Source organism: Geotrypetes seraphini, chromosome 6, assembly GCF_902459505.1.
Source record: "Geotrypetes seraphini chromosome 6, aGeoSer1.1, whole genome shotgun sequence".
Classification (NCBI taxonomy): domain Eukaryota; kingdom Metazoa; phylum Chordata; class Amphibia; order Gymnophiona; family Dermophiidae; genus Geotrypetes; species Geotrypetes seraphini.
This window is the reverse complement of record NC_047089.1, coordinates 230,455,515-231,007,504: the sequence shown is the minus strand read 5'-3', so window position 1 is coordinate 231,007,504 and position 551,990 is coordinate 230,455,515. Positions and strand designations below refer to the sequence as shown.

At 43.8% G+C, this 551,990-nt stretch overlaps 3 protein-coding genes across 6 annotated transcripts; 2 read left to right on the top strand and 1 right to left on the bottom strand.

Moving 5' to 3' along the window:
* The first annotated feature begins 33,554 nt into the window (after nt 1–33,554).
* Nucleotides 33,555–65,726, top strand: ATP5PO (ATP synthase peripheral stalk subunit OSCP). Its single transcript, XM_033950423.1, has 7 exons — nt 33,555–33,664; nt 44,060–44,110; nt 50,869–50,979; nt 53,131–53,260; nt 55,466–55,578; nt 63,044–63,130; nt 65,504–65,726. Exons 1-7 carry the CDS (start codon nt 33,632–33,634, stop codon nt 65,615–65,617), a joined length of 639 nt encoding a protein of 212 aa, XP_033806314.1. The 5' UTR covers nt 33,555–33,631; the 3' UTR covers nt 65,618–65,726.
* Nucleotides 65,727–69,965: 4,239 nt separating this feature from the next.
* Nucleotides 69,966–482,859, bottom strand: ITSN1 (intersectin 1). 2 transcript variants are annotated; one of them, XM_033949572.1, is made up of 40 exons: nt 482,694–482,859; nt 449,719–449,775; nt 430,630–430,689; nt 416,642–416,734; nt 414,531–414,594; nt 400,924–401,084; nt 385,499–385,675; nt 377,213–377,306; nt 356,364–356,464; nt 345,771–345,834; nt 327,970–328,107; nt 319,325–319,443; nt 302,697–302,959; nt 294,702–294,851; nt 283,847–283,987; nt 280,170–280,257; nt 277,477–277,616; nt 248,303–248,427; nt 235,910–236,136; nt 229,118–229,239; nt 225,869–226,104; nt 212,377–212,533; nt 194,399–194,604; nt 187,062–187,144; nt 176,547–176,713; nt 168,822–168,867; nt 165,473–165,594; nt 164,380–164,497; nt 151,548–151,739; nt 122,597–122,718; nt 116,189–116,295; nt 105,539–105,722; nt 103,702–103,800; nt 98,423–98,590; nt 89,174–89,386; nt 86,414–86,535; nt 85,003–85,085; nt 84,824–84,907; nt 75,399–75,572; nt 69,966–73,492 (listed from the first exon to the last, which is right to left on the bottom strand). In XM_033949572.1, the coding sequence occupies exons 3-40, from the start codon at nt 430,655–430,657 to the stop codon at nt 73,344–73,346; spliced, it is 5,127 nt and encodes a 1,708-aa protein (XP_033805463.1). In that variant the 5' UTR covers nt 430,658–430,689; nt 449,719–449,775; nt 482,694–482,859; the 3' UTR covers nt 69,966–73,343. The 2 variants fall into 2 exon arrangements, with proteins under 2 accessions (XP_033805463.1, XP_033805462.1); XM_033949571.1 differs by lacking the exons at nt 69,966–73,492; nt 75,399–75,572; nt 84,824–84,907; ... (6 more) ...; nt 116,189–116,295; nt 122,597–122,718 and adding an exon at nt 149,751–151,222 and having other exon boundaries at nt 482,694–482,834.
* Nucleotides 482,860–482,955: 96 nt separating this feature from the next.
* Nucleotides 482,956–545,960, top strand: CRYZL1 (crystallin zeta like 1). 3 transcript variants are annotated; one of them, XM_033949573.1, is made up of 14 exons: nt 482,985–483,045; nt 483,161–483,238; nt 490,815–490,896; nt 492,758–492,835; nt 496,937–497,003; nt 506,956–507,000; nt 508,817–508,885; nt 520,622–520,759; nt 522,346–522,480; nt 531,194–531,292; nt 534,751–534,872; nt 535,868–535,973; nt 537,633–537,678; nt 545,277–545,960. In XM_033949573.1, the coding sequence occupies exons 3-14, from the start codon at nt 490,831–490,833 to the stop codon at nt 545,374–545,376; spliced, it is 1,071 nt and encodes a 356-aa protein (XP_033805464.1). In that variant the 5' UTR covers nt 482,985–483,045; nt 483,161–483,238; nt 490,815–490,830; the 3' UTR covers nt 545,377–545,960. The 3 variants fall into 3 exon arrangements, with proteins under 3 accessions (XP_033805465.1, XP_033805464.1, XP_033805466.1); XM_033949574.1 differs by lacking the exon at nt 483,161–483,238 and having other exon boundaries at nt 482,956–483,045; XM_033949575.1 differs by having other exon boundaries at nt 483,016–483,238; nt 520,622–520,755; nt 522,369–522,480.
* Nucleotides 545,961–551,990: the final 6,030 nt, after the last annotated feature.

Sequence of the window (551,990 nt, the reverse complement as noted above, 5' to 3'; positions counted from 1 at the left end):
CACCTCAGACTCCATTGCTTCATTGTCCCAGGCTTTAAGTGTTGTTTCCTCACTGGACCCTAATTTTGTTATTCAAGTTTCAAGTTTATTAGGTTTTTATATACCGCCTATCAAGGCTATCTAAGCGGTTTTTACAATCAGGTACGCAAGCATTTTCCCTATCTGTCCCGGTGGGCTCACAATCTATCTAAAGTACCTGGGGTTATAAAGGATTAAGTGACTTGCCCAGGGTCACAGGGAGCAGCGCGGGATTTGAACTAGTTTATATATAGAAATGAGTGACTTAGCGTGTACTCTTATTAAAGTTACTTATCTTATATGTGGTCAGGGATAACTTTGCCAACATGTTTCACTGGAAAGTTTTGTCAAGGCCGTTCATCCCTACCAACAAACGGAACAAACTTTCATGTTATTTATATATATAGTCTTGTATTCTCCCCGCTAAGAACCACTGCTAATAATCTAAGGTACAAACTCTACCCGATATCAGCGTGCAATGTTATTTACCTTAAGAAAGCTTTGCGCTACTCCATATGACCACAGCATGTATTACCATGGCAACCGCGTCTTTGCGCTCCCTTTTAAAACACCCACCGTCGGTACGTGACTGCCGATGACGTCATCTCGCCAGCGGCAGATCGCACCGCGGGGGGAGATATATTAAAGTGAACTTCCCCTTCATTTTGCACTAAAGGTACGTTTTATTTATCTCAACGAGGCTCCCCAGCCACAGTTTCTTTAAATTAATGAAGTCCATTCTGATTCTAGATTTAACCCCTTAGGGATCACAGTGTTTAAGCCAGGGGTCTCCAAAGTCCCTCCTCGAGGGCCGAATCTAGTCAGGTTTTCGGGATTTCCCCAATGAATATGCATTGAAAGCAGTACATGCACAAAGATCTCATGCATATTCATTGGGGAAATCCTGAAAACCTGACTGGATTCGGCCCTCAAGAAGGGACTTTGGAGACCCCTGGTTTAAGCGGTAAATCCATCTTTGCTCAATAAAATTTAATCTTTCTTCCCAATTGTCTCCCTATGCATAAATAATAATGACGGAAAAAGTTTTATGCATAGAATAACTAATGTTACAGCTATAACTGAGCAGTTTATAATTCAGTTCCATTGGGGGGGGAGGGGAAGGGTATTCAACAGCAAGTAAAAAAATCACAATGAAATCAGCGTTCCAATCAGATAATACAAACAATCTGACTTCACTGGCGAGTTTGAATAAGAGTTTTTAAAAAAATGCTGCCGTCATCTTGTCAAAAGAACCCAACTGACTAGAACAGGGGTGTCCCTGCTCGAGGGCCGCAATCCAGTTGGGTTTTCAGGATTTCCGCAATGAATATGCATGAGATCTATTAGCATACAATGAAAGCAGGGCATGCAAATAGATCTCATGCATATTCATTGGGGAAATCCTGAAAACCCGACTGTATTGCGGCCCTCGAGCACCTCTGGACTAGAAGATAGACTCCGGTAACAAACAGTAAGCAAAAAGAATAGAGTAGATAGTTTTATAATGTTATAGTAATAGAGTTTGAGAATGTCAATTGTGCAATTGAGTAGTAACACCTTTCAAAGTAGGAGGGGATGAACCAGAATGGTCATATTTGTAATAACATTCTTGTTTATGTATAGGGGACAGCCTTGATACAGCCCGAGAGGCGAAACGTGTCAGCAGGAGTACCCAGCCAACAGAGCTTCAACTGAAAAAGATAAGTGTCTTAACAAATCTTTTTAAATAAGTTTAATCAGTTTTATTGATTTTAATTAAGTTAAATATTATTTTTTAAAAAGGTAATAAAATATAATAGAAAGATAATCATAATTTAAAAAAAGGATTGATGACGATTTAAGCAGTTTTTCCTCCAAAAAGCTATGAAGGATTACTGCGATTATTTCCGATGATCCAAGAGGATAACATATGAATTGGTAAATGATTTATGAAGATTACACGTAAATGAATGATCGATCTTGGATAACTGTTAGATCCTTTTACTAAGGTGCGGTAGCCATATTAGCGCGTGCTACATGCTAATACGTGCCAACACGTCTATTATATCCTATGGATGTGTTGGCACGTGTTAGCGTTTAGCGCACGCTAATACGGTTATCGCACCTTAGTTAAAGGACCTAGGTGTGACCATTGAAAGTAATAGCCATATAGAGTGATTTGTAGAATAGCATTCCTGCACATGTGCAGACGTGTGCCAGTTTATCAAGCAAGGTTGGACAACCTTGGCCCTTGAGAACCTCAACCCAGTCAGGTTTTCGGGATTTCCCCAATGAATATGCATGCGATCTATTTGCATACAGTGAAAGCAGTGCATGCAAATAGATCTCAGGTATATTCATTGAAGAAACCTTGAAACCCCGACTGGGTTGCGGCCCTCGAGGACTGAGGTTGCCCACCCTGCTATAGTGCCACTTTGCGGTTCCCACTGCTGTCACTAGGGTTTTGTAATATTATCTCATGCTAGCAGTTCCAAGTTAATTATTTATGCTTGAAATCGGTGATTAAAACTACCAAGTGACCATTTTACTGGAGAGTGAAATCTTTCCCGTTTAGTTTGTGATCCCTGCGGCCTCCATTTGCCCCCAAATGAATTATGAGTGCGAAAGGAAGGACTGTTCTAAAAAGTCCCTTGACTGTATAGACTGTTCAAAAAGTTGTTTGCTACATGTCTGGGCCGTTTAAAGGGAGTCTGGTCTAGACAAAGGCAAGCTCTTGTGAAGCCGATGAGGGTTTTGTGATGAGACAGCACATACTGTGCCATAGGGAAATGCAACCACTTTCAGATACTTGGCTTGCACAGTGTGGAATTTTCCGCTACATTTCCACATGAAAATATGTTTGTTCTGCATGCATGCTTTACCTAAGGCAGGAGAGAAGCCAGTGGATGCTGAGTGAATAACATGACTAAGCAATAAGCCTTTCTCAGTACTTTCATACCTTCAGCTACTCACTGAGGATATGAAAGAGGCATGCACCCCCTTTCATAACCAACAAACTGAAATCATCTATCCAAGACCACCTTAGACCTGCCTTTCTTGCACTGCTGGTGTGTTCCTTTGCCCAGGCATCATCATCTTGATCGCACTTAGGGGTCTTTTAATTAAGGCGTGCTGACCGATTTAGCGCATATAATGGATGCCTTAGCATTTTGTGCATGCTAATCTTTAGCGCGCCTTAATAAAGGGGCCCCTTGGTTTCCTGCAGGTATAAAACAGGCCTACATGGTGGCATACCAGGAAATGGTGAGTGATACCCCTCTTTCCTTTTCCTTCTGGTTGCTTCTCTTATTAATGAGGAGCAAAATAGTGCTATAGAAATAATGAATTGTTGTTACTGAAGACTTCTGTAGAGGTCTGCACGGGAACGGGGATCACGGGAATCCCGCGGGTCCTGCGGGAATCCCCCCATAACCCACGGGACTCCCATGGGGACCCCCCTCTAGCCAAAGAGACTCTCAAGGGGATGGAAGGCTTTGGAAGAAGGGTTTGTCTATATAATATAATGGACACATCAGCCTTAGTAAAAGAGGGGCTTTATAAGTTAATTACCTGAACAGAAAACAAAAAAAGGATTCCACAAGGAAAACAGCAAAAGAAACTGTGGAATTGATGATCCTGTCAGAAGTAATTGCTGCTTTTTATGGGGACGGGCAGGGATGGGTGGGGACGGAGAGGATCCTGACAGGGACGGGTGGGAACGGAGAGGATCCTGGCGGGGATGGGTGAGATTTCTGTCCCCGCACAACTCTCTAGAATTCTGAGTAAATTAGAAAGTCATGGGATAAGAGGTAATGTTCTATTATGGATTAAGAACTGGTTGAAAGATAAAGAGTAGGGTTAAATGGACAATGTTCTCAATTTAGAAGGGTAAATAGTGGGGTTCCCCAAGGGCTTGTGCTGGGACCACTCCGTTTTAACATATTTATCAATGATCTAGGGAAATTAATAAGTAAGAACATAAAAATTGCCATACTGGGACAAACCGAAGGTCCATCAAGCACAGTATCCTGTTTTCAACAGTGGCCAAACCAGGGCCTATGTACCTAGCAAGAACCCAAGCAGTAAAACAGATTTTATGCTGCTTATCCTAGGATTAACTATGGACTTCTCTTTTAGGAAATTATCCAAACCTTTTTTTAAACCCTGATAAGCTAACTGTTTTCACCACATTCTCCAGCAATGAATTCCAGCGTTTAATTACCCGTTGTGTGAAGAAATATTTTCTCTGGTTTGCTTTAAATCTACTACTTAGTAGCTTTATCACATGCCTCCAAGTCCTAGTATTTTTGGAATGAGTAAACAAATGATTCACATCTACCCTTTCCACTCCACTCACTATTTTATAGACCTCTATCATATCACTCCTGAGCCGTCTCTTCTCCAAGCTGAAGAGCCTTAGCTGCTTTAGCCTGTCCTCATAGGGAAGTCGTCCTATCGCTTTTATCATTTTTGTCGCCCTTCTCTGTACCTTTTCTAATTCCACTATATCTTTTTTGAGATATGGTGACTAGAACTGAATACAGTATTCGATACAGAGCGATATAAGGGCATTATAACATTTTCATCTTTGCATTCCATTCTTTTCCTGATAATTCCTAACAATCTATTTGCTTTTAGAGCCGCCACCACACATTGAGTAACAAGACCATTCAACTCCGCCCGAGAGTACGAATAGCAGAAATAGCCACCCCACAGAAGATTAAGGCTATACCGCAGAAGAAAGTGAAATTCCAGTAGGGTGAATCTGAAATCTTAGTGGCCCCCTGTGATGAAGAAGACTCAGAAGGGGACAGCTCCCTCTCTGCAGTGGAAGTTGAGTGGAGAAACGTAACTGGCTTACAGGCAGAAGAAGTAAAAGACCTGTTGTCGAGACACCGAGATGTATTCTCGAAGAATGAGGGTGACATTGGTAATACCACCCTTGTGAAACATCATATCAAGACCAAGGAAGTGGCCCCTATCTAGCAGCCCTACTGGAGACTGTTGCCCTACATTTATGAGGAGTTCAAGAAAAACATCCAAATGCTGGTAAACCAGAAGATATTACAAAAGAGTTGTAGCCCCTGGGCATTCCTGGCAGTGATACTACAAAAGAAGGATGGAGAGATGAGGTTTTGGGTGAACTACTGCAAGCTGAACCAGGTGACCGTGAAAGATGCCTATCCCCTCCCACGAATTGAGGAGTTTCTGGATGCTTTGGGAAAAGCCAAATATGTTTTGTCCTTGGACTTAACATCAGGCTATTTCCAAGAGGCAGTGGCAGAAGAGGATAAGGCTAAGACAGCTGTGTCCACCCCCTTTGACCTCTTTGAATGGAACCGAATGCCATTTGGATTGAGTAATGGCCCTTTGAGGACCATTTGGAACGCCTGAAGAAGGTCTTCTCCAGACTAAGAGAACACAAGTTGAAGTTGAAACCCTCTAAGTGTTGCCTCTTTGAGAAAGAAATTAAGTTTTTGGGGCATGTAGTATCTGAAAGTGGAAATGTGGCCGATGCAAAGAACTGAAGTGTTGAGAGACTATCCGATCCCCAAAACTGCCAAAGATGTCTGCAGATTCATTGGATTTACAAGCTACTAGAGATATTTCGTCACCGGATATGCCCAAATAGCAAAGCCACTACAAGTCCTGATGGACAAATGCAAGTCAAGCATGGGCCTTTTCATTCAGATAGATGAGTGTCAATGGTCGTTTGACATGCTGAGAGAGAGGCTAATGGCACCTCCTGTGTCAATGTATCCAGACTTCACCAAGCCATTCATACTGCCCACCGATGCCAGCCACAGTGGACTGGGGGCTTTGCTCAGTCAAGAACAGGGTGGTCAAGAATGAGTGATCACGTATGACGGTTCATAGACAAAATCGCGCGAGACAACGGCGCGCCGACAACTGAGCGCAGACAACTGAGCGCAAGGTTGACGGCGCGCCGAAGAAAAGCACTATTTTAAAGGGTTCCGACGGGGGGTGTTGGTGGGGAACACCCCTATTTTACTTAACAGACATCGCGCTGGCGTTGTGGGGGGGTTTGGGGAGTTGTAACCCCCCTCAATATACTTGAAACCAAACTTTTTGCCTGTTTTTTAGGGGAAAAGTTCAGTTTTAAGTATAATGTGGGGGGTTACAACCCCCCAAACCCCCCACAACGCCAGCGCAATGTCTGTTAAGTAAAGTGGGGGGGTTCCCCCCCACACCCCCTGTCGGAGCCCTTTAAAATAGTGCTTTTCTTCGGCGCGCTGTCGACCTTGCGCTCAGTTGTCTGCGCTCAGTTGTCGGCGCGCCGTTGTCTCGCGCGATTTAGTCCCGTCACCGAGATAGTTAGGGGGTGGGCCATTAGTGTGGGCAGACTAGATGGGCCGTGGCCCTTTTCTGCCATCATGTTCTATGTTTCTATGTTTCTAACTGTTTGGCCCCTTAGAAGATAGTCATTACAACAACTCCCTAATCTCGAAACACTGTGGCCGTGACCTTTCCTGCTGACTTTTGGGTCTTGAATTTCATTGGCCTTGGAGAACCTGAGTGCCACCATTGCAGGAACTGTTGTTTTCTCTCAGGATCATAGTGATGTAACCTTGTTCCATCAACAGTAACTAGTCATTACAAAAGGTTGGCACCAGCTCACTGAAAATGCTGCAAAATCAACTTGAAAGTGTCCACTTAACTTCATTTCTCGTCAGCATTCAAACATTTGGGCACCCACTTTGTTGACAGCTTCTGCATACCCTGTTGCTCATAGATTATACACCCAACACGTGGATATCTGTAGTGTCTCAGCAATTGTTTTAGCCGATATTTGCCAATCTGCCAAAATTGGATCATGGACATGGTCAACAATTTCAGGAGTTGACACCTTTTGAGGCTTCCCAGACCTTGCTGCATCTTCGGTCTCAAAATCTCCACACTAAAAGTTTGCACACCACTTCTTCACTGTGGAGTATGGTTCATAGACAACTCGGCGAAAGACAAAGGCGCGCGCCGACAACTGAGCGCAAGACGGAGGCGCACACTGAAGAAAATTACAGTTTTTAGGGGCTCTGACGGGGGGGTTTTGTTCGGGAGCCCCCCCCAGTTTACTTAATAGACAACTGAGCGCAGCGCGGAGGTGCGCGCCACAGAAAATTACTGTTTTTACGGCTCCGAAGGGGGGTGTGTGGGGGGAACCCCCCACTTTACTTAATAGAGATTGCGCCGCATTGTGGGGGCGTTGTGGGGGGCTTGAGGGGTTGTAACCCTCCACATTTTACTGTAAACTTAACTTTTTCCCTAAAAACAGGGAAAAAGTGAAGTTTTCAGTAAAATGTGGGGGGTTACAACCCCCCACACCCCCCCCACAATGCGGCGCAATCTCTATTAAGTAAAGTGGGGGGGGGGTTCCCCCGCACGCCACCCCCATCGGAGCCGTAAAAAGAGTAATTTTCTGTGGCGCGCACCTCCGCGCTGCGCTCAATTGTCTGCGCGCGCCTTTGTCCCGGCGCGCTTTTGACCTGACACCGTGGAGTATGGTGGGCATTTGTCACTCAATGTCTGCATCATACATTCCATGAATTCCCTTTGGAGTTTTCTTCTGCAGGAATAGAAACTTCATGACAGCTCGGAGTTCCACAATTAAAAATTCCACACTTTTCATTGACATAGGTTGTTCGGTCTCAAAACATAGCATTACGATTCTACAAAATAAAAGAACACTGTTTTCATTTACAGTGGCAAAATAGCAGTCAGAATTTAGGAAGTTGGTTGCACTGAGAACTTTTCAGCACCCTCTTTTAAATAAAAAAAATAAACCCAATACAAATAACTTCAGTGTTGCTCTCCATCTGCTCATGCATAACATATCCAAAGAACTGGAAAATTCCACTGCTTTGTTTATGGCAGTCCTTGCAGTGTTATCCTATCTCTCTCTAATTTTTATCATACTCAAGTAATGGTAACAAGGAGAGAGGACAAATTTCTCTCCTATTATCTTTAGTACAGAATTAGCTATTATGTGTCTATTAGAGAATGACACAGGGGCAAATTTTTCCTTCCTGTCCTGTTTTTTTCTTGTCTCTGGCTCTGCCCCATTCCTGCAAGTTCTGTCCTCATCTGCACAAGCTTCAAACACTTTAAAATCATAAGCAGCAACATCCTAGAGCTCAGATTGTGATGTCATAATGCCTCATTCCACCAATGCCTAAGCTCCGTCCTCATCTGCGCAAGCCTCAAACCCTTTAAAATCATAAGTGGCGACATCCTAGAGCTCAGACTGTGATGTCATAATGCCTCATTCCACCAATGCCTAAGCTCCGTCCTCATCTGCGCAAGCCTCAAACCCTTTAAAATCATAAGTGGCGACATCCTAGAGCTCAGACTGTGATGTCATAATGCCTCATTCCACCAATGCCTAAGCTCCGTCCTCATCTGCTCAAGCCTCAAACCTTTTAAAATCATAAGTGGTCGAGGCTTGTGCGGTTAAGGCAGAGCTTACAGGAACGGGGCAGGGAGAGTGACAAAATTCGTGGGGATGGACCAGGGGAATTGAGTTCTTGTGGAGATGGGGACAAATTTGTCCCCATGTCATTCTCTAGTGTCTAGCTCAACAACCTGTCCCTTTATATAGGAATCCACAAGTAAACAGACATTCACAATAACTTTTTTTTTGGCACATAAGAGCTCTCGATGACCCATTCCATAATGTCTACTTTCTGCAAACATTTCAGCCCGGGTGCCAGTGAGAAATAAACACTTCTGTTATAAGAGAAATAAAGTAGGTTTTCTTTATGATGTTCATAGGTGGGTGCTGATCCTTCAACTCTGCTCAACACCTAACTCGTCTTACACGTTCCTTCCTCCTACCCTGCATCACCCTGTCACTTAACTGTTTTCTACCCCTTCCCGAATCTAACTGATGTTACCTCGCTGTCCTTACAGCACCTCTTGTTGTACACCGTCTTGAATTGAAAAGGTATGACGGGATATAAATAAAGCTATTATTATTATTATTATCCACAATCTAAGTAGGATCTACAGCACTGTGAATGTCTGGTAGTGATATAGAAATAATTAATGGTAATACTATGAAAAATCCAGCACCCTGCATAAATGATTTTTGGTGATATAGTATGGATTTAAATGCTTAGATGTAATTGCCACAAGAATGTTATATGAAATCCTCTATAATAAAACCCTAGGGTTTCGTGTTCCCTGCCACTGTGCTGTGTGCCTCCGTGCCGAATTCGATTTGCGGTGCGTGGGGCAGCTTGTGGCGCGTAGGGCGGCTCGCGATGTCTTGCGGCGCGTGCAGAGATTTCAGTGGCGGTGGCAGTTTGACTCCTGGTATCCAAGAATGTGACAGACACCCTCAAAGGTGTGGCCCCTTCCTTCGACACCAACAAGGACTTTGCCCGGGCCCTTGGTGCGGCTCTGAATCAGTCCGCGCTTCTCCCGCTTCCTGCCTTCGTGGTGAACGCCGTCTTTGGCTCCGAGCATGGAGAGATGCTTCTGGAAGGGGTCAAGGTGCTGCCCAGGCGGACACTGGAGAGCGGGTACTGCTACGCTTTCCCAGAGCTGGGGCCTGCGCTGAGGGATATCCTGTTGTACTAAGAGAAAGGGGAACCTGCTCACCCAAGCTATGTCATGACAGGACAGTGAAGGCTGTATTAAGAATCATCTGATTTCTTGAGGTGTTGCATATTTTTGGGGGGTCTTTAATATGGTTCTTTATTAGAAGTTTCATTTTGGTTACATTTAAATGTATTTAGATGATGCAGGGGGAGCAGTAGAGAGCTGCTGCTGGACAGGGGGGAGGTAAAAGGAAGGGAGAAAGGCTACTTCTGGACAGGGGGAGCAGGCAAGGGGTGGTGGTGGACAGCTGAGGAAAGAGAGAGACAGAAAGAAAGAAAGACAGACAGCGGCCAAGGAGAGAGAGAGAAAGAAAGAAAGAAAGACAGACACACACATCTATTCTAGCACCCGTTAATGTAACGGGCTTAAAGACTAGTACATATATAAAATATATTTCGTATAACATTCTTGTGGCAATTATATCTAAGCATTTAAATCGAATTCGGCACGGAGGCACACAGCACGGTGGCAGGGAACACGAAACCCTAAGCGCGCATGCCACACCACACCACACCAGAGCATGAGATTTATAAAGACCAAAATTACCTTCTAATGGTCTAAACCAGGAATCTCAAAGTCCCTCCTTGAGGGCCGCAATCCTGTCGGGTTTTTAGGATTTCCCCAATGAATATGCATTGAAAGCAGCGCATGCACATAGATCTCATGCATATTCATTGGGGAAATCCTGAAAACCCTGGATTGCGGCCCTCAAAGAGGGACTTAGAGACCCCTGGTCTAAACTCTTTCAGTATTTATAATCATTTAGCCTTTGGGGTAAATTCTATGGAGCTTAATTAAATAATGAGCCAATTAGGGCTGATAATTGGCAACCTAACAAGCAATTAGGGCTAATTGGATGTAATCAAAAGTTACATGCATAAATGTTACCCAAGTCCAAAAAGGGGGAAATGAGATGATTATTGGTGAATCAGGGGCATTTCTAGAATTTACATGCGTAATTGTAGAATTAGGGGGATCCATGCCTAATTTAGGTGTGAGGTTTTGTACCCCATTTCAATTGCTGCAAATGGATGTACTTAAATCCCCCCCCCCGCGCTTTTACAAAACTGTGATAGCAGTTTTTAGCACAGGCCGGTACACTAAATGCTCTGCCCTGCTCCCGACACTCATAGAGTTCCTGAGTTTGGGAGCAGCACTGGCCTGGGCTAAACACCGCTATCGCGGTTTTGTAAAAGGAGGGGAAGTTAGGTGCAATTCCTAGGTGTAAGCGCTATTCTATAAACCATGCCTAACTCTAAGCACCATTTATAGAACAGTCCTGGTTTTTTTCAGTGCTGATTTTTTAAGGCACCATATATCGAATTTACTAGTGCTGCTCAATTCAGGGAAAACATTTTCAATTCAATTCAGCCTATTGAATTGATTCAATTTGATTCTCCCTCCTATCTCCCTATGCAGCGCTTCCCAACCAACCAACCCCCCCCCCCAGTGAACAGCCCTCCTCTACCCTACCCCACCCCCACCCCCATGAGATCTAACATACCTCCAGGGTCTCCTAAAGCAGCAGCAGCGGCAGTGGACGGCTAACAGATGCAGGCTCCGAACAGGCTTGTTCGCGGCCTGCCCCACCAGGGTTTCCCTCTGCTGCGTCACTTATGGTGTCACTGATGATGCGACAGAGGGAAGCCCTGGTAGGACAGGCCGCTCCTTCCCAGCTCCTCCTGCCATGCATGCATACCCCTTTCCTTTCTCCCATACCTCATTAACGTTCCCGGCACAAGCAGCAACCCCATCCTGCTGCTCACGCCAGGTCCAGGAAGTCTAGATGCTGGTCCAGGAAGTGATGTCAGAGAAAGAGCCAACGCTGGCACGAGCAGCAGGCTGGAGTTGCTGCTCACTCTGGGAACAGTAAAAAGGTACAAAGGAAGGGAAGGGGCGCACGCGTGCATAGTGTGGTGGTGGAGAGGAGGATGGGTGCCAGCGCCCGGGGGGGGGGACACCCTCCTCCCCTGCCCCTCCTTACTATGCCATTGCTTTCTTGTATTCACATTGTGGCCCTATACATGAAAAAGGTTGGCAACCACTGTTTTACCACATCCCCAGCTGACCTGGGGACCAAACCATGAACTATACAGCAGTGAACAGCACTTGTCACCCAACCAACCCAGACTCATGCTTTTGAAACTGAAATGTATGTTTATGGTTTTACTCTGACTGACAGCCTAGAATTATCCCTGCAAATGCCTCTTCGGTATCCGACTGAAAGCACGGGCCTGTGGAAGCTTTAAACACCTAACACTGCAGTTTACCCAAATAAATACCATATATACTTGAATATAAACAGATTTGTGGGCCAAAAAAATGGCCCAAAAATGGGTGTCTCAGTTTATATTCAGGTCAGTGCTGACCCCCCCCCCCCTCCTGAACCTGTTACAGGCCTCTGCCAGGCCTACCGTGAAACCTGATGGTCCAGCGGGGGCCAATGCAGGTGGGATCCTTCCCGCTTCCTGTCCCAGCCGATTCTAAGAATTTATACTAAACTAAACTAAATTAAATTAAACCCTAGGTTTGTATACCGCATCATCTCCACATTCGTAGAGCTTGGCACGGTTTACAGGAGATGGGATAGAAAGGAACTACAATGAAAGGTAGAGGTTTACAGGAGATGGGAAAGAAAGGAACTACAATGACGGGTTAGAGGGCCAAGTATGAAGAATTTTTTGAGGGCTTAGGATGTCATAGATGGAAAAAGAATCAGATTTTTGAGAATAGCCAGGTCTTCAAATGTTTGCGGAACAGTTGGAGGGAGCTCAAGTTCCATAGAGGGGAGGAAAGGTTGTTCTAGAGCTCGGTGATTCTGAAGGGAAGGGAGGTCCCTAGTTTTCCTTTTTGGGAGATGCCTCTTGCTGAGGGGAAGGATAGTTTTAATTTGTGGGTTGATCTGGTGGTATTAGGGTTTGAGGAGTTCCAAGAAAGAGGGATACATGGAGGGAGGATCCCATGAAGGATTTTGAAAGCTAGACAGGTGCATTTGAAGTGGACCCTGGCGATTATCGGTAGCCAGTGAAGCTTGGACAGGAGCGGAGAGACGTGGTCAAATTTACTTTTTGCGAAAATCAGCTTGGCCGCAGCATTCTGAATCCGCTGGAGTCTATAAAGGTTTTTCTTAGTTAGGCTTAAGTAGATAGAGTTGCAATAGTCCAATCTGGAAAGGATGATGGATTGGACAAGGACGGTAAAGTGATTTTGATGGAAACAGGATCTAACTTTCCTCAGCATGTGAAGGCTGAAAAAGCATTTTTTTACCAAGGAATTGAGGTAGTCGTTGAAGGACAATGTAGAATCAATAGTGATGCCCAGAACATTGCTTGAGAATTCAAGCTGCAGAGTGGAGCCAGAGGGCAGAGAGAAGGAGAAGGGTAGTTGGTTAAGTTTTGGACCAAGCCATAGGAGTCTTGTTTTGGACTCGTTTAGTTTCATTTGAACAATACGGGCCCAGGATTGGAGGTTCGTTATACTGGAGGCTATGTTCTCAGAAAGGTTGCTGAGGTTCGAATCAGTCTCCAGGAGGACGAGGATTTCGTCAGCATAAGTGTAAATAGTTTCAAGGGCGTACCTTTAGTATCCCTGATGTTCCAGTGGTGAACCGCAGCAGGAGCAACCTTCCTTCGCTCTTGCTTGCACAGAGCTCCTAGCTGATTGGCTGCCGTGAACTTGCAGAAAGGAGGTAAAAATTCTTAGAATCAGCTGAGACAGGAAGCAGGAGAGATCCCTCCTGTCCCGGCCACCGCTGGACCACCAGGTCTCACGGCAAGCCTGGTGGAGGCTTTCAAGGCATCGGGAAGGAGGGGGACAGGGTACAGAACCTGGCAGGGAGGGAGGGAGGTTGGGTGCAAAGACTGGCAGGACAGGGGAAGGAGTGAGTGAGGGGGCTGGATGCAGAGCAGCAGCGAGGGGAAACAGGGTGCAGAGCCTGACAGGGCAGTGCAAGGCAAATCAATATTAACCTCCTCCCCCCAGTTTATATTCGAGTCAACCTTTTTTCCTCCTTTTGGGGGTGGAGGGGGGAAAGGCTACCTCAGTTTATATTCAGGTCGGTTTATATTTGAGTATATACGGTAGTTTTGAAAATTACCCTCTCTGTGCAGTCTTTGCTATTCATGAAATTTTCCTTGAGTTATTGTAGGTGTATGCAACCAGGATTTTGCATGGGTTCATGGAACAATAAAATCATGAAACATGTTGATAGTACAACAGTATTATTAGTAAAAAAACAAAAAAAAATATCATTGCATATTGTAATGCACTGCTAGTTATTTTGTCATCAGAGGTGAGTGCCAGAGAACAAGGATGCAAAGAGTTGCACCATATATCAAACAGGAAACAGCCAGTAGTGGCAGAGGAGGGAGCAGCCAACAGCCGCATGCTTGGGGTACTGGACTATGGTTCAGAAGTACATAAGTACATAAGTAGTCGCCTCCGCCGGGGCAGACCAGAGGTCTATCCCGCCCAGCGGTCCACTCACGCAGCGGCCCATCAGGCATATTGCCTGAGCATCGGTCCCTGACTAATTTTATACCTACCTCTACACTTATCTCTAAACCTTCCACTGCTCTTATCTGTACCCCTCAATCCCTTTGTCCTCCAGGAACCTATCCAGGTCTTCCTTGAAACCCTGTACTGTGCTATTTCCTATCACGGCCTCCGGAAGGGTGTTCCATGTGTCCACCACCCTCTGTGTGAAAAAGAATTTCCTTGCGTTTGTTCTAAACCTGTCCCCCTTCAATTTCATCGAGTGACCCCTTGTTCTTGTGGTTTCTTTCAAATTGAAAAATCTGTCCTTGTCAACCTTTTCGATGCCCCTCATGATCTTGAAGGTCTCTATCATATCTCCTCTGAGTCTCCGCTTTTCCAGGGAGAACAGCCCCAGCTTCTTCAGTCTGTCAGTGTATGTAAGGTTTTCCATACCCTTAATCAGTTTAGTCTTGGGATATGAGTTGTACACATTACTTCCTGTGTAGTTTTTAGCAAATCACTTTTTCTCCTTCTGCTTCTGAGACTCAGCTAAAAATATATCAAAGGTAAACCCCATGAAGACGTGGCATTAAGTCATGATATGAGCAATGATTTCTGTTCCCAGTGACTCACAGCAGGTGTGGATTCAAATCATCTGATTCTTTCATCTGACTGCTAGCAAGTTATTAACTCATGAAAACAAGGTGCATTGTAGACTAAACCTTCACTTGCCACATGTTGAAGTCACGCTATGCAGATATCACTATCTCTCTTCACTTATCTCGGTGTCAGGTCAAAAGCGCGCCGGGACAAAGGCGCGCGCAGACAACTGAGCGCAACTTGGAGGTGTGCGCCGAAGAAAATAACTGTTTTAAAGGGCTCCGACCAGGGGTGTGGGGGGGAAACACCCCCACTTTACTTTATACAGATCGCGCCATGTTGTGGGGGTGTTGTGGGGGATTTGGGGGGTTGTAACCCCCCCTACATTTTACTGAAAACTTCACTTTTTCCCTAAAAAACAGGGAAACAGTTAAGTTTCCAGTATAATGAGGGCGGTTACAACCCCCCAAACCACCCACAACGCCGCCGCAATCTGTATTAAGTAAAGTGGGGGGGGGGTTCCCCAACAAAAAACCCCGTCGGAGCCCCTAAAAACACTATTTTTCTTCGGCGCGCGCTTCCATCTTGCGCTCAGTTGTCAGCGCGCGCCTTTGTCTTCGGCGGTTTTGTCTATGAACCCTTATCTCCCCCTATGATTGCCTTCCCCCCCCCCCGTGAGCTCCGCTGGTAAATCCCTCCTATCTGTGCCCTTCTCTTCAGCTGCCAACTCCAGACTCCGTCCCTTCTGCCTTGCTGTACCGTATGCTTGGAACAAGCTGCCCAAAGCCCTACGGTGGGCTCTGCCTCTGGCAGTGTTCAAGACCCATTTAAAAGTTCTCATTTTTGAGAGTGCTTTTGACTCCTCTCACCTTGAGTTCTGCATCTCCAACCCTATATGTCATGTCTGTCTGTCTAAGTTAGATTGTAAGCTCTTCCGAGCAGGGACCGTCTATAAATGTAAAAATGTATAGCGCTGCATTAGTCTTTCAGCACTATATGAGTGATAAGTAGTAGCAGCAGTATATAATTATAATAATAATAATAATAATTTATTTTCTTGTATACCGCCCAACCAGTAGTTCTGGGCGGTTCACAACAGGAGAATACTGAGACATTTCAACACATGGTACAGTTTCATAGAAACATAGAAGATGACGGCAGAAAAGGCCATCTAGTCTGCCCACACTAATGGCACACCCCCTTAACTACCTCCATGAAGAGATCCCACATGCCAATCCCATCTTTTCTTAAAATCTGGCACGCTGCTGGCCTCAATTACCTGTTGTGGAAGATTATTCCAGCGATCAACCACCCTTTCGGTGAAGAAATATTTTCTGGTGTCGCCATGAAATTTCCCTCCCCTGATTTTCAACGGATGCCCTCTTGTTGCCGTAGGTCCTTTAAGGAAAAAGAGATCCTCTTCCACCTCGATACAGCCCGTGACATATTTGAACATCTCGATCATGTCTCCCCTCTCTCTCTGCGTTCCTCAAGTGAGTACAGCTGCAACTTACCCAGTCGTTCCTCATACGGGAGATCCTTGAGTCCTGAGACCATCCTGGTGGCCATTCGCTGAACCGACTCAACTCTCCGCACATCTTTTTGATAATGCGGCCTCCAGAACACACTATCTACGTACAATCTAAAATTATATAATAAAAGTAATACAATTGTTAAAAACGTTCAAGTACAATGTTAAAAATTATTTAAAAACTAGTGTTTTAGCCCGTTACATTTGTTACAGTAACGGGTGCTAGAATAGCCTCACCTATACCCTGACCCCACCCATGCCCCTCCATCTGCTGTCGTTCTTTTTGCCTCCCCCCCCCCTTCCGTCTGTCTCCGATAGAGAAAATATCTGCAGGGCCGCAAGTTGTTCCACTAAGAAGCTTGCCGTGCTGAGGCTGTAGAGCTTTTTGCCTCTCCCCCTTCCCTCCAGCTCCGATGGAGGAAACTATGGAGGTCTGCGAGTGTGGGGCAGCTGAAACATGGGCGCTTTACCAACTCGCAGCTTATACCTTGGGGTCCGTGAGTGTGGGGCCATTTTCTTATTTCCTCGGCCACCCCCCTTCCCTTCCCGCGGTCTGGCTTGCTCTGGCCGAAGCTTTTTTAAAAGTTTAAAAGTGCCGAGGAGGTGGAGAGCAGGGAGTCCAGGGCTGGCGGCCACGGAGAGAGGGAGTAATGTATGCACGCATGCGCACTTCTGCCACCACAGACCTACTGATCATGGATCAGAGATCACGGAACACGCAGGTAAGAGTGCGCATGCGCGTCTAGGGTTTTATTATATTAGATTAAAACATACTATGACAATAAGAATAGAAACAAAAGACCTCATTTAAATATAACAAAATTAATATTCTTATTTGTCAAATAAATAGGTCTTTAATGATTTCCTATATCAACATCCAAAGCCCTAGCAAGACACTGTGCGCACCTCTGAGAAAGGGGAACAGGGACTATACTGCACAACACTGATCTAGTCACATAGGTCTGATTTTCAGAATGCTCAGTTATTTTCTTCATTCCATTTTAGGGTTTTGGGGGTTCTGTATACCTAACATGATCATTTATTTTTATCCTCAAAACGGGACATCTACTAATTTGTAGGTAAATAACATTGTAGATATCTGTCTTTCTTTCTTTCTCTCTCCCTGCCCCCCTTTCTGTCTGTCTTTCTTTCTCTCCTCCTGCCCCCTCCCCTTTCCTTTCTTTCTCTCTCTCTCCCTGCCCCCTTTCTTTCTCTCTCTCCTTGCCCCCTTTCTTTTCTTTCTCTCTCCCTGCCCCACCGTCACCGATTTCTCCAAGCCACTGCTACCGATTTCTTCCTGCTTCCCTGACGCCGATGCAACAGGCCAGGTGCGTGCAGTGACTTTACAAGCGGTGGTCCCACAAGCCTTCCCCCCATGACTGGTTAGCCCAGAACTTCCTCTCTGACATCAGAATTGACGTCATGGGAGGAAGGCATGTGGGCCCGCCGCTTGTAAAGTCGCATTCTGTTTTCCCCCAGCACAGTGCCTTTTTTTGAAATTGTTACAGTGGGTTGCTCTCTTTCTGAAAACGGGACATTTCAGCGTCCCGAAGCTGTGCTTGGGGACAATGGGATAGGCTACCTAAAAACGGGACGTATGGTCATGTTATGTATACCCGATAACCTTCCAGTAGCCCTTAGCCATTTGAACATCTGGCCACCACATTCGACGTTATGATGAATGAACTTCATCCTAGGAAAGTGGTCTCCAAACTTTTCCTTGTGAAGGGCTGCCATGTGAATACAGGAAAGCTTCGAGGTCCACCAAAAGATTTCAAGCTTATACATACTATTAATTTTGTAAACCACCTTGACCTGCTTGTTCATATTGGGTATTGAACATTAAAAATTAATACTAATGCTGATTTTACAATACTTTGAGGATATATTTTAAAATCTCACTTTATTTTGGATTGTCAACAGTAGAAAATTCCATAAAATTAGACATCTGAGTAAAACCCTTGTTTGCAGTTACTACATATATTGAGTGGGCAAGACTGAAATTAATCACAAAAATAGGACAAAGATATACTACAACCAAAACCAAAAATGGTCTCAATAAACATCAACAGTCATTCTGGAGAGAGGAAAAGGATCTCGACAACCAAAACAGACATACAAGGGGCGTTCAATAATTTATCTACTTCAGTAAAAACGTTTTCAAAACATTTTTTTGTTTTATTTTTCAATATAGTCCCCTGATAGCTCCATACACTTCATCCACATTTCCTGCAATAACTTTAACCCCTTTGAAAATAATTTTTCTGTTTGACATTCAAACCAGGATGTCACAGCTTTCTTGACATTTTCATCGCTTGAAAACCGCTGTCCATGGAGAGATTTCTTCAAAACTCAGAGCAGGAAATAATCCGAAGGAGCCAGGTCAGGACTGTAACGTAGAGAATGACACAGTGGCTGTTATCCGCGGCTAGTCCGCCAAAATGGTGGGAGAAAAAAAGTCATTGTCGCAGGTATGGGGACAAGGCAATTCACCACCCCGTGATGCTGTGGTCTGTTTGGAAGGCTTAAAGTAAATTAGGGAATAGTAGCCTTGAAAAAAACCTATTAAAGTCTAATGGGTGAAACATGTTGGTGTATCTATCCCTGAACGAGGCGAGACCATTCAGCTAAATACTTTGTAGTATATAATTATTAAAGGACTAGTCTTTAAGCCCGTTACATTAACGGGAGCTAGAATATATATCTGTCTGTCTTTCTTTCTGTCTCTCTCCCTACCCCTGCCTTTTTCTTTCTGTCTCTCTCCCTTCCGCTGACTTACTTTCTGTCTGTCTCTCTCCCTGGCCCTCTTTGTCTGTCTTTCTATCTCTCTCCCTGCCCCTGTGTCTTTCTTCCTTTCTTTCTGTCTCCCTCCCCACTTCCCTGTGCAGCAGCCACAGCATTCCCTCTCCCTCCATTTCCCTGTGCAGCAGCATTTTTTTCCCTCCCACCACTTCCCTGTGCAGAAACCGAAGCAGCATTCCCTCCTCCTCCATTTCCGTGTGCAGCTGCATTTTTTCCCTCCCCCCCACTTCCCTGTGCAGAAGCCAAAGCAGCATTCTCTCACCCTCCATTTCCCTGTGCAGCAGCATTTTTCCCTCCCTCCCACTTCCCTGTGCAGCAGCTGCAGCATTCCCTCCCTCTCCATTTCCCTGTGCAGCAGCATTTTTTCCTTCCCCCCCCTCCACTTCCCTGTGCAGCAGCCGCAACATTCCCTCCACCTCCATTTCCCTGTGCAGCAGCAGGATTTCTCCATCCCCCCTTCTCTTCCCGCGATCTGGCCGGCTCCCTTGCCGGAGTTATTTTTAAGTATAAAGGTGCCACGGCGGCTCCTCTAACGATCCCCGCCTGCATCGGAAGTCTTCTCCGACGCAGGTGCAGCTCATGAGAGGAGCCGCGGCGACACCTGTAAACTGAAAATAACTCCGGCAAGGGAGCCGGCCAACTGGCAGTTCAATGAGAGCCACAGCTTCAAAATGGAGCCCTCTGTTGGGCAGTAGTTTTGCTCACCTTTGTAAAGCCTTGGGATTTTTGAAGCTTCAGTCTGGCCTGCTCCATGCGTGCCTTGCTGTAGTGTATTTTTAAGTTGAAAGACACGGCGGCGGCTCCTCTCACGATCCCCGCTTGCATTGGACTTCTGATGCAGGTGGGGATTGTGAGAGGAGCTGCCATTGTGTCTTTCAACTTAAAAATACACTACGGCAAGGCGAGCAGGGAGCAAGCCAGACCGAACAACAGCACGGAAAACAGAACCCTAAGCGTGCATGTGCACTCCTACCTGCCAGAGACCTACTGATCAAACAGAACATGCAAGTAGGAGTGCGCATGCACACTTAGGGTTTTATTATAGTAGATAAAAGTTTAAAAAGTAATATAATAATTGATCCAGTGATGACTGGAGCATAAAGCCACATACTATGAGAATGATTTGAGTACACTTCTCCCTCCATATCTGCGGTTTCTGTATCTGCGGATTCACTTATGCGTGATTTTTTGGCTGCTGACTCTGCCCCCTAATTTTCGTCACTGAACCCGGCGTTTCACATTGGAAATCACTGCTCCCGGTGGTTCCTGAAGGAAATCGCTGCTCCTAGCGTTGTACAGAGCAAATCGCAGGTCGGGTTATTCACGGTTTATTATCTTTTTCAGGTCTATTTAACCAAAAACCTGCGAATAACATGCAAAAAATTATTCACGGTTTTTCGGTATTCACGGCTATATTCTGCCCGCATCCCCCATAAATACGGAGGGAGAAGTGGTATGTGGTGGCCCTGCTGAGGATCTGGAAGGCTGATACACAGTAATAAGGAGCATATGGAATGCTGATGACATCACACATTTTTAGAGGTGTTTAGGATATTGCCCTTATTTAAATCTACCATTTAAGAATAAGTGCCAGTAACCAAAGATAAAAAAAACAACATAGGGCTAATGCAATTATTCCAAAACAAGCAATGCAAATGAATAAACTAGGCAGTATGTGATGCAGACCCTACACAGTCCACGTTTCAGCTAAGGAAGCCTTCTTCGGGGGTCCAAAATGTAGTAATAACAGTCAACGTTATTGTTTTGGAACAGGCATTGGCAATCTGCAGCTCGTGAGCCACATGCGGCTTTAGCTCTCCAGGCCCCGACCCTTTAATCTCTCTCCCTACTCCACGATCCCTCCGCCCCACCTGGGCCTACCGAGGTACCTGGTGGTCCATCAGGGGTCTTTGTGGCAGGAGCGGGTTCCTCTCGCTTCTGCCTCCTCGCGGTCGCAGCAGCAATTTTAGAAGGCGGCTGTGTGGAGGCAGGAGAGAGCCACGCTCCAGCCCCTATGACTCCCGCTTGACTACCAGACACCTCAGTAGACCCGGGGGGAGGAGGAATCATGGGGTTGGGAGGGAGATTAAAGGGTCGGGGCCTGGAGAGGGGAGAGAACCTTGGCTATGGGTTGGGGGAGGGGCAGTGGAGGGTGGGAAGGATGACAGGTGCAGAGACCTGCGAGGGGTTAGAGGGGAGAGAAGCTACACCCTGTGGCTCTTTGTAAATCTCGGGTCCAACATTTTGGATAAAATGGCTCTTTGCTGTAAAAAGGTTGCCGACCCATTTTAGAATAATTGCATTTTAGCCCTATGTTGGGTTTTTATCTTTTGCATCAACAAACATTGACATCAGGAACATCGATCCAATGCTTTCCTTTTTTTCTGTGGGCCTGTAGCTAGAATAGCCATATGATGAGATAGTTCACAGTAAACCTCATCACACCTTGTTATTACTATCAGCAAAGCAAACTGTAACTCATCTGATTGCACTGGCTTCCTTAAATGCCTGTGGGTGGTCTAGCAGAGATTTTATCCACTTATCCATGACCTTTAAGGGGGAGGGGGGGGTCTGATGGGCCGCCGTTCCTAAGGCCGTGTTTGTGAGGAGAGCTTCCAGGGCAGAAGAGGTGTATCTTTCACCATGGCACCTTTAGACACCTGCTTAGAAATTCCGGATCTGTTCCTTCGTCCTGTGACTATCATGAGACGGCGAGCAAGCTTGGGCTGGAATTATGTTTCCCACTCAGCTGAGATCAGCGTGTGGAATTTTCCATTATATTTTAATCTCCTGCTTCTTCACTTCGTACACACACAAAAAAACCTGAATCACGGTGATGTGACTGGATTCTGCAGGCTCCATTCAGTTGTCAGAAAAAGCATCAGTTTAGGAAAAGTCTTCTTTCCTTTATGTTCAAAACAAGGGATCTCAGTGAGAGCTGCAGACGAGGATGGGGTTTCACACACAAGCATAATGAGCATTATTCAGATATATTTGCATACATAAGAACAGGTCAGTCTGTGTAGCTTGGCTACTTTGAAAACCAGACTGGTTTGTTTATTGTTTCTCACAGCTGTTTCTTACAGACATTTTAGAAAACAGCTAAAATCCTATCTTTTCTCCAAATATCTGACTAGCTGAATCATTCAAATATAGGATTATGTTTCATGTTTATAATCTTTTGTAAACCGCTTAGAACTTTTTGGTGACACGGTCTATAAGTATAATGTTATGTTATGTTGTTTATTAAAACTTCTACATCGCTACTAATAACTGGGGAGTCAATTCAGAGTGGTTTACATGAGTATCCGTAATGGTGTTACAATACATGAGCTTTTGTAAAGGTGTTACAAAACAGAGTTAGCATTTTCTGAGAAGGTTTTCAATACAGACACATTTATACCATAAATCATCCTACATATATACATATATAATACCAGTATTATGTACTATGTTCATACTAAATCCTACTTATTTATCGTGTTCTATGTTCATCTTAGATTTACCTACATCCTGATAATTCTAGTTATCTGTACCTTGTTTATCATATCCTCGGTAATTCTGGGTATCTCTACTGTGTTCATCCTATAGTGCTCCTAGTGCAGACTAGCCAGCTATCTCCTCTATGTTAGGGTTACCATACGTCCGAGAAAACCTGGCCACGTCCTCTTTTTAGAGCACTGTCCAGGCGCTCAGAGGGATTTCTAAAACCCGGCAGTTTGTCCGGATTTTGGAAATCCTGAGCTTGGAGGCCGTGCCTGGAGGCCTTTACTCATGCGTGGCCGTCACCATGATGACATCATGCACAGGTGCGCATGCATGCGATGTCATTGCATTGATGTCCATGCGTGCGCAAAGGCTTCCAAATAAGGCCTTCGAGCTCAGCTGGGGCGGGGCTGGGGGCAGAACAGGACGGGAATGGTGGTGGAATGGGGCAATGCCAGGTGTCCTCTTTTTTTCAAACAGGAAATCTGGGAACCCAACTCTATGTTGCATTATTAGTTAAAGTAGTCTGTGAAGAGGATGGTCTTTATCTCTTTCTTGAACTTTCTGGTGTCCTTTTCTAGTTTTCATTCCTTCGGAAGGGTCAGGTTCTCAGGCTCTGCATTAACCACTAGGCTACTCCTCCATTCCTAAAATCTAAATGCACCTTACTCATTTTACAAAGAGAATATATAAGTGTACGAAGAAAATCTTCCATATTAAATTTGACACTAGTGCAGGGATAGGCAATTCCGGTCCTCGAGAGCCGAAGCCAGGTCAGGTTTTCAGGATATCCACAATAAATATGCATGAGACAGATTTGCATCTCAAGGAGGCAGTACATGCAAATCCATCTCATACATATTCATTGTGAATATCCTGAAAACCTGACCTGGCTCCGGCTCTCGAGGGCCGGAATTGCCTACCCCTGCACTAGCTTAAAAGCATGTATACTTTTTGTTTGTTTGTTTGTTTTAAGTGCTTGTTTTAGCGAGAAGTTTATAGAAGGGGTCATTTTCACCTCCAAAATGAAAAGTAAAAACTGTGGCCTCACCAATTAATTAGCAATGCTTATGCATGGAGGTTTGTAAAATGGAGCAGCTACTCGAGGAAGATGCGCCACCTAGAGGTGAAAGTGTTGACACCTCCACATGGAAGCTGCTGGATTTGAGCTGTTCATTTTTTCAATGTTAAAAGGCTGTTCCTGCTGATTGTGCCCATACATATATGAGCACTCTTGCAGGTATTTTTTTTAAAAGCTCTACATTGGTTCCTGGTTTCTTTGACTTCTGCTCTTGGGCCCAGATTGCAGCCGTCGATTCCTTCACCTCTGGCAGGGATGGCCACCATCACTTCTCTGTGTCGATCCTTCCTTACAGATGTGGAGCTCTATTGCACCAGATTGATGATTGGACGGAGCACCAGATTGGAATTTATTTTGCTCAATCTCCAATCTCTTAAACTTATTTGTATATTTTAATTGTATTCTCTTTATCTTTTATTTTATTATTTGAATGAATTGTACCTTTCTCTCACCATTCTTGGAATTTTGTTATATCTTTTCTATTTTAATAATTACTCAGGTACTTTAGCTTGATTGTGAGCCTTCGGGACAGAAAGGGAAGTTCTAAGTACCTGTATTTTATTGTAAACCACTTAGATCTCTAATATGCTTTAAGCGGTATATCAAATGTTAATAAAACAAAAAACATTGGCAAAGCCTTTTCTAAAATACCAGAAGAACTGAGCATCAGTGGCATAGTAAGGGGGGGGGGGCAGATCACCCCAGGTGCCATCTTAGTGGGGGCCCCCCGCTGCTTCTTACTCCTCCCCTGCCCTGTGTGGCCTCGGCGCTCCCCTCTTGACATCACTTCCGGGTCCCACAACTAGGAAGTAACATCAGAAGGAGAGCCGACGTCAGCATTGGCAGCAAGTTAGAGATGCTGCTCGTGCAGAGGAAGCTAAACAGGTACAGGGGAAGGGAGCACGCGCAGGGTGGTGCCACTGCCCCAATGCCTCCCGCCCTCGCTACGCCACTACTGAGCATGTCCCAGCGTAGACATCTCAATTCCTATCTTTACATTCCATATAAAATGGGGCTCCACAGAAGAAATCTTAAAAACATTAAAGAAATGAACCTCAATTCTATAAACTTGCTCTGGAACGCGTTGCCAGAGGTTGTGGTAAGAAAGAGGATAGCGTAGCTGGTTTTATGAAAGGTTTGGACAAGTTCCTGGAGGAAAGGTCCATAGTCTGTTGTTGAGGAAGACAAAGAAACATAGAGTTTGACGGCAGAAAAGGGCCGGCGGCCCAACAAGTCTGCCCACACAATAACCCTCCCTCCCACAAGTCTACTCAAGACAAACCCCCCGCCACCTGAAGTATCCATCTTTTAAGCAAAACTCTGTGGTACCCCCACCTGTTGGTCCCATCGACGCTTGAAGTCAAGCATGCTACTGGCCTCGACCACCTGGCGAGGAAGATTATTCCATCGATCGATCACCCGTTCGGTGAAGAAGTATTTCCTGGTATCGCCATGGAATCTTCCCCCCTTAAGTTTTAACGGATGCCCTCGTGTCGATGTGGGACCCTTCAGAAAAAAGATTTCTTCCTCCACTTCAATGCGACCCGTGATGTATTTGAATGTTTCTATCATGTCCTCTCTTTCTCTGCGCTCCTCGAGAGAATATAAGACCTGGGGAAGCCATTGCTTGCCCTGGATCGGTAGCTTGGAATGTTGCTACTCTTTGGGGTTCTGGAATCTTTTGTTATTCTTTAGGATTCTGAATGGAATGTTGCTACTTCTTGGGTTTTGGCCAGGTACTAGGGACCTAGATTGACCACTGTGAGACTTATATAGACATTTTGATCCTTTGTACGTCTATCTTTTTTGGCCATTTTCAAAAATAAAAAAGTCCACATGAAAAATGCACAAAAGCAAGTTTTGTAGATGTAACCAACTCTCCTATATTATGCTTCCTAGCCTTCACTTCTGCACATTCAGGTAGCATAGCAACCATGCTACTTTGTCTAAAATTTATTAGCCAATTCTATTATATCTGAAGCTGCACGACAGCGTTTAACACATTTAAGTTCACCTCACAAATCAGAAATCTACACGATGTTATTTGAGTTAAGTTTTAAAGAACCCCATGTGTGCAGTCATCTCCCCCTGGTGGCTATCAGAAGTACTGCAGTCCCTATTAGCGTGGGGAACAGAGAAACATGACGGCAGATAAAGGCCAAATGACCCATTCAACATACACAGGGAAATTCTATCATTCAGGGCCAGCAGGGTGCCTAAGTGCTAGTCTGTAACAGTAAGAACATAAGAACATAAGCAGTGCCTCCGCCGGGTCAGACCATAGGTCCATCCCGCCCAGCAGTCCGCTCCCGCGGCGGCCCGAACAGGTCACGGCCTGTCTGAGTCACCAGAAGGGGCCCCCTTGCCACCTTGGTTTCCCATTGAGTCCTATCTTCCCATCGAAGTCCTAACCCTCCGGTCTTGCACATCCACGACCTGGTTGGATTTCTATACTTATTTCCTGTTTAGCTTTCTATACCTGTGTTACATCCCAGAACCTCTCTCAGTATCCCACGATCCCCCTATCCCTCAGGAATCCGTCCAATCCCTGTTTGAACCCTTGTACCGTACTCTGCCTTATCACTTCCTCCGGTAGCGCATTCCAAGTGTCCACGACCCTTTGGGTGAAAAAAAACTTCCTTGCATTTGTTCTGAACCTATCTCCCTTCAGTTTCTCCGAATGCCCCCTCGTGCCTGTTGACCCCTTCAGCCTGAAGAATCTGTCCCTATCCACCCTCTCTATGCCCCTCATGATCTTGAAGGTCTCTATCATATCTCCCCTGAGCATCCTCTTTTCCAGAGAGAAGAGCCCCAGCCTATCCAACCTCTCGGCGTATGGGCAGTGTTCCAGCCCTCTTACCAGTTTCGTTGCTCTCCTTTGGACTCTCTCAAGTACCGCCATGTCCTTCTTGAGGTACGGCGACCAATATTGAACGCAGTATTCCAGATGCGGACGCACCATCGCTCGATACAATGGCATGATGACTTCCCGCGTCCTGGTTGTGATGCCCCTCTTTATGATGCCCAGCATCCTGTTGGCTTTTTTCGAGGCTGCTGCGCACTGTGCAGATGGCTTCAGTGATGCATCCACCAGCACACCCAAGTCTCTCTCAAGACTGCTGTCTCCCAACGATGCCCCCCCCCCAATTTGTAGTCGAACAACGGGTTCTTTTTCCCTATATGCATGACCTTGCATTTTTCCACGTTAAATCGCATTTGCCATTTGTTTGCCCAGTCTTCCAGCTTGTCCAGGTCCCTTTGTAGGTCCTCACACTCCTCCCTGGACCTAACTCTGCCGCACAGTTTGGTATCGTCTGCAAATTTTATAACCTCGCACTTTGCCTCCTTTTCCAGGTCATTGATAAATATGTTGAAGAGTAACGGCCCCAGCACCGATCCCTGTGGCACACCGCTCGTGACTCCCCGCCAGTCAGAGTATTGTCCCTTTACTCCAACCCTCTGCAGTCTACCCGACAACCAGTGCTCGATCCATCTGTGCACATCCCCTCCCACACCGTGGTTCCACAGCTTCCTAAGCAGCCTTTCATGTGGCACCTTGTCGAAAGCCTTTTGAAAATCAAGGTAAATGATGTCAATAGGTTCCCCATTGTCCACCCGACTGCTTATTCCCTCAAAGAAGTACAGAAGGTTCGTTAAGCATGACCTTCCCTTACAGAATCCATGCTGGCTTGTTCTCAGTAGGCCATATCTCTCGATGTGCTCGCAAATACCGTCCTTGATCATAGCTTCCACCATCTTCCCTATAATTGAAGTCAGGCTCACCGGCCTGTAGTTTCCGGGGTCACCCCTCGATCCCTTCTTGAAGATAGGTGTGACATTCGCCAATTTCCAGTCCTCTGGTACCTCTCCAGTTTTCAAGGATAGGTTGCAAACATGCTGGATTGTGCCCGCTATTTCTTGTCTTAGTTCTTTCAGAACCCTTGGGTGGATCCCGTCCGGGCCCGGCGATTTGCCGCATTTTAACCTATCTATCTGTTTGAGGACATCCTCCTTACTTACCTCTATGTGTTCTAATTTTTCAGCCTGTTCCCCACTCATGAGCTCCTCTGAGTCCGGTATATTAGATGTGTCTTCTCTCGTGAAAACCGACGAGAAGAACGTGTTCAACCTCTCAGCTACCTCTTTATCCTCCTTAATCACTCCCTTCCTATCCCCATCGTCCAACGGCCCCACCTCCTCTCTCACTGGTCGCTTCCCTTTTACGTAACTGAAGAATGCCTTGAAGTTTTTCGCCTCCCTGGCCAGCCCCTCTTCGTATTTCCCTTTTGCTTTTCTAACCTCTCGGTGGCATTCCTTTTGGCATTTCCTGTGCGCCTGGTGATTTTCCTCCGTTGGATCCTTTTTCCATCTCCGGAAGGACACTTTCTTGTCGTTTATTGCCCTCTTTACTTCTGTTGAGATCCAAACCGGGTCCTTTGACCGCTTGTTCTTGCCGCCTTTCCTGAAACTTGGGACGTACATTCTTTGTGCTTCCTGCAGGGTGTCCCTGAATAGGGTCCAGGCACTTCCTACAGTCTCCATCCTAAGGATGTTTTTGAGCTTCCTCCTCACCATTTCCCTCATAGCAACATAGTTTCCTTTCCTGAAGTTGAGCGCAGTTGTTGCGGTCCTCCTTACTGTGGGTGTCCCCCTTTCTAATGTGAATCGGATCGCGTTGTGGTCACTGTTGCCTAGTGGTCCTCCCACTTCTACCCCTCTTGCAGGCTCCCCTAATCCGTTTAGGATGAGGTCAAGAGTAGCACTCCCTCACGTCGGTTCCCTGACTAGTTGCTCCATGAAGCAGTCCCTCACAGCTTCTACAAATCCTGTTTCCCTAGTGCAGTTGGAGTGACCCGTACTCCAGTCAATCCCCGGGTAGTTGAAGTCCCCCATCACTGTTACACTTCCAGTCCTGCATTCTTGTCTCAGTTCAGCTTCCAAGTCGTGTCCGATTTCTTCCGGCGTACCAGGTGGGCGATAGTACAGCCCCAGTTTTATGCCTGCACCCTTGTTTCCCGGCAATTTGACCCATAGCGATTCCAGTATAAGTAAGTTACACAACACATACATGTAAGAGGATGTATAAGGGTAGAGCATGAAGAGATATGAGCAGGGGTCCCACTCATGAGCGTATCTTAAAGAATACTGTTATACATATCCTTTCTGCATTTACATGGCTGCAATTTTGCCAGCTCTATGGCTGATATAACTGCAGGCGCTTAAATGTAAGGATCATCAATGTTGGATTACCTAGTATTCCATAACGGAATCTGGGTGCCCAAATGCACTTTACAGAATGGATACTCCTTGAGGCATCCGGTTGAATACTGACCCCCATAATGAAAAGAACATGAAAGGCAATAAAAATGTTATTATGATTTACTTTGAGTACAGAAAGTGGATCTTCTTAACTATAATCCAACCCAATAAATACACTTATTAGCAAACTAATAGGGTTACCGGATTTTATAAACTCCTTTATTTATTTAATTAAAATTGGCTTCCTCATGCCTATTAATTCATCAATCAATTTTTATAATCCCACTGATAATTTTGTCTTACCCTACATATAACACAAAATATATCTAAATATATTTAGAATGTGGACCTGAGATAACGTAGGTTATGGGAGGTCCGATGCACTGAAAGTCACCAATAATAAATATATGATATACCCTCCTCCTAGTTTATCACCTAAGATATCTAAAATAATAAAACGCTAGCCGCGCATGCGCACTCAACTGCGTGCTTCTGTTTTCCCTGATCTGTATGTCCGTGGCTTTGCAGGAGTGCGCATGCGCGAGTCCCCAGCCTTACTGCTGCCCAGCTGCACTGTATTATTTGGAATGATATTATTAACCAAAAAACCTGTAAGTGCAAATCAGAATAAATTGCTCCTCATCATGACAGGAGTGGCCATACAGATTGGGATAACTTGAATTACAGTTTTTGGTGGGAGTCCGCATGTCAAGTTTATAAGTTTGAAAACATTTTTTCCATGCAGAGGGGTCATCATAATAAATTTGGGGCCCATTAACAAAATATTGCAAATTATGATATACTGTATTAATATTAATTCCCTTTGATTTTTTAAAGATTGCACATCCAGGAGGGGAGGGGGGAGGTGGGGTTTAACAACTTTATAGTATGTGATTGGAATAGAGTGCATTTTGTTATATTACTTGTTTGTTCACTTGTTTGCACTATATATTTGATTTAAAAATGAATAAAGAATTTAAAAAAAAAAAAAAAATATATATATATATATTGTATGGGGAGCCCTTCAAAACTCTCCAAAAATCTACTGTACCCAACTGTACACCACAATAGCCTTTATGACTGCAGGTGTCACTTATATATAACACTAGGTTTTGGGGAGTGTGACCCAATGCTCTGGCTACATACACAGTAAAAACCACTTTATCTCTCTATTGCAACATGTAATCATGCTGTTAAATCAAAGGTCAAATGACTTGCCTCTTCAGATTTGTTCCAGTGGCCAAGAAAAGAATGTATGGGTGTATCTCAGCAGCAATAAGAGAGGGAGACATTTTATAGAATATTTATTATTTTTTTAATGTCACTTTTTTATCTTAAAAGTTTGCGATGTTTTGTATTTCTTTCCTTTTTCCGCTTGTGTGAATAATTTGTTTTGTTTGTCAGTTAGTATTTGTTAACCTAAGTCTAGTTATATTAGAACTCTGTTCTCTCTCCAGACTTTTCTTAAATCGATGAAAACAACGCTATTTCAACAGTTTTGGGGAAATGGTACTAAGGAGTGTTAATTGTCTTTTGTTTAGTAATTCACATGTTAGTTAAACTGATTTCCACGTTTATTGAAGTCTTATGTAAACCGAGTCGAGCCCCTACTTCAGGAGATGATACGGTATAGAAATCTAAGGTTTAGATTCGATTAGATATTTATATAATTTTTTTTACCCTGTTTCCCCAAGAATAAGACCTATCCTGAAAATAAGCCCTAGCATGATTTTTAAAGATGTTCCTAATATAAAGCCCTACTTCAAAAATAAGCCCTAGTTAACATCGACCCCCAAAGCCCTTCCCCCCGAATGTCCCTGACACTCCCTGACTCCATCCCTGACACTAGTGCTGCCTGATTTGCCCAAAAAATTGGACTCGTCGATTCAGCAACCCCCACCGCTGCTGCTTCAGGAGGCCTTGGAGTGGAGGTATGTCAGTCTCTTGGTGGGAGGATCGGTGGGGTTCTGCTGCACAGGGGAATGGGAGAGAGCGATAGGAAGATGCTGCACATTGGGGAGAGGGGAGAAAGAAAGAGGACAAAATGGGGTGGAAGAGAGGGAGAGATGATTGTTCTACATGAAAAAAATAAGACATCCCCCGAAAATAAGCCCTAATATGTTTTTTGGACCCAAAATTAATATGACACTGCCTTATTTTCATGGAAACACGGCATGTACACTGCTTATATATCTGATAAGGCTTCTCAGCAGAGCACTAGGTCTTCTGCTCTCTCTTTCATGGGAATAGCGCTGTGGAATAAGTTGACTGGACCGCTAAGTGCTCTTACAGATTTTCAGAAGTTTAAGAAACACCTAAAAACTACATTATTTGTAGAAACATTTCAATAAATGTCTTTCCTGGGTTATAAATGTTCCTGTATTGATACATTGTTGAGTGCCGTAAATCATGGCTGATATGAAGGAACTGCTGCATTTATTGTTTGTACAACATGTTATAGGCCGTTAAGAAATCTTTTAAATAAATAATAAATTTGAAATTCGATGTCATATCAGTGTGCAGTAAAGCAGGGTAGGAAGTGTTTTCACTGCTAAGATGAGCTGAATTGTGAGAGCAGAAATCAAATGAGACGACTGGAGAACATTTCTACGAACAAAGAGTTGACTAGGAAGTAAGGAAACCAAAGGGCCACTAAGTCCACAGTTTTTTCATTAGCCAAACAGATGAAGGTAATAACTGTAGGAACCTAAAATGTGCCAAGATAGGTCAGATCAAAGTTGATCGACCCCAGCATCCAAGGACAGCCCAAGGGTATCGGATGCCCTAGGTTAGTGATCTCCAACGTGCGGCACCCAAAGGCCTCCCCAAACAGTTGTCTGAAATGCTCTTCAAATCTTGTAAATGCATTCATTTCAATCTTGCCCACTCGATCTAGTAACTGCAAACAATCTCTTAAGTGTATTACTCAGGTGTCTCATTTATGGAATTTGCAACTGTTGACAATCCAAATTAAACTAAACTAAACTAAACCTTGGGTTTGTATACCGCATCATCGTAAAGCTCGACACGGTTAACAAGGGTTAGGGTAGAAAGGAACTCCAGTGAAAGGAAAAGACAAAATGAAGAGAAAATTTAGGACAGAGTAACCAGAGAGAGGAAGAGTTACCAGGTTTTCAGATGTTTACGGAAAAGTTGGAGGGAGTTCAGATTCCTAAGAGGGGAGGTAAAATTGTTCCAGAGCTCAGTGATTCTGAAAGGGAGGGTGCATTTTTTAAATACAATATAGCCATGGAATGTTGCTACTATTTGGGGTATTCCAGGTACTGTGACTTGGATTGGCCACTGTTGGAAACAGGAAAACTAAGCTAGGTGAACCACTGGTCTTCCCCAGCATGGCTGTTCTTATGTTCCTGCGTTACTTCACAGAGGGGCATTTTAAAAATGTACATCTAAGTTCAATTTGGATGTATGGCACTAGATGTCCAAAGCTGGCAGTAAGAGAATGCTTATTTTCAAAAGGCAAACCACCATACATCTAGAAATATATATTTTTTTGAAAATCCTCTATATAGACGTCTAGGCCATCAGGCCAATCGTATAAGTTATGTCCAGGATGTTTTGCAAAATATTTATTGCTGCAAGACGTCTATGTCTAACCTGCCCTGAGACTGCCCAAAGCCCGCCCATAACACGTCTCCATCATGCTTATCTCGTGCTCTGAACATTCAGAGGCTGAACACCTCGCTAGACGTACAGAAAGACATTTTTGATTACTGGCACTTGGACGTCCTGGTAATTAGGATGCATTATTGATGTCTATGTTTTTTTAATTATGTTCCCCACAGTGGAGAGGGTTTGTGTTGCTGCTAACTGATGTGACATCCGAATTTTAATAGATTTTAAAAAAAATGTCGGTTTGCTATATTACAAAATACACGTTGTGGGGGAGGGGGTGTTATTGGTTAGTCTGGGAATATGATTTATAAACCAAATGTATGTAAGAACGACAAATACAGTATAATTGTAAAGTGAGAAATCAGGATGAAAGTTGGGAGCAGAGCTTACCCAATCAACCCAACAGGCTTTCTGCTACTCATTGATATGGGGAACTAAAGTTCATAGACCTGAACAGTGCAAGCACATGCACTATATATCATATGAACTTGGGCTTTCAGACTGAAAACATGTGCAGCAATCTTTGCTTTATTTGTTGTAGAGAGAATGAGGCAGGGGGGCTGGTTTTTGCCTTTCAAAAACTAACAACCCTAGACTGAAGAAAACAACCACGTTCTATTTGGCCTGTAGGTGCTGGAACCTTTGACCTCCCTAAAGTTTATTTGTTATAAAATGGGAGGAGGGTTTCACTGGGAAGGGGGGGGGGTTGCTCTTGATTTCGGGAGTTTGGGGGGCTGTTGATATTTTTCTGCTGCCAGTTTGGCTATGTTTTGTCTGTTCATTTGTATCTATGCAACCTTTAAATAAAGAATAACCAAAAAATAATAATGGGTGGGGCAAGGGCATATGGCCCTTTCTCGTCTTTCAAAAAGCTAGCAGCCCTACTTTCTGTAATGCAAACCCGATCGCTTTTTCCCCCACACTAGCTCTGTCTTCCAGGCTGCACCGCTTGCTGGCCACTTACAAGATGGCCACCGCCTCCGGTCGTCCCAGAGAGGTTGCGTACACTGAGCTCTGCGTAACGTCAACTTCTGAGGCACTGCGCTCCGCGACGAAGGACTACGTTACCCAGTGCCTTGGCTAGTTTCCGCGCATGCGCAAGACGTGAGATCTCTTTGACCTAGACCGGGGGCCTGAAGAGAAAGATGGCGGCTGCGGTGACCGGGTTCAGGCAAAAGGTAACATTGGAAGGACGGCTCTCAAGGACCTTGTCCCCTTGGGTGTTACGGGAGGAGATTCGTCTCGCTGTTACGCTACGATAACGCTGGGGTGGGTGGCAGAGTTCGGATATCTCCCGTATTCGCGGCGGAGCTCTGTGAGATGGAAGGAGCCGCCTTGTACGGGCCCCTCTGAATGGATTCTACAGGCAGTCCCCGAGTTACAGACGCCCGACTTAAGAACGCGGTTGCGGCTTCATTTGATTTCATTGAGCAGTCTTTCCAATGGCCTAGACTCCTACACTTCATCTGCAGCAGATTCAGGAATGATGCAGGGCCACATTTATTTATTTTATTTAGTCATTTATTTAGCCCGTGCTCCCAAAATGAGCCCAGAACGGGTTACAAGAGCACATTCATATAGAATGGGTAGGACAGACTTTACAGCATTTACAGTATAGACAAAGGGGGTGCAGATTACAGCATTTACAATATAGACATAACATGCAGACTTAGTGGACATAGGGTGGTTTAAACTGCATCATTTTCGGTATAGATATAACATGGAGGTAAAATAGCTTTCCTTAACAGGTGGGTGCATCTGTGTTGTCGGAGAATGTGGTAGTAATTCAAGTTTTATTTGCGGTGGCATGCGAGTTTTAGTGAGATTCTGTTTGGTGCATTAGGTGGTGCTTTTGAGATCCATCTGTTAGGGGTGTAGACGCAGGTCGTTAAGGAGCTGGGTTTGCAAAGAGGAAGGTTTTCATGGCTTTCCTGAAGTTCCAAAGACTGTCTAGTGATCTAATGGATGGGGGGGATGATGGAGCCTGATGTAATGACTCAGGTAGTCTGTTCAATGCATAAGGTGTAGTGATAGAAGGGATGGAGTCTGGAGTTGCCAGCATCTTTCCTTCCTCTCACCCCTCCCCTTGTGCCAGCATCTTTCCTTCCACTCACTCTTCCCCTTCGCCAGCATCTTTCCTTCCTCTTACCCCTTTGCCAGCATCTTTCCTTCCTCTCACCCCCCCCCCATGCCATTAACTTTGCTTCCTCTCCAGCCCTTGTATTCTCTAAGGCTTGCTTCTTTGGGTCACGGTACTGGCAGTGACTCTTACAAGGAGCCTGCTTCTAACCCAGAAGCCATCCCTTTGCTGCGGAGAGACTTCTGGGTTAGCGGCAGACAGTGTGTAGGAATTGCTGCTGATTCTGCGACCTGAAGATGCTGACACAGTTGGGATTCTGTGTGGAATAAGGAAATTCTGCGCAGGAATGTTGTCCTCTGAAATGTACACTGGGGGAATTGGTTTAGGTAGAAAGATATGGTGCTCAGATTAGCCATAAGATCGTTCCATGTCAAGTGGACCAATACTGAAAACCGCCCACGCTCGACCCCCTTAAAATCTAACCAACTTTTACAGGGGTGTTGTCTAGGGTCTCAAATGAAACTCTGCAAAATTTTTTGATCTATCTCAATTTGCTCAGGAGCTAGGGGTGGTTGAACAAAAGCAATCGATCCACTCCCATGCCTTGTGTGACCTAAAACGCCAACTTTGCTTAAGCACTGTGGCAGAAGGAGACTGAAATTTTGCAGTTTAGTACAACACCTTGGTGCAAGTTTATATGCCAAGTTTGAAATCTTTTGTGAACGTGCTTCCATTTCTACAGGTCAGCAAAGTAGGCAAAAAAATTCACAAATGAAAATTTTTGGCAGTTTGGCTTCATACTGCTGCTGGTAGGTAAGTCAGCTGAGGGTACAACTTTACCAGCAGACATGTACCATGAGGTACTTCCAAGGTTTGCAGTATGAGCTTTTACAGTCAAGTGAAGCTGAAGATATGACCATCCAAAAAATATGTCTTTATGCATTTATGCAAATTTTCACTTTTTCAGATTCAAATATCTCTAATGTGTAGTTTAAAAATAAATAAATATATATATATATAATTTGAAAGAGCATGTTTTTTGAAGCTTTAATTCTCACCAAAGAAAGGTCGGGTCCAAGATGAAACAGGATAGCTTTTGTAGCAAAAAAGCATGCTCTTTCAAGTGTACTGTTAACTTGGTGTGGTTAATAAAGATCTTTCAAACTAGAGAATGACACGGTGACAAAATTCATCACCGTCCCCGCAGATAACCGCGGGAAATAATCCCATGTCATTTTCTAGTGTCTATTTCAACCTCGGTCCTTCTACACCAGCATTCTTCAAAGCAAAGATTGCGGGTCAGTGATTGTGCCCAATTATACTCTGATTCTTCCCTCTCTCCTTAAAGAATGACATGAAGATGGTTTCCCGCGGTTATCCGCGGGGACAGGAACGGTGATGAATTTTGTCACCGTTTCATTCTCTATTTCAAACATAAAGGAAGGCCATTTGCAATGAATAGAAATACTCAGATCGTGTCCCTACCCAAATTACGATTCAGCTACGCTCAGTCTGTCTCCTGGGTCTGCATTCATGTCTCCCTGAGTCTATGTATCCCGTGTATTCTAAATAAATCAAATACAAACAAGTTAGACTTGATAATCATAGTATTTAGTTGGCATGTTACAGAATATTGTGCTTTACCTCAGTTGTAGCAGTGTTCTGTTCTGAAGTGCGATTATTTTCAGCCAGATATTTTTGCACATTAGCTTAAGAACATAAGAATAGCCTTACTGGGTCAGACCAATGGTCCATCAAGCCCAGTAGCCCAGGGGTGTCCAACCTGCGGCCCAGTGAAGTATTTTGTGCGGCCCCGGTCGTGGGCAATGCAGTGTTTTCCTCCGATGCTCCTAGGTGTTTACTGTGTTCCCGGCTCCCTCCTCTGTCTTGCTGCAGCGTTTGTGCGGCCCCAGAAACATTTTTTTTGGCCAATGCGGCCAAAAGGTTGGACACCCCTGCAGTAGCCCGTTCTCACAGTGGCCAATCCAGGTCACTAGTACTTGGCCAAAACCCAAGGTGTAGCAATATTCCATGCTACAGGACAAGCAGTGGCTTCCCCATGTCTTTTCCTTCACTTGTACCCATTCTAATCCACTCAGGATTTTGTAGACTTCAATCCTATCTTCCCTCAGCTGTCTCTTTTCCAAGGTGAAGAACCCTAACTGTTTTAGTCTTTCCTCATACGAGAGGAGTTCCATCCCCTTTACCATCTTGGTCACTCTTCTTTGAACCATTTCTACTGCCACTGTATCTTTCTTGAGATAAGGAGACCAGAATTGAACGCAATACTCCAAATGAGGTCGCACCATGGAGCGATACAGGGGCATTATGACGTTCTTAGTCTTGTTAACCATCCCTTGTTTTAATAATTCCCAGCATCCTGTTTGCTTTTTTGGCCGCTGCCACACATTGGGCGGAAGGTTTCATCGTATTGTCTACAATGATACCCAGATCCTTTTCTTGGGCGCTAATCCCCAAGGTGGACCCTAGCATCCGGTAACTGTGATTCAGTTTATTCTTTTGAACTTTTAATTAATATTGCTTATCATTTCTCTAGTTCAGCCTCATAGATTTCTTCTTCTGATACATGTACAGCAGGCATAACCTGCATTTTATATGTTTAAAATGTATCTTTTATAGTAAGACTAGTGACAAGTAGAAAGTTGTTGATGAAACAGAGGCCAGAGAGAGCTAGGAAAGAAGGAAGGAGCAGATCTGTAAGTAACAGCTTTTACATTCTCAGGATATTACCAATGGATATTCATGAAAATATTTGCATACAAGGGAGGCAGTGCAATTAAAATGATTCAGTCATGCATATTTTTTATGGGTATCCTGAAAACTGGACTGGCTAGATGCGTCTTGAGGATTGGGTTGAGAGCCACAGATCTAGTACAATAGCTTAGTGCAGGAGTGGCCATCTCGGTTTTTGAGAGCTGCAACCCAATTGAGATTTCAGGATTTCCTCCATGAATATGCACCTGTAGCTTGTTCTGAGCTCTTTGGGGAAAATAGGATAGAAAACGAAATAAATGAGATCTGTTTGCATGCACTCCCTCCGTTCTGTGGAAATAGATTTCATGCATATTCATTGTAGAAAACCTGACTGGGCAGGTGCTGAGGTTGGAAATACCTATTTCAGTGTAATAACAATGTCAGCTGGCATCTCAACCCTATAAATGCTTAGCCATTCCCCTGATGTAGCCTTTTGAGGCAAAACAGGAGTACCCTGTTGGGAATTGGATTTAAGAACAGCAGTTCCAGTAACATCATCTGAAGCAATCAAGCAAAGTATTTCTCTACATAGAATAGTGATTATACCCTGTTTCCCCCAAAATAAGACCTATCCCGAAAATGAGCCCTAAAATTATTTTTAAAGATGCTCCTAATATAAGTCCTACCCCAAAAATAAGCCCTAACTATCGACCCCCAAAGCCCTCTCGCACCCCCCCCCCCCCCGAATGTCCCCGACACTCCCTGACTCCATCGCTGTCTGATTTGCTGAAAAAATTGGACTTGTCAATTCAGCAACCCCCATCCCTGCTGCTTTAGGAGGCCTTGGAACGGAGGTATGTCAGTCTCATGGTGGGAGGGTCGTGGAGTTCTGCTGCACAGGGAAATGGGAGGGAGGGATAGAAAGATGCTGCACATGGGGGGGAGGGGGAAAGAAAGAGGAAGAATTGGGGTGGGAGAGAGGAAGGGAGAGATCATTGTTGTACATGAAAAAAATAAGACATCCTCGAAAGTAAGCCCTAGTGCATTTTTTTAGACCCCCAAATTGTCTTATTTTCAGGGAAACATGGTAGTACTGGAACTGGTCTTTTCTGGAATGTTTTGCACAGACACATTAAAACGATCTACTTACAAATCATAAAAGCCAAGTTGTGTGAAGTATATTGTTGTGGACTTTAAATGCAATGGATATTTTCATAAGCTGAAGACTGATTGAAATTTATATTTGTTAAGTGGCGTTTTTTATTCACAGATCTATAATAATATGAGCTCCAATTAATTTCTTATGAATTGAGGAGCGTAACATATTGAGATCTGGTTTCTCCACTTAGTTTTTTGGTTCAGTTTGTCTACTGTGTGGGAGTTCTGAATTCATGTTGCCCCAACAATATCGTAATACCAGTACGTTTACTTAGCTTGAGCAGTGTATCGCAAATTGTGTGCCGTGGCACACTAGTATGGCTCTCAAAATTTCAGGTGTGCCCTGAGATGCCGGGAAGGAGAAGGCGCCGGCTGATTGCCTATGGGACGCAACTCTCTCAGTGAGAGGCATATCTTGTAGGCCAGGGGTGTCAAAGTCCCTCCTCGAGGGCCGCAATCCAATCGGGTTTTCAGGATTTCTCCAATGAAAGAGACTTGGGAGTTCTGATCGACAAGTCGATCGAGAAGTCAATGAAGCCATCCGCACAATGTGTGCCGGTGGAGAAAAGGGCAAACAGAATGCTAGGAATGATTAAGAAGGGATTTACTAACAGATCGGAGAAGGTTATCACGCCGCTTTACCGGGTCATGGTGCGCCCTCACCTGGAGTACTGCATCTAGCACTGGTCGCCATACATGAAGAAGGACACAGTACTACTCGAAAGGGTCCAGAGAAGAGCGACCAAAATGGTTAAGGGACTGGAGGAGTTGCCATACAGTGAGAAATTGGAGAAACTGGGCCTCTTCTCCCTTGAAAAGAGGAGACTGAGAGGGGACATGATCGAAACATTTAAAATAATGAAGGGAATAGACTTAGCAGATAAAGACAGTGTTCACCCTCTCCAAGGTAGGGAGAACGAGAGGGCACTTTCTAAAGTTGAAAGGGGATAGATTCCGTATGCACGTAAGGAAGTTCTTCACCCAGAGAGTGGTGGAAAACTGGAACGCTCTTCCGGAGTCTGTTGTAGGGGAAAACACCCTCCAGGGATTCAAGACAAAGTTGGACAAGTTCCTGCTAAACTGGAATGTACGCAGGTGAGGCTGGACTCATTTAGAGCACTAGTCTTTGACCTGGGGGCTGCCGTGTAAGCGGACTGCTGGGTACAATGGACCACTGGTCTGACCCAGCAGCGGCAGTTCTTATGTTCTTATGCATGTTCATTGGGGAAATCCTGAAAACCCGACTGGATTGCGGCCCTCGAGCAGGGACTTTGACACCCCTGCTGTAGCCAATCAGCCAGCACCACTCCTCTCTGCGCATCTTCACTTCCGCCACCCCCCACTGGAGGCTCAAGGCCCGTCTGTAGGGCCATTGTACATGATGTCATGCATGTGCGTCGACGTCTGCGCATTTCCAGATACCTCGTGCTGCAGCCACTATGTTTAGTGTGCCGTGGCTTGAGAAAGTTTGTGAGACACTGACCTTGAGTATTATATAGGTATCTGAACCTCATAGACATACAGTATACTTTATTATTTTTTATAATTTGTTTTTATTTGGTACATGTATACCGCATACATTAATATCTAGTGGGTGGCCAGAAATTATCTGATTGGTATCTTTCAACAAGAAATTGGCAGAAAAAGGAACACTGTATGCTTCAAACGTCTTTTAATATACAATGGTGCTCAGATTCCACGATGGAAAGGTAAAGAACTCAATGAAGGCAAAAAGCCCTAAAGAGACTTAAATGGTATCGATCATTGCACCGGGTTATAAAAGATGTTGTGAAGTAATACTGAATTGGTTTGTAAAGTTCATAGATCCAAAAACGGTAAATCCAATTTATAAATGACTTTAAATAGTTAAAGCTTCAAAAAGGTTTAAGCAACTTAGCTGTAATATAGAGCGTGCATAGGTGTAACAGGGTCCTGACGCGTTTCGCCTCACCGGCTTCTTCAGAGAACCCACTTGCAAACTGTATATTCACTGCTAATGATTGTAAATCAGTCCTGCAACATCAAAGAAACAAAGTGCATGGAAGTATCAAAAGTCAGTAATAAGTATCAAAGCCTTAGCCTTAGCCAAAAAACTTTACCAAACTCTCGACGCTGTCGGCGGGACACCTACTGTTGATTCTATAATTTTTCAGTTTCCTGTGACGTCAGTGCTCAGCTGAGCACCCGGCTTTTATGCATGAAAGAAGATGTCAATCAATGAAGGAACGCCCACCACTCCACTTCCTTATTCAAACCAGAGGGAGATACTGTCTGCCAGTAGTAAATCCAACTTTGCTCACGTTTCCATAGCCATGCTTGAGAATTGCCTCCTCTGATGCCTCGGGCTACCTCTAGTACCACAAATTGTAAATCTTGAAGCTGGTGCGCAGCGGCCTCCGAAACCCTGAGTATAGGCAATAATGTATTTAACTTGTCCAGTAGAAGTTTGACAACAGATGAAGTTGCTGTTCTTTCCAAGGGGTTGTCATTTGTCCCTTTCACAAATTACAACCCCTTGGATACCAGAGTTAGCCTATATAAACTTGTCAGAAAGTGTAATCTCAAATTGTACTTTCAAGATAAACCATTTGATTCTGGCCCCACGGAGTTACATAAACCCTCTACATGGAATCCCCCTGGGCCGTTGGATCCACATTTACAAGTTTTCTACAATCTAGTTGAGAGAGATATTTTGAATTTAGAACGCCAACCCTCCCACAGCAGACGTAATATGTCATTAGAAATGACCACTGCCTTAAACACACTGGCTCATGATCCAAAAATTGTCATTAAGGCGGCTGATAAAGGAGGGGGTATTGTCGTTCAAGACACAGATGCCTATGTAGCTGAAGCCCGTAGGCAACTCAGTGATAGGCATTACTATTTAGCTCTGCCTTGTGATCCCACAGTTAGCATTTCTGACGCCATTCACCATATCCTTTTACAAGCATTGGAACAGGGGACCATTACTGACAGGGAGTACCGTTTTCTTCACCAAAATCATCCCACTATCCCTGTCATATATTTTGTCCCTAAAATTCATAAACATCTGACTAATCCTCCTGGGCGCCCCATCGTTTCTGGCATTGGTTCTGTCCTAGAGCCATTGTCGGATTTTGTAGATTTCTATTTGAAACCTTTAGTGTCTGGTGCTAAGTCCTATGTAAAAGATACCACATCTATGTTAGTTTGGCTCCAGGAGCCACATTGTATCCCTCCAGGAGCGCTGCTTGTCACGCTTGACATTCAGGCTCTATATACTAATATTCCTCAATGTGGTGCCATTGAGGTGGTGCGGAAACATCTTAACACTCTTCAATTAACCAAAGCTAGAGTAGATTTTTTAGTTTCCATAGCTAGTATTGCTCTTCAACATAATTATTTTATGTTTGATGTTGAGTTTTACCAACAAATTCAGGGAACTGCAATGGGGGCTACTATGGCCCCGTCTCTGGCATGTCTGTATGTCACAGATTTTGAGGAGATTTTTTTGTACTCATCTATATACTTCTCAGAGGTGTATACGTGGAAACGATATATAGATGATGTTTTTTTGATCTGGACTAACACTATTGATTTATTCCACCAATTTCTTCAATGGCTTAATACATGTAATTCACATCTACAATTCACTGCATGTACTTCATACTCTCATATAGCCTTTTTGGACATTCATATTACTATCAGTCAAGGGGCTTTCTCCACCACCATTCATCGTAAGCCCACCGACAGAAACACGTTGCTACATTATGAGAGCTATCACCCTCGCCACCTGAAGAACAATTTACCAGTGGGTCAATTTTTAAGATTAAGGCGCTTGTGCAGCACCAGAGAAGAATTTAAATTCCGGGCAAGAGATATGTGGCAACGGTTTAGCAACCGCGGATACCCCTACAATATTATTAAAAAAGCTTACAAACGGGCTTTATACGCCCACCGGGAGTATCTGTTGCAACCATCCCTTGAGCCAAGCGAATCCCGACTGGTGTGCACACTGCCCTATTCATATCAAGCATTTCACATCAAAAAAATCATAAATACACACTGGCACCTTCTCCAGATACATCAATGTCTGGGGCAACAACCCCTCTTTGCGTACTCGAGGGGTAAGAATCTTCGGGACTCTATATCCATGTCTCACTTTGTTAATCCACCTGGTGATATTTTGATACCCGAGCCTAAAGGACATTTCAAATGTGGTAATTGTACCATATGTATGCATGCTTTGGAGACCACTAGAATTCATCACCCCACGTTACCAAAGCAACATGTGTTACAACGTTTTTCGGACTGTGATACTCAAGGGGTTGTTTACCTCATTCGTTGCCCATGCAGTTTGTTATATATTGGACACACTACCAGAAGCATTAAAACACGAATCACAGAGCACCTGAGTAAAATCAGAAGGGGGGACATTAATGCCCCCTTAGTCCAACATTGGCAGGCTGCTGCGCACCAGCTTCAAGATTTACAATTTGTGGTACTAGAGGTAGCCCGAGGCATCAGAGGAGGCAATTCTCAAGCATGGCTATGGAAACGTGAGCAAAGTTGGATTTACTACTGGCAGACAGTATCTCCCTCTGGTTTGAATAAGGAAGTGGAGTGGTGGGCGTTCCTTCATTGATTGACATCTTCTTTCATGCATAAAAGCCGGGTGCTCAGCTGAGCACTGACGTCACAGGAAACTGAAAAATTATAGAATCAACAGTAGGTGTCCCGCCGACAGCGTCGAGAGTTTGGTAAAGTTTTTTGGCTAAGGCTTTGATACTTATTACTGACTTTTGATACTTCCATGCACTTTGTTTCTTTGATGTTGCAGGACTGATTTACAATCATTAGCAGTGAATATACAGTTTGCAAGTGGGTTCTCTGAAGAAGCCGGTGAGGCGAAACGCGTCAGGACCCTGTTACACCTATGCACGCTCTATATTACAGCTAAGTTGCTTAAACCTTTTTGAAGCTTTAACTATTTAAAGTCATTTATAAATTGGATTTACCGTTTTTGGATCTATGAACTTTACAAACCAATTCAGTATTACTTCACAACATCTTTTATAACCCGGTGCAATGATCGATACCATTTAAGTCTCTTTAGGGCTTTTTGCCTTCATTGAGTTCTTTACCTTTCCATCGTGGAATCTGAGCACCATTGTATATTAAAAGACGTTTGAAGCATACAGTGTTCCTTTTTCTGCCAATTTCTTGTCAAGGACCTTTAGGAACAATTCTTTTTGAATTATACCCAGTTGTTTATATTGGTATCTTTCAACAACATTTTCTACAAATCTATATTAGCATGTTATTTCATATGCTTGCATGTTTTAAATAAAATACAGAAAACGAATTAATTGGCTTTTTAAATTGAGCAAGCTTGAAAGTGTAGTTCTCCAATCTGTCCTGGGGGACCTCTTGCTGGTTGGGTTTTCAGGATATCCCTAATGAATATGCATGAGACAGGTTTGCCTATAATGGAGGTAGTAAGCATGCAAATCTGTCTCATGCTTATTCATTAGGGATATCCTGAAAACCCAACTGCCTGGTGTTTTCCCTATGACAGATTTGAGAAATAGTAGACAGTTGAAGCATAATCCACACTGACATACTCTTTTGTGCTTTCTAGATTCGCTACTTCAGCACCAGTGTAATCAGGCCAGTATCGCATCTGATCAAGGTTGGTGGTTTACTTCCTTACAATTATTCTATTCTGTACATGATGGTAAATCCTATTGTACATATTAAAAGACATTTTTATTTTCGTTTCACTGTTTAAATGCTCTGTATAGTGTTTTGCCACTGTATCTTCTACAGATGGCAAATGAATGGGAATGATCAGAATATGGGCCAGGACTGGAAAACTACTAGAGATCTAAAATTTGGGACCTAATACTGCCTCGGGCTACACTATGGAGGAGGCAAAGCTGTGGCACGGACCAGACCACACTAAGGGACTGATATAAAATCCTTGCCACATGGCCTTGCTGAGGAGGATCTGTGGCAGTGAACTGGCTACACTGAGGAAGAACCAGAGTTGTGTAGGGCAGGCTTCCTGGGCCACATTGAGGAGGAGAGGCTGGAATGGGAAAAGCTGTAGGGATGGAGGTAACAAAATTCAGCGAGTTCAAAATGCAGCAATCTGCCTCCTATAGAACCTCAACTACCACGACCCCAGCCCTCTGCACAGAGCACTGGCTGCCAATTAACAAATGCTGCACATTCAAGGCCCTTGTAATAGCACATAAAAGAGTCTACGCCACCACCCCAGCCTATATAGGATCCAAGCTACTTCTGTACACCCCCATCTGCTTCCTCCACTCTGAAACATAGAGATGCCTGTGCATTCCCCCCCCCTCCCCCGGGAAAGTCTCTCCTGTCAGAAACTGCCCACAAACGCTCCTACAGCCACTTCATCCCTCAACTTTGGAATCAACTCCCCCCGCAAATCAGATCACAGAACTCATTGATGACCTTCTGAAGAGCAGTGAAGACCCTCCTCTTCAACTAAAAGTCCAGCCGCAATCAATCCCTCTAATTACTGACTCTTGGGTCCAATTCTCTGTTACTCCCCCCCCCCTGGAATTCTCTTTGACCATAAGTCGTTGCTCTTCCAAGCTTGTGCTTAAGTTACTACATTGCCAATTGTTCTATCCAATGTAGTCCCCTTAAATACCCCCCTTCAAGCTGTCCTCAAATTATTGTTCTTCCAAACTTGTGTTTAAGTTGCTGTATTGTCATTTGTACTGTCCAGTGTAATTCACTGTGAATGTTAGCTTGTTATCCCGTTCTGAGCTACTGGGAGGACAGGATATAAATCGAATTAAATAAATAAATAAAGTTAAAAAAAAAAAAAGATGAAAAACATGTACATTATAAAGGAGAACTATTGCCCTGGGGCCTTATATTTTAGCTGATGCTGATGTTTTCCAAATAATTTCCAGCCCTGAGCGCAGCTGACTTACTGATGTTGGGTAAAACCAACAGTGAAATGGTAGGAGCATCACCTCAAAGGGCTAGCCAGCAGCACATTAGGACAGGGACTTTAAACCTCACGTGTACTTTGCTTTTTATGATTCATGATTCCCTAGCAATCAACTGTTCTGTCTCATATTTGCATCTGGGGGTAAACATGTCCAACAGCTGTTCCAGTGCAATGGGTGTAGAGGTCCTGAAAGCTAGGTAGTCACCCTCAAACCGCGTGTTTTTGCAGGAGACATTTAATTATTTATATACCACTTATATCCTTAGTAGTTTACATTCAGGTACTTTTATCATATTTCCCTATCTGTCCCGGTGGGCTCAAACTCTTATCTAGTGTACCTGGAGCAATGAGGGGATTAAGTGATTTGCCCAGGGTCACAAGGAGCAGCGAGGCAGAGCTCCTGTGACAGATGGCCGCCTCCATTACATTACATATTCAGCACTGCATGTCTATATGTACTCTAGTAAATTTAGGGAGGCATTCCCGTGGTGGTGTGAAATATATGGTACACCCAAACAGGAGATTCTGCTTCATCACAGTAGAACAAAAGAAAACAGAGGGGGTGACCTTGGTGCTTAATGTCTTTATTCACAACTAGCTGATGCCCCGGCGTTGCACGGGTATTTAATTATAGCAATAACACTGTAAATGGATTCAAATAAAGATACTTTATAGTGGTGAAAGAAATTATTTTTTTACAGCTTTATAAAAAGTACAATATTAAAATAATAATGTGAAATATTTGACAAAATGAATACAATACAACTAACACAAAACTTGATTATAAACAACATTTTTAGTTTCACCTCCAGGAGCAAGAACATATACATTCTTGGGTGAACCCACCCTTGAGCAAGCAACATAGAGTTGTCCATGGGAAAAACAGGGGGATCTTAAATCCACTCCACAGTATGTAATAGTCTGTCCTTGTGATTTGTTGATTGTGATAGAGCAGTTTTTTTCAACCGCTGTTCCGCGGCACACTAGTGTGCCGCGAGATGTTGCCTGGTGTGCCGTACGGTCAGGGCCGCCATCAGGGCAGTACCACCAGTCTAGGGAGAGGGGCGGTCCGCCCCACGTGGACAGGAGAGAGCTGGACGGGGGACCCGCGGAATTCAATACATCTCGAGCCGCGAGGCTCGTCTTCTGTTCCTGCCTGCCCTGCAGCTAACATATAGCCGATCGCAAGCGTTCCCCGATGTCAGCGCTGACGTCGGAGGGAGGGCTTAAGCAAAGCCTGCCCTCCGACGTCAGCGCTGACGTCGGAGAATACTTCCGTTCGGCTATTTGTGCGCGGCAGGGCAGGCAGGAAGCAGAAGACAAGCCTCGCGGCTTGAGCTTCGTTTTGCTGAGAAAGTTGCAAAAATGGGCTGGGAGGCAAACACGGAACACAAAAGGGGGGAGGGAGTGCGTTTTGGACACAAGGCATGAACTTGGGAGAGAGGAAGGGAGGGAAAGAGATGCTGAGGTGGGGGAGGGAATGCGTTTTTGGACACAGAAGAAATGGACTTGGGAGAGAGGAAGGGAGGGAAAGAGATGGTTGTGTACACGGGGAATAGAAGAAAGGAGAATTTTTGGTCATAGGGAGGGAGTAAGGTACAGATAGTGGCATACCAGGGTGGGGGGGGGGCGGTCGGTCTGCCCCACCCCGGGTTTACGTCCCAAGGGGGTGCACAGCTGGCCACCCTCCAGTGTTGTCCCTAGGCCGGCAAACTGCGGCTCTTTAGCCACTTGAGTGCCACCGCCGCCATCGGGAACAGGCCGGCGCCAAGTTCTCCCTGCTTTTCCCTGTGGGGCCGGCCAACTCTCGCCACTCGCGTCAATTCTGACGTCGGAGAGGATGTTCTGGGCCAGCCAATCGCTGCCTGGCTGGCCTAGAACGTCCTCTCCGACGTTAGAATTGACGACGGGTGGCGAGAGTTGGTCGGCCCTGCGGGGAAGAGAAGCAGGGAGAACTCGGTGCCGGCCTGTTCCCGATGGCGGCAGTGGCAGCCTATTCCCCAGTGGCGGTGGCAGCATTATAAAATACTTTCTTTGTGTTTATTTGATTCCTATATATTTATATATAGTCAATATAGGCACAGTTAAATTTTTTAACTTTTTCTAATGGTGGTGTGCCTCGTGATTTTTTTCATGAAACAAGTGTGCCTTTGCCCAAAAAAGGTTGAAAAACACTGTGATAGAGAATGCAAGTCTCACTGGAATTTGCAATCTCTTAAACTGAAAAGGAAGATCTGTTGGAATAAGTGGTATCTGCGGGATAAATACGGTTTCACCTTGTCCCTTTCCGGTTAAGATAGTCGCTTCAATTACATTGGACAGTAACCTCTTTACACAAAGCCTTGTGCCATTGCAAAGTTTTGGTGGGTCAAGGTTGCTAAGTAAAATAACTGGAGATCCCACAGCTTTTTACATTTTTTCCATTGACATGAATGGGTGAAATATGATTTTATGTTTGTAGCTCCGCCCACGTGTGCAGGTGGGCCGCGAGACCCCCAGAACATATCACCCCAGGTAGTGAGGGATCTGCATATCAAGTTTCGTTCAAATCGGTCCCACAGCTTTTTACATTTTTTCCCATTGACTTGAATGGGTGAAATCAGATTTTCTGTTTGTAGCTCCGCCCATGTGTGCAGGTGGGCCGCGAGACCCCCAGAACATATCACCCCAGGTAGTGAGGGATCTGCATACCAAGTTTCGTTCAAATCGGTCCCACAGCTTTTGACATTTTTTCCATTGACTTGAATGGGTGAAATCTGATTTTCTGTTTGTAGCTCCGCCCACGTGTGCAGGTGGGCCGCAAGACCCCCAGAACATATCACCCCAGGTAGTGAGGGATCTGCATACCAAGTTTCGTTCAAATCGGTCCCACAGCTTTTTACATTTTTTCCATTGACTTGAATGGGTGAAATCTGATTTTCTGTTTGTAGCTCCGCCCACGTGTGCAGGTGGGCCGCGAGACCCCCAGAACATATCACCCCAGGTAGTGAGGGATCTGCATATCAAGTTTCGTTCAAATCGGTCCCACAGCTTTTTACATTTTTTCCATTGACTTGAATGGGTGAAATCAGATTTTCTGTTTGTAGCTCCGCCCACGTGTGCAGGTGGGCCGCGAGACCCCCAAACATATCACCCCAGGTAGTGAGGGATCTGCATACCAAGTTTCGTTCAAATCGGTCCCACAGCTTTTTACATTTTTTCCATTGACTTGAATGGGTGAAATCTGATTTTCTGTTTGTAGCTCCGCCCACGTGTGCAGGTGGGCCGCGAGACCCCCAGAACATATCACCCCAGGTAGTGAGGGATCTGCATACCAATTTGCGTTCAAATCGGTCCCACAGCTTTTTACATTTTTTCCATTGATGTGAATGGGTGAAATATGATTTTCTGTTTGTAGCTCCGCCCATGTGTGCAGGTGGGCCGCGAGACCCCCAGAACATATCACCCCAGGTAGTGAGGGATCTGCATACCAAGTTTTGTTCAAATCGGGCAAGCCGTTTTTGCGTTGGCAGCTTTTTACATTTTTTCCATTGACATGAATGGGTGAAATCTGATTTTCTGTTTGTAGCTCCACCCACGTGTGCAGGTGGGCCGCGAGACCCCCAGAACATATCACCCCAGGTAGTGAGGGATCTGCATACCAAGTTTTGTTCAAATCGGGCAAGCCGTTTTTGCGTTGGCAGCTTTTTACATTTTTTCCATTGACATGAATGGGTGAAATCTGATTTTCTGTTTGTAGCTCCGCCCATGTGTGCAGGTGGGCCGCGAGACCCCCAGAACATATCACCCCAGGTAGTGAGGGATCTGCATACCAAGTTTTGTTCAAATCGGGCAAGCCGTTTTTGCGTTGGCAGCTTTTTACATTTTTTCCATTGACATGAATGGGTGAAATCTGATTTTCTGTTTGTAGCTCCGCCCACGTGTGCAGGTGGGTCGCGAGACCCCCAGAACATATCATCCCAGGTAGTGAGGGATCTGCATACCAAGTTTCGTTCAAATCGGTCAAGCCGTTTTTGCGTGATCGTGGCACATACACACATACACACACACATACACACATACATACCTCCGATTTTATATATATATAGATAAAGACCTGACATGTTTCGGCCGTAAGGCTTGCCTCAGGAGTTTGATTATCACAAAGTGCTTCCAAGACTTTGGTCTTGGAGGTTAAGATGTACAGTGTCAGCATCTATGAGACAAACATGGTTTTTTCTTTTGCATAGAGCTTTTTGGACCCCTGTTCGTTTACAAAAAATAGATAGCTCTAGGTCTAATAGATGTTGGCACTGTCATCTTGAAGCTGGGACATTAGATCATCTTTTATTCTATTGTCCATTCATATTATTGTTTTGGAAGTCAATTTGGCCTCAAATAAATAGGATGTTGGAAAATCCGGTAGCCTTGACATATGATACTATTTTATTTGGAACGACAATGAGAGCAAGGAGTCAAATCTCATCAAATAACAACAAACTTTTATTTATTTTGACTGGAGTAGCAATTCAGCAAATAACATACAATTGGAAAAATTATGACAGGTTAAATTACAACTTTTGGTGGAATTCTGTATGTCATATATACAAAATGGAATGTACAATAGCAACACAAAAAGGTTATTTTGGTAAATTTCAGAAGATCTGGGGATCATTAACAGATTTTTGTAATGAATGCTAAATTTTTCCCAAGGTAAGATATTTGATTAGAGGGGAAATGGGTGGGTTTTATTTTTTATTATCTCATAATCTATGAATATATCAATAGTTTCATTGTAATGGTACTTGTATGTAATACTGTGATGGGAGGGGAGGATTTTCTATTTAATAAGAATAGTTTAAATATTAGGTGTATTACATAATATTCAAAATATTAAAGAATATGAATTTGTAATGAAATGTTGTACTTAAAGTGTTATATGAAAGTTAATCAAGTGTATATTTATAAGTTCATATGATTTTATCTATTACACTTGTTGTAATATGCAAAAATGAATAAAGAATTCAAAAACAAAAAAAGATTATCACAAAGTGGCTTTTCAGTATTACGAGTTCAGTGTTTAACTCAACAGAGCGTACATGCTCTTATAAGTGATTATGAGCATCCATTTTGCTTAATCTGATAAGACTTGAACATTTCAATTGTGAGAAGACAGTTGTGATACGGTGTTCAACATTGATAATCAGACCCCTAAGGCACGAAATACGTGTCAGGTCTTTAGTGTGAATAAAGACATTGAGCACCACAGGTCGCTCTCTCTCTTTAATCTCCTCTTTGTATTGCAAATTAAATAGAATTATTTACAGCTAATCATACCGATGTTATAGCACATCATATATAAACTGGTGTGTATTGTAAAAGGAGCTGGATGCGATTGCTGGGGTTCCCCATGTTTCGAGGTAGTGACCCGACTCCTCATCCTTCACTTTATTTCTTGGCTTTGTTTTTTCTAGCCTCCAATCCAGGTGTATGGGCTGGAAGGTCGCTATGCTACTGCCCTGTACTCTGCCGCTTCAAAGCAGAAGAAACTGGAACAAGTGGAAAAAGAGCTGAGCAGAGTATCGGTAAGAAACCCCTTGGGCCTTCCATGCCACTTTTGACAGGAGAAGCACTAGTTACATTTAGATTTTATCCTTTCATCTATTTCTGCTTGCACCTGCCTGGCATTATTGACATTTAGGAGCCCTTTCACCAAGCTGTGTTGGAAAGTAGCCTTAGTGGGGTTTTCCAACGCACCAAAGCCAATTACCACGTGAACACCTATTTTGTAGGTCGTAAAGGCTCATGCAGTAATCCTTCGTTAATCAGTTAGTGTGCAGTAATGGGGGTGCGCTAACTGATTAGCGCAAACATACCCCTCTCTGCCCCCAGGCAAAAATAAATCTTTTTTAGCGTGTGGTAATGTACACCAATTTGGAACATACCACAGGATGCCTGAGCATGTTTTGTGGGAATCCTTTTCAAGCTCTAGTGCTTGCCACAGTTTCGTAAAAGGCCCCCTTAGTTAAGAAGTGTGCTCGTATACCCAATTAATTAATTATTATTGGTGAACATAAGAATTGCCATACTGGAAGAGACCAAAGGTCCATCAAACCCAGTATCCTGTTTTCAACAGTGGCCAACCCAGGTCCCAAGTACCTGGCAGAAACCCAAAGAGTGGCAACATTCCAGAGCTGAGATTGTGATGTCATAAAGCCTCATTCCACCAATGCCTAAGAGTCAAACTCATCAGTGATGTCACAATGGCTTGATTGTCCTATACTTGGCTCACATAAGAGTTGCAATACTGGGACAGACCGAAGATCCATCAAGCCCAGCGTCCTGTTTCCAACAGTGGCCAACCCAGGTCCCAAGTAGTAAAACAGATTTTATGCTGCTTATCCTAGGAATAAGCAGTGGATTTCCCCAAAGTCATCTCAATAATGGCCTATTGACTTCTCTTTTAGGAAATTATCCAAACCTTTTTAAAATCCCGCTAAGCTGGCTGATTTCATCACACTTTCCAGCAATGAATTCCAGAGTTTAATTACATGTTATGTTAAGAAATATTTTCTCCGGTTTCTTTTAAATCTACTACTTGATAGCTTCATCGCATGTCCCCTAGTTCTAGTATTTTTTGGAAGAGTGAACAATCAGTTCACATCTACCTTTTCCACCCCACTCGTTATTTTATAGACCTCTATCATATCACTCCTGTGCTGTCTCTTCTCTAAGCTGAAGGGCCCTAGCTGCTTTAGCCTTTCCTTATAGGGAAGTTGTCCCATCCTTTTTATCATTTTTGTTGCCCTTTTGTTACCTTTTCTAATTGTTATACAGTACTCCCCCATTGGTGTGGCCCGACTTTAGTGCAGGAAGAGGCGGTCGGAGCATACCGCAAGTGATTTCCTTCACTCGCCGGCACTCTGGCTGCTCTCTCCTTCCTCTCCGGCTGCCCTCTCCTGCCCGGTCAATCGCGGTCGGAAAATACTGCGAATGACCGGGACGGCGAATCGCTGACCGTGAATGACTGGGGGAGCACTGTATCTATTTTGAGATATGGTGACCATGACTGCACACAGTATTCGAGCTGCAGCCATTCCTTAAGTGCTAGGAACTCTTTACACTGAGCACATACATAAGACCTCTCACCAACTGGTATATTATTGAGAGGTTGTTTTTTTAATTCAAAGCTTTTGGGGGGAGAGGGGGTATTTTTTAAAATTTCTTTGGTTGAGGACAGTTTAACTGTCTTAGTACTGTAAATGGTTTAGACATTATCAGTTGTAGAAATTCAAATTAGATGTCCCCAAACAAAATATCAGAGCCCCCCAGCGCAAGGAAAATCCCATCTCAGAAAATAGAATGGTGATTAATGGGCCCATGCTGCAAGAACTGCTTGGATAGAATTTTTGCCACTGGATTCCATAATGTAGGTAACATTTCTTGCGGACACTTGTCTGGCAGATTCTATAAATGGACGTCTAGTGATACCTAATGAAAATTGGCGTGGAACTCAATTTGATTTTGAATTGATTAAATGTAATTTTGGATGATTTAGGAACCATATATTCATTCCTTGACAAGTAGAACATGTAGCTTTATTTTAAATACACTAACCTATCAGTCTGAAAAGGCAATCTTTGTCTGTCTTTTTGATGCATATTTTTAAAACTTGTGTGAAATCCTGTTATATATGTAGCACAGGTTGTAGGGTGATTTGAATTCTACCTTTTTAGGCACTTGTAAAAGATCCCAAAATGTCTGCAATTCTCATGAATCCTCATGTGAAGCGAGCCCTCAAGCAGAAGAGTATGGCTGATGCCTTAGCAAAGGAGAAGCTGTCCCCTGTCACCGTCAACTTTGTCAGTAAGTCTTACGCTTTTATTTCTTTAATGTAAAGTCCTTTTATCAAATTTTATTCCAAGTAAATTTGGGGGTTTATTTGTATTTCTATAAAGGCTTCAGCGTGCCCAAAAGTCGTTATAGAATTGACACTAAGCATGCCCCGTTGTGAATTGCTACCAATGTGTTTTATTTTGCGATGTTTACATAGAAACATAGAAACATAGAATATGACGGCAGAAAAGGGCTGTAGCCCATCAAGTCTGCCCACCTTAATGACCCACCCCCAGACTTCACCCGGCTAGAGATCCCACATACATATCCCATTTCTTTTTGAAATCGAGCACGTTGCTGGCGTTAATCACCTGCAATGGAAGTTCATTCCAATGATCGACCACCCTTTCGGTGAAGAAATACTTCCTGGCGTCGCCATGAAATTGCCCACCTTTGATTTTCAGCGGATGACCTCTTGTGGTTGAAGGTCCTTTAAGAAAGAATATATCGTCTTCCACCTCGATGCGGCCCGTGATATATTTAAAAGTCTCAATCATGTCCCCCCTCTCTCTACGTTCCTCGAGCGAGTATAGTTGTAGTCTATTCAGTCTTTCCTCATATGGGAGGTTCTTGAGTCCCGAGACCATCCTGGTAGTCATTCGCTGAACCGACTCGATTCTCCGCACATCTTTTTGATAATGTGGTCTCCAGAATTGAACACAATATTCAAGATGAGGTCTCACCATGGTTCTGTACAGGGGCATTATAACTTCGGGCCTCCGGCTGACGAAACCTCTTCGGATGCATCCCACCATTTGTCTAGCCTTGGATGCAGCTTTCTCCACCTGCTTGGCAGTTTTCATGTCTTCACTAATGATTACTCCCAAATCACGTTCTGCCCCAGTCCTAGCTAAGGTCTCACCATTCAGAGTGTAAGTTCTGCATGGGTTTTTGCTGCCTAGGTGCATGACCTTACATTTTTTGGCATTAAAGCCCAGCTGCCAAGTCGAGGACCAATGTTCCAATAAGAGCAGGTCCTGCTCCATACTGTCGGGTAAGGTGCTGTTATCTACTATGTTGCATAGTTTGGCGTCATCGGCGAATAGTGTTATTTTACCTTGAAGCCCTTGAGTCAGGTCTCTTATGTATATGTTGAAAAGGATCGGTCCCAAGACCGATCCCTGTGGCACTCCACTGGTCACCTCCGATGTATTGGAGGGGGTACCGTTAACCACCACCCTCTGGATTCTACCGCTTAACCAGTCATTGACCCATGTCGTCAATATCACTCCCAATCCCATCGAAGTCATCTTGCTCAACAATCTGCGGTGCGGGACGCTATCAAAAGCTTTGCTGAAGTCCAAGTACACGACGTCTAGAGACTTCCCCATATCCAGTTTCCTTGTAACCCAGTCAAAGAAGCTGATCAGATTGGATTGACAGGACCTTCCCTTTGTGAATCCATGCTGCTGGGGATCCTGTAGATTCTCCTCGGTCAGGATCGTATCTAATTCTTGTTTAATAAGTCTTTCCATGAGTTTGCTCACTATTTAGATTATGCCATTTATGCTGTAACTCACCTCATTAAATTCAGTTTTGTAAAAGATTATGGCTAGGTGGAAAGCATTTCCTGCAATACTGGGTATATATGCCACTGTCTGTTGATGAATGCATTCTTCTGGGTAATCTTTAGATGTGAGTCCGAGATCCCTTTGACTTATGAGGTAGTGATTTGTGGAACTGTGTTGCATGTAAAGGATCCCTTAGATAAATATAAAAGGCGACTATTCTTAATCATGACGGGTACAGCTGTACAATTATGCGAAACTGGAAAAATTGGGATTGTCTTAGCTTTACGTTCTGGTGGGCAAATTTATGTTTATTGTATAAATACGAAAAAAGAAATGCAGATTTTTCAGGGAACACAAAAATTTTTAAATTAATTTGGGGCCCATTGATGTCTTTTGTAGAATTATTATAGTTTTAATTTTATTAGATGTAACAACTGCACATCCGGGGGGGGGGGGGGGGGTATATGTTTAAATGATCTTCTGATTTATGAATTTTCTGGAGGGAAGGGAGGGGGGTTATTTCTGTTTCCGATTGTTTATAAGTGCTTAATTCTTAGCTTTTTGACGAGTATGTTATATTGCACTTTTGAAAGAACTGAAAATTCAATAAAGATTTAAAAAAAAAAATGTGAGTGAGGTTTCCCCCCCAACCGTTCTTTTTCAGATGTGCTTGCTGAAAATGGTCGCCTGCGCCAGACTCCAGATGTGATTGCTGCTTTTAATAGAATGATGAGTGCTCATCGAGGAGAAGTGCTGTGCACAGTAACCACCGCTGGGGTTAGTTATATTACATTACATAAATTCTTATATACCGCAGCTACCCTGCGGTTCAGTGCAGTTAACAGCTAAGAGATCCGAACCATATGTGGTATGACCATAATAAATTAATCAAAATATTTACCAAACAAGTGTATTTTCAACGATTTTCTAAACACTAGGTAAGAGGTTGAGATTGATATCTAAGTATTAACTTGTTTGTCGCACATAGCTGCCAAATATGCCAAAGTTTTACTAAGAAATTGTTTGTAAACACATCTCTTTCCAGATGGAAAATCAAAAAGTCGTCTCAAAGGCCACAAATTCAGGCTTGGAGGATGAGGTGTACAGAGTCTGCATCTATGAGACAAACTTGGCTTTTTCTGTTACATAGAGCATTTTGGACCCCGGTTCGATTACAGAAGTTAAATAGCTCTAAGTCAAATAGATGCTGGCACTGCCATCTCGAAGCTGGGACATTAGATCATTTGTTATTCTATTGTCCATTGATTCTTGCTTTTTGGAAATCAATATGGGGTCAAATAAATTGTTTGTTGGAAAATCCAGTGGCATTATCGTATGATACTGTGCTGTTTGGCATGTCAATGAGGGCTAAGAGCCAAATATCATCTAAGAATAACAGGCTTCTACTTATTATGACAGGGGTTGCCATACAACAGATTATCCCAGGACAAGCAGGCATGATATTCTCACATGTGGGTGACGTCATCTACGGAGCCTCGATGCGGACAGCATTTCAAGCAAACTTGATTGAAGATTCAAGCTTGCTGTGCTGTACCACGCATGTGTGCCTCCTGCTCCACTAGAGGGCGCATCCCCTCCTCGTGGTCTCCAGTTCGTTTTTTCCCGCTGTGCTAAGAAGACACGTTTTTTCTTAGCTCTGCCCCAGTGCCTTCTTTGCACCGCGATTTGTTATTTTTCTTCGCTGAAAGTCGCTGTGCGTTTAAACATTTTTTCTTCTTCCTGCTCATCGCGCTTTTCGCGCTGTTTAACCCGCGATCCAGGGGCTCCCGGATCATTGCGGCCGCGTGGCTTGATTGGCCGCGGTCGCCTGGATTTCCTATGTCCCGGCCCGTTACGGGCTTTAAAAAGTGCACCGGGTGCGAGCGTCTTTTATCACTCACAGACCCGCATCGCTGGTGCATCCTCTGCCTGGGGGCCGACCATCCAACAGAAACTTGCCCCCGGTGCGCAACCTTCCAACACCGGGCGCTCCGCCGAAGACGGGCCTGCATGGCGGACCTATTTGCTGCCGATCAACCCTCGGCCTCGAGATCGGCCCCGGCTTCGGCCCCGGCCTCGATCTCAGCCTCGGGTACCTCGGCCCCGCCTCGGGACTCGACTTCGAAGACCCCGAGCTCTCAGAAGTCTTCGGCCCCGGGTAAGTCCCCTCTTCCTTCCTCAGGTTCCATACTTCCAAAGAAGCCAACCTCGGGGACACTGGCCGGACAAGGAGGGAGTTTCTTACCCACGGCCCCGGCTAAACCCCCGAAGACCTCGTGACGTGCCTCCACCACTCGGGAATGCTCTGAACCGAGATCGCCCCCGGTGGAGTGCACCGCGGCCTCGGACATGCCGTCGCTGCTGTCCGTACCGGTATTCCAGGAGCTGCTCCGAGCAATGATTACAACGGAGCTCTCCGCTGCCATGGCTCACCTTCAACCGGCCTCGACCTCGCGTGCGCCGGACCAGCCTGAGCAACGCGTCGAGCCCCCTCGAGGCAAAGCGCGCTGTTTTCGTCGCCTCTCTTCTTCCTCGGATTCCTCCCCGAGGCACTCGAGGCGCGCGTCCCCGGCGGAGCACCGCGGGGCAAAACGAAGATCTAAGCTCCTCTCTAAAAAGGCCCGGAGTTCACCTCCGGCTTGAGGCTGCTCCCCCTCGACTCGATTGGGGGGACCGCTACGGGTTACCGAGCTGTCTCTCACCAACCCAAAGCTTCTACTGACTCCCCCTCGGTCCGGGGCTCTAGGCTCTCGCCGAGGGAGTCCGGGGAGGGGTCCCCGACCCGACATCGGTCGGTACCCCGTACCCCGGCGGCGTCCCCGAGGGACTCCTCGAGGCGACGCAAGTCCTCGACCCCGGAGCGTTTCCATAGCGCGTCCCCGGTGTCAGATCGAGGGTCCGAGCGAGAACCTCGCTATTCGAGGGAAGCTTCCCCTTCCTTCTCGGCAAAACGGAGGTCTCGGTCACCGTCCCCACAAGGGGCCACGGGATCCCACCAACCTTCCTTCACGAGGTTCGTCCAGGACATGGGACGTGCCCTTGACTTGGACTTACAATCTGACTCGAGGTACTCCAAGGAATACCTGGCGGAGCTGGATATGCCCTCCCCGCCCCGAGAGTCCCTCCAGCTGCCGCTGAACCCGGTACTCCGGCAGACCCTCATCAGGAACCTCGAGACTCCCTACATGGTGACGGCGGTCCCATCTAAAATGGAGTCTAAGTACCGAACGGTGCCTTGCCCGGGGTTTGAGCAACCACAGTTGTCCCACCAATCCTTACTGGTGGACTGGTGGAGTCTTCGCTGAAGAAGGCTCACCCCTCTAGGGTGTCCGCGGCGGTTCCTCCTGGACGCGAAGGCCGGACACTGGACAAATTCGGGCGCCGTTTGTATCAGAACTCTATGATGGCCTCTAGGGTCCTGAACTACACTTTCACCTTTTCCTCCTACCTGAAACACCTCACTGGGCTGCTGGCCTCCTTCTCGGGGGACCTACCTGTCCCTCGTCAGGTAGCGTTTGGCCTCCTCCTCGAGGATTTTTCCAACCTCCACCTGCATTTGTTCCATGCCGCTTACGATGGCTTTGAACTGTCTTCCAGGGTCGCAGCCTTTGCGGTGGCCATGCGCCGACTGGCGTGGCTACGGCTCGTCGACATGGACCCTAACCTGCAAGATCGGTTAGCTAACCTCCCTTGCGTCGGGAAGGAACTGTTTGACGACACCATCGAGGCAGCTACGAAACGGTTGTCGGAACACGAACGTTCCTTCGCGTCTCTTGTCCGGCAAAAACCTAAGCCACAAACCTCTCGCCCCTTCTGGGGATTGCCTCGCCGCTACCCCCAGAAGTCTACTCCGGCTTTTTCCAGACCGCCGCCGCGACGCCCCCAGGCTCACTCTAGGGCTCCCCCAAAATCACAGCCCACTGCGCCTGCGAAGCCGTCTCCGTCCTTTTGACGGGATGAGCGGACGGGGGCGGGCCCCCTCCGCACCTCCACCTGGTCTCCTTCCCATCGGGGGCCGCCTACGAGCCTACTACCCTCGCTGGGAAGCCATAACGTCGGACTCATGGGTCCTTGGCGTGATCTCATCAGGGTACTCGCTCAACTTTCGGGAGGTTCCTCCCGACAGCCCACCGAGTGCGTGTCCTCCCAATCGAGCGCAGCTGTCCCTTCTTCTCTCCGAGGCACAGGACCTCCTTCGCCTGCGGGCGGTGGAACCGGTCCCCCAAAATCAAAGGGGCCAAGGGTTTTACTCCCGATACTTCCTGGTATCGAAGAAGACGGGAGACCTGCGCCCGATCCTGGACTTGAGGCGCCTGAACAAATTTCTGACGCGGGAAAAGTTTCGGATGCTTTCCCTTCCGATTCTTTACCCCCTGATCGACGAGGGCAATTGGCTCTGCTCCCTCAATCTGAAGGAGGCCTACACCCATGTTCCGGTGCACCCTGCTTGTCGCAGATTCCTCCGTTTTCAGGTGGGGGACCTCCACCTACAATACCGGGTCCTCCCCTTCGGCCTGTCCTCGTCCCCCCGAGTCTTCACGAAGTGCCTCGTTGTGGTCGCGGCTGCCTTGCGCTCCCAGGGTCTGCAAGTATTCCCATACCTGGATGATTGGCTGATCAAAGCCCCGACCAGGGAGGGGGTTATCTCAGCGACCCGACAGACTATTACTTTTCTTCAGTGTCTGGGGTTCGAGGTAAACTTTCCAAAATCCCAGCTGTGCCCCTCTCAGTCCTTACAATTCATCGGGGCCGTGCTGGACACAGTCCGTCTTCGTTCCTTCCTCCCTCCGCAGCGTCTGGAGGCGTTGGTAAATCTGAGCCGACAAGTCTCAAGATCGACCTCGGTCTCAGCACGACAGATGATGACGCTCCTCGGCCATATGGCCTCCACAGTCCACGTTACCCCGCTTGCTCGCCTTCATCTGCGGTTACCACAGTGGACTTTGGCATCACAATGGCGTCAGGACCAGGACCCGATCAACCGCCATGTGACAGTGACTCCTTCCTTGCAAAGATCGCTCCGTTGGTGGACCGATTCTTCGAATCTTTCCAAGGGTTTGCTCTTTCTCGCCCCTCCACACCACAAGGTCCTAACCACGGACTCGTCGGAGTACGCTTGGGGGGCTCATGTAGACGGTCTCCACACTCAAGGTCTGTGGACCATAGAGGACCATCGCTGCCACATCAACGTGCTGGAGCTTCGGGCTATTTACCTCGCCACGGTAGCTTTTCAACATCTGCTTCACGACCGGGTGGTTCTCGTCCGCATGGACAACCAGGTGGCGATGTACTACGTAAACAAGCAAGGAGGGACGGGGTCTTGGCCCCTCTGCCGGGAGGCTTTACAGCTCTGGGAGTGGGCGGTCTCCCAAAACATCTCCCTTCGAGCGGTTTACATCCAAGGGGAACAAAACTGCCTGGCGGACAGGCTCAGCCGCCTCCTCCAGCCACACGAGTGGTCCCTGCATTCTCAGGTGCTGCGACAGGTGTTCGACACGTGGGGGACTCCTCAGATAGATCTGTTCGCCTCCCCCGACAATCAAAAACTGCCTCTCTTCTGTTCAAGGATATACTCCCCGGACCGTCTCGAGGCCGATGCCTTCCTCCTAGATTGGGAAGGAAAGTTCTTCTATGCGTTCCCGCCGTTTCCTCTGATTCTGAGGACACTGGTTCATCTAAAATCTCTGAGGGCCACTCTGATCTTGATCGCTCCTCGATGGCCCCGCCAGCCTTGGTTTTCCCTACTACTTCAACTCAGTGTCAGGGAACCTCTCCTTCTGCCTGTTTTTCCCTCTCTGCTATCTCAGAGTCAGGATTCACTGTTACATCCCAATCTTCAGTCTCTTCATCTGACTTCTTGGTTTCTTTCCCCTTAACTTCCTTCCCTGTATCTCAGTCGGTCAGGGAAGTGTTGGAGGCTTCTCGGAAAGTCTCGACTAGATTCTTCTATTCTCAGAAGTGGACTAGATTCTCGTCCTGGTGCTCCTCTCACCGCCAGAACCCGGTGTCGGTCCCTGTGTCTCTGGTTCTGGAGTATTTGCTTCATCTATCTCACTCTGGCCTGAAGACCAATTCCATTCGAGTACATCTCAGCGCCATTGCTGCCTTTCATCAGCCCCTGGAAGGGAAGGCTCTGTCACTCCATCCCTTGGTTTCCCGTTTCATGAAGGGGCTTTTGAATGTTCATCCTCCCCTCAAACCGCCTCCGGTGGTTTGGGACCTTAATGTGGTTCTAGCTCAACTGATGAAACCCCCATTTGAGCCTATGGATAAGTGTCATCTTAAGTTTCTCACTTGGAAAGTGATCTTCCTACTCGCTCTCACTTCTGCCCGGAGGGTTAGCGAGCTGCAGGCCTTGGTAGCGGACCCACCTTTCACGGTATTCCATCATGACAAGGTGGTCCTCCGCACTCACCCTAAGTTTTTGCCCAAGGTGGTATCTGATTTTCATCTCAACCAGTCCATTGTCCTGCCTGTGTTCTTTCCCAAGCCCCACTCTCATCCTGGAGAGGTGGCGCTCCACACTCTTGACTGCAAGAGGGCGTTGGCTTTTTATCTTCAACGCACTCAGTCTCATCGGACAGTTCCACAATTGTTTTTGTCCTTTGACCCTAATAGGTTGGGACGCCCAGTTTCCAAGCACACCTTGTCCAACTGGTTGGCTGCTTGCATTTCTTTCTGCTACGCTCAGGCTGGTCTCGCGCTGCATGGTCGAGTTACGGGGCATAAAGTCCAAGCGATGGCAGCTTCGGTAGCTTTCCTCAGGTCCACGCCTATTGAGGATATCTGCAAGGCTGCCACGTGGTCTTCGGTTCATACTTTCACCTCACACTACTGCCTGGATACACTGTCCAGGAATGATGGCCGGTTTGGCCAATCGGTTTTACGTAATCTGTTTTCTTAAATTGCCAACTTCCCTCCGCCCCTTTTTCATTAGCTTGGAGGTCACCCACATGTGAGAATATCATGCCTGCTTGTCCTGGGATAAAGCACAGTTACTTACCGTAACAGGTGTTATCCAGGGACAGCAGGCATATGTTCTCACAACCCGCCCACCTCCCCGGGGTTGGCTTCTTTGCTGGATATGTGAACTGGAGACCACGAGGAGGGGATGCGCCCTCTAGTGGAGCAGGAGGCACACATGCGTGGTACAGCACAGCAAGCTTGAATCTTCAATCAAGTTTGCTTGAAATGCTGTCCGCATCGGGGCTCCGTAGATGACGTCACCCACATGTGAGAATATATGCCTGCTGTCCCTGGATAACACCTGTTACGGTAAGTAACTGTGCTTTACGAGTAATTGGAAAAACTGGAAGAGACTTAATTACAGTTTCTGGTGGAACTCTTATGTCACATTTATAAAATGGAAAGGACAATAGCCACACAGCAGGGGAATTTTAGAAAATTTCAGGAGATTTGGGAGCCATTAACCAAATATTGTAATGATTGAATATTATTTTTCCCCTTAAGTATGTATGTCCAAGGGGGGAAGGGTATTTTGGTCTGATTATTAAAGTAAGGTATAAAGGAAAGGGGATTATTATGTTTTGGGTTTTTTTGGGATTTAAATACTGTTATTGATTGGGGGGAGGGGGAGATAAATTTTGATGTGGATTTTAACAGAATATTAAGTGTTGTATCTGAATTTAAAATGTTATATATGCTGTTACACTTATTGTAAGTTTTTAAAAATGAATAAAGAATATTAAAAAAAAAAAAAAAAAGTCGTATCACACGCATGGTTTCCTAGTAGCAAAATTGAAGCAATCTAAAAGATAGCTGGGTAAAAGTCCATTCAAGGCCTTAAAACATACACAACCAAATCTGAAAACTATTCTAGCTTCAATTGTCAACCAGTGCAGTCTATAATAATACTGTGACACGTGATTTGATCTTTTCAATCCGAAAATCAGTCGTGCCACAGTATTTTGAATGATCTGCAGCTTTTTTACATTTTTCAGCAGGAAATATTTCATCAACTAGATACCAGGCTGTAAGTTAATAGCCTTGATGGTTGGCCACCTGCTTTTCATTCAGTGGCCAGAAGGATTTATAGCGAAAGGGCCTGCTCTCTCTATGTGTAGGGGTAACCAGGGCTGACAGTCTGCTGTGGGTGCTGATACTGCTTCCCGATTCCTGAATTAGTGCTTCTAGAGAGTAAGGAGCATAATCTGCTCTACCAAAACAGATCAATAGGCAGCTTCCTAACTTCTGAGCTTGTATTTTGTGCCCTTTTCTTCAGCCTTTAGAAACGGCCAGTCTTACAGAATTGCAGGCTGCTTTGGGTGGCTTCCTGGCAAAAGGAGAAATTCTGAAATTGGAGACCAAGGTATGACACAGTAACACGTGATGTTTTGTACATTAAGGCTCAAGCAGAGAAAAGTGAGGATGAACGAATAGCCCTTCATTAGGAACCACACAATCTTTATTGGAGAATCATATGAACTGGATTACAGCTCAGTTCGATACGGTCAGTGATGTGTCTTCATCAGGAGTTGTTATGAATCCTCTCAAATGCATGAGATCGACAAGCAGTAGACAGTAATCCACAAACTGAGCAATTCAAAAGAGCAGCAGAATGCAAAAAACACTTCCAAATGTGCACATTTGGAAGTGGTTTTTGCATTCTGCTTATGTGTCAAAACACTGGCCGTGCTAAGCTGAGCAGGAATCGTTTCATGTGATTCTCCAATAAAGATAGTATGTTCCTAAGGAAGGACTATCCTTTCGTCATCACTTTTTTCTGCCTCTACTATGTGGGGTATAACTTTCCTGTTTTCCTTTGGTTCTTGTATATTAAAGCCTCAGACCTTGAAACCTTTTCTTATCACCAGTGTAGAATTGACATGTTCTTAGTAAGTTAAAAAAAAATGAATAAGTCTAATATCATTTCTTTAGCATCCCTCCAGACCGGCACAGAAACGGATGGATTTACACTGCTCTGCCAGCACGTGGAGATTGAGATACTAACTTTTGGCTTCAGTACAAGTGGGCTGTGCAGTTCCTATTACAATCAGTCTTTTTTCAGTCTGCAGCAGGTGGAGTGATAAACATGTGCAGTCTGTGTTGAAGTTTGTTTGGACCTGTCGGATCTGATTTGGTGAATCTTTCTTGTCTCTTTTGCTGTCTGAACAGAGCTTGGGGAACCCTCTTGGGGGTGCCACACTTGGAAGGGTCAAGTCCCTCCTCCCATTTCCCCAGGTTTTCTGAATTTAGAGAAGCCTCAACTGTATGCCTGGCCACCTTTTAGGCACAGACTACAGTGTAGAGTGCCATTGAGATCTGCTCTCTTGAGACAGCTGGTGAGCTGTGAGAGATTAAAAAAAAAACAAGACATGAAATAAAAGGAGCATACAGTGGTCCTGAGGCCGCTGTTTTTGTACAGTGTTGTTGTGCATGGGTTTTTGGCACATTCATAATGAGCCTTTCAAAAAAGCAGCACAAGTGCGTTTTATGTGGGCGCCGAGTGGTGGATGCAGCTGGTGGGTGCACGAAATGTTCTGGCCGCCTCAAGGGGGACCAGGCTTTGGGTGTCAACGAGTCAGGCTCTCCTTCGTATGCGCACAAATAGTTGGCAGGAGGCAGTGGTGATGCTTGCATTTCACCTGCTGCCCATGCCGGGGTTTCCTCATCTGCCGGCAGTCTGGCAGATTCGGTGTTGCAGACCGCTGGCGGCTAGAGGTTTTTCTGTCGTGGTGGGGGTCAACTTTGGCTTTGGTGCTGCGTATTATTTCAGGTGACAGTTTGGCAACGGCCAGTTCCGGGAGTCTCGGGGTCTTCTAGGTTTTTTTTTCCCTTCCACAGCTGCCCCCGTTCAGTCTCCTGCTACAGCTGCCTCTATCCAGCCCCCTCAGCTGGCCGCGGGTGTCTTGGGATGAGGATTCTTTTCTGGTTGATCCATTTTCACCAGATGAGGACTTGGATCTTGAAGAGGACCTTCCAGATCTGTTAGGGGGGCCTGATGTTTTGGGTGGAGATTTTTCAGAGGATTTGTCGGTTGTGTGCATATTTCATCAGGAAGAGTTGCAGGAGCTCATTCTTCAGGTGTCTTCAGTTTTACACTTTGAAGAGGAAGCTAAGGACCCCCTTGTGTGGTGGATCCTCTTCTAAGAGGGATATGGTCAGCATCCTGCTTTTTCCCTATACATCAGGATATTCAGGATGTAGTGCATACTCTGGAAAGTTCAGGTCCTGCTTTTTGTTTGACGCGGTCCACGACTAGACTCTGCCTCATTCCTGATGGGGATAGAAATACTTTTAAGTCTCCTATGGTCGATGGGATGATCTCTTTTATTATGCGTAGACATACCGTGCTGGTGGAAGGGCGGGACACTGATAGGGAAGGTCTGAGGCAACTGCAGTGATGAAGCAAAGGTTAGATGAGCCATGAGAAGGGAAGGAGAGGGACAAAGATGAAATCAGAAGGGGGAGGAAGGAAGTGAAAGAGAAGAGCTTTACTTGGTGACAAATTTGGAGTGAGCAGGTGAGAGTTGGGGCTCGCAGCTGGGAAGAGGGTGAATGTGATTAACTCATTTAAAATATTAATGTGTGTTATTAATTTTAATATGTTAATCATGTTAAAAACACACTAAATGTACAGCCCTAGTTTGTATTCAACAGATTTCAGCATTATGAAATCTAAGAGGAATCGTTAGGGTATTTTATTACCTTACAGTTTCATTTTCCACTTTTCTCCTTCTAGACTGATCCTTCTATCCTTGGGGGAATGATTGTCAGCCTTGGAGATAAATACATTGACATGTCTACAAAAGCCAAGATTCAGAAAATGACCAAGATCATGCGTGAGACTGTCTGAGAGCTTTTATCCTGGATCACTAATACTTTGCTGTCTGCATTCTTTCTCAGAGTAAAACCTCATTGTAAAAAGTGGTATGGTAAAAACAATAAAAATTTCTTAATAACGAGTGGAATTTGGAGATCTTTTCTGGGTGGGTGAACTGTTATAAAATATCTAATCTAATCAGTAGTCTAACCATGTCGAGCTTTACGAATGTAGAGATGATGCGGTATACAAACCTAAGGTTTAGATTAGATTAGATTAGTTTTATATTCCGCTATTTTTCAATTCAGATTAAGAGAGGACTACAACAAGAAGAACCCTGCATTAAGGGGAGCACATATACTTTAAAATTATTGCACAAAGATAAAGACAAATAAAGATAAAGATTTATAATAAAGATAAAGATATAAAATATCAAGAATAACAGAAACGGGTTATGAGGAACTGTGACAAAAATGTCCACAAGCTCTATGAACAGACATATGAACAAGATGACACTACTGCTTGGCTTCCCCTCTGTATGCCTCCAGGTTCTTGGGCCTGTTCTTTTTAATATTTTTGTAAGTGATATTGCTGAAGGGCTGTCAGGTAAGATTTGCCTCTTTGTGGATGATACCAAAATCTGCAATAGAGTAGACACCACTGATGGCGTAAATAACATGAGGAAGGACCTAGCAAAGCTTGAAGATTTAATGCTAACACATGCGAGGTCATGCATTTGGGCTGCAAAAACTTGAGGGGATGGTATAGTTTAGGGGTTGCATGAAAGAGGAAAGGGACTTGGATGTGATAGCATGTGATGATCTTTTGGTGACCAAACAGATTGAAAAGGTGACAGCAAAAGCTAGAAGGATGCTAGGGTGCATAGGAAGAGTTATGGCCAGTAGGGAAAGGAGGTATTGATGCCCCTCTATAAGACTCTGGTGAGATCTAATTAGAATATTGTGTACAATTCTGGAGACCGCACCTTCAAAAAGATATAAGAAGGATGGAGTCAGTTCAGAGGAAGGCTACTAAAATGGTGTGTAGTCTTTGTTATAAGGTGTATGGAGACAGACTTAAAGATCTCAATATGTATACGTTGAAGGAAAGGTGGGAGAGGGGAGATATGATAGAGACATTTAAATATCTACATGGCATAAATGCACATGAGGCGACTCTCATTTGAAAGGAAGCTCTGGAATGAGAGGGCATAGGATGAAGTTAAGAGGTGATAGGCTCAGGAGTAATCTAAGGAAATACGTTTTTACAGAAAGGGTGGGAGATGCATGGAATAATCTCCCGGTAGAGGTGGTGGAGACAAAGACTGTGTGAATTCAAGAAAATGTGGGACAGGCACGTGGGATCTTTTAGGGAGAGGAGGATTTGGTGCCTCTTCTGATTTCCACAAAGAAATAAAGTTCAAATTTGTTCAGCAAACCAAGTGGGAGAGAGAGAGAAGTTTGGTGCAAGCTTGCTCGGGAGTTCAGTTGCAAAAGAGGGCTTTTGCTTTGGGTAGGATTACCAGATTTCCCTGGACACGTCTTCTTTTTGAGGACTGTCAGAAGTCTGGCAGCTTTTCAATTTAACAACTTTTGTCTAGGAAAACTGGACATCTAGTAACCCTTCAGCAGATCAACCTATTGAGTCTTCCTCCTCCTCCTCATGCGCCCCTATCAGGGGTCCCCCCTCCTGCCGCACACCTATCTGGAGCCCTCCTCCCTCTCCAGCTCCCCCCATCTATCTGGAGTCCTCCTCCTCCCCATGTGCACCTATCCAGAGTTGTCCTCCTTCGCCCTTCCCCCATGCGTACCTATCAGGGGTCCTGTTGCCTCCCCCTCTTGCCGCACACCTATCTGGAGTGCTCCTCCCTCTCCAACCCCCCCCCCCCCATCTATCTGGAGTCGTCCTCCCACGGGTTCCTGTGCTTCCTCATCTGGCGATTTTGTAACTCTTGGGCCATTATCGGCATTGGTGAACTAAATATGATGCCTTCGGCAACCTGGAATCTTTCTCTTTGCTTTTAGCTTGGATTTGAATACTGCTCCAGGCATACAGCATGGCAAGAAAGAAGGGAGAACTGTGGACAAATTGTTGCACAGAGTGTTTTAGAGTACAGTGTTAACTAGCAGAGTTTTAAATTACAACTTTTATATGACATTCTACAGACCTACCAGCAGACCTGTTGCATTCCTTCCAGCACATCACCAATGACCTTCTTGAGACAAGAAAATACATGGCAAGATCAGTTTTTGATGCTTTCAATGTAATATCCTGTACTTCAGCAGTATCAATTGCCATGAGAAGGCAGGCTTGGCTTACCTGGATGCTAATGTTCAAGAACATTTAGTCTTTGGTGACTATATAGAGGCGGTGACCCAGAAAATCAAGAGACTTGAAGACTCCATATCAGCATCTAAGTCATCTAAAACTCAACCAACCAATCGTTTCTACAGTCCTAAATGCACCTCTTACTATTCCAAACGCAGATATAATCCTCAATCTACATCTGTTACATCTCCAATACAAAGACATACCAGACAGCAGAGAAAGCAAAGTTGCTTACCTGTAACAGGTGTTCTCTGTAGACAGCAAGGGAATGCAGCTGCACTTGACTGAGCCTGTGTGCCAGTGCTTTCCCCTAGCTAATGGTAAGCTTTGAGCTTACAGGGCATGTGCAAGGGAACCCTACTCCTAGAGCCCCTCCCTTTGCCCTGTCAGTTTTGTCCCTAGCAATGACGAAAGTAAGTAGTTGAGGGGACGGTGACGTGGCAGAGGGAAGGCCCCGGCAGGGAAAGCCACGAAGCAGCCATTGCCAGTGAAAACCTCATTGCATTAAAATGGCAATCACAGTCAAAGCCCAAAGAAAAAGAAGCAAACAATTACTTTTATTCTTTTGCTAAGTTAATGCTATTTGATTTATTCTGCATCAAACAAGTTGGATGAAGTTAAAGAATTTCAATGACGCTGCAGAGGGAGGGCTTCGGAGATATGTAAGGCTCAGAGTGGAAGGGTCGGTGGGTTTCCAGTGCGCAAAGGGATGGCAGGGAGGGATCTTAACTAGGGCTTATTTTTGGGGTAGGGCTTATATTACAACCTACCCCGAAAATCGTGCTAGGGCTTATTTTCAGGGTAGGTCTTATTTTTGGGAAAACATGGTAGGAACAAAAATATGAAAGGAAAAAAGGTAACGGGAAGGTACACAGTTTGAGGCGATGGAGAAACTCCAAACACAACTTCTCAGCTCTGTGGAAAACAGAGAACTGATGGTCCCACAGTCCAAGGGTGGGGTGGGGGGACTGAAAGGCACAGGTGCATGCGCTGTTCGGGTGGTCTTGAGACTTGTCAGTCTTTTAAAGTAACGGTACACTTGCACTGTCTGTACTGGGCTCTGTGGATGATGTCGCCCACAGGTGAGAAGATTTCTTGTCCTAGGGCCTAGGCTAAATATCATTTTGTATTTGAGGACACACTCAGGATGATACAGGGCTTTGGGATATTATTTTGGAATGGATTTAAGACTTCTTTTTTCATTTCATGTGCTTTCCTAAGAGAAACATACAATTTAACCATTGCCAAATATCCTGCAGCCTGTGCTTTCTCTTGCCACTGCTAGGAACATTTGGAAAGCAGAAACCCACAGTATAACGTTGACACTAGCTGGACAGTGTCCTGCATGCTGTAAAGGGGGTAGGGGGAGAAATGAAGCTGCTACCACTTACATTTAGTTCTTAGCCAACATTCAAAAATTATTAGGCACCTTTTCATATTAAAGTGTTTGACCATGTTTTCATAGCCCTTGACCATATCCTTATCTGGATAATATCAAAAATCCAGGGATAGCTCTGATCAGCACTACTTTTCTCAGTTGCTTTGAATATCAGCTGGCGTGTCTTGATTGTAGCCCTTTCAGGACCAAGGGACATATTTGTCCCATAACTTTAAAATCCTATAAATTTTGATTGGGATAGTCTACAGTTCTAAATTTGATATGTACGGATTCCATATGATACTGCCTTTATGTAAACAAACTGGTTCCGACATTCATTCATTAGCGTCGTTGCCAGATTGACGAGAAGATTCACTTGCCACACTGTCCATAAGCCAGAAGTGTGATTTTTTAAATAAAAATAATGATATTTCACAAAAAAAATCAATTTTTTGGCATCTGCAAGCCCTTTTTACCATAAAAATGTCATCAAAACCACAAAAATTGGCCTACGATCCTTATGGTCCTGAAAGGGTTAAATGGCAAAGGCAACACCCAGGTTCTAGCATGAAAAGCTATTTGATTAACCATCTGGACCTGTAGTGTTGCAGCACTATCATCCACTCGAAGCTTTTCAAAGAGAAAGAACAGGACACTGACACCCAGGACAACTTTCCTAAGACATTTAATAATGCTTTCCCTAATGCAGCCACATCAATACAGTACGTGATGCTAAATAGTCTTTCTTTACCCCAACAGCAATAGGCATGAAATGCAACAATTTTACAAACTTTCTTTAAAACAATTTCTTAAGGAAATTAAAAAATATATGCAATGACATTTACGTTAAGTTATTCTAAAACATGGCCACGTGGAAGTTCCTACTGTAGCGTCTATGTCCTGCCTAGCTCTGTACTGAGCTACTTTCTACCCAGTGTTCTTAGCACAAAATTCAACACTATACTAATTAAATAACAAACACTAGAACTTTTTTTTTTTCCAACAAATGAAATGTAAACTTTGTTGTTCCCCTGCAACAGACACAGGATGTTGCTTGAAATGTTACAGTGGTCCCTGTGAAAAGAACTATAATACACATTAATTTCCTTCCTCTGTGGTCCTGAAGTCTCCCAATGACCAATCTATGCAAGAAAGGGAGAAGCTGGCATTGCGATATGAACAGATTAACCAGACGACTGCTAACCTTGAAGGGCTTGTTGAAGGCATGTTACCTCCCTCTTTCAAGGCTCTGGTCATCTGCAGTGGTCCAGCCCAGGGAAGATTGTTTATCCCAGCTAAGTGCCAGTGACAGATGAGGAAGAGAGAATGACATGGACCCAGACCTTCCTCCCTCCACCAACAAAAGTCTTCCATATTCTCTATCTCTCAAAACTATCTTATCCTAGATGAGCCTGAGGAAGGGCAACTATTGACCCCAAAGTACCAGAGATTTTTTTTTTTTTCTTTCATCTAATACATAATAGACTTTAATTAATTGGAGCCTTTTGACAAATGAGTGCAGCAAGATCACTTTGATTTTGTTTTTAGCACAAAGCAAGGCTTTCTCACCCTACTGCTGACTGTTAATTTTCCTTTAAGAACCCTCTCTGCAACTGTTCATTTACAATGGGAACTGGTCAGTGATAAACAGGATTTAAATAATATAGTTTCACTTGTACCAACGCAACAACAATCATTTTTAAGGTTTTAGGTGTGAATAAATTAATAGACTTATGAAATGCCAATAATAGCAATCCTCAAGAGTTCCACAGCTATTTCAATTATCAATGTAAGTATCAGTATAAAAGATAATTAAAAGGAATTTTTAAAATAGAGCTAACCTATAAAGTTTCTTTTCTATCAGAAGAGTGACTTGACAACAGCTGAGACCTCCCCGTTAAAGGTTGTGCATGCAGCAAAGACTGAAGGGTGCAAGTCTCCTGTGAATGCACCCCTTGCCCTCAAGTTCTGACTGGATTCCAAGAGAACAAAGAAGCCACAGGCTACATGTGTGATGCTTTACAGTCACTACTCAGATAGCGGAATTTTGGGTTTTAGTTCCACTCCCCCCTGGGTTTATAATAAACCCCTCCCCCTAATTTATCTGCAATACCTTTAGCAAGTCTGGACTTGCCACAATCTGCATATCCTACTATTACAACCACAATTGTCTTCCAATCACGGGGCTTAGACAACCTCCGGATATAATTATAATCCCTTAAGCCCCTCCCATACCTTATAAAAACCCCGGGGAACTGTTCTGCTACCTGCACTAAGTCCCCAGATGTCTCCTGGAGCAGGTGGATAGCTGAGGAAGCATCACACTCCTTCAGTCTATCCTGCCCTTGGCAATACTGTTTTAGGCCCTGATTCACTAAAGTCAGCGATCGTCGCTAAACCTGTTTTCACATGTTTAGCCACGATCGCTGCTAACCGACCGATTCACTAAACGGTCCACCGCGTGTTTTCCCCCCCTCGATTGCTCATTTTCCTGGCCATGCAAATTTGTAAAATCCCATGCAAAATAGCCAAGCAATTGATTCACTAACATTTGCTTGGCTATTTTGCATCAGGTTTTATGATTCTAAAACCCAACTGCATAGACCTGTCGGTAACTATGTTACCGACAGGTCTGCCTCTCTTTTTTTCATGGCACTGATATTTAGTCATTTAGAGTGAATAAAGCCAAAGTTATTTTGTGAGTGACTAGCGTCAATTACTGATGCACACACATACCTAGGGCAGTATGTATAGTTATCCCACAGCATAATATACATATGTTGCTAGAGGAGATACTATTGGCACGAAATCACTTGCCAATATCAGAGGAGCTGGTGTTACTGACAAAAGCTAGCGCTCACATTCTAGAGATTTGAGGGAGCCTTAGTTCACACCCACCGAGTCCCAATTCTGAGGTTTCTACATTAATTTCTTCAGATCCATCTAAATAAGTATTACAGACTACAACCCCCCCCCCAAACCAAAAGTAGCAACAAGTCTTGTATGCTCTGCACTGAGAACAGAGGGAAACTACTTTTCTGATTTTGAAATTAAAGTAGTGCATGTATTTGTGAGCAAAGTAACGGGACCAGTGGGCGGAGGCTGATGAGTTTCCTCACCTAGGGCGGGACCCTTCCGTCATGGCTGGAGATTAGGTTCTCTGTCAGTGTTCACCCAAGCAACCATTGCACAGAAAAGCGGCAGTAACTTGCCTTGCGATTGCACCAGTGTTCATCAATCACAGTGGTAGAAATTGTTATCCAGGAGTGTGTGATTACACTTGCAAAATGTACCCTTACATTTATATCTATACTTCATAATGGTACAGTCAAGGGTTTCAGTGCACACGTCATAGGACACTAGCTGGCAAAATTGCAACTCTTGCTTTTTCTAATCCATTTTTTACATCACCACTGTCTAGGTGATGGGCACACACGCTTCCTATTGGAATTTTACATGAATCCTTTAAAATCACAGAGATTTCAATTTTGAATTACAAGACTACAGCAGATAATGGGATTTAGCCCAGGTGGCATCTCTAGTACCCCCAGAGATCCTATGCCAGTCCCATAAACTGACACTCAAATTCCACATAAAAGAAACTCTACACACATTTCCTAGACATTAAGAACTCTGACTTCCTCCCCAGAAAAACCACGACGCTACTTGGATAAGTCACTTGCTGACACTTGGGAGAACAGCTCTTTCGTTTTATACTGAAGCACTGTGAGAAAATGCGTGAACCTCTTATGCAGCAACTGCAGCCATCGAGTCCAGTCATGTCCTCTTACTGTTCAGAGCTCGCATTCAGCTCAGAAATACTGGCAGATACCAAAAGAAAAGCCAGACAAACTGCAGACTGTATAACAAATAATGCTCCTTGTTACAAGAAGATCAACTGAAGCTTTAACAGTGGTCTTAACTGTCCACAAGGTTCAAACTGCACCAGCTTCACCTTTTCTCTGCTGTCCAACTCAAGGGTTGCAGTTTTCTGAGCGAATTAGGTCCCTGCGCTGATGCATGTTACATCAGAAATCCCCGCACTAGGTCCTGCTATGGCTCATCAAAGAGCTGTAGGTCCAGCCGTACCACGATCTCTCCTGTGGGGACTTCGTGAAGAAGCAGACACTTGGTTACTGGTCCCTTGGAGCCCTGGTCTTTCTTAATGTCTGCCACGCGGATTTCAGTGCGACCCAGAAAGTCTAAAACATAAGCAGAGAGTTCTCATGTCAAAACAAAAATCATCAGGAAGAGAATCATTTTCCTTCATTTCCAGTAGATTTTGGGCTCCCTGTCTTATTTTTTAAAAATTCTTTTTCACCTATGCGCTTTTTTTTGCATTTAGTTTTCAAAGCGCATCTCTGATTTTTCTTCTTAACATTTTCCACTTTTATTTCTCCTTATTTTGTTTCTCTGGTCCTGTATACTATGGTCCTTTTTGATCAAACTGTGCTAGGGTTTTTTATTACCGGCTGCTGCGATAAAAGCTCCGACGCTCATAGGAATTCTATGAGCGTCGGAGCTTTTACCACAGTGGCTGGCAATAAAAACCTTAACATGGCTTGATAAAAGGGGACCTATATTTTTTGGAAAAGAAACAATGCATATATTTCTTACAAAAATGAAAAAGAATTTTATTATTATTTTTTTTTTAATTTTTAGTCATTGTAATACAAATTAAAAAGTGAGAAGTCCAAAAAGTCACCTGTTTTAAGCCTATTTTATAAAAGACATTGATTAACTAAATCCACAGCAGAAGAGACAATTATAACCATACTAGTCTTTAAGCCCGTTACATTAATGGGTGCTAGAATATATGTGTGTCTGTCTTTCTTTCTTTTTCTCTCCTTGGCCGCTTTCTGTCTTTCTGTCTCTCTCTTTCCTCGGCTGTCCACCACCACCCCTTCCCTGCTTCCCCTATCCAGCAGTAGGCCTCCTTTCCTGTTATTTCCCCCCCCCCCGTCTAACAGCACCTCTTCCGTGCTCCCCCTGTCCAGCAGTAGGCTTCCCTTCCTGTTACCTCCCCCCCTGTCCAGCAGCACCTCTTCCCTGCTCCCCCTGTACTGCAGCACCCCTTACCTGCTCCCCCTGTCCAGTCAGGCGATCTCCAGCCATTGGGCCGGCTCCTGCAGGGAGTCTCGTTCCTGCCCTGTCCCCGCCGGGCATGCGAGCCTGCTCCGCCCCCTCCCGACCTGCCGGGAGTATTTGAATTCGACCCAACGCTTCCTGTTGAGGGAACCTCTCCTCACCGGACTCAGCGGTGGGAGGGTCAACGGGGAGGTGTGCACTGGGGGGGGGGAAGCGACGACGATGACGAACTCTGCCTTACAGTGAGTGAGGGGGGAATCAAAGCGCACATGCGCACTCCTACCTGCCACGGACATATGGAACATACAGATAGGAGTGCGCATGTGTGCTTAGGGTTTTATTATTATAGAAACAGGTAATCATTTAGATGCAGCCCTGGTCCTGCCTCGGGCCATTCTGCAGGCTCTGGCCAACTGTTTAGGTTGGGGACCCACAACCAAGGCTCTCAAAAACATAAAAGAATGATTTTCACACACAGGTCACACTGACCTCACTTCACACTCTCTTTTGCTTGGGCGTAGCTGACCACCGTGGGCTGAATTTAACCTAGATACCCAATGCCAGTGTTATAGTTAAGCGCCAGCCTCTGACCTGGAAGCTGTGTGGGTGCTAGGCCAATATTCAATGCCAGCACCTGCATAACTAAGTGGGCAAAGATAGGACTGCCTTTTGTGCAGTTCTCTCTGCCCAATTAGTTAGACAAGCAATGTCACTAATATGGTTGGTGCCCGAATAACTGCCAGCAATTCCCCGACAACACTTATGGACCACCCCAGCATTGACTGCACAGTGCTGTGGTGGTCAGAGGGGATATTTAGTGCCACTGAATATTTGGGGATGAATATCAACACCTTGGTTTTCATCATCATCTCGGGTCCTGTGAATTTTTAAGTATGCACCAAACAGGGTCAAATTACATAGAGTTTTGGGGAAGTGCTGACCTGGAAACGACAGAAATGGGAAAAAAGAAAGACTACGAGGACACACCAAAAGACAACATAGTTTCCATACTCTACTCACCATCTGGGGAAAACTGGTCCCTTTCAAAGACGGTTATACAGAGCACGTCCTGCTCCAGGTCTTTGATAAAGAACTGGCAGTTGGAATTCCATTTTGGATTGAGCGTATCCTGTATGGTCTTAGTGATGTGACACTGGGAGCCCATGGTAACCTCGCAGTATGGATTGCTCTTTCCTGGGAAGAACACAGGGAAGCTTAGAAGGTGATTTTATAACTTGTGAAAACCAGTACGTGCATAAGCTACGCCAGTTTTCCAAGAGCTGGTGTGCCCATCCTTTCCAGTTGAAAAGTAACCCCAGAAAATGTATACACATACCTGCTTTTTGGCACAACGCAAATTTCCCAACTTAAAGCCTCTCCCCATGTCCACCCCCAGAAACATCTCCACTCATGTCGGGTGAACTGTTGCATGTAGAGACTTGGGGGGGAGGGGGGAGGTAATTCTATAAGGAGTCATCTAACGGAAAGAAGGCATATAAATGCCAGTATTCTAGTTATTTACATGCATATGTTAATACACATCCAAATTTGGGCTGCAAAAACTCAAGAGAACAGTACAGATTAGGGAGTGAAGAGCTCCCCCCCAAATTTGATGTATACACCCCGATGCTTTCCCCTTATACTGTAAATGCCCTCTGTCCTCTCCCCTCCCAGCAGTATACTGTATATCAGGGGTCTCAAAGTCCCTCCTTGAGGGCCGCAATCCAGTGAGGTTTTCAGGATTTCCCCAATGAATATGCATGAGATCTATGTGCATGTACTGCTTTCAATGCATATTCATTGGGGAAATCCTGAAAATCCGACTGGATTGCGGCCCTCGAGGAGGGACTTTGAGACCTCTGCTGTATATGAACGATTAACCATGAACGTCTAAAGCGTTATGATTGTATTGTTTCTATCCTATAATATAGAATGTACCACTACCCCTGTACCCAAACACTGAACGTACTACTGTGACCCGTTCTGAGCTCTTGGGCAGGATGGGATATAAAACTGAAATAAATAAATAAAAATATGCACATAAACAGCCTTATCTAATAAAAATCCACTCAAGGCGGTATAAGTAAGAACAATTCAAACATAGGCAATAGACAATTACAGCAGTAAAAATATTCAAATAACAATACAAAGAACATAAGAACATAAGAATTGCCATCTCCGGATCAGACCCATGGTCCATCGAGTCCGGCGATCCGCACACGCGGAGGCCCAGTCAGGTATACACCTGATTGTTCTAATCACCCATATCCCTCTATGCCTCTCATAAGGAGATGTGCATCTAATTTGCCTTTGAATCCTAGCACAGTGGATTCCTTAATAACCTCCTGTGGAAGAGCATTCCATGCGTCCACCACTCGCTGCGTAAAGCAGAACTTCCTGACATTTGTCCTGGACTTGTCACCCCTTAGCTTCAAACCATGTCCTCTTGTCCGTGTCACATTGGACAATGTAAATAATTTGTTTTTCTGCTCTATTTTATCGATGTCTTTCAGTATTTTGAATGTCTCTATCATGTCCCCTCGCAGCCTCCTCTTCTCAAGGGAGAACAATCCTAGTTTCTTGAGTCGTTCCTCATATTCCAATTTCTCCATATCTCTTATCAGTTTCGTTGCTCGTCTCTGCACCCTCTCCAGCAGTTTTATATCCTTCTTTAGGTTGGGAGACCAATGTTGTACACAGTATTCCAAGTGTGGTCTGACCATTGCTCTATAAAGCGGCATTATGACTTTCTCCGATCTACTCGTGATTCCTTTCTTTATCATGCCCAACATTCTGTTTGCTTTCTTTGCCGCTGCCGCACATTGTGCCGACGGCTTCAGGGTCCTATCTATCAGTACACCCAGGTCCTTTTCTTGTTCGCTCTTACCCAGAGTTGCTCCTGACATTCTATACTCGTGTTCCTTATTCTTACTACCTAAATGCATTACTTTGCATTTCTCCACGTTGAACTTCATCTGCCATTGCTCTGCCCATTTCTCTAGCTGATACAAGTCGCTCTGGAGTTCCTCGCTATCTTCCTGCGATCTGATTTCCCGGCATAGCTTTGTGTCGTCTGCAAACTTAATGATCTCACTGGATATTCCGCCTTCCAGGTCATTGATATATATATTAAATAGAATCGGCCCAAGTACCGAGCCCTGGGGTACACCACTAGTCACTTTCTCCCAGTCTGAGAACTTCCCATTTATGCCCACTCTCTGCTTCCTGTTTTCCAGCCATTTGCCTATCCACCTTTGTATATCTCCCTCTATTCCATGGCTTTGTAGTTTCCTGAGAAGTCTTTCATGCGGAACTTTGTCGAATGCTTTCTGGAAGTCCAAATAAATTATGTCCACCGGCATTCCACTATCAATTTGCTTGTTCACGGTCTCATGGTATAGTATGCTACATTATAATGTCAACACAATACACAATAAAACATTTTAATAAACAACATAGAGCCTAGGCAAAGTTGGAACATATAGATAGGAGTAAAACAATAAGGGGACTAATTAAAAAAAAAGTTGCACACAAAGTCAGAAAAGTTTGGACAAGTTCCTGGTGGAAAAGTCCATAGTCTGTTCTTGAGACAGTCATAGAAACATGACGGCAGATAAAGGCCAAATGGCCCATCTAGTCTGCCCATCCACAGTAACCATTATAATAATAATAACAGTTTATATACCGCAAGACCGTGAAGTTCTATGCAGTTTACAATGATTAAAAGGTATTACAGATTGAGTGGAATAAACATAGTTCAGAGTTAGTGAATAAGAGTTCTAATCTCCTTCTCTCTCCAAGAGATCCCATGTGCCTATCACAGGCCCTCTTGAATTCAGACACAATCTCTGTTTCCACCACCTCTTCTGGGAGACTGTTCCACACATCTACCACCCTTTCCATAAAAATGTATTTCCTTAAATTACTCCGGAGCCTATCACCTCTTAACTTCATCCTATGCCCTCTCATTGCAGAATTTCCTTTCAAATGAAAGAGACTCAACTCATGCACATTTAGATTATGTAGGTATTTAAATGACTCTATCATATCTTACCTCGCCCGCCTTTCCTCCAATGTATACAGATTGAGATCTTTAAGTCTGTCCCCACACACCATTTTAGTACCCTTCCTCTGGACCGACTCCATTCTTTTTATATTTTTTTGAAGGTGCGGCCTCCAGAATTGTACACAATATTCTAAATGAGGTCTCACCAGAGTCTTATACAGAGGCATCAATACCTCCTTTTTCCTACAGGCCATACATCTCCTTATGCAACCTAGCATTCTTCTAGCTTTCGCCGTCACCTTTTCAACATGTTTGGCCACCTTAAGATCACATACAATCACACCCAAGTTCCGCTCTTCTGTCATGCACAAAAGCTCTTCACTCCCTAATCTGTACTGTTCTCTTGAGTTTTTGCAGCCCAAATGCATGATCTTGCATTTTTTAGCATTAAATTTTAGCTGCCAAATTTCAGACCATTCTTCAAGTTTCGCCAGGTCCTTCTTCATGTTATTCACACTATCCGGTGCGTCTACTCTAGTGCAGATTTTGGTATCATCCACAAAAAGGCAAATCTTTTCTGACAGCTCTTCAGCAATATCGTTTATAAAAATGTTTTAAAAAAACAGGCCGAAGAACAGAACCCTGAGGCACACCACTGGTAACATCCCTTTCCTGAGAGCAATTTCCATTGATCGCTAACCTCTGTCGCCTTTCACTCAACCAGTTCCTGACCCAGCCCGTCACTTTGGGACCCATCCCAAGGGCACTCAGTTTATTTATTAGACATGGGGGAAGCCTTGGGATCGGTAGCATGGAATGTTGCTACTATTTGGGTTCTTGCCAGGTATTTGAGACCTGGATTGGCCACTGTGAAGACAGGATATTGGGCTAGATGGTCATTGGTCTGACCCAGTAAGGCTATTCTTATGTTCTTAAAGGTGCATAAATATAATCTCAGCTAGGGTATGAGTGGATAAACATGTCCTGCAGCCGATGTCAGGTCAAAAGCGCGCCGGGACAAAGGTGCGCCCAGACAATTGAGCGCAGCGTGTGCCACCGCGCCGCTCTAAATTACTGTTTTTAGCGCTCCGACGGGGGTGTGTGTGGGGGGAACCCCCCACTTTACTTAATAGACATCGCGCCGCGTTGTGGGGGCGGTGTAGGGGGTTGTAACCCCCCACATTTTACTGAAAACTTTACTTTTTCCCTGTTTTTAGGGAAAAAGTTCAGTTTACAGTAAAATGTGGAGGATTACAACCCCCCAAACCCCCCATAACGCCGGCACGATGTCTATTAAGTAAACTGGGGGGGTTCCCCAACAAAACCCCCCGTCGGAGCCCCTAAAAACTGTAATTTAGAGCGGCCCGGCGGCGCGTGCTGCGCTCAATTGTCGGCGCGCGCTTTTGTCTTTCGCACCGTTGTCTATGAACCCCTGCAGCCAGCGTCACTCATTGAATGTGTTTGTGTGACTAGCACATTAGTTCTTCTAGAGCCAGCTTTCACCTGCTTTCTGAAGTAGAGATAGTCTTAGGTTAAGCAAAGCCTTTCAGGGAGTGTATTCCAGAGTGGGGGGCTTGCTGGCCATAGCAGAGAGACTGAATGAATTCTTTGCTTCGGTCTTTACAGAAGAAGATGTGAGATCTACCTAAACCGGAAATGGTGTTCAAGGGTGACGATGTGGCGGGACTGAAAGAAATCTTTGTGAACTTGGAAGACGTGCTGACTAGGAATTGGTTATTGGACTGAAAATAGAGGATAGGTCATACGTAGTGCTGTATATTTAGCATGTAATAGATGATCCCTACTCAAAAGAACTTACAATCTAATTGGGACAGACAAGACATATAGGGGTTGGGGAGTTTCTTACCGAGAGAACAATAGGATGGCCATTTTTCTCAATAGAGGAGGGTAACTAGTGAAGTGCTGCAGGGACCTGTGCTATTTAACATATTTATAAATGATCTGGAAATTGGAATAACAAATGAAGTGATTAAATTTGCAGATGATACTAAACTATTCAAAGTTGATAATACGCATGCAGACCGTGAAATTTTGCAAGCAAATCTTAGGAAATTGGAAGACTGGGCATCCAAATAGAAAATGAAATTTAATGTAGATAAATGCAAAGAGATGCACACTGGGAAGAATAATCCAAATCATAGTGTCCAGATGTTAGGGTCCACCTTAGGGGTTAGTGCCCAAGAAAAAGATCTAGGTGTCATCATAGACAGTATGCTGAAACCTTCCGCTCAATGTACAGTGGTGGCCAAAAAAGCAAACAAGATACTAGGAATTATTAGAAAACAGATTCTGTTATTGTGAATTTGATGCAAATAAGCCTTGAGGCTGGATGCTCAAGACTCACTGTGCTTTTAACGATAGTCGTTAAAGCGGTTTTAGCCGGTTTAGCGTATCTGTATTTTACCTCCCTGTTCTCAAAAAGGCTCACTGTGGTCTTTTCCAAGCTTCCTAGCAGCCTCAGACTCTGCCATACAAATGTAGTTCAACGAGATCATTAATATTAAAATGGTATTACAGTGAGGTCATTAATATTAAAAAGAGTACTCCGGGCAATTCTCTTTCATCGTCGATTGATTCTCCAGACGAAATGCAGGATTTTAATGACCCAAAATTACCAACTGCTCTGGGGGTTCCGGAGCAGTGAAAAGCGCATTTCAGGCACGTGTATCTGGCTGTGGCTCAAGATAAAAATTAAAAGAAAACACATTATTAACATATAGTAATGGGTAAAAAATTTAAAAGCTCTTGTCTCTAGAGCGTGAATTAGAGGCATGTCTTGAGCGCATGTATTAAAGGCACATCTTTTGCAGCATTCATTGAAAGCTGTAGAGAGAGGGGAGATATGATATGATCGAGACATTCAAGTATATCACAGGCCGCATCGAGGTGGAGGAAGATATCTTCTTTTTCAAGGGTCCCGCGGCAACAAGGGGGCATCTGTGGAAAATCAGGGGTGGGAAACTGCACGGTGACACTAGGAAGTTCTTCTTCACTGAAAGGGTGGTTGATCGCTGGAATAGTCTTCCACTTCAGGTTATTGAGGCCAGCAGCGTGTCAGATTTTAAGGCCAGATGGGATAGACATGTGGGATCTATCCGCAAAGATAGATAGGGAGGGGCATTAGAGTGGGCAGACTTGATGGGCCGTGACCCTTATCTGCCGTCTACTTCTATGTTTCTATGTTTCTATGATTGATCCTCCCCTCCTCTCGCCTATGACGTGTGCCCATATTACGCTACAATAAGGCACACCTATGATATGTGTGCCTATGGCATAGCTTTTCTAGGCACATGCACACATTTATACCTTTTTCCATGGACTATTCTGCGCATGTATCGATCGCTATCACCAGTGGCTGATCTTATGGAATTTAGATGACCCTACACAAAGCTCATTTGCATGCGAAGTTCTTTGAGAATTGCTCATCTTTTCTGAATCGTTAGATTTACGGCCACTACAGCGACCTCTCAGGTTTTACCAGTGAGTTTTGAGAATCCAGCCCTAAGAATGTTATATTGCCTCTGTTACACTCACATTGAGTATTGCGTTCAGTTCTGGTCGCCATATCTCAAAAAAGATGTAGCGGAATTAGAAAAGGTTTAAGGAAGAGCCACCAAGATGATAAAGGGGATGGAAATCCTCTCGTATGAGGAAAGACCAAAGAGAAAGCTCTTCAGCTTGAAAAGAAACAGCTGAGGGGAGATGTGATTGAAGTCTACAAAATCCTGAGTGGTAGAAAATGGGTACAAGTGGATCGATTTTTTTACTCCATCAAAAATTACAAAGACTAGGGGACACTCAATGAAGTTAAGGGAAATATTTTTTAAACCAATAAGAGGAAATATTTTGTCACTCGAAGAATAGTTAAGCTCTGGAACACATTGGTTCTCCATGGACAAACAGGATAAATATCAGCCATACATATGTGTGATGTCACAACTGACGGCACCGAGCAGCCCTTGTGAAATAGCTCAGATTGACTTTTACAAAGTCATGCGTAGTAGGTTCTCGCCTGGATGTTCCATCCCTGTCAGTTATTTTTCAACTGCCAAAGCAGCCAGAAGCTAAATGGCACTTATCTTTGTAAATGTCAATCAGCTATTTGAAAAGGGCTGCTCGGCACCGTCAGCTGTGATGTCACCCATATGTGTGGCTGTCCACGGAAAACACCTGTTACAGGTGTGCAGCATTCGCTTTAACATAGCTGGTTTAAAAAAAAAAGTTTGGACAAATTCCTGGAGGAAAGTTCATAGTCTGCTATTGAGACAGACATGGGAGAAGCCACTGCTTGTCCTGGAATATTGATACTACTTGGGTTTCTGCCAGATATACTTGTCACCTGGATTGGCTACTGTGAAGACGGGATACTGGGCTAGATGGACCATTGATCTAACCCAGTATGGCTAGTCTTATGCTCTTATGTGATGTCCTTTGGAGAGGGGACAGTTAAGGAATACTCCTTTGTGACCTTGGTGGCATGTAGAGGGAGATTCTGTTCTTTGTGTACTCTGGACTATTTCCTTTAAGGTGCTTTGAAGATTAGACACAGAGTTTTAAATTTAGCTCTCTGTTGACTTGTAGCCAGTGAAATTTTGGATCTTTTCCGGATAAGCCCCGCCACTTTCCTTTTGCCAGCGCACGCAACCTTGCTTGATGCAATTCGTTATGTAAGCGCACACACTTGCTTGATTTTTCCTGCCTTTTTTTTTGTAAATTGCATTCTGTAAGCGCTGTATTTCTTTGAGCTGGTGCTCGGTTTGGGGTTGGTTTTATGTTGTTGTATTCTTTTGTTTTCTAGTATTCGTACTGAAATTGAATGGACTTGTTTCCGAAATGTCTTGTTCTCTTTGCTCTGTCTGTAGTTTGTGTTCTCTTCCTTCCCTTCGTCCCTGATTAGTAACGCACCAAAGCTTATGTAGAAGATGGTAAGAAAAAGGATGGAAGGGTTTACACCGTGGCCGTAGTCATTGGGGGTTAACTTTTCACCGGATACCGAAATACGGGACCTTTTCATACAAATTATTAATGACATGTCCCAATTTCACCCTCTTCAATAAAAACTACAAGTACAAGTTCCATATCCTCTTTTTTATAATGTTTTTTGTGTGGCGGGAATTAACTTTTTGGCGGGGCTTATCTGGAAAAGATCTGAAATTTTTATGTTCCATTCAAACTCTGTCCATATAAATGCCTACCATCACATCTTGGCCCAAACTTATAGAATACCACTTAGATCAGAGATCTTCAAGCAGGGTCCAGACTGTCAAAAAAAAGTTAAATGAGAATCCAAGACCATCAATGGAGAAAGTGGCAGACACCCTATCAACCTTCACCCTATCGCCCTTCAAGCTACTTCTCTTCCTCTCTTCAGTTTTTAATCTCCTCCTATCGTATCAAGCAGCCTTATGGGGCAAAGACTTAGAAAAACTAATCACACTCACAAACAATTATGGAGAATTTAGGAAACACCTAAAAACATTCCTGTTCTCGAAATACCTAGGTAACGAACAAGAACAATAGCCCCCTTCGCAATCCCACCCAAATCTGATCTTGTAAACTGCTAACCCCTAATCACTAACAATGAATGCTCCATTCAATTTATGGAATTTTTCTAATTCATTGTAAACCGCATGGTACTTCATGGTCCTGCAGTATACAACCTGTTGTTATTATTGTTAATGCTGTTACTACCAGATGAACACTGCCATACTCTGTAAGTAGCTGTCTGTACAGTTTCTCTTTATTGTAAACCGCCTAGAAGTCGCAAGATTGTTGGCGGTATATAAGAATAAAGTTATTATTATTATTATTATCCTAGAGACCTTTGCTGGAGGCTTTCTTAAGGTGCCATTTTTTTGAACAGCTATTCTTTTTGTTTCTGGCACCAGATAACTCACAGTATGTTTGAACTACATGGTGTTCTCTCAGTCTTAGGAAGCACTTAGCTCAGTCTCAATGAGAGCTGCATGGTACAGGTATTAAACAGAATAACTGTCCAGGTGGTAATACCAGCATCAAGTCAGAGGAAAACAAAGGGAAGACTGTGGCAAAGTTGCTGAATCATTGCCGAGGCCGGCAGTGATTCAGTGTGACGTCGGACCGGTGCAGAGAGAAGGAGGAGACCTGATGGGCCACAGGGACCACCCAGAGCCTTGGGGCCGGGCCGTGAGAAGGGTAAGTTCCCGGACCATGACTCCAAGGCCGAGAACACCCCCTCATGGCCTGCTCCTGGGGAGGACCACCCCTCCCGCCCTTGGTACGCCACTGCTAGGGAAAAAAGTCACACATTTAGGATCAATGGCACCCCCCTTCGCCTCCCAGGCCCAGCAAGTAAATAGTCTGTTTTACCTTTAGAAATGCCTTCTTAAATTATTTCAGTGAAGGACTGATTGTCTGTCACAGACAGGGGAATACTCACCATGAGATCGGCAGGGCTTCAGTTCAATCCCTTCCACCACATTCACCATCAATCGCCCAATGCCCGTCGCCCTCTGGGAGCGAACTGTGAAGGGAGAAAAACAATCAGACTGGCTTTATGTTTTCCTGCCCTTCTCACAGCTATACACAAGAGGTGTTTCTCCTCTGCTGCACTTTTACCTAGGTACGCTTTTTCTCTTTTCTTCTTTTCAGTTTCAATGTAGAGCTCTGAAGCAGCTTTAATCTTCTGAACCCAGGCAGTCCTTACAAAGGTGAGAGAAGAAGTCAAATGAGCAAAGACAATGCGGGAAAATTCAGCCTGTGGATCAAAATCTGCTTGATAAGGGATATCTGACCCCAAAAAGTGGAGGAAATTCTATTCAGTGCACAGAAAGCTAGATATCACTTACCGATACAATACTTAGCCAAATCTCTTTCCCTCCCTTCCCAGCCTGTGTAGCATTTCTTCCCCTCCCTTTCCAGGTTTCCTGCAGGAGTGTACATTTTTTTCTCTGTTCAGCCACACTGCGCTCTGTCTTTTCAAAGGCTACTGGCAGCTCTCCCTACATGCTGCCAGTGGCTGGCCCAGAGGCCTTCCCTCTGATGTGTTTTGCATCAGAGGGAAAGCTTCCGGGTCAGCCGCCGGCAGTGTGTAGGGAGAGCTGCTGATGGCCTTTGAAGAGACAAAGAGCAATGTGTCTGAACAGAGAAAAAAGGTGGGAGCCCCAGAAAAATTAATCCCATCTGGTCGGAGAGCTGGTTGTAAGTCCATGCGGTCATTAAACAGGTAGGATGATCATGCAATACAGCTTGGAAATGACTGCCATGTTTTGACAACCAAAGCACCACCCTTAAACTGATCAAGATGTAAATAGTTGAAAAATAATGTCAAAAACCATTGAAATAACAGAACTGTTTATCTGCATTTTCATGGGGTTGATATTTATCTGCTTTATGTTTTTCATATTTTCTTTCTTTTTAAATTCTGTTTATTAGACAGCCTTGGTATCACAATGCAAACCATAAATAACAATATTAAAGTATAAACAATCCCCCCCTATGGTGGGTTCTGTTCTAAAGGAGGTCAGACTGACCCTTTCCCACCTTTGATCTCAACTTCTCTCCTGTTTTTGAATTGAAATTGTTTTTCTTTTCTGTGTGTGTTTTATTTCCTTTATAAACAACCTTGGTTATAAGAAAGGTTTGGACAATTTCTTGAAGGAAAAATCCATAGTCTGACATTGAGAAAGACCTGGGGGAAGCCACTGCTTGCCCTGGATCGGTAGCATGGAATGTTGCTACTCTTTGGGGTTCCGGAATCTTGATACTCTTTGGGGTTCTGGAATGTCGCTACTCTTTGGGTTTTGGCCAGGTACTAGTGACCTGTATTGGCCACCATGAGAATGGGCTACTGGGCTTGATGGACCATTGGTCTGACCCAGTAAGGCTATTCTTATGTTCTTATGATTGCTTTTAGAAAGGCAGTTTTTATCAAGTTCAATAAGCATCATTTAGCTGCATTTTCACTTCTGCTTTGATTGAAGCCCAGGCGGACTTAAGGGAAAATACAGACATGCAGTTCTTCTCTTACCTTTCATTTATGCTTTCTGCACGGAGTGTGTAGACACGGTCGATGTGGGAAATGTGGAAGATGGGCTCATCCCCAGAAGGGTCTGTGGGTAACTTCACCAGTACCTCATTCAGGAATATGGGCTGGAAAATATTCAAATAGATGTACGGTAATTGTTGGATTTTCCTAACCCATGCTCAAGTGTAGTAGGTATTTTCATGCATTAGAAGGGCTTACAATCTAACATCGGTTCCTGAGGCAATGTGAGGGTGAAGTGATTTACCAAGGTCACATGGAGTGTTAGTGGGAGTGGTGGGATTTGAACCCTGACTTCTCTGGTCTTACCATTGTGCTACTCCTTTGTATGGATACTATCAGCAAGGATGGGCTCCTGGACCTGAGCCCAGAGTCCTGTATGAGGAAAGCTGATCTCTTCCAAGATTTTAAGGACAAATGTAGGAGGATTAACTTCATTCTGATTTCTTGTGGAGCCAATGTTTCAGCCATTGTGAAGAAAGTCACAGAATGGAAGCTGAAATGTCGGTTCCACTTACTCAGATACAGCAAGACCTGGACACCCACAACCAATCATGATGTCAACTGTGGAAACTTAATAGAACATGAAACTTAATTTTATAAACACCCTGCCTAAATCGCTTAATGCAAAACTGTCAAGGGGGCAAAGCATGGGGGTGTTGCCAAATGATGCTTGACTTATAAAATACTATCTGTTGCGTGCATTACATGGTGCGCTTAGGCCAGCCATTGACTTGTCATAAGCAGATGCTCCTATCACATCGATGCAGCCCTGTGTAGTATTTTAGCATCGAAGTCCAAAAATCTGAATATCAGAAATCCGGATTGCCCAAGAATCCGGACTCTTCCAAACTGCATCATCTGGACTGCCCAAGAATTCGGACTACATGTCCTCTCTGCACAGTCCAGCGTCTCTTCTTCCTCTCCCTGTCCTGCCCACGGCTCTCCCTCGCTCCCATGCACAACTCCTCGGCTTCCATGGTGTAGTACTAGCAGCAGCCTTACATACAGGCTGCCTCCAGCCTGCATTGTGCCTTTCCCTCTAACCATTCCTGCCCTTCTGAAAACAGAAAGTTGCATCAAAGGGGCAGGGCAGGTGAGAGGGAAAAAGCACAGTGTAGGCCCGAGGCAGCCTGTGAGCAAGGCTGCCACTAGCGCTACACCAAGGAAGGCTTTCTTACTCCAAGTACAATACTTTACACCAGGGCAGGGGAGTGAGGGAGAGCCGCAAGCAAGGCAGGGAGTGGAGGAAGAGATGCCGGACTGTGTATGGGGTGGGGGGGGAGGTAGAGTGGACCTTCTTCTTTGGGCTCAGGCCCCCTCCTTTGAATCTTAGAAGTACTGCCTGAGAATCCAGAAAATCTAAGTGTCCGGGCTGACCTGATCCCCAAGCAGTCCAGATTTTTGGACTTATATTGTTCAACATCTTAGACACACCTTTAAGCTGTTATAGATTTGGTGCTAAACAGGCCCATTTGTGGCTCTTAAAACGAGGTGCCAATTTATGGAAATTGATGTTGAAGTATTTTATTATGTGCAAAGCTATTTGCTCCGTCCATGCTTTGTCCAAACTTCACCGATGCGTACACCTGCGGGCAAAGCACGGGCTACCAAATTACTTTGCCACTAGTTGATATTCTCTAAGCCCCCATTTAGGCATATTTCTGGCCATATATGTAGGTAAATAACCATAAAGTGCGGATGAACAGGCTGCAGTACATCGCAGTTCACACAATCATCTAAAAATCATCAGTGCTCCTTAGTTGGTGTGACTGCACGTTCCACCTACGCTTGTCTTCAGAAGTCAGACTGAATTCCCAAACCCTCTGCTTGCACGAAAGATTTGATTCCTGACGTGTTTATGAGATGACTTTCCATCAGCATCTTCCAACTGGTTTCAAGCTTTCATTCATCATCTGGGTAGGGGACTCTCACTCTTTTTGCATCTCCCCCCCCTCCCCTAGACTCCCAAAGTTAAGAAGACCCCATATTTCATTAACAGGGGAGCCCTGTAAGGTCAAGTTACATGACTGATACCGTGGCGGCTTTTTTTTTTTTTTTAATTTATCATTTCAAGTTATCATTACATCACAATGATAAGGAAATACTGAAATACAATAATATCAGTACAAGCTGATCTAAGCAAAAAGTTAACACAAAAGTAATATTTCATCTCACAGAGTCCACAATAGGAGAAGGAGACAAGAAAAGGAAAACAAACCCTTAGGGCAGGGAAATATCATACTTTAGGAAAAAGAGCAGTTAACATCCTTCCAATCTTTTAACACCACACCCACCATGATTCAATCTGGATGTGTAGATGCCTTTGCCTTCTAAAAAGAAACCTAATAGGGCAGGTTCAAAAAATACATATTTACTTCCCTGAAGGGAAACCAAACATTTACAGGGATATCTTAACTGAAAAACTGCCCCTAATGAAATCACTTTTGCACGGTATGTTACAAATTCTTTTCTTCTAGATTGCGTCCATTTTGAGACATCAGGAAACATATATACCCTTTCTCCCAAATAGGTTACGTGTTTCAAATTAAAGTACAATTTCAGCAACATTTCCTTATCCTGATGAAACACAAGAGAGACTAATAAGGTAGCCCGACCCTCTATTTCAATAGCAGATGAGTGTAATATATTAGAGAAATCCATCTGATTCCTACCTCCTCCTAATTCTCCTTGTTTAATTGAAACTTTTTTAAAGTACCGTGGCGGCTTTTACTCAGTACTCACAGTTTTGTACATTTTGTACTGAAGGTTGGATTTGGGGTTGAAGACCTTGTCTAGCCCAGAAGATCCCAGTGGTTTCATGATTTGCGTTAGCAGCAGGAAGTCATTGAATAGAAAGCCATAGAGTTCCTTGTTGCTCTTAGCTTTATAAAGTTTTCCACTGTGCAGAAACTTTCGCGGTCCCAAGCAGTTGGTGACAGAATTAAACACCAGTTGCTGGAAAAGAAAAAAAAAAGAAAAAATTTATTTACGGCATATAAACTATGCGGTTTACAAATTACATAGAAATCAACTTAAGCTCCGTATACAAACAATAGTAAACAGGTATCAACAGGAGTAACACAGAAAGATATTAGTAATTGGATGCATTTTCAAGATGTTATTGGAATTCATCTTCCCAGCACAGTATTACAGAATTCCAAGGAAATATAAACATACAGTAGCAGGTCAGGTTTCAACAGGATTAATACAGGAAGACATTAATAGTCAGATGCATATTCAACATATTCTTGAAGTTCATCCACTCAGCACAATATCATAGAATTCCCAGTAGCGTACCTAGGGACGGGTGGGGGTACGGGGGGGGGGGGCAGTCCGCCCCGGGTGCACGCCCCAAGGGGGTGCACAGGAGAGAGCTGAGTGTTCTCCCTAGGGCCTTTCAGCTGGGCGGTCCACCCGGGTAATTTAAATGACCGCCCAGCTAAATTCTGCTTCCTCCGCTGCTGCTCAACAAAAAAAAAAAAAAAAGCCGGCTTGAAGATTTCACCTTAGCCCGTAGCAACTTATGCTCCGGGGCTTTAATGTGTGTGTGTGGGCTTCCCTTCTCTTCCCTCCGAAACCAGAAGTTATGTCCGGGGGGGGAAGAGAAGGGAAGCCGGCACACACATGTTAGATCCCCGAAGCATAAATTCGCTACGGGCTAAGGCGGGAGACAGGTCAGTGAAGCTTTCCACTTGCTCTTCTTGCTGCCGGGTCCTGCCTACTTTCAGTTTCTGCGAAGGCAGGACCCGGCAGCATTTCCCCCAATCGATTGTGATCTTGGGCTGATCAGCCTTCTTCTCCGATGGCAGAATTGACATCGGGGAGAGGAATGCTGGTCGGCTCGAAGTAGGGAGAGTTTGGGGGGCTTTGGGGCCTGTTCCCCGATGGCAGTGACATTGGCAATGGCTTGGGGGAGGGCAAGGAGAAAGAAAGTAAGAGGGCAGGAAGAGAAACAGAAAAAAAGAAAGGGGGCATGAAGAGAGAAAGAAAGAAAGGACAGGAAGAGAGGAATAAAAAGTTGGGAGGAGGGGAATGAGGTCAGGAGGAGAGGAAGCATACAGGCTGAAAGAAGGGAAGAAAGACTGGATGCACAGTCAGAAGAAGAAAGTGCAACCAGAGACTCATGAAATTACCAAAGGTAGGAAAAATGATTTTATTTTCAATTTAATGATCAAAATGTGTCCGTTTTGAGAATTTATATATGCTGTCTATATTTTGCACCATGGCCCCCTTTTACTAAACCGCAATAGCGTTTTTAGCGCAGGGAGCCTATGAGCATCGAGAGCAGCGTGGGGCATTCAGCGCAGCTCCCTGCACTAAAAACCGCTATCGCGGTTTAGTAAAAAGGGAGGGGGAATATTTGTCTATTTTTACAGTTGTTACAGAGGTGACATTGCATAAAGTCATCTGCCTTGACCTCTTTAAAAACCCACGGAATATAAATGATAATTAACATTTTCTCTGCGTACAGCGTGCTTTGTGTTTTTTAAATTTTATTGTTGGTAGATCATTTTGACTTGGCCACAAAGGTAAGGGGGAGGGAGGGAGGGGAGCTGCTGAAAGACATCTAGTAATCCTTGCAGGCTTGACTGTGCAGGGAATTATTTTTTTAAATCATGTTTTGTTATGTGACTGGCATTATTTAGACTTTAATTTCTATGAATGAATAGAATGAAATTGCTTGTTTTTATGTGCGTGCGCTGAAGGAAAGTGGAGAGAGAGTGGGCTGAGGACGCTGAAGGGAAATGGGGAAGAGACAGTGGGGAGAAGACGCTGATTTATAAATTGACAATTGTACAGAATATTGTTTCTTTTTATACCTTAATATAAACAATTCAAGGCTTGTGTGGATGGAATCAGGTGGTTTGCGGGGATGGGGACCGAGCTTACAGGGATTAGTCCAATAAAATGGTATTTTTTTATTTCTCATTATTTGTTTTATTTTTATTTGTTAATTTGTAAAGTGGTGATTGTTATGTATCAGTTTTTTCAAATTTACATCTACTGTCTTTATATTTTGCACTATATTAGAGGACATGTGTTACTGTTTTTGTGGTGTTGCATTGTATCCAGGGTCTGGTTTCTTGGCGGTTCAGTTTAACTTTTGTCTACATATTTCTATTTTTAGTTTGTGATTATTCCATATTGGGCGAGGGTGTATCTCTGTTCTGTGTGTATGAAAAGAACATAGTTTTCAGTTGGCATTGACTACAGGATCAATTGACTGTGCGGGATCTGGCTTGTTTAGTTTTACAATGTATGTGTTGGTGTTCTAGTGCTCACTGCAGTGTTTAAGATGCTGCCTTTTCTTAGGTACACTCTTGTTGTGCGATATGTGGATTGTTACTAAAAGTCATATTTTTCATATAGATGAGGGGGTGTCAAAAAATGATGGGCTCCGGGTGCCACATACCCTAGGTACGCCACTGAGAATTCCAGGAAAGAATTAACAAACACCAAAAGGTATTACCATAGGAAGGCATTAACAAATACAGTAAAACATTTCTTCAAACTGCATTCCTCCAATAAATAAAATTTACTATCTACCAAATAAGAAGATTCCCAGAAGAAAAGAAGGTGAAAACGGAAATGGGAATGAAAGAAGGAAAAAGAAAAAAAAATGAAATAGACTTTGCTAATGTGACTGCTCTTCTTGAACAAACAATAACAGCTGACACTGATAGAGCAGCCCTCTTAGTATCATTTGTATTTGAGCAAGATGTAAATATGATTATGAAATTGTTCTTTAAAAATTCACAAAAACTATTTGGGGAACAGAAAATCTGGATTTATCCCGACGTCGCTAAGACCACCCAAGAACAGAGGAAAGAATTTCTATCTATGCATCAAGAGACTATTAAATTAGGAGCAACGTTTCTTTTAGCATATCCCTATAAATGTTTGGTTAGGTATTTAGGAGTTAAATATACATTTTTCTCTCCAAATCATCTGAAGGAATTCTTAGATGTTAAGAAGATCATCAGGGAATGAGGGATAATGGAAGTAAAGCAGTTGTTTAGATCAGTGTTTTTCAACCTTTTTTGGGCAAAGGCACACTTGTTTCATGAAAAAAATCACGAGGCACACCACCATTAGAAAATGTTAAAAAATTTAACTCTGTGCCTATATTGACTATATATAAAGTAATTCTCTTGAATAGGAATCAAATAAACACAAAGAAAGTATTTTATAATTACTTTATTATGAAATATTAAGTAAACAGAATAGTGAAAAATTATAAAATACTTTATTCAGTGCGAAACCTGGGCCTGTTTGGCTGAACACAAAGCTGACATTCTGGCTGGAATCGAAGAAAGACACACACGTAGCTCTTCGTCAACAGCTCTCAGTCTCTCTCTGTATTTGGTTTTTATAGCATACAAAAATAGACAAATATACCCTCCATCCTTTTTATTAAACCACAATAGCAGTTTTTAGCGCAGGGAGCTGTGCTGAATGCCCAGCGCTGCTCTTGACGCTCATAGGCTCCCTGCGCTAAAAACCACTATTGCGGTTTAGTAAAAGGTGACCATATTGTAAAATATAGACAGCAGATATAAATTCAGAACTGTGCATAGTAAGTGAAGAGAAGTTTTCATCTCTGGGAATTTACCCAGTTAACTATTAAGTTATTTGGGCAAATTCCTTTGAAAACTGTGGTAATACTGCCTCCACTTTGCTAAATTTAAAATAAAATCATTTTTCCTACCTTGTCTGGTGATTTCTGGTTGCACTTTCTTCTTCTGACTGTGCATCCAATCTTTCTTCCCTTCTATCAGCCTGTATGCTTTCTCTCCTCCACACCTCATTCCCTCCCCCAACTTTTTCTTCCTCTCTCCCTGACCTTTCTTTCTTTTTTTCTGTTTCTCTTCTTTCCTTCTGTTTCCCTGCCTGCCCCCTTTCTTTCTTTCTCCCTGCCGTGCCCCAAGCCACTGCCACTGCCGCTGCCATCGGGGAACAGGACCCACCAATGGATAACAGGCCCCAAAGCCGACGCCGACGCATGCTCTCCCTGACGTCAATTCTGCAATCGGAGAGGAAGTTCCGCCCAGCCAGGCAGCGATTGGCTGGCCCGAACTTCCTCTCCGACTGCAGAATTGACGTCGGGGAGAAGAAGACTTATCGGCTCGATAGATTAGATCGCCAAGACAAAGTGAGTCCTGGGTGATCGACTCACTTTGCCTTGGCGAGCTACTGGCACCCCTGCCTCGGGCCCCCTGTCCGCTCCGGGCCCCTGAATGCAGGACTGGTAGTACTGCCCTGATGGCGGCCCTGCGGCACACTGGTTTAGATACATTAAGCCTATTTGTTTTAACTAAATTCCTCTTTTAATTTTCTCTCATAAATCATTGCTTGACCATCCCCCCAGTAGAGTGGTCTAAGAAGGGGATAAAGAATATATTATTGTAAGATTGATTTTCAATATTCTTGATTTGTGTTTTTTCCTCCCTGTGTTTAATGGAGCAAGATGTATTCTTGTAAATTTTGATGTATAATTAGAAATAAAAAAAAACAAACCCAAAAACAAATACAATAAAACCTTGGTTTGAGAGCATAATTCGTTCCAGAAGCATGCTTGTAATCCAAAGCACTCGTATATCAAAGCGAATTTCCCCATAGGAAATAATGGAAACTCAGACGATTCGTTCCACAACCCAAAAACTTTAATACAAAATACTATACGTACTTGTATTGCAAGACCTCGCTCGTTTAGAACAGTCACTACACTCCCGCAGTGTCAGAGAAAGAGAAGAACCATCGGCTCAGTCGTGATGATGTGACGCATGTATATCGTACGTACTTGTATTGCAAGACCTCGCTTGTTTAGAACGGTCACTACACTCCCGCAGTGTCAGAGAGAGAAGAACCATTGGCTCAGTCGTGATGATGTGACGCATGTATATCGTATATACTCGTATTGCAAGACCTCGCTCGTTTAGAACAATCACTACACACCTGCAGCATCAGAGAAGAACCATCGGCTCAGTTGTGATGTGTGTATACTGTATGTACTTGTATTGCAAGACTTTGCTTGTATATCAAGTTAAAATTTAATCAAATGTTTTGCTTGTCTTGCAAAACACTTGCAAACCAAGTTACTTGCAATCCAAGATTTTACTGAAGTTGCATTTTCAACATTTTCTTGAAATTCATCCTACCAGCACAAAATCACTGAATACCAGGCAGCGCAATCCAGAGCTTAGCGCCTGCCACAGACAGCATTGTTGCCCCAATCCTAACATGAGAGATTGACATCTTACCCTCTAAACTCAGTTTCCTACTATTTTCTAATCTCAAACATTTCCTGGGTTGGTAAATTTTTAAAAACTAAACTAAACTAAACCTTAAGTTTGTATACCCTATCATCTCCATAAAGATAGAGCTCGACACGGTTTAAGGTAATACAATAAATGAGGGAAGGACATAATAAGAAATTAGAGGTTATGAAGAGGATAGCTAGCTTTACATTTTCAATGGATAGCTTTACGTTTTGGAGAAAAGACAGGTTTACAGATGCTTTCGGAATAATTGGAATGAGCCTAGGTTCCGCAGCGGGGCAGGGAGGTTATTCCAAAGCTCAGTGAATTTGAAGAAAATAAATTTCCTTAATTTACCTGCATACATGACGCCTTTTAATGAGAATGAGAAAGAGAAAAAATAGAGAGGAAGAGAGAGAGAAAAAAAGAGACACAAAGAAAGAGAGAAAAAAGAGAGAGAGAGAGAGAAAAAAAGAGAGAGAGAAAAAAAAAAGAAGAAGAGAAACAAAACTAAACTTTAAGTTTGTATACCGCATCATCTCCATAAAGATAGAACTCGGCACGGTTTACAGGTAATTCAATAAATGAGGGAAGGACATAATAAGAAATTAGAGGTTATGAAGAGGATAGCTAGCTTTACATTTTCAATGGATAGCTTTACGTTTTGGAGAAAAGCCAGGTTTTCAGATGCTTTTGGAATAATTGGAATGAGCCTAGGTTCCGCAGCGGGGCAGGGAGGTTATTCCAAAGCTCAGTGAATTTGAAGAAAAGAGATTTCCTTAATTTACTTGCATACATGACACCTTTTAACGAGGGGAAAGATAGTTTGAGTATGTTTGAGTAAAACCCCTGTACTATCAGAGAAACATGATATAAGATCTGATGTATGGTTGAGAGAATCTGAAAATGCACTCTTTGGCAGATGGGTAACCAATGCAATTGTTTCAGCACTGGAGTTATACGAGTCATTCTTGAGACCCCAGTTATCAATCTTGCAGCAGAATTAGTCAACATCTGCAGTGCTCTCATCTTTCCTTTAGTAACTCCCAGGTATAGTGAATTACAATAATCCACCCTACTCACGATTAATGCTTGCACCACACTACGGAAATCAAATGTCAAAGCAATTCAGTGTACGCCTTGGACATCCGAAGAAAATGGCAGGTGAAATTTAATGTGAACGAGTAAAAAGCGATGTAAATAGAGAAGAATAATTCAAAGTAATGCTAGGTTCCACACAGGGCTGGCCCAACCACGAGGTGGCTTGGTCATCTGCCTATTGTGGCAGACTTCTGTGGCGAAATAAATCAAAAATATCTCAAATGCTACCAAAGGTACTTCCTTCAAAAGACACCAAACAAGAGCAGCTGTAGTCAATAGGTCAAGACAGAAGGCCAACTGTAACACACTTCACTCTTATAATAATGGATAGCGAGTAACGCGGTTTGCGAGTGTTTTGCAAGACAAGCAAAACACTTTCTTAATTTTTAACTCGGTAAATGAGCGTTGTTTCGCTAAATGATCGCGTACGCGTGTGTCACGCACGCATGTTGGTGAGCGCAACTCCCATCTAGCTCTCCCTCGCCTCTTTGGTACACACTCCACTACCCTCCCCTCCCCCTTACCCCACGCCCTTCCATGTCTACCTTAAACCTGGTCTTCTCTTGGTCCCTGGCAGCCGGTTTTGGAGCTTTCCCTCTGACTTGGTGATGGATGCATGAATGTTATGAGAAAATGAAAGAGGAGGAAGAGGCATATCTAATATAGATGCTTATGTTGAGGAATATTTACATCTTACCCAGCCACTTTTTGGGATGTGGAATGATTCATCTGGGTTTCCATTACTTCCTATGGGGAAATTCGCTTTGATATACGAGCACTTTGGATTACGAGCATGCTTCTGGAACGAATTATGCTCACAAACCAAAGTACCACTGTATTAACAGTGATTAAGACATGACCTTGGTGTGAGGGAGTAAGCAATAAGGAGTGCAACAGTGTAACCCAGTGGTCTCAAACCCTTTGCAGGGCCACATTTTGGATTTGTAGGTACTTGGAGGGCCTAAGAAAAAATAGTTAATGTCTTATTAAAGAAATGACAATTTTGCATGAGGTAAAACTCATTATAGTTTATAAATCTTTCTTTTTGGCTAAGTCTTAATAATAATATTGTCATTTATAGCTAAATAGACATGATCAATTAACTCTTTTAGTTTACTTTTGTGATTATGATAAACATACTGAGGGCCTCAAAATAGTACCTGGTGGGCCGCATGTGGCCCCCAGGCCATGAGTTTGAGACCACTGGTGTAACCACTTCAGTGCTTAAGAACAAGAGCTGATTCAGATTTAATTCACTTCCAGCCACACACCATCATAGGGCATGCCAGTGTGCATAAATCAAACAGTGATAATAAACACTTCAAAATCAATTTATTTGAAAACCCAAATATGATTAGTTCACTAGAACAGCGTGGAACTCTGTAATAACCAAGCCTCCCCAGCAAATGAATGAAGGAAATAGCACTTAGCTATGTCTTCAAACGGTTTATCGTGATATGGAACAAAGCTACATCCATTTCAGTATACCTCGATAGAAAGCTAAGTGCAGGAGTTTTGGAGATTTTTGGCCTATGATATGTTCCCTCTTGCCTTAAACTGTTAACCATTGAGGCTTTTTGTTTGAGGGATCTACTGAGGTCCTTTTCTCCATGTCACCTTGACCTGGGTTTCTTACTGAATGATTTGTGGTTGCAAAGATTGTTATTTTCATTTAGTTCCATTTGGAGACATTCCCCTAAAGTGAAACTAAATTGATACCTAAGAAAAGCAGTGATGCATTTGGGGTGGAGAAATCCATATTTGCTGCATGTAATAGGATCAGGAAAAGGACCTTGGGGTGATAAGTGTCTGAGAATTTCAATGTGATAAGGCAGTGGCTAAGGCCAGAAGGATGTTTGGCTGCACTGCTTGGCATAATTAGTTTGTCCAGTCAGCTCTCTATCATAGTGGTGACCCTTTGTTTCAGTATTTTGCAGTGAATAACCACTGCTACTACTACTTACAAGATTTCTTAGAACTGTCTTTTCATCTTAAACTAAACTAAACTAAACTAAACCTTAAGTTTATATACCGCATCATCTCCACGGAAGTAGAGCTCGGCACGGTTTACAAGAACTTAAAAATGAGAAAGGGTAGGAAAAGGTTTACATAAGTTTATAAATCGAGTGGAAAAGTAAGGGAAAAGAAATTACATGTTAGAGAAGAGCCAGGTTTTTAGTTGCTTGCGGAATAAATGGAGGGAGCTCAGGTTCCGCAGCGGGATAGTAAGGTCATTCCAGAGACCTGTGATTTTGAAAAGAAGTGATTTTCCCAGTTTGCCTACGTGCAGAATACCATGTAGGGAGGGGAAGGATAGTTTTAATTTATGGGCGGTCCTGGTGGAGTCAGGGCACGAGGAGTTGAAAGAAAGTGGGATTAGGGAAGGAAGGATGCCGTGAATAATCTTAAAAGCCAGGCAAGAGCATTTGAATTGGACTCTGGAAATCACTGGGAGCCAATGAAGATTGGCCAGGAGTTTGAACAGATATGGAAAAAACCCCCACAATTCAGATCAAGACCTTAGCAAAATTATTACATCAAAGAAGTACTGCTATGAGTGTTTTAGGCCCAGATTAGTGCTCTCTCCTGATATCAAATTATAGGCTCAGTGTAAGATTGCAGCAGACCATACCTCAGATAAGGCCTCACACTGCACGTGTGCCTGGATCCACTCCAGTCTGTCCGAATTCTCCTTCTCCCGCACCCCTTCGTTGACCTGGGAGCACAGCTCCTCTGCTTTCTCCAGTGCCTGCCTTAGATGACTGTGGTCTGGGTGGTTCTCAGGAGTATTTTCTATTATCTACAAAGAGGACACCAATCAATTGCCGTACCTAATTATGTAAGAGACTCATAGAGAGACAGAAAAAGCTCACAGAATCAGAGAGGCAGGTGACATTTACTAAAGTGAAATGTTCATAGTCTATAGGCATTTACGTTCTGGAATGGTCTACCAGTGAGACTAATTGAAGCATCTTCTACAGAAGTATTTAACCCCCTCCTTTACAAAGCCATGTTAGCGTTTTTAGCAGCGCTGGTGATTATATAAGGAAGTGCTGGAACTATTAAGCTAATAGTCAGCATGCAATGGTGAACATTCTTTTTAAACACTGACTGCTGATAGCTAAGTTAGACTCAGATATTCAATGGCCAGGCCATGTCTGGGCATTGACAGTGAATATCCAGGTCAGTGGTGATACCTGGAAGTTATGCCGCTTTGGACAATATTCCGTGCCATACTCACACAGACAATCAGGTCGAGTTAGGACTAATACTTGCCCGGTTATCTAGGCAGGCATTGGCCCTGAATATTGTTGACGCCAACATAACCTCCAAGGCCACTCAGCTCCTGACCATTCTGTCCGTGCTTGTGGTCAGAGGGGATATTCAGTAACACTGGCCTGTTAGGTGTCGCTGAACTCCCCTGGAAGAATGATATAGAAAATTTGAATAAATAAATAAACATCCCCTCCTGAGGTGCTAGATGTGATTTAAGCAATCACGAGAGTCTTTCCTGCCTGGACAAATCCTTTTGAATATCTGGCCCTTTAGGGATTAGAGCCATAGTTCCGGCAATTGTATGCATAAATACAGCTAGTATAGCAACGTAGTAAACTTGGAGACATATTTTCAAAGAACTTAGACACACAAAGTTCCATAGGTTACAATAGTACTTTGTGTGTCTAAGTGTTTTGAAAATGAGCTAGCAGATAAAGAGATAATTGATGATGAGCGTGACTGTTGGGCAGTCACGTTCATCATCAATTCAAGATTAAACCAACAATGAATGTGATATCAGATACTTGACCATGGTCTTTCTTTGGAATTTATGGGACATAGAGAAAGATTCTGAAAACTCGCCAATAAAATCCGGCGAGTCGATGTAGTGTCCGTAGTGGAAGCGACTTTTACTTGACGGGAGATTCTTACCATAATAGCATGCAAATTATATTGTGCAGAGAATCACCAATAAAGAGTGGGAGGAATTGTACCTAGCGATTGTTCAGAAGAGCAATTGCTAAGCACAGTTTCTCCCTCCTGTCAAAGTTGCTCTCCCTACCCTGATCAACTGAGCCGCAGACCTCCCTGAGTCCTTCTGGCTCAGCTGGGAGAATAGCACAAAATAAAGAGTCCCCCCCCTCCCACCTCGCCCACTGTTACCCAGACTCCCCCAACGTCCTGTACAGGATCAGCAGGAGGGCTACGCACTCCCTTTTGATGCTGCCGCTGCCACTGGGATCCCTAGCATCCCCCACCAACACGCCCCCCTCACCACCGACAGTGCCCCGACACTTCCGGTAGGAGGGATGACCACTCCCTTCTGCTGCCAGTGTTCCTCACCCCCCAATTCCCCTGGCAAGAGGTATGCCCACTCCCTCCTGCTTCTGGGATCCCCTGCCCCCCTGCCACCTCCCCATACCTTTCCGATGAATGTCGACCGGAGAGATGCCTACTCTCTCCGCTGGCTCACCTCTTCAAAATGGCAGGCCTTCCCCTTCCCGGTGCATCCTGGGATGCATGGGGGGGAGGGCTAAGGCGCTGATTGGCCCAGGCGCTTAAGGCCCCTCCTATTGCCCCTGGGCCAGTCAGAGAGGCTCTCAGGGAAGTGAGGATCATCAGCAAGAGGTAACAGCAAGAGGCAAGAGGTATGCCCACTCCCTCCTGCTTCTGGGATCCCCTGCCCCCCTGCCACCTCCCCATACCTTTCCGATGAATGTCGACCGGAGAGATGCCTACTCTCTCCGCTGGCTCACCTCTTCAAAATGGCAGGCCTTCCCCTTCCCGGTGCATCCTGGGATGCATGGGGGGGAGGGCTAAGGCGCTGATTGGCCCAGGCGCTTAAGGCCCCTCCTATTGCCCCTGGGCCAGTCAGAGAGGCTCTCAGGGAAGTGAGGATCATCAGCGGTGGGAGGAAGTGAGCATCTCTCCTGCTGGGATTGTCGGGAAGGGGGGTATTGGGCATCCCTCCTGTTGGGATTGTCAGGGATCACCAGCAGTGGGAGGGAGTGGGCATACCTCCTGCCATCCTTCAATTTGGGGTTTGTTTGTTTTTAATTTACGGGGTGCAAGGGGGAGGGTCTGAGCTGTCAAGCCTTACTTTCCTGTTAGTGCCTGAGCCAATCAGCGCTAAAGCACTGACCAGAAAGTAAGGCTATGACAGCTCAGACCCTGTCGGAAAAGTTTGCCTGCAAATGTGGCACAACAAGGTTAGGGAATCACCCAGCGATGATAGAGAATCACCCAGAATGCTCCTTTAAATACTGGTGAGCCCATTTTAATATTAATGACCTCGTTGTACTATATTTGCATGGCAGAGTCAGAGACTGCTAGGAAGCTCGTAAGAGGCCGTTCTGATAAATTGTCTGGTAAAATACTGGCACTCTAAACCGGTTTAGCGATCACTGTTAAGAGCACAGTATGTTTTGGGAATCCGGCCCATAGACCATAGATGTCCGCCTAGCACTATCCTTGGATTCCAACCTTTGGAGTTGTTGTCAAAAGCCACTCCAGCCTATCTGAATCCATCTTATCATTTTCAGGACACAGAGTTTTAAAAGACTGGCACTGTCCTCATGTTCCAATTGCTGGAATTACCACTGAAACACTCTCCAACCCATCTTAAACTGGATTGCCATATACAGGACACGGAGTGTACAATTCTGCCCAGCACTGGCCTTAGTTCTACACAGACAGGAGCAAAGTTTTGAAAGGTATATTTTTACTTTTTAACGGCTATACTAAGTACTGGGATACTAAGCACAACTGCCCCTCAGTCACTCATTTCAAGCCCAAACAGAAACAAGCACTTTGCAGAAGCTTGTGAGTACTTTGGAGGAAGTATAAAAGCTAATGAAGGCAAGGGGCAAGGAGAGGAGCAGGAGGTGGGAGGGGGGAGAGAAGGAGGGGTGTTGTGCCTTTAGGAAGAATGTACCTGGGGCGGACACCCCCCCTACCCACCTTATTACGCCACTGAATGTACATGTGTAAATACTGATATTTACATGTTTAGATGTTGTGCAAGACTTCTAAAATGACCACCAAGAAACAAATGGAGGTGATGCAAATGGAGACTTGTTTTGCCAGATCCCAGCACTGGTTTGGACCAGAAATAGGGATAGATGAACAAAAAAATATGCATTTCCTCTGATTATTAAATCTTTCCTTTTGCACATCTCTGAGGTCCTCTCAAGGAACATCACTATCAATACCCCCAACAAAAGAAATTGTGCTATGTGGGCTTGATGGAATCTAATTATCGTAATTGATATGTTTTGAATTTTTCCTTTTATTTCCAAATCTTGTATTGTTTTTGTTTATGGATACATTAAAAAAAACTAATAAAAAAAAAACAAAAAACCCAAAAGAAATTGTGCAATATGATATTTGCCAGTGAACTTTCCAAGGAGTAGCCCCCAGGCTCTGGAATTTACTCCCAGAGGGACTACTTCTACTTCAGGAAGCAGGTGAAAGCCTGGCTCTTCACCCAAGCCTTTAATAGATGGGGTGACTGACTATATACTCATTCTGCACCAGGACTACACTTCTCCCTCCGTATTCACGATTTCAGCATTCATGGTTTCGATTATTCACAGTTTTTAGCTTGCTGGCTCCTCCCCTCCAAATTACGTCAGCTTGCATAGAGAAATCGCTGATTCCAAGCGTTTACAGAGAAAAATCGCCGATTCCCAGCACTTTCTTCACCGTGTTTTGCCTCTCCTTCAGGAACAGGCCAAGCCTCCCACCATGTTATTCGCGGTTTCACCATCTTCACGATGGTTTTTAATAGAACACAGTGAATAACATATGAAAAAGTTATTTGCGGTTTTTCTGCATTTGCGATTCTGTTAATCCCCTATCACAGTGAATACGGAGGGAGAAGTGTAGTTTGCTAAACACACACTGTAACTAAATCTGTTCCTTAGATCTTGTTCAACTGTATAAACAAATTGCCTTGAGTTTAGCCTTCCATCTGTTTATCCCGACGGACTCTGTACCACCCATCGTGTCCCCATCTAATATCTACACTTGGCCCCTTGGCTATATGATAAGCTGTATCACAGAATAGCATTTGTGTCATAGCTATGTTCTGATGTGAGCTTATTAGGTGTTTCATACGGTATCAGGTCAAAAGCGCGCCGGGACAAAGGCGCGAGCAAACAATTGAGCGCAGCACGCGCCAAAGAAAATTACTGTTTTTAGGGCTCCAACAGGTGGGCGTGGGGGGAACCTCCCCACTTTACTTAATACACATCGCGCCGCGTTGTGGGGGGTTTGGGGGGTTGTAACCCCCCACATTTTACTGAAAACTTCACTTTTTCTCTGTTTTTAGGGAAAAAGTTAAGTTTACAGTAAAATGTGGGGGGTTACAACCCCCCAAACCCCCCACAACGCCGGCGCGATTTGTATTAAGTAAACTGGGGGTGCTCCTCAACAAAACCCCCCGTTGGAGCCCCTAAAAACAGTAATTTTCTTCGGCACACGCTTCCGTCTTGCGCTCAGTTGTCGGCGCGCGCCTTTGTCTTCCGCGTTGTTGTCTATGAACCGTTTCATACGTATTATGCTGACATTATATTATATCTCTAATTTGAATTTCAGTGCTGTTAATAAGTATATTTTGTAAACTGTTTCATGGGTAGTCCTGTTATTAAGTTTCAATTTGATGATTTTGAGTTTATCTCATTAATTGTATTTATGTTTACATTTGATCTTTTTACTACTGTTATGCTGCTAACAAAATTGTAAGTTTTATATTGAATTATATTCGCTGGACACCGCAAATGCAATTAATGAATCCCAATAAAGGAACTAATGAACTGTAAGAAAAACGAAACAATCGCCCGACGGCTCATATTAATACTCAGTATCTAGAGCCACCCCTAGAGGACGTAGCCATAAAGACGAAAAGATACTTACATTTTTTATTATTAAGGGGTATCTGGTGACCCTTTGCATAGGTTTTAGCAGGAAGCTAGACAAAGGCATTCCTTTACAACGAGGATCCATAGCTAACCTCTGAGTTATGAGGGAAAGAGAGATTGGTTAGTCTGTAGAAATGATTTCAAAACAAATGATAGCAGTATAGATAGTCAGAGATGGAGATCACCAAGCAGTTTCTAGGTTGGAAAAAGCTGCGATCCCAGGTGTGAAAGATCAATGCATCTCTGCCTTAGTCACTGTCCTGTCTGTTCGTTTTCTACCTTCCCCATTTACTGTGTTTTATATAATATTATCTTAAATGTATGATTGTAACCTAGGCTTCCTCCTGTACCTTTCCCTGTTTATTTAATTCCTTATTCCTTCATCTATTGTAAACCACTTGATCTGCAGTATATCAAATAAATGCCAGATGTGGAATACAAGGCAACGCTGTGTGTCTGGATTCCATTTAGGTACACCCAAGGCCTAAATACCTGCCCCTAAGTTTTGCCCTGATTGGCCGTATTCTACACCAGTGCGCTTAACTTTTAGGAATGCCCATGGTCCACCCACGTGCTCCTTCCCTGGCCTTGTCCCATTTGCAGATTCATGTATTAGAACTGACGTGCACCACTTCATAGAATGTGCTTACCAAGTTGAGCATGAGACTTCTAATTAGTGTTAATTAACATTAGTTATGAGGCATTAATTGCCAATTACCAGTGCTGACTGGCCTTACTAAAAAATTATATTGTGCCCACAAATTGGCTGTCCACACCAATTTGCACATGGCACGTTTGGTGCTATATACAGAATTTGGGGGTTTATGTACGTTAGAGAATGACACGGTGACAAAATTCATCAACGTCCCCGTCCCCGTAGATAACCGCGGGAAATAATCCCATGTCATTTTCTAGTGTCTATTTCAACCTCGGTCCTTCTACACCAGCATTCTTCAAAGCAAAGCTTGCGGGTCAGTGGTTGTGGCCATTCATACTCTGATTCTTATGTGAGCCAAGGATAATGAAGCCATTGTGACATCACTGATGTGATTGGTTCTTAGGCACTGATGGAATAAGGCATTATGACATCACAATATCTGCTCTGGATACCAGAGACTGTCATTCTGTAGTGTCTATTTCAACCTCGGTCCTTCTACACCAGCATTCTTCAAAGCAAAGCTTGCGGGTCAGTGGCTGTGGCCATTCATACTCTGATTCTTATGGGAGCCAAGGATAATGAAGCCATTGTGACATCACTGATATGATTGGTTCTTAGGCACTGGTGGAATGAGGCATTATGACATCACAATATCTGCTCTGGATACCAGAGACTGTCATTCTGTAGTGTCTATTTCAACCTCGGTCCTTCTACACCAGCATTCTTCAAAGCAAAGCTTGCGGGTCAGTGGTTGTGCCCAATTATACTCTGATTCTTCCCTCTCTCCTTAAAAAATGACATGAAGATGGTTTCCCGCGGTTATCCGCGGGGACGGGAACGGTGATGAATTTTGTCACCGTGTCATTCTCTAATGTACGTGTCATTACTTAAGACACATTTTATAGGGTTCTTTTGTGACAGTTACCTTGTTTTTCAAATCTTTTTTTTTTGGGGGGGAGAGGGTAGATTTAACAAAGATTTGCACTACCTGGGTTTTTTTTTGTTTCAAAAAAAAAAAAAAAGATAAATTTCCCTCTCCGAGTCAACAGCTTCACCTAAAAAGACTGAAATAGATAGGTCACTTTTCTTTCTCTCCTGCTCCAAGCTAAAGTCATATAGAAATAGCCTTCCAGCTCCTCTAGAAGATCTTCCTTGCACTTTTTGGATGGCCTACTTTGAGGAATTCCTTGAATTCTGGTGCCTCGTCGGTTTTCTGCTGGATGAGGGCGGCTCCATTGAGCTGGCAGCTGCAGAAACGAATGTAGGGCTGCATGTGTGGCAGCTGTGCGGTCAGGATGTCCCCGATCATCTTCACTGGCATCTTCTCCCCAGACATCTTTTTGCGTACGCGAAGTGCCCTGCGGCAGAAGTGGATGCTCTCAGCTAACCGTAAGGAACCAAACACACTGATAAACAGGCACGTCGATTAACAGTTGCCACACTTATAGAACACGTTGGGGGTAAAGAGGTAAATTAATTTTCAAAGGGAAACTCCCTATAGAGTTTTGCTTTGAAACGTGCTGAGTCAGCTGCCTGGTGCTGCGAGTACTTCTGCTCTATAGAGAGGGCATAAATTGTGAAATAATGTATATGCATAAGTTAACCCACTTTAAACTCCACACTCAACCAAATACTTTTTCAATGGACATTCAGAATCCACCTTTTCATAATAGAACTGGTGGTGTTAAGTTTTGATAGCGAGCGGCAGCAGTGAAATGGAAAAAGTTTAAACTTAACTTTTGTTCCCCCGACATTGAAAAAGAAATGCGAAACGCGTCGGGAAGGGGAACCGATAAGGAACTATAAAAGATAAAAGATAAGTCATTCTAATTTATAATAAATAACGAAAAGTTTTTAAAAAAAGGTCAATAATCCTAATATAATGATGGAATGATGAAGAGTACCACTTAACACCACCAGTTCTATTATGAAAAGGTGGATTCTGAATGTCCATTGAAAAAGTATTAGTCCATTCAACAAGTATTTGGTTGAGTGTGGAGTTTAAAGTGGGGAAAGATTTATTTACTTGAATGGTGAGTCAGCTAATTGTGGTAGTATGCATAAGTTGAACAGTTTTCAAAGAACAAGCGCGCACCTATTATCCTTTTGACAACGGGCCCACGGAACCAGCATGCACCCATTTTCACCTGCTATTTAGTATGCACAAAGGCCCTGATTCTATAAATGGCGCCTAACTCCTACGCACTGTTGAGCATAATTGTCAGTCATCCGCTAGGCCAGGGGTAGGGAACTCCGGTCCTCGAGAGCCAAATTCCAGTTGGGGTTTTCAGGATTTCCCCAATGAATATGCATTGAAAGCAGTGCATGCAAATAGATCTCATGCATATTCATTGGGGAAATCCTGAAAACCCGACTGGAATACGGCTCTCGAGGACCGGAGTTCCCTACCCCTGCACTAGGCATTGTTTATAGAACTGTGCCAAACAACACCTCTTAGGCACCAGTAGGTTTTGAAACCTTAGGTGCACTCCTATTTAGGCCAGGGTTTTCTTGGCCTAAATGAACGTTAAACCACACCCAAAATCTGCCCTGCATTCACCCCCTAACCATGCCTACTTGCCGGTAGGTGCCTCAGAGAAGATGCCTACTTAGAGTGATAGGCGCCTACCAAACTAATTAATTTTTTAATGGATTTTTTTAACGGTGCTTTCAATTAACATCCCCAATTAAGAAAATTAAGTTAGGTAGGAGTGTGTGGCGAAGTGGTTAGAGCTACAGCCTCAGCATCCTGAGGTTGTGGGCTCAATTCCCACACTGTTCCATGTGACCCTGGGCAAGTCGCTTAATCCCTCATTGCCCCAGGTACATTAGGTAGAGTGTGAGCTCACCGGGATAGATAGGGAAAATTGGTTGAGTATCTGAATGCAAATGACTTAGGCTATAAGTGGTATACATATACTAAAAATAAATAATAAATAAAACATCATTTGTAGAATCAGGGCCAAAGTGTCACAGAAATGTGCATACGTTTGAAAATACAAAAGCATGTGTGCAAGTCCAAATCCTCCTTCAATACACCCCTGGAAACATCTCTTCTCATCATGCATAAAAGTATATCTTATGAATATTGGAAGATTAGGTTCTTACCTTTGCTAATCTTCTTTCTTGTAAACTGGAATATCAGTCTTGACCAGCAGGTATTTATCTTCTTTTACTGCAAAGTCTGTAGAAAGCCTACATTACATATTATTCTGCTCCTCCTCTTTTCACTCTGGGCTGGGCTGAATTTCCTCAGTCTATATCAAAGCAGTTAATCAGCCCTAGAGTGGGTACAGAAAGAGAGGAGATGCAGGGTTTCTCCCTGAGACAACACAAAAAAAACAAAACCCCCAGCATTAATTAAAACATTTTGCAATGCATAATGAGGTGAAATGAAACATGTGCATCCTGCATTTGAAAGATACTCAATTTACAATTTTTTTTTACACTACCTGTAATAAAATTTATTTTCCTCCCTGGCCATAAGGGACAGTGGAAGTAATCAAGATATCTGATCCTCCAGACATGTCTGAGACAGAAAGCAGGCTAACAAACTAACAGGGCGAGTGTCAAGACTGATATTCCTGTTTACAAGAAAGAAGATTAACAAAAGAAAGAACATAATCTTCCATTCTAGTGCAACAGGAATATCAGTCTTGACCAGTGGGACATATCAAAGTAGTCCCCAGTGCCTAGGTAGAGACAAGTGAGCTTGCTGCCAGAACCACAGAACCAAACTGCATCCCTTCTGGCTGCTACATCCACCCTGTAAAACTTGGTAAAACTTGAAGGCAAGACCATGTGGCTACCCTACAGATTTCTTCAAGCAAGATAGCTCTAGCCTTTGTCAAGGAGGACACCACCCCTCTGGTGGAATGTGCCTTTACTCCCATGGGAGATTGTTTTCAGCTCCTGATATATGCTGAAGAAATTTCCAGATAAATCCATCTTGAAATGATCACCTTTGATGCTGACTGTCCCCGTCATGCTGCACCCAGGAGCAAGAAGAGATGATCTGTCAGGCAAAACTAGTTCATCATCTCTAAATAGTGAAGAAGAACTCTTTGAACATTCAGGCATTTCAGGATCTTTTCTTCCTACTTTGCTCAGGAGGGCAAAATGGCCGGGAGATGAACTTTCTGGTTTATGCGAAAACTTGAAACTACCTTCAGTGAAACTACCTTTGGTAAGAAGGATGGTACCTATCGAAGTGAGACACCTGACTCCAAAACCTTAAGGAAGGGTTCCCTGCAGGACAGAGCCTGCAATTCTGATACCCTTCTGGCTGAAGTCATGGCCACTAAAAACAAGGTCTTGACTGTTAAGTCCATGAGAGAAACCTCCTCTAAGGGCTCATATGGAGCCCGAGTTAGTGCCTGCAGGACGAGATTATGAGTCCATGATGGAAAAGGCTGGTGTACAGGAGGGCGAAGACACAATGTGCCCTTCAAAAACCTGGACACATCTGAATGAGAAGCCAAGGTTCGATGTTTGATCTGCTCTTTAAAGCAGGAAAGACCCATTATCTGTACCTTAAGTGAACCCACTGTAAGGCCTTTAACAAGCCCTTCCTGAAGAATGGATAAGACCATGGCAATTGGGGCCTTGGTCAGATCTGTGTGTGTCTGACTGCCACAGCTCTGGAAATACTTCTAAGCCTTTGTATAAGCTTCCACAGTGAACTGCTTCTAAGAGTCATCTGAGTATCTTTTGGGCACAATAAAGTATATTGAGTATCGCCTTCCAGTACAGCCTCAATGGCTCCTAGATCTTTGAATCTTTGTACTATTGCCAGAACTCTGGCTGCTTTCCCACAGGAGAATTTACAAAGAGATCCAGAAGGGGTTGAAAGAATTCTAGCTTGTATCCCTCCCGAATGATATCCAGCACTCAGCAGTCTGAAGAGATCTGCATCCAGGCATGTGAAAACTCCACCAAAAACTCCCCCTACCTGAGGAGGAGGAGGAGCAACAGGTCTGGAATCATTGCTGATTTTGGGGGGCTGCAGTGGAGTGGGATACAGACACCTTAAGTTGCTACTGTCTAGTGGGAACAGAGCAAATAGACAAGGGTGTGGCAAGCTGTCCTAAGATGGACAGTGTAAGAGGTATTTTGTTTGATATATGTAAACATAAAAAAAGAAGCCCCAGATGGATGTAGATTTTTCTACATGCAGAAACCTACTTTCCATATGGTTCTGGGTAAACTAGCTAGAGATAAAATTGATATATAAGGCAACGCCCAATTTAAAGCATATGAAAAGTTAGGTGCTTCTCTGGGAAAGAGATACAGAAACTGAATATGGGTTACAGCCAGAGCCAGAAAAACTGGGAATAGTTAGTAAGAAAATTAGGTGCATAATATATAATTGTGTAATTTTCTGGTTAAGCAGGATTTAGGAAAGATTAAGTGCACCTACATTTATAGAAGGTGAGGTGAAATCCTGAGTTCTTGCTCTCTCTATTTGTGTTCAGGCTTTTAGCTAAAGGATACTTTCCCGCCTTAAGAGTGTTTCCTTTGTTATACTGGTAGGCCTGGTAGAGGGGCCTCTGGTCTAGTTGTAATGAAGATATATGATTTCACATTCCTGAGCAAAGGAAACCTGTATGATAAAATCTCTTCTATGTGCTTTGATAATTATTGGATACTAGCTGATGCCCCGGCGTTGCACGGGTATTTAATTATAGCAATAACACTGTAAATGGATTCAAATAAAGATACTTTATAGTGGTGAATGAAATTATTTTTTTACAGCTTAATAAAAAGTACAATATTCAAATTATAATGTGAAATATTTGACAAAATGAATACAATACAACTAACGCAAAACGTGATTATAAACAACATTTTTAGTTTCACCTCCTGGAGCAAGAACATATAAATTCTTGGGTGAACCCAGCCTTGAGCAAGCAACATAGAGTTGTGGGCCGCGAGACCCCCAGAACATATCACCCCAGGTAGTGAGGGATCTGCATACCAAGTTTCGTTCAAATCGGTCAAGCCATTTTTGAACTACTGTGAGAATGGCAGCTTTTTACATTTTTTCCATTGACATGAATGGGTGAAATCCGATTTTCTGTTTGTAGCTCCGCCCACGTGTGCAGGTGGGACGTGAGACCCCCAGAACATATCACCCTAGGTAGTGAGGGATCTGCATACCAAGTTTTGTTCAAATCGGTCAAGCCGTTTTTGAATTACAGTGAGAATGGCAGCTTTTTACATTTTTTCCATTGACATGAATGGGTGAAATCTGATTTACTGTTTGTAGCTCCACCCACGTGGGCAGGTGGGCTGCGAGATCCCCAGAACATATCACCCCAGGTAGTGAGGGATCTGCATACCAAGTTTCGTTCAAATCGGTCAAGCCGTTTTTGAATTACTGTGAGAATAGCAGCTTTTTACATTTTTTCCATTGACATGAATGGGTGAAATCTGATTTTCTGTTTGTAGCTCCGCCCACGTGTGCAGGTGGGCCGCGAGACCCCCAGAACATATCACCCCAGGTAGTGAGGGATCTGCATACCAAGTTTCGTTCAAATCGGTCAAGCCGTTTTTGAATTACAGTGAGAATGGCAGCTTTTTTACATTTTTTCCATTGACATGAATGGGTGAAATCTGATTTTCTGTTTGTAGCTCCGCCCACATGTGCAGGTGGGCCGCGAGACCCCCAGAACATATCACCCCAGGTAGTGAGGGATCTGCATACTAAGTTTCGTTCAAATCGGTCAAGCCGTTTTTGAATTACTGTGAGAATGGCAGCTTTTTATATTTTTTCCATTGACATGAATGGGTGAAATCTGATTTTCTGTTTGTAGCTCCGCCCACGTGTGCAGGTGGGCCGCGAGACCCCCAGAACATATCACCCCAGGTAGTGAGGGATCTGCATACCAAGTTTCGTTCAAATCGGTCAAGCCGTTTTTGCGTGATCGCGGCACATACACACACACATACACACCTCCGATTTTATATATATAGATGTGAAATATGAATGTATGTATGTATGTATGTCTTGGATCCAAGAAAGAATGAAAGGTGACCAAGAGCATGAATGTATTATGTGATATTCAAATAGGAAAATGTTCTAAAAACTTATAAATACTTTGAGGTTTAAAGTAAACTTTGAGACATCCAGAGAAGGTAGACATGTGAAGTTTGACCTATCTGACCTGAATCGTTGCCATGGAGATTCTCGGCCTTTGAGGCTTAATTGCAGACACTAGACATTCCAAGAGGCCTAAGAAGTAAGATAGGTCAACTATTTGACCCTGCCTGGTTTAGGTGAAATAACTTAAAACTAAATTTAAAATATAAGGTTTCTTAATTTAAGAATATTTTCTGTTCACAAACTGGTATTTTCTCTTATTAGTATAGGAAAAACTCGTGTAGCCCACCTGACTTTTAAGAAGAAATTAGTTGGTTTTGTGTCTGTGAAAAACTGTCAGTTTTCCAGAAAAAATTACCTTGGTCAGAAAGAGCTTTTTTTCATTCTTTAAGACTGTAGAAAGACATGCGGAGCTTATAAAAAAGATTTTGGTTAAAGAAAAGATATATCCTTTCTAAAAACAAGTTTTGCATTTCTTTGGTAAATTGCCAGCTTAAGTGGTACTAAGGAGTGCTCCTTTTAAGAATATATATTATCATATATGTAATCCTAAATACATATTTAGAATATCTTAGAAATTGTTATAAAAGAAATATATTTTTATACCTTGCAAATGTTTTCTTTAAGTCTGTTCAAAACCTAAAGTATTTCTTTGTTTGAAATAGTCTCGCCTTTTAAAAGAATGTGTTAGCTAAGTATTGGAAGCTGAAGTGATGTGTTACCAGTCATTGTAATAGTATATAAGCAATTACATAGCTCTGATTCAGTGGAGAACTTTTTTCCACATGCATAGACAACTTTGTCTCATGTGTAACAAGTCTCCCTCATACAGAACAGGATTATGGATTATGGAAATGCATGTAGCGCACATAACTAATTGGCATTTTAGGAGGGGAGAGTGTGGTTGTGGGTTCAAACTCACGCTGTACTTTGTGAACCAGGTACACTAGATAGATTGTGAGTCCACCGGGACAGACAGGGAAAAATGCTTGAGTACCTGAATAAACTCATGTAAACCGTTCTGAGCTCTCCTGGAAGAACCGTATAGAAAATGGAATAAATAAATAAATCATTCTAATTTTAACCTCAAGTTTAAATTTTGATACAAATTGAATAAATATTATTTTTATGAAAATATATATCTGTGTGTGTGTTAATTGGCATCAAAAGGTACCCTATGTTGAGCCACGACGCAGCAAGTGTGCTCAACCTGGAGGTGCCTGGCACTCCCAAACTTCTGTCTTGGGTCTTGAAATGTTCTCTGGGAAGTCGATGCTTCCAAGTACTGTCGAAAACACATGGAGCCATGAAAATTTCCCCGATTGGGTCCTACGGTCTACTGTCTGGTAAGGACTTTGGCTTACAATCTGCCACACTGGCCATCAGATTGTTGAGACCCTTGCCAAACAGCAATTGCCCTTTAAAGGGGAGTTTGCTCAACCTCCCACCCATTGCCTGATCCAGAGCATTCTGCGTGCAGAGATTACATATGCCGAGACCTTACTCAAGACCCTTAAAAGGTCAAACAGTGCATCTGCTACGTAAGTAATCAACCCCCACTAGAAGGAACTGGGGGTCACTGCTGTCGTCTAGGTCTTCAGCCCGGCTGAGCTTTGAATGGTATGCTTAGCTTGAGCGACAAATGACGCTGCTGCTGCCACTTTTAGGCCTAGTGCTATGGCCTCAAGTTGTTTCTTAATGAGAAAGTCCAGTCTGTGGTCCTGGGAATCCTGTGGTCCTGGGAAGGGAGGTGCATTTAGAAACTTGCGCCACTAGAGAATTCATCTTTGGTGTATTAAACAGCTGCTGGAATTTGGCATCCATCAGGTAGAGCTTTGTCATTGACTTAGCTACCCTCAAGGACTTCCCAGTGGTCAGTTAGCATCCTGGTAATGTCTGGATGTGAGGGAAAGCATGTCACCTGTGCCTTTGTGCTGCTCTTAAGAACATAAGAACATAAGAATTGCCATACTGGGATAGACCAAAGGTCCATCAAGCCCAGTAGTAGAGGTCTAGGGTGGCTCGAGCTTTAATTCCTGGAGGGATCCTGTAATGATTCCTTGTAGAGCAGATGGCTTGAACAGCCTGAGCACCGTCAGGTCCTCTCCAAGGTCCAGGGCTGCCATCTCATCGTGGTCTGGCCCATAAAGCTGAGATGCTGAATCTCCAAGCACAGAGGACCCCGACTGAGAAAGTAGAGGCATGGACTCTGAATCCTCTTCGTCCAAATCCTGCGCTGTCTGGGTCCCTGACACTTGAGCACGGCTTTGACTAGGGGACCCCACACCCTTGGTGGGGAGAAGCCCAGGCACTACTCTCACCAAGCCTCTCAATGGGCCAGGCCAGCTTCTGTAGCTTAAAAAACCTTCACACATCATATGTATGAATTTGGGAGAGAAACACTACCCAGGTTGTCCGGAGGGACCTGGCAGGATCTCCTGTGGTACCTTCTGGAGTTTGTCCACTGGCATACAGCTGTGCTTCACCAGGGACACAAACCTATCCATTTTTCGGCTCCAGCTGAAATGTTTGTCCCAGGAAATGTTCCATATGGGCTTCAAATCTCTCAGATGCATGAGAAGGGGTGAAGCCTGAAGCTCTAGCCCCTCCCCCCCTCATGTGCCGTGTTGCACATGGAACAATGACCACCCTCAGATAGGTATCCGCTGCAAATCTGGCATGAATCCAAAGGATCTCCACCTGAGGAGTTCATCTATGCCCTTTTTGGGTTTTTTTTAAAAATGATAGTTTATTGAAAAAAACTGCAAAATACAATACAAAATCAAATCAAACTCCAAAATCCACCCAAACCAAATATCGCATACAGGTAACCATAGGGTCTATTATAATACAAATGATGTACCCTAACTAACCCAAACTCCACCATTCCCCAATCCCCCTACCCGATTCCTCTGGATACCCCCCCTGCCCCTCCCCTTCCCAAGAGAGTCTAGGATATACAAGTTGGGAATGGAAAGCTACCAGATAAGAAATGAAAGGAGATGAAAACCCCAGGGTGACTACTTAAACAGAAACTGTATCAAGGCCCTCTTTCCAGAAAATATATAGAGACCAAATTTTTTGAAAAGACCCCATACGATTTCTACGTAAAGCTGTCAGCTTAGACATATTATACACATAACTTATTTTATGATGCACAACCTGCATTGACAGAAGGTCCATTGATTTCCAAGCAGCAGCTAACCATGCCGCTGTCATCACCACTGCAATCCATTTTCAATAACGTAACAGCAAGGTCTGTGGGGTTATATTAAACAAACAACATTCAACAGACTGAACTACCTCAAAATCCAATACCTCAGAAACGAACCCCACTCTAGCCCAATAAGCCTGTGCACCATCTATGCCCTTTTTAATAAAAAAAAACAACAACTAGTTGTTTTGAGAAAGATGAAGTTTTTTAAGATCAAATTCACTGCAATAGCAATTTTAGCACCTAAGATGGTCTATGGAGGCAAAAATGAAAGACAAAAATTTCAGGGAAGTGTTTTTTGGAGGGAGGGGACCCTGTCCCTAGCCTCAGCAACCTTTAAAATTAAATTTTAAGGACCTCTCCCCCTGATCTTCCCATAGGCTGTAGCAGCTATGCTGGATGCTAGGAGCTGCTCACAGAGAACCTTCAGTCAGAGGTAAGAGAAGATTTCTGCTTCAGACAAGCTTGACAAAGGGAAACTGGCTTGTTTCTTTGGACTGCCATCCAGTCTCCCCATGGGACCAGACCCCCACCAGAGCCTGCATGACATTGTGGGGGAAGGAATTCAGTTAGCCAAGATCCTAGTACAAAGCCACCACGGAAGCTACACCGCCTGCACTCAAGCCCACTGTGGATGAAACCTGGGGCAAACCTGCTCTCAAGGGAAAAGTCCCTGAGCCTCCAGGCTGTTAATGCAGGCCAACCATATGTCTGCAGGCTATAGACCTCTGCCTTGAGAGTCTGTATCTTCTTGCAGTTAGAGATGTCTTGGGGGAACAGAGAGCCACTGCAGCACCAAAAGCCTCGCTTACGGGAGAGAAACCCAAAAAACATAGAAATTAAACATGAGCAGAACAAAGAAGCTCCTAGCAGGGTGTCCAACCTGCGGCCCCATGAAGTATTTTGTGAGGCCCCGGTTGAGAGTGATGCAGTGTTTTCCTCTGCTGCCCCTGGGTGTTTACCATCTTGCCGGCTCCCTCCTCTGTCTTGCTGCAGCATTAGCACGTTTGTGCGGCCCCAGAACATTTTTTTTTGGCCAATGCGGCCCAGAGAAGACAAAAGGTTGGACACCCCTGTGTAAGACAGGAAATCCAGCCCAGCCCAGAGAAAGAGGAGGAGAAGCAGAAGAATATATAAATTAGGCTCTGTACTGATTTTGCAGTAAAAGAGGGTAAATACCCGTTGGTCAACACTGATATTCCTGTTGCACTAGAAAGATGACTTTAAACATTACCCTAGCTGTTGGCTGGCCCTAGCTCTGCTCTCAGTGGGACATTCTTTTAGCCACAGAAGGCAATGCAGTTTTCATCTTATGGCTTTACCTGGTTAAGCGGTTAATTACTCTGCTCAAATTGTTTGAACACTGTTCTTACAATTGGTCCAAGAGCGTCACAGAGCCCAAAGATTTTGTTGATTAACAATAATACCAAACTAGTTTTGAGAGCCCAGACCACGAGCACAGACCTTCCCCCTTCTCATGTCGCTGCTTGTACAGTCCAGAGCCTTACTTCAGTAGTTTGATGTTGCACATGATCAGCTCTTTCCAGTTGACGAAAATCATAGCAATCTCCTTCTCTGACAGCAATTCCGACTCCATCAATGGTTTCTGAAATGTCTAAATAGAACAAGGGGACCATGTAATTACTAATAAAGGCGTACACAGTTCAGAAAGCATTCCTGACATTTCCTAATGCTGCCTAACATGGTAACATGGAGTTTGGTTGATTGCGGTCAGTCTGTCTCTCAGTCCTCATTAGTTACACTGTACATAAACCTTTCCTCTGACTTTTGCTGTTATCGGCAGATAACTCTCTGAAAGTTATGTCAGTTCAATCACAGACAGTTCCAGAGCTTAATCTTGTGAAAGGAAAGAAGACTATAACTCTGTAGAGTTTAAAGTAGATTTGTTCTTGGTTAATTTTCATCTACAATCGCTTGTTCAATCAATTCCATCTATCTTTTTAATACATGGTTCAGATTTGGGCAGTTTTATTAAAAGATGTAAAAGCAGCCAGAGAATTAATTTTGCTTAATTGATGACTATTGCTGTTGATTATAATAGAAAGAACTAACTAATCCTCCGTGCACCAAGTCTACGGGCTAGATTCACAAAGCAAACCGATCATGTACCGATCGGTTTGCGATCACTTTGCTACCCCACTCCCATTCACTAATTCACTTACTCCCGATCCGATTACTGCCCCATCAGATCTGCGCATGCAAATGAGGGGGAATTGCATGCAAATATAGAAAGGAAGTGATTCACTAAAGAAAACTTCAGGAACGCCGACTGGGCTGGCTGATCAAAAGAAGCGACTGCTGGGGACCAGTCGCTCACCACCTTTCCGACTGTCCTGCTCTCTGCCTGAAATCCCAGCCCTGCAGCACTGAAACTATCCAAAAAGCGCCCAGCTCTCTGCTGCTCTCCTCTCTTCCGCCATGCTGCCCTGTTCTATTCCCCCCTTGCCTCTCTGCCCTATTTTGCCATGCTGCCTTGCTCTCTTTGGCCATGCCCCGCTGCGAGCCCGTGTTAAAAGCAGGGCTGCACTTCTCACCACCAGCCCCGGCTGATCTCCTTCATGTCTCCTTCCCAAACACACCTGCCTGTCTGCCCCGACTCTCCCACCCTTCCCCGCGAAACTCGTTTGTGGTGGTAATTCAATAACACACTGAAGATCGATTCCACCTCTCCCGCTCAGAGGCAGAATTGGGGGTCATAGAGAAATCTCAATGAATCAGACCCAAAATCTGGACAACATTCATAGGTTTTCTTTTTCCTGAAAATATTCCACAGATTTTTTTTTCTATCTAATCAGTTCACAGAAAAAAAAAAAATCTATGCCGGGCCTGGAGGTCCAGCACATGCGCAGACCATCTACAGATGGTCTGCGCATGCGCTGGGATCGCTATAGAGCAATCCGGGCAGGCAGATGGGGGCGTTCCTTTGATCGCCCCCTCTGCATATTGGAATTTTTTGAATTCATTGGATCTGCCCGGATCGGGCCCGTTCGTGAATCTAGCCCTATGACAAGTATCCCTTAAATATTGATGTATAAAAGAGAGTTCTTTATCACAAAAATCCACTGTTTTTGATATATAGATTCATAGCCAAATGCGCGCAAGACAAATGCGCGTGGCCAAATGTGCAAAGACAAGTGAGCGCAAGACGTCTGAGCACAAGATAAGTGAGCGCAAGACAACTGAGCGCAAGACAATAGCGCGCAGGACTTTATATCACAAGGCAAGAGGCTAGGTAACCATAGTGATTAAAAATGCATTTGCAAAACGCAGTCACGTACGACAATGACGTACATTACATCCTTACGTCAACGTCTTGAGCATGATTGTGTTAGCAAGTCAATATCGCGCAGTGGTCTCAAACTTGCGGCCCGGGGGCCACATGCGGCCCGCCAGGTACTATTTTGAGGCCCTCAGTATGTTTATCATAATCACAAAAGTAAAATAAAACAGTTTCTTGATCATATCTATTTAGCTATAAATGACAATATTATTATTAAGACTTAGCCAAAAGGAAAGATTGATAAACTATAAAGAGTTTTACCTCATGCAAAATTGTCATTTCTTTAATAAGACATTAGCTATTTTTTCTATGGCCCTCCAAGTACCTACAAATCCACAATGTGGCCCTGCAAAGGGTTTGAGTTTGAGACCACTGTTATAGCGTAAGGTAAATGGGCGTAGTAGGTCCACAATTGTCGTTGCGCTGAATTGCCATTGCGCTGAATTGTCTTGCGCTCACTTGTCTCCGTGCAATTGTCCACGCGCATTTGTCTTGCACGCATTTGACTTGCCATCGTATATATGATTAGGGTTTATGCTTTTTAAAGGCTGAAAGACCTCAAGTGTCCACAGCTGTCCAGATTTGGAAATAATCCTACCAGAACAATCTATTGTGAACTATCATTGGTCTTAATTGCCTTTCTTTTATCACTCTTTTTTTATTTTTTATTGTATTTTATTGACTAATGTGTAATCTATCAGCTACTACTCATAACGGAATTACTGTTTTCAGTTCTTTGTTCATATGAGTATTTGTCAAGGCTTGCTTATTTTGTAAAGCCTATGATACTTAGGGCTCCTTTTACAATGCTAAAATGCTGCGCGTGCTAGCCGCTACTGCCTCCTCTTGAGCAGGCGGTAGTTTTTCGGGTAGCGCACGCTAATCCGGTGCGTGCGCTAAAAACGCTAGCGCACCTTTGTAAAAGGAGCCCTTAGCTTTTAAAATCCTGCTGTTAGCAAACTTTTCCACGACACTAGCGAGGAAGGCGCATCCCTCTTCAGAGGATTTATTCTTTATGAATTTAGGCGTTTGCGGCCATGATTGCTGAAAGGAAGGAGCATTACGATTCAACAACAGTAAATCTCCTGATGAAGCTCGTGACAGAGTGAAACGGAGACACTCCGTTGAGCGAAACGAGCGAAACAAGAGCATTTGTGACTCAGCCAGGATTTGTGAACATCGGCTGAGCCATTTCTATAGCGTTCCAATATAGCTGTGAGCTGCCAGCACTACCATAACAGCAGGATTTTAAAAGCTAAGTATCATAGGCTTTACAAAATAAGCAAGCCTTGACAAATACTCATATGAACAATGAACTGAAAACAGTAATTCCGTTATGAGTAGTAGCTGATAGATCACCATCGCTTTACGCATTAGTCAATAAAATACAATAAAAAATTTTAAAAAAGAGTGATAAAAGAAAGGCAATTAAGACCAATGATAGTTCACAATAGATTGTTCTGGTAGGATTATTTCCAAATCCGGACAGCTGTGGACACTTGAGGTCTTTCAGCCTTTAAGTTCAAACAATTTTTATTGATGCAAACAACAAGAAATACAACATTAAAACTTGTATAACAATGATGATGCATCAAATATAATAATATGATGAACATATTGATGTGGTTAATATTACATACAACACCAAGGTATAAACCCATATATATATATATATATATGATAGGGTTTATGTTTTTTAAAGGCTGAAAGATCTATATATACAGTAAAACCTTGGTTTGCGAGCATAATTCGTTCCAGAAGCATGTTTGTAATCCAAAGCACTCGTATATCAAAGCGAATTTCCCCTTAGGAAATAATGGAAATTCAGATGATTCGTTCCATAACCCAAAAGCTTTAATACAAAATACTATACGTACTTGTATTGCAAGACTTTGCTTGTTTAGAACAGTCACTACACTCTTGCAGCGTCAGAGAGAGAAGAACCATCGGCTCAGTTGTGATGATGTGACATGCGTATACTGTATGTACTTGTATTGCAAAACATTGCTTGTATAACAAGTTAAAATTTAATCAAATGTTTTGCTTGTCTTGCAAAACACTTGCAAACCAAGGTTTTACTGTATATATATATCTAAAAAAAAAATGGGTTTTGTGATAAAGAACTCTCTTTTATACATCAATATTTAAGGTATAAAAGAGAGAAACCAAATGGTTGAAGGATCACAAGGCAAGCAAGTAAAGTGACTGAACACTACGGGCTCCTTTTTCAAAGCCACAGTAGAGGTTTCTACCATGGGCCTGCGAGGTCAATTCTCCAATACGCATAGGAATTCCATGAGCATCAGAGCATTTACCTCACCGGTCCTCACAGCTTTGTTAAAGGCAGCATATATGACTGAAGATTTCTCCACCATTTATGTTTTACACTTTATCCACTAGAATCAGTTGTAAATATTAGGGTGGATTTACAAATCACAGGAACTCAGCGGGGTCAGAGGTCAAATGACATGTTCCAGTCCTATAGTTTTTAACATTGGAGGAGATGGATGGCATATACAAAAACTGCTTTTTCTGGATAACTCTGAGGGTAATTTTAAATGTGACGAGCTTATAGAACAGTGTTTCATGCAGTCTAGTGGGTGCTTCTAAAATTAGGAAAACAAAGCGCCTACTTTTATGCAGTACATGCATAGGTGTTCTTGGAAAGGTAGAACAGGAACATATGTGCTGACTTTTACAAATGTTTACATGTACAAAATTACTATTGTCTTGGAGCAGGTGTGACCTGGAGTGGGAACTTTTGTCAAGGCTATTTTTATTAAAGTGTGCAGCTGCATATGTCACCTTTATAATGGCAAAAATTCTCAAAAGGCCACTAAAATTTAGGTACTGAGATGATGTACACTAAACAGGAATTCTATAATAGCAGCTATGCATACAACTGCTGTTATATAATACTCACATCACAATCAGGAAGCCTTGAAATAACTCACTCGCAGATCTCAGCAGTGCAGCCAATATGAGTATTAGGCTTTTTCACATACGGCATATCAGCACCAAAATCATCATTGGTCTCATTTATTCATCTTTTATAAATATAATTTCTTTAAATAGTTTAAGGTAGAAAAAAGTACTTTTAGAGTAAAATTGCACTCATCTTAGTCTAGTCTACGCGGATTGGGGGGGGGGGTATCACTCCAACACAGAACTATGTTTCGCATTGCACTCATCTTAGTCTAGTCTACGCGGATTGGGGGGGGGGGGTATCACTCCAACACAGAACTATGTTTCGCCTATACAAGGCTGTATCAAGGAAATAATAATAATAATTTATTTTTTATATACTGCTATATCAAAAAGTTTGATGCGGCTTACAACAAGGAATGTTAATACATACAGTGTGAATAGAAATAACATAAGAGGTAAAATAAGCAAATAAAATTGGAATAGATCAGTTAAAACATGAGATTTTTTATAAAAATATGGAACATATTAAGGCATCAACCTATCAAACAGATGGGTCTTTAACAGTTTTCTAAAATCAAAATAAGAGGTAGCCTCTAATATAGTTTTTCCAAGCCCCGTATTCAATTCAGTGGCCTGGAAAGCGAAAGTTCTCTCAAGAAACTTCTTATAGTGATAGGATTTAATAGAGGGATAGTTAAACAGGTTAATCCTACGTATACTCTTGTTAAAGTGACTCAAGAGAAAATGAAGAGTTAGATAGTCTGGTAACATACTGAAAACTGCTTTATAACAATACTAAAGAATTTAAACAGAACTCTGGACTCTATTGGCACCCAATGAAGTTTTTGATAAAAAGGAGTAATGTGCTCCAATTTTTTTAATCAAAAAATGAGGCGAAATCCCCCTTTAGATCAGCAGACTCATATGAGACTTACATGAGTCTGCTGATCTAAAGGGGGATTTCCTTGATACAGCCTTGTATAGGCGAAACATAGTTCTGTGTCGGAGTGATAACCCCCCCCTCCATCTGTGTAGACTAGACTAAGATGAGTACAATTTTACTCTAAAAGTATTTTTTCTACCTTAAACTATTTAAAGAAATTATATTTAAAGCATATTTACAAAAGATGAATAAATGAGACCAATGATGATTTTGGTGCTGATATGCCATATGTGAAAAAGTCTAATACTCATACTGGCTGCACTGCTGAGGTCTGCGAGTGAGTTATTTCAAGGCTTCTTGATTGTGATGCATGTAACTTCAGCCTTAATAGAGAACACTATTGAAAGTCTGTAGCCAGCAGTTGCTGTTATCAAATACTAGCATAAGTCTGTATTTAGGCAAGCATTAACGCCAGCTCAATGGCTGATGTAAATGCTCATGCCTAACATCAAAATGACAGTATTCCATGACCCATATGCATAAATGTCTGACCTACTTCCGACCTATCATATCACTATACTTGCATCCTATGCAGCCACTTGCAAGGCCTTGATATTGTGCAGGGGTGCCCTCCTGGATTGAAATGCTTCTACCTCTGGTTTTGATGGACACTACATGGTCTTTATTTTACATTAGAGTGTCAGTCAGTCATTTGGGTAAATCACTGAAAGCTGTTCAACCACTGAAAAGCAGAACTAGAAAAGATAAACTTCTCCACATCAGCCAGGTATGTTCTTCTCTTACCTCAGTGACTAACTGCAGATCATTGACATAGTTTTCTTCTGTCACAATCAGCTCATGGATATATCCCTGCCTTTTCCTTTCAGCAGGACTCAACATGTCCAAGAGATGTAAATCTGCGCACCCTGTAAGACACAAAAGAACAGAACATTTATCATAGGTCAAAGGTTAACTGGAATTGTGGGAAAGTTCATGAGAGCATGCACATTGTTTCAAACCAGGCTTACCAAAGTGCTAGATAAAATAAATAAATGTCACATTACAAATGTACAAGAGTATTATCATCTTACACTACCACTGAGCAATATTATATTACCGACATACAGGATTATCATGCTATATTATGCTTGCCACTATGCTACCATCCCAATGTATAATATTGTTATCATACTCCTTTCCCAACACTCTCCCCAACAAAAGCCTGGAATCCTCCCAGACCCACTCCCCAAAAGAAACACCTCTTCTGGACCCCCCCCCCAAGAGACAAACCCCCTACACCTGTGGGCTCACCTAGGTCCTACCTTAGCATCTCTGGTGGTCTAGGGTAGTAGGCTGGGCAGAAGCAAACCACAAATGCTCCTGCCAATAATGTCCCTGCGTGCAAAATGTCGGCATTGACTTCTCATGGTACTACTGCTAGGGATTATTTTATATGGAAGGCTGACCCCTAGAAGTAGGACTATGAGACTACTATTAAGTTTCAGGTTTATTACATTTTGATATACCGCCTATTAATTTCTAAGCGCTTTACATTAAAAAAAGCTATTTTACAAGAGTATAAATATAAGGGAAACTTACACGGACCATTAAAACCAATTAAAAGACAACACTTGGCACAAAAGGGAAGATGGTAAAAGAATACATCATATTAAAATAAAAGGACATGGGAAAGGAACAACCAAGAGGATGGGATAAAATGAGTGAAAAAGCAAAGAAAAAGAAAAAAAGCCTGGGAAAATTAATTCTAGGGTTGATGTCATGTTTATGTTTCAAAAGCATCTTTGAATAGGAAGGTTTTAAGACCTGATTTAAACTTTGAGACACAATGTTCTTGTCCGAGGTTGATGTGGAGGGAATTCCACAGTGTAAGTGCTACAACTAAAAAGATAGTTTTTCAAGTGGTATCATATACTATTTGGCGCATGGAAAGTATTATAAGGAGATATTGCTGGGTGGTTCGAGCAACCTTGAGATGGTATACGGTGTCAAAAATCTATCAATGAATGCTAGAGAATGAGTGGATTGTACCTTGAAAGTAAGGAGTAATATTTTAAAAGTAATCCGGTGTGCTACTGATAGCCACTATTTTGCAATTGGTGGTTTCAATTGCACATGGGCAGTTAGTCACATGGGCAGGAGTGATTGAGGCTCACTCCTGCTTGGCCTACCACTTAGACCAAGAGGGATATTAAAGTAAGCCCACGGGGCCCACAGGAGTATAGAGGGAGGTCAAATGGAGTATTTCTGTTTGAAGGATATGGGAGGAAGTTAGCCTCTTGATGAGGGAATATAGGCTCTACCTAGAAAGCAAATGAGAGTATGGCTGCAATCTCCTGCAATACATTGCATAGATGATGCTGTGAAACAGAACTGACCTATGCCTGATTAATTCAGGCAGCAATGAGGAAAAGTCTTGCACCAAGTGCTATGTGGACAAGGACATATTGCAGCAATGATGAACTTTCACCTAAATGTGCACATCAGCTGGAACTGAACTACCGAGCTGATAATAATAATAATAATTTTATTTCTTATATACCGCTAAAGCCATGGTAGTTCGAGGCGGTTTACAATAAGAAGAGCTGGACAATCAGCGACATAGTACAGTATAGAATCAATGAATACAAGTACAATGAATGCAAGTACAATAAGAAGAGCTGGACAGTCAGTGACATAGTTACAATGTAGAAGCAATGAATTCAGTATACAGAATAGAAGATATAATGAACAACAAATTCTTAAGTGACAAATCGGTTGAACAGTTTCGTTTTTACTAATTTTCTAAAACTAAAATAGGATGAGGAGTGCATGATAAACATAAAAGAGTTCCGTAAAGAAATAAAAACACTACTGTTCAAAAAATATCTCCCATCACTCTAACCACCACCCAATGAGTCCCCAATCAACGCCAACCAAGCCAAGCAAAGACTGCTGTCAGTTTGTTGCAGAAAATGGCTTGGTACGTGCAATAAATGGCCCTGAAGTAGTGGACAAAAGTTGAGCTCCACGAAACGCTGGCCACGTTGGTTTTTTTCTGATACACAAGCACTGTTAAAGCTAAGTAATCTTTCAACTACTAGAATGTTTAGCGATAGCTAAACCAGACTTGTTAGAAACTTGTTGTCAGCCTAGTCTCAATTGAATGAAACCGAATTTGTTAAAAAATCTTAGTCAGTTTAGTCTCAATCTTATGAAAGAGTGTAGATACACTGAAAAAAAGACACTAACGTCAGAAAATTGCTAATGAGATAAAGTGTTAAAGAAATATTTATTATTCACATGATATTAACTAGAATATTCAATTTTCATTTAATATTTATTCACTAAATACTGGTAGAGTACACAAAAGAAAACTTAGAAGAAGTCCAATGATTGGAGTTAAGGAGCAGCACAACCACGCCGAATATCTCAGTCTGTGAATACGACTGTGCGTGGGCTCCATTACTGAGGCCTCTTCTTACACATATTCTTCAGTACAAAGTGATACACTTTTTCCTACATATATATGGGAATACAATAAATACTAATATTCTGACCTAGACTTAGTCATCCTACAGCAATAATCAAAAGTTTAATGAGACTGCCTAGACCAGGGGTGGGCAACGAAGGCTGCAATCCAGTCGGGTTTTTAGGAGTTCTACAATGAATATGCATGAGATCCATTTGCATACAATGGAGGCAGTGCATACAAATAGATCTCATGCATATTCATTGGGGAAATCCTGAAAACCCGACTGGATTGAGGCCCTCGTCGCCCACCCCTGGCCTAGACGGAACTTATACATTGTGACTTAGGTGATCTAAAAACAGGTATAAGTACCCAGAAGGTATCCAAAGTGACCAGATCACCTCTGCAGAGACAAAGTACAGATCCCCACACACTCCCCCAGTGATCACTGACCACCCCCCCACCATACAAATCGGAATAAAATGTACATACCTGCCTCCAGAATATCAGCACCTGGCATAAGAAAGCCTAGTAGAGCTGCACAGAGGTGGCTTAAATAATCTGGGGGGGGGGGGGGGGGGCTAGTGAACCATAGAGAAGAGGACCCTGGCCCATAAACCACTCTAACCACTGCATTCATGGTGGAAAATGTGCACCCACCAAAACCCCCTAAAACCCTACTGTACTGCCATATAGGTGCCACCTGCATCCATAAGGGCTATTGGGGTGGTAGACAAGTGTGTATAGTAGGTTTTGGGGGGCTCACCATGGCCTGCAAGGGAGTTGTGGTGAGATGTTTATGTGGTACCCTTTTTGTGAAGTTCATAGCAGTGTCCTGTAAGGTGCCCCAATTCTAAATGAGGTCTCACCAGAGTCTTATACAGTGGCATCGATACCTCCTTTTCCTACTGGCCATACCTCTCCCTATGCACCCTAGCATCCTTCTAGCTTTCACCCTCACCTTTTCAAACTGTTTGGCCACCTTAACAGCATCACATACAATCACACCCAAGTCCCACTCTTCTGTCGTGCACATATGTTCTTCACTGCCAGAAGCCATGTGTGCTTTGGTACTGAATATCTGAGGTTAGTTCAGCCACTTACCACCATGATTTGAATATCAGTCATGTATAGTAAGAAAGGAATAATAGCAATAAATGTCTGAACAAGTGAGTTTATTAGGTCCAATGTAAGTTTCTTGGCACAAGTGTCTGTGTGTGTTAAAAAACATACACGCATAAGATATGCCATACTGAGTCAGTCCAAATGCCCATCAAGCACAGCCAGGACACCAAAGAGTAGATCCATTTCTTATTGCTCATACAATTTTCCGACAACAAAAGAAAAAAAACTCAAGTTCCACGGTAGAAGGAAATTCAGAACAATATTCTGAATCAAAAGTTTATTGGCAAAAACAGTCTAAAACAATACTATCAATAAAGCCAGCTTCATTGTATATTGTATTGTTTTTAGATTGTTGTTGATTCAGAACATCAGTTCCATATCATAGAGTTTCCCAACATTACATGGCTAACATAGTTTCTGGATTTTTCCTCTAGGCACTTTTTTAAACTTAGCTATGTTAACTGCCTTAACCACAGCTTTCAGCAACAAATTGCACAATTCTCCAATTTGTTTAGAACGAGCTACTTAATGATTTCAATTGAGTGCCCACTTATCTTAATACTACATAAAAGGATAAGTAACTGGTCCTTATTTAGTATTTATTCCATCCCACCTATAATCTTGTAGACTACAGTTGTATCTTCTCTGAAGATGTTTCTCTTTAAAGATGCCTATAACACACCTTAAACTGTTCATGCCTCTTTAGATTCCTGCATCACTGGGCGTGGTCCCTGGATAAGAACCCAACACCCTTATATAGTTTTCCTTTGTCATTTTTTTCTGACAAGTGTAGTCTTGTCACCTTGAGCTTGTATAGGTTTATGCAACTCACAAATAGAAGATTAGATTAGCTCTACCCCTGCTCCCTCACTAGCGCGAGAGAGAAAACATAGTAACATAGTAAATGACGGCAGATAAAGACCTGAATGGTCCATCCAGTCTGCCCATAAGTTATACCCAGTAAAAAAACACATGATTAAATTAACTAGTCTCTTCTTTGATATTTCTGGGCCGTAGACTGTAAAAGATACAATAGAGACATTTAAATACCTCCAAGGCATAAATGCACAGGAGGTGAATCTCTTTCAATTGCAAAATAGAATGAAAGTGAAAAGGGACAGACTCAGGAGTAACCTAAGGGAATACTTCTTCATGAAAAGGTTGATGAATTAGTGAAACATCCTCCCGTGGAGGTGGTGGACATGAAAACTGTATCTGAATTCAAGGAAGCTGGAACAAGCACATAGGATCAGTGGCGTGGCAAGAGAGATTGCACCTCCCTAGTTCCCATTTAGAATGTAAGCTGCCTAGATGGTTTGGCTGATTGACAGGATAGAAAAATTGAATAAACATGAAACTCTCTGCTGTCTCTTCTCCAAGCTGAATAGCTCTAGCCCAGGGATCTCAAAGTCCCTCCTTGAGAACTGCAATCCAGTCAGGTTTTCAGGATTTCCCCAATGAATATGCATTGAAAGCAGTGCATGCACATAGATCTCATGCATATTCATTGGGGAAATCCTGAAAACCCGACTGGATTGCGGCCCTCAAGGAGGGACTTTGAGACCCCTGCTCTAGCCTGTTATTTATTTATTCATAGGGATGCTGTTTCATCCATTCTCATTTTGTTCACTCTTCTCGGTTCATAGACATAATCGCGGAAGACAAAGGCGCGCGCCGACAACTGAGCGCAAGACGGAGGAGCGCGCTGAAGAAAATTACTGTTTTTAGGGTCTCTGACGGGGGGTTTTGTTGAGGAGCCCCCCCACTTTATTTAATACAGATGGCGGCGGCATTGTGGAGGGTTTAGGGGGTTGTAACCCCCCACATTTTACTGGAAACTTAACTTTTTCCTGAAAAACAGGGAAAAAGTGAAGTTTTCAGTAAAATGTGGGGGGGTTACAACCCCCCAAACCCCCCACAACGCAGCGCGATCTGTATTAAGTAAAGTGGGGGGGTTCCTCCCCCACGCCTCCCCCATCGGAGCCCCTAAAAACAGTAATTTTCTTCAGCGCGTGCCTCCGCGCTGCGCTCAATTGTCTGCGCGCGCCTTTGTCCCGGCGCGCTTTTGACCTGACACCCTCTTCTCTGTACCATTTCAAGCTCCGCTGGCTATTGATTGGAATGGGACAACGAGAATTGTGCATAATGCCGAATATGCAGTCACCCCAGTGCATTATAACATTCTCCCATCTGTTTATGAGTAATTTCTAACATTCTTTCTGTTGTTTTGATCACTGCTGCGCATTGTGCTGAAAATTTCAATGTATTGTCCACTGACAATTGTCCTTTTTCTGGTGAGATGTATCCAGCTTTAGGCATATTCTCTTCACATGCATCACTGCTCTTATCGACACTGAAGTTCATCTACCAGTTAGATTTATAGCCCCTCAGACTCACTAGGTCCTTGTAGAAAGGTTTTTCTGTGTGAAAATATTTTTATGGGTATGGGTCAGGCACTTGATATACTGTCTTTCTGTGGTTTAACCAAAGCAGTTTAAATATTATATACTGGTACTTTCTCTATCCCTAGTGGGCTTGCAACTAAGATGGCAATTCTATAAATTGTTGCCAAGATTTAGGCATCCCAATGCCACACGATCAATACAGCATCTTGGCACAAGATTCTGTTATAGAATGCTAACGTAAGTGGGCATTGGTGTGTTTAAAATTAGATGCCTTCAGCATTTTCTAAGTGATCTGAATATCTCCAAGACACACTCATGACCTACCCATGTTTGTGCTACGTAATTTTAGTGTGCATGCCATAGAATAGTGCTTCATCCACTCAATATGATAATACGCCGGCTAGATATCACATCCCCACATTTATAAAAGGATGAATATGTGAAAATATTTTGATACTCAATCCTCAGAGGGAAATTGTTCCCGTTGGCTCAAGTGAATGAAATTCCCTGAACCCACTCTTCACGGGATCTCATAGGATCAAAATATATCATCGTATGCAAGATATTTATTAAATTTTAAATAATTTGAATAATAAATGTGAACTTGTACTTAGCTTATAAAGTTCTCTTTTTTTGAACTCATTATATTTAAAATAGGAGCGCCTCCTATTTTAAATATGAGTTCAAAAAAAAAGTTCAAAAAAAGAGAACTTTATAAGCTAAGTACAAGTTCACATTTATTATTCAAATTATTTAAAATTTAATAAATATCTTGCATACGATGATATATTTTGATCCTATGAGATCCCGTGAAGAGTGGGTTCAGGGAATTTCATTCACTTGAGCCAACGGGAACAATTTCCCTCTGAGGATTGAGTATCAAAATATTTTCACATATTCATCCTTTTATAAATGTGGGGATGTGATATCTAGCCGGCGTATTATCATATTGAGTGGATGAAGTTGGTCCGGCTACTCGTATAGCCATTCGTAGAATTCTTCTATAGAATAGTGCTTAGCACTTATGTGCATAATTGACAATTTGTGGCACCAATCCTGTGTGTAAGTTCTTCAGTTACAATTGGCACTTATCTTTACACACTAATTTATAGAGTTGCCCTTCATGTTTTTTGTACCTGGTGCAATGAAGGGTTAAGTGACTTGCCCAGAATCATGAGCTACAGTGGGAACCAAATCTGGTTCCTCCACATCTTAGCCAACTGCACAAACCATTAGGTTACTTCTCCACTCAATCTGGGTCCACATGATGGGTTCAAAATGGTGGCCCCGATTTCTAGTTATAGACTCATGGTCCTACTGCTAGAGGTTAATCTTAAAAAAAAAATCATATGACTTTATACATGCAAACAAGTATGCACACTGACAATAATGTGCATACTTATATACAAGATGCATGTAGGCATTCCTGAACTTAGGATGGAGTTGCAATGTCCATGCATACTTTATAGAGGAAAAATCAGTGATGATGACTAAGAAGTCAAAGAACATTTTAATCTCATAGCTTCTTATTGACTAGACACCGGCCTATGATTGCAATGTCATTCATACATCAAGTGGACTCCTGATGCAGTCTAATTTTCACAAACCCAGTCAAATTTGTATTTGCAGCCTTGGTGTTTTTAGCTTACTTTTCATCAGCTGGTTTGCCCTTGAGGCAGCCATACTGGGCACATTTTTGCGTTCCTGGAAGTACTTTTAATAAAGATTTTAATATTTGGATTCTGTTTGGTCAGATTCTTTGTTTTCCCCTAAGGTGGATAGAGTGGACCGGTTGCCTTCTTCTTATCCATTCAAGCTGGTATGTACTGTTTAATTCACATCATTGGGGGGGTGGGAGAGTCCGTGACTACTGGGACAGTGTGAGGGGGGTCATGCCTTCATCCACCCAGCAGTCATCTGATCAGTTTGGGCACTTATTCACTGTTAAAACAGATCTAGCCCCCAACATCCAAATTGTGCCATGGCCACTTTCTAAAATGTTTGATTATTACATTACATTACATTAGGGATTTCTATTCCGTCATTACCTTGCAGTTCAAGGCGAATTACAAAAGAATTATCCAAGATGTATTACAACAAGAATTTACAAAAAAAAAAAAAAATTGGTCATTTTCAAAAAGAGTAAGAAATGGGTAAGGTTATTAGTTTGGGGTAGTTGGCTTTAGTGAGAGGTGGAGTTTGAGACTTGTGGTATTATTTCTTTTTTCAGAGTTTTCTTGAAGAGTATGGTCTTTATTTCTTTTCTAAAAGTCTTGTAGTCGAGGGATGCCGTCAGTAGATTGGCGATTTGGTTGTCTAGTTTGGCTGCTTGAGTGGCCAGGAGGCCATCGTATAGTTTTTTCCGTTTGACCTCCTTAATTGGGGGGTATGAGAATGGGGTGTGAGTTTTCCTATGTCTGGTTGCAGAAAAATGTACAAATCATAAGCCTGCCCTAGTTCCGTCCAAACTACACCTCCAACACGCCCCCTTGAGATTGACACACTGCAGACAAATAGCATAGAAATCCATCTACAGAATGGATTTGGTGAGAAAAACATCCATCTACTCATTTTTGCCACTTTTTGGATGCTTTCTTTTTTGAAAATAAGACCCTTAGTGACTGAGGAACCAGAAGAACAACAAACAAGACAAGATAGTGCAATGCCATGTTTAGATCCACTAATCATTGAAAAACTGAATGACATACTAGATCAGAGGCATGTGGGATCTCTTAGAGAGCGGAAAAGAAAATGGTTACTGTGGATGGGCAGACTGGATGGGCCATTTGGCCTTTATCTGCCATGATGTTTCTGTGTAAAGGCTGAGGAGAGGTAATGAGAAGAGCATCGTGACCATTGTTCAGGATCAATTATATGCTATTGGTAAGTCCCAACAGGGAACTTCCAGTGAAATGAAAACGGTGGACAAAATTCAGAAATTGATAAAAGATCACCAGTGGGGTCTTTACAGCAAAGATAAACAGTCACTTGTTTCCATTTGTCAGGGGCCGTACCATGAGAAAAACTAGTGGTAACTGTAGATAGAAGAGGAACCATTTGAGCATGAAACTTGATAACGCATCAGTGAAAGGAGACAATGAATTCAGGCTCTATACTACCCTAGCAATTTATGCAGCAGATGGGAGATCAAAACAAGACAGAGAGGCAGAAAGAGTGGAATTAGATGGAGGATTCAGATCAATGGGTAGGAAGTAGGAACAACAAGCCACAGTGGTTCTCTATGGAGATCTCAGACCTCATCAAAGAGAAGAAAAAAGCATTCATCTCTTACAAACAATCAGGGACACAGGACTCCAGAGTAGATTATCTGACCAAATCAAGAGCCGTCAAAGCGGCAGTTAGAGAGGCCAAATTCCGCATGGAGGAGTCTCTAGCAAAGAATATCCAGAAGGGAGATAAATCCTTCTTCAGGTATATTAGTGACAGGAAAAAGAACTCAGGCGGGATAGTACGACTCAGAAAACCAGACGGAGACCATGTGGAGACGGACTCGGAAAAGGCCCAACTGTTAAATGAATACTTCTGTTCAGTCTTCACCCGCGAGGTGCCGGGAATCGGCCCTCAACCACATACAAGGATTAAATCAGTAGACCCGTTTAGTAATTTCAAATTTACACCCAGCAGCGTCTACTGCGAGCTGTCAAAAATCAAGGTCAACAAGGCAATGGGGCCTGACAACCTACACCCTAGGGTACTCAGGGAGTTGGGAGATGTCTTGGCGGAACCACTATCCGCGCTCTTTAATCTCTCCCTTAGTACAGGTAACGTCCCGATGGACTGGAAGACGGCTAACGTCATTCCACTACACAAGAAAGGCTCCAGGGTGGATATGGCAAACTACAGACCAGTGAGTCTCACTTCAATAGTGAGCAAACTAATGGAAACCCTAATCAAACACCAAATGGATAGGATCATGGACGAGGAGAATCTGCGGGATCCCCGCCAACATGGATTTACTAAGGGGAGATCGTGCCAATCCAACCTGATCGGCTTCTTTGACTGGGTGACGAGGAAGCTGGATGTTGGTGAGTCCCTGGACATCGTCTATCTGGATTTCAGCAAAGCATTTGATAGCGTGCCACACCGCAGGTTGCTGAATAAGATGAGTTCTTTAGGTTTGGGCGACACTTTAACAAAATGGGTTGGGAACTGGCTTGGAGGTAGGCTTCAGAGGGTGATGGTGAATGGCACTCCCTCCGAGATGTCGGAGGTGATAAGTGGAGTGCCACAGGGCTCCGTCCTAGGCCCGATCTTGTTCAACATCTATATAAGAGACCTGACAGAAGGGCTTCGAGGTAAAATAACATTGTTTGCCGATGATGCCAAACTGTGCAATGTAGTGAGCAAAAGCACAACAGACAAAAAAGCAATGACAGACGATATGGTGCATGACTTACTTCTGCTGGAGCACTGGTCTAGGTCCTGGCAACTCAGTTTCAATGCCAAAAAATGCAAAGTCATGCACCTGGGAAGCCAGAATCCATGCAAGATCTACACCCTAAATGGCGAGATCCTGACAAGAACTGTAGCAGAAAGAGACTTGGGAGTGATTGTCAGGGAAGACATGAAGTCGGCAAACCAAGTGGAGCAAGCTTCATCCAAAGCAAGGCAAATCATAGGTTGCATACACAGGAGTTTCATCAGCCGTAAACCTGAAGTCATTATGCCACTATATAGATCCATGGTGAGACCGCACCTGGAGTACTGTGTGCAATTCTGGAGGCCGCATTACCGCAAGGATGTGCTGAGACTGGAGTCGGTCCAGAGAATGGCCACCAGGATGGTCTCGGGACTCAGGGAGCTCCCGTACGAGGAGCGGTTGGGGAATTTGCAGCTCTACTCACTCGAGGAGCGTCGAGAGAGGGGAGACATGATCGAGACATTCAAATATCTCACGGGCCGCATCAAGGTGGAAGAAGACATCTTCTTCTTCAAGGGTCCCGCGGCAACAAGGGGGCATTCGTGGAAAATCAGGGGCGGGAAACTGCACAGTGACACTAGGAAGTTCTTCTTCACTGAAAGGGTGGTTGATCGCTGGAATAGTCTTCCACTTCGGGTTATTGAGGCCACCAGTGTGGCGGATTTTAAGGCCAGATGGGATAGACATGTGGGATCTATCCGCAAAGATAGATAGTGAGGATCACTGGGGTGGGCAGACTTGATGGGCCTTGGCCCTTATCTGCCGTCTATTTCTATGTTTCTATGTTTCTATGTTTCTAATGAAGAATAGTTGATGTTATCGACCAAAAGCTCAAAGTGTATGGATTTTGTCAGAGAAGTTACTTGCAAAATCATTGGAAGAAATAGTAGATAAGTATTGTAAAACACTGATACAGTTTATTTTCCACAGAAAGCAATAGAAATGAGAGGCATTAGCATCCTGTTTAAAGCGGGAAGAAAAATATTTCTATTTGGCAATGTTAATCTCACATTTATACAATAGAAAAGTGAAAAATCATAAAACTTTGAGAAGATGGAGAAGGATGAGAGCACTGCTGATATTTAGTCTTCCGAACTTGATGCTGGAGGAGAATGAGACCAGAATGATATCAAGGCTGAGATGTCCTTTTTGAAGCAGAAATAATGATAGTCTGAACAGGAATGACCTTACCTAAGGTAGCATGAAGAGAGGAATTCCATCAAGAGGCCTGCTCATTACGAGTTAAGATGGCAAAAACCACTCAGAAAGCTAGCAGCACATTTGGTAAAATGATCAATGGTAAGTTTTGAAGTTTTTAAAGCTAACTGGATTGGAGGATGAGGGTGAAGAAGGAAAGTCATGATGCCAATGAACCGTAATAAAGACATGATCAAATTAGGGAAGAGAAATAGAAGTAAGACTACTGATAGTGAAAGAATGATCTGTAGGGAGAATTAATACATCAAGGAAACATCCACCTTGATGACTGGGGAAGGTAAGCTTAGAGATTTCAAGATCAGAGAGAAAAATATTAGTCATGGCTAACAGGATTGGTAAAGTCATCAAAGTGCATATTTAAATCTCCATAAAGAATAAAAGATTTAGAAGATAAGATTTGAGTAGATGAATCATAGACCTCTTGAATAGAGGTTAAGGAGCAGGGAGAGGTAGGCATATTAAAAGGATACTAACTGATGTATGCCTAGTATCCTAAATGTAAATAATTCAAAATAAGGATGATGCTGGGAGCTGAGAATGTGAATCTGTAGGGATTTATAAAAGATGAAGGCTAGATCTCCATCTTTTTTTTTTACCTATCTGATTGAAAGAATGTAACAGATAACCGGGAAGACCAGAATAGCATCTGAATCTATGAGCCATGTTTCAATCATACACAAATATCCAAAGAGGATAATATAAGATCTCTGATGAAATGAGATTTATTACACAAAGAATGTACATTAAAATAACTTATTTTGAGATTACTAGCAATTCCAGAAGGTCCCGAAGTTGACGAGGAGTAAGAGAGAGAGAATGAAGGCAAAAAATCTTACCTGAGGCTGGAGAAAAGAAAACGAGATAGCTATGGTCTATGTCTCAGTGAAAGGGTATTAGCTGGGAAGGTGACATATTGAGGATGTAAGATCAGAGGACAGAACAGAACAGAAGTGAAATGGGAGGTGCTTTCATGAGGCTCACAAAGGAGTGCAATAAGGAGCATGACATGTCAGATGGCTAATTTTGGTTGAGCTTGAGCCTAAAGTGAGCATGTAATTTTCTCTCTGCCCCTTCCTGTGGGGGCCAGTGCCTCTCTCCCAACACAAAAAATATGTATCTCTGAGCTGGTGGAAATTCACAGTCTTTGCTAGTTGAAAACTTCCTTTTCAAATGGCCAGAACTCTTTCCAGACTTGGCAATCGGTGGCTAAGTCCCTAAGCTGCCACTGCTGCTGAGCTTAGAGGAGGAGGTCTTCAGTTGACAGGGCTTGGGGAAAACCTCCTGCCTCAGTAAGGTGTGCCAATTTTGAGTGGGTCTGAGCCCAAAGTGGATGGGCCCCTACTCACCCGGGACTATGCCACTATTCTTGCTGCTGATCTGTGGATGAGCTAGAGTCTATGCATGAGGCTTTGGGAGCCCATGGTATAGGGAGTTACAATAATTAAGTCTGTTTAGGATAGTATCAAAAGCTAAGTTTTTCAGGACTGCAATATTAAAGTATGATTTGATGGAGTGTACTTGGAGAAGAGCAAAGTATAAAGTCACAATGACTGAGGCATTTTGTGGATTCATTGTTAGATGGGAATCAATTTAAAAACTCAGGACTGAGATGCATGCAAAAAATAGAATAGGTGTACTTTTGAATCCAAAGTTTTGATCTCAGGGGAGATTATGGTGTGTGTGTGGGGAGGATAATGAGAAATTCAGATAGCTTTGTATTTTGTAGGGTTGAGAACCATTCCATTTTGGGCTAACCAGGAGTTTCTCATGAAGGATTTTGTCAAATGTCTTCTGAAAACCAGATTTATTTATTTATTTAATTTATATCCTGCTTATCCTACAATTCTAGGTGGATAACAAAAGACATACATATTCTCTAAATACACAGAGGGGCATAATAAAAACAAAACGTCTAAGTCCCCTTTTGGCCTAAGGCCCTAAACGTTGAAAGTAGCAGCAGGGAAAATGAGGTTTTTTTTGAGAATGGCCTACCTCTACGTTCAGTTGTTTAAATGCCCAGACCACCACTACGTCTAAACTTACAACACATTATCAACCAAAAAACAGCCTAGGTCCCAAAAGCCCAAAACAAGACCTTTTAGGTGAAGGAGGGGCCAGTCCTTCACCTAATAGCTGGAGTTTGTAACCGGCGTCTGTCAAAAACACCAGTTACAGAATCCACCCCCCCCCCCAACAATCACAGCAGAAGAGATGGCTCATCTCCCCTGCCGCGATTGCCCCATCCCTGAACTACCGCGACCCGTGGCAGGAGAGATACCCAATTTTTTCCTGCCACAGTTTGTGGCAGTTTTGGGGGGAGGGGTGATCGCGATTGTGGCAGGAGAGATCAACTCAGCTTAGCGGCCCCGGCAGTCGCACTGCAACGATCACTTGGGCATCTCTCCTGCCGCAATCATGATCACCCCTCCCCCAGAACTGCCACGAACCACGGCAGGAGAGATTGGGTATCTCTCCTGCCGCGGGTCACAGCAGTTCGGGGGTGGGGCGATTGCAGCAGGGAAGATGAGCCATCTTTCCTGCCGCGATCATTGCGGTGGGGGGTAGGCAGGTTGCCGGGGCTGTTGAGCTGATCACGGCAGCCGCGATCAGCTTACCAGCCCCTCTTCGGACCTTATACCTGTTTTGACTTGGTTTAAGTCAAAACGTATAAGTTCTGACTGGGCAATCTGCTCAAGTTTTTGGTTATACTTGCTGTACAACTAAGTCTAGGTAGGCCCACCTCCTGCCCTTTCCCCTCCTCTAAAAACGCCTCTTTTCGCTCTAGGCGTTTAGAGGCAGGGGAAAGGCCTAAGTTGGTTTAGATACGTCTAAAACCAACTTTGATTATCGGTACTTGGACGATCTGGCTTTTTGATCGTCCAAGTACCAATTTAGGCCCCTTTTTGGATTTTTTTTTTTTATGAGCCCCACAACGTACTAAAACATACAATAATAAAATACCTAACACTAGGCATAACCCTAAAATTATACATGAAGCCACATTTGGCACAGGGGCTCGATGTAGGAAATGGTATGTCCAGGTAGGGACATTCACATTTCCCACAGTATTTTTCAAAAGGCTCTGCTGAACATGGAGCTTTTTGTAAAATACGTATGTATAAGAGTGCATAGATATTTGTCAGCACATACAAGTGGACCATACATTTTAAAGCGTTACATGTGCAGAAAAAGAGTGGCATCATTTGAGATTTTGCACATGAGCACCAGCATCTATATGGATAGGCACCGATTTTGTAATATATGCTGCTTCTAACCCACTGAAGGGAGAGAGAAATGCGGGAGAATTGCAGGGGTGACGGCAGTGGCATCTCCATGAACGAGTTGAGGAAGGAGGGCAGTAGACCTGCACAGTGCCATGTACTCCTTATCTTTTAAGGATGTGAGAAGATATGAAGATCTTGCTCCAGATATTTCTTAGAAAAATTTGTTTCTTCCTATGATTACTTTCCCACAGAATTTGCTTTCTTACCCTTAGATGACCAGATTTCATCACGGGAATCTATATTATCCACTGCCCTGAATAAAATTGCTCTTATGCAAACAGTTAGGTTATACCCTGCCAAACTCATCCATGGTACTACCATGGCTTGAGATTACTTAAAAAGCAGCTATGATATTATGAAAGATGTTGGCATAAATATCACTCACCTATTCACTTTAAAAGCCTCTGCGGTCCACTACAATCTATACGTCTTGCAAAACGCAATTATTTTTCTAATCTGCTTTGTAAAGATCTAATCCATCTTGTTTTTAATTTTTTTAAATCTTATGTGATATCACAAACTCCTCACAAAGTAAATCATCTTCTTCATCATGAACAGCAAATGAACTTGCACTAGATCTTGAGCAAAAGATCTTAGACATACATAAGAACATAAATTGTCATACTGGGCCAGGCAGAAAGAAGGTCCATCAAGCACAGTATCCTGTTTCAAATAGTGGCCAACCCAGGTCACAAGAACCTGGCAAGATCCCAAAAGAGTAATTGCTAAAACACAAGGTTTCAACTGAATGAAGGCCATGCGTCTTAATTGAGTTGGTTTGGCCGTATTGGGAAACATTTGGATTAACTGACCACAAAACGGCACATTCTTCTTACTAAAATTAGTAGTTAATATTTTCAATTCTACAGAACCTAAAATAACTAACAAAGTTGCAATATTATTCTGAGTAGCTTCCAAGAATTTAGAGTGAAATGGTACAGTAGACCTGTTAGTCCACTTTTCAAGATAATATAGAAATAAAACAAAAACAAAGGACATAAGGTAATACCTATTTTAGTGGACTAACTCAATACATTTTGGCTTGGATTCTCTAAATGACGCCATTTTTTTTAGGCACCAGTAGGATGCCTAAGCTCAGTGAAAAACACTGATTTTCAAGGTGCCTACTGGCGCCTATAAAATCAGTATCATAATCATGACTCCGTAGACGCTTTATGGTGCCTAAAGCCACTGTTGGAATGGCTAATGCTGGAAGTGGCGTTAGGCAGTGCAAAGCGCTTATTAGAGAATGACACGGTGAAAAAATTGGTCCCTGTCACCGCCCCGTCACCGCTACTGCCACCCCATTCACCGCCCCATCACCGCCACTGCAACCCCATTCACCGCCCCGTCACCATCACCGCTGCATACATAAAAGCCTCAAACGGGTACGATTTTATATACTTTTCTTTATTTACGTATAAAGGAAACATTCTTTAAAACTTAGATAAATATTACCTTTGTTGTCTGGTTTCTGCTTTCCACATCTTCTCATTGAATTCCTTCCCTCCCTCCTTTACCATCTGTTCCTTTCTACTACCCTTCAGCTCCTCTCGCGTGGCCTATCTATCTACCTTCCTCCCTCTTATTTTCATGGCACGTTACAATGTAATTTGTGCAAGCCACTGGAGCCTGCGAGATCGATCCCTGTCCCATCCCCACAAACCATCTCGCTTCTGTGCTCCTATTTTCCCCATTTCTAATATCTCCCCTATGTATCTGCCATTGCCCCCCCCTGTGTCCATATACCATCCCCATGGCATGTCCCCTTTTTGTCTCTGTCCCTATGCCCCATGCACATAATTTCCCCTCTTTCTGTTACCTTCCTGTGTCCAGATTTCCCCTATCTTCCTCTTCCATACCAGTGTGTCTCTTCTTTTCAACCCCATCTAGCTTTTTTCCCTCTTTCTTCCCCCCCCCCCCTGCTTCTAGCATCTGGCTCACCTGCCTGTCCTTCCCTTTCTTTCCTGCTGTGGGTTTTTCTTTCCGTTTTCATCCCCTTGGCCCAGAATCCTTTTCCCTTTCACTCCCTCCTTACAGTCTGAGCCGGGAACACGGGTGATCGCACGGTCCTCGCAACCCCCACCCGCCTGCCCAATCGATCCTAGTGTTTAGCCAGCTCTCTCCCTTCTCCTCACCTTAATTTGCAGGCTTTCTTTTTCAGCGACCTGCACGCTTTCCCAAAGAGCCGCACACGCGCGGCTGCTCAGTGTTCAATCTTCTGCTCTGCTGCAACTTCCTGTTTCCGGTTGCGTCAGAGCAGAAGATCGAAACTGAGCAGCAGCGGCTCTTTGATAGCGTGCGGGTCGCCGAAAAAGAAAATCTACAAACTAAGGTGAGGAGAAGGGAGAGAGCTGGCTAAACACTAGAATCGATTGGGCAGGCGGGTGTGAGCTGCGGGGACCGCGCGATCCTTCATGTCTCACTGCGGGGACAAGACCTATTCACCGCCCCGCGGGCGGTGAATGGCCTTGTCCCCGTCGCCGCAGCGACTGCTAGTTTTCTTCCCCGTTTTCGGCGGTGACCCGCAGCTAAAATGCGGTGGCCGCGGGTAAACCGCCACCGTGTCATTCTCTAGCGCTTATGGAGGCACAATTCACATGAAAGGTAGGTGCCAGAAATGTAGGCCTGGAAAACCCTAGCCTACATTTCTGGTGCCTACCTTTGCCAAAGGCGTGATTCTCTAACCATCGAGTAATTGACACGTGATCGGTGGCCGCCCACAATGGTGCTGGTTAGAGAATCCAAGCCTTTACAATTAGCCTTTGAAGGTAACCCCTTGAGTTAGTCCAATAAAAAAGGTATTACCTTATTTCCTACACTGGGCATCTCCTGAGGCTCCTTCTTACTCGCTCTGGTTGGCTCGCATGCGAGTCTTGGGCCTTTATGAGCTACAGACTTATTCCTCCCGTCATCAGGATCTGTGGAAGGACTATTGTGCTCTGTGAGATAAGTTTTTGGTATCTTGCCCTGAGCGTTCACCCTGATCGATGAGATCTTCTTGTCTTTTTACCTGCTTCTTTTTCTTTTCCTTGATTCTGGCTTGACTGTTTATGACCTGGCCTGGCAATGCTGGAACCTGTCTGACTGGCCACTGTCCCGCCTATTGCCTTCCATTATTTTTCTTTTCTACGCTTGAATTTCATACCTTTATTTTAACCTATTATTCTCTTTCCTCGCCTCTTGTCTTGACTCTTTTACTCTTTGACCGCTCGAGTGTTAATGGAGTGCGTGTGTGGTTGTGAGATAGGCTGTTGGGTTGGATGCTTGTTTGTATGCTTGTATGTCTGGGGATTGATGTGATGGAGTGTGTATCGGGTTGCCTAGGGGGTGACGGTGTGGGTTCTTCTCACCGTGGCCTGGGGTGTTTTGAATCATTCTCCATAATTCTTGAGCATTTTGGTTTATGGCAATCTCACCTTTTCTAATTTCCGCACAATGTGATATTGCTGTTTTCTCATTTCTGCTTTTTCTTTCGCATTGGGCCGGACCTTACCGATTCTGTAATGCTATGTTATGTGTTTAATAGTTCGTTTTGCTCAGCTCGTTCTATTTGTCTTAATGGTATCATCTGTATTATTTGTATTTCCTTCTGTATTCCACCATTGTTTTATGCTGTTTGGCATGCTGTTTACCATTTGCTCAATAAACATGAGTATACAAAAAACAAAACAAAACCTTATTTCCTTTGTTTTTATTTTATTTCTATATATTATCAAGAATTTAGATAAATCTAAGCTATCAGGAAAATTCAAATTGCCCATACCTTCCACAAGATTAATCTAACACCCCTTGGTAGATAATGGGAATTTTCCAAAGGTATCTGCAGCACATCTTTTATATACATTTTCAACAACTCACTAGAGGCAAGATAATGGGTGACTGGAAAATTCAATAAACTTAAGTTATAAGCTCTGGAGACATTTTCAAAATTTTCCAATTAAAGATATATCAATATGTTATCTTTAACAGAGCTGCTGCTATTGCAGATTTATTTATGTTTAAATTTTATATACTGTCTATATCTAGATGGTTGTCATATAAAACATATTTATCATAAAATCAACATTACAAAAAGGTGAGTCTTCATCATATTTCTTGCCCACTTCCATCTATTATCTGTAGAAATATAAATCTTTCCTTACATGAAAGCAATTACAAATAACTGCTTTTCCAATAGTTTTTTAAAATTTCAATCTCTCAGCACATAGGCGCAATTGCCTTATGAATGCGTTACATGTTTTAACACCTGCCACGCGAAAAGCAGTTGCTCTAGTCTCGGCATATTGCATTTTCTAACATGGCATTTTCTGAACCAGGACAGTATAACAGTTAATTGTGTCTCTACTTTTGATACATCTTTAACTACAGAAGATATATTTGAGTCTTGCTCTTTAAATTTAGAAATAATGTCTTCAGCGAATTTACTTAAATTAAAAAAAAAAAAAGTCCTTCAAATTTCTGTCCATGTGAACAATTGCTTCATAGACCATTTCTCAGGGAAACTTCACCAGATTTAAAAGATTTATAATCAAGAGGAATTGGAGAGAATAACTTCAAGTCTGATATTACTTTAGTTCCCAAAGAAGAAGAGTCAGAAGCCATGGCTCCTGCAGAAGCCATATCTTCCACTGGATCAGCATCTGCCACAATGGGAGAAAACACAAATTCCTTCTGCATACCAGGTTGCAGGGATGGGGTAGGACCCCCTCGACCAAAGAGAGGCATTTAAGGAAATAAATAAGTTCTTACTACACTCTTGAGGAACGTAGGAAGAGGGGAGACATGATCGAAACATTTAAGTACCTCACGGGACGTGTCGAAGTGGAAGATGATATTTTCTTTCTCAAGGGACCCTCGGCCACAAGAGGGCACCCGCTCAAACTCAGGGGCAGAAAATTTCATGGCGACACCAGAAAGTATTTCTTCACAGAGAGAGTGGTTGATCATTGGAACAAGCTTCCAGTGCAGGTGATCGAGGCAGACAGCGTGCCAGACTTTAAGAATAAATGGGATACCCATGTGGGATCCCTACGAGGGTCAAGATAAGGAAATTGGGTCATTAGGGCATAGACAGGGGGTGGGTAAGCAGAGTGGGCAGACTTGATGGGCTGTAGCCCTTTTCTGCCGTCATCTTCTATGTTTCTATGTTTAATTGGTAAAGTTGCTGTGTTTACAGATGAAAAGTGAAGGTCTAAAGGTCTCTTGACGACTATAACCTCTGAGATCTTCCTTCAAACTTTCCCATTAGCACAGGACATGAAAACTCGTTCCTCAGTTGCTCTGAAGGGGTGGGTCATGCCCCTTTGGTCACTCCCCTTCGGGCACGGTCCCTCAGCCGCATTCCACAGAGTGGGCTTCCTTTTGTTGGTGAGTGGGGCTTAAACCAGTGATGTATCCTCTTCTCTAGGAGCACAAACTATTGCCTGCTTGAAAACATGGCAGAGTCCCAGTTGATCCTCGGTAAAACCACGGTGTGGGCTTCCTTTTGTTAGTGAGTGGGGCTTAATCCAGCGACACAGTAGCCTCTAGGAGACCAAAATACTGCCTGCCTGAAAACATGGCAGAGTCCCAATTGATCCTCTCTTTCTCTGTACCTTTTCTAATTTCACAATATTTTTTTGAGATGCAGTGATCAGAATTGCACACAGTACTCGAGATACAGCAGCACCATGGAACAATATAAAAACATTGCTGCTTTCTCACTTTGTTTTCTATTTTTTTCCTGATAATCCCAACATTCTATTTGCTTTCTTAGCTGCTGCTGCACACTGAGCTGAGGGTTTCAATGTATTATCAATAATGACACTAGATCCTTTTCCTGGGCAGTGATTCCTAATATGGAACTCTGCATCATGTAGCTATTGTGAGTTCTTCTTGCATTACATGCATCTTCTCAATTAGAAAGATCCACTGTTTCCTTTGATACCCTCTTTAATTTCAAATGCCATCTTTCACCAAGATCACAAAATTGGTCTCTTCATCTAATTTTTCAATGGCTACTACTGATCCTATTCCAAACTACCTGCTGACACTTATATTTCCTATCTTCATATCATGATTGTCACAAGTCTTCAATCTGGTGTTTTCTTCTAAAACAAAACTGAAAATTAGCTATAATATATTCTATGAAGGATTCTCTAGCTGACTCATCTAATCCATTGAATTATCATCCTATTTCCCAGCTTTCATTCTTACCCAAACTCAACAAAAGGGTAGTTGCTCAAAAAGTATAATTTTTTCTGGGGGGGGGGGGGAATCAAAGGCATTACACTCCTGTCATGCAGGTTTCTGCCAAACTTTTCTAAGGAACATTCTATGATTGCCCTTGCTGATTATATGTATAAATCTTGATGGCAGAAAAATGATTCTTTAACTTTATTCATTTGATCTGGTTGACCACACTATCCTCCTTCATTACCTGGAGAACCTGGTAATTCCAGTGTACCATTATTCTGGTTTTGTTCTTACCAACAAAATATAACTTTTCAGGTTCTTTATCTGTAGTTCATGAAATAAAATGTGGAGTGTCCCAAGGGCCAGTACTTGGGCCTATACTTTTAAATGTTTTCCTATCTCCATTGATTCTTTTGACGCAAACACTGAGCATTACATTTTTCATTTATATGGATGATATTCAGCTATTATTTCCTTTAGAAGACAATTCTGTTCAGATGATTGACGGTATCTCATGTAAATTATCCAAAATCACAGACTAGATCACCCAAAATAAATTAAAGCTTAATTGATCTAAAACTGTTGCAATGCTTTTATTTCTCCCAGGGTTTCCTCTTCCTTTGACCATCCCTGAAATACAAAGCACTGCAGTTTTAATTAAGGAAGAGGTTCATATTCTGGGAATAATTATTGATAATCACTTAATGTTTTCCTTTCACATTCCAATGATGGTTGAGAAATCCTTCTCCTTAAAGCAGATCTGCTTGGAGATTTCCTTTTTTGACATCCCCTCTCTCCAATTATTGGTTCATTTATCATGTATTGACTACTGCTTTTCAGATCTGTCTGGAATTCCTCAGTACCAAAATTGCTGTCTTCATTTGATCCAGAATACTGCAGTCAAATCATTAATTGTGTTTCAAAATTTCAATATCACCCTTCTCTCAAGAATGACAATTGCCTTCCTGTTAATTACTAAATTCAGTTTAAGATCATTCTTTGTACTTTTTAAATTCTTAATCAGAGCATACCACAATTCCTTTGTTTTCTTATTCCCTACTCCCCATCAAGGGCCTACATTCATCTCGGCAATACTTGCCATATTCTCCTATCTTCAAATATGTTCCCATTCAACACCTACTTCATAGTTTTCTCTAATAGCATCCTCTCTTTGGAATTCTATTCCTCTTTGTTTCTAATAAGAGAAATCTCTTGTAAGGTTTAAAGCTTAAGTTTTCACCAAAGCCTTTCCATAATATGAAACTCACGGTCATATCATTACCTTCTATGAGACCCCTAGTTTCAGAGATATTAAGTTTCTTATCTACCTTGATTTTGACTCTTTCCCTCTTCTTGCAACTTAGAGCAATTCATTTCCCTCTTTTCCTCTGCCCTTATATTTTAAAATTTGTAATGTAGGTTCCCTTTTGTGTTTGCCCTTTAATCCCTATTTTAAATTATGTTTTTTATGTGAATAGCTTAGATCAGTGTTTTTCAACCTTTTTTGGGCAAAGGCACACTTGTTTCATGAAAAAAATCACGAGGCACACCACCATTAGAAAATGTTAAAAAATTTAACTCTCTGCCTATATTGACTATATATAAAGTAATTCTCTTGAATAGGAATCAAATAAACACAAAGAAAGTATTTTATAATTACTTTATTATGAAATAAAAATTATAAAAATTATAAAATACTTTATTCAGTGCGAAACCTGGGCCTGTTTGGCTGAACACAAAGCTGATATTCTGGCTGGAATGGAAGAAAGACACACACGTACCTCTTCGTCAACAGCTCTCAGTCTCTCTCTGTATTTGGTTTTTATAGCATACAAAAATAGACAAATATACCCTCCATCCTTTTTATTAAACCACAATAGCAGTTTTTAGCGCAGGGAGCTGCGCTGAATGCCCAGCACTGCTCTTGACGCTCATAGGCTCCCTGCGCTAAAAACCACTATTGCGGTTTAGTAAAAGGTGACCATATTGTAAAATATAGACAGCAGATATAAATTCAGAACTGTGCATAGTAAGTGAAGGGAAGTTTTCATCTCTGGGAATTTACCCAGTTAACTATTAAGTTATTTGGGCAAATTCCTTTGAAAACTGTGGTAATACTGCCTCCACTTTGCTAAATTTAAAATAAAATCATTTTTCCTACCTTGTCTGGTGATTTCTGGTTGCACTTTCTTCTTCTGACTGTGCATCCAATCTTTCTTCCCTTCTATCAGCCTGTATGCTTTCTCTCCTCCACACCTCATTCCCTCCCCCAACTTTTTCTTCCTCTCTCCCTGACCTTTCTTTCTTTTTTTCTGTTTCTCTTTTTTCCTTCTGTTTCCCTGCCTGCCCCCTTTCTTTCTTTCTCCCTGCCGTTCCCCAAGCCACTGCCACTGCCGCTGCCATCGGGGAACAGGACCCACCAATGGATAACAGGCCCCAAAGCCGACGCATGCTCTCCCTGACGTCAATTCTGCAATCGGAGAGGAAGTTCCGCCCAGCCAGGCTGGTGATTTCTGGTTGCACTTTCTTCTTCTGACTGTGCATCCAATCTTTCTTCCCTTCTATCAGCCTGTATGCTTTCTCTCCTCCACACCTCATTCCCTCCCCCAACTTTTTCTTCCTCTCTCCCTGACCTTTCTTTCTTTTTTTCTGTTTCTCTTCTTTCCTTCTGTTTCCCTGCCTGCCCCCTTTCTTTCTTTCTCCCAGCCTCCTGTCCAGCAGTAACTCTCTTCCCTTCCTCCCCTCCCAGCAGCATCTCTCCGTCTCCCTCTCCAGTAGCAGCTGTCCTTTTTTTTCCTGGCCCAGCAGCTTCCCAGATTCCTTTCCCTCCTCCCCTCCCAGATGCATCTCTCCTTCTCCTTCTCCCTCTCCAGTAGCAGCTGTCCCTTTTTTTTCCTGGCCCAGCAGCTTCCCAGATTCCTTTCCCTCCTCCCCTCCCAGAAGCATCTCTCCTTCTTCTCCCTCTCCAGTAGCAGCTGTCCTTTTTTTTCCTGGCCCAGCAGCTTCCCAGATTCCTTTCCCTCCTCCCCTCCCAGATGCATCTCTCCTTCTCCTTCTCCCTCTCCAGTAGCAGCTGTCCCTTTTTTTCCTAGCCCAGCAGCTTCCCAGATTCCTTTCCCTCCTCCCCTCCCAGAAGCATCTCTCCTTCTTCTCCCTCTCCAGTAGCAGCTGTCCTTTTTTTTCCTGGCCCAGCAGCTTCCCAGATTCCTTTCCCTCCTCCCCTCCCAGAAGCATCTCTCCGTCTCCTTCTCCCTCTCCAGTAGCAGCTGTCCCTTTTTTTCCTAGCCCAGCAGCTTCCCAGATTCCTTTCCCTCCTCCCCTCCCAGATGCATCTCTCCTTCTCCTTCTCCCTCTCCAGTAGCAGCTGTCCCTTTTTTTCCTTGCCCAGCAGCTTCCCAGATTCCTTTCCCTCCTCCCCTCCCAGATGCATCTCTCCTTCTCCTTCTCCAGTAGCAGCTGTCCCTTTTTTTTCCTGGCCCAGCAGCTTCCCAGATTCCTTTCCCTCCTCCCCTCCCAGAAGCATCTCTCCTTCTCCCTTTCCAGTAGCAGCTGTCCCTTTTTTCCCCTGCCCAGCAGCTTCCCAGACTGATAGTGGTTTTCTCCCCTCCCAGCAGCTCTTCTTACTTCCCAGCGCAGCGATTCACGAAGGCAGCCTCGGGTCCTTTGTTGTGTCGCGCCGCCTCTGAGGAAAGAGGAAGTTGCATCATCAGAGGCAGCCGCGACTCAGCAAAAGCCCCGAGGCTGCCTTCGTGAATCGCTGCGCTGGGAAGTAAAGGAGAGCTGCAGAGAGGGGAGAAAGCCACTGTCGGAGGCTCCCCAAGATCTCTCCGGCCCAGCGCACGCTTCCGATGCTGATCTTGCCGGTCCTGCGCGGACCGGCAGGAAGTTCAAATGAGTCAATCTTGCCGGTCCTGCGCGGACCGGCAAAAATTTCCTGCGGACCGGCGGTTGAAGAACTGTGGATTAGATCGCCAAGACAAAGTGAGTCCTGGGTGTTCGACTCACTTTGCCTTGGCGAGCTACTGGCGCCCCTGCCTCGGGCCCCCTGTAAGCTCCGGGCCCGGCGGCCCTGCGGCACACCAGGCAACATCTCGCGGCACACTAGTGTGCCGCGGAACAGCGGTTGAAAAACACTGATATCCTTTGTTAGGCAGTATATTAAATAAAAATGAAATGTGAATATGTGAAATATATGTGTAAAGTAAGTGTCTTTATTTACACCAGCTCTTGAGTAGGTGTAATTGACAGTGCCTACATTCAAGGTGTATTCTCTGCCACATATGTTAGCATTTTATAAAGACAGGTAGACGAGTACCTATTGTATGTACCTAATAGCCTTCGCATGTCCTTTATTATAAAATTACACCTTGTCTTACGGTAAGCTAGGTTGCCACTGGTGAAACAGTTTTTGTGGCACAGACTTTACTTATGTTAAGGTTTGTAGGATGGGAAAGTGTGGAGGAGAGAGCTTATTTTCTTGTATCACCATCCCTAGAAATTAAACAAATGAATGGCAGCCAGAATGCTTACTGTAGCTCACTGGGGGACAGCAGAGTTACCAAAGCACAGAAGTTGAAAGATAAATTGGGTTATATGGTCAACATAGGCTTACAGCCAAATCAGTGGCAATATTATCAACAAATGTGGGGCTGGTTCTTGGAACATCAGTAACAATTAGAGGATGGACATTGAGGAGTTTGGTTTGGCAGTTTTGCATTATTCTAGTGTTTTTGTTTAATTCTCAAATGTACTTCATATATTTAGTGTAAAATTTAAGATGTATAGGGGACATGCAGAGTGGGTGTGGAATAGGATGAATGTATGAAGTTTTGAGGACAATTTAGTAGGAGGATAATGACTTTGTTCTTTAGTGTTTGCACTTGGAATTGATGATGTTCCTCTTACTGCCTTGAAATAAATAAAAGTTCAGAATTGTAAACACCCAGCAAACAAACTTAGAGCACACAAAAGGCATAAAAATAAATTAATCTACCAGCAACAAACATGAATGGCAGAGACCATCTGAACTATGAGGAGTGTAATATCGTTAGGCACTCATAGCCACAATTGTCATCATAGGTCTCCCATAATTTCTTTTTTATGCATTGTTTTGTTTTTGCAATAAAACTGTTTATTCTTATTTAAATAACTGTTATCTTCTTTTCTTTCAATGAGTTACAATAAATTAAAAAAATTAATAATGACCAACATTTAACTTGCAATGTGCTGTCCTCTGGACCCACTGCCAACATGGCCAGTGTTTTGATTTCTTCGTCAGGAAAGGCCCTCTTTTACTAAGCTAAATGCTCCGACACTCCTAGGAATTCTATGAGCATTGGATCATTTAGTGCTCTGAGCCGAGGTAGAAACCTCTACCGCGGCTTAGAAAGGGGGGGGGGGGAGATATTTTTAAACCAAGTAAAAGAATAAGATATGGAAAAACAGCAGTGAACACAATTTAAGTTGATATTCTAAAGTTTTCAGTTATACACTGCACTAGGAAACAGAATCATCAATTGTCAGGGAGGTAAAGCTGACTAGTCAGATTGCTAGAGAGGTGCATTTTCATTTTGTTGAGTTTTGATTAGCACATTGTAATTCATTTTTTTATTTAGCAATAATTAAACGTGTTATTTCAGGTTAATGCATATTAAAAATGGCACGTGCTACATGAAGCTCAACAAAAATGTCTCCCTGTATCCCCACAAGGATTGCTTTAGATACTGAAGCTACAAACTAACTTGTTATTTGTTGGAGTAGGTTATTTACATGTGTGGACCTTGCCCTGTAGGCAATTTGCTCAAGCCTCTCTGTGCAAAGCAATAAGAACACACACAGGTTTTATTCTAGCTTTTATACAAAGAATTTAATAATCTATACATGTAACTAATTGTAAAGGCAGAATTACAGAACTGAATTATCTATACATGTAACTAATTTTAAAGGCTGTATTATAGTTGTTAAAGCTGCAGGATTTATATATTTATATTTTTACATTCATATTCATGAAAATACTGAAGTGCAACTGAATAAGGAGCTTTCTTGGCTTTTTGCACCATGTTAACGGAAAATCTATACTGTTACCAGCATGAAAAGCAATGAACAGCAGTAAAACAGAATAAAAGGTTAGTGTCATTAGTAGAGCTGCTATATTGTGCTGGAGGAATAAGGAATTTTGTTCAATGTCTATTCACCCACAGCAAAAGGGACATTTCATTAATAGCTTACAATTAAGACAAAGGCAGCATAAGAAGGCTCTAATACATCATATCATTCAACTGCGAGCTCCATTACACGTTAGTCCGTATAAATTCCACAGTCTAGTTTTTAAAAAATGTAAACATTGGAATTAATTGCATGGAAAAAATGTTCTATACATTTTTTCTTGTCCAGATAATGAATTGTTCAAAGATGTGCTGTCATGAAGCAATAACAAACTTCATATGAAGAAAGAATGAAGAAAAAAAGTTTGTGTGCTCATTCTCATATGCTACCCACCCTGATTCCACAAATTGAATTGTATGATGATAAACAAACCCACCCCAGATAAATTGGAGAATACAACAGAGGTGCAGCTTTTTGTGCAAAATAAAACAGATTGTTTCCATGTTACAGCACAATAATGGGATAACACATTTATAGTCTTTTTTATGGAGGGTGGTTTTGTTTCTTCTGCATACATGTTATTTTTCACTGAACAAAAACAAAAATAAAGCTCCTCAAAAACTGATACAGATGAAAATTAGCACATCAAACCTTTTAGTAGACATATTTCATTATTTTTAGGAAAAAATTGATAACATTGAACACAGTGAAAAAAAAATCCCCTCCCCGGTATTGGGTTTCTGGACATTTCAAATGTTACTGAAAGCACATGCAGCATTCCTTGATAGTGGGTCTTTTTGTAAAAATAAAATTGCAAGGAATTTATTAATATATATCTTTCCCTTAAAATGACTAGAATGTACATTTTAAAATAATTTTAAAACTATTGAAAGCACCTATGAAAAGGTGAATTGCTAGTTCCAGTAACTAGGAAATCCACAAAAGGACCCACTATCCTTTGTAATTTTGAAAATTTGCATCTCTGTCTGTAAATTAACTAAAAACATTGCGATTACATGCAACTAATGTAAAAATGAGGTAAACTGCTCTGCAGTGTGTTCTTCTATTCAGAAGGCAGTAGATGATCATGCTGGAAGTTACATGATCAAGGCTGCATCTCCCATCATCCCTCTGGGCAGTGATATGGGATAGTGGGTCTCTTTGAGGACTTTCAAGCCTGAGTGGGGGATGGACAACATATGATTCCTAGAAAAAGGAGGAAAACAACACATAAGCAAAACAATGAGCAAAATTCAAGCTAGGAAAATGAGTCGGGCATTGAAAACAGTAAGATGCAAAAATGATTTAAAAAAAAAGGGGGGGGGGGGGTAACATGCCACATAGAGGATGAAACAAAGAAAAAAAACAAACAAAATAAAGTGCATTACAGAAGGTCTTCAAAGAGACTTGCAAATGCAGCAATGGTCACGTTCTGGGTTCTGCAAGGGAAGCAGAATCACAGCAATGCTGCATGTTTCTTTTTTACTAAGAGAAGTGACAGCCAAGAAAATGAGTAACCAAAACTACTTACATTGCTGGCTTGGGTCCATATCTGTTGTCAGTTTTACATAGTTGGATGGGAAGAGGCCTACTTGCCCATTCAATTCTCCTTTCCACCAGTCTGGATCTTCTTTGTTGAGGACATTGATGATCTGACCTTTGGCAAAAGCCAATTCGTCATCGTTCTGTGCGGTGTAGTCATACATACCAATCACTTGGCACACTGGAATGAGAAGCAACAAAACTTAGCATAACATTCATTGGTCTCTTTTTTACCTAGTAACATTCATGACTAATGCTGGCTTCATTCAACAAAATTCAATAAGCTAGGCATCTAAATTCAGGTGCCTCACTCACCTTTAAGGTCCTTTTTTTCAATCAAACAAGTACCTATGTTTTTAAAACCAGGGGGTCTGATATTCAAAACAATTTAACTGGCCAGAATGGTTTCTGGTCAGTTAAATCACTTGTGCAAGGCTATCTGCTGATATTCAGGGGCAGTTAACCAATTAGGTCCGGATTCTGTAAATGGTGCCGAAATCAACCAGTGCCTACAAAATGGCGCCGGCTGTGTGTCAATTATACTTAGGTGCCATTAACAGACTCACAGCTACTGGGTTTTAAAGGCCTATATTTACGGCACCTAAGTTTTATGTAGAATCACGCATAATGGCGCCTAAGGTCATCTCCGCTCCTAACCATGCCTACCTTGACCTTAGGCGCTGCCATGCTTTAGGAGCGGTTCCAGCACTTACTTCTTGTTAACGAGTTTTTAATTGGTTTTAAATGGTGCCGTCAATTACTGCGCCTACCGATCTAGGTGCCTACTGAAGCCTAACTTGCGGCACTGCTTTTCAGAATCTGGGCCTTAGTGCCTAAACTGAAAGCTGGCTATTTTGTGGATCATCTGGAGGTGGAGTTGGCATTTATGTGGTTAAATGCAGATATTCAGCACTTAACTGGCTAAGTTAAGCAGACAACATAAAACTCAGTCCTATCTTTATGTGGTGTCATTTAGGCATTTAAATGCTGAATATTGCATTTAACCAGTAAGAGATAGGTGGCTGCATAAACCTGGAAATGGCCCAGCATTAAATATCTGGGGATAATGCTGCCGGCAGCTAAAAAAGGTGCATAGGAACACCTGCCGAATATCTACTTCTAGGTTCCTAATTTCACTGGAAACAGGTGTCTAAAACTGGGTCTATTATTCACTCCTCTAACTTCAAATTTCAATAAAGAAAATATTTGAGCTGGCTTGGAGGATATTTAGCTCAAATTTACATCTGTGCTTAATTTTACTGTTCACCTATGAAATTTGCAGATTCAAGGCAAAAGTTTTCAAGACCTTTCTTTTTTGTTTAATTTATATTTTATTGCAGTTTAACAGAAAAAACTATCAATGAAGAAAACCAGCAAAAAAAGAAAATTATACATATCTTCCTTAGACCATAATAATGAGAGGGAGGCCCAAGTAAAAGGAAGAAAAAGCACAGTTACTTACCGTAACAGGTGTTATTTGGGAACAACAAGTAGATATTCTCACATGTGGGTGACGTCATTCATGGAGCCTGATATTGTTTAAAAAGTGTTCTGTCACTTTAAGTTTTGAGAAACTTCGCGACTGCCTGAGCACCTTCATGCCAGACGCCTGTTTGCACACCTTAGTTCCGTAAACAAGCTAAGAAGCCAACCAGGGGAGGTAGGTAGGATGTAAGAATATCTGCCTGCTGTCCCCGGATAACACCTGTTACGGTAAGTAACTGTACTTTATCCTAGGACAAGCAGGCAGTATATTCGTACATTTGGGACTCCCTAACTTACTGGAATGGGATGGAGGGAAAGTTGGTCATTAAGAGAATAAATTTATAATACTGCTTGGCTGAAGTGACCATCCCGTCTGGAAAAAGATTCCAGACAGTAGTGAGATGTGAATGTGTGAACTGAGGATCAAGTAGCTGCTTTGCAGATTTCCTCTATGTGAGTGGAATGTAAGAATGCAACTGAAGCTGCCATAGCTTGGACGACCTCCAAGCTGCAGCCCAGCCTGAGCATAGAAGAAGGAAATACAGGCCGCTAGCCATGTGGAAATAGTTCTCTTGGTTACAGGCCGGCTCAACCTGTTAGGATCAAAGGAGATGAACAGTTGAGGAGAGGTTCTGTGTGGCTTAATCCTTTGTAAATAATAAGCCAAGGCTCGTTTACAGTCTAAACTATGAAGAACTGCTTCTCCAGGGTGAGAATGAGGCTTTGTCAAGAAAACTGGAAGCATAATCAATTGATTTAGATGAAATTCCGTGATTACTTTCGGTAAGAATTTAGGATGGGTGTGGAGAATTACTTTATCATGATGAAAACTGTAAAGGGTGGGTCCAACACCAACGCTTGAAGCTCACTCACTCGACGTGCAGAAGTGAAGGAGATTAAAAATACCACTTTCCAAGTGAGATATTTAAGATGAGTAAAAGACATTGGCTCAAATGGAGGTTTCACCAGTCTGGTGAGAACAACTTTAAGATCCCAAACCACTGGAGGTGGTTTGATACTGAAAAGTCCTTTCATAAACCTGGAAACAAGAGGATGAGCAGTTAATTGTTGACCGGAACATGGAAAGCACTGACAGTACTAAAGTGAACTCTGACTGAAGTGGTTTTAAGACCTGAATTGGATAAGCGGAGAAGGTAATCCAACATTGAAGATATGGAGGAGGATGAAGTATCTTGATGATGAAGAGTACACCATGTTGAAAAGTGTCCACTTATGTTGGTAGCACTACTGTGTAGGTGGTTTTCTGGATGCATCCAAAATGACTCCGACAGGATCACAGAGATCAGTGTCTATGGAGGTCATCCCGAGAGATACCAAGCTGTCAGGTACAACAACTAGATTGGGATATAAAAGACACTCTTGACTTTGCGTAGAAGAGATGGAAAGATCTACAGGGTTATTGGATCCTTGACATTGAGCTGAAGTAGAAGGGATAACCATGGGTGTCTGGGCCACTGAGGGGCTATCAGGATCATGGTGGCCGAATCTTGTTCGAGTTTGACTAGCATCTTGAAAATGAGAGGAATTGGTGGAAATGCATAAAGGAATTTGGCTGTCCAATCCAGGAGAAAGGCATCTGCCTCTAGACAATTAGGACAGCATTGTCTGGAATAGAATTGAGGTTGTGGGGGGACGCAATTAGGTTTATCTGAAGAGTCCCCCAGAGAGAGAATATCTGGCACAAGACTGTGGAGTTGAACGTCCATTCATGTGGCCGAAGAAATCTGCTCAGTTTGTCTGCAAGAGTATTTTGCATTCCTTGAACATAAACAGCTTTAAAAAATTGCCCAGTTCCAAATTTTTTCAGCTTGACAGTCAGAGAACCTGTACCTCCTTGCTTATTTATGTAATATATTGCAACTTGATTGTCCGTATGTACTAGGAGGACATGATTGTTTTGAAAAGTCTTCAGAGCATTTCAAATTGCTCTGAGTTCCAAAAGGTTTATATGGAGCTTCTGTTCCTGAATAGACCAGTGATGTGGAGGCATTTTAAACAGCAGCCCTTTGGAAAGATTTGAGGAATCCATCCACCACTGAAGAGATTGACGAAGCGATGATGTGACTAATTTTCTGAGAGAATAGATCAACAGCTTGAGACCACTGATGTACCAGGGACCATTGAGCTGTTCTGAGATGAAATCTTGTGAAGGGGGTAACGTGGACTGTAGACACCATGTGACCCAATAGTGTCATTATTTGTCTGACTGAAATGGACAGAAGATGAAAGACTTGATTGCAAAATTGAATCAAATTGACTTGCCTTTGTTGAGGTAGGAATGCTCTGAGTTGAATGGTGTTGAGTAGGCCCCTATGAACTGTAGAGTTTGAGAGGGTTGAAGTTGAGATTTTGGAAAGTTGACTTTGAACCCCAACTGCTGAAGAAACAGGATTGTTGACTGTGTTGCTGAGAACACCCCTTGAGGAGAGGCGTCTTTTATGAGCCAATTGTTGAGATATGGAATCCTTGAGCTCTTAAAAGCTGCTGCCACTACTACCAGGCACTTAGTAAACACTCTTGGAGAGGAGGCCAGGCTGAAGGGCAGAACTTTGTACTGAAAATGTTGATGGGCTATCCGAAACCGCAGAAACTTTCTGTGAGTAGGATGAATTGGTATATGAGTATAAGCTTCTTTTAGATCCCAGAGATAACATTTGAAACTTTTCTTTGACTAGTAATTTAAGTCTTGGAGGTCGAAAATTGGACGTAGACCTCCAGTTTTCTTTGGGATGATAAAATACCTGGAGTAGAACCCCTGATTTTTCTGAGAAGGGAGTACTACCTCTATGGCATTTAGGTGAAGCAGAGCCTCTATTTGCCGAAGAAGAAGGGATGTCTGCTGAGGGTTGAAAGAGGACTCCTTCTTGGAGGATGATTTGGAGGTATAGTGACAAAATGAAGAGAGTAACCCTCCTTGATGACTTTGAGAACCCACAGGTCAGTTGTTATCAGAGTCCAACGTTGATGGTAGAATTGTAGATGACCTCCGATTGCTTGAGGAAGAGGCTGGGATAGGGGAACATAAGAATATAAGAACATAAGAAATGCCTGCACCGGATCAGACCCGAGGTCCATCCAGTCCGGTGATACGCACACGCGGAGGCTCAGCCAGGCATACCCTGGCGAATATATTAGTCACTCGTATCCCTCAATGTGTCCTGCAAGAAGATGTGCATCCAATTTTCCCTTAAATCCTAGAATGGTGGTTTCCTCCACCAGCTCTTTCGGGAGAGAGTTCCAGGTGTTCACCACTCGCTGTGTGAAGCAGAACTTTTTGACATTTGTCTTGGCTGTGTCCCCTCTCAGCTTCAGGCCATGACCTCTGGTCCGAGTCTGGGTTACATTTGCCAATGTGAATAACGCTGTTTCTTGCTCACCATCCTTTCACTCTGCTGGTGAGTGAGCTTGCTCCATTTTGTCGATTCCTTTTAGCAATTTAAAAGTCTCCATCAGATCCCCTCTCAGTCTTCTCTTCTCAAGGGTGAATAATCCCAGTTTTCTGAGGCGATCTTTGTAGCTCAAGTTCTCCATACCTTTTACTAGCTTTGTCGCTCGCCTCTGCACCCTCTCCAGCAGTGTTATATCCTTCTTCAGGTATGGAGACCAGTGTTGGACACAGTATTCCAAGGGTGGTCTGACCATCGCTCTATAAAGAAGAATTATGACCTCCCTTGATCTACTCGTGATTCCCTTCTTTATCATGCCTAACATCCTGTTAGTTTTCTTTGCCGCCGCTGCGCATTGAGCTGATGGCTTCAGGGTCCTGTCTATCAGTACCCCCAGGTCTTTTTCTTGTTCACTCTTCCCCAATGTTATACCTAACAGTTTATATCCATGCTCCTTGTTTTTGCTGCCCAGGTGCATCACTTTGCATTTTTCTAAATTAAAACTCATCTGCCAATTTTCTGCCCATCTCTCAAGTTGCTTCAAATCTCTCTGGAGTTCTTCACTGTCTCTTTGTGACCTGATTGCCCGGCATAGCTTTGTGTTATCTGCAAACTTGACAATAACACTGGTCGTTTCTTCTTTCAGGTCATTTACAAAGATATTGAATAAGATAGGCCCAAGAACCGAGCCCTGAGGCACACCGCTAGTTACTTTCTTCCAGTCTGAGTACTTCCCATTTATGCCCACTCTCTGTCTTCTGTTTTCCAGCCATTTTCCTATCCATCTTAGTATATGCCCTTCTATTCCATGACTTTGTAGTTTTTTGAGAAGTCTCGCATGAGGTACTTTGTCGAACGCTTTCTGGAAGTCCAAGTATATTATGTCCACCGGTTCTCCGCTATCAACTTGTTTGTTCACTCCCTCGAAAAACTGAAGTAAGTTTGTCAAGCACGACTTCCCTTTCCTGAAGCCATGCTGACTACCTCTCAGCAGGTCATGGTTATCCAGATGCTGTACTATGCTGTCTTTAATCAAACCCTCAACCTTTTTCCCAGGGACCGATGTGAGACTCACAGGTCTATAGTTTCCCGGTTCTCCCCTTGATCCTTTTTTGAAGATTGGGATGACGTTCGCTATCTTCCAGTCTTCTGGTATCCGTCCGGTTCTAATTGACATATTAGTGAGGGATTGCAGTAGTTCTCCGATTTCCACCTTTAGTTCCTTTAATACTCTCGGGTGAATTCCATCTGGGCCAGGGGATTTGTCACTCTTTAGTCTGTCAATCTGATAGTATATCTGATCCAGATCCACCTTCACCGTGGTGAGGCTCTCCTCCATCTCCCCCTTGAAAACTTTCACTGTTTCGGATATTGATGTGGTGTCTTCCTTGGTAAAGACAGAAGCAAAGAAGGAATTTAATCTGTCTGCAATCTGTTTGTCCTCTTTGATGTATCCTTTTCTTCCTTGGTCGTCGAGAGGGCCCACTGTCTCCTTTGCAGGTTTCTTCCCTTTAACATATCTAAAAAAGGGTTTGAAGTTTTTGGCCTCTTGGGCTATCTTTTCCTCATAGGTCCTTTTGGCTTCTCTCACAGCCTTGTGGCACTTCTTCTGGTCGTCTTTGTGACTATTCTAAGCCTCGGTTGTTTTCTCGCGTTTCCATTTTTTGGAAATGAGTCCTTCTTTTCCCTAACTGCATCCTTCACCTCTTTGGTTAGCTAAGCTGGTTCTCTTTTGGCTTTAGTTTTCCTTCCTTTGGCTATCTGCGGAATGTATAGATTCTGTGCTTCGGTGATAGTATTTTTTAGTAGGGACCATGCTTGCTCTACCGTTTTGATTTTAGCTATCCTTTTCTTGATCCGTTTTCTTACCATGGCTCTCATGTTATCGTATCTTCCTTTTTTAAAGTTAAAGGTCGTGGTTAGGGTCTTTGTTCGCTTCCCCTTCCCGATGTCGAGTTTAAAGTAAATCATACTGTGATCGCTCGTCCCCAGCGGGATCGTGACTTCTACTTCTTTTGTTTGCCCAGTTATGCCATTTAGGACCATGTCCAAGGTGGCATTTCCTCTTGTCGGTTCTCCTACCATTTGTTCTAGGAAGCAGTCCCCCATCATTTCCAGGAACTTTATTTCTTTGCTGCAACTTGAGGTTACTAGGTTCCAGTCTATTCCTGGGAAATTGAAGTCACCCATGATCGTTACATTGCCCGTCCTACATTCATGTCTTATTTCTTCTATCATCTCAGAGTCTGTTTCCTCCGTCTGACCTGGGGATCGATAGTAGAGACCTATTTTTGTGTCTGCTCCGTTCTGTCTGGGGATCTTTACCCAGAGGGACTCCAGTTTCTTTTTCTCCTCCGCCTTCCCTTCTCCAGTAGATTCTACTCCTTCCTGGACATATAGGGCAATGCCTCCCCCTTTCTGCCCTGTTCTATCTCTTCTGTAAAGCTTGTATCCCTGCAGTACTGTATCCCATTCATTTTCCTCATTCCAGCTATACTCTCCATAAACCTGTCAAAGGGACTGAGCAGGCTTTTGATGAGCTGCCAGCTGAGCTTTCTGAGGCCGTTGTTGTTTTTGCTTCTTTTGAGGTAGTAGCCTAGAAGCAGAAGCTTTATAAGTATATCGCCTCTGATATGAATAGGAAGGCTTAGCAGACTGCTGTGGAACTTCAGGCTTGGTCTTTGTTCTGACTAAAGAATTATAATTCTTTTCTTGTTGTGTCAATTTTTGCGTGGCCGCCTTGGTGGAATGGCCAAAAAGTTCTTCTCCTAAACCTGGAATATGGGCTAATCTATCCTGGAGATTGAAGTCCATATCAGAGACTCTTAGCCAAGCCAGACGTCTCATAGCCACTGACATAGCAGATGCTCTGGTTGATATCTCAAAAGTATCATAAGCTGACCTTGCTATATACTTTCTAGTCTGTGAAAGAGTATGAATAGTTTGCTGATATTCAGTAAGGTGCTCTGAAGGAATATACTTTTCAAAGTTAGACAATTTCCTTACCAGATGTTTTAGATAACAAGACATGTAGAAATTGTAATTAAGGATCCTGCTCGCCAGCATAGAATTTTGATAAAGGTGAAGTCCAAATTTTTTCATAGTGTGGCCTGCATACCCTGGTAGTGCTGAGGCATAAACTCTTGTACTGGAAGATTTCTTAACTGGAAGATAACAACAAGTAATAATTGTTGTTGTAGCTGTTGTTTATCAAACCCTGGACAAGAAATGATTCTGTAAATGGAATCTAATTTTCTTGGAGCTACCGTGATAGTTAAAAGCGTTTCCCAATTTTTGAGAAGTGTCTCTTTAAGAATGCCATGTAACAGTAACTTAATGAACTCTTTGGAAGGCTCATCATAGTTCAAGGTATCCAGGTACTCAGTGCTTGGTCCAGTGTCAGCTTCCAATTTGACAGGTAGGGCTTTGCCCAACTGCCTAATACCTAGTAAAGGAAAGTCTTTCTGGAGGAGAGCTTTTTCTGGGAAGTGTTTTCTGTGGTGACTGTTCTGAAGGTGTGTCATAAGACTCAGTCGCAGATAAAGTAAGTTTACACCGAGTTAGATCACAAATCTGAATCATAAAGAAGAGTTGAAGAAGCTGTACATCGAGGAGAACGATGTCTATGGGAAGGTTTTCAACGTCTTCGGTACCGATCTGATGAAGATGATGACAAGGATCGATGAGTATCCCTTTTTTGCTTCAAAGCATGAGATTGATGCAATGAGGCCTGATAATACCTTGGTGTCGAACGCCGTGTTGAAGAAGAGCGTCGATGCTTCGTCATAGTGGATCGATGCCTTGATGAAGAATGATGATGAGATGAGCCAGAATGTCGATGCGAAGATTAATGTCCTGAGGTAGAACAACATCGTTAGGAGCGACGATGCCTCGCAGAAGATCCATGAGAAGTAGCCTGATGCTCCGATGGATAGCTGAAATCGGTAGTTTGAGGCCTTGTAGTGCTATGCTTAAGCTAGTCCGGTACCGAGAGAGTCAAATATTAGCACCGGCATGCAGTGCAATTTTAACATATTACTGAACTCCCTCTGGAAGAACTCGAGTTTCTCCCTGAAAGTATGCACTGGTACTAATGAGTCATCAGCTGTACCGGCTGCAGCAGGTTGTCTCAGAGTGGGTGACCTCAATGAGGATGCACACCGTGAAGGAGAGACAACCTGTAAAGTTTGAGAATGATGGCTTCACTGTTTGGTATGCATCAAGAGACTCAATGTTGTTGAGACCTGCGATGCTTGCTGGGAAGTGGATGGCTTCTTATCTGGCTTCCCTGATACTGTAAGATCTTCCAATGTTGATTTCGGAGTTTTCAATGTCGACAGTTCCGAAGACTTACCGGTGTCCATGATCGAGCCAAACAGCTTCTCCTATTGAATGCGACAGGCCTTGATAGAGAGCTTTTGTAAGGCATAACACCGAGCACAAGAATCAACTCGGTATTCAGGGTTCATAGACACCAACTATGAGGGTCAGTGATGGAAATAGGCCGCTGACACCTACAGCACTTCTTAAAACCTGTTAAAGGTTTCAACATGGATGGAAAAATACTTTCAGTGAGATTAAACTCAATTGTGAAAGTGAATAAGACCTGCTGAGGAAAAATCCCTAAGGCCGAAGCCCGAGTTTGAATGAAAAGGAAAATTTATACTTTTTTTTTTTACAGAAGAACCAAATAAAAGATATTAAACGAAAAATAACTAAAAACTAAGAAAAAACGCTAAAGTGGTAAGGCAATGCAGACTTAACGGAGTCCAGTCAAAAAAGTACTTCTTCGCTCTGCAGAAAATGAAGAACTGCGGTGCGCAAGCAGGCATCAGACGGAAAGGAATTGCCGCAGTGCAGGTAGTAGCAAAATTTCTCTAAACTTAAAGTCACAGTATGCTTTTTAAACTGTCCATACCGGGCTCTGTGGATGACATCACCCATGTGTGAGAATATGCTGTCTGCTTGTCCTGGGATAAACTCAATTTACATGTAATATATGAAGGTATTGGCTTAACAGCTAGGTCCCACTATCCTAACAGCTGTTCTATAATAGCTAAACAGTCCCTGCCACCAGCTTCTTCAAGTCTAAATAAAGCTCGCAACTGTTCAGGTAAATAAAATGCATATTTTGCTCCAAGATATTTAATCATACACTTGCATGGATAGGTCAAAAGAAATGAAGCACCCAAAGTCATTGTTTCAGTTCTCATTGCCAGAAATAATTTTCTTTGTTCCTGTGTTTGTCTAGTTACATCTGGAAAGATCCACAACAATTGCTTATAGGGACACAGGTTGTGGGCAGCAGAAACTTACAAAATATACGTCCATAAAATATTATTCTTAATTTTAATATGGGGTCCTCAGTGCAAGGTCGTAAGCTCCAAGGAGCAGATGCAATGGCACCCGTTCTACTGCTTAAAGCCAAAGGCAAAACCCCCCCAAGGTTCCTGCCGTACATCATCATGGGTACCCCGAATGTCTGCTCATAAAGTGACCTTAAAAGTGCAATAAATGAACTAAATCACATAATCAATAGAGTTTCTCTGCCCCAACCTGTGAGCCAATGGGAGTAAAACAAACTGTGATATTAATTGTTCAACAGGCAGTAAATGAACTACCTAGCTGAAAGCACTGGAAACGCTGCCCAATTGGTTAGTCAGTCACAAAATCCGTTCTCAAAGCGGACACCATGTTCTTTGGGCTGTAAGCTGTAGGTGGTAAATGTCCAACCAAGCCAGGTTTCAAGGCTGAAAAGCCCATTCCTCAGGAACTGATGAACTACAGCCACAAGCAGAAGAGCTGCAAAAATGCCATTGATCCGAAGGCTGTAGTTCTTTTTAAATAAATCCATTGGAGTTGTTCCCAGTGATTTCAGAAAGTTCAAAATGTGCATATTCAATCTACAATTATAATTCTCTAACTGTTCAATCTTTCTGTTCAATCAATTTTTGTCTTTGACAATCCCTGATGTTAAATCTTGGAGACTTTCCACGCTGTCCTTAACTTGCTTCAATTCAGAGAAAAACTCTTCTTTTGTACCAACTAATTTTTTACCCAAAGCGTCCACAGTACTCACAAGTACAGCAACTTTTTCTGAAGACTTGGCAACTGTCATGTTCAGCTTCGAGAGTGCTTCCCAGATGCTCTCTAGTGTCACCACTGCAGGTTTCACCAATTAGGAACACACCTCCACACTAGCTCCCAATTCTCCCTGCTCTCTCAGACTTTTTGCGGCAACAGCCCCTTGAATTGGGTTTTCCCTGCAAAAGAAACTTGCTGAGCCGCGATTGGAGCAGGACACGGTGGCAGAACAGCTTCAGGAGGGGAGAGAGAGATTTCCAGGTCTAGGTCTTAGGCGTCTTTTCTTGTCGAAGACACCGCAGACAACTCTCCGGACAACCCTTGAGAACCTGGAGCAGCAGTAAACTCCTGAATTGACCGTTGTGCAGGGGAAGAGGTCCTTACCGCAAAGGGATTGGGTTGAACACTCCCTTTATGTTTGGAGTGAGGCATATCAGTATAAAATGTAAAAGTTTGCAATCCTTTGCTGAGTCAAGTTGGAGACGCTATCACCCTGCTGCCGCCATCTTGGGCCCACCCACCAGGGATTGAGACAACCTCAAGCCATTTCTTCTGACTATCCAAAGCAACTATCCTTGATTCTATCCCTCAGTATGCCAACAAAGGGAACATATAAGTCCCTATTATCAAAAACTATACTGGCTGCCCCTGGAAGCAAGAGTTTTGTTTAAATTTTTTTGTCTCTGTTTTAAATCAATATTTGGTTTGGCCCTAAGTACTTGGTTTCTCATTTTAATTTGGATAGTTCTATTAGGTCTACACTTAGAACTCATATGTTCACCTATCCAACAATAAAGGCCTGCCGTTATAAAAGATTCTTGCTTTCCAGGCAGGTAAATGGAACGATTGGCTGGGTAACATTATTATGCATTCCTTATCCTATTTTAGTTTTAGAAAATCAGTAAAAACGAAACTGTTTAATCGATTTGTAACCTAAGAATTTTATCGTTTTTACTTCTTCTATTCTGTATTCTTGTATTTGATGACTTTACATTGTAACTTTTCTCTGTTTGCCCAGCACTTCTTATTGTAAACCACCTCAAACTATTATAGCTTTGGCGGTATATAAGAATAAAATTATTATTATTTTCGGCTAGAAGCATCTATTGCTTTTTCTTAAAACTGCTTTGAAAGGTTCTAAATTCTACGACACTTGTTTCAGCAATTTCCCAGTTAGATTTTACTGCAATGCACTTGCGTTTGCCTAAGTAGTCGATAGGAAGGCTTCAAATGATTCAGCAAATCATTGCGAGACTGATCATGAGGAAACCATGTAAGAAATGAGCATCTCCCCTCAGAATTCAATTCAAGGTACTGATTATGACATTCAAAGCATAAAATGTAACAAGAATAGTGTGGGTGGGGGCTGGATGCAGGATCATTGTCCTTTTTTTGTCTTCACAAATATAGTAACTCTAGTGACACTCCCATGGCTAAAGAGACCCTTGCGGGCCTCAACCCCAGTCCAGTGCACTCCTCCAAGAAACAGCCCTGAGAGGAGAGATGGTTAGCTGTTTTAATTTTTAATTTTATGAAATGGACCAAAACCTAAACTAAATCCTTATACCTGACAAGGACTGTACAGACATGTACACATTCTGCTGGAGACTATGAAAAACTCCATTACTGAGGGATTGCACAGTAGGTTTATAGCCAAATCTCAGAGTTTAGTGGTTCGCAGTCTCCACCTACTAGTGCCAGTCTGGAGGGATGCTATGGACGTTATATTTTATGAGAAAATATAATTCTGTACCTGGTACCTTGATGGACAGAAAAGCATTCTGTGCTTTACTGATTTGGTGTAACCTGTAGGAAACAGTCAAGCTGCAATACAATATTACTTACTAGAAGGTAATGCTGTTGGTTTTGATGGTTCAGTTGGTGTTGATTTGTTGGTGCCAGGGCTCAGAAGTTTTACATAATTAGCCGGGAACCAGCCTATCTGTCGTTTCTTTCCTCGGGCCTGGTGAGAAAATACATTTTACCAGTACAAATGACTATACAAAATTAAAGCACTGACCAAGCCTAGAAAACATTTCTAAAAATTAAAAAAAAATAGCCATCCTTCCTCATTCATTTGTATACACATTAGTAATTAACCCCCTATTTTGCTAAGCTATGGTAGAGGTTTCTACCGCAGCCCGGAGCACTAAATACTCCGACGCTATTCCGATGCTCATAGAATTCCTATGAGCATCGGAGCATTTAGCACCTAAATTAACTCTCATATGAGCTTCCCTGCTAGCTTTGCAGTCCTTTGAGTAGTATTTTTACAAGCTGATTATCAAAAGGAAACCTAGTCTAGCAAACTTTTCCTTGTGCTAAGTGTATATGCTGAGAACAGCATGGATTTATCTATAGAAAAATAATTTCCTTTCCTTTCCCTAAAGAAAAGTGAAGCCTCCACAAAGTTGGTGCTACAAGAATACTTCTAGTTTATTAATGTGCATAGAAGACAATGAGATTTATGACCCAGAGAAACATTACAGTATATTTCTACATGTTTCTCATAGTCTCTGGGTTTCTTATCTTAAGCTAAGCAGAGATAGTAGGGCACTCCCTTGGGTTTCTTAATGCCATACTATGTATAGTGAATTTACTTCTACAGAAGCAGGTAATCATTTAATTTTGTTAAAGATTTAAGTTTATCAAAGTTGTGTTTCTTGGCATAGTGCAGGGGTGTCCAACCTGTGGCCCAAGGGCCGCTTGTGGCCCGTGACATATTTTGTGTGGCCACGGTCGAGGGCGATGCAATGTTTTCCTCTGCTGCCCCCGGGTGTTTACTGTCTTGCTGCAGCGTTTGCGCGGCCCCAGAAACATTTTTTTTCGGCCAATGCGGCCCAGGGAAGCCAAAAGGTTGGACACCTCTGGAATAGTGAGTCTCCTAACAGGTTAATATTACTGTACATCTGTATCTTGATCTTCTGTAGGAACAAACCTGTAATTCTCCCTCCCACCATCCCCCAGGATTCTTCTTCCTGATGAGAATCAGTTGCCCTGGGGCCAGAGTTAACTGCTCAGGGCCTGTTGCTGTATACGATGCAATAACCTGCGCAATTTCTGGAAAAAAAAAACAACACTTACATTGCAGGTAATCTTATAATAATATGCCTAAGTTGGAAGTCCAAGTAGGTACCTGTTCCAGAGCTATTTTGAAAAGACACATAGGTGCCTTTGTGCCTTTATAAAATAGCCTCACAAAACCTACAATTACAGGTAAATGCAAAAGGGTAAAGGGTCATGGACTTGATATACTGCCTTTCTATGGTACAACCAAAGCGGTTTGCATATTCTATGCAGGCACTTTCTCGATCTCTACTGGAGCAATGGAGTGTTAAATGACTTGCCTAGGGCCACAAGGAACTCAATGCACTAACATTAGGTCATTCCTGCACCCACAAACATGCACTTGCTTGGATATACCATTGAAGCTTACAACAGTTCTCAGCAGTATATAACAAAAAAACAACCCCAAACAGCATTCAAAGGAAGAGGAATTCCATAAAAATATAGGACAGAACTACCGTAATACACACATATAAGAACCCCCCCAAAAAAAACCCAACAAAAAAACTCCATCCATATTCCGCCTGGACTCTTCCTACAACCATGTCTCTCTTTGGGTTACACAAAAATAGGTGTGAACATTCTCCATACTTATTTTATATACACACAACCCCCATAGGCAACTTCAGAAAGTAGTTTAGGAGGTGGGAGCATACTGGACGGTTGGGGCAGTTGTGGGGGAACCCTTTATACTATTTCTATTGTCTTTCCTCTTCACTCAACAACACATACAGTCCAGAGGGGTATCAGATTACCCTCCAAGCAACATAGCTCTAAAGGGTTACTTCCTCATATTTCCTGAAGGCACCTTTTCTTCACTGTTTTTTTGTATTTAATCTTCCATTCTTATATAGATTTTTATCAATAAATATTTTTTCAATAAATAGTTCACTAAGCTTAGCTTTCAGCCATTACTGGAAATCCCCTCAGCCAATGCGTTTCGTTCTCTTTCTCAAGGCAGTAAAAGGCCAAAAATAGTTGTAGGGGAAAGCAGTTTTGGCTTTGGACGGTGGAGGGTGGGGTTGGAGCAGTTGTGGGGTGGGGAATTGTTACGGTGGTATTTTTTTTGGAGGATGGGAACAGTGTGGGGGTGGGGGAGAGCTGAAACAGGGAAGAGGTATTCTGAAGGAACAATTTCTTAACTATGCTTCATTTTATTTTAGTTCTAAGCTGCAGAATTAGAACAGCTTCTCCTATGGGCTGTTTCTCTGGAACCCCCTTATCTGTTCTGGCCTTATTTTGAATTTGATGTGTCTTTTGACTGGTTCTTCCCCCATGCCAAGTTTCATCCCATTCTGTTACATTTTTAGAGTTATTTTTCTCCTAGATGGATAGACATGTCCCTTTTGCACAATTCTTTCTGTCATAACTCTGCCTTCACTCTGATCAAACTACGCCACCAGCAATGCATATGTAAGGTTTGTATAAATGTATAGGTATACTTTTAACACACATATGTGGTGATATAATTTTATAAAAGCCCTTTTCTCTACATAAAACAAGCTTTATATGCAGAAAAAAATACCCCTTTATAAAATTATCCCCTACAAGTTTAAAGTAGATGAACATGTGGATTAGTGAAACAAATTCCCCATCTTAACTGGTTCAGCCAGCTCACAGTTGTGGACTACAAAGATACCAAATCTTTCTGATTCACCAAATAGTTTTCAAACTTTTAATCTGAAATTTAGGAGGTTCCCACATCATCATTGGTGGAATGGTCTCTGTTCTACTTTCCACCCATACAGAGCAGGCTTGGGAATGATATGTAGTTGCCACAGATCTCACATATTTTTAGTTAAAAAATAATCACCATAAATTTTAATTGGAGTTGATTTTTTTTTTAAGGCTTTATGGTAGTGCAAAAGCATATACCGTATTTTTCGCTCCATAAGATGCACTTTTTTCCACCATGTCCGTGCGTCTTATGCAGCGAAGGTACTCTTTTTCTAAACACCCCACCCTGATGTACAGTTTTAAATGCCTGTGCCCCATATGGTTCTCCTTAGCATCGGTGAGCGCCCGAAGCCTCTTCTCACTCGTGGTGTCCAGATCCAGCATCCTGCCCTCGTGACGGGAAGGGCCTAACCTCCAAGCTGCTTCCTGACCCAGCGAGAGAGGTCGGCTTCCATGCTGTGACCGCCGCTGCCCTAATTACAGCAGGCTGCCATTGGCCTCTGAAGCACGTTGCCTCTGCCACGGTCCTGCCCCTGATGTCAGATGATGCAACATGCTTCGGAAACCAATGGCAGCCTGCTAAGTTCGTTGTGCAGGCTGCCGTAATTAGGTCAGTGGCGGTCACAGTGTGGAAGACAACCTCTCTTGCTGGGTCAGGAAGCAGCTAGGAGGTAAGGCCCCACCCGTAGCGAGGGCCCCGGCAGGACACTGGGGGGGGGGAGGAGGCTTCCAAAGGAACTTGAGGAGGAGCAGGAAAACAGACTTGAAGACAAGGCAGATGCTGGACTAGACGGGGTAGAGAGAGAAAACACTCAAAATATTAGCGGAAGGATGATAGAGAGGTAGAAACCTGAAACAAAAAGGAGGCAGAAGGGAGGGGGGCAGATGTTGGACTTGGGGGTATATAGAGGGAAGAGAGAGACTGCAGAGAGGTGGAAAGATTCTGGACCAGGGAGGGAGGAAGGAAGGAAGGAGAGAAAGAGAAGCAGAGAAATACCCAGAAGAAAAGAGAACAAATGCTGGACATGGGGGATGGGATGGGGGGTTGTAAGCAGAAGAAAGATATAGACCTAGACCCAAAGGGGATGGGGCTGGATTGTGAAAGAAATGTTGGATGCACAGTCAGAAGGAAGTCCAACCAGAAACTAATTAAATCACCAGACAACAAAGGTAGGAAAAATGATTTTATTTTCAATTTAATGATCGAAATGTGTCAGTTTTGAGAATTTATATCTGCTGTGTATATATGAAAAATGAAAGGAAAAAATTACATTACAATTAGTAGGGGAGGGGGGACAGGGTGCAGAGCCTGGCAAGGAGTGTGGGGTTGGATGCAGAGCCTGGCAGGGAGTGAGGGGGCTGGGTGCAGAGCCTGGTATATGTTAGTACACAATTTGGTTCAGAATGGTTTTTTTTCTTGTTTTCCTACTCTAAATCTAGGGTGCATCTTATGGTCAGGTACATCTTATGGAGCGAAAAATACGGTAATTCACAAATTCATGTTGCCAAACAGTAAAAGGCTGGGGCTATTTAGAGCAACTTACCAGGTTTCCTTCCTAAACTGCCTGTTTTTCCTGCAGCTCCAGCAACCTAAGAATAAAAGTTAACATTAATTTCATGTATACACATGCCCATTACAACCAGCATCAATATTTATTTAAATGATGTGTATTCTATGTATTCTTTAATTTGCTTAGTAGAGTGTTTAACATCAGAAATAAATAACAAATAATAAATATCATATTATAAGCAGAGCTAGCTTATGGTAACTATTAGGCAAATGCAAGGAAAAATTATCTACTGTACCTGAATGTATACTACTTCAAAAACTTTTGCACACTTCTCTACAAAGGTACCTTAGTAATGAACACTTTAAAGTAACTGATTCGCAGGGCAGCTGCTCTTGGTGAAACTATTATAATATATTGGGGTACGAAGCAAAGGTAAAATAATTTTATAAGCAAACCAGTGATGCTCAAATATCAGACACTGAAGATGCACGCTTAATTGATATTCGCTTAAATGACTCAACACAAAACTGACTCATACTTAAATGTTGCAGGTGCTCTGGTGTTGCATGCCTAACTATCTCTCATTTTTATATGTTGAGTAATTGGCCTGCCTGACTTTTTAACAGGAACAAATTACTGTTTTCAGTCTAAATCATATATTGGTCTGATTTTATAAAGCTGATTTATAAAGGGTACCTCTGTGAAAAGGCCAAAAATGAACCCATGTTATTTAGCACGATTTGAGGAAACCTATTTATATCCATCAAAAAGAGATTAGATCCTTGCCTTGCTTAATATCTTTTTTAGTAGATAGGTGTGTCATTCTGGTCAAGTGGATTATATCCCAGTGCCTGCAAGCCATGAAGAAGGAATTCACTCTGGTTTTTGAATCCCTCCTATGCACAGAGGGCTCTGCTGCCCCCTACAGTTAGTTCCAAAGCAAGCAATGGCTTCTTTTAGAGCAGATATGAAGTAGGGGTACGGGGCCTGGATGGTTAGAAGCAACTGGTCTTTGGAATGTGCCACCAGGAGCCAATCGTTTAAGTATGGAAAGACCATGTGATGTTTTTGCAGATGTGCTGCTACCAGTGCTAAAAACTCTTGGTGCTGAAGAAAAGCTGAAAGGTAGCACCTTATACTGGAAATGCTGATTCAGGAATTTGAACCATAGAAAGTGCGAGTGAGAAGGATGAATGGGAATGTGGGTATAGGCATCTTTGAGGTCTAGGGCGGCTAACCAATCGTATGGTTTCAAGAGAAGTAGGATAGTAGGTAGAGATATCATCCAGAATTTTTCTCTTTTGAGGCAGGCATTTAGAGGTCTGAGGTCTAGAATAGGTTGGAGACCTTGAGTCTTTTTGGGAATGAGGAATAAACGGGAGTAAAATCCCTGATTTTATTGACTTGGAGTTACCTCTTCGATGGCATTGTTGTTTAGTAGAACAGTAACTTCTGCTGCAAGTTATGGAATGTGCTGATGAGGAACCACAGAAGGTGGAGGAGGTTGAGAGGGAGTTACCTTGGGAAGGAAATTGAGAAGGTAACCCTGTGCCACAATGGAGAGAACCCATTGATCCATCGTGAAAGCCTGCCAGATTGAAAGGAAATGAGTTAGCCGCCCCCACCCCCCCACACAATGGTAAATGGTCAAAAACCAGGCCAAGGCTTTATAGCCAGAAGCTGAGGAATATATGGCTGCTTCCTGTCTCTTGGATGCTGTTTAGGCAGGAAGGATGCAGATGATTTGTTCGTTTGTGGAATAGGACGGTTATATGGAGCAAATTTACGTTGTGGGTAATATTGCTGAAAAAACTGTTGATGATAAGGCCATCGGTAAGTGAAAGAAGACAAGGGCCATCAAAATTGGTGAGACTGCTCAGAAGAATGTGCTGAGAGTTGCCTACTAGTAGAAGAATCTTCTTTCAGCTGAGAAACCGTTGCTTTGACCTTTTCACTGAAAAGACTATCACCCAAGCAGGGAACATCTGCTAATCTTTCATGCAGGTCTTCCCGGAGATCAGACGCTTGCAATCACACTGAGCGTCTGGATGCTATAGGCACTGCTTCAGTTCTAGATTGTATATCATAGGCATCGTAATTAGTCTTGATGAGGTGATATGTAGATTCCTGCAGGCCAACCAGAAGATTCGGGAACTCTTCAGGGGTTGCAGCATCCGCTGCAAAATAGAGTGTTGAAAATGTAGAATTTGTAGCTGGTGGGCACTTATTTTCAAAGACAGCATAGAATCTTGATAGACCTTGCGACCCATGGAATCAAGGCGAAGGTCTTTACCGGGAGGTGCAGATAAGGGACCTCTTGATACTTTAGTTTTTTTACTAGCTGCCTCTGACACCATCGATTGATGAGACAGTTGAGGAATGTCGTGACCAGGAGCTTTATGAACTTTATATTTAGTCTCTAAACGTTTTGACACTGCGGACACTGAAAAAGTTTTTTGCCAATTTTCTAATTGAAGCTCCTGCAAAATCTGGTGTACTGGTAAGGCGACAAAACCCTTCAGTGGAGTCTTACAAGATTGTAGGATAGCTTGAAAATCTTTGCTACTTGTTGGGATAGCTGCCTCATTCAGGCTAAGTAAAGAAGAAACTTTCTGTATAAACTTCGGATAGGAGTACTCTTCAGTGGAGCTGGGCTGAATAGGCTGCTCCGGCTGAGGATCAGATTCTGGTAGAATGCTGGATTCTGACCAAGAAAGAGGAGAGTGTGGTTCCTGCATTGGAGAAGAACATATTGGTGTACCAGGAGCCCATGACCTAAGAGGTGAAGGTGGTATTGAACTTGAGTGTCGAGGTTCCTCTGGGTCAAGCTGTTGAATAAAAGGTACAGCAGATTGGGCCCCCAGAGCAGGAGGAAGCTGGTAAGAAGTCTGCAAGAAAGAAGCACTGTCCTGCATAAACTTTTGACATAATGAGAAATACCCCGAGATAGCCTGTGAAGGGATTTGTGTTTGTACAGCCGGCAAAACAACGCTCTTTGGTGGAATAGGATCTGACTTTAACAATATAGGAGAGGACTCCCGCTTCCGTTTACTACTTTTGGAAGACTTTTTAGTAGTCTGTGGCAGAGAAAAGGACCGTGAGGCCGAGGTAGAGCTCACGGTAGCCTTTGACTGCTTTGGTGTAGAAGCCGCTACCACTTTTGAGGAAGATCTCTGGGATAAAGTAGACACTGGAAGAGGAGACAGTGTTAAGATTTCTGTCCCTCGTCGGGAGCTTCTTTTTTGTTTCCCCTGCCGATATTGCTGGTCTTTTTGTTTCCAACGGCATCGGGATACGTTGGCTTCCCTCCCCTTGCAGTGCTGAAACAGGGCCTTGGGGGAAGGGAGCTAGCCGCAGTGAAGTTCCGGTGTCCATTAACTACAAGGCACTGTCCATCGCGGCTTGAGGAGTGAAGAAAGAAAAAATATCTTCGCGGTCCTAGTGTCTGCCGCTTCAAAAAAAATCGGTGCTGAAACTGAAGTTTGACAGCTGAAAAAGGAACTGTCCCACAAAGCAGGCTCCTCAGTTCCATTTTTGTTTTGGAAGACTCACCTACTAGCCATTTATCTTATTATGATTATTTCTTTTTTCTCTTTTTTTTTTTTTTTTTATTTGTGAAGAAATTGAGGAGAGAACAGGGGAGAGCTGCGACCTGTCAGGAGCGGTTAGAAAAAAAAATCTGGCATTCCAAGGGGAGTACTGACTCCTGCACATGCCCAGTAAGTGTAAAGCTTACTTAGCTAGGGGAGAGCACCGGCACATAGGCTTCGTCAGCGGACTTCACCTACAAGTGTGCCTGCATATCCCCTGCTTGTCTCCAGAGAAAGGCTCTTCCTTTTCCTTGATACACCAGTGCTGGAAAGCTGTCCAAGCCTTAGCAAAGGCAGAAACAAGTTATTGAATTCTTTCTTTCTTTATTTTTTAGATCTGAGCAGAGTAGCAATGAATACCTCTGAGTATTCCTTGTGCGCTAATGCCACGTGTGCAAGAGCTGTGCCTCAACAGCAAAGTGATCCAGAACATCTATGACCAATTGGTCCCTGAGAAGAAGTTCCGGCTGTACTCGTAGGGTGAGACTTGTGCATGTACGAAGAAGCATTAGGTGGCCAACCTGGAATCACCAGAATTATCCTCTCCCCTCTTGGGCATTATAAGTCACAGTACTTACCATCTAATGCACAGGTGTCAAAACTGAAGGCCCGCGGGGGCAAATCCGGCCCGCCTGGTTGTTTTATGTGGCCCTCAGTCCGATGCCCCAGTTTTACCTTGTGGCCGGCTTCCTCCTCCTCCTCACAGCTGTAATGTGCACAAAGCCGCGTGCAGCGGCTCCTCACGCGTCCCACACCTCATCCAGAAGCATTCCCTCTGACGTTGTGATGTCGGAAAGAAGGCTTCTGGTTCAGGTGCAGGATGCACAAGGAACTGCTGCACACGGCTCTGTGCACACTACGGCTGTGAGGAGGGAGCCAGCCACAAGGTAAAACTGGGGGCATCAGACCGCGGGCTGCATAAAACGGCCAGGTTGGAGCTGGCCAGAAGGTTAGACACCCGCTGGTGGGAGGCACAGCATGGAGAGAGGGTGACAACATAGGTAGGGGGAATGGTTTTATTTTCAAGTTAGTGTTTGAATTGAGTTTTGAGCATTTTAATCTGTTGTCTATCTTTTGCACTGCTCAGGAAGAAATACATTTGCTTCTTTTTCTATGGGGGTTGTACTGCATGCAGAATCTTGAATCTTAGTGTGTTTTTAAAAATGTGTTAGAACTTTTAGTTTTTGGTCCCGAATTTGCATAGGGGCTATCTCTGTTCTGGTAGGAAGCATACAGTGTGCTTTGTGTAGTTTAATTTTGTGGTTAACCATTACCTTATGTGTTAATAAGATTATATTGTGTGTGTGTGTATATATGAAAAATTAATGGAAAAAATGGTGTTATAATTAGTACTATTATGGGGCGGGGTCTGGCCCGCGACTTAGCCTGTGTTTTGGATTTTGGCCCCTTAATGTGATTGAGTTTGACACCCCTGATCTAATGCATCACATCAGTCCAAATAGAAGATAAGTTGTTTTAACAGTTAGTGCTTATACTCTGCTCTTTCAATCACAGAATGTGAACTTGAGAACAAAAAGGTGAATCACAGTAGGTATTTTTCTGGCACTTAAGGGATTATAATCTGTTTGAGGGAATGAATACTTTAACAACTTGAAGTAGTGGGATTTGAATACTGGCTCCCCTGATTCCCAGCAAAAAAAAAGGAGGTGTAAAGGATAATTTATAATACTTGTTTTAGTTTATAATTTATAATACTCGGGTAGTTCATGGTCCCCCAACGTTGGTTTTGGCTGGAAAGCCATTAAAATAAGTGTTGCTGTTCTCTCTTAAAGCATACATTTAAAGAACTTAGTCGTTGAATTGATTTTAAGCTTTGATAATATAAAACAAATTAAGGAAATAATATTAAAAATTGATGATAGGGTTGAACCCTCAGTTAGGTTTTTAATTAATTAATAAATAATTAAATTTGAGGTGAGGAAGGAGGTTTTGAAGTAAATGATTACACCACAAGCATTCAGGATGAAGACTTGAAATAACATCTAAGTTATAAGAGGTCTCTTTACTGAGAACAATGCATTTTTTATGATACTTCAACCTCTCCATTAATCTTGAGGATGAGTTCTAGTGTTAAAGCAGGGTATTATTTAAATGATAAAAACAGTGGGTTAATAAAAGTGAAATATTAATCATAAACAAAGTAAGACACTGATGTGTACAAAAGATCTTTTAAAATGAGTATTATAAATTATCCTTTACACCCCCTTTCTTTTTTGCTTATAGACATTTCTTTGTGGGTTGGATAACTTAGAAGTTGATCCGTTTGTATCCCCTGATTCCCAGCCCATTACTTTTAACTGTTAGGCTATTCTTCCATTCTTCACCACTTTAAAATATAGCATAACATCTTTAAAACATATGCACAATTATAAAGGAATGAGTAAAACACTGAAGTGATGCTGAGCAGCAATATTCAGGATTATCTAAGAATTATGGAGAATGGCAAACTAAATAGGACAAATTACAATATAGGTGACTAAACCACCTACTGCAACACGGTTTGAAAATTTGAAGCAGTGGTGTAGCCATGGGTGGGCTTGGGATCAACCACTTCGGGCTCAAGCCCACCCAAATTCAATGTTTTGTTGCTGAGACTTGCAGGGTTCAACAAGCCTCACCAGCCAAAGACCTTTTCCTGGCAGAAAGAGCACTGCAGTACTCTCGAGCTGCTGAAGTCTCACCCCTTCACGCTTGCTCAGTTTGCATGCATGAATGGAGGCTGGCCATGTCAGCGACTTTAGGACATTGCTGCTAGTGGCACAGGGTGTAAATGCTCTCTCTGCCAGCCTTCCAGGTCATTCACACCATATGTCAATCTTTCTCCCATTTCATCCCCTTCTCTTAACACCCTATTTCAGACTCTCACTCATTCTCTCAACTCACCAAACACATCCTCACTCATATATTGCCTAGTCCTCACTGTGCCCTAAAAAATTCCCATTCCATCTCTCTCATCCATAATTCCCAGCTCTGCTCCCTAACATTTCCCACTCAATCAAGTCCTAGTTATCTGCTCTGTTCTTCTTCTCGTTCCACCACCCCCTAGTTTCTTTCTCTTTTATGCTATTCCCTTTCTTTCCTTTTCAGCCCCTAGTCCCATTCAACTTCTGCTTAGTTTCCCTTCTTCCTTGCCCCTTTCTCATTTTTACTCTGTTCCACTTCTCCACCTCCCAAGTGCTAACCATCTTTTATTTAGTTCCCCCCTCCTACTATTGAGTGTCATCCATCTTCAGCTCTGCCTCTCCTTCCTAAATGCCATTCATCTTCTGGTGTTTGGTTCAGTTGCCATTTTTTTTCTCCATGTCCATCATCATACCCATTGTAGACCTATGTTTCTTTTAAAGCATCTCCACTCTGTGTCTTTGTCCCTGTCCCACTCCCTATGTTGACAATATATCCTCTGTGTCCCCATCCCTCTTCCTGTGTTCAGTATGACCCTTTCTGATCCTGTCTCTCCCTGTGTACAGTTCCTTCCCTTCCCTTTCTCCTGCAGCCCATCCCAAAGCAAACATCTGTTCCTTCTGCTTCCCTGCCCCATGGTACAGAATCTCTTTTTTTTTTTTTTTGGGGGGGGGGGAGGAATCAGCATTTCTTCCCTTCATCAGAGCTCTCTTCCTTCCACTCTCTCTTCAGTCTCCCCCCTTTCTGCCATCTTCTCTCTCCCCCTTTTCTGCATTCTGGCATCTCCCTCCCCTTGCTTCAGATGTAGTTTATTTTAGCCTTCCTTTCCTCCCCCTGATTTTGTCTCTCATTTTTCCCTCCTCCCCGCAGCAGTCTTCCAGCTTCATGCAGGCAGCATCAAAAAATGAAACCAACCTGATTCTGGAAGTGTTTCCTCTGCTGTTTTATCTGTGTGGACACAGGAAGTTGTGTTAGAGGAGATGGGACAAAACAGATGGAACACTTCTGAGGCATGTTGGTTTCTTTTTGAATGCTGCCAGCAGCCTGCAGGAATGCAGGAGGACTGATGAAGGAGGAGGGAAAGACGAGAGAGACACTGAATTGGGGGGGGGGGAGGGAGAGGGAAATGCTGGATTGCGTTAAAACAGGAGTGGCAAGCCTTTCCAGATAAGATACATTGTGTAGTCAATGAAAATCTTAAAAGAAAGAGGGAAAAAGCTGTCAGAACATTTCACTCTTAACCTACCTCAGAATCCTTCAACCGGACGTAGTTAGAGGGGAAGACTCCAGACTTCTCTCCCACTGTTCCTGTCCACCAGTCACCATCTTTCTTTGTAACAAGAATCATATCTCCTTGCTGAAATGTTAAATCTCCTTGCTCAGAACTCTCGTATGTGTACATGGATATATATTCTAAAAAAGAGAAAAAGCATTTAATGAGGTTTAGGCCACAGTAATCAAGGAAGTACAATCGCACGGAAATTTTAGAAAGAATGTGGATTTCAGGGCAATCACTCTAGGCTTCAAGGCCAAAAAGGCCTTTCGCCTAAGTTGAGTCGTCCTGGCCATGTCTGGAAACATCATCACCTTAGCTCCACAGAACTTCTCATCTTTTTTCTTAAGTACATTTTCATTATTAAAGATTTATCTTGTTCAGAAAGACAAGAAACCAAAAGAGTTGATCTGGTTGATGTAACATCTTGTGTCTTCCAAAAAAGCTGTTAATTCTATTTCTGTGGCTATCAACCGTGCAAATGTATATTTAATTTTCAGAATAATTTTATATTTTGGGATCCAATACAATTGGAAAGATTTCTAAAATACCATGAGAATGTACAGTTCTGGAATGGAATGGAATAGAACTAGTTAGTAATGCTCATAATTTTTAGGATCGTTAGATCCAGTTATTATTTGATTGAATGCATTTCCTATTTCAAGTTTAAGAAAGTCTCCTCCCTTGAAGAGGACTTGATGGATTTCTTTTTTTGTTAATAAGTTTTCCTTTGATTGATGTAATAATGATTTTTATTTTCTTAGTTGTTTTATGGATTGTATAATGATTTGAAAAGTTAATTTAAAAAAATAATAATAAAGTATAGTCGCAATACAGAAACTTTCAATGGCAATCAAACACTGCCCCAGCAACATTTCAAACAAGCCACAACTAAATATATGCAGCAAGTACGAAGATCATTTCTGTTTCTGTTTCGCACAACGAGTGGTGGGCGCTTGGAATGCTCTTCCGGAGGAGATTGTGGCGGAGACTACTGTTCTGGGTTTCAAGCGCAAGTTGGATGCATACCTTCTTGCAAATCATATTGAGGGATACGGGAAAATTCAGGTCTCCAAAAAGGAGTACCTAAATGGGCCACCGCGTGTGCGGGTCACCGGACTAGATGGACCTCGGTCTGATCCGGTGAGGGCGTTTCTTATGTTCTTATAAATAATGCACACTATTTTTTTTTTTAATTTACATGTTTTATTTTTTTTCAAGTATTTCTTTACAATCCTTCAATATAGTCTCCCTGCTTTGCAATGACCAGGAAGCTTCATTATTCCATCCAAGACACCGTTTTTGTTCAGTTGCACAATGGCTCGGGTACTGGCAGAAGAAAGCTCTTCTAGAGATGCAAAACGATGTCCACGCATAAGTTGTTTCAACTTTGGAAAAAAGTCGAAGTCTGGTGGACTCATGTCTGGACTGTAGGGAGCATGAGGTAACACTTCCCAGCCGTATTCGTGTAGTTTTTCAATGACATTCCCTATGTGCAGGCGAGCGTTGTCATGAAGAATGATTGGCTCAGCCAAGAGCAACTGAGGTTGGGTTTTGTGCATTTTTCTGCACATTGTTTGCAAAAAATCACGATATACTTCTGAGACACTTCTTCCACATGGAACTTTGTCTGTGATGATGATGCCTTCATGATCATAAGCAAAAATCATCATTTGTTTGACTTTTGATTGAGCTCATCAAAATTTTTTGGGTCGTGGGGAAGATGGAGCTCGCCACTGGTCAAACTCGTCATCCCTCATTGAGGTTTGAGATGGAATTTTGTCATACCAAGATTGCTTTTTTAGATGTCAACGTGGAGACAGTGGATGGTCTTGTGCACACCACTATACACGTGAAGGAAACTGATCGCAATTCCCTATTACAGTTTAACAGTATGCACCCATATGCCATGAAGACGAGTATTCCATTTGTTCAATTTTTACGTTATAGATGCATCTATAGTACTAATTCGGAATTTCACAATCAGTCTGCTAGATTACAGGAGAAGTTTAACTAGAGGAGTTATCCTGCGCCTGTTGTATCAAGAGCTGTCAAAAGGGCTTTCTATAACAACAGGGAATCCCTACTTGAATATCGTGATGTTCAATCTCCACAGGACATGGTTCCATTTGTATCTACGTTTAATCAGATGTCTAGAACCTCACAGCAGGTGATCCTTAGGCATTTAAATATTCTATGGATACACCCGAGTTTTCAACATCTCCGGATCCTATTTTCCTATGGGCATGATAGGAATCTCTGTGACATTTTAAGCCCGAATATGCTCAGACCAATAACATCTGAACTAGGTACAGTGGTAGAACCTGGCCATTGAAGCTGTGGTCAGTGCTCTTTGTGCCCTCAGATGATAGAGTCTGGGGAGTTTGTTCATCCTGGGACGGGCCGAGTGTTTAAGCTATGGAGTGCTACCTCATGTTTAACTGAAGGGGTGATATATATCATCATGTGCCCCTGTCCTAAGCTATATGTGGGACATACATATCGTCACTTTAAGACCCGATTAATTGAGCACAGATCCTGCTTAAATGCCCGATGTCTGGAGGAGCCTTTGGTGGTGCACTGTTTGGAAGCTCACCATGAGTTTGGGGCACTGTGGTGCATTGTGATCGAACACATCCCTTATCCAGTTCTTTGTGGAGATTGGAGGCGTCAGCTCCGACAGAAGGAACAGCGTTTGATCTATACGTTGCAATCGGTTCATCCTGATGGATTAAATGCCCGGATTGAATGGGCAGCGTTCTTTGGCTCATGATGCAGTCTGATTGGTGAATGGTAATAGGGGGCTGAGTTTTTGAAAAGTTTATCAGCCTGTGACTGTGGTGTCTCTTTGCGCCAGAAGTGATTTTGAAAGTGGAATGGGAGCCTGATATATTGCCTGTGAAGAAGTGGAATTGATACCCCTGATGCAGCGAAGCGAAGCGAAATGGAGATTTCCCCGTCGGGTCAACTAGTTGCAGGGTCCAGGTGTGAGAGCAGAGACTGTGGATGCTTGGAGAAAACCTGGACGTCATTGGCAGCTAAGTTTTTTTGTTTTGTTCTGCTCATTATGCAATATTAGTGACGGTAGTGCTGAAGTGCTTATTCACCCACAGTATCACTGTTTGGAGTTTTTTCCTGGCGTGCTGAATGACATGGTAGAACTCTACAGGCTATTATAGTGCCTTTTTCACCTTTTGTGTAAATTCACATGTGCAAGTGGTTATCTTAATGAAGTGGAGTTTTTTGCCAAATGAAGCAGAACTGAGGCTTTTTCTCCACTTCTTTTTTATGGTTTTGTGTTTTGTTCACTTGTGTTTGAGTGACTGTAATTTGTGTTTGGGTGAGGCCTTTCAGTGGTGTGGAGTCCCCTGTCAGTTCCATATAGGGTATTGATTAGAGTAATAAAAAGATTTTACAGACCCTGGTCCATAGGTGAGTGTGTAGTTGGACAAATTTTTTCCCCATGTCATTCTCTAGTCTGTATCAAAGCAAGTAATAACCCCTATAAGAGGCAATGATAACAAGGAGGAGTTCAGGGAACTCCCCGATTATGTTAATTTTACTCTGCTCTACAATAAGAACAAAGAAAACAGTAAACAATCATTGCAAATGCAAAACTAAAGGTGCAACCAGCCTTAACACTTGTATAGCTCATTGAAAGCAGCGTGCAGCAAGTGGTGGGACTCTAAACAATAATTTTCTTTTCTTCTCTGTTAAGTTTTCATGAGCCAAGCTGCTGGAAATTCAGCTCAGACTACTATTCAATGCAGGCTGTATCCATCTCTGACTGGGCAGGGCGTAAGGAATCATATGTTGTTCTACAAGAAAGAAGATTATCGAGGTAAGAACCTAATCGTTCTTTCCTGTGAAAACAGCATATAATTCCTTACAGATGGGACTTACCAGAGCAGTCCCTTGCATCTAGGGTGGGACAGATGAGCCTGCAATAAGCACCGAGGACCAAAAGGCCATGTCTGCTTGGGCTGACATGTCCACTCTGTAAAATTTCATAAAGGTATGAAGAATGGACCATGTGGCAGTTCTGCAAATTCATCATGGGGCACTACCCTAGTCTCTGCCCAAGAAGAAGCCTCAACGACCTAGAGGATGGAACATCCAGTGAGATCATCAAGTTTGCAGATGACACAAAGCTATGCCGGGCAATCAACTCGCAGAAGGACAGTGAGGAACTCTAGAACGACTTGAGCCGATTGGAGCAATGGGCAGACAAATGGCAAATGAAGTTTAATGTGGAAAAATGCAAAGTGATGCACTTAGGCAGATAAAATAAGGAGCACAAGTATAGTATGTCAGGTGCGACTCTGGGAAGAACCGAACAGGAAAAGGACCTGGGCGTATTAATCGACAGGACCCTGAAGCCGTTGGCACAATGCGCGGCAGCAGCGAAGAATGCTAACAGAATGCTAGGCATGATAAAGAAGGGAATCATGAGTAGATCGGAGAAAGTAATAATGCCGCTTTATAAAGCAATGGTCAGACCACACTTGGAGTACTGGGTCCAACATTGGTCTCCATACCTAAAGAAGGATATAAAAATATTCGAGAGGGTGCAGAGATGAGCAACGAAGCTAATAAAGGGCATGGAGAACTTGGAATACGAGGAACGACTCAAGAGACTGGGACTGTTCTCCCTCGAGAAGAGGAGACTGCGAGGGGATATGATTGAGACTTTCAAAATACTGAAAGGAATCGACAAAATAGAGCAGGAAAAAAAATTATTTACAATGTCTAATATGACACAGACAAGAGGACATGGACAGAAGTTAATGGGGGACAAGTTCAGGACAAATATCAGGAAGTTCTGCTTCACGCAACGAGTTGTGGACACCTGGAATGCTCTCTCAGAAGAGGTAATTGCGGAATCCACCGTTCTAGGATTTAAGGGTAAGTTAGATGTGCATCTCCTTATGAGTGGCATAAAGTGACATGGGTAAGGGTAAGCTAGACATACATCTCCTTACGAGAAGCTTAGAGTGATAGGAGGACTAAAACTATGCCAGGGTACACCTGGGTGGGGCCTCCACGTGTGCGGATCGCCGAACTTGATGGACCTAAGGTCTGTTCCGGAGATGGCCTTTCTTATGTTCTTATGTACTTCTGGAGGAGTGAGCTTTCAAGGTGACTGGCAGAGGGATAACCACAGTCAATATACGCCAAGGAGATTGCCATGCGAAGACATCAGGATATAAGCTTTAGAAGCTGGTCTTCCTCAGTGAGTAAAGTGGGATAAGACTAACAGATGATCTTTAAGATGGAAACCATTTGTCACCTAAAGATAATGGAGAAGCACCTTCCATACATCCAGGAACCCCAAAACCTTGTTCTATTTCTTCTCGCCCATGGGTTGAAATGCAGGAAACCTTACTTCCTTATTAACATGAAACGCCAAAACTACCTTCGGCAGAAAAGGCGGCATGGTGCACAAGGACATCCCTACTTTCGTGAATCTGAGGGAAGGCTCTCTGCGCGATAGTGTCTGCAGTTTAGACACCCCCCTAAATGAAGCAATTGCAACTAAAAACACCATCTTCACAGTCAGATCTATGAGAGATATGTCCGATAAAGGTTCATATGGAGACTTAGTGAAGGCTTGAAATAAGATATTAAGATTCCACACTGGAAATGGCTGCCTTACTGGCTCCCTTCAGGAAACCTTCTGATGAGAGACTAGAGATGCTCAATCTACTCTAGCCCAAAAGTTTGAAAGATTAGCTACTTGAACTTTAAGAGGTCCAACTGCGAAGCTCTTCTCCAATCCTTCCTGTAGGAACGAGAGGACCTCAAGAATGGAAGTCCAGAAAGAATCCAACTGCTTTAGCGTAGGCTGCCACTGTCACTGGCTTTCTAGATCTAAGGAGAGTTGATATCACCATCTCCAAATATCCATTCTGCGTTAAGGTTGCACGCTCAACAGTCACTATGTAAGACCAAAGTGTTCTGGATTGTCTAATACTATGGGCTCCTGCGACAGAATGTTGTGGGGCAGCTGCAGTCTGAGGCAGCTGTCCTGCTGCAAGTGGACCAAATCTACATACCATGGGCAATGCAGTCATTCTGGGACGACGAGAACTACCAATCCCTGATGGTTTGCTATTCTGTGAATAACTCAGCCTATCATCAGCCATGGAGGGAACACATAAAGCAGTTCTCTTACTGGCCAAGGTTGTACGAGAGCATCCAATCCAATGCTTCCTGTCTCGAATCTTTGACTGAAAAACTGCAGGGCTTTCTTGTTGTCTGCTGATGTCATGAGATCAAACATTGGTCACCTCCAGTTTTTTACAATGAAGTTGAACGCTGATTGGGACAATGACCATTCATTCCCCTGGATCCAGCATCCACCTGCTGAAGTAGTCAGCTTCGTTATTGTCCATTCCCATTACGATCGCCTGTAGGTTGACCTCCGCCCACCGAAACAACAATTGGGCTTCTAGCTTCAGAGAAGAACTCTTGGTTCCCCCTTACCTGTTGACATATGCCACTTCTGTAGCATTGTCTGAGAATTTTTACTGCTGTGCCTTTCAGGTGAATCTGAAAGAATCAGGGAGCTAACCGAAAAGCTCTCAACTCCAGTCTGTTGATGGACCATATCTTCTGCAAAGGCAGCCATTGGCCTTGTCCTGAGTAACTCTTATAATGACCACCACAGCTGCTGAGACTAGCATCTGTTGTTAGTATCACCCATGAGTCTATGCGGCGAGGAATGCCTTTGGATAATGACTCAGGCCGGAGCCACCATTTTTAGCTCTGTCATGCCTCTGCCATCTGGGCTAACTCCTTTTGGAGTAAGTACGATGTCTAGGATCTGGCATCTGAACTTCAGTTTGTGTGGCTCTGGAAGAAACTCTCAGTCCACTGCTGTGTTGAACAGGATTCCCAGATACTTCAGACACTAGACAAGTCGATGAAGTCGTCCGTGCAATGTGCGGTGGCGGCAAAAATGGTGAACAGAATGCTAGGAATGATTAAGAAGGGGATCACAAACAGATCGGAGAAGGTTATCATGCCTCTGTACTGGGCCATGGTACACCCTCACCTGGAAACTGCATTCAGCACTGGTCGCCGTACATGAAGAAGGACACAGTACTACTTGAAAGGGTCTAGAGAAGAGCAACTAAAATGGTTAAGGGGCTGGAGGAGTTCGCATACAGTGAGAGATTAGAGAAACTGGACCTCTTCTCCCTTGGAAAGAGGAGACTGAGAGGGGACATGATCGAAACATTCAAGATAATGAAGGGAATAGACTTAGTAGATAAAGATAGGTTGTTCACCCTTTCCAAGGTAGGGAGAACGAGAGGGCACTCTCTAAAGTTAAAAGGGGATAGATTATGTACAAACCTAAGGAAGTTCTTCTTCACCCAGAGAGTGGTGGAAAACTGGAATGTTCTTCCGGAGGCTGTTATAGGGGAAAACAACCTCAAGGGATTCAAGACAACGTTAGACAAGTTCCTGCTAAACCAGAACGTACGCAGTTAGGGCATTGGTCTTTGACCTAAGGGCCGCCGTGGGAGCGGACTGCTGGGCACGATGGACCACTGGTCTGACCCAGCAGCGGCAATTCTTATGTTATGTTCTTAGACTGATACCAGGCTGCTCTTTCTGAAATTGATAATCCACCCTAGATCCTGTAAGAGCTGGACTACCTGAGCAACTGCCTGGTGGCAGTCCAGCAAAGAAGGTGCCCTGACCAGCCCAATCATCCAAGTAAGGCTGAATCTGGATTCTTGCCTTGTGCAGGTGGGCAGCTGCCACCACCATTAACGAAGGTGCAAGGCACATATACCAAACTGAGAGTTAGCATCAAGAACTGAAAATGTCTCTCTAGCACATGGAACCTGAACTGGGAATATGCAAGTCAGCCTCTGTCAGATTCAATGAGGTCAAAAATTTGCCCGGATCCAAAGCAATGACTGAGCTCATAGTTTCTATCTGGAATCTTGAAACCATCAAGGCCACAAAGACCGCCTTGAGATTTAGGACTGATCTCCAATCATCTGAATCTTTCTTGGGCATGAAGTATTTCCCTGAGCCTGAGTCTCTATCTGGAACCGGCTCTATAGCTCCAATTCTGTAACAGCCTTTGTATAGTCACACTGACTTTGACAGAATTCTCTGGTCTTCCTGCCAGAGAGTCCAAGAATAGATCTCCGAGTGTGCAATAAAATTTGAGCTTGTAACCTCTCAAATTATGGCCAGCATCCACTGATCTGAAGAAATCTGCACGCAAGTCTCCCAGAGCTCCAAAGGTCTCCCTCCTATGTGGGGGAGATCAGAGGTTGACCTGGCGCCATTGGAATTTCTTAGAATTGGCTGCTGAGCATACACCAGGAGTCTGAGCTCTCCTGAAGACACCAAATGTTTGTCTAGATCCTTGAAAGTATCTTTGTGATGAGTAACCTGTATATCCATAATGTGGTCTTCTGTAACCTTGAAAGGAACCACAATTGAAACTGCCTGATCCCCATGATTTAGTGTCTTTCAAGGATTTAGGATGATGGTCCTTTAAACTTGTCATCAGGTCATTCAGCCCTTGCCAAAGAGCATTAGCCCCTAAAAGGGGAATCTGCTCAAAGAAGCTTTAGATGTTAAATCTCCTGCCCACTGCCTGATCCAGAGCATTTTGTGGGTGGTGACTGTAAAAGTTAAGACTTTACTCATAACTCTAAGCATATCGTAGGTATCATCAGTCACATAATCCACCCCTGCCAAACGATAGGGGAGGGAGCACACCGCCTCTTCCATACCCAGATTCTGTATCAGATTCATACCACAAAAAATGCTGTGGCCACTGTCTGTGACTTATGACCCGCAGAGTGAGCTAAGCCCATGGCACTCCCTTTCATGCGCCCTGCGGCACATGGACACTTCTCAGGTGCCCATCTAGCACAAACTTGGCATGATATAGGGGCCAAACCACTTGAGGAGTCCATTACAATCAATTTAAACCAAAATCAAGATGGTTTGGAGGCAGATAAGAGAGGTTTTAAATTAAATTTGGGAAATACAAAATGGCTGCTGTGGCAGCTATTATGGTGCCAAAAACAGCCTGCAAGAGCAAAACTAAAATTCTAAAAATTGTCAAAAAAGGATTTGGGATGTGTGGAACCCTTGGGGCAACTTTAGAAACCCTTAGTTTTGCTTAATTCAGTCCTATCCCAATTTTACCTTAGACAGTAATGAGCTGTACTTACAGAAATGCTATGTGCTGTGCGCCTGCATCAGTTTCTCACTGCAGCTGGAAATGGAGAAGGAATTTCTGCCTCAAACAAGCAAGGGTGGCTCCCTGCCTTTTATTCAGGTTCAAAAATCTGAAACCCTCGAACCCTCATGCTCTCACATGATTTTTTAGGGTTGGGGGAAGAAGGCATTCAACCTCTGCCAAGCTTCCTGACCAGAAGCAAGGTCTAATCAGCCTGCGCTCAAGCACCTGACTCTGCAGGGGCGAGCACTGCTCCCCAAGGGACCGTCCCATGGTAAATTTGCCTATTTGTGCACATACACCATGTGCTAAAATAATTTCTCAGAATTTTCTCTAGGGGATCCATTTGGAGGCAGAAAGTGGGTGTAACAGCACTATCGTAATCAGCAAGTAAGGCATTGCCACATGCTAATTGATTAACAAGGGGTTAGTGCATGGGACCTTAGGGCCATATTCTGTAAATAGCCTATACCTTAAAAAGAAATATATAATAAATGTATGTTAAACTAGATCCTCTATGTATGTTAAGTTTGGATGAACACATTGTATTATATAAGTACATATGGGCAAGTTGCAACCTGTTTGACTATATATTATGTATGTTAACCTGTAACCCGTTCTGAGCTCGTTGGGGAGAACGGGATATAAAACAAATTTAATAAATAAATAAATAAATATCCCTGAGCTTCCAAGAATAGCACAGGCCAACTTTTTTAAAAGTGTTGTCCTCCTGGATACAGGCCCTGACGTCTGACCCTTCTCCCAGGCAGAGCTGTCCCAGGACTACTGTTAACCTCTTAGTAAAGGAAAGCCTTGAAAAAGTTTGGATTAAGACCCCAAAATAACAAATCTAGTACAGAGCAGAGGAAAAGACACATTCTGAACTGGCTTGTAGAAGTTAAGACTGAAGAGAGAGGGCACTGTCCACAGAAACAAAGAGGCAGAGCTGATGCCTTCTATAATCCAACTTGTGAGTTGGGGGTACACAAGCCATCGGTAAGGAATCGCATGCTGTTTGCACAGGAAATAAATATGCCGGTTCAGTTATTTTCATCCTACTGAATCACAGAAGCGTGTGCAGTCTGATCTTAAACTGCATGAGGAAAAGTAAATAAGTAGATTTCATTCTATTTCTAGAATATATGACCTTTCTCTCTAATACTTCTTTAGTTCTCAATTTGTGTTTCAGTGTCTTTACATGCTACATTAATTCTAAATCTGTTATCAATTCTAAATCTGTTATCAGTTGAAGTATTTAAACTCTTTACCTTCTCCTTGTGCTGATGGCTTGGCTGCTGGTGAAGCTACTCTTTTTAGGCTAGCCGTACTTTCTGAAGAAGTTGAATCAATGCTTGAAGAAGAGTAAAAAATATATACATGACATTTAGATATTTGTTTTCATATCTTTACAAGTGTGAACAGAAAGGCAGAGAATAGTCTTAAGAGTCCTTAAGCACATCATTTTCATAGAGTGTTTCTTAAGTGTTGAAAAGGGAATCTTTCTCAAGTACAGATAAATTAGTCAAAACAATGATTATTCAACAGGTACACATCCTTTCCCATAAGCAAGACATTCAACCAAGCAAAACGAGAGGATCTGCTGAAATGCAAGAAGCCGCAAGAAGAAATTAGGGCTTACTTGCTAATTTTCTTTCTTTTAGTCCTTCCAGACTGGCACAGATGGGTTTACGCTCTTCTACCAGCAGGTGGAGACTGAGAACACACTGAGGACTAGATTCTCAAAATACCGCGTCAAAAGATGACCTGGTAGCAAATTTTAAAAAGTGAGTCATTCTCCAAAAAAACATTCATATAAATGAGGTTGGCAGAGAGTAGTGAAGACTCTCTAAATTTGCATGTGCCCATCGCTGGTGATAACGATGGGCACATGTGCAGAAAAAAAATGCAAAAAGGACCCCCCCTCACAAAAACACAACAGGAGAGATGATCAATCTCTCCCACTGCCAACCAAACATCCCCCCCAAGCAGTGGGAGAGATGCCCACTCTCTCCCGCTGTCAAGTGAACCACCCCACCCTCCAACAGCAGGAGATGCCCATTCTTTCCTGCTGCCACACAACACCCACCCTGCCTCTGACCCCTCTCCCCCATACCTTGAATTAGATGGCTGACCGGATGGATGCCTACTCCCTCCAGCCAGCTGGCCTGCCTCTTCAAAATGGGCCTTCCCCTCCCTGGCAACATCCTGGGATGCACTGGGAAGAGCCTTAGGCGTCTGGGCCAATCAGAGCCTCAGGCCGTTCCCTGGTGCATCCTGGGATACACCAGGGAGAGGCTTGAGGCTCTGACTGGCTCGAACGCCTAAGGCATCCCAGGAAGGGGTCTAAGGCTCTGATTGGCCTGAATGCCTGAGGCCCCTCCCCGGTGCATCCCAGGATGCACCAGGGAGGGGAAAGCCCATTTTGAAGAGGAGGGCCAGCTGGCTAGAGGGAGTAGGCATCCATCCAGTCAGCCATCTAATTCAAGGTACGGGGGAGAGGGGTCAAAGACAGGGGGGTGTTGTGTGGCAGCGGGAGAGAATGGGCATCTCTCCCGCTGCTGGGTGGGGGGTTCGTTTGGCAGCAGGAGAGAGTGGGCATCTCTCCTGCTGCAGGTGTAGGGGGGGTGTTGTGTGGCAGGTAACAGGTAAGACCTAATTTCTCTTCTTTAGTGTCCCTTCAGACTGGCACAAATGGATAGGACATACCAAAGCATAACCCATCATGGATGAGAGCCTTGAAGGGCCACCACAAGAACTTGCTTGCAAAAAAACAGCGTCCCGACACGCCTGAATGTCCATTTGACAGTGATGCACAAAAAAATGCAGAGAAGACCAAATTGCAGCCTTACAGATATCCACCAATGGTACAAGAGATCTCTCTGCCCAGTATGCCACTTGACCCCATGTGGAATGAGCTTTGAGAAAGTCCACTTGACCCCGTGTGGAATGAGCTTTGAGAAAGTCCGGAACTGGCTTCTCCTGAAGAAGGTACACCAAAGCGATAGCCTCCTTGATCCATCACACAATTAAAGTTTTAGAGGCACCCTCCCTCTTATGTCTGCCCGCTAGGAGAACAAAAAGATGATCTGATCATTGGAACTCCTGAGTCCTTTTCACGTTAAGTGCGAAGGACCCTGCAGACATTCAATTTGTGTAACTGCTTCTGCTCCAAAGTACCCTCCCAACTACTCAAAACCAGAAGGGCAACTGCCTGATTCAGAAAGGAACAGACCGCAGCACCACACACTCCCTCAAAAATTCCAAGAAGGGAGCTCTACAAGATTAGGCTTGCAACTCTGACACACATCTTGCAGAAATAATGGCAACCAGAAATACCACCTTCAAAATAAGATATGCAGGAACTCAGAGGATCAAAAGGAGGATGAATCGGCACCGAAAAGACCAGATTGAGATTTCAGGCCAGAACTGAAGGACGAACCAGAGGCCGGATCAACCACAGCTCTCAAGAAATGGATCACACCAGGAAGAGACAACAACCGTTGACTGTGTGAATGCCCCCTAAAGGAAGACAAAACAGCCACTTGAACCTGCAAGGAAGACCCAGCAAGGCTTCACTCCAGGCCATTCTTCAAAAACACATGCAGAGGAACCACCAACCGAGAGGAACACCAGTCCTCGAAGAGGAATGAGATATACACATAAGCCCGAGAAGTTGAGAACCTCTGAGACTCCAAAAGAGTAGAGACCACCTTATCTGAATATCCTTTCTTTCTTAGATTTTGCCTTTCAAGAGCCAATTTGTAAGACAAAAAAACCCCGGATCGAATGTAAGGATGGGACCCTGAGTCACAAGGTCGCTTAAGGGGGGCAGAGGAAGGGGGTCTGCCATGAGAAGATGGACCAGATCCCTGTACCATGGACCACTAGACCAATCTGGAGCTACTAGGATCACACGGCCTGCGTGATGTGCAATGCCAAGAACTCTGCCCACCAGTGACTACGAAGAAAGACATAAAACAGGCTGTCCATCAGCTAATCCTGCACCAGAGCATCCAGCCCCTCAACCTAATTATCTCTGTGCCAACTGAAGAACTTCTGCATCTTGGAGTTGAAATGTATAGCCATGAGATTCATCAACGTCTGACCCCATGATCAAACTATCAGATCAAAGGCCTTCATCCCAAGGCACTATTCACTGGGATCCAGCACATGATGACTAAGGAAATCCACCTGGATATTGCCCATTCTCCCTATGAAGGAAGCCGAGATGTCCAAGTGAGACTCTGCCCATTCCAGACGACTCTTGGTTCCCCCGTCGATTGACATAGGCCACTGCCGTGGCATAGTTGGAGAGAACCAAACAGCTTTGCCTTCCAGGAAGGACTGGAAGGCCACAAGCACTAACCAAATGGTTCTGGTTTCTAGTACGTTGATCGACTATGAGGACTCCTCTGGTGACCAGCTGCCCTGAGCTGAATGATTGAGATACTGGTCTCCACAGCTGAGAAGACTGGCATCCGTAAGAAGAACCGTTCACTGGAGCTGATCCAAATTCACCCCCTGGACCAGATTATGGGACTGAAGTCACCAGAACAGGCTGCTACAAACTAGCCCACGAAGGGGAACCGGAGTGGCTAAATCACGAACCTGCAGGGACCACTTCTGAAGTGCAGACTGAAAGGAGGGGGGGGGGCATGTGAGCGCACAACCACTGAACATAAGAGCATAAGAATTGCCATACAGGGACAGACTGAAGGTCCATCAAGCCCAATATCCTGTTTCCAACAGAGGCCAACCCAAGTACCTAGAGATCCCAAGTAGCAAAGCAGATTCTATGCTGCTTATCCTAGGAATAAGCAGTGAATTTCCTAAAAAAAAAAAAAAAAGCAGTGGATTTCAATAATGGCCTATGGACTTCTTTTATGAAATTATCCAAACCTTTTTAAAACCCTGCTAAGCTAACTGATTTCACCATATTCTCCAGCAACGAATTCCAGGGTTTAATTATATGTTGTGTGAAGAAATATTTTCTCTGGTTTGTTTTAAATCTATTACTTAGTAGCTTCATTGCATGCCCCCTAGTCCTAGTATTTTTGGAAAGAGTAAACAAGTGATTCACATCTACCCTTTCCACCTCACTCAGTATTTTATAGATCTATAGCATATCACCCCTGAGCCTTTTCTTCTCCAAACTGAAGAGCCATAGTCACTTTAGCCTTTCCTCATAGGGAAGTTGACCCATCCCTTTTATCATTTTTGTCACTCTTCTCTGTACCTTTTCTAATTCCGTTATATCTTTTTTGAGATACGGCGACCAGAACTGCACACAGTATTTAAGGTGCGGCCGTACCATAGAAAAATACAAGGGCATTACAATATTTTCATCTTTGTTTTCCATTCCTTTCCTGATAATTCCTAACATTCTATTTGCATTCTTAATAGCCGCTGCACATTGAGCTGACGGTTTCAAAGTATCCTCAACAATGAGACCGTCATCGACCCCAAGATTTGAAGAAACTCCTGCACCTGGGGGCAACGAAAACCCACAAGGGAACAAATTTGCGACTAACTTCTGCACCTGGGCAGGAACACCCCAGGAAGAAACACCCTCCCCAAACTGGTGTCAAAAAGAACTCAGATATTCTAAGCATTGAGACAGAACCAACCAACTCTTGGAAAGGTTGACTACCTAGCCCAAAGACTGCAGCAATTCCATGACACAGGCCGTGACCCGGGAGCTCTCCTAGAAGGACTTTGCTCGAATCAACCAGTCATCCAGATAAAGATGAACCAAAATGCCCTCCTTGCGCAAGGCTACTGTTACCTCTACCATAATCCTGGTGAAGATATGTGGAGCCATGGCCAGACCAAACGGAAGTGCACAGAACTGATAATGCTTTCCCAAAATTGCAAAGCAAAGGAACTGCTGATGAGATTCCCAAATTGGGATATAAAGGTAGGCCTCCATCAGGTCGAGAGAAGTCAGAAACTCCCCGGGCTGAACTGCTAAGATCATAGACTTTAGGGTCTCCATATGAAAAGAAGGGACCCAGAGCACCCAGATCACGCCCTTTAGATTCAAGATAGGATGAAAAGACCCCTCTTTCTTGGGCACCACAAAGTAAATGGAGGACCTCCTGGTACGAATCTATTTAAGGGGCAAAGAAACCACTGCCTTGAGCTCCACCAACCTCTGAAAAGTCTGACGAAACGCCCACTTCTTCCAAGGGGAATGACAAGGGGAAGAGAGAAAAAGATCTGGCAAAGGCCAATTGAATTCAAGAGCATACCTGTCTCAAATCACTTCCAGGACCCACTGATCTGATGTTATCTTGGTCCACCCCTGGTAAAACTCCTGTAACCGGGCTCCCAAACACCGTCATTGTGCAGGTTGAGAGGAGGAGGAGAAGTCCCATACCCCCCAGCGGGCACCCCAAAAGGACATACGCTGAAAAAAATTATCCCTGGAGGAAGAACCCACAGCAGAAACCCTGCCAGGGCAATACCAATGAAACACACGAAGACGACCTCAGCCCAATCCTCCTCTACAAACTGGCGAGGCCTGTCCTCTGGCAACCGAGGCACCCTGGAATCACCTAAACTCTGCACCAGCAGATACGAGAACATTTGACAGTTTGAATCTGTATGTAAGATGATGCTTTGAGGTTTTGTTCTATTTAGGTCTGTTTTTTCTTAATTTACGGAGTTCCTTTCTATTTTATGATATGTTTGTAAACTGCTTAGACCTGTCGTAAGATTGAGTGGTATAACAAGTTTTAATAAAACATAAAAGAGCCCTTAAAGGGAAATTTGCTGAGCTTGGATTTGGAGGCTGAGTCCAAACACGGAGCCACAAAGTACGTCTTGTAGCCATCCCTAAGGCCATAGTTCGCAGCAAATTGTACATGGCATCCGAAAGATAAGAAGAGCCAAGCTCAATCTTAGCGACCTCCTATCTAACACATGCTTGTCCCACCTGAAGCATACCCTGGCCACTAAACTACCACAAATCGCCACATGGACCGCCAAAGCAGCTACATCAAAATTCTGCTTAAGAAGAGAGTCCATCTTTTGGTCCTGGGGGCCCCTCAAGGCCGAGCCCCCTTCTACTGGAACCGTATGCCATTTGGAAATGGCCAAAACCACTGAATCCACAACTGGTGGACATAAGGAGTCCCTGTCAGAATCAGGAATAAGATAGACCGCACCAGCCGAAAAGGGTATCTGGGGTCTTCCACTGTGCATGCATAACATCCGTCCGAATACCTCAAAGAGAATCCACCACTCGAGGGGCCTCTTTAGACTTTTTTTCAAAACGCAAAACAGATGACCTTCCCTGAGGTTGAAAACACTGAAGAGACCTGAGAAAAAAAAACAGCTGCGAAAAGGGAATCCCCAGAAAACCCTGACGTGACAGCATGGGAATCCCCAGTGCCTCTGGTAGTAAGGGAACCCCGGGCCTCTCCAATGGCAGCAGCAGCGACAGCTGGGGAAGCACCATAGCCTTTGGCAGTTGGGGAATCCTGGGCCTCCTCAATGCCCATGGTCAACTCTCCCTTCGCGGTTATTGAGGAATCCCTCTTGTTGACTCACGAAGCCGATCCCGATGAGGGTTTCCCTTCGCATGGCTGTGAGCAAAAAGAATGTCAACCGTACTGAGACCTGATCATTTCTTAGGCTGAGAAGTGCTAATAGTGAATCACAAGGCAGGCTCAATTCAGACACCGGTTAGCTAGAAGGAAGAAAAATGAATGAATGAAAGGGATCCCTTCAAACTGGCACCAAAAAAAAAAATCAATGGCTCTACCTCTGTTAGGGTTTTTTTTTTTTTTTTTGTAAACTTTAATGCTTAAGGGAGCAGACCCCACTGGCTCTCCAAGCTGTAGTCTGTGCTCTTAGGCAAGGTGTACAGCTGACGAAGCACCTCTAACTAAAAATTGGAGAGGTGAGGGAATGGGAGGGGGGGGGGGAAGAACTCAGCCACACAAGTTTGATATCCCTGAGGTTTAAAGGGACCCAAGCTCAATCCGGGTAATAAAAGGTCAGAAAGTCCCAGCCTATCCTCTCCAACAGTCCCTAAGACAAGGCCTAGAAATAGAACATAACTGCACAGGCTTACCACCTCCACCTGCTGGAGACTGAGAACAGACTGATTCTAAGAGGGACTGCACAGCCCACTTGTATTGCTGACAGAATTCAGTGTGTTCTCAGTTTCCACCTGCTGGTAGAGGATCGTAAACCCATCCGTCTATGCTGGTCTGGAGGGATGCTAAAGAACATTTATTAAAGAGTTTCCATCAACATTTCTTCATTTTGTACCCAAAGTCAAAATCTAGAGAGCTCGGAAGGACTCTAAAATGCCTATTTAATTTAATTATACTTGACAATGTTTTTTTGTTTTAATGGTTTCAGGGCTGGATTTAAGATGTTGGCAATGATAAGCAGAAACAGAGAAAAGTGAGAAGAGGAGGTTTCTCTTCCCAAGACCAGAGATCATGGTCCTAGAGTAAGTAGCATTGGGCTCCTGACAAGCCCAGCAATTGGTGCCTTTAAATTTGGTGTACTGGGTGGTTCCCTACGTAGTCTATGCCTGACCACATCATCTCAAGTTAACACTTTCTGAAATTAAACAGAAATCAAATACCTTGTTGATTTCCTCATGGGGCCTGAAATGAGCTTGACATAGGATTTTGGAAACCAGCCTTTCTGACCCTGGACTTCTCCAAACCACCACATGTCCTGCTGTTCCAGAACAGTGATGACATCGTTTTTGTTAAAGTTCAGATGGTTGTCTTTCTTGGCTCTCCATGGATACAAAGCTTGGGCCTGGAGTCCCTCCACCTTCTCGCCCTTATTTGGATATGAAGAACTACATCATATACTTATACTCTTGGTTAGAAAACAATCTAAAGCATGATTACTACAGATTCACTTTTTCATCTACACAAGTGGTAACATTCATCCCATGGTTATCAGTAGTTTTTAAGCTGCTTACAGCCACAGGCTAAACTAAGTCCAGATAATCAATGCCAGGCCATGTCCAAACAGTGGTATTGAATATCCAAATTATAGTGGTCACCCAGAAATTCAGACAGGTGTGTAGTTAGCTTGGCAGATAAAGTTAGGACAGCTCTTTGGCCATCCTAACTTTATCCACTTAGCTGGACTGAATATCACCATTAACTGGTTAAGAGCTGGCTCTACACCCAAACCACTTCAGTACTCAACAGACAGTGTCTGCGCTGTCATAGGCAATATTAAGTGGCACTAACTGCTTAATTGCTTCTGAATATTACTGGATAATCAGCACAGGTTTATTTATTTATTTATTTTTCAGTAGTAGCTCAAGGTGTGTTACACTCAGGTTTAACTGGGTGAGCTTTTCCTTCTCTTAAATTCAGCCACTGAGTATTTAAACACACAAAAAAAGTTAAATTTCTCTCTCTCTTTAAATGAAAGGGCACATCTGCTTAAAAAAAAAAAAAAAGGTGCTAATGGTGAATGTACAGGAATCAATACTGCAACTCATTTCACCAGATCACCAGACCACAAAACAAACAAAATAAGCTTGATCAATACATCTGGCACTTTGGTACAGATTCTAAGGACTAAAGGTGCAATGAAATGAAAGATTAGATTCTTACCTTTACTAATCTTCTTTTTTGTAAATCCACACTTTATTCCGGGACCAGTGGGTTATTTCCGTCTACCCACCAGGACTTTGTAGGAAGCCTCAAACACCTCCCCCTCTTACCTCATCACTATCCCTGTAAGCATCAGTTAGTCTTAAAGCAGCCAAGAACATCTGTAGAGGATAACAACAAGAGAGAGGGGAATGGGGAAACTCCCCAGCAAGTAAGTCAATTCTGCTCATATCAACAAATGCAAAACAGCAACAAAGAAAAACGAGAGAACAGGTCATGAAACATTAGAAACCTGAATGACAAAACAGAGCAATAAGGAGACACAACCTGCACTATCAGAAGGGGGTGCCTGAACTAGCCCTACCCTCCCACCCCCAAACTAAATGCTAAACCCATTCTGATGGCACACTTATAAAGGCTGGTAAGAAAACAGAAATTCATCTTATCAGTACTTGGAAAGGCAGACAATTGGTGAATCAGCAGGTTATAGGGTGGGTTCCCGGAATAAAGTTTGGATTTACAAGAAAGAAGATTAGCAAAGGTAAGAAACTAATCTTACTTTCTTGTAAAAATTCCCCTTTATTCCGGGACCAGTGGGACGTAACAGAGTAGTCCTGAAAAATCAGGGTGGGACTGATAAGCCCACTGCCAAAACAGAGGCACCAAAAGATGAATCCTTCTTGGCCGCCACATCGATCCTGTAAAACTTGGTGAACATATGCAAAGAGGACCAGGTAGCGGCCCTGCAAATATCATCCAGAGAAACAGCCTAAGACACTGCCCAAGAGGACAAAACACCTCTGGTAGAATAAGCCCGCACCGGAAGGAAGGGCTTCTTTCCAGCCACCACGTAAACCGTGGAAATGGCCATATGGATCCACCTGGAAATTGTGGTCAAAACAAAAGGCGGTCAAGAGGTGAATCTTGTTGATGACCTCCAGGTACCACAACAAGATCCTGTGCACATCCAATGACCGCAACACCCGGTCCTGCTCCCTCGAACTAGAGGAAGCAAAAGCAGGAAGTTGGACTTCCTGATTCACATGGAAAGTGGAAATCACTTTCAGAAGAAAAGATGGAATAGTGCACAACATCACACTGGAATCAGTAATATGCAGAAAAGGATCCCGGCAGGAGAGAGCCTGAAGCTTCGAAGCCCTACAGGCTGAGGTAATAACCACCAGGAAGACCATCTTGATTGTGAGATCCATAAAAGATACCAGCTCTAGAGGCTCATAAAGAGGACGAGCCAGAGAATGGAGAACCAGGTTAAGATTCCAAGTTGGACAGGGAAGGTGCAACAGAGGCTAAGTTGCAGACTGCCTGGTTAGAAAACTGGCCACATCTGGATGAGCTGGCAATAAGCCCTTCAGATGGCGGTAAATCTACTTTGATTAATTCAGTGGTCCAAAATGTGCTATAAGCTATACTCTTCCTACAGTACATTTTGGACTGCTGAATTAATCAAAGCAGATTTGCTGATATGGGTTGGAGATTTGAAATGACTGTGCTGACATACAGTCAAACCTCGGTTTGTGAGTAATGCGGTTTGCAAGTGTTTTGCAAGATGAGCAAAACACTCAAGCAAATCATGCCTTGCAAACCAAGCATTAACTTGATTTGCGAGCCCCCTCCCTGAGAACCAGCATGCCCCCATGGCAGTTGAAGAACACTGGGCTAAGTCATGGGCCAGACCCTGCCCATCTCCACCCCAGACCCCTCCCCCATAATACTACTAATTGTAACACCATTTTTTCCATTCATTTTTCATATATATATATATATATATGTGTGTGTGTGTGTGTATATATATATACACACACACACATACACAATATAATCGTATTAACAATACATAATGGTTAACCACAAAATTAAACTACACAAAGCACACTGTATGCTTCTCAATATTCATTCTTACCAGAACACAGATAACCCCCATGAAAATATAGGACCAAAAACTAAAAGTACTAATATATACAAGATGCAAGACTCTGCATGCAGTACAACCCCAGAGGAAAAGAAACAAATGCATTTCTTCCTAAACAGACAGATGTAAATCAATCACTAAATTCAAAAATAAAATCATTCCCCCTACTGCTGTTGTCTCCCTCCCTCCATGTTGTGCCTTGCCTTCTGGCCTGCTCCCGCCTGGCTGTTTTATGCCTCCCCCCCCGGTGTTATCTTTGGGCTGGTTCCCTCTTCCTCAGTGCAGCTGTGCACAAAGCTGTGGGCAGCAGTGCGTCCCGCGCCTCATCTGAAAGCCTTCCCTCTGATGTTGCAATGTCAGAGAGAAGGCTTCCGGGTCAGGCACAGGACGCGCGTAGGGGGTCTCTGCCCACAGCTTTGTGTACTGCATCACTGAAGAAGAGGGAGCTGACCTGAAGAGAATGCTGCAATGATCGCACTGTGGACCGGCGGCTGAAGAACACTGTCTTGGGCCTGATGCACGTGCCGGCCCTGTGGACCGGCAGGAAATTTCTGCGGACTGGCACCGGTCCACGGACTGGTGGTTGAAGAACACTGTATTATATAGGTGATCCTCTCTAGTGAGTATTCTATTGATAATAATTTGGAGGATCTAGTTTCTAATAGATATACTCCCGCATTATTTAATTGGAGTATTTGCTACAAGGCATCAACTATATAATCCACTTCCAAGAATATAAATCCAAGTCACGGAACACCAGTGTTAGGATCATGGTGCAGCTTAGAATTGCATGCCCGAGCCACAAAAGAAAAGGCCATCAAATCAAACAGACATTTAAGGACAAAATCCACACATCGGTCTTGAACATCCTTCAGGTCTACTCCCCCGTCACTGGGGAAAGAAGTGTGCTTGGTGACCTGTGCCATCAAGGAATCTACCTTAGGGGAAGCAAAGCACTTGTTAAAGGCATCCGCCATGGGATAAAGCCGTGCCATGGTGCAAGCATATTTCAAGGGACCCTCAGGAGTCTTCCAGATGTCTGTAAGAATCCGAACGAGGTCAGGATGATCATGAAAAGAGGTGGATTGTGACCTCTGGTCACTCATGAGGGAACATTCTGCAGGTACAGGCTGTTTAGACTGCAGCTTTAATTCCTGGAGAGGTTCAGAGATCAAATCCATAAGATGTGTGTGCTTTAAAAATCTGCGCACACACCTCCCCCAAATCAGGGGCTCTGCACTGATCCTAGAGATCTGCGGCTGCCGCGGTGCCCCCTTGCGAAAGCAGAAGTGTGGAAAGCATATCTGGTGCAACTGCGGACACTACCGGCTTATCTGACAGCACCCCTGAGGGAAGGCAATAGAAAAGATCCTGGTCCACAAGAGCAGGGGTCCCTGTGACCGGCATGGAGGCCAACGGGAGACAGACAGAGACATTTTAGCCAAGTATGCCTGATAAAGCATATTAACAAAATCAAGGGAAAAACCATCCTCCGCGACGAGAGTTGACCCCTGCGCACTAGTTTTGGACTGTTTGGTGGATTTACGAGGTTAATCTCCTGAGACGCACTTGTGTTTTGCTTGAGCGTCGCCTGCACACTCCTTAGGGACCCCCCAACACCATTTTTGTGGGAATCAGGGCAGAAGGTGCTAAAAGACCCTCTTTGGGGGCTGAAGGCACTGCATCTAGGCAAGCCTTGCACCTCTTGTGAGCTGCAGTGCACATGAAACACAGCTGTGCATCAGGCAGCCATCCACCGCAAATGAGGCATGAATCTATCTGCCCTGGGGAGGCCATCTATGTGGTTTTCTTGCAAAAACGAAGCTGGCAAGTGTAAAAAAACTAACTTTAAATTCAAATCGGGAAAAATCCAAGATGGCCACCGCGAGTGCCAATTTTGACTAAAAATAGCCTGGAACAAATACAGGAACCCTCAAAAAATGGCAATTTTAGGATTTTAAGGGTGGGGTAGAGCATGCAGGGAAACCACCCAAAAACCCCTTTTAAGGACCCCCCCAAATCGCTGAATCAGGCTGTCAGCCTGTACTCACTGTGACATGCTGAATGAAACATTGCAGACAGAGCTGAAACAGCTCATAGGGAGATCCTCTGCCTCAAATTGCTGGAAAGCTGGACTTTGATTCTTCTGATTGCCCTACCGGCTGGTTGACCATGGCCGGGTACCTCCGCCACCACACAGCCTGCGTTTTATTTTTTATTTATTCAATTTTCTATACCATTCTCCCAGGGGAGCTCAGAACGGTTTACATGCATTTATTCAGGTACTCAAGCAGTTTTCCCTCTAACGTACCTGGGACAATGGAGGGTTTGACTTGCCCAGGGTCACAAGGAGCAGCATGGGTTTGAACCCACAACCTCAGGGTGCTGAGGCTGTAGCTTTAACCACTGCGCCATACTCTCCCCTTTTACCCACTAGTGGACAAACCTGGGGTGAGCAAGCTCCCAAGGGAACGGTCCCTGAGCCCCGATTTGATGTGCAGGCTTGTCCAGAGGGTTTACTGACAAGCAGGGAACCCCCAGAAGCAGACTTTTCCAAAGGTCTGTGATCTCCTGCAGTCAGAGCTGTCCCTGCAGGGAACTTCAGTAGCAAAAGGGCAAAATCCTTGAATGCAAAGACTGATTTTACGCAAAATAAAACATAAGCAGAAAAGACAAGCCTGGCTTGTAGGAAGGAAAACTGATGCTTACAGGGACAGCGATAAAGTAAGAGGGGGAGGGGTTTAAGCCTCTGAAGTTTGAGGCTTCCTATAAAGTCTTGGCGGGAAGACAGAAATAACCCACTGGTTCCGGAATAAAGTGGGATTGTACAAGAAATATATAAAAGACATTCAAGACAACTTAAGGACAATTTTCAAACAGTCTACACTTGTAGAGGGTAATATTGTAACAAGGCACCTAGGTTAATTAGACAGGAAGGCATCTATTTTATAAAGACACTAATATATAATATAATGTAGATGCCTTTATAAAATACTAAAACAAATCCTGTAGAAACAGCACCTGGATTGAAAGCATAGACATTTACACCTCCTTGGGTGTATGAGGAGGTACTAAAAAGTTCTCAGCCTAACCAGCTTCCTAAATTCTGAGTGTTATTTTGCAAAGTGCCAATTTGCAGAATCATAATGCTATGTTTATGACATTGTTTCAGATCATTGATTGAACCATGTCAACGTAAAATGTAGAATTTCCAGTGTGGAACTCCAAGCCGTCATGAAGTTCCTATTCCTGCAGAAGAAAACTCCAAAGGAAATCCATGAATGTATGATGCAAACATTGAGTGACAAATGCCCATCATACTCCACAGTGAAGAAGTGGTGTGCAAACTTTCAGTGTGGAGATTTTGTGACTGAGGATGCAGCAAGGTCTGGGAGACCTCAAATGATGTCAACTCCAGAAATTGTTGACCATGTCTATGACCTGATTTTGGCAGATCGGCAAATATCAGCTAAAACAATTGCTGAGACACTACAGATATCCATAGAACGTGTTGGGTGTATAATCTATGAGCAGCTGGGTATGCAGAAGCAGTCAGCCAAGTGGGTGTCCAAATGTTTGAATGCTGATGAGAAACAACATCGAGTGGACACTTCCAAGTTGATTTTGCAGTATTTTCAGCATGCTGGTACCAACCTTTTAGAACGACTAGTTACTGTTAATGAAACATATTTACACCACTATGATACTGAGACAAAACACAGGTGGCACACAGGTTCTCCAAGGCCAAGGAAATTCAAGACCCAAAAGTCAGCAGAAAAGGTCATGGCCACAGTGTTTTGGGATCAGGAAGGTGTTGTAAGGAGAAATTAGGTTCTTACCTGCTAATTTACTTTCTTTTAGCTTCTCCAGACCAGTAGAGGTTAACTTTACGAATGGGTATATATCTAATCATGACCAGCAGGTGGAGACTGAAAACAAAACTTTGGGACAGTATATCCTAGCCCCTCCTCTCTATTTCCCTCAGTCTGCCGAATAGCCAAGCAGAACCAAGAACTGGAAAACAACAGAGAGAAAAAACAATACTCCGAAAGGAGTAACAAGTAACAAACCCAAAATGCTGTTGGAAAATGCAGAAGAGAAATTCCCGAAGGAAGAATGTCCCCACAGCTCGCCAGCTAAGCCAGCCGAGCCACAGCCGCTGTTCTTCAATTCTCCCCGGCCCTAGAAAAATACTAGAACCCGCAGCAAAAACCAAAAACTGCCCGCGCAACAGCCCCAACAACAACAACAACAGACAGGGTGGGGACCTCTACTGGTCTGGAGAAGCTAAAAGAAAGTAAATTAGCAGGTAAGAACCTAATTTCTCCTTCTTTAGCACTCTCCAGACCAGTAGAGGTTAACTTTACGAATGGGACGTACCAAAGCAGTCCCTCTCACGGGCGGGACCCCCGAAGGGCCGATACCAGTACACGCTCACCGAACACCGCGTCCCGACGCGCCTGCACATCAACCCGATAATGACGGACAAAGGAATGCAAGGAGGACCAAACCGCAGCCTTACAAATATCCACAGGGGGCACGAGCGACGACTCAGCCCAAGAAGCCGCCTGACCCCGTGTGGAATGAGCCTTGAGAAACTCCGGAACCGGCTGCTGTTTCAGAAGATAAGCGGAAGCAATCGTCTCCTTGATCCAGCGCGCAATAGTAGCCTTAGAAGCGCCAGCTCCCCGACGAGAACCCGCCAGGAGGACAAAGAGATGATCGGACTTCCGGAATTCCTGGGTCCGCTGCACATAAGAGCGAAGGACCCGACCGACATCCAACTTGCGCAGCTGCCGTTGCTCAGAAGAGCCCTCCCGACTACCCAAGACCGGGAGAACCACCGATTGATTGACATGAAAAGGAGAAACAACCTTAGGCAGAAAGGAAGGAACAGGCCGCAAGACGACCCGTTCCCTAGAAAACTCCAAGAAGGGAGTCCTACAAGAGAAAGCCTGCAGCTCAGAAACACGCCTAGCAGAAGTAATGGCCACCAAAAAGACCGCCTTCAAAGTAAGGTCCTTCAAAGAACAGTCGTCCAAGGGCTCGAAAGGCGGACGCACCAAAACAGAGAGAACCAGATTAAGATCCCAAGAGGGAACCGAGGGCCGAAGGGGAGGCCTAAGCAACTTGGCCGCCCGCAAAAACCGAATCACATCAGGAAGCGCCGATAAACGCTGACCTGACACCAACCCTCGAAAAGCCGACAGGGCCGCAAGCTGAACCCGGAGAGAAGACCAAGCCAGGCCTCTATCCAGGCCATCCTGCAAAAAACTCCAGAATGGAAGGCAGAGAAGCGCGAAAAGAGGTCACTCCCCGCGCCCGACACCATTCCTCAAAGAGACGCCAAACCCGCACATAAGCCCGAGAGGTAGAAAGCCTCCGGGACCCCAACAGTGTAGAAATCACCTTGTCTGAATATCCCTTCTTGCTAAGGCGACCCCTTTCAAGAGCCATGCCGTAAGACAGAAGGGAGACGGGTCGAACATGGGAATGGGACCCTGCCTCAGAAGGTCGTCCGAGAGAGGCAGAGGAAGAGGATCCGCTACCAGGTGCCTCACCAGATCCGCATACCACGGACGGCGAGGCCAATCCGGCGCCACCAGCACCACCAAACCCGGATGGTAAACAATGCGAAGAAGCACTCTGCCCACCAGCGGCCAAGGAGGGAACACATACAACAGCCCCTCCGTTGGCCACGGCTGGACCAGAGCATCCAGACCCTCGGCCAGACCGTCCCTGCGACGACTGAAGAAGCGGGGCACCTTGGCGTTGCCACCCGTGGCCATCAGGTCCATCAGGGGCTGCCCCCAAGCCTGCACTATCAACTGAAGCGCCTCGGCGCCGAGACACCACTCTCCTGGATCTAGGAAGTGACGACTGAGGAAGTCTGCCTGAACGTTGTCTACTCCGGCTATATGAGAGGCCGAGAGGTCCAGCAGATGGGATTCCGCCCAAACCATGAGCAGAGCCGCCTCCTGCGCCACCCGAGTGCTCTTGGTGCCCCCCTGACGATTGACATAAGCCACCGCCGTGGCATTGTCCGACAGCACTCTGACTGACTTGCCCCGCAACAGGGAGTGGAAAGCCAACAGCGCCAGACGGACCGCTCTGGTCTCCAACACGTTGATCGACCAGGCGGCCTCCTCCGCGGACCAGGTGCCCTGAGCTGAGTGACCCAAACACTGAGCCCCCCAACCCAGGAGACTCGCATCCGTCAGGAGCACCGTCCACTGCGGGAGATCCAGACCCACCCCCTGAACTAGGTGAGGGGTCTGGAGCCACCAACGCAGACTGCAGCGCGCCAAGCCTCGTAGGGGAACCGGAACATCCATCCCGTGCCTCTGGGGAGACCACCTCCGGAGCAGAGCATACTGGAGAGGACGCATGTGGGCCCGCGCCCACCTCACCACGTCCAGGGACGCCGCCATCGACCCCAAGACCTGGAGGAAATCTCGCGCCCGAGGACACCGGGACGCCAAAAGCAGGCGAATCTGAGATTGCAATTTGCTCACCCGGCCCTCTGGGAGGAAGACCTTCCCCAAGGAGGTGTCGAACAGCACCCCTAGGTACTCCAGACGCTGAGCCGGGACCAACCGACTCTTGGCAAGGTTGACCACCCAGCCCAGCGACCGGAGAAACTCCACCACCCGAGCAGTAACCCGGGAACTTTCCTGCAACGACTTTGCCCGAATTAACCAGTCGTCCAGGTAGGGGTGTACCAGGATGCCCTCCGACCGCAAGGCTGCCGCGACGACCACCATCACCTTGGTGAACGTCCGCGGAGCCGTGGCCAGCCCAAAGGGAAGCGCACAGAACTGAAAGTGCCGACCCAAGATCGCAAAGCGCAGGAAACGCTGATGAGAGGCCCGAATGGGAACATGCAAGTAGGCCTCCGTCAGATCGAGAGAAGTGAGAAACTCCCCCGGCTGAACCGCCAGAATGACCGACCGCAGAGTTTCCATACGGAAAGAGGGAATCTTGAGAGCCCTGTTGACCCCTTTCAAATCGAGGATGGGCCGAAAAGTCCCCTCCTTCTTGGGCACCACAAAGTAAATGGAGTACCTGCCCGTGCCCCACTCTGGAGGGGGCACCGGAACAACTGCCCTGAGATCTATCAAGCGCTGAAGGGTCTGGCGAAAAGCCTGCGTCTTCACCGGAGTCTGACATGGAGAAGCGAGGAAAAAATCCGGCAGAGAGCGGGCGAACTCCAGGGCATAACCGTCCCGCACCACCTCCAGGACCCACTGATCGGACGTGATCTCGGCCCATTTGGGGCAAAAAATCTCGCAGCCGGGCCCCCACCGGAACCAAAGGGGGCGCCGGCAAGGCGTCATTGTGCAGGACGGGAAGCGGGGGAACCGGCGGAGGGATTCCCTGCCCCCCGACGGGCCCCCCGAAAGGGCTGCGTGCGCTGGAAGAACCGACCCCGGGAAAAACCCGGAGACTGGAAAGAAGCAGCCCCACGCCCCGGGCGATACTTGCGAAAATCCCGCAAACGCCCCCGGGCCGCACCCCCCCCGAGACGCCGGGCGGGCACGGTCCTCCGGCAGACGGGGAACTTTCGAGTCCGACAGAGTCTGAATCAACTTATCCAAGTCCTCTCCAAACAAAAACGACCCCCGAAAGGGAAATTTAGTAAGCTTAGCTTTGGACGCAGCATCCGCCGCCCAAGCGCGCAGCCACAACACACGCCTTGCGGCCACGCCAAAAGCCATAGACTTAGCCGAGCTCCGCACCAAGTCATAGAGAGCATCTGAGAGGAATGAGGCCGCCATCTCAATCTTCGCAACCTCCTGATCCACCAGAGACCAGTCGTCAGACTCTCGATCCAAGACCCGCTCCGCCCACCGAAACACGGCGCGAGCGACCAGTCCCCCACAAATAGCCGCCTGGACCCCAAGGGCCGAGACCTGAAAATTTTGCTTAAGGAGGCCCTCCAATTTGCGCTCCTCAGGGTCTCGCAAGGCAGAACCGCCCTCAACAGGCACGGTATGCCGCTTGGAAATCGCCGAGACCACCGCATCCACGACCGGCGAAGCTAACGTAGCCCGATCCCCTTCAGGAATGGGATACAGGCGAGCCATGCTGCGCGCCAGCCGAAACGGCGTCTCCGGCGTTTTCCACTGCTCCAGAATAATATCCCGAATATCCTGATGCATAGGAAAAGAGCGGGAAACGGAACGGATCCCCCGCAACAGGGGGTCCCCCACACGCGGAGTCTCCGGCGGCGCGTCCTCAAAACGCAAGACCGAAGAAACCTGCTGAATAAGGTCAGGCAGCTCATCTTTCTGAAAAAGACGCACCACAGACGCCTCGTCACTGGAGAACGGGAAATCCGACAACCCGCCGCCAGCTTCCGTCCCCTCCAGAGAGTCCTGGAATTCCTCAGAAGGGTCCAGGTCCTCCTCCAAACCGACCCGATCCTCCGACCACAAATTCTCGTCCCACGACACCCGCGGACGCTTGGACAAGGTAGGCGGCGGAGGGGACGTCACGCCAGACGAAAGAGGCAAAGCCGCAGGAAGCGCGGAGGAAAAACCACCCCCCGAGACCCCCTGGGCGCAACCGGGACCCCCAGCCGCCTGAAAATAGGCTCTGCATAAAGAAAAGAAAAAATCAGGAGAAAACCCCCCCGAGGGTCCCAAGGGACTCCCTGCCACAGCAGGGGACCCAGCAGAACCTTGCCCCTGCATAGTCAAAACAGGGGGAAGGTCACCTGAGGTGGAAGACAAAATGGAGGGGCCAGACAGAGAAGATGGCGGTTTTCCCGCCAAAAAAGCTCCCTCCATAGCCTGAAGCGGCTGAGAAACCTGAATAGTCTCAGCCGCTAAAGCAGGCAAGCCGGCATCAGCTGTCAAAAAATCAGCTGAGAGGGAATCCTCTACAACCCGACCGTCGGCGGTCTGGGGATTCCCTCCGTGGGCGGACGGAGAAGACCGGGCTTCGCCACCGTTCCCTGCCGACTCGCGAGGCACCATCGGCGGGGAGCTCTGGGCGCCTGCAGCCGCTGCCGACGGAGCTCCTCCACCGCCCCGGCCTGAACACCGCTTGCACAGGCCGGCCGCGAGTGCCTCGCGTCTGGAGCACAATGAGCACTTTTTCCCTTTAGAAGTGCTCATTGCTCCATACGCGACCTAGCTGTAAAAAAGTGCCGGTTAGTTGAAAAAATACAGTAAAATACAGTTTTCTTAAAGGGATACAACCCTCCAGACCAGCACTACCTCAGGATTTTTTTTTTTTTTTTTTACAGAACAGACTCCACAGGCTCTCAAAGCAATAGTCTTGCTTGATTTAGGGGGCAAGGCTTATTGCTGAGGCTCCTCTAAAAAAATGTGGGGAGGTGGAGGAAGTGGGGGGAGGGACCCCGCTCGTGACCCGCCGGGTTTGACACCCCCGAGGTCGGACGAACCCCCAAACAGAGTCCGTCCAAGCTCCGTCCGGCTAAAAACAGGGACAAAAAACACCTTAAACAAATTCCAACAGCCCTACCAAGGGAGATGGGTACAGATCACTCAACACCTGCTGGAGACTGAAAGAAGACTGAGGGAAATAGAGAGGAGGGGCTAGGATATACTGTCCCAAAGTTTTGTTTTCAGTCTCCACCTGCTGGTCATGATTAGATATATACCCATTCGTAAAGTTAACCTCTACTGGTCTGGAGAGTGCTAAAGAATGACTATTTTCCGAGGGGCCAAACAGTTAATGCAGAATATTAGTATAACTTGCTGTGCCGATTAAAGGAGGCATTGAAAGAAAAAAGGAGAGGGAAGCTGCAGAAAGTTCTATTTTTGAAAGACAATGCACCTACTCACAAGGCTGGCAAAACAATGGATGTTTTGACGCAGTTGGGGTTTCAGTTAGAGAGTTGCGCGGGGACAGAAATCCCACCCGTCCCCGCCAAAGTCCCACCCGTCCCCGTGAGGACTCCCACCCGTCCCCACCCGTCCCCGCGAGGAATCCCTCCGTCCCCACCCGTCCCCGCGAGGAATCCCCTCCGTCCCCACCCGTCCCCGCGAGGAATCCCCTACGTCCCCGCCTGTCCCTATAAACTACAGAAATAGTTATTTCATTTAATTATGCTACTGAATTAAAGGCTCTGGTAGAAACCCATTTAAAAATAAGCAAAAAGACTTTATTAATTTGGAAATATTAATTGGGAAGAATACATACTTTGTAAACGGGTTTCTATCAGAGCCTCTAATGTTTATAAATTTTTATCAACACAACTAATATACTACTTTATCCTTAAGCAAAAAAAAAAAATAATAATAATTTTTTTCCTACCTTTATTGCCTGGTTTCTGCTTTCTTCATGTTCTCATTCAATTCCTTCCATCCACTGCCTCTCTTCTCTCTGTGTCTTCCATTTGCTCTGTTACTGTGCCTCTCCCTTTCTCCCCCCTCCCAAATTGGTCTGGCACCCATCTTTTTCCCTCCGCTCCCCCCATAGTCTGGCACCTCTGTCTTCTTCCCTGCCAGCGTCTTCTTCCCATTCCCTCTTCCCCATTTCCTTTCAGTGTCCTTCTCCCCCACCATCTTTCCCATGTCCTGTCAGGCAGCATCCTTCTCCCCTCTCTGCCTTCCCCATGTCCTTTCAGCGGCCTTCTCCCCCCTCTGTCTTCCCCATGTCCTTTCAGTGGCATTCTCCACCCCTTTGTCTTCCCCAGTGCTTTCAGGGTCCTTCCCCCCCTTCCTCCCGTTTACCCCATGTCCTTTCAGCGTTCTTTTCCACCCCTTTGTCTTCCCCAGTACTTTCAGCGGCCTTCTCCCCCCTTAAGCGTCTTTTCTTCTCCACTCCACCTTTCCTCCCTCCCTGCCTCCATCTTTGTGGCGCTTTTGCACCCGACCGACAACAGAACAGGCCCGGTCGGACAAATCTCCCTGTCCTGTAGCCGCGAATCTAAATTACCTTCTTACAGCAGCTGGAGTAGTGAAGCTGCTGTAAGAGGTAATTTAGATTCGCGGCTACGGGGCAGGGAGATTTGTCGGCCGGGCCTGTTGTCGGTCGATCGGGGGATCTGACCGGCTGTGCACATTCTCCGGGGCGGTCCGCCCCCTCCCCCCTCTTTCGTACGCCATTGCCTTCTTCCTACCTGCCCTGCCGCACACAGCCGACCGGAAGTCTTCCTGATGTCAGCGCTGAAGTCGGAGGAAGGGAGGGCTTTGCTTAAGCCCTCCCTCCGACGTCAGCGCTGACATCGGGAAGATTTCCGTTCGGATGTGTGCTGCGACAGGGCAGGTAAGGAGAAGGAGACTACCCTCGCGGCTCGACCAACCCCGCTGCGATCCAACCCCGCAGAAACCCCGCGACCCTCGGAGGCGTCCCCACGGGATCCCCGCGACCCTAGGGGGCGTTCCCACGGGATCCCCGTGACCCAAAGGGGGAACCCGCGGGATCCCCGCGGGTCCCGCGGGATTCCCGTCATCCCCGTTCCCGTGCAGCTCTCTAGTTTCAGTACATAGACCATCCACTCTACTCACCAGATCTTGCTCCATCTGACTATTTTCTGTTTCCAAACTTTAAAAAGAGTTTGAAAGGGAGACAATTTTCAAGTGATTCTGAAATGATTGCAGCAGCGGAGCAGTATTTCAGTGACCAGATATCACAGTATATTTGGAAGGGCTACAGAAACTTCAGACATGATGTGTCAAGTGTATTGAAGTTAGGGGTGAATATGTGGAATAACCTGTAAGCTTTATGGCTCCGCATCATTCCCTTCTTGGTTGGGCACGTAAACTATGAGCAATTAAGCATGCCCAGGAGCACACTACTGTACAGGTAAGCACCAGCTTATATTGCATATATTTTTAGGCATGTTCTAATTTTCTAAGAGCCCTTTTATGAGCAACAATGGTTTAGAAAATTACCCTTTTAGTGCACTGCCAATTTTCAGAACATATGTAGTTTCTCTCTGAAAATTAATATAGCACATGCATGCAAAAAGCTGCTGTGTTTTTTGAACCTGTTCTTTTACACAGGCAGCTGAGGAGGACAAGACAACATGTGCATTTGTGTATATTCTTTTCCTCTCCCAATCTTAAAACAATTTTGGGAACATCTACTCCAAGCCTGGCTAAAAGCAAGCCTGCAATAGAAACCTATGCCTACTTTCAGCTGACAGAAGAAAGCAATTTTCAGCCAATCAATTTACTTGAGTAAATGGCTTTTAAAAACTATCTTCTCTACATAACAGGAAGTGTAAGACATATCAATCCCGTTTTTAACAAGCCCACATTATGTTTCAAATATATTTGATGTTTCATAAAATTTGGTTTGGCATAGCACCAACCTATATGGACTATTTACTTTTTTGTTTGTCAGTTAATGTACAACATAGTAACATAGTAAATGACGGCAGATAAAGACCCAACTGGTCCATCCAATCTGCCCAACCATACATGCTTCATAAATTAATTTAGTTTAAATGGTTCTTTTTCTTAGATTTTATTGGGCCAGAAACCCAGAGCCCTGCACTGTAGTGTGCTTAGGTTCCACCTACTGGAGTCTCCATCAAAGCTCACTCCAGCCCATTTTAACCATCCCAGCTATCGAAACCCTTCCCAGCCCATCCTCAATTTTTTTTTTTTTTAAGTTTATTTTTATATTTATTCAATTTTCTATACTGTTCTCCCAGGGGAGCTCAGAATGGTTTACATTAATTTATTCAGGTACTCAAGCATTTTCCCTGTCTGTCCCGGTGGGCTCACAATCTATCTAATGTACCTGGAGCAATGGGGGGATTAAGTGACTTGCCCAGGGTCACAAGGAGCAACGTGGGTTTGAACCCACAACCTCAGGGTGCTGAGGCTGTAGCTTTAACCACTGCGCCACACACTCCCAACGATCTCACAAACAACGTACGAGTATTTTCCATTGTGAAGGGAATTAAATATAAAACATTTACTTCGTTCTTCCTTTTCTTATCAGGTGGCTTTATGCTGGAATTCTCTCCTTCCAATTATTAAGGTTAGAGACAAGCTATGGGGCTCATTTTCAAAACAGAAAGATGTCATTCACGGCATCCTTCCTCCCCTAATCCCACTATCCTTTAATTCCTCGAGTCCTGACTCCACCAGACCCGCCCAAAGATATAAACTATCCTTCCCCTCTCTACACGGTATTCTCTATGCAGGTAAACTGGGAAAATCTCTTCTCTTCAAAATCACAGGTCTCTAGAACGACCTTACTATCCCGTTGCGGAACCTGGGCTCTTTCCAACTATTCCGCAAGCAACTGAAAACTTGGCTCTTCTCTAACATGTAATTCTATTTTCCCCCTTACTCTTACATTCTATATATAAACTCATGTAAACCTTTTCCTTTCTCTTCTTATATTTTAAGTTCTTGTAAACCGTGCCGAGCTCCACTTCCGTGGAGAGGATGCGGTATATAAACTTAAGGTTTAGTTTAGTTTAAAAAAAGGCATAAAATGGCTTTTGGACGTTTTTCTAGCAAAACATCCAAGTCGACATTTTCAAAACCAACTTTCTAGATGTTTTCCTTGGCTTTTTGTCTGCAGTGCATCTAAATCTCAAGGGGGCATGATACAGGTATGTTATGGGTGGGCTTAGCACTTGGGCATTTTGCAGCATTAATCGAACATTTTACAAAATGTCCAGGGCACAATTTGGACTTTTGGGGCTAGACATGTTTTAAAAATGAATAAGGGTCAAAAAAGTGCCCAAACTGACCATGTGACCACTGGAGGGATGAAGGCTTAGTCACCCCCCCCACACTCCCCTAGTGGTCACTGACCCCCCCCCCCCCCCACCCTCCAAAGATCTGAATGAAACAGTACATATCTGTCTCTATGACAGCTACAGATAGCATGGTCAGTCCTAGCAAGTAGGTGTCTGAAGTAGCCTGGTGGGCAGTGCAGTGGACTCCACAGAAAGGAACCCAGGCCCATAACCCACCCTAACTAAGTACACTTGTGGGAGAAAGTGTGAGCCCACCAAACCCCCAAAACATACTGTACCTACATATAGGTGACAGCTGCAGCTATAAGTGTTATTGGGGTGGTAGACAGGTGGGTTCAATGGGTTTGGGGGATGTTTTGGAGGGCACAGCATACAATGGAAGGGGGTTCTGGTGATATGTGTACCTGGCACCTTTTATATTAAGTTCATAGCAGTGCCCCCTAAGGTGCCCCACTGCTCTGCTGGCATGTCTGTGTGGCCAGTCAAGTATAGATGGTGGCTATGCCTACATCCAAATAGCTCGGTTTTGGATGTTTTCATATCGAAAATAGCTAAAAAAAGATAAAACGCACTAAGGGCCAAAACGTTTGAAAAAAAGATAGATATCTCATGGCTTCAAAAAAGATATTTTCTCCATCTGATTTTAGGACATTTTTCTCAAAATGTCCAAAGTCGGGCTTAGACATCAAGTTGAAAATGGCCCTCCATATGAGATTTCAAGAAAAGATGAAGACCTTTTTCATTTCAGAAATTCTTAGATTATATTTTGAAATGTTAAATTTACTTTGCAATCTTATAGAATTTCCTAGATATTGTTAGGTCTAAAAATATTCTAGTTTCTTTTATTGTAATTCACACTAGACAAGCTTGGAAGTGTATGTTGGTACTTGCTTTTAATCTGGATTATTATGCTTAACATTTCTCGATAAAGAAGGTGGTTGGGAGAGCTTTTGTTACTACTCAGCACCATTGTTTGAACTCAGTTCTGCATCTTAAATTTTGTAAAGAAAAATATTCTGAAAGGCTGCAACTAGGAGAGGATACATGCACATAAGTACATTAAGACACCGCAGGTCACATGTCATGGATATAAATCCATCTACAATAGCAAACAAACAGACATGCAAATTTAGTGTTCATTTTACAAAGCTGCACTAGCGATTCCAGCATGGAAAATGCAATGAAGTCCCTAAGAATTCAATAGGCTTTGTCATATTTGCCATGCTGGAATTACAAGCACGGCTTTGTAAAAGGAGCCCTTGTTTACTAAGTTGTTTTTCAAGATAAAGTCCTGCTCAGAACTTTAGGACTGCAGTTTAATTCCATGAGAACAAGCATCAGCTCACCTGACCCAAAACAGGCGATGGCGAGGATCCAGTTACAGTGGCTGGGGTGAAGGCTGATCGCTGTCTAAGCTGCCCAGCACTTGGAACAGTGAGGGAGGGCTGGGTAGCCCAGGCATCCCAATTATCAGTCTCCGCTTTCTCACTATTTGTTGGCCACCTGGGAGTAAAACAGTAAAACTATTTGTTGGCCACCTGGGAGTAAAACAGTAGGCCTGCATCAATCAGTAAAATACTGTATTGGAGTTAAAGTAAAATTGCTTACCCATCACAGATGTTCTCTGAGGAAATTTGGACACTGGCTCTCATACATGGGTGACACCATTAGATGAAGCCCTGGTCAAAGCAATGACTGCAAAGCTTCTAGAGATTTATGAAATGCTCTTTGGGGCATGACAGTTGCACAGGTTTCCCCCCCTCTCCTTCCTATGTTTAGCACATAACTACCATTTTGAATTTTAAAAACTGCTTGGGCAAGCAGAGGACTTTGAGGACTGATGCTCTTAGACAACACCTGTGACTGCTTTCTCTGAGGTTACGGAGAATAGTAGTCCTTACACATGACATGGGACTCTAAGGTTACAAGTTACCCTTAAACAAAATAGGGGAATGTATAACCACAACAATGCCAATGGGAAAGCATGTTCTTTTCAACATTTTACAATTTCACTATTATGTTTTTGAAGGCAACCTAGAAATAATAAGAAACGGCCTTGGGGTGAGGCTGCAGCTGGATCTCAAAGAGACCTTGCAAAATAAACTGATAAAACCTACTGTCATAACTGGGAGTCCTAATCAAAAACAGCCCCCTGCATCGAGAGAGGAGCGTGGGAGCCCTGCTCCGCCCCCCTCCCGACACAGGAAGCAGACCTTTTAATAAGAAACTTCTTCGGAGGTGCCTGTCCTCTACTTCAGCCCCCTGCATCGAGAGAGGAGCGTGGGAGCCCTGCTCCGCCCCCCTCCCGACACAGGAAAGCAGACCTTTTGAAGAAAAACTCCATCGGAGGTGCCTGTCCTCATTTTCAGCCCCCTGCATCGAGAGAGGAGCGTGGGAGCCCTGCTCCGCCCCCCTCCCGACACAGGAAGCAGACCTTTTAATAAGAAACTTCTTCGGAGGTGCCTGTCCTCTACTTCAGCCCCCTGCATCGAGAGAGGAGCGTGGGAGCCCTGCTCCGCCCCCTCCCGACACAGGAAAGCAGACCTTTTGAAGAAAAACTCCATCGGAGGTGCCTGTCCTCATTTTCAGCCTCCTGCATCGTGAGAGGAGCGTGGGAGCCCTGCTCCGCCCCCCTCCCGACACAGGAAAGCAGACCTTTTGAAGAAAAACTCCATCGGAGGTGCCTGTCCTCATTTTCAGCCCCCTGCATCGAGAGAGGAGCGTGGGAGCCCTGCTCCGCCCCCCTCCCGACACAGGAAGCAGACCTTTTAATAAGAAACTTCTTCGGAGGTGCCTGTCCTCTACTTCAGCCCCCTGCATCGAGAGAGGAGCGTGGGAGCCCTGCTCCGCCCCCCTCCCGACACAGGAAAGCAGACCTTTTGAAGAAAAACTCCATCGGAGGTGCCTGTCCTCATTTTCAGCCTCCTGCATCGTGAGAGGAGCGTGGGAGCCCTGCTCCGCCCCCCTCCCGACACAGGAAAGCAGACCTTTTGAAGAAAAACTCCATCGGAGGTGCCTGTCCTCATTTTCAGCCCCCTGCATCGTGAGAGGAGCGTGGGAGCCCTGCTCCGCCCCCCTCCCGACACAGGAAAGCAGACTTTTATTGTTTGTTTAAAGACTACTTGTTAACCCTCACACAAGCTGCATGCTCTCTAACAAACATAGCAGCATACACAACTTACTATAATCAACAACAGTAACTCACTCAATCCTCTTTAACTTAACTGATTGCTTTCTAGCTCCTTCCTTTCCTGTCCTTTGCTGTCTCCTAGCTTTCTCTTTCTCTACTTGCTCCTCCAGCTGCCCCAATAATAACACTTCAGCTCCAAGCTCCTGATCTAATTTTATCAAAATTGACCCACCAAACTTTAACTCAACAATAGGACCAAACCAAGACTTGATAGTGAGTTTCCCTGAATCCCTCCAACCTAACGCCCCAATCTCCCTTCCTGCCATGCCTCTAATTACCCAGGCCACCACCCCCCCCACCCTTCCGCCCACCACCTTACAATCCACCCTCCTGCCCATTCCCACGCCCAGCACTCCCACTACACTCCTTACAACACTATACTTCACCATCCCCATTATTACAGGCCAAGGCAGATACGGTGATATCTCCCCCCAACCTAAAAAAAGCCGCTCCAGAAACCCTGCCAACCTCATCCCCATCCTTCCCTCTCCACAAACCCCCTCTCACAACACACTCAAATTGGCACTCATCAATGCAAGATCAGTCAACAATAAATCCTTCCTCCTACATGACCTCATCTGCGACAAGACTTGGGACGCCCTCATGATCACTGAAACCTGGCTCCAAGACAACGAGGGGATAACGCTAGGCGAACTATGTCCTCCAGGCTACCAAGCTCTAACCTGCTCACGTACCTCTGGGAAAGGAGGTGGAGTAACTTCCATTATCAAAACCTCCGCCACACCAAAACTAATAAACTCCATCAACATTCCCTCCCTAGAAGCTATTGCGTTCACCTTAGGCCACAAACAAAAAACCGCCCTCATACTCCTCTACAGAACCCCCAACTCCCCAGCAGATACCCTAGAAACCCTCCTCGAATTCATCACTGAACTAACCATCTCACACAAACACATGACAATCCTAGGAGATTTTAATTTCCCAGACTACCCCAACACCTCAGGACAAATTGACAACTTCCTCTCCTCCCTCTCCGACCTAGGATTCCACCAAGCTATAACCACCCCCACACACTCAGCAGGCAATATCTTAGACTTGCTCTTCACCCTCAGAGACCCAACGGCAGAGCCCCAGCAAACTTACACCTCCACACCTGTCCCATGGTCAGACCACCACCTCATTGAATTCGAACTCCCACTCGATACTGCCCTAACCCCACATAAAGATCCCACCCCCCCCACCCAACGTCAACTCCCTAATTCAGTCAACCCTCAAGATATGGCCGCAGGTATTCGCACCCTAAATGAATCTTGTACCCAACATCCCCTATCAATTGACCAAGCAGCCGCCACATGGCACTCTAACATCCAATCCCTCTATAACAACCTGGTCCAGACAAAAACAACCCAAATAATCACCAACAAAGCACCTGCTCCCTGGTACACAAATGACCTCCGATCCATAAAACGATCCCTGAGAAAAGCAGAAAGGATCTGGGCCAAACACCCGGACAATGAAACCAAAACCCACTGGAAAAGCATATCCACCACATACAAAACTGCCATTCTAGAAGCAAAAAAGACCTACTACGCTCGTCTCCTACAACAAGCCCCTTCTAGATCTAAACAACTGTTCACCCTCACCAACCATCTCTTCACCAACGCCCAAAGGAATAATCAAACCAACCAAACAGAACTCGATAGCGAAACTCTCTCGGACTTCTTCCAGTCCAAAGTACAAAAAATCCGAGATAACCTCGACGTCAACACCAAACCCAATCCCACTCAGCTCCAGCCAATTCTATATACCCCTCCTTCCACCACTCTCTCCCAATTTCATCCTACTACTCATGCGGAGGTCCTCGAAACCCTGAGAGAACTCAAACCCTCCAATACCATCCTCGACCCCTGCCCGTCCAGCCTCCTACTATCTGCCGGAGACGCCATGGCAGAATCCATCCTCCCCATCATTAACACCTCTCTAACTACTGGAACTGTCCCCCTCAGCTGGAAATCAGCTATTATCAAGCCCGCTCTCAAAAAACCCTCCCTTGATCCTAATGAACCTGGCAACTATCGCCCAGTCTCCAACCTCCCAATTGTCTCCAAACTCCTTGAACGACTTGTGCTCCACCGCCTACACCCTTTCATTGAAGAACAAGCTGCCCTATCCCCAGCCCAATCCGGCTTCCGTAAAGGCCACAGCACAGAATCAGTACTCCTTGATATCATCGACGACAGCTGGTCAATACTCGACAAAGGCAATGACGCCCTACTAGTCCTACTTGACCTTAGCGCTGCCTTCGACACAGTTGACCACCACCTACTCACATCTAGACTCCACGACCTCGGAATCAGAGACACAGCCCTCCAATGGATCACCTCCTTCCTTCACCAAAGGACCCAAACTGTCCTACTAGGGACACATAAATCTAACCCTAAGCCTATCAAATATGGTGTTCCTCAAGGCGCCCTTCTATCCCCCCTTCTATTCAACCTCTACATCAAACCCGTCATCGATATAGCGCAAAAATATAAAATCAAAATCCACTCTTATGCAGATGACATCCAACTGCTCCTCCCCTTAGGCGAAAACCGGCCATCCCAAATTGCCAACCTCGAACTCTGCCTCACTGACATGAAAACTTGGATGTCAAACAACAAGCTTCAACTTAACGCCTCCAAAACCGAACTCCTATGGATCAGAAACAAAAACACCAAATACCTACGACCTACACTAACATGGGATTCCACTCTACTAACGGCAACAGATCAAGTTCGCAGCCTGGGAGTAACCCTAGACGGACACCTATCCCTATCTGCCCACATATCCCAAGTAGTCTCCACCTCCTTCTACTACCTTCGCCAACTGAAAAGGATCAAACCCTACAACTCCACACCAGACCTCGCCCAACTCCTATACGCATATGTCCTCTCCAGAATGGATTATTGTAACTCCCTACTTAATGGACTAACCAAAAATAATATCAAACGCCTCCAACGGGTCCAAAATGCAGCCATCCGCCTCCTACACAACCTCAACTACCACGATTCCATCTCCCCGGCACTCCATGCTGAACACTGGCTCCCAATTAGCCAACGCTGTACTTTCAAAGCCCTGACAATTGCCCACAAGAGAATTTATTCCACCACCCCCTCCTACATAAAATCCAAGCTACCCATCTAACAACCCCACTCGCACCCTCCGCTCAAAGTCAGAGACACGCCTATGCACCCCCCCCGGAAGATCCCTGCTCACAGAAACAGCCCACAAACGATCCTACAGCCACTTCATTCCACACCTTTGGAACCAACTCCCCCCCCAACTTAGACAACAGAACTCATTATTAACTTTCAGGAAATCGGTAAAGACCCTCCTCTTCAACTAAAGATCTCCTCTGTCTTCTCCCCCCTTACGCCCCCCTCCACTCTCCTATCTCCTCCCAAAACTCCAAGTTAACCCTCTCTTACTCTCTCCACCAACAAATTGTATCTAAACGCATATAACTTTCCTTAAACTAAACTACTGTATTTCCCCCTTCTCTCTTTCTGCTATACTCTCCCTGTATTTAATTCTCTCCAAAATCTATAAAGCACAGTTACTTACCGTAACAGGTGTTATCCAGGGACAGCAGGCATATATTCTCACATGTGGGTGACGTCATCTACGGAGCCCCGGCGCGGACAGCTTTTCAAGCAAACTTGATTGAAGTTTCAAGTTTGCACACTGTACCACGCATGTGCGTGCCTTCTCGCCCACTAGAGGGCGCATCCCACCTCGTGGTCCTCAGTTCCATAACTAGCAAGGAAGCCATCCCCGGGGAGGCGGGCGGGTTGTGAGAATATATGCCTGCTGTCCCTGGATAACACCTGTTACGGTAAGTAACTGTGCTTTATCCCAGGACAAGCAGGCATGATATTCTCACATGTGGGTGACCTCCAAGCTAACCAAAACAGGGCAGGTGGGAGGATGGCAATTTAGGAAAACAGATTTTGCAATACTGACTGGCCAAACCGGCCGTCACTCCTGGATAGAGTGTCCAGACAGTAATGAGAGGTGAATGTATGAACCGAAGACCAAGTGGCAGCCTTACATATGTCCTCCATCGGAGTGGATCGGAGAAAAGCTATCGAAGCTGCCATTGCTCGGACCTTGTGACCCGTGACCCGACCCGGGGGAGGAAGGCCAGCCTGAGCGTAGCAAAAGGAAATGCAAGTGGCCAACCAGTTAGACAGAGTGCGCTTGGAAACTGGATGCCCTAATCGATTGGGATCGAAGGACAAAAACAATTGAGGGACCTTCCGATGAGACCTGGTGCGTTGAAGATAATATGCCAACGCCCTCTTACAGTCAAGCGTGTGAAGCGCCGTCTCGCCAGGATGGGAGTGGGGCTTCGGGAAGAACACAGGAAGGACAATGGACTGATTGAGGTGGAAGTCAGAAACAACTTTAGGTAAAAACTTAGGATGGGTGCGGAGAACCACCTTGTCGTGATGAAAGACAGTGAAAGGAGGGTCCGCAACCAAGGCTTGCAACTCCCCAATCCGCCTGGCGGAGGTTAGGGCAATCAGAAACACCGCCTTCCAAGTCAGAAATTTCAAGAGGGACTTGTTGAGTGGCTCAAAAGGGGGTTTCATCAGTTGAGCCAGAACTACATTCAAATTCCACACGACAGACGGAGGCTTAAGAGGGGGGCAAACCCTGAGTAACCCTTTCATGAAGTGTGTCACCAAGGGATGGAGTGACAGAGGGCGTCCCTCCAGAGGTTGGTGGAAAGCAGAAATCGCACTGAGATGAACCCGCACCGAAGTGGTTTTCAAGCCGGAGCGCGACAAATGAAATAAATATTCTAAAACCGAGGATACCGGAACTGATACCGGATCCAGGTGAAAAGACGAACACCAGGTGGAAAACCTGGTCCATTTCTGCGCATAGCAAAGCCTCGTCGAGATCTTGCGGGAGGCTTCCAACACCTCCTTCACCGATTGAGACAGGTCCGGAGGAGTCAGGGAACAAGAAACCAGGCTGTCAGGTGCAATGACTGCAGATTGGGATGTAACATGGATCCTTGACTCTGAGACAGCAGAGAAGGAGAGACAGGCAGGGGAAGAGGCTCCCTGGCACTGAGCTGGAGCAGCAGGGAGAACCAGTGCTGACGCGGCCACCGAGGTGCTATGAGAATCATCGTGGCCGTGGACGATTTTAGGTGTACCAACGTTCGCATGATCAGAGGGAACGGAGGGAATGCATACAGGAACCTCCCTTCCCAGTCGAGTAGGAAGGCATCCGCTTCCAGACGGTCCTGCGAGTACATCCGAGAACAATATAGTGGTAGTTTGTGTGTCTCCGGAGAGGCAAACAGATCCACCTGTGGCGTTCCCCAGCGAGCGAAAACCTCGCGTAGAACTGCTGAGTGTAGAGTCCACTCGTGCGGTTGCAGAAGTCGACTGAGTTTGTCCGCCAGGCAATTCCGTTCTCCTTGGATGTAGACCGCCCGGAGGAAGATGTTCCGGGAGGCCGCCCACTCCCAGAGGCGAAGAGCTTCGGAGCAGAGGGGCCATGACCCCGTTCCTCCCTGCTTGTTCACATAATACATTGCCACCTGATTGTCCGTGCGGACGAGGACCACCTGGTCCTGCAATATGTGAACGAAGGCTCGAAGTGCTAGGAAGATGGCCCGCAGCTCTAGCACGTTGATATGACACTGACGGTCTTCTGCCGACCACAGGCCCTGCGTGCGAAGACCGTCGAGATGGGCTCCCCACGCGTACTCCGAGGAGTCCGTGGTCAGGACCTTGCGAAAAGGCGGAGTGCGGAACAATAGCCCCATGGACAGATTTGAAGAGTCTGTCCACCAACGCAGCGATTTCCGCAAGGGCGGAGTCACCGAAATGAGGCGAGACACCGGGTCGCACTCCTGACGCCACTGGGACGCGAGGGTCCACTGAGGGATCCTCAGATGTAGCCTCGCAAACGGCGTGACATGTACCGTCGAGGCCATATGGCCCAGCAGCATCATCATGCGCTTGGCCGACACCCTCGATAGTTGAGAGACCTGGCGGCTCATCCGTACCAAGGCTTCCAACCGTTGGGTCGGCAGGTAGGAGCGTAGGCGCACCGTGTCCAGCACCGCACCTATGAATTGAAGAGACTGCGACGGCCTCAACTGAGACTTTGGAAAGTTTATCTCGAACCCGAGAGTTTGCAGGAAGGCAATAGACTGTCGGGTCGCTGAGGTAACCCCCTCCCTGGTCGGGGCTTTGATGAGCCAATCGTCCAGGTAAGGGAACACATGGAGTCCACGTGACCTGAGGGCTGCTGCAACCACCACCATGCACTTCGTGAATACTCGTGGGGACGCGGCCAGGCCGAAGGGCAGTACCCTGTACTGGAGGTGGAGGTCCCCCACCTGGAATCGTAAGAATCTTCGACAGGCGGGGTGCACCGGAACATGGGTGTATGCTTCCTTCAGGTCGAGGGAGCACATCCAGTCCCCTTCCTCCAAGAGGGGATACAAAACCGGGAGAGATAGCATTCGAAACTTCTCCCGGGCCAGGAATTTGTTGAGCTTCCTGAGGTCCAGTATGGGGCGCAGGTCCCCGGTCTTTTTTGGGACCAAAAAGTAGCGGGAGTAAAACCCCGTACCCCACTGGTCCTTGGGGACCGGCTCGACCGCCCGAAGCTTCAAGAGGGCTTTGGCTTCGGTTATAAGGGTCGGTAGCTGCGAACGGTTGCAGGGGACTAAACTTGGGGGACTGTCCGGCGGCGAGGACACAAAGTTGAGCGAGTAGCCCTCGGAGACGATCCGGAGCACCCAAGCGTCTGAGGTAATCCCGGTCCATGCCTCCCGGAAGGACCGAAGACGGCCCCCGATAGGAAGGGGTTCCTGTGAAAGTGCGGAGGGGAACCCGCCCCGTCCGCTCAGCCCGTCAAAAGGAAGGCGCGGGCTTAGAAGGGCCCTGCGCCGGGGCTTGGGTTTGTCCCCCTCTGCCTCGTTGAGACAGACGTCTCGGAGGCGGTCTCGAGAAAGCCGGGGTCGACTTCTGAGGGTATCGGCGCGGCGGAGGCCGAAAGGGTTTCTGCGGCGGGGGCCTAGGTTTGGGGCGGACCAGGGATGCTAGAGAGCGCTCCTGTTCCGACAAGCGCTTGGTCGCCGCATCCAATGACTCGTCGAATAACTCGGACCCTACACAAGGCAAGTCTGCCAGGCGTTCCTGCAGGTTTGGGTCCATGTCGAGGGTGCGAAGCCAGGCCAAGCGGCGCATGGCCACCGCGAGGGCCGACACCCTCGAAATCAGCTCAAAGGCGTCGTACACTGCATGGAATAGGTACAACCGCAATTGAGACAGGTTGGACATAAACTTATCGAATCCTGCTCTTTGGGAGTCCGGTAACGAGTTTCGATATTGAGGAAGGTCCTTCACCATACCACGCAAATAGGAGGAAAAGGTGAAGGCGTAATTTAGAACCCTGGTGGCCATCAGGGAATTTGAATAGAGGCGACGGCCAAACTTGTCCAGGGTCCGCCCCTCCCTGCCTGGTGGAACCGCCGCAGAAACCCGTGAGGGCTGTGATTTTTTAAGAGCAGACTCCACCAGAAGAGACTGGTGTGAGAGCTGCGCCTTATCGAACCCTTTAGGGGGAATCGTCCTATACTTCGATTCCATTTTTGAAGGCACAGACGTGACTGTAAGAGGGTTTGACAAGTTCTTCAGCCAGGTTTGCAGAAGGACACTGTTGAGAGGGAGTCTAGGCACCTCCCTAGGAAGAGTGGGGAGGTCCTGTTCCTCCAAAAATTCTTTGGAATACCGAGAGCCTACCATCAGGTCAATCCCCAGGGCTTGGGCCATGTCCTGAACGAAGGATGAAAATGAGGACGGCCTAGCCTGGGGAGACGGGGTTCTCGACCGCCCCACCGAGGAGAGGGGGGAGGCCTCATGGGAATAATGAGGATCCCTAACCGATCCCGAATCCCAGGATCCCCTCTCGAGGGCCCTCGAGGGGGAAGGGGAAGTTATCCTCCTCGCAGAACCCTTGGGTGAGGACCCAGGGGTTCGTGGGACACTCTCCCGTTTCCTCGGCGAGGCGGCCCGGGAAGACTTCCCATGAGGTGAGCGGAGGAGCCTCGGGTTGTCGAGGCGCAACTCCGACACCTGCAGCGCCTCGCCCCCGAACGACGAGGAACGGTCGCGCCGAGGCGAGCCTCGGGGCCGCTTCGACTTCCTCGATCGACGCCCCGTCCGAGGTCGCGTCGAGGGCGAGGCGTGTCTGGAAGACCCGGAGGAAGAGGAGGAAAGACGGCGCACTCTGCGCAACTTTTCTTTGGGCCTTACACTCCGCTCAGGGGGTTCCCCCGAGGTCGAGGTCCGGGGCGGGGCCGAGACCGAGGTGAACGGGGCCACCGTACCCGAGACCGAGGTCGCCGAGGCCGGGGCTCCCGAGGGAGCCGAGGCCGGGGCCTCCGAGACTGAAGGCGCCCCGGCCGAGGTCGAGGCCGCCGGAACCGCAGCACGCTGCAACACTTCCAGGGCTCCCGACAGCTCCGATGAGATCAGAGCTCGGAGGAGATCCTGGAAGGCCGGAATCCCCACGAAGGTGGGGAGTTCCGAGTCAGGGGCACACTCCCTGGAGGGCGACCTCGGTCTCGAGTATTCCCTCGGGGTGTGCGGAGTCGAGGTCCGATGCGGGGCCGGGGTCGACCCACCCGCCTTGGCCTGACTCGAGGATGGCTTCTTTGCTGAAGGGGATGGAACAGAGGACTTACCCGAAGCTTGCTTCACTGACGACGCCTTCGAGGAAGAGGGTCGAGGCGAGGCCGAGGCCCCCGAGGACGCCGAGGCCGAGGTCAAGGCCGGGGCCGAAGCCGAGGCCGACGTCGAGGCCTTAGGCGGCGCGTCGACGGCGAACAATTCGGCCATTCTTGCCTTACGGCGACGGAGGGCCCTGTTTTGGAAGGTAGCACAGCGATCACACGAGTCTGTCGGATGTTCGGGCCCAAGACAGACAATGCACCACCGGTGAGGGTCAGTGATGGAAAGCAACCTCTCACACCGGTTGCACTTTTTGAATCCCGTAACAGGACGGGACATCCACGAAGAAAAAGAAGAAGGCCAGGAACGTACCGACGTCCCGCGGCCACGGATTCCGGGAGCCCCCGGAGCCCGAGGAAAAACGAAAGACTTTTTTTTTTTTTTTTTTGAAAGGAACCGAAAAGAAAAACAGCACCGCGAACTAATTCGAAGGGAAAACAAACTAAACGCGGCAGCTAGAAGGCAAAAACACTGGAGCTCAGATCCACAGGGCTTTCTTGCTCCGCGGAAAAATTTGAACTGAGGACCACGAGGTGGGATGCGCCCTCTAGTGGGCGAGAAGGCACGCACATGCGTGGTACAGTGTGCAAACTTGAAACTTCAATCAAGTTTGCTTGAAAAGCTGTCCGCGCCGGGGCTCCGTAGATGACGTCACCCACATGTGAGAATATCATGCCTGCTTGTCCTGGGATAAATCCAATTACTAAACCTGTTGTATTACTTATATGTCTATTTACTCTCCACTATGTATGTTCATTGTAGACCGTTCTGAGCTACTGGGAGGACGGGATAGAAATCCAAATAAATAAATAAATAAAATAAATAAATAATAAATAAATAAAATAATGGAATGTGAATCTGTGGATGGAATTCCACATAGTTATCTGGGCACTGGCACTAAGCATTGGCAATGCTCACATCCAGGTCTTCCCCAGCTCCATTCCCATACCACCCCAGCACTAACTAGACAGTGCATTTTCTGGTTAAGTGCTGCTGAACATTTGCTCTTGCCTGGTTAAGAAGTGATGAATATCTACTTCATTGTGCCAACATACAGAGCACACACACGTATCATGAACATAATGGGACCAATTTTCAGAACTTGGGAGGCAGCTCAGCTATCTTCTGTGGTTGGCAATAAACCTGGAAATTCAATGTCAGGGCCATATCAGTAACTAGCATTGAATTTCTAGTCTATTTTTTTTGCCGTGTTTGACATAGCCAGACAAGCCAATAGACCTACTTTTTAGGCAGGTCTGTCTGGTCATTAAACTTAGCTGGTCAGCCCTATGTCAAACAACACAGCTGGTGATCGGGCTAGCCGCTGACCAAGATTTGTGTTTGGTATTCCCTGAAGCAGCCGGTCTTAACCAGCGAAACAAAGACCTTTGTCAGTAAATGTAGATGGAGAATAACCAAAGATTCTACAGTGGACTCTGTTGAGTGCATGGAGATATAGAAGCAGTCATTGAAGAATACAGATAAGTAGAGTTCTGAAGACCTGTGGATCCATGGTAATTTTGTGCACTTCTCTTCTGATGTCTATTGAGGACATTGAGAATGCACAAAAGGGAGAAAGAAAATCCAATGTAGTCTGCAGTAAACAACAGCAACCAGAAAACAACAAACAGACTGCAGACAATGTACAAGATGCAGGCGTTGTTTATTAGTAAATGCAGTAACATATACAACCTTATAGCCAACCAAGGGACCCGACACGGTCTGTGTTTCGGATGACACGCCTTCCTCAGGGGTCCATGGTGGTTAAGGTATAAAGCAAACTGCGTAAAAGATAACAAACACACGCCAATCACGATCAAATGGGGTCAATTGTGTAAGACTTGCTTGACCCCATTTGATCGTGATTGGCGTGTGTTTGTTATCTTTTACGCAGTTTGCTTTATACCTTAACCAACATGGACCCCTGAGGAAGGCGTGTCATCCGAAACACGGACCGTGTCGGGTCCCTTGGTTGGCTATAAGGTTGTATATGTTACTGCATTTACTAATAAACAACGCCTGCATCTTATACAATGTCTGCAGTCTGTTTGTTGTTTTCTTATTGAGGACATTGAAAAATAAATACTGATGGAGTTTTTTTAAATGTCATTGATTGTATTAATGACAGCCGTTGAGAAATGAATTTTTATTCAGGTAGTTGTCACTTTGAGGCTTTTTTGCCAATTAAGTATATTTTAGATTTTATATGTACCTGTATAGTAACATTCAGTAAAAGAACATTTGGTGACATATTTCTCTTATATAGAGATTCCATTTGATTGCCATGACATGAGATGTTTCACTCAGCTCAGATTCAATCTGTAGATACCTTAAGTTTATATACCGCATCATCTCCACGGATGTGGAGCTCGGCACGGTTTACAAGAACTTAAAATATAGGAAGAGAAGGAAAAAAAAAAAGTTTACATGAACTTATATACAGAAGAGAAGAGTAAGGGGGGAAAGAATTACATTTTAGTGAAAAGCCAGGTTTTCAGTTGCTTGCGGAATAATTGGACCTGACACCATTACTCTTATATGAGAACTATGCTTTGAAATCCGAGCCTAGTGATGCTTCCTTTTTATTCTTTCCAACCCAACAGAACGGTGGAAAGAAATTGTATATAAGAGGTCAAGAATGTAAGTCCTTCTGGACACAAAACAACTAAAAATGTAACAGGATGAAATTTGGCATAGGTCTACCACCACACCTTTTCCCAAAAATATAATCATAAAATCCATTCCCGGGGTACTCTCCTAATAAAAGTTTACATAACACATGAAACAAATCCAGCTCAGACTCATGCAAAAGGTTGGTTCTCAGAAATAATACAGCAATGACCCAATGAAAAAATCTTACATAAATACAGTACTTACGTTGAGCTAAAATCCGCCCAGTTACTGGAGGTTGTTGATTCTACAGATGTTGAAGATGCCACTACAGCTGTCGCCATCTGGACAGAGCTTTTAGGTGCAGAGTCTGTTGCTTGCTTTACCGTGCTTGGAATTTCATTATCTGGTATTTTCTCTGCATAGTTTGCAGGAAACCAGCCAGTTTTCCCCTTTAGTTCCCCTCCTAGCCATCCAGGTTCTCCAGTCTGACTTTCATCAACCTGCCGGTAACAACATAGTGTAAGGCAAGGAAATATTACAGGATAATTTCATAACAGGGTGCCTAAAAGATATTTTAAAAAGCACGTCTATAAATCAGCTCCCAAGAGTGCACAAATGCTCTTGTACAAACAAGGCAGGTGTAAACGTTTACATATATGCTATGGATGAAGGCACATAACAACTATACCTCCATGGGAATAGTGAGCCTACTTTTTACACAGATATACACCCATGAACTTTTATAATAATCATTTTCTGAAGGTAAAAAATACTTTAAATGTGGAAAATGCCTTAATAAATTACCTGCTAAAGATTGAGCCAGCTGTGTCTTTTTGATGGCTTATCAAATCTGCGTGATCTCAGTCACGATTCAATAACTGAATAAAGTGATTCATATCTATAGAGCCCAGCCCTCTTCTCATTCAAACCTCCTCATGCTAGATCAGAGAATGGCGTATGATTCCTTTATGTTGCTTAAAGCCTGGTAATTCTCTCTCATAGGCTGTAAAGTCTTTCTCACAGTACCATATACAGGGAAGGTGCTGCAGCATGCCTCAGCTCCAAAGTGTAGCTGGAGAAGAATCAGCAAGACAGTCCAAGCCCTGAAACCTTCGGGCTGCCAGTCAGACCAAAATTGGACTGATCCTCAACCTCTCACAGGACTGCGCACAGAGTCTGCTTCTTCTCCACGCAGGCAAACATATTCCCCTCAGCAGGTAGCTCTGACACATCGAGAACCAACAAAAACCACCAAAACTCACAAAAACACCGAAAATACTAAAGAAATATTCAGAGCAGATCAGAAAGGCACCTTCTGGTTCAGGGCTGCCCAAGTCCGGTCCTTGAGATCTACTGGCAGGCCAGGTTTTCAGGATATCCACAATGAACATGCATGAGAGAGATCTGCCTGCACTACCTTCTTGGTATGCAAGTCTCTCTCATGCATGTTCATTGTGGATATCCTGAAAACCTGGCCTGCCAGTAGATCTCGAGGACTGGACTTGGCAGCCCCGTTCTGGTTCATATGAAGGAAAAACTGAAGGGAGCAGCAGAGTCTAGAGAGCTGCACGGGAACGGGGACGACGGGGATCCCGCGGATTTCCCCTTCGGGTCGCGGGGATCCCATGGGGAAGCTTCCTAGGGTCACGGGGATCCCATGGGGACGCCCCCTAGGGTTGCCGGGATCCCGTGGGGATGCCCCCTAGGGTCACGGGGTTCCTGCGGGGTTGGATGCGAGGCTCATCTTCTCCCTACCTGCCCTGCCGCAGTGCTGATATCGGGAAGATTTCCGTTCCGATCTGCAGTGGCATACCAAGGGGGGGCGGGGAGGGCGGTCTGCCCCGGGTGCAGCCATGGGGGGGGGGGTGCACAGCCGTCTAGGTCCCCTTACCTTTGTGGCACTTCCTCCTACCGACCGACAACAGGCCTGGTCCAACAAACCTCACTGCCCTGTAGCCGTGAACCTAAATTACTTTCTTACAGCAGCTTCAATACTCCAGCTGCTGTAAAAAGGTAATTTAGATTTGCGGCTACAGGGCAGGGAGGTTTGTCGGACTGGGCCTGTTCTGTTGTCCGTCGGGCGGGGAAGTGCCACAAAGGTAAGGGGCAGGGAGGGAGAAAGGGAGGAAAGGTGGAGTGGAGAGGAAAAGATGCTTAAGGTAAAACTGAGGGGGGAGAAGGATGCTGAAAGCACTGGGGAAGACGGAGGGGGAGAAGGACGCTGAAAGGACATGGGGAAGACGGGGGAGAAGGACGCTGAAAGCACATGGGGAAGACAGAGGGGGGAGAAGGACACTGAAAGCACATGGGGAAGACAGAGGGGGGAGAAGGACGCTGAAAGGAAATGGGGAAGAGAGAGTGGGGAGAAGACGCTGGCAGGGAAGAAGACAGAGATGCCAGACTATGGGGGGAGTGGAGGGAAGAAGATGGGTGCCAGACCAATTTGGAAGGGGGGAGAAAGGGAGAGGCACAGTAACAGAGCAAATGGAAGATGCAGAGAGAAGAGAGATAGTGGATGGAAGGAATTGAATGAGAACATGAGGAAAGCAGAAACCAGGCAACAAAGGTAGGAAAAAAATTCTATTTCTTTTTTTTTTGCTTTAGGATAAAGTAGTATATTGTTGTGTTGATAAAAATTTATAAACATTAGAGGCTCTGGTAGAAACCCGTTTACAAAGTATGTATTCTTCCCAATTAATATTTCCAAATTAATAAAGTCTTTTTGCTTATTTGTAAATGGGTTTCTACCAGAGCCTTTAATTCAGTAGCATAATTAAATGAAATAACTATTTCTGTAGTTTATAGGGATGGGTGGGGACGGAGGGGATTCCTCACGGGGACGGAGGGGATTCCTCACGGGGACGGAGGGATTCCTCAAGGGGATGGAGGGATTCCTCATGGGGATGGAGGGATTCCTCACGGGGACGGGTTGGACTTTGGCGGGGACGGGTGGGATTTCTGTCCCCGCGCAACTCTCTAGCAGAGTCCTCTAGAGGAGGAGGAATGAAAAACCTGAAATGGATACCTTCTGCACAGCTTGCAAACACTGGGAGAATACCCTACAGTTCAGAATGATACGCCAATTGCACTAGATACATCATAGGTACAGTAACCAAGCTACATAACAGCAATAGCATAAAATGTGAAGAAAACACTTTGAAAACATTTTCATGAATTGAACAACCCAAAGCCTCCCCTTTCCAAAACTTTGAAAGAAAAGGAGGGAAAGTAGGATGCTGAAGATCTCCACTCTTTTCTCCTAAGACGGACAAGGGAACAACAAACATAAAAGTCCCTAGTAGTAGATTCTGAATCCCCAAAAGAGGTTGGATTCTTACACCCCTCTTCGGTTAACTAAGGCTTAAATGCTAGGGACCAAAGAGTAGACCCCCCACCTAAAAAATATACTCAAGTAGAACTGTACCAACCACACCCAAACTCAAGTCTTTTTTTTAACATTTTAAAAGAGTGCGACAGTCTTTCAAAGAATAACCTTATATCATGTACTCTTACCATGATTATATCACCAGGCTGAATTGTGATTTCATCATGACTTCGGGCATCAAAAGGGTATAGTGCTCGGTAATACACAACCTTGACATCATCTAACGCAGAAATACTCAATGGAGCTTTTTCTGCAGTAACAAAAAGAAAATGTGTCATATCAAAACAAGAGGAGGAATAAGAATATTTTTTAACACTTAAAATCTTACCAACAGCAGTTTTTAGAGACCTTATAAATCTCACCAGAAGCATCTGTCCACCCAATTGGGTGGCCCACTTTCTAAGCATGTGAGGCATTTTTAAAATGTAACAAAGCAAGACACCATTTTAGGAGACCTACATCTTTCTTGACTTCAGCTGTGTAATCAGTGTATTATTAAGGGGACACAAAAGTCCTAATGAGAAGGAGGCTAAAGGGGTCATTATAGAAACTGTTACCTATGAATAACAAATATTCCAAGGAAATGAAGGTGCTCTTTTCTGTAAGTCCCTGGCTATGTGCTTTTTTAGGTAATCCAAGAGAGGCTGACAACAGATCATGGGCAGCAGCTTGTCATATCTACTATAATAAAATGCTAAGCACGCATGCGCACTCTTACCGCCATGTTCCCTGATCTGTAGTTCTGTGGTCGACAGACTGCGCATGCGCGCTTACCACGCATCTCTCTCTCTCTCTCTCTTGCAGTGGGCTTGCCGGCTCCGGCCCTCACTGTAAGTTCCTCGCCGTTGTCACCCCTTTCCCCCGCGCACATGAACCCCCACTGACCCTCCCACTGCGAAACGTACAAACCTCCCAGCTCCAGCAGCGGCCGCATCACACTAAAGATGCTGCTTCGCGGCCTTCCCATGCTCTGATTTCCTCTGCCGCGTCTCTGATGACATCATCAGAGACAGCGACAGAGGAAATCAGAGCATGGGAAGGCCGCGAAGCAGCGCCTTTACTGTGATGCGGCCACTGCTGGAGCAAGTAGGTTTGACGGTCATCTCGCAGTGGGAGGGTCAGTGGGGTCGGCTGCACGGCGGCGATAATGGTGGGGGGGAGGAGAGGGTTCTACTGCACAGGGGGATGGCTGGCAGGCAGGTTGGCTTCGGAGGATGCGGGAGGGACAAAGTATGGAAGGCAGTGAGGGGGGATCAGGGAAGAGAAGCTGCTAGACCGTGGGAGCAGGGAAGAGGGACCGGGGGAGCAGGGAAGAGGTGCTGCTGGGCTGGGGGAGCAGGGAAGAGGGACAGGGGGAGCAGGGAAGAGGGACCAGGGGAGCAGGAAAGAGGGACAGGGGGAGCAGGGAAGAGGGTCAGGGGGAGTACAGAAGAGGTGCTGCAGGACAGGGGGAACAGGGAAAAGGTACTGGGGGAGCAGGGAAGAGGTGCTGCTGGATCGGGGGAGCAGGGAAGAGGTGCTGCTGGACCGGGGAAGCAGGGAATAGGGACAGGGGTAGCACGGAAGAGGTGCTACTGCACAGGGAAGTGGGTTGAGGGAGGGAAATGCTGCTGCTGCTGCACAGGAAAATGGAGGGGGAGGGTATGCTTCTGCTGCTACTGCACAAGGAAGTGGAGTGGGGAGGGAAATGCTCCTGGTTAGAAAAGGGGGCTGGGGCTGAAAGGGAAAAGATGTGAAGATGGGGCTGGGGGTAAAAATGGGTTTGGAGCTGGAGCTGAGGCTGAAAATAGGGAATATGTGGGGGAAGGAGGCTTTACTAGCATCCGTTAATGTAATGGGCAGAAACACTAGTTATTTATATATATATTCATTTCACTTATTATATACTTTCAAAAGTACCAGTAAAATCCCAGTTCATATGACACTGCTTTTTCAAGGGTAAGACAATAAAGAGGGGGAATGTTCCAGCAATAATAGACCTTGTAAATATGAGCTGGACTGTAAAAACAAAGCACAGGCAGAATGGTTGATGCCTGGAATGCGCTCCCAAGGGAGGTGGTAGATCTGGCCTTTCTTTTCTGAGTACACTGCCGTCATCACTTGTGAATTTGGAAACTATAATCCTATACACAGAGCTTCAACTTTACCTCAGCCAAACAGCTCAACCAAATCATCTTAGATGTTTCTATCAATGAACTATAACAAACTGAAGCAGTCAGTGTCTAACTGAACTCCTTCTGACTGCTTAGCAGACTGGATATTATTTTGCTATGTTTGTTCTTCTTTTTTCTCCTGAACTTTGCATCATGGCTTATAAAATCAAGGTTATTGCAGTTTTTCCCTTGCATATTTACATTCTCTAGCTTTAGATGATATTTGTAGGTCAGCCACCTGAAGCTCCACTCATACATTTTCCATCTTCTTATCCTGCTCAACTGTTCCATGCTGATTCTTTATCAAGTGTTACTACATAAGAAGTCATTTAAAGTTCTTCAACCTGTCTCTTCCTCCTTGTGTTTCAGGTTGCTCCTAGTCAGAATTCAGCAACCCTTAGCTTGGGAATCTCCAGAGGTATGACCAGTAGGAAAAAGGAGGTACTGATGCCCCTGTATAAGTCTTTGGTGAGACCTCATTTAGAATATTGTGTACAATTCTGGAGGATAAACCTTCAAGAAGATATAAAAAGGATGGAGTCTGTCCAGAGGAAGACTACTAAAATGGTGCGTGGTCTTCATCATAAGGAGTATGGGAACATACTTAAAGATCTCAATCTGTATACTTTGGAAAAAAGACGGGAAAGGGGAGATATGACAGAGACATTTAAATACCTACATGGCTTAAATGCGCATGAGTCGAGTCTTTTTCATTTGAAAGGAAGCTCTAGAATGAGAGGGAATAGGATGAAGTTAAGAGGTGATAGGCTCAGGAGTAATCTAAGGAAATACTTTTTTATAGAAAGGGTGGTAGATGCCTGGAATAGTCTTCCGGAAGAGGTGGTGGAGACAGAGACTGTGTCTGAATTCAAGAAAGCGTGGGATAGGCATGTGGGATCTCTTAAGAGAGAGGACGAGATAATGGTTACTGCAGGTGGGCAGACTGGATGTGACCTGTCTATGTTACTGGAGGCAAAGAAGGCATACAAAATGGTGCAGACAAACTTAAGTCTACAAAATGGCTGTGCATTTCTCAAGAAACTGTTATCATTTACCAGGAAAACAAAACTTTACAGGGCTTTATAGGCAACATGTCCTTGGCTCACAGCCCAAAGATAGTAGACAGAACAAGATGACCTTCAGCTGCATATGAAAGAAGAAGAGGGGAGGAAGTACGCCTTATATGGACAAAGAAGCAACTCGGGTCCATAAGAGCTGGGAAGGGGGGCTTAGGAATAGGACGTATTCAGGGTAAAGTTAGTTATGATTTACAAAAAATCAGGTGATCCTCTGATGCCATCAAAAAATATAAGAATGTGAAGAAGGCAGCTTTTTGGTTCAGAGACTTTTTCTACACTGATAGATGCCAGCACTCTTTCCTATGTGCTAATCTGATTATATGCTGAGAATTTATGATTACCTCATATGCTGTTCACTTGCTAAAAGTATAATCTTATAGAAATAAAATATCAGCATTATTCTAAAGCACATAGCGCATGGCATGGTCATTCTCTCTTAGACCGAGGGATAAGTGAAGGAGCCTAACAGGGTAGGCCATTTGGCCTTTATCTGCCATCATGTTTCATGTTTCTGTGAAGCCACGTTTAAATCCTACCCTGACAACTGGTACAGCCCCCATATCTGTTGTCATTCCCTTTTTACTACTGTACCCCCTCCACCTCTTAAGTCCCTTGTAATTCCCACCTAAGTATCATGTATAAATTCACCTTTGGCCTCTATGTCTGTCATAATTAGATTGTAAGCTCTTGCATTTTTTATGTACAGCACAATGTGCATCTGGTAGCGCTTTAGAAATAAATAGTAATACAGTAGTAATAAATCAACAGCTGGAATACCCTGGTGCTTGAGAAAGAAGAACTGTGTTGTCTATACATGACAAACATTCCAAGGAAATGAAGATGTTGTTCTCTGCATGTTGCCTGGTTATATGGTTGTTTCAGGTAATCTATGAAAGAGATTTCTAGCAGGTAAAGGGTCATGAATTTAACATACCACCTTTATGTGGGGTTGAAAGGTACTTTCTCTGTCTCCAGTGGCTCACAATATAAGTTGTTGGTTTTTTTTTAAATTATCTGTGGCAATGGAGGGTTAAGTGGCTTGGGCAGTGGCTTGTCATATTACTATATACTTACAAAAATACAAACTAGAGCTTCGTGTTAATTGTGATTAACATGTTAATTATTAATGACAATTTAAAAATGTAATCGCAATTAACAATTCATTGCATGCAGCCCTGACTTATAAAGTTGTTCCCAAAATGGATGACATAACAAAAGACATTTAACACAGGGAACATAAGAACATAAGCCGTGCCTCTGCTGGGTCAGACCTGAGGTCCATCATGCCCAGCAGTCTGTTCACACGGTGGCCCATCAGGTCCAGGACCTGTATAGTAACCCTCTATCTATACCCTTCTATCCCCTTTTCCTTCAGGAAATCATCCAATCACTTCTTGAACCCCCAAATCGTACCCTGTCCTATCACACCCTCTGGAAGCGCATTCCAGGTGTCCACCACCCGTTGGGTGAAGAAGGACTTCCTAGCATTGGTTCTGAATCTGTCCCCTTTTAATTTTTCCGAATGCCCTCTTGTTTTTGTAGTTGACGAAAGTTTGAAGAATCTGTCCCTCTCCACTTTCTTTATGCCCTTCGTGATCTTGTAAGTCTCTATCATATCCCCTCTAAGTCTACGCTTCTCCAACGAAAATAGCCCCAGTCTCTCTAATCTTTCAGCGTATGAAAGGTTTTCCATACCTTTTACCAAACGTGTTGCTCTCTTCTGAACCCTCTCAAGTATCGCCATATCCTTCTTTAGGTACGGCGACCAATATTGGACGCAGTACTCCAGATGCGAGTGCACCATCGTCCGATACAACGGCAGGATAACTTCTTTCGTTCTGCTTGTAATACCCTTCTTGATTATTCCTACCATTCTATTTGCTTTCTTAGCAGCCGCTGCGCACTGTGCCGACGGCTTCATTGTCATGTCCACTATTACCTCAAGTCCCTTTCTTGGGAACTCTCACTCAATAACAGCCCTCCCATCGCATAACTGTACCTCGGGTTTCTGTTTCCTATGTGTAAGATTTTACATTTCTCTACATTGAACTTCATCTGCCATCTTGTCGCCCACTCCCATAGTTTGTTCAGGTCCCTTTGTAAATCTTTGCAGTCCTCTTTAGTCCTAGCCCCATTAAATAGCTTGGTGTCATCTGCGAATTTTATTACTTTGCTCTTCGTCCCCGTTTCTAGATCATTTATAAATACATTGAATAGCAGCAGTCCAAGCACTGACCCCTGCGGAACACCACTCATGACTGCAGGGGTTGGTGCTTGGACCGCTGCTATTCCATGTATTTATAAATGATCTAGAAATGGGGATGAAGAGTGAAGGAGAAGTAAAGAAACTAAGCACAAGAAAGATGCCAGGTATAATTTTAACTATAGAAAAATAAAGAAACTGATAAAGTTAAGGACAGGCAAGGCTGTGGTAGGAAGAGTCTCTGTCAGAGTCTAGAGGAAGACCTTTGAGTTTGTTTTGCAGAAAGTAACATGACTAAGATATAAAGCAGGAAAGAGTAAGAACTACAAAGGTGCTGTCTGAACATATCTGGCTTTGACAAAAGTGCACAGGGCAAATCTTTTCATTACATTTGGGCCTTTCCTCTGATTCCTGGATGTTTTTTGATGCATTTTACACATTCATTTGGGAGTAGGGAAGCCTGACTCAAATTCCATTGCAGCTCCTTGTTATTGTGGGAAAGGACTTGCCCTCTACTACCCTCAAGTAAAAATTAAAATGGTGAATCGTCCAATGACAGAAAAATACCTACTGTGCCTGAATATATACTGCTTTGAGGTGGTATATAAAAAATGAAGGCACAATGAGAAGTTAAAATTTGTTGTAATTTTTATTTACTTTATATGTATTAAATTAAGATAGTCTGAAATTTTCTGATCAAGAGATGTATCCTGAAGTCTATGTTAGAAATACTGTACAAAAAAAATGAGAGGCATGGTTATTAATGTGGACTACCATTAGGTGTCAGGTCAAAAGCGCGCCGGGACAAAGGCGCGCCCAGACAATTGAGCGCAGCGCGGAGGAATGCGCCGCTCTAAATTACTGTTTTTAGGGCTCCGACGGGGGGGCGTGGGGGGAACCCCCCACTTTACTTAATCGACATCGCGCCGCGTTGTGGGGGGCGTGGGGGGTTGTAACCCCCCACATTTTACTGAAAACTTAACTTTTTCCCTGTTTTTAGGGAAAAAGTTCAGTTTACAGTAAAATGTGGAGGGTTACAACCCCCCAAACTCCCCACAACGCCGGCGCGATGTCTATTAAGTAAACTGGGGGGGGGTTCCCCAACAAAACCCCCCGTCGGAGCCCCTAAAAACTGTAATTTTGTACGGCGCGCGCCTCTGCGCTGCGCTCAATTGTCGGCGCACGCTTTTGTCTTTCACGCCGTTGTCTATGAACCCTACCATTAAGATGTGTTATTTTACTATTAACCTCAGTTATTAGTGAGTAGGTCTCACTGTAAAAAAAAAAAAAAAAGAAGGGGCCTATGGTAAAATCACGTGTCAATAGTAACACATTAATAACTATGCCCCTAAATAATAAGAGATTAAAAAATTTTTAACACACATTTGAACTTTTTAATATTCATATGCAGCAGGAGATAATGCATTTTAAATGTGTTAAATCCAATTTGTGTGCTGATGTACATCCCGCACTGGTTTTCCATACCTGTACTTGGCCAAGGAACATGCAATCCTTGTTTTACTGGCTCTGGAGGCTGCTGGAAGACTCTCTTCAGCTTGTCGTGCATTTCCTGTTTGTTAAGCTCTTCGTTCTCTTTCTTCTTAGTTAAATCTTCCCTCTTCTGCTTTTCATCCTCCTGATGTTTTTTTTGCCGCTGTTCTTCTTCTTGCTGAACACGATCCTGCCACTGTTTGTCCTGTTCTGGGACACGTCTACCAATCCAAACAGGAAAACATATACATAGTATTGAGACATAAAATGAAGCCATTTGAACATTCTTATACATATCTTTTGGAGGCTAGGGGGAAAAGTTCAGTTCAAATTTGATTATACAGTTACATGCATATCCTTTAAATCACAACTTAGTTTATTCATAATTGAATGGTCACATGAATACAAAGTATGCTGGACCAATGAACTATTAGAGACACAGGCCATGTTTAATACCAAACCTGACTGGTCCAGGCTTGGCCAACGTTGAAAGGTTATAGTGGGGGGGGGGGGGTGTTGAAAGGTTAGTGTGGGAAGGCCTGGGGGGGTGTTAGCAGGGGGGGTCAGGAGGGGGGCATCTTCCAACAGGAAGGGTTGGGCACCCTTCTGCCGGCGATCGTGGGGGTGGGCACCCTCCTGCTAGCGATCATCAGGGGGTGGGGGGGAACAGGCAGCCGCGGCCGCTATACCTATCGCGACAGGGAGATCCCTTGCCGCGATAAGTGTAGTGGCCACGTCTACACTAACCCGGTTCTGTAGCTGGCGTCTGTAACATGGACGTCGGTTACAGAATCAGGTTAATTTTAGGTGGGTGTAGGCCCGATTCTGTAGAATCTGGGCCTTAATACCTAATCTGTTAACTTAGAACTTCTTGGAATGAAAATTGATGCTCATAATTATTTGAGCAGTAAATGAAATTAAAAACAATTACTGTTAATAACATATGACAAAAAAATATTGATCAGAAAATCTGGTTTGTGAATTCAGTACCATCAAACTTTACTATAGAGGTAATATTCAAGCCCACAGCAGTCAGTGGTTTTTAAGCCACAGACAGCTGCAGACAGAATTGAGCCCATATATTAAATGCTGGGCCATATTTGAGCTCTAGCACTGAATATCTGGTTACAGCAGCCAGCCGGAAGTTAACTGCATACTAGCTAATATTCAGACCAGAGTAGTTAGTGGTCTGAATATCGTCATTAACTGGTTAAGTACCAGCTCTGTTCACAGACTGTCCCTGCACTAAATGGACAGTACAGGAGCAGTTAGGGGCCGATTCTATGAACAGCACCTAAATTAGTAGGCACCTAGGAAAATAGCACATATCCCATGTCAAAAATAGCACATATCATACCATTTGTAGAATTGCATCTAGCGGTACCTAACTCGAGTTAGGTGCTGGTAAGTGCCAAAAACTTAGCGCTGGTATATTAGGCCAGGGTTTTCTTGACCTAAAATATCAGTGCCTTACTCAAATCCATGCCCAAACTATGCCCTAACCATTCCCACTATTTGGGTAGGTGTGGGTAGGCACCTCAGTGTCGACACCTACATTGCGCCTACCGATATAGGCACCTACCAAAAAATTAATTTTTTAATTGATTTTTAATAGCACTTTCAATTATCCATGCCAATTAACCAATTAGATGTCTAACTCAGTAGGCACCCCAATCTAGGTGCCATTTATAGAATCATAACCTTAGTGCTGATATAGGAAAGTTATTCACTTTTAGTGGGTGTTATCCGAGGACACATGTGGGTGACGTCATCCATGGAACCTGGGTATGGACAGTCAAAAAGTGTGCTGTCACTTTAAAAATTTTTAAGACCACCTATACCACGCACCTGTACTTCAGTAAGATAGCTAAGAAGCCAACTAGGGGAGGTGGGAGAGTTGTAAGACTATATGCACACTATCCTCAGATAACACCTAGGCATGCTAGGGTTGAGTGTGGGATTTTTTAGGACTAGTCTGATGACAGTTGATTTCCAGTTTGTGGGCACCAAGCCTGATTGTAGAAAGGTGTTGAAGAGAGAATGGATGGAGTTTACAAAAGCGTCTTTAGCAGCCACTAGGTAGTGTGGTAGGCAGGGGTCTAAGATGGAGCCGGAAGGGTGAATAGAGTCTAGTATCTTGGAGAGATTATCGTGGGAGACAGTTTTGAAGTGGGTTAGGTTGCCAGTTGCAGGTTTAAGTATCCTATCTGGGTTGTGGGGAGATGGTGTTGGTAGTGTGGTGGAGTCAAGATGAAAACCATATTTTGGTCTGCTTTGTCAATGAAGTAGTCTGAGAATGTTTCGCTGCAAGTTCGGTGTTAAGGCTTTGGTTGTCTCCTTGCGATGTCGTGAATATCTTTTTGTTAGTTTAAAGAAGTACTTTGATCTATTGGAGGTCTTTAGTTGGGAGAAGTATATCATTTTAGCATCTAGGGTAGCTTTTTTATATTCATGCAGTTTCTTCCATTGGGACTTGTTACTGTGAAGCCTAGATTTGTACCATTTCCATTTTACTTTCCTTAGCTCTCTTTTTTTGGTTCTTAAGTTGTCGGTAAACCAGGGGGAGGAGAGTTTGCAGGGATAGTATTTGATCTCTTTGACTGGTGCTAGGTCTATATAGAGGGCTTGTACCTCAGTGTGCCAATCTGTGGCAGCCTCGTCAATATATTCAGAATTGGGTTTTAATATTCCTGCTAGGTTGAAAAGGCATGTGGAGAAATCCTCTACATTGACAGCATCATTTCTTCCTGGTTGACAGTTGTTTTGCTGTGGTTGAATGTGATTAGATGGTGATCGGACCAGGGTACTGGTTTGGTGGGAGCAGCTAGGAGTTCCTGTGGTGGGTGATGTATCTTTTTGAATATAGATTGGTGAGGGTGGCCCTCAGAGTGAGTCGGTGATGGGACAATTTGCTGAAATCCTAGGTCTGATAGTAAAGTGATGAAATCTGCTGGGATCCGGTCTTGTTTGGGTAGTCAATGAAGTTAAAGTCCCCTAATATGATGATCTGGTCGTAGATGATGATCACTTTGCTAAGGATGGATAGTAAGTCTTCTAGGATGGCCACTGGAGATTGGGGTGTTCTGTATATCAGGGTGATGGTGAGATCTGTGTTGTGACCCGCTAAGAATATGATCCAGTCTAGTGTGTTTAGTGTGATGGAGTCTATCAGTTTTGGGTTGAGGTTGGATTTACTGATGGTGGCTACATCCCCTCCTCTAGTGTCAGTGCGTGAGCAAGCTAGCACTTGATACCCTGGTAGGCAAAGCATACCCAGAGTGACTCCGTCATTGTCTTTGAGCCAAGTTTCGGTAATTAGGAAGATGGCCCAGTTATTGTGTATGAAAAGATCACTTAGAATAATATATTTGCTGTTTATGGATCTTGCATTTGCAAGGGAAATTCTGAGGCATTTGGGTGCGGGTAAGGGGGGGGGGATAGGCCTAAGGTACTAGGGTCTTTGTGCTAAGGATTTGCTACAGGGGTGGTGACTCAGGTCACCATATCTACCCTGTGATGGCTGGGATGGAGGAATACATGCTGGCAAGTAGAGTAGTTGCCATGAAATAGGAGAGCAGAGTTCACAGCATTGGTATTAATTAGACTGTGTAAAGATGAAGGACAGTAGCAGCAAGGTTTTCATTACAAACTCTAGGTTTGCATCTTTGTTGTATCACTCAAAGCTATCACGATTATATCCATTATAATATGACTGGTGATAACCCTGTACTTTAGATGGTCCCTTTCTAATACCTACTTCAAAATTAATTCTATAACTGTACATTCAGTAAAGTTTTATCAGTCTATAAGCTCTACAGTACGTCCTATAATTAGGAGATAACTTTAAAGCAGTATATGTACTTCATGCAATCCTTTCTAGCAGAACTACTTTGGTAAGATTAAGGTCTATAAAGAATGTCAAAGAGAGTGCCGAGGAGAAAGGTCAAGGCGAACATCAAGGAAAGTATTGAAGTGTGTGTTGAAGAGAGCATCAAGAGTGAGACAAGGTTGGAGTGCTATGCTCTCTAGATGGGAGTGCATGCGATCTTCTCTTTAATGTTGATGCTTGATGTTGAGTAGTCCAAGAATGATGCCTCGATGAATTGCATGGACAGTGCTCAGATTGGGCTGAGGCTGGGAGTGGTGGTGCAAGAATTTGCATAGTGCGACTGTCGCATCCCAGTTAGCTCTTCTTCTAGCAACGATCAAAGCTGTTCCTGCAGCTATGGTGCTGGTACCAACATTGGTAAACATACATTAGGCGCTGGCTGCATCAAACATCAAGACATTGGGACTTTGATTTTGAGGCATGCCTCAGAGGTGACACCAGCTAAAGAGATAGGAATCAGGGCATCGGTGCATCGATGCTTAGAGTGCATCAATGGAGAGGATGCTTGCAATGATGCTAATTCATGCTTGAAGGGGGAAATATGTTTATGCTTCTTAGCCTTCTTAAAAGGTTTCCCTGACTATGGTAGCACCGATGAAGAAGAGATGGAATGAGATGTTGATACTGGAGTAGCATGAGGTTAAGCGTTGGCGTCTGAGTCTCCAGCCATACTCAATATTCCCAAAGTTGTTCCGAAAAGCTTTTCAAATTGCAATTTCCTGGCCTTAAGCGACCTCTTCTGCATATGAGAGCAGAGTGAGCAAGAAATATTTTGATGTTCAGGACCAAGGCACTGAACACACCAATTATGCAGGTCTGTATCTGAAATGGTTCGATAGCATCGAGTGCATTGTTTGGAGCCTTGGAAATCGAAGGAAAAACCACCAATGTGAAGTCAAAGGACTCTAAGGAAATTGGGTCATTAGGGCATAGACAGGGGGTGGGTAAGCAGAGTGGGCAGACTTGATGGGCTGTAGCCCTTTTCTGCCGTCATCTTCTATGTTTCTATGTTTCTCAGCTTGAAAACAGGATGAAAAGAGCCTGAACGCCCCAAAAAAAAAAATTTTGGAAAATTTTTTTTTAATCCAAACTACGAGAAAAAGAGAAAACCAAAGAATAATGACAAAAAAATGAAGGAAAAAAAGGATTGGAAGGCACAAAAAAGTATCAAAATTTGATGCACTAGAGAGACTCCATGGAAAACAAAGAACTGCAGGTCCCGTGAATTGACATCAGGTGGGAAGGCACCAGCATGTGCGCAGTCTTAAAGTTTTTAAAGTGACAGTACATTTTTTAACTATCCATACCCGGGTTCCGTGGATAACATCGCCCATATGTGAGAATATAATGCCTGCTTGTTCTTGGATAATCAGCAGTACTGTTAGTTAAGTGGCCCTGAATATCAACAGATAGGCAGCCACAAGCAATTTAATTGGGCAGGAAGCTCTCCTATCCAGTTAAGTTGCTTTGAATATCGACCCACTCATTTCTATACTAACAAAGATGAGCCATCTCCCTTCAAAAAAAAAAAATAAAATCTGAAAAATGTCTCATGATGTAGTTAAAGAAAGTGGTTATTATCAGCATGATATGAACTCGTTTATTATCTCCTTCAGTAGTCTGGAACAAATTCTCCTACAGGTAGTCAAAGAGCCAGCTCTCGTCTCAGTGTCATCTTTCATAACCTTGTAAACAAAAAATGTAACAATTAAGTTTGGGAAGGCAATTTTCAAAGGGATTCTGTGGGTAAACCCCCTTTACACTGTGAAAAGCATGTGTACTTTTAACCTGTCTCAAAACAGGCTGGAGACACGGTGAAGGGAGGTTGCAAGAGGAAAGGTATATGCAACACTTTAATTTTGAAAGCCCCATGCATTCTTTTACCATATATAATGGTTACTGCTTCAAAGCAAGAGCACTGAAAGCTGTCAAAGGAAATTCTGCAGGGGTTTCCCTTTAAAAATGGCTTGCAGGTCTGCCCTTTCTGCTTTTCCATTTGTCTGCATTTTGAGGAGAATAACTCTTGAACACAATCTTAGGACATAGTTGAACAGTATATTACCACCTAGTTACAGCTCTTTTACTTGCGGGCAACATGATCTCAAGAGCTCCTGCTCTGGCACTGAATGATTCATCTGCTATTCCCAAATTATGAAGGTAGATATTTTATTTTTGAAAATGATACTACAGTAATTCAGGTTTGAGATATGTTACCTTTTACAGCTAACCAAAAATCAATGAAAGTAGGGTCTTGCACTATGACAAAATATTTTTTGAACAATCACTACAGAAGATGAAGAATTCAAAGGGGTGAAAGCATATAAAGTGTCAGTGCTCTATTACAATAATTGTAAAGAGCTATCACTCTCTGAGTGACAATACAAGCAGTACTGGAACTAAAATACATCCTAACAACAGACAAGAAACAAGGGGGGTTATGGATATTCCTGTAAGATTTGTGTTGGCCAAATAAAACTCATCACATTATGTTTCCAGGCCCTATATATGTTTTCTAATACTTTTCACCACTAGGGGAGGCTCATCTTCCAATGGAAGAGAATTAGTGTACTAGGTGGTAAGATGACTGCCACCCTGAGGTGTGACTTAAGCTGAAGAAGCAATTGAAGGGTGCCATAGTTACTTTCAACCCTTGCACTGGAGTGATATTCACATACTTTTCCAGAGATTGGACAATAGTTCATGAGGTTTACATAGAAAATGGCATTTTAGAAACTAAAGCCAATGAGCGAATACAAAGGCAGAATAAGGAGGAAGGCAAGAGAAATCTCAAAACTGAAATGAAAGATAAATTAAAAATAGCTAGCCAGATGTTTCTCTAGAACAGCTATATGATGTTAAAATTCATCTCTGCAGTCATCCATTTTTGTTGCTTTCACCAGTGGCATAAGTTCAAATCAGGGGCTCCAAGGAGAATTTCTGTGAAGGCCCCCCCCACATTTGAAAGGGATACTATCCCTTCTTCCCAAAGCTTTAAGATTACTTGAAGGTGAGCACAGAAAAACTGTACTTAACTTTAGCAGTTATCTTTTGTTTGTTAAATTAAATTAATCAATTTTCAAACAGCAGCCAGAGAATAGCTAAAGTGTATTTACCTCCTACTGCTGGAATCAAGCTCATGACAAGAATCAGATGATTTGCAGCTCCTACTGTGAGACTTGGTTCAGGCAGGAGGAGATGATGCATTTAAGCTTTTTCTGGCTGCTGGGTAGCTAAGAGATAGTGGGTGAAGGGAAGGACCTGATAATTTAACTAAATATCAAAATGATGTTGGGAAGCATTCAAAAACACTGTTAATGGAAACTGCAATGTTTGTCATGCTCTGTCCCTGCAGTGCTGAGTTGACTGGGGGCCACCCAGTACCATGGAGACTGCTTGGGTGGTGTTTACGCCACTGGTTTGCACACTCTGTAAATATTTGTTATGTTTGTAAAAAATACTTATACCTAAACAACTTTGAGATACTGAACAGGTTTTTCAACTGTGATAAACTTGAGGATTTCTGAAGACTTTTCTGTGTGTCTAAGGCCTGACTCCGCTGCTCTGGCTGATTCGTAGGATCTACACCTGTCTTTTCCTGAGCTTCCCTTTCCTGCCTAAACAAAACAGTCAAAGGATTACTGCTTTAGAAGTGTCAATCATCTATAAAGACATTTTATATGAACAATATAAGCAATAATCAAATTCAATCCAAATCAATCATCCAGGAGATCCATTAAGTATATATTAACTCTTTGGAAGGCTGAAATTAAGTGACATCAGTCAAATAATATTCCACAAAGTTTGTGTGATAAATATAGCAGCTTTGCATTTTCCTTGTTGATATTCATTTTAGGAAATTTAAAACCCAAGAAAATAAACTATTAGATTTCAGAAAATTTTAAGCAGTCCTCCCATTATGTGAGTTATATAATCACCAAGCAAGTGATTACAGCTCTCCCTCCGTATTCATGGGGGTTAGGTGAAGAGCTGGCCCGCGAATAGCGAAAAATCACGAATAAGTTTTTGGGCTGGCTCTGACCCACCCCCGCCTCCCTCCTGCATCCCCAGACCTTACCTGGTGGTCTAGCGGTGACGCGGGGCAGGAGCGATCTTTCTATGCTCTTGCCCCGTGCAGAGCTGATTACAATGGGAACTCACGGCAGCCATTTTGATGATGGCTCTGCACGAGGCAGGAGCATAGGAAGATTGCTCCAGCCTCGCGTCACCACTAGACCACCAGGTAAGGTCTGGGGAGGTTCAGACAGCCTAAAAATAGAAGAAAAATCGCAAATAACTGAATTTGCAAATATGGAAACCGCAAATCCGGAGGGAGAGCTGTAAAAAGCAAACGCATACTTCTCCCTGTGTGGACTTCAACAAACCTTCAAAAGAATGTACACGAATTTGCTTTGAAAATGACTTCAAAGAATTTATGCACTTATGTTGATGCGTATTCTAGCCAAAAAGGTTTCATATTTTGCCCAGGACATTTTTACAATGATCCATTATTGGAGAAAAATGTCCAAATAGTAAACTCGTCCTAGTCCTGCCCAAAACACACCTCCAATACGCCCCCTTGAATTTAGATGAATCGCATAGTAAAACGTCTTAAAAATTAGTTTTGAAAATAGTGATTTGGACATTTTTGGAAAAAAAATCCAAAAAGTCCACTTATTTTTTGGAAGTTTTTCTGTTTCAAAAATGTAGTTTTATTGGCATGTCTTTACAAAATAAGCACCTCCCTATGTGCAAAAATGCTTTTGAAAATTACCCTCCTATCAAGTATCAAGAAATCTGTTTACTGATTTTCTAGGTTTCTTTTTTATCTTTTGGTTAAGAACAGAGGATTTATTTGCTGGTTCCCAGTATTGTAATATTCATGCTGCATTTGTTTCAATAAAAGACCTTGTTAAATTAAAACAAAACAAAACAAAACAAAAAAATAGTGGAAATTCACCTGCAACTCAGCTTATATTACATACTACTTATCCTGAATTATTTCAAAGGTCTTGATTGCTGTATATCTGCCTGGTTTACACTGGAAGATACAATAACACACATCATGAAAAGCGGAGCATCTGGAGAAGACTAATTACACCTTCACATCCTGAGGCAGCTTAAGTTTAGCGAAACGCTAGCCTCGTCGGTGTGTGGTGCTTTGACTCCAGTTAAGTACTCCTTCAGTGATATAGTTGTTTCTGATGGCTTTTTTTTTTTTTTTTTAAACCAGTTGGTCTGCACTGCACAAGGCTTTTTTGAAAGAAATATTATTCAGGAGGTTTTTTTATGCCAGTGACTTTCCTTTACCACGTTGTAGCCTCCATTTAATTAGCCGCTGTGTTGGCTCGTGGAGATGGGGCTCTGAGGTTTTTTCCTATCTCGAAGAGTTTTTCTGTTAAGGCTGGTTAGAGTAATAGACCCAGGTTTTTTTAATAAACACATGTTTGATTGTGCCTTTGCCTTCAGAGGCTTTGACTTTTCTTATCTGGAGAGTATGTTTACTGTGTTATAAATTTTGAGAGTATGTGTTATTGCATTTTTGTTTCTCATTTACTTGGGTTGTTCTTACACTGGAAGATAGCCATAAATGCCAGTGTTAGTTTGTTATTGGAAATTTTTTTTATAAAACTTACATATTTTAGATTTTAAATTATTTCAATTTTGGACATTTAGAAGGTAAATTTTATAAAACAAGCATCGGTTACATAGTGTAAAATGACTAGATACAAGTTTAACTGGCAAAATAAGCACAACCAGCAATTTTTTATTTGAGCACAACCCTGTTTTAGAGAGAATATAATATGTAGAAATGAAACAAAAAGAATCTACAACTTTAAGAGTGAACTAACACGGCTGCCACAGCATTTCTTGCAAGAGAATGTAGAAATTGGAACCCAATCTGATAACTGGTCTCGCCACCAAAACTCCTGAGCAAATCACTATGAATGAAAGAAAAAGCCTCTTGTTAACTGTGAGCTTATGAATGCTCAACCTCCACCTCCTACATCATCAGCATAAAAAACTGAATTGATATATGATGGAGCTTTACAACACCTAACACCACTTCTGGCATTAGCCATGCCTCCAGTGGCGTTAGGCATCATAAAGCATCTCCATAGGCGCAATTCCAGTGCCAGTTTTTTAGGTGCTTTTAAACAACATTTTGCACTTAACTTAAGCACTGGAGGGTGCCTAAGTGAATATCTATGTGAAATAACCAATTAACTTACCCGATCAGTAGATGTTCAAATATCGACCCCTAAGGTTTTTTTTCCCCTTGAAGAATAGAGCTCTTACAATGAAAATTCTTTGATACAGGAACCATGAACCATGGAAAATCTTTTTGATGCAGCATCTACTATGCTAATAGCATTTTGGAAATAATGAATATTTATTTCTGTTAAAATATTCACATATGTCTAATGAGAATCACCAGCCTTCCTTTCTCTCTCTTTGTCTCCTTTCCTTTAATCCTTGAAAACTAATCAGTTGAAATCTTAAAACTCCAAGTCCTCTTACCCCAACTGCACTAGAGGTTTTTAGCATGGGCCAGTGAGGTAGAGCTCCAATGCTCATATGAATTCTATGAACGTTGGAGCATTTACTGCGCCAGCCCTCACTAAAAACCTCTAGCGCATCTTGATAGTAATCTTATAGTAGTCTTATTATTTTAGTAGTCTTATAGTAGTCATTATTTTTCTCCCTTTTCTTGGACAAGTGAGATCCTAGTCTTAGTTATCTGAACTAACTTTCATAGGTTTCTTTTTTTTTTTTTAATTCTTTATTGATTTTTAATCAAAAACAGTGTCATACAAATGAAAGAACATATTCCACATATTACACTATTATCTATACAGATAACAAATATCATTCAATAATTTCATTTTCCTGCATATAACAATAGAGCACCAGCTGTCACAAGCATACACCCAAGAGGATGTGTGTGCATCATTTATTTTTTCACTTTAACACATTCTTGTGTATTGGTTTAACACAAAAATTCACACGAAGGTTGCCCAGGGATGTTTCACAGGTAACACCCTCTTGGGTGTATGCTTGTGACAGCTGGTGCTCTAGGGGTGTGTCCCCATTGCAGGCTGTGTGACTGAGGGCTCCCTTCCACTATTATTAATATTCTTTATTGTGGTAGTGTGTTGTTTGGGCTGTCTCTCCCCCTCACCCTATTTTTTTCGGGGAGTGGGGAGATTCTCTCCGTATAGCTATAGAGAATATGGCAGGGAGAAAAACTCCTGATGCACAGTGAGAATTTTTCCTGGACAGTATTGAGCTGGAAACAAATATAATTTTACATGCCTGAGCACTGCCATTGCACAGCTTTGTGATTATTTATGTAAAATGCTATATCAATATATAAGGCTCATTTACTAACCTCTGTTAACATGTTAATATTTGTTAATGTACAATAAATCACCTTGATGTGAACTATACTCCTACTCCCAAAGTCTGTATTTGGCACCATTAAGCTGCATGTGCAAATTGGTGCACACAGCCAATTTGCATATGCAACTTAATTAACAAAAACAATCAGTGCCAATAAATGGCAATTAACACAATAATTGATGCTAATTGGCACTAATTAGAAATTATACACACAACTTGGTAGGCACATTCGATAAAGTGGTGTACATCACTTCTAGTGCGTGAATCTCAAAAGGGGTTGTGGCCAGGGAAGGAGACTGGGTGGATCGTGTAGAATATGCCAGATCCATGCAAAACTTAGGCGCAGGCATTTAGGCCTGTTTTTCCTTGGCCTAAATGGGTGTGCCTAAATGTTATGCCACATAGAGCCATTAAGAGCAATTCTATATATAGTGAGAGCCTTTTATAGAATGCACTAAGCGCCATGCTGATCGGCGCCAAATTTTGAGTGCTGTATATAGAATTTGGGCTTAGTAAATAGGTCACACTGAAAACAAGGCTTGAGTTCAATAACATATGTTAACTCACATCAATGAGCATTATCACATTAACTTAAGTTAGTAAATGAGTGTAACTGGTTTTTAAAGAAAGCTTTTAAAGTGTTTTCTGTAGCTGGTTCTAGGCCAATGGGTACAAGATGAGCAGTCCTGGTTTTAACCCCAAAATGCAGCTGCATAGTCATGGAAATAAAATGGAGAATTGAGTCAGCCTGTCCAAGTGACCCGGCGCCATCAGGGAACCCTATTCTTGGGTCATCTTTTCATGTGAAAAGAAAGGAAGTCTCTTTTATAGGTGTCAATGGTGCCTTAAGAGACTTCCCACATGAAAAGACATCAATATCAACTTCAGGAGGAAGCCAAAAACACTTATCAAGTAGCTATGGTGCTGCTGTGACAAATGGACATTATAAGCTAACAAAATCAAACAGACAGAAAAAGCTTGATGCGCATGGTCTTTAGCAAGACTAATAATAGTAACTCTTAATTCTATTAATAGGAATGTAATGGGCTGCATCTGTCCAGTGCTAAAACTGAAGAGAAGCCAATAGTACCACCAACCTTTGGCCTTCTTTCTGTTTCACAAGTTCCACTGTCTTCCGTTCTTGCTCCTTCTGCTTCACCTGGTCAGCTTCTATGTCCTTCTGCTTCTGAAGTTGTTGTTTACTGTGCATCTCTCTCAGTTCCTACAAGCAAGCAAGAAAAAGTACCTCCTGATCACATAGGAGAAATGGCAGATGAATGGCTTTTGGTAACACTGTCCTAACATGGTGGTGGAAACACTAACTTGATGACAATTATCAAACTATTTAATAACAAAAGGTATTTTGGCACCTGGAATTCTTAGGGTAAAATTTAAAGGACTGCATAGATGGCTGAAATAATTTGAGAAAGCTACTGTTGATTAATACAGCCTTTCTTGTGATCTTGCAAGAAAGTTCTCTGTTCAAGGCTCTGCAACATGAGCTGAGTATAGCAGGTTAGAAAGATGATGATGACGGCAGAAAAGGGCTATAGCCCATCAAGTCTGCCCACTCTACTGACCCCCCCCCCATTAAGTCTGAGTGCAAAGCCTCACTGTGTAGGAATGTGGCTTCAGAATTCATCTCTAACATTTTGAATGAAAGGTTTGTTTCCTGAATTGCTGTTGATAGGGTTACCAAGTCATATAGGACAAGCTGAGCCAGTCCTGGATTTCAAACAACTATTTATACAAGACAGTCTTGCTTTTCACTGGGCATCATAACTGTCTTCATGTGTATAATAGGAGGCTTAGCCTAGATTTAAAGTTGTTAGTGACTCTCCCACTCCTACCCAGGGTACATAGACACTTATCATATAATATGACCAGATGGAGGTGATTTCCTTCAGATTGTTGAAGCTTCTTTTATTGTTACTAATCAATCTGTGGTTTTAGCTCCTTTGTCACTGAAATTAAGTATAAACATGATCTTTCCTAAAGTCTTTCATACTTGTAATATAAGTTCGCAATACATTGTCTCCATCCCCGCGGATAACCATGGGAAATCATCCTATGTCATTCTTTAGTGTGTCTCTCAATCTCATTCCTTCTACACCAGCATTCTTCAATGCAAGGCCTGAGGGTCAGTGGCTGAGCCCATTCATACTCTGATTCTTCTCTCTCTCCTTAAAGAATGACATGGGGATGGTTTAACGCAATTATCCGTAGAGATGGAGACAGTGACAAATTCTGTCACCGTATCATTCTCCAATAGGAATTTTGCTTATGTGATGCAGTAAGAGTTATTGATCACAATTTCTATTCAGGGCACTTGTAAGGGTTTTATGTGCTTTTCACCATCCTATTCATCACCCTCCCAGGTACCCCCTTATGAAATTATAATCATGCTCACTGTAATACCAAACCTCTTAAGAGTAATTTGGTAAAAAAAATAGCTTAACTGGCCATCATACCTTTAAATATTAAAATATATATATGATACTTTTAATACAGTGGTGTGCAAAAGTCTGGACCCACTTGTGAATTTTGCATTCTTTCATCTTTCTGACCTTTTATTTTAATTTTTTGTTGACCCAAAAGATTTGTCCTTGTACCATTATAAGGGATGAATTTGGCTACTAGAATCAACTCTTTATTCTAGTTTGGCCTTAAATTTCTGAATTTGTTTATTAAAGTTGCCATGTTAATCATTTGCATAAATCACTCGCCAAAAAAGTACATATGAACGTCATCTATCTCTCATGTAGGTGGCCTTGAAAAAGGACATTTTGTGTGTCAGTGATGGCTCAGTATTTTGATGAGCTGCCCTCTGTTCTTGATCACCTGTCTGCACTGTGTAGGAACTGAGTGAACTAGTTTGATGAGGTGATCATAGGTGACAATGCAGTTCCAGACTGCAATGAGTGACTCAATCAACTCATGTTTTGATGTTGGATGTCTCTTGGATATCTCCCAGGACACCTTGTGCCACAAGATCTCGATCGGATTCAGATATGGAGATTAGGCAGGCCAATCGACTGATTCGATATTGTTCTGATGCTTCCAGTTGATCAGCTGTTTGGAGCGATGGCAAGGTGCATTGTCATCTTGGAACAGGAACTAGACTGGAAATAGCTGCTGAGCTGTGGCACCATGTACTTTTGCAGTATTGTGATGTATTGGTACCACTGACCATTCCATCCGATGCCACTGGCAGCCATGCAGCTCAAAACCATGACCTTCAAAGGATGCTTCACAGTGAGGTTGAGACATTGAACTCCTCTCCATGAAAATTGCAGGTGTAAGCCCGATTACTAAATAGGCAGGTGCTTTCATTGCTGAAAAGCAACTTTTCCCACATCTCATATGTCCAGCTTGAGTGCTTCTGCGCCCACTTGATCAGGTTGTGCCTTTGGATGTCAGTCATCGGTGGCTTGTTGTGTGTTTTGCAGTCCCACAGACCAAACTGCAGGCACTGACGATGAACTTCTGATGAGATGACACTGACATGATACTCATACCTGAGGTGAAGTAAACTTGTGATTGGTCAATGAAATGGATCAAAGTGAACAGTCTTGGCGTGATGTTGATGTATGCAGACAACCGAACTGAGGTTTGTCTACCACTGAACCTGTTGTTTTCTTCTTTTGTACAATCTTTACTACCACATTGTGACTGCAGCTGACTTTGCTGGAAATCTGGTAGCATGAAAATCTTTCCTTACTCATCACTGACACACGAATACGCTCCTCCATCGCCAAGTTCCAAGTCTTTTGTATGAAACCCAAAAAAGCCCACTTTTTATAACCTGCTTGTTACCTAGACATCTGGACTGTGATTGGCTGATGAAATCAGCCTCTTGACTGGTCAGAATTAACGTGTGCTGTTTGAACTGTCTTGATCCAATTTTGAAGAATGATCTGTAAAAGTTATAGTAGCTATTTTTCAATATCAACAAAATTGTAAAATTAGAAACAAGAGATCAAGTTGATACTAATAGCCAAATGTATCCCTTATAATGTGGTACACAGACAAATCTATTAGATTAACAAAGAAATTAAATTAAAAGGTCAGAAAGTTGAAAGATTGCAAGCATCACAAATGGTTCCAGACTTTTGCATACCACTGTATATTATATATATATATGACTTTTAGAACTTGCTCCCATTTCATACAAATATATCTATATCAATACATCTATCCATCTATAGATAGATAGATATAGATTACACACACACAGTAATCTATATCTATCTATCTATAGATGGATAGATGTATTTGTATGAAATGGGGGCAAGTTCTAAAAGTCATTTAATTTAATTTCCAGGTATACATTCTGCATCTAGCAATTCTTTAAGTTCTCCGTAGACGTGCCAGGGAAATGTAGACATACACTTTAGTCATGTCATCTGATGGAGCCTTGGGTACTGGAGTAGATTTTCAGCTTAGAGATATCAGAGTTTGACATAAGAACATAAGAATCGTCACCCTGGGACAGACTGAAGGTCCATTAAGTTCAGAATCCTGTTTCCAATAGTGGCCAACCCAGGTGCCAAGTACCTAGCAAGATCCAAAGTAGTACATAAGAACATAAGCAATGCCTCCGCTGGGTCAGACCTGAGGTCCATCGCGCCCAGCAGTCCGCTCATGCGGCGGCCCAACAGGTCCAGGACTTGTGCAGTAAACCTCTATCTATACCCTTCTATCCCCTTTTCCAGCAGGAAATTGTCCAATCCTTTCTTAAACCCCAAAACTGTACTCTGCCCTATAACGTCCTCTGGAAGCGCATTCCAGGTGTCCACCACACGTTGGATAAAGAAGAACTTCCTAGCATTCGTTTTGAATCTGTCCCCTTTCAACTTTTCCGAATGCCCTCTTGTTTTTTTATTTTCTGAAAGTTTGAAGAATCTGTCCCTCTCTACTCTCTCTATGCCCTTCATGATCTAGTAAAACAGATTTTATACTGCTTATCCTAGGAATAAGCAGTGGATTTCCCAAGCCATCTCAATAATGGCCTATGGACTTCTCTTTTTTTAGGAAATTATTCAACCTTTTTTAAAAATCCTGTTAAGCTAACTGATTTCATCACATTCTCCGGCGACGAATCCCAGGGTTTAATTACACATTGTATCAAGAAATATTTTCTCTGGTTTGTTTTAAATCTACTACTTAGTAGTTTCATCGCATGCCCCCAAGTCCTAGTATTTTTGGAAAGAGTAAACAAGTGATTCACATCTACTCTTTCCACTCTACTCAGTATTTTATAGACCTCTTATCATATTACCCCTGAGCTATCTCTTCTCTAAGCTGAAGAGCCCTAGCTGCTTTAGCCTTTCCTCAAAGGGAAGTCATCCCGTCCCTTTTATCATTTTTGTCACTCTTCTCTGTACCTTTTCTAATTCCGCTATATATTTTTTGAGATATAGCAAACAGAATTGCACACAGTATTCGAAGTGCAGCCATACCATAGAGCGATACAAGGGCATTATAACATTCCTTTCCTGATAATTCTTAACATTCTTTTTTCTTTCTTAGCCGCCACCGCACACTGAGCTGAAGGTTTCAATGTATCCTCAACGAGGACATCTAGATCCTTTTCCTGGGCAATGACCCCTAACATGGAACCCTGCATCACATAGCTATATTTCAGGCTCCTCTTTCCCAAATGCATCACTTTGCCACTTCTTCACATTAAATGTCATCTACCATTTTGACATCCAGTCTCCCAAGGTCCTCTTGCAATTTTCACAATCCTCTTGCAATTTAACAACTTTGTCTCATCAGCAAATTTATTATCTCACTAGTTATTCCCATCTCTAGATCATTGATAAATATATTAAAAAACAGTGGTTCCAGCACAGAGTCCTAGGGAACCCCACTATTTACCCTACTCTTAAGTAGTAGTACTCTCTGTTTTCTGTCTTCCAACCAGTTCTTAATCCATAATAGGACATTACCTCCTATCCCATGACTTTTAATTTCCTCAGTCTTTCATGAGATACTTTGTAAAATGCCTTTTGAAAATCCAAATACACAATATCAACCAGCTCACCTTTATCCATATGTTCATTTAACCCTTCAAAGAAATGCAGTAGATTGGTAAGGTAAGATTTCCCTTGACTAAATCCATGTTTGTTTTCTCTCATTAATCCACGGTTATGTATATGTTCTGTCATTTTGTTCTGTATAATAGTCTCTACCATTTTGCCTGGCACCGTCAGACTCATCGGTCTATAATTTCCTGGATCACCTCTGGAATCCTTTAAAAAAAACAGCATCACGTTGGCCACCCTCCAGTCTTCTGGTACTATTTTAGATTGTAAAGAAAAATTACTAATTACTAACAATAGCTCTGCAAATTCATTTTCAATTCTATCAGTACTCTGAGATATATACCATCCGAGTCTAAGCAATTTGCTACTGTTCAGTTTTGACCCATTACATTTTTCAGTGTTACAGAGATTTGTTTGAGTGTCTCCGATTTATCAGAATTGAATACCATTTCTGGCACCGGTAACTCCCCATCGTCTTCCTCGGTGAATACTGAAGCAAAGAATTAATTTAATATCTCCGCTATGGTAGCGTTTTCTCTGAGAGCCCCTTTTATCCCTTGCTCGTCTAGCAATCCAACTGACTCTCTTCCTGGCTTTTAGCTTTTAACATACCTAAAAAAGGTTTTACTGTGCATTTTTTTGCTTCCAGTGCAATCTTCTTGTCAATGTCTCTCTTTGCCTTCTTATTAGTGCCTTGCATTTGACTTGTCATTCCTTGTGCTGTTTGCAATTATTTTCAATCGGATCCTTCTTCCACTTTCTAAAGGATTCTATTTTAGCTCTTATAGCTTCTTTCACCTCACTTGTTAACCATGCTGTCTGCCATTTGGTTTTCCTTCCTTCTTTTTTAATACATGGAATATACGAGGGCTGTTCAAAAAGTATCAGACCTTTATTCATAAAAAATACTCATATTCAGATACAACAATCTTATACTAATCTCCTTCAAAGTAGTCCCCTTGGGCTGCCACACACTTCTTCCAACAGTTCTGCCACTGTCGGAAGCAGCACTGGAATGCCTCTTTTGAGATTGCTCTCCATCACATTCTGCATGATGTCTTCTCTTGACTGAAATCTGGTCCCTTTCAGGGGCATTTTCAGCTTGGGGAAAAGCCAGAAGTCACACGGAGCCATGTTGGGAGAGTAGGGCGTTATGAAGGTGACACAGAACCTCTTGGTAGTACTCCTTGGTGATGGTTGTGCCGTGTGGTGCGTACTCGTGATGAACCACGCCACTGGAGTCAAAGAAGACGGTCAGCATGACTTTGACGTTGCTGCGGACCTGCCTTGGTTTTTTTGGCCTTGGGGATGTTGAATGCTTCCTTTATGATGACAGCAACTTGGTTTCTGGGCCGTATCCATAAACCCAGGACTCATTGACAGTGATCACTGTGCTGAGGAAGTTGGGATAACTGTTCAGTCTCCAGCATGTCCTATGCGATCTCCAAATGAAGTTGCTTCTGCTCGATCGTTAGCAGCTTTGGCACGAACTTCGCTAAAATTCTCCTGAAGCCCAAATCCTCAGTCAAAATGGAATGAACGGATCCAACGCTGATGCTCGCCTCGTCTGCAAGTTTTCTGATCGTGATTCGATGATCCTGCATCACCAGGGTCCTCACTTGGTCAATCACAATCTAATTTCTGAATGTTGAGGGTCTACCAGAACATGCTTCAGTCTCCACTGATGTGCGGCCATCTCTGAAGTGGTTGTACCACTCCTTTATTTGTGTGGTGCCAACTGATTCTTTCCCGAAGGCCTGTTGAATTTTGCGGATTGTTTCCACTTGGGAATCGCCAAGCTTTACACAAAATTTAATGCAGAAGCGTTCAACTTTTTCTGTCATTTTGTCAAAAATAAAAATCGGTTGGCGCTCACTTATAATTCCTCACTCATCGGTGGTCTGCCAGTGAGTGACAGCTTCTGTAGGTGGGTAAAAATTCAAGCATGCGCATTAGGGTCACCTACATATGTGCACCAAACCACGCCTCTCTAGCTTTATTTGTTTACGCAAGAAAAATTAAGGTCTGATACTTTTTGAACAGCCCTCATATCTAGTCTGGACTTCCAGGATGCTATTTTTTAATAGCATCTATGCCTGATGTAAATTTTTGACCTTTGTATTGTGGAAAATCAAGTATTAGGTCACATGGCAGCTACTGTCCATGTGGTACCACTTGCAAGGCTACAAATGCAAGAATTACAGTACAATGGCACCTGAAACTACACTAATAATAATAATAATTTGCCAAAGCCATGATACTCGAGGCGGTTTACAACAAGAGGTAGTGGACAATCAGCGAAGTAGTTACAATACAAAGTCATCGAAGTAGTTACAATACAAAGTCCAAGAAGTAACAATGCAAAGTCATCGAAAATAAGGTACAGGTTGGGAGGAGTGATACACTAGGTTCATAGGTTACCATCGGTTAAACAAATTCCTTTTTATTGATTTTCTAAAATTGAGGTAAGATGAGGAATGTTAGCCATGGACCACAAACTTTAAATTGAAACTAAACTCTGAAAAAACAAAAATGTTCCTGGCTAGCCCAAAGGAAAAAAATCACCACAACAACAATACAAATAAATGGTCATGACCACCCAATATTAAAAACTATAAGAATATTAGGAGTCACTCTTGATACCAAATTAACTATGACCGATCACATAAACTCGGTGACAAAAAAAATGCTTCTCCACTCTTTGGAAACTGAAAACCATAAAAAAATATTTCAACCTTCTATCCTTCAGATTACTGGTTCAGTCGCTGATTCTATCCACCCTGGACTATTGTAACATCATCTACTTGGGGATACCTAAAAAAACTGTAAGAAAACTACGAATAATTCAAAACACTGCCGTCCGCTTAATATTCGGACTAAAGAAAAGTGATCATGTTAGTCCCTTTTACAAATGGCTACACTAGTTACCAATCGAAGAAAGAATTCTATTCAAGTTCTCCTGCTTTTGCTATAAATTAATCTGGGGAATGGCCCCTAATTACCTCCTACCTCATTTTGAATTCTATTCCCCCATTAGATCTACCAGAAACAACAACCTGTTTGCATACCCGAAAATCGTTGGCTGCAGATATCGAACCTTCCTAGACAGAACTTTCAAGTTTCAAGCTGGTAGACAGCAATCATGGCTAGGCTATCTCATCGATACCGCTAGGTTGACCTACAGCATCTTCCGGAAAGAACTAAAGACCACTTTGTTTAAGAAATTCTTGTCCTAGCCAGACACTCTCCCGCGAACATAACTTCAACACCTTATCCTGAATTTCTTCCTCACACTAGGTATCCACATTCCCTGTCTGCTAAAAATTCCTTCTTCATAATTGTATCATGATATTTCGCTGATGTTAGAATAATTTCAATTGTAAGATGTAAAATAGTTATTTATATATTACTTGTTGGAATATTCATATTTATCTCTACCTCTCTCTTTATATTTTTATCTTTACTTTTCATTAATTGTTTCTTCAGGTACTTTAGTTAGATTGTGAGCCTTTGGGACAGTTAGGGAAATTTCCAAGTACCTATCTTATTTATTTTTATCTATTGTATCTTTTTAATGCATCATTTTTGAAAACCGCTTAGAAACCTCACGGTTATTAGCGGTATATAAGAATTAAATTAAATTAACCTGCCTGGGAGGCAAAAGTTCTGTCCAGGAATCTTTTGTAGCAGCAGTCCTTTTAAGGAGAACAAATGAGTTCTGTGTGTGGACCTAATGGAACTGTCCAGATTAAATTGAGAAACCAGATATATAGCGGCCAGGCCAAAAATTGATTTATAGCAAAGGCAAAAAATTTAAACAAAACTCGTGCTTCCAAGGGCAGCCAATGAAGTTTTTGATAGTAGGGACTGATGTGTTCCCATTTTCTCAACCCAAAAATCAGTCGAACCGCTGAATTTTGAATGATTCGGAGTCTTTGTAAGTTTTTTTTGAAGGTACCCAAATAAATGATGTTGCAGTAGTCAAGTGTGCTTAGAATGGAAGATTGAACCAATAAGCGGAATGATACTGCGTCAAAATATTTTCTAATGGTTCTGAGTTTCCATAAGATTGAGAAGCATTTCCTAACCAAAATGTCTATGTGTACATTTAGGGTGAGGTGTCAGTCCAGGGTCACTCCCAGAATTTTTATGGAATCTTCAATAGGGAAGGCCTGACAGTTCACAAAAATTGTTGAGTCTTTAATTTTGTCATTTGGGCTTGCTAAGAAAAATTTGATTTTGTCTGAGTTGAGTTTTAGTTTGAATTCGGTCATTCATAATCCAATCTGATTTAAAATAAATGACAGGTGATTCTTTGTTTCAGACGACAGGGATGTAAGGGGGATGACTATAGTGATGTTGTCTGCATAGATGTAGAATTTGACTTTTAAGCTTTGCAGTAAGTTCCCCAGGGAGGCGAGGTAAATGTTAAACAATGTTGGGGAAAGGGGGGAGCCCTGCGGCACTCCACAAGAGTTTACCCAGCTGCTGGATTGTTTATTATCACTGTAGACTTGATACGATCGTTTAGTCAAAAAGCCCTGAAACCATTTTAATACATTACCTGAAAGACCAATTGACATCAAACACTCAATCAGAATGGTATGATCGACCAGATTGAAGGCACTGCTTAAGTCTAATTGCAGAACTAGAGCACTTTTACCTTGACTGAAAAGGCTATGGAGGAAATCTAGTAATGAAACAATGACAGTTTCGGTATTGAACCCCGATCGAAAGCCTGATTGGTTGTCATGTAGTATGCTGAATTTGTCTAAATACATTACTAAGTCCTGATTGACCAAACCTTCCATCAGCTTTACAAATAAGGAGTGCTCTCAATGGGTCTGTAATTAGATATCTGCTTAGCAGATTCTTTACAATTGGTGTGATCAAAATCTGGCCTAGTTCCTTGGGAAATGTACCGGTCTGCAATAGAGAGGAAAGCCAGTAGTATAGCTTGGCTTTGAAGGTGACTGGAGCAACTTTCATAATATTTGGTGGGCAGCAGTCTAATCTGCAATAGGAATCAGCGTATTTCATGTAAGTTTTGCAGAATTGTTGCCAGGAAGAAGTAGTGAAGTTATTCCAGGACATGTCTACCCTAGGTCCATCTTTGTGTTGAGCAACTGGGTAGGACCAGTGGTTGGTTGTGGAGACCATTAGTATGGATCTTAAGTTATTTATTTTGTTCTTAAAAAATTAGGCCAAAGCGTTTGCAGATGGTGGGGAATCTAAGGTTGAACTGAAGAAAGCCTGAGTGTCATAAAGATTGCTAACTAATTCGAAGAGGTTTCTACTATTGGTGTTTGGTGAGCCTATTTTTTGGGCGTAAAAATTAGTGCATTTCTCTATTATTAGTTTCTTGTATTCTTTTAGTTTTAGTCTCCAATTCGATCTCCCTTCACTATCTTCTGATTTCAACCATAGTCTTTCGAGTTTCCGTAACTCTCGTTTCACGTTTCCTAGCTCGGCGTCGTACCAGCCATCCAAATTCTTATTTCTCACTTTTCTTGGTTTAATGGGGGCCATTTTGTTTAGAATCTGAGTACTCATGTTAGTCCAAGAATCCACCGAGAAGGAGTCTGAATCTGGGCTGGAAGTTATGTCATAATGTGTCCAGAATTCTACTGGGTTCACCAAGCCTCTGCTAGCTACCATTTTATTATTCCTTTTTTCCTTCTTGGATTTGTTTGGCAAGTGTCTTACTAGCCAGCTAATTTGGAAATTGCATAATCGGTGGTCGGACCATAAAGAATCCGACCAGGTAGCTTGCTTCCAGAGGATCTTGGGATTGACTAGTTCTTTGGAGGAGAAGGATACTAGATCTAACTGATGGCCTTTTTGATGGGTCTTTTCAGGGGCCGGCACAAAGAAATCTAGTGAGGAAATGAAGGATAGCAAATCTTTGGAGTCACCCTGCTCTGTCTGCTCTAGGTGGATATTCAGATCACCGGTCAGTAGGTTGTAGGGGCCTGTTATTGAGTTTGTGAGGAGGAATTCGTAGAAATTGTCCTTAGCTGTGGGCCATTTCTTAGGGGGAATATAAAATAGGGTAATAAGATTCCAATTTCCAATCCAATCCATCTTTCCTTGCACTGGTGGATAAACCCAGACTAACTACTGGATGCCCCCTACCAAACCCATCTACCACAGCTGACTATGACATCCTCAGTAGGATGGGGGCAAATCTTCTGCGAAACCAACAGAAAGAAAACTTCACATTAGTATCCTAGAGTTAAGGGTCATTTTCAATGCTCTAAAAGCTTTTTCTCACTGGAGCCAAGCAAAATTGATACTAGTATAAACAGACAATCAGGTAGCCATATTCTACATAAACAAGCAGGGAGGTTCAGGATCCCTGCATCTGTCAAGAAAATCTAAAACATCTGGAACCTAGCAATCTAATTAAATATCTCACTTCTGGCAACCTATATCCCTGGTCAGTTCAACCAGTTAGCAGATTCACTCAGCCAAAAACACTAAATCCTCGCGCGTGGTCCTTGGATCCCATCATTTTCTAAACATTGTGAAGGAAATGGGGGACTCCTTCCACAGCTCACTTCGCTACTCAGACCAACACAATGCATTCTCTTCTGTTTGCTCCAAGTCATCACAGGATAGCAGCAGATGCTCTTAACAGTTCATTGAAACACAGATCTTTTTTATGTGGTCACTCCGATCTTGCTCATATCCAAGGTTTTACAGAAGATCAGAGCAGACAGCACAAATATGATATTATAGCTCCCTTCTAGCCAACATAAATCTGGTTTCCTTAACTCATGGCCTTATCAATAGATAATCCAATGCCATTATGGAACCATCCAACTCTTCTGATGCAAGATTGCAATCAAATTCTGCATCCCATCCTCAGGACCCTTTACTAACAGCATGGAAACTGAGCAGTATTTTAATAGATAATTTGACCCTGATGGAATCAGTCCAGACAAATCCTATTAGCTTCCAGAAAACAGAGCTATACCAATTCATATTCTTTAAAATGGTAACGTTTCACACTCCGAGCCCAATCCCAGAATGAAGATTCCTTTATATGTTCTCCAGCTCTGATTTTATCCTATTTTCATCTTTCAGAACCAGGTATTCAGACTTCCTCAGTATGCCTGCATTTGGCTGCTATATTCACTATCCACCAAGGAAAACCACCTTTTGCTTCCCACTTCATGCAAGACCTCATGCACATAAAGCTAGTTTTACTCAAAATTGTGACTCAATTCACTTGCACCAAACCATACTTTTAGCTTGCACCAAACCATAGTTTTAGCTTCCTTCTTTCCTCCGCCTCATTTCTCTCCAGTGGAAGCATCATTGCATACTTTGGCACAATCTTTGGACAAGTAGTTCTCTGCAACCTCTTCATTTAGAGAGGGAAAAAAAAAGAAAAAGAGAACACACATCACCTCCTCCACCTATGCCACCTCCAAGGGCCATCTGTTGTCAAAAGTTATTATTGGATAGCCCTTAGCTTGAGACTCACCAATGAGTGTGCCTGCATTTTTCTGGTAAGTCTACAGAGAAAGTGAAATTACTTACCCCTGTAACAGGAATTCTCCATAGACTACAGGGAAATGAGGCCACACTCTCCCTACCTATCATTCCCTCAACACTTCATCTTTATCTATAGATACACATATCACTCTTCTTTTAGCTTTGTTACAGACTGAAAGGGAAGAGAAAGACCAAGGCAGCGCGGGAATTCCTGTGCATGTGCAGAAATATCAAACATTGATATCTCTAAACTGAAGAACTAGTCCTGCACCCAAGGCTTCGTTGGATCATGTCACCAATGAGTGTGGCTGCATTTCACTGTCATCTACAGAAAACCCATTACAAGTAATCAACTTCACTTTAGTGGAACTGTCAGGACTTATAGGTTTGCCTTTACTAGCGCTGCTCTTTGCCACCTCTTTGTCAATGGTTAAATTGGCCTGTGCCCAAGACACTACAGCAGTGGTTTAGCCATTCCTTGGGATACACCTTGCCTGTTGAGTTTTCAGACTATCGTCAATGAATATGCATAAAATAATTTATATACAATGAAGGTAGTGCATGCAAATTTATTTCTATGTATATGTATTGTGGATATCCTAAAAACCAGATTGGAAGGTTGTGTTCCAAGAGCTGAGTTGAGAACCACCGTCCTACTGAATTATATCTGCTGGAATTTTAGATGCTTTTTATTTTTAATAGTTCTAACTACAAATGAACTACTCCCCATACTCCAGTCATAAGTTTCAATTTCAGTTCCTATTCATTAAGCAACATGAATGTAAAATTTTGGGTGAGGTCTATCAGTATGAAAGGCTAGAAGTGAGGGTATATCAACTAATGCAGTGTTCTTGTGGGCCAGATATAACTGGTGCTTTCTATCTTGCAGCAATTCTTGTATTTTTCCCATTCAATGAAACAACAAAATTAGAAGTGGTCAACATCCAGACAGACTGCTAAAGCAAGACAGCTGCTGAGAAAAGGGAAAGTGAAGGAGGGACATAAAAGTTAGTGGAATTATGTTACATAAAGGCATATCAGAAAGTCAGGATTCCAGCAAGAGGCGTAAACCAGAAGACATAAGTACAGGAACTAATTTCTATCCCCTCTAACAGGGTAGGCCAAATAACATGATAGCACAGCACAAGTCAGACTCATTATTCAAGAAGTTTTTCTTTTGCTCTGAAATTTCCATGGTTTGGTCCACATCTAATCCCTCAGGCCAGAAGCATTTAAGAATCCTCATTTCAGTGATCAAATATTTATCTGTATTGATTGATCTCTGGCTTTCATATGGTAGACAGCTGGAAAACAAGACGTCGGACAACCTTTTAGTTTATAACAATCTTCCACTAGGATCATACCAGAAAGGAAGACGGAGAGTACCTTACAGGCAAATTAAATCTGAGCTGTGTAAAGACACAGGTGAACATGAGCTGAAAGCAGGCAACAACAAAAGTAAAGTATAGACATGAAGCCGAGTTTTACTCATACCAGTATGTCAGGAACTTCTCACACAAAGTCTCTTAAATGTAAAACAGGTATCAAATGAAATTTCAGATTAGATCAATTTTGGTGAAAGAGGTTCTGCATTTAGAACATCTCTATTCTTTTAGAAATTATAAAGGAAAATGAGATACTCAGGTAGGTTGTGTATCTAACACCAGAATGACTCCATTTCATAAAATAAATGAGGTTTTATCCCCTTCTTACATCATCGTTAACAACAGATTAATAGTCTAATGATACCATTCACCATACTCATGTGAAGAAGATGACTGTTACTAGCCAGAATTTTTATTTTGTTCTGCACATGTCCAGACATGGCAATGTAAAATAGTGCAACTTCATATTTGTTATAGTGAAGTATCTATAAGACTAGTATTCAAACTAAAAAAAATTGACTCCATCTCACCTTACTATAAGGACTTAAACTGGCTACCTATAGAATCTCTTATCACCTTCAAACTATCATGCATAATGTTCCAAATCTTATTTGCAAAAACTGCAGAACTGCTCAGACTTAACTCAGCAATTCCTGGTCTACGTCAACCAGAAAACTGAAATCACTTCAACTGCTCCTCCCATCTCCCAAAGGAATTACCGGTAAATACAAATGCACATTCAACTCGTTCTTCACACATCTTGGCACCAGGACTTGGAACAACCTTCTGACTGACATCAGGATGGAAACATTCTACAGCAGATTCCGAAAAAAATTAAAACTCTCTTCTTTGAAAGCATACACTCCGTAGACAACTAACTCAAAATACTTAATGTCACTAAATCCTACACTGTACTCAAATACTATACCAGTACAGTCATAGAACTTCCATTCTCTATTCCCTATTACTACATTCATAATTCTGCACTCATCATACTGCTACAATGTAGCATATACATTCTGCAATATTGTAAGTTGCCTTGAACCTGTTTAGGCATAGTGCAACTCAGAAATACTAGATCAGATTAGATCTGACAGAAGGCACTTCATCTACAACAAGCCTTCATGACCTTCTCGGACAAAAAAAAAAGACTAAGCCTCCAAATAATCCCATATGAGAGGATCTAACTCACTTTATACTTATAGATTTCATCTTTACTTTTCCCATTTCAGTTTACCCATAAAATCCAGCTGTTCCCTATCATTACACTTCTTTGGTCACATCATTTTTCACTGTGCTAAAATTATGTCCCAACTTTAGCAGCTTAACTTTCAGAATATCACTTCTCAACCCAGTCAGTTGCATCATTTCCACTCTTGGGTAGGTGAGCAAGTTTTACATCTAAAATAGGTCCTCCATTTATTTGACCAAATTTCTCTTCACTCCTCATCTTCACTGCTCTCTATTTGCTCAAAGTATGCTTACATTATCACAATTTTGGTTTCTAGAACTTCTGCTGAAGTTATTTCAGGTATCTACTACCATGCTCTCACCTTGGCATGTGTCTCTTTTCAGTATTATTGTTTTGGTTTTACTAATTCAAGCTGATATATATTATATATTAAAATTGTTATATGTTGACTGGAAACAAATCCTGGGGAAATCAAATTTTGGGACATAGCAATAAAATATAATTTAATCCTGTGAATGGAAAATAAGTGGTAAGGAAATTAATATGGGGGTCAGTCTGTACCATGTGATGGAGAGGCTTTTATTGTATGCTAACACGTGACTGACTCAATGGCCAATGAGCTGACTGTGTAAGAGAATATGAATTGTGTGGGTAACATATGGGATTGGACAAGAGAGGCAGGTGGAGGAGGCAATGGGGATTGGGAATTAGAAAAGAGAAGAGCAGGGAGGGAGGGAGGGAATCAGAGGTTTATTTTATGTGTTTCCTGAGAGGAAGAGAAGCCTGGCAGACAAAAATACATTTAAGATTCTCATTATTTCTATCCTGTGGGTCACTTGTGACTGCATACACTCTTTGTGGATTGTTTTTAAATTATTTGGATGCTTATTAAACTACAAACTGGTACATCCGATCTTCTGATCCACAATCTTTTTATTGTTTTGCTGCAGTCAAATCAAATGCATAAATATAACTTTTTAGCAATACAAATCTCATTTAATTTGCTGATACATGAGAGGATGATGAGATCACTAGTCCATTATAAATATCCTTTTTATCACTTTGGAAACAAAGCAGGCATCATATTGGGTAGCCTGACCAAACCCTGGAGAGGTAATCATATTTCAGTGTTAAAAACCTCAGATGGAATTTAATTTAACATAACCAAGCCACAGTACAGATGTTTCACGACTTATTTGGAGTTATAATCTGAAAATCAGACTTTTCACACTTTTTCAAGACTGTTTATTTAGCTCATAACTCTTACCAATGCCTGTGTTATCATTCCTTTTGTGAGAAATTCCCTAACCCCTATTTGTCTTGTTTGTCTGTTTCGATTATAAGCTCTATCGAGCATGGATTGTCTCTTTACGTGTTTGATGTACAGTACTCCAGATGTCTGGCAGCGCTACAGACATGATAAGTAGTAGTTCTTGATATAGCTCAAATTCAGGTTTACTTGCATCAAGCAATTCTTCCTAGATAGAACAGTCACAAATGAAGAGGTTGTGTGCCCCTATTTCAACTGTGGAAGTCTACATTTGAACGAGGCAGGGTCCAGGTGAACTGACAGCAGAATTTTACAAAAATCATACAATATAGATTTTAGAGCTTCTCTACATTTATTATGTCCAGACATGGGAACCAGAGACTCTCCTTCCTAATACTAATGTTGCTACCATTATAGTACTTTCTAAGTCAGCCATACCATATTGCCCAATCTCACTGCTGAATGTAGATATCAAGATATTAGCCAATATCCTTTATAGACTGGCTGGCTGTTTTCTAATCTGGGCCTTCTTATTGTCTAGTCTATTCATACCATAATCATGCTCCCAATCCCTTTGTTCTTCACAGCACATGCTCCTAGTTCTTTTCAACATTTTTGTAACCAAAATTGAATAAAGGCTATTGGGAGAGATTTGTTCTTTAGAGATGATACCAGAATGTGTAACAGAATAGACACCATTCCCCCATTCTGTAAACTTAGCACCTAAATGTAAATGCCACTTACTATTTAACATTTCAATAGATGTTCCTGCTCAGGAGAGCTTGCAATCTAATTTGGACATACAGACAAGACTTCTCAGGATTGGGGAGTTTCCAGTAGAAGGAATGGTACAATGGGTAAAGGTATTTGACAGCGAGTGGGAGTTAAAAGCTTCAAAAAAGTCGACTTTTAGCTTGGATTTGAATACTGCTAGAGACAGAGAATGATGTGCACTATTTTTACAGAATACTTGCCCTTATGTATGTGAATGGTGCCGGATGGGTGCTAAGTGGTATTGAACAAGCTTAGCATACAACTCACATAGTGCGCAACTGCAAGGCGGTGTACACATGGGTGGGGCATGGGCAGACCCCACACTATATGTGTAACTTGTAGAATAGGTTATGTGCTGAAGTGCAATATTTATGTGCTTACATTTACACATACATGGCATAAGTGATAGCACTTAAAGGTTGGTGTGCAAATGTGGGCTTATACTCTATTTTATAACAAAATCTGGGTGACCAAGATGCCTTTATAGAATTTTTGGTCAGTGCTCAATTTTGGGTGACCTTTATAGAATTGTTTCTCATGTGGATAGCATGAGGAGAAACCGTGCAAAGCCTGAGTTTGGAGGCTAAGATTTAGTATTAAAAAAAATGCAGGATAATGCAATTGGATTTCAAAATTCTAAGGACGTGGTACAGTATAGTGATGAACTTCTTTGGTGCACTAAAGAGGAGTGAGTTGGGGTAAGCATATCTGAGGATCTTAAGGTAGACAAAAAGGTAGATAAGGTGACACTAAAAACCAGAAGAATGCTTGGGTGTATAGGAGTAGGAACAGCCCTTATTTGGCATGCTGTGCACAGTTCTGGAGATTGCACCTTTAAAAGTATATAAACCAGATGGGGTTATCCAGAAAGTGGTTAATAAAACAGTCAATATTTTTTGTCAAAGCATATGGGGAAAGATAAACAATCCACCCAATAAATAAGTAAATTTTGAAAGAAAGGTGGGTTCAGAAAGCTATGATAAAGACATTTAAATACCTCCAAGATATAAAGGTGCATGAGACGAACCTTCTTCAATGGAAAGAAAGCTCTGGCATGAGAGGTCAAAGGTAGAGAATGACATGGGGGGCAAACTTTGTCCCTGTTCCCAATAAGTCTGTCCCCATCCCCACTCCATCCCTGTGAACTGTCTAATTTCAACAGCACAAACCTCAAATAGTTATGATTTTATACTGAAATCAAGTATAAAAAACCCTTAATATTATGTACAATTGTCATTTTATAAATCACAAATAATACAGAACAAGAACAAACAACATCTGTCTCTTCTTCCCTCTCATAAATATCCTCTGAATAAGCCAAATTACTAAAGAATACTACATAGAAAAATTATGCTAACAGAATACCTCAGTCTATGGTTACCAGATGTCTGGGTGTCCAGGCGGCTTTTCAAAACCTGCCACTTTGTCTGGGTTTTTGAAAAGCTTCCAGCTTGGGGACCGCGTCACACCTGCACATGCATAGATGCCCTCCTTATGCGGCTCTGAGCATGAGAACAAGTTGAGGGGAGGTGGAACTGGGGCAGAACAGGGTGGGGCCATGGGTCTGCATTTTACACTAGTAAAATCTGTTAACCCTACCTGTCAAACATGACAAGAATAGTGTTAGGGGAGTGCAACTGTCTCATAGCCAGAGAGCCCTAAGCCAGCTGAAAGCTAAAGAAGCATGGCCTGGTAGTGGGCTTTGTGGTCCCCCATTATATCTAACACCAATTCTGGCAGGATACACATTTCAAATCTAATATATTTTAACTGGAAAATAAAATTATTTTTTCTACCTTTTGCTGTCTGGTCATTTTATTCTTAAAGTCATCTCAGGCTCTGGTTTCTGTTTCCTTCTGTCTTCTTTCGACTCACTCGCCAGGGTCTCCTGACATTGCTTCTATCCCCAAGCTCATCATCAATCTTCCATCTCTGTGTGTGTTTTTCCCCAGGTTCAGCATCTCCCTTCTCTGTCTCCTATACTTCCTTTTCTAGTATTTCCCCTGTGCCCATCTTCCTGCCATCATCATCACCATTCTATGTCCCTATCCCCTTCCCCCATTTCCAGTATCACTATGTCCCTATGCCTACTAAGTCCAGCATCTCCCTTCCGTGCTTTTATTCTCCCCATGTCTAGCCATCTTCCCTCTGTATCCATACACCACCCCCACACAGTGTTCCCCTGTGTGTCCCTGTCCCTATATTCCCATCCATGTCCAACTCACCTCTTTTTGTATATCTCCGTGTCCAGCTTCTCCCCTCTCTTACTCCCTTACGCCAATGTGTCTCTCACCCTCTCTTTCCTCCCTTCCTCCAGTGTTCAACATTTCACTCCCTCTTCCTTCATCCCCTTACTCCCTACACTTCCTCAAGATCACAAAGATCCGAGGATAAACAACCTCTCATAGTTCCCTCTTTAAGAACCATTAACACTCGGCAGAACACAATTTCAGTGACAGCCCCTCAAACACGGAATTCGTTGCTGGCATTTTTGAAAGAAGAAACTAACTTAGACAAATTTAAAGGAAAACGAAATTATTTTCTCTTTAAAGACACATTTGAATCATAAAAGTTATGAGCCCGGGGGGGGGGAGGAGTCAAGATGGCGGTGGCTTGCTGGCGTTAGTCGAGTGAGTGGTTACCTCGCTAGCAGTTTTGCTAGATTTTCCTTCGAGAATGCCTCATACTAAAAGGAAAGGCACAGTCCGATTGGGATCTCCACCGACGGACACTTCCAACTCCTATGCGCCAGACACTACTTGACTTTACCGCCAGGACCCCTCAGGAAACTGGAGAGCGAGGCTTGCTAGCGCTGGCACTTGGGGATTTAGTAGCAGCGCCTGAGCCAGAAGTCTCACTATCGCCTCCAGCTCCCATCGTTCCTCCATATCCTGCGGTCCAATCACCTGAGAGTCAAAACCCCCCCCGATACCGAAGGGGTTTCGGATTTGTGTTCTTTGGAGGGTAACCAGGCGACAGGGGACCCCATGGTGAACCTTGACAAGTCCAAAACTCCACCTCACTTCTTGACTGCTAGATCTGCCGGGAGTCAAGAAGTGAGGACGCTGAAGAAAAAGCGCCCACTGTGAACCCTTGAAAAAGCCCTGTCTGGGCTAAACGGGTCCCGTCGGGGACATGCTAGTATCTCTGCTGTATGGAAAAAAAATAAATGATTGAATTATCCTATATATTTGGTTTGTCTTACTTCTGATATGATTTGAAGAGGACTGTTTACCTGAACCTTGAATGTACAATGTATTGGAGGTGGCTGCTCTAAATCGATAGATTCAGCCATACATCTCTTTCTCTAACGGTGTGAGGTGGAGTTTTGGACTTGTCAAGGTTGATTTACCTCACTATCATCTTATTATACCCTTTGAGACCCCACAGTGAACCCAACAGGAGTTGGGATATTATCCTCAGCTCCTTCAGAGGTTACCCTGCTGGACGTCTGGGGAGTTCTCCAAAGAATGGAAGGAACAGTATTGAAGACTGCCCAAGAAACATCAGAATTGGTGAGGAAAATGGATTCTTTGTCTAAAACTGTGGAAAATGTTAAAGCTGACAATGAAGTTAAATTTCAATCAGCACATGAAGATATAAAGTTCCTGAAAACAGCAGTTGATAGTTTGGTTAAAGATAAATTGGTAGTTCATAGAAAAATCGAACAGTTAGAAAATTTTAATAGAAGATTAAATCTGTGTTTTTTGAATTTTCCAAAGACTTTGGAAATATCAGCTGAAGAATTGTTTCGGAAGTACTTGACTCAAAATTTAAACTTCTCTCCCGAGGCTATTCCTCCATTAAACAAAATTTATTATTTGCCTATGAAAAAACCTCTGGGAATGAAGTAGAGATTCAAAATCAGATCCAGCAAGTTCCTGCTACTATGGATTTAGATAATTTGTCAGCTATACTGGAGACTACTACAATAATTGAGAAAAGAGCAACATTGCTAGTGTCTTTTATCTTTGAACAAGATTTCAACTCCATATTAAAACTTTATTTTCTGAAATCTCAAATTTCTTTTATGGGTCAACATATATGGATTTTCTCCGATGTAAATAAAGAGACACAGTGAAGAAGGAAATCATTTCTAGTTATGAGACAAGAAGCTAAAGAAATTGGTGCAGTTTTCCAATTGATGTATCCATGCAAATGCCTTATCAAATATGCTGGGACGAAATACACATTCTTTGTTCCTGAACATTTGCGAGCCTTCCTAGACTTGAAGAAAATCTCCAGGGGGTAATGGAAAGTAATTGGATATTGAGGGGCTTTTAAGCCGTTAATGCCTTTTCATTTATTTTCTCTTTGTTTCTTCAGTTAAATTAGGTCCCCATCATTAAAGAGTTCCCCCCCCTTGTAATTGTTTGAGGTCTAAGGAGAAATTTTGGATTCCTAAAATGTTAATATTATGTGATATATATTGTTTTCTTTCGATTTGCCTACACAAGTTATTTTACTTGTATATCATGTTAATAATTATAAATAAATAAATTAAAATAAAAAAAGTTATGAGCCCACTAACTTAGGTATGTCTTAACCTACTGTTGTTCTCCTCTATGTTCTCCTTTTCTTTACTCATTGTAGTTCTTCCTACTTCCTTTACGTTTTATGTAACTATTTGTGTCTGCTTTCAAGTCTTTTGTTGCCCCTAATACACTGTATGTCATTCCATTTATTTTTAATTTGTACATCGCTTAGAAAACATGATGCGATATAATCAAATCTTTTATTAAACTTGAAACTTCAGCATCTCTTTTTCCCTTCCCTTCTCTTCCTTCCTCCCTGCAGAGCCAGCACTTCCCTCCCTTCCCTTGTCAACCCTTTCATGGATTGAACATCTCTCTCTCTCCCTTCCCTCCAGCCCCGCTATGGTCCAGTATCTCTCCACCCTTCCCTCAACACTCCCCAAGGATCCAGCATCTCTCTCCCTTCCCTTCAGTCCCCCTCCCTTGCATCCAACACCTCTCCACCTTCCCTCTAGCCCCCTCCCATGGGTCCAACATTCCTATCCCTTCCTTCTAGCTCTGAGCTGCGGGACTGGCACTTCACCCTTCCCTTCAGCTGCAGTCACCCACATGGGTCCAGCACCTCTATCTATTGCCTCCAGCAACAGCCCCTCCACCTAGGTCCAGCAGCTCTCTCCTTCTCCTTCCCTCCAGCACATGCCCCTCCCATATGAGTTCAATACCTCTCTCCCTTCCCCCAGCCCAGTTCAGCCCTTCCCTTCAGCTCCAGCTCTGGAGCCAGCCAGTACATCTCCCTTGTGGGTCCAGCAGCCCAAGCAACTCCTCTTGTGGGTCCAGCAGCCCCTAACCCTCCCCCCATGGGAAAAACAAACAAACCTGCTTCTCCAGTACCTAAGGGTCAGCCTCTCTATACCTTCCTTCCCAACCTCCCCTTCCGATCCTGTGCCTATTTGTACTAGAGGTGTGAAACAGCCTCCCAGCTGAGGTGGTGATGAGTATAGCATTTGAATTCATGAAGGCAATGGACAATCATTAATCGTCTGTGGGAGCTAGGGATTGTAGAGAGTAAAAGCATGGCAGACTGACTTGGCCATACAGTTTTCATCTGCTGTCATTTTACATGTTTCTATTGTTCCCTCTGCTCCCAGATTAGCAGATAAAAGGCACGGTCACTGCTAGAGGCTTATTGAATTTCGCTTTTATCCCACTATTCACTAACCTATAGTTTCTTTAACTTATAGTTAAAGGTGTGGAGCATATATGCACCATGCTCACCTTGGTAAAAAAAAAAAAAAGGGAAAACTACATAATAATCTCATTGGAGTTCCAAATGTAATGATTCATAATTTTATACAGAGAAGTCCTGGCACCTCTTTTTTTAGTGTCAACTAATGTTAAACATTGAACACTTATTTGTGTATGGTAGATGGAAGCATGTAGCTGGAGATGGTTCATCACTTAGACAGACTAGGATACCAAACATTGCCCATTTAGGGTGTGGAGACCTGTAGAAAGTAGTCTAAGTGGTTGGTGCAACCCAGAAGCACTGCCAGACACTGCAGCATTGCATCTTCCATAGCCACTGACTGGAAGAAAGAAACGCTCAATTTTAAAGTTATATAAAGATATATACAAAATATCCAGCCAGTACACGTAGACTTGACAGGAAAACACAGCTAGGACTTCCGACATGGAACATAAAAGCCAGCACATCTATTTCTCAAGACACAAAAAAAAATTGAAACAACTCTGCAGTGTGCCATTTATCAATATGAAACCATCTAAATTTGATGTGTGTCGATTCTTCTGTTTTGGGTTGTATTTACTCTGTGTACTGATTGAAACAGTTTTAGCCAACCCACTTCCTGTACACTGAAAAGAGAATATAAACAATATAAATAATGACAATCTTTCCTTGAGTTGATATCAGACAGCTGCCATCATCAGACAATGACATCAGCTGAGGAAGTAGTATAAACTATGCTTCATATTCTGTTTTCTTTGTACATGCGATTTCAATTAGGAAACTGAGCAGCTATTGTTCACATAACTGCCACCAACCTCTAACAAATCATGTTGGTTTTTGGGTTGTTTTGGTATTTTTTTGTTGTTGAGATCAGAGAAACAAAAATTCTAATAGCAGCATTAAATCTTTGAAAGGACAGCATGCCCACTTCATAATGACCACTGCATCTATTGTGAAGCAATCATTATTACACAGAGCCCCTGCATTCCCACTACATCAGAAGATGGGTTAATCGTATTATGCCTCTGATATACGCCTTGATTCAAAACAGTAACAAAGTTATCCTAAAAAAAAAAAAAAGGTAAAAGCTTAACATAGGAAGTTTAGAAGAACAACTCTCTCAATCACCTAATTACCAGCAAAAAACTTCTATCAAAAGCACCATCAGAAAGTGTTTATCAATGGTTTAAATCTTCAACAGTAATTTTCAACCTCACATCCTCATAGGTCTAGAGTTCTCCACATATTTTTCTCCCTTTTATACAAATCTCTCATTTCAACAAAAGATGCCCCATAAATAGAATCTTTAGTAGACTATTACATCATAGTTGTACCTTTTATTATCATATTGCTAAAGCAGATTAATTTTCAAAAAAACATCTGAAAATATGAAGTACTAACCCCCTCCTTTAGTAATGCATGGCGCAGGTTTTAGCGCCGTCAGTGGCGGTAACTACTCCGATGCTAAAACCCACGCTACACATTAGTAAAGGAGGGGGTAAGTTTGTAAAACTGACTGGGAACATAAGAATGCTGTACTCCATAAGACTGTAACCTCTTCTCTGAGATAGCTGACTAAAACACAGATCCATGTTGATTGCTAGTTCCTGCATATTATCAGATAAGTTTTTTGAAAGTTAATCTAGAAACATAGAAACATGATGGCAGATAAAGGCCAAATGGCCCATCTAGTCTGCCCACGCGCAGTAATCATGATCTCTTTCTCTCTCTGAGAGATCCCAGGTGCCTATCCCAGGCCCTTTTGAATTCAGACACAGTCTCTGTCTCCACCACCTCTTCCGGGAGACTGTTCCATGAATATACCACCCTTTCTGTAAAAAAGTACCATATTTTTCGCTCCACAGGATGCACTTTTTTTCTCAAAAAAGTGGGTGAATAAAAGGGTGCATCCTATGGAGCAAATATAACCCCACCCCCCGCAGCCATTACCTTATTTCAATTGCCGCCGCTGCTCCTGGGCTCTGCTCCTGCTGCTGCTCCTACCTGTATAAGTAGAGGAAAGGAAAGGCCAGGCGGGTGCAGTGATTGCATGCCGCTGGCCGAGAAGCCTTATCCCCAATGTCAATTCTGACGGCGGACTGAAGGTAGGCACTCAGAATTGACGTCGGGGGTAAGACTTCTGGGCCGGTGGCATGCAATCGCTGCACCCTCCTGGCCTTTCCCAGCAATTTGCTCTGTGCCAGCTCCCTTGACCCGCTGCTGAGCCAGGAGTCCAAACCCCCGCCGCTGCTGCTTCGTTGATGTATCCTCACAGCGGCAGCAGCGGGAGGTAATTGAATTCAGCGGGCGGGCGAGCTTGTGGGGGCAGAAGAGGACAAAGGCTGGAAGGCAGTGAGGGAAACATAGGAGGGAGGGAGGAAGGAATACCGGTAACTGTTGGGCCTGAGTGTGTTTGGGGGGGGGGGGAAGAGGACAAAGGCTGGAAGGCAGTGAGGGGAACACAGAAGGGAGAGAGGAAGGGACAATTGTTGGGCCTGAGTGGGGGGGGGGGAAGAAAACAAAAGCTGGAAGACAGTGATGGGAACATAGCAGGAAGGAAGGAAGGGTCAACTGTTGGGCCTGAGGAAGGAAAGAAAGAAATCACCAGACAACCAAAAGTAGGAGAAATGATTTTATTTTCAATTTAGTGATCAAAATATATGTCAGTTTTGAGAATTTATATCTGCTGTCTATATTTTGCACTATATTTGGCTAGTTTTCTATAATTGTTACTGAGGTGACATTGCATATTTTAAAAAGTCATCTGCATTGACATCTGTGCCCTGTCCCTGCCTACCACTAGACCACCAGAGGGGGGACAGGGTACAAGGCCTGGCAGGAAGGGGGAACAGGGTGCAGAGCCTGGCAAGGAGTGTGGGGTTGGGTGCAGAACCTGGCAGGGAGAATTTGGTTCAGAATGTTTTTTCCTTGTTTTCCTCCTCTAAATTTAGGGTGCGTCTTATGGTCAGGTGCGTTTTATGGAGTGAAAAATACGGTATTTCCTTAGAATAGAAACATGATGGCAGATAAAGGCAATATGTGGCACTATGCTTATACTTACACCTGACAACCTTCAAAAGAGAAAACATGGAAAAAATACACATGCTCCGCTTACTTCTTCACATCTTCAGCTCAAGAACAAAATATTAGCTTTAATGACACTTGGTTTAATGAGCATAATCCAACTACAAACTTAATATTTCATGTATAAGATATAGTCTGATGATCTTGGCCATGTAATGGGAGGCCAACAAAAAAAATACAGACTTTTGTTCTGCAGGGCAGGGCAAGATACTAAAGTTTATGAAAGTTAATATATCAAATGTAAATAAACAATAAAGCTTTCAAGTATGCATTAGATAAGAATTACCGTACAAATACATCCAAACACACACACACACACACACACATACACTCATGATTCTATGACAGGGCTTCTCTATTTAGGTATCTATTCTATAAAAGAATGTAGGCACCTAGGCTCTGTTCTGAATACGAACATAAAGAAGAAAACATTCACCAAACAAACCCAGAATAGCTAGTACATCAATCACAAGAAAAATCCTGCTGCCCTTATAGAATCATACGCATAAAAACTTTCCCCAGTATACAATTTTTTAAAATTCTGTTAGTGATATCCCAAATTTAACAACTAGCATCCAATAAGAAAAATCATCTCTGGGCAGGTGAAAAGCTGCAATCCTCATGTATCTGTAGTGGAAAATTCTTTATGGTTTCATATTTACTGTAAAACTCATAAAACTCAATAGGATTCGAACAGCTTAAAACATCTTAAGCATTTGAAAGTATTAAACTTAGCTTTAACGATGTAGATGCCTCAGTGAAAACTGTACAAACTGTACTTGTTCATAATTCCATATTGTCGCTGCTAAGCTCCGACATGACCAGTGTTTCGCAGTAGAACATTTACCACCGCTACATCAAGGTACTTTCACTTGCGGCAAAACATAATCAATAGCACTGGTGGGAAGTTCACAGTGTTTGAGTGATTGATTATGTTTTACTGTGAGTGAAAGTACCCTGATGCAGAGGTGGTAAATGTTCTACTGTGAAATACTGGCCGTGTCCATCCATATCAGTTTTAAGGCAAAACAAGGTGTTTTGAAGAAGTTGGAGAACTAATCCAAGATGGCCACTCAGACAGCATTTTGGTATCAGAAAAACGGCTTAAAAACGCTTCAGGGTTGACCAAAAACTTCAAAAATAAGAGGAAAGGGACCAGAGACCTAACAGCAGAAACAGCTAAAACACAGAGAACAACCCAAAATCTACAAAAGTAAAACATACAATTAATGCAGACACAAAACCACCAAAAAATAGTTGGGGGAAAATATATACTATATATATATATTTTTTTTTTTTCACTGATTATCCAGTACTTCTTATTGTAAACTGCCTCAAACTATTATGGCTTTGGCAGGTTACAAGAATAAAATTATTATTATTATTATACTAAACAAAACAAAATACACTCAGGAAAGAATAAAAACAGGACGCAAGACAACAAAAGTGTACATCTTCATGCTGTCAAAACCATCTGGAAACCATGATGCTATGGAAAATGTGTTGATTCAAGCTGCAGGGAATACCATGAGCCCATATTTCAAAGAACTTCAAAGAATAAAATCATTTTCAGGCACTGCTGTTTCTTGACCTGAAAATGACTTTTCTGCTCTTTGGGGAGATTTATTTTAAGCACATATCTCTTATAAAATCTCACATGTGTGATTAAAAAGAGATTCCCTCTTCCTCTAAACATGTGAGGATTCATTAAAAATGGCTCTGCTTTCATAGTTCTTCAGAAATAAAATACTAATGAGAAGATTCTCAAAACTTTAATGTGATCGATAAACCAGTTCCAGCTGGTTTAGCGTCCATGTATTTTAGCGGCTTACTGTGTTCTTTTCTGAGCTTCCTAGCAGTCTCCGACTCTGCCATACAAATATATTAAAACAAGGTCATTAATATTTAAAGAAGCACTCCAGGCGATTCTCTAATCTCGCTGTCCTACATTTGCGAACAAAATTTTCTGGCAGGTCTGAGCTGTCGTAGTCTTACTTTCTGGTCAGTGCCTGACCCCTGATTGATTCATGTATTGTCAGGAAAGTAAGGCTTGACTGCTCAGACCTGCCAGAAAATTTGCCACTGCCAAGCCCCCCTCCCCACACACACATCCCTTGGCAGCGGAAGAGATGCCCACTCCCTCCCACCACCATCCAACAACCTCCCCACTCCCCCTCCTGGCAGCGGGAGACATGCCCATTCCTCCCGCTGCCGCAGTTGTACCCCCGATGACCCCCCTTACCTTATTTACGAAGGCTGGCTGGAGAGATGCCTATTTCCTCCGGCCAGCAGGCCCACCTCTTCAAAATGGCGGGCTTTCCCCTCCCAGGTGCATCCTGGGATGCCCCAGGGAGAGGCCTAAGGCTCTGCTTGGCCCAGGTTGCTTAAGGCCCCTCCTTAATAGATCCCTGGCAGGATCTAACAAAATTTTATTAAAATGAAAATGTCTCTCTCATCTTACTAGATCTTCTATCTTAAGAATAAAGACAATGGCACTTCATACAGCTTCTAGAGAAACTTTTGGAAAAAAATCTTGGCTCCTGCTAGCAGTCTGATTAAAGCCACTAAAAGGAAGGCAACTAAATGTGGCAGGTTCGGTGGAATTCTGAGACAATCTCCTCAAGTTGATTGGGAAAATGATTCCAGAATGTCATATGGCCAGTTATAGCCCTTGTGTCACCTTCTTTCAAAAGGTCTGCAAACAGCTGAGCTTAGAAAATAACACGGTGACAGAATTTGTCACAATCCCCATCCCCGTAGATAACCACAGGAAACCATCCCATGTCATTCTTTAGTATCTATCTCAACCTCAGTCCTACACCAGCATTCTTCAATGCAAAGCTTGAAGGTCAGTGGCTGTGACAATTCATAATCTGATTCTTTCCTCTCTCTTTAAAGAATAGGGATGGTTTCCCATGGTTATCAGTAGGGACAGTGACAAATAGATTTGAAAAGGCAAATAGAGGCTCAAGGAGAAGATGATCAACAAATCAATTTGAGAATTTTACTGTAATCCTATAAACTGCTAGCTTTATCCAGACATAACAACAAGTTCTAGAGACCTTACTTCCCATCTATGAGAAGTAAGAGAATGGGGAGTCAGATTAGAGCTTGTCCAAATATATGGGACAAGTTAGTAAGCTAGTGACCAAGAGTACCAATATCAGTCTCATTTGTGGAACGTTATCTGTTTAGGAGACTTACATTGTTAAAATAAGTCTGCTCTTAATTTGCTCTTTGGAGGGCTTTCCCTTTATAAACAGGGTGGAACAAAAGTAACCTGGTTAATTACCTTTAACTGATTATTGAAAACATCAATCTCCTGAAGTTTAGATCTTGTATCTTTCTCGACTTCATCCAGTTGATCCCGAAGCTGCTGACGGGAAATATCTTTTGCTTCCAAGGCTCTTTTCAGAGTAAGAAGGGAATCTCCTGTTTAGAACAAATCAAGAAGAGCATTTTTTCTGAAGTGTTATTCTCAGCAGAACCCAAAACCAGATCACCAGTATATATAATATCTAATTATAATGTAATAACAGTTCTTCTGTGCTCAGAGATAACTCTGATAATGTTGAGTGAGTCATGCCCACCATTAGGTATCTCTTCTCTCAATCATTGCACATACCTTCATAAATAAATCAACTATTTTCAATATGTACAAAAACTGCACTTAGCTTTATGTGAATGTTCAGAAACCTACTTTTTCAAGTGTTCGGGTTCCTGAAGCGTTTCGCATCTTGCTGCTTCAAAGAACTCTCAATGAGCTGTATTCCATAGAGTTTACGGCATACATCTGGATGGTACCCTCACTCTTCATTCTGTAATGGTTCAAAGACGCCGTCCGCTTGTCTCCTCCCATCTTATATGTAACTGAATAATTGACGTTATATTACTGGGACCAAAGGCAAAAGACAATTTAATATACAAAACAATGAATGAAAACTGAAACATTAAAAATTAAAGATGAACATATGGCATGTAAAATACTAGTGTAGAAACACCCACCACTCCACCTCGTGATTGAGGCTAAATGGTGCAACTGTTTCCCATCTAAAAATCCATTCTTGTTCTTTTTGCCACAGTCGGACTGACACAGACTCCCACCCCATGGCAAATCAATTGATTCCAGTATAAGGTATCAGAGGTCAATGCTGTCCAATTCTGTACCAGAGGTGCTTTTAACTCAACTCGATGATGTTCCATTATTCTTGTATGGATAACTCAGTGTAACCAATGTAAAGCAACAAGTACTGGCATTGAATGAGATAGATTACCCCATCAGAATCGCAATCTGTAAACTGTCACAGATGATGGCAATAATTCAAGCGTGGGTGTGAAATCGAAGATGTTGGTATAGCATATTTGCAGATCGAGCAGTTGCTACAACTGCTGTATCTTCCAAATGTACCCCTATCTCAGATTCCACTTCTAGAAAAATAAGACTTAATTAAAAGTTCCCTTAAATTTCTGTTACAAGAAAAGGCAAATCTCGGTATGGAGCAAAATGTAGTATGAATTTGCAAGATATGCCAAAGGTATTTTACAATTCTCTTAGGCCCCCTTAGGCTTTCCCCCCCCCCCCATTGCTGGCCGCAACGGTATTAGCTCCGACGCTCATAGGAATTCTATGAGCTTTGGAGCTTTTACTGCCACGGCCAGCGATAAAAAGCCTAACGCGGCTTCATAAAAGGGGGGGGGCCTAACTTGAAAAGCTCTATGGGTATAACGCAATACATACACATCATAGCTGATTCTTCTTGATGATGCTAACAAAAGTGACCTCTGTGCATATAGAGCACTTTTGTATGCTCTCTTGATAATCGATCTAGGATATCCCTGATCTTCAAATCGCTGCCTCATGTCTCTTACGCTCTCTTTGAATTCACCTGTCGTGGTACACAATCCACGTAACCTGAGAAACTGTCCTACTGGAAGATTTATTCTGAGATGTCTAGGATGAAAAGAATCATACTGAAGCAAATCGTTTCTGTCCGTGGGTTTCAGGAATATGATGGTAACAAATCCAGAATCTTGTCATCTGTTTAGGAGACTAATATTGTACCTTGTACTGGAATCAATTGATTTGCCACAGCATGGGAATCTGTCAGTGCGGCTGTGGCAAAAAGAACAAGAATGGATGCTTAGGTAGGAAACAGTTGCACTGCTTGGCCTCAATCATGAGGTGAAGTGGTGGGCATTTCCTACACTAGTATTTGATGTGCTATATATTCATCTTTCATTTTTCAGTTTTCTTCATTGTTTTGTATATTAAATGGTCTTTTGCCATTGGTCCCAATAATATAACGTCAGTTGTTCAGTTATATATAAGATGGGAGGAGATAAGCAGACGGCATCTTTGAATAATTACAGAGTGAATGAAGAGCGAGGTACCATCCAGATGTAGGCCAAAAACTCTATGGTATGATGTTTTATGATTGATTCAGTATGAAGAAATTACACTTTGTTCAAAATATATTTTTTGTAGAGAACGAATAGTTCATGGACAAGAGCTTACATAGCTCATCGAGGGTTCTCAGAAGCAGCAAGATGCAAAACGTGTCAGGATCCCAAGCACTTGAAAAGGAGGCTTTTGAACATTCACATGCAGCTAAATGCAGTTTCTGTACATATTGAAAATAGTAGATTCATTTATGAAGGTATGTGCAATGATTAAGAGAAAAGATACCTAATAATGGGTGTGACCTACTCAACAGTCTCAACTATGAACTGTCTCTGAGCACAGAAGAACTGTTATTACATTCCAATTAGAAATTATATATACTGGTGATCTGGCTTTGGGTTCTACACAGATGTTCTTTGCACCAGTTGTGTTTGAATGGATTTCCCTTGATATTTTTTTTTTTTTTTGGGGGGGGGGGTTATTCTCAGCGCCATCACAGAGTCTCAATGCATTAAATAAAATAAAATCTTGTTTTAATGGATAAATTCTCATCTCAGCCAGAGAAACATTTGTACCAGACTTACTGTGCAAACTGTTCTGCTGAACCTGCTTTAACTGGTCATTCAGCGACTGCTTCTCTGGAATCAGCCTGCCAAGCATCTGCTGAGACTCCTGGAAGTAAATGTGAGTTGGTCAGGATAGAACAGGCTTAAAACCTTAAAAAAACGAGAGGCACAATAAAGCTGCAGCAGAAAACCAAGGAACAAGAAATAAGCAGTCAAAAGAACCAGCCAGTGGCTGAAAAGTCAACTGAAATTTATTAAATGCAACCTTCAGTAACAACGTACTTCTATGGGCCCTATCATGTGTTAATAAAACATAACATAAAAACATAAGAATAGCCTTACTGGGTCAGACCAATGGTCCATCAAGCCTGTTCTCACGGTGGCCAATCCAGGTCCCTAATATCTGGCCAAAACCCAAGGAGTAGCAACATTCCAAGCTACCAATCCAGGGCAAGCAGTGGTTTCCCCCATGTCTTTCTCAATAACATACTATGGACTTTTCCTCCACAAGACTGTCTAAACCATTCTTAAAACCAGCTACGCTATCCGCTTTTACCACAACCTCTGGCAATGCGTTCCAGAGCTTAACTATTCTCTGAGTGAAAAAATATTTCTTCCAATTGGTTTTAAAATTATTTCCCTGTAACTTCTTTTTCTGCTCCCTTCCATCCAGCATCTGACCCCTCTTTCTCCTCATTTCAACCCAGAGTTTTATTCTCTCTCCCTACTTCCATCCAGAGTCTGGCTCCTCTCTGTCTTCTCTCTCCCACTATGACATCAATGTATTCCCCATTTCCATCTAATGTTTGTCCCCTCTCTCTCTTAATATCCAGCGTCTGTATCCCTCTCACCCAAAACCCCTGCCTCCGTTGCTGTTTCAGACCAACAGCAGCAATGATGCCAAGAAAACAAAGAAAAGCAGATCACAGGGCTACACTGGTTGCCAGCCCTCCTCTGAAACAGGAAACAGAGGGGAAGAGAGAGGGGCCAGACGCTGGATGAAAGTGGAAGAAGAGAAGGGCCAAATTGCTTGATGGAGGGTGATGATAAAAGAGGACTCAGATTGAAAATGGGGAGAGAGAGGGGCCAGACGCTGGATGGAGGGGAAGTAGAGAAATAGTAAAGATGGATGTAAGTAGAGAAAGAGAGGAACAGATAAAGAGGACACATGCTAGAAGGAAAGGAAAAGAAAGAGGGCACATATGCTTGATGGGGGTTGGGGAAAAAAGGATAGAGTTAAAGACTGAGAAGTAAGAGGAAGTGAAATAGGAGAGCCAGAGTGAGGGAAAGAGATAGCAAACTGTAAACAGACATAGTTAAAAAAATAAAAAAAAAAAAAGACACTGAAGACTGTATAGTAAGAAAGAATTAAATCTGGACAGAAGCAGAAAAATATCAAATATTTGGGAGTGTGGATTCTGGCTGATTTATCCAAGCTGCATTCCATCAGTATTGACCCGCATTTGCAAGACATGGAACACAAGCTGTGTATTTGTCAAGCCAATCCATTATCTTTAATGAGCAGAATCTCACTCTATAATATGATATTACTACCTGCCTGGCTATATTTATTTCAAATACTGCCTCTCACAACTTCTACAAATATTCACAAGCACATGATCTGTGCCATCAATAAGTTCTTATGGAATAGTAAAAAAACCTAGGTTGTTTTATGCAAAGGCAGAATCTCCCAAGGACAAGGGTGGCCTTGGACTTCTGAATATGTTTATTGTCCTCAGCCTGTCAATTGCGTCATCTTAATGATTGATTCCGCTCCATGTCAGTTTTCTTTTACCTCAGTAGAATTATAACTTCTGACCCCCTTCATTTTAGTGCTCTGCTGCAGGCCCCTTTACATCTGTTACATATCGATTGGAGGGCCTTTCCAGTATACTTACCCATTCGCCAATCTTGGTGTTAGCTCTGTTTCTTCTTAAAATTGAGGGTTGATGTATCTCCTCTACTGAAAATTACGGGCAATCCAGCTTTTGTCCCAGGTATGATGTTGACTGGTTCTACAGGATGATGGCTCTATTAAACCTTATCTGGCTTTGAAATCTGAGTTTCGGCTTGGACCTCATGATCTTTTTGACTATTGGCAATTGCGACACTATGTACGTTCTTTACCCCAATTTTCTCTGTCTGGTGCTCGAATCTCTTAAGGAAGTCTTGTGTTTAGAAGCTCAACAGGCAATTCCATTGCGTTATCACCATAGATTCTTACAACAAATGTTGCCAGGGTATGATTATACTTGTCTCAGCTCTCAGTGGTCCCAGGATTTGGGGATCAAACTCACAGAGGACATTATCCTTAAGTATCTCAGGGCTATATTTGGCCTTAAATTGTCTATCCCTCTGTGGGAAATTAGCTTTAAAATGATCATGTGGCTCCATATGTCTCCTAAACATGTTCAACGTATTGGTTTGCGATCTGACTCTTGTCCGAAATGCAAGCAGGAGGCCTCACTAGGTCAAATGTTTTATTCCTGATGACTAATACAGACTTTTTGGAGGAGTATCTTGGTGTATATCTCCCTTTTATATCATAATCAATGCCTTTTGTTGCCACAACTATTGTTCTCTACTTGCCCTGTGATAGCTCCAGTGCCGAAGGGCATGAGAGGATTTTTGAAACGAGCATTCCTCTTGGGCTAGAAAGTTACCTTGATGAAGTGATTGGAGGCGGAACCCCTTTCCCTGGAACACTGGAGAACAGCCATGATCCAGTTCCTTCATGTGGAGAAACAGATGGTATATAATATAGACTCTTGGGAGGGTAAATCCCTACAAGTCACTTGGGAACTTTTTTGGAACTCTTTGACTACTGTGGCTCGAAACCACCTTTTGAATTTGTAATCTTATGGCTAATTATTACTCAACAGAATTCTGTGGTATTTGGGGTGGGTGGGGGGGAGAAAACAAAAACTTTTGTACCGTTTCTGGCTTGGTTTGTTTGTTGCAATTCTGTATTATTGTTCTGCTGTTGGTTGGTCAGTATGTTCCTTATGCTTTTCTTAAAAAAGAAAAGAAAATACCCAACAGAGCCTCTAAAGGCTGCACTATTGTCTAAACTGTCTGCTGAAAAAGTAGAGTATTGAACTAGAAAAGTTAAAAAGAAAAACTTACTGAAGCCCAAGTTTACCTTTTCCCAAGTCTGAATGTCAGCAGGTAGATAATTCAATGGAATATTTCTTCCCCTTAGCAGATCCTAACTCAGCACCTCTTTGGAAAAAGGTACAGCTGAGTTCTGGAGTACTTTTTTTGTAGAAGTACCTCTAAACTGAAAGTGATGTCAGCTACACCTCCTGGATGAGTCACTCTGCACTTATCCTGCCCTTTTAGCTTTTCCCTTTAATCAGGCACTATTATGCTATTTGCTAATAATGTAGTTTAATGTATAACTTTTCATTCTGGCTTGTGTTAAAATAATGAGCTGCCAGTTTTAAAAGGTGATTAGAAGCAGGGATTACCACAATTTTTAGAATAATAATAAAAGAAGAATCAGGATAGGAGGGTGCTGGTAGAATCTGGAGTATGCACATCATAAGAAAAAGAAAGAAATCAGAAGAGGGGGTAGGATTAGGATGAGACATACACTAGTTTTAAGCAGCTCCAAGTCTTTGTGTTGCTAGTCCTGGGAATGATGTAACAATGTGATGCGAGGGAGTCTGCCACTGAGTTCATTTTTTGCTCACCTGAAGCTGTTGCTGCAAATGTGTAATTTCTGCAATTCGTAGCTCTCTGGACTTGTTTGTGCTTTCTATCTCTTGCCTTTGTGTGGACAGCCGGCAGTGGATATCCTGGAGTTTTCCTTCCAGCTGATGCTTTTTATCATTCTGCAGCAGGGAAGAGACAGACGGCATTTGTGGCTCGCCATACAGTTCATCACATTTTAGTAAAGCAACAAATTCTGAAATTTTTTTTATCTGAGAAACATTCATTTTATTATAACTGTGTTTTCTACAGTGTTTTCCAAAATTTCTATTTATAATGCCATATTTTATCTATCATATTTGTGAAAGTATTACATGTCCCTACAATTGTACTTCATTTTTTTTAGTGGTTTTTCTTGAGCCTACATCCACTGAGCACAAAGCTTCCAAATCCTCCTGTGCTGCTATGTCAACCCTGTAGAATTTGGGAAGGTATGAAAGGAGGACCAGGTTGCTGAGCTATAAATCTCCTCAGGTTTTTTTTTCTCAAAATTGTAAAAAATTTTTCTTTATTTTTTATTACTATAGAACAGGGAATGCTTTTGGATAAGGCATAGGGCATGCGATGAGCCGCTGCATGCAGCTTCGTGCACACTGTGGCTGTAAGGAGGAGGAAACCAGTTACAAGGTAACACCAGGGGCATCGGATCGCGGGCCACATAAAATGACAGGCAGGACGGATTTGGCTCGCGGGCCTTAAGTTTGACACCTGTGGTTTAGAGCTTCCACCCAAGAGCACGCCACTCCTCTTGTCAATTGCATCTCTAATAAGATAGGCAGTTATTTGCCACAACTGATGTATGCAGAGGATATTGCTCTATGAATCCATCTACAGATGGTGGCCTTGGAAGTGGATCTGCGTGTTCTCACCTGATTGGTTACCATGAAAAGATGATCCAAGAGATGAAACTCATTAGTCACCTCCAGATAACACAAAAGAACTCTCTGGACATCCAAAAACCTTTAAGATCTTGTCTTTCTTCTTGGACCCTGTGGGATGAAATGCTGGCAATTGATATGAAACACCGAGACGTCTTTCAGTACGAATGGAACCACACTCAAGGTCACTCCCACTTCCTTGATCCTGAGGAACAGCTCTCTGCATGACAAGGCCTGCAATTCTGAGACTTTCTTGGCAGATGTAATTGCAACCAAGAAGATTGCTTTGACTGATATATCTATAAGGGATGCTTCCTATAAGGGCTCTTATATGGAGCCCTGCTGAATGCTTCTAAGACTATATTAAGATTCCATGGTGGAAACAGATCTTGAATTGGCAGCCTTAGTCTCAGGGCACATTTCAAGAACCTGACTATGTCTGCAAGGATCGCTATGAAAGCTTTCTTCTCTCGGCCCCTGAAGCTTGAGGGTTCTGCTACTTGAACTTTAAGGGATGCAAGTGCCAATCCCTTGTCAAGACCCTCTTTGAGGAACGCCAGTGCCAACGAGATTAGGCCATTGCCCGGCTCTAACTTCTTTCTGCTGCACTAGTGCTGAAACGTCTCCCATGCCTTAACATATGTTAAAACCGCTACTGGCTTTTTGGCTCCAGGGAGAGTAGCAATGACTACTTCTGAATATCTTTTTGGGCTAGTGCTGCGCACTCAAGAGCCATGCTGTAAAGACCAAAGCATCCCGGATCTTCTAGGGCAATCAGCCCCTGCGAGAGCAAGTTTGGGTACACCTGGGGAGTCTGAGACTTTGCGCCTTCTGCAGGCGTATGAAATCCATGTGCCTGGTGCTACTAGAACTACCATTCCTGGGTGATAGGCAGATCACCCGGCCTATCATGGGCCAGGGAGGGAGCATGTATAGTAAACCTGTTTCTGAATATGGTTGAACCAGAGCATCTAGCTCTGCACTTCCAGGTTTGCATCTTTGGCTGAAGAACCAAGTTGTCTTTTTTGTTCTTTGCGGTAGTCATGAGGTCAAACATCAGATAACCCCATCATCTCACAATGGCCTGGAATGCTTTCAAGGACAATGACCACTCTCCCAGGTCCAATGTCTGTTTGCTGAGATAATCCACTTGAATTTTGTCCACCCCTACCACATGCGCCGCAGAGATTGCCTGCAGGTGAGTTCTGCTTAACAGAACAATGCTTTTGAATCCTGCCAGAGTGGAGCGCTTCTAGTGCCTCCCTGCCTGTTGACACAGGTCAATGCAGTGGCATTGTCAGAGAAGATCCTGATTGCTTTGCCCTCTAGCAAAAATGGTAGTCATTGCAGGGTCAGACAAATGGCTTGCACTTCCAGCCTGTTGATAGACCATTTCTGTTGAGACAAAGTCTATTGTCCTTGAACAGGGTGACCATTGCAATGAGCCTTTCTACCGAACAATTTGGCATCCATTGTTAGGATAACCCAGGAATTGATCTGGAGTGAGATTCCCTTTGGCCCTGAGGGCGGAGAAACCAGCTAATGCTGCTTTGAGCTGCCACTGTCCAAGGAATGAAACTTGCAAGGAGTCTCTCTGAGGTAACCAGCGAGACAACTCATCGTTCTGGAGGGAACGCATATGTGCTATCACCTAAGACACCACCTCTATCGTGGCTGCCATCGACCCAAGGACCTGAAGGTGATGCCATGCTGTTGGCACTAGCTTAGTCATAAGGTCTGTAATTTGATCACGAAGCTTCTGTTTGCGTGCTTCTGGAAGAAAGACCTGGCCTTCTGCCATGTTGAATAAGTCCTTCAGATATTCCAGGGACTGTGCCAAAATGAGGTAGTTCTTTCGAAAGTTCACAATCTAGCCTAGATTCTGCAACACTCCCACAACTGCTGCCTTTTCTTTTCAGGACGGTGCTCTGATGAGCCAATTGTTCAAATACAGATGCACTTGCCAACCTGCTCGGCAGAGATGAGCAGCCACCACCATATTTTTGGTGAAAGTTTGGGGCGCCATTGCCTGCCCAAACGGAAGTGCTGAGAATTGGTAATGATTCTCCAAACATGGAATCTGAGGACCCTTCTGTGTTCAGGGAAGATTGGGAAGTAAAGGTAAGCTTCCATCAAATCCAGGGCAGTCAGAAATTCTACTGGCTCGACCTCTGTGATGATGGACCAAACGGTTTCCACCCAGAACCAAGGAACTCTCAGGGCCGCATTGATTTGTTTGAGATCCAGGATGAGTCTGCACTCCTCTGAGCCTTTCTTGGGCACGACAACGTATACTGAGTATCTTCCAGAGCCTGAATCATCTGAAGGAACTGGTTCTATGGCTTGAATAGCCAGCAACCTTCAAAACATTGCCTGGACTTTTCCGCCTTCTCTGGCCAACCTGCCGACGAATCCATGAACCAATTGGAGGGAGAGAGAGAAAGCGCAACCTCTATCTTGAAACCCTCTCTGATAATCTCCAGAACCAAGCAGTCAGTCGTTATTTGTTCCCAGACTTCCAGATAGTTCGAGAACCGACCTCCACAGGAGTGGTTTGAGGATTGGCATCATTGTAGCTTTTTGGCTGGCTCTGTGAAGCAGGAACCAGAGCCTTGGTTCCTCTATTTCCTGGAGAATTTCTGTCTAGAACTTTGGAGGGCTCTCTGGTTAGAGGCTCCTGTTGAGTACTGACACTCAAAAGGACCCCTAGATCTGGCCTCTGGCTGCTTGGAGTTTACTGTCTGGTAAAGAGCTTGGACAGCCATAAGATCATCTAGGCCCTTCCTAAACAGCATCTGTCCCCTAAACAAGAGCCTGCTCAGCATTGCTTTAGAGGTCGAATTACCTACCCATTGTCTGATCTAGAGCATACGATGGGTGGAGATCGAATATGCAGAGACTTTCTCCATGACTCTGATTATATCATAGAGTGCATCTGCTACATAGTCTACTCCACCTAACACAAGCTGTAGCAAGGGCTCAGCCTCTGCTAGGTTCTGATTTCCAGTTCCCACACCAAGATCTTTGGGCTGCCAGTCGAACTTTAGTCGAACTGGTCCTCTACCCCCCTGGACCGGCATGATGTGAAAAGGGGGGAGGCAAAGTTGCAGCTAGCACCCTGAGCACCCCAAAGGACCACTTTTAATTCCTAACAGCCTGCGTTCAAGCTCCTAAGTTAAGGAAGCGAGCAAGTGCTGAGGGTTCAGAACCCTGGGCTCCACATATGTTCAGCAGGCTGGCTGTACAGGTCCCCAAGGAATACACCTGCCAGCTGAAGACTTAAAAGCAATGTTACTTACCGTAACAGTTGTTATCCAGGGACAGCAGGCAGCTATTCTCACTAGTGGGTGATGTCATCCGACAGAGCCCCGATATGGACGTCTCACAAGCATGTCTTGCTTGAAGAAACTCAGAAGTTTCGAGATGCCCGCACTGCGCATGTGCCAGTGCCTTCCCGCCCGATGGTCCGGGCGTGTCTCCTCAGTTCAGGTAGCTAGCAGAGAAGCCAACCCAGGGGAGGTGGGTGGGACATGAGAATAGCTGCCTGCTGTCCCTGGATAACAACTGTTACGGTAAGTAACATTGCTTTATCCCAGGACAAGCAGGCAGGTATTCTCACTAGTGGGTGACCTCCAAGCTAACCTCAATGGGACGGTGGGAGAGTTGGCAACTTAGGAGAATAAATTTTGTAACACTGTTTGGCCAAACTGTCCATCCCTTCTGGAGAAAGTATCCAGACAATAATGAGAGGTGAATGTATGAACCGAGGACCAAGTGGCAGCCTTACAAATCTCCTCAATCGGTGTCGATCTGAGGAAGGCTACAGAGGCTGCCATTGCTCTGACCTTATGGGCGGTGACCTTACAGGGAAGGGGTAATCCCGCCTGGGCATAGCAGAAAGAGATACAAGCTGCCATCCAGTTGGAGATGGTGCGCTTAGATAAAGGTCGTCCCAACTTGTTTGGATCAAAGGAGACGAATAGATGAGGAGCAGTTCTGTGTGGTTTGGTGCGATCCAAGTAGAAAGCCAAAGCATGTTTACAGTCCAGAGTGTGAAGAGCTGATTCCCCAGGATGAGAATGAGGCTTTGGAAAAAACACCGGAAGTACAATGGATTGGTTGAGATGAAATTCAGAGACCACTTTAGGTAGGAATTTTGGATGAGTGCGGAGGACCACCTTGTCATGATGGAAGACTGTGAAAGGCGGGTCCGCCACCAAGGCCTGAAGCTCACTGACCCTGCGAGCAGACGTGAGGGCCACAAGAAAAACCACTTTCCAAGTGAGAAACTTTAGTGGAGCCTTGTTGAGAGGCTCAAAAGGAGGTTTCATAAGCAGAGAAAGGACAACATTGAGATCCCAAACCACTGGAGGAGGTTTGAGAGGAGGATTGACATGAAAAAGTCCTTTCATAAATCTGGAAACCACAGGATGAGCAGAGAGAGGTTTCCCTTGCAGAGGCTGATGGAAAGCCGCAATAGCACTCAAGTGGACTCGTATAGATGTCGACTTGAGCCCAGACTGAGACAGGTGCAGAAGATAGGGAGGCTCGCTGAGGCTCCTTGGAATGGGAAACACACCATGAAGAAAATCTAGTCCATTTTTGGGAGTAGCATTGACGAGTAGCAGGCTTCCTGGAAGCCTCCAAGACCTCCCTCACCGCCTGGGAAAACTGGTGAGGAGTTACGTTGAGAGGAACCAAGCTGTCAGGTGGAGAGACTGCAGGTTGGGATGAAGTAGAGATCCCTGCTGCTGAGTAAGCAGTGAAGGAAACACTGGAAGAAGGACTGGGTCCCTGCTGCTGAGTTGAAGTAGAAGGGAGAACCAAGGTTGCCGAGGAGCAATCAGAATCATGGTGGCGCGGTCGGACCTCAGCTTGACCAGAGTCTTCTGTATGAGAGGAAATGGAGGAAACACATACAGAAAGCAATTCCCCCCAATCCAGCAGAAAAGCATCTGCTTCGAGGCGATGAGGAGTGTAGATCCTGGAGCAAAATTGAGGCAGCTTGAAATTGTGGGGAGCCGCAAAGAGGTCTATCTGAGGCGTCCCCCACTGAGCAAAGATCTGATGAAGGGGTGTGGAATGGAGCGTCCATTCGTGAGGCTGAAGCAGCCGACTCAAGTTGTCTGCCAAGACATTGTCCTTCCCCTGAATGTAGACAGCTTTGAGGAAGGCGTTGTGGCGAACTGCCCAATCCCAGACTCTGAGAGCTTCCTGGCAGAGGGAGGCCGAGCTCGTGCCCCCCTGCTTGTTGACATAATACATGGCAACCTGATTGTCCGTGCGAATGAGGACCACCATGTCGTGAAGCAGATGCTGAAACGCCTGAAGAGCACTGAAGATGGCTCTGAGCTCCAGAAGATTGATTTGATGGAGGCGGTCCGCACCGGTCCAGAATCCCTGAGTGCGAAGCCCATCCAGATGCGCTCCCCACGCATAGGTCGAGGAATCGGTTGTGAGAACTTTCTGGTGGGGAGGAGAATGAAACAGCAAACCTCTGGATAGATTCGAAGAGGTCATCCACCAAAGTAGAGACTGCCGAAGAGCAGGAGTGACAATGATGTGTCGAGTCAACGGATCCGACACCTGAGTCCACTGAGATGCCAGGGTCCACTGAGGAATTCTGAGATGGAGTCTTGCCAACGGTGTCACATGAACTGTAGAGGCCATGCGGCCCAGGAGGACCATCATGTGTCTCGCTGAGATGGACTGGCGAGAAGACACAGACTGGCAGAGATGAAGAAGAGCATCCATTCTCTGAGGAGGAAGGAATGCTCTGAGACGTATGGTATCCAGGATCGCCCCGATGAAGGGGAGCGACTGTGTAGGCTGTAGATGAGACTTGGGAAAGTTGATCTCGAATCCCAAACTTTGCAGGAACAGAATCGTAGACAGGGTCGCCGAGATGACCCCCGATGCCGAGGGAGCCTTGATGAGCCAGTCGTCGAGGTAGGGGAATACCTGAAGACCCTGGTTCCGGAGTGCAGCGGCCACCACTACCAGACACTTCATGAAGACTCTGGGAGACGAGGACAGGCCGAATGGAAGCACTCGATACTGCAGATGCAGATGTCCCACCCGAAATCTGAGGAATTTGCGTGAGGCCGGATGAATGGGAATGTGAGTGTAGGCCTCCTTGAGATCCAGAGAGCATAACCAGTCGTTCTGCTCGAGGAGGGGGTAGAGAGAAGCGAGGGTCAGCATGCGAAACCTCTCCTAGACTAGGAATTTGTTGAGGATCCTGAGGTCCAAAATGGGTTGCAGATCGCCTGTCTTCTTCGGAACAAGGAAGTACCGGGAGTAAAACCCCTGGTTGTGTTGGTCCATAGGGACCGGCTCGACGGCCGGAGCCGGAGCAAAGCCTGGGCTTCCTGAAGAAGAAGGGCGGTCTGTGTCAAGTTGGAAGGATACTCTCTTGGAGGATGGTCCGGAAGGACCCGATGGAATTGAAGAGAGTATCCCTCCCTGATGATAGAAAGGACCCAGAGGTTGGTGGTCACGGCCTCCCAACGATGGTAAAACTGATGGAGGCGCCCTCCGATGGGAAAAACAGGGGGAGGCAGAACGAGACTGGTTATGCCCTCAACGAGACAGTCAAAAAGGCTGAGGAGCCTTAGGGACAGCAGACGCCTGGGACTTTTGCTGAGTCTTTTGGGGGGGCTGCCGCTTCGCAGGTTGCCTTGCAGGCGGAGCTTGCCTCGGCTGATAACGCCGCTGATAGATCAATGGCGGTCGAGAGGGTCGAGACTGCTGAGGCTTAGGCTTTGGCCTAAGAATGGACTGGAAGGACTTTTCATGATCAGACAATTTCTTCGTGACTGTCTCGATGGATTCGTCGAAAAGATCCACCCCAGCACACGGGACGTTCACCAGGCGGTCCTGAAGATTCGGGTCCATGTCAATGGTCCGCAACCAGGCCAAACGGCGCATCGCCACAGAGCAGGCCGCTGCTCTGGCCGAGAGCTCGAAAGCATCATAGGCCGATTGCATCAACTGAAGACGAAGCTGGGACAGCGAAGCAACCATTTCCTCAAACTCAAATCGAGCCTGGGACTCGATGTACGGCGTGAATTTTTGAAGCACAGGCAGAAAAAATTCCAAATAGGTGGCAAAGTGGAAATTATAATTCAGGACTCGAGACGTCATCATAGCATTCTGATAGATGCGTCGCCCAAACTTGTCCATGGTTCTGCCCTCGCGGCCCGGAGGCACAGAAGCATACACTTGGCCTGGATGAGACCGCTTGAGCGAGGATTCGACCAAGAGGGACTGATGAGAAAGCTGAGGTCCCTCGAAGCCCTTATGATGCACCGTGCGGTACCGAGCATCTAACTTTCCAGGGACCACAGGGATAGAGTAAGGAGACTCAAAGCACCTCATGAAGGTCTGATCGAGGAGCTTGTGCAAGGGCAGGCGCAAGGACTCGGCCGGAGGACGAGGCAAGTGCATGGTATCGAGATATTCCTTCGAGTATCGAGACCCTGCATCGAGAGTAATGTCCATGTCATCCGCCATTTGTCTTAGAAATGAGGAAAAAGACAGCTGGTCCGCCAGCGCCGGTCTTCGAGAAGGACTCGACGAAGTCTAGGCTTTGGGCTCCACCGAGGCCTGTGAACAACAGGGCGAATAAAAAACCTCAGGGTCCTCGAACTCCGGCCCCGGAGGAGGAGACCCAGCCGAAGCAGAATACCCCATCCGGGGCAACTTCTTCTGAGGCGAGACTGTCGAGTGTCGAGAGGAATGCCTCAAAGAATGTCTGGATCGATGCCCTTCTCGATGTCTGGACGGGGATTGAGCCCGCCTGTGAGAATACTGGTCTCCAGAAGCCTCCAAGGAGCAGATAGGACTCGACACTGTCGATCGAAGAGGTGGAAGATTCGGTGCCTCCCCAGAAGCCGCCCAGGCTTGATAGGGTGTCCGGAAGAACTCGTCCTGCCCCCTGCTATGCCCAGGACTGGGAGGCCTCGAAGGTGGACGCCACACTGTGTCATGGGGCGGAGTAATAGGCTTCAAAGGAGGCAGTTCACTAAGGGAGGCTTTTCTCGAGGAAATCGGTTCCAAGGGAGGCATCTCTCCAGGAGGGGCCTTCCTCGATGGAATCGGCTCCAAGGGAGGCATGTCACTAACCGAGGACCGCCTCGATGAGCCGGACACCGCCCGCCGCTCCTCCACGCTGAGCAACGAGGTCGAGCGGCGCGGAGGAGGGGGAGGGGGCGGTCCGCCCCTCGGGACCGGAACCGGGAGATCACCCTGGATCGAGGCAATCAGCCGGGGACCCATGATGTGCATGAGTTCCACAAACTGAGCCTCCAGAAGGGACTTCAATGAAGCCGATATGGAGGGATCCGCACCAAACGGGGACCCTTCTGCACGGTCTCCGCGCTCTTTCGGTGCAGCATGCTTCTGCTTGCCAGCCTTCGGCACTTTAAGCACCACCGGTGGAACTATGGGGGTCGGTACCTGTTCCGAAGAGACAGAGGAAGGCACCGGCGCCGAGGATGAGGCCGAAACCGGCGTGAACGAGGCCGGTTTCAGAAGGCCCGAAGCAGCCGGGGAGGCAGAGGGCTTCGTCGACGAAGTTGAAGCACCAGTCGATGTCGAAGCTGTAGGATCCAACGAAGCTTCCATCTTGAACATGGACTCCCACAACAGGCAGCGGCGCTTAAACGCTCGCGTCGTCAAAGTGGAGCAAGGCCGACACGATTTCGGAAAGTGATCCGGACCCAGACACTGGAGGCAGCGTCGATGCGGGTCCGTGAGCGAAATCGCGCGCTGGCACTTGCTACACTTTTTAAAACCGGTGATCGGCCGGGACATAGGCCAGAAAAGCTCCGCCGCAATGTCGAAGGCGCGGGGCCCCAGCCACGCGGCCGACCCGGTGTCGGAAGAAAAATTTTTTTTTTTTTTTTTGAAAAAAGAAATCAAAGAAAGAAACAAACGCACGGGAGAGCCAAAAGAACCCAACCCGCGGCAATATAGAAGGCAAAAACAGATTCAATGGGCGCAGACTTGAAGTTGAACTTCTCAGCTCCGCGGAAGAAAAAGAACTGAGGAGACACGCCCGGACCATCGGGCGAGAAGGCACTGGCGCATGCGCGGTGCGGGCATCTCGAAACTTCTGAGTTTCTTCAAGCAAGACATGCTTGTGAGACGTCCGTATCGGGGCTCTGTCGGATGACATCACCCACTAGTGAGACTACCTGCCTGCTTGTCCTGGGATAATGTCTGCTCCTCTCCAAGCAGGCAGAGCAGTCCTTTTAACTGGGATCTCTGACATTGCACATATAATCCGCGAACAAGCCAAAAAACTGAAAATAATAAAGAAATAAACAGAGCAGATCAGAAAGACACTATCATGCTTGCTTACAGAAGGAAGAACTGAAGTGGGCAGCACAGACCATGAAGAAGGAGGACTTCTTGAACAGCTGTGATTGACATCTTCTGCAGTATGCTCTCAAGCACAGATGGATAACCCTATGGCTCAGCATACCACCCCCCACTGCACTAGAATAACATTTATAGATCCACTCAAATGTTGATAGCCATTGTTCATCTCTAAAGGTACCCAGATCCTTTTCCTAGTTCTTCATATATGCAAGTTTACTTACTCTTTGGTCTTTCATTATTTATAGACTTTAGATATGTCCCTTTTGTGCTATTCAGTTGAAATATAGCCTCCAGGGTGAAGGGAGGAAGAGGAAAGGGAAAACGATTGACAAAATGCTGGGGAAGGCAGAGAAAATGGGTTGTTTAGTGCCTAGTGCCCACCCATGTTAACCTTTGTTCCCACCAAAGAAATACAGCTCTGGCTTTTGCCATCGCACTAACAGATAGTGTCATTGAAAATTCACAGATAAGGAAACCTATACATTTAGTTGTGGCCACTAAACCTTTAGGTCCTTTTGAATATTGACCCATACACTTACACAGGGGAATTTCTCAAAACTGCTTGACTTACCAGAGCTTCCAGCTCAAACTCTAGGGTCTTTTTCTTTGCTTTCAAAACAACAATATCTTCTTGCTCTTTATTTCTTTGATTTAAGAGCTCTTGCCGCCGATTTCTCTCCCACTCAAGTTGCCGTTGTCTTTCAAGTTCCCTTTTTGCAGCCTATAATGAAATTAAAATTTATTTGGATTTAGCATTATAACTCCTGCTTCAAGGAGACTGCTCAAGAAAGTACAATTCTCCCTCCGAATTCACGGTTTCGGTATCCGCGAATTCGGTTATTCGCGATTTTTTTTTAGGGGGGGGGGAAAAAAAAAAAAAGCTTTGTTTCGGACCTTCACCGCCTCCCTCCCGCCTTCCCCCCAGCATCCTGGCCTTACCTGGTGGTCTAGCGGGCTTTCGGGGCAGGAGCAATGTTCCTACGCTCCTGCACCACGCAGATCGCCAATAGGAAATGGCTGCCGTGAGCTCCCATCATAGTCTCGAAAACTCTAATCCTGGTCACAAGAGACAAGGCTTAAAATGCATGTGTACATGAATCCAACTTGACAAAACGAGATCTCCTTGACATGCTGAAAAACGCAAAGGAGATCTCATCTTGTCGAGTTGGATTTATGTACACATATGCATTTTAAGCCTTTTCTCTTGTGACTAGGATTAGAGCTTTCAGTACTCCGATGAAGATGTATTTATCACGTCGAAACACAGTACTGCGTTGGGTCTTGATTGTTTATTTTGGACATTAATAAACTACTTGATAGTATTTTGTTGGCTCTTTTTGGTCCATTAGCCTTGTTTTGGATTGGTGTAAGGTCCATTGTCACGTCTCACTTCCTTCTTGCTCCTGCTCTGAGTGCATGGGTTCATTTTCTGCTGGACTCCCTGAGCTTCTTCAGCATTTATATGCCAACATTTAGTTATGTCCACATCTAAATTCAGAACTTTAGCCCACAGAAGACACTATTCTAATTTCCTGAACCCCTTGATTATCTCTTACCTTTTGTGCTAGGAGCAAAAAGAGGTGACAATGGGCAGCCCTGCCATGTCCCTTTCCTTAACTCAAACATCTCTGTAAATCCACCACTGATGAGCAGACAAGCTAATGGCTATCAATATATTGCCCTTACCCAATGGATAAACCTTCCTCAAGTCCCATCTGCTCTAAAACACAAAAGGCCAATACACCTGATCAAAGGCCTTCTCTGCATCTAAATACTAGTAGGACTGTCCAGCTGCTCTAACATTTGGCTTACCAATAATATTCAAAATTTTACTAATGTAATCAGATGCCTTGATACCCCTAGATAAGTAACACTTGGTCATCATGGACCAAAAAAGGCATATACTCTTGTAATATGGTGGCTAAAATTCTCAAACTATCTTATAGTCAATCTTTGTGTATTACTGCACTTCTCACCACTCTCATTGAGAATGACAGCCCCTTATTCAAGTGTAGGGAATTATACAGTTTTACTAAGGTGTTCATTATTTGCTTACTAAAGATCTTATAAAATTTTCTAGTGTACCCATCCAACCCTGGGCACTTTTCCTGATGACAGAGATTGCTATTTCATGCTCTATCATTGTTTAATTCAGAAGCCACCTTAACCTCACCTTATCCAAGTAGTTGCCAATATCCTTGTGACTAGAACTTTAAATGAGTTTATACTGCAAATTGTAAAACTGCATAAAACACATCCTGATGTTTTTGTTTTCCCCCATCCTCTCTCCTCTGCTTATCTTTAATCCTCTGTTTGCTTATATGCCATGAACTCTTGTTTGAAGAATGTTTGTTTTAATTTTGCCAGCTGGAAATCACCAACTCCAGTTCCATTTCATTTAATTGGCTCTTCACCCCTTTTAACTTCTTTAAAATACCTGTGGACCCCAGGAATCAGTTGTTTATAAAAGAATCCTGGATTGACAAAGATGTTTTGGCTCCTTCTTAGCTCTGTCCTCTGATGTGCTATGTTATGCAACAACTTACAAGTTTAAAGCAAAAGGGTGCTGGTTTTCAGTTACTGTGCCTTTTTTTTTTTTTTTTTTGCTCTTAAAAAGTTATCTGTTCCATCTGGAAGTTGAATGTCTCCTGGTGAAATTGAAGGCTCCTTTGGTAGCAAGCTTTTGTGTTTATGAAGCCTCAGACTTGAATCTGTCTTCTTCACTTCCTCTTATGGAACTTTTGCCACTATATTTTTGAATTATGATTGTTTTTGTACAGGATGATTTTAATTTATATGATTGACAACAGTGTATATCTTATAGAAGTATTGAGATGGTTCTATAGAGACTGGTTCAATTTGGGCTTGGTGCTGGAGTACAAGCTGATCTCCAGGTATGTCTGCGTTGCATCATATTGAATTCCTGATGCATCTGGGATCTTTGAGCCACTTGTGAAGGAACCAATCTGATGCATCAAAGCCTCTGCTTAAAATTCAGTGCTTGCTAATTTTGATTCTCAGTATGCATCTTCAGAATCATCAATTCTTAGGTCTGTTCTTGGAGACTGATGTCACCAATGACATCTTCAGCATGGTCAAGCTATCAACACAAATGTGTCTTAAGTTTATGTTGACAAATCTGATATCACGATCTTTGAGATCCTGACAGGAATTATTATTAGCATTATCATCTAACTGTTGATGTTGATTACTGAGTACAAGACACAGGATTTTATTTGGGAAAGCCTTTGGACTCTGGAATGGTTTGCCATCTAATATTAGGGACATCTCCAACTATATGGTATTTTGGCAAGTTTAAAGACTTAAGTCAAATCAAAAGATATTTTTGGAATAATGCACTTGTATTTTATGCTTTCTCTTTTAGTATGTATATTTTATTATTATTTTAAAACATAAGAACATAAGAACATAAGCAGTGCCTCCGCCGGGTCAGACCACAGGTCCATCCTGCCCAGCAGTCCGCTCCCGCGGCGGCCCAAACAGGTCATGACCTGTCTAAATCACCAGAAGGGGCCCCCATGCCACCTTGGTTTCCTATTGAATCCTATCTTCCCATCAAAGTCCTAGCCCTCCAGTCTTGCACATGCACGACCTGGTTGGGATTCTATATTTATTTTCTGGTTAGCTTTCTCAGTATCCCACGATCCTTTTATCCTTCAGGAATCCGTCCAGTCTCTGTTTGAATCCCTGTACCGTACTCTGCCTAATCACTTCCTTCGGTAGCGCATTCCAAGTGTCCACGACCCTCTGGGTGAAAAAAAACTTTCTTGCATTCGTTTTGAACCTATCTCCCTTCAGTTTCTCCGAATGCCCCCTCGTACCTGTTGTCCCCTTCAGCCTGAAGAATCTGTCCCTATCCACCCTCTCTATGCCCCTCATGATCTTGAAGGTCTCTATCATATCACCCCTGAGCCTCCTTTTTTCTAGAGAGAAGAGCCCCAGCCTATCCAACCTCTCAGCATATCGGCAGTGTTCCAGCCCTCTTACCAGTTTCGTTGCTCTCCTTTGGACTCTCTCAAGTACGGCGACCAATATTGAACGCAGTATTCCAGATGCGGACGCACCATCACTCGATACAGTGGCATGATGACTTCCCGCGTCCTAGTTGTTATGCCCCTCTTTATGATGCCCAGCATCCTGTTGGCTTTTTTTGAGGCCGCTGCGCACTGTGCAGATGGCTTCAGTGATGGATCCACCAGCACACCCAAGTCTCTCTCAAGATTGCTTTCTCCCAACAATGCCCCTCCCAGTTTGTAGTTGAACAACGGGTTCTTTTTTCCTATATGCATGACCTTGCATTTTTCCACGTTAAAGCGCATTTGCCATTTGTTTGTCCAGTCTTCCAGCTTGTCTAGGTCCCTTTGCAGGTCCTCACATTCCTCCCTGGAGCTAACTCTGCCGCACAGTTTGGTATCGTCTGCGAATTTTATAACCTCGCACTTTGCTTCCTTTTCCAGGTCATTGATAAATATGTTGAAGAGTAACGGCCCCAGCACCGATCCCTGTGGTACACCGCTTGTGACTCCCCGCCAGTCAGAATATTGGCCCTTTACTCCGACCCTCTGCAGTCTACCCGACAACCAGTGCTCGATCCATCTGTGCACATCCCCTCCCACCCCGTGGTTCCACAGTTTCCTAAGCAGCCTTTCATGTGGCACCTTGTCGAAAGCCTTTTGAAAATCGAGGTAAATGATGTCTATGGGTTCCCCATTGTCCACCCGACTGCTTATTCCCTCAAAGAAGTACAGAAGGTTCGTTAAGCACGACCTTCCCTTACAGAATCCGTGCTGGCTTGTTCTCAGTAGGCCATTTCTCTCAATGTGCTCGCAAATGCCGTCCTTTATCATAGCTTCTACCATCTTCCCTATAATTGAAGTCAGGCTCACCGGCCTGTAGTTCCCGGGGTCACCCCTCGATCCCTTCTTGAAGATAGGTGTGACATTCGCCAATTTCCAGTCCTCTGGTACCTCTCCAGTTTTCAAGGATAGGTTACAAACATGCTGGATTGTGCCCGCTATTTCTTGTCTTAGCTCCTTTAGAACCCTTGGGTGTATCCCGTCCGGACCTGGTGATTTGCCGCATTTTAACCTGTCTATCTGTTTGAGGACATCCTCCTTACTTACCTCTATGTGCTCCAATTTTTCAGCCTGTTCCCCACTCATGAGCTCCTCTGAGTCCGGTATATTAGATGTGTCTTCTCTCGTGAAAACCGACGAGAAGAATGTGTTCAACCTCTCAGCTACCTCTTTATCCTCCTTAATCACTCCCTTCCTATCCCCATCGTCCAACGGCCCCACCTCCTCTCTCGCTGGTCGTTTCCCCTTTACGTAACTGAAGAATGCCTTGAAGTTTTTCGCCTCCCTGGCCAGCCCCTCTTCGTATTTCCCTTTTGCTTTTCTAACCTCTCGGTGGCATTCTTTTTGGCATTTCCCGTGCGCCTGGTGATTTTCCTCCGTTGGGTCCTTTTTCCATCTCCGGAAGGATACTTTTTTATCATTTATTGCCCTCTTTACTTCTGTTGAGATCCAAACCGGGTCCTTTGACCGCTTATTCTTGCAGCCTTTCCTGAAACTGGGGACGTACATTCTTTGTGCTTCCTGCAGGGTGTCCCTGAATAGGGTCCAGGTGCTTTCCACAGTCTCCATCCTAAAGATGTTTCTGAGCTTCCTCCCCACCATTTCCCTCATAGCAACATAGTTCCCTTTCTTGAAGTTGAGCGCAATTGTTGCGGTCCTCCTTACTATGGGTGTCCTCCTTTCTAATGTGAATCTGATCGCGTTGTGGTCACTGTTGCCTAGTGGTCCTCCCACTTCTACCCCTCTTGCAGGCCCCCCTAATCCGTTCAGGATGAGGTCAAGAGTAGCCCTCCCTTGCGTCGGTTCCCTGACCAGTTGCTCCATGAAGCAGTCCCTTACAGCTTCTACAAATCCTGTTTCCCTATTACAGTTGGAGTGACCCGTACTCCAGTCTATCCCCGGGTAGTTGAAGTCCCCCATCACTGTTACCCTTCCAGTCCTGCACTCCTGTCTCAGTTCAGCTTCCAAGTCATGTCCGACTCCTTCCGGCGTACCAGGTGGGCGATAGTACAGCCCCAGTTTTATGCCTGCACCCTTGTTTCCCGGCAATTTGACCCATAGCGATTCCAGCCCCTCTGCCTTCGTTGCCATATCCGTCCCGACCGAGTAGATAGAGTCCTTTATATATAGTGCTATGCCTCCCCCCTTCTTGTGGGTCCTGTCTCTCCTGTAGAGCTTGTACCCCGGCAGCGCCACATCCCATTGATTCTCCTCTGTCCACCATGTTTCTGTAATTCCAATTATATCTAGGTCTTCCCCCTTGGCCACGACCTCTAGTTCACCCATCTTGGCCATGAGGCTTCTTGCATTTGCGTATAAGCACCGCAGGTCCCGTCGTTTTTCCTCCACCTCTGTATTCACCTCTGCATTCACCTGGGCCGCCTCTCCTGTTCCCTGTACTTCTGCTTTGCCCTCAGCCTTTACCCTCGTAGCTTTCAGCTTCCCCACATTTCCACCACCCCACTTCCCCGCTTTTCCTCTGAGGTTTCTTGCCCCCTCCTGGGCCCCGGCCTCTGTTCGATCCCCCTCGCCTTGTGTAGCCCATGTGAATTTATTATATGATGTTCTAATTTAATTGTTGTGACCTGCTTTGAATCTGAAGGTTAAACAGGATATAATTCCTGGAATTAAAGTTCACAGACAAGGAAAGCTCAGTGACAATACTTTAACAATAAACCACTCTGGGTGATATCCTGGAGCAAATTTCATATCCTCTAGTACTATGGTTCTTCCCAAGACAAATGCAGTAGTACATTTGTGATTGATGCTAAGTTTTTCTAGTGATGGTCACATGATTTTAATTTTATAGCTGAACAAACCTTGGAAATGCTTTATGATCTGTATCTATATCTATGTGTAATCTGGCATATGGCAGACCCAACACAGGTGAAACAAACTCTTTTGTCAGGCCATGTCAGGTCTTTTGCATGCGAGATATATATGGTGACTGTCTAATAAACTTTGAATTGAGCTGATTTGAACTTCTTCACTGTCTTCTTTCCTCCTCATGGTTGCCACTGTTGTTCTTCTGGCAGATGCATAAGTATATTGGGAACACGTGGAATAGATTTTGAAGACATGGGTCTTCTTCTTTGACAGGTGAGAATACTCATGATGGAAAATCAAAAACAGTGAGCATTTTCTCTAGAGAAGACACATTGTCAGAGAAAAAAAAAAGATCAGACATATGCCAGACATCTTATTTCCAACAGAAAATTGGGAAGAGTTTTCAATTCAACAGAATATCAAAAAGAAAAAAAAAATTGAAAACTGCTAAAAATCTAACTAGAGAACTGATGGGATAATATAAGCAAATGCTTGACCAAAGACAGGAAGAAAAGCAAGAACAATAAAGAAAAAAATAATGGAGTCTGCTAAAACAAAAGGGACTTGGGGGATGGGAAAAAATATAATACAAAACAAAATGAAGGTTGTGGATCCACCACAGTGTGAGAATATTTCAACTTGTTACTAGAAAACTCTAAAACATTGATCTGTTGAATGCCCCACACAGCCAAGTATTCCACTTAGTTAATGAGGTGAATTTTCTTGTTTTGAGAAAATAAATAAAAACATGCAGGGTCTGATCCTGAAATAAAATTCAATCTGCAGGTAAATGCAGAATTAGAGATTTCAAAGACTGACATTTCTTTATAAGGAACCTGGGGATAAAGTCATTAGCATGGCAATTTTCAGAGCCTTTGACAAAAATTTTGAAAGCAGTTTTTTTCACATCTTCAGAAGAAAGTGCACATACTGTCAACAGCAAGAAACAAAGCCAGGGATGGTACTAAATTGCATTTGTATATCTTAGAGAAGGATATGAAGCCTGTCATATGTGAAAAAGGACTCAAATATTGATTTGTATTGCATATCTTAATATAGTTTGTTTTATTATTATATATTGTTATTAAATTGATCCTAGTCCATATTTTGGTTCCACTTTTTGATCTTTGTAGAGCTATGGAGACACCACTGATCTACAAAGGAGTCTGGGAACAGATATCCATGGAACTTTAAGGAGACATACATGTCTCCAGAAGCTCCTCAATGGGCCAGCACCTTTTCCACTCCAGTAGTCTCCTTGGAGTTCATCTGTAGTAATACAGCCTATATGCCAACTTTTATGAACCTATGAGATGCCATTTTGACACATATTGAACCAAGCTAAAATGGATTTGTTTAAGCAAAGATTCCTAGACTTGCTATGATGCACAAAAATGCAAGCTGGGTACAGAAGAATGAAAGACAGAGCTATTTTTCTTCTAACTGCAATAGGTTACAAACATTAACTGGCTCCATATCCTACTTTCCTCCTCCCCTTGCATGAATTCATACAATCCAGATTATCACATCAGCACATACATGTTACTTTACCTGAGTATCCTCAAGGGATACAAAAGGAAAAACTGAAAAAGCAGCTTAATTCTAGCCATCTTCTGGGAACAAGGCCTTTCTTAATCACTAACCTCTCGCCTCTCAATTTCTTTTCTCCTTTCCTCTTCTCTCTGTCGTTCCAGTTCTCTTTGTTTTTCTAATTGCTTTTCCAGTTCTAGCTGTCTTTTGCGTTCTTGCTCTTGTCGTTCACGCTCTTTCCTTTCCTGCTCTGCTCGTTCCAGCTGTGCCAACCGCTCCTGTTCCTTGCGCTGCTGCTCCAAGAGGGCCTGTCGGCGCTTCTCCAGTTCCAGGTTCCCACGCTCAAAATTCTCCCGCTTTTTATCTTCAAACGTAACTATACAGTGATATGAGCAAAATGTAGACATTAAGACTTGCACTTGATTTTTGGCTTTGAAAATTTTCTCTCTATTCTCCCAAATTTTCTTTTTTGATAAACCTCTATTCCTAAATCAGTCCTGGAGGCTGAAGGCTAGATGGGAAAGTCTTCTCTAAGAACCAGATGCAAAAACTCTGGCACTGCATCAGAAAGCACCGACTTTTACAGTGATTCTAAAGTACTGATCGATGTTCAACATGAACAGCATGCAAATTATATGCGTGCTGATAGTGTTGAGCATCGATTGTAAAAAGGGGAGGAACCTGCCTGGTGCTTGCACACAAGAGCTGAGCAGTAGATCTTATGCACATGCCCAGTAGAATGTATGGCTGTGGTCTCTGGAGATCTGAACAAGACAGAAGCAGTATGCATGGCAAAAAAATCCAAAACCTTTAGAGTTGAAGCTGAAGCTTCTTGCTATGGCAATAGTTTGAAATTTTTTTTGGTTCCACAATGACTTTGGACACATCTGTTAGGAACGAGACACACACATATGATCACATATCTCACATATGTGCATGCTGGGGCCTTAGGCATCTGAGCCAGCAGGGCCTTAGGCCCCTCCCCATGCATCCCAGTGTGCACCAGGAAGGGGAAGGCCTGCCAGTTTGGAGTGGCAGGCCTGTGAGCAGGAGGGACTGGGCATTCCTCTTATTATCTACTTTGTGAACAGTTACGAGGGAGATTTGAAGGGGGGCATCTGTGACAGGAGGGAGTGGGCATTCCTTCTGCCAATTTTATTTTTTGGAAGGGGAGGAGTCAGTTCAGGGAATCCTGACGGTAGGGTGTCAGTTTGGCGGGGGGGAGGGGGGTTCATGGTGGCAGGAGGGAGTGGGCATCCCTCTTGCCTCTATTTTGGTTCTGGTGTGTGGGCTTCATTGGGGGAGGGGCTGTCATGGGGGGAGGAGGCATAACAGCACAGCATTTTTTTTAATGGGCCAGATATTGTGTTTGTGTTACACACACACATAACATCTGTGCCCATAGAAAAAAAATAAAAACAAAAACAGGCAGACCTCTCGGTAGCAGTTACTTACAGGTTTTTTACTGTCGTTTTTTTCAGTTTGGTAGTACAGATCCAATTCTGGCATGTAATGTTAGGCCATTGATTGGATGACTGGTTTAATATTAAATGACTCATTTGCATGCCAGAATCAGAGAATGTACAACCACATGGAAAACCACATGGTGAGAAGTTTTGTATAACGGTTGGCAAATTCGATCGGTCGCCAGTCAAACCAGTTTAGCACAATCATTAGACGATCGGAGACTTTAGTGCATCTAGCCCTCAAGCACCAAAACTACCACTTTTTAAATTCTTGTAAAAAGTTATCAGAAACAGGGCCAGCCTAGTGGCTCAGTGGTAAAAACTGCTATGTAGCCAGACTCCTGTGTTCCATTCTGGCTCAGTTCCTTCTCCAGTTCTATTATCATGCAACAAGTTTGTGGCTAAATTCGTTGCTAATAATTACAAGGTTTGAAAGAGACCTCCTATATGACCCCAGAGTAGTTTTGAATAAAAGTTCATACTCCAGATCCCTAGATCCAGTCCTATTTGAGCTGGGAGCTCAAAGGTGCAAAGAAAACTGCTGGGTCAAGAATTAAATAAAACATACCACAACTTACAAAAGGCTTCTGTCTATATGAATCAAGCTACTAAATCACTGAAGGGATGACCTTGTATGTGACTGCTCTGTTATTTCTAATTTAGATTTGCTTGAGTTGGTTACAATATTTTTTTTTTTGGCCTTGGTCAGTTTATCAACTCTTATGGGCTTGCTGTTCAATCAGAATCTGAGCTGGAATCTGGAGCCTTGAACCTTCATTCACATCTACCTGGGACTTTTTTTTTTTTTTAATATATTTTTATTAAGATTTTTCAAAATTGAACAACTTAAAAGTAGCCAATTCACAACACAACAAACCAAACAGCTAATTACCAAGTATCTGCACAGAAAAAACCCACAAAGTGAATTTACCACCATCCAATTCCCTCCAAATCCACCCCCCCAACCCCCTCCCCCCCTCCCAGTTGAACAACACAGGTAAAAGGAGGGACTCTCAGGCACAAACAAATCCAAAAAAGGAAAAAAAAGGGGGTGGGGGAAGGAGAAAAACAATGTAGTCCCAAGAAGGAGGTCCAGCCAGATCAGAACCCTCAAACAGACTATCCAAGTCAGGTATGCATCCCAAACCTTATGACAAAAAGGCATAGTGTGACGACGGATCGCCATCAACTTGGACATTAACTGCAAATAATCCAAGCGGGTACAGATGCGTCGCATAGCTGGCAAGTACTTCTGCTTCCAACAAACAGCCAGCTCAATACGAGCTGCTGAGAACAAAAAAATAGCAAATCTGTGTTCCGATTTTGTAAAACCCGGAACAGGAGCGTTCAACAAACAACAGGCCATCAGAAGTGGGCAATGTTTACGCAGTATAGTAGCTAAAAGCTTACCAACCTCCCTCCAATATAACACCACAGCAGTACAACACCACCACACATGACCAAAATCACCTCTCTGCCCACAGCTACACTAACAAATTGCAGAACCAGAATATAAATCTGATATAATTTAACAGGAGTATAGTACCAACGGTAATAGATTTTAAAGCTATTTTCTATGAAAGCAGAGGACACAGAAGTAGTATTGCCAGGATCCCGGAGACAGGGACTCCCCAAAATCGATCTCCCACGAACGCTTATAAGGATCATCTAGGAAGAAACGCACTAACAGGGCCTGGTATAATCGAGAAATTCCTCCCTGCCCTGTGCCCATGCGAAGAGCCCATTCCAACTTAGTCTCACTCAAACAGAGATCCCCAAAAGCATGTTTAAGAAGAAAGGAGTGCAGTTGTGTATAGAAAAAAGAGTCAACAGCCAATAGCCCAAACTCCTCTTCTAAATGTCAAAAGAACACTTGCCCCAAAGTACGAAGGACCGCATGAGTCCAGAGCCTGTGAAAAGGTTCCGCACCACCTGAGGAAAACCCTGGAGTCAAGCATATAGGAGTCTGACGAAAATATAGCCTTTCAGGGAACAATTGTCGCCAAACCTGATACCAAGTCCGTAAAGTGCTGTGCAAATATAGATTAGGATCAGAAATACAGCCCCGTAAAATACCTATGGGGGCCCAAGGCAATTTCCATAAGGAAATAGTAGGTAAACAATACTGAACAATTCGGATCCAAGGATGATCCAAATAAGAACACCAGACGGCAATTTCCTGCAACCGTGCAGCCTGATAATACCCCCAAAAATATGGTACCCCCATCCCACCGGAAAGTTTAGACTGATAAAGAACCGTCCGCCGTATCCTCGGAGGACATTTATTCCAAATAAAGGCAAAAACCTTTTGATTAAGGCGGCGGAAAAAGAATCTGGTAAACAAATCAGGAGAGCCATAAACAAATACAACAACCGTGGCAAAAGCATCATCTTGAGCGCTGCTATCCGACCGGTCCAGCTCAAAGTAAGCCCTTCCCAACCATCCAAATCTTTAAAAAGATTACTTAAAAGCTCCGGAAAATTAGCCGCAAACAGCTGAGAGGTATTAACCGTAAGCCGCACTCCCAGATATTTGAGTGAAAAAGTAACCCAACAATAAAGAAAATCACGCCGAAGCACCATAACTGTGTCTGAAGGAACATTAATATTGAGAATCTCAGACTTAACCATATTGACTGTAAAACCCGACATTTGACCATACAATTGGAGACAATGGGATACCACCCATAAAGATACCTCAGCACTCTGCAAAATCAACAGCACATCGTCCGCATAAAGTAACAATTTGTATTCCCGAGGGCCCATAGATATAACCGGGTGTTACCATGAGCATGGATAGCACAGGCTAGCGGTTCAATAGAAAGAGCAAATAATAAAGGGGACAGTGCATACCCCTGATGAGTCCCTCTGTATAATTCCAACGGCGCCAAATAAACTCCATTAACTTTCAGACATGCTAAGGGGGAAAGATATAAAGCTTAAACCCAATGTAAAAACCGACCTTGAAAGCCTATGTGAGCCATAACCTGAAAAAGAAAAGTCCAATCTACCCTATCAAATGTCTTATTTGCATCAAGGGACAAAAGCAAAGTGGGGGAACCCTCCCATTGAGCATACCACATCAAATTTAATGCTGATTTAATATTATAAAATGTTTGTCTATCATGTATGAACCCGGCCTGATCTGCATGGATTAATTTATCAATAACTAACTGCAATCTAGTAGCCAAAACCTTCGTAAAGATCTTATAATCCGTATTAAGTAAAAAAATGGGATGATATGAACTGCAACAGGTCGGAGTCTTGCCCGGCTTGAGGATCACAGTGACCGCTGCAAGCCGCCAAGACTCCGGCAGAGGAGCCCCTGAATCCAAAGTCGCAAATACCCGCTCTAACAGAGGGGCCAAAAGATGTTTAAAAGCCTTATAAAACTTATTGGTATAGCCATCAAGCCCTGGCGCTGTATGTAAGGGAAGACCTTTGATAACATCCAAAATTTCTTGCTGAGTACTAGGGCTAGAGAGTAAACCCAATTCTCCCTCAGATAAAGTAGGCAGGGAAAGCAATGATAAATAAGCCACCTGAATAGAACCATCAACTCCAGACGGGGACGTATACAAGGTCCGGTAGTACTCTTGGAACGCCTCCCAAATATCAGCAATAGTATGACAATCCCGCCCATCCGGAGTCATAATCTGAGAAATATAATTCCATGTCCTCTGCTTCCGTAATTTATTTGCCAAAAGGCGACTAGCCTTATTATTAAACTCATAATATTCCTGCCGTACCTTCTGAAGCTCATGACTAAGCGTTGCCAATTCCAAATCCTTAAGGGCAATGCGCAACTCATCAATCCGGGACTTATAGCTCTCAGAACCCGAGGAGTGTTGCTCCATCCATTTTAACTCAGCCAATTGACTACGCAACTGTTGTTCCTGATACTTTTGTGATTTATGAATATATGCCTGTAAAGATATAATTTTTCCCCTTAAGACAGCTTTAAGACCCTCCCAGAGCACACAAGGTGCAACATTATCAATATCATTAAATTCAAGATATTCTTTGATAGCATTGGCTATGACTTCCCCATGGGCCGGTTCCAATAATAAAACCTCTGGGAAACGCCAAGTCCACCAAGAAGGGCGTGGCAACAAACCCTGTAAAGAAACCCGAACAGGCATATGATCAGAAAGCGTGCTAAACTGAATGAAGCAAGAAATTAAATGGGCTAACCAGAACCGGTCCCCAAGCCACATATCAATTCGAGAGCTACAGTCCTGGGAGGAAGAGCAGTAAGTATACTCCCGATTCTCAGGGTGAGTTTGTCTCCACAAATCTACCAAACCCCATCTAGCAATCAGAGAACGCAAACATTCCCTCTCCCTACGAACAGAGGAGCCCTGTATGGTGGTGTTATCCAAGGCCGCATCCAAAGTAACATTAAAATCACCCCCCCCCCCCATCAGAAGGGGGCCAGTCACTGAGCGGCCCAACAAATCACTCAATCCTGCAAAAAAAGGAGCCCTGTCCCACATTAGGGGTATAAATATTCGACAACGTATAAACCTTCCCACCCACCAAAACAGTCAGTAGCAAATAACGCCCTTCAGGATCCCGAATAATGGTTTGAACCTCCCCAGGAAATGAAGAGGCCAGCAAAATACCCACCCCTTACCATCACGCACATTAGAAGCAAAAAACATCGTGGGAAATTTAGAATTTTGCATCAAATATTCATGTTTGGAAAGCAAATGCGTTTCTTGAAGAAAAACTATGGTGGCATGTAAACACTTTAATTCTCTATACAGTAAATGACATTTATGTGGTATATTCACCCCATGAACATTAAAAGACACACAATGGAGCTGCATACCCCCTATATCACTCAAAGGTCCCAGAAAACTGCTCAAAGCAAAAATAAAAAAATGCCTCCAGAGTACATGAGAAAAAACATAAAATAAAAAAAACAAAACACAAAACTAAAATCAAAAAAGCCTGAGAGCCTAATTTCTGAAAAACCCCAGCATACCCAACCCACCCAAACAATCCCAACCCTCCTCCCCCTCCCTCCCCCATTCAAAACAACAATACACTGGAAAATCCCACTACCTAGTGGAAAAACCCCAGATATAAGGGGGGCACTGCTGCCCTATGCTCCTCACCAGCCATATCCCAAAGAAAAGCAAACCCACACAATGCAATATATAACAAACTCCCAAACAGTTAACAAATTTAAAGCTCACCCCAGAGCCAAGAAACAAAGCCCCAACACCCCATATCAGTCCTGAAAAACAAAATAAACAGCCAGAAGATCCTCAAGGAAGATCACTCTCCAACCGCTCCCAATCCGGGACCTGACGTTGAAGCCTACTACGGCCCCTCATAGAGCGCTTGCAATGGGGAAGAGGGGATTGCTGGCCCAAAAGATGGAAAGCACAAAGGCCACCGCTCACTGAAGAATCTCAGGATCTAAAGTCCACCTCCGGGAAGATCGAAAAAGCATCCTCCATGGAATGCACAGTCTTCAAAACACCTTCCAGATGAAACAAAAGCGCAAAGGGATAGAGCCAACAGTATTGGATCCCCTTATCCCGCAGATACCTCAATAGTGGCCACAGATCAGCCCTCCTCCGCAAAGTTACCGAAGCCAAGTCTTGGTAGAGCTCAATATCATGACCATCCCAATGAACAGGGGGTTGCACCCGTGCTTTAGCCATAAGCGACTCCTTGATCGTGAAATCCTAGAAACAGGCTATAATATCACGTGGCCGATTAACGCGTGGGGCCTGTAGGGCACGATAGAGCTCTTTCCAACTTAGCAGTCTCCAGCAGCACAGCAGAAGTCTCATCCGAAAGAATACAGCTAGCAATATGCCTGACCACCGCAGCACAGTCCATATAGTCAGCTGATTCAGGAAGGCCCCGGATCCGAATATTAGACCACTGACTGCGATTTTCCAGGTCTTCGATTTTGTCCAGTAAATACAATTGTGTAGTTTGTAAATCTGTATGCTGGTTATCTAGGCGGGTAATCTCCACCTATTGTTCTTCAATACGGCTCTCCGATATATCCACACGATTCCCCAGTGCCAAAATCTCTCCTCGAAGGTCAGAGGCTAAAGCAGCCAATTCAGCACTAACTGCCTTTATATCTGTGCCAATTTCTTGCACATGCTTCGAAGGTCACTCATGGGGTCCGCCGCAAGTTCAGGAGCCGATCCGTCCGGGGATGGAAGAGGCGAATCCGAAGCGGGGCCGCTAGAGATTTTAGGTGGTCACCAGCGCGAGTCGAATAAACAAAATCTTTATCGATCGTTTACCCGATTGAGCCATCCAGGGTATGGGCGGATCGCACAGCACCAAATCAAGGGGAGGCTATACACCAAATCGCAATCACAGTGGGTTAAACAATGAAAAAAAAGCTAATGAATCGGTGAGAAGTGTGGAGCCCGGTTTTCAAGCGGCCATCTTGAATGATAATGTCAGCGCACCCCCCCTACCTGGGACTTTTCCACCCTTATTTAATTCCCCTCCCAAAAACAGCCTGGTTGTTGCAGGGATGATTCTAGGCCAGAAGACATGCACCATGGTTCTTTTTGAAATCTCTTAAACACTGATTTAGCCACTAGGTGTTATCCTTAAGCAACGACCACTGCTCCCTCCATAGCAGACTGTCATTGCTCCTGGACTAGCCCATTTTTTTAAATACACACAGCCACCTTAGAAAGTAACCAGAAATTAAATTTTGGGATGCTGACCTCAGGGAGATAAAAAACAAATTGAGCCTGTGTGGCTTGAAATAACTCATGTAAGTTTAGTTGATGCTATGCTGTCTCCTAACATCAAATCCCTTAATGGGCTTCTGAGCTTTAGGAAAGCAATAAAAACCTACCTCTTCACCTGATTCCTCAGGACAAGCTAGCATTCAAACTGTTACTCCCAAACCACTGTAGTCTTAACAGATGTCCAACTGACTCTCTCCCTGTGCATGCTTCAGGCTCCAAGTGTCTGCTAATCTAGAACAACTCAACTAGACTCATCTCACTGTACTCTATCGCCTTAGTCTTTTGTTCCTTGTTGCTAATTGTTACGTGTCTTGTTCGCTAACTGTTATATATGTTACCATGTAACCTGTTCTGGGCTCCTCAGGGAGGAAAGGAAATAAATTGAACTTAATACATAAATATAAACTTAGCTCATGCTATAAACTTAGCTGAATTTCATTTTTTTCCCCCAATTCTGATAATGAGTTATCTGCTCAGAAAAATTACAGCTATCTCCTTTGACTTAGTCAGCTCTGAAAAGTTCAGGCAAAGAGTTTGAAACAAGTAGCCTGGTTTAGAGAAGAGCATATCAGTGCTGTAATTAAGGTGTCAAGTATGGTTGTTTGATTTCCCAGCTCTGAAAAATAACTGAGGACCTAAGACCTGAATTTCAGCTGAGCTATGCAAGTCTGACAAACAAGAGATACTTCAGCTGTAGCATACAACTGATAAATTAAAGTACACTTTTAAAAATATATATATATATTTTTATTAACAGTGGTAGAACACAAACTAGGCAAAACCACAAGAGCATGTACAAGTTATACAAGAGCAGATAACATATCCGAAACAGGCAATAAGAAGAGAACCCTTGTGATATGCCATCACCCGAAAGTATGAGTAAGGCCTGTGCCAGATGTCAGTGCATTCCCCACCTTTTACATTTTCTCCCAAAGGTCTAAAGAGACTATCCCTCAGACCTCACTCATATCCCCTCTCACACCATCCAAACACAGACCAAATGAATCAACAATCACCCCCCTCCCCGCACACACACTGCCTCCTCATTCATCCCCCCCTAGACAGGAGAGTCACAAAAAAACCAAAAAACATAGAGATAAAAAGCCACAGAGGAGAAAAAGCGGCTCAGGGAGAGAAAGGAAACTTCAACCCTCAAGCAGAAGCCCAAAACCAGGCGAGTAATTAAGGTACTGGTTCCAAAATGGGAGTAGACGTCAACAAACTGTCCCATAAGGCAACATAATAGTTCTTATCGAAGCACGAGGAGCCACCATACCACTTTTTTTCAAAAGTGGCCAATTCCCACAATTTAGCGTGCCACAGCGTGGTAGAGGGAGACTCCTCTGAGATCCAACAAGATAAGGAGAAATTAGGTTCTTACCTGCTAATTTTCTTTCTGCTAGCTTGTAGACCGGTATAGTTCCTTACGGATGGGTATTATACCTCACTGCTACCAGCAGGTGGAGACTGAGATCAAACTTGTATATCAGTACAGCTTCCCCTCTACTGATCCAGTCTGCCAAATAGCCATGTAGAACCTAGGAAAAATCTGAACTGAAAAATAGTAAAATACACTTCAAACAGGAGTGTAAAAACAACAAACATCTGTTGGAACATTTATAGAACTGAATCCTGGAGATAAAACATCCCCACAGCTCACCAGCTAAGCTAGCTGAGCCATCGCCACTGCTCTTAATTCTCCCCGGCACTAGAAAAATACTAGAACCCGCAGAAAAACCCAAAATCTGCATGCGAGCAAAACCTCGCAATCACTGCACAAAGTCAGATAGGGTGGGGAACTATACTGGTCTACAAGCTAACAGAAAGAAAATTAGCAGGTAAGAACCTAATTTCTCCTTCTGTATCGCTTGGTAGACCAGTATAGTTTCTTACAGATGGGACGTACCAAACCAGTACCCATCAAGGGTGGGACCCCTGAAGGGCCGACACCAGAACATGTTCACCGAATACCACGTCCCGAAGCGCTTGAACATCTACACAGTAGTGTCTGACAAAGGAATGTAGCGAACACCAGACTGCAGCCTTGCAGATATCCACTGGAGGCACTAGAGAAAACTCAGCCCAAGAAGCTGCCTGACCCCTAATGGAATGAGCCTTGAGAAATTCCGGAACAGGCTTCTTTTTAGAAGATAAGAGGAAGCAATAGTCTCTTTGATCCAGCGAGCAATAGTAGCCTCAGAAGCGCCATCCCCCTTATGAGGACCCGCTAGAAGGTCAAAGAGATGATCTGATTACCTGATCTCCTAGATCCACTGCACATAAGAGCGAAAGACCCGACTGACATCCAACTTGCGCAGCTGTCGTTGATCAGAAGAGCCCTCCCGACTACCCAACACCAGGAGGACTACAGATTGATTAACATGAAAAGGAGAAACTACTTTTAGCAGAAAAGAAGGATCAGGCTTCAAGACAACCCACTCCCTAGAAAACTCCAAGAAAGGAGCCCTACAAGAGAAAGCCTGCAGTTCAGAAACATGTCTAGCAGAAGTAATGGCCACCAAGAAGACCGCTTTAAGAGTAAGGTCCTTCAAAGAGCAGTCGCCCAACAGTTCAAAAGGAGAGTGCACTAGAACTGATAGAACCCGATTCATATTCCAAGAAAAGAACAGAGGGCTGGATGGAAAGCCTGCGTAACTTGGCCGCCCGCAAGAAGCGAATCACATCAATAATGGCAGTCACACGCTGACCTGTCACTAACACCCGAAAGGCTGACAAGGCCGCAAGCTGAACCCGGAGAGAAGACCAAGCCAGTCCCCTATCTAGGCCATCCTGCAAGAACGCTAAGATGTTAGTTAGGGAAGCGCAAAAAGAGACCACTCCACGTACATCACACCATTCCCCAAAGAGACGTCAAACCCTCACATAAGCCCAAGAGGTGGAAAGCCTCCGGGACCCTAAGAAAGTTGAGATCACTTTATCTGAATACCCCTTCTTACCTAGGCGACCCCTTTCAAGAGCCAAGCCGTAAGACAGAAGGGAGCTGGATCGAACATTGGAATGGGACCTGAGGTAGAAGGCCATCCAAGAGAGGCAGAGGAAGAGGATCCACACCCAGATACCTCACCAGATTCAAGTACCACAGTTGTCGAGATCAATCCGGAGCCATCAGAACCACGAAGCCCGGATGGCGAAGTATGCATAGAAGAACTCTGCCCACTAATGGCCAGGGAGGGAACACATACAACAGCCCCTCTGTTTGCCATGGTTGAACCAGAGCATCCAGGCCCGCGGCCTGATCATCTCTGCAATGACTGAAGAAGCGGGGCATTTTTGGCATTGATACTTGTGGCCATCAGGTCCGTGAGGGGCTGACCCCAAGACTGCACTATCAACTGAAAGGCCACTTGGCTTAGACACCACTCTCTGAGATCTAGCACATGACGACTTAGAAGTCCACTTGAACATTCTCTACTCTGGCTATGTGGGATGCTGATATTTCTTGAAGGTGCGACTCCGCCCAGACCATGAGCAGAGTCGCCTCCTGTGCCACCAAAGTGCTCCTGGTGCCCCCCCTGTTGATTGACACATGCCACCGCCGTGGCAGTGTCCGACAGAACCCTGACTGACTTGCCCATCAGAAAGGACTGGAAGGCTAGAAACGTCAGATGGATGGCTCTGGTCTCCAAGCCATTGATCGACCAAGAAGCCTCCTCCGCGGACCAGGTGCCCTGAGCTGAGCGTCCTAGACACTGAGCTCCCTAACCGAGAAGACCGGCATCCGCGAGCAGCACTGTCCACTGCACTTGGTCCAGACTCGCCCCTTGTACAAGATGGAGGATCTGGAGTAACGAACGAAGACTGCCCCGAGCTAAGCCCGGAAGCAGAACAGGGTGATCCAGACTGTGCCTCTGAGGCGACCACCTCCGAAGAAGAGCACACTGAAAAAGATGCATGTGAGCCTGCGACCACCTCAGTACATCGAGGGAGGCTGCCAATGACCCCAAGACTTGGAGGAAATCCTGCGCCCGAGAACACCGGGACGCCATAAGCAGTCGAATAAGTGGGGTTTCAGCTTCTTCCAAAATGACATGCGATTAGTATCTTTTCTGATCATATGTCCTATGCTTGGTCATCAAGCCATGTACTAGTTTGTCTTAATGACTCTAACATCAAGGACTATCTAATACTGCATTATACCACCCTTAAGGGTGTGTTTATCATATATATGGATGCAATCAGGTATGTGACACCGGTTACTTTGGCCACTATGGTTACTATGTTTGGCCATGCCATGTTTTGCCATATAATGTTCTTTATTTATGCCATTTTTCTTTTAAAAATCAAACAAGTATAACTCAGATACTTGAGTACAGATTCACAACAAAAATATTGGTAATTAATACATAATAGGGAAACCCCCAAATAGAAAAATTAATAGTTATTTAGTCCACAAATATATAGAACCAAGATAAGGAAAAATTTAAGAGGCAAATCAAAAAACAATTTTGATATTATCCAAAGAAGACACCAAAGGGGGAACAGTTGACAGCCAGTTCGCATTATTCAACTGGAGGAACAATGGGTCCAATAACAACCCACCTTCTCTAACCACAATAAATTCCATCAATTGTTTAGGCTAAAAAAAAAAAAAGAAAAGAAAATTTTTACCACCATAGGTCACACAACATTTTGCGAGAAACTTCAAAACAAATGTACCACCTATAGGCCAAGAAGTCCCTTCTTCTCCGTTGTGAAATAACAGGAAAAATACGTATAGTTGAGCCCAAAAATATGTCTGAAATAGGTTCTAAAAATCAAGTCTCTATCAAACTCCAGGGCAAAAGTCACCAAAAGTGTCATCCTTTCAATGATCACTTCAAGTGAATTTTCTAAACAATTTGTCAAATCCATTTCGCCTCCAGGAGTTCTACTAATTGAGGTAGAGCTAGTTAGTTTAGGCTCTTAAAATAAATGACAAATTATCAGAGGAAATCAATAGAACTTCCCACAAATATCTACGGACCATCTCAATAGCAGAGATTACTGGGGACCTAGGAAAATTTATAAATCTCAAATTATTTTTCCTTTGGACATTGTAAATAACTGCTTTCTCTGCTCCATTTTGTCGAATCCTTTCAGTATTTTGAAAGTCTCGATCAGATCCCCTCGCAGTCTCTTCTTCTCAAGGGAGAACAACCCCAGTCTCCTAAGTCGTTTCTCATAGTTCAGGTTCTCCATACCTTTCACTAGCTTCGTTGCTCGTCTCTGCACCCTCTCTAGCAGTTTTATATCCTTCTTTAGGTATGAAGACAAATGCTGGACGCAGTATTCCAGGTGCGGTCTGACCATGGCTCTGTAAAGCGGTATTATAACTTTCTCTGATCTACTCGTAATTCCCTTCTTTATCATGCCTAGCATTCTATTTGCTTTCTTCGTCACCGCCGCACATTGCACCGATGGTTTCAGGGTCCTATCTATCAGTACACCCAGGTCCTTTTCCTGTTTGGTCTTTCCCAGACTTACACCTGACACACTATACTTGTGATCTTTATTTTTTCTGCCTAAATGCATCACTTTGCATTTTTTCACATTAAAATTCATCTGCCATTTATCTGCCCACTTCTCCAATTGATTCAAGTCGCTCTGGAGTTCCTTGCTGTCCTTCTGCGATCTGATTGCCTGGCATAGCTTTGTGTCGTCTGCAAACTTGATGATTTCACTGGATGTTCCTTCTTCCAGGTCATTTATGAAAATATTAAATAACATGGGTCCAAGTACCGAGCCCTGGGGTACACCGCTAGTCACTTTTTCCCATTCTGAGAACTTCCCATTTATGCCCACTCTGCTTTCTATTTTCTAGGTCTCTACTCCAGATTCTTGTAATTCTTCAGTCCCTACACTGGAAACAGATACTGGGTTTCCATCTGCATTTCCACCTCTACAGGTCTCCCCAACATTCCTCCAGGGCTTAGCATCTTCACCTCTTTTCCAGGAGACCCAGGCGCCGCCTGCAATGTGGGACTGGGCAGTCTGGGCTGGAGAGGGTTCTGACTTAGATCTTGGCTCAACAAAGCCCTATCCAAGCTGAGCTCCACCGCTTGCAGAAAGGTCATTTCTGTAGTCGGCTGTGTCTCCTACACAGAATGAAGAGTCAATCCCTGAAAAGTTGTCTGGATCAATCACCGAGGAGTTGCAGCCACTGGAGGCACAGTCTGCAACAACTCCTTTCTGCTTCCCAATTACAAAATAGGCAAGTCACCGGCAGTGTTCTCCACACATAACATAGGGAGAGAACTCCTCACGTGCAGCTGTCTCAGACACCATCTTGGTTCGGGGATGGTCATACAATGTTCTACCACACTATGTCATACTGTTTGCCATCCTTGTCCTACTATACTATACCATACCATACGCCGTATTTGCCATACTATGCTTGCATACTACAATGTCTCATGCCATGTTTGCCACACAATGTTCGCCATTCCATGTCTTCCATGTTATGTTTCATCATGCATGCTTACCTTACCATTTTTGCCAAGTCGTGTCATGCTATATTAGCAATGCTTTGTAATACTATATTTGCCATACTATACTCACCAAGCTATGTCTCACCATATCATGTTTTGTCATATTATGTTTTTACCATGCATTGTTAACTATATTTGCCATCTTTTTTTACCATACTATGTCTGAGAATGTGGTGCAGTGGTTAGAGCTGCAGCCTCAGCATCCTGAGGTTATGGGTTCAAACCCACGCTGCACCTTGTGACCCTGGGCAAGTCACTTAATCCCCCCATTGCCCCAGGTAGATTAGACAGATTGTGAGCCTGCTAGGACATTACATTAAAACATATTTCTAGACCGCAAAACCTTCCAGATCGATGCGGTTTACATAGCACAGCAAATTATAAAAAAAGTATTACCATATTCCTTAATTTCCTAAAAATCTTACAAAAAGGGAAGTTTTCAATAATTTTCAAATATGTATATATGAAACTGAAGAGGCAAATAGAGTACATAGTTCTGAGTCCCAACTAGCAGACTGGTATGCAATTGTTTACAGACAGGCAGGGAAAAATGCTTGAGTACCTGAATAAATTAATGTAAACCATTCTCAGCTCCCCTGGGAGAACGATATAGAAAATTAAATAAATAAAAGACTACATACTTGCTAGATAGTAGTCTGTTACAGACATAAGATCATATAAACAATCTTTAGCCTCATTTGACTCCTTATTGCTGCAGCATAAGGAAGGAATGAAGAAGGAGAGAGACTCAGCACCACCAAGTGTCAACCCAAACAAGGCACAAACAAGAGTCATCCTAGCTCAATTATAATTGAGCACAGTCCATCCAGTGATAACTCCCTTCTCAACTAACACCCAGATACTGATCAGGTGGGGAGCTGACAGAAACACACCAAGAAGTAGTTGCTTAGTCCATCCACCATCCACTTGGGAGACAAGAGAAAAATACTGAGCATTCTATGCTGCACAATACCCTTAAAGGGTGAATCACTAAAAACTACTTTTTTTTCTGTTTCCACGGGTCAACAGACATAATACACTTGTTCTGGACTGGTCTGGTATAGACAAAAAGGAAGTTGCAGTTATAAAACAAGCTCCAGATAAGTAACAAACACTTATTATAGCCCAATAGTCATGTAATTCAAACGAGTTTTCAGCACAGCGCAGTATAAATACGGCACCAAAAGTGCTTAGAATATAATCATCAGTCCAAACGGAAATCAATATTTTCACCAAATTTCAATAGATTGGACAAAAAGTTTTCTATGATTCCCAAATAATATACAAATAATAACACACTGATCACATTCTGCTCTAAAAGGAGTATATGGTTTGTATTTATAAAACAATCACAATATATGTGCCCTATTAAAAACTACCCAAGTGGGCACTTATTTTATAAAGATACAAAAGTGGTGCTATGTAGTAAAATTAGTTTGTGTCCATAGGCACAAATTCTGCTGAAAGTCAGCTATTATGTACCTGTGTCCAAAATATGCAACTGCCTGAATTTATATAAAACATATAAATTGTTACTCCACTAACAAACACACCTACACCAGAGTCACACACAACAATACATGGAGTAATTTTATAAGCAGAATGTCTACCTGTGTACACTAGATTTTATAATATTATTCCCTATCAGGCTGATTCCCCAAAGGAACCTAGATACCTAAAATGTGGTGAAATTTCAGTCTTACTTAAGTTCCAAGCTTTTAAAATGAACATTTATCAAACTTAGGTGGTTAAATCTGAATTTACTTTGCTGCCCAGACTCTGCCAGGTTTTTAAGCATTTAAATTTAGAGGCTGAACAGGGAGAAATTTTCATTTATGCAGATCTAGGTTCATTTTTTAAAAAATATCAAACAAGCACGCAATTATGAATTTTAACACGCCAACTGACCAACAAAATTTAAGCACGGGCATCTCAAAAGTATCATTTTTACAAAGTGATTTCTCAGTGTCTGGGGACACTCTACAATGATAATTTTTATAAAACAAATATAAACAAGAAAGTCCCTTTTCATATATAGTACCATGTAATTTCTTGTCTTGCTGTTGCTGTTGCTGTTCTTCTTCTGCAGGCTCCTCTGGCAACCTCTGGTCTAAAGATCCTGAGCTTACATTGGAGATGCCACTGCCAGAGCGAACTCGCCTGAAAAAGCAGAAGAATCATTAAAAAGGGCTTCCACACACACATTTAGGGAACCTGCTGTACCTATTGTTATCAATCAGCTGAGCCTGGCAAAACAATAGGTGCAAACTTGAAAGCTAGTTACCATAAATAAAATAGGATTGATTCATTTAAAGGGTACTCTTTATAAAGAATTTATTGCTTTAGAAGTAAAACAACTGATCAATAACAAGTTATACAATTACGTAACTTCCTTTCATAGCTCCAGAATCCACAATAAACATTCTGAAGTAAATTTATGACTGGTATTTTCCTTTGTAGCTGATAAATGAAAATTGGTCTGAGCTCTCATACTTGACAGACCAAAAGATGCTGCTTGATTGGGAGGCAAGTTACAGCACTCTATCTAGACTTTTGTTAGCAATTTTAGGTTTTAGACTTCTATATCTACCTGCTCCAGTTTCAGTTGAGTAGTCTTATCTTAAAATCCATTTGAGATCTGCTCGAGCTCCATACAAAGAACCCTTTGGTGTGGTCCACCGGCAGAAAAGGCCCACCTGGCGGCTGGTCCTTTAAAAGATTGAATATTAGGCTGGGGGTTGGTGGGCACAACCTCCTCTCGTCAGGAACAGCCTTGTAGCATCCTCAGTGAAGTGTTCCAGTGGGATGAGGAACATGTTGGAAGGGTCTTCCATCTTAACTTGCAGGCTGTGGGTGCAGGCTTCCTTTGTTGGCTCTTTAAAGGGCCGAAGATTGGGTCAGAGGTTAGTGGGTAGGATTTATTCCCGTTGAGAATGGCCCTGCAGCATCCACGATGAAGTGCTCCAGTGGGGTAAGGAGGGACACACTGAAAGGATCATCCTTCTTACCCTGCAGACTGATTTTATCAAGGAATTTTACCTGTCTAGCATACCCTAATGTTACAATTACCCAGTCAATTTTGAAATAGTTGAAATCACCCATTACTATTGTGTAACTGAGATTAGAACTGAACATAAACAAAACAATGATTATGAACATAGACAATGATGAGGTTTTTGGGTTTGAAGGTGACAGAATTTGTAAAGAATTTTAATCTTTTGGGCTCTTTTGTAAACAAGGAAGCAACTAGTAGGGAAGAAATACTCCACAGAATAGCAACTGGTTGCTCTATAATGAAGGTTCTTAATAAAATATTTAAAAGCAAGAAAATAACACTTAAAACAAAGATCAGACTGATCCATGCACTCTTTTCTCAGTGGTCAATTATGGATGTGAAAAAAGGACATTATGGAAGCAAAATAGAAACAAGATTGACTCATTTGAACTTTAGTGCTGGAGAAGGATTTTATGTGTGCCAGGGACTGCCAGACGAACTAACAAATTGATTTTGGAAGAGATCGGACTGGCTATGTCACTCGAAGCCCACATGATGAAGTTACTGTCTTATTTTTGGCATATCATGAGAAGAGAGAGATCATTAGAAAAGGACATCATGTTTGGGAAGATCGAAGGAGCTAGGAGAAGATGGTGACCTGCAACTAGGTGGCTGGACACGTTGACAACATCATAAGACCATAAGAATAGCCTTACTGTGTCAGACCAATAGTCCATCAAGCCAAGTAGCCCATTCTCACAGTAGCCAATTCAGTACCTGACAAAACCCCACATACAGTAGTAGTAATATTCTATGCTATTGATCCCAGGATAAGCAGTTGCTTCTCCCATGGCTGTCTCAATAGCGCAGACTGTGAACTTTTCTTCCAGGAAATTGTCCAAACCCTTCTTAAAATCAGTTATGTTATACACTCTTACCACAACCTCTGGAAATGCGTTCCAGAGCTTAACTATTCCCTGAGTAAAAAAATATTTCCTCCCATGGGTTTTGAAAAGTATTTCCCTTTAACTTCATCGAGTGTCCCCCTAGTCTTTGTAATTTTTGATGGAGTAAAAAATTGATCCACTTGTACCCGTTCTACTCCACTCAGAATTTTGTAGATTTTAATCATATCTCACCTCAGCTGTCTCTTTTCCAAGCTGAAGAGCCTTAACCTTTTTAGTCTTTCCTCATACGAGAGGAGTTCAATCCCCTTTATCATCTTGGTCGCACTTCTTTGAATCTTTTCTAGTGCCGCTATATCTTTCTTGAGATAAGGAGATCAGAATTGAACACAATACTCCAGGTGAGGTCACACCATAGAGCAATACAGAGACATTATAATATTCTTAGTCTTGTTAACCATCTCTTTTTTTAATAATTCCTAGCATCTTGTTTGTTTTTTTGGCAGCTTCCACACATTGAGCAGAAGGTTTCATCGTATTGTCTACAATGACACCCAGATCTTTTTCTTGAGCGCCAACCCTCAAGGTGGACCCTAGCATCCGGTAACTGTGATTTGGATTATTCTTCCCAATGTGCATCAGTTTCATTTGTCCACATTGAATTTCATCTGCCACTTGGATGCAAGGTCTTCCAATTTCCTAAGGTCTGCCTGCAATTTTTCACAATCTGCATGCGTTTTAACAACTTTGAACAGTTTAGTGTCATCTGAAAATTTAATCACCTCACTCGCTGTTCCAATTTCTAGATCATTTATAAATAAGTTAAATTGCACCGGTCCCTGTATAGATCTTCCTGTGGCACTCCACTGTTTACTCTCCTCCATTGAGAAAAATGACCAATTAACCCTAACCTCTGTTTTCTATCTGATGATAAATTCCTAATCCACAACTAAGCTTTGCCATCTATCCCATTCCTCTTTAATTTTCTCAGGAGCCTCTCATGAAGAACTTTGTCAAAATACTACATCAACAGGCTCACCTTTATCCACATGTTTATTCACACCTTCAAAGAAGTCAAGCAAATTGGTGATGCAAGATCTCTCTCGGCTGAACCTATGCTGACTGTCTCATTAAATCATGTTTGTCTACGTATTCCACAATTTTATTTTTTATAATTGTTTCCACTATTTTGCCCGGCACTGAAGTCAGGCTTACCGGTCTGTAATTTTCCAGATCTCCTCTGGAACCCTTTTTAAAAATCAGCGTAACATTGGCCATTCTCCAATCTTCAGGTACTACAGACTATTTTTGCGACAGGTTACAGATAACTAACAGGAGGACAGCAATTTCATGCGAGTTCTTTTAGTACCCTGGGATGTATACCATCCGGTCCAGGTGATTTATCACTTTTTAACTTGTCAATTTGGCTTAGTATATCTTCCAGATTCACTGAGATTTTTCAGTTCCCCCTCATCATCACCCTTGAAAACCATTTCCTGTTCAGGTAAATCTCTTACATCTTCTTCTGTAAAGACTGAAGCAAAGATTCATTCAGTCTTTCCGCTATGGCCTTATCCTCCCTGAGCATCCCTTTTGCTCCTTGATCAACGGTCCCACAGATTCCTTCACAGGTTTTCTGCTTCTGATGTACCTTAAAAAAACTGTTATGAGTTTTTGCCTCTTTTGCAGGTTTCTCTTCATATTCTCTCTTAGCTTTCTTTATCAATGCTTTGCATCTAACTTGCCAGTGCCCGTGTCTCCTCTTATTTTCTTCATTTGGATCCTTTTTCCATACTTTAAAGCACAGTTCTTCAACCGCCGGTCCGCGGACTGGTGTCGGTCCACAAAAAAATCTTGCCGGTCCGCAAAGGATTCGGGTCCCCGCCACAACGAAAGGTGCCGGCGTCAGCTGACTTGCAACTTCCTGTTGCCATCGCTATGCCGGGACTCCTGCCTTCGCCGGGACTCCTGTAGCGTATGCTTCCTGCCTTGTCTCCGCACCTCCCGACCAGCAGCGGCAGCTCTGTGTGCTTTTAACTTCGGCACAGAGCTGCCCTAAGCAGTAGTTTAGCGCGATTTCATGAGGCAGCCTCGGGGCCTTTGCTAGGTCGGCCCGCTTCGATGATGCGATGTGGGCCGGCCTAGCAAAGGCCCCGAGGCTGCCTCATGAAACCACGCTAAACTACTGCTTAGGGGCAGCTCTGTGCTGAAGTTAAAAGCACACACAGCTGCCACTTGCCTAAAGACTCTTGGGCCGCTGAAGGAGGGCCAAGAGCAGCAGTCCTGGAGGTTTCCCTTCCTCTCAACTTTGCAAGTCCCTTTTCTCCACCTTTTTTTTTTTTCTTCAAACAGCATCGACATCAAGTAAGTACCACTCTTCCTTGCAAGCGGTTCTGCTCGGCCAAAGCTTCCCCTCTGACATGAGCCACCCTCAGGGGAAAGAAAGTGACCTGCAAAGGTGAGGGGAAGGGGGGCAGATGATGGAAGTTGGGGGGGGGGGAGAGAGAAGGGGAAGATGATGGAATGGAGGAGATGAGAGAGAGAGAGAAGGGGACAGATGATGGAAGTGAGAAGAAGGGAGAGAGAGCAGAAGGCTGATGGATGTCAGTTGAGAGCGGAGAGCAGATGCTGAATGGAAGTGGGGAAAGAACACACACTGGATGGAAGGAGATAAATAAAGGGGGAAGAAAATAGTAAGATAATGGAGGGGTGAGGGAAAGCGGTGACAATCTGTGGGTAGACACAGTGAAAGAGGGAAACAGGACTAAATAGTAAGAAAGAATTTAATTTAGATGGAGGCAGAAATTAGAGAAGGAAGACCAGAGAAGAAAAGGGAAGAGAGAGCAGAGAACGATATCAGATCTGAGTGGAGGACATGAGAATAGAGAGATGCTAAAAACCACAGGGGGGAGGGAAGGACAGAGATGCCAGACCATGAGAGGAACAGAAGGAAGATGATGGATGCCAGACCAAATTGGGGGGGGGGGGGGCAGGAGAAGAGATGGCAGGGAAAGGCAGACAGTGAATGGAAGGGGCAGATGCTGGACTGAAGAGACAGAGGTTATCATGCCGCTGTACCGGGCCATAGTACGCCCTCACCTGGAGTACTGCGTCCAGCACTGGTCACCGTACATGAAGGAGGACACGGTACTACTCGAAAGGGTCCAGAGAAGAGCGACTAAGATGGTTAAGGGGTTGGAGGAGCTGCCGTACAGCGAAAGATTAGAGAAACTGGGCCTCTTCTCCCTCAAACAGAAGAGATTAAGAGGGGACATGATCGAAACATTCAAGATACTGAAGGGAATAGACTTAGTAGAGAAAGACACTATTCACCCTCTCCAAGGTAGGGAGAATGAGAGGGCACTCTCTAAAGTTGAAAGGGGATACATTCCATACAAACGTAAGGAAGTTCTTCTTCACCCAGAGAATGGTAGAAAGCTGGAACGCTCTTCCAGAGGCTGTTATAGGGGAAAACACCCTCCAAGGATTCAAGACAAAGTTAGACAAGTTCCTGCTGAACAAGAACGTGCGCTGGTAGGGCTAGTCTCAGTTAGGGTGCTGGTCTTAGACCAGAGAGCCGCCGCGTGAGCGGACTGCTGGGCATGATGGACCACTGGTCTGACCCAGCAGTGACAATTCTTATGTTCTTAGGGCAGACGCTGGATGGAAGAGAGTGAAAAGGCAATGAAAGCAGAAACCAGAGACGACAAAAGGTAGAAAAAATAATTTTATTTCTATCTTGTGATTCAAATATATCAGATTTGAAATATGTATCTTGCTAGACATAATTGGGGAGTGCAAAGCCCAGGCAGTGCTTCTTTAGCTTCCAGCTGGCTTAGGGCTCTCTCTGACCAGGGGACAGTTGCCCTAGTTTCACTACCCTAACACCATTCCTGTCATGTGTGACTGTGGTATTCTGTTACATGATATTTGTGTAGTATTCTGTAATAATTTGGCTTATTCAGTTTTCTTGATAGTAGAGGGGATATATGTGAAGGGGAGGGGAGACAGGGGTTTTGTTGATCTTTGCCCTGTATTATTTGTATTTATAAAATGACAATTGTATAGAATATTGTTTCTTTTTATACTTTAACTAGTCTTATAGCCCGTTACATTAACGGGTGCAAGAATATATGTGTGTGTGTCTGTCTTTATTTCTTTCTCTCCCTCTCTCTCCTTAGCCGCTTTCTTTCTTTCTGTCTTTCTTTTTCCTTGGCTGTCCATCACCACCCCTTGCCTGCTCCCCCTGTCCATTCTCCCTTCCTTTTACCTCCCCTGTGTCCACCACCACCCCTTCACTGCTCTCCTTATGCAGCAGCAGCCCTTCTCCCTTTGTTTTAGCCCCCCCGGTCCAGCAGCACCTCTTTCCTTCTCCCCCTGTCCAACATTAGGCCTCCGTTCCTTTTTCTTCACCCCCCCTGACCATCAGCAACTCTTTCCTTCTCCCCCTGTCCAGCAGTAGGCGTCCCTTCCTTTTTCTCCCCCCCCTTCCTCCTTCTTAGCCTTATGATACACTTACCTTGCTCTGCCTCTGATCAGAGGTCCCGACAGCCACCCAGTTGCACCCATTGGAAAAGTTCCCTCTGCCGCATCCCGCACCCCTCCTGACGCGACTCCTGCTGTCTTTCTTTCTGTCTCTGTCCCCCTTTGTCTGTCTTTCTGTGTATCTCCGTGCCCCTGTCTTTCTTCTTTTCTTTCTGTCTCCCTTCCTCCCTCTGTCTGTCTGTCCGAAGCAGCATTCCCTCCCCCCACACCAGTTCCCTGTGCAGCAGCATTAGCATTTCCTCTACCCACCTTTCCCTTCCCGCGGTCCCGACTACACATGGCGATTCAACTACACCCGGCTCTTAAACTGACCCGAGTCCTTTGCCGCCCCCCTACCCTTCCCGCGGGCCCGACTACACATGGCGATTCAAGCAGCGTGTGCAGCAGTCTTCACACGCTACTTCGGGTCCTTCTACTGCCCTAATTTACTCTGGCACGTCCCTGATGACATCATCAGAGATGCGGCAGAGCAAATCAGGGCAGTAGAAGGGCCCGAAGCAGCGTGTGTAGACTGCTGCACATGCTGCTTGAATCGCCGGGTAGGTAGTCAGGCCCGTGGGAAGGGAAGGGGAGGGGCGGCAGAGGACTCGGGTCAGTTTAAGAGCCAGGGCGGAAAGTTGCTGGGCTCCTCAGTGGGGGCGCTGAGCGGTCGCGATCCCTCTCCTCCGAGACACCCCCCCCCCGCCCGCCCGCTGGAGGAACGGAGATCGGTGGCTGGCTGCGGTCCCGGCTTGTGGAGGCTTCAGCAGCTGGTGATGTAAGCGCACATGTGAACTCCTAACTAAGGTGCCCTACATCACAAGGAAAACAGACGCATGTAGGTGGGAGTGCGCATGCACGGCTTACCATTTTATTATATTAGATAAAATATGTTCAATATAAAATCATAACTATTTGAGGCTTGTGCGGATGGGATCAGATGGTTTGTGGGACCGAGCTCGCGGGGACGGGGCGGCGATGGTTTTTAAAAAAAAATTTCAGTCTTAGTAGTTTGCCGGTCCACGAAATAATTATTTTATTTCTGCTGGTCCATAGGTGTAAATAGGTTGAAGAACACTGCTTTAAAGGATCCTTTTTCCATCCTTTAAAGGATGTTTTTAGGCTCTAATAACATTTGGAGATCTGCATCGTTCTCCAAGGCTGGAACTTGAAACAAACGGTTGTGGCAAGCATGTGCCACAAAGGAAGCCTCAGCTGCTGCCTTAATCCCTAAGGCCAAATCTTCAAATTGCATCTTGAGGACCAAATCCACTTTATGGTCCCGAATATCCTTTAAAAAAAAGAAACTAAGTGGGGAGTGGGACTGTGCACATCAACCTTGGAAAAAACAACTTTTATTAATGTAGTTCAAATAAAAACTGAGTACAGATATAAATACATAAATACAGAGATAAAATGTCCTTAGTCTTTAGGCAAAATTTTGGAATAAAGTTGCACATCAGGAACTTTGAACGTCTCCATAGTTGCTTTGTTCATGTTACAGTTGAGAAAATAAATAACTGCTGGTATGTCAGCTCAGATTCAGATTTTAAAAAAAACACAAAACCCTGAGAAAGCCACTATAACTCAAATACAAAAGGGGATGGGGCTATGTGTTTTTCTCATACAGAAACAGATACCAGATTACTAGAATATTACAAAAAATTGGATATCAAAGAATGTGAAGCAGAGCAGGTAAACACTGAATATTTAGCCTAGACAGATCTAAATCAGACTGGTCAAATTCAAAAATCTAGGCTTGATAAGTCAATTTTAAATCAGAAAAGTTAGTATGGGTGCTAAACCTCCCAGCATGAAAATCACCAGGACTAGTTGGATTTTCAGTGAATTTTATAATAAATTCCTAGGGGATCTGTCCCCTTTTTGCTTTAGATAATTAACAGAGCTATAAAGAAGGGAGTGGTCTCATCATTTCAACAAGCTAATGGCATCATTCCCCTTAGGACAGGAAGGACTCCCCTACTGTGTGGATCTCATAGATCTTTTTGATAAACATGAATACAATGATATTGACAAACAGCAAAATGGCTGGATTCAGTAATAGGGGACTTTGTGAACAGGAATCAAAGATATTTCATTAATGGGAGGAAGACTGTGGATAATCCCAGGAAAGTGCTCAATTTAGTATGTCATCTGTTGATCAAATGATCTCCCTGGCCATATTTTGGCATTGAATAAAGAAAAGGTTTCTGGAAGAGTAGGTTTCGTGATTTTGCATTTTCTTGGGTTAAAGCATCTTACCTAAAGGAAGGTGGGATGTACTCAGGAGGCAAGACAGGAGGCAAAGATTGACCAGACATAGCCACATCAATTAAGTGCATAGCCAAAATAAATTCTTCAGCTGTGAGTTTCCCATCTTGATCTATGTCTGAAAGATTCCTGTTGTACAGTAAAGAAACCATATCATCAATAAATTTGGATTTATTAAAACACTTTTTATTTTAAATTTGCAGACCATAAAGCAGTAACTTACCATAGCAGGTATTATCCGGGGACAGTAAGCAGATATTCTCACATGTGAGTGATGTCATCCATGGAGCCCAGTTCGAACAGTTCAAAGAAGAGCAACCCAGCCCCTCTCCCTGCCAGGATCTGCACCATGTCCCACCTACCTTCCTGACCTGTACCCTCTTCCCTGTACCCTTGAATTGCTTCCCATAATACATCTAACATTACCATGGCTGGTCTATCCAATTTAACCTCGGCAGAACAGAAGCAATTTTTTGGGACTTAAACAAGCTACTCACGGTTTCCTTTGCCAAGATCCTAGAGACAGCTTGCCTCTCTTATTCTTTATTGCTCAGAATATCTTCAGGAGGTATCTGCTTCCCTTCCAGCCTCAGAGAACAAACCACCTACTGGATAACTCCAATGCTATCCAGATCCTGAGCTCCTTCCTGGCTGAGGTGAAGTCATCCATGAAAGGGAGTCATGGTCTGTCTTAGCAACCTCCCCAAACCCCCTCTAGTTGTGTGGTAGACCGGGACAGGAGGGATCCCTCCAGTCCCAGCCCATACTATCTAACTTTTACCCTTCCCCTCCCCCGCATATCTTTTCCCTGGTGGTCCAGCACTGTATCCCGTGCTAAGCCCCTCCTGCCGATCTTGCGATAAGCAGTGCACCCGGGCCAGCATTTAGTTGAAGCAGAGCTTCGATTTCCTGAAGAAGAAGGGACGTCTGTTGAGATGTGAAAGAGGACTCTCTTGGCAGGTTGTTTGGAGGAATTTTGATGAAATGAAGAGAGTAACCCTCCAGGTGTCTGTGGTAATGAGTCCAGCGTTGATGATACAAGAGAAGTGGGCTTCCGATAGATTGGGGAGGTAGCTGAGATGGGGGTATTGCGGCTATGCTCTCTAGATGTATGTCAAAAAGAGTGAGCTGCTTTTTGAGCAGCCGAAGGCTGAGGTTTCTGGGGCTTTCACAATTTCTGCCTCTTCTGTGGTGGGGTTTTTGAAGAGGATGAGGTTGTTGGATAATGCCTCTTGTATGAATAGGAATCAGGTCTCTGAGAAGATTTAGATGGCTGAGTCTTAGTCTTGGATCCTGTTAAGATGATCCAGCTTTGTTTTGACGAGTAAGTCTTTGGGTGGCACCTTGTCCCCAAACAGCTCTTCACCAAGTCAAAGAATGTTTGCTATATAATCCTGAATGTCCACGTCAAGAGACTCGCAGCCATGCAAGATGTCTCATAGCAACAGACATTGCTGATGCTCCGGATGTCACATCAAATGCATCAAAAGCTGTTCTTGCTATAAACTTTCTGGAATTCTGGAAGTTGGTCAGATGGAATATATTGTTGAAAATCAGCCAATTTCCTAATGAGTTGTTTAAGGTAAAACAACATATAGAAGTTATAACTTAAAACTCTATTAGCTAAGGAGAAATTGGGTTCCTACTTGCTAATTTTCTCTCTTTTAGTCTCTCCAGACTGGCACAGTTCACTGATGGGTAATAGCTCACCATGACTAGCAGGTGGTGACTGAGACATAAACTTCTGGCTGTAGTATAAGTGGGCTGTCCCAAGTACAATCAGTCTGCACTCAGTCTCCAGCATACTTAGATTTAGAAGAGCGAGCATCAGTACCATGTGATCTCAATGTCCGTCAATGCTTTAATGGAGAGCTGGAGTCAGTACCCTTGGGCCTCGATGTACCATGCTCAGGCTAGGCCGGTACCGGGGGAGTCAATGTAAGCACCAGTTCTGTATGCAACTTAAACAGGTCACTGAGCTCCCTCCAAAAGAACTCATTCAATTGGTCCTGGAAGGACTGCACCAGTGCCGTTGGCTCAACAGCTGCTACCAATGGTGCTGCAGGGTGTTGAGAGGTGGGTGACATCGATGAGGAAGCACATCCTATAGGAAAGACAGCCTGCACGAAAGGAGACCGATGATCATGTTGGCGCTTGGCATATATCAAGGGATTCGATGCTGATGATGCCTGTGACGCTGGTGGAGTAGAGGACAGCTTCTTAGCAAGTTTACCCAATGCTGGAACGATGTTCGATGTCAAGGGAGGTGTCGATGCCGGTACTATTGGTACTGATGGCATCGATTTGTCGCCAGAGGCCATGGCCGGTCCAAAAAACTTCTCCTGCTGAATACATCAAGCATTAAGAGAGTGTTTTTGCAGATTAGAACAGCGAATGCAAGTGTCCACTCAATGTTATGGGCCCAGACAATGAATATACCAGCTGTGTGGATCAGAGATGGAGATGGACCATTGGCAATGAATCTCAGAGAAGGCCTCAACATGTGAGGAAAAATCTTGGCAGCTACGTCAAAAATGGTTGCAGCCCGAGACAAAAAAAAAAAACCAGTGAGAAACATTGAAGAGAGAAGGCCCAACTGAGGAAAAAAAATAACTTTGAATTTTTTTTTTAAGAACCAAAGAAAGAAACTATTATTAGAGAAAAATAAAGAAAACAGAGCCAAAAGGCAAAATATACATTGGGAAGACAATATAATTTGGATAGAGTTCAAAACACAACTTCTTCATTCCACGGAGAAAGAAAAACTGAGGAACCGCGAGCCAACATTGGGTGGGAAGGCACTCACATGGACTCCATGGATGATGTCACCCACATGCGAGTATATACTGCATGCTTGTCTTAGAATAAACTAATATGATTTCAGTTTCATAGAAAATACAAAATAATTTTCCCACTCTCTCCAATGAAGCATTACGCAACACTCCAGGTCCCTCTAGAGGCACATTTACTAGGGTAAGTATTGTACACATCATTTATTTCTATGTGGTTCAAAGGGCTATATTATTGTTATTATTGAAATCCTCTTGTACACAAGTCTCACCAAGATTATCCAATACAAATAATATAAGCAATCGTTTGAGTTTGCTTCTCCACCTTCACTCTGTATATACCAGTACAGCACTAGGGTTTTCTAGCCTAGGGGGGAATAGACTTCAAGTGCTCATGGATGCTGAACATTAGATTAAACTTGTTCAGTCGCCCATTAGTGAGCTATCATTAGTCTAAAAACACAAAACAAAAAAAACAAACCAACCAAAAACCCCAGCCAGATTGAATTATGAATGAAACTACTGCTTTAGTGATTTAACTTAGGCTTCTTCATATGTCCAAAACATTCTGTTATATGATACATAGAATGAGTACTTAGCTTGAGCTGAAAATCAACAGAATTTCCCTGTTTCACTTCTCTAGGACCTTCTTCAGGAACAAATTTTCACTCGTGTCCCGCACTAACTACTGGAAGGAAACGCTAACAATCGGAGAGGCCAGGAAACATTGCCCTGGCATTTTTGCAACTAACGACAAGCAAGGTGATTAAATTTGCGGAATATACAAAGTTATTCAGAGTAGTGAAGACACAGAAGGATTGCAAAGACCTGCAATGTGACAAACACGCTTGAGGAATGGTCTGCGATATGGCAAATGAGGTTTAACGTGGATAAGTGCAAGGTGATTCATGTCGGTAACAAAAATCTTATACAGGATGTCCGGTGTGGTATTCGGAGAGACCCGCCCCCCCCCCAGGAAATAGACTTGGGAGTACTGGAAGACAAGTCAATGAAGCCGTCCATGCAATGCGCGGTGGCAGTGAAAAGGGCGAACAGAATGCTAGGAATGATTAAGAAGGGGATCACAAACAGATCAGAGAAGGTTATCATGCTGCTGTACCAGGCCATGGTATGCCCCCACCTGGAATACTGCATCCAGCACTGGTCACTGTACATGAAAAAGGACATTGTACTACTTGAAAGGGTCCAGAGAAGAGCAACTAAAATGGTTAATGGGCTGGAGGAGTTGCTGTACAGTGAGAGCTTAAAGAAACTGGGCCTCTTCTCCCTTGAAAAGAGGAGACTGAGAGGGGACATGATCGAAACATTCAAGATAATGAAGGGAATAGACTTAGTAGATAAAGACAGGTTGTTCACCCTCTCCAAGGTAGAAAGAACGAGAGGGCACTCGCTAAAGTTAGAAAGGAAAAGATTCTGTACAAGCAGAAGTTCTTCTTCACCCAGAGAGTGGTAGAAATCTGGAATGCTCTTCCGGAGGCTGTTACAGAGGAAAGCACCCTCCAGGGATTCAAGACAAGGTTAGACAAGTTCCTGCTGAACCAGAATGTACGCAGGTAAGGAAAGACTCAATCAGGGCAGTGGTCTTTGACCTAACGGCCGCCGCATGACCTAAGGGCCGCTGGTCTGACCCAGCAATGGCAATTCTTATGTTCTTATGTTTAGTTTAATATGTGTTAATGAAACTTTTTACCATTAGGCATAACATACCTGCATTCCAAATGTGCTATTTGGCGCTAAATCTTTGTATATAAATGGCGTCTTCGCGTTTTATTTTAGCTATGTAAAACGTAGTGATGTACTATGCACACTAAAAAAAACTTTGAGTTTTTTAAGCCTGGTGACATTCTGAAGGGCTGTTTGGGCAGAACTGACCTTTAAACTTGATTGGTCAGACTGCTCTAATAATTGTTTTGAATTCTGTATCGGTAAATTGAACTGCTTTATTGACTAGAACCTTTGAGATCGAGGATGATTCTGCGTATGCCTGGTCTCTTAATGATTTTGGAGACCTGGACACTGTGCTTCCTCTTGAAATTTGAAAAATCTGAATGGAAATAGAACGATCTTATCTTTCTTCAAATTCATTCATCTGCTTTCAGAAGAATATCTGCCAATTGACTGCTGAATTTAGTCCATGTAGATGTAGGCACTTCAGACAGTGAATCCATCGTTGTTCATTTTATAATAATTTTTTTCTTCTATCCCCTCCCCTTAAGGTTTCCATGACTATCTATAACAAAACATCTTAATTGCTAAAAAGAATGTCCCTTTTCGAGACAATGTTGCACGACTGGATGTGGTGGCGATATCCGAAACCTGGCTCAAAGACTCCCACGGGTGGGACATGGTCATACCGGGTTACAACTTGCTTCGCCGGGACAGAGAGGGTAGGATGGGAGGGGGTGTAGCATTATATACTAAAGATGACATTAAGGTCACGAGAATCTCAGATGTCCAGTATACTGGGGAATCCCTTTGGGTTAATTTGGCCAGAGGGAAGGACAAATGCTTGTATCTTGGCGTAATTTACAGACCCCCAAGACAACAGGATGACCTGGATATGGAAATAATCGAAGATATAGAAAATATCACCTTGCGTGGGGACACAGTATTGCTAGGTGACTTCAACATGCCTGATGTGGATTGGGTTACACTTACCTCTGCTTCTGGCAGCAGCAGGAGGCTATTAAACTCTATGAAAGGAGCAAGCCTCAGACAACTGGTGTTGGAATCGACAAGGGATCAGGCAATACTGGACCTGATACTTACCAATGGAGAAAGTGTCACAGAGGTCTCGGTGGGCGACACATTGGCCTCCAGTGACCACAACATGGTATGGTTCAATATCAGGAAAGGTTTCACTAAATCTACTACACTAACCAAAGTCCTCAAATTCAAGGACACAAATTTCAAAGAAATGGGAGACTTCGTTCACCAGGCGCTACAAAGCCAAGAAGAAACCGATAACGTGAAAGACATGTGGTCGACTTTGAAAGCAACCATACAAGAAGCAACAAACCGCTATGTAAAATCAGTAAGTAAACGGCGAAGGAACAATAAGCCACAGTGGTTTACTACGGAGATCTCAGACCTGATCAAGGAGAAGAAAAAAGCATTCATCTCTTACAAACAATCAGGGAAGCAGGACTCTAGAGCAGACTACCTGACCAAATCAAAAGCCGTCAAAACAGCAGTCAGGGAGGCTAAATTCCTCATGGAGGAGTCTCTAGCAAAGAACATCCAGAAGGGAGATAAATCCTTCTTCAGGTATATCAGTGATAGAAGAAAAAACTCAGGCGGGATTGTACGTCTTAGGAAACCAGACGGAGACTATGTGGAAAAGGATTCGGAAAAAGCCCAACTATTAAATGAATACTTCTGCTCAGTCTTCACCCGAGAAGCGCCAGGGCTCGGCCCTCAGCTACAGACAAGGGTTGGCTCAGTTGACCCGTTTAGTAACTTTGAGTTTACGCCCAGCAGTGTCTATGGTGAGCTGTCAAAGCTCAAGGTTAACAAAGCAATGGGGCCGGACAACCTGCACCCCAGGGTGCTTAGGGAGCTGAGTGATGTCTTGGCGGAGCCACTGTCCGCGCTCTTCAACCTCTCCCTTAGTACAGGCAGCGTCCCGTTGGACTGGAGGACGGCTAACGTTATTCCACTCCACAAGAAAGGCTCAAAGATGGAGACAGCAAACTACAGACCAGTGAGTCTAACATCGATAGTGAGCAAACTAATGGAAACTCTAATCAAACACCAATTAGATAAGATCCTGGATGAGGAGAATCTACGGGATCCCCGACAACATGGATTTATTAAGGGGAGATCCTGCCAATCCAATCTGATCAGCTTCTCTGACTGGGTGACAGGGAAGCTGGATATTGGGGAGTCCCTGGACATCGTGTAAAGCATTCGATAGCGTACCACACCGCAGGTTACTGAGCAAGATGAGTTCTATAGGATTAGGTAACACATTGACGAAATGGGTTGGGAGCTGGCTTGGAGGTAGGCTCCAAAGGGTGGTGGTGAACGGCACCCCCTCTGAAATGACGGAGGTGATTAGTGGAGTACCACAGGGCTCAGTCTTGGGCCCAATCCTATTCAACATCTTTATAAGAGACTTGGCAGAAGGGCTTCGAGGTAAAATAACATTATTCGCCGATGACGCCAAACTGAGTAATGTAGTGGGCAAATGCACAACAGACGAAGATTCAATGCCCGACAACATGATGCACGACCTACTCCTACTGGAGCGATGGTCTAGGACATGGCAACTCAACTTCAATGCCAAAAAATGCAAAGTTATGCACCTGGGCAGCCAGAATCCATGCAAGTCTTATACCCTTAATGGCGAGATCCTAGCAAAAACGGTAGCAGAACGAGACTTGGGGGTAATCGTCAGTGAGGACATGAAGTCTGCCAATCAAGTGGAGCAGGCTTCGTCCAAGGCAAGACAAATCATGGGCTGCATAAGAAGGGGTTTCGTCAGTCATAAGGCGGAAGTCATTATGCCATTGTATAGATCCATGGTGAGGCCCCAGCTGGAATACTGTGTGCAATTCTGGAGGCCGCATTATCGCAAGGATGTGCTGAGACCGGAGTCGGTGCAAAGAATGGCCACCCGGATGGTCTCGGGACTCAAGGATCTACCATACGAAAAACGGCTTGACAAATTACAGCTATACTCGCTCGAGGAGCGCAGAGAGAGGGGAGACATGATCGAGACGTTCAAGTATCTTACGGGCCGCATCGAGGCGGAGGAAGATATCTTCTTTTTCAAGGGTCCCACGACAACAAGAGGGCATCTGTTGAAAATCAGGGGCGGGAAACTACGAGGTGACACCAGGAAATTCTTTTTCACTGAAAGAGTGGTTGATCGCTGGAATAGTCTTCCACTACAGGTGATTGAGGCCAGCAGCGTGCCTGATTTTAAGGCCAAATGGGATCAGCACATGGGATCTATTCACAGGGCAAAGGTAGGGGAGGGACATTAGGGTGGGCAGACTAGATGGGCCGTGGGTCCTTATCTGCCATCTATTTCTATGTTTCTATGATTGGGGCTTCTTTATGTTGTAAATGTAGGCAAGGCTTGTGTTCAAACATGCGGATTTAAAATTTTCTAGTAGTTTTGCCCACATACAATTTCAAACAGGGACATTGTACCATATATACCACATAATCACTCGCACAATTAGTTTGAAATCTAAGATGGTATGTTTTATCATTTATTCGGATGCTGAACAAGCTTAATGATAATATAAGCAGACAAATTTGACAATTTCCGCAGCTTGTATGAAAGCAGGTAAATGTATATCCAGGCTTGATGTTATCTGGCTTGATGCCTAAGTGTTCTCTTAGATTATGAGCTCTAGAGCAGTGTTCTTCAACCTTTTTACACCCGTGGACCGGCAGAAATAAAAGAATTATTTTGTGGACCGGCAAACTACTAAGACCGAAATAAAAAAACACATTTTCACCCCGTCTCCGCAAGCTCGGTCCCCACAAACCATCTGATCCCATTTGCACAAGCCTCAGTTATGATTTTATATTGAACGTATTTTATTAAAGTATAAAAAGAAACAATATTCTGTACAATTGTCATTTTATAAATATAAATATTCAGAGCAAGGACCAACAAAACCCCTGTCTCCCCTCCTCTTCACATATATCCCCTCTACTATCAAGAAAACTGAACAAGCCAAATTATTACAGAATGCTACACAGAAATATCATGCTAACAGAATACTGCAGTCACACATGATAGGAATAGTGTTAGGCTTTGCAGTCCCCAGTTATGTCTCTAGCAGGATATATATTTCAAATCTGATATATTGTAATGACAAAATAGAAATAAAATGATTTTTTTCTACCTTTTGTGGTCTCTGCTTTCATCTTCTTTCCACTCTTTCTTCCAGCGTCTGCCCGTTCCATCCACTGTCTGGCCTCTCCCCCTTCCATATGTATCTGACTTCTTTCTATGCCCCTCTCCCCTTTCCATCCAGCCTGTGCCTCCTCTCTCCTTTTTACATCATTCATTCCAGCTTCACTGCTTTCTTCATTTTTCTCTCTCCTACACCAGATCTAGCATCTTTATCCCTCTCTCATTTCTCTGCTGACCCCCTTTCCAGCATCAATCTCTCTCTACTTTCTCATTCCTGTCTCTCCCCTTTCCCTCCTCTAATCTCCCTGCCAGCTGTTTCCTTCCTTTTTTCCTTCTCCCTTCCCTCCTTCCCCCTATCCAACAGTAGCTCTCTTCCCATCTCTTTCCCTATTCCACTCCCAGCAGCATCTCTCTTTCTACCTCCCTCTAGGTGCAGTAGCAGCTCTCCCTTTATCCAGCAGCTTCCCAACCTCCAACAGTGGCTTCCTCTCCTTCCAGCAGCTCTCAGTACTTGCCTGCAGCAGTGATTTCCTTAGGCAGCCTTGGGTCCGTTGCCGCCTCTGAGGAAAGGGGAAGTTGCCAAAGTGAATCACTGCCCTGGTAAGTACAGAGCTGCTAGGAGAGGACACAGCCACTGTCGAAGGCTCTCCATGATCTTACTTCTGCTGTGCCCTGCAGATTCGCAACCCCCCCCAAACCGGCAAAAACAGCTTTGCACCGCAGGCCCTGCCGCCTAAGACGAGCCGGAGGCATCCTACCCGCCGCATCCTGCACGTAGGCAGATTCTAAGCACAGACGCTGCTGATGGCCCCAATCCACACGCTGACCCCCCGTGCACGCTGACCATCTCCCTTCTACCTGCACCTTCCCCGGGGCCCTCTTCGGCGACTTGGCAGGGGCAGCGATCAAAACAGGCTGCCGACGTCAGGCATTCCCTCTCTGAGTCCCGCCTATTTTGTTTCAACTTCCTGTTTCCGCATAGGCGAGATTCACAGAGGGAATGCCCGACGTCAGCAGCCTGTCTTGATCGCCCGAGGCTGGGAGGAACAGAAGATTTCTGCGAACACCACCAGGCCAGGAAATTTAACGGCATCCATCTCGCCGGCCCTGCGCGGACCAGCAGGAATTTTCTGTGGACCGGCACAAGTCCACGGACCGGCAGTTGAAGAACTGTGCTCTAGAAAATGCCAACCATAATTTAGAATCATGAAAACATAGATGCATCTGTATAATTCACCAATGTGTGCGGATGATTTTAGAGATCTCTTGGGATTCTGAATTGTATTTCATGATATAGGTTTGACAGTCATCTTGCTTATGAGTCTGAGATTTTGATTGCAATAACCATTCTCTGGTTAAATTTAGCTTGTTTATAAGAGGTTTGTAGTATCTACTTAGGATATCCTTTTTTGGACAGGTTTTTTGCCAGTATCTTAGCTGAATCCTTAAAATCTTCTAGATTAAAACAAATTCTAAGGTACCATAGAATTTGTGCTAACAGTAAACTCTGTTTTAGTGGTACCAGATGACAACTATCATCATCATATTGTAATAAAGTATTAGTTTCTGTGGGTTTTACATATACCTTTTGTGTGAAATCCATTGTGAGTTTGAGTGATCAGAATGTCAAGAAAAGAACAACAAAAAAGCCAGGGCACTGTTTCCTGGCCTCTCTTATCGTTGGTGTTTCCTTCTAGTAGTTAGTGCGGGACACGAGTGAAGATTTGTTCTGAAGAAGTTCCTAGAGAAGTGAAACGGGAAAGCTCCGTTGATATTCAGTCTTCAGCTCAACCTAAGTACTCGTTCTATGTACTATGTAATAGAATGTTTTGGACATATGAAGAAGCCTAAGTTAAATCACTAAAGCAACAGTTTCAATTCATAATTCAATCCGGCTTGGGTTTCTCTTTTTTAAGACTAATGATAGCTCACTAATGGGTGAATGAACGAGTTTAATCTAACGTTCAGCACCCATGAGCACTTGAAGTCTTTTTCCCCCCTAGGCTAGAGAATCCTAGTGCTGTACTGATTAGACAGATAGATAGAGAAGATGGAGAAGCAAACTCCAATAATTGCCTATATTATTTGTATTGTTATTATTCAAAAATCAGAGCTAGCACCACCTAGACCTTGCCTTTGTCTACTACCTGTTCATCAACTAGACCTGGAAGGTGCTCAGTGTTGCTTGGTGGCACTATCTATGAAATGAGGCAGAGTTCCATGATGTTTAATTTATTACAATTTGATATACCTTCAGATAAAATCATAACAGTGTTCAAAATAAAAGCAATACTAAAGAAAGGAATACAATTCACAAAGATAGGAAAGATTTTTTTTAAAAAACCCCCAAAACAACCAGTTTGTAGCAGACTATGTTGGGTCAACTCAGAAGCCAGCTATACTGAAATGCACACTGCAGGTATAGAGTACAATTATACAGCATTATGAGCTTTTCTTAGGAAAAAATACATTCCCTTGGCTTTTAATAATCCCTACACAGTGATGTTCTAAATTTTGTAAGTCTATTCCTGGCAGATATGTGCCAACTTCTCTGCCTGACCACTCCTGCATTATACCTGTCTCATACACTTTCCTACCTAATCTCTCCAGTATTGTTTCAGTTCCCCCTGCAAATTCTGCCCCTACCTGACCATTCCTGTATTTTACCAACCCTATCCTCACTGCCCTGCCAGGCTACTTCTGCACTATCCCAGCCCCAGAGGTATTCTACTTGTTCACTCCTGCAGTGTTTTAGCCTCACACAGTTCCCATGCTAACTCATTGCAGTCAAGTGAACCAAGGTGCAAAGAAATAAGGTGACAGCCTGAGCCACACAAAAAGCAGGTAACAAAGCCTTTATCAGAAATGAGGCAAGGTAAATATAGAAACTGAGAAATATAGAGTTTTGATTTACATTTTACTACATGAAACAAAAATACATTTTCAGTAACATAAATTAAAGTCATCTTCCTTCTATAAACAAGACACAAGGGAAGATTAGGTTCTTACCTTGATAATCTTCTTTCTGCTAACATGGCATATAAGTCCTGACAATTGGGTTAACTTCCTCTAACCATGAGTTGTGCAGAAGGAATCATACACTTTTTCTTCAGCTCCACCTCCTTCCTCAGTGGGCTGTACTGCCTCTCTTCAGTTTGTACCAAAACAGTTGATAACCACTACAATAGGAAACATAAGGAGGGGTATGGGAAACCTTCCCAACAAGTCACTTCTGTTCTGCTCTGTAACAAGTATAATGAACAATGTTAATCAAAACATCATATAAAACAAAAATCATCATATAAAACAAAAAAATATCATATAAAACAAAGTGGAACAACCAAGCCACCTGAGTGCAACCAGCACTAACTTTTATGGAGTTTATATACTCTCAATTGCATTTGTAATAACATGGCATTGTACTCAATACCTGACTGGATTCAGAAGATCTCAAGTTTTGGACAAATATACTTGTCCTAGACATTATGCAGGTGGATAATTATACTGACAGGGAAGGGTGTCAGGACTCCTATGCCATGTTATCAGAAAGATTATCATGGTAAGAACCTCATCTTCCCTTCTGGTACACATGGCATACGGGTACCGAAGATTGGGACATAACAAAGCAGTCCCTTAAATCTAGGATGGGAGAGAAAAGCCTGCCCTTAAAACTGAGAACCCAAATGCGGCAGGGAGACCTCAAGTTTCTGTAAATTTGAGGAATGGCTCTGTATTGAAAGTACCTACAACTCTGAGACTCATCTTGCTGAGGCGACAGCCACTAGAAAAACTGTCTTAACCGTAAGATCTGACAGTGACGCATCTTGTAAAGGCTCATATGGAGCCTTACTCAGACCCTGTAAAACAATGTTAAGGTTCCATGATAGAAATGGTTGTCTTAATGGAGGATGCAACCTGAGTGCCCCCTTCAAGAATCTGGCTATATCTGGATGAGAAGTCAGTGAACCCTCTTCCACAGACTCTAAAGCATGATCTGTACCCTGAGAGAACCAACCGCTAGACCAGGGGTGTCCAACCTTTTGGCTTCCCTGGGCCGCATTGGCCGGAAAAATGTTTCTGGGGCTGCATAAACGCGCAAACGCTGCAGCAAGACAGAGGAGGGAGCCAGCAAGATGGTAAACACCCAGGGGTAACAGAGGAAAACACTGCATTGCCCTCGACACCCCTGCGCTAGACTCTTCTTGAGTCTGGGTTGCAGAAATGCCAGAACTACTGAAATAGGAGCCTTGCAGGGCTCTACATTGTCTTTAGCACACTGAAGCTAAAACTGAAGCTTCCAGGCCTTAGCATAGGCTGCAACCGTTGTTGGCTTCTTAGCTCTAAGGAGAATAGTGATAAGCACCTCCAAATATCCTTTCCATGCTAAAGCTGTACGCTCAAGAGCCATGCCATAAGTCAAAAGTGTTCCAGATTTTCCATGGGCATCAGAACCTGCAAATGTAGATCCAGATGTACCAGCAATTTGAGATCTTTATCTGTAGGCACACCAGATCCATTTACCAGGGCCAATGCAGCCAATCCGGGGCTATCAGGATTACTAATCCCAGGTGGATTGTTATTCTGCGGATGACCTGGGTTATCCTGGGCCATGGGGGAAACATGTACAACAGCTCTTTCTCTGGCCAAGGTTGTACTAAGACATCTAGTCTAGCACTTCTGGACTCAAATCTTTGGCTGAAGAAACATTCTTCTTTCTTGTTGCTTGCCGAAGCCATCAGGTCGGTTGTCAGTTGTCCCCAGTGATGCACAAGACTTTCCAGGACAACAACCACTCTCCTAGGTCTCCTGTGCCTCCAGTCTTAAGGGAGCACTTTTGGTGCCACCCTATTGATTGACATAAGCCACCACTGTATCACTGTCTGAGAACACCCTTATGGCTTCGCATTCCAGGAATTTCCCCAGTGCCTCTAATACCAGCTGAATGGCTCTCAGCTCCAGTCTGTTTAATCAACCATTTCCTCTGAGAGACATTGACCATTTACTTTGAATTTGATGGTCATTGCAATGAGCCCCCCCAGCCGTAAAGACTGGCATCTATGGTCAGTATCATCCATGAGGCATGCCCCTCAAAGAGACTCTGGCTGGAAACACCAATGCAAGCTGCACTGTTTCCTCTGTCCAGACCAGCAGCATCTGAAGAAGATCAGTCTGTGGAGACCAGGTGTCCAGAAGTGGGTGCATATGAGCCTTGATCCAAGGAAAAACTTCTTTGGTTGTTGCCATGGACCATAATACCTGGAGATAATGCTATGTCGTAGATGTTGGCATTGTCGAGAGGTCTGAAATTTGTCTCAATATCTTCTGTTTGCGTGGCTTGGGAAGAGAGACATGGCCTTCTGGCATACTGAAACAAATTCCCAAATACTCTAGGGAATGGAATGGTACAAAGTGGCTTTTCCAGAAGTTAACGATTCAATCCAGGTTCTGCAATAGCTGGACCACTTTCGCTACTGCCTTTTCCCTTTACGACTTGGATGGAGCTCTGATCAACCAATTGTCCACGTACGGATTGACATGGATAACCTGGACATACAGATGATTCAACTGGACATACTGGCCTCACTTGTGTATGCTGGACACTACAGACATATATTTTCCCATAGCCAGGCCCAGCCTGTACCTTGCTGAACTGTTACACATGCAGCCTTTGCAATGCTAACCCAGCTGACCTCTGCTACAACGTTTTTGTCTCTATTCCCTGCTGGGAGGATATTTCTCCAAGGTTCTGCTGAACTGTTATCAGTGCTGTATGACTTCATATGCCAGGCACCCTGGAAAAAGCCATAAAACTTTTATAATGAGCAAGGATCCCTGCAGGACGATGTGGGTGTAGCGAGATGAGAGAACTTGGTACCAAAACATTTGCTCCCTGTCTCTGAACCAAGTTATGAGAACCAAGCAGCTGGATTGTCGAAAGGTCACCTTTGCCAACTTTCAGCATAAAAGGACACCATCCTGAAGATGCACAGAATTGTAAAACCACTAATTAGCATCTACAAAGATCTCAGCGCTGGAGAAAGAAAGTTCACCAAGAGTTCTCTATTTCTGCAAGGCCCCCCCCCCTACTGGGGAGGGGGGTGGAGGTGAGAGAGGCTTGGACTGAGAAGAAGAGTTAGGTATACATTATTTTATGTACCAATAGGGAATTACATAACCAGAATTCGGGGATGGACTTTTTGGAACAAAGGAAGAATTGCTCTGTATAAAAAACATGTGCATTCTAGGTAAAGCCAGAGAGATTCACTTACTTATGCTACGGGGATCTGCTAGCCCCCTGCTAAGCATATGGGTGCAAGTTCTTCTCTCCATTGCATATTCTGAACTGACAATACATTTTTCTGATATGTCTCTGCTGCTGTAATACTGTAAGTTTTTATACTAACAATAAACGAATATTGTCTGTTTTGGAAGATACAATGCCGTCTTGTAGTTATTCCAATGAGGTAAACAAAGCAGCCTTTACTTCAGGATGCACATGTATTCCAGCCTTGCAAAGATGCGCCGCCACCACAAACATCACCTTAGTGAAAGTGAGAGGTACTGTTGCCAGGCCAAAAAGAAGCGTGGAGAACTGAAAATCTCTCTTCAGTATGTGGAATCTTAAATAGTTCCTGTGCTCCAGGAATATGGGAATATGCAGATAGACCTCCAACTCCAAGAAGGCTAAACATTCCCCCAGCAACACTATCGTGATGACCAAACCGTCTCCATGTGGTATTGTGGCACTTTCAGTGCTGACAAACTTCAGATCCAGGATTGGTCTCCAGTCATACAAGCCTTTTTTGGGCACTATATAGAGTATCTGCTCAAGCCCAATTCTTCAGGAGATATGGGCTCTATGGCTCAAATGTCTAGGAGCCTTGTCACCTGGACTTTGACCACTTTCTCTGGTCACCTACCTGTCCATAGAGTCCACAAAAAGGTCTTGGAGCAGGTGACAGATTTTGAGCTTGTATCCTTCTCGAATGATGTCGAGTACCCAACAGTTTCAGGAAATCTGCTCCCAAGCTTCCTAATAAGCCAACCATCTCCTGCCTATCTGTCCAGGTATGGCTACCAACCTGGTGTCATTGGAATTTCTTGGAGGCTGCTGTGGTACAAGAACCTCCATAGTTCTGTCTAGATTCTTGATATGATTTTTGGGCAAAGGCTCTTCCTGAATACTGATGCCTGGAATACGCTCCAGAGAGAGGTGGTGGAGAGGAAAATGGTGACTGAGTTCAAAGAAGCGTGGGATGAACACAGAGGATCTAGAATCAGAAAATAATATTTATTATTGAGCTAATGCCAATACTGGGCAGACTTGCACGGTCTGTGTCTGTATATGGCCGTTTGGGGAAGGATGGGCTGGAGAGGGCTTCAATCAGGAAATCCAAGATGGCTGCTGCTGCAGGAGTGTTCTAACACACAAAAAATGGCCCGGGAAAGCTACCACAAAGTCCAAAAAATTCAGAGAAGGGTTTTTTTTGGAGGTAGGGGACCTTATATCTAGCTCCCAAACCACAAACCTGAGACTCCCCCACACAAGTTTTCTCATCAGCTATAATGGTCTTTACTCACTGTGCTGTGCTGCACTGGTGTTATAGCCTGCTTTAGTTCACACTGTATCTGGACAGTGGAGAAGACCACTGCCTCAAACAAGCATATCCCCAGTCCAGGACACTGATCTTCAGGCTGCTAGATGGGGCAAAACCAGACCAAGATCTCAGACCCCCACACAGCAATAGGGGGAGCAAAACAAAACCAGCATCCATCAATGTCCTCCCAAACCACTGGTCCCCAAGTTCCTTAAATGTTAGTGCAGGCCAACTAGACAGGCTCCTTGTTAGCTGCAGACTGCTATTCAAGAGGGTCTGCATTTTCTCCCAACAGGCAGAGCTGCCCCAGAGTTACTAGGGACCTCTTGAGCCCAAAAGCCTCAAAATTCAGATAAAAACCCAAAAATAATAAAACCTCTCAAAGCAGATCAGAAAGATACCTTTCAGCTCATGTGCAGAAGGAAAAATCTGAAGAGAGGCAGTACAGCCCAATGAGGAAGGAGGCGGAGCTGGAAAAAAAGTGTAGGATTCATTCTGCACAGATCGTGGTTGGGGAAGTTAACCCAGTCATCAGGACTCATATGCCATGTGTACCAGAATGGTGCATTATTGTATATTTGCTTATTTTATTGTTTCAACCTTCCTAGCACAGGTGGATTCTTAATGCAAGCAACAGTGCTGAAACACGGCCCATGTTCAGTCCATATAGGCTTGATGTCCAAAAGATTCTCTTTTTCGTTGTCATCCCTACTGCGATTGTTTGCTTTTTGCACCTTGTATAGGGGTTTTTTTGGTTCTTTTTTGATGTCCATGCATTTCCCCTTCCTCCATTTGCAAACACAAACATATCTGTGTGGAAGACTTGGTGCAAAGAGACATGGTAATTTGTGTCTCGGCGGAGTAGCAGGAGTGTGTGGGTGTGAGCTGTATGGTATATGTCGATATAAGCTTCTGGCTTTTTGCATACAGGTGTTCTTTCTCTCTCCTCCCTGTCTCCTGCACTCCCTTCTGCTCAACTCCACCTCTTCTCTCTTTCATCCTTTCACCCCTCTCCTCCATCTCACACTCTTACCCTTTCCTTTTATTTCCCTCCTCCTGTACTCTTTCCCCCTTCCTCCCCTTTTATATTCTACCCTCCTCTTCACTTTCCCACTTACTCTTGCACTCCCTCCATCCCAATATTCCATTTTCTTGCTACAAAGATCTTTGCCATGGCTGCAACTTTTCTTCTGTTCTACTGCTGGAAGGGTTTGGGTCCTGTCGGCACACTGAAGGTTGTACCTCTGTATGGGATCTCTTTTTTTACATCATGAGGATTGGGACCTCCTTGGTACTGAATTTCTCATCATTATCCTACTCATCTTTGGCAGCAAGGTTTAATCCTACCTATCCTCTTGACTTCTGCTCCCAGCTCCTCCTGTCTTTATCCTTACAAATAAATTTGTTTGCACATGCATATGAAGAGGTGAACAAACAGAACCTCCCCATCAGGCATTATTGCTTGAGTAAAAAGTGCCTAAAACGGGAAAAAGAGGTTATTGTTACCATATCGTTGCCAGCTGAGCTTGGGGTAAACTAGATTGCATTAGGATTGTTCTTGCTTGTGGGCCTAAAAATTAAGAACAAAAACATTTTAAAAATTAAAATGTATTACATGCCAAAGGAACTTGAGTACAAGGTTAAACCCTTTGAATGCACATTCCTTGCTGACAATGACCAAGAGAAAACCTACTTATGTTACATCATAAACTAATATTGCTTTAAGATTTCATTTCTGAAGTATGTAGATTACTTCTGAGGCAACAAAATATTTGTCAAGTAACTTTGTGAAACATGTTGCTCCCTGGACATTTTTCCCTTAGGTAGTCTAGGAAATTTTTGATTGGTTATTTGGTAGTGGATGCTACCCTTTGACTGCCAATGAGCTGCTTAATAGACCCTATGAACTATGATCACAGAATTAAATGATGATCATTTCCCCTAAGATTCGGACCCCTAAATTTGGGCATGCTTCTGAGATGTGAGTGCAACTTAATTGGCTAATGAGCTGTTAACCATCAATAATTGGAAGCTAACAATCAATTACTGACATAAATGGCACCAATTAGGACGGCTGTGTACTATTCTATAATGCTGGGCACCTAAATCCCATAGCATACAACTCAAAAAGGGATGTGACCATGAGAGGAGCATGGAAAGGACAGGGCACTCTAAAAAGTTGCACGCATTATTATAGAATAACAGGTCTATGCAGCCAACTTGGGTCCTGAGATTTACACAAGGTTTCAGCAGGCATAAATCTGATGCCCAGAGTTGGGTGCGGGAATCTGCACAGGCCCTTTATAGAATAGTGCTTAGCACTAATCTTTTCCAAAACTTATTATTGAATTTCTCCATTTATGCTTTGTCTACTCATGTTATTAAGTCTAAACAGTACAGTGAAAATATTCATCTCTGACATATTGCTATATGTGTAAGGGAAGATTAGGGTCTTACCTTTCTAGTAGAAAGGCATATGAGTCTTAAATCAGTGAGTTATTCTCCTTTACTTGCGAGTTTGTAGAAGATATCATCTCCTTTTTTTTGCTCCGCCTCCTGCATCTCTTGAGCTGTGACTTATCTCCTCAGTTCGTATCAAAGCAGTTGACAATTCCCATAAGAGGAGAGATAAGGAGGCGGGATATGGGATACTCCCTGACCAGCCAATTCTGTTCTGATCTGCAACAAGTCAGAGGCAATAAATCAATGCCAAGAAATAAACAAGCCACCTAGCTGAGTGTAACCAACATTAACACGTATGCAGCTGTCAAGTCTCTCGTTTTTCTCAATGGAACAGAGAGATCAAACAGTACTCTTTGGAACTGTCTGACAACAGACACTAACATCCGGAAATACATACATGTCTGAGACAGCAAGCAGGTTAATTGAAACCTGACAGGGTGGACCTCCAAGGCTAATATGCCCCTTTTTCACCCCATCCTGAAGGAACTCCAAAAGTACAGGCAGCGATGATCGCACGGGAAAAACCACTCTATCTGAACACCAATCTTCAAAAATCTGACAAACCTGAATGTAAAAAAAATTGAACAGGGTACTATGCTGTAAACACGGTGTAGATCCGAAACTGTACACGACTAAATGAATATATGAAAAAAAAAAACCGATCTCCTAACAGTTATAACGCTTCAGTTAAAGTGTAGCATTAGATTGATACTTCTTCATACTATCAGAGATATGAAGCTCTTAATGGAGTGTTTGCTCCCCTACAGAGCTCACCATCCAGTGACACACTTGCACGCGAAATCCCATTCTATACAGGATCTGTGTTATTCCATCTTGGACATTGTCCTGACTACCAGGGGTGGAGATATCGCTCATATGCTGTGGCAGAAGGAGCAACGATGGATCCATGCATTAAATTCTCTGCACCCCACAGGTCTCAATAATGAGATAGAATGGCTAGCCTTTCTTTAAATGTTTTCTGAACAACCCATGTTCCATGTGACTGTTTCCATCCATTCTGGAGTAAGCTAGAAGCACTGTCTTTGGACCTTTAAATTTGTGATGTGATCACGCATTTACGTCTCCCTTGTGACCCTCATTTAAACTGGACAATCAGTGGCATTTTTTGTCAGTTAGGAAATCATAAGCCTTTGGGCTATAATAATAATAACAATAGTTTATATACCGCAATACCGTGAAGTTCTGTGCAGTTTACAAAAGATTAGGGAAGGTACAGAATAATTGGACTTGAGAGCGGAAAGAGTGAGTGAGTAAGGGGGAGAACAGGTCAGTTGTCTAGGTATTTCAGGAACAGGTATGTTTTTAGACGCTTCCTAAATTCTTCGTAAGTAGTGGGCGAGAGCAATTGCCCTAGGTCTTTACCCCATAGGGCCGCCTGGTGTGAGAGAAGATGTTCGTGGTATTTTTTCAGTTTGCAACCTCTAACTGGAGGGGAAACGATGTTTGAATGTGTGCTTCTCTTGCGTTTATTAGTAGAGAAGCAGAAAAGGTCCGATATGTATTTGGGGGCTAGTCCATATAGTACTTTGAAACAGAGGCAGGCGAATTTAAACTTTACGCGTGCTTCCATCGGCAGCCAGTGCAACTGCCGGTAGTGGGGAGTTACATGATCGAATTTCTTTAGCCCGAAGATAAGTCTGACCGCTGCATTTTGCATTATTTGAAGACGTCGCATGTTCTTTTGGGAGACTGCTAAGTAGGCGATGTTGCAGTAGTCAAGCTGACTTAGTACGAGGGATTGCACTAGGATTCTGAATGCTGACGTATCGAAATATGATTTGACGGATCTAAGTTTCCAGAGAGTGAAGAAACCCTTTCTGATTAAGGCGTCTACCTGGTCTTTCATGGACAGGCATCGATCTAGAGTTACATCCAATATCTTCATGGTGGACTGAATAGGGTAATTAAGTTCATTGATGCATAGTGGGGTTTTGGTGTCAAGCGGGTGAGGAGAGGCAACGAAGAATTTTGTTTTTTCTGGGTTGAGTTTGAGCTTGAAATCTGTCATCCATTGTTCCATCACATTTATGGCTTCTGATGCCTTGGGAATGGTTTCCGAGATAGAGTTAGCAAATGGGATGATGATCGTGAAATCATCTGCGTAACTGAATAGTTTTATTCCCAGTTAGGTCAATTGCACACCCAGTGAGGACACCCTCTTCGGAGTTTGACCTCCCTCCAACGCTTCCGAAAACACTTGAAAACCTGGCTTTTCGCTAAAATGTAACTACTCCCTCCCTCTCCATTATACTAAGTCCCCTCTTTCTTTCTTTTTACTAAGCCCTTCTCCTTTCCATTGGAGTTCCTTTCTATATTAATTCCTGTAAACCGTGTCGAGCTCCACTTTTGTGGAGATGATGCGGTATATAAACTTAAGGTTTAGTTTAGTTTAGACATTGAAAAGCATTGATCACTCTTATCTTTAGTATATATGTCTTCAGCCTCTCCCCTGTTATGCCTCAGAAAATGTATTATTTGTGTGAGAAGCAGTCTAAACAAATGTTACAGATTAGACTTCTTTTTGTTCTTAGATATGTCATGCCTCAGCAAGTTTATTACTGGTAGTCTTTTTCGCCAGTAGACGCTAATTTTGAAGTCCTTCATCTGGGTCTCCTGAAGCAGATTCTGAAACGGGGCCACGTCGGGCCCCCCAAAATACGTCTAAAGATAAGCGACGTGTTTATTTAAAACAATTGCAGAAAGAAAAAGCTTTAGAAGATGAAAATGTTCAATTGGATGTTTCTGCTATTCTGCAGTCCTCTGGTATTGAAATTCAGGGAAGGGCAACACTGTTGGTCTCGTTGATATTTCTTCAAGATAAAGAGATGTTGCTGAAATTATATTTTAATTTAAAGCAGATTACCTATTTGGGGGAAAGGGTATATATATTTCCTGATGTTTCGAGGTGGACGCAATCCAGGAGGAAAGAATTTTTGTCTTATAGATCAAATGTGATTGCTTTGGGGGCAGGTTTTCAGTTGAGATTTCCTTGTAAATGTTTTGTCTCCTATCAGGGGAGTAAATATATTTTCTTTGAATCTGCCCAATTAGGCTTTTTCCTTGAAGGTAAAGGAATCTCTACACAGTCCGAATGATACAGGTTACTTATGCGGCATTTAATTTTTTGGATAGGATAAGATCTAACTGCTCTATTTTTAATATTTTCATTTTCTTTTGTACATGTCCCCTTTCCCGAGGGGCTTTATTTCATCTTGTCTCCTCTCCTCAGGTTGTGGACTGTATTAGATGACTTATTATGGATGTTTAATTTTTTGTTCTTAGTTTGTATTATGACTAAGAGAGTATTATATTTCTGTATTCGCCTTTAAACATCTTTGTATATAGGATGTATTAAAATGATAAATAAATAATAAAAAAAAAAAGATAAGCGACATGTTGAGAAATATGCTTGCTTGTTGATTTTTTGGCATGAATCCATCTTTATCAGGCCATTTATCCTATATAATAAAACCCTAGCCGCGCATGCGCACTCCTACTTGTGTGTTCCATGTTCCCTGTTCCATGTTCTGTAGGGCCGCAGAAGTACCCAACCCCTACCTACACTCACAGGACTGGCTGCCAGCGCTGGACTCTCTGCTCTACACAGGATCGGTAAGTCAGTTCTCCCGACGTCTTGCCGCCGCCCCCCCTTCTCGCGGTCCCGACTCCAAACCTGCCGACTTCAGCAGCCTGCAGTACTCTGCAGACACTGCTTCGGGGCCTTCTACTGCCCTGATTTACCCTGGCACGTCCCTGATGACATCATCAGAGATGCGGCAGAGCAAATCAGGGCAGTAGAAGGCCCCAAAGCAGCGTATGTACAGTACTGCAGATGCTGCTGGAGTCGGCAGGTTTGTTGGGATCGTGGGAAGGGAAGGGGGGGTGGTGGCAACGGACTAAAGAAGCTGGCTAGATCGCAAGAAGGGAAAGGGGGGGTAGGGGAAATGCTGTTGCTGCACAGGGAAGTGGTGTAGGGGGAGGGAAATAGAGGGGGAGGGAATGCTGCTGTGGCTGCTGCACAGGGAAGTGGGGTGGGGAGAGAAATTCTGCTGCATAAGAGGCAGGGAGAGAGACAGACAGATAGATAGAAAGAAAAACAGACAGGGATGGAAGGGAGACAGAAATAAAAGAAGAAAGACACAGGGGCAGGGAGAGACAGAAAGACAAAGGGGGCCAGGGAGAGAGACAGACAGAAAGAAAGACAGCAGGAGGGAGGGAGAGACAGAAATAAAGAAAGACAGACAGACATATATTCTAGCACCCGTTAATGTAATGGGCTAAAATACTAGTATATACAGTAAAACCTTGGATTGCAAGTAACTTGGTTTACAAGCGTTTTGCAAGACAAGCAAAACATTTTATTAAATTTTAACTTGATATACAAGCAATGTCTTGCAATATAAGTACATACAGTATACACACATCACAACTGAGCCGATGGTTCTTCTCTCTCTGACACTGCAAGAGTGTAGTATACGAGCAAAGTCTTGCAATACGAGTACATGCAGTATACACACGTCACGTGTATCACAACTGAGCTGATGGTTCTTCTCTCTCTGACGCTGCGGGAGTGTAAATGAGTGAGGTCTTGCAATACAAGTATGTATAGTATTTTGTATTAAAATTTTTGGGTTGTGGAACGAATCGTCTGAGTTTCCATTATTTCCTATGGGGAAATTTGCTTTGATATATGAGTGTTTTGGATTACAAGCATGCTTCTGGAACTAATTATGCTCGCAAACCAAGGCTTTACTGTATATATATCTATATAATAAAACCGTAGGCGGCGCATGCGCAGTCTAATCCGCGTGCTTCCGTGATCCGTATGTCCGTGGCCGGCAAGAGTGCACATGCAAACTTACAACAGCTCGCACTCACGGTCTGGCTGGCTCTTTAAAGTTTTTTTCGGTGCCGGCTCACCTGCTCCGCCTTCCTCTTCCTGCCAGTCTCAGCCGGACTCACTCCTCCCCCCCTGGCAGCCCTGAACCTGTTCCTCCGTTCCCCGCCCGACGGGCCGGTGAGTGCTGCGCCAGGGGCAATGCAGGTGGAGACTATCGGCGGCGGAGCCGGAGGGAAGGGGGGGTGGGAGGCACGCGAAGCTGCAAGTCGCCGACTCCACCCCCCCCCCCTCTCTCGAACCGCACAAGGACTGCCGTTGACGAAATTTGCCCCACCGTTCCTTCCCTTCCTCCATCAGGTATGTTAAAAGCAGCTGCTTTGAAATTGGCACGGCGGTTTCCCCAGATAGGGTAAGCCGAAAAACCCAATCCCGCCTCATGGTCCTGCCGCCGCTCACGAATCCCCCCCCCCCCCAATCCTCCTGCAACAGCCGCTACCGCTCCTGTTCAAAGCGGCCTGCTGAGGTTCGCGGCCGCTGTAACGAACCTCGCAGACCGTTCTCCACATGGTAGCACGTTCCCTCTGACGCAATCGCGTCAGAGGGAACATGCTACCGAGTTGGAGAGCGGCCTGCGAGGTTCGTTACAGCGGCCGCGAACCTCAGCAGGCCGCTTTGAACAGGAGCGGTTGCGGGAGGGGGGGGAGTTTTAACAGGAGGAGTCGCCGAAAAAAACCTTCAGCCGCAGCAGGCCAGCACACGGGAAGGGAAGGGGGAGGGGCGAACGGAGCAGGGCAGCTCAAGGTAAGAAGGGAATGGGGGGTGGGGGAAAATGTTTCTACTACTCAGCAGGGACCTGGAGGGGAAGGGAAAACCGCTGCTGCTTCTGCAAAGGAAAGTGGTGGTAGGGGAGAGAAGGGAATGGGGGGTGGGTGGGGGAAATGCTGCTACTACTTCTCAGAGATCTGGAGGGGAAGGGAAATATCACAGCTGCTTCTGCAAAATAAAGTGGGGGGGGGAGAAGGGAATGGGGGGGGGGGGAAAATGCTGCTACTGCTTCAGCAAGGACCTGGAGGGAAAGAGAAATACCGCTGCTGCTTCTGCAAAGGAAAGTGGGGGGGGGGGAGAGAAGGGAATGGGGGGTGGGGGGGGGAAATGCTGCTACTACTTCACAGGGATCTGGAGGGGAAGGGAAATAGCACTGCTGCTTCTGCAAAGGAAAGTGGGGGGGGGGAGACACAGAAAGAAATACAGACAGACAAAGGAGGCTAGGGAGAGAGACAGACAGAAATAAAGACAGACAGGGGACCAGAGAGACACAGAAATAAAGACAGACAGGCAAAGGGTGCCAGGGAGAGAGAGAAAAAAATTGCAGGAGGGAGAAAGACAGAAAGAAAGGAAGAAAGAAACAGGAGCAGGGAGAGAGACATAAAGAAAGAAAGACAGACAGCCATATATTCTAGCACCCGTTAATGTAACGGGCTTAAACACTAGTATATATATATATATATATAAAATTACCACAAATAATTAACTAAGAATCTTAAAAAGTATCACACAAAGAAAAAGAAAAAAAAGATTGAAATACTACAACATATGCTATGACTGGATAGTGAGGGGGGAAACCACTCTCCATTAAGAGCTTCATATCTCTGAGCATATGAAGAAGCAGTATTAATCTAATACTACACTTTCACTGAAGAGTTATAACTGCTAGGATATCGGTTTTCTTTCATATGTAAACCTGAATGTAAGCCAGTAAGGTAGAACACTTATGAGAATGTAGAAGAGTCCCAATCACTCTGTCAGAAAAACTCCACTTCAGCAAGTGTGTCCTCTTACGAGCCATGCCATAAGACAAAACAGAGCTGGATCTGGCATTGTGTTTGGACCCTGCACCAGAAGCCGCTCTGACCCAGGAAGGCAGAACGGTCCGTCTATCGTCAGACACACTGTATTTAGGCCTCCAAGGCCAATCCAGCGCCACTTTCCTGTCATGGAATTTTATTCTCTGGAGCACTCTGCCTATCAGGGGCCATGGCAAAAACATGTACAGAAGGCTGGAGGGGGGCCGGCTGAATGAGAATCTATATTCTCTGCTCTGCTGTCCCTTCTGTGACTGAAAAAACAAGGGACCTGGGTATTACGAGCAGACACCAACAAATCATTCTCTGGTCAACCCCACTTGTCGATGAGTAGGGAAAAAAATGCCTGGATCCAATTTCTACTCTCCTGGATCCAGGACCCATCCTGCTGAGAAAATCCGCTTACATGTTCAAGACTCCTTCTCGTATGAGCTACAGTCAAAATGACAAGCTGAGCTTTGATCCACTCTAGAAGGAGCTCCATCTCCTCTGCAAGCGAGGGACTCTTGGTGCGCCCATGCCAATTGACTTATGCCACTGCTATGGTGTTGTCTGACAGGATGCGTAGTGCCTTGCTGCACAGGAGATCCTTAATTGCCAAAAACACCAAGCGAATCGCCCTTGTCTCCAGGCGATTAATGGACCACAGGACCACCTCCAGTGACCAGAGACCCTGTGCCACACATCCCAGGCAATGGGCCCCCTAATCCCTCAGACTGGCATCCGTCGAGACCACTGTCCACTAAGGCAGATCCAGGCTGCGTCCCTGGTCAGGATTGCTTTGAATCAACCACCAATTAAGACTGCAACGAGCTCGACTCCCCAAGGGAACCCGGACTTCAAGGGACTAAATGAATAAATCAATGCATGAGAAGCGCCACTTGAAGAGTGAGCATATGTCTGATTCCTTGCCCACTAGATCACCTCTAATGAAGCCACCCTAAGACCTAAAGAACTTCCCTTTCCCAAGGATATCTGACTTGACGTAAGCTCCGAATCTGTACAACAACAACAATGAATTATTTCTATAGTGCTACCAGAAGCACCCTGGTTTGCACATTGTATAAGCAATAGAAACTAAACAGAGAGGGGAAGAAGTGAGAAAGAATGGACATGGACTATAGTAGAGCTCTGCTGTCAAGGGTTGCAGGAGGCAGGATAGGAAAAAATGTTGAGGTAGAGAATCAGGTTAGGAAAGGGAAAGCCTTTGAGAAGTAGTACTCTGTGCAGTTCAGTAGGTATAGTATTCCTTAGGAAAGGGGCAACAACTACAAAATATGAGGAATGAGCGAATTATAAACGAATGTGAAGATGGGAAGGAACCACAAGAAGGTTCTGTTGGATAGAGCATAAGGAATGAACCAGTAAATAAGGAATAATAGAACTGTTGAGAAATTGGTATAGGCCAGACTGAGAAATCTGAAAGGTCAGGATAGGAATTTTTAAATTGATCTGATAATATATGGGAAGTCAGTGTTTACACTGAAGGAGCGGGGTCACACTATCAAATTTCTTGGCGTTGTGGATTAATTTAACTGCTGTGTTCTGAATTAATTGCAAACAATGGAGTTGGCAATGAGGAAGACCCTGTTGGACAGAGTTAAACGTGAAATCACAAATAAGTGAACAAGCAAGCAAAGAACTTAGATCACTAAGGCCCTGATGCTCAAAATCTTTCTGTGGCAGTAATAGTTGTTAAAGCACTCTTACTGGCATGGAAAGCTGCCCTGTCAATGTACAAAAGGATTCTATGTGGCTACTACCGATCATTGTAGCAGCCACTGAGAATCCTATGCTAATGCATTACAAGGAGCTCATTAGTATTCTAATGAGCACTCCCGTTTAATGCACAGCAGAGAAACACATTGTTTCCCGCGCAAAATTTAACGGCAGGGTCTGAGCTATCATAGCCTTACTTTCTTGTTAGTGCCTGAGTGCTGATTGGCCCTATCATTAAAGGCCCTGATGCTAGTTACAAAAAAAAGATTACTCCCTCCCTCCCATCGCTCCCCCCTCCCACCAATTTCCCTACCTGCCCAATATCCCCCTAACCCCAACCCCTCCACACCAGTACCTTTTTTTTCCAAGTTGGCAGGAAAGATGCTCACTTTCTCCTGCCTGAAGGATCCGCCCTCACAACTCCATACCTTTTTGGTTGAAAATCCAGCAGGAGGGATGCCCACTTCCTCCTCCACTGAGGTGTCTGAGTCAATCAGGGCCTTAGGACCCTCCCCAGTGCATCCTAGGATGCACCAGGAAGGAGAAGGTCCACCATTTTGATGAGGCGGACCTGCCAGCAGGAGGGAGTGGATATTCCTCCTGCCAGATTTTCAACCAAAAGATACAGGCTGGTGGTGAGGGGGGGGGGTCCTTCAGGAAGGGAGTGGGCATACCTTCTGCCAACTTGTAAAAATGGTATAGGGGATAGAGGTGTCGGGGGGGTGGTGCTGTCCCAGCGTGGGGAGGTGTCACGGTAGGAGGGAGTGGGCATCCTTCCTGCCAATTTTTCTTTTTTTTTAAGAACGGAGGTCGGGGTGAGGTAGGGTCCCAGCACGGGAAGGGGGAGTCCCGGCATGACTTTTTTTTTTTTAATGGGCACAGAAGTTGTGCATGTGTAACACATACACAACAACTGCGTGCATAAAAAAAAAAAGCTGTTCTCCCTGCTCAAATCAACTGAGCTTCAGGATTCCAATAGCATGCATATAATTTGCATGTTATTGTGCTGAGAACTGCTAGTTTAAAAAAAAACAAAAAAAAACAACAGTTCCCACAACAGTATTTTTTACCATGGTGTCAGAGCTTTGTGCATCTAGGCCTTAATCAAAGAAACAACAGACTAAGCTGATTTGTCTCAAAACAAAACAATGATTCTCTTAGTAAGACCTGACCTTTACAACTATACATAAATACCTGTTAAATGTCCACTCATGGTTTTGTCATGGCTATTGAACAGCTGTCTGTACTTCAGCCTTGATGACTGGGGGACAGCCCATTCTGCTGCTGCGGAAACACTAAAAGAGGACAGTAAAACTGCATTAATACAAATCTAGCTGGGGACTTTTTGGTACTTCTAATATTTTTCTTTCTTTGACCTAGCACATTGCTTCTGGTCCTGACTGAGTTCCCAACTCTGGGCCAGATTTTCAAAACTCACTGAGCAATTAACAATGGATGCTAAACTAATCCTTGCCAGTTTAGCACAAAAGTATTTTACATACCTGCCGATTCTCAGAACGGCTCACTGTGGCCTTTTCCGTGCTTCCTAGCAGACTCTGATTGTACTATGCAAATGTAGTACAATGAAGTCATTAATATTAAAATGGTAGTACAATGAGATCAGTAATATTAAAACAAGCACTCCAGGCGATTCTCTAAATTTTTTGTCCATTGTTTTACAAGCAAAATTTTCCTTCAGGGTCTGAGTTGTTGTAGACTTATTTTCCTGTCAGTGCCTGAGTTAGCCTGGGACTTTCTCTCCAATGTCAGAATTGATGTTGGGGGGGATGGAGGGGGGGGAAGTCTCATGGGCCAGCTGCTGCACGCAGCCATGGCCAGTCCATGCTATGGAGTTTCTGCTGGGGAAGGGATGGAGTGTGTTGGCTCTGGGTTGGCTTCAGGGGTGGAGGGTTGTGCAGCGGACATAAAGATGGAGGAGGCAGGGAGGCATCCCGACGGCAGCGGCTTCAGCAGGGGGGGTAGGCAGGGATTTCCAACGAGAGGCAGGGAGAGATCCCTGGTGGTGGCCAGGCTATGTACCCCCCAGACAGCCCGTGTACCCCCTCAGGTACAAGTACCGCAGGTTAAGAAACACTGACCTAATGAGTGTAGAAAAATATTAAAAAGGGTAGGAGATAGTGGAGAAACTTGAGTGACTCCATAAGGGAGTTGCCAATCTTTGGATATCTTAGAAGACATTTTTACTTTGTAGGATCGTCTTAAAAAATTTTTAAACCAACTTAAAATGTTCCCTGATATACCAATTTGTCTAATATTTTTAGCAATAGAACATGATAGGTATCAAAACTCTGTAACCCTTTGAGTTATCAGTTCTAATGATGTTTAACATGGCTCCTAGAATAGTTTCTGTGCTGTGACCCTTACAGAAACCTGATTGAGTAGAATGAAAAATGTTAAATTTTGAGAGTACATTGGGCCATTGGCCACCTTGTTCTAGGTTGCCCAAGAGATCTTGTAGCCTGCTTTCCAATTTCCAATAAAGGAACGCATTCTGGCTGCAGCATGGAAAGTTGGACAGAAAGTGGAGATTTTTGCAGACATGTCTGCCATCACCCTCCGTAAGTGGTGTAAGCTAAAGGCCATAATGAAATGTCTGACTGACCACAGTATCTGCTATCATTGGCTCTATTTGTTTGTACTGCAAAACAAGGTCCAGAAGATTACCATCCTGCAGGAAGCTCAAGCAGTGCTGAGACAGGCAAAACTATGGAAAGGTCATGAGGAGGGTGATCTGAGGTCTGAGCAGGGGAGGCGCAGGGGACCTCTTCCCTAGCGATCGCACCGGGTTGACAATCGCAGACGGCTACAACATAATTCCAAGGTCAACCAGGATCTAGCGGAGCAACCAGATTGAGGTATTTTGGGCTGGCCTGGAACCACAACTTGGAGGATTAAGCTAAACATTTGATAGCATGGATTATATTAAGACTTTGCAAATGCTGCAGAACTGGTTTAAACATTAGCCCTTAACTGAAAGGGTCTTCACTGAATTAAGGATGGATTGGAGGATGGAAGCAATAGAGAGATGTTCTATGTATTTAAGTCTGAATATCAGCAGAACACCATTATTAGCATGCAGGAGGGAGTTCAGGGAATTGAGGGGCTTCCTCAAGAGGCCAATGGACATTTGGCCCGTATAGAAAGGTGAGATTGGGGAGGAGGAAGGAGGTGATGGGTGGACAAGGGATGTGGTCTAAGGGGAGATGGGCTTGAATTAGTAATAGGGTGAACGGGGGGGGGTAATAATCAAATGGATCAAGGAGCGAGAGTTAAGATTGAGTGTGGAGTTTATTTGTGATACCTAATAGATTATAAAATATTGCAGCTGATGACAAATATGCAGGGCCTAAATATCGCTCGCAAGCATCAACTGCTATTTAAGGAGGCGGAATGGCTTTATGTAGGAAATATCTGCATGTTTTCCTAGCCTCCAATAGGTCACGGAAAAAATTAATGGGGCTAGTATTTTTTTAGCGCTCCCTTGAGTGCAAGGGGTAATACGGTATGAAAATGGTAGATATCTGATACTGAATGTGGAACTGGAAGGGGACTCGTATGTTGGTAAACGCATATGCTCCCAACTCAGAGCATGGCTCCTTTTTTAGAGATCTTAAGTCACTTTTATAAACACATGCAGAGGGGCATATAATATTGGGAGGAGATTTCAATCTGACCATGACCCCATCACTTGATAATTCAGTGACAGGAGTCCATTATATCCAAGCAGATCATGAAAGCCAAAAAAATAATTTTTGGACTGTGATTTGGTGGACCTCTGGTGACATATCAATCCAACTGGTAGAGATTATATATATTACTCAGGGGTTCATGACACTTATTCTACAATTGATGGGTGGGGGGTTACTAAGGCTGTATTGCTTCTGGTGAGGAATGCCAACATTGAGCCAAGGAATTGGTTAGATCACTCTCCAGTCTGGCTAGATTTGGAATCTCAAAGAGAGCCACATGGTCAAATACTGGAGGCAGGATGACAGCATTTTCCTAGATCCATGTAATGTGAAGCAGCTGAGGTAAAACTTATATAAGGCATAATGTCATAGAGGAGGTGTTGCCCTGGGCGTTTTGGGAAGTGTTAAAAGCAGTGATGAGAAAGAGTGTAATATTTTTGGTGGCATTTCAGAAAAAGGAATATCTACAGAAACAGAAAACTGAGGCATCAATTGGCCCAACTGGAACAACAGCACAAACAGGGAGATAGAGGTAAGAGGATAAGACGGCAATAAAATAAGAAAAAAAGATAAAGAAAACAGAATATGCAAAATTAAAAAAGTCCCAACAGAAATAAAACAGACTAAAGTAGAAACGAACTAAAGTAAAATCAAAATAAGATAAAACAAGGGAGAGAGGCACCACCACTTAAGACCTATCCTGGCACCATCTGCTATATCTTTTTTGAGATACACTGTATTCGAGGTGTGGCCACACTATGGAACAATACAAAGGCATTATAACATTCTCACTTTTGTTTTCCATTTCTTTCCTGAAAATTCCTAAAATTCTACAAAGCCCTACATGGCCTAACTACTTGCTCTTGTCGCCAAGCCGCTCCACATGTTCCCGATCATTTTTTACCTACTCTTCAGTCAAAGGCTGTACTCAGAAAAGATTAATTAACCGACTCTTTATCATATCAAGCCACTTCCAGGAATCCTAAACTGGGTCAAATGGTTAGAATATCAACATCATATATGAATTTTTGAAAGCTATTAAAAACCCATCTGTTCTCGAAATTCTTGTAATCCCTTCAAAGCAGCATACTGATGTGAAACTACTGTTAACTTGTTGATGTCAATATTCTATCTATTGTAGCCCACTGACAATGGTCAGCCCACCTCTTTTGTAAACCGCATAGATCCGAAAGGCTTCTGCAGTATATAAATAAAAATTTATGTTATGTTATTCTATTTGCTTTCTTAGCCACTGATGCACACTGAGTAGAGGGTTTCAACATATCATCAATGATGACACCTAGATCCTTTTCCTGAGCAGTGATTCCTAATGTAGAATCTTGCATCATGTAAGCTATAAATTGGATCCCTCTTTCTCATATGCATCATTTTGCACTTAATCACATTAAATGTCATCTGCCATTTCGATGCCCAGTCACCCAGTATTGCAAGGTCCTCTTGAACAACTTTGTGTCATCAGCAAATTTAATTATTTCACTAGTTATTCCTATCTCTAGATCAGTGTTCTTCAACCTTTTGACACCTATGCACCGGCGGAAATAAAATAATTATTTTGTGGACCGGCACCGGTCTGCGGACCAGCAGTTGAAGAACACTGAGCTAAGTCATGCCCATCTCCACCCAATCTCCGCCCCAGACCCCGCCCTCATAATTGTACTAATTGTAACACCATTTTTTCCATTAATTTTTCATATATACACACACACACACAATATAATCGTATTAACAACACATAATGGTTAACCACACAATTAAAATACACAAAGCACACTGTATGCTTTTCAGCATTCATTCCTACCAGAAAACAGATAACCCCATGCAAAAACTAAAAGTACTAATATTTACAAACAAAACCTAAGATGCAAGACTCTGCATGCAGTACAACCCCAGAGGAAAAGAAACAAATACATTTCTTCCTGAACAGACAGCAGATATAAATCAATCACTAAATAAAAAAATAAAAGTATTCCTCCTACCATTGTTGTCTCTCTCCCTCCATGCTGTGTCTTGCTTTCTGGCATGCCCCCCGGTGTTATCTTCAGGCGATCCACGGTGCAATCAATGTGGCGTCTTGGGGCTAGTTCCCTGAGTGCTGAATTGCACAAAGGTGTGGGCAGCGGCTCCTTGCGCGCATCCTGCACCTCATCTGGAAGCCTTCCCTCTGACGTTGCGATGTCAGAGAGAAGGCTTCCGGTTCAGGCGCAGGATGCACGTAGGAACCTTTTCCCACAGCTTTGTGCACTGCAGCACTCAGGGAGCCTGCCCGAAGACACCGCATTGATCACACCATGGACCAGTGGCTGAAGAACACTGTCTTCTGCCCGATGGACGTGCCGGCCCTGTGGACCAGAAAATTTCTGCGGACCAGCACCAGTCCACGGACCGGCGGTTGAAGAACACTGCTCTAGATCATTGATAAATATGTCAAAATACAGACTCCTGGGGAACCCCACTATCTACTCTTCTCCATTGAGAATAATGACCATTTAGCCCTATTCTTTGTTTTCTATTTTTTAACCAATTCTTAATCCATAATAGGAGATTACCTCCTATCCCATGAATTTCTCATTTCCTCAACAGTCTTTCACAAAATACTTTGTCAAATACCTTTTGAAAATTCACATATAACAATTCTGACCATTTCACCTTTATCCATATATTTATTCACCTCTTCAAAGTAATGGTGAGGCAAGATTTCCCTTGACTAAATCCATGCTTATGTACTTTATATGCTCTGTAATTTTGTTCCTTATAATAGCCGCTACCATTTTTCCTGACACCGGTATCAGGCTCACCGACCTATAACTTCCCAGATCACCTCTGGAACCCTTTTTAAAAATTGCCATTACATTGGTCACGCTCCAATCTTCCAGTAACATGCTGGATTTTAAAGATAATTACAAATCACTAACAATAGATCTGCAAGTTCATTTTTCAATTCTATCAGTACTCTGGAAGGTATAAGGAGAAATTAGGTTCTTACCTGCTAATTTACTTTCTTTTAGCTTCTCCAGACCAGTAGAGGTTAACTTTACGATTGGGTATATATCTAATCATGACCAGCAGGTGGAGACTGAAAACAAAACTTTGGGACAGTATATCCTAGCCCCTCCTCTCTATTTCCCTCAGTCTGCCGAATAGCCAAGCAGAACCAAGAACTGGAAACAACAGAGAGAAAAAACAATACTCCGAAAGGAGTAACCAATAACATACCCAAAAAATGCTGTTGGAAAATGCAGAGGAGAAATTCCCGAAGGAAGAAGGTCCCCACAGCTCGCCAGCTAAGCCAGCCGAGCCACAGCCGCTGTTCTTCAATTCTCCCCGGCCCTAGAAAAATACTAGAACCCGCAGCAAAAACCAAAAACTGCCCGCGCAACAGCCCCAACAACAACAACAACAGACAGGGTGGGGACCTCTACTGGTCTGGAGAAGCTAAAAGAAAGTAAATTAGCAGGTAAGAACCTAATTTCTCCTTCTTTAGCACTCTCCAGACCAGTAGAGGTTAACTTTACGATTGGGACGTACCAAAGCAGTCCCTCTCACGGGCGGGACCCCCGAAGGGCCGATACCAGAACACGCTCACCGAACACCGCGTCCCGACGCGCCTGAACATCTACCCGATAATGCCGAACAAATGAATGCAAGGAGGACCAAACCGCAGCCTTACAAATATCCACCGGAGGCACGAGCGACGACTCAGCCCAAGAAGCCGCCTGACCCCTAGTGGAATGAGCCTTGAGAAACTCCGGAACCGGCTTCTGACTCAGAAGATAAGCGGAAGCGATCGTCTCCTTGATCCAGCGCGCAATAGTAGCCTTAGAAGCGCCAGCCCCCCGACGAGGACCCGCCAGAAGCACAAAGAGATGATCGGAGCTCCGAAAATCCCGGGTCCGCTGCACATAAGCATGGAGGACCCGACCGACATCCAACTTGCGCAGCTGTCGTTGCTCAGAAGAACCCTCCCGACTACCCAAGACCGGGAGGACCACCGATTGATTGACATGAAAAGGAGAAACTACCTTCGGCAGAAAGGAAGGAACAGGCCGCAAAACAACCCGCTCCTTTGAAAACTCCAGGAAGGGAGCCCTACAAGAGAAAGCCTGTAGCTCCGACACCCGTCTAGCGGAAGTAATGGCCACCAAAAAGACCGACTTCAGCGTAAGGTCCTTCAACGAACAGCCATCCAACGGCTCGAAAGGAGGGCGCACTAGAACAGAGAGAACCAGATTGAGATCCCAAGAGGGAATCGAGGGCCTTATGGGAGGCCTGAGCAACTTGGCCGCCCTAAGAAAGCGAATCACATCAGGAATGGCTGACAAACGCTGACCTGTCACCAGCCCCCGAAAAGCCGACAGGGCCGCCAGATGAACCCGAAGAGAAGACCAGGCCAGGCCCCTATCCAGGCCATCCTGCAAAAACTCTAGAATGTTAGGCAGAGAAGCGCGAAAGGAGACCACTCCCCGCGCTCGGCACCATTCCTCAAACAGACGCCAAACCCGTACATAAGCCCGAGAGGTAGAAAGCCTCCGGGACCCCAAAAGTGTAGAGATCACCTTGTCGGAATATCCCTTCTTACTCAGGCGGCCCCTTTCAAGAGCCAAGCCGTAAGACAAAAGGGAGACGGGTCGAACATGGGAATGGGACCCTGCGTCAGAAGATCGCACTCGAGAGGCAGAGGAAGAGGATCCGCCACCAGATGCCTCACCAGATCCGCATACCACGGACGACGAGGCCAATCCGGAGCCACCAAGACCACCAGCCCCGGATGGCGAACAATGCGAAGCAGTACTCTGCCTACTAATGGCCAAGGAGGGAACACATACAACAGCCCCTCCGTTGGCCACGGTTGGACCAGAGCATCCAGACCCTCGGCCAGACCGTCCCTGCGACGACTGAAGAAGCGGGGTACTTTGGCGTTGCCACTTGTAGCCATCAGATCCATCAGGGGCTGCCCCCAAGCACGCACTAGCAACTGAAACGCCTCGGCGCCGAGACACCACTCTCCCGGATCCAAGAAGTGACGACTGAGGAAGTCCGCCTGAACGTTTTCTACCCCGGCAATGTGAGAGGCCGAGAGGTCCAGAAGATGCGACTCCGCCCAAACCATGAGCCGAGCCGCCTCCTGCGCCACCAGAGTGCTCTTGGTGCCCCCCTGACGATTGACATAAGCCACTGCCGTGGCATTGTCCGACAGGACTCTGACCGACTTGCCCAACAAAAGGGAGTGGAAAGCCAACAGCGCCAGCCGGACCGCCCTGGTCTCCAACACGTTGATCGACCAGGAGGCCTCCTCCGTGGACCAGGTTCCCTGAGCAGAGTGACCCAGACACTGGGCCCCCCAACCCAGGAGACTCGCATCCGTAAGGAGCACCGTCCACTGCGGAAGATCCAGACCCACCCCCTGAACTAGGTGAGGGGTCCGGAGCCACCAACGCAGACTGCAGCGCGCCAAGCCTCGCAGGGGAACCGGAACATCCATCCCGTGCCTCTGGGGAGACCACCTCCGGAGCAGAGCATACTGAAGAGGACGCATGTGGGCCCGCGCCCACCTCACCACGTCCAGGGACGCCGCCATCGACCCCAGGACCTGGAGGAAATCTCGCGCCCGAGGACACCGGGACGCCAAAAGCAGGCGAATCTGAGACTGCAATTTGCTCACCCGGGCCTCTGGGAGGAAGACCTTCCCCAAGGAGGTGTCGAACAGCACCCCGAGGTACTCCAGACGCTGAGCCGGAACCAACCGACTCTTGGAAAGGTTGACCACCCAGCCCAGCGACCGGAGAAACTCCACCACCCGAGCCGTAACCCGGTAGCTTTCCTGCAACGACTTGGCCCGAATTAACCAGTCGTCCAGGTAGGGGTGTACCAGAATGCCCTCCGACCGCAAGGCTGCCGCGACGACCACCATCACCTTGGTGAACGTCCGGGGAGCCGTGGCCAGCCCAAAGGGAAGCGCACAGAACTGATAGTGCCGACCCAAGATCGCAAAGCGCAGGAAACGCTGATGAGAGGTCCGAATAGGAACATGCAAGTAGGCCTCCGTCAGATCGAGAGAAGTGAGAAACTCCCCCGGCTGAACCGCCAGAATGACCGACCGCAGCGTTTCCATACGGAAAGAGGGAACCTTGAGAGCCCTGTTGACCCCTTTCAAATCGAGGATGGGCCGAAAAGTCCCCTCCTTCTTGGGCACCACAAAGTAAATGGAGTACCTGCCCGTGCCCCACTCCGGGGGGGGCACCGGAACTACTGCCCTGAGATCTAGCAAGCGCTGAAGGGTCTGGCGAAAAGCCTGCTTCTTCCCCGGAGTCTGACACGGAGAAGCGAGGAAAAAATCCGGCAGAGAGCGGGCGAACTCCAGGGCATAACCGTCCCGCACCACCTCCAGGACCCACTGATCGGACGTGATCTCGGCCCATTTGGGAAAAAAGTCGCGCAGCCGGGCCCCCACCGGAACCAAGGGGGGCGCCGGCAAGGCGTCATTGTGCAGGACGGGAAGCGGGGGAACCGGCGGAGGGGTTCCCTGCCCCCCGACGGGCCCCCCGAAAGGGCTGCATGCGCTGGAAGAACCGACCCCGGGAAAACCCCGGAGACTGGAAAGAAGCAGCCCCACGCCCAGGGCGATACTTGCGAAATTCCCGCAAACGCCCCCGGGCCGCACCCCCCCGAGACGCCGGGCGGGCACGGTCCTCCGGCAAACGGGGAACTTTCGAGTCCGACAGAGTCTGAATTAACTTATCCAAGTCCTCTCCAAATAAAAACGACCCCCGAAAGGGAAATTTAGTAAGCTTAGCTTTGGACGCAGCATCCGCCGCCCAAGCGCGCAGCCACAACACACGCCTTGCGGCCACGCCAAAAGCCATGGACTTAGCCGAGATCCGCACCAAGTCATACAGAGCATCCGAGAGGAATGAGGCAGCCATCTCAATCTTTGCTACCTCCTGATCCACCAGAGACCAGTCGTCAGACTCTCGATCCAAGACCCGCTCCGCCCACCGAAACACGGCGCGAGCGACCAGTCCCCCACAAATAGCCGCCTGGACCCCAAAAGCAGAGACTTGAAAATTTTGCTTAAGGATGTTCTCCAATTTGCGCTCCTCAGAGTCCCGCAAGGCAGAACCGCCCTCAACAGGCACGGTATGCCGCTTGGAAATAGCCGAGACCACCGCATCCACGACTGGCGAAGCTAACGTAGCCCGATCCCCTTCAGGAATGGGATACAGGCGAGCCATGCTGCGCGCCAGCCGAAACGGCGTCTCCGGCGTTTTCCACTGCTCAAGAATAATATCCCGAATATCCTGATGCATAGGAAAAGAGCGGGAAACGGAACGGATCCCTCGTAACAGAGGGTCCCCCACACGCGGAGTCTCCGGCGGCGCGTCCTCAAAACGCAAAGCCGAAGAAACCTGTTGAATAAGGTCAGGCAGCTCATCTCTCTGAAAAAGGCGCACCACGGACGCCTCGTCACTGGAGAACGGGAAACCCGACAACCCGCCGCCAGCTTCCGTCCCCTCCAGAGGGTCCTGGAATTCCTCAGAAGGGTCCAGGTCCTCCTCCATACCGACACGTTCCTCCGACCACAAATCCTCGTCCCACGACACCCGCGGACGCTTGGACAAGAGAGGCGGCGGAGGGGACGTCACGTCAGACGAGAGAGGCAAAGCCGCAGGGAGCGCGGAGGAAACCCCACCCCCCGAGACCCCCTGGGCGCAACCGGGACCCCCAGCCGCCTGAAAATAGGCTTTGCATAATGAAAAGAAAAAATCAGGGGAAAAACCCCCCGAGGGTCCCAAGGGACTCCCTGCCACAGCAGGGGACCCAGCAGAAACCTGCCCCTGCTTAGACAAAACAGGGGGAAGGTCACCTGAGGTGGAAGACAAAATGGAGGGGCCAGACAGAGAAGATGGCGTCTTTCCCGCCAAAACAGCTCCCTCCACAGCCTGAAGCGGCTGAGAGACCTGAATAGTCTCAGCCGCTAAAACAGGCAAGCCGGCATCAGCTGTCAAAATATCAGCTGAGAGGGAATCCTCTAAAACCCGACCGTCGGCGGCTCGGGGAATCCCTCCGTGGGCGGACGGAGAAGACCGGGCTTCTCCACCGTTCCCTGCCGACTCGCGAGGCACCATCGGCGGGGCGCTCTGGGCGCCTGCAGCCGCTGCCGACGGAGCTCCTCCACCGCACCGGCCTGAACACCGCTTGCACAGGCCGGCCGCGAGTGCCTCGCGTCTGGAGCACAATGAGCACTTTTTCCCTTTAGAAGTGCTCATTGCTCCATACGCGACCTAGCTGTAAAAAAGTGCCGGTTAGTTGAAAAAATACAGTAAAATACAGTTTTCTTAAAGGGATACAACCCTCCAGACCAGCACTACCTCAGGATTTTTTTTTTTTTTTTTTTTTTTTTTTACAGAACAGACTCCACAGGCTCTCGAAGCAATATGCCTTGCTTGATTTAGGGGGCAAGGCTTACTGCTGAGGCTCCTCTAAAAAAATATGGGGAGGTGGAGGAAGTGGGGGGAGGGACCCCGCTCGTGACCCGCCGGGTTTGACACCCCCGAGGTCGGACGAACCCCCAAACAGAGTCCGTCCAAGCTCCGTCCGGCTAAAAACAGGGACAATAAACCTCTAAACAAATTCCAACAGCCCTACCAAGGGAGATGGGTACAGATCACTCAACACCTGCTGGAGACTGAAAGAAGACTAAGGGAAATAGAGAGGAGGGGCTAGGATATACTGTCCCAAAGTTTTGTTTTCAGTCTCCACCTGCTGGTCATGATTAGATATATACCCAATCGTAAAGTTAACCTCTACTGGTCTGGAGAGTGCTAAAGAATGTTCAATTTGTCAAATTGCCCCATTACATCTTCCAGTGTTAAACTAAACTAAACTAAACTAAATCTTAGGTTTGTATACCGCATCATCTCCACATTCGTAGAGCTCGGCACGGTTTACAAGAGATGGGATGGGAAAGAACTACAATGAAAGGTAGAGGTTTGCAGGAGATCGGGTAGAGAGGAACTTCAATGAGGGGTTAGAGGTCCAAATAAGAGGAGTTTTTAGAGGGCTTAGATGCCAGAGATGGAGTAAGTATCAGATTTTTGAGAATAGCCAGGTCTTCAGATATTTGCGGAAAAGTTGGAGAGAGCTCAGGTTCTGAAGAGGGGAGGAAAGGTTGTTCCAGAGCTCGGTGATTCTGAAGGGAAGGGAGGTCCCTAGTTTTCCTTTATGGGGAATGCCTCTTAATGAGGGGAAGGATAGTTTTAATTTGTGGGTGGATCTGGTGGTATTAGGGTTTGAGGAGTTCCAAGAAAGAGGGACACATGGAGGGAGAATTCCATGTAGGATTTTGAAAGTTAGACAGGTGCATTTGAAGTGGACCCTGGCGATTATCGGTAGCCAGTGAAGCTTGGACAGAAGCGGAGAGACATGGTCAAATTTACTTTTTGCGAGATTTGTTTCAGTTTTTCTTTCTCATCAGCACTGAATACCATTTCTGGCACTGGTATCTCCTTCACATTTTCCTCAGTGAAGACCATAGCAAATAATTCATTTAATCTCTCTGTATGTTTTGAATTTGTGATGTAAATTCACTGTGTTGTACAGTTCTTACTTCTTATTGCAAACCGCATTGAACCGTGAGGCATTGTGGTATATAAATAAATTTGTTATTATTCAAGTGAAAAAACTAACAGGCTATGAACTTTACATATACAGCATTGTTAATTCAGCAACATAAAGGAAAAATATACACAGACCAGCTCATCCACGGATAGTATTGCACAAAGTTCTACATTTTAGCAGCTGAATATCACTGGTGCATAAAGCAAATTCCTCTGCATTATTTGGTCAGAACACTACGAGGCATGGAACAGTTCTGTATACTAGCCTATTCTCAGATTAATCTTATCTGCTCCATGAGCATTTCTGCTGACAATTTAAAAGTTTATCCGAAACAAGTGCTGACAGCCATTTAGCAATTTAAAAACTATAAAACCTTTCTGCTACAAAGCCTGAAACCAATTGCTTTATCCATTATTCTTATGACATTCGGAAGGGTAGCCATCTGGTTTATGGCATTTATTGTTCTCTCAGAAAATAAGCTCCTGTGCTGTGGTACTGTTATCAGAAGCATTATTCAGAGAAATAAATCACTTTGATATGTATATAAGAATTTAAGAATTACATACTGGCTTAGACCAAAAGGACCATCATTGACAATCCAGGTCACAAGTATCTGTAAGGACTTTTAGCTCCCTCTGCATAGCTGCTTTGCAATTTTTAACTCCAATAAGATTATTTTAGATTGTTATTTTAAAGTAGTTTGATCCACTGAGTGTGAGCAGTATATCAGGTTTTAAATAAACAAACTTAACCCTCCCATACCCCAGGTACAAAAACAGATTGTGCGCCTCATTAGGGACAGAGAAAATACCTGCATATACAAGTAATAAACACAAATCTCTGTGGCTGTATCCAAGAAAGCACAGTTACTTACCGTAACAGGTGTTATCCAGGGACAGCAGGCAGATATTCTTGACTGATGGGTGACGGCACCGACGGAGCCCCGGTACGGACAATTTTAGAGTGATTGCACTCTAAGAACTTTAGAAAGTTCTAGCTAGGCCGCACCGCGCGACAGAGGCGCGCGGTCCCCAGTTAGGATAAGCCAGCTAAGAAGCAAACCCGGGGAGGTGGGTGGGACGCAAGAATATCTGCCTGCTGTCCCTGGATAACACCTGTTACGGTAAGTAACTGTGCTTTATCCCAGGACAAGCAGGCAGCATATTCTTGACTGATGGGTGACCTCCAAGCTAACAAAAAGAGGGATGGAGGGAAGGTTGGCCATTAGGAAAACAAATTTTGTAAAACAGATTGGCCGAAGTGTCCATCCCGTCTGGAGAATGCATCCAGACAATAGTGAGATGTAAAAGTATGAACTGAGGACCAAGTAGCAGCCTTGCAGATTTCCTCAATAGGAGTGGAACGGAGGAAAGCTACAGACGCTGCCATAGCTCTAATCTTGTGGCCTGTGACAGAACCTTCCAGTGTCAGGCCCGACTGAGCATAACAGAAGGAAACGCAAGCGGCAAGCCAATTAGACAGGGTGCGTTTAGATACAGGATGACCCAACTTGTTAGGATCAAAGGACAAAAACAGTTGAGGAGATGATCTGTGAGGTTTGGTGCGTTCAAGATAGTAAGCCAGAGCACGTTTACAATCCAAGGTATGCAAAGCCTGTTCACCTGGATTAGAATGAGGCTTTGGGAAAAAAACAGGTAGAACGATGGATTGGTTAAGATGAAACTCAGACACAACCTTAGGAAGGAATTTTGGATGTGTACGGAGAACGACCTTATCATGGTGAAAAACAGTGAAAGGTGGATCAGCCACCAGTGCATGGAGCTCACTGACCCTCCTGGCAGAAGTGAGAGCTATAAGAAAGACCACTTTCCAAGTTAGAAATTTAAAATGCGTTGTGGCCAAAGGCTCGAAAGGAGGCTTCATTAACGCAGAAAGAACCACATTAAGATCCCATACAACAGGAGGAGCCTTAAGAGGTGGCTTCACATTGAAAAGGCCCTTCATGAACCTTGAAACTAAGGGATGAGCTGAGAGGGGTTTTCCATGAATCGGCTCATGAAAAGCTGCAATAGCACTAAGGTGGACCCTTATCGAAGAGGATTTAAGACCAGAGTCAGATAAGGACAATAAATAGTCCAACACCAGTCCCACTGCTGTAGATATGGGATTATGGTGATGTAACAGGCACCAGGAAGAAAAGCGAGACCACTTTTGTTGGTAACATTGAAGAGTAGACGGCTTCCTGGAGGCATCAATAATAGAACGGACAGGCTGAGACAGGAGAGCATGAGCTGGCGTCAGCCCGAGAGATACCAAGCTGTCAGGTGCAGAGACTGTAAGTTGGGATGAAGTAGTGTTTGCTGATTCTGTGTAAGCAGTGAAGGAAACAGAGGAAGAGGTATGGGTTCCCTGGAACTGAGTTGAAGTAGAAGGGAAAACCAATGCTGTCTGGGCCACCGTGGAGCTATGAGAATCATGGTGGCTTGTTCCCTCTTGAGCTTGAATAAGGTGCGCAGCATGAGCGGAAGAGGAGGGAATGCATAAAGGAAAAGATTGGTCCAATCCAGGAGAAATGCATCGGGTTCCAGACGGTGAGGAGAGTAAAGTCTGGAGCAAAACAGGGGCAGTTGATGGTTGTGGGGAGCTGCAAAAAGATCCACTTGAGGTGTGCCCCATTGGGAGAAAATGGACTGGAGAGTCGAGGAGTCGAGAGTCCATTCGTGAGGTTGAAGAATTCTGCTGAGATTGTCTGCTAAGCAATTCTGTTCCCCTTGGATGTAGACTGCCTTCAGGAATAAGTGACGAGCAGTCGCCCAGGTCCAAATCCTTAGAGCTTCCTGACATAAGGGATGGGATCCCGTCCCTCCCTGTTTGTTGATATAGTACATTGCAACTTGGTTGTCTGTGCAAATGAGAAGAACCTGAGGAAACAGGAGATGTTGGAAAGCTTTGAGAGCGTAAAACATCGCCCTGAGTTCCAGGAAATTGATGTGGTGTTTCTTTTCCTGTGTGGTCCAAAATCCCTGAGTTTGGAACTCGTTCAAGTGAGCTCCCCATGCATAGGGGGAGGAATCCGTGGTAATGACCAGTTGATGAGGAGGTTGATGGAACAGTAGACCTCTGGATAGATTTGATGATTTCAACCACCAAAGAAGCGACTGTCGAAGAGACGAGGTCACAGATATGTGTTGTGAACAAGGATCCGTCGCTTGTGACCACTGAGTCGCTAGGGTCCATTGAGGAGTACGCAGGTGGAGACGTGCGAAGGGAGTGACATGTACTGTGGAGGCCATGTGTCCCAAGAGCACCATCATGTGATTCGCAGAGATGGAAGGTTGTTGGAACACCTGCTGACAGAGATGAAGGATGGTGTGAAGGCAGTTTGGAGGAAGAAAAGCCCTCATCTGAACAGTATCCAGAATGGCTCCAATGAATTGAAGTCGCTGAGTTGGAATGAGGTGCGACTTGGGTAGATTGATTTCGAACCCCAACAGTCGAAGGAAGTAAATGGTCTGATCCGTGGCTTTGTGAACGGACTGAGGAGAAGGAGCCTTGATGAGCCAGTCGTCCAGGTAAGGGAAGACTTGAAAGTTGTGGGAGCGGAGATAAGCTGCGACCACAATCAGACATTTGGTGAATACCCTGGGTGAGGACTGGAGGCTAGGCCGAAGGGTAGCACCTTGTATTGGTAATGATGTTGGTTGACAAGAAAGCGAAGATATTGTCTGGACATCAGATGAATTGGAACGTGAGTATACGCCTCCTTGAGATCGAGGGAACATAGCCAGTCTTCCTGAGAGAGAAGAGGATATAGAGTGGCAAGAGATAACATCTTGAACTTCTCCTTGACCAGACATTTGTTGAGCTCCCTGAGATCTAATATTGGTCTGAGATCTCCGGTCTTTTTGGGTACAAGAAAGTACCGGGAGTAAAATCCTAGGCCTTGCTGGTCCAGAGGAACTGGTTCGATGGCATTGAGAAGAAGGAGGGATTGAACCTCCTGAGCGAGGAGGAGGGACTGAGCCTTGTTGGAAGCAGACTCTTTTGGCAGACTTAATGGTGGAGGAGTCTGAAAGTTTAGAGAGTAGCCGTGGGCGATTATAGCAAGTACCCACTGGTCGGAGGTGATTGCTTCCCAGCGAGATAGAAAAACTTGTAGTCGACCTCCTATGGGCTGAGGCAGAGGACATGAGGGAGGAAGACTGGCAATGTTCTGGAGAAAGGAGTCAAAAGGGCTGTGTCGACTTAGGTTGAGTAGCCGGTTTGACAGTAGGCTGCTGTTGTTGACGAGCCTGTTGCTGCTGCTGACGCTGTCTGCGAGGTTGAGGAGGATGAGGCTGGGCCGGCCGAGCAGAAAACCTCCTTTGATATGAAGATTGTTGCCTGAATGGACGAGGAGGAGGAGGTTTCTTCTTGTTTTTCAACAAGGTGTCCCACCTAGTTTCATGGGCGGAGAGCTTTTGTGTGGTGGTATCCATGGACTCCCCAAACAGCTCATCCCCTAGGCAAGGCGCATTGGCCAGCCGGTCCTGATGGTTTACGTCCAATTCTGAGGCCCGCAGCCATGCCAACCTTCTCATTGCTACAGAGATAGCAGTAGCACGAGATGTCAGTTCAAAAGTATCATAAATAGAGCGGACCATAAACTTCCTGAGTTGCAGAAGACTAGAGGTACATTGCTGAAAAGCAGGAAGTTTACGGTCCGGAATATACTTTTGAAAAGAAGTCACCTGATGAATGAGGTGCTTCAGGTAAAACGAGAAGTGGAAAGCGTAATTACTTGAACGGTTGGCCAGCATGGCATTTTGGTAAAGACGCTTTCCAAATTTGTCCATGGCCTTTCCTTCCCTACCAGGAGGGACAGAGGCATACATACTGGCTCCTGCAGTCTTCTTTAGGGTTGACTCTACCAACAGGGATTCATGGGGAAGTTGGGGTTTGTCAAATCCAGGGATTAGAATCACTTTATATAGAGATTCTAGTTTTCTTGGGGCTCCTGGGATTGTCAAAGGAGTTTCAAGATTCTTATAAAAAGTTTCCCTCAAGATGTCATGGAGGGGTAACTTTAAAAACTCTTTAGGAGGTTGATCAAAATCCAAGGTATCCAAAAATGCCTTGGATTTTTTAGAGTCAGACTCTAAAGGAATAGACAGGGTGTCTGACATCTCCTTTAAAAATTTTGTGAAGGAGGAGTGCTCTGGCTTAGCAGTAGTATCCTGCGCCGATGGTTCCTCCTCATCAGATGTGTAATCCTCCTCGGTACCGAGGGGATCATCCGAATCGTCCCACAAGTCAGGGTCCCGTACCGATTGTAAACGGCCCTGGGAAAGTGGAGTCGATGTATCAGCATGTTTAGTCTTGCGTACCGATTTACCAGACCGAGTGGAGACGGTACCAGGGGAATGTAGAACGGTACGGGGTTCAGAGAACGGTACCGGTTCCGACCCCGTAGGAATAGCACGCCGTTTTGGTTCTGCTGACAGAACAGGCATGGACAAAGATTTATGTGGTGCCGAAACAGTCGATGCCAATAACAGAGGCTGTTCGACAGACGGCACCGAAGGCTCAGTCGGTACCGACACTGGAAGGTTCGGAGACAATAGAGCCGGGAGCAACTGTTGGAGTTGCTGCTGAAGCTGGACCTGGAGGATAGAGACAATGCGCTCATCCAACGTTGGTCCCGATGGCACCGGTACCGGTTTTTTCTTGCTCGGTACCTTCGGTGCCGCTCGACGCTCGGGTGAAGTCGATGCCGATGAAGAGGCCGAGACTTCAATGGGAGCGGAGCGTTTACGGGGCCGGCGCTCAGTCTGCAGGACTTGGCTCACTGCATGCTCGACTGGCTGGCCTAGAACAGTAGGGGAAGGCTTCTTAGCCGGCTTACCTACAGGAGTCGACACCGATGATGGATCTGGCGGTGCCGAGGTAGTCGGAGTCGATTTGGAGGAAGTCGTCGACGTCGATACCGGTGCAACTTCCATAGCGGTACAGAAAAGGATCCGCTGCTGAATTTGTCGATTTTTTAAAGTTCTTTTTTGTAAAGAACTACAGCGGGAGCAGGTTTCAGCCCTATGGTCCGGACCCAGACACTGGAGGCACCACTTGTGTGGGTCGGAAAGGGAGATAGGGCGTGCACACCGCTGACACTTTTTGAAACCCGGTGACGGGGGCATGAAGGGAAATACTGCTGTAGCAAAATCGAAGCCCGAGGCTTCGATGGTGCCAACAGGCCCCGCCGGGTCAGATTCGACAAAAAAAATGAAAAATAAGAATTTTTTTTTTTTTTTTTTACACAAAAGGTAAAAAAGAAGGAAAGAAATAAAATATGAAGAGAAAAATACGCGCGAGCGGGAAGGCAAGTGAAATAGAAAAAAACTTCCAACAGTCGTTGGAAACACGCGTCTTCTTAGCTCCGCGGAATTAAGAAAACTGGGGACCGCGCGCCTCTGTCAGGCGGGAAGGCACTCGCGCACGCGCGGTGCGGCCTAGCTAGAACTTTCTAAAGTTCTTAGAGTGCAATCACTCTAAAATTGTCCGTACCGGGGCTCCGTCGGTGCCGTCACCCATCAGTCAAGAATATGCTGCCTGCTTGTCCTGGGATAAAGGTGGTATACAAATTTGTGACTCATCCGTATCCTTAGGTACTGCACAAAGAAAGTGCATAGAAACGGAGGTTCTCAGCAGACAGCAGCATAAATCAAACCACAGAAGTGGGTAAAATTTGAAATCAACTCAGACTGGCACTTTGAGATTAGAGAAACCTAGAATAATGTTCTGAACATGCACAAGAGTTCCCAAACAGCTGCTGCATCAGAGGTCTCCTCAGTCTAATGTGAAGCATAGTGATCAACTCCCCAATATACTAGATGTATGGTTTTTTTTTATTATAAAATTTATGTAGTGCTTCCCTAAATAATTATTCACAGCAGTTTTAAGGAACCATGCCTCTTTAGAGTCCTATTTCACTCTGCATTAGTCTCTCTGTGGGATAAATCTGTGCAAGCTCAGTTAATTACAGATAACTTGAGAATACTCAAGTTGCACTCATATCTCCACTCATAACCCCAAATGGATTTCAGAAACTTCTCCACCAACAGTTTGGCAACTCAGCTATTTCCAGAATCCTCTTAAAAAAAAAAAAAAACACACAACACAAAACAAGCAGGCACTTTTTATGAACCCTCCTGGCAGAATACCATACCCTTTTAAAGTATAGTTGGAAATAAAGTTCCCTCTCTATTTCCTGTCTGGGCTATCCATGCTTTAAAAACCTGGTTGAAATAACTCCCACATGCACATTTTTGTAAGTGGTATTGCTGAATGGCTTTCTGGTAAGATTTGCCTCTTTGCGGATGATACAAAAATCTGCACTAGAGTAGACACCCCTGAGGGTGTGAACAACATGAGGAAGGACCTAGCAAATCTTGAGGAATGGTCTGAAATTTGGCAGCTAAGATTTAATGCTAAGAAATGCAAGGTTATGCATTTGGGCTGTAAAAACCAGAGGGAATGGTACAGTTTAAGAGGTGAAGAATTTTGTGTACGAAAGAGGAGCAGGACTTGGGTATGACAGTATGTGATAACCTTAAGGTGGCCAAATAGGTTGAAAAGGCAAAAGCTAGAAGAATGCTTGGATGCATAGGGAGAGAAATGGCCAGTGAGACCTCAATTAGAATATTGTATACAATTCTGGAGACCACACCATCAAAAAGATATAAACAGAATGGAGTCTGTCCAGAGAAATGCTACGTATTTAGCAGAGTCTGTACGGGGCCAAACTTAAAGATCTCAATATGCATACTTTGGAGGAAAGGAGGGAGAGGGGAGATATCATACGTGGCATAAATACGCATGAGGTGAGTCTCTTTCAATTGAAAGGAAACTCCAAAGTGAGAGGGAATGGGATAAGGTTAAGAGATGATAGGCTCAGGATTAATCTAAGGAAATACTTTTTTTATAGAATGAGTGGTAGATGCATGGAATTGTCTCCCGATAGAGGCGGCAAAGACAAAGACTGCGCCTGAATTCAAGAAAACTTTGGACAGGCACGTGGGATCTCAGGGGGAAGAGATAGTGGAAGCTGCGGATGGGTAGACTAGATGGGCCATTTGGCTTTATCTGCCATAGAATCACAAAAACATGAAAGCAGATACAGTAACCATTATTAATTCTTCTCTCTAAGAGATCCCATGTGCCTATGGCCCATCCAGTCTGCCTATCCTCAGTAACCACTATTGCTTCCTCTCTCTAAGAGATCCCATGTGCCTATCCCACGCTTTCTTGAATTCACACAGTCTAATGTCTCCACCACCTTTTCCAGAAGACTTCATGAGTGGTTAGAAGTAAAATGTAACATTGCCTTAATATAATCCAAGATGTATATGACTTATTTTAGTCTAGATTTCGCTTTTTGTAATTTCTTTTTCTCCGTATCTCTCTCGTGATAAGGATTAAATTGTTTTTGTTGTACTTGTAGTTGGTACTTGTTATGAAAACTGCAATAAAATAAAAAGGGGAAGAGGGTCAAGCAGGTGAGGGTCTCTTTGACCAGCCTGGGTAACTGAACTGATGGAAAAATATTATGAGGGATCAGGGTTGGAAAAATTATGGATAAAACCTTTTAAGCACAGTTTACATACATTTAAGATATGCTGCCTGTCTTGTGCTATTTACTCAATTCTTCAATAATGTTAGGCCTAATAAAATCAGAACAAGAACTGAGAAATCTGCACTTACCTTGGCACATCAAATGACTGGGCCTTTTGCAATTTAGGATTTAACTGGGACCCTGGAACAGATCGAGTAAAAGAAGAACTCTTTGGTAGTGTTGCTGCAATTTTAAAATGACAAAAGCAAAGCACTGCATGATACAGAATACTTTGACAAACAAATAATATCTTTGCAATAAACCCATTACAAAATTAGTCACCACCAGTAACACTAACACAAAAATTAGTAATCTCAGAAGCTGATTTAAGGTGAGACATTAGGTCTCTTAACAATTTGAAAATCAAACTGGGGGGCAGCCATGTGCTTCTGCATCATATATAATAGATATTTTGCAGGTAAGCAACCATTTAGGTGCATGGGTTGTTGCTTATAGTTGCTTTGGGGCTGGCTCATATTTTTTCATGACTGCTATATCCACTTCTAAAATATTGCCCTGAAAAATGACAGAAACTTGCAGTATGCAGAGAGGAAGTTCAAATGTATCAGTTAAGTAAGTCTTATAGACCAATATAAAAGAGCAGTGATGGATTTATGTGCTACATAAGGTAATACCAGGCAGGCTTAATGCTGAATTAGAATGGGCCTCATTAATCTAATCTAGGAGGAATACGATTGGTGGAGGTTTAGTCAGCTGATAGAATGAGGTAGTGAAAAGGGAGGGAGAAGGTGCCAGCGCCATCTTGGTCCGGGGAAGAGCTGGAATATGATGGCATCTGTGGCATGAGAAATGGTATGGATAGTATTGGGAATTGGTTTTAACATGAAATTGTATGACGAGTTGGCACATAAACCTTAGGGCTATGAAAGTAGTTTGAGCCCTGAGTGGTGCGCCACTAAGGTTCTTGGAAAGTGAAAATTTGAGTATTAGTGGGTGTGCTCAGGGGAACTTGGTATATAGTAAAAGTAAGCTTCGATTGATCTAGAAGAAATGCAATGAATCAGATCCAGGACTCCAGCATAGTTGCCGCTACTGCATTGGTTGTCCCAAAGCAGCCAGTGTGGAGGAAGAATGTCTCCGATGTGAAGGAGGTTCTTGAGGAAAAAAAACTTAGATCTTGCTTTATTTAAAGTATACCAAGTCTGCTCATGTTGAGCTAATTTTTGTTCAGCAACCTCAATGGGCTCGCCAAAGAGCTCTTTCCCAAGACATGGAATGTTGGCCAGTCTATTATGGACATTGATAGCTGTATCAGAAAGTCTGAACCAAGACAGGTGTCTCACGGCTACTGACAGAGCAGACACTCGAGATGATAGTTGAAAAGCATCTGTGACTGATCTTGGAAGATCTTGCAGTCTGTGTGAGGGATTGGACAGTGTGCTGATATTCTTGAAGGTGTTCCGAGGGAACATATTAAGCAAATCCAGACAACCACTGTACATGATGTTGAAGATACTGAGACATGTAGAAAGAGTAATTGAGGACTCTGTTCAATAGCATAGAATGTTTATAAAGGCGACAACCAAAAGTGTCCATGATACGGCTCTCATGACCCAGAGGTACTGAAGTATACACCCTGATGTCGAAGTATTTCTTAAGTGTGGACTCCACTAATAGTTAATGATGTGGAAGCTAAGAACTATAACATAACATAAATTTTTATTTATATACCTCAAAATCCTGGAGAAGGAAAGAGTTTATAAAGGGAATCCAGATGACTTGGAGTAGTCTTGATTAATAAAGGCATTTCCTAGTTTTTGAATAGATCTGTTTAAAAAGGTTGTGAATTAGTAACTGACAGAATTCCTAAGGAGGTTCTGGAAAATGTAAAATATCCATAAGTGCAGATGATGATACATCAGCCTCCATTGTGACTGATAAATCTTTGCAGAATCGATTAATATAAGCAGTAAATGCAAGTCCATCAGATGACGAACTGTCAGTGAAAAGTGTGGGGGGGTCAAAAGATTTAGGTTCAGACAAAGAAACTCCATACTGTGAGTCGGTGGAATCAGAAAAAAAACCCTTGAAAGGATGTTTACAAGAAGCCCTGCGACGCTTCCGGTTCCAGTCCAATGAGGAGTCCTAAGTGTCCTGATGAAGATTCCTCTTTTGCTTCAAAAAAGATGATCGTTTTGATTTGGAACGATCCAATGAAGAAGAGGTCATACAATGTGCCATAACTAATCGATGCTTTGAAGGCGAACATTGAGATGACATAAAAGTGGTAGAGGTATCATGCCTGGAGAGATATCAGCGCCAGGAGAAAAAGGAACGATGCCTCAGAAGAGATGCTGCGATGGATTGACAGAGGCTGCACCATGCAACCCCAAATTAACCAAATAATAAAAGCATCGTTCATGACCATAAGAAATCTAAGAAAAATCTGAACATTCTTCGAAAAGAAGCAATTTCTACTATTGGTACAATCTCTTATCCTTGGGATGATAGACTACTGCAATATACTATACCTAACTTGTCCTGCGATTATGATGAAGCAATTGCAGAAAATACAGAATACAGCCCTGAGGCTTGTCTATTTCCTAAAAAAATATGACCATATCACAGAGGCATACCATGACTCGCACTGGCTTCCAATAGAAGCGAGAGTGCACTTCAAATTCTACTGCTTACTTTACAAGGCTCTCAACGGAGAAAGCCCAACCTACTGGAATAACTGACTAAATCAATCCTCCTCAACCAGACACAGAAGATCCCACTCACTATTCACTCACCCATCATCCAAAGATGTCAAATGAAAAAAACTTTATGATAACCTAATAGCCTCCAAAGCAGCTAAACTGGACAGACAAATCAACACTCTGTTATCTTCTACTACAGACTACAAAGCCTTCAGGAGAGACATTAAAACCTTACTCTTCAAAAAACACATAAAACCTATCCAGCACAACCAATCCCAACCCAATATCCAACACTCTATTTACCCTTAGTACTAATACTCTAATACTCTTTTATCTACCAAATGTTATCTAAAACCCATAATTTCACCCTATTCTTATCTCCTAAAGACCTCCACTTCCCTTTGGTAACTCTTTACCCAATATATATTACCTTAAAAATTCTGTCATCGCTTATTCTATTCTTTCAAATTTTGAATGTAATTTTGTTTTAGTTTGGATGTAATCCGCCTTGAACCGCAAGGTAATGGCGGAATAGAAATCACTAATGTAATGTAATGTAATTAGTAGTAGCAGTACCGCGGGACCTCGAGGTGTTATGTTCCGAAGGGCTCGGTACTGAGGGAGTTGACTGCAGAAGACACATACAATGCAATTTAAAAACAGTGGCAATCTCCCTGTGGAAGAAGTCATTGAGCTTCTGCTGGAAGGACTGTACCAGTACCAATGGCTCAGCAGGCAGTACCGTTGGTATCACAGATTGTCTTAGATTTTAGGAAATTACTAAAGACTCACTTATTTAACAGGCTGGTATCTTAATGTTTTTTTTCTTAATTTTTAACCAAGTTTGCATTTCATTCTCACGTTTTTAGTCGAATGGTCTGCACTTTCTTTTTGATCAATTCTACTGAAATGTAGGCACTTCCATCTTGATCAATTTCATTGAAATGTATGTATTATTTTTTTGTTGTATTTTATCAAGATGTTTTTTTTTAATTGAAATGTATGTATTATTTTTAAAGGAGATGCACATTGTATAGGAGAGACAACTGGAGGATCAGCAGAACAATGACATTGTCTTATGGCCCGCATCAAGGAACTCGATGACCACTGTGAAGCAGCATGCACCAGTACCGAAGGCTCACTAGACGGTTCCTTGGATGCGGCAGGATGTCTCAGAAAGGGTGACCTCGACAAGGCTGCACACCTAGAGGGGGGGAGACATCCTGCGATGTAGAACGATAGTGTCAATGAACGGCCTGCATCAAGAGACTTGGTGCTGTAGAGACCTTCAACACTTGTGACTTCTTTGATGAAGAGAGATTCCCCAATGCTGATGTTGATGCAGGAGGTTGATGGCTCTGGTACCCTGATGTCCATGCTCAAGCCAAACAACTTCTCCTGCTGAATACGATGGGCCTTAATGGAACACTTTTTCAGAGTAAAACACCAAATACAAGACTCTATTCAGTGGTCAGGACCTAAACATTGTATACACCAATTATGAGGATCAGTGATCAAAATGGGCTGCTGACACCTGCAGCACTTTTTAAACCCCATCGCAGGCTTGGACATGAGGGAAAATCTCTTCGGCGAGATTAAACTCAATGTTTGAAGGAAGCAAAACTTGCCGAGGAAAAGAAATGCTTAATCAGTTCTGAGGTTCTCTCTTCTTAATCCTTGTTGTTTTCCAGTTTTAGTTACTTATATCATTCAATCAGCATAAGCCTTCAACTCCAGCTGAATTTCAGTTGAGTCCATCATCAGGGAGGTTGACTCAACTGATGGACTCAACTGAAACTCAGCTGGAGTTGGAGGCTTATGCTGACTGAATAATATAAGTAACTAAAACTGGAAAACAATAAGGATTAAAAAGAGAGAACCTCAAAACTGATTAAGCATTTCTTATTGGATCATGAATATAAGGAACAACTGGCTTGGTCAAGTCTACCAATTACAACCCAAGAAGATATTGGGATTTTAATTGACTCATCATCAAGTTAAGTGAGCTTTATTGGGTCTAAATGGCTTCAATACTTAACATCATTAGAGCCTTGAAGATTGATTGATGGACTCTATTCAAAAGCTTTAGATAGTACCAGTAAATTTCCCAGCCTATGATTTTGTCATTAGTAGCACTCTGCACTTTGTATTACTTGTTATTGCAGATTTTAAATGTAGATGAAATAAATTTTGTTAGTTTTTAGGATACGAATTGAATTAAAGAAATTAATAAATTAAACATTTAATTAATTTTATGTTTTGGTGTTCTTGGTATAGCATGAAAACTGGAATGGTCAATTTCCATATAAGTTTAAAAAAAAAATTGTGCACGGAGTTAGGTGTCGCTAGGTATCTTTGATTAGGGCGCCTAATGTAGACATCCTATACAGATTCTGGGCCTAAGGGCATGATTTTATACACAACGCCTAACTTATAGGTGCTGTCTGTGCTGTAGTCAATCTACCGCTAGGCACTGCTTACAGAATCATGTTTAGTGGCACATAGGTGTGCTTAATAATAATAATAACTTTATTTTTCTATACCACCAACACCCAAAAAAGTTCTAGGCGGTTCACAGAATAAAAGGACTGAACATTCCAGTGATGATACAAAGCACTCAAAAAAGCAAAGTACAATATTTCCATTATGAAAGATACAGTATGAAACTATGACATAGGCATCAATCAAGTAACACATTTTTTGAACAAATAGGTCTTAACTAGTTTTCTAAAAGTGCAATAAGATGTAGATTGTTGGACATTGTTAGGAGTTCTTGTGGTAGGCGCTGGTAAATTAGGCCAGGGTTTTCCTGGCCTAAAGTACCAATGCCTAACACAGACATCAATCACACTTATTCTCTTCTTCTAACCACGCCTACTTTTCAGGCAGGTGCTCTTAGGTGCCGGTAGGCACCATGCGCAATTCTAATTAATTTTTTTAATCTGTTTTTAATGGCGTGTTCAATTACCACAAAGAGTTGATCCCAAAAAGTCCACAGAGAGAAGAATCCAAACCAAAACAAAAAAATACTGTGGAATAATGATGCTCCTGAAATGGACTTTAATATTAGGCAAAATTTCAATTAGACAATGCTCCATATAGAAAATAGTAAATAATCCACATACAAATCATAAGGATTTAATCTGCTTGTAGCGCAGGACCCAACACGGTCCGCGTTTCGACAAAGATGTCAGGGGTCCCAGAAGAAGAAATCTTTGTCGAAACGCAGACTGTGTTGGGTCCTGCGCTACTAGCAGACTAGATCCTTATGATTTGTATGTTTTTTTATTTACCATTTTCTATGTGGAACAATTCATAGTCTAATTGGAATTTTGATTCTATATTAAAGTCATTTCAGGAGCATTGTTATTCCACAGTGTGTTTTTTTTGGTTTGGTTTGTGTTCAATTACGTTAATCAAGAGAGCAATTATAGAGTTGATATTAGTCAAAACACTAACCAAAATTGTTAATTAAGTGAAGGAAAAGATCTCAGAGTTGCCACTCCTAGGATCATAATAATATCATCCAGTATGGAATAGTGGCGTGGGTTTCTTTCATAGATCATAAAAACCTTCACCAATATTATATAATGATTTGACTAATTATATCAATGTGATTAATAAAGCTAAAACTCTCTACATATTATTTAATAAAAAAGTACTTAGATAAAACTATAAATAAAGTGACAAGCGCGATTCACTGGTTTAAAGTGACTGATGCATTAATAAAGTGGCTTGTGCTAAAACTAGCCTATTTAAAGTGTCTAATGATATGAAAAATCTAAATAAAGTGACAAATGCTTTGTGCTACAAACTGTGCAAAGAAACGGAAGAAATATTGGCTAAATACTTCACTAATGAGAAACTCTACAGTCGAAAAAATGGCTCATGCTGATGATAGCGGCGAAACGGGTCCCGTCGGATAAGATAAGATACACAGTGTTACATCGGCATTTCAATTTGTTTGCCGTTTTCCTATCTTTAAAAAGATAAGTGCCATTTTTGGCTTATACTGTCAGGCTGACTATCACATCAGCTTTATGATTGTTATTTATCTCTACAGTTTTGGTTAGCTATTTTAGCGACCTCACTTTTTGCTATCTGCATAAGCTCAATTTAGATATGCCGATATAAGGTTGGGCAGTTAAACAACTATTTAAATCTTTGAAGTGATTATATCTACACACTCATTGAGCTTGTTGCATTATCCAATAATATAGCTCTGTTAGCTTTTAGCATGAGCCATTTTTTCGACTGTAGAGTTTCTCATTAGTGAAGTATTTAGCCAATATTTCTTCCGTTTCTTTGCACAGTTTGTAGCACAAAGCATTTGTCACTTTATTTAGATTTTTCATATCATTAGACACTTTAAATAGGCTAGTTTTAGCACAAGCCACTTTATTAATGCATCAGTCACTTTAAACCAGTGAATCGCGCTTGTCACTTTATTTATAGTTTTATCTAAGTACTTTTTTATTAAATAATATGTAGAGAGTTTTAGCTTTATTAATCACGTTGATATAATTACGTAGTCAAATCATTATATAATATTGGTGAAGGTTTTTATGATCTATGAAAGAAACCCACGCCACTATTCCATACTGGATGATATTATTATGATCCTAGGAGTGGCAACTCTGAGATCTTTTCCTTCACTTAATTAACAATTTTGGTTAGTGTTTTGACTAATATCAACTCTATAATTGCTCTCTTGATTAACTTTTTTGCGGATCTTTTATGATTATTAGTTAATCTTTTCTCTTTTTTGATTATTTTTGTGTTCAATTACCACACCAGTTAAGTCAATTAAAATTTGCACGTGAATTTTAGTTAGGCATTGCTAGGCGTCTGTGATAGGGCACCTAACCTAGGTGCCATTTAGGAAATTTCTACCAAGTGCAAAATCTATAAAGGAATCTGGGTATCTTGATTCCATCACAGCAGGAATGCTCAATGTCAGTGCTCAAAGTCTGCAAGGCAGTTGGGTTTTCAGGATTTCCCCACTGAATATGCACAAGATCTATTTACATGCACTGCCTCCGCTGTATGAAAAGAGATCTCATGTAAATTCATTGGGGAAATCCTGAAAACCTGACTGTATTGTGGACATTGAGGACTGACATTGAGCACCCCTATATTACACAATAACAGAATAAATTGCCATTTACCCATTAACATTTAGGCATGCTTTATCTATGGCAGGAATGAATGTTCACTGCTAAATGCTGCACTTTGGTGCTTAAGTGAAACTATTCTATTAAATGCGTGTGTCAATGTGGGAGACAGACACACATGCCCCACACACGTGAACATCCCCATGTTGCATTTGCATGCTTTGCAAGCTGTGTGCTAAGATTACAGAATACTGCTTACTGCCCAACTAGCAATTCCGTCTGAATCCTTAACATTCATGCATGTAAGTGCTGGTATTCTATAATCTGAGCATTCAAATGGTACACGCTTTTAGGCGCTCATATTATGGAATGAGGGAGTGGTGTGTGAAGAGATGACTTATTTTAACTTATAAAGTTGCACAGATTCCCTCACTGATCCAAAACAAGACAGCTCTTTTGGGGATATACAGTACTGAAAAACTCATTTCATATAAACCTGACAATTTGCAGCTCAGATTGCACAATAAAATCTGGTTAGTTTCTAGATTTTGGAAAGTCAACACAGTTCAATAAGAAGCATTGCAGTTAAGCAGAATACCAGGATGAGCAAAAGCAGGCAGGGGTTGTATGACAGTAGGAGCTCCGTTAGCCAGCGGCGGCACTGCAGCAGGGACAGATGTGACTAAAGGTGGGGACATTCCTACGACTGGAATAGGAGGCATTGGCACCGGGGCGACAGCTGCAATTGGAGGCATGCTAGTAATACCACTAATACCTGCAAATAAAAATAAAGGTCTGTATTTAGCACCATGTATGCACTAGTTAAGAAACACCCTTTCTATGTGCTACAAGCCTCTGAATAAGTGAGGTTACTCATCTGTATCAGGTTTTCTCAAAAGACAGAGGGATGCATTCTTACATATGATTGATGCCATCAATAGAGCCTAGCAACTTGATGGGATTCTTTTACATCCAGAAGCTTTTGGTAGTGTCCAATGTGAATGCCTTCCTTCCTGCCATGCTTGCACAGGACCAAGGAAATCTAATGAAATAGATGACAGACTACACATCTTAGGGGAGGAGGGTGGGTATGTGAGCAGACCTCATCCTCTCTGCTCTGCAAAAACAAGACTGCCTTGATCCCACAGGAGCAGGCAAGTGGGAAGGCAACTGCAAGTATGATGGACACTACCAAAAGCTTCTGGAAGTAAAAGAATGTGGTGCTGATGATGTCACCTATTATGAGCATCTGCTGTCCGCCGCGGGAGCGGACTGCTGGGCATGATGGACCTATGGTCTGACTCGGCAGAGGCGATGCTTATGTTCAAAGAATCCTAAAAACCTAACTGGCTAAGTGTGCAAGCTGGAGAAAGTTAAGAAGTAAAAAACAGCGAAAGTGACCTCTAGTGCTCAGTTGCTTTATTATATAATCAAGACTTGATACGATCGTGTTTCGGCTTAGAGGGCCTGCCTCAGGATTATGAATATTGGTTGAAGAAATATCAAGGAGTTTCACAGGAATTAAATGCCTGTGGGATTTGTGTAACCTTATTCTATTGGAGACATTTAGATAAAGCAATGATTATTAGCTGACAAGAAAGATGCGCGCTGTTGAGCATAGCAGCACTTTCAAAATAGAACGTTATTCAATAATATTCAGCTTATCATCGTTGCTTCAACTAAAATATCTCCAATCCCATGTAATTCCTGTGATACTCCTTGATATATCTCTTCAACCAATATTCAGACTCCTGAGGCAGGCCCTCTAGGCTGAAACATGATCATGTCGAGTTTTGATTATATAATAAAGCGAATGAGCACCAGAGGTCACCTTCACTGTTGTTTGTTGCTTTCTAATTGTGAGAAGGCAAAATCTCCTGTTTCTTTGTGGTAAGAGCGGATAGTGTAGCTGGTTTTTGTTTTTAGTTTTTTATTCATTTTTCATATAACAACAAGTGTATCACATAAATTTATACAATTTCATTGAGTACACACTTGATAACCCTTCATAGATCATTGTACATACAACATATTATTATATAATATTGTACTATAATATTGAAAAAAGCATAGCGTAGCTGGTTTTAAGAAAGGTTTGGACAAGTTCCTGGAGGAAAAGTCCATAGTCTGTTATTGAGAAAGACAAGGGGGAAACCACTGCTTGCCCTTTATTGGTAGCATGGAATATTGCTACACCTTGGGAATTGGCCACTGTGAGAATGGGCTACTGGGCTTGATGGGACCATTGGTCTGATCCAGTAAGGCTATTCTTATGTACTATTCTATACTAATACATCATCTCACAACCACAACTCCTCACAACACATAATCAACTATCCTCCAACTTCAACAAAAAAAAAAAAAAAAAAGTTTAAAGATGAGAAAGTGCCTAAGGCAGAGTTTTCCAAACTGTGTGCCTTTGCACTCTGGGATGCCATGGTGAACTCACTGGGATGCCAAGGAGGAGGACGCAAACTTGCTGAAAGTCTGGCACCCTACCTCCCTTCCCCCAGCAAGATGCCTCTCTCCCATCCCCACACTGCATCTTACAATCTTCAGGCTGCCAGCAGCTTAAACACATTGCCTTTGATGACCCAGAAGCTTTCCCTCTGCTGCAGCATCCTGACACTTTGGGGGACAGGAATTTGAAGATGAGGGGAGAAAGCTTTTGGGGCTGCCAAAAGCAGCGTGTTTAAGGTGCTTGTGGCCCAAAGAGCACAAGCTGCAGTGTAGGGAAGAGAGAGAGCAACCGGATACTGGGAAGAAACAGAAATACCATATTCAATTGGGAGGAAGGGGTAAGCAAGAAAACTGACAAATGGGGGAGGGGGTGGAGGATAAGGAAGAAGGCAGATACCAGACCAGGGAAGGGAAGATACAGAAGAGACGAAGAAATGACAGACCACAGGGAAGGGGTAGATATATACTATATTGGGGGAGGGGGAAAGAGAAGGAAGAGAAGGAGAGGAGAGAGATGTCAATGGAACGGAGAAAAGATACCAGATTGGGAGGGATGGTTAGGTATTTCTTTTGACTCAGGGGCGCCGTGAAAAATTACTGACACAACAAGGGTGCCTTGAAGCAATAAAGTTTGGAAACCACTGACCTAAGGCATTGGTCTTCCAGACCTTGAAGGCTGTTAAAATTTCAGGATCTCTCTAATGAACATGTAGAGTATATGACTTATTTATACCACAAAATAGAGAGAGATCTATTGCATAATCCTGCAAAATTTCAATTATGGAATAATTACTTCTTAGCAAAATGAGAAACGTTTTATCAATAATAAAAGTACATTTTTCAGAAAACTCCCCCACATTTTTTAAAATAGCAAATTTAAGGCATCTAATCTCTCTGTAATCCATAGGAAGTTAGAGATAATATTTTGCAATGCCCCTTTCTACTGACCTTATAGTACACAAAAATGAAAACTGCACTGAACCTCTCCAAACTTTTGTAGCCTCAGTTCTGGTACCTTTCCACTCAGTGGGTCACATATGAATAAGAGAGATTCACATACAATAGAAGTAATAAGCATACAAATCTTATGCATATTTATTTATTTATTCATTCAATTTTCTATATCGTTCTCCCAGGAGAGCTCAGAATGGTTTACATTAGTTTATTCAGGTACTCAAGCATTTTTCCCTGTCTTTCCCGGTGGGCTCACAATCTATCTAATGTACCTGGGGCAATGGGGGGGGGGAAATTAAATGACTTGCCCAGGTTCACAAGGAGCAGCTTGGGTTTGAACCCACAACCCCAGGGTGCTGAAGCTGTAGCTTTAATCACTGTGCCACACTCTCCCAATGGTCCACATTTCATTGGCTGTGGAAGCCAACAGATCAAAGATCAGGGGGCCCACATGAGCCTAGAATGTGCTGAAAGGCCCATGGCTCCCACTTCCATTTCCCTGGATCCTGGAGAGAGCAGCTGAGAAAGTTTGCCTTCACATTGTCCTTACCAGCAATATACATTGCTAAGAGAACCTGTAGATGGATCTGCATCCAATGACAAGAGGCATGCTGTTTCCTAAGCCACAGTCTGACTTCTGCTGCCTCCCTGCTGGTTGATATAGGCCACCATAATAGCATTGTCTGACATCACCCTAACCTTTCCCCCAAAAGAGAGGTAGGAATTCCAGGAGGGCCAAGTGGACTGCTTGAGCCTCCAAGCAGTAATGGGCCAAGTTGCCTCCTGTGCAGAACAGGTCATCTGTACCACTGAACTCCACAATGAGCTTCCCATCCAAGGAAAAAAATTTGGAAAAATTTAAGAGCAAACTCAAAAGCTTTCTTTTTAAAGATGCATTTAATGACTAAATGAATTGCCTAGGAGTTTCATTTTATCTTTATATCTTTTGAGAGCTTTTGTCCTTCCCCTTCCTATTGTTTTTGACCTTAATTGTCTTTCTTTTTATTAATCAGATTGTATTTCTTTTCCTATTCTTTCCTTGTGTTTTATTATGTTTGCAAAGTTGGTTTTTATTATGTTTCGTAAGATTTAGCCTTTTTGTTAGTTATGTTTGTCTCCCCTAATTTTGTAATTTTATCGATTTGTTCATCGCTTAGAATTTGGAATAAGCGATAAATCAAATCAACTATAATAAAAGGCTAAGCGCGCATGCGCTGTTGAAAGATCGCGATTCCTGGTGGCGTGAGGTGTGCTTCTGTGCCAGTCCTCACGGCGCCTGCGCTAGCTGGAGGCACGTGAGTGTGCAGAACACGCCAGCGACTCCTCCCTCCCGCTGCTGCTCCTGTTCAAAGCGGCCTGCTGAGGTTCGCCAGCCGCTGTAGCAAACCTCGCAGGCCGCTCTCCACTTTTTCGACATGGTGCTGAAGAAGGAGCCAGGGTTGCCGCTGCTGCCACACTCGCAGTCTTACTGCAGCCCTGCCCACCACCATTAAGCAGGAGAACCTGCTCGACGATCTGGGCCGAGAGGTGAACAATGCAACCCCTGTCCTAGACCGACACCAGCTCCAGTTGGAGGGATGGAGGGAGGGTAAGAATGGGAGGGGGGGTGGAAACGGAAGGGGGCCACGGGGCAGGAAGGCATTGCACAACAGGGGACCAGGGGGAGAGGGAAAGGGGGTTGCTTTGGGGGAAGGGGGGCAAACAGCAATCATCAGGGGGGAACAGAAGGGGGCCACGGAGCACGCAGGCATGGCACAACAGGGGGAGAGGGAAAGGGGGCTGCTGTGGGGGGAGGGATGTGCTGGGGGCAGACAGCAATCATCGGGGGGGAGCACAAGAGGGCCATGGAGCACGCAGGCATGGCACAATAGGGGGAGAGAGAAAGGGGGCTTCTGTGGGGGGAGGGATGTGCTGGGGGCAGACAGCAATCATCAGGGGGGAACAGAAGGGGGCCACGGAGCACGCAGGCATGGCACAACAGGGGAAGAGGGAAAGGGGGCTGCTGTGGGGGGAGGGGTGTGCTGGGGCAGACAGCAATCATCGGGGGGGGGAGCAGAAGAGGTCCACGGAGCACGCAGGCATGGCACAACAGGGGGGGAGGGGTATGCTGGGGGGCAGAAAACAATAATGCTTTGCTCTGAGAGGGGGGGGGGAGAAGGAGGCCAAGGAGAGACAGGCAGGCATGGCACAACAGAGAAATACAGGTAGGCAGGTGGCCAGGGAGAGACACAGACAGAATGAATGACAGACAGACAGCGTCCAAGGAAAGAGAGACAAAGAAAAAACCCAGACAGACAGACATCTACTCTAGCACCCGTTAATGTAATGGGCTTAAAGACTAGTTTTATAATAAACTTGAAACTCGCATACATGGTAAAGAGCACCCATTCTGAAGATCCCAGCTGCTCCCCCTTCAGAAGGTGAACAGGGTGGCAGGGAATAGCAAGGGATGCTCAATGTCCTTGGAAACAGGGCCCACTGCAGGGACTGCATATGCACCCTAGTCCAGTCAGCATCATGTACGCCAAGAATTGCAGGTAGTCTCAGCTCACACAATCTGCATCTGTGTCCGCAGTTTCTCTTCTCGGTCCTCCAGAAGGGAAGCCATGTCAAAGAAGACAACCAGATACTCCAGGACCTGTAAAAGACCAAGGTGAATGTTGATCTGATTCACAACCCAACCCAGGAGAGAAATGACCTGAGTGGGAGCCAAACTGCCCTCTGCTACTGAGTCAGCACAAATCAGGCAGTCATTCAAGGAGGGATGAACCTGGATGCCCTGACAAAACAGATGTACAGCCACCACCACTATTAACTTGGAAAAATTGCAGAGGGAAATATAGCCAGACCAAAAGACAATATGTGAAACTGGAAATGCAGCCCCAGCACTGAAGATAACTCTTATAATGGGCTGTGATGGGAATGTGTAGATAGAAGGGCTCTATGAGGTCTAAGGATCTTATGAATTCTCCCGAATGAACCAAGGTGATCACAGACTGGAGGATTTCCAAGTCGAATTGCTGGACCTTCAGACAAGCATTTACTTCCAAGAATGCCTCCTCTAAAGGTAACTAGAAGCACATGGTAACTAGAAGCACATGTTTTTCCATGATGGATCTATATTCAAGGAGGCCAATTTTCAAGCAGCTAACATGCACATCTCTCACTTTACTTGAATTAGAGACAATGGCAAGTCTATCAATGATCTTAACACTTGCCTATCTGGAGGCCAATCTGTTTGGATTAAATCCAAATAAATGTGAATGTATTTGCTTTCCATCTTCCACAAACAACCGTTTTCCCACCCTCCATCGACTCTCACCCACTGAAGTTTTCCAAATCGGTGTGGATATTGGACATTATCTTCGATACCAAATTAACTTTTAGACTAAACTAAACTTTAAGTTTATATACCGCATCCTCTCCATAGAGATGGAGCTTGACACGGTTTAAAGGAATTTTAATATAAGGAAGGAAAAACATAATAAGAGTTAGTGATTATAAAGAGGGTAGCGAGATTTACATTTTTGAGAATAGACAAGTTTTCAGATGCTTTCGGAATAATTGGAAGGAGCCTAGATTCCGCAGCAGGGCAGGAAGGTTATTCCAAAGCGATTTAAAAAAAAAAAAAAAGAGATTTCCCTAATTTTCCTGCATAGATAACGCCTTTTAGCGAGGGGAAAGATAGTTTAAGTTTTTGAATGGATATGGTAGTGTCAGGTCTCGTAGAATTCCAAGATAGTGGAATTAGAGGAGGAAGAATGCCATGCAAGATCTTGAATGTTAGGGAGGCACACTTAAAGTGAAACCTAGAAATTACCGGAAGCCAGTGAAGTTTTGACAGAAGCGGGGAAGCATGATCAAATTTACTTTTTGCGAAGATCAACCTAGCCAAAGATATTCTGGATCTGCTGAAGTCTTTGGAGATTTTTCTTGGTTAGACTTAGATAGATGGAGTTGCAGTAGTCCAGCCTGGAAAGGATGATTGATTATACAAGGACAGCAAAATGTTGTTGGTGGAAGCAGGATCTCACTTTTCTCAACATGTGGAGACAAAAAAATCATTTTTTTACCAGAGTGTTGAGATGGTCGTTGAATGATAGTGTAGAGTTAATAATGATGCCCAAAACTTTGCTTGAGAATTCAATTTGCAGTGTGGGACCAGAAGATAATGAAATGAGTGTGGGTAGCTGATCTAATTTTGGGCAAAGCCAAAGTAATTTTGTTTTGGACTCATTCAGCTTCAATTGTACAGTGAGGACCCAGGATTGGAGCTTTGTTATGCATGCTGTTATATTCTCAGTGAGGTTGGTAAGATTTGAATCTATCTCAAGAAGGACAAGGATGTCATCTGCATATGTGTATAGTGTTTCAGAGGGAGATAGTTGGAAAAGTTTCAAAGTAGACATATAGATGTTGAAAAGAATAGGGGACAGAGGTGATCCCTGCTTGACTCCGCATAATGGCTTCCAAGGAGAAGACATGGTGCCATTCATATTAACAGTCTATGAGCGAGAATTTTGAGAACCGGTCTAAGACGATGGAATCAATGTCTATCTCAGAAAGTTGGTAAATTAGAATATCGTGGTGGACAACATCAAAGGCCGCAGATAGATCAAATTGTAATAGGATAGCAAACTTATCACAAGAGTGTAGTTGTTGAACCTTTGAAATTAATGAGGCCAGTAGGAATTCGGTGCTGAAGTTGGGTCTGAAGCCATATTGGCAAGGTAAAAGAATGGAGAATCTCTCCAAATAAGATGAGAGCTGAGTAGATATGATAGACTCTAGCATTTTGGTCAGGAAAGGAATATTCGCTATAGGACGATAGCTAGATGGTGAAAATGGGTCTAGATTGGCTTTTTTCAGTAACGGAATCAGGGCAATGTGACCCATTTCTACAGAAAATAGGCCTGATAGTAAGGCAGAGTTTATAAGTCTGGTGAGAAATGAAATTACCTGTGTGGGAATTTTCTCGTATAGGTAAGAAAGAAACAGGTCCAGGACACATTTGCAAGATCTTAATTTTTGGCACAATTTTGAAACCTGGGCTTCGGATGCATGCTCAAAGACTGTCCAGGATCTGTCTACTGGGATAAGGTTAGTGTCGCTGGGCACCAGAGAATTGTAAGTGACTGCTGATGGAAAAGAGCTTCTTCTAGTAGAAACCTTTTCATTGAAAAATTTTGCTAGGTCATCTGCTGCTGGAGAGGAGGAGAGTATAGAGGAGTCGTTTTTAGAGGTTAAGGTTAAACAATGTACTGCTTTGGTTATTAGATCTGATGATTTTATCACCGTAGAAATTCTTCCCTCCAAGACAGTCTATCCATAGGGGATTTAAATTTTTTCCATTTACGTTCCAGTATTCAGCATTTCTGCTTGAGTTATCTGTGGTATGGAAGATACCAGGGGGCCTTAAGGGATTAGGAGACAGTCTTAGTAGATAGAGGAGCAAGAGAGCAGTAGGTAGTCTCAGAGAGGTTTACCCAGTTGTGCCAGTTGGCTTCTGGAGCATTGGGCTTGGGACAGAAGGAAAACTGATTAAGAAATTGGGTCTAGAACTGTTCACTCGCAATTGTTTTGCGGAAGGTAATGGATTTAGAGGCATGGGGTTGAACCCCAAGGTGAGACATGAAAATGGGGAGACAGTAGGTACCTAAAAAGTGGTCAGACCAAGGGACTTATTCCCAAACACCTTTGGCTGAAGTTTGGTAATCAGTAAGGTCAAGGAAACTGATGATGTCTAGAGTGTGCCCCTTTTCATGGGTTGGAGAGAACTCAGGAGAGAGAAAACACAGAGAAGTGAGAAAGTTGTTGAATTCAATCACATCCTTACTAGTGTTTTTGTCTAGGTCAGGGGTCTGCAACCTTTAAGACATAAAGAGCCACTTGGACCCGTTTTCGAAAAGAAAAAAAAACTTGGAGCCGCAAAACCATTATAAAACAAATCTAACACTGCATATATTGTTTCTTATCTTAATGCTATATACAGGATCACTAAATTGAAAATAAAATCATTTTTCCTACCTTTGCTATTTGGTGATTTCATGAGTCTCTGGTTGCACTTTCTTCTTCTGACTGTGCATCCAATCTTTCTTCCTTTCTTTCAGCCTCCTGTATGTTTCCTCTCCTCCAGACCTCATTCTCTCCCCCAACTTTTTCTTTCTGTCTCCCTGTTCCCCCTTCTTTCTGTCTCCGTGCCGTCCCCCAAGCCACTCGGTTTGCTGCCACCGCAATCGGGGAACAGCCCCCAAGCCACCGCCGTCCCAAGCTTTCCCTGCAGAAGTGTTGCGCTGACCAGCATTCCGCTCCTTGACGTCAATTCTGACGTAGGAGAGGAAGTTCCGGGCCAACAAGGCATTTCTCCTCATTCCATCCAGCCTGAGCCCCATCTCTCCTTGATCCAGCATTTCCCTTCTGTGTCTGTCAGAATTACCATTCCACCTATTTTCCAGCATCACCCTCACCACATTTTCAGAATCTTCATTTGTCTCTGTCCTTATCTTTACGCCATGTTCACCATTTGCCCTTTCAATGTCTTTATCTCCCCCCCCCCCCACTTTTTCAGCATTACTTCTATGTCTCTATTTCACCTCCTCTTCATGTCCCCTCTGTATCTCTATCCTTATTTAGTAGGTCCTGCTTACCCTTTCTCTTCTTTGTGTCACTATCTCCATTTTCAGCTTTCCCCCCTTTTCCTTTGTTACTGCACCCTGTAGCTAGAATCTTTCCACCCTCCCTCCACTCCGGCCCAGCCCAGTATGAAATATTTCCTTTTGTTTCCTTCCCCTCTCTCTTTCTCTCTCTCTTCTCCTCCCTCACCCACGAGTCCTGCATCTGGCCCTCTCCCTTCTACCTGCACCTGGCAACACCCCCCTGCTCCGCGGCTCTCTTCAGCAACTCGTCAGCAGCGGTGATCAAGACAAGCTGCCGACATCGAGGCCTTCCCTCTACGAGTCCCGCCTTTGTGGAAAAAGGAAGTTGAAACAAGCGGGACTCGCAGAGGGTAGGCCCCGACGTCAGAAGCTTGTGTCGATCGCTGCTGCTGAGTTGCCGAAGAGAGCCGCGGAGCAGGGGATGTGGCCGGAAGCAGGTAGAAGGGAGAGGGAGATAGGAAGGCTGTAGATCTCCGGAGCATGACACCGACCCCGGCCAGGATGATTTCTTTTTCAGGCGACACCTTACAAGTCCAGCGTCGCGGCGGGAAATAGCCATGCTGAGCAGTGAGCTCAGCACTACACAGATGAAAGCCTTGCTTGCTGATTGGTCCGGCGGCACGGCGGGGCGGGGCCGCCGGACCAATCAGCAAGCAAGACTTTCATCTGTGTATGTGCTGAGCTCACTGCTCAGCATGGCTATTTCCCGCCGCGACGCCGGACTTGTAAGCTGCATGCCTGCGTGACACACTACCGGAGCCGCAGCAAAGGTGGAAAAGAGCCGCATGCGGCTCTGGAGCCGCAGGTTGCCGACCCCCGGTCTAGGTGGAGATTAAGATCACCAATAATCAGTAATCTTTTAAATTTTAGGAAAGCGCTTGTTATGATCTCAAAAACGAGTTTGGAGGATTTATTCCAAGGGATTGGTGGATGATATAGTAACAGAATACCCAATGGGTGATATAGTAACAGAATACCCAATGGGTGATAGTGGAGCTCATTGTTGACTGGAGCTAGCATATATTCTAGTGATGTGTTGCTACCCTTTTCGAGGAGCTGTACGTCAAAGAATGATTTGTAGAGAAGTGCCAGGCCTCCTCCTTTCCAGCAATTAGACCATAGACTGATTCAGTTGTTCAGGCCTCCTTTTTCACACTACAGCAAAACCACTCCATATTGAATCCAGAACTTCTGCGTCCATTGATCCATGCTATTGTACTATCACATTTAGATAACTGCAACTCATTATATGCTAGTATTCCTTTTTCTTCCCTCAAGAGATTGTAGTCTATTCAGTCCAACATGGTTAAACTATATCCAGCATTTCATTTTGATCAGGTTACTCCTCTTCATAAACCTGAACTCTGGCTCCCTCTGTCTGCAAGAATTTCCTTTAAAGTACGCATTATGGTATATATGTCAAGACTAGACACTACACCTTCATACTTCCGCAGACTTATTCCATATTCACCAGGGGTGTCAAAGTCCCTTCTTGAGGGTTGCAATCCAGTCAGGATTTCCCCCATGAATATGCATGAGATCTATTAGCATACAATGAAAACAGTGCATGCAAATAGATCTCATGCATATTCATTGGGGAAATCCTGAAATCCTGACTGGATTGCAGCCCTCGAGGAGGGACTTTGACAACCCTGATATACACCCTCCCACTCCCTCAATTAGCTGATTCTAATCTCCTCTGCCTCCCACCATTGTCAGAAATTCAGCTCACCATTTCACATCACTCTGTTTTCCGTTACATTGGTCCAAAGCTTTAGAATGATCTTCCAGTAAAGAATTCAGCAACTTCTTAAATGAGAAAATAAGAAGACTACAGAAATATAAGACTAAATGACAACATATCTATAGACAAACACAAAGGGGAAACCAGGGACAAAATGGAAGAGTTCAAACCAGTCACAGAATTCCAAGTGAAGAAACTACAGAGAAGAGTGAAACCAGTCCCACCATCCAATTGGCCATGCCACTGAGGACAGGACGCAATGACTAAACACATGATCAAGACAGTCCTAGAGAAAATCTTTAGATGGTTCCAAGTAAACGGTCTAGTAGCTAACAAAGAAAAGACAGAACTACTTCTCATAAATAAATGGGGAGGAAACAGTCCTGGCTTCCACTTAATACTAAACAGCAATAACATAGAACCATCCAAAAATGGGGTGAGAAACCTATGTGTATGGCTGGACCCAAGCCTAGACATGACAACACAGATCCAAAGCATTGTCAAAAATGCTTATGGCAAACTCTACTGGGTTAGAGGATTGAAACTCTACTTTTCCCACCAAGCAATGTATTCACAATCTTTGACTGCACTGCAACCCTGCTAGATTTACAGAAATACATGATCAGACAGATCCAAACAGAACATAACACCACAGCAAGATTTTTGCTAGGTAAATCAAGACAGATGAGTGCCACCCCGCTACTGAAAGAGTTACACTGGCTCCCGATTGAGAGCAGGGTGAAATTCAAAATGTTATTGCTGACATACAAAACAGTTCACCTCTCAGAACCGCAATACTTAGCAGTCAGACTACAAATCCAGACACCCTACGCATTCTGCGTTCAAGCCAAGAGTCCCTACTACAAAAACACTCCTTCAAAGAAATCAAATACAAAAGCACCAGGGCAAGAATGTTCTTGGTAATGGCTCCAATGCCCTACCGAAGGAATTAAAGCTAGAAAAGGACATCGGAAAATTCAAGAAAGGGATAAAGACTATCCTTTTCTCAGACTACTTTAACTGAAATTATGAAGTTGACAGAGAGAGGAAGCTAGAACTTTCAGGGATGCATGTAAATAGGAAAATACTTTTAAAACCAATAGGAGGAAACATTTTTTCAGTCAGAGAATAGTTAATCTCAGAAATGCAGTGGGGCTTGGTTTTATTTCTAAGTTCTGCAGCCAAGGCTGGAATAGATGCACAACCCACAAGAGAAGCTTCCAGAGATTATTGTACAAGAACTCTGTATAGAGCTCATGTGTTGTAACACCTAGCAGAAGCTCTTTTTAACTGTACTGCAACACCTCTACAGAAGCTCATGTAAATTGTTCTGAATTGACTTCTCCAGTCATTAGTAGCAGTATAGAAGCTCTCAATAAACATAAGGAACCTCACCATCACTACAGAATTCAAAAAAGCTCTCAAAACATATTTGTTCTTACAGTCCTTTGGTGTTTAGCCTTTTCTCTGTTTTAAGATACATGTATGATTTGCATTAATTAACAGATTGTGATGTAAGCATATCCCAAGGATCCCCACTATCCCCTAATCTCTTCAACCTCTACACTGCCTCCCTCGGTACCCACCTGGACAAACAAGGCATCATTTCCTACAGCTATGCAGATGACATTACAATTCTCATACCTTTCGATCAACCACAGCCCTCCATGACAGCAACACCAAATTGAACACTTGAAACAATGGCGACTTGGATGAAAGACCACAAACTGAAATTGAACCCAGACAAAACAAAATTCATCCTCCTCGAAAACAACAAAATCCCAACCATAACCAACATAGAAATCAATGCAATTAACTACCCCATACAACCCACCCTAAAACTACTGGGAATGACAATAGACAGATGCTGTACCATGCAACCGCAAATCAATAAAACTATATAGAAATCTTTCGCAGTCATGAGAAACCTAAGACAAGTTCGTAAATTCTTCAAGATTACACAATTCCAGCTCATAGTACAATCCCTAATACTAGATCTACCAGACTATTGCAACATCCTCTATCTCCCCTGCCCTGTAACAATAACAAAACAATTACAAACAATTCAAAACACAGCACTGAGTCTCATCTACTCATTGAGGAAACACGACCACATTACAGAGGCATACCTTAATTCACACTGGATTCCAATTCCAGCAAAAATACTATTCAAATTCTATTGTCTACTATTTAAAACTATAAACGGAGACAGCCCAACCTACCTGAACAACCGCCTCATCCAAACCACCTCAACCAGGCATAGGAAAACTCACATCCCATTCATACACCCTCCAATCAAAGAAGTTAAAAGGAAAAAACTATATGATGGCCTCCTGGCCACTCAAGCAGCAAAACTTGACAACCAAATCTCCAATCTACTGATAGCGCCACCAGACTACAAAACATTCAGAAAAAAAATAGACTATACTGTTCAAGAAATTCCAGAAAAAGACCTAACACCACAAGTCCTCTTCCTTCCCTCCACTAACTCCCCAATCCCCCGAAAAACCTACTCTACTCTTTATTTTCCCTGAAAATGACCAGACATCTTTTGTAACCCACCTTCTATAACTCTTTTGTAATCCGCCTTGAACCGCGAGGTAATGGCAGAATAGAAATCCCTAATGTAATGTAATGTACTGCAACACCTCTACAGAAGCTCATGCAAACCGTTCTGAATTAACTTCTCCAGTCATTAGTAGCGGTATAGAAGTTCTCAATAAACATAAGGAACCTCATCACCACTACAGAATTCAAAAAAGCTCTCAAAACATATTTGTTCTTACAGTCCTTTAGTGTTTAGCCTTTTCTCTGTTTTAAGATACATGTATGATTTGCATTAATTAACAGATTGTGATGTAAGCTAATTTTTGTGGAATTTATTTTCTTTATTTATGATTTTATGTATATATTTTATTATGAAACAAAAAAACAGAGGAACTGGAAACTCAATTCACAATCAGATAAATAAATATTCCAGTAATAGTGCACACTGGTGGAACATGCTCAATAACTTCTTAACCCCTTATAAGCATGCAATTGCAGGTTAACTTCAAGCCACTACAACTTTATAGGTGCTACAAAGCTAGCATTGCTTTGAGACTTGAAAGGAGAGCTTACATTGTTCAATAGCTCACTTTCAATTGCATGCTTATAAGGGGTTAAGGTATTGAGCATGTTCCACCAGTGTGCACTATTACTGGAATATGTATATTTTATTATGTACACTGCCGTGATGCTTTTCTTGGCCACCTGGTGGTTTTTAAAGATAAGATAAAGATAAATAAATTGTTTTGCTAAAAAAAATTTGCAATGTATATTAAAACATAGCCCAAAAGTAGCTATGCAAGATGGTGCGTAAACCCCATTATTGCTTCTGTTTTGCTACATTATTGATCACTCTGATGTTTCAGAATCATATTAGGAGATTCTATAACAAATTCTCTGCTTAGGTTTATGATGTCATTTTTGCACAGTTGGGGAGGGGGGTTGAGAGGTATCAAAGTCTGTGAGACACAGATATATCTACAAGCAAACCTATGCAGTCTATGGTCCGAATTTTCTCCCACTTATCCCAATCCATTCTGTTAGTCAGAAAACTGCATTTCCAGAATGTGCAAGGAGGGGACAAAGACTTTAAAATTAATATACTTGGGTTTCCTAAGTAATTTAATGCAGCAACATGTTTCTCTCTCCTGTCCTTCAAGGTATATTATAAACCCAGCAAGGAACATCAAACAAAAAGATAAATTGTGAGCCCATTGGGACAGACAGGGAAAAATGTATGAGGACCTGAATAAATTCATGTAAACTGTTCTGAGTTCCCCTGGGAGAACAGTATAGAAAACTGAATAAATAAATAAGTCAGTCAGTCAATTAAGCATGAGAACAAATTCTGCTGTCACTCAAATGCTGATGTAACTGTGAGGGATTCCAAGAGCAACAATTAAGCCAGTGCCTGGAAAACTTTCATATTTACTAGAAGCTTTAATTACAGAAAGGCAGAAATTAACAAAGAAAAAGGAAGATTCTTATTTTCTCAGCTTATTAATTTTTTTTTCAGAGCAATATAGGATTTCCACCAATAATTCTAGTACAGCTTAATACCACATAAAAGACAAATGAGTTACTCAATCTATTGTCTTTTAGCATTTGAATGCATAATTCACCATATCGCAAAAGAATAGCAAAATCAAACCATGGACTAACCGAATCCTGCTGAACTAGGAATAGCGACAGGTGGTTGCTTCATGATAGGAGGCAATGCAGAGGGCAGCTGGTAACCTTGAAGTTTCAGTTTGATAAGTTTCATAGCTATGGAAAACTCCAACTGGTCCATCCTTCCATCATTATTCATGTCAGCCAAAGCCCTGTGAATAGAGAAGTTATAAAAAATGCATCAAAAAGCTTTTTCATCTAGAGACACAGCAACATGCCCAAAAGAAATCAAAGAATTTACCATGAAAGATGACATTACAGAATGCATATTACAAAAAAAACATATATAAATACACCACAAAACCAGGGCTGTGGAGTCGGTAGATAAATGTTCCGACTCCTCAGTTTTTTGTACTTCTGACTCAGACTCCTCAGTTTTTTGTACTTCTGACTCCGACTCCGATTCCCCGATTCCTCTGTATTAATATGCGAATGTATTTTATACATTCCTCGAAGGAAAGAAAGGCAACATACATGTCATTACCACAGAAACTACTGCTTTAAGTGACGAAAACAAAACTCAACGAGCCACAATCTCCGTTGGTTTGCTTGCTCGTCACCGTTCAACTCATGGACACAAGGAACGATTTCTTTACCGAATCGTTACTGGCGATGAAAAATGGTGCCTGTACATCAATATGAAGCAGCGTAAGGAATGGCTTAGCCCCGGTAAACAAACAACCCCGCGCATGAAACAAGATCTTCATCCGCGTAAAAAGATGTTGTGCTTATGGTGGAAGAGCTTGGTTGGATGAATTTTTCGAGTCTACACCAGGTGATTTCTATCAACGAGGTATTGAAAACCTTGTTGAACGTTGGAAATAAGTTGGTTTTTTTTTTTGTATAAATATTTTTTTTTTTTTTTTTTTTACTACATACTACAAGATCAGCATCTATGAGTCAAACATGGTTGTTTTTATTACATAGAGTTTTATGGACCCCTACGAGATTACAAAAATTAGATAGTAGTAGATCTAATAGATGCTGGCATTGTAAGATAGAAGTGGGGACATTAGACCATTTACTATTCTTTTGTCCCTGCATTAATTCCTTTTGGAAATTAATTTGGCCCCAAATTAATAATTTATTAGAAAATCATGTTGGACTATCATATGATACAATATTATTTGGAACAGCAATGAGAACACAAAGTCCGATTTCTGCTGATAATAATAAACTTTTATTAATTTTAACAGGGGTAGCCATACAGCAAATTACTCAGAACTGGAAGGATTACACTAAATTGAATTACACTTTTTGGTGGAATTCAATTTGTCATATATATAAAATGGAAAAAGTACTGGCATTACAACAAGGTTATATTAACAAATTTAATAAAATATGGAGACCATTGACAATTTATTCCACTGATCAGATATAATAACACATGTATAGAACATATAGAAGGGGTAGAGAGGGAAAACTATTGTAATATTAATATGATATAAATTCTGAAAAAGGGTTTATTTAATTCACATTGTAAGAAAATTTAATGATAATTTCAAGTGTTTTTTTGTATAATTGAATATATTACATGTATTTCACTTGATGTAAGAATTTAAAAAAAAAGAATAAAAAAAAAAAAAGGAAATAAGTTGTAAACAACAAGGGAGAATACATTTATAAGTATTGGTGCTCCGAATTGTGCGTTGCGTGCCATATAGTGAAGCACGTGTTCGTTTTGCGGTTACGTGAGGCACTGCATGCATTGGTCTTTATTCTTACAGTAGAGAAGTCATTAATTATAACTTTTTGTGAATTGGGACATTTAAACTTGCTTTTTTTTAATTCCAATCTAAATTTAGTCGGAGTCGGTGCATTGTTTGGCAACTCCGACTCCGACTCCAGGTACCCGAAATTTCCTCCGACTCCGACTCCACAGCACTGCACAAAACACAACAGATGAAACAGTACATATCATACAATTTGGAGAAGAGCAGATGTGGGTCCTAGTCACAAAAGTGGTCGCAGAGATGAAGCGGGAAGCTACAGGCCAGAAAGCCTCACTTCAGTTATTGGAAAAATAATGGAAGCATTGCTGAAAGAAGGGATAGTGAAATTCCTAGAATCTAATGGGTTACAGGATCTGAGGCAACATGGCTTTACTAAAGGTAAATCGTGCCAAATGAATCCGATTTATATTTTTTGATTGGGTGACCAGAGAATTGGACCAAGGGCATATGCTAGATGTAATTTACTTAGATTTCAGCAAAGCCTTTGACACGGTTCCTCATAAAAGGCTCTTGCAGGCTGAAGTTAGGACCCAAAGTGGTGAATTGGATTAGAAACTGGTTGACGGACAGACACCAGAAGGTGGTGATTAATGGAATTCGGTCAGAGGAAGGAAAGGTGAGTAGTGGAATCCCTCAAGGATCGGTGCTGGGGCCAATCCTGTTCAATATGTTTGTGAGCGACATTGCCGAAGGGTTAGAAGGAAAGGTTTGCCTTTTTGCAGATGATACCAAGATTTATAACACAGTAGACACCAAGGAGGGAGTGGAAAACACGAAAAAGATCTGCAAAAGTTAGAGGAATGGTCAAATATCTGGCAACTAAAATTCAATGTAAAGAAGTGCAGAGTAATGTATTTGGGGATTAGAAATCGGAAAGAGGTCTATGTGCTGGGAGGTGAGAGGCTGATATGGATGGATGGGGAGAGGAACCTTGGAGTGATAAGTGTCTAAAGATCTAAAGGCATAGAAACAGTGTAACAAGGTGAAGGCTGTTTCCAGGATGCTAGGATGACCAGTAGAAGAAAGAAGGTGGTGATGCCCTTGTACAGCTTGATGGTGAGGGCCCCACTTAGAGTTTTGTGTTCAGTTTTGGAGACTGTATCTGGCAAAAGACATAAGAAGACTTGAAGTGGCCCAGGGAAAGGCGACAAAAATGGTAGGAGGTTTGTGATGAGGAGAGACTAGCAGCCCTGAATATGTATACCCTAGAGCACATATGTCAAACACAAGGCCCAAGGCCCAAATCCGGCCCACCTGGCCATTTTATGTGGCCCTTGGTGACTGTGTCACATCTGAGTGCCTGACTGTGCAGCCCCGGTCCCAGTGGCACTACAAGCACCTGAACGCACTGCCCCTCTCCCACCAGCATTCCAAGCTCCTCAGCATGCTGTCTCAGTACCCATTTGCAGGCAGAAGGACCCAGTCCCAGTGTAAATGCTAGGTTGGAGCAGGGTGCTCCACAGAAGTGCCTGACCACACCACAGGTGTCTCAGGGCGAGGAAGGATCTATACTTCTACTAAGACTAAGTATCTTAATAGAAAATTCAGCCCTTGACTTAGCCTGTGTTTTAGATTTCAGCCCCTTACGTGACTGAGTTTAACACTCCTGTCCTAGAGGAAAGGAGGGACAGGGGAGATATGATTCAGACGTTCAAATACTTGAAAGGCATTAACGTAGAACAAATTTTTTTCCAGATAAAGGAAAAAGGTAAACAGAGGGCATAATTTGAGGTTGAGGAGTGGTAGACTCAAGAATAATGTTAGGAAATTCTTCTTTATGGAGAGGGTGGTTGATGCATGGAATGCGTTCCCGAGGGAGGTGGTGGAGAGGAAAACAGTGAGAGAGTTCAAACAAGCGTGGGAACACAGAGAATCTCTAATCAGAAAATAAAGGGTATACATTGAAGGAACTAAGGTCAGTATTTGGTAGACTTGCCCAGTCTATGTCCCGTATATGGACATTCAGTTGAGGACGGGCTGTGGAGGGCTTTGATGGTTTAGATGAGTGAGTTTTGACGGCAACTCAAATAGATAGAACCTAAGCACACTACCGGGCAGAGCTCTGGGTTTCTGGCCCAGAAATATCTAAGAAAAAGGACCATTTAAAGTAAATGATTAATTTATAGAGCATGTATGGTTGGGCAGACTGGATAGGCTTTTCGGGTCTTTATCTGCCGTCATCTACTATACTGGCAAACTCCCCAAATGTCTTAAAAACGTAGCAGCAAAACTAGAATTGATGTGCAGGTGCAGGGATATAAAAGTGATCTGTACAGGATGACAGTCAGTGATTGAGTCAAGATTACAATGGGGGAAAGGGAGGGAAGAGACAAGGGTCAGTCACTGAGGGAGAGAGGCTAGTCACCATGGGAAGAGGGGGAGAAATGCTGGTCACAATGGGAGAGGAATATTTGAATATAAGTCCTTGGCTTATATTCAAGCTAACATTTACCTTCTCTTTTTTTAGGGGAAAAATCTTCTTCTCTCATATTTAGATGGATTTATATTCGAGTATATATGATAGCATGAACTTAGCAAATCAATCTGATTTTAGGGTGAGCCAGAAGAAACAATAATAAAAAGGCAAGGCATGTGGTATATTATCAAATACATTTCCTGTGCACATTTCCTCCTTATACTTGTATAGTGTTTGTGCAATGTCTTGTATAGCACTTATTCACAGGTCACATCACATTCATACATCAAGTGTTATTTATATTTTGTGTTTCTGCTCAGGTGAGCTTACATTGTACAGCTGTGTCCCGCAAACCTTTCAGCTTGGCAGCACACTAAACTCGGTGCCCTGGCTGGAAGGCATCCGGAAGTGTGCGGAGGCCCTCTGGACGCAACCCTGAACCTGTCACTTTGCTTGTGGGGGATCCTGGAGACGCTTGAAATCTATCGTCAGTTGCTTGAAGATATTCCGCTTCTCTATTGGGAGCCAGTGAGCTTTGATCAGTTCTGGGGAAATGTGGTTGAAGGGGCAGAGGATTTTTAGTAGTCTCACTGCAGCATTTTGTTTTCTTTGTAGTCGCTGCAGTTCCTTGACTGGCAGGTCTGAATATAGGCCGTTACAGTAACATAGAAACATAGAAATAGACGGCAGATAAGGGCCACGGCCCATCTAGTCTGCCCACCCCAACGACCCTCCCCTACCTTTCTCTGTGAATAGATCACACGTGTCTATCCCATTTGGCCTTAAAATCAGGCACGCTGCTGGCCTCAATAACCTGAAGTGGAAGACTATTCCAGCAATCAACCACCCTTTCAGTGAAAAAGAATTTCCTGGTGTCCCCGTGCAGTTTCCCGCCCCTGATTTTCCACAGATGCCCCCTTGTTGCCGCGGGACTCTTGAAAAAGAAGATATCTTCTTCCACCTCGATGCGGCCCATGAGATACTTGAATGTCTCGATCATGTCACCCCTCTCTCTGCGTTCCTCGAGTGAGTACAGCTGCAATTTATCCAGCCGTTCCTCGTACGGGAGATCCTTGAGTCCCAAGACCATTCTCTGGACCAACTCCAGTCTCAGCACATCCTTACGGTAATGCGGCCTCCAAAATTGCACACAGTATTCCAGGTGGGGCCTCACCATGGATCTATACAATGGCATAATGACTTCAGGCTTACGGCTGACGAAACTCCTGCGTATGCAACCTACGATTTGCCTTGCCTTGGATGAAGCTTGCTCCACTTGATTGGCAGTCTTCATGTTCTCACTGACGATCACCCCTAAGTCTCATTCTGCTTCAGTTCTTGTTAGGATCTCGCCATTAAGGGTGTAAGTCTTGCATGGATTTTGGCTGCCCAAGTGCATGACTTTGCATTTTTTGGCATTGAAGCTGAGTTGCCAGGACCTAGACCAGCGCTCCAGTAGGAGTAGGTCGTGCATCATGTTGTCGGACATTGAATTTATGTCTGTTGTGCTTTTGCCCACTACATTGCTTAGTTTGGTGTCATCGGCGAATAATGTTATTTTACCTTGCAGCCCTTCTGTCAAGTCTCTTATAAAGATGTTGAATAGGATTGGGCCCAGGACCGAGCCCTGCGGCACTCCACTGATTACCTCCATCCAGATGCGAAAGCACAAAGGCACATAGCAGCTGGATAAAGTCCGTGTCAGTGAAGTATCGATGGAGGTGTTTCAGTTTTTGCAGATAATACAAGGAGGAAGACACTACCTTGGATATTTCGGCTGATAAAGACAGGTTGGCATCTAATATGATGCCTAGGCTGCAAACTTGGTCTTTGGATCTGAGGATGGTGTTATCCCATGTGAGGGATGGTTGAGGGAGTAGATAGGATACTTTATGTATCCATAGCATCTCGGTTTTTGATGGGTTTAGTTGGAGCTTGTTGGATGTCATTCATGTTTTGATCTCTCTCAAACAGGTTTGTAGTTTTCCAGTTGTGAGACCTGAGAGAAACCCAGTGGGACATAAAGCTGTATGTCTAATCTAATCTAATCTAAACCTTAAGTTTATATACCGCATCATCTGCAAATTAATGGATGTAGATTCCATGTTTTGAGGCCTTGTCAATAACCGGATTGAAGTAAAGGTTGAACAGTAGTAGGGGACAATAATGAACCTTGGGGTACTCTGTATTTTGAGGTTTTTGACCTTGAGAGGTGTGAATTTGCAAGGAAGCTCTGTTGTCTTTGGGTCAGAAAGGAGTTGAACCAGGATAGGATAGTGCTTTGTTTCTGATCCTGATCTCAGCTAATCTAGCTAGCAGGATATTGTGCTCTAGGGCAGAGGTGTCAAAGTTGGTCTTTGAGGGCTGCAATCCATTCGGGTTTTTAGGATTTCCCCAATGAATATGCATGAGATCTATTTGCATGCATTGTTTTCATTGTATGCTAATTGATCTCAGGCCACAGCACAGAGTCAGTACTCCTGGATATTATTGATGACAGCTGGTCGATACTCGACAAAGGCAGTGACACCCTATTAGTCCTACTTGACCTCAGCGCTGCCTTTGACACTGTCGACCACCACCTCCTCTTATCCAGACTCTATGACCTTGGAATCAAGGACTCTGCCCTCCAGTGGGTCACCTCCTTCCTTCACCAAAGAACCCAAACAGTCCTACTAGGGATGCACAAATCTAACCCCAAGCCTATCAAATATGGCGTTCCCCAAGGCGCCCTTCTATCTCCCATCCTATTTAACCTCTACATCAGACCTGTCATTGATATAACCCAGAAGTACAACGTTAAAATCCACTCCTATGCCGATGACATCCAGCTGCTCCTCCCGCTAGGCGAAAACCAATCGTCCCAAATCGCCAACCTCCAACACTGCCTCTCTGACATAAAAACCTGGATGACAAACAACAAACTACAGCTGAACGCCTCCAAGACTGAACTTTTATGGATCAGGAAAAAAAGTACCAAATACACACGCCCAACACTGTCATGGGACTCTACCTTACTCGCTGCAGCAGATCAAGTACGCAGCCTAGGAGTAACATTAGACGGCCCTGTCCACCCACATTTCTCAAGTAGTCTCTACCTCCTTTTACTACCTCCGCCAACTGAGAAGGATCAAACCCTACATCTCCACACCTGACCTAGCCCAACTCCTCTACACCTATGTCCTCTCCAGGATGGATTACTGCAACTCCCTATTTAATGGAGTAGCCAAAAAAGATCTCAAGCGCCTCCAGTGGGTACAAAATACAGCAATCCGCCTCCTACACAACCTCAACTACCACGATCCCATCTCCCCAGCCCTCCGCACTGAACACTGGCTTCCAATTAACCAATGCTGTGCATTCAAGGCCCTGGTAATAGTGCATAAAATAATTTACACTACCACCCCTACCTACATAAAATTCAAGCTAACCCTGTACACCCCCGACCGTCTCCTCCACTTGGAAATAGAGAAATACCTATGCATCCCCCTAGGAAAGTCCCTCCTATCAGACACCGCCCGCAAATGCTCCTACAGCCACTTCATCCCCCAACTCTGGAACCAACTCCCCCCACAAATCAGATTACAGAACTCATTGATGATCTTGCGGAAAGTGGTAAAGACCCTACTCTTCAACTAAAATTCCACCACAGTCTACGCCTCACCCCCCTTAAACCCCCCTTCCCCTCTACCCTCTCTTCTCCATTCTAAACTTCTACTTAAATTGCTGTATAGTCCATTCTTAACCTGTACTTGAATTGTAATTAAACTACTGTAGTCTTTGTATTGTCCAAATATACTCTACTGTGAATGTTTGCTTGTAGGCCGTTCTGAGCTACTGGGAGGACGGGATAAAAATCTAAATAAATAAATATATTCATTGGGGAATTCCTGAAAACCCAACTGGATTGCGGCCCTCGAGGACCGACTTTGACACCTGTGCTCTAGGGTGTCAAAGGCTGTGCTTAGGTCCAAAAGGACGAGCAGCACATCTTCACCCTTGTAGTACTAGCAGTCATCTATTATATCGAGTAGAACCATTTTGATGTGAAATCTTCTGAAGCATGGTCGGTGTTTAGATAGGGCAATTTGTTCCTGGTTCCTGTTTCAAGGCCATTTTCTCTAATAGCTTAGACATGAAAGGGAGATTTGAAAATGGTCTGTAGTTGTTGGATAAAGCTGGGTCTAGAGTTGATTTCTTCAGTAGGGGTTTAATCACTGCTGATTTCCAGGGAGCAGGGACCCCGCTATATGCAATGAGGCCTTGATTTGGGGTAGGATTGTGATGCTGAGGGATCCTTAGCTGCTTTCAGTAGGGAGATTGGGCATGGGTCGTAGGCCGAAGGATAAAGGCCACTGTGCTGTTATTATCCAGTTCTTCAGCAGTGCTTTTGACCTAGTAGACTTTGACCAAATGCTAGAAACCTTAAGTCATTTTGGTATTGAACCAACTCCTATGGAACGTAGACCTGGGCGACCACTACCTCAGATTCAGAAAACTGCTAAAAATCTTTTCTGTTCCAAGAAATGGAATAAACCACAAACTAATTCGTAGTTTATTTAGAAAATGTACTGCATTATGTCTAACTCCATTCATTTGCTATAATTCCTGGGTCAACTACACACGGTGCACAGGCACTCCTCAAGTATCCATCCAGCACAAAACTGGCATGATATATTAGTTCAACCACCTGTGGAATCCATCCTGACTGTTTCTAAATCCAACCAAGGTGTTTTGAGGCAGGGAGAGGCTTTTAAAATAAAATTGGGAAATCCATGATGGATGCCATGGCAGTAATTCTGACGCCTAAAATGGCAAAGGGGAGCTGCAAAAATGGACAAAAAATGTCAAAAACAGGATTTTAGGGGAGGGGAACCCTCAAGGAAGTCCCAGAAATTCTTTAAAAAATCCAAATCAATTCTACCCGATGTCTCTCAGACACTAAAGCACAGTTATACTAGGGACAGCAGGCAGATATTCTCACATGTGGGTGACATCATCCATGGAGCCCTGGTATGGACAGTATTAAAAGTGTATCGACACTAAGTTTTTAGAAACTTCGCAACTGCCCACACCGCATAAACGTGAGTGCCTTCCCGCCTGATGTAGGTTCACAGTTTCTCAGTTTTGTAAGCAAGCTAAGAAGCCAACCAGGGGAGGAGGGTGGGTGTGAGAATATCTGCCTACTGTCCCTGGATAACACCCATTATGGTAAGTAACTGTGCTTTATCCCAGGACAGACAGGCAGCATAGTCTCAGATGTGGGACTCCCTAGCTTACTACAATGGGATGGAGGGAGTGTTGGCCATTAAGAGAATACATTTTGTAATACTGCATGGCCGAAGTGACCATCCCATCTGGAATAAGATCTTATGTGCTGTTACATGACCCCCGAGTTGTAGCCGAGCGTGAACATAGCAAAAGGCAATATAGGCTGCCAACCATGTGGAAATAGTTCTCTTGGTTACAGGCCAACTCAACTTGTTAGGATTAAAGGAGATGAACAGTTGAGGAGATGTTCTATGTGCTGTAAGTAATAAGCCAAAGCTTGTTTGCAGGCCAAAGTATGAAGAGCTGTTTCTCCAGGGCAAGAATGAGGCTTGGGAAAGAACATTGGAAGTACAACTGATTGATTCAAATGAAATTCCGTGACTACTTTCAATAGGAATTTAGGATGGGTACAGAGACCTAATTTATCATGGTGGAAAATTGTAAAGGGTGGATCCACCACCAATGCTTGAAGCTCATTCCTCAACGAGTGGAAGTGATGGAGATTAGAAATGCCACTTTCCAAGTGAAATATTTAAGATGAGCCTGAAGACATTGGTTCAAATGGAGGCTTATCAGTCTAGTGATAACAACATTGAGATCCCAAACCACTGGAGGCAATTTGAGAGGTGGTTTGATATTGACAAGTCCTTTCATGGATCTGGAAACATGGGGATGAGCAGTCAGAGATTTATCATTGACTGGCCCATGAAAAGCACTGATAGCACTAAGATGAACTCTGACTGAAGTGGTTTTAAGACCTGAGTCACATAAGTGGAGAAGATAATCCAATACTGAAGAAACAGAAGAGGATGAAGCATCCTGATGATGAAGATTACACCATGTTGAAAACTGTGTCCACTTCTGCTGGAAACACTGCTGTGTAGACGGTTTTCTGGATGCATGTTTGACAGGTCAGAAAGATCAGTATCAGCTGAGGTTATCCTAAGAGGTATGATGCTGTCAGGTGCAACGACTGAAGTTTGGGATGTAAGAGCGACCCTTGATTCTGTGTGAGAAGAGATGGAAAAATCTACAGAGGAAATGGATCTTTGACATTGAGCTGAAGTAGAAGGGAAAACCCACAGTTGTCTGGGACATCAAGAAGCTATGAGGATCATGGTGGCCGACTGCTGCTTGAGTTTGATTAATGTCTTCAGTATAAGAGGAATTGGTGGAAATGCATACAGGAACTTGTGCATCCAATCCAGGAGAAAGGCATCTGCCGCTAGATGATGAGGGGAGTATTGTCTGAAACAGAATTGAGGCAGCTTATGATTGAGAAGGGACACAAACAGGTCTATCTGAGGAGTCCCCCAAAGAGAGAATATTTGTTGCAGTATTGAGGAGTGAAGTGACCACTCGTGTGGTTGAAGAAACCTGCTGAATTTGTTGGCAAGGCTTTTTTCTCTCCTTGGACACAGACCACTTTGAGGTATATGTTTATTTATTTATTTCTAAAATTTATAGACCACCTATTCCTAAGCGATTAACAGTAAAAACATTCACAATAGTTCTAGACAAAATAGATAAAAAACATCTTCAATTACAACTCAATCATATTAGCAGTGTCCCTCGAAAACTGGGGAAGCACCGTATTAGCAAGAAATGTTACAACAAATCATCACAATCATAATTCAAGACGTCCAGATTAACTGGCAGCACAAGATCAGAGAAATTCCTCAACATATAACTCAGGAGTAGGGGAAACTATCTCTATGGCATTCAGATGGAATACAGATTCTATTTCCCAAAGAACGGACATTTGCTGAGAGTTGAAAGAGGACTCTCTTGGAGGATGATTTGGAGGTGTAGTGACAAAATGGAGAGAGTAACCCTCTGGAATGACTTTGAGAACCCACAAATCGGTTGTTATCAGCGTCCAATGTTGATGGTATAATTGGAGCCGATCTTCGATTGGCTGAGGAAGAGGCTGAGAGAGGGGGACAGCAGCTATGCTCTCCATGAGCACATCAAAAAGAATGAGCAGGTTTTTGAGGAGCTGTTGGCTGAGATTTTTGAGGCTGCTATTGTTTCTGCTTCTTCTTCTGAGGTGGACGAGGGACAGAAGGTTTAGCAGAATATCACCTCTGATATGAGGAAACAGGTTTAGATGACTGTGAAGCAGAGGGAAGCTTAGTCTTCATTCTGACCAAAGAATTTTAGTTCTTTTTATGTTGAGTCAACTTTTGCATGGCTACCTCAATAGAATCATCGAAAAGTTCTTCTCACAAACATGGAATGTTTGCCAATCTGTCTTGGAGATTGATGTCCATTTCTGAGACTTTCAATCATGCTAGGCGTCTCATAGCCACTGACATAGCAGATGCTCTAGATGACGTGAAGGCATCATAAGCTGATCTCGCTAAGTACTTTCTAGTTTGGAAAAGAGTGTAAAAGATGTTGTGAAATTCCTGAAAATGTGTGCAGGAATATATTTGTCACAGGTGGGCAATTTTCGTACCAGATGCTAAAGATAACAGGACATGTAGAAATTGTAATTAAGGACCCTGTTTGCTAACATAGAATTTTGGTAAAGGCAACATCCAAATTTGTCCATAGTACGGCCCTCTCAATCTGGTAACACTGAGGCATAGACCCTTGAAGCAAAAGACTTTTTTCAAGGTTGATTCCACAAGTAATGACTGATGTTGAAGCTGTGGTTTATCAAACCTTGGAGAAGAAATGATTCTGTAAGTGGAATCAAGTTTTCTTGGAGCTACCGTGACACTGAGAGGCATTTCCCAATTCTTGAGGAGAGTCTCTTTGAGAATGCCATGCAGTGGTAATTTGAGGAGCTCTTTGGGAGGCTCATCATAGTCCAAAGCTTCCAAGTATTCAGCACTGAAGCCAGAGTCAGCTTCTAGTTTTTCAGGAAAGTCTTTGCCTCAGTTGCCAAACCAGTGAGGTTATCTGCTGATTCAGAATCATATAGAAGATTTGGAGAAGCTGTGCATCTACGGTACCGATCTGAGGAAGACGAAGAGGAAGATCAGTGAACAGCTCTTTTGTTCTTTGAAGTAATTAATAAAGAATGATGCTTTCTTGATCTCAAGCATTAAAGTAGAAGAACGCCGATATCTCAGAGCAGTGGATCGATGCACCGATAGAAAGCTGGACCTTTGATACAATGATCGATATCGGGGAGTAGAACATCGAGCCGAGGATTGACGATGCCTCAGTGAAGATCCATGTCAAAGTTCTTAAGGAGAACAGACTGTGGTACCTTGGGGCCTCATGGCATTATGCTCAGACTGGGCCGGTACCGAGGGAGTTGATGTAAGCACTGGCACTCTGTGCAGTTTGAAAAGATCACCGAGTTCCCTCTGGAAGAACTCATCGAACTTCTCCCTAAATGAAAGCATTGGTACTGTTGGCTTATCTGCTGGAACCATCGGTGCAGCAGCTTGCCTTGGAGAGGGTGACCTCGACGAGGATGCACACCTTGAAGGAGAGATAAGCCGTAATAGTGGTGAACGTTGGTGTCACTGTTTGGTCTGCATCAAGGGACTCGATGCTGTTGTGACCTGTGACGCTAGTTGGGAAGCGGATGGCTTCTTAGCTGGCTTCCCTGATGGTGCAAGATCTCCTGATACCAATGTGGATGTAGGAGTCTTCGATGTCGATGGCTGCGAGATCTCGTCAATGTCAATGGCCACGCTGAACAACTTCTTCTGCTGAAGACAACGGGCTTTGATAGAGCACTTATGTAAGGTGGAACACTGGGCGCAAGTCTTCACCCGGTGGTCAGGACTTAAACATTGAAAATACCAACTATGAGGGTTGGTGACAGATATAGACCACTGACACCTATAGCACTTTTTAAAGCCCGTTAACAGTTTTAACATTGACGGAAAATTGGCTTCAGCAAAATTTAAGTCAAGTTTGGCCTGAGGGAAAACCCCGAAGGCAATGAGAAAAGAAAAAAATTAAGTTTTCTTTTTGACAATTAATTTTTTTTAAATAAAGAAAAGAAATAAGACAAAGAAAAAAGATACACTAGAAAAACTAATTTAAAAAAAACAACATCTAATAAAAATAATATTACAATAGATCATTAATTAGAAATTGAGCATATAGTAACTTTTGGACATGCTATAATTGATATACAAATATATTTCTGGATATATCCATCTTAATTGCTTTCCTACCCCTATAGTACTGAAACTATTTTGACTTACCATATCTGCGCTAATACAGGTTGATGTAAACCAGATTGAAGAAAAAAGTTTCTAGCTTGATCACCTGTGAAAAGAAAACACAATAAGAGAAAATAAAAATTTGACAGATAACCAAATAATGTACCCAGGTTTGGATGTTAGATGGAATTCATTATTAAGTAGTAAAGAGTTTGAAAGGAATTTTTTAGGGTTATTTAAAATTTGGGATTTTAATATTGTTTTGTTTCTGTATTGTAGTGGGTGTCCCCTCCTGAAGAAGCCGAACTCAGCGAAACTCGAGTCAGTGCGTTGCATGTCAAATAGGGTGTTAATGTCCAGGTAGCAAGGCAAGCCAAGCCATGAAATGGAAGAACTGCCAGTCACACTATAAAGCTAAGTACACTGGATTTATATATAAGAGATGGTGATAAAAATATTGCAAAAGTGTGACAAGGCAAGGGTGGTTGGAACATCGATGTGGCTATAATGGTCCGGTGGGAACTCTAGGTAGTATAACACAGGAAAATCAAATCCACAAACACAAAAGCGCACACCAAGGAGTGGAAATGTCCAAAGAAGACTGGTGGACTCGGATATATTTCATAAAAATCCTTTATTTCATACATAAGGATAAAAAAAAAAAAAAAAAAGAATGACACATTTACAGAATGGATTAGAAATACACCAACACATAAACATCAACATAACATTAAATTTCATAAAAATGCATCAAATTTGTTTGGGTGTTCAAATTTGATGCATTTTTATGAAATTTTATTTTTATGTTGATGTTTATGTGATGTATTTCTAATCCATTCTGTAAATGTGTCATTCATTTTTTATTTTTGCATATTTAAAGTTTTTTATTGATGTATGATGTTTTTAATTATTTGGATGTGGTTTTTATCCTTATGTATTTTAATTGGTCTGATTGATTTCATTACTAATACGTTTGTCTATAATTGTAGACTCCTGAGGCAGGCTATCTTGGCTGAAACATGTACATGTCGAGTCATTGAATATCTGTTTTGAAGAAATAAAAAGTGTTTTTGAAGAAACAGAGGATTTTTATGAAATACATCTAAGTCCACCAGTCTTCTCTGTGGCATTTTGGTTATGGGTCTCAGCATATCACATTCAAAAAATATTTTTTTTTTTCAAAATATTATTTTCAATGGGTTGACTTAGTTCAAAGTGGACTTGTATTTGGAGAAATATCCAACACTTTGGAGATGGTGCTATAATAGGGTGCTTATTGGTGAAAGGAGGACTAGCAGTGTTCTTGATGTTGGATACCATTTGGCACAAAATGAAACAGCATTCCCTCAACCCCACCTTGAATGGCATGATTAGGATGCTTAGTGGTGCAATTGCTCCAATCATTGCAGATGAATCATTTGTATGGGTATCAGAGAGCCCCCTGTCATCTGGAGTGTCTGGAAGAGGAGGTCAGACAGTAAGTTCCAGGGAGATGAAGCAGATGACCAGCAGAAACAGGGTTTAGTTTCCTCAAATGTGAACTCTATGAGGTTGGAGATTTCTCTTGAACTTCAACTTCAGAAGGCAGCGATCATTTTATTGGATGCAATTTTGATAAATAAAGAAAACTTGGATAAAGCCTTTTTGTGGCAATTAAGACATCTTTCCTCATAAAGAAATATATTGATGGCACTACTGACACTTGTAAGGACCCAATAGCAGTCCCCATTATGACCGCTGAGTGTCCAAGAGAGTTAATGAGATAATTCAAAGAAGATTAGGAGGGATATCTACTCCCTAAACTTAATGAGACACCACCCTCTCCTCAGGTGAAGCTAGTGCTGTGCCTGAAGTCCCACTATCGTGAATAACCACATGTTTATTCATAGGGCCAGACACCAGTAGCAGATATATGCAATTCCTTAACTGTGAAGGAAATCTGTACTATACCTTTCAAGACAAACTGACTAGCCATGCAGTCCTTTTAATTCACCTCTCCTGCTTTAAGCATCTCACTGTATTTCACCAAGCAAGAAGTCATACATGCTGAGAACACAAAGCTATTGTACTCTTATCTTGCTGATCTGCCTCTTAAATAATCTAGCAGCATGGTACGAATATATAGATAAAAGAGATTTGTGTGTTTTGATTACCAGTAATAAATCCAGCTGTTGGCTTGAGGCTATGAAACTGCTGATCGTGTTTGGCTCTCTCCTCCACAGTTATGGCCCATATATCCAAGGTCCCTGAATAAGGAGAAAAATTAAAACCACTCTCTTAAAAAAATGATTTTTACAACAAACATTTTCACAAATTAAGCTCATGCCTATGCTTGTACTGGAAAGGTTTAGGAAGATGTACTTTAAACCACAACAGATCAATGCAGGCAAAGAGGAAAGGATGACAATGATAAGATGTTAACAAGGGAGTTGATATTTATAAGGTTTGCCTAGCTAGATTTGGAGTTAGTCTGACAAAACATGCTCAATGAACTGCTCCCTCACTGCAGGAAAATTTTCTTGTAAAAAATATAACCATCCAAAAGAGAAGGTGCACGGTAGTGCTGCCCGATTCGAATCGATTCACCGATTTGAATTAGGTGAAGGGTACAAGAGGGACAGATACTGCTCCAAAGTAGGTGGGCAGGGTGCAGGATGGCAGGAGAGATAGTAGGAGAAAGCCTGTACCTGGGGAAGGGGATACAGGATGTAAGGAAGAAAGAAAGAAAGAAGAAGCTGGATATGGGGAGAGATAAGATGCTGGGCATGGAGGGAGCATAGGAACAGGGACACAAGGGGGACAGTACTGGAGAGGAGAATAGGGACAGGGACACAGAAGAGAGATGCTGGATGAAAGGGCAGTTGAGAAAAGGAGAGATGGTGGATCTGTGGATTGTGGGGTTCATTGCTGCAGCTGCGAGGGGATGGAGATGAACAAAAGGAAAGATGCCAGACCTCCGGGGGAGGAAAGGAAACAGAAGGGGAGGACAGAGATGGAAGATGGATGGTTAGCATGGAGAAAGAAGGAGAGCCTGATCAGAAGACAACCAGACCAACATGGGACCAGCATGATTTGAAAAATGACCAGACAACAAAAGGTAGGAGAAATAATTTTATTTTCTGTTTTGTGATTACAATATGTCAGATTTGAAATTTGTAGACCGCGAACATGAGCTAGGATTTAACAGAGAGAGGAAAAGTATTTTTTGTTTATTTTGTTTACAGCACAGGACCAGTGTGGGTAGGAGAGGGCAAAGGGGGCAAAGAGGATATAAAATAAACCCACCAGGATGTTTGGAAAAAAAGCACACAATTGGGCAGGAAAATCGAATTGAATCAAAAATTTTTTCCCTGAATCGGGCAGCACTAATGCACGGGGTGTTCCTAGGCATGATTTAACTTTGACCATCGGGCACTGGTCAGTCTAAACTTCCTTTGTAACTCTGACAAGAGAACCTAATGTTAACTGGACATCATGAGAACATACATTTTGCCTGAACGTTCTGTAGAGTTAATTTTATCCACACAAGATCCACAAACAATAGCTTCATGGTTCCTTAAGTTTTAATCACCCTAGAGGAAAGGAGAGACAGGGGAGATATGATTCAGACGTTCAAAAACTTGAAGGGTATTAACGTAGAACAAAATCTTTTCCAGAGAAAGGAAAATGGTAAAACCAGAGGACATAATTTGAGGTTGAGGGGTGGTAGATTCAGGGGCAATGTTAGGAAATTCTACTTTACGGAGAGGGTAGTGGATGCCTGGAATGCGCTCCCGAGAAAGGTGGTGGAGAGTAAAACTGTGACTTTCAAAGAAGCGTGGGATGAACACAGAAGATTTAGAATCAGAAAATAATATTAAATATTGAACTAGGCCAGTTACTGGGCAGACTTGCACGGTCTGTGTCTGTGTATGGCCGTTTGGTGGAGGATGGGCAGGGGAGGGCTTCAATGGCTGGGAGGGTGTAGATGGGCTGGAGTAAGTCTTAACAGAGATTTCGGCAGTTGGAACCCAAGCACAGCACCGGGTAAAGCTTTGGATTCTTGCCCAGAAATAGCTAAGAAGAAAAAAAAAAAAAAAAAAAAAATGTAAATTGAATCAGGTTGGGCAGATTGGATGGACCATTCAGGTCTTTATCTGCCGTCATCTACTATGTTATGTTACTATGTATTACCCCCAGACTCAGATGGAATGCCTCACTGATAAGTTCTTGCAAGCCAGGGGCTTTGGAGGATAAATCTTGGCCACTGCTCTAGCCGGAAGGAGTTATAGCAGTAGCAGCAGCCATCTTTGCTGCCTCTAAGACTGTGTCTTTCAAACTTTCTCAAGCCGGGGCACACTAAAGGTAGTGGCCACTAGTGCTACCCGATTTACGATTCGAATTGATTCACCGATTCATTTTGGGTGAATCGGTTCGAATCGATTCAAAACCCCAAAAAATCAGCCTCCCAATTTGGCGACTGACCCTTCCCACCTCGCCCCCTAAAGCAGGATCGGCAGCGCTGCCTCTTGCTGGCCGGCCGCTACCATTCCTGCTTTAGAGGGCGAGTGGGGAGTGTCAATGCTTCTGTTCGGCTTCCCCCCTGGCCTCCTGGCATCAATTTACCTAATTTCATCAGCCTGCATAAGATCGCTAGTGCTAGCGATCTTTGCAAGCTGCCATCGGGTCTTCCCAGCTGTCTTCTCTCTGCCGCAGTCCCGCCCCTCCTCTGACGTCAGAGGGAGAGATGCTGGACGAAAGGGTAGTTGAGAAAAGGTGGATCTGTGGATGGAGACGAAAAAAAGGAAAGATGCCAGACCTCCGGGGGAAACGGAAACGGAAGGGAAACGGAAGGGGAGGACAGAGATGGCAGATGGATGATGGTTAGCACGGAGAAAGAAGAAAGAAGGAGACCCTGGCAAACAAGTTATCAGAAGACCAACAAGATATGAATAATGACCAGACAACAAAAAGTAGAAAAAAATCATTTTATTTTCTGTTTTGTGATTACAATATGTCAGATTTGAAACGTGTATCCTGCCAGAGCTGGTGTTAGACTGCAAATGTGAGCTAGGATTTAACAGAGAGAGGAAAAGTCTTTTTTGCTTGTTTACACCACAGCGCCAGTGTGGTTAGGAGAAAGCAAAGGGGATGAAGAGGCTATAAAATAAACCCACCAGGATGTTTAAAAACAAAACAAAAAAAAACAAAACACCCAATTGGGCAGGAAAATCGAATTGAATAAAAAAAAAAATCGATTCAATAGGCTGAATCGAATCAAATCGAAATTTTTTTTTTCCTGAATCGGGCAGCACTAGTAGAAACCAGAATATAATCTTATCTAGAAAAAGTTTGGTGAGCGCGAGATTGATGAGTGAAATCTTTCTCAAGTGGATGCAATAAACGCCATGGGTCTATCAGATCCAAGGCATCACACAAATATGGTATATCCTTATCAGAGTAATCCAAGATGAGGACCCCGGCCCTATTCTATCTTGCATGGGGTCAAGGATTTGGTTAAAGTCGCCCAAAACTATCAGGGGATGCGTCTGGTCACGCAGGCCAAGTTGAACCAAAGAAGAAAACATTTTTTTGATCATATTAATTAGGGGCATAAATAATGAGAAGATTAATCACCTGTCCTGACATTGTAAGACGAAATAGAAGAAACCTACCTGATGAATCAGTGGTAAGTTGTTCCACCCTCCCCGGGAAGCCCTTGCACACCAATTGTGCTACATCCACCCGCTTGTGAGGGGAAGCAGCAAAAAGGACTTAACCAACCCATCCCCTTTGCAATTTGGTAGGTTCCACTCTAATCGAACGGGTCTCCTGTATGCAAGCGAGGTCAGCCTTCTGTTGTTTTAATCTGTTAAGAATCTTTGTGTGTTTCACTGGGGACATTATTCCACAAACATTCCAAGATAGAAGTCTGAAAGTCCTATCATTCACGGTTCACACAAAAAGGAACCTGCAAAAACTGCAATCCCAGTAGACCCCTGGGCGCCTAGCCTTCACCCAGGGGACAACTAGCATCAAAGTGATGGCAAAACAATCCCATGTCCATAACAATACATACAAGTCACATACACTCTGAAAGACAAAACAAGTAATTCCAATAGCTATGCTCCAACATGCCTTTTCAAAAAATCTACATGATTACAGAAAGATCATTATAGAGGCACCATATACAAAGGAATGGTTTTCTGAACTCTTTCTCCACATCTCCCAAAGAAGTACGCAAGAAAGAAAACTCTTTGGGCAGTGTACTTATCAAGTTCCACAAAATGTTCTTAGATAATTAATTTGATATATAAAAACATTAATATTAAATATTTGCTCAGATTATTACTTAACTGAGAAATTAGTTATCTAAACATCTGGAAAGATTTTCCCACATTTATGAATGTAAGTAGACCAGTGCACTACTAAACTAAGGCATCACACTGATACTTGTATGTCTTCAGAAAAACAACAACAAAAAAAACAGCTAAATTGGGGAATTCAGATTAGGGGAACTAGAATACAGTAACCACAAGTAACAGAAAATAAAATATGAGAAAAAAGGCTGAAAAATAAAGTGAAGGAAGCAATAATATTGATGGTAGTTCTGCTTTACGGAGCCCTGAATATAATATTCATATCTGGTTTCTATTCCCCTTACCACTTGGGCCTGCGGATGCTGTGAAGCCAGCCCCTATTGGGAGAGAGTAGGGAAGGAGGAGTCTCATGAGTAGCCAGATTCAGAGCATATGCCTTGCCTACCAGTATCTTGGTCAAGTGTTTGCACTACAACAGATGTGCTGAATATCAAGTAACCTTCTCACGGTGGCTTGCACTTTGATCGCCTTTTCCAGGCACCCTGCGGAAGAGTCCACAAACCAATCCGTTAAAGGCCAGGCAAATTCCAGCTTGTATCAGACCGAATGATATCCAGTACCCAATAGTCAGACAAAATCTGAACTCAGCTCTGCAGAAACGCCGAGAGTCTGCCCCCTATATGAGAGGAACCTCCCCCAGCCTGACGTCATTGCGATTTCTTAGTGGACTAAGCTGCACGGGAAGCAGAGGCCTGGTTACACCTGGATACGGAAACTAGAGAATGACATGGGGACTGTTCCCCTAACTGGGGAAAAAAATGGCCGTTTGTTGCAGGTATGGAGGGATAAATGACCTTGTCCCCACAGTCTGCTGTGAGTCACCTCCCTCTCTACCCCTCCTGTCCAGCAGCCTCCCTCACAATCACGGATCCAGCAGCCCCCCTCCCTCCCTATCGCGGGTTCAACATCCCCCCCTCTCGCACCTTCCCTCATTCATTCCAAATCGCAGGTCAAAACCGGCAGAAAAAAAACCCCTGCGACTCCCCTGGTTTGGCCCTTTGTGCCTCCCGTCCCAGGCCTACCAGCCTCTTAGAAGCTTCGTGGACAGAGCGGCAACATCACAGGCTTGCTCCGGGACCTTCTTCCGGCCGAATTTCTCCTTCATCGGAAGGAGGGAGCCGGCTGGAAGAAGGTCCCAGAGCAAGCCTGGTTAGTTTCAATATTTTAGTTACTCCAAGGATCACAGCTAAGGATCTGGGCATTAATCTATCCTTCATGAAGCTATTCACAGCAGACTTCCAATTTTTACCAATCTAAAGCAAACCAAGCTTAAGATATCAGAAATCATGAAGACCTCTATGACATGTTAAAATAAGGCTGATCCCAATGCTTGCCACAGTAGAATAGTTTAATGTGTTGGCAATGCTACAACAGGAGGTGGGAAGGATACTCATTTTGTAAAAATAATAAATAAGACACTTGTATGAGTACAAACTAGAACTACCACAAGTAGAAACATGGCATCAGCAAACAATGAAATATCCATGTGCTTGATTTCTACACTCTCACACCACCTTCCACCCCTCAACAGTTTCTGCCAACTCAAACAGCAGCATGCCCTGAGCAGCTTAGGATATCCTTGCCAGAGAAGTCTTCCTCCTAAAACCACCACATTCTACTATACTGTTGCATGCCCAGGTCCAATCAGCAAAGGTGTATAGGGTATCCAAACTCGTATCCCCAAGCTTCATTGCTATGGGCTGACCACCAGCTTGACACCAATATTCACAGTTTCAGCAATCGCGATTTTGATTATTCACGTTTTTTAGCTTGCTGGCTCCTCCCACCAAACTACGTCAGCTTGCATAGAGAAATCGCTGATTCCAGAGTTTACAGAGAAAATCGCTGATTCCCAGCACTTTCTTCACCGTATTTTGCCTCTCCTTCAGGAACAGGCCAGGTCCCCTACCACGTTATTCACGATTTCACTATATTCACGATGGTTTTTAATAGAAAACAATGAACAACATATGAAAAGGTTATTCATGGTTTTTCTGTATTCGCGGATCTGTTAATCCCCTATCACAGAAAATACGGAGGGAGAAGTGAAGAAACATTGAAAATAAGGATGAGAAAACTCATCTAATTAGCTCAAATTTCAGTAGTTGATCTCCAGCTCTCTCCTCTGCACTTATCCCATACTTTCTTGAACTTCATTTCTGATTTTGTTTCCACTGGGAGAACATTCACCAGCATACCATAAGAATATTTTTTGTTCTGATTCTTGAATCTACCAGCTAAGGTCTTATATTATAACCTTTCATTCTAGAAGATTTTTCCTTTAAAAATAGTTTACCGTATTTTCGCGGATATAACGCGCGCGTTATACGTGATTTTACGTACCGCGCATACCCCTCGCGCGTTATATGCCTGAGCGCGGTATAGAAAAGTTTTTAAACATAGTTCCCACCCCGCCCGACGCCCGATTCACCCCCCCAGCAGGACCGCTCGCACCCCCACCCCGAACGACCGCTCGCACGCGCTCCCACCCGCACCCGCAACCACGATCGGAGCAAGAGGGAGCCCAAGCCCTCTTGCCCGGCCGACTCCCCGACGTCCGATACATCCCCCCCCGGCAGGACCACTCGCACCCCCACCCCGAAGGACCGCCGACTTCCCGACAATATCGGGCCAGGAGGGAGCCCAAACCCTCCTGGCCACGGCGACCCCCTACCCCCACCCCGCACTACATTACGGGCAGGAGGGATCCCAGGCCCTCCTGCCCTCGACGCAAACCCCCTCCCTCCAACGACCGCCCCCCCCCAAGAACCTCCGACCGCCCCCCCAGCCGACCCGCGACCCCCCTGGCCGACCCCCACGACCCCCCCACCCCCCTTCCCCGTACCTTTGGAAGTTGGCCGGACAGACGGGAGCCAAACCCGCCTGTCCGGCAGGCAGCCAACGAAGAAATGAGGCCGGATTGGCCCATCCGTCCTAAAGCTCCGCCTACTGGTGGGGCCTAAGGCGCGTGGGCCAATCAGAATAGGCCCTGGAGCCTTAGGTCCCACCTGGGGGCGCGGCCTGAGGCACATGGTCGGGTTTGGCCCATGTGCCTCAGGCCGCGCCCCCAGGTGGGACCTAAGGCTCCAGGGCCTATTCTGATTGGCCCACGCGCCTTAGGCCCCACCAGTAGGCGGAGCTTTAGGACGGATGGGCCAATCCGGCCTCATTCCTTCGTTGGCTGCCTGCCGGACAGGCGGGTTTGGCTCCCGTCTGTCCGGCCAACTTCCAAAGGTACGGGGAAGGGGGGTCGTGGGGGTCGGCCAGGGGGGTCGCGGGTCGGCTGGGGGACGGGCGGAGGTTCTTGGGGGGGGGCGGTCGTTGGGGGGAGGGGGTTTGCGTCGAGGGCAGGAGGGCCTGGGATCCCTCCTGCCCGTAATGTAGTGCGGGGTGGGGTTAGGGGGTCGCCGTGGCCAGGAGGGTTTGGGCTCCCTCCTGGCCCGATATTGTTGGGGAGTCGGCGGTCCTTCGGGGTGAGGGTGCGAGTGGTCCTGCCGGGGGGGGGATGTATCGGACGTCGGGGGGGGGGGGCATCAGGCTTTCAGGATGGGGACAGACCTTCAAGGGGGGACAGGACTTCAAGGGGGGACAGCGCACGGAAAGTCAGGGCGGGCGAAAGGAGCGTCGGGCATCATGCGCGTTATATGCCTGAGCGCGGTATAGAAAAGTTTTGGTACATATCATCGTGATTTCTGCGCGCTATACCCCTGTGCGCGTTTTACACAGGTGCGCGTTATATCCGCGAAAATACGGTACTTCTTGTGCATCTTTATACCTTTGAAATATACGATGTGTAGAGGGCATTTAACAAACCGCTTTCCAGTAGTACAATCGAAGTGGTTTACAGGTTATATCTCGCGTCACCTCTACGATATATAGTTTTGTTTCCTAAATAAAGTAATTATTTTAAAACTGTGCTATATGTTTACTTAGGATCCTTTTGTCTAAAATTACATTTTGCTGAAAGATTAAAAACAATTCAACATGACAAATATGCAATAATAGGGGAAATCAGAAGGCGAGTAAATACTTTTTTCACATCAATGCACCCTTTTAGGGATATGGCCTCCAGAAATAAACACAATATCTAAATAAGATTATCACTATCTTTTTTCCTACTGATTATACCTCTCCCTACCTTTTAAAGAACTACTACTTGGAGATAGAAAATACTAAGGAACTGGGAGGATAGCAAGGTCCTATATTTCTCTGTTCTACATGTGTGTTCTATGTCTACCTGCTGGTCAATGGACATAACTATCCCACTAGTCTGGAATAGTGAGAAGGATGCTAGGGAAGTAACAATTTTAAGTAATGTAGCTGCTGAGATTATACAGCAACAGGATAGGTTGGTTTTTTTTTCTTTGTTTGTTTTTGGACTTGTATTTTTCATTTTCGATTTTGGAGAGTAGAAACGTGACCAACAAGAGCTACAGTGCTACAAACTTCCATTTCAGGCATTTGTTTCTTTCTATCTAGTGAGAAACGTTTGAATTAAGGGTACCTAAGGGCCATTTTCAGTAAAGGTCCAAAAAGGGGTCCACTACAGATGGTCAAACAGCAGATGCATCGCTTTAGCTACTTATGCAGAATTTATGTCATTGCTGCGCAGTGACACTCCTCTGGCAGAGTCTGAACTGCAGCTTTTACTAGAACTTAGCACAAATGAATAACTTGGCAGCCAGTGAGCGTTATTATCTTTTTTTTAATTTAATTTAATTTTTTTATTAGTGAGCATCATTATCAAAGACTGATCTTCCCTTCCAAACCTGCCACAGCATCTATACCAGTGTTCTTCAACCTTTTGACACTTATGGACCAGTAGAAATAAAATAATTATTTTGTGGACCGGCACCGATCCACAGACCGGCAGTTGAAGAACACTGGGCTAAGTCGTGCCCAACTCCACTCAGGGCTCCTTTAACTAAGCTGCGATAGCATTTTTAGTGCACACAGAATTTTACTGCACCCTAAACCCGTGCTACGCGGCTAGAACTAACGCACGCACTAAAACCACTATCGCAGCTTAATAAAAGGAGCCCTCAATCTTGGCCCCAGACCCCGCTACCATAATAGTACTAATTGTAACACCATTTTTTCCATTCATTTTTCATATATATATACACAATATAATCGTATTAACAACACATAATAGTTAACCACACAATTAAAATACATAAAGCACACTGTATGCTTCTCAACATTCATTCTTATCAGAAAACAGATAACCCCATACAAATGCAGGACCAAAAACTAAAAGTACTAATATTTACAAACAAAACCTAAGATGCAAGACTCTGCAAGCAGTACAACCCCAGAGGAAAAGAAACAAATGCATTTCTTCTTGAACAGACAAATCAATCACTAAATTAAAAAAAAAACAGGAAAGGGACTTGGGGGTAATGATGGACATGACAATGAAGCCGATGACACAGTGTGCAGCGGCCGCTAAGAGAGCAAATAGAATGCTTGGTATAATCAAAAAGGGTATTACAGCCAGAACGAAAGAAGTTATCCTGCCATTGTATCGGGCAATGGTGCGCCCGCATTTGGAGTACTGCGTCCAATATTGGTCGCCGTACCTTAAGAAGGACATGGTGTTAGTCGAAAGGGTTCAGAGGAGAGCGACACGTCTGATAAAAGGTATGGAAAACCTGTCATACGCTGAAAGATTGGAGAAGCTGGGTCTCTTTTCCCTGGAGAAGAGGAGACTTAGAGGGGATATGATAGAGCAGTGTTCTCCCCAGAAATTTTTTCCAGCCGGGTGGCATGAAAAAGTAGCCGGGTGGGGTGGGATGGGGAAAATTAACCCCCCTCTTTTACTAAGGTGCGCTAGCATTTTTAGCGCACGCAAACCCCTGCGCTAAGCGGGAAAACTAAAGCCAGCTCAATGCTGGCGTTAGCATCTAGTGCACGTGGTAATTCTGCGTGCGCTAAGCACACGCTAAAACCACTATCACAACTTAATAAAAGGAGCCCTAAATGTGTACTATTTTTTATTAGTTTATTATTATTTTCCAATGCTCAATATGATTTCCTTTTTTAAGGTTTGACACTTGTGCCAGAATATTTTTACTAAATTTAAGAAGTATCCAATTCTAGAAGGGAATAATTAGATATTTGCCCTCTTTCAAATGGTATAGAGGTTTAAAAAAGGGAAAGACGTTAATGAAGTCATTAGGTTCAATCTAGCCATTTATTTCTGCATCAATTTAAACAACTAACAAAAAAAGATAAATATAGTTCATCCAGTCATATGAGAAATGGCTCCACAGCAGGGGTGCCCACACTTTTTTGGCTTGCGAGCTACTTTTAAAATGGCCAAGTCAAAATAATCTACCAACAATAAAATTTTAAAAAACACAAAGCACACTGTACGCAGAGAAAATGTCAGTAAGGAAGGAGGGAGGGGGCACAAACTTGGGATACAGAAGGAAGGGAGGGAAGGGGCATGAACTTGGAACATAGCATGGAAGGATAGAAGGAAAGAGATGCTGAGGTGGAGGAGGGAATAGAAAGGGAAAATTGTTGAGCATGGGTGTGAGGGAAAGAAATGGTGTACATGGGGAAAGGAAGAAAGAGGAGAATGTTGGGCATAGGAAGAGAATTGTTGGACATGTTTATGGGAGAGGAGTAAGGTAAAGAAAGATGAGAGGGAGAAATGTTGGATGTGGTGTTGGAGAGGGAACAGTGGGAAGAATGTTGGACCTGGTGGTGGAAGGAATGGAGGAAGAGATGTCGCATGGTTCTGGAGAGGGGTAACAGAAGGAGAAATGTTGGGCATGGGGCTGGTGGACTGGGGTAAAAGATGCTGCACACAGTCCGGGGGGGATGAGAGAGGGAGAAATGTTGGATGTGGCAGTAGAAGGAATTGGAGCGATATATCCTGGATCCCTCTATCTTTCTTTCCTCACTTCCTTTGCAGCAAGGGAAGGAATGAGAGAGAGATGGTGGACATAGCACATGGGGGTGGAGGAGAAAGGAAGAAATGCTGTGCAAGGTGGGGAGATATAACAGTGTGCTTTGTGTAGTTTAATTTTGTGGTTACCATTATGTACTATTAATAAGATTATATTGTGTGTATGTGAAAAATGAATAGAAGAAATGGCATTTACAATTAGTACTATTATTAGTATGGCGGCTGGGTCTGGGGTGGAGCCTGGGCAGTGCTTTTGGGCCCCCCAAATAAAAAAGCATTCCGCTGACTGGACCTAGGTGGGAGGAGAGATGGTAGACCTGCTGGGAGGAAGGGGGACGAATGACCACATCCCAGAAATTTTGGCATAATTTTGCATTTTCAATTTTAAAAATTCTTATCTCCAAGATGCAAACGGAGCTATTTTCTACACGTAGCTATTTAAGTTTTTGCATACAGGCCCCTTATATTAGCTTTTTCACTCCTTTATATTCATATGACACAAGTTCACCATTTTTTAAGTTTTCTCTTCCTCTTTTTTTTTTTTTTTTTTGTGCACTCAGCATCTTGAACATCCCTGTTTACTGAGTAGACATACAAATTTTGGTTAGAAATGATTCACAATTACTATGCTAACAAGAGCTAAACAAACTTTAAATAACTTTACAGTAACTTCAAATCCTGGGGGGAAAAAAATACCACAGTACTACTGTACCTGCATATTTTTTCCAGTAACAAATTACTAAATATAAAATAATATCAAAACATATCCACAAATGAATTTTGGCCCTTTGAAACCTAGTAACCAGTCATATCAATCATGGAGTAAGATGTCACTCACACCCCTATAAGTACAAGGCCAGACTAGTCCACCTGACTTCTACTACCGGCAACCCCCTCGCACAATGACTCACCTACTCGAGCTCCCCAAGATTCCTTGTTCGCTACAACGTAGGTGTGGGACAGTGTGGTAGAGAGTGCGAGGTCTGATTTGTTCAGTGTCCTGTCCTGCACCATAGGCATCCTGCGCTGCGGTGAAGTTTCCAAGCGAGAGAAGGGGAGGCTTCCCTTGCACCGTGACTTTTTTTGCGTCAATAGGCATAGGTCAGCAAGGATGAAAACTTACAACTTGCTTCGGGCCTTCCTCGTTGCCGGGTCCTGCCTTCGCGGAAACAGAAAGTAGGCAGGACCCGGCAGCGAGAAAGGCCCAAAGCAAGTTGTAAGTTTCCATCCGTCGCTAACCAGTTTCCTGCCTGTCTCCTGCCTTAGCCCGTAGCGAACTCATGCTTCGGGGCTCTAAGGTGTGCGTGCCGGTTTCCCTTCTCTTCTTCCCCCCCCCCCCCCGGGACGTAACTTCCGGTTTGGGAGGGAATCCGGCACACATACCTTAGAGCCCCGAAGCATGAGTTCGCATCTCCAAGCCGGTGAGAGATGGTATTTGGGGGGAATTTTTTTATGTTGAGCGGCTGCAACAGCAGGATTCCTGATAGATGACAGCTGGGCGGTAATCTAAATTAGCTGGGCAGACCGCCCGGTTAAAAAGCCCTGGGGAGAACACTGTAGAGACTTATAAGATCATGAAGGGCATAGAGAGAGTAGAGAGGGACAGATTCTTCAAACTTTCAAAAAATAAAAGAACAAGAGGGCACTCGGAAAAGTTGATAGGGGACAGATTCAAAACAAATACTAGGAAGTTCTTTTTTACCCAATGTGTGGTGGACACCTGGAATGCACTTCCAGAGGATGTGATAGGGCAGAGTACGGTACTGGGGTTTAAGAAAGGATTGGACAATTTCCTACTGGAAAAGGGGATAGAGGGGTATAGATAGAGGATTACTGCACAGGTCCTGGATCTGTTGGGCCATCGCGTGAGCGGACTGCTGGGTACGATGGACCTCGGGTCTGACCCAGCAGAGGCATTTCTTATGTTCTTAAATCAATCACTAAATAAAAAAAATAAAAGCATTTCCCCTACCATTGTTGTCTCTCTCCCTCCATGTGCCTTGCCTTCTGGCCTCCCCCCCGGTGTTATCTTTGGGCCGGTCCACTGTGCGATCAGCGCAGCATCTTCGGGCCGGCTCCCTGAGTGCTGCATTGTACAAAGCTGTGGGCAGCGGCTCCTCGCATGCATCCTGCGCATCATCTGGAAACCTTTCCTCTGACGTTGCGACATCAGAGAGAAGGCTTCCGGTTCAGGCGCAGGCCGCGCATAGGAGCCTTATCCCACGGCTTTGTGCACTGCAGCACTCAAGGAGCCGGCCCGAAGACGCCGCGTTGATCGTATCGTGGACCGGTGGCTGAAGAACGCTGTCTTGGGCCCGATGGACGTGCCAGCCCTGTGGACCGGCAAAAATTTCTGCAGACTGACACCAGTCTACAGACCGGCGGTTGAAGAACACTGATCTACACCCCTAAGAACAATATTGTAAGTCCAAGAGTGGCCATTAGCCCAAACCTTGCTATCATGGTTTAAGGGGAAACTGAACAACTGCTTTAACAGAAGAGTTGTTAATAGATATGAGTAACATAGAATCAACTGGGATTGGTAGCATGGAATGTTGCTACTATTTGGGTTTCTGACAGGTACTTGTGATCTGGATTGGCCACTGAGGTAACAGGATATTGGGCTAGATGGACAACTGGTTTGTCCATGTAGGGCTATTCTTTTGTTCTTCACTGTAACACCAACACTAAATTAAAAAGAGGCCTGAACCTGAAGAATGCAAGCCTGTATACAAACAGGAACAATTTTTAAAAACTAGACAGTCGTACATGTTAAACGCACCACAGATGGCTGCTAATGCAGTTTAATGTTTTGAAAATGTGAAAGCAAATGTCCTACTTTAAAAACAAAACCCAAACTTACCCCCGAATGGTGTTGCAAACTGAGCCATAGTGCAGTCGTGATTAGTTTGTTAATATGTACCTAAAAAAACCACATCAAAAACAACATAATATTATCAAGTCCTTAGAAATACTTTAAGGTTTTAGTAATACACTTAATTGTACAGCTTTGTACAGATAAAGGGGCAGAGAAAGTGAGTTCAGAGGCATCTTTTCACTTGAAGACTTTACAGGACTAATAAAGAATAGCTATCCGTCAAAGGGACAGCCAGGGGATTGGGGGGGAGCAAGCTATTGCCATCCTTTTAGCCCGATACCCTTCTCACTCCCCAAGAAATAGGAATGATTGGTAAAGCTTGAGGAAGGGAAAAAACCAAAAACTGATTAGGTCTCATGTTTCTCACACTCTGTGACAGCATAATTAATGGCCTGTATTAATTATGCATTCATCACATAATACACTCATGTCCCAGCTAAATTTGGGATGCTAGAGTAGTATCATAAAGCTACTGGCACATCTATATAGAAAGGACCACAGGATGTCAGGAAGCATTTCAATTACAGTTTTAAGCATGTCTAGACAGTACAAAATAGGAACAAAAAATATCTTTAAAATACTCAAATGCATGAGAAAAACACCTCTGCAGCTGGTGTTCAACTACTTTCTTCCCAATCATCAGAGGCAGAAGTAATTTTCTAAGTCAGTAAAATCTTCAATGAAAATTCATGCCAGCAGCCCAGATTCCAGCCTTGGCTCGCTCGCTCTAGAAATTCAAGAGCTGGGTGTTTCTGTTTTACATCTGCACGTAAATGTTTTGGATACTTGTCAACATAATGTAGCAGAACAATCTTTTAGACTGCAATTACATGGCATGTCAACTTTATTGTATTATTTAGATGCTGATGAAGGTTGGGAGTTGTATTTTCCAAGATTCAGAGATGATTTAATAAACCTAGCTATTTTTACAAGAGAATACATACAGCCTGCAGGTTTCTTGTGACATGAATAGTGCTCTCCACGTTCTATGTCCTTGAGCTCCCTAGACTGTTTGGTATAAGGGTGTATAAGGTTATTCACCTGGGACAAGATTCAAGCTTTGTCCAATATCTTTTTTAGCTGCTTCTTTAGCTCATGCTTATCAGGGCCAAGTTACAGGTTCACCGAGATGCTAATCTTCTAAACCTTAGAACTTCTTACATAAAATATTGGAATCTTGACTTCTGACAGAATTTTAGAGCATGAATAAGTTGTGAATACTTGGATTATGTCCCTTCTCCAGATAAAAGCTCGTTATAAGAAAACTGGACATTGTGGTAAAGGAGAAATGTACAAGAACAGCATTACCAACAAATGTGTCTTTGTTTTAAATCAATATTTGGGTTAGCCCCTACGTATTTGGTCTCTCATTTTAAACTGAACTGTTCTAACAGGCCTACTCGTAGAATTCATATGTTCACTTATCCTACAATAAAGGCCTGTCGATATAAAAGATTCTTGGATAGAACTCTTGCTTTCCAGGCAGGTAAATTAAATGAATGGTTGGGTAATATCATTATGCATTCCTCATCCTACTTCAGTTTTAGAAAATTAGTAAAAAAAAAAATTATTTAAGTCGATTTGTAAGTTAAGGTTTTACTGTTTTTACTTTCATATTGTATGTACGCACTGGCGATTTTATATGGTGTTTTATTCCCCGATTGTCCAGTACTTCTTGTAAACCGCCTCAAATTATTATGGCTTTGGCGGTATATATTAATAAATTATTATTATTATTCTGTACTATGTGTGGAGAAAGAGAAGATTCTCAAGAATAAACCAAAATCAGTGGGAAAAAAAGTAAAACTGTGCCCAATGTTAACACAATTTAATAAATAAAAATACAGCTTCCGGATGTTCTTCTTTTCCTATATCTGGTGGAGATAGGGACCTTTGAGTAGGGGGGGGGGATTGATTTGAATACGCTTGGCTGCACATTTTGTCTCCTTGCATTGTTTTTTCTGTTGATTGCTCAATAAAAATAATTTTCCAACAAATAAAAATATCAAATGATTATCAGCAGATATACATAAATAACTTTAAAAAAATATACTAAAAGCCGACATGATTATGTTCTAGCACACGCCTATATTAGGTGCTAAAATTCTTGATGCACAAATCTTAATCTTGTAAAAGTATCAAAGATGGTGGGCCAATTATAAAGCAAAATATACAAAGCAAGTTTCTTGTTAATACTCCATCATTTCTATTTCTAACCAACATTAACAGAACATTGCTTCCATACACAGAAGTAATCACAGTATACCGTATAGCACTAAGATCAGGGGTGTCAAAGTCCTTCCTTGAGGGCCACAATCCAATCGGGTTTTCAGGATTTCCCCCAATGAATATGCATGAGATCTGTTACCATACCACAAAAGCAGTGCATGCAAATAGATCTCATGCATATTCATGAGGGAAATCCTAAAAACCCGACTGGATTGCAGCCCTCAAGGAGGGACTTTGACACCCCTGACTTAGATGCTGGTTTTGCTAACAGCCATACTAGAAGAGTATCAAAATCTTGGTAATAAAATCTTGCCATCTGGGACCTGGATTGATCTAGCAAGGGAAAGAAATTATTTGTTAAGAACAAATATCACCTTCCTTTTCATACTGTTAGACCAGACTGACAAGATGTACTAAAGCTTTATCCCTCAGGGTGGAAGACAAGGCCCTGTAAAAGTCTGCCTGAACATCAATCTTATAATGTTTTACAAAAGAATGCAAGAACAACCATGTTGCCACTCTGCAAATATCATCAGGACTTCCATCCAGGAAGTCACCTGAGTTCTTATAGAATGGGCTCTCAACCCAATTGGAAGACTTTATGGCTGAGAGTATAAGCTGAGTCTATTGCTGCTTTATCCGAATAAGCATGCAAAGATTTCAAGACCACCTAACTTTTACAGGGCCCGAAATAAAACAAAAAGTTTGTCCATCTTCCAAAAGGAATTAGTTGCCTTCAGGTAAGTACTCTGCAGGCATTCAGCTTATAAAGAGTGTAGGCTGAAGCTGGATTTCACTGTCTTCATAAATGCTGGGAACACAATTGCTTGAGTCAGGCACTATTTGAATGGAAACAGGAATCATCTGAAACCACAGATAAGGATCTCTACAAGAAAGGGCCTGCAGCTCGGACACCAGCAAATAGCAACCAAAAAGGCTGTCTTCGGGGACAAGTCTTTCAGTGTGGCATGCTTCAAAGGCTCAAAGGGCAATATCTAGAGCCATCAGAATCAAACTGTGGTCACAAGGAAACAAAAGCCCCCAAACCAGCAGCCATATTTGTTTAACTGCCTGCAGCATGTGATTCAACTGTCTGTACCATCAGGGAGAGGTTATTAATTCTGACTTAGAAGCATAAGAGGATTGTCACGTGAACCTTCAGGGAGTTCAGAGATAATCCCTGGTCAAGACCTTACAGCAAAAAAACAAACAAACAAAAAAAAAGCAGAATGTTGTGTGCAGACTTGCCCTCAAGAGATAGGTCTTGGTCCACAAACCAGATCTCATAGGCCCACTAGATATGACCAATGAGATAGAAGACCTGAAAATTGGGTGCAAGATTATGATAGAGGATGAATATCCTACCCTTTTCTAGTGCCACCTCTCAAGGGTCAAGCTGTAAGCCACAAGGGATCCAAATTTTCAGTACCAGCCCTTTGACAACTAGACACTGATCTGAGTATATAGTAGTCCCACTCTCTACTGTAGCTGGAGAATTGTGGACACTGTGTTTCATCAGGAGGCCATCAGTCAAAAAGGAGGGGGGACCTAATGCTTCACCAGAGGCTGAAAGACAGTTTCCTGGATCCTGCACATTATCCACTCCAACAATGTGGGCCACCAAGAGCACCACTAGAAGGTGGTCTACCCAGGCGCAATCAGTCCTATTTCTTGTGCCACTGCAGCATTCTTGGTCCTGCTTTGCTTCTTAAAATAACTCTTTCACTGCTTTCCCTGCAGAAGCAGCTAAAAATGCAGCACCACTAAGCAGATGGCCTTGTCCTCCAAAAAAGACTGAAGAACAGAATGACTTCCATGGGGACCATTGTCCCTAAACAATCTACCCCACATAGTGGGCCTCCAGTCCACCTCTCCTCGGTGGTAAGCACCAGTCTGGAAAGTCCAAGGGAGCCTGAACGCCCTGCCTGTGCAGAAATACTGCTATTACTAAGACCTCTCCTCTAGGGAGGTACAGAAATTTGTTCAAATACCCTTGCAGAAGTCAGTACAGCTGTCCCATAAGCTGGGTGCCCCAAAGGTCACCATACAGCACCTCCTACTTCACCAGAATCATCTAAGAGAATGACTCAGACAGGAAATGAAAGTTTTTGAGAGTTTAATACTGTAAAAAAATAAGATTATGTACTTACCCTAGTAAGCTCTTTTCCAGTAGATAGACGAGACATTCTAGAAAGATGGTAGTGTCATCTGCAGAAGGAATCCACTTTTCTCTGTGCCTCTGCTGTACTTCACTGTGTTCCCTAGCTCCACCTACAGTTAGTACCCAAGCACTAAGAGCCACCAAAATCAACATGAAGTAGAGACACCCATGGCAATCACAACCGTTCTGTTCAAGAATTAATATTAGAACATCATCTGCAAACAGCCAACTAAGTCTTCAAAGGAGCTTAGAAACTACTCGCACAGAAAAAAGTAACATACATACATTATTCTTCCCAGCTCCCAAGGGCTGACAGGCATCTAAGAAACAACTTGGAGAAGCATACACAGATTGAGACAGTAGAGAGGTGCAGGAAGGACAGGGCAGAAGTTTAGAATGTCTCACCTATCTACTGGAAAAGAGCTTACCAGGTTAAGTACATAATCTCTTTTTCCAGTACAATAGGCGACATATTCTAGACAGACGACACGTACAAAAGCAATTCCCAAAAAGCTAGGGTGGGCTTGCTGCGCCGGCCCGTAAAAGCGAGGACTGCCACATCACTCTATAAAACTTGGCAAACGTGTATATAGAGGACCGGGAGCCCTGGGAAAATCTCTGTGATGTGGAACTTGCATATGTTCAGGATTGCTGTGTGAACCACAAAAATTAAGCTACCAAAACCTCTAGAAGTCCTGGATCTGTTGTCAGGCAGGGTCTTAGGGCGAGGCTCCATCACAGAATTCATGAGGTCATCCAGGCCCTTGCCAAACATTAATTGCCCCTTAAAGGGAAATCTAGCTAAAGTAGCCTTGGAAATAGAATCACCATCATTGTCTGATCCAGAGCATCCTGTGGGCAGAAATGAAGTATGCTAAAACCTTTGCCAAAACATATAATGTCTCAGCAACATAATCTGACCCAGCCAAAAGACATTGAGGAGGAGGATCCTCAGTAGAGAATTCAATTTCCTCATTCCATTCCGAGTTTTGTCGCTGTCCCTGTCTCATTTCTGTAAGCTCTGCCTTAACTACACAAGCCTCAAACACTTAAGATTTTAAAGTGTTTGACGCTTGTGCAGATGAGGACAGAGCTTGCAGGAACAGGGCAGGAACAGGAAAAGAACTCTCCGGGACAGGAAAATTAGTTCCTGTGGAGATGGGGAAAAATTTGTCCCCGTGTCATTCTCTAATCCACAGCCTCACTCTGCAGCGTGCGCAGTCGAGAGATAGGTGCGTGTGACAAAGGACGCTGCCAAAGCAGCTTTTATGCCTAAAGAAGCTGCATCACAAAGTCTTTGGAGGACCACATAAGATCAAGCAAAGCCATAGACTTAAACAAATGCAGAACCATGGGATCATCCCCAGGTTCCAAAACTCCAGAGGGATCTGGAGATCTAGCACATAGGCCCTGATCTCCTGTCCCGGAAAGAGCTGTGCCTGTTGTGGTATTCTGCCTATGTCTGCTAGGCGTGTCCCCAGAGCAATGCACAGCTCAAGAGTAGACACTCCACAAACAGCTCAATTTAAACCTCAAACTGAACATTTTGATGACTTTCCTTCTTTGGCCCCTAGAGGGAGCAGGAGAGCAGATTTGCAGGTTTCCCAACCCCCACACAGCTCTAGTTTAGCTCCCAGCAGTCACCTGCAAGCTGGAAGTAGAAACAGCCAGAAAACCTTTTCACCTGAGGGTTTGGGGCGTGGCTTCAGGCTATTACATCAAAGAGCAGAACAGCTAGAGAGGGAGAAGGGAAAGGAGCAACAGGAAAGACAGAGAGGGCTGAGAGCTCTGAATGGCAGAGAACAGCTGGAAAGTATGGAGCTGACTGAGGCTGGTTTGGAGTCACCCAACTTCATGCCTCAAGATTTCCAGGACATGGAGCTGGAGCCTTATGCTGAGCCACAGAATAGAGTCCTGCCAATGGAGGTTTGCTGAACTGAAGGCAAGTAGTTTAAACTGCCTAAATGTTTAACTGAAACATTGCTTAACTAAGTTGACTGAAGGTTTTTTTTGTGGTGCTTGGAGGCGCCTCTAAGAACTGAAAAAGAACTTTTGAATTTTGGGGTTTTTTTTCTTTCCCCTGGGTGGGGGAAGGGCTGTTACCAGGAAGTAGGGAATGCTCCGCGTTTTTTGTGGTGGGATAGAGGGCCTATGACTGGCGAATTGTGACTATGCAGAACATACTCCCTGGCCAGCACATCAGCTGCTGGGGCCCAGTGCCTTAGCACTAGTACAGGCTGAGGATATCAGCCCAAAAGACCGTTTGTTTTTTTGTTGGTTTTTTTTGAAGCTTTGAAAGTGTGAGCTATTAATCGGCTGGAGAGCCAACAACAGCTTTGGGAAAGCTTGAATTACCGGTATATGTTTTTGAACTTTATTGACTGACATTAACCCAGAGACTGTTTAGCAGTGAATTTTGTTTGTTTTGGGACTATATTTTATATCTGAAACATCCTGACAAGATTGTTTTCTTTTTGATATGAAACTGATTGAACTTGAAACAAACAAGATGGTTTGAATGTTTTGTTTGAAGAATAAACCCAGTAATTGCTTAATACAATACCTACCTGGTGTGGCGGTGTTCACTTCTATTAACCTTTTTTTTTTTCTTCCTTGTGCTGCCTGCAGCAGCTCACAAGTTTTCTCTTGCCACTGGCGCCCTAGGACCCATTGCCCTGAGGCTGCCGGCGACACTGTAAATAAGGGGTCAGCAAGCTGGTCATCATCATCAGGATCCCACAGATCAGGATCAGGCAGTGCAGGAAACACAGTTGACTGAGAGGTGGACGTGTCCATAGAAGCTACACCACTAAAAGATGTACCTGAGGCAGAGCGAGACTGTGCAGAGGAAGAATGTCGGCTATGAAACTTATTCCACAAATGATTCATAAATTCAGAGAAAGCCTCCAGCTCCTGGGATATAGAGTCACCCTTTGATGACTTAACTACATTTCTTAGGCTACAAAGGATCTGCAGCCAGGCGCACAGAATTAGTAGCAGTGCCAATCCCCAAAATAAAGAAGACTACCCCATTGGGCTAGCCAAGTGTTTGGTCACCTACTTCAACAGGGGAGAGGCTAAGCTGGATGATGCCGCCACTTCCTGGGCATGCTACGTGATGCAAGAATGCTCTTGAGGTGCTAAATTTGTGCAATCCTGGCAAGAATTCACATCAGGAGAACCCAAGGACTACATTCTAATAAGTTTTGAGGCAAAAATTGCAGTTTTGAAAAAGCAGGGAGCTTTTGAAAAAAAGATCGCTAAAAATCCAAGATGGCAGCTGCTATAAAATTTGTACCAAAATCACGATATATTTTTACACTTACCAAAGTTTAAAAAACAGTGATTTTAGGATTTTTCATGGTCTACGTACAGATATAGCAGAATATGAAGTTCAGGCGAAAACTCCGACTATACATTTTAAAGAACGGGGCTATCCTATTAAGGCTATTAGGAAAGCATATCTGAGAGCAAAATATGCAAATCGAACCTTATTAATTCAAGAAAAGCAGAATCAACAACAAGAGCAGGATCTCATATGTGTACTGCCATTTTCAGACTTAAGTAGCGCTTTCTTTAAGATCTTAAAGAAACATTGGGGAGTGCTACAATTAAGTTCACTGTTTCAGTCGCCTCCTATGGTGTCTTATAAAAGGGGAAGAATGATAGGTGAAATGCTGGTTATATATAAATTTGAGATTAAATCAGACCAAGATATAGTGCACACTCATAATGAATGTGGACAATGTCAGTGGTGCACTCAGACCATGACTGGCCCCTCTTGGGTAGATCCTAGGACGAAAAGAGTATATTATGCTACTCTTTCTATATCATGTGCTAGCACTTTTGTAATTTACTTAATAAAATGCCCATGCGATCTTCTTCATGTGGGTCGCACAAGTAGAAAAATATCAGTTTGCCTGACAGAACATAAGTCTAAAATTAATATGGGGAGCATAGAAGCCCCCCTGGTACAACACTGGCAAGAGAAGAAACATAAGATAACTGATATAAACTGGCGAGTTATAGATCAGGTGAAGATCGGGTGGGAGGGAGGAAATATAGCAGAGAAACTTAACTTCAAGGAACAAAAATGGATTTTTACACTTGATTCGGTGAAACCTAGGGGCCTGAACAATGAATTGGAATGGATGACACTAGTTTAAAGCAGGGGTGTCCAACCTTTTGGCTTCCTTGGGCTGCACTGGCCAAAAAAAATGTTTCTGGGGCCGCACAAACACGCAAATGCTGCAGCAAGACAGAGGAGGGAGCCGGCAAGACGGTAAACACCCAGGGGCAGCAGAGGAAAATACTGCATCGCCCTCGACCGGGGCTGCACAAAATACTTCACGGGGCCGCAGGTTGAACACCCCTGGTTTAAAGGGAGAGTAATGTCCTTCCACTTCATTAGAGGGGTTTTCCCTCCTGATTGGATACGTAAAGATATTTACCTCATTACGCTATTTTGAATGTGTTTAAATAGGAAGAAGCCGCAGCCATGTTTCCCTGCATGAACTTCGAAATGCGGGAGACATTGCTCCGGCCGACTGAAAAGTTAGTTAAACTTCTTAGTTCTATCGTGAGTAGTTAAAACTTTTCTGATGAACCTTTTGAATAACTGAATTTAGATAGAAAATATATAAGGATTATTTTTCTAATGATAACTATTTGTAGTGGGATTCCTTGATACAGCTGTTTGGCGAAATATAGTCCTATGTCGGAATATGCACCTCCAAGCCGCGTTTTTGCACACTAAGATGAGTACTTATATTTTTTAAGATGTCTAGATATAGATTTAGATGGAGATTGAGAGAGAGAGAGAGAAGGAGAAGCACTTCTTCAAAATATTTAGAAAACCTTTTCACCGATGATGATTTTGGTGTATAAATACTGTGTGTATTGAAACTTGATTTTCACACAGTAACACTGCTGAGGTCTGCGAGTTGCTATATGTTATTATAGAAGAATTTATCTAAGGTATTTTGGAAGAAATATTTCTGCATGTTGACCTTAGAAAAAACAGTCTACTCCTAATCTTGATGTATCTAGAAAAAGAAGTCTATATCCACATAACACAACCTCAAGAATATAGGATAACAAGTCCAAGTGTTACTCTTAAGGGAGAAAAGACCTCAGTGTCTAATAGGGAAAATCAAAGCAACCCATATAGACAGGCTAGTTGCAAATATCACTTGCAGCCAGCAGACACATCCTCGGTCAAAAACTCCCAAAAAGTTGAGGACACAATTTCACAGTGAATTTCAACAGTCTTAATTCTAAGTCTCAAAAAGTTTTCAAAAAAACACTTATCTGAAAATTGTTGTCTTCTCAATCAAATTGCAAGCACAAGGACGTGATCCTGGAGCTTGGAAGCAGGAGAAAATCACTCCATAGGAGACAAACTCAGAGCATAGCAGCTACTAAATATCACCACTAGCATAATCCAACAGGGTTCCCTGTTTCGCTGGTGCGCTTCTTCAGGGATTTGAGCACTGTTTCACCTGCTTCAATTTCTGTCAGAAATTTGACAGAAATTGAAGCGTGAATCGATGCTCAAATCCCTGAAGAATCCCTGTTGGATTATGCTAGTGGTGATATTTAGTAGCTGCTATGCTCTGAGTTTGTCTCCTATGGAGTGATTTTCTCCTGCTTCCAAGCTCCAAGATCACGTTCTTGTGTTTGCAATTTGATTGAGAAGACAACAATTTTCAGATAAGTGTTTTTTTGAAAACTTTTTGAGACTTAGAATTAAGACTGTTGAAATTCACTGTGAAATTGTGTCCTCAACTTTTTGGGAGTTTTTGACCGAGGATGTGTCTGCTGGCTGCAAGTGATATTTGCAACTAGCCTGTCTATATGGGTTGCTTTGATTTTCCCTATTAGACACTGAGGTCTTTTCTCCCTTAAGAGTAACACTTGGACTTGTTATCCTATATTCTTGAGGTTGTGTTATGTGGATATAGATTTATTTAACAGCCTCCCTTGGTTCTATTTATTTTTTCTAGAAAAAGAAGGACAGATTGAGACATCTAGGTAAGGTGGCATAACCTGTTGGTCTGACTGGTCTAGCAGGATGAAAAGAACATTTAATGAGGCAGTATGAAATCAAATACTGCTAAGTACATAGATGTAGAAATTGTCCTACACATGTTGGGCACCACCAACCCAATTATAAAGAATTTCCAAGCATATCTTGATATGTTTGTGTATATTTAAACGGAAAACACACACTGTGGCGATGTTCTTAATAAAAAAAAAAAAAAAGTATAAAGTTTATTAATGTGTATTATAAAATCTCAGTGAAGGGGCTAAAATCTAATACATGTGCAAGTGATGCAAATGATGAAGAGACAAGTCACAATCAATGTAAGGTGTAAACCCATGTAGGGTGCAGAACCAACACAGTCCATGTTTCAGCTGAAAAGTCTTCTTCAGGGGTTCTATAAATAATGTATATATGAATGAACATATGTGAGAGTTAAAGGTGAATGTGAGAAAATGTGTGGAGTGAAAAATAATTAGTAAATGTGATGTGAAGAAAACATGATCTGACTGAAATAACAGAATTGTGAATGTGTGAGAATGCGTGTATTAAATAAATTGAATAAACATCTGTAATAAGATGTGTATAAGTGACAAAACAGGTGGATTTAAAATGAAAAGATGAATAAATGTGCCGCCAAAAAATGAGTGATGCTGAATATGAAAGAGTAAAAACTTTATTTAGTATCTATAATAATAATACCTTAGTTAGCGCATGCGAACTTTGATTGAAACTCCGTGCCACATTAAAACACATGCGCAGTACAATAGAACCACCGAGCAGGGAAGCGTCTCAGCGCACGATATGCTGTCGGTATTCCAGAGCGAATGGGAACTGATTTCATTGGACTAGGGTCCTAGCCATACTTCAGAGGCAAAATGAGAAAATAGGAGAAGGGAACTAGGGGCTGAAAAAAAGGGTAAGTGGGAGAAGGGGGCTGCAAAAGGGACATGTGAGAAAAGGAGGCTGGGGCAAGAGGCTGAAAGGGAAAAGATGGGAGAAATGGGCTGGGGAGTGCTAAAAAGGGGTTTGGAGCTGGGACTGAAAAAAGGGGCCATGTGATAAAGGAGGCTTTAAAGGGGGGGTTCTTGGGAAAAGAGACCTGGTGTAGGAGGCTGTTTAAAGAAGACAGCTTGGAGGAGAGGGATGGAGCTTGGGACTGCAAAAGGTGAGTTGTGAGAGAAGGAGTCTGGGTCTGGATTGGGGGGCTGAAAAGAAAGACAGGTGTCATAAGGAGACTGGGGCTAGAACTGAGAGCTGGAAGAGCAGGTATGAGAAGGGGGTTAATAATAATAATAACTTTATTTTTCTATACCACCATAGTCAAACTGACTTCTAGGCGGTTCACATAGAAAGAAGGCTGGACAATCAGCGAATTACAAAATGCAAGAAGAAGGATGTTACATAGTAAATTGGAGAAGCATGGGGAAAGAATATATGAGAGAAGAAAGATGTTACATAATACATTGGGGTTGAAAGGGGAAAGAATATCTAAGAGAGGTCATCTGATTAAGCAAGGAATTTGTCAAATAGAACGGTTTTAATTGATTTTCGGAATGTGTTGTAGGTCTGTCTGGCTTTATTTATGTGGTTTCCCAGCCAGGATTGCTGTCTGTTAGGGTTGGGGGCTATAAAAAAAGGAATGTGTGAAAAGAGAGAACTGGGGATGAAAAAAAGGGGGAGGTGGGAGAAGGGGGCTACAAAAGGGAACATGTGAGAGAAAAGGACTGGGACAGAAGCTGTGGGCTAAAAAGGGGGCATGTGAGAGAAAGGGGCTGAAGATAGGAGCTGGAAGAATAAGTGAAGGTGGGGAAAGGGGGAATGGAGAGGGACTTCTATGGAGGTGAAAAAAGGTGGAAATAGGGAAGGTAAAAGGGGAAATGGGAGCCTGAATATGGGGGTAAGACATAAGAAGAATAGCCATACTGGATCAGACTAATCTATTCTAGCACCCGTTAATGTAATGGGCTTAAACACTAGTATTTAATAAATGTCTGTGATAAAATGTGCACGTGACAAAACGATAGGCGGACTAAGAATGAAAAAATGAGCTATCAAAAATATGATTCCTAAGCTGGAAAACTATTATGCTGGTACAGAAAGCAATGACTAAAAAAATACATACCAGTTTGGGTTAACAACTGTCTTAATAAAGGTATAAATAGAAAAATTGGATGTTTAACTAAAAAGTCAATAGTATCTGAAACAATGAAGGAGAGACAACAAATATTTGCATAAAATACATGAATGGAATTATCAACTTGAATACCGCTGCGGCCGGCGATAAAAAAAAGCCTAACACAGCTTCGGAAAAGGGGGCCTAAATTACATAAAACATACTGATGTCCTATATAGATGAGTGGAAGTAAAAAACCACAAAACTACAAAGAGATGACCAACAAAATAAAATCAATGCACCGGTAAAAATAATATGTTGAAATGAGCTAATAACCAAATAGTTAAAAGGAATGGGCACGCACTGAAATATAGAAAAGAGGAGCAATTAAGGCAATGGTGAGAATGAGTTAGTAGGCTACCAACATAACACTGCTGCCGAAGTTCATATATCATTAAAAAAACGAAGAGTGTGTGTAGAGCAGAGGTTCCCAACCCTGTCCTGGAGGACCACCAGGCCAATCGGGTTTTCAGGATAGCCCTAATGAATATGCATGAAGCAGAACTTCATGCCTGTCACTTCCATTATATGCAAATCTCTCTCATGCATATTCATTAGGACTAGCCTGAAAACCCGATTGGCCTGATGGTCCTCCAGGACAGGAAAATCTGCACAGGGATAAAAGTGCACAAATGTAAAGAATGAAAAATGCTGTAAAACTTGAACAAAGATGGCGTAGACAAAGAGACTTACCATGACAGAAATTGCCAATCTCGCACAAACCCATAGTGATGAAAAAATACTGCAGAGTCATCAGATAAGAGTTGACCATTTGTTGTCTCTCCTTCATTGTTTTAGAAACTATTGACTTTTTAGTTACAAACAATGTTCCCTCTAAGGATTGATGAGGTGTGTGCAAAAAAAAATATGCATGAGCGACAAGTTACATACACTACAAATTTATGAGCAGGCGAGGAGGACGAGTGCCCGTGAGATTGTGGGAGGGTTAAATACTCAAAACTTAGAAGAATAACAATTTACTTAAAGTTTTTGCTTCGCCAGCTTTCTGGTATCTTTACATATAGTGGTGTACCTAGCATATGTAACACTCGGGGCCCATCATTTTTTGGCACCCCCCCCCCTTCTGTACGAAAAACATGATTTTTAGTAACAAGCCACATGTCACACATGAGTACCTAGGAAAAGGCAGCATCTTACATATTGCAGTGAGCAGTACATCAATACACCCATTGTAAAACTAAAGAAGCCAGACCAGCACAGATCAATCCTACACCATCAATCCTAACAGAAAATCATGTCTTTCGAACACACAGAACACAGAAAACACCTTCGCCTAGTATGGAATATGTCATCACAAACTAACCCCTCCCCCTTTTACAAAACTGTAGTGTGGATTTTAGCCACGGTGGTAACAGCTCCGAAGCTCATAGAATTCTGAGCATCAGAGCTGCTACCACCACGGCTGGCGCTAAAAAATGCTCCACAGTTTTGTAAAAGGGGGGGGGGGGGTAAAATAGAAATTCACAGACAAAGGTTAAATTGAACCAGCAAGAAGCTGGACTCTGCATACAATGCAACACCACAGAAACAGTGACATATGTCTCCTAAAGCAATAAATAAATAGAAACTTTTTGTTCTACCTTTGTCTTCTCTGGTTTCAGCTTTCCTCATCTTCTTGTTACCGTCTTCCTTCCATCCACTGTCTGCCATCTCTCTGCCCCTCCCTATATGGCATCTTCTCTCCTTCTATGCCCCTTCCAGAAACTGTATGCCTCCCCCTTCCATCTCTCCTCTAGACACCCCCCCTTTGGTCTGGCATCCATCATCATCCCTCTGTTCCCTCATGGTCTGGCATCTTTCTCCTTTCATCTCTTTCCCTCCCCCCTGTGGTTTTTAGCATCTCTCTCTTCTCATTTCCTCTGCTCAGATCTGATATCTCTGTCTCCTTCCCCATTCTCTGGCATCTCGCTCTCCCCTCTCTCTTCCCTTTCCTTCTCTGGTCTTCCTTCTTTATTTTCTGCCTCCGTTTAAATTAAATTCTTTCTTACTATGCAGTCTTCAGTTTCCCTCTTTTCATTATGTCTACCCACAGCATGCCACCCCTTTCCTTCACCCCTCCTCTATCTCACTAACTATCTTCTTCCCCCATCCAGCATATGTCCTTTTTCTTTATCCCTCCTTCCATCCAAGTCAAGATGATCTACCAACAATAAAATTAAAAAACACAAAGCACACTATACGCTGAGAAAATGTTAATTATCATTCCTATTCTGGGTTTTTTTTCAAACAGGTCAAAGCAGATGACTCTATGCATTGTCACCTCAGTAACAATCATACAAAAAAGACAAATATACCCCCCTTCCTTTTTATTAAACCACAATAGCAGTTTTTAGCGCAGGGAACTGCGCTAAATGCCCAGCGCTGCTCTCGACGTTCATAGGCTCCCTGCGCTAAAAAACACTATTGCGGTTTAGTAAAAGGGGGCCATAGTGCAAAATATAGACAGCATATATAAATTCAGACACATTTTGATCACTAAATTTAAAATAAAATAATTTTTCCTACCTTGTCTGGTGATTTCATGAGTCTCTGGTTGCATTTTCATCTTCTGACTGTGCATCCAATCTTTCTTCCCTTCTTTCAGCCTGTATGCTTCCTCTGCTCCAGACCTCATTCCCTCCCCTAACTTTTTCTTCCTCTCTCCCTGCCCTTTCTTTCTTTTTTCTCTTGATGCCCCCTTTCTTTTTTTCTGTTTCCCTTCTGTCTCCCTGCCTGCCCCTTTCTTTCTTTCTCCCTACCCTCCACAAAGCCACTGCTGCCACCATCAGGGGAAACAGGCCCCAAAGCCACCGCTGCGGCTGCCCCAAGCTCTCTTTGCTTCCCACCGTCAGGCCGACCAGCATTCCCTCGACGTCAATTCTGCCGTCTGAGAGGAAGTTCTGCCCAGCCAGGCAGCGATTGGCTGGCCCGAACTTCCTCTCCGACGGCAGCCTTAGGGGGAGTGCACAGCCGGCCAGGTCCAGGATGGGCTCCGCAATCGACTCACTTTGCCTTGGCGATCGATCATTTTCTGGACCTGGCCAGCTGTGCACCCCCCCTAAGACTGCCCCCCCATCCCCCCTTTGGTACGCCACTGAAGACGTTGCAGCGGCTCCTCTCACGAACCCCACCTGCGTTGGAAGTCCGATGCAGTCGGGGATCTTGAGAGGAGCCACCGCTGCATCTTTCAACTTAAAATAGTGAGCGACACGAGAAAAATTATGAGCGACGCCAATGAAAATAGTGAGCGATCGCTCATGCGCTCAGCTTAGAGGGAACATTGGTTACAAATCTGATTTTTTTCAGTTTACACCTTTTATTAAGACTGTTGTTGCCTCAAGTTGGTATGTATTGGTTTCTTTTATCATTGCTTTCTGTACCAGCTTGATAGTTTTCTGGCTCAGGACTCATATTTTTGGTAGCTCATTTTTTCATTCTTAGTCCATCTGTCATTTTGGGCTAGATTCACTAAGCAAACCAATCGTGCAACGATCGGTTTGTGGCTCCTTTGCGACCCGATTTTACTCCGGCCCAATTCACTTGCCTCTCTGCCAATCGGATTCCGATCCGCCCATGCATGGCATGCAAAGTAGCCAGGGACCCGATTCACTAAAGAATCAACCAACCAACTGGGCTGGCCGATCAACACAAGAAGCGACTGCTGGGGATCAGTCGCAAACGTCCTTTCTGACTCTCCAGCTCCACTGCCGCCCTGCTCTCTACACACCATGCTCTCTGCTGCCCCAACAATATTTAGGAGTACTTGGGGCAAAGCATGATAGTCTGTTTAATTCCCTATGTCATTTGGAGAATTCTTCATTTGTTAATGTTTTTATTATTATTATTTAACTGGACAAAGAGCAAACACTGTTTGGTTTTTGTTTTTTTAAATAGTGAAAAAATCATCTCTCTGCCCACCGCCCCAAAGCACCACCTTGCTCTGCCCTGAATCTCTCCTGCCTGCCACTCCTCTGCCCATAATCTCTCCTGCCTACTGCCCCGAATCACCACCCTGCCTGCCGCCCCAAATCTCTCCTGCCCTTCCCCACATTGCGAGCCCGCGGGTTAAAACCACGGGCTCGCTGGGCTAGTAAAAGTTTATTTATTTATTTATTTATTTTAAAGTCACGGCTCAGACGGGTCAGACGCATGCGTTGGGATCGCACACTAGCGATCCTTGCAGTCGGAGGGGGGCGTTCCTCCGATCGCTCTCATTTAAATTTTTTTGTTTTGGGAATTTGTCGGGTCTGCACAGATCGGCCACAGATCGGTCAAGCAATTGAGGTTAGTGAATCTAGCCCTTTTTGTTGCTTATGCACATTTTATCACAGACATTTATTAAATACTCTTACTAAATATGCATATGTTTTCACTCTTTCATATTTAGCATCACTCATTTTTTGTCAGCACATTTATTCAATCTTTTCATTTTTAGTCCACCTGTTGCTTTGTCACTTATGCACATCTTATTACAGATGTTTATTCAACTTATTTAATACATTCTCACACTTTCACAATTCTGTTATTTCAGTCAGATCATGTTTTCTTCACATCACATTTACTACTTATTATTTTTCACTCCATACATTTTCTCACATTCACCTTTAACTTTCACATATGTCCATGTATATATACATTCTTTATAGAACCCCTGAAGAAGAATTTTCAGCTGAAACACGGACTGTGTTGGTTCTGCACCCTACATGGGTCTACACCATACATTTATTGTGACTGTTGACTCATCATCATTTGCATCACTTGCACATGTATTGGATTTTAGTCCCTTCGTTGGGATTTTATAGTATACATTAATAAACTTTTATACTTTTTTAACATCCAGAATATCAACTCCACAGTGTTTGTTTTTCGTTTGGGGTTTTCCTTCTTTTCCTGTGGAACTGCTGGGTGCTCCTTTGTTGCTGACATTTGTGTATATTACACTGAAATCCAGAAGTAAGTTTTCTTTAAAAAAAATGCAAATGTTAAGATGAACATCAGCAGTAAATCTGAGATATTACGTGCAGCTAAATATGGATTTCTGTATCATGGGTGATGTTACATATTTTAAACTCTATTTTTTTCAAGCACATATCAACACTAAACCACATACACATCTATCGATGCAATTCAACCACCCAAACAAATGTTTTAATACTGTCTTAAGGAGTGTTTAGAGCTGCTGCCTCAACATTCTGATGTTGCGGATTCAATCCCAGTGCCACTCTTTGTGACCCTAGGCAAGTCACCTAACCTCTAATTCCCTAGGTACCATAGCTAGATTGTGAGTCTGCTGGGACAAATAGGGAAAACATTTGGAGTGTCTGATAAAATTACCTGGTTGTAAACTACATAAACACTACATAATGGATATGTTGCAGAAAAAGTATGAGGAAAGACTGGAAGCCCTGAATATGTATACCTAGAGCAGTGGTCTCAAACTCAAACCCTTTGCAGGGCCACATTTTTGATTTTTCGGTACTTGGAGGGCCTCAGTTAATTTTCTTATTAAAGAATTGACAACTTTGCACGAGATAAAACTCTTTATAGTTTATAAATCTTTCCTTGGCTAAGTCTTAATAATAATATTGTAATTTATAGCTAAAGAGACATACGAGTGATCAAGAAACTGTTTTATTTTACTTTTGTGATTATGATAAACATATTGAGGACCTCAAAAGAGTACCTGGCGGGCCGCATGTGGTCCCTGGGCCATGAGTTTGAGACCACTGCCCTAGAGGAAAAGAGGGACAGGGAAGATACGATTCAGACGTTTAAATACTTGAAAGGTATTAACATAGAACAAAATCTTTTCCAGAGAAAGGAAAATGGTAAAACCAGAGGGCATAATTTGAGGTTGAGGGGTGGTAGACTCAAGAGATATGTTAGGAAATTCTTCTTTACGGAGAGGGTGGTTGATGTGTGGAATGTGCTCCCGAGGGAGGTGGTGGAGAGAAAAACGGTGACAGAGTTCAAACAAGCATGGGAATGAACACAGAGGATCTCTAATCAGGAAATAATGGGTATATATTGAAGGAACTAAGGCCAATATTGGGCAGACTTGCACAGTCTGTGTCCCATATATGGACATTCAACTGAGGACGAGCTGGGGAGGGTTTCGATAGTTGGGATGGTTAAGATGGGCTGGAGGGAGCTTTGACAGAGACTCCAGTAGATAGAACCTAAGCACACTACCGGGCAGGGCTCTGGGAATCTGGCCCAGAAATATCTAAGAAAAAGGCCATTTCAATTAAATGATTAATTTATGGAAAATTTACTATATCAAGAACTGTATTTATAATAATAATCTTACAACAAGCAAAAATTAAAATATTTTATCACACCTCGGGCCAATACACAATCCCTTCACTGCAAAACACAATGCACAAACTTGTGCAAAAATGCACTCAGTAGATTGTGCTATTATGGTTTGGTAAGGTCTTAAGACACAAAGAATAATAACCTTACCTGTGAAAAGGTAACACTGTAAATATTACACCAAGCCATAAAACATCATTACACCACCTAATGAGAAAAAAAGAATAAACACGACTGTTATATCTACACAGAAACTACATGATAGCGGAATAATGAACCTTTGCCACATATGCAAAACACAAACAAATATGAAATGACGAACCACAGATCACAATAGAGATAGGAATGCAAAAAACTGAATTGGAAACCTCAAGAATCAGATTTAGCATATACAACAATTGTAGAGAAATAGAAACTAAAATGAAAGATATCAGAAATGTGATTTCTAAAACCTGATACATTTCAATTAACAAATTCAAAAAACATAACTTTTCTATCTTCATTGTCTGAACATTTTACTTTTCCATCCACTTTGATTCTAAGTGTTTCTTTTCTGTTTTTCTCTCTTTTTTTTCCCTCTCACTGCAAGGTCTCCTGTTCATTTAAAATTTCTCCTCTATCTTCCCTATAAGCTGCGAGGCCACACACCAACTGATAAGAGGCAACATAGCTGAATTTGCAAGACATGCAGCCAGCACACCAACTTGTAACTTCCAGGTCCCACTGCCTTCATCTGTCACTACCGCTGCTGCTGGCTTTCTCAAATCAGCAGCAGCAAAAAAGAAAATGCAAACTAATGGACCGCATTGCATTTATCCATGGCTGCTAACTACGTCCTGTCATTTCTTGTTCTGGTGGTGGATTAAAAGTGCAGTGCAGCCCTGCGCTGCTTGTGTTTTGTCGTTGTTGCAGGTTTGGGAAGCAGCGGTGGAGGCAGTGGAGAAGGAGCCAGATACTTTAAGGAAGTGGGAGGTAGAGGGGCACATAGTGGAAGAAGTGGGGAGGACAGGAGCACATACTGGAGGGTCATTCAATGTCAAGTGGTCTAGGCCTCCCCATCTGACCATCTCAGAAATTGATGAAATTTTCTATTATTTAAACAGGAGCTCTGTAATCTTAAGCAGGAATTGGATGCAATCAAAGCAGCTTCCATCACTCCACAGAGTCATACCAATTTACCACCAGTGCTTCAGAGAGTATTGCAATCAAGGAATAAATGGATCACAGTAGGATCAAGTAGATTGCAACATGTGACACAGAACCATCCATCCTCACAACTGCACCTACAGAATTCTTTTGCTCCATTAGAGCATTACAATGCTCAAGAAAAAATTGAGATGAAACTGGAACCAGTGAAGATAACTCATGAAGAAAAGTATCCACAAAGGAAAAGAAAGAAAGCTCAATCCAGAAAATTATTGCTGTTAGGGGATTCCATCATTAGAGGCATTAACCTTGGAATACAAGACAAGGAGCCTATAATAGTGAAGTGTCTCCTAGAATCCTCAGCTACCAGGAGCACCAAACAATACTGTCCATAATTAGGGAAGAAACGAAGAATTCTAAAGCTGATGTTGTTATCCATTTGGAAACAAATGACCTAGCCAGCAATACCCCACTTGTGGTGCAAAAAGCCTTTTGGGCGGTGGCGGCCACAAAAGCAAACAGGATGCTATGAATTATTAAAAAAGGGATGGTTAACAAGACTAAGAATGTTATAATGTCCCTTTATCGCTCCACTGTGCGACCTCATTTGGAGTATTGCGTTCAATTCTGGTCTCTTTATCTCAAGAAAGATATAGTAGTGCTAGAAAAGGTTCAAAGAAGAGCAACCAAGATGATAAAGGGAATAGACCTCCTCTCATATGAGGAAAGACTAAAAAGGTTAGGGCTCTTCAGCTTGGAAAAGAGATGGCTGAGGGGAGATATGAATGAAGTCTACAAAATCCTGAGTGGAGTAGAATGGGTACAAGTGGATCGATGTTTCACTCCATCAAAAATTACAAAGACTAATGGATTCATCTGGAAATCATGGCCTTGGATGCCGGTGTGCCACGTCTAATCTAACTGGTGAGCACAAAGAGATAGTCGGACAGCCTGAACTCATTGGTAACCTCAAGATATCGTAAAAGGACTCTCTTCACATCCAACTTTTTTCAGAATCTGGTCCTTCTCCTTAGATCCTGTGGACTAGAAAGCCAGCAATCTGACCTCTTAATTGACATGAAAAACCAAAACAACTTTTGGCAATAAGGACAGAACAGTGCACATAGAAACTCCGGCCTCCATGACCTTGAGGAAAGGCTCTCTGCAGGAAACAGCCTGTAGCTCCGAGACTCTTCTCATTGAGGTAATGATCATGAGAAAAACTGTTTTGAGCGTAAGATTCATCAAGAATGCTTCCTTCAGTGGTTCGTATGGAGCCCGAGTAAGGCCTTGCAAAACCACATTAAGGTTCCATGATGGAAATGGGTGTTTTATTGGGGTCATGAGCTGCAACACCCCCTTTAGGAACCTGGCTATGTCCAGATGAGACGCCAAGGAAGTTTTGCACTCTTGAGCCCTGAAACAAAGTCCAGCCACTTGGACTCTTGAGAGATGCCACTGTAAGACCCTTATTAAGGCCAGCCTGGAGGAAAGCCAACACCAAGATCGGAGCAGAGGATGGTTTCACCTTCTCCTTACTGCACCAGTGCTGGAAAGTTTCCTATGCCTTAGCATAAGCAAAGACCATTGTAGGCTTTTTGGCTCTGAGAAGGGTAACAATCACCACCTCTGAATATCCTTTGTGAGCTAACGCCTCACACTCAAGATTCATGCCATAAGAGCAAAGCAATCCAGATCTTCTATGACCACTGATCCCTGAGAAAGAAGGTCCAGCTGCACTGGCAGTCTGAGACCTGCACCCCTTTGAAGATGCACTAGATCCACATACCACAGTCTGTGTGGCCAATCTGATGCCACAAGAATGACTTTTCCTAGATGGCCTGCAATTCTGTGGAGCATTCACCTTTTCATGGACCATGGAGGAAACACGTACAAGAGCTCTTTCTTTGGCCAAGGTTGGACCAGAGTGTCCATTTAAGCATTTAAGCTTCTGTGCTGAAATCTTCAACTTAAGAAGCCATCCTTCTTCTTGTTTCTTGCTATTGCCCTCAGATCAAACATTGGGTGACCCCAGCAACAAACAATAGCTTAGAATGCTGTGGTAGACAGTGACCATTCTCCCAGATCCACTGTCTGTCTGCTGAAAAAATCATCTTGGACACTGTCCACTCCAGTTACATGCTGAAAAGAGCCTGACGAGGACACTCTGCTCACTGAAACAGAGAGCAGGCCTTCCGACTCGGCTACGTGCTCTTAGTGCCTCCCTGGCAATTGACATATGCCACCACAGTAGCATTGTATGAGAAGACTCAGACTGCTTATCCCTCCAGACTCTTCTCCAGCTTCTGCAACACTAATTGAATGGCTCAACCACTTCCACTGGGAGGCTGACCAATGCTTTTGGATTGGGTATGCTTTTGGATTGGGTTGCATTGAGCCCCCCAGCCGAATAGGCTGGCATTCATTGTCACAGTTACCCACGAAGCTATTCTGAGAAGCACGTCCCTTGATAACACCTGTGGGCAGAGCCACCAGCCCATACTGGCTCAGACTTCCAGAGTCCGCAGCAGAGACTTCTGCAGAGACCAACCCGATAGCAGAGTGCTATGGAGAGGACACATGCAAGCCTTTGCCCAGCACAAATTCATTATCTAAGTGCCAGCTTCTGTCTACATGCCTCTGGAAGATGTTCTCTGCTGTGTTGAAAAAGACTCCCAGGTATTCCAGGGATTGGGATGGAACCAGTTGGCTCTTTTAGAAATTCATGATCCAACCCAGGCTCCACAGGATCCAGACCATGTGAGCAACCACTTGTTCTCCATCTGAGAACAATGGGGCTCTGATCAGCCAGTCATCCAGGTAGGGATGCACCTGCAATCCTGTGCTGTGCAGATGCACAGCTATTCCCACCATCACTTTGGTGAATGTACAACGTGCTGTCGCCAGTCCAAAGGGAAGAGCAAGGACAGGTAAAGGTTATCTGGGACATGAAATTTCAAGAACTTCCTGTGTTTCGGAAAGATGGGAATATGTAGGTTGGCCTCTGTCAAATCCAGAGAGGCCACAAATTCCCCAGGCGCCACCACCACTATAACTGACTACACTGTCTCCATGCAAAAGTGCAGGAGTGTGTGAGATCCAGAATGGGTCTCCAATCTTCTGAACCTTTCTTGGGTACTATGAAGTACATAGAGTAGATCAGAAAAACTCCTTCCGGCTCATGTGCAGAATGAAAAAACTGAAGGTGGCAACAGAGCACTCTGGTGAAGGAGGTGTTGAAATGCTGGAATGGATTTGCAAACATGGGGAAATTACCCATCTGTCCAGAAGGAAACACCTATTGCACTACAAATCTATAATAATAATCCTCTAAGCGCGCATGCGAACTTAGGAGGATATGGAGACCTGACATGTGCTGTACCCGTCCGTGGCGGCAGCTTGAGGCGCATGCGCCACAATACAGCCGGCGACTCCCCCCCTCCCGCCCTCACTCACAGCCAAAACCTTCTCGCCGGCTCACTCACCGCCAAAACCTTTCCGCAGCCCCCTTCCCAGCCGCCGCGTTTAAATTCATAGACAAGCGCTACACCGTGCTACCACTGGCCTCGCCGTCTTCTGTCCACTGCGGCCCGCCCTCTCTGACTACTTCCTGTTTCCGCTAGGGTTGGCCGCAGTGGATAGAAGACGCTGAAGACAGCACTTTTCTGTGAATTTAAACGCAGCGGCTGGGAAGGAGGCTGCAGGAAATGCTGCTGCTGCACAGGAAAGGCCGGAAAATGCTGCTGCTGCATAGGGAAGTGTGTGTGTGGAGGGAGAAATTCTGCTTCTGCACAGGGAAGGCCGGGAAATGCTGCTTCTGCACAGGGAAGGGTGGGAAATGCTGTTGCTGCTGCACAGGGAAGGGTGGGAAATGCTGCTTCTGCACAAGGAAGTGGGGGGGGGGAAATGCTGCTTCTGCACAGGGAAGGGTGGGAAATGTTGCTGCTGCTGCACAGGGAAGTGTGTGTGGGGGGGGAAATGCTGCTGTTGCTGCTGCACAGGGAAGGGTGGGAAATGCTGCTGCTGCTGCACAGGGAAGGGTGGGAAATGCTGCTGCTGCACAGGGAAGTGTGTGTGTGTGGGGGGGGGGGGAAATGCTGTTTCTGCACAGGGAAGGCCGGGAAATACTGCTGCTGCACAGGGAAGTGGAGGGGACAGAGAGGAAAAGAGGGCCTGGGAGCAATCTTGGTTTGCTTTGGGGGAGGGGAGACAGAAGTGGGCCATGGAGAGACAGAAAGACAGGCAACGCATTAGAACGAAAGAAAGACACACAGAAAGACAGCGGGCAGGGAGAGAGACAGAAAGAAAGACAGACAGGGTGCCAGAGAGAGAACCAGAAAGAAAGAAGGACAGACAGCGGGAGGGAGAAAGAAAGAAAGGAAGAGAGAGACAGGGGCAGGGAGAGACACAGAAAGAAAGAAGAAAGACAGACAGACATATTCTAGCACCTGTTAATGTAACGGGCTTAAACACTAGTACATATATAAGATACTAGGAGCTGATCTCCCTATGCCCCTGCCACCTAGTGGATCGTTGTGGTTCAGCACTAGTTTAAATTCTCTTTTCTCCAGTCCTGCTTGAGTGCACCAATAGGAAATTTACAAACATAAATCCAAATTTCTCAGCACTTGGGTATTTAGAAATGATTCGTGCTAAGGGATTTCTAATAATTCAAGTTCTGAATGAAATGTGAACTAGTAACGCAGAAGTAAAAATTAGAGAGGGAAAAAAGAATGCATGTCAGGCTAACAAATGACTAAGACTAAAAGATTTTACAAATTGTATATGCATCTGTGATTGGTTACTATGAACAATTTGGTCAAAAGTACTTTGGCCTCACGACATAAGCTACAGGGAGGGTAATTCTGTGCAAACTGTCAGCAAGTATACATATAAATTCTAAGGTCCCAAAAAGCAGGAAGGCAGATGGGTCAGTAAAATCCAGACCAGTGAGTAGATGTGAACAAACCAAAATGAAGACCAAGATGATCCAAGATTCATTTTATTGATAAAGCAACAGAACTCCAGTCCCATTGCCTTATAAATAAATTAATCTTGGATCATCTCGGTCTGCATTTTGGTTTATAAATTCTAAGCAAAAGCATGAAATATACTTTCCTTTCAAAATTACTCTATGAAAATGCTCCAAGCTTTGTTTTACATACATAACATAGTTTATTAAAATTTTGATTACACGCAAATCATAAAATTCAAAGCATGTACAATTAAATAAAACATTAAAAAGGGGAACCAACTCCAAATTACAAACAGGACATAACGAAGACTTTACATACTAGACATAGGGGAGGTTTGCAAACAAGAAGGGAGGAGGAAGAACTACAATATTGTAAAGAAGACAAGGAGGGAAAAAACAAGGAGGGAGGGGGGAAAAGGGTAATGGTAAAAGGCAGCAAAATAGTAGAAAGGAAGGATTACTCATAGGCGGTCCTTGAAAAGAAAGCATTTTAGACTTCCCTTAAATTTGTCTATATTTTGTTCAGCTCTAATATAAGATGAAAGAGTTCCAGGTTATAGGTGCTATGACAAAGAAAATGGAGGCACGATGGATACCGATATTTTTTAGTGAGGTGACATAAATGGCTCCTTTTACTAAAGTGCACTAGCAGTTTTAGCGTGCGCTAAACGCTAACGCCTCCATAGAGCTTGCATTAGTATTTTTCATTTAGCGTGTGGTTAGCGCACGCTAAAAAAAAAAAAAAGCGTACCTTAGTAAAAGGAGCCCAAAGTGTTTGTTGAGAGGATCATATGGTATCAGAAGTCTGTCTAAGAAGGCTGGTTCATTGTTTTTTTTTTTGTGTTTTAAATGTTGAGAGTAATTTTGTATGTTATCCGATGAGGAATAGATAGTCAGTGTGCTTTTTTTAATAGCGGAGCGACATGATCATATTTTTTTGAGTTTGCAATAATTTTGATATCAGAATTTTGGATCAACTGAAGACGTCTGATATCTTTTTGACATAATCCTTTAAAAAAGTATGCACTCAATACTAAAGCATCCCCCAACTCGGGTAACCATATGCATATAGATTATATGCACAAAAGTTAATGTCCGCACAGTTCAGACAATTTAACAAAGGCTATTTCTGTGCATAAAACAATGCTTTACCAGTGGAAATCTCTTTCAAAATTACCCCCTAAGGGACTAATTATTCTCTAACACTGCAATAACAAGTTTATGATTCACTTTTCATTCCTGAGTGCTGAACTTCTACAGGCATCTTGAAACTAATACAGGAAATATCACACAAAAATCTCACCAGAGCAGACCATTTAACCAGCAATTAATATTCTAGATGGAGGAAATTAAGAGAGCCTGGGGTAAAGCAAAACATAGGCATAGCGTTAACTGACAATAGATGACCAGATCTGAGAGGACAGACACAGCAAACAGAAAATTGTCCATTTTTATGTTCTGATAAGTAGCTTCTTTGGGTCTGGCTTGAAAAATCATCTAATTCCCCACTCTCATCTAGCTATTCAAAATTATTTTAACTTTCAGTTGAAACCAGGGAATTGAGGAGGATAAAATGCATGGATGACTCTTGCTAAATATTAAAGTTGCAATGGTATATAGCAGACTGACAGATAAAGTTAGAAGTCAGCCAAATAATTTTCACTGCAAGAATAAATCCCAACTGCTATCTATAAAAGTATGGCCATTTTTATGATCTCTCTCTCTTCATCATAGCAGCTGGTTGTCTTCCTCAATCATAGTTTTAACACCACTCCCCTCCCATGTCTAATCACAACACTGTGTAATAATCTAAATAATTACCAATACTAGTTTAGTTGCTGCCCAAGCATTCAGACTTCTAGGTATCCCACATAACCATTAGAAAGACTCACCTATGTGAGAGCCTTGCATTTCCACTAGGACTTGCAGTTATTTTTGTGCAAGCAGCCTACCAGACAGCCAGCTAAGTGGCTGCCTGTTTTGACTTCTACTAGTTCTGGTAACTGGCCACGGGCACTTGAGATTTGCAGTCTATATCCCCGACATTACTAAGCAAGGATCTTCTTGATCTTAAGTTGGCCTTTGCTCAAGGGACTTTAGTAGCTATACTAGTGATTAGATAGGATTTATTATTGACTTCTACCATGTCATAGTAACTACTTTGCTATTCATTCTAGCTGTCCCACAAACTTTACTGAATTGTTCACATATGACACTTTTGAATCAGCTCTTTCTTTACTTTTGCAAATAAGGATCCTCAGTGCTTAATCATATGTCCTCTTAGGAAGTCATTTTCTAACTTCCTGCATTATTGAGAAGCATATGTGTACTAGGCAGACTGATGGATTTTCAAAGCAGAAGTACACAAAATACTATCACTTTAAAAAATTACACTAAGAAAACTGTGTGCATATTTACACCTACTATCTGGGGCACATAATTTTTCTGGGCTAAAACATGGGCATACAAATGCATTTCCAAAAGTATGTGCATAACCCCTCCACAACCTTACCTTCAAGGAGCACCTTCTGAAACAACATAAAGCTGTTATACATAACTTTATCTACATATAAAGGTGGGAAATCTTATAAAATCCCATTTCTTCGGGTAAAGCACAACCTTATCTGTGGAAATAGCTTTGAAAATTGCTCTTAAAGTCTATTACTGTTTCAGCTTCTACGGCTCCAGGAGCCTTCAATGCATCTACTACATTTTTTTGCAACTACTACTAGAACAGGGGTAGAGAACTTTGGTCCTTGATTGCCGATTGGATTTTTCAAAATATCTGCAATGAATATGCATGAAATAGAAATGTAGAACATGAAGGCAGATAAAGGCCATCCAGTCTGCCCATCCGCACCATCCACTATCTCCTCCTCTCTATAAGAGATCCCATGTGTCTGTCCCATAATTTCTTGAATTCAGACACAGTCTTTGTCTCCATCACCTCTATCAGAAGACTATTCCAGGACTCTACCACCCTTTCTGTAAAAAAGTATTTAATTAGATTACTCCCGAGCCTATCATCTCTTAACTTCAATCTATGACCTCTCATTCTGGAGCTTCCTTTCAACTGAAGGAGACTTGCCTCAGGCGCATTTATGCCATGTAGGTATTAAACGTTTCTATCATATCTACCCCCTCCCACCTTTTCTCCAAAGTATACATATTGAGATCTTTAAGTCTGTCCCCAAACACCTTATGACAAAGACCACCAATCATTTTAGTAGCTTTCCTCGGGACCGACTCCATCGTGTTTATATAGTAACATAGTAAATGACTGCAAATAAAGACTTGAACTGTCCATCTAGTCTGCCCATTAGTTATACCCATTAAAAATACATGATTAAATTAACTTGACTCTTCTTTGATATTTCTGGGACATAGACTGTAAAGTCCACCTGGTATTGTCCTAGGTTCCAAATGCTGAAGTTGCCATCCAAGTTCACTCCAACCTATCCAACCATCCTGTTCGCAGGATATCTACCATAAAGTTTGACCAGTAATATCCTCATGTTCCAAGTTAGTGGCATTCCCATTGATGCCCTACACCAAATAACCACATAAGGGACACAGACCATGCAAGTCTGTCCAGAAACAGCCTTAGTTCTTTAATTTACATCCTTTGTTTTCCAATTAGAGATCCTCTATGTTTATCCCACACTTTTTAAAATTCCATCACCATTTTCCTCTCCAACACTTCCCTCGGGAGGATATTCCAGGCATCTGTGAAAAAGAATTTCATAAGATTGCTCTTGTGTCTTCCTCCCTACAACCTCAAATTATGCCCTCTAGTTTTACTATTTTCTCTTCTCTGGAAAAGATTTGGTTCTATATTAATACCTTCCAAGTATTTAAACGTCTGTATCATATCTCCCCTGTCCCTCCTCTCCTCCAGAGTCTTCCAGTCTCTCTCATACTTCCTTTTGGTTCAAACCCCTTACCATATTTGTCAAATTTCTCTGGATCACTTCAAGTTTTATATCCTTCACCAGATACAGCTTCCAAAACTGAGCACAATACTCTAAGTGTGGCCTCACCAATGACCTATACAGGGGTTCTCAACATCTCCCTTTTTCTGCTGGTTATTTCTCTTTCTATACAGCCTAGCATCCTTCTGGCTACAGCCACCCTCTTTATCAAACTGTTTACAGGCCTCCAACAAAATCACCCACTCGCTCCGTCAGTGCTTATCAGCCTCTCACCTCCCAGCACATATGGGTCCCTCGGATTTCTACCCCCAAATGCATCACTCTGCACTTCTTTGCATTGAAGTTTAGTTGCCAGATGTTAGACCATTCTTCTATATCTTTTTGAAGGTGCAGTCTCCAGAATTATACACAATATTCTAAATGAGATCTCACTAGTCTTATAAGGGGCATCAATACCTCCTTTTTCCTAATGGCCATACCTCTCCCTATGCCCCTTTTACAAAGCTGTGGAAGCGATTCTACTGCAGCAAATGCACCAAAGGAATTGAATGGGCTTTGATGCATTTGGTGCGGAGAATCACTACTGTGGCTTTTTAAACAGAGGTCTCGCTAAAGTCCTGGTATAAATCAACTCCTGTTTATGCTGTTGAATATGCACTATTGCTCCATTTTCCTATTTTGAAATCTAATCTAAACCTTGGATTTGTATATTGGATCATCACCTTAAAAGAGCTTGACTTGGTTAACAAAATAGCTGTAAAATAAAGGAATCATGAAAAGTAAAATAAAAGCTCAGATTAAAAAACAACCAATCTAAAAAAAGAACTATATATCAAAAGAACTATATATATTTTCTTCCTTGCTTTGTGACCATTAGTACTACTTTAATACTTCAAAATATCAACTAAACAGTTTCCTCTGTTCTCTAGGCCTCTTTTCTTCTCCAGCTTAATATTTAATTTCTCACAGAAATGATTTCTCTCTTTTTTTTTTTTTAATTTTTTTTTGAATGGCCCAAGTGTTCTTTGAATCTGCACGTCAATTGATTGGATACATTCCACAATGATCAGCATAAACCACCCCAATTATAAGCTTCATCTATGACGTGGAGTGGCTAAGTAGGAAGAGCTTTGAAAACTTTAAATTTATTTATTTTGATTTTTATCCCGTCCTCCCAGTAGCTCAGAATGGCCTACAAGCAAACATTCACAGTGGAGTACATTTAGATAACACAAAGACAATACAGTAGTTTAAGTACAAGGACTATACGGTAATTTAAGTACAGGTTAAGAATGGACTATGATAATGACAGAAAAGCTACAAAAGGAATCCAACCAATTTTGTGTTTTTGCTAGTTCTGCTGCTTTAACAGGTTATAAAAATGTGAAACAAAACCCCTTATGACTTGGTGATTAAAAGATTTCTCATAATTCCCATTTCTTGAAAAAGCATACAGTAAACCTGCCTTTATTATCCCAGTTTATGAGAATATTCTCCAGGCATATAGACTGGGTAGAAACCTTTTGTAGCATATGATTGCATTGCCTTGTTTAACAAAAGTTCAGGAGGTGATGGTGCAATTAACACAAAACTAGATTTGAGCCCTCTGCAGTACCACAGTCTACATCTGACACAACACACATACAAGAAGCAGCTCTGAGTAATGTGTCACCCAAAGCGGAACAATACCACAGCACAGAAAGCCTTGCACTGTGTGCTCAGGACAGTAGGTTAAAAATGGGCTAAAAAAATAAGAAAAGAGGATGCAAAGAAAGTTCAGCGTTATCTCTACAAACCAGCTTTAACCAATATCCTGGAACACAACATGTTTCTGACCCCACAGTACTGAAAGCTCTGTGCAACATTTTCTCAGCTGTACTAAAGCTTAGCTGAAAAGAAAAAAATATATAAAATAATAACAACAACATGATATGTTTTTATTGGGCTAAACTAATATATGCCTTGTATTACAAAAAAAAAAAAAAAAAAGTTGTTTTTAGTCTTGTACTTTATTTCTGTGCAATCAAGTGGACTAGTATAGTAACTGCACTGCTAATCCCAGCTGTTCTAGAAAAGGAAAACATTATTTACTTTATGTGACACAAGGTGCGTCAACTTTCAGTCCTGGCAGTACTTTGGTATTTGTGTTTTTCCAGCCAGAATCAAATAAGAAACCTAGAACTCTGCTAACAAATGTGCAACACTAGAATTCAAAAGCAGTCTCACTCATTGAGGAAATTTATTCAGTTCTCTCAGCAAAGAAAACAGGTATTTGCAAACCCAATAAAACCAATCACAGGTTTCTATACTGGTTGGCAGGTTCGGCTCTGCCTAAACAGAGTTGAAACATTCTGAACACTAGGATACAATAAAGCACGGTTACTTACCGTAACAGTTGTTATCCAGGGACAGCAGGCAGATATTCCCACACATGGGTGACGTCACCGACAGAGCCCCACAGCGGACAGCCTCGAAAGCAAACTTGCTTGAAGATCTCGATCTTTCGAGGACTGCACCGCGCATGCGCGCGTGCCTTCCCGCCCGAACTAGGGGGCGCATCTCCTGAGAGGATCCTCAGTTCAGATACCTAGCCAAGAAGCCAACCAGGGGAGGTGGGAGGGTTGTGGGAATATCTGCCTGCTGTCCCTGGATAACAACTGTTACGGTAAGTAACTGTGCTTTATCCCAGAACAAGCAGGCAGCATATTCCCACACATGGGTGACCTCCAAGCTAAGTAAAAAGGGATGGAGGGAAGTTGGCAATTTACGAAAAAAGATTTTGCAAAACAGATTGGCCAAAATGGCCATCCCTCCTGGATAAGGTATCCAGACAATAATGAGAGGTGAAAGTATGAACCGAGGACCAAGTGGCAGCCTTGCAGATTTCCTCAATAGGAGTTGATCGGAGGAAAGCTACAGATGCCGCCATAGCTCTAACTTTGTGGCCCGTCACTCAACCTTGCAGAGGAAGACCAGCCTGAGCATAGCAGAAAGAAATGCAAGTAGCCATCCAGTTGGAGATTGTGCGTTTTGATATAGGACGTCCCAACCTGTTCGGATCAAATGAGATGAAAAGTTGAGGAGATGTTCTGTGAAGTTGAGTGCGTTGGAGGTAGAAAGCCAAAGCACGTTTACAGTCCAAAGTATGAAGAGCCGCCTCTCCTGGATGAGAATGAGGCTTTGGAAAAAATACAGGTAGAACAATAGACTGATTGATGTGAAATTCTGAAACAACTTTAGGTAAGAATTTAGGATGAGTACGTAGGACCACCTTATCATGGTGAAAAACTGTGAAAGGTGGATCTGCAACCAAAACTTGTAACTCACTGACTCGTCGAGCAGATGTGAGGGCGATCAGGAACACAGCTTTCCAAGTGAGATACTTGAGGTGAGCTTTATCAAGCGCTTCAAAAGGAGGTTTCATAAGTTGAGCTAAAACAACATTGAGATCCCAAACCACAGGAGGTGGTTTAAGCGGTGGATGGAGATTTAGAAGTCCCTTCATAAAGCGAGAAACCATAGGATGTGCAGAAAGAGGTTTTCCATCCAGAGGCTGATGAAAAGCAGCTATAGCGCTAAGATGGACTCGAATAGATGTAGTTTGAAGTCCAGATTGGGACAAATGAAACAAGTAGTCCAAAACTGATGATAAAGAGGACGATATAGGTTGCAAGTGACGCGTAGAACACCAAGTAGAAAATCTTGTCCACTTCTGGTCATAACATTGTCTAGTCGATGGCTTTCTGGAAGCAAGTAAGATATTGAGGAAAGTCTGTTATGCAGAAAGGTACCAAGCCGTTAAGTGTAGAGACTGTAGATTGGGATGACGTAAGGAACCTTGACTCTGCGTGAGTGGAGAAGGAAATATCGGCAGAAGTAGAGGCTCTCTGGTGCTGAGTTGAAGTAGAAGGGAGAACCAAGGTTGTCTGGGCCACCGAGGAGCTATCAAAATCATGGTGGCATGTTCTGACTTCAGTTTGACAAGAGTCCTGAGAATCAGAGGAAACGGAGGAAAGGCATAAAGGAACTGATTCCTCCAATCCAGTAGAAACGCATCCGCTTCGAGACGTTGAGGAGCGTAAATGCGGGAGCAAAATTGAGGCAGTTTGAAGTTGAGGGGCGATGCAAACAGATCTATCTGCGGAGTTCCCCAACGAGCAAAGATTTGGTGAAAAGTAGGAGAATTGAGCGTCCATTCGTGAGGTTGTAGAAGACGACTCAATTTGTCCACCAAATAATTGTGTTGTCCCTGAATATAAACAGCTCTGAGGTAGAGGTTATGAAGAATTGCCCAATGCCACAATTTGACAGTTTCTTGACATAGGGAATGAGATCCCGTCCCTCCCTGTTTGTTGATATAATACATGGCTACCTGGTTGTCGGTACGTACAAGAATCACCATGTCGTGAAGGAGATGTTGAAAAGCTTTGAGAGCATAGAATATCGCTCTGAATTCCAACAGATTGATATGACACCGACGGTCTGCTTGAGTCCAGAGACCCTGAGTGCGAATACCATCCACATGAGCTCCCCATTCGTACGTTGACAAGTCGGTTGTGAGGACTTTCTGATGAGGAAGAGGGTGGAACAGCAAGCCTCTTGAAAGATTCAAAGAGAGCATCCACCAACAGAGAGACTTCCGCAACGAAGGAGTTATGGAAATCAGTCGAGTTGGTGGATCGACGGATTGCTGCCATTGGGATGCCAGTGTCCATTGAGGAATACGAAGGTGAAGTCTGGCAAAAGGAATCACATGAACTGTAGAAGCCATGTGACCGAGCAGAACCATCATCTGTCGTGCTGGAACAGTTGAAAGTTGGAAGACTTGTTGAGAAATCTGAAGAAGGGCGGCCTGACGTGGTTGTGGAAGGTATGCTCTCAGATTGATAGTGTCCAGAGTTGCTCCTATGAACTGGAGAGATTGAGAAGGAGTCAACAAAATCCTGGAACTGGAAACAGAAATAAGGGATGCTGATCTTGACATAGTAGCGATATCCGAGACCTGGTTCACAGACTCGCATGGGTGGGATATGGTTATACCAGGCTACAATCTACTTCGTCGGGACAGAGAGGGCAAATTAGGAGGGGGGGGTAGCACTATACACTAAGGATAATATCAAAACTACCAGGATCACAGAGGTTAGATACACAGGGGAATCCCTTTGGGTAAACCTTGCCAGAGGGAACGAAAAATGCCTTTACCTCGGTGTGGTGTACAGGCCACCGAGACAAAAGGAAGACAAAGACAAAGAATTGATTGAGGATATAGAGAACATCACTTTGCGTGGTGACACAGTACTGCTAGGCGACTTCAACATGCCAGATGCTGACTGGAACACCCTCTCAGCAACTACGAGCGGTAGCAAAAGAATAGTAACCTCCATTAAGGGTGCACAACTAAAACAAATGGTATTAGAGCCCACCAGAGAAAAAGCAATACTGGACCTGGTACTCACAAATGGAGACAGTGTCTCGGAAGTGTCGGTGGGAGACACGCTGGCCTCCAGTGACCACAACATGGTATGGCTCAACCTCAGAAAAGGCTTCTCTAAATCAAACACAGCAACGAGGGTCCTCAACTTTAGGGAGGCAGATTTCGACCACATGAGAGACTTTGTCCATCAAGAGCTGCAAAACCATGCAGAAACTGACAATCCGGAAACTATGTGGTCAAATCTAAAATCCATCCTGAACAAAGCATCTAGCCGCTACGTAAAAACAGTAAGCAAACGCCGGAGAAACAAAAAACCACAATGGTTCAACAAGGAAATTTCGGACCTTATTAAAATAAAAAAAGAAGCATTTATCAACTACAAACATCTTGGGAAAAGGGAGGCAAAAGAAGACTATCTGACCAGATCTAAGGCTGTCAAAAAGGCAGTCAGGGAAGCCAAACTTCAAACAGAGGAAGATCTAGCACGGAGCATTAAAAAAGGGGACAAATCCTTCTTTAGGTATATTAGCGACAGGAAGAGAAACAAAAATGGAATAGAACGCCTTAGGCAATCAGATGGAAACTACGCAGAATCTGATACTACCAAGGCAGAACTGCTAAACGAATACTTCTGCTCAGTATTCACCTGTGAAGCACCGGGAAATGGTCCACAACTACAAATAAGAGACAGCCAAAATGATCTGTTTCGCGATTACGAGTTTACACCTAGTAGCGTCTACCACGAACTTTCAAGACTCAAAGTAGACAAAGCCATGGGACCTGACAATCTACACCCCAGGGTACTCAGAGAGCTGAGTGAAGTTCTGGCTGAACCACTATCCGTACTCTTCAATCTTTCCATGCGCACGGGAAAAGTACCCCTAGACTGGAAAACAGCTAACGTAATTCCACTCCACAAAAAGGGCTGCAGAACAGAGACAGGAAATTACAGACCGGTGAGTCTTACATCCATAGTGTGCAAACTCATGGAAACACTGATCAAACAGGAACTTGACAAAATTCTAGATGAAGAAAATCTACGTGATCCACAGCAACACGGATTCACCAGGGGAAGGTCCTGCCAATCTAATCTGATTGACTTCTTTGATTGGGTGACCAATCATCTGGATGCCGGTGAGTCCCTTGACGTGATATATTTGGACTTCAGCAAAGCTTTTGATAGCGTTCCACACCGCAGGCTGTTGAACAAACTAAAATCGATGGGATTAGGGGATACATTCACAACATGGGTAAGGGATTGGCTAGATGGTAGGCTTCAAAGGGTGATGGTAAACGGTACCCCTTCCAAAATGTCAGCAGTGATGAGTGGAGTACCTCAGGGCTCCGTCTTAGGGCCGATTCTATTCAATTTATTCATAGGAGATTTGACCCAAGGACTTAGAGGAAAAGTATCACTGTTTGCCGACGATGCCAAACTATGCAACATAGTTGGCAAAAGCAGTGTGCCTGACTTTATGACGCAGGACCTAAGACAGCTCGAGCAGTGGTCAGCAACTTGGCAGCTAGGCTTCAATGCTAAAAAATGTAAAATAATGCATCTAGGCAAAAAAAATCCACACAGAACTTACACACTAAATGGTGAAACCTTGTCCAGGACTACGATGGAACGTGATTTAGGAGTGATCATTAGCGACGATATGAAGGCTGCCAATCAGGTAGAGAAGGCTTCATCCAAGGCAAGACAAATGATGGGCTGTATCCGTAGGGGTTTTGTCAGCAGAAAACCTGAAGTAATAATGCCACTGTACAGATCCATGGTGAGACCTCATCTCGAGTATTGTGTTCAATTCTGGAGACCACACTACCGAAAAGATGTGTTGAGAATTGAGTCGGTTCAGCGAATGGCTACCAGGATGGTTTTGGGGCTCAGGGATCTCACGTATGAAGAAAGGTTAAAAAAACTGCGGATGTACTCATTGGAGGAGCGAAGACAGAGAGGAGACATGATTGAAACCTTTAAGTATATTACGGGGCGTACAGTGGTGAAAGATGATATCTTCAATCTTACGGGGCCCTCGGTAACCAGAGGACACTCGCTGAAAATCAGGGGAGGGAAATTTCAGGGTGATGCTAGAAAGTACTTCTTCACCGAAAGGGTGGTCGATCATTGGAACGAGCTGCCTCAGCGGGTGATTGAGGCCAGCAGCGTGTTAGATTTCAAGAGGAAATGGGATATTCATGTGGGATCTCTAGGAGAGTAAGAATCAGGGAGTGGGTCATTGGTATGGGCAGACTCGATGGGCTATAGCCCTTTTCTGCCGTCAATTTCTATGTTTCTATGTTTCTAACTGAGATTTGGGAAAGTTGATGTGAAATCCCAAACTTTGTAGAAAAATAATAGTCTGTTGGGTTGCTGCAATAACCCCTGAAAAAGAGGGAGCTTTGATGAGACAGTCGTCGAGGTATGGAAATACTTGGAGACCCTGGTTGCGAAGAGCTGCAGCCACCACCACGAGACATTTTGTGAAAACTCTGGGAGAAGAAGCCAACCCAAAGGGGAGAACTCGGTACTGCAGATGAAGGCTTCCTACTTGGAATCTGAGGTACTTGCGAAATGCTGGATGAATAGGGATATGAGTATACGCCTCTTTGAAATCGAGGGAACACATCCAATCCCCTTGATCCATTAAGGAATATAACGTTGGCAGAGTGAGCATTCGAAATTTCTCTTTGACTAGATATTTGTTGAGAGCTCTGAGATCCAGGATCGGTCGCAAATCCCCCGTCTTTTTGGGAACTAGAAAATAACGGGAGTAGAATCCCAAGTTCCTTTGTGGAAGAGGAACTTCTTCCACAGCTCGCAGGCGAAGAAGAGCCTGAGCTTCTTGAAGAAGAAGGGGAAGGTGCGACTGATCGGAAGGACACTCTCTTGGATGGCGATCTGGAGGAACCTGCAGTAACTGAAGAGAGTATCCCTCTCGTAGGATGGAAAGCACCCAGAGATCTGATGTAATGAGCTCCCACTGGTGATAAAATGTGGACAGACGACCCCCTATGGGGAGGGGAGAATTTGGAAATAGAGAAATTGGAATGCTCAGGCTGAGATTGTCAAAAAGACTGAGCTGGTTTGGTGGCAGCAGGAGTCTGAGACTTTTGCTGACGCTGTTGTTGAGATGGACGACGAGGAGGAGGAGGCCTGGAAAAAGCAGGAGTCGTTTTCTGAGGATAACGACGTGGAGTCTGTTTGAAACCTCTAGTTGGTGCAGGTTTGGGTTTCGGTCGAATGAGGGAAGCAAAAGAGCGTTCATGTTCTGAGAGACGCTTGGTAGCTGCTTCGATAGAGTCATCGAACAATTCGTTACCCTGACAAGGTAGATTCGCCAATCGATCTTGAAGATTGGGATCCATGTCACCAATACGTAACCATGCTAAACGACGCATGGCTACTGCAAAAGCAGATACTCGAGAGGAGAGTTCAAAAGCATCATATGAGGCTTGTAACATGAAGAGTCGCAATTGAGAGAGAGTCTTGAGGATGAGTTTGAATTCTGAAAGACGAGTTGTGGAAATATCCGGATAAAAAGATGGTAAAATCTTCAGAAAATGGTTGAAGTAAGAAGTAAAAATGTAGCTATAATTAAGAACTCTATTTGCCATCATAGAGTTCTGGTATAAACGGCGATCAAACTTATCCATGGTACGACCTTCTCTGTCTGGAGGAACTGAAGCATAGATTTTAGAAGGATGTGCTTTCTTTAAAGATGATTCCACTACCAGGGATTGATGAGAAAGTTGAGATTTTTCATAACCCTTACATGGAACTGTTCTATAGCGAGATTCCAATTTAGAAGGAATGGCAGTGATGGAATAAGGAGTCTCCATGTTACGAGCAAAGGTTTGTTTGAGAACAGGAGTCGTGGGTAAACGTAGTGACTCTTTAGGTGGATGAGGAAGCTCCATATCTGCCAAATATTCAGGAGTATATTTGGAATCAGAATGAAGATCTAGTTTGAGAGCTTGTCCCATATCAAAAATAAATTTGGCAAATGAAATGGATTTGGAATCAGATGGTTCCTCAGGAGACACACTGCGAGATCTAGGGAGTGCTGAGTATGAAGGAGAAACCTCTCTGGAATATGGTGACAGTGGTTCCGATTCAAGGCGTAGAGTCACTGAAGAAGCTGCACTGTGAGGTGGAGTAAGAGAATGTTTTCTCTTAAGGCTCCTGGATGGAGAAGTACCAGGTGTACGTGGTACTGAATGAGTCGAGGTCTGAGGTGAAGTGTCTCGACGAGCCGGTTTCGATGGAGGAGTCTTCGGTCGAGAAGGACTTCGAGTCGATGCTTGATGGTGTTGAGATCTGTGCTTCAACTTCGAAGAAAGGGGAAGAGAAGTCTCGGTGTCCAAAGCTGAAGACTCTCTCCGAAGCTTAGAAGCACTGTGTCTCGAAGGCTTCGACCGGTGCTTCGAAGGAAGTGAGTCCGGAGAAGAATCAGATGAAGGTATTCTCTTCGGTGTCAGGGATCGGCCTCGAGATACTAGATGCTCCGGTTGGGTGACAGGCTGATCCACCCGAGGCAAGGTCGAGGACGGGACCAATTGAGCCACTAAAGAGGAAATCTGAGTGGTCAGTATAGATTTTAGCATATCTTCCAGCATCGGCACCGAGACAGAAGATTCTGATCTCGTAGGTGCAGCAGTACGCTCCGAAGAGGGCGACCTCGAAGGTGAGTATTCCCTTGTCTTGGAGGTACGCTTGGAAGATGGACGTGCAGAGGACTCTGGTGGCTTCTTGGGTACGGTACCTGAAAGAGAACCCGGAGACTTACCCCCCATGGCAGATTTCATCAAGGACACCATCTTCGAGGGAACCGAAGCAGGCAAGGTCGAGACTTTCGAGACCGAAGCTCCATCCGGAACTTGGGTCGAAGCCTTCGAGACCGTGGTCGTCGATGTCGGAGTCGAAGCCTTCGATACCGGGGCAGCCGCCGAGGTCGAAGTCGAATCCGAAGGTTGCTCCATGTCTCCGAAGAGTTGAAAAAATTGGGCGCACCTGCGTCGAAAAGCCCATGGAGTGAGAGTGAAGCAACGATGGCAATCTTCTGGTGAATGGGAAGGACCCAGGCACTGAAGACAGCGACAGTGGGGATCGGTGACCGAAATCACACGATTACACTGACGACAAATTTAAACCCGGTGAGAGGCCGGGACATAGAAAAAATAAAATCCGTGTCGAACGGAAGGAGCAATTGGGCCTAGGCCCAAGGCTCACCGGCCGGACAAGTATAAAAGAGAAACAAAAATTCAAATTTTTTTTTTTTTTTTTTAGTTTTGAAAAAGGAGAAATAAATTAAAGCACAGCGACCGAACTTTGTGAAAAAAAAGAAACAGCCGCGGTGAAGAGAAGGCAAAAGTGCTGCAGAGCTGAAGAAAAACGTGTCTTCTTGTCTCCGCGGAATTAAACGAACTGAGGATCCTCTCAGGAGATGCGCCCCCTAGTTCGGGCGGGAAGGCATGCGCGCATGCGCGGTGCAGTCCTCGAAAGATCGAGATCTTCAAGCAAGTTTGCTTTTGAGGCTGTCCGCTGCGGGGCTCCGTCGATGACGTCACCCATGTGTGGGAATATGCTGCCTGCTTGTCCTGGGATAAAACAGAGTTTCCTAACATTTTCTTTGCTAAAGCGCACTTCTCTTGGTTTCACAAACACTGGCATGCCTGAACCATTTAGCACTGGGTTCTGACTTTGCTCCCTGCTCTGCTCACAATGTAGGACCATTTCAAAAGTGTGGAATAATTTTGCTGTACATTTAACCCCCCCCCCCTTTTATTTTTATTTTTTACTAAACCGCGCTGAATGCTCTGCGCTGCTCTTGACACTCAGTTCCTATGAGCATTGGGAGAAGAATGGAGCATTCATAGCGGCTCACTGAACTAATAACCACTATCACGGTTTAGTAAAAAAGGGGGGGGGGTATTTATTTAATTCATTTTCAATCCCATTGACCCCCAAAGAGCTCAGAATGGGTTATAGGTTAAGCATACATAATTTCATTACAAGTTTACAATACAAATTAACTTGATACAAACCATGTTTCCCTGAAAATAAGACCTACTCCAAAAATAAGCCCTAGCAGGATTTTCGGGGTAGGTCTTAATATAAGCCCTACCTCAAAAATAAGCCCTAGTCCCGGGATTCGCTGGCATTTTCCCTTCCCTCCCTCACATCCCTTGTGCAGCAGCAGAACCCTTGAGGGAGCATCCGCCCCCGCCGTGCAGCTAAACCCCCATCCTTCCCTCCTATCCAAACCCTGCCGACGGCGAGCGAGCCCTACATATAGTATCTCCCTAAGCAGTGTCGGGCCAGCAGCACTCTGAAGAGGCTGCTTTGGCCTTGTCCACCCGTGAATTTACTCTGCCGCGTTACTGATGACATCATCCTGCTGAACGAGGGATGGGAGGGAGGGAAGGATAGAAGCTGGGTAAGGGTCCTGCTGCACGAGGGATGGGAGGGAAGGATAGAAGCTGGATAAGGGTCCTGCTGCACAAGGGAGGGAAGGGAAGCTGAGCAAAGGTCCTGCTGCACAAGGGATAGGAAGGAGAGGAGGAAAGATGCTGCACATGTGGGGGAGATGAAGGGAGAGATGATAATGTACATACCCCGAAAATAAGACCTAGTGCATTTTTTGGCCTAAAATTAATAATATAAGACAGTGTCTTATTTTCGGGGAAACACGGTACTAGGGTCTAATATTAATATACATGTTTACTGGTTACAATTTACTATAATTGTCCTTATGTTGCAAGGTTTTCAGTACAAGTTATATCCTAATTTGACACACAGATAGTTCACAGGTTAGATTTATCATACAGTGCAAGGTTTTACAACACAAGTTTTCCTTAAGTGACACATACTGGTTCTGGTACCAATATACATTACTTTGTTGTCCATTGATCAAGGGAAGGGTTTTAGGTGAAGAGGTATATTTTTATTGGATTATTTGAATAGCCTTTTAAGCAAGGGTAGTAATGCACTGGCACTTCAGTATGATCTGAGCAGTGCTTTCGATTTAGTAGACCACTGCAAACTGTTGGAACTTTCGGATTCTTTAGGAATCCATGGTAAAGTATTCTCATGGTTTAAAGGAGTCCATGAATCAAGACTATTAGGTTAAATTTAAGGATACCCTCTCAGCTATTTGGAAATACCCGTGTGGAGTCTTGCAGGGCTCACCACATTCTCCTACTTTTTAATGTGTACCTTCTTTCATTGGGCTATTGGATGAGCAAATTGGACTTGAGGTTGTTCAGCTATGCTGACAATATTACAATAGGATTTCTTTTTTATATATATATACCACCTATCAAGGTTATCTAAGCGGTTTTTACAATCAGGGACTCAAGCAATAGGCATCTCATGTTGTAAAACGCTATCCAACAGTACTCAACTTATTGAGTCTGTGCTAAAAACAATGGAATCCTGGATGCAGGAATTCAAGTTGAAATTAAATCAGGAAAAAACAAAATTCTTCCTTGTGTCATCACAAAAGATCATTTTTGAACCAATAATTAAGATCAATTCAATATCATATACAATAAGCCCTACAATTAAAATCTTGGGAGTTGTTCTTGATCAGTGCTTGACCATGAAAAATCACATAGACGCAGTGATTCAAAAGAGTTACTATACTTTATGGAAATTACGTACCATCAGATCCTACTTTAATGCCGCTGCTTTTACAATTTTAGTTCAGACACTACTTCTGAGTATACTGTACCACTGTAATATTGTATATTTGACAAGTACTAAGAAAAATTTGGCTATATTGACCCTGGTTCATAATACAGCAGTAAGAATGATTTATGGTCTGAGGAAGTATGACCACGTTACCCCCTATTATTGTGAGCTACATTGGCTTCCAGTAGAGGCCCGGGTGATCTTTAAGTTGGGATGTTTATACTATAAAGTTGCCCCATTCTATCTTGTCAACAGATTTGTTATCGTGGCGCATGAGCATAGTAGAAAATCTCATGCCCTATTTACGTTCCCTTCAGTTAAGGGTTGTAAAAGTAAGAAACATAATGGGCATTGTCTTTCCCACCAAGCAGCTTATTATGACAAAGATTTCCGTCCATTATTGATTAAATCCACATCTTATGAACATTACAGAAAACTTTTGAAGACTTTTCTTTTTTCCAAATTCTTGATCAATTAGATCTCTGTATATCACATTATTCCTGTATTTTTTCATAGCGTAATCTTTTGTTAACCGCATTAAATTTATGGTTAAGCGGTCTAGAAATTTGCTATTATTTGTTATGTTACGTAAAGCTGAGGAGTCCTTTAAGGGATCTGATCTGTAGGGCAGTCAATTCCAGTGGCTCAGTATGAAGTGGGAGTAGGACAGTTGTAAGATTCAATAAAGGGCACCTATATTTGTGTGCCAAAAAGAATCTATGCTGAGTGCTATTCTATAAACAGCACTTCAAGTTAAGCGCCGTTTATAGAATAGTGCCCTAGAGCAGATTTCTGCACAAGGATTCACACCAGTTGAAACCTAATATAAATCCTGGCACATAAGTTAGGTGTTGGTCTCCAGTATTCATTAATACTGCGTGCATTTTTTTGTGAATGCCCCATACCTGCCCATGCCCCTCCCATGACATCTTCCTTTGAGTTGCGCATATCCCACACCTACCCTCCCCCCTCCCAATTTATGTAGAAACCTAAAAATAAAGTTGCAACGACACAGAAGTGATGGTACACAATAAGAGTGGACTACTAGCCTAAAGCTAATCCCACTATTATATCAACGGTGTAAAGCAGTGTTCCCCATTTGGTTTAAAAAATGATTATGAAGTTGTGGGGGATAAAGATTGTATGTAAGGGCCCCAAACGGTGTAGAAATGCCATTGCTGCTTGAAAGTAAGATGCAGATCTCTGAGTTCTAACAACAATTAACTCATGTAAGCAATTGCACCAATGCCAAAAGGATAGTGCAACATCCTGAGTCCAATGTTGAAGGATGCATTTCTTTTCCACAATACAAGCCTTTATCACCCAAAGTGATAGACCCTTACCCCAAATCCCCAGACAAGAAGTCAACCCCAACAGAATACCACACCGATGGAAACTAATGGACTGTTCTAAAATACATTCCTGATATCTGAGTACCCTCCAATAATTTGCAATATGAATGCATCACCACATAGCATGCATGAAGGTGTTAGATCTCCTACAAAGATCAGAAGACGCCCGTCCCATAAGAAAGAGACCACGCTGGGAGACATATGTACCATAGAATAATCACTCTGTAAATCATTTACAATGAGTTGATTTAAATGTGCATCAACTGCTGATAGAACTTATACTCGGAGACATGAAGGCAGGAACACTACCACCTCACCACCCAATCATCGCATTGTTCAACACAGTCTCAAGTTGATAGTCAAGTTTGTTGAATATTTAGCTTACTGGTGCCACACAGGATCTACATTTGTGCTGATAGCTTAAAAATGCATTGAAAATCGCAAAACTTAGCTTTAAGCTCGCTAGTTCCGACGTGACACGTTTCGATATTGCTTCAGGGAACCGACAATCTGAATTTGAGTAATGTAGTCTCACAAAGATGTCAAAAATCTCCCATTCTTGCCAGTAAATTTGCTTCCTCCTATCATTACAATGGCACAAATGTAGATCTTATAGCCTGTGTGGCACCAGTAAGCTAAATATTCAACAAGCTTGACTATCAACTTGAGACTGTTGAACAATGCGATGATTGGGTGGTGAGGTAGTAGTGTCACTGCCTTCATGTCTCTGAACATAAGTTCTATCAGCAGTTGATGCACATTTTAAATCAGCTCATTGTAAATGATTTACAGAGTGATTATTCTATAGTATTTATACATTCACTTTTAGTCACTCAATATTTACAATTGATTGAGTCTATTGCCCTCACCTTTATTTAAGGGAGACATATGTACGGCAAAGTACTCGAAACCGACATTCCCTCAGTTCGGCTGAAGTCACCCAAGTAGGGAATAAGCAGCAGGAGCAGTAATAAATCAGAGGCAGAAACCTCAACCTCCAGATCCTTACCCCACCTCACAGCCATTGTAGAGAAATCTTTTTGGAGACACATGCAGCAACAACATTTTGTGGAGGTAGGCTATCGATGGTGGATCCTCACTAGGAGTTACAAATTCATTAAGAGATCATCAACCTCCAAGGTCAAAGATGTTGCAGGCAAGGACTTTACATAAAGGCATAGCTTCAGACCAGGAAGGATTCCAGAGACCACATCTGCCCCTTCTTCGTAAGAATGTATTTAATTTGGCCAAGTCCCAAAGACCCTCATCGGCGAACAGTGGGATTCTCCATCCCTGGTAAGAAATCCCCATTGCTCTGCAAAGGCTATAAACAGCTACTGGAGGAATCAAACTTCCCCCACTTAGCCAAGTCTTTCCACACAACCCTTGTCACTCGAAATAGCAAAGAGGAAAGAACATGAGAAGGAAGTGCCCGGGCCCTGACATGGAAAACATAAAGAAGATGTAGAGGGACATATCAGGATGGGAGATAAGCAATCAGTGGTATGAAACCAGTCTTCCAAATGTTGTAAGAGAAATGTCAAATTATAAATTTTAAGGTCCGGAATCCCCAAATCTCCACGCCACCAGTTGCCGAACAAAGTTTGAAACTTCAATTTAGCCCCCCTCCCAAACAAAAACAAGCCAACAAACGGTGCAAGGATTTGATATCGGTAGATTTCAGATATAATGGGAGAGTTTGTAAACAATAAGGTCATTTAGGAAAAATAACTATAGCATAAGCTAATACACCCCATGAGAGATAAGGGAAGAACTGACCATTGCTGAAAGTAAGATCATGTAGTGGGCAATAAATGAGAGATGTTAAGCTCATATAAGATAGTAGAATTAGTTCCCAATGAATGGCCAAATATTTAAAAGAAGTTTAGGCCCTTCACAGGGGGCACTGGAATGGTATCCTGGGAGTGTTTCTAAATATTCCGATTTAGTAAGATTCAATTTGAACACGGAAAAATCCCCAAATTAAACAAAGGTTTCTAACAGCATTGGTAATGTGCACTCGGGATGGGTGTTGTGTACCAGGATATCATCCAACAAAACCAAAAGCTTAAAACAGTCAAACCCAATAGTGACTCCCTTCTATTTCCAGGTTGTGTAAAATAGCTGTAATTAAGGAATCCAAGACCAAGACAAAAAGGAGAAAAAATAATGGGCAACCCTGCCACATACCCCTATGTACTACAAAGGACTCCAAAATGCAATCATTAACAGCAATTTTTGCCATAGGACTATGATATAATGCCTGAACACCAGACAAGAACCTTCCTGAAAATCCATATGCGCAAAGTGCTGCAAACATAAAAGACCAATTAACCCGATCAAATGCCTTTTCGGTGTCAAAGCTGATAAGCAAATAAAGCATAGAGTCCTTCCTTACCTTTTTCAGGGGCAACAAAATATTATTCGATACTATATAACCCCTAACAAACCCTACAAGAATTCTGATAAGACCCAAGCCATTCTGTTCGCCAAGATCTTTGCAAAAAGTTTGGCCTCATAAATAATCAAGGAGATAGGTCTATAAGAATCCAGTGATTGGGGATCCTTCCCTGATTTCAAAAGTACAATACTAAGAGCTTACCACAAGGAGTCTGGTAACTTCTCCTCCTCAAGAAAAGAATTAAACGCTGCATTAAGACAACCTGAGATGTCCAAATGGAGGATCTTGTAAAATTCAGCTGAGACTATCTGCCCCTGGTGATTTACCCAGAGCACTAATCCCAATATTATAGAGAACCTCCTCTTCTGTTATCAGAGAGTTAAGAGTCTGCCATTGTATCTCAGAAAGTGATGGAAGATCAACATATGAAAGTACAAATTACTATCAAGGGCTGGATTTTCAGGAAAAGTATATAAATTAGCAGGGAGAGGAAAGCAGTTGAACCTGAGCTCAAGTCCACTGCGGATAAACCTGAAGCAAGTCCCCCAAACTTTTTAGTGCAGGCTGTCCAAGTGGATGCACTGCAAAGCAGTCTGCCCCTTGGAAGCAGACACTCGACCTCAGTCTGCATTCTTCTGCAGCCAGATATGCCCCATGATTGGGATCCTCTGCAGCACAGAAAAGCCTAGCAAACGGTCAGCAAAATAAACAAAAAATGAATTTAATTGAAAATTAAACATGAGCAGAAAAGACCGGCTCCTACCATCTTGCTCGTAGACAGACAACTGAGGAATTGGAGGACAACCTAGAGGGATGGGAGACAAAGCAAAAGGATGAGTAAAACTGTGACTGAGTTCAAAGAAGCGTGGGATGAACACAGAAGATTCAGAATCAGAAAATAATCTAATATAATAAAATGCTAGGCCGCGCATGCGCACTTCCTATGTGTGCGCTGGTTTTCCGTGAGCTGTAGCGACACATAGGAAGTGCGCATGCGCGACTTACGGTCTTCCTCCCCCTCCCCCCCGAGGCAGATGTCGACCGCGGCAGCCCGAGTCAGATGTCGGCCGCGGCGGCCCGAGTAGGATGTCAATCCGCCCCCTCTACTGACCGGACAAGTCGCCCCGCTGCGTCTCTTCTCGGGGCTCGGAGGACACCTCTGAGGGTGGTCGGGGCCCAGGCTGCTCGATCCATGCGTCCAGCTGGCTCTCCCACCAAAGCCCCCCACGGTGGCTGCTCCTCCTGCATCCGGCCCCGCATCCAAAGCCTCCCCGAAGGCTGGCTCCCATGAAAATGCTACCCTTCCGTTTAAAGACATGGCGGCAGCCCCCCCATGAGCCGCACCAGCATCGGAAACCCCTCCGACATCACAACATCAGAGACAAAGCTTCCGACGCCGGTGCACCTCCGGAGAGAAGCCGCCGCCGCGGCCCCAAACAGCAACACAGCATTTTCATGGGAGCCAGCCCTCGGAGAAGCCCAAGAGGAGACAAGACCGCGAAAAGCTCCAGCAAGGGAGCCAACCAGACCATGAGTGCGGGGATGCTGTAAGAGGGGCTCGGGTGAGGAGCCACCGCTGCTTGCGGTTTTGAAATTTGGCAAGGGAGCTGGCCAGAATGGGGTGGGGGACTTCTAAAATGTAAGGCTGCATGGTTTACAGATAAGGGAGAAGGGTTCCTAATGGACAGTGGGGAACATACAAGTAAGGGAGAAGGGCTACTGCTGGACAGGGGGGGGAGCAGGAAGTAAAGGAGAAGAGCTACTGCTGGATAGGGGGAGTGGGAAATGGGGAGGTGATGCTGAACAGGGGGAGATAAAAGGAGAAGGGCTACTGCTATATAGGGGGAGCAGGGAATGGGTGGGGGTGCTGCTGGACAGGGAGGAGGTAAAAGTAAGGGAGAAGGGCTGCTAGTACCCGTTAATGTAACGGGCTAAACAACTAGTATTAAATATTGAACTAGGCCAGTACTGGGCAGACTTGCACGGTCTGTGTATGGCCGTTTGGTGGAGGATGGGCTTCAATGATGGGCTGGAGTAAGTCTTAACAGAGATTTCGGCAGTTGGAACCCAAGCACAGTACCGGATAAAGCTTTGGATTCTTGCCCAGAAATAGCTAAGAAGAAGAAAAATTAAAAAAAAAAAAAAAAAATGTAAATTGAATCAGGTTGGGCAGACTGGATGGACCATTTGGGTCTTTATCTGCCGTCGTCTACTATGCTACTATGTTACTATGCTAATGACGATCTCTACAAGAATTCTCACAAGAAGGGATTTGACTACCCACAGATTTAAGAATAAAGTGTCTGTCGCACTAGAAGCCTATTTGGCAACATAGTGGGATATATACTTTATATTGTATTATATGATATATGATGCACCTTAGTCACAAAACTTCCTATATTAATATTACAGCATTCAGAACATCTGCATTTATCATGAATCCAGAGATACTGAGAACACTGGAAAACTTCAAGTGCTTTCTCCAAAGCAAAGCAGTTTAAAATTCCCCAATATGCAACTAAACTTAATTCAACAGACATCTCCTGAAGCCACCAAACTTTAAAATGCTATAAAGTTTCCAAAATTTGTATAGATTTGCTTACAACTGTCACTGAAATGTACTCCAGAAGAAAATCAGATTTGCAGCAAAAGAATGTGAAAACTGCTGAAATGACATTAAGGTCAACAAAGGAGCAAGGTGAGAGGCCCACAGAGGTAAAGGTGCAAAGCCAATTAAAATGTCATCATGCAACCCAGTGATTTCTCATCTTCCCAATTTTAGATAAGCACAAGAACCAACAGCAATTTAAGGTTCAAGGGATAAATAAATAAATAAAGGGTTAAATCCAAAAAGAGCAGGTTTTGGTGTCAACCAAGATCCTCCATTAATTGAGGAATGTAGAATAGTCCTTACTAGATCCACTTAAAGAGCCCCCAATGCCCATTCTAAGGAATTACATCCAAGATAATCACTTGATATTTATCTAATCAAGAAGCACCAGCGTGCTCGGACTTCAAATCACCCTGGTCCAGAAAGAACTAAAGCCCATCTAACTCACTCAAATTACCTATTGTTGAAATACCACAGATCCCATCTGATCTCTCAGCATATACAGAGAAACACTCTCTTCCTATGATGCCTTAGCATACTGGCCTCAATTCCCCAACCAGAGAGAGGGGTTCACAATACTTTTTGACAGTAAAAAAAACAGGTGAAAAAAAGAACAAGAGGCTGAGCAAAAAAGTCCTTCCAACAGATTCTAAGTAAGTCTCTGAGGTACACAGTTCACCATGCTGGTCAAGGAACAATGCAAATTTCTTTAATTTTTTTAACCCCTATCCCACTAATTCTAAAATCTTGCAAACTCATTTTTGCACTTAGCATGCAAAATTATGTATACAATTTATGGAATACTGTCAGTTACACACATAACTTGTTAAATTAAGTGCTTACTGGCATTAACAATCAATAATTGGCTATTAGGACAAATTATGTCTTACCTAACCTTTTTCTTTCCTTTAGTCAGCTACTATACTGCACATGTAGGTGTTATCCACACCTACTTTTAGAAAGGATAACACCCCCTTGTGCAGAACAGTGGAAATGATGCTAAGAAATTGGAGTTAATTGGCACTAATTTACAGGTATGCACTTAGTTGGTATTTTATAACCTTAGCACATAACTTATTTTCACAGGTTTAGCGATGATCACTGCTAAATGACCCGATTCACTAAAAGGCCCACAGCGTGTTTCTCCCCTCGATCGCCCATTTTTCAATCTGATCCAATCCATGCAAAATAGTAAAACACCATGCAAAATAGCCAAGGGATTGATTCACTTACATCGTTTGGCTATTTGGCATCAGGTTTTATCAATCCTAAAACCCGACTGTAGTAGACCTGTCAATAACTGCGTTACCAATAGGTCTGCCTGTTGTTTTTTTTCATCCCTCCTGCCGTTTTGCCACAGGGTGGGGTGGGGAGTCAATTCAGATGGCAGGAGCGAGTAGGCATCCCTTTTGTCATCTTTTTGGGGTTCAGAAGGGGAGGGGACGGTAGCACGGGAGGGCTTTTTTTCATGGGCCAGATGGTACACTTTTAACATATGAACAACATCTGTGCCATTAAAAAAACAGAAGTCCTAAAAGCAGTGACAGGAGGCTACTTTCCCCATCACTGCTGTTAGGGCTCCACAGTTGCTCACTGAGCGATTGAATCGGTTGCGTTTGCGTGCAAATGATTTGCACCTCCGTGCAAATCATTTGCATGCAAATTTGATAGTGAATCAATCGCTGTTGGAGAATCGGCCAGAAAATCGGCCAACAGCGATTGAGATGCTATCTTTAGTGAATCTAGCCCTTAGTGTGTAATTGTTAGAGGTATGTGGAAGTGGGAATGGTATGGGTAGGTTGGAGCATGCCTAGCACTAAAGTTATAGAATACTGTCATTATGTGCCTAACTAACAGCAGTTAGGCATGTGGGGAGAGTGTGATGCAGTGGTTAAAGCTACAGCCTCAGCACCCTGAGGTTGGGGTTCAAACTCATGCTGCTCCTTGTGACACTGGGCAAGTCACTTAATCCCCCTATTGCCCCAGGTACATTAGATGGATTGTGAGCCAGGACAGATGAGGAAAAATGCTTAAATACCTGAATAAATTCATGTAAATCATTTTGAGCCCGCTTGGGAGAATGGTATAGTAAATAAAAAAATAAATATACAATAGCCACTGAGCTAGTGCAAATACTCACATCCATAGTTAGGCATACACACTTCAGATGCCTAACTTTAGCTGACCTATAGAGCAGTGTTCTTTAACCACTGGTCTGTGGACCAGTGCCAGTCCACAGAAATTTCCTGCTGGTCCACAGGGCCAGCACGTGCATCATGCCCAAAACAGTGTTCTTCAAATGCCGGTCCACGGTGCAATCGATGCGCTGTTATCTTTGAGCCAGCTCCCTCTTCCTGACTGATTCAGTGCACAAAGCCACAAGCAATGGCTCCTATGCACGTCCTGCGCCTGAACTGGAAGCCTTTGCAATGTCAGAGGGAAGGCTTCCAGATGAGGCATGGGACATGCAAGGAGCTGCTGCCTGCAGCTTTGTGCACTGCATCAGTAAGGAAGAGGGAGCAGGCCTGAAGATGACACTGAAGGCGGCATAAAATGGCCAGGCGGGAGCAGGCCAGAAGGTAAGGCATATCATGGAGGGAGGGAGACAATAAAGGTAGGGGGGAATGATTTTATTTTTGAATTTAGTGATTGAATTATGTCAATTTTGAGAATTTACATCTGCTGTCAGTGTGCTTTGTGTAGTTTAATTTTGTGATTAACCATTAAGTGTTGATAATAAGATTATATTGTGTATCTGTGAAAAATGAATGGAAAAAATAGTGTAGCAATTAGTACTATTATAGGGGTAGGGTCTGGGGTGGAGATGGCCGGGGTCTGGCCCACGACTTAGCCCAGTGTTCTTCAACCACCAGTCCGCGGACCGATGACGGTCCACAAAATAAATTATTTTATTTCTGCCGGTCCATAGGTGTAAAAAGGTTGAAGAACACTGCTATAGAGAATTACCCCCTTATCGCCCAAATTCCATGTATAATACAAATGAATAATGACCCTATCTCCTACTGGTCAGGTATTTGTTCAGACAGCAACTGCAGACAACTCATGTTTTCAGAATACTCCTGCAAATGGCTCAGAGAGGACAGAGCTGTACAGGCAGCTCTGGAAGCCCTCCGGAGGCCCTTCATAAGAAAACATGACCAAGAGAGCCCAGACTTCAGAAAATCTTCTCCTCTCCCTTTCTGGGGTCCACTCTTTCCCCCCTCGCTCCCCTTTTCTGTATTTCCCGCCTGTCATCCATTCCCTCCCCCACCCCCTTCTCATTTCTCACCTCATCCCGCCTCCCTGCACTCTCCCTCGCTCTTCCCGTCACATCTCGATGTTTTACACACCCCCTCCCCCCCCCCAAATAAATCCGCCGCTCGTTCCGCCGAATCCGCCCCTTCTCTCCCCCACATATAGTCCGCTCTTCCTCTCACCTCAGAATCCACCCCTCTACTCCCCGCACTGTCCCCCACTCATCCCTCTGTTCTCTCTCGCTCACTTGGGCTTTTTAGACACACACAGATTGCGCCCGTCGCCAGCCTCAGTACCACAGCTCGCGGCGGGAGTCCTTTTACCTCATGGTTAAGACGACTCCAAAGCCTCAGAGGCGGGAATCCGGCTCACAGACGCAGAGATTTGTCTTTTCGGCGACGGCAAATCATCCTCCCGGCTCCTGTGGACCCCTCTTAGGCTCCTGTGGGCCACCGTATTGTAAACGCAACCCAACTTGGCTTCTCATACGCGAAGAAACCCACTCGCCCCGAGAACCCGCCTAACAGCGAGAGCGAAACAATGTGCGTCTCAGCCAATCGTTAAGGAGACCAGGGGACGAAATCTCAGCCCCTACGGGAAGTCATGCTTTGCAGCGACCAATCGTCTGCCGCGCTTTCCTTTGCTTCGGAAATCTTACAGGGGCGCCTTGTGTTTGTGCGTTTTTACACACCTCTACTCCCGTTTCTCTCTCCTTCTTTCGTCTCGAGCGAGGCGCTAATTTCATGGTTTGCTCTTTGTTCTATTGGTGCAGCTGTTTTTTTTCCCCCAGCACGGACAAAATAGGCTGAGGGTGCGGCCTTGCCACCGGGTTCTTCAGAGCGAAAGTAAGGGGTGACGGGCAAGAGAGGTGAGACAGAGAAAACGAATGAAAGGAATGGGGAAGCAGGAGGGAGGATTAAGTACGGTTGTATCAGACAGTCCAGTTTTATTGCCCACGTTGGGGTAGTTTCACAGTGGTAAGCAGAAAGTGTTTGTCTCCTGTAGTTACTGCCACTCCTGCTGTCCAGTCTTTTACTGGTGGGAGGTGACATCAACGCAGGTGCATATTTAAGTTCTAATGTACAAAACAATACCAATTCTCTTCCCCCAGTGGACGGAGAGAGGAGGGAGAGAAGGAGAAGTGGGTTGGGTGTGGAGGTAAGGGGGGGGAGAGGAAAATTAAGGTAACAGGCTAGGAAGGAAGAATTGGAAAGCAAACGGCAGATGGGAAGGTACATAGTGAGAATACAGTATAAACAGATAAGAGGAATGTGTGAACAATTTGACATAAAAGGTAGAGTTTAAAAGTCTGAGAAAAAATAACTACTATTTGGGTTTCTGACTGTGGTACTTGTGACCTGGATTGGCCACTGTGGAGGCAGGATACTGGACTAGATAGACCACTGGTCTGACCCTGTATGGCTATTCTTATGTACAGTAACGTAAAAAACAGTAGATGTTGCCAGAAAAAGAACCATATACGGTAGTTCAATCCAGTTTTCTGTCTGTGTTTGTCATCTTTATTCATATTTACATATTACCTCCCTCCTTTTCCTGGTGACACATTTATCCAAGGTCAGATTTAAGATTATGGTGCCCATATGCAGAACCAGTGGAGTTCTGGGAACTCCCATCACACTGGAGACTGAAGGAATAGCCCCCACCCCTGAAAAATTAAAGTGAGGGGTGCTTGGATTTTGGGCGTCTTCATAACTTGTCACTTGTATATGTGTCTGCTGCATGTTCCTAAATATGATACCATGTCTGTCTCATACATGTTTGAATTCTGTCACTGTTTTTAGCTTCTGTAACCTACATTGCAAATGTTTCAGGTGTCTATCACCACTCACATTCCATACGAGATTTCCTCTCGTCACCATATTATGATACCCAATCCTATGGAAAACACTGACTTTTGGTACTTTATTAAGACCTCCTTGATATTAGAACGTTTGTATCTCTCCAAGTTTACCATACTATACAATCTCATATATCCAGCAAAATTTCAACAAGGATTCATTGCGATTAACAATAAGACTACTAGATATACAGGGAAAGTCCAGCAAGGATATTGAGCTAGAAGTAAATACCCAATGTGAGATTACACATACTATTAGATATACAGTGAAATTCTAGCAAGGTTCTTGAGCTGGAAGTGAATAAGCAACGCAAGATTACACATACTGTGAGATCACAACAAGGATTGTGGACTAGAGGTGAATTCACAGCATGAGTCTACAGTGAGAAGAGATCTGTCTTTAGCAATTTCCTGAAGTGATAATAATGCAAGGGTTGAGGAAGACTTATTTGGAAGGCTGTTCCAAACTTTGGGACCTTGGAATTCAAAGGTGGACTTGAATAGCTTTCTTCGGTGAGCATGTAGAGGCGACAGAAAGAGCAGTTTAAAGTGTTGGGTTGTTCGTGACCTGAAGAAGGAACTAGTGACCTTAACATAGGATACAAGTCCATTAGACTTACACCATACCATACCATACAATCTCTTATATCCTGCAAAAATGCAAGTTTAATTACCATTTGATATGCTGCCACTGAAGAATGTCTAGATGGTATACATAACAATACAAAAACAGAAAAGAGGAAAGAAATATAGAGGAAACGGGAAGAAGGAAAAGTCAAAAGAGGGATCTACAAAAAATTGATAGGACAGAGGGAATAGGGAAAGGGTGGCCAGGGATCTGTCCTCCCATCATACAGAGTGCCTTCCTCCTCTCCCACAAACAGCTAGATTAAACATGTCCTCAAAAACAAAGTTTTAAGTTGTGCTTTGAATTTAATTAGGGTGGGTTCCAGTCTAAGATAGGAAGGAAGGACATTCCAAAGGAATGGAGCTTAGACTGAGAAAATGTGATGCCTTGTATTTCGAACCACTTACAAGTTTTACTGGGATAAGCAGAGTGAATAGGAAGGTGTGTAGGGAATAAGGTATCTCATGCTGCTGTCACTGTGCTGATCCAAAAATGCTGATAAAGTCAACTATTTGTAAAAGAACTCCTGTACTTTATCAGCACATCCCACCATGTCAGCCTCAATTTGTCAATCAGCCTTTTTTATTCTGCATAGAGCTTATTGGACACCTAAGAAAATCGCTAAATTTAAACATTCAGTTTCTTCAGGTCTATGTTGGTTTTTATAAATGTTCCAAGGCACAAGTATTCTAGAAAATATTTGGTCCAGAATACTTTCTATAACACATTTAGAAAATAATCCTCCTATCTCTTACAAATCCATCATTCTACAATCTTCAAATCCTGATATCTTGATCACACAAATGCATACCAAAATATTTGACACAATGATTGCATTAGCTATCCACCATCTTGCCATCAATTGGAAAAATAATTCTAAACTCAACTTTCCTGAATTGTGAACTCATTTGCATATAATTAGAAAATATGAGAAATAATAGCCATTAAACAGAATAATTTTACTAAGAAATGCCCCCCCCCCCCCGGATGGTTTTTGTAAAAATTTGAAGGAGAATCTTCCCTAACTCCCTCCCATCTGAATTGGATCTTATGAGTATTTTATTTTATTTTATTCTGTTTAATTTTAGATTGTTTTTTATAATAGACAGTCCTCATTAAGTTATAATAATGTGTGTATAATAATTATTATTATTGTACATATTGGAAGTGTGTGTTATTGTATTGTACGTTTTGTTATTAAGAAGGAAAAAAAAGGACATATTTACAGGGTGTGACAGACAGACCAGTTAGCGGGGGATGGTTAAACTGATGACTAAAGTGATGAGCAGGGGGAGAGTGTGTTGAAGGCAGTCTTGAAAAGGTGGGCCTTCAGTATATTTTTGAACAAGGGAAGGGGTGTGATGCACAGCCTCAGGAAGTCTATTCCAGGCATACAGGACAGTGAGGTGAAAGGAACAAAGTCTGAAATTGGCAGTGGAGGAAAAGGGTTCAGATAAAAGTAACTTATCTGAGAAATGGAGCTCTTGGAGAGAGGAGAGAGGAGAGATAAGAACTTAAGAATTGCTGCTGCTGGGTCAGACCAGCAGTGCCCAGGAGTTCGCTCACGCAGCGGCCCTTAGGTCAAAGACCAGTGTCCTATTTGAGTATAGCCTTGCCTGCGTACGTTCTAGTTCAGCAGGAACTTATCTAACCCTTTCTTGAATCCCTGGAGGGTGCTTTCCCCTATAACAGTCTCCAGAAGAGTGTTCCAGATTTTTACCACTCTCTGGGTGAAGAAGAACTTTCTTACCTTTGTATGGCATCCCCCTTTTAACTTTAGAGAGGGGCTGCAAAATTAACACATTTGTAGGTTAGTTATAGGAGTTTGATCTGTATGTGAAGGCCCATAGGGAGCCAGTGAAGTGATTTGAGGAGAGGGGTAATGCAAGTGTAGTAAGGTTGGCAGATTAGTCATGCAGCAGCAGAGTTTGCACAGATTGCAAGGGGAAAGGCAACTCAGCGAGAGACTTGTTAGAAGTACTGTACATTGCAGTAGTCTAAGTGTGAGGTTACGACAAGGGTCTGGATCGTGTGCTCAGAGAGGAAGGGGTGGATTTTGGTGATGTTGTAGAGATAGAAGCACTAGATTTAAAACTTTCCACCAAAATTCTCTAAATAACCACTGTGAATACTGTCTCATAGCAGAGAAGGAAAAAAGCCTCAGATCATGGAGTACCAGCAACAATGGCTCTACCACACACACATCACAGGCATTAAAATCCTTTAATGCTCCTTATAAAATATTGTGACACCCTTGTGTGATAAGGAGCATTGAAGGATTTTTATGCCTGTGATGTGTGTGTGGTAGAGCCATTGTTACTGGCACTCCATGATCTGAGGCTTTTTTCCTTATCTGCTATGAGAGACTGTTCACAGTGGTTATTTAGAGAATTTTGGTGGCACATTTTAAATTTAGTGCTTGTTTCCTCTACTCCTTAATATTGATTTTTTTTTTTTTGTTCTAAAGTAGAGATAGAAGTGATAGGCTTTAGCAGTCTATTGGATGTGCATAAAATATGAGAGGCCAGAGTCAAAAATGACTCCAAGGTTGCGAGCAGAGGAGACAGGAATGATAATAATATTATTTACAGAGACAGAGAATGAAGGGAGAGGAAGGTTTAGGAGGAAAGAGGAGCAGCTCAGCCTTGGACATATTTAGTTTCAGGCTGGACATCCAGGCAGCAATGTCAGACAAATGAGCAGAAACTTTTTCTTGGATTTTTGATGAAATCTTTGGTGTGGAGAGGTAGATATTCCTTCCTTGACCTTTTTTTTCCTCACTTCTAATGTTTATTTTTCTTTTTTCATTTCTATATTTTATTTAATTCTTAAAATTATATTTTTATCTAATTTAGTTTTTTTCCATTACATTATTATTTTGGATTGTACATTTTGCTTTAAAAGTATGATATTGAGAGTTCTTTTTGTATTCTTGTTAGGATGCTTCATATCTTATTTTTCCTCTATCTTTATTTACCTCTCTATTATTTGCTAATTTGTTTGGTCTCAGGTACTTTAGTTAGATTGTGAGCCTTCGGGACAGTAAGGGAATTTCAAAGTATCTATCTTTACCTATCTTATCTTATTGCATCCTTAATGTATATTTTCTGTAATCCGCTTCGAACCTAATGGATTAGCGGTATATAAGAAATAAAATTACACTACATTACATTACATCTCGGAATCATCAGCATATAGATGATACTGGAAGCCATGGGAGTAAATCAGGGCACCACGCGAAGAGGTGTAGAGAGGAAAGAGAAGAGATCTCTTAAGAACCCTGAGGTACACCAACCGCGAGGAGGATCCATCAATGCATAACTAAAGGTACAATGGGAGAGGTAGGAGGAAAACCAGGAATCCAAACAAAAACAGTGTATCAAGGAGTAGTAAATGATTAACAATATCAAAAGCAGCAGACGGGTCAAGAAGGATAAGGATTGAGTAAAGGCCCTTGGATTTGGCTAGAAGCAGGTCACTTCAGACTTTGGTAAGGGCAATCTCAGTGGAGTGTAGGGGCGAAAGCCTAACTGAAGAGGATCAAAAATTGGATGAGACAAAAGGAAGTCAAGGCAGCAATGGAGAACAGCATGCTCATATAGCTTGGATGAGAACAGAAGAAGGGGCACAGGGCAATAGTTGCAAGGACAGGTGGAGTCAAGTGAGGGTTTTTTAAGAAGCAGCTTAACCACTGCATGTTTGAAGGCCTCAGGAACAGTTGCAGTGGAAATGGATAGGTTGAGGATATGACAGATAGCAGGGATAGCAATTTATGAGATGGAGGTCAAGTAGAGGGGTGAGAATGGAGTCTGAGGGGCATATAGTGAACTTGGCTGAGGACAAAAGGTGTGTGGTTTCTCTGTGATTTCAGAGAAGGAAGAAAAGTCAGCGGGAATTGAAAGAGGGTCATAAGAATAGCTTTACTGGGTCAGACCAATGGTTTATGTAGCCCAGTAGCCTGTCCTCACAGTGGTCAATCCAGGTTGAGAGGATAGAACCTAGCGACAGGAGGTAGGTCTGGAGGGGGAGGATGTGTGGATTCGTTTTTTGTTTTTTTTCCAAAACAAAATTGACAGAGTCTATGCTGTATTTGCTTGTTTGACTTTAATAAAAATTATTTGACTATACGTAAGTGATAAGTAGTACCAGTACTGTTTCCAGGAGGATGGGTAAGAGCAACCTAGGTATGACTCCTTTAGGTTTTCATTCCCCTGTTCCTACCCTAAAAAGGTTTAACTGCAGGGATCATTTATTAACTTTGCTGAGGGGAAAAAGGCCTGGGAGGGGTGTTGATCCTTCATCTTTCTGACATTACTTGTAATGGGAGGTAGGGATAAGGGAAGTTATGATACTGCAGGTTAGCTGAAGCATACTTCCTGCCCTCTCTCCCCCTCCCAACTAAAAGCTTGATAAAGAAATGCATATCTAATAGTTGGCTGGCTGTTGTTGAAATGTGGCTTTTGGAATTAATTGCATTATCTTCCTGTTTTTATCCTTTGCTGCATTTTAGTTTTCAGTTGCAATTATACAGCTGTTTTTGCTTTCCTAAAACATTATCAGCTGATGATTTCCTGTAGGAAGATGTCTTTTTTTTCTGTTTTTCCTTATACTAAAATCAGGAAATATAAAGCATATTACTGTTTTACTTTCTTCCCCTCAACAAAAATCCCTCTGGTGATTGTCATTAAGACCACCAGGGCTTTCTCAGGCTTGGGATCAGGGTTCACTGGACCACCAGTTCTTTTTTGGGGGGATTGGGGTCCACTGGACCACCAAGGAATATTTTTAAGGGCAATAGGGGGTGGCATGGGAAGCCCCTTTGGTGCAGGGTGGTTGGATTGGTGGGAGAGAATGGGTGTCATTAGACACCCCTTCTCTCAATCAACCCTTGTAATGCTGCCCTGGACCTGGCGGAGTTTTTTCCAACACTAAACATGCTCGACAGCCAAGGGGGTTTGAAGTGACCTCCATTTAAATACAATCTGCACTAATGGTTTTAGGGCTAGATGCACTAAAGTCAGCGATCATCGCTAAACCTGTTTTCACAGCTTTAGCAACGATTGCTATTACTGACCTGATGCATAAAATGTCTCACTGTGTGTTTTTCCCCTCAATCACCCATTTTCCAATATGGCCATGCAAAGTAACCAAGCAATTAATGCACTAACATCACTTTGCTATGCAAGAAAAAGCCCAGGGGTTTTAGCTATCGGGGGAAAAAACGGCAGGTCTAGGACCTGCTGGTAAACTATGTTACTGACAGGTCTGCCTGTTTTATTTCATATTTTTTCAATAGCACAGATATTTTGTGTGTGTGTTGTACACACAAAATATCTGTCCCATAAAAAAAGTTCCCCACCACCGATGAAGGTCCTCCCCAATGATTCCCCCCACCCCACGAACCAGCACCGTGATCCCACCTCCCAAGACAATAAAATTGGCAGGAGGAATGCCTACTTCCTCCTATCTGGCCAAATACCCCTGCACCATGCCCCCTCCTGGTCCTGGACCCCCCATACCACCGACCCACCCCCTGTTCATCCCCTACTATCCCTCCTTCCTCCTGAAAAAAAAGGCAGGAGGGATGCTCCCCCTAACCCCACCCCCATACCTTTGTTAAACTTTGGGAGCTGGAGGGAAGCACAGCCCCTCCATCTCCGAGATCCGCACGTGGAAAATGATGGGTCTTCCCCTCCCTGGTGCACCATGTGATGCACAGGGAGGAGCCTAAGGCCCTGATTGGCTCAGATATCCAAGGCCCCTCCCCTCCATGCAAATCATTTGCATGCAAACTTAGTAGTGCATCGATCGCTCGGCCAGAATCGGTCAGAGAATCAGCCAACAGCGATCCAGTCGGTATTACCAACTGACTATAGTGCATCTAACCCATAGTAGAGTCTGAGTAATCTGCATAGATTACATTCCTGCTTGTATTCACGTCTTTATTTTATTCTCTAGCCATTTGCAGGTAGCTATGAAGGGCTTGTATGGTCAGCAGAATTCAGATGAAGAGGAAATAACATTTGCATTTCAGGAAAGGGTGAGTTTCATGGAGCAGCTAAAGACTCTGGAGTGATCTGGATAAATGGTTGCAATTTTTCAAAATTACAATATTATAAATCTCATTATTCTTTACTTCACCATGAATGACATTGGTCAGCTTGCTGTGCATACCGTAAAAGGGCTTAAATCCTTCAGTGGCTTTAATGGCTTTCTCTTAAATTTTATTTTTGACTTTAGTATTGTACCTCTGCTTTGTTTTCTAAAAATAAGATTCAAGACAATTCAAGAATGAGTGAGGCTCTGTATTTGGAGCCTGTATTGTAGCTCTGATTTCACATAGCCCTGCCATTAATCTATAGCTCTTAATGATGCTGGTGATCTTCTTCCCATTACTGAAAATATGGAGCATGAATTATACCATTAGCACTATTTTAACTCTACTTGGTGCTTTAGAGATTGTTGCCACATGAACCCATGGAGAGTGTGGCACAGTGGTTAAAAGCTACAGCCTCAGCACCCTGAGGTTGTGGGTTCAAACCCCCGCTGCTCCTTGTGACCCTGGGCAAGTGACTTAATCCCCCCATTGCCCCAGGTACGTTAGATAGATTGTGAGCCCACCGGGACAGAGAGGGAAAAACTGCTTTAGTACCTGAATAAATGCATGTAAAACCGTTCTGAGCTCCCCTGGGAGAACGGTATAGAAAATTGAATAAATAAATAAATGTAGCTTACTACTGCATGAAAATTGTGCCAATAATCCACAATTTGATAGCAAGTGTCACATTTCCTGTCAGTGCCTCAGTGGTAATTGGCTTGGGCACTGACAGGAAGACTGATATTTTAAAAGAGAAAAAAGTTGCTTGGCATGATTCCCAATTGTTTTCCATCCCCCCCCCCAATATTAAAGAAAACATTTCCTGGTGTCTAGTTGCACCCTACCACCTCCTATTCCCTTCCAAACTTTAAAAATAGTGTCCTGGTGTCCAGTGGCACCCCTCCTTCCCCCCACACCACCTGCCTGACCTGATTTAAAAATTTTTTTTTAAGTCCTTGGTAGTCCCTTCCCCCATCCTGACAAGCCTTCTCCTGACTGTAAAATAAACCTCCCTGGACTCTAGCAGCACCCACCCACCTGCTGACCCCTTTTGTAAGCCCCCATACCTGAAGAGGCAGGAATGACACCCAAACGTTCCTTCCTCTGACCCATCGTCTATAAAATGAGTTCAGGGGGGTCGGTGCCTCTAGATACCAGAGAAGTTTATTTTACAGTCAAGGTGGGCTTGTCATGGTGTGAGAAGAGAGGAAGACATTAGACTACCAGGAATTTTTGTTGATGTTGGGAGTAGGGGCAAAGGATCAAGGGGGCCCACTAGACAAGCAAGTGTTCCTTTTTTAACTTTTGGAAGATATGAAGGGACTTTGGGTTGGAGAGATAGGGAGACCACTAGACTCTGAGCAGGGTGGACTGGTTGGAATGAGAGAGAGATTGCCACTAGACACTTACTCCTACTTCTCTAAATCAACCCTTCTACACGGCTCTGGACCTGGCATGAAGTGCATGGGGAAAAACTTTTTATTTTGCATGGCCGCAAGATAGCTCATAATTGCATCAACATTTGTTTAAATTCATGTTTCTATGTGCAAATTAACATCCATGCTGAAACCCTTCTTGCATTACTGTGCTAAAACTATATTACGCCCATGTTATCCAGGCATGATGTTTTCTGCATGGTCTTCTCAAAGTCTTCATTTTTCCTTGCCTTGTATCCTAAACTCCCTAAACCCTCTGGCATGACAGTTGATTTAGTCTTTTGTTTTAACAATTTGACATAAAATAAGTGTTTATGAAAGTTTACATGTTTTTTAGTAACGGTTCTTTGTGCTTTTTTTAATGCCAGGAAAACCTTCTTCCGCCAACTGATTATTTGGTGAAAATACAAGTTAAGGCATGTGCTCTAACTTGTATAGATAGAAAGGTAATTATTACTTTTATTATTTGCATATAGACGAGCCTAATGTTCAGTCAGATTTACTGCTATGCTGGTTTTATGAGCTATTCATTTGCATCTTTTATCTGTTGTAATATGTGGTTTGTAATTTGAGATGTGCTATTTCTTCGGGGATAAACAGGACTGTGAATCCACAACTCATGGGTGACATCACCGATGGATCTTGGTGGAGGAACCCATACCCAGTAATTTCTTTTTAGAAGCATTTGGGCAGTCTCACCATTCATTTCTACCTAGTCTCACCTACTACTGTTGCACTACAATTCTTCAATCTATTACCAGTTAAAGGAATACAATTCTTTGAGGAGGGGGGATGGGTTATGAGGTTTCATAGTCCTGCTTTTCCTCAGAGAAAATAAGATTATGTATCTATAGTAGGTGCTCTCTGAGGCCTTGAATCTTCACTCATGGGACTCCCTTGCTACATGCTGCCTTCAACAGAAAAAGAGGTGCTAAAACAAATTTTGTCAGTTTAAGGAGAAAAAGCCCTTCCTTATGTATGTTGATTCATTTCTATTGTTCATGAAAACTGATAAATTAACCTGTGACTTTTGTAATTGTTGACTGCAGCTTTGGGTATATACTGGCCCAAGATGCTCTCATCCAAATCCTTTGGCTTATCAAAGCATAACTCAGCACTGCCAGAACGCGTCGGTATAATGGCGCCACTGTTTGAGCGTTATACTTATGCATGCTTAGATAAGCCAAATGATTTGGATGAGAGCTTCTTGGACCAGTATACACCCGAAGCTGCGGTCAACAATTACAAAAGTCACAGGTTCAGTTATCAGTTTTCATGAACAACAGAATTTTTTTTTTCTGATCCCCCTGAAGAAGCTCATGGTGAAACAGGTCCCATCGGGATCAGGACCTTTCAGATAAGTCAAGTTGTTATTTTTTAATAACATATCAAGATAATAAATTATAAGGAGGTTTTTTTAATGACCGATGATTAAAGATATCTCATTTAATTGTCAGGTATTGATTGCCTAAAAATATTTGAAGGGAGTCTGAGGTCTTTTTTCCTCCTTTAAGTGGAAGTTTCCAGTCAGCAAATATGCTGTCGATACGCTGAAGTATAGATATGTTCAATTCAAACATTTTGACACTGGTAATGTCTATTTTATCAAATACCTTTTGAAATTGCTATTACTCCACTTTTGTTTGTTTGTTTTTTATATTAAACCACACCATGTGGTGATCACTGGATGCCAGATGATCACCCGCTGTAACATCAGAAACACTTTCCCAATTTGTAAGTACTAAGTTCAGTATGGCCCCATCCCACGAGTTCCATTACCAAAATACAGTGGCTTGTGTTAGATTGCCAGTTCTTCTCCATTTAATGTTTAAAATCAACATTTTGGAGCAAATACCTGTACTTTTATTTACTGTGAGGGTGTGGAAAGCTGATCTTATTATAAACTACTTTTGAACTAGCGTCGCCAAGTAAAAGCACAGTGCATTCTGGGATGCACTGGGCAGGATCAGTCTTCTATTTAAGTGAAAAATTCCAGTATATGGCAGGCTTGCCCCATTCAGTACATTTGCAAGATGGCAGTGCTGGAGGAAGTAGCGAGTGGGCATTACTCCTGCCTTTCATTAAGGTATGCATAGTTCATGGAGTGACGTCTAGGGGAGGGTTCAAAGTAGTGCCACTAGACACCAAGGCATAATATCAGGGGGAGGAAGCAGAGCTGGGGGAAGAGAAGGAAGACTGGGACCAATTCAGGCCACCAGCCAATCACTATTCAGCACTGACAGAAAGGATGATATTTTATAATGAGCTGTAGATTAAAATGTGGCTGTAATTTGCATGCTTAATGCGTAGCTCTGTATTTTTGTCTCATTAATTTCATGGGAGATGCTATGTAGCTTTTTGTACTGGCTCCCTTGAATGTGATTGAACTAGGTACCCAATACATGTTCATAACCTGGCACTTTATATTTTCTTCCATTTTTTTATTGTCACCTAGAGCAGTGTTCTTCAACCTTTTGACACCTATGGACCGGCAGAAATAAAATAATTATTTTGTGGACCGGCCCCAGACCCGCCCCCATAATAGTACTAATTGTAACACCATTTTTTCCATTCATTTTTCATATATACATACACAATCGTATTAACAACACATAATGGTTAACCACAAAATTAAAATACACAAAGCACATTACAGTCAAACCTCGGTTTACGAGTGTACCGGTTTGCGAGTGTTTTGCAAGACAAGCAAACATTCGCAAAATCGGCACCTCGGAAACAGAGTTTGACTCGATTTACGAGCGCCATGCCCAGTGATCCGGCATCTCCCCCCGCTCACGTCGTCGTCCCCCCCTGCGATTCTACATCCCCCCCCCTCCGAGCACCGAAACGAAATCCCTTACCCCGATTGGGCACCAGCACCAACGCATAGGACGTGCCGGTGCCCGAAGATCCTTCCTCTTCTGGGCTGGGGGTGTGTCAAAGGAGATCCTCCCTGTTGCCTGTGCTGGGCTGGACTGGGCTTTGAGCATTTGCACATGCTCAAAGCCTTCTGATCTCGCTCTCTCCAAGATTTTCAGATTCAGAATCTCGGAGAGAGCGAGATCAGAAGGCTTTGAGCATGCGCAAATGCTCAAAGCCCAGCCCAGGCAACAGGGAGGTTCTCCTTTGACGCACCACCCAGCCCAGAAGAGGGAGGATCTTTGGGCACCGGCACCAGCATGTCCTATGCGTTGGTGCTGGTGCCGGTGCCCACTGGGGGTAAGGGATTTCGTTTTGGTGCTCGGGGGGATGTAGAATCGCGGGGGAGGAGGGGCGACGTGAGCGGGGGGGGGGAGGATGCCTGTTCGCAGAGGGAGATGCCGGATCGCGGGAGGGGGGGTATGGAGCAGCATCGGTGGCATCAAGGGAGGGGGAACGGAGCAACGCCAGTAGCCTCGGCGGGGGGGTGGGATGAGGTGGAACGGATCAAAGCGGGTTTCCCTTACTTCCTATGGGGAAACTCGCTTTGATATACGAGCAATTTGGTTTACGAGCATACTTCTGGAACGAATTATGCTCGTAAACCAAGGTTCCACTGTACATGCTTTTCAAAATTCATTCCTACCAGAAAGCAGATAACCCCATGCAAATGCAGGACCAAAAACTGAAAGTACTAATATTTACAAACAAATCCTAAGATGCAAGACTGCAAGCAGTACAACCCCAGAGGAAAAGAAACAAATTCATTTCTTCCTGAACAGACAGCAGATGTAAATCAATCATTAAATAAAAAAATAAAAGCATTCCCCCTACCGTTGTTGTCTCTCTCCTTCCATGCTGTGCCTTGCCTTCGGGCCGGTCCACGGTACGATCAACGCAGCGTCTTCGGGCCGGCTCCCTGAATGCTGCAGTGCACAAAGCTGTGGGCATCAGCTCCTCGTGTGCATACCGCGCCTAATCTGGAAACCTTCCCTCTGACATTGTGACGTCAGAGAGAAGGCTTCTGGTTCGGCTTTGTGAACTGCAGCACTCAGGGAGCCGGCCCGAAGACACCGCGTTGATCACACTGTGGACCGGCGGCTGCAGAACACTGTCTTGGGCCTGATGGAGGTGCCAGCCCTGCGGACCGGCAAAACATTTCTGGGGACCGGCACCGGCCCACGGACCGGCGGTTGAAGAACACTGACCTAGAGTACAGCACTGCATACGGTTTGGGGTAAATTTTTATCCCTTTAACTTGTTATCCTAATGCAACCTTTGATCTCGGGCTTTTTGGTTTTGGATTTAGGTCATGCTTTTTCATTGGTAGTTCAAGGCGAGTTGCTGTCAGGTACTATGTGTTTTTGCTGGTCCAGGAGACTTTACACTCTAATTTATACATGAGGCAGTGGAGGGCTAATTTGCCCAAAGTCACAGTAGTAGCAGTAGGATTTGAACCCTGGCTTCGCTGGTTGCTGACCCATTGCTCTAACCTCTAGGCTCCTCTTTCTTATGAATAGAATGCATATGGTTTCTTGAATTCATTGGGTTGCTTTCTCGGGGAATTTACTGTTTAGAATAAACCTGTGACTGTAAGCTGGAAACATTCTGACTTTGTGCTCTGTTAGCTTTTATCAGTAATGAACTTGGAATCCTTGCCGGTTGGAAGGGAAATTGCTGGCCGGGTATTAGAGGGTGAGTCTGCTTGTATCCATTTAATGTTAACTTTTGTTTATTCCAAAAAAAATATTAAGTTATTGAGCTGACTTAAACTAAATATCAGATAATGCAAATTGCCCACAACTTATTTTCTGCCACTTTTTATGAGAATCTGTACTAGTAAATTTATGCATCTTCACCCCCAAGAACTTGCAGAAGGTAGTGCTGCCCGATTTCCGATTCGAATCGATTCACCTGTTCACTTCGGGTGAATCTGAATCGATTTGCTTTTTTTAAAAAATCAGCCTGGCCAATTCAGAAATGCTGCAGAGCTTAGGCACTCTTTGCAATTTTTTCCAACTTCCCCCCTGGCCTCCCGGTCTTACCTTTACCTAATTACTGCAGCCTGCACAGAGGATTGCCAGTGCTGTAGTGATCCTTGCAGGCTACCATTGTCCTCAGCAGTGCATTCCCTCTGCTGTGATCCTGCCCCTGACATCAGAGGAGGGGCGGGACTGTGGCAGAGGGAATGTGCTGCTGAGGAAGACGGCAGCCTGCAAGGATCATTACAGCACCGGCGATCCTCTGTGCAGGCTGTGGTAATTAACTGAAACTTTGGGAGGCCAGGGAAGAATTGGGCAACATGCAGGCCTTTGGGAGGAGAGGGGGAGGGAGCTTGGTGTAGAAGTATATGGAAGGAGGGAAGGGGGGGATGGGAAGAAATAATGGGTCTATAAACAGAGGAGAGGGAGAGATGGTGGACAATGCGATGGAGGGAAGGAAGGAACAGAAAAAGAAAGAAGCTGGACACAAGGGATGGTGTGGAGGGGGGGATAGAGATACTGGTTAGGAGGATAGTTAGGAAGAGAAAGGGAGAGCTGGTGGACCCTGGGGTGGTGGGGGAAGGAGAGATGCTGGATGAAAGGTTAGTTGAGAAAAGGAGAGGGTGGATCTGGGAATGGTGGGGTCCATCGCCACAGCTGCGGGGATGGAGATGAAAAAAAGAAAAGATGCCAGACCTCCGGGGGAGGGAAGGGAAACGGAAGAAGAGGACAGAGATGGAAGATGGATGGTTAGCACGGAGAAAGAAGGAGACCATGGCAAGCAAGTTATCAGAAGACAACCAGAACCTGGTACCTTTGAATAATGATCAGACAACAAATGATAACATAAGAATTGTCGCTGCTAGGTCAGACCAGTGGTCCATCATGCCCAGCAGTCCGTTCACACGGCAGCCCTCTGGTCAAAGACCAGCACCCTAACCGAGACTATCCCTACCAGCACCCGTTCTTGTTCAGCAAGAACTTGTCTAACTTTGTCTTGAATCCCTGGAGAGTGTTTTCCCCTATAACAGCCTCCGGAAGAGCGTTCCAGGTTTCTACCACTCTCTGGGTAAGGAAGAACTTCCTTACGTTTGTACGGAATCTATCCCCTTTCAACTTTAGAGAGTGCCCTCTCGTTCTCCCTACCTTGGAGAGGGTGAACAACCTGTCCTTATCTACTAAGTCTATCCCCTTCAGTACCTTGAATGTTTCGATCATGTCCCCTCTCAATCTCCTCTGTTCGAGGGAGAAGAGGCCCAATTTCTCTAATCTTTCGCTGTACAGCAACTCCTCCAGCCCCTTAACCATCTTAGTCGCTCTTCTCTGGACCATTTAGAGTAGTACTGTGTCCTTCTTCATGTACCAGTGCTGGACGTAGTACTCCAGGTGAGGGCGCACCATGGCAGGTACAGCCGCATGATAACCTTCTCTGATCTGTTCTTTATCATTCCTAGCATTCTGTTTACCCTTTTTGCTGCCGCCGCACATGGTATGGACAGCTTCATCGACTTGTCGATCAGAACTCCCAAGTCCCTTTCCTGGGAGGTCTCTCCAAGTACCGCCCCGGACATCCTGTATTCGTGCATGAGATTTTTGTTACCGACATGCATCACTTTACACTTATCCATGTTGAACCTCATCTGCCATGTCGATGCCCATTCCTCGAGCCTGATTGTCACATTGCAGATCTTCGCAATCCCCCTTCATCTTCACCACTCTGAATAACTTTGTATCGTCTGAATTTAATCACCTCGCTCATTGTACCTATGTCCAGATCGTTAATAAAGATGTTAAAGAGCACGGGTCCAAGCACCGAGCCCTGCGGCACCCCACTGGTGACGCTCTTCCAGTCCGAGTATTGTCCATTTACCCCCCGGTAGTGGTAGAAAAAATAGTTTTATTTTCTGTTTTGTGATTACAATGTATCAGATTTGTAATGTGTATCCTGCCAGAGCTTGTGTTATACTGTGAACATGATCTAGGACACTGTTCTTCAACCGCCGGGCTGCGGACCAGTGCCGGTCCACAGAAAATTTCTGCCGATCCGCACAGGGCCGGCGAGATCGAGTCGGCAGTTCAAGTTCCTGCCGATTGCCGTTCCTCCCAGCCTCGGGCGATCAAAACAGGCTGCCGACGTCAGGGCCTTCCCTCTGTGAGTCTCACCTGTTCAGAAACAGGAAGTTGAAACAAAATAGGCGGGACTCGGAGAGTGAAGGTCCCAACATTCGGCAGCCTGTCTTGATCACCGTCCCTGCCGAGTTGCTGAAGAGGGCCGCGGGGAAGATGCAAGTGGAACGGAGAGAGCTGCAGGTACAGGTGCAGGTGGAGGGAGATGGTCAGTGTGTGCGAGCAAGATCCTGGGGAGCCTTCACAGTGGCTGTCTCCCCTCCCAGCAGCTCTCCTACTTGCCAGGGCAGTGATTCACCGGCAACTTCCTGCAGGCAAGTACTGAGAGCTGCTGTAAGGGGAGGAAGCCACTGTAGGAGGCTGGGAAGCTGCTGGATACAGGGAGAGCTGCTACTGGACTTGGACGGAGGTAGAAGGAGAGATGCTGCTGGGAGGGGAGGAGGGAAAGGGATGGGAAGAGAGTTAATGTTGGATAGGGGGAGGAGGGAAGGGAGAAAGAAAAAAGGAAGGAAACAGCTGGCAGGGAGATTACAGGAGGGAAAGGGAGTCAGGGTGGAATGGAGAGATCAGATGAGGGAAAGGGGAGAGAGGAATGAGAAAGTAGAGAGAGATTGATGCTGGAAAGGGGGTCAGCAGAGAGGGATAAAGATGCTAGATCTGGTGTTGGAGAGATAAAAATGAAGAAAGCAGTAAAGCTGGAATGAATGATGTAAAAAGGAGAGAAGAGGCACAGGCTGGATGGACAAGGGAGAGGGGCATAGAAAGAAGTCAGATACATATGGAAGGGGGAGAGGGCAGACAGTGGATGGAACGGGCAGATGCTGGATTGAAGAGACAGGGCAGATGCTGGAAGGAAAAGAGTGAAAAGAAGATGAAAGCAGAAACCAGAGACAACAAAAGGTAGAAAAAAGTAATTTTATTTCTATTTTGTTATTAGAATATCAGATTTGAAATATATATCCTGCTAGAGACATAACTGGGGACTGCAGTATTCTGTTAGCATGATATTTCTGTGTAGCATTCTAAAATAACTTGGCTTGTTCAGTTTTCTTGATAGAGGGGATATATGTGAAGGGGAGGGGAGACAGGAGTTTTGTTGGTCCATGCTCTGTATATTTGTACAATTGTTCAGAATATTGTTTCTTTTTATACTTTAATAAAATACACTCAATATAAAATCATTGTGCAGATGGGATCAGATGGTTTGCGGGGACCGAGCTCGCGGAGATGGGGCGGAAATGGGTTTTTTTAATTTTAGTCCTAGTAGTTTGCCGGTCCACAAAATAATTCTTTTATTTCTGCAGGTCCACAGGTGTAAAAAGGTTGAAAAACACTGATCTAGGATTTAACAATGAGAAAAAAAATATTTTTTTGTTTGTTTATTTTGTTTACACCACAGCGCCAGTGTGGGTAGGAGAGGGCAAAGGGGATAGAGAGGCTATAAAAGGGTGAAGAGGCTTTAAAATAAACCCACCAGGATATTTGAAAAAAACACCCAATTGGGCAGGAAAATTGAATCGAATTGAAAAATCGATTCAATAGGCTGAATCGAATCAAAGGTTGTTGTTTTTTTTTCCTGTCTTGGGCAGCACTTGCAGAAGGCATCATCTGCTTTTTCAGCTCCACCTCTCTGTCACTGGGCAGTGCCCTCTCTCATCAGCTTTTCTTCTGCAAGCAAGGTGTGAAGGTGTCATCATCTGTTCTGCTTCTGAATTTTTATTTTTGGTTTTTAGTCTGAAATTTGAGGTTTTTCAGTGCCAACGAGGTTCCCAGTAGTTGCTGTTGCTGGGTGGAGCACCTGCCTGGCCAGCCTGCCCTAACACTTGATCCAGCTCAAGGTTCAGTCCCTGGGAGCACAGTTGTTGTTTCACTGGGCAGAGCTCCATGTTTAGGCCTTATCAGCAGTGCATGTGGCAGACATACAAAATGTTCAGACAGACTATCAGGCGCCAGACGTTGAACCCAGGGGAGGTGCTGTGCTGGGGACAACCAACTTTTAATCTGATGACATCAGCGTGCAACAGCAAGGCTACTCATTTCTTCAGATGCAGATTAGAGCCAGGAAGTGCCGGGATGGACGCTCTAGTACAACCCTGGTTGACAAAGTTGCTATTGTACATGTTTCCCCCTTGGATTCTGAAGGGAGCGTTACGTCTGCATCCTCCAGTACGTTAGCCTTTTCCTATATGGAGCCTTAACCTGATTTTGAGAGCACTAGGTAAAGCTCTAGTCTATACAAGCCCCTGCAGGAGGTGTTACTGATGGATATTACAGTCAAGACTGTGTTCCATTACCTCAATGAGAAATCTTGGAGCTCCAAGCTTTGTCATGGAAAGAACTGTTCCTCAGATTTACAGAAGCAGGTGCCTTCATTTCTTCTGAAGATGGAGACATCCTTTTATGTGAATCAGGAAACTAGACTGCCTGCAGTTCAAAGCTCCAGTTCGCCAACACAGGATAAAGTGCTGATGTCACTGAATGTCAGGAAAGTGCTTCTCCATTATCTGGCGGTTATAAATATAAATGAAGTTTGCTTGTCAGATCATCTTTTTATGTTGACTAGGGCTAGCCAACAAGGTAGGGCAGCCTCTAAGGCCATGATTTCTAGATGGATCAGGGCAGCGATTAACTCTGCATACATCGGTAGTGATAAGAGATCCCCAGTGTCAATAAAACCTCATTCCAACAGAGAGGTAGCTTCTTCTGGGTGAATTGTAGGGCAGCTACATAGCCCACTCTCCATATATTTACAAAGTTCTATAGAGCAGATATGGCAACACAAAGGGATTTTTCTTTCAGGTCCTCAGTGCTCTCAGCAGGCTTATCTGTCCTGCCCTAGACTCAAGGGACTGCTCTGGTACATCCCACTAGTCCGGACTCATATGCTGTTTGCACTGGAAGGGAAGATTAAGTTCTTACCTCAGTAATTTTCTTTTCAGTAGAAGAGCATATGAGTCCAAACGTCCTGCCCTGTCAGTTTTCAGTACAGCCTGCTTTCGGTCTCGGTCTTGTCAGCTTATCTACAGACTTGTCTTATAGCAGCTATCCAAGAAGCTGCTGGTGAGAAGATATGGGTTCACATAACTTCTGAGGGCTCTGGTCAGTGGTTTCAGAGAGGTACAAGTATTAGTACTGGTTGCACACTGGTAGGAGATTTTTGGTTTTCACTCCATGTTGTTCATGCTTGTTGCATTTGTTAATTGCATAACTTTTCTTGCAGAGCAAATCAAAAGCCAGTGAGTGGGGCGTTCCCATGTCCCCCTTTTGTTATTTCTCCTCTTTTAGGGGCTTGCATTGCTTTGTTCAAACTGAGGAAAGAAGGCATTGCCCAGTGACACAGGAAGGGAGAGCTGAAAAAGTAGATGATGCCTTCTGCAAGTCATCGTGGGTGAAGATGCATAAACCCACTAGTCCAGACTCCTTTGCTGTTCTACTGGAGATTACTGAGGAATTTTCCCATATATATGAACTGACTGTCTTATTCAACACTGTTCAAATTGTAAGACCTCTTTATGTGGTATATACTGATAAGCAGCAAAAAAGCAGCTTTTTGTCTCATATGATCTGTAATACACGGTCTAATCACATTATTATGACTACTGCCTACCTCTGACATTGGAGATGCACAGCCAGTGAACGAATATACGTTTCACGCACAGACTTTGTGGGTATAAAAGGTGCGATGTCGGCAAGTTTCCAATATAGTGACTCTGGCTGTCTTGGAAAAAAGCACTGAAAAAGGCTTTTTTTTTTAAATTATTATTTTATTTATTTCGGTTTTTATATACTGCCTGTCAAAGTTATCTAGGTGGTATACAATCAGGTATTCAAGCATTTTCCCTATCAGTCCTGGTGGGCTCACAATCTATCTAATGTACCTGAGAAATGGAGGATTGAGTGACTTGCCCAGGGTCACTAGGAGCAGCACTACCAGGCCAAGGGCAGCAACATTTTGGAAAGACATAGTTTGTGAACTGTTCACGGGCTGCTGTGGTTAAAGTGTACGGTAAGTGGATGAATGGAACCTTTTCAACAACCCGACATGGTAACTGGGACAGCACGAGCCATCGATGCAAGAGGTAAACATTGGCAGTACAGGTTGGTATGGGCCAATTGGCACGCTCCTATTGAGCAACTCACCATCCAAACGAACCAAGATGCTTCCATATGTGTGTCCAAAATGACTGCAGTGAACCCTGCTGCAAATGGGGCTCTGGAGCAGACAGCTGGTGACTGCACCCGTGCTCATTGCAAAAAAAACGGCTGCAATTTGCCCAGGAGAACCAACATTGGACTTGCACCGACTGGCAGAGGGTTGCCTTCTCCAATGAGTCACATTTTGAGCTCCATTGAAAGGATGGATATTGACGTGTCAGTCATGAAAATGCCAAGAGCAAACACCAGCAACCGTTGCTGGACATACACATGCTGGTGGTGGCAGCATTATTGTCTGGGGAACGTTTTCTTGGTATGGTCTGGGTCCCTTGATACCTCTGGAAGGCACTCAATCAATATGGGTATCTCTCCATCCTTGCCGATCAAGTGCACCTGTACATTTTGACAGTCTTCCCTATGACTGATGGGATCTTTCAACAGGACAATGCAACATGTCATACCACCAGAATTGTTTGCAAGTAGTTCACAGAGCACAACCAAGACTTCCAGCTACTTCCCTGGCCTCAGAATTTCCCAGATTTTAACCCAATTAAGCAAATTTGGGACCACCTCAATCGACATGTTTGACTGGATCCATCACTACACATCTGTCAGCAACTGTTGGACGCACTGCAGTTTGCATGGCTCCAGATATATCTAGCAATTATCCAGCATCTTATTGAGTCACTCCCCGGCCTCTGTCTGCCGTCCATGCTTCCAAAGTTGGTTATTCTGGATATTATTAGGTGATCATAATAATGTGATTCAACCATGTATATTTTACTCACTGAATACATGACACATAATTAAATGTCTTAGTTATTTATCCATGGTGTGACAGCCCATGAATAGTGTCTGAACTTCTGCCACCTCATCTCTTGGTGCCCACATAGAAACATAGAATATGACGGCAGAAAAGGGCTGTAGCCCATCAAGTCTGCCCTCGCTAATGACCCACCCCAGACTTCACCCGGCTAGAGATCCCACATACATATCCATATCACACCACATGGTCTGACAGCATTTTCTATCAGGTCCCCCGGTATACATTTGCATCATGTCTTTACCTGCTGGGCCCTTTCAACAACAACCGTACTCAAAGGCTGCGTTCTGCACTGGGCCTCTCCCTCTGACTCAGCTCGCCCCTTCTGACACAATTTCCTGGGCAGGCCAGGTCAGAGGGAGAGTCCAGTGCAGGCCACAGCTTTTGAGTATAGCTGTTACTACAGGGGCCCAGCAGGGCCAAAGACATGATGCACCGGGGGCAGGGGACCTCAGAGAGAGAGTTGCAGTTGGTTGAATCCATAGATCTCAAACCCATGGATACAGAAGGTTGGCAGTTTAGTGGAACTAGAAAAAAAAATTTCAGAAAAATATGACAAAAGATGTTTAAGGTTATTCTTTTGCTTTCTAGGGGAGGAAGTAGCATGGGAAATATTTTTTGAAGGGATGACTTGCTTTTGATTTGTTTCTTGCATGCCTATGAAATTATTAAGGATGAAACAGATTTGTGCTCAATTCTAATATTTTTTTTTAGTTTTATTTTCTACATTTTGTTAATGCTATGTCAAATTTAAAACCTGATTTGAAAAACTAAAAGATAATTTTTAGGTTGGAATGGTTCAGGGATCTCAAAGTCCCTCCTTGAGGGCCGCAATCCAGTCGGGTTTTCAGGATTTCCCCAATGAATATGCATTGAAAGCAGTGCATGCACATAGATCTCATGAGTATTCATTGGGGAAATCCTGAAAACCCGACTGGATTGCGGCCCTCAAGGAGGGACTTTGAGACCCCTGGTTTACATTGTCTATGTTGCCCAGTTTTGTTCATTTTAGTCAGTAGGGTTTTTCTAGATATGAGTAATAGCTTGAATTAGTTCACCTGTTGATTAGCCTCGAGATACTTTTCTCATTTCTCTAACCAATTAATTATGAGGTGTGCTGAAAAGTTCTCAGCCCAGCTAAGAAGGGAATGACGTGGAGCCATGAGACTTAAAAGTTATTCCACACATTCACTCCTAAGTTCAACACACTTGGCACATCGTGTCTGAAGTTTCTGTAACCCTTCCAAAAAATACTCTGATGTCTGGTCACTGAGATACTGCTCCGCTGCTGCAATCACCTTCAAGTCAGTCAAAAATTGTTGCCCTTTCAAACTCTTTTTAGGATTTATAAACAGAAGATAGTCAGCAAGATCTGGTGCATAGGGTGGATAGTCTATGCACTGAAACTCCAACTGCATCAAAACATTCCTTGTATTGCCAGCTGTGTGAACAGGTGTATTGTCTTACAAAAAGAGACCTTTCCACAGCTTCCCTCTCCTTTTTTTTTCTTTCAATGCCTTCTTTAATTGGCACAGCAAGTTACAGTAATATTCTACATTAACTGGCTGGCCCATTAGAAGAGAGTCAGTCATTACAACACCCTCCTGATCCCAAAACACTGTGGCCATGACCTTTCCTGCTGACATTTGGGTCTTCTTGGCCTTGGAGAGCCTGAGTGCCATCATTTCATGGACCTGTGGTTTTTGTCTCGGGATCAAAGTGGTGTAGCCATGTTTCATCAGTGGTAACTAATCGTTCCAAAAAGTTGGCATAAGCTCACTGAAAATGCTGCAGAATCAACTTGGATGTATCCACTCAATGTCATTTCTCGTCGGCATTCAAAGATTTGGGCACCCACTTGGCTGACAGCTTCTGCATACCCAGCTGCTTGTGGATTATACACCCAACATGTTCCCAATTGTTTTAGCCGATACCGATCTGCCAAAATCAGGTCATGGACATGGTCAACAGTTTCAGGAATTGACACCGTTTGAGGCCTCCCAGACCTTGCTTCATCTTCGGTCTTCAAATCTCCACGCTGAAAGTTTGCACACCAATTCTTCACTGTGGAGTATAATAGGCATTTGTTACTCAATGTTTGCATCATACATTCATGGATTTCCTTCAGCGTTTTCTTCTGCAGGAATAGGAACTTCATGATGACTTAGTTTCACACTTGAAAATGCCACACTTTTCGTTGACACGGTTCAATCAATGATCTGAAATAATGTTGAAACATAGCATTACAATTCTGCAAATTGTCACTTTTCAAAATAAAATAATACTCTTTTCAGCTATAGTGGCAAAATAACACAGAATTTAGGAAGGTTGGGCTGAGAACTTTTCAGCAACGCCTCATCGGTTGTGGAAGACCCTCCTACTTACCCTTTCATATCACAATAGTGTGGACTGTGGCTATTCTTCAAGTTTTAGTTTTGAGGAATACGAATACTAGGGTGTAGCACAATGATCAGAGCTCTCCTTGGATTGTCTGGTGGGGTTTTTTTTTCTGTTAATATATATAATATTTTCTTTCTCTCTTTTTAATGGGATGGTAAAGTTGGATCCAAGGTAACCTTCTTTCAAGCAGACGATGAGGTGGTAGGTAAGTGAAAAAGAAAATTCAAGTATTTTGTACACGTAAAATTCTAGTAACTGTATTGTTTTTGAAGAGGTTGGACTCTTTGCAGGTTGTGGCCATGTTTAGGCATATTGCCCAGGGTCACAAGGAGCAGCGCTACCGGGCCAAGGGAAGCAACATTTTACTAAGGCGTGCTAGCCGTTTTTAACGCACGCTAAGCGCTAATGCGTGTGAACATTTCCATTATATCCTATGGACACATTAGCATTTAGTGCTGAGCATGGGATGCGCAGATATCCATTCCATTGCCGTCCCATACACATCATCCCCTACTGGCCACGAGCCACTACTGCTCAGTGCGCACTCAAATGGCTAGCACGCCTTAGTAAAAGGACTCCTTAGTCACTATTCTAGAAACTTTGCATTCCAGTGCTACAGTATAGAAACATAGGAAAATGACGGCAGAAAAGGGCCACAGCCCATCAAGTCTGCCCACCTAACAGACCCACCTACCTAGGCTTACTTTCCTAGAGATCCCACTCCTAACACACCCTACTCCTTAACTCTACCCTCTTAGGGATCCCACATGGGTATCCCATTTACTCTTAAAATCTGACACGCTGTTGGAAGCTCGTTCCAATGATCAACCACTCTTTCAGTGAAGAAATACTTCCTGGTGTCGCCATAAAATTTACCGCCCCTGATTTTGAGCGGATGCCCTCTTGTGGTCGTGGGTCCTTTAAGATGGAAAATATCCTCTTCCACTTCGATACGTCCGGTGATATAGTTAAACGTCTCAATCATGTCTCCCCTCTCCCGCCGCAATTTGTTCAGCCTTTCTTTGTACGAGAGATCCTTGAGTCCTGAGACCATCCTGGTGGCCATCCGTTGAACCAACTCGACTCTCAGCACATCTTTACGGTAATGTGGCCTCCAGAATTGCACACAATATTCCAGATGAGGTCTCACCATGGCTCTGTACAATAGCATTATGACTTCAGGTTTCCGGCTGACGAAACTTCTATGGATACAACCCAACATCTGTCTTACCTTAGATGACGCCTTCTCCACTTGATTGGCAGTTTTCATGTCTGCACTAATGATCACTCCTAAATCTCGTTCAGTTGAAGACCTAGCCAAGGTCTCACCATTCAAGATGTATGTTCTGCATGGATTTCTGATGCTGAGGTGCATGACCTTACATTTCTTAGCATTGAAGCCCAGCTGCCAGGTCTAGGACCAATGTTCCAACAAAAGCAGGTCCTGCGTCATACTATCGGGCAAATTGCAATTGCTTACTATATTACATAGTTTGGCATCATCGGTGCCAAACTATGTAATATAGTAATATAGTTACTACAAGGGGGAGCATGCGTATGGGAGGGGCATGGATGGGTCAAGGGCATGCTCAGCACTTAGCACTATGTGCTAAGATGTTAAAATACTGTCAGTTACGTGTGCAAAGGCAACATATAGTTGCAGTCATTTATATCAGCTATTGACATAAGAGGCCCCGATTGACTAGTTCTGTAATACATTAATTTCTCTAGTAAATATGGTTTCATATTGAATATATTATCCTATATATCTTTGTCCATCCAAAATTTCTGCACTTAGGGTCTTAAATTTGCTAAGGCTTTTTTTTGTTTTTTTACATTCTGTGTCTATGAGGAAAACTCAGTACATCAGGTCTTTAGTATTTATAGCCACAAAGTGCTTTGAACTGTGTAAGTAAAAGTTGCTGTATAAGTGGAAATTGAGTTCCTGTTTCATGTTTGACTTGCATGTTATTTAGCTTTGTGTGAAAAGAGATTTCCTGGTTTTGTTTTGTTTTTTTCAGGAATTTTGCCTCTAGATTCCAAAGAGTCTGGCCTCTGTGAAGTGCTTCTTGTCCATGAGCAGTATTTGGGTATGTTACACATTTTATTATATGGTGGGAGCCTGGAATGACCTCTCGGAAGCAATTAGGAAGGAGACAAACTACACCTCATTCAGGAAAAACCTGAAGACTCGCCTCTTTGACAACTAATTGTTTCAGCTTCTGTCCATCGCCTCTCCCTCTACCTAGGCCCCTCCCCCTGCATTTTCCTAGCCCCCCTCCTTCCTCTACCTTTTCTCTCTTCCTCCATGATCTGTTGCCTTGAGCTTGTATAGGTTTGTGTGACTCACAAATGGAAGATTAGATTAGAAGATTAGATATCTGATATTGTATTCCATCAATTACACTAAATGTCAGTAACATTTTTTGATATCTATTCTCAGCCTTAACAAAAACCATCTCTTAGACACAGAGCAAAAATATTACAGTAGCTATATCAAATAAACTATATTCGAGTGGATTATTGTCTTAGAAGAAAATTCTAAAATGACCATAGCTTTTTATTAAATGGGAATATGATTCTGAATTTGGGTGGCTATGGGGCTCATAATAAAAAAAAAAAAATCCAAAAATCAGCCTAAATTGGTTCTTGGACAATCAAAAAGCCATGTTGTCCAAGTACCAATAATCAAAAAACAGTTTTGGCCATTTCACTGCCTCTGTATGCCCAGAGCAAAAAGGAGTGTTTTTGGAGGAGTGGATAGGGTGGGAGGTGGGCAGTGATGTGGTCTACCTAGACCTAGTCATCAGGCAGCCATAATCAAAATAGTTTGACAGGTTGCCAGATGAAACTTACACGTTTTGACTTAGACAAAGTCAAAATAGGTATAAGTTCCAAATCGAGCTGCTGAGCTGATTGTGGCTGCCACGATCAGCTCAGCAGCCCAGGCAACCCATCCCCCTGCACCTGTAACAATCGCAGCAGGAGAAATGCTCAATCTCTCCTGCCGCGACCCCCCCTCCCCCTCAACACATTACAGCAGGAGAGATGCCCAGTCTCTCCTGCCATCCCCCATGCGCGATCATGCTCTTCACCAGCATGAGTACTTTTAAAAAGCAACAGAAGTGTGTTTTATGTGCGCACTAAGCAGTGGATGCGGCTGGCGTGTGCGCTGACTGCTTCAAGGGAAAACTGGCACTGGCGTCAGGTACCGGCGTGCAGGTTTCCCCTATGTGCATGCAGCACTCGTCGATGGGGAGCGTAGGAGAAGCCAGGGCTTCCCCTGCCTTCCATGCCTGGGTTTCCTCAACCACCGGTGGTCAGGGGTATTCGGTTTTGACCGCTGTGGGTGCTGGGGATTACCTTTCCACTGCAGCAGCTGCTGCTTGCGGTTCTGATGTAGTGGCTGGTCTAGTCAGGCCTTGTTGCTGCCTCTGAGTTTGGGAGACAGTTTTTTGGCGGATCTTCCTTCAGTTTTAGTGGGAAGCGTCATCATTTTGCCTGTGGCTTCATGCGATCTTTTTCTGCTCCCATAGTAAGTTCTGTGGTGCCGCTGGGGGGTTTTCTGCCCTAATTTTATTTTAGCCTTGTGCAAGGCTTATTCTTTAGCACTCTCCAGACCAGTAGAGGTTAACTTTACGATTGGGTATATATCTAATCATGACCAGCAGGTGGAGACTGAAAACAAAACTTTGGGACAGTATATCCTAGCCCCTCCTCTCTATTTCCCTCAGTCTTCTTTCAGTCTCCAGCAGGTGTTGAGTGATCTGTACCCATCTCCCTTGGTAGGGCTGTTGGAATTTGTTTAGAGGTTTATTGTCCCTGTTTTTAGCCGGACGGAGCTTGGACGGACTCTGTTTGGGGGTTCGTCCGACCTCGGGGGTGTCAAACCCGGCGGGTCACGAGCGGGGTCCCTCCCCCCACTTCCTCCACCTCCCCATATTTTTTTAGAGGAGCCTCAGCAGTAAGCCTTGCCCCCTAAATCAAGCAAGGCATATTGCTTCGAGAGCCTGTGGAGTCTGTTCTGTAAAAAAAAAAAAAAAAAAAAAAAAAATCCTGAGGTAGTGCTGGTCTGGAGGGTTGTATCCCTTTAAGAAAACTGTATTTTACTGTATTTTTTCAACTAACCGGCACTTTTTTACAGCTAGGTCGCGTATGGAGCAATGAGCACTTCTAAAGGGAAAAAGTGCTCATTGTGCTCCAGACGCGAGGCACTCGCGGCCGGCCTGTGCAAGCGGTGTTCAGGCCGGTGCGGTGGAGGAGCTCCGTCGGCAGCGGCTGCAGGCGCCCAGAGCTCCCCGCCGATGGTGCCTCGCGAGTCGGCAGGGAACGGTGGAGAAGCCCGGTCTTCTCCGTCCGCCCACGGAGGGATTCCCCGAGCCGCCGACGGTCGGGTTTTAGAGGATTCCCTCTCAGCTGATATTTTGACAGCTGATGCCGGCTTGCCTGTTTTAGCGGCTGAGACTATTCAGGTCTCTCAGCCGCTTCAGGCTGTGGAGGGAGCTGTTTTGGCGGGAAAGACGCCATCTTCTCTGTCTGGCCCCTCCATTTTGTCTTCCACCTCAGGTGACCTTCCCCCTGTTTTGTCTAAGCAGGGGCAGGTTTCTGCTGGGTCCCCTGCTGTGGCAGGGAGTCCCTTGGGACCCTCGGGGGGTTTTTCCCCTGATTTTTTCTTTTCATTATGCAAAGCCTATTTTCAGGCGGCTGGGGGTCCCGGTTGCGCCCAGGGGGTCTCGGGGGGTGGGGTTTCCTCCGCGCTCCCTGCGGCTTTGCCTCTCTCGTCTGACGTGACGTCCCCTCCGCCGCCTCTCTTGTCCAAGCGTCCGCGGGTGTCGTGGGACGAGGATTTGTGGTCGGAGGAACGTGTCGGTATGGAGGAGGACCTGGACCCTTCTGAGGAATTCCAGGACCCTCTGGAGGGGACGGAAGCTGGCGGCGGGTTGTCGGGTTTCCCGTTCTCCAGTGACGAGGCGTCCGTGGTGCGCCTTTTTCAGAGAGATGAGCTGCCTGACCTTATTCAACAGGTTTCTTCGGCTTTGCGTTTTGAGGACGCGCCGCCGGAGACTCCGCGTGTGGGGGACCCTCTGTTACGAGGGATCCGTTCCGTTTCCCGCTCTTTTCCTATGCATCAGGATATTCGGGATATTATTCTTGAGCAGTGGAAAACGCCGGAGACGCCGTTTCGGCTGGCGCGCAGCATGGCTCGCCTGTATCCCATTCCTGAAGGGGATCGGGCTACGTTAGCTTCGCCAGTCGTGGATGCGGTGGTCTCGGCTATTTCCAAGCGGCATACCGTGCCTGTTGAGGGCGGTTCTGCCTTGCGGGACTCTGAGGAGCGCAAATTGGAGACCATCCTTAAGCAAAATTTTCAAGTCTCTGCCTTTGGGGTCCAGGCGGCTATTTGTGGGGGACTGGTCGCTCGTGCCGTGTTTCGGTGGGCGGAGCGGGTCTTGGATCGAGAGTCTGACGACTGGTCTCTGGTGGATCAGGAGGTAGCAAAGATTGAGATGGCTGCCTCATTCCTCTCGGATGCTCTGTATGACTTGGTGCGGATCTCGGCTAAGTCCATGGCTTTTGGCGTGGCCGCAAGGCGTGTGTTGTGGCTGCGCGCTTGGGCGGCGGATGCTGCGTCCAAGGCTAAGCTTACTAAATTTCCCTTTCGGGGGTCGTTTTTATTTGGAGAGGACTTGGATAAGTTGATTCAGACTCTGTCGGACTCGAAAGTTCCCCGTTTGCCGGAGGACCGTGCCCGCCCGGCGTCTCGGGGTGGTGCGGCCCGGGGGCGTTTGCGGGAATTTCGCAAGTATCGCCCTGGGCGTGGGGCTGCTTCTTTCCAGTCTCCGGGGTTTTCCCGGGGTCGGTTCTTCCAGCGCATGCAGCCCTTTCGGGGGGCCCGTCGGGGGGCAGGGAACCCCTCCGCCGGTTCCCCCGCTTCCCGTCCTGCACAATGACGCCTTGCCGGCGCCCCCCTTGGTTCCGGTGGGGGCCCGGCTGCGCGACTTTTTTCCCAAATGGGCCGAGATCACGTCCGATCAGTGGGTCCTGGAGGTGGTGCGGGACGGTTATGCCCTGGAGTTCGCCCGCTCTCTGCCGGATTTTTTCCTCGCTTCTCCGTGTCAGACTCCGGGGAAGACGCAGGCTTTTCGCCAGACCCTTCAGCGCTTGCTAGATCTCAGGGCAGTAGTTCCGGTGCCCCCCCCGGAGTGGGGCACGGGCAGGTACTCCATTTACTTTGTGGTGCCCAAGAAGGAGGGGACTTTTCGGCCCATCCTCGATTTGAAAGGGGTCAACAGGGCTCTCAAGGTTCCCTCTTTCCGTATGGAAACGCTGCGGTCGGTCATTCTGGCGGTTCAGCCGGGGGAGTTTCTCACTTCTCTCGATCTGACGGAGGCCTACTTGCATGTTCCTATTCGGACCTCTCATCAGCGTTTCCTGCGCTTTGCGATCTTGGGTCGGCACTATCAGTTCTGTGCGCTTCCCTTTGGGCTGGCCACGGCTCCCCGGACGTTCACCAAGGTGATGGTGGTCGTCGCGGCAGCCTTGCGGTCGGAGGGCATTCTGGTACACCCCTACCTGGACGACTGGTTAATTCGGGCCAAGTCGTTGCAGGAAAGCTACCGGGTTACGGCTCGGGTGGTGGAGTTTCTCCGGTCGCTGGGCTGGGTGGTCAACCTTTCCAAGAGTCGGTTGGTTCCGGCTCAGCGTCTGGAGTACCTCGGGGTGCTGTTCGACACCTCCTTGGGGAAGGTCTTCCTCCCAGAGGCCCGGGTGAGCAAATTGCAGTCTCAGATTCGCCTGCTTTTGGCGTCCCGGTGTCCTCGGGCGCGAGATTTCCTCCAGGTCCTGGGGTCGATGGCGGCGTCCCTGGACGTGGTGAGGTGGGCGCGGGCCCACATGCGTCCTCTTCAGTATGCTCTGCTCCGGAGGTGGTCTCCCCAGAGGCACGGGATGGATGTTCCGGTTCCCCTGCGAGGCTTGGCGCGCTGCAGTCTGCGTTGGTGGCTCCGGACCCCTCACCTAGTTCAGGGGGTGGGTCTGGACCTTCCGCAGTGGACGGTGCTCCTTACGGATGCGAGTCTCCTGGGTTGGGGGGCCCAGTGTCTGGGTCACTCTGCTCAGGGAACCTGGTCCACGGAGGAGGCCTCCTGGTCGATCAACGTGTTGGAGACCAGGGCGGTCCGGCTGGCGCTGTTGGCTTTCCACTCCCTTTTGTTGGGCAAGTCGGTCAGAGTCCTGTCGGACAATGCCACGGCAGTGGCTTATGTCAATCGTCAGGGGGGCACCAAGAGCACTCTGGTGGCGCAGGAGGCGGCTCGGCTCATGGTTTGGGCGGAGTCGCATCTTCTGGACCTCTCGGCCTCTCACATTGCCGGGGTAGAAAACGTTCAGGCGGACTTCCTCAGTCGTCACTTCTTGGATCCGGGAGAGTGGTGTCTCGGCGCCGAGGCGTTTCAGTTGCTAATGCGTGCTTGGGGGCAGCCCCTGATGGATCTGATGGCTACAAGTGGCAACGCCAAAGTACCCCGCTTCTTCAGTCGTCGCAGGGACGGTCTGGCCGAGGGTCTGGATGCTCTGGTCCAACCGTGGCCAACGGAGGGGCTGTTGTATGTGTTCCCTCCTTGGCCATTAGTAGGCAGAGTACTGCTTCGCATTGTTCGCCATCCGGGGCTGGTGGTCTTGGTGGCTCCGGATTGGCCTCGTCGTCCGTGGTATGCGGATCTGGTGAGGCATCTGGTGGCGGATCCTCTTCCTCTGCCTCTCGAGTGCGATCTTCTGACGCAGGGTCCCATTCCCATGTTCGACCCGTCTCCCTTTTGTCTTACGGCTTGGCTCTTGAAAGGGGCCGCCTGAGTAAGAAGGGATATTCCGACAAGGTGATCTCTACACTTTTGGGGTCCCGGAGGCTTTCTACCTCTCGGGCTTATGTACGGGTTTGGCGTCTGTTTGAGGAATGGTGCCGAGCGCGGGGAGTGGTCTCCTTTCGCGCTTCTCTGCCTAACATTCTAGAGTTTTTGCAGGATGGCCTGGATAGGGGCCTGGCCTGGTCTTCTCTTCGGGTTCATCTGGCGGCCCTGTCGGCTTTTCGGGGGCTGGTGACAGGTCAGCGTTTGTCAGCCATTCCTGATGTGATTCGCTTTCTTAGGGCGGCCAAGTTGCTCAGGCCTCCCATAAGGCCCTCGATTCCCTCTTGGGATCTCAATCTGGTTCTCTCTGTTCTAGTGCGCCCTCCTTTCGAGCCGTTGGATGGCTGTTCGTTGAAGGACCTTACGCTGAAGTCGGTCTTTTTGGTGGCCATTACTTCCGCTAGACGGGTGTCGGAGCTACAGGCTTTCTCTTGTAGGGCTCCCTTCCTGGAGTTTTCAAAGGAGCGGGTTGTTTTGCGGCCTGTTCCTTCCTTTCTGCCGAAGGTAGTTTCTCCTTTTCATGTCAATCAATCGGTGGTCCTCCCGGTCTTGGGTAGTCGGGAGGGTTCTTCTGAGCAACGACAGCTGCGCAAGTTGGATGTCGGTCGGGTCCTCCATGCTTATGTGCAGCGGACCCGGGATTTTCGGAGCTCCGATCATCTCTTTGTGCTTCTGGCGGGTCCTCGTCGGGGGGCTGGCGCTTCTAAGGCTACTATTGCGCGCTGGATCAAGGAGACGATCGCTTCCGCTTATCTTCTGAGTCAGAAGCCGGTTCCGGAGTTTCTCAAGGCTCATTCCACTAGGGGTCAGGCGGCTTCTTGGGCTGAGTCGTCGCTCGTGCCTCCGGTGGATATTTGTAAGGCTGCGGTTTGGTCCTCCTTGCATTCATTTGTTCGGCATTATCGGGTAGATGTTCAGGCGCGTCGGGACGCGGTGTTCGGTGAGCGTGTTCTGGTATCGGCCCTTCGGGGGTCCCGCCCGTGAGAGGGACTGCTTTGGTACGTCCCAATCGTAAAGTTAACCTCTACTGGTCTGGAGAGTGCTAAAGAAGGAGAAATTAGGTTCTTACCTGCTAATTTACTTTCTTTTAGCTTCTCCAGACCAGTAGAGGTCCCCACCCTGTCTGTTGTTGTTGTTGTTGGGGCTGTTGCGCGGGCAGTTTTTGGTTTTTGCTGCGGGTTCTAGTATTTTTCTAGGGCCGGGGAGAATTGAAGAACAGCGGCTGTGGCTCGGCTGGCTTAGCTGGCGAGCTGTGGGGACCTTCTTCCTTCGGGAATTTCTCCTCTGCATTTTCCAACAGCATTTTTTGGGTATGTTATTGGTTACTCCTTTCGGAGTATTGTTTTTTCTCTCTGTTGTTTCCAGTTCTTGGTTCTGCTTGGCTATTCGGCAGACTGAGGGAAATAGAGAGGAGGGGCTAGGATATACTGTCCCAAAGTTTTGTTTTCAGTCTCCACCTGCTGGTCATGATTAGATATATACCCAATCGTAAAGTTAACCTCTACTGGTCTGGAGAAGCTAAAAGAAAGTAAATTAGCAGGTAAGAACCTAATTTCTCCTTTACAGGCAGCTGGGGGGTCCTGCTTTTTCTCTGGGGGTGTCCGGGTCTTTTGGAGGGTCTTTGCCTTACACGGCCACCCCCTTTCAGTCTTCTGCGACGCTGCCTTCATCCAGTCTCCCCAGCCATTGTTCAGGCGACCGCATGTGGCTTGGGATGAGGATCTTTTTCTGCTCCGGTTTCACCGGATGAGGACTTGGTGCTTGATACTTTGGGGGGGGGGGGCTTGGGTGATTTGGATGGTAGATTTTTGGAGACGCCAGTTGGCAAGGATGTGTTGGTGGTTCGTATTTTTCATCAAGAAGAGCTGCAGGAGCTCATTCTTCAGGTCTTTGGTTTTGTGTTTTAAGGAGGAAGTTAAGGACCCCCTCAAGGTGTGGACCCTCTGCTTCGGGGGATCCAGTTTTTCCCTGTGCATCAGGATATTCGGGATGTGGTGCACATACAGTAGAAGATGCCAGATGTGCCTTTTCATTTGGCGCAGTCCATGGCAAGACTTTATCCCATTCCTGAGGAGATAGGGATACTTTTAAGTCTCCTGTGGTGGATGTAGTGGTCTCGGCTATTGCTCGTTGACACACCGTGCTGATTGAGGGCAGTTTGGGCCTGAGAGACCCTTAGGATTGTAAGATGTAGGCTCTTCTTTAGCTGGGTTTTGATGTAGCTGCCTTGACTGTCCAGGCGGCGATAAGTGGCGGACTGGTGACCCCTTGCTTCAGGTAGTCAGAGTGAGTCCTGGACCAGTAGTTGGCTGACTGGTTTTTAGTGGATCAGGAGGTGGCTAAAATTGAGCTTAGGGCTTCTTTATTTGTATCAATTTTTTATTGAATAAAAAAAGTATCAACATCGCATAAGATATCAAACAACCATACAATGAACAGTCCACCACAAACCACAACCCAAACATAACTCCTGGCCCACCCTCTACAGGGCTAGCCCTGCATAGACTGCACAAAATAGTAAAATACAAAACATCAGGACTTGCCAAATATCTCAGCCTCACCCCCCCCACCCACCCCCTCCCCTCTCAATAGCCAAGCACAAATACACAGGAAAGTTTCTCCAACTATAAATAAACCATCCCCAAGTCCCCCAATCCAAATCCCACCTATAAGGTCTGAGTTTTAGGGCTTCTTATCTTTCCGATGCCATGTATGATCTTTTGAGGGCATCAACCAAGTCAATGGCTCTCGGAGTAGTGGCTCGCTGTACCTGTGGCTTCGGGGTTGGTTGGTGGATGCGACCTCTAAGTCTAAGGTCCGTAAATTTTCATTTTGAGGTTCCTTCCGTTTTAGAGAGGAGTGGACCAGAAGACCGAACTCGCCAAGTGACATGGGGTGGCTCCACCCGTGGGCGTTTGCATGATTTTTATATGTATTGCCCTGGGCAGGGGTCACCCCTTTTCCTTCCAGAGTTTGCTTCTTTCAGCGCACGCAGTCCTTTTGGGGAGCCCGATGGGGGGGTCGGAACTCCATTGGTCCTCCTCCGCCTGTCTGACACAATGACTCGCTGCAAGTTCTTCCCCCGGTTCAAGTGGCAGCCTGCATGTGGTAGTTTTAGCAGGGGTGGACCAAGATCACAACAGATCAGTGGATCCTAGAGGTGATTTGGGACATCTGTGCTCTAGTTTTCCCATCACTTGCAAGATTGTTTCCTCTCTTGTCAGGCAGCTTGGAAGAGCATTTCGTCAGACGCTGCAAAAGTTGCTGGACCTCAAAGCAGTAGACCCAGTGCCTCCTCAGGAGTTTCGTCCCTGCAGGTACTCCATTTACTTCATGGTGTCTAAGAAGGAGGGGTCTTTTCGACCCATTTTGGATCTGAAAGGTGTCAACAGGGCACTCCGGATTCCATCTTTTCGTATAGATGGAAAATCCGTAATTCTGGCAGTGGGGTATTTCTCACTTCTCTGCATCTGATGGAGGCTTACCTGCATGTTCCTAGTCAGGCCTCCCATCAGCGCTTCCTTCGCTTTGCAGTTTTTGGGAAAGCAATATCAGCTTTGTGCGCTTCCTTTTGGATTGGCCAAGGCTCCGCAGACCTTCAGCAAGATTATGGTGGTGGCGGCGGACTTAAGCAAGGAGGGCATTCTGGTTCATCCTTATCTGGACGACTGGTTGGTTTAAGCAAAGTCATTTCAGGAGATCTCCCGGATTACAATTTGAGTGGTGGAGTTTCTGCAGTCGCTGGGCTGAGTGGTCAACCTGTCTTAAGAGCTAGTTGACTCTGTCTCAGTGCTTGGAGTATCTCAGGGTTCTCTTCGACACCAGCTTGGAGAGAGTCTTCCTTCCCGAGGCCCAGGTATTGAAATTGCAGTCACAGATTCACTTCCTCATGGATTGTCACTGCCCTCGGGCGCAGGATTTTCTGCAGGTCATGGGCTCAATGGCGGCTTCCCTGGAAGTGGTCAGGTGGGCTCAAGCTCACATTCATCCTCTTCAGTATGTGCTTTTTTTGGCAGTGGTCACCACAGATTCACGATCTGGACTTTCTTGTCCCACTTTGGGATTTGGTTCATCACAGCCTAAAATGGTGGCTGCAGTCTTCCAGTCTAGGTTCAGGTTATGAGTATGGATCAGCTCCAGTGAACAGTGCTTCTAACGGACACCAGTCCCCTCAGTTGGGGAGCCCAGTGTCTCGGTCACTCGGCGCAGGACAGCTGGTCATCGGTGGAGGCTTCCTTGTCGATAAATCTTTTAGAGACCAAAGCCATTTGGTTAGCATTGCTGGTTTTCCAACTAATGCTGGTGGGCAAGTTTGTTCGGGTTCTCTCGGACAATGCCCTGGCGGTGGCTTATGTCAGTCATCGGGGGGGGGGGGGAACCAAGAGTCATCTGGTAGCACAGGAGGTGACTCTTCTCATGGAATGGGCAGAGGCTCATCTTCTGGACATCTCGGCCTCCCACATAGTGGGAGTGGACAGTGTCCAGGTGGACTTCCTCAGTTGTCATGTGATGGATCCCAGAAAGTGGTGTCTCGGGTTGGAAGCCTTTGAGTTGATCGTGGGGCCAGCTGGTAATGGACCTCATGGCCACAAATGTCAATGCCAAAGTGCCAAGGTTCTTCAGTCGGCGCAGGGAATACCAGGCCAAGGGGGTAGATGCCCTGGTGCAACCTTGGCCAACAGTCGGCCTACTGTATGTCTTTCCTCCATGGCCTTTGGTGAGCAGAGTGCTTCTTCACATTGTTTGACACGCAGGTTGCATGATCCTGGTAGCTCCAGACTGGCCCGTGCTCCTTTGGTACACAGATCTAGTTCGGCTTCTTGTAACAAATCCTCTTCTGCCCCTCTCACCCGACCTTCTGACTCGGGTTCCCATTCCCATGTTCGATCAGGGTTCCTTTTGTCTTACAGCTTGGCTTTTGAACGGGAACACCTAAGTAAGAAAGGTTATTTAGATAAACTGATTTCCACCCTCTTGGGTTCTCGGAGACTTTCCACCTCTCGGACATGCCTTATGAAACTATTAACATGAATGTGTGAAATTGAAACATGTCTGAAAATTGGTACAAATGTCCTAAAATGACCCAATCAAACCAAAGGTTTTGTACATGCACATCTCTGCTGTGCACCATACAGTTCACAGGACCTGAAGAAATTGTGATTGGTCTCTGAGGACTAGATGCGATAAAGTGATTCACAAGACAGATAAGACCTGTCGCATATCTGACAATATGCCTATTCAAACAGGGCAAATTAATCCGTGTATACCCAAATATAGAGGATTCCCCAATTAGAAAGAGGTAGTATAAAAACAAAACTTAAATGATGTCTTGGATGTGGTACTTAGATGGAAACCAGCTGTAAGGAACTAAGGCCAGTGCTGGGCAGACTTCTATGGTCTATGTCCTGTATATGGTGTGAGAGATCAGGATAAGCAGAGATGGGCTTCAATGGCAACTCCAGGAGTTGGGACTTTAAGGCCAGTGCCAGATGGACTTCTACAGTCTGTCCTGAAAATGTCAGAGAATCAATATCAAGTATATGTATTTTATACCATATTCATTGTTTTATTCATGAATTGATAATGAACGTGACTGTTGGACAGATTAGATGGACCATTCAGGTCTTTATCTGCCGTCATCTAGTAAGTTACTATATTAGTGAATGGCTGAGAGTCTATTAAAGGCTTCTGTGGAATTTAGTGAATGAACTGTCTTAATACTGCCATCCATGTGTAGGACACAAAGTTCACCTTGTTTTCTTCCACAATTTCCTACAATGTGATTTGCTAAGATTTCGAAAAATAAGAGTAGCTCAAATTTCTTTCATTCTTTCAGTTAGATGCATTATGTACCTATGTTTGGTGAATTTTCTGTCTTACAAGTGTAATAGTCTTGCATGTTGTTCTGTTTTTGGTTTGCAGTTCATAAGCCAGGGAAGATCTCTTGGATAGAAGCGGCAGGGACCATTCGAGATGGATTACGTGCATACACAGCCTTTCATTACCTTTCTCACCTGTCTCCTGGAAAAACAGTGTTAGTACTGGATGGAGCCAGCGTAGGTATCTAATCTATACAACGACACTACAAGAAAAAAAAAAGAGGGCCTAGAGGCATGTTTGTATGATTTTTTTTTTCCCCCCCAGCTTGTTTGCTTGTCAATGGTCAGTATATCAAATATAGAATAACTTGGAAACTTAAGGGGGAACCAAGCCAATCTCCAACTTTCACAGCCAAGGCTGAATGGCATTTTTGGGTATCTGAAAACCAGCATTCCCTCTAAGCTGCAGAAGAGTCCTCTGCCCATGTTCTTGCCATTGGGGGATAGTGCTTCAATATCACCTTATGTCATGGAGGACAGGAAGGTCCCCTGGGAGTCCTACAGAAGTTGCCCATCTCTTACAATTGAAAATATGACATTGAATCACCACTGCCTACCAGCAGAAATGTAGATGAAGGACTGCTGTTCAGTTTGGAGCAGACATGTCAAACTCTGGCCCAATAAAATTTGGCCTGCCAGACAATTATCAATTTGCATTTAAGCTGGCCCGCCAGCAGATATTTTTTTTACCCATCAGCGCCATATCAGCTGTAGGTTCCTGTGGTTTCCTGGTCTCACATTAAAGCAGCCTACAGAGGATTGCTGGTCGGCTGTAGCAATTCTAGCAGGCTGCCATAGCCTCAGCAGCATGTTCCCTCTGCCGCAGTCCCATACGTCAGAGGAGGGGCGGAACAATGACAGAGGGAACGTGCTGCGGAGGCCGACGGCAGCCTGCTAGGATCACTATAGCTGACCGGCAATCCTCTGCAGGCCGCTTTAATGTGAGAATGGGAGTCTACAGGGAGGGCAGTATCGTTGTGACAGAGGAGTGAGAAGACAATGGGGCTTGTGTGTGATTATGAGGGGTTGGAGCTGCTCCTGGGAATTGCGGTCGCACGCTACTTACTGGGTGTGAGTCGACGCTGGAGTGAGTACAGGCCTGTACCTGCAGTGAGCGCTGGGTAGATTGGCAGCCAGCTTTTGATCCTTGCACGATCCTTGCTGGAGGGAATAGTGTCTGGCCTACCCAGGGAAACTTTCCAGAGTGGAGTTAGGAAGGGAAAGCGTGGAAATAGGCAGGAAAATTCTGTGGGCAGAAACTGAGATGAGGAAAAAGGGAGATGCCAGACCTCCGGGAGAGGGAAGAGAAGAAAGGAGACCCTAGCAAGTGAATTATCAGAAGACAACCAGAGCCTGGGACCACAACATGATTTGAATAATGACCAGACAACAAAAGATAGAAAAACCAATTTTATTTTCTGTTTTGTGATTACAATATGTCAGATTTGAAATGTGTATCCGGCCAGAGCTGGTGTTGGACAGCAAGCGTGAACTAAGACCTAAAAGAGAGAGGAAAAGTCTTTATTAAGGTGTGCATTTAGCACACGCTAAATCGGTTAGCGCATCTTAATAAAAGGACCCCTAAGTATCTTAATAAAAAATTTGGCCCGCAACTTAGCCTATGTGTTAGATTTAGGCCCCTTATGTGATTGAGTTGACACCCCTGGTTTAGAGGGAACATTGCTAACAAGTAGGTCATGTAATATATTATACTGGCATCTTGATGTCCAGTTGTTCAGAGTTCTTTCCTTAATATAAGTTTTCAAGATGCTGCTGGTTTTTTTCTGCAGCCCTCTGGTACAATAGCTGTTCAGTTGGCACACTACAGAGGATCCAAAGTGATTTCCACAGCATATTGTGCTGAAGATAAACAATACCTAGAGAGGCTTTCACCTACTGTAGGTAAGTTGGAGTTTGTTTTTACTTAACATTGGCGAAAATATACTGAGTTTCCTCCACTGTATATTATTTTATGTTAAAATCTTTTTTTTTTTTTCAAATTCTTTATTCATTTTTCATCTTACATCAAGTACCGTACACAATATTACATCATTTGAAACTTTTACACATTACTTGAAATTCATTAAAATCTTTTTATTAAAGGAAATAAACAATATACAAATCACAATTTCTTTTTCCTTCTCAAACAAACCCCATACATAGAAACATAGAAAAATGACGGCAGAGAAGGGCCACAGCCCATCAAGTCTACCCACCTAACAGACCCACCCACCTAGGCTTACCTTCCCAGAGATCCCACTCCCAACGACCCTACTCCTCAACTCTTAGGGATCCCACATGGGCATCCCATTTACTCTTAAAATCTGGCACGCTGTTGGCCTTGATTACCTGTACCAGAAGCTCGTTCCAAGGTAATACCCATCCCAACACTTATCCAGCCCTCCCCATACCTCATCTTCCAGGGTTAGCCAGATAAGCTGAAACGGTTATCATTGAACACAAAAGAGGAGGAAAAACAGTCGGCAAACTCAAATGCAAGATACATGAAGTCCCAATCCAATGATACAAAGGGGATAAATCCAAAGCAAAGCAAGTATGAAGGATAGCCCAACAAGCTTTGTCCAATGTCATAACATAAGAACCATAGAAAACTGTACTCTAGCTAACACAACAGCAATATATTTCACCATACAATAAGTCACCAACTAGGAGGAGCAGTTACCACAGCCTAAACAGGACAACCAATGTACCTGAATAAAAGTCCTGCTCACACTCCCAACCCCCTATTCCTCTTGAAGTCCCCCCTTCCCCCTGACTCCTTGATTTATTTTTATTTTTTAAAGTTATCCATAGGAGCCAGTTGCATCAGTTGGATACCTGGGAGGCAAGGGATGCCGGAGGGGGGGTTCACAGAAGAGGAAGCTTTTGTTTCTGAACATCTGGGAACCCTATTTGCGGTCCTTGCACACAAAGGGCCTTAGTGCTATATTAAGGTGGTTGTCTTAATCTGGGCAGTTTGCAGTTGACGGGGTGGAGAGTCTCAGGGGGAAGGGGTGGGAGTACCTTGGAGGGGTTAGTTATGGGGGGTTGGGTACCATTGGCAGTTGGTTTGGGGTCTGTGCTTTTGGGTGGGGGAGGGGGGATGTATGGTTTTGTACATTTATACTATGCTTACTGTTTATTGGTTCGAGTGGGGGGAGGGATGATGGATGGCCTGCTCCAGGGCTCATAAGAGTCCAGGGCCATGGTTTATGTTGTTAGTGTCTTTGGACCTAGGTCTTTAGGTGGATTAGTTAGGTAGGTGAATTTGCATTATATACTTATAAAATGTTGATGTCTGTTCTTTTGTTGTGGAAGCTGCTCTAGTGTTCCTTACTTGACTTTGCTATCATCTGTCTGTGTATGCTGTTTTGCTGTTTTCAACAATAAAATCGTTTGAACATAAAGTTCTCCAGAACTTTCAAATCACCTCATTTTGCCTTAAAACTGGCAGGGATGGAATCTTCAGGCTCCTTTACATCTTAATTCATGCAAGGTTTGCATTGGATGGGTACCAAAAGAGCACCCTTGCACCACATGCTGCGCAGCACATGAAAGAGGATGGGAGCAACCGGCTTAGCATCTCCTTTCATCTCTAGGGCTCAGGAACCATTGGAGGGCCTGTCTAATGGGAGAAAATTCCTTCCAGAGCCCTGGAGTGGTGGTCTACCTAAGCGTAGGGGTGTGGAGGCCATGGAGCCCAAGAGATGCAAGCTGGAGTCACCTAAAGGGAACTCCACGATGTCTAATACAGTATTTTCTCCTGAAGATCCCCAGGGAAGGTCTGTCAGTGCACCAATAGGTACGCAAGGGGGCTTTGGCTTCCAGGATATGTCTGGCTCAGTGTTAGTGACTGGCCAGATTCTGATGGACCTTTTGGACAGAGACTCGGAGGACTAAGAGTCTATCTGTATGCCTTTACTTTCACAGAGTGAGCCTTCCCTGCTAGGAGATTCAGAGTCACAGGCAGGTTTGAGTATGCAAGATACAGTGGTGGCCCTCGATCAGGGGTATAACCCCATGGTTCGCCGACTGTTCAGACCCTCAGCTTTGTTAGAGCTCATTGCTGAGTCCCTGTGGGCGTTACAGTTGGACTCCCAACAGGTCCCATGTGCTATGCTCTTTACTGAGCAGAGTGAGAGCCCAGTCATCTTTTCCCTTGCATCATGATATGAATGTTTTAGTCAGAGAGCATTGGGATGCTCCTGTAGGGTCATTAAAGGTAACCAATACAATAACATGGCTGTATCCAATGGCAAGGGAGTGTCGGTAGATGTTTGCTTAGCCTAAGGTAGATTCCTTAGTAGTGCAGATAACCAAACACACATCGCAGAGTGGATGTGATCCTTAAAATACTGTTTGAGCGCTGGCCTTGGGAATGAAAGCAGCTGCAGTGGCCTCTTTTATGACATGCACCTGTCATATTCCAGGTTGTGTGGACTTGCGCTGGTGGAGGATGAGCTTTGTCCCAGCTCCTCTTAGAGGTGGATTATGTGGCCAATGCTCTCTACGACATCAGAGTCATGAACAAAGTCTTGACTTATTCTGTCTCAGCCCACAGAATGCTCTGGATCAAGCATTGGGCAGGAGATTCTACCTCCAAGGCTAACCTCAGCAGACTTCCTTTCAAGGACCAAATGTTCAGAAAGGGGCTGGACAATCTTATAGCCAGTGTGGCAGATCATCAGCCAAAATCTCTACCTGACAGCAAGAGGCTCAGGGCGGTCTAATTTTCATAGCTCCAGACATTTTTGGCAGTACTTAGGAGGAGTCTCATCTCAGAGATCCTACCAGGTAACAAGGCAGAATTTCAGTACCCAGGCAGAACTAAGCTTCTAGTTCTCATCCCACAATGATGCCAGGTTTGGAACCATTCCCCTGAAGGTAGTGGGACGGCTCTCAGAGTATGCGGAGGCCAGGGTGCAGATCTCATCAGACCGCTGGACACTGGAGATTATTTGGAGCAGTTACAAGCTTGAATTTGCCCAGCCCTTAGCAAACTGGTTTGTGGACTGTCCGGCGGGGCACCTTGTTAAGGCAAGTAAAGTCTCAACTTTAGTTCAGAGACTGATAATTCAGGCCATAGAGCCAGTTACGCCCGAGGGTTCGTGCTTGGGCAGATACTCCATATACTTCGTAGTGCCCAAGAAAGGGCTCAGAAGATTGGCGACCCATTCTGGATCTCAAGCAAGTCAATGTATCACCAAAAGTTCTGTGCTTTTGCATGGAGACAGTGTGGTCAGTTATCGCAGCAGTGGAACTTACCTTTGATCTGGCGAAAGCACCTCGTGCATTCACCAAGGTTATGGTGGTGGTAGCTGCACATCTCTGCAGCACAGGATTGCAGGTGCATCCATACCTAGACAACTAGCTGATTAGAGTTCCGTCATTCTCGGAAGAACAAGCGGTGGCTCACGTGATTCGGGTCCTGCAGAGCTTGGGTTGGATAGTGAATTTCCAAAAGAGCCAACTGGTTCCATCCCAAATCCTGGAATACCTGGGAGTTGTCTTTAACACGGCAGAAAGTTGTGTCTATCTTCCAGACAGAAGCTTTATACTCAGATAACAAACTTGTTAGCCAAGCCAGCTCCGTCTGTGTTGTACTACTTCTAAATACTAGGTTCCATAGCAGCAATGATAGATGTGGTCTCATGGGCAAAGGCTCACATACATACTCTCCAGAGTGCTCTGCTATCATGTTGGTCGCTACAGTCAGACTCCCTGCAGATAACTCTGCCATGGATTCTAGAATCCCATGCCAGTATGGACTGGTGACTCTACCCACAGGCGTTGTCAAAGGGCATGCCTCTTAGAATAGCTTTGTGGGCAGTTATGACTAAAAATTCCAGCTTGTTTGGCTGGGGGCTCACTGCAACAGATGCCCAATCCAGGGGCATGGGTCAGCCTCTTAAAGGAAGTGGTCGATCATCAGATTGGAGCTTCAAGCCATTTGCTTAGCATTCCAGAAGCTGGAGAAGAATCTGGAGGGGCAGTGGTCTGAGTCTTCTCAGACAATGCTATTGTGGTGTTGTACGTCAAGTCGCCAAGGAGGCACCAAAAGTGCGCAGCTGAGTCTGGAGGCCCACTTAGTGTTCCGGTAGGCAGAGTTTCATCTTCAGGCTCTTCCAGAAGCGCATGTAGTAGGAGTGGATAATGTCCAGGCCAATTTCCTCAGCAGACAAACACTGGATCTGGGGAAATGGACACTATCTGCTGCAGCCTTCCAATCCATTGTGCCAGATTTTAAAAGGAAATGGGATACACATGTGGGATCTCTAGGGGGGTAAAATCAAGGGGGGTGGGTCATTAGAGTGGGCAGACTTGATGGGCTATGGCCCTTTTCTGCCGTCATCTTCTATGTTTCTTTTGTTGGGGTCACCTAATATTTGATCTGATGGCGACAGCAAGAAACAAGAAGGCAGACTGCTTCAACAGTCAAAGATTTGAGCCTGGAAGCACAGATCTGGACACTCTGGTCCAGTTGTATCCAAAGAACGAGCTCTTGTATGTGTTTCCTCCGTTGCCCATGATAGTGCGGATACTCCACAGAATTGCAAGCCATCTGATGAAAGTGATTCTCATGGCACCATATTGGCTACGCAGACCGTGATATGCAGATCTATTGCATCTTCAGAGGGATGCAGGTCTCAGACTACAGGTACAGCAAGACCTTCTTTCTCAGGGCCAGTGGTCAGAGACTGTCAAGATTGCTTTGCTCGTATGACATTACTCTTGAGCGTGCGGCATTAATGCACAAAGGTAATGATTGCTATTCTTCTCAGAGCCACAAAGCCTACTTTGGTCTCTACTTACACTAAGGCATGTTACATATTTCAGCACTGGTGCATTAAGGAGAAGACTGAGTTCTCTGCTCTAATCTTGGTGGTGTTAGCTATCCTTCTCTTTGCGCATGGTTCCGTCCTTTTTACAGAAGGTTGTTTCATTCTTCCATGTCTATCAGGAAGTAAGATTGCTGGCCTTCCAGTCCACAGGATCAAAGAAGAAGGACCAGATTCTGAAAAAGTTGGATATGAGGATAGTCCTTTGATATCTTGAGGTTACCAATGAGTTCAGGCAGTCTAACCATCTTTTTGTGCTCACCAGTCAGGCTCGAAGCGGCAAACCAGCATCCAGGGCCACAATTTACAGATGGATCCACAGGGCCATTTCGTCAGCATATATTGCCTGTGAAAAACAGTCACCAGTCTCCTGATTGTGCATTTGACTAGAAGTGGCTTTTTCATGGGTGGAAGCTCGGGCAGTTTCACCCAAGGAGATTTGTAGGGCAGCAACGTGGTCCACTCTACATACGTTTTCCAAATTTTACAGATTTGATGTGGCGACAAGGGAGAACTCCACCTTCAGATCCTCAATGTTATGAGCCAGCACAGAGGTCCCACCCTAGATTTCTGGGACTGTTTTTGTATGTCCCTACCATCCGGAATGACACACCTATTGCACTAGAAAAAAAATTGGGTTCTTACCTTGCTAATATCTTTTCTAGTTGTTAGCTGTGTCATTGTGGAGCCCCGCCTTGTCAGTTATCTCCTGTGCCTGCCTACTTTCTCAATCAAAAAGTTCGAGTCCAGACTGAAATTTTGGATGTCAGTCAGACCTTAAGGATATGAAGAATAATCTATTGCTATAACAGATTTGGGGAATGTTTGAGCTCCATATGTGTTTCTGATTGATATAATTATTTTGATGTGTCAATTATTCAATTGCAATGTTTAACATGTGTGTTGCGCATGATCTTTACAGCCTACTGAAGTAACTTCTGGCCAAAAAGAGAAATTGCTAGCAGTGAGGCAAGATTCCTGATGCAGGCCGATGTGGCTGAAACATGTACATGTCAAGTCATTGAGTTATTGAAATGAATAAAAGAAAGCCGTGAAACTTACAAAGCTCACCTGTTTTGATTGGATATCTCCACTGTTTGGTTGGGATATCTAACGACACCTAACTCATCCATGCCTATTCTCCGCCCATAACCACGCCTACTTTTTAACCTATGCGTTGTTAGGCCTGAAAGGGTGCCTCCACTTTAGTGTCGCTAAGCATCCTAAGTAATAAAAGCATCATTCGTGACTATGAGAAACCTAAGACAAATCTGAAAATTCTTCGACAGGAAACAATTCCAACTTTTGGTACAATCTCTTATCTTTGGACTAATAGACTACTGCAACATACTATACCTCCCCTGTCCAGCGACCTTGATAAAGCAATTACAAACAATACAAAATACAGCCCTAAGACTAATCTACTCACTGAAAAAAATATGACCACTTCACAGCAGCATACCACGACTCACACTGGCTCCCAATACAAGCAAGAGTATACTTCAAATTCTACTGCCTACTATTCAAAGCTATTAATGGAGAAAGCCCAACCTACTGAAACAACCGACTAACCCAATCCACCTCAACCAGGTTCAGGAGAATCCACTCACTATCACACACCCATCAACCAAAAATGTTAGACGAGGAAAATTATATGACAACCTAATGGCCACCAAAGCAGATAAACTAGACAGACAAATCACCAATCTGTTGTCTTCGACAACAGACTACAAAACCTTCAAAAAAGAAACCAAAACCCTACTCTTCAAAAAATACATAAAACCTATCTAACACGAACAGTTCCTTCTCAAACTCCACCTACCACAAACTCCATCCATATCTAATCTAAAATGTTTCTAATTACCCAACATGTATCTCCTTAACTTCTCGACAATTCTTATATAATTCTTACAACAATTCTTATGTAATGTTACAATTCTTGTAACCTGATAACTCTTATGTAATCCGCCTTGAACCGCAAGGTAATGGCGGAATAGAAATCACTAATGTAATGTAAGTTTGGCGCTAAACTCTTAAATTGCTTAATTTAATTTTTTTTTGATTGGCTGCTAACCAGTGCAATCAATTACCATGCCGATTAAGCCATTAAAAAAATTAAGTTTGGCATGGATCCTGAACTTAGGCATCGCTAGGTGGCCACAATTAGGGCACCTAGCGATGTCTAATAAAGGCATTGTTTATAGAATATGGCCAACTTAGTTTTATATTTTTTTCAGTTTGAATAATCTGCAATTATTCAGGCACAAAGGGCCTGATTCTATAAATGGCGTCTCTTAGGCGCTATTTGGTACACTTATCAGTCAACCATTAGGTGCAGTTTACAGAATTGTGTCTAGCGGTGCCTAAGCATTCTTAGGTGCTGATGGGTTTTAAATCCTTAGATGCACCCTATTAGTTTTCAAGGACCAATCACATCAAAGAATGATGCATGTCTCGATGGTTGTATCCATATGTATGCACACACACATTCATAACATTGACAGACTCTTGCATATGCGACGTACATGTCATCTCTTCTAGTATACTAGTCTTTAAGCCCTTTACATTAACGGGTGCTAGAATAGATGTGTGTGTCTGCCTGTCTTTCTTTCTTTCTGTCTCTTTCTTTCCTCGACTGTCCCTTGCCTGCTCCCCCTGTCCAGCAGTAGCCCTTCTCCCTTCCTTTTACCTCCTCCTTGTCCAGCAGAACACCTTCACTGTTCCCCCTGCCAACAGCAGCACTTCTCCCTTCATTTTACCTCCCTCTGTCCAGCAGCACCTCTTCCCTGCTCCCCCTGTCCATCAATACCTGTCCAGCAGCACACCTTCACTGCTCCCCCTATCCAGCAGCAGGCCTTCTCCCTTCCTTTTACCTCCACCCTGTACAGCAAACCTTCCCTGCTCCCCCTGTCCAGCAGCAGGCCTTCTCCCTTCCTTTTACCTCCACCCTGTACAGCACCCCTTCCCTGCTCCCCCTGTCCAGCATCCGCTAGCCCGGGCAGCCTCGGGGCTTTTGCTAGGCCGGCCCACCTTGCATTATCGAAGTGGGCCAGCCTAGCAAATGCCCCGCGGCTACAAGATGAAACCGCAGCTACTGCATTTGCTGGTCCAGGAGTGAGAAGAGGGGTCCCGGCAGCTCAGGAAGTCAGCCGGCATCGGAGATCGGGGCAGAAGGCAGGCAGTGCGCATGTGTGGCATGGAAGCACACATCATGGTGGCAGGGATCACGGCATCATAAGTGCGCATGCATGCTTAGGGTTTTATTATAGAGGATACTTATGAAGGGAATTTTTTAAAATAAAGTAAAATTCTAGAATTTCTCGTGGCACGCCCGGAATCTTTCGGGGCACAACACTGTACCATGGCATACAGTTTGAGAGGCACTGGTTTATACAGTAGTTCTCATTTTTGCCTATTTCCTTTGTGTGAATAATTTGTATTTAGTTTTGTTTAACTTGGATGTGTTTTGAAAGTATAAACAAAAGACAATTCAATGTGGTTTTAGTTTTTTCCTTTTTGGCATGAAAAAATCACTATTGGTGCATATACATTAGTGCAAACTAATTTGAAAAATATCTGTGGATTCATTTTTATCTTTTACTTGTAACTGATTACTCCTTAAATTTGGTTCTTTAGGTCATTTTAGAGGAGGGAGAAATTATTTTTGTGAACCTTTGACATCTTTGGAGGGGATAGAAACTGTATTTTAAGATTTTTGTTTTTCCTTATTTGTAGGGTGTGTATATGATATAATTCAAAACTTCTGTGTTCTGCAGCTCGGGTGATAGATGTGTCCAGTGGAAAAGTTGACCTTGCAGAAAGTTGCTTGGAGGAAACAGGTGGCCTAGGCGTGGACATTGTTCTTGATGCTGGAGGTGTGTAACTTCTGTACTGCAGTATTTTTAAAAACAACAACAAAATCTATCTGATTTTTAGTATCTCTCTAGTTTTCTAATTGTATTTATTAAACACTTGTTTATACAGCCTTTCTTAAATTTATATATGCCTTCTAAATTTATAGCTCGTTGTAAAATTCTTCACACCCTTGTATGTATTTCACATTTTGTCTAAAATATGGAATTCAATTTCTGTATGGCCCACTTTGGTTCCTTGCTTCTGTTATAATGATTTTTGCATGGAAATTGCAGGTGTCATATATGGAAGTCCCTAGCTACTGGTCACCAGTAAACATAAGTCCAAAATGCATTGATTTTTCAGCTTTTGTACAAATTGACAGATTTTTCAGCTTGTCTTTAACTACTTCACCATCTAAATAATTAATAGTAGTAGTAGTATATCGTGAAGGGACAGAGCAAATGTGGCATCCTGAAACTATCCGTAGAATAAGAATGTTCAGACGCTTTACAGTTGGTTTATATATTCAGTTTAGGCCTGCTGAATATACAGTATTTAAATAAATAAGCTGATCGCTGATGCTAAAACCTGACCCCATAGTTTCCAAAATACCCACAATGAGTAGTCATATTTACCCTTTAACAGTTCAAAATGTGACTTTTAGGCCATTGTGGGTTTTTTTCCTGGAGCGCAACCAAAAGGAAACCAGAAGAACAAAGGTCCTCTGTGGAAAAATAGGCAACAAGGTCAATAACGGAGTAGACACTGATGGTGTTCAGATGGTCAGATTATTATAAAATATAATACAGTTGTCCATTTGAACACCACCAGTGTCCTCTGGTTTTCTGTCTGTTCCATTGGTGACTTTCTTCCTGAAACAGCCATGTTAGAATGAGGCTCACACATAGACTCTGGTTTGAACCAGGGCAAGATGTATAAATTTACTATTGTGAATCTGCTGGATCTAGAACAATGATTTCAAACTTGCGACCCGGGGGCCACATGTGGCCCGCCAGGTACTATTTTGAGGCCCTCGGTATATTTATCATAGTCACAAAAGTAAAATAAAACAGTTTCTTAATCATATGTCTCTTTAGCTATAAATTACAATATTAATACTAAGACTTAGCTAAAAGGAAAAATTTATAGACTATAAAGATTTTTACCTCATGCAAAATTGTCATTAATTTAATAAGATATTAACTATTTTTTCCGAAGCCCTCCAAGTACAAATCCAAAATGTGGACCTGCAAAGGGTTTGAGTTTGAGACCACTGATCTAGAATGTATGAAGGAACAGCTAAAATAAATCTTGACGTTTATAACCAATGAAGAGAGCGTTACCATTGTTTTATGTATTTTGAGTAGAGAATTTATCCTTTAACAATTTTATTTGTCACTATACAAAACAATTGACGATAAAACATTATCAGAAAAATTCAACTGTAGTCATCTGCATTTTTGTTATTAAGAACATAAGCAGTGCCTCTGCCGGGTCAGACCACAGGTCCATCCTGCCCAGCAGTCCGCTCCCGCGGCGGCCCAAAACAGGTCAAGACTTGTCTGAATCATCAGAAGGGGCTCCCTTGCCACCTTAGTTTCCCATTTAAGTCCTGCCTTCCTATCGAAGTCCTAGCCCTCCGGTCTTGCACATGCACGACCAGGTTGGTTTATACTCATTACCTGGTTAACTTCCTATACTTGTGTTACATCCCAGCTCCTCCCTCAGTATCCCACGATCCCTTTATCCCTCAGGAATCCATCCAATCCCTGTTTGAATCCTTGTACCGTACTCTGCCTGATCACTTCCTCCGGTAGCGCATTCCCAGTGTCCACGACCCTTTGGGTGAAAAAAAACTTCCTTGCATTTGTTTTGAACCTGTCTCCCTTCAGTTTCTCAGAATGCCCCCTCGTATTTGCTGTCCCCTTCAGTCTGAAGAATCTGTCCCTATCCACCCTCTCTATGCCCCTCATGATCCTGAAGGTCTCTATCATATCTCCCCTGAGCCTCCTTTTTTCCAGAGAGAAGAGCCCCAGCCTATCCAACCTCTCGGCGTATGGGCAGTGTTCCAGCCCTCTTACCATTTTCGTTGCTCTCCTTTGGACTCTCTCAAGTACCGCCATGTCCTTCTTGAGGTGTGGCGACCAATACTGAACGCAGTATTCCAGATGTGGACGCACCATCGCTCGATACAATGGATGATGACTTCCCGTGTTCTGGTTGCTATGCCCTTCTTTATGATGCCCAGCATCCTGTTGGCTTTTTTCGAGGCTGCTGCGCACTGTGCAGATGGCTTCAGTGATGCATCCACCAGCACACCCAAGTCTCTCTCGAGTCTGCTGTCTCCCACTGAACCCACTAATCCTCCCTCTCCCTATATCCTTTTGAGTTCCAACAGTTGTATTGACGATGATGCACAAAGTCAACAAAAAAAGTAACATTACAACTCTTGACATCCAGCGGTTGATGGAAGTATAATTACCTCCCCGACCACCCCCTCTGTATCAGAAAGCAAGGGAGTTTCTGAGAACTGTATATAATGACAGCCCAAAGAAAAAGATCTGCAAACTGAAATATAATGGCCCACAAACGTCAAAGGGTTTGACTGTATACCCCCCCCTTTTCCCCAACCAACCCACCCACCCATTCCTTTCTATGCTAGGCAGTACCTCAACTTCTGAGGCCTTGACTCTTATAGCCCCAGAGGAAGACATTAATACCCTCACACACACACACACTTTCTGACATCACCAAACTATATGGGTACAAACAGTTTAACATTTATGCTAGTTCCACTATCACAATGTATTCAAAAGCAAACTATGGCCCCTGGAGTTCAAGGAGGTCAGATAAGCATCCATGGTGAGCAAAAACTGCTTTTGCCATTTAGGATAGCCTGCTACAGCATGGGCTTGAGTAGAGAATTTGCAGTGTTCCCCCGGGGATTCGCAGTATTTTCTGACTGCCTCTTCCAGTCAGAAAATACAGGGAATGAGTCCATGAATCAGCCTTCTGCACAGCTGATTCCTCCTCCTCTCTCCCCCCAGGCAGCCAATCAGCCTTCTACAGAGACGATTCCTCCTCCTCTACCCTCCCCCCCCCCCCCCCCCCGGTCAGCTGGTCAGCCAATCAGCCTTCTGCACAACCGATTCCTCCTCCTCCTCCCCCCCATCCCCCCGTAGCATACTGGGTATGATTTAATGCACCCGCCAGCGCCCCAGCTACCCTCTCCTGCCTTTTTATAGACTCAAAACCACATTTGTAGTTTTTAAAAAGGGAGTACTGTATATTGCTTTGTTAGTTCACTTGGATATGTAGAAGTTGAGTCACTAACTAAATCATAGGTAACCAGGTGCAAAATAGTACTTTCTCTTCTGTTAGAAACAAGAAGGAAAGCAAAGCAGCCTTGATTTCAATTGTTTGGGGGAGCATTTTTGACTTGTCACTTTTTCTGTGTTTATTTTATGTTCTATCCCAGTGAGGCTATATAATTCAGAAGATGTATCATTTCAGAAAACACGACTGCTGCCTCACAAACATGATATTCTCATGCTCCTGGCTGTGGGAGGCCACTGGATAACCACCGTAGCAGACCTCCAGGTAATGGCGAAAGTTTGCATGATGCCCCATTTAGTTGTAGAAGCTGCTCTGTAAGACAGATCTTTATGTTGTCTCTGTGTTGGGTGTCAGTTCATAGCTGCTTAGTTGACTGGTAAAAATCACTTCTTTTTTTTAAAAACAATCTATGTTGCTAAGAGGAATTAGAATAAAAAATCTCAGGAAGAAGGTGGTGGTGAGATTTTGTTTAGAAGTAGAGGAGTAGCCTATTGACTAGTGTAGCGGGCTTTCATTCTGGGGAATTTGGTTCAGTTCTCACTGCAGCTCCTTATGACTCTGGACAAGTCACTTAACCCTCCATTGTGAGTCCCCTAGTGTCAGAGATAGTACGTACATATGTGTATAGTGCTGCATATGCATAGTAGCACTATAAATATGATTAGCTGCATCATGTTACCGGATAGCTGACATTAAGCTGCAACGAATAATGGTGATACAAATTGTAGAATCCATACCCTACTTATGAGGAATTTAGGAAATGTCTAAAAACACACCTGTTCCTAAAACATCTTGACAACTGATCCACTTATCTCTTTCCTCTCAATAGCGACCTACTGTCCTTTTGATCACTTTTCTCCTCAACAATGAATTTCCTGTCTAATTACTTCTCTTTCTTCTTCCCCTCTTAAAGTCAGTCAATTTGTACCTTTGCTTAATCTTTTGTAAACCGCATAGAACTTCACGGTATTGCGGTATATAAGCTGTTATTATTATTATTATTATTACCCCAAGCCTGATAGATTGCACAGTAGCTGTGTGTGTAAAATGAATATTCCAGATAGTCCTGAATCAACCATATTTGGGCATTTTAGAGTGTTGTCTTTCACTGTCATAATTAGTCCTTAAGGGGATATCTTTGGAGGAAAGGTGGTATATCAAATAAAACAAAATAACCATAACCATATTTTAGCCTGTCTTTTTTTATGTTTTGAATTAAAATCCTACCTATTTCATTTGTAATCATTTTACTATTAAAGCTGGACCCTCCCGATAGCCATTGTCTGTTCCTTAAAGGAGCCACAGTTTGTTTCTTGAATGAGGAAGTCTGGAATTTGTCTAGTGTTCATCAAGGAAAATATCTTCATATCCTTTCTACTAGATACCAAATACTACTAGATGGGAAATAGAACAAGGAAACAGTTATATGTATAGATCAGTTGTCTCAAACTTGTGGCCCACCAGGTACTATTCTGAGGCCTTTGGTATGTTTATCATAATCACAAAAGTAAAATAAAACAGTTTCTTGATCATATGTCTCTTTAGCTTTAAATTACAATATTATTATTAAATAATATTTAAAATCACTAGGTCTGGATAACTTGGCTCAATCTTGTGGATTGAAGGATATTTGGAGGAAATTGTTTCTTTATGTACATAAAGTTTTCTGTTTGTTTTTCTTTAACAGGACATAAATTATGATATGTTACTAAACGCAATAACTATAAAATTAACAACCCCCTTCCCCCACAAAAAAGATGCTCTTAAATAGTTTATCCCAAATTAAGTGGTGGTTGATTCTATTGAAACACCATAGTAAACTTGGTTCCCTGGAAGTAGTCCTATCAAGCAGCCACTTTCATGCCTTTTTTTTTTTTCCTGTTCTGCAGTTCCTAAACAAGGTAATGTTTTTGCTACAAAGGTTTGCTTTGTGGTTGTACTGATCTTGACCAGAATTCCTTGCAGATTTGTGCATCCCACTTGAAAAACTGAAGAGCTAACTCTGTGTAGGTAATTTTTGTACATGATGGCTGTGGCTGCCGTTGAAGGGGAAACACTTATACAGTAAAGGTTTTTCCATCTGTAAAGGCCTCTTCCTTCATCTGGTCGTAGATGAGTAATAGAGTATGGACATACCAGTCTATGGAATAATCTGTTTAGATTCTTGATCCGGGGACATGCCATTTTTGCTGGTAAAGGGAAATAAATACTAGAATTCTGCTATGAAGGCAAAAGTGACTGTGCCAGTATAGGTTTGTCCTTCTTTCTCCTCACAACCCCAAAAAAAAAAAAGTTGAAGACTTTATACAGTAGTCTGAACCATGTATTTTCAGACAGCATAGGGAAATGTCAAGTCGTTGCTGCTGGCAGGTCAGTATGTGAAAGATACTTCATGGATACCTGATCTCACTACTACCCATGGTTTCCTGCAGTCTTGAGATTGTAAGCCCACTTAAAATAACTAACATTCTTGTACAATCCCTCTGGAGCCTGAACTATTGGGTAATGCATCCATTCCAGCCTTGGCTGCAGAACTTAAAAAAACACCAACCCCCTCTGCGATGTCACCTGTGCAGCTACTCCTTTGAAGTTCAGTTTTGATTCTGCAGCCTTGCTGAGAACTTCTAGTTTTCTTCTGTTTGTGATTTTATTTCTCAATTCCTAGTATTTTATTTTCTTTGATACCGCGGGTTTGCCCTCGTGCTGCGGATCAACTCTGTGATCCTTCGGCAGGAGATCGCAGACATTTTAATTTTTTGGGTTTTATGTGCATCTAGCCAAAGTGGACAGATTGCTGCTGGGTAGACTGGATGGAAGGAAAATAAAAAGAATAACAAAATTCCTCACAGTGTAAAAGAACAGACTGGATGGACCTTTGTGGTCTTAATCACTGTCATGTACTAACAGTGATGAATGAACTTTGGTTTTCTTTTAACATACTCTACTAACTGTTGCTATCATATATTCTAATCAAAATAAACTGTAACTTTTTTGTATCTACATCTACCTTAATAATTTTCTCAGATATATTAAAAGACGTAATGGAGAAGTTATCAGCTGGTATCTTCAGGTAAGACTGGTCAAATTTAAATTAACCAAATAAGCTTTCAGACAACAATTCCTTGATATAATCCCCATCTGAACAAAGTTAGTTGTTTTTTTTAAGTTTAGAACCAACAGTGATTTGCCACTATTGGAGGCAGGATACTGGACTAGATGGACCATTGGTCTGACCTGGTATGGCTATTCGTATGTTTTCATTACCTGTCTTTGGATATGAAAGGTTTTTTTGCACACACATCATACCTAGTTTTGATACTTTTCTACCACCTATAACAGCAAACATGGGAGATAACACAGGAGCAGTAAAGGATACCGTAAATGAAACTGTAAGGACAGCCAAGAGTAGAAGGTCCAAAAAGGTAACACGAAGGGAACTTAGATGTATGTATACAAATGCTAGAAGTCTAGGAAACAAAATGGGAGAACTAGAGACGATAGCAAGACATGAGAACATGGATATCATTGGCATAACAGAAACATGGTGGAATGAAGAAAACAAATGGGACACAGTACTACAGGGATACAAACTATATAGAAGGGATCGAGAAGGGCAGAAAGGTGGAGGTATTGCCCTATATGTTAAGGAAGGAATAGATTCTGTTGGAATGATTACAACAGACAGGAAAGAGAAGCTGGAGTCCCTCTGGATCAAAATTCCTGGTCACAATGGCGCAGATACAAAAATTGGCCTTTACTATCGTCCCCCAGGACAGGCGGAGGTCACTGACTCAGAAATGATGGAGGAAATCAAACAAGTATGCAAGACAGGCAATGTAGTTATATTGGGAGACTTCAATTTCCCAGGAATAGACTGGAAACTAGGAGCCTCCAACTGCGGCAAGGAGGCCAAGTTCCTGGAGGTGCTAGGGGATTGCTTCCTGGAGCAAATGGTAAAAGAGCCGACAAGAGGCGACGCCACCTTGGACTTGGTCCTAAATGGTCTCACCGGACCGATAACAGAAGTAGAAGTCGTGGTTCCACTGGGAACGAGTGATCACAATGTAATCAACTTTAAACTTGACATCGGGAAAGGGAAACATGCCAAAACCTTAACCACCACCTTAAACTTTAAAAAGGGTAAATACGATTGCATGAGAGCCATGGTAACAAAACGACTCGAGAAGATGGTGGACAAACTTGAAACAGTAGACCAGGCATGGTGCCTATTGAAAAATACTATTGCAGAAGCACAAGATCTCTACATTCCGAGGATTTCCAAAGATCGGAGAACTAAAGGCAAAGGAGAACCAGCATGGCTTACCATACAGGTGAAGGAAGCCATAAAAGAAAAGAAGGACTCTTTCAAAAAATGGAAATGCACGAAGACAACCGAAGCCTGGAACAAACATAAAGATGAACAGAAGAAATGTCACAAGGCGGTGAGGGATGCAAAACAGGACTATGAGGAAAAAATAGCCCGGGAGGCCAAAAACTTCAAGCCCTTCTTTAGATACGTGAAAGGGAAAAAACCTGCAAAAGAGGCAGTGGGACCCTTGGACGACATGGGAAGAAAAGGGTACATCAAGGAAGATAAACAAATCGCAGACAAACTAAATTCCTTCTTTGCGTCTGTCTTTACGAAGGAGGACACCTCAACAATACCTGAAGTGGAGAAACTGTTTACAGGAGAAATAAAGGACAGCCTCACCACAGTTGAAGTGAACTTAGATCAGATATACTACCAGATCGACAAACTTAAAAGTGACAAATCCCCTGGACCGGATGAAATTCACCCGAGAGTCTTGAAGGAATTGAAGGTCGAAATCGGAGAGTTACTGCAAAAACTTGCAAACCTGTCAATCAGAACTGGTCAGATACCAGACGACTGGAGGAAAGCGAACGTCACGCCAATTTTCAAAAAAGGATCGAGAGGAGAACCGGGCAACTATAGACCTGTGAGTCTTACATCTGTCCCCGGCAAGATGATTGAATCACTGATCAAGGATAGCATAGTTCAGCACTTGGACACACATGACTTGATGAAACCCAGTCAACATGGATTCAGGAAAGGGAAATCGTGTTTGACGAATTTACTCCAATTCTTTGAGACCGTGAACGAGCAAATTGATAGTGGAAAGCCGGTGGACATAATATACTTGGACTTCCAGAAAGCATTTGACAAAGTTCCACACAAAAGACTTCTTAGGAAACTACAAAGCCATGGCATAGAGGGAGATATACAAAGATGGATAGGCAAATGGCTGGAAAACAGGAAGCAGAGAGTGGGCATAAATGGGAAGTTCTCCGACTGGGAGAAAGTGACTAGTGGTGTACCCCAAGGCTCGGTACTTGGGCCGATCCTTTTTAATATTTATATCAATGACCTGGAAAACGGAACATCCAGTGAGATCATCAAGTTTGCAGACGACACAAAACTCTGCCGGGCAATCAGATCGCAGGAGGACAGTGAGGAACTCCAGAGCGACTTGTGTCGGTTAGAAAAATGGGCGGAGAAATGGCAGATGAAGTTCAACGTGGAGAAATGCAAGGTAATGCATTTAGGCAGTAAAAATAAGGAATACGAGTACAGAATGTCAGGTGCAACTCTGGGGAAAAGTGAACAAGAAAGAGATCTGGGTGTACTGATAGATAGGACCCTGAAGCCGTCGGCACAATGCGTGGCAGCGGCAAATAAGGCAAATAGAATGTTGGGCATGATAAAGAAAGGAATCTCGAGTAGATCGGAGAAAGTTATAATGCCGCTTTATAGGGCAATGGTCAGACCCCACTTGGAATACTGCGTCCAACATTGGTCTCCCTACTTAAAGAAGGATATAAAACTGCTGGAGAGGGTGCAGAGACGAGCAACTAAACTAGTGAAGGGTATGGAGAAACTGGAATATGAGGATCGACTTAAAACACTGGGATTGTTCTCCCTTGAGAAAAGGAGACTGCGTGGGGATATGATCGAAACCTTCAAAATACTGAAAGGAATCGACAAAATAGAGCAGAAAAAACTATTTACATTGTCCAATTTGACACGGACAAGAGGACATGAAATGAAGCTAAGGGGGGGCAAGTTCAGGACTAATATCAGGAAGTTCTGCTTCACACAGAGAGTGGTTGACATCTGGAATACTCTCCCAGGGGAGATTATTGCGGAATCGACAGTCCTAGGCTTCAAAAGCAAACTAGATGCATATCTCCTTGAGAGAGGCATATAAAGATATGGTTGGCTATAAAATAATACTTAAACAATAGGGAAATATGCAATGTTAATCTGTGATTCTGTTAATTGGCAAAATATTAATTATCACAGTTATTGAAACTTTAAGTAAATATAAATTTATAATAGTGATGTGCTCAGACCTTAAACCCATTAAATAGTGAAGTCACTACTTAGAGTTTAACAGGGGGACCATCATCGCACTCACTAGTCCCCGACCCCTCCCTCCATAGACATATTCAGATACTTGGTAGTACTTATCTGAATGGAGAGGTGTCTGTTGTCAATTTAGATCCTGTTAAATCTCGGTAGCGGCTGTGTTCTAACTCATAAAGTGCCTCTTAAAATCCTGAGGTGATTGATAACTATATCTCTGTTTCATTTCCCGTCCCCCCGACTCGAGTTTCGCCTTCTTCGTCGGGGAGGGACACTGAAAATTAAAATTTAAAATTTGAATTTTTCAAAAATCTCTATTCAATTGTATGTATAAGCAAATATACCAAATAGTCCAAGCATATTTAGTCAATTCTCATTCAAGTTACTATAAGATAAATAGAAATACCTGATATTGGCTCATTGAACCAGACTCGTACAAAATCTACTGGCCATCTGACTAACTCTGTTACAGCGGTGCATATTTAAGGGATCCTGAAACCGGAAGAGGCGGTATCTAAAGACCCTGGATGACAACACCGTCAGGGACAAACTTTCTATAGTGCCAGCCACTCAATGTCAACATTTAAGCCTTTTGGGTGCAGGGTCTGCCAGTTATAAATAAAACGCTGTTCTTTTTGCACCAGCGTTTTAGATATATCACCTTCAGTGCTGTGTATTTGAGTTAGCACTGTGTATCTGAGATCTGACAGATCATGTGATTTCTCCATCCAATGGGATACCAGGGGGGCGGTTACTCTATTTCTTCTGATGTTACTCATGTGCTCTATGATTCGTGTTTTAATCATACGAATCGTTTGTCCTATATATAGTTTGTTACAAGGACATTGTATACAGTAGATGACCTTTGTGGACTCACAGTCTGTCCCTGAGAGTAATTTAAAAATACGTCCGCCTGACCCTGGTATCACAATGTGGTCTGTATTTAATACTGACCGGCAGACCCGGCATTTACCGCAAGGCTTGTGTGGTAATTTATTTCTAATGTCTTGATGGTACAAATTATGTTTTAGCTGTTCACCGAGGTTTTTTGCTCTAGAGAACGCGAATTTAGGGTGATTTTGTAGTGACGTGTGATACTGCAATATTGGCCAATACTTTAATATAATGTGTTTAATAGCAATATTTTTGTTACTGTGGGGCAAAACACATACTATATTGTGGTCTTCTTGTTTATTTTGTTTGTCTTGTATTAACCAAGAACGGTGGCAGTTTTTTGCCCTTTTCCACGCCCTCTTAACGACTTTAACAGGATACCCCCTACTAACAAACCTGTTGTACATTTCATGTGCTTCTCTATCAAAATCTCCCTCCTCAGAACAAATTCTTCGTAAACGGAGAAATTGTCCAATGGGAATACTATTTTTGAGTGGTCGTGGGTGATAACTTTGGAACTGTAATAGGGTGTTTCTATCAGACGGTTTCTTGTGTAGAGTGGTGGAGATACGTAAATTCTGTTTAACAATTCCTATATCTAGAAACGTAACTTGATTTTGGTCTGCAATATAGGTAAACTTTATGTTACTATCCTTTAGATTGAGTTCCTCTAAGAATTTAGTTAAATCAGTCTCTCCACCACTCCACACAAAAAATACATCGTCAATAAAGCGTTTCCAGCATGACACATGTTGGAAATACTTGGAAGTGTAAACATGAGATTCCTCAAACTGACTCATATACAGACATGCAAGTGTGGGGGCCACAGTGGCCCCCATGGCCACTCCCTTTGTTTGGAGAAAGATGTCATCTTCAAATTTGAAATAGTTATTGTAAATAACTAATTCTGCTAGATCATACAGCAAAGATGTTTTTGTTTCTGTTAATTTAAGTTTCAGTAATTGTGTTTTGACTAATTTCGCTGCTTCCAGCTGAGGGACGTTGGTGTATAATGACACCACGTCAGCTGTTACTAAAATTGAATCTTCCTTCAATTCATTGGGTAAATGTTGATATAAAACCTGTAGGAAATGTGAAGAGTCTTTAATATATGAGTCAGCTTGAGGAACCAAATGTTTCAATTGACTGTCCAAGTATTGAGACGCTGGCTCTAAGACTGAACCAGTGCCCACTACTATAGGACGTCCGGGTGGTTTGGTGTCAGATTTGTGTATTTTGGGAATAAAGTTAATTTTTGGTATCCTGGGAAAGTCGCTAGTGAGGAATCTGCTTTCTTTTGATGTAATTGTTTGTGAGTCCCTGGCGGTGTTGATCATTCCATCTATTTTCAATTTAATCTGCATAGTAGGATCTTGTTGCAATCTAGTGTAATATGTCGTATCTAATAATTGGCGCATGGCCTCTTCCCTGTAATCTTTATAATCTTGGATAACGATTCCCCCTCCTTTGTCAGCCCTTGAAATAACTATTGAATGATCTGCTTGAAGGTCACGAATGATTTTCCTCTGTTGGTAAGAAAGGTTTGAATGGTTGATGGAATTATCTTGGAGTTCTAAACTACTGACATCTCGTAATACTAATTTTTCAAACGATGTAATTAACGGGTCTGTCTGTCCGGGCGGCATCCACGAAGATTTAAGTTTCAACCCCTTTGGTAAGGGGGAATCATTCATTTGTTTATCCTGAAAAAATTGTTTCAATTTGATTGTACGAAAAAATCTTTGAAGATGTGCTCGAACATCAAAGCTGTCATATTTAGTACTTGGGACAAAAGATAGACCTCGTTGTAAGACTATAAAATAAGCCAGGTGTATACCTAGCAGGGCCTCCGCGTGTGCGGATCGCCGGACTTGATGGACCGAAGGTCTGATCCGGAGATGGCGCTTCTTATGTTCTTATGTTCTTATGTTCTTATATATTTATTCACCACTTACTATACTGCTTAAAACTAACTTGCAGAACCAAGCGGTATAAAATCTAAGATTACAATGAGGAACAAACATGATAAAGAAAAATGGGGAGACACAATGATCCACAGTGAAAACAATCCACCGATGAAAACAAAAACTGTGGATACAGATGTTCTGGAGATAATTTATTAAAAACACTGACATATAAAACCATGAAAATCCAATTAAAGTACAATGATAAAAAATACTGTGATAAAAATCCAACCAGACCCTACATGGTCCGTGTTTCGGCGAACATGCCTTCCTCAGGGGTCCAATGGTTTGCAACCTCACATATAAAGAATTGGACTGAAAACAGTCTATTGTCTTTAAACATGTGAGCAAAGAACACCGCAGACAAGGTGAAGTAGCAAAATAATGCATTTTTTGTTACTTCAGCTTGTCTGCGGTATTCTTTGCTCACATGTTTAAAGACAATAGACTGTTTTCAGTCCAATTCTTTATATGTGAGGTTGCAAATCATTGGACCCCTGAGGAAGGCGTGTTCGCCGAAACACGGACTGTGTAGGGTCCGGTTGGATTTTTATCACAGTATTTTTTATCATTGTACTTTAATTGAATTTTCATGGTTTTATATGTCAGTGTTTAATAAATTATCTCCAGAATATCTGTATCCACAGTTTTTGTTTTTATCGGTGGAACAAACATGATAAATCATCTTATTATTCAGAGCAACTATCAAACTAGCCAGAGTTGTGCTGTAACATTTCAGCTACCATCCTGCAGTCAGCTGCCACTGCTGCTTTGGGGACTGGAGGGAGGGGGGTTGTCGGATCAGGAGCACAAAAATAATTTTGGAGGTTGTGGGTCAGGAGTGCAGGAAACTTTTTTTTTTTTTTTTTTTTTTTTTTTTGACAGTTGGTTTAGAGTACTGGTTAACTTGGATTCTACTGTACACTTTATTTCTGAATCAGAAAATGAAGTTTAGTGTCACTGAGCACAGCCAGTGCTGACTCTGCCCCCAGAACGCCCCCCCAAATAGCTGGTTTTAAGTTAGGCACTAACCAGACATTTCCAGCAGCACTAACTGGTTAAGTTAGTCCTGAACAAGCAATTTAACTGGCCGGGAACTGTTTCTAGCAGGTTAAATTTGCTTTAACCCTCATGGAATTCACTGGGTCCCAATCTATCACTGTAATAAAATAATGTAAATGTCTCAAAGGGAAGAAAGTAGTTATAAACCATGTCAAATAAGCTGCTGCTTTAGAAGAAAAGCAACTTTGTATTCAGTCCTTTTATTTCTTGCTTGCGGAGCCTTATTGTTTGCCATGCTGTCTGCAGTCTTGTGAAAGTTTCTTTTTTTGCCCAAAAGAAAAGCTTTTAAATGAAAGAGTACAGCTTGTATTAACAGGCCAGGGACAGGTCTTTTATGTTACTGACGGGCTCTTCTTTTGTTAGACCTCTGTTGGATGAACCTGTCCCTTTATATGAAGCCAAAGCTTCTATGGAAATGATTCAGAAGAATGAAGCAAGAATGAGGCGGGTCGTCCAGCTTTGAAATGCAATTTCCTGGCTTTGGATACTTGTAGAGGCTCAGAGATTTGTAACATATTACAGAAGGAAGTTATTGTGCATTGAATTCATAGTGTCTCTGCACAGCTTGGTAAGCAAGAGAGAGTCTCTTTTTGTTTGTTTGTTTTTTGGTCTCCCAGGAGTTATGGGCTGTGAATTCTAACCAGTGTAAGTCTCCACACTAGAAGCTGAGCTAGTAAAGCAGGGGTCCCCAAATTCCCTCCTTGAGGGCCGAATCCAATTGGGTTTTCAGGATTTCCCCAATGAATATGCATGAGATCATATTCATGCACTACTTTCAATGCATATTCATTGGGGAAATCCTGAAAACCTGACTGGATTCAGCCCTCAAGGAGGGACTTTGGGGATCCCTGGTATAAAGCATACAGAAGTACAACACACTAGTGGTTGCTGCCATATTTCATTTAACTGTGGCAGGAAAAAGACATAAGCAGCAGTGTGTTAAAATTTAGTACACTTTTATGTAAAGTTGAACTTAACCATGATTGTCAGTAATTAAAGGTATACTGCCATCTCTGTTTATTGTATTAAAGTGGCTCTTGAATCAGTCCTGGTATGTTCTCTGATTATGCTTTTTCCCCTTTTATATCTTTCTGACCTGAAGTTAGCTTCTCCATATTTATTTATTTAATTTTCTATCCCATTTTCCCCAAAAAGTTCAGAACGGTTACAGGTTAAACATATATAGTATAGTATAATCTCGTTATCAGACTTCAAGGGACCTGGAAAAATGGTCCGTTATAGCCAGAGTTGCATTTTTAAAAAACTTTATTTAGGGCAACTTGAAACAACGTAAATTGATGAACAGTCACTGCACAAGCATATCAGCAACATCAATAACAAAATTCCGCAAAACATTGGTATGGCACGAAATGATTGCAAACCAGAACTGGAAAGAAAAATACTCTGTCATTTTTTGGGGGAGGGGCTGCAGTTTGATACTATATCACCAGCATGCCACGTGTCTTGTAGGCGGGAGCCTGCATGTCCATTATAGCCAAATAAAACTACAGCTAAAAGCAGCTCTGGGGACCAAAATAGTTGTCTGTTATATCTGAAAGTCCATTATATGTGAGTCCACTATATCTGATGATTTTCTGTATGTTTACAATGGCACTCGGCTGGAACCAGCACACCTCGTCCGCTATAGGTGAGGTTCCATTATAGGCGAGTCTGTTATAATGAGATTATACTGTATATAATATACAGTTGAAACACTTCAAGTAATGTAAGGAGCAATCACATAAAAATTACTTGTGTTAAATCTTTGAGAGTTCAAAATAGCCTCCCTTCGACTCGAATTTCGCAACAGCGTCGTCAGGAAGGAGGCACTCTAAACAAAATAAATTTTAAAAAGTGTAAAGAAAATATAAACAGTATTTTAAAATTCTTCCTTTCTGGTTAAAACACATTATTGTAATTAGTATCTAAACTTTATTAAACTATGATAACCCTACAAAGTATCACATAAATAAATCTACTCGATCTAAACTATAAAGCTTATGTCGAGTCTTATCAGTAAACTTACTAGTATGACCAGAAGAACTCAGGAAGTCTCAAAAGGGAGAAAAATATTTAGAGTGCCCCCTTCCTGACAACGCTGTTGCGAAACTCGAGTCGAAGGGAGGCTATTTTCATAAGAACATGGTGTCTTATACGAACGTTTAAGATTATAACGAAGAAACTATAGCGCTGGGTCATGAGTTTGATTTGCCTTCGCTTCACTTTACATATATTCAGATAAGTGAATTTTTTCTGACCTATATTTATAGTATTTAATGGTTTGGAAGACAAAATGAGGGACGTTGTAGTACAATGATGGTCCCTCTATACAACCAACACATTTACATTCTCTGTTATTTTGCACTTTTTGGTTGGTGACTGAGCACTTTATAAGCATTTTTTGCACTTTATATTTATATTTTCTAAGTATTTATTTATAAAACTTGTGGAGAAAATTTTGAACTCTATAATATATAGTTAACAGGTTACAATTTGCATGAGATTTGCAGTAATTACAGTGCAAGTTTACCCTTTCTGATGCAACCTGGTATGCACTGGGGAGGAGCCTAAGACCCTGACTGGCTCAGATGCCTAAGGCCTCTCCCATATAAGGGGACTTGGGGGGGACCTGGGCTAGTCAGGGCCTTAAGTCTCCTAGTACCTGGGATGAAAGGCCTAAGACTCCAATTGGCCCAAATCTGGAGGGATGCTTACTTCCTCCGGCCAGCCTTTCTTCATTAAATGTATGGGGGGGTTAGGGTGGCCTTAGGGGTATAGGGTGGGGGTCTTGATGTTTGGGGGTGTCGGGGGGGGGTGGAGGATCAGGAGGTTCAGTGATGTTGTCATTTAGGTGGGTGGTGGGGTCCTGAGGGGTTGGTGGCAGGAGGAAGTGGGCATCCCTCCTGCCAGGTTACTTTCCGGGTGGAGTTGAGGGGTGGTGGCAGGAGGGAGTGGGCATCTCTCCTCCCAGGCTACCTTCCAGGAGACTGGTGGCAAGAGGAATGCTTCGGGAAGGCCTGCTGGCTCAGCTAATCGGGGATTCCTTTGCTGCAATTAGCTGAGCTGGCCATGTCTTCCTTTAGATTTTGAAATGTAGGGCAGCATGTAGGGAGATGCCTAGGGCCACTTCCCAGTGAAACCACACCCAGCCTTAGACGAGCTTAAGTGTCCCAAGGCATATCCCTGCACCTGCAACAAACACCTAGAGTGTAGGCGGCCTGTCTTGGGTTTGTTGGGTTTTTTTTATGCATCCCGATTGGCTGCCAGACCCTGGTACTCTTAATCTTTGACTACTGCAATGCAGTCCTGCTGGGCGTACTTGATCAGGCAGATTCAAATGGTACAAAAAGCAGCAGCAATATGTCTGCTGGGAAAATCGAGGCAGACGCATGCCACCCCACTACTGAAAGAGTTACACTGGCTCCCAATTGAAAGCAGGGTGAAATTCAATAAATTGTTGCTGACACACAAAACCATTCATCTATTGGAACCACAATAACCAGTACATGCCCTGCGCTCGTGCCAAAAATACCTGTTGGAAATACCATCCTTCAGAGACATCAAATACAAAAGCATCAGGACAAGAATGTTCACAGTGATGGCTCCAAGGTGGTGGAATTCCCTTCCCAAGGATTTAAAAATAGAAAAGGACACCGGAAAGTTCAAGAAAGGGATAAAGACCATCCTCTGTACAGACTACTTTAACTTATAATGCAACATCAAGGAGATAGCTGGCTAGTCCCCACTGGGAACACGATAAGATGAACACAGCAAAGATACCAAGAATTGCTGAGGATATGATAAACAAAGTACAGATAACTAGAATTATCAAGATGTATATAAATCTAAGATGAACATGGAACACGATACAGGTATTATGTGTGCAAATAAGTAAGATTTAGTATGAACATAGTACACAATAGTATTATATGTGCATATACTTAGGATGATTGATTATTTATAATATAAATGTGTCTATTGAAAACCATATCAGAAAATGCTTGCTCTGTAAACCATTCTGAATTGACTCCCCAGTCACTAGTAGTGGTATAGAAGTTAACAATAAACAATCACTTGGATTCTGCTTGCCTGCAGAAAAAGCAAGCAGATTCCTATGTTCTCGTCTGTTATCCCCCTCTGCAGCAGAAATGCACCTTGAAAATTACCTCAGGTCCCTAGACTGAGACTGCAGGAAAGGCTGGTGCTTTAACCTAGCTGCACTGAAATAAACGCTGCTGCTATTCCAAACACTTGTCCTTTGCCACCAGCTCCCTCAGGATTATCCCCCCCCCAAAAAAAATACAAACCCAAAACCCCACCATCCCTCCTCACAGTGCAGATGCAAACTCCCACTTATTTCCATTAACTGGAACTGTAGCCTAGAACAGTATTCTTCAACCTTTTTACACCTATGGACCAGCAGAAATAAAATAATTATTTTATGGACCGGCATCGGTCCGCAGACCGGCGGTTGAAGAACACTGTGCTGTCATGGGCCAGACCCTGCCCATCTCTACCCAATCTCCATCCCAGACCCTGCCCCCATAGTCCTAATTGTAACACTATTTTTTCCATTCATTTTTCATATATACACACAATATAATCTTATTAACAACGCATCGATCGCACCACAGACCGGCAGTTGAAGAACACAGTTTTGGGCCTGATGCACATGCCGGCCCTGTGGACCGGCACTGGTCCGTGGCACTGGCCTAGAACAAACACGGCAGAGTTTGAATATCTTCTAATGTTTTGAGGTGAGGAAACAACTTCCAATCCAATTTAAACCCCTTCCAGGGGAAAAGAAGGGAGCAAGGGATGAAAAGGGAGCAGGGAGAACCGACTCCTTTGAATATCATCTCTGCTCCAGGGCAAATTCAATTGCTTTATGCCTTTTTTAATTTTTGGTATGGATCTTAAAACCTTAAGTAAGGTACCCCTCTGCTCAATTGACACCCAATTCTCCAAGTGGATCAAAAGCTGCCTTAAACATACACTCAAGTAGTTGCACAGTTGAACCATAGCTATCCACTGGAGAAAGAGAAATAATGGACAGAAATCCAGCCCTTACCAACAGATGTCTTTGGAAACGGCCCCAACACTTCTTTTAGTCCATGCTAAGACTTTGCTGGGAAATTGCTTACAAACTTGGGAAAAGTGAAATCTTAAAGCTAAATAAATAAGCTCAGGGACTTATTTTATTTAAAGTGCTTTACTCACTTAGCAGGGGAGTTTTAGCATAGGAAGTCTCTGTTAGTGTACATAAAATTGCTATAGTATCAGTATAAAGCACAGCTACTAGGCACAGGCAGATTCAGTTTAGATTTTATTTATTTAATTTGTTTTCCCCAAAGAGCTCAGAACAGGTTACAGTATAAGTTTTTATGCTAACGACGCACACTAGGGATTTAATACCAATATACAAGTCAAATACCAGTTTACAAGTTAAATTTGCCATAGTTACAGTTCAAGATTTTTCAATACAAGTTTTATCCTAACACGACACATACTGAGGATCTAGTACCAATATACATTTCTTGTAATCGCATCAGTCGTGATGGGAGAGTTAAGTGAAGAGGTATGTTTTTTTATTGCTTTTCTAAAGTTGAGGACCTGATCTGCAGGGGCAGTTGATTCCAGGGGCTCGGTATGAAGTGGGAGTAGGAACGTTGTTTGGCGGTTTGCAGTTGAAGGGCATGACCGGGGGCATTTTGAGGCGTATTTCATCCTGAGAGTGGAGGGAACTATTCGGCACGCTGAGGAAGCTTGGCCATCACATAGCCCAGCATCATGTCGTGCAAGGATTTGAACGCTAGCATCAAGCCCTTAAAGATACAATGTTTGGCTACGAGCAGCCAGTAAACCAATGATAGAGCCTTGGAAACAGGGTCATGGTTTTTTTTTAGAAGTTTACCACATTATCCCAGGACAAGCAGGCATGATATTCTCACATGTGGGTGACGTCATCTACGGAGCCCCGATGCGGAAGCATTTTCAAGCAAACTTGATTGAAGATTTAAGTTTGCTCTGCTGCTCCACGCATGCGTGCCTTCCTGCTCCACTAGGGGGTGCATCCCCTCGTGGTCTCCAGTTCAAAATTTTCCGCTGAGCCTAGAAGTCGTGTTTTTTCAGGCTCTGCCCCAACTGCCTTCTAGCACCGCGTTTTCTTGTTTTTTCATCGTTTAAATCGCTGTGCGCAAAAGTTTTACCATCTTCAACTTGATTCCTGCTTCGTTTGATCGACCCAGAGGCTTCCGGGTCCCCGTGGCCGCGTGGCCACTCGAGCCGCGGCCACTTCGATTCTATGTCCCGGCCTTTGACCGGCTTTAAAAAGTGCACCCGGTGCGAGCGGCTTCTTTCCATCACAGACCCGCATCGCCGGTGCATCCTCTGCCTGGGGGCCGCTCATCCAACCGACTCTTGCCCCCAGTGCGCTAACTTCCAAAACCGGGCCCTCCGTCGAAGGAAAGCCCGCATGGCGAATCTCTTCGCCCCAGACCAACCCTCCACATCGGCCTCGAGGTCGGCCCCGGCCTTGACCTCGGCCCCGAATACCTCGGCATCGCCTCGAGACTCGACTCCGAAGTCCTCGGGACCACAGAAAGCCTCGGCTCCGGGTAAGTCCCCTCTTCAGGTTCTGTACCAGTGAAGAAACCAACCTCGGGGACAACGGCGACGCATGGCGGAAGTCCCATGCTTACAAGGCCCTCCAAGCCTTCGGGCCGTGCCTCCACCACACGGGAATACTCTGATACGAGGTCGCCCTCGGTGGAGTGCACTGAGGCAGGGGACATGCCCTCGATGCTGTCCGTGCCCGTCTTCCAGGACCTACTCCGAGCAATGATCTCGTCGGAGCTGTCCGCCGCAATGGCCCATCTACAACCGACCTCTGCCTCGACCCCGCATGTGCCAAACCAGCCTGAGCCGCGCGTCGAGCCACCTCGGGGGAAAGTGCGCAAACTTCGCCGCATCTCATCCTCCTCGGACTCCTCGCTGAGGCACCCGTGGCGCTCTCCCTCCACAGACCGCCACAGGGCAAAACGTCAGGCCAAACCGACAGAAACCTCGAACCGCCGT

Bases quoted from the DNA above. Each gene is read 5' to 3' on its own strand.
- ATP5PO (XM_033950423.1), top strand. From the start codon at position 33,632: ATGGCGGCTGCGGTGACCGGGTTCAGGCAAAAG. The intron at 50,980-53,130 runs GTAAGAAACCCC...CTACCTTTTTAG, and splicing joins AAGAGCTGAGCAGAGTATCG to GCACTTGTAAAAGATCCCAA. The intron at 53,261-55,465 runs GTAAGTCTTACG...GTTCTTTTTCAG, and splicing joins TGTCACCGTCAACTTTGTCA to ATGTGCTTGCTGAAAATGGT.
- ITSN1 (XM_033949572.1), bottom strand. From the start codon at position 430,657: ATGGCTCAGTTTGCAACACCATTCGGGG. The intron at 294,852-302,696 runs GTTAGTGATTAA...ATTTCATTATAG, and splicing joins AAGAAATTGAGAGGCGAGAG to GCTGCAAAAAGGGAACTTGA. The intron at 73,493-75,398 runs GTGAGTAGAGTA...CTTATGTTTTAG, and splicing joins GGACCAGTTTTCCCCAGATG to ACTTTCTGGGTCGCACTGAA.
- CRYZL1 (XM_033949574.1), top strand. From the start codon at position 490,831: ATGAAGGGCTTGTATGGTCAGCAGAATTCAGATGAAGAGGAAATAACA. The intron at 492,836-496,936 runs GTAATTATTACT...GTGCTCTGTTAG, and splicing joins TAACTTGTATAGATAGAAAG to CTTTTATCAGTAATGAACTT. The intron at 535,974-537,632 runs ATATCCTTTCTA...TAATTTTCTCAG, and splicing joins TCATCAAGGAAAATATCTTC to ATATATTAAAAGACGTAATG.